This window comes from Giraffa tippelskirchi, chromosome 2 (genome assembly GCF_054371585.1).
Source record: "Giraffa tippelskirchi isolate mGirTip1 chromosome 2, T2T-mGirTip1v1.2.pri, whole genome shotgun sequence".
In the NCBI taxonomy this organism is placed as follows: Eukaryota; Metazoa; Chordata; class Mammalia; order Artiodactyla; family Giraffidae; genus Giraffa; species Giraffa tippelskirchi.
Genome location: NC_137276.1, coordinates 130970144 through 131546859, shown reverse-complemented (window position 1 = coordinate 131546859; position 576716 = coordinate 130970144). Strand labels below are relative to the sequence as shown.

The window sequence follows — 576716 nt, the reverse complement described above, 5'->3', positions numbered from 1 at the left end:
GGGATTTTGTATGCCTAAACCAGGATGGTCAATTTGCTCCTAGGGCCAACTTGTTGCCCTAGGAGTTGAGAAGCACTAGTATATAGAGAATGATCTGAAACTGCATCACTTATAAAGGTGGTTGTCTCTTTTGTAGCTTGGAGAAAGTTTGCTAACTTAACAAGCCTTTGTTTCCTCACTTTTAAAAGGGAGATAAAGCTATCTAACATACAAAGATTTAAGTGCATTGTTCAAAACATAACATGCAGTAGATGATGAAGAAAATCTCTTTCTCTGTGTCTTCTTGGACTGGATTTCTTTTAAATATAGCCAGAAGTCTTTAGGGCAATTTAAACTAACTCAACTCTAGTGCAGTCTTTTAAAACAAACTAATTTAACTGCCAGTGACGGCTGGAACATGACTCTTTAAAATTAAAATATATATATATATATATCAACCCACATGGATAATGAGAATAGAAGTGTAGAGATAGCAGACAAGAGTTTTCATTGGAATGGATGAGCAGAAATTGATTCAGTGCATTTTAAAAAAGCACCTGCCAGAGATACCTCAAGAAGCAAGCCAATTTGCTTCTAAGAAAGTACTACCACGACCATGGGTACCACAGAGAAGTGGAAGAGGCTAAGAGTTACAATACAAGATCGGTTAACAACGGTATGTGGAGCTCAAACCTCCCTTGTTCCTCTCCATCACATGGGGTTAGGTAACACCTACATACCAGCTGACTTATACAAAACCAGCCCATCTCAGACAGGAGCCTGCGGCTTTGTTCTCAGAAAAAAATTAAAAAGGAGTTTGCACATCAGGTACAGTAAAGGGCAAAATGAAAAATGAGACTGAAAAGAAGTCTGCATATGAATCATGGGAGGCTCCCCCATACCCCTCTTTGGTTTTCCCAAATCTGTAGCCAGGCTATTCCTCCCATGATGAAAACTGAGAGATTATTTTCTGGAGAAAAGAAATTGCCTAAAGTAAAAAGTATGAATAAATATTTCCACAAGGACAATTAGGTGTCCCCAAGTAAGTCGGCCCTCAAAAAAGCACCTTGCCTGAAGGCATGCCCCTCAGACACTCAAGTGATAACATTTCAATTCATAGTGTCTCACTATTAAATATGAGAGAACAGCCAAGCAAGTCTCACTAATAACTGAGGAAAGATAACAGAATGAATAGGATAAGCAAGCAGTAAAAAAGCATCCATGCAGACAAAATAGACAATGAGAGAATAAAAGTTCTAAACATAAATAAAATGACTAGATTAAAATAGAAAAAAGTAAAGCATGGTGCAAAAAATAAAAATGAGAAAAGAATGTTTAAAAGAAAATTTTAAAATCAGAAAGAACTTTTGAACATTAAAATAATAGCAGTAAAAATAAATAAACAAATGAATACAAAATTTATAAAAGTGATCAGAAATTAAATTCCCCAGAAACTGACCAGAAAAAAAAATAAGTCACAAATACACACACACACACACACACACACACACACACACACTCAGGTTTTGTTTTTTGTTTTTTTTAAGAGGGGAAATGATAAGTCATAGAGAGTCAATCAAGGAAGCCAAGAATGAATTAATACTTGCAGGAGAGGGAAAACAAGAAATATTAGAAGACTGACAATTGTGAAGGAAATACAAAATTTCCCAGAACTAAAGTTGCTAGTCTTGAAGTGGAAAGGTCAGGAAATTCTGCCAAGAAGAAGGTAGATACCAAGGTCCATCACTATAATTTTTCCAGGAATCAGAGATAAAGATGTGATCCGAAAAGCTTCCAGAGGTACATTTAACAAGAATTAGAATAGAGTCAGATTTCTTAATAGACAGTGCTAGATGCTCGAAGACCATGTCCAGCAAAAATCTCTCAAAAATGAAGGCAAAACAAAATGACATTTTTAAATATGTGAAATCTGAAACAATACATTACCAGCATGCATACTCTGTTGCTCAGTCATGACCAACTCCTTGAGACCCCATGGACTGTAGCCCACCAGATTTCTCTATCCATGGAATTTTTCAGGCAAGAATAATGGAGTGGGTTGCCATCTCCTCCTCCAGGGGATCTTCCAGACCCAGGGATCAAACCTGTATCTCCTGTGTCACCTGGACAGACAGACAGATTGTCTCTTGGCAGACAGATTCTTTACCACTGAGCCAGCAGACTCACTTATAAAAAACATGAAGGGAATTCCTTCAGGTGGAGAGACATGATATTAAATGAAAAGGTGGATCTAGCAAAGGACTGAAGAATACAGGAATGCTAACTACCTGGGAAAATATGAAGACTTAATCTTATTACCTAAATCTCTTTTAAAGATAATTAAACATTTAAACAAAAAGAATAATAATGCATGGTAAAGTTTATAATAAACATAACACTAAAATATGTGACAACAATAGCACAAAGGTCAGAAGGGGAGAAATGGAAGTACATCATTTTAAGAGTCTCATACTCTACAGTACACAATACACACAAGGTGGTATGCTATCACTTGACAGTAGTCTGTGATATACTATAAACCCTAAATCAAGTGCTAAAATAACAAAAACTTTTTAGTTATGGGAGGGAGGTTCAAGAGGGAAGGGACATATGTATACCTATGGCTGATTCATGCCGAGGTTTGACAGAAAACAAAAATTCTATAAAGCAATTATCCTTCAATTACAAAATAAGTTAATTAAAAAAGAGATCCAACCCTAGGGGAAAAAAAAGTTATAACTAATTAGCCGAAAAGTGGGTAAAACAAAATCATGAAAAATACTCAATTAAATCTAGAGAACTAATAATATGAGAAGGTGAACAAAGAACAAATAAAACAATAGAAAACAAATCATAAGATGATAAATTTAAATCTAACAATATCGATAATCACATTAAATATAAATATTACCAGTTAGAAGTCAAAGATTATCATATTGATTAAGTAAGGCAAGACTCAATTTATGCTGCCTATAGGAAATATACTTTAAGATAAAATTCATAAATGTTCAGTCAGACTGATCAGAAAATAAGGAGATAAGACACAAATTGTCAATATCAGAAATGAAAAAGGTGACTACAGACAGTAAAAGAATAACAATTTAATATTACGAATAACTTTATGTAGGTAAGTTTAAAAACTTAAATGAAATGGAAACATTTCTTAGCTATCCCAAAGTACCAAAATCACCAAGAATAAATAATGTCAGTACTGAACCTATTATGGAAATTTAATTTTCTAATTAAAAGTTGTCTCACAAAGGCAACTCCAGATCCAGATTGCTTCACTGGGGAAATAATGAATTTGGAGATATATTTAAGGAAAAATCCAATTCTGTACAAAATTTTCTACAAAATTGAAGAGAAGGTAATATTTTCTAATCATTCTATGAGGCCAGCATTACCCTGATCCTAAAACCTGAAAGAGATATTACAAGGGAATAAAAACCTACAGACCATATTGTCCATGAAAATATATGCAAAAATTTTAAGCAAACTTTAGAAAATTAAATCAACAATATATTCAAAAGTATAAATTCATCATGACCAAACAGTGTTTAGCCCAAGAGCATAAGGTTGTTTAAACATTTTAAAACTAATCAATGTATTTCATAATACTAAAGGACAAAAAGGAAAAACGTATTGTCATTTCAGTAAACACTGAGAAAGCATTCAATAAAATCCAACACCCATTCCTCATAAAAGTTCTGGCACACTAGGAATAGAAGGGCATTACCTCAATCTGATAAAGGCTGTCTATCAATAACTTATCACCAACATACTTCATGAAGAAAGACTGAATGCTTCACCCCCGGAGATTAAAAACAGCACAAGGATGTTCACTCTCACTATTTCTAGTCAACAACACTAGGTGTTCTAGACAGTGCAATAAGGTTAGAAAGGGAAATAAAAGGCATTTCTATTGGAAACAAAAAATTAAAAGCCTTTATTCACAGATAGCATTGATCATCTAAGTGTAAAATGCAATAAAATCGACAGAATTGCTTTTATAACTAATAAGTGAATTTAGTAAGTTTCAGGATGCCCAGAAAGTCAATTGTATTTCCATATGGTATTTCAAACAATTAAAATCAAAATTTTACCAAAAAAAAATCATTTAGATAATATTAAAAATGTCTGGCAAACGATGTGTAAGAGCTCTACACTGAAAACTACAAACCAATACTGATAAAAATTAAAGAGGATATAAATAATGGAGAGATAAACCTTGTTATGAGATTTGAAAGTTAAATATTAAGATGCCAGCAAGACAGGATTTCTCAAAGTGATCAATAGGTTTAGCTATCCCAAACAAAATTCTAGCTAGTTTCTTTTCTTGTAGAAACCGACAAGTTGATTCTAAAAGTCATATGGAAATGCAATAGGAGACTAGTATAAATTATTGATACTTATAATACCACAATATTACACAATTCCAGAGTGAATGATAGTACTTGGAATTATTCAGCTCTGAACCCACTCCAGTGTTCTTGCCTGGAGAATCCCAGGGACGGTGGAGGCTCGTGGGCTGCCGTCTATGGGGTCGCACAGAGTCGGACACTACTGAAGTGACTTAGCAGCAGTAGCAGCAGCAGTTGTCCTATTGACTATGAAGGCTACTCCTTTTCTTCTAAGGAAATCTTGCCAACTGTAGTAGACATAATGGTCAAAGTATTGGAGCTTCAGCTTCAGGATCAGTCCTTCCAATGAATATTCAGGAATGATTTCCTTTAGGATGGACTGATTTGATCTCCTGGAAGTCCAAGGGACTCACAAGAGTCATCTCCAACACCACAGTTCAAAAGCATCAATTCTTTTGTGCTCAGCCTTCCTTATGGTTCAACTCGCACATCCATACATGACTACTGGAAAAACCATAGCTTTGGCTAGATGCATCTTTGTCGATAAAGTAATACCACCGCTTTATGATATGCTTTCAAAGTTTGTCATAGCTTTCCTTCCAAGGAGCAAACATCTTTTAATTTCATGGCTGCAGTCACCACCTGCCATGATTTTGGAGCCCAAGAAAATAAAGCCTCTCATTGTTTCTCCATCTATTTGCCATGAAGTGATGGGTCTGGATGCCAAGATCTTTGTTTTTTGAATATTGAGTTTTAAGCCAGCTTTTTCACTCTCTTTCACTTTCATCAAGAGGTTCTTTAGTTCCTCTTTGCTTTCTGCCTTAAGGGTGGTGTCATCTGCACATCTGGAGTTATTGATATTTCTCCCGGCAATCTTGATGCCAGCTTGTGCTTCATCCAGTCCTGCATTTCACATGAAATATATTCTGTTTATACATTAAATAAGCAGGGTGACAATATACAGCTTTGACATACTCCTTTCCCAATTTGGAACCAGTCCTTTGTTTCATGTCCGGTTCTAACTATTGCTTCTTCACCTGCATACAGATTTCTCAGGAGGCAGGTCAGGTGGTCTGGTATTCCCATCTTTTTAAGAATTTTACACAGTTTGTTGTGATCCACACAGTCAAAGGCTTTAGCATAGTCAGTGAAGCAGAAGATGTCTTTCTGGAATTCTCTTGCTTTTTCTATGACCCAGTGGATATTGGCAATTTGATCCCTGTTTCCCCTGCCTTTTCTAAATCCAGCTTGAACATCTGAATTTCATAGTTCACGTACTGTTGAAGCCTAGCTTGGAGAGTTTTGAGCATTACTTTGTTAGTGTGTGAAATGATTACAATTGTGCAGAGTTTGAACATTCTTTGGCATTGCCTTTCTTTGGGATTGGAATGAAAACTGACCCTTTCCAGTTCTGTGGCCACTGCTGAGTTTTCCAGATCTGCTGGCATATGGAATGCAGCCCTTTCACAACATCATCTTTTAGGATGTGAAATAACTGGGCTGGAATTCCATCATCTCCACTAGCTTTGTTCATAGTGATGCTTCCTAAGGCCCACTTGATTTCGCACTCCAGGGTGTTTGGCTCCAGTTCAGTGATCATACCATCGTGGTTATCTGGGTCATTAAGACCTTTTTTGCATAGTTCTTCTGTGTATTCTTGCCACCTCTTTTAATATCTTCTGCTTCTGTTACATCAATACCATTTCTATCCTCTATTGTGGCCATCTTTGCATGAAATGTTCCCTTGGTATCTCTAATTTACTTGAAGAGATCTCTAGTCCTTCCCATTCTATTGTTTTCCTCTATTTCTGTGCATTGTTTACTTAGGAAGGTTTTATCTCTCCTTGCTATTCTTTGGAACTCTGCATTCAAACGGATATATCGTTCCTTTCTCCTTTAACTTTTGCTTCACTTCTTTTCTTAGTTATTTGTAAGGACTCCTCAGACAACCACTTTGCCTTCTCGCATTTTTTTTTCCTTGGGGATGGTCTTGATCACCTCCTCCTGTACAATGTTACAAACCTCCTTCCATCGTTCTTCAGGCACTCTATCAGATCTAATCCCTTGAATCTATTTCTCACTTTCATCATATAATCATAAGGGATTTGATTTAGGTCATACCTGAATGGTCTAGTGGTTTTCCCTACTTTCTTCAATTTAAGTCTGAATTTTGCAATAAGGAGTTCATGATCTGAGCCACAGTCAGACTCTGGTCTTGTTTTTGCTGACTGTATAGAGCTTCTCCAGCTTTGGCTGCAACGAATATAATCAATCTGATTTTGGTGTTGACCATCTGGTGATGTCCACGTGTAGAGTCCTCTCGTGTTGTTGGAAAGGGGTGTTTGCTATGACCAGTGCATTCTCTTAGAAAACTCTGCCAGCCTTTGCCATGCTTCATTTTGTACTCCAAGGTCAAACTTGCCTATTACTCCTGGTATCTCTTCACTTCCTAGTTTTGCATTCCAGCCCCATATGATGAAAAGAACATCTTTTTTGGTGCTAATTCTAGCAGGTCTTGTGAGTCTTCACAGAACCATTCAACTTCAGCTTCTTTAGCATTAGTGATTGGGCATAAACTTGGATTACTGTGATATTGAATTGTTTGCCTTGGAAACAAGCAGTGATTATTGTGTGATTTTTGAGTTTGCACCAAAGTACTGCATTTCAGACCCTTTTGTTGACAATGAGGGCTACTCCATTTCTTTGAAGGGATTCTTGCCCGCAGTAGTAGATATAATGGTCATCTGAACTAGTCCTAACGGGGCTTCCCTGGTGGCTCAGTAGTAAAAAGAATCTGCCTGCATTGCAGGAGATACAGGAGACTTGGTTCCATCCCTGGGTCAAGAAGATCTGCTGGAGGAGGGCACCAAAACCTACTCCAGTATTCTTGCCTGGAGAATCCCATGGACAGAGGAGGCTAGTGGGCTATAGTCCATAGGGTCTCAAAGAGTTGGACATGACTGAAGCAACTCAGCATGCACGCATGCACACATGGTTCTAATGAGAGATCTGATATATCATTTTAAAAGTTAGAGATAACTATCAAGAAATATATTAGATAATTGCTAACTACAGGAAAAGAATAAAGTAAGTATTAACTATAGGAGAAGCAAAAAGTTGAGAAGGAATTGTAATCATAACATACTACTTGACTATCAGAGTATATTTTCAGACTTATGTTCTTGTAGGTGATTATGGTTTTATTAAGATGTAACTCTGCATGGAAGGCTACAATTCATGGGGTTGCAAAGAGTCTGACACAACTGAGTGACTAACACAACTCTACTGGAAGTATAAGGGAAGGGATTTGGAAGAGTGATATAGGAGAGCAAAATGCCTACCTAACATAACAGAAAGTCAAAAGATAGAATCTAGAGTTGATATATCAAGAAACAATAATATAAGCATATTATTTTTACAAATGAAATTAATTATTAAGACAAAAATTCTGCTAAACTGTCAAAACAGTTATAACTGGGGATTAAGACTTTCTACAAGAGTGGAACATGCAGCAGATCAGCTGTTGTTGTTACTTTATGCATTATAAGCCTCTTGACTTATAACGTTTTGAACAAACTTTTTTAACCTGTGTGTATTATTAATAAAGTGATAAAAATTAAAATAAAAAATACCAAAAAAAAAAAAAAGGAAGATGCACATCCTAAGCTTCTTCAAAGTATCAGGTACAATTCTAGCTGTCATCTCATCTCCTGACCTAGGATCCTGCTTCAGAAGACCCACACAAATTATCTTGTGGTCACACCACATACAATGAAATTTATCTTCACACATGCTGTTCACTCTCAAATCAGAGCACTAGTTGTACACAACCCATTGCTTATCTATTTAAAAACTCATTGTAAATTTATGTAAATAAATAGTGACTGTGAAACATGGCTTTGAAAAAGTCCATGGAATTCTCCAGGCCAGAATACTGGAGTGGGTAGCCGTTCCCTTTTCCAGGGGATCTTCCCAACCCAAGGATCAAACCCAGGTCTCCTGCATTTCAGGCAGATTCTTTACCAGCTGAGCCACCAGGGAAGCCCAAGAATCCTGGAGTGGGTAGCCTATCCCTTCTCCAGAGGATCTTCCTGATCCAGGAATCAAATCAGAGTCCCCGCCTTGCAGGTGGATTCTTTACCAGCTGAGCTACTAGGGAAGCCCTGGAGAATTTCACACAAATAAAAATCAGTGATTCATCCTTTCCTACCACATTAAAATGAGATCAAATTGTTTTTTAAGGGGTAATTAAAGAGCTAATCTTCCTTTTTTTAAAAAAAAATTAAAAAGAGAAAGGAAGGTGATTGTGGGAATGAGGAAAATAGAAATGAGAAAAGGAAAGGCAATTAGAAGAACAAAAGAAATGTCATTTGCTTCCCTTTTTATACCAAGTTTCATGAAAAATAAAAAGACTGTGAAAGTAAAGGAAGAGTTCATATCCCTCATGTCCACAAACTGCTGCCTTGGACTAGTCACCTGGAACTCTCACCATCTGAAAAGTGAGACCCCAGCTACAAATCAAGACGAGCTCAAACAGAATAACTTGTGTTTGCAGCTTTTGAAATGGCTTCAACTCTAATCCCAAATTGAAGCTGAGAAATAATTACTAAGTAATTAAATGTTTAAAATTAGTCATTACAGCTAGCATTAATTAAGAGCAACATTTATTCATTTATACCACAAAGGAATCCTGAACGCTTATTAGGCACTAGGCTTTGTTCTAAGTGAGCGATGAGCGATGAGCCAGAAAGGTGAGAATCTTGCCCTAGTGGAGTTTTGCATAACAATGGGAGGAGTCCAATAATAATAAGGAAATTGATACAAAATAGGTCAAGTGGTGAGAAGTGCTGTGGATTGGATTTTACTGATGAACAAGTAATATTAAATTTCCCCTCATTTTTCTAATTATGTTCCCTTCCTCTAAACCTTATTTGGTCTTGCATGCATGTCTGCTCGGAGAAGGCAATGGCACCCCACTCCGGTGCTCTTGCCTGGAAAATCCCATGGACGGAGGAGCCTGGTAGGCTGCAGTCCATGGGGTCGATAAGAGTCAGACACGACTGAGCGACTTCACTTTCACTTTTCCCTTTCATGCACTGGAGAAGGAAATGGCAACCCACTCCAGTATTCTTGCCTGGAGAATCCCAGGGACGGCAGAGCCTGGTGGGCTGCCATCTATGGGGTCGCACAGAGTCGGACATGACTGAAGCGACTGAGCAGCAGCAGCACCAGCGTGTCTGCTAAGTCCCCTCAGTCATGTCTGACTCTTTGTGACCCTATGGACTGTAGCCTGCCAGGCTCCTCTGTCGATGGGATTCTCCAGGCAAGAATACTGGAGTGGGTAGCCATTCCCCTTCTCCAAGGGATCTTCCCAACCCAGGGATAGAACCCGAGTCTCTTATGTGTCCTGTTTTGGCAGGCAGGTTCTTTATCACTAGTGCCACCTGGGAACCCCTGAGAAGTGCTTTGAATCATAAAGCAGTATGAGTGACTATAAAATCAGAATAGAGTTGCTCTATTTTACATAAGATAATCAACGAAGGTCTTGCTGACAAGAAGGCATTTGAATAGCAAATCACTGAATTCTGACCAATTCCTGCCCAGATACACTTGCTTTCATATTCAAACTACTGGGTGACTAACTCCAGCCCTTAGAACCCTATAAGGGCCCATCCTTATGTCTCCCTTTTGAGAAGCCCCTGAGGTTTCGTCAAGGTGAGACTCTCCTTGCTTAGCAAGTTTAGTAAGCCAGCTTTGTATAGTCAGCAGGTTTCTCTTGGGGTCTCTACAGGAGTTCTGACAATTAAGAGTTTTCAGCATATAGATGGTATGTAATACAGGAAGACTGGATAAGACCACCTAAAGATCAGAGCAGGTGAAGATGATACAAGGCCTGAGAGGGGAGTCCTGGAGCAGTTCAACATTTAAATTCCATCCCAAAAATGAAAGAAAAAAAAAAAAAAAAACACCCAGCAATGAAAATGGAAAAGCATTGTAAGGGAGGTCAGATGAGAAACAAGAGAGGGTGTGTTCCAGAAACTAAGTGGGGTTTTAAGCATGACTCTTACAAAGGAATCAGCTCTGATAACTTAACAAGAATAGATTCAAATATGAACAGATTGTTTGAATTGAGAGTAGGCAAATTTGTTTTCAGAAGTCAGTAAGAGACATAAAATAAGCAAAAGGAGAATAAAATGAGACAAACACATTTGACCCAAGGTCCTAGACACATAGAAATGGTCTGAGGGAATTTGTTCAAATACTTAATTCTAAATAAAGCAATAAAATAAAGAAATATTTTCCAAATCAAAAAGGTTTTGAGGCTATGATTCTTGACCCTCTCTTACTACTCTCCTGATTAACTATTTTCTCAGCTTCAACACATTCCTCTTCTTCTTCTTCAGCCTGATTCATCTTTCTCTTTAATCAATCTTCCTTCTCCTCAGCATGATCTATTTCCGCTCACTTTATGAAGCTGTCAATGATAGAGTCGAATTTAAAATAGGCAGGCACAAAGCAAAGAGACAAATGTAAAACCAAAAGGAAGCTCTTGAAAGACAAAAGGCTCAAACCCAAAAGACCTCTTTATGCATAGAGAGGAATTGTCTAGCATGAATCTTTCAGCCACATATGGATAATAGAGATAAAAACTATACAGTGTTAGAATTGGAAGAGTCACCTACCTCAAAGACACCATGCCATTTTAGAAAGTAAAATTGAAAGTAAATTGCAGATAGATTAACCAAGTTTTCTGATGTCATTGACCCATTGGAAGTTGATCTGAAATAAACCTGACTCCAAGTTTAATGCTTTTCTCTCCAATCTGAAATGATATCAGAGGTATTAATTTCAAATAAAATAAGTAATAACAGTTTCTACAGTCCTTGAAGGTGAAATTAGTTTTTTTATATAAACCAAAACAACTTATCAAATTGTTTCAGTCTACTTAAATATTTTGCCTTGAATGTTTTCATCATAGTCTCAACTCTTTTCCATTGTAAGGACAGGAAACATCTTTTGATCATGTCAGTAGTTTCAGAATGTGAAAACTATGCTGAAAGAACATATATAATTGTTTCAAAATCCAAGCAAAAATATTCAAGGACTACAACTACCACATTAGTATCTACTTATTAGAAAGATGCTTCAGTGGGTTATAGTCCTTAATATACTTTTGAGTTACAGGCAAAGACAGTTTTGTTTGTTTTTTTTCCCAAGTCTGGAAAACTTCTTTTAACCATAATTCCAGAATAGAATTGAGTCAGACACGACAAAAGCAACTGAGCACGCACACACCAGGATAGAATTATATACAAATCAGAATGAATACCATGCTAATGTTAGATGTGCATATTTTTAGATAGTCTTTTATAATGAAAAAGTTTTTTTTCCCCCTAACCAAGAATGAACCTAATAACAGATCTGTAATATTTTCCCATTTCTAAGTAACTTTTTTTGGTTTGTCTTTGACTCGATGAATTTGTCCTAGATTTTCAAACCTTGAGAATCCTCATAAAATACTGCCCTTATTTTACTTTTTATCAAATCCAGAGACCTTTCTATTTAATCTTTATAAAGCCATAAAAGGGGAAATTCATATTTAATTTATATATACGAGATCAATTAATATGATTATAATATACCCTTTATACCCTAGATCACTCTCTAAAAGGATAAGGTAACTTAAAATTCCACAATAAGCCACGGATAAAGTTAACACACAAAGTACTTGCAGTAAAATTAATAGTCATACATTTGGCTCTGAGCTTCATCAGCCAAAGCAAAAGGATGGGTACAAGTAGTTACACGGTTCACAGTGTCCAGACAAAGAAAACCACACAGCTGATCAATACTTGCATTCATGTTTCTATTCAGTACCAAGACCAGAGAAAATATTCTTTTGTGAATAATCCTGAAAAGATTCTACATAATATGTGAACAAAATCCTTAGCATACTTAGAATAAATAAACCCCAAAGTTTCATAGGGTTGTTTGCCCCAATGTCCCTTAAGTACAAATCAACACTATGCAGGCACTATGTGGATGAGAGAGGTGAAGACAAATAAGACCCTTGAATTCTTTCCTCTGGTAAACCTCACAGAGATTAACAGTTACAAAATCTTACAAATTCCACTTTCATAATTCTCTTGCTGGCCCCTCTCCTAGTTTCACCCTCATTTTATCTCACCTGACTTATTGTGGAGCTTCTAATTGTTCTCACCTCTAATATCTCACTTTTCCAAGCTACCTGAAATACAGCTCATGCATAGCGTGTATAACATAGCCATAGCGGTGTTCTGGTTATGTCACTCCTTCTCTCAAAATCCATTTTGAACAACAACAAAAAGTTAGATTTTCTATTTGTTCATACAAGACCCTCCACAATCTGGTCTTAACTTGGTAGTGGGAACTCCAATCCAACAGAGGTGAGCAGGCATTGGGACAGAAAAACCGATGGAAGCCATCTGCAGCGGCTGCTCCTCAATTCCCACTGACCTGCCAGGGAACAAGGTGAGTCTCTTGTCTCGGGAGAAGGAAGCTGTATATTTAAAAAAAATTTTTTTTTTAATTTTTGGCCATGCTGTGAGTCATGAGCAGTTCCCCAGTCAGGGACTGAACCCACACTCCCTACCGTGGAAGCATGGAGTCCTAACAACTGGACCACCAGGGAAGTCCCAGAAATCTATATTTTTATATAAAACCTCCTGGTTTTTAAATTTAGGAAACTAGTTCAAAGGAAAATTTGATACTTTTCAAGCCAGTGAAAATATGTCTTCGGGTGGAACATAGCAGGAGTGCCGGTTTGGTCCACGTGTTTTTCACTCTGTCCTTTCACACTTGCAGCTGAACTGCGTCCTCTACTGTCAACATTCCAAGCCTCCCCTGTACTGTTCCTTCTGAAAGCCTAGATTTGTAAAAAACCTTCTAGGCCCATTTCAAATATCAATTTCACTAAGTTTTTCCAAAATCAGTTAAAAGTAACTGTTTATGCTCTAAAGTGAAAAGTGAAGTCGCTCAGCCGTGTCCGACTCTTTGCAACCCCATGGACTGTAGCCGACCAGGCTCCTCCATCCATAGGATTTTCCATGCAAGAACTGGAGTGGGTTGCCATTTCCTTCTCCAAAGGATCTTCCCAACCCAGGGATCGAACCCAGGTCTTCCATATTGCAGGCAGATGCTTTACCGTCTGTGCCATCGGGGAAGCCCTCTAAAGTCCCGCAATATTTGAACTCTGCTTTTTTAAAGGCAGTGAACACTCTATCAAGTTCACTCATTACTTTCATGGATACTTTTTTCTCCAATTAAATGGCCCTGAAAGCACAGGCCATGTTTTATTCAACTTTCAATGCTCCATATCAAATTATACCATCTTTCACCCAATCAATTCTCACTTATAAGAATTAATTACCTTAAGATTGTTAATAGAAGAATTTAATTATTGAGTTATACCCACTATAGTCTAGACTTGTTTTCAGTACTTAGAAGTCATGCATTAGACAGATAGCTGTCTTTTCCCCTTCACAGTGTGTATACATATTTCAGATAGGGAACTTTCTGGCATAACGTCAATTTCCTTTGCACTGAGTTCTTTATTTTCCCATGAAATGAAGGTTTGCACTCCCTCAAGCACATCCTTAAAATATCTTGACTCCACATGCAATGTTTAGATTGTTTTATAAACCAATTTTTAGGCCTCTGATATATTTGTGCCATTTGTTGGCAAATACAGTATTTTCAAATTGGTGTAAGTTGACCTGAATATTTTCACAAGCTGAGCAGTAACATCATTTCAAATTTACCAAGTAACTATTTTACAGCCCTAGATATTTTCCTAAATTGAGTTAGTTTATATTGAAATATACTTTTCAAAAGATTCATATGTTTTCATCAAAAGATTAAGAAAACAGATTTTCTAAAAGCCACTCCTATAATCCAGCTTCCCCATTGACCCCAACAATGATGATGTCAATCTATATTCATTTATCAGCTGTCTCTCACACACCCTGCCTCCTAGGGGATTCAGAATATGTCACTAATCTGCAAGGGAACTTAACTACCATTCAAAATTTGGAAAATAAAGTCAGAAAAACTGGGATTTAGAAAAAAAAAATGTAGACTCTGGAGTGATACAGAAACTAGATTCTCCTATCCCTCAAGCTGTAGAGTAGGCAGGTCAGAGTTCCCTGAATACAACATGAAAAAGTAGAGACTTGAGCAAAGATGAAATACCATGGTCATTAAGGAGACTTTGTTTGATATCTGAATTTGAGTAGCTGAAGTTCAAACTGGCATTTTCACAATTTAAACTGCATGTTTATGGAGAAAAAAAGATTTAAAAGCCAAGCACTGAAAATTAAAATCTTCTCTTGAATAGTCATTCTGTTTGAAGAATTACAGACTTGTCAAGGAACAGCCATAACATTTACAAAAACATGGGGACAGAGCAAATCAAATGACAAAACATGTGAATAAGTTTTTTTTTTTTGGTCCTTCCTGCTAAGCAGAATAGACATACACATGCACTGTCATGCACTTCTCATGCACTTCTCAAATTTCAGTTCAGTTCAGTTCAGTTGCTCAGTCGTGGCCAACTCTTTGCAACCCCATGAACTGCAGCACACCAGGCCTCCTTGTCCATCACCAACTCCCAGAGTCAACCCAAACCCATATCCATTGAGTCGGTGAGGCCATTCAACCATCTCATCCTCTGTTGTCCCCTTCTTCTCCTGCTCTCAATCTTTCCCAGCATCAGGGTCTTTTCAAATGAGTCAGCTCTTCGCATGAGGTGGCCAAAGTATTGGAGTTTCAGCTTCAACATCAGTCCTTCCAATGAACACCCAGGACTGATCTCCTTTAGGGTAGACTGGTTGGATCTCCTTGCAGTCCAAGGGACCAGATTTGCTTAAAAAGCTATAATGCTAAATGCAAATCCTATGTGAACAAGTTCATAGGAACTTTGATAAAAGAAGCTTGCACAGTCTTTGGAAATAGATAACAAAATCCTTGATGATTATAAAATATTGGTTGATGATTATACAATATTAGTTGATGATTATACATTTCAAATTCTTTCCACCTATATTTAAACTTTCAGTAGAATTCTAAGTACCTGACAGTCTTGTTCATAGGTTGTCAGCTGCCAAGTGAAAAGACAATGAGTAAAGATTACAAGTGAAAGTTCATACAATATATACATGTGTATGTGTATATGGTTTAAATCAGATAAACACAAATCTATTCCTTTTAAAGCTGACACTTGACCAAGAAAACCAGCAAAATTTTAGTTGTTTTAATCTATGACCTTTTGATGTACATCATATGAAACATCTATACTTTTTAGAGGTTAAAATGATGTTGGTGTCAAAAAGCGATGTAATCGGGTAGTGAATAAAAACTTTGTGAGGAGTTTGTCCTGTGAAGCAATAAAAAGTCTGTGCAATGGAAGCCTAAAACCTTGGAAAGAAAATGTCAAGTTGAGAAATGCTTTGACATCAAGATAATGCACAAATAAGAGGAAAGAATACTTGAGTTGAGGAAACAATTGAAAGAAAAACAATTTAAGTGTAATATAGAAGCTTCTGTACACATTTAAGGCATAACAGGGCTGGTAAAGGCTTCAGAAAATGATGAAATATTCTGTTGTTTTCATAGAGAGAAAGAAGAAAGCCTCACTGAAAAATCACCATTCAGAATACCAGATTCAAACCAGCTCCTAACTTTTATGTTACACTGAATTTTTCTTTATAAAAACTTGAATCGGAAGGCAATTTTCTTCTAAAGGAAGCAGCAGGGTGGTAGACAGAATAGCACCAGACCGCACGATATTCACATCCTAATCCCTAGAACCAGTGAACATGTCATCCTCCACAGCAAAAGGGATTTTGCTGATGTGGTTGAGGACCTTGAGATGGGGGATATTATTCTGGGTTATCAGAGTGTTGCTAATCACATGAGTGTTTAAAAGCAGAGAACTTTTACCAACTAGGGTCAAAGAGAGACGTGACTACAGAAGAACAATCAGAGAGATTCACATTGCTGGATCAGATGATGGAGGAAGGAGACCAGAAGCCAAGGAACAGGTGGTCTCCAGAAGCCAGAAAAGGCAAGGAAACGAATTTCCCCTGAAGCCTCCCAAAAGGAACACAGTGCTGATGACACCTTCATCTTAGCCCAGTGAGATCTGTGCCAGACTTTTGACCTACAGAACTGCAAGACAAAAATCTGTGGTATTTTAAGTGACTACATTTGTGTTAGTGTGTTATAGTAGGAAAAGAAAACTAATACAGTATATTCAAGAACATGGGTTTTAATGCATAGAATTTCAAATTTTATGTTGAAAAAAAGCAAAAAGAACTAAGAAATAACTGTCTCAACTTTTCAGTAAAATGGCCTATGATATTGCATATAAAACATAAGCTAAAAATAACTTTGTGGAAAGAAATACCTAAAGAAACTTATATATCTTCAGAAAGGTAGCCCAGATTTCTATCTCCTCATAGATAGAGAGCCTAGTGAAAATATTTTATTTTGAAAAACTTGCTTGAATTTCATTTGATGGTTAAGACATTAAATTTGACCATGCTAGTCCCTGCAGTTAAGTCTCCACAGTGTCCTACTTTATGTAGTATTAAAAGCAAAACCCATACCATAGCCTATAGGCTCTATGTGGTCTGACCCCTGTGGTCACATTTTCTATTCCTCTCCCACTTCTCACTAAGTCTCAGCCACACTGGTCTTTTTTCTGATCTTTAAACATGCAAATCTTATTCCCACCCCACTCCAGAGCCTTTGCACTGCTGTTCCCTTTGCCTGAAATGTGTGGGAAAGTATTACATAAGGATTAAAACTAGACTGAGAGCACTCAAAGAAAGCAAACCAGAAACCGGCATTACATTAGAACCATCTGGGCACCACTGAAAGTATGCAGATTGCAGAACCCCAGCCCACCATGCTGAATTAACTCTGTGTGGGCCCCTGAATCATATTTTGGAATGAATCTAGAGAAGGCAAGTGATACCATCACCACTCTTTTAAGATGGGAGCAACATGGGGCCCCTCAGTCCAGCCCAGCAAAGACAACCACACTTTAGGATGACATGCTGCCTTCTTAATATCTAACTCTTAGGTTGGTATAAGTATCCTAATGGTTAGATGTAATGATATCTTTGAGAAACCAATAGCATGGGAGAGTGGCTAGAAGCACAGACACCTGGGTTCATAATCCCAGCTCTGCCACTTACCTGCTGATATACTTGAGCAAGCTACTTAACCCCACTGGGCCTTAATCACCTCATCTGTAAACTGACAAGGGGTAACATAACAAAGCTACCTCAAAGAATCGTGAGGACTAAATTATTTATTATGCATAAAGTAGAACAGTGCTTGACCAACAGTAAGAGCTCACCAAATGTTGGTCATGGTATGTCAAAAACATCATTCTGGTGAGTCGACCATCCTTTCATTCGGATAGGATCCACTTTTTAGTGGAGTTTTGCTAGTGTTTGAAAAATGCTCTCTTAATGTCTAAACTTACCTATTTTTTCATCTTTCAAAGCTGTTCCATGAAATAAAATGAAAAAATTCTAGGTTCTCCCCACTGTCTTCCAAACTGCTTAATCAATGACCGGTATTAAGTGTGCCAGCCACAAAATCTTTACAATTATATCAGATGGTTACTGTTTCTCTGCTAATACATACTGGATCATCCAAAGCCACAGGAAACTAGGGATAAATATCAATAAAATCTTCTTTTATTCTCCCAAGATTCCTGCTGATTTCTTCCCTCCTCTGGTGGCTAAACTAAAAGGATATAGATTACTTCAGAAACTGTTGCCTACAGAAAAATTACAGTAAGATAACACTTATCCTAAAATACATAAATTCAAATATGATTTTAGCACTGAGGATTAAGCTCTAAATCCATCAAAGATGTAAATGAGTCAGTACTAATCCTTTGGCCTTAACCAACTCAAGAGATAAATGGACATAAAAAATAATGAAATATTGCCATGTCAGAGAAAGACAAATACATATGATATCACTTATATGTGGAATCTTAAAAAAGTGATACAAATGAACTTATCCACAAAACAGAAACAGGGTTACAGACATAGAAACATACTTATGGCTACCAAAAGGGAGAGCCTGGGAGGAGTTGGGGGAGATAAACTAGGAGTTTGGGATTAACATGTATACACTAATACACATAAATTGGTAAACAACAAGGACCTACTGTATAGCACACGGAGCTATAGATATATTCAATATCTTGTAATAACATATAAAGAAAAGGAATATGAAAAAGAATATACATGTGTGTATAACTGCATCACTTTGATATATACTTGAAACTAACACAACATTATAAATTAACTATATGTGTGTGTTAGTCACTCGGTTGTGTCCAACTCTTTGCAAACCCTTCATCTGTAGCCTGCCAGGCTCCTCTGTTCATGGAATTTTCTAGGCCAGAATAGTGGAATGGGTAGCCATTCCCTTCTCCAGGGGATCTTTCTGACCCAGGGATTGAACCTAGGTATCCTGCATTTCAGGCAGATTCTTTACTGTCTGAGCCACCAGAGAAGCCCAAAAAACCAATCTGACCCCAAAGTGACTTGAACACACAACCTTCTGATCTGGAGGCAGACATGCTACCATTGTACCACAAGATCACACAAAATTAACTATATTTCAATTAAAAAAGAGAAATAAATGGATGTTTGAGCCTGAAGAGTTTGAAGAAGGAAGATGTTTATCTTTGTCCAATAGAAGGTAGCATTCAATCAGTCAAGCTATGAAATTTGGGAGATCTGAAGTTTAAAGATTTGGTAATTCCAGGGGCTTTCTTGTTCCCATAGGAGTTGGCTATGGAATAAAGCCCATAAATGGGCCCTTTTATGCTAGGCAGTAAGAAAGGAGAGCCAAAGAGAAATGGCAACTAACCTGAAAGAGGTAAGAAAAGAAAGGGCCTGTGTGTTGCCTGGGTCTGCTCTCTCTTTCCATTTCAGATGTGGGAAGGATCCATTAGGGCTTTTTGTGCCCAGACAATCTTCTTTAAATGGTGGCTGAGAGCATGAGTAATGGAGGCACTGAGCCCCTCAAGAAGCTGAAAGAATCACACAAGCATTGGCTGGAGTATTGGACATCTTAGAAGCCCTGGGTATCTCACAATTAGTTAAAGAGCCTTATGAGCAGAGTAACCAAAAGAGTCACCTTGTAGGGAGGGCACTAGTGGTGAGATATGGTCTGTACCAAAAACCAAGCCAGGGTTTGGACAAGAACATTCAGGCCAATCCTCTCCTCATGGCAGGTGTTTTACTACAGGCTGCAGATGTCATCGCTGCCAGAGGAGGATGAGGAAGGAGGGATGTGGGCTCAGAGAAAGAGAAAAAGAAAGACCACTCAACGGAAGAGTATTGGGATTCCAGCAGTAACTGAGTCAATTTTACTCAAACTGGACTCTAAAAGCATATTTGAAACTGCTGGACTTGAGAACTATTCAATTTTAAGGTGGAAGGGACTGGAATACGCAGAAATAAAAATTTTCAACAGAAATAGAGTCACAGATGTAGAAAACAATCTTATGTCCACGGAGGGCAGGGTGGGGAAAATTGGAGGGCAGATAAATAAAATAGATAACTAATGCATAGCACAGAAAACTCTACTCAGTACTTTTATGGGGGGGGGAATATAAAAAAGGTGGATATATGTTATATGTATATATATAACTGATTCACTTTGCTCCACAGCAGAGAGTAACACAACATAGTAAATCAACCATACTCCAATAAAAAATGTTTAATGTTTAAAAATAAATAAAAACAAAAATTTCATTCTTCTTTTTAAAGATTTAACTTTAAATGGACTATAATCTATAAATTTGGATTCACCATGCTGTACACTGGAAACTAACAAACACTAATACTGTAAATCAACTATACTTCAATTAAAAAAATTTTTTTCAATCTTCTGTGAGAAACAGTAATGAAGACCCCGAGGAAAATAAGTTATTAGAAAAAGAATAGAGTTCTAGTTTATATATATCTGATATGATCCTATCAAATTTATACATATTATACCTTTAAATTCTAAAGCCTCTCTTTCCCAAACTAAACTTTTCATTTTCCAAACAATAGGCTAAAATTTGAGGGAAATTCACATAAGTCACTTTTGGATAGATCAAATTTAACTATCAGTGTTTTCCCCGTGAGATAAGCACCTTGAACCTTGTAACCTTGGCCAAGCCATGGTTCCAGTTTTCTCATGTAAATTTAGGAAGTTGAACCTAATGGTCTAAATTTTCTTCCAACTCAGTAATTTAATGAAAAAGTAGAAAGTTCTTCTCAGGTCTTTGTTTAGAACCAAATATATAATTAAAGCACGATAGAAATAGGGGACCATCTTCCCTCCCAGAAATTTTACTTATCTGAAGGTTCAGAAATGTTGAAACAAGTTAATATTTCACTGCAAGGTGTTTGTGGAATATTTACTTCATAAACTGATGTAGGTTTACCTATCAATCTTTGTTTGATCCAAGATTAACCCATAAATCAGACAAGGATAAATGAACCCTCACCAGTGGGCCTCTTAAAAGAATTAAACTTCAGTATGTCATCAGCCAGCTTTTTTTGATTGAACGAAATGTGAAAGCAACAGATTCCTTCCAAAGAACTTTCCTCCTAGAAGTTAAAGCTTCCCTCTGGAAAGATAAAAGGTGTTATTTATTTTGCTTAATAAAGACTTTCTAGGATAATAATGCTTTTAGTATTAGCAAATTTGTAAACTCTATAAATCCCTAGACCTGCTCTCCTTTAAGCCTTTTAAGTCAAGAGATTCTAAGTCTCTTTTAAATCCCCCAGAATATGATTCCTGATGATTTACTATAAATCCCAATGCAGCTAGGAAGCATTAATGTATTTTGTTCGATAAGGCTTTCTTATGAATGCACAGCTATAATGTTTTCCGATATATGATTCTATTCACATCTGCTATAGGGTTTGGAGGAGTGGCAGGCATTGGCAATTTTGTAAAGTGTTCTTGAAGCAATAGAAAAGTGAAAAAAAGTCATAATTTTCTATGGGGATAATTTCTATGCCACAGTGACACTTTTAAATGTTTTCAATAGTGTTGATTTATTAGGAAGCTTAGAAAGGTAGTGCTTAGAACCAGCTTTCTCCATAAAATCTCAGTGACGGAGAATAACTTTTACATTTTTCAAACTGTCCATTGTGAAAGATTTTTTCATTACGATGAAGGTGTTTAGAGGTTTTTGATTTAATGTAGAATGATAACTCCCTTGAGTTGCAAACTTCTGGAAAGAACAAACAATGAAACAAACAATCTCACCCTTCCCCTGAGTGAGATCAATCATGAAATACATTTGATGATCCATGGCAACACAGTACTTCCCTGACTTGGTTGAGTTCTCTAATACAAAATTTGGATTCTCACAAATTAAAATTAATTTATACATGTATCACTTTGACCTTGTATTTTCAAAACAAGAGAAGCTGCAGCTCCAGTCTATTCACCACTGTTACGTGGTTAATTCAGACAGTGGTGAAACTGTCCTAGTTTGTCCTGGACTGAGGGGTTTCCAGGATGCTAGATTGTCAATGCTCAGACCAAGAGGGAATACAAAATAAGCTGGTCACCCTACAGAGGTTTCCAAACTTTAGGGTGCCTCATAATTACTTGGAGGGATGGTTAAAATTCAGATGTCAGAGCCCCACCCCCCCAAATTTTTATTAAGCAGATCTAACAAATTCCCAGGTGCTTGTCCGAGGGTCACACTTTGAGAAGACGCTGCCACATGCCTGGACTCTCCTGGCCACAGCTGATCCAAATGATCTTACCAGAAAGTCTATCACAAGAATTTGAAATTGGAACTCAATATCTTACATCAATAACTGTGGTCATATAAAAAATCTACATCTGACTCTAGGTATAGGGGAAAAGGGGAGGTGTGGTGGGATTCTTTTGTACCTCACTTGTTTCCAGTTCCTGAATCCAGCCCTTCAATGAGGCTCAGTAGTACCTGTCACCCTCCGGTTCTACGAGGTTTTCTCATTGCCTACTGAAAACTGGACTTCTCAGGTGGCTCAGTGGTAAACAATCTCCCTGCCAATGGAGGAAATGCATGTTTGATCCTTGGGGCGGGAAGATCCCCTGGAGAAGGAAATGGCAACCCACTCCAGTATTCTTGCCTGGGAAATCCCATGGAGAGAGGAGCCTGGTGGGCTGCAGTCCATGGGGTAGCAAAAAGTCAGACAACTCACAGCAACAACAACTGATAAATTATTGTTTTTTTTCACTTTGGCTACTCTGAGTGTCTCATGTTACATAAGCCAACATGCTGCTGCTGCTGCTGCTGCTAAGTCGCTGCAGTCGTGTCCGACTCTGTGCGACCCCATGGACTGCATCCCACCAGGCTCCCCCGTCCCTGGGATTCTCCAGGCAAGAACACTGGAGTGGGTTGCCATTTCCTTCTCCAATGCATGAAACGGAAAAGTGAAAGTGAAGTCGCTCAGTCGTGTCCGACTCTTCGCGACCCCATGGACTGCAGCCTACCAGGCTCCTCCATCCATGGGATTTTCCAGGCAAGAGTACTGGAGTGGAATGCCATCGCCTTTTCCGATAAGCCAACATAACCCTGATTAAAACCAAATTGCTCCAAATAATTGTATGCAATAGAGAAAACAATTGAGGTAAGTCCAGAAAAATATTATATTGCTATGCTATGCTATGCTAAGTCGCTTCAGTCGTGTCCGACTCTGTGCGACCCCATAGACGGCAGCTCACCAGGCTCTGCAGTCCCTAGGATTCTCCAGGCAAGAATACTGGAGTGGGTTGCCATTTCTTTCTCCAGTGCATGAAAGGGAAAAGTGAAAGTGAAGTCGCTCAGTCGTGTCCGACTCTTAGCGACCCCATGGACTGTAGCCTACCAGGCTCCTCCGTCCATGGGATTTTCCAGGCAAGAGTACTGGAGTGGGGTGCCATTGCCTTCTCCGATATTATATTGGCTCTGAGCCAATTTAGTGTTTATTATAACTTTTAAAACTGCCAGAAAAACTATTCTAAGTCCTCATATTATGACAGAGCTTGGAAAGTTGATGGGCTTCTTATATAAATGCCTAAACTAAATGTGCAAAATGCTGTAAGGAGAGAAGTAAAAGTAAAAATGATCTACTCAAGTTAATTAGGATGTCCAAAGAGGACATTTTACCACAATGTTGGGGTCCACTGAAATCTCATGAGACTTAGAACATTAGAGTAAATGATGGATTAGACTAAGTGGATCTGCCCTCTGTGGAATTTTACAGGCAACACTACAGAGAAAATTGAGAATGTCATGTTTCCTTGATCAGAAATGGAACCATGTTTTCAAGACTTTGAAGAGGATTTTAGAAGCACGGAGCCCATTACAGCCTGAGTCATCTCTCTACTTCTCACAGCAAAATTACCATCCTGCTTTTAAAGATGCTTAAAGAGAATGATTTCAAAATCTCTCCTAATAAACCTTCTCTAATAATCAGTAGAATTCACTGCCTAGAAATGTCCTGATGACATCCAGAGCTCTCCTACTCCATTTGTAGTTTGTTTCTTTTAACCTAGGGAACAGCCAATCAGGCGTTTTGAGTGACAAAAAAACAGGCTCTTGAAGGCCAATGTTGATTTTGCCTTTTATCATATTCCCTTTGACCCTGCACTGTTGCAGGCCTCTGGGACAACCTCAAGTATTTTGTTTCTCTACTCAAACCCACCGGTTCTGAAATGCTTGATTTATTAAGTAGCACTGGGTGATCTATTCTCCTAAATACAGTATTTTCTGTTATGAGTCCCTGTTTACTTTTAGTCTCCTTTGCATACACGATATCTTCCTAAAGGGCTTCTCCTTGAGTGTGACCCCTGTGCTTTTCTAACATAAATCTTTCTGCCTGATTCTAACCACATTTTCATGGGTTACACCACCTTCAGTTCATCCGAGTGATTTTGAATCCCAATTCTGTCGTCTATCAGGCTACCTACCATCTCCTCATTCCCACTCCCCAAGTCATCAAAAACCTAATAAGTGTGTTTTTTTCCATCTTTCAGGTAAACATGTTACAACTTTCAAAAGTTCTGGATTTATAATCCCTAAAATTTGATTTATCACCCACACATAACTCAAGGTGTCAAGACTCACAGATAACAGACATAAATACAGTATTTGTTACCAGAAGCACTTACAGTGTAGAAAGAGATTACACTGCTTTGCTATTTAAACTACACCCTCTGCTTTAGCTGCAGGTTTTTCCCTTTTAGCAGTATTTATCAGAGTAATCCTCATCCAGTTTCATTATGTCCTAGTTAGTACTTGTCTGTTATCTCCTCACTGCCAAATCAAGAGTAAAGGTTCTTTTTGTTTTATGATCCCTGTGGGCAAATGTCATTCTTGGCTGAACACATCGAGTGCCCATAAGGTTCTAATAGTTGAAGTGCGTAAAGCACCTGCCATCCATCAAGGTTTATGATGTGGTTACCATAGCTACCAAAACCCCATGCATTCCAGATCACATGGGATCTGCTCTGTAAGAAAAAAAAAAAAGAGAGAGAGTGAGAGAGAAAGGTCTGCTAGGGAATTAGCCACATGAATTCAGTTCCAGTTAAACAATAAAATCAATCAAGAAATAACTCAAAATTATGTAAAATACAACAGTAAACTAAGAGTTGCCAAGATGAGCTGAGAACAAATACAAAATCATACTGACCTAAAATAGGTGGACAAAAATAAATCCATATCACTTCTCTTTTATGCTGCATCATACCAGCAGATGGCAAGGTGTACAATTTTCAAGGCTTCCTTGGAGATCACCTTTGGAAAAAAATGCTGGAGTACATAACTTTTAATCAAAAGTTACTGTGGAGTCCTTTTTTCTTTCCCCAAGGAAGTTTGCTTTTAAATAACAATGCTAGAGTTGTATTTTATACCAAAACTTTCATCTAAAAGGCACATAATGCTCTATAAATGTATTAATTCTCATAGCTTTTCTGTAAAGCACAGGGGTAACAAACTCCCCAGATGTGCATATTGAATTTTTAAAAAGCAGTTTAAGTTGAATCAATAGTCTATTCAGAAAAGAAGGTTGAAAAGGTAGGCCTTGCACTGTGTCTTAATAATCAAAGTCCACTAAGAATTTATTAGACTATGACAAAAGAAAAAGAAAGGAAATAACAAGCTTTTGTACATTGCCTATTTGGCTTTTATTAAATGCTACCTTCCATACTTTCCATAGCATTGGGAGATAGCAATTTAATATTACCAACTTCAGCATGTTGCTATCAGTTTGCAAATATTGGGCTGGACAAAAATTTCATGCGAGGTTTTTTTTTTTTTTTTTTAACATCTTATGGAAAAACTCAGTCCATCATAAAGGAAATCAGCCCTGAATGTTCATTGGAAGGACTGATGTTGAAGCTGAAACTCCAATACTTTGGCCACCTGATGTGAAGATGGTTGGATGGCATCACTGGCTCAATGGACATGAATTTGAGTAAACTCCGAGAGTTGGTGATTGACAGGGAGGCCTGGCGTGCTGCAGTCCATGGGGTCGCAAAGAGTTGGACACGACGGAATGACTGAACTGAACTGAACTGATGGAAAAACTCAAAATTTTTTTGGCCAACCCAATAGAAACTGAATATAGCTCCAAAATAGCTCCCCAACAAGATACTAGAGAAAAAAAAAAAATCTAAGATTTCATTATGCTATTGTTTAAACACAAACATTTATTAAAATTTGGATTAAACTGAAAAACAAACTGACACATATTTGGGCAATATGTACCAAGAATCTTCAAAATCTTCCTACCCTGTCTCATTAATTAAACCTGTAAGGATTACATCTATCTGTAGGAAAGAATGCAAACTTCAAATAAAGATCTTTGATATGATTTACAGAGGTACGTATAAGTAGTAAATTGAAAATATTCAAAATAAATGAAAAGATTAAATATTATAAGCCTAGCCATTTGTTCATTCATTTACCACTTATTGCATATCTCCTGTGTTCCAGGCACAAGAAATACAAAGTCAAAAAAAGACATGCTGTTATAGACATGATCCCTGCCTTACGGTATTACAATCTAATGTAAATACATTATGACTATAAGCACCCTGGAAAACTGTATGCACAATGTAGCAAAAAATCAAAGAAGGAAGTGTTCAGCCATACATTGGAGAGATCAAAGTCAAGAAAAATTTTATAGGGTTAACTTTGTTCTGTCTTGAAATTCAAGTAGGTGTTTGGCAAACATATTGAAGATAACTAGCATTACTGAAAAGGGGGAACAAAGCAGCAGGACCTGGGACTACTCAGACTGACGTCACAGGACTGAACTGAAGCAGTGGCTTGGAGGAGGGGAGGAGGAGCAGACATGGGTAAAGTGATGATGGTCCTGTTTCAGAACTTTATGATTTGAACAGAGGGGATGAGACGGGTGAGATGAAGGAACAAGGATGATTGATTGCTGATATTTTGACTCTGGAACAAGGAGGGTAAGAAAGGGAATCCAAGAGAAAGTAAAGCAGAGAGAAAGAGAATTACTAGCATTTAGACATGAAGAGGTGGAATGGTCTGAGGAGCATCTAAGTGGCAATAGCCAATAAAAAGAAAGTTGGATCTGAAATCTGTACTTGAGAGTAATGGATATATGGGTGTAGTAGTAATCACAGGAGAGTATGAGTGTGAAGATTGAAAAGAAGAGCCAGGACAGAGCCCAGGGGGTACTAACACACCAAGGGGTAGGGAGGGGAAGGGCAGCCCTCCAAAACAAACGTGACACAGCTAAGGTCACAAAGAAACCAGTGAGCTGGGAGTATCGGCTGTCATTGGTGCCATTTTCCAGAGCAAGCTGTATAGCGACCAATGGAGGCGGAAGTTTGAACAGAATGACTTTAAAACCGAATAAGAAGTTGACTCCCAAGAGAAAGAGGAAGGGCAGTAATTAAGAGTGGGATATATGATTACAAAATGATATGTTTAAAGTGGGAGAGACTTGCAGATACTCTCAGATGATAGAAGAGATTGAAGTGATTGAGAGGAAAAGATTAAAATTATAAGAGAAATCACAGTAAATGATGAAATGATGTAGGCTTTTCCAAGCTTTTAATAAATGGTATATTTTTGTGGAGACAGGTAAGTGATACTTTAAAGAGATTTTAATAAAACTATAAGGCTCTTGGCATAAGTGAAAAAGTGAAAGTTATAAAATTAAACATAGGTTATTATGTCAACTTGGTAAAACAAAATATTTGTTTTAAAAAATTGAAGGAAAATATATGAAAGGATAATGATGGTTGATTTTGAGGAATGTTATTTTCATCCTATGCGTTTCCATTTTTCTTAAATTTTTAAAAATTAGCATGAACTAATTTTATAATAATTTCTTAAAGTTCTCAAAATGAAGGCTGAAAGAAGGATAAAGGAAAGAAAAAAGAAGGAGTGAAACAGGAAAGAGACAGAGAAAGAAGGAAGGGCTGGTGGAAGGGAAGATCCACCCACTGCTGCTGCTGCTGCTGCTCTTAAGTCGCTGCAGTCGTGTCCGACTCTGTGCGACCCCATGGACGGCAGCTCACCAGGCTCCGCCGTCCCTAGGATTCTCCAGGCAAGAATACTGGAGTGGGTTGCCATTTCCTTCTCCAGTGCATGAAAGGGAAAAGTGAAAGTGAATGTGATAATCACCAACTTGCACACAGAGAACCCAGCGCAGGACCCAGATTATAGGAGATTATAGCGTTTCAGAGATAAGCTATATCCTAGTACTTCACATTTTAAAAGTTATATTTCTGTTAGATCTCTATCAATGTAAAATGTGTAGGATTTTTTTTTCAATGATTAAACAAAAGACGTTGCATCTTCACAAGTTGCAACACTTGCTACCTCATAAATGTTTATCCTTTCTCCATGTTGATGTTACATACTGCGAATGAAAACTCTTCACTGTGAGAAAGAGAGATCAGGACTTGTATTGTTAGAAAAGAGAAATATTGACAGGGTGATATTTGCACACTGAAGATGCCATTAACCATAAATTTTTATCTGAAATAAAATGTGATATTCATGAGTAAAACGGATTTTAAAAAATTCTCTTGAATTTACACGTTTGTTCTACTTGGAAATTTTTTAACCTGCCAATACACTCATACAGTTGACATTTTACAGACCTAGGAAATTAGAAGTAATTGATTCAGTCCTATCATTACATATTGATTAGTGTGTTCAAGGCCAGAGATTTCTTTCCTTTTTTGTCCCAGATCCTTTGACAGAAGCATGGCTACACGAAGTAGTTATTCCCCAGAAGGCCTCACTGGAGAGCCTATAAATAGAGAAAGCATCTCTAGCAAACTACAGCCCAAACAAGGCTTCTTTGTATGTGGCTGAGCCAACTGCAGCTCTGTCGCACTACTGGGTTATAAAAATATATTTCATTTTTATTATTTAGGACTGCAGCACAATAGGAACTTGGGGCTACAATCAGCATCATTTAATTTTCCTTGAGAACATTTAAAATTGTAATAGGAAAATCACATCCAACTTAATATTTCACCATTTGCTTGTACTGTTTTCATGTTTCCTTTAGGAGAGAAAAAAAGCAAAGTTATATACTCAAATAATTGCAGCAATATCTTTAAAAGTGGGATTACCAAAACCAACCTGTATATTGTTCTACTCAATTTTTCAGGTCTAAGCAGCATTCTTGATATAAAAGGGCATTTTTTTTCCTATTAACTATGGGACTTGAATATATTTTTTCTAATCAGTTCTGCCAAATACTAAGCCCTAAATGAGAAAAATACTGAAGAAACATAGAAGTGTTTATTGTATGACTGCTACAGGTAGAGAAGTTATTTAGAATATATTTAGTTTCAACCACAAGACTTGCCTAGAGAATGTTTACAACCAGAATACTATTTACATTTATCTTAACAGAAACAGACTCATAGACAGAAAACAGAATATATATATATATATATAACACTATTCAGTTATATATATAAATGAATCACTTTTCTGTATACCAGAAATTAGCACTTTATAAATCAACTATACTTCAACGAAACAAACTTTTAAGAAATTTTGAAAATTAAAAATAAGTTTATCTTGCTATTTAAAGAAATCCTCCACAAAGAATACTCTGACTTGCTGCATTTTAACAAACACTGTAGTACAAATATTTTTAGGAATTTTCATTCCATGGTGGAGATGTTCCAGCTTCTTCAAATCAGCATTAAAAGACACAAGAAAATCCTCCTCCTGGGACCTGGACAGGATTTCAACTCACAGTTGAAAGGTTCATAACTAAATGAATAATAAAATTTGTTGCTGAATCCAGGACCCTATACAATACAGCTTAATATAAAAAGTAGTTTCTCTATGCAACCAATAAGGAACATAAATCCTTTCCACCTGAGTGCCAGAAGTTTGCCCAAGAAGTGAAAGAAATTTACTCTTATTAATTACATTGACTTTTATTCTTCAGGAGATAATATATTAAGTTTGTAATAGAGAAAAGGAGGAAGTCAAGAAACACCTGGCGTAACAGGCAAATTTGGCCTTGGAGTACAGAATGAAGCAGGGCAAAGGCTAATAGAGCTTTGCCAAGGGAACGCACTGGTCATAGCAAACACCTTCTTCCAACAACACAAGAGAAGGCTCTACACGTGGACATCACCAGATGGTCAACACCAAAATCAGATTGATTATATTTTTTGCAGCCAAAGATGGAGAAGCTCTATACAATCAGCAAAAACAAGACCAGGAGCAGACTGTGGCTCAGATCATGAACCGCTCATTGCCAAATTCAGATTTAAATTGAATAAAGTAGAGAAAACCACTAGTCCATTCAGGTATGACCTAGATCAAATCCTTTATGAGTATACAGCAGAAGTGACAAATAGATTTAAGGGACTAGATCTGATAGACAGAGTGCCTGATGAACTATGGACAGAGGTTTGTGACACTGTACAGGAGACAGGGATCAACACAATCCCATGGAAAAGAAATGCAAAAAAGCAAAATGGCTCTCTGAGGAGGCCTTACAGATAGCTGGGAAGAGAAGAGAAGCGAAAAGCAAAGGAGAGAAGGAAAGATATTCCCATCTCAATGCAGAGTTCCAAAGAATAGCAAGGAGAGATAAGAAAGCCTTCCTCAGCGATCAATGCAAAGAAATAGAGGAAAACAACAAATTGGGAAAAACTAGAGATCTCTTCAAGAAAATTAGAGATACTAAAGGAACATTTCATGCAAAGGTAGGCTCGATAAAGGACAGAAATGGTATGGACTTAACAGAAGCAGAAGATATTAAGAAGAGGTGGCAAGAATACACAGAAGAACTGTACAAAAAAGATCTTCACGACACAGATAATCATGATGATGTGATCACTCACCTAGAGCCAGACAACCTGGAATGTGAAGTCAAGTGGGCCTTAGAAAGCATCACTATGAACAAAGCTAGTGGAGGTGATGGAATTCCAATTGAGCTATTTCAAATCCTCAAAGGTGATGCTGTGAAAGTGCTGCACTCGATATGCCAGCAAATTTGGAAAACTCAGCAGTGGCCACAGGACTGGAAAAGGTCAGTTTTTGTTCCAATCCCAAAGAAAGGCAATGCCAAAGAATGCTCAAACTACCACACAATTGCACTCATCTCACATGCTAGTAAAGTAATGCTCAAAATTCTCCAAGCCAGGCTTCAGCAATACGTGAACCGTGAACTTCCAGATGTTCAAGCTGGTTTTAGAAAAGGCAGAGGAATCAGAAATCAAATTGCCAATATCCGCTGGATCACCAAAAAAGCAAGAGAGTTTCAGAAAAACATCTATTTCTCCTTTATTGACTATGCCAAAGCCTTTGACTGTGTGGATCCCAATAAACTGTGGAAAATTCTGAAAGAGATGGGAATACCAGACCATCTGACCTGTCTCTTGAAAAACCTGTATGCAGGTCAGGAAGCAACAGTTAGAACTGGACATGGAACAACAGACTGGTTCCAAATAGGAAAAGGAGTACGTCAAGGCTGTATATTGTCACCCTGCTTATTTAACTTATATGCAGAGTATATCATGAGAAACGCTGGGCTGGAAGAAACACAAGCTGGAATCAAGATTGCTGGGAGAAATAGCAATAACCTCAGATATGCGGATGACACCACCCTTATGGCAGAAAGTGAAGAAGAACTAAAGAGCCTCTTGATGAAAGTGAAAGAGGAGAGTGAAAAGTTGGCTTAAAGCTCAACGTTCAGAAAACTAACATCATGGCATCTGGTCCCATCACTTCATGGGAAATAGATGGGGAAACAGTGGAAACAGTGTCAGACTTTATTTTGGGGGGCTCCAAAATCACTGCTGATGGTGATTGCAGCCATGAAATTAAAAGACGCTTACTCCTTGGCAGGAAGGTTATGGCCAACCTAGATAGCATGTTTAAAAGCAGAGACATTACTTTGCCAACAAAGGTCCATCTAGTCAAGGTTATAGTTTTTCCAGTGGTCATGTATGGATGTGAGAGTTGGATGGTGAAGAACGCTGAGCGCCGAAGAATTGATGCTTTTGAACTGTGGTGTTGGAGAAGACTCTTGAGAGTCCCTTGGACTGCAAGGAGATCCAATCAATCCATCCTAAAGGAGATCAATCCTGGGTGTTCATTGGAAGGACTGATGTTGAAGCTGAAATTCCAATGCTTTGGCCACCTCATGCGAAGAGTTGACTCACTGGAAAAGACCCTAATGCTGGGTAGGATTGAGGGCAGGAGGAGAAGGGGACGACAGAGGATGAGATGGTTGGATGGCATCACTGACTCAATGGACATGGGTTTGGGTAGACTCCGGGAGTTGATGATGGACAGAGAGGCCTGGCATGCTGCAATTCGTGGGGTCGCAAAGAGTCGGACACGACTGAGCAACTGAACTGAACTGAACTGAATAGAGAAAAGAATTTTCGATTTGATTACCTGGAACATGTACTGGAGGGAAAGAGAAGAAAAAGCTAGTTTAAATAAATAAGCCAATAATTGTTTTTCTTACTCATATAAGCCTTGAACTGTATTCAACTTACTTTTTTCAATGAGAGAATGGCATTAAAAAAGAGAAAAAAGAAAGAGATCTTCCTGACATTAAGTTTCTTAACAAATCAGAAGCAGTCTTAAAGATTTTTCTTTCAAGGAAAGTTTTCATTTACATTTGACCCTTGAACAACACAGCTTTAAGCTGTACCAGTCCACTTACATGAATTTTTTCTTCTTTTAGTAAATAAAGTACTACATGATCTGAAGTTGAGTAAACGGGCAGATGCGGTTTCCATAGATACAGAGAACCAACTATGGGACTCGAGCATCCACGGACTTCTGTGTCCAAGGCAGGTCCTAGAACAGATCCCCTGTAGATACAATGGTATATATCTCTAATGAGAGAAGGTCTAGCATATTTCAGGTAATGGGATAATCCCTTCTCTCCTTAACTCCTGATAATACTTTCTGAAATTAGCGGGGGTTTGGCCTGAAACACCACATCAATTCCTACCATTATATACAGCACATTTTTAGCATGATTTCCCTTTCCCCTCAACTTTTCAGTCACAGCTATCATGAAGAGAGAGTCTGTTTTTCTTCCATGAAGTTTTTCTCAGTAACTCAAGGTAGTATTCATTCTCATTTCTGAACCCCTCTAGCAATTTTCCTTTGTACTATACACACTGAGCAATACACCACACTATCCTATATTCCTTTCTAATTAAAACTTGAAAACTTTTCCTTGTAATATGATTAGATTTTTAAAGGCAAAGTCCCTCTTACATATGTCTTCTATAAGTACATAATGTTTTGATGCAGTCTTTTGGAAACTGAGGCAATAAAAAATAAACGATTACAATTCATTTTAAAATAAAATTTGTTTTATATTCATCTTGAAGCAAACACATATGCATTGTAAGAGATTTAGAATTCTGTTACTTACAACACAGAGGGAACTATATTTTTAAAAAATCAAGTGTTTATCTTTCCAAACATTTTCCTGTATATTTTTATGTAACTATTATACTTGCTTCCTGGTAATTTATGTTTCACAAAATAATAGGTAATGGACAAGAACAGAGATTCATGTTATAGTACTCCACTGGGTACATATGTTATTTAAATAGTCCCTTTCTGGTGTATATGTAGGTCATTTCCTTTTATTAAAGCATGTCTCTTCTTAAAAATAAGAGAGTTCCTGTTAAAATTTGTATGCATATGTCTACTTATTTTCTTAGGATTAAACTTTTAAAAGTAAGCACTAAAGGTAATTAAGTGTGCAACCATGAAAGCGAAAGTGTTAGTCACTCAGTAGTGTCTGATTCTTTGCAATCTCCTGGACTGTGTAAACTGCCAGGCTCCTCTGCCCATGGAATTCTCTAGACAAGAATACTGGAGTTGGTAGTCATTCCCTTCTCCAGGGATCAAACCCAGGTCTACTGTCTCCTGCATTGCAGGTGGATTCTTTACCATCTGAGCCACCAGGGAAGCCCAATAAAGTGTGTAGACATCTCAGTATAGTACTTGGTGCAGAGTAAGAGCTCAGTAAATGTTACCTGGAATCACTGCTGAAATTGCTGGGTCCAAGCAATGGCGCATACAGCTAAGTCACTTCAGTTATGTCCGACTCTTTGCGACTCTATGGACCGTAGCCCACCAGGCTCCTCTCTCCATAGCATTTTCAAGGCAAGAATACTGGAGTGGGTTCCCATGCCCTCCTCCAGAGGATCTTCCCCACCAAGGGATCAAAACCACATCTCATGCAGCTCCTGCTCTGCAGGAAGATTCTTTATCATTGAGCCACTGGGGAAGCCCTCAAGCAATAGTATATTTTATTGTTTTACATGACCACCTATCAAAATTGAATGAATTCATATACACTATCAGTGTACAAAAAGAGCCCATGTCCTCAAAACTCTGCCCAATTTTTAAATATTTGATAATTATCATAAATATTACTTGTTCAGTCACTCAGTCATGTCAGACTCTGCAACCGCATGAACTGCAGCACGCCAAGCTTCTCTGTCCTTCATCATCTCCCAGAAGTTGCTCAAATTTATGCCCATTGTCAGTGATGCCATCCAACCATCTCTTCCTCTGTTATCCCCTTCTCCTCCTGCCCTCAATTTTTCCCAGCATGAGGGTCTTTTCCAATGAATTGGCTCTTCACATCAGGTGGTCAAAGTATTGGAGCTTCAGTTTCAGCATCAGTCCTTCCAAAGAATATTCGAAGTTGATTTTATTTAGGATTGACTGGTTTGATCTTCTTGCAGTCCAAGGGACTCTCAAGAGTCTTTTCTAGCACCACAGTCCAAAAGCATCATTTCTTCAGTGCTCAGCCCTTTTTATTGTCCAGCTCTCTTACCTCCATACATGATTACTGGAAAAACCATAGCTTTGACTATAAGGATCCTTGTAGGCAAAGTAATGTCTCTGCTTTTAGTATGCTGTCTAGGTTTGTCATAGCTTTTCTTCCCAGGAGCAAACGTCTTTTAATCTCATGGCTGCAGTCACCATCCACAGTAATTTTAGAGCCCAAGAAAATAAAGTCTGTCACTGTTTCCATTGTTTCTCCATCTATTTGCCATGAAGTGATGGGACTGGATGCCATGATCTTCATTTTAAATATTACTACTTCTCATCAATATTTCCATTTCTCCTCTCCTTCCAGATACAGGAGAGGATTCTAATTCTCTACCCTCTTGAAGTTAGCTGGAGCCAGATAACTTGTTTTGGCCAATAAGTATGAGTCAAAATGACTTCTGTCAGTTCTAGATACAACCATTCAAGAACCATTTAAAACTCTGTCTGCTCTCTCTTCCTCCACCACATTGTCTAAGGAGTCAAATTGTCAAATCTTCAAGACAGTGCTTCTACAAGATGATGGGTTCCCCAAGTCACAGCTTAGAGAACAGATGCCCCAGAGAATCTTCCAGACTACCCACAGAGGATTGCATCCCAAGTGAAAAATCATGTTGTACCAAGCCTGTAAAATTTAGGTGTCTGCTTCTCAGCAAACCTAACCTATCCAAACTACCTACAAGGTGAGAAATTCTTAACTTCTGATTCCTTTAGTTACTAATAATCTTACACATCCTATCATATCTTTTTTAACTGGGGGTGGGAGGGAATTGCCTATTTATGTTTTCTAGGAAAGTGTTTGATTTTTAATCATTTACTTTTAGCAGCTCTATATTAACTCATCCCTTGCCTCATCCCAGACACTCGGAAATTCTGTAGCACTTGAAAAGAGATTCCTAGTGGCTCAGATGGCAAAGAATCCGCCTGCAGTGCAGGAGACCTGGGTTCAATCCCTGGGTCAGGAAGATCCCCTGGAGAAGGAAATGGCGACTTATTCCAGTATTCTTGCCTGGAGAATTCCATGGACAGAGGAGCCTGGCAGGCTACAGTCCATGGGGTCACAAAGAGTCAGAGACAACTGAGTGACTAACACTTTCATGAAGTACAAAGAATCTCTGAGATATCTGTGACTTTGCTCATTAATCAAAGCATAAATACTGCATATTTATCTTGAGATCCCTATTAGGATGTGATATAAGTATGTATGCATCAAAATATCATCTCTTGCATATTCTCCATAGCATCTAGCACATTGTTTGTTATCTAGTAGGTACTCAATGGGGCTCCCCTGATGGCTCAATGGTAAGGTATCAGCTTGCAATGCAGGAGACACAGGAGATGTGGTTTAATGCTTTGGTCAGGAAAATCCCCTGGAGGAGGAACTGGCAACCCACTGTAGTATTCCTGCCTGAAAAAATCCCATGGACAGAGGAGCCTGGTGTGCTACAGTCCAGAGGGTCAAAAAGAGTTGGACACAACTGAAGGACTGAGCATGAGCACAACATACTCAATAATAATTTAAAAGAATGGACACATGTATATATGTGGCTGAACCCCTTCACTATTCACCTAAAACTAACATAACACTGGTATTCAGCTATACCCCAATACAAAATAAAAAGTTTAAAGCTTGAAAAAATAAATAAAAGGGATTTTCATAAGCTGAAAATCAAAAGAGATCTTGGAGAGGTTTAAGTTCAAGTTGGACCATAAAGAAGACTGAACACCAAAGAACTGATGCTTTCAAACTGTGGTGCTAGAGAAGACTCTTGAGAGTCCCTTGCACAGCAAGGAGATCAACCCACTCCATCCTAAAAGAAATCAACTCTGAATATTCATTGGAAGGACTGATTCTGAAGCTGAAACTCCAATACTTTGGCCACCTGATGCAAAGGGCCAACTCATTGGAAAAGACCCTGTTGCTGGGAAAGATTTGAGGGCAGGAGAAGTGGGTGACAGAGGAAGAGGTGGTTAGATGGCATCACCACTCAATGGATATGAGTCTGAGCAAGCTCCAGGAGATGGTGAAGGACAGGGAAGCCTGGCATGTTGCAGTCCATGGGGTTGCAAAGAGTCAGACACAACTGAGTGACTGAACAACAATAATCTTATCTTATAAGTGAGGACACTGAGATGCCAATGGAGGAAACAGTGTGACTCTCATGGGAGATGGAGCCATCATGAATCTCCCACACCCTCATAAAGGAAGTGCTCCAAATCTGATCTCTAGTGTTAGTATAAGCAAATTACCCGAAGTGCCATATTCAATTGTTAGAGACCGTCCTTGAATACTTAAATACAACTATGTACCTTACTGATTTTGGAAAGGAAAGGTAGAATAAAGAACTCAACTTACTTTGTTCTCTAGCCAGCTAGCCTTCTATGTGTTTTCAGACATACTGGACAGACTATACTGAATCATCTTGTTTCAGAAGGGATGGTTAATTACAAACAGCAAAGGTTAAGTCAATTACAAGTATTTTCCCCCAAGGTGATTGGCATTACCATATCTACCAATAAAATCCACTAGCTTCAGGTGCATTTTATTATAAGGCCAGTTCTCACCTAGGTGTGACAGGCTGAATCTTTGATATCATCATTAAAATCAGTGGGAATTCTAACAAAGTCAGAAGTGTGGAATTGGGTGTACCAGCTCTGAAACTGCAGATGCTCATTTAATTCCCCTGCTAATTTTTCAAGCAAAAAGATTTATCCCATCTGACAGAGCAATCCAAAGATTCTCTCCAGTGCAGGCTATTCAGCTCTGAATTGAAAATTACAAAAATGACAATAACTTCATGTTAAATTATATTTTCCTGCACTTCACTCCCTCCTTGTTATGTTCCTAGTTCTTAACCTGGTTCCTAGTCTTAACCTGGTTAGGAATAGGGATCCATTACCAAGAACTAATCCTAATAAAGCCTTGATTGCAGGACCCCTACAGGAGGAGAAAACACCTCCTGGTTACAGAGAGAACAGACACCCACATGGATTTACTTGTTCTTGAACTGCCCCAGCAGCTAACCAAGATATTGCAGGCAGGCAGAAACTGGAAAGTCACTAGTAGTTCTGTTCCTGTGTATTCAGGGATCATCCTGTATATGTAGGGCTAGGTTAACCAAGAGGCAGACAGAGCATGTCCTTGGGGCCCAGAGAGACACAGAGAGAGCAGGATACCTAGGAAGAATTTGTTTTGTATCATTTCAAAAAAAAAGTTTAGAATTTTTAAAATTTCAAATTGCATGGAGAAATAGCACAATGCTCTCAGAGTTTGTTTTTCTAATGATCAGTGATGAAGGAGCAGTTTTGTTGTTTTTTCTCCCCATTCCATCATGGACTGACATAAATTTAAATAAAAATTAATTACTCAAAAAATAATTAAAAATAGATATATATTAAAATAGGGCTTCCCAGGTGGCTCAGATGGTAAACAATCTGCCTGCAATACAGGAGGCTTGGATTCAGTCCCTGGGTTGGGAGGATCCCCCGCAGAATAGATGGCTAACCATTCCGATATTCTTGTCTGCAGGATTATATAGGCAGAGGAGTCTGGCGGGCTACAGTCCATGGGGTTGCAAAGAGTCAGATGTGACTGAGTGGCTAACACTTTCACCTTCCCTTTTTTTCATATATAAAATACAAGCCTAAACTTTTTTCAGTATTAGATCCAAGCTACATAAAATTGTCCAAACAGCTATAAAGATCTCCAACATTCACTCTCGTGGCACACCACAGCTGGTCTGCAGACCCCACTTGAAGTAGGGCAACTCTAAAGGGCTTAACTGGGCTCTGGTTCAGAAAAGTTATGGCAGTGAGTTGGTTTGGATTTTCTTTTCATTAATATTTTATCAGCCTGATTTTGCTACCAGTAGGACTCAAATCCCGAATTACTAATTTTAGCACTATTTTTCCCAGAATGCATTCAGCAGAGTAGATTTGTTAACCATGCTTGGTGTTTCATTCATCTGGTATTGCTCTCCTTCATTCAACATTTACTGAACACAACTCTGGGGCAGGCACTGCTGGGAACAGTCAATGGTAGCTGTCCCCCTCTTTCATCTAGTCAAGAGACCACTACTAGCTGTTTTTACTTCTTTCTTTTTGCCACAAACTTTCAAGCTAAACCTGCACAAGTTGAAATTAGGTCATCATTAGCTGGTGCCTTGTTAACCTGCTGTCTGGGAGCTTTACTTGGCCTTATTCAAATTCCTTCAACTTCCTTTCTTCTATTCTCCTACCACACACCCCAACTTTTAATTATTACTCCTCCTTAAGGTATCTGCCCAAAGAACTCCAAGACAAAAGGAAATCACAAATATTAGTGATTCAGGCTGACTTTCAGAGAGGAGCCACCAAGTCCACAGCCATCGCCGATCCTGTTAGAATCATTTCTATGAAACTTACTTGAATGATTTTTTTATGTGTCTGGAGTTTCTCATTCTCTTTTTATCATAGAAGGCTAAGATTTAACAAGAACCTTAATTAAGTTTGTTATATTCTAAGGGGAAAAAAGCCCAATATTTCTTACAAAATTAAGTGTAATTTGAGGCATTATACACAAATCATGCATTTGCAAACCTCATTTTCTTTATAAGCTTTATCATTCTTCAGTCAAATTTAACACACAAGATTTTCTTTTAAAAAGTAACATCTCTCTAGATCAAAGTTACATCTCTAAAACTCTAGGAACTGAATCCTAAAAACCTAGGGCTACAAAAAACACTTCTAAACACACTATCATTTTAAAGTTTGTTTTTGCTGCAAAACCAAATAAAACACTAGTAATAGTCCCTAGTGTTTTAAGTCCAATGTATTGTCTAAAATCTAAAATCTAAGCACTAGCACCTGACATTTTATATTTAATTAAGAAGAAAATGTGAAAGAAAAAGTTAAACTGCCCTCCCACACAACATGTTCCAAATAATTTCATGTCTACCATAAATTTACCTTCAGTATAGATCATTGCTATATTTTTTAACTTTTTAATTAAGGCCAGTTATAACCTCCATTGGAATAGATACCCTGGCTCCTTTAACCTCATGGATAAATCCAACCATAAATAATCAACCTATATTGACTGAAACTGCATTATTCCCAGAAATGCTAATGATCTCATTAATATCCTGTTCATGCTTTGCATTACTCTGCTTAATTTAAAGCAAGACCGCAAATATTTTTCCCTATTTAAGTTGCATAAACATAGCATATATTTCATCAAGTTTAACCACAGGTAAGTCTAATGAGATACATGGGACTTTTAAGAAATGAAATGTAATATCCAAACTAAATTTGCTATTCTCTGCAGGTCCAATAAGTCAGCCAGCCTTTTAAAGTAAATCATAAACAGAAATAAAGTTAAAGCTTTACAGGCCCAGAGATTTGGAACTTCAAAGTGTCTACAAGAGACCTAAGGAGAAGATATACAGCTTGCAAAAGGAAAACAGACTTTTCTATCTTTAATTATCTTTTGTTCACATGGACACCTATGATTATATCTCTTACACATATAAAAGCCCCAAAACTTCCCTTGTATTCCACACTGCCACAAACTGCATCTTCCAAAATATACCCCCTCCTAGATTATTTTCATTTTACATGAAAACTTTTAATATAGATGAGATCACATATAAGAAAGGTTCTCTTTCTGGCATCATGTATCCATTTTTAATGTTCTTGTCACCTATAGGCTACAACCATCCTGAATACTTCCTATGGCTTCTCTAGATCTGATTCATCTACATTATCTTATTATTTGTTTTTATTCATTTAACTTCCCTCAGAATCTTCGATTTTAATTCATGTAGCATCATGTGATCCTTAGCCATTCCCATCAAACCATCAATCTCTCCAAGGGGTACAAAGGCAGGCCTCTCTCATTGTGCAAAGGCAGGCCTCTCATTTTTCCTCCCTACCATTGAAAAAAAAAATACACCAAGTTAGTCTGCATCTCATAAGTTAAGAGCATCAGAGATGGCCTCCTGGCATTGAAATAGCACTGTTCTTTTCCACTGGCACTCAGTGTGGTCATAGGAACGTTGCCAGCTTTGAGTAAAAAATAAACTTGACATTCCTCAAAAATCCACTTTGTATTCTACAGTCACATTTAATATGTTTTGTTGATGAACTTAAGGAAATAACACATACAAATGCATTGCTTTAGCTATTACAAAGAAATAAATATCGCTATCTAAATATTTAGCATAGTAAAGCCAAACTGTCAGTGTTACCAGCAATCAAATCTCTTCTCTTTATTAGGTTTTTACCTGTTGCAAGAATATACCTTATTATGATTTTCAAATTTCAGAGATGCTCCTTTCACAATTTTAGGGGGAAAAAAAAGTTCAACATAGCATTTTCTCCCATTCTATACTTTAGATATAGAAATGCTAATTCTTTAGAGAAGTAAAAAGCATTGCTCTGGAATACTGCAGAGTCTGCCCAACCAGCCTCATCATCATGTTTCTGGCCTTGGGTTGGGGTATCTGTCTCTCTCACAGTCCACAAGACACTTTTCATAGTCAGGCTTCTACCTCCTTGACGGTGTACATCAGTGCATCTCCTGTACAATCCATCAGGACCTACAAAAGTCTTCTCATTCCTTAGAGCAAGAATTATATAGAAATACATTCAGAAGCTTCAAATTATTTTCTAAGCTTCACCAGTGCAATCACAGACTGAGAAAATACCAATTTCCCTTAGGCAAAATCCTAATCCTCTTCTTGAGGAAATTCTATTCATTTTTATATCAATCTTTAAATTGTCAGCTCTAAAATTTACCACAGTCATGTCCAACTATGCAAAGCAGCAGGTGTTCAGATATGCAAATTAGCCATGATGCAATAAACAATTAACAAGCAAATAAAAATAGAAAATTAAGTCAAATAATTATTTAATTAGCTATGTCTTTGGTGTTCACTGTTACTTCATGAACATCTGGAAAGTTAAAGGTTATAATGTACTTGAAAGTATTTCACAAATTGTAAAAGCATCATTTGGAACTTTATAAGCACCTGACACTTGAATAAATTTGTGGTATATAAAGGAAGGAACAAATAAAAGTAATATATTGTTTCTATCTTTTACATAGAAAAGATAGAAACCATAATAAAGCATCTATCTATTAGTCACCACAGAGCTTCATGTTCAAGCTAGTCCACATTTTGGTTAAACAGAAAGATATGAATGTCAGGAGTATCATTATACCATCCCTACTTTGAGAAATATGAGGAAATTCAGGCCAGCCTTAAAAGTCATCCCAAGATTTCACAGTTACATGATAGCCCCAATACAAATTTTTACCTGCCAAGTTTAATATTAAATTGGAGGCTCATTTCAGAAAAAAAAAAAAAGTCAAAAGTACTGACTGGGTCGGAAAAGAGAGCCACCAAAATTCAACTGTCATGCAGATGGGAAGCAGTTTTACTTATAGCAATACAGCCAAGAAGTAACTTTGTTTTAGAGAATACTTGCATATTTTTAGACACTACAAAGATGTTGGTCAGGATTTTCCTTTCTCAGTGGTATTCATTACTTTGTATACACCTCAAAATCTAGAAATATATCCTGTCTGTGAAGAAAGTACAAGTTTGTAAGGTAGGTCTTTAAAAACTAACAAGATATTTTGTACAACACTGAAGTATATTGGAGACACTTTACAGAACTTTTTGGCAGATGCAACTAATGTACTTTATTTGCCAATCAGAAGGTCATGATGATTTGTGGGATGTCAAAGGACACAACTGGATAGATAAAATATTAGAAGCCACGTATGAATTAATGAGCCATTGTTAGAATATAGTTTTACTTTTCTTGCTCAATTCTTTGATAATTATCAGATAAAGAATAGAAGTCAGCAGGGCCCATTGGGCACAATTTCTTTTTATTTCACTGTAATTCTTACAAAGCCCAGCTCTATTTAATTGCTATTTCTAGTTATGGAGTAAGCCCTAGGTTAACTCAAGTATTTTACCTATATCACTAAGACTCAGTGTATAATGGATTTTTTGTCCTCTTTTGAAAAGCAATTTACCTTCAATTTTCACTCTACATTTTCCTTTTTAAAGAATTAAAACCCCAGACATCTCTTTAAGACTGCATATGTGGGAGAATCATAGTCCAGCCAAAGGCCACCTGTAGGTCCATCTCTCTTGCCTCTGCTCTTTGTTGTTTGGTTGCTAAGTCGTGTCCTACTCTTTTGCAGCTCCATGGACTGCAACCCACCAGGCTCCTCTGTCCATGAGATTTCCTAGGCAAGAATACTGGAGTGGGTTGTCATTTTCTTCTCCAGGGGATCTTCCCGACCCAGGGATCGAAACTGAATCTCCTGAATTGGCAGGTGGATTCTTTACCACTGAGCCACCAGGGAAGTCCCTGCCTCTGCTATGGTGAGGGCCTTCCTCAGAGCTCCCCCAACATCTTCACCAATAAGCTAAATGACAACACCACTCTGGCCATCCACCTTAACAGGTGAGGATCAAGGAAGCTAGCTCAATAGTGAAAAAGGTTAAGATAACCAGATCCAATGCAGTTTCTGCTTCTCAAAAATGCTGAAATCTGTAACACCAGGCAGTAGTCTCACCCAGAAACTAGCAGCATTATGGATTACAATGTGAGGCTGGATAAAGATGCTAAGTAACACCTGATTGTCCTGTGTGGCATCTGCTCATGGAAACAATGCTGATGTTTCAGTAAACATTGTTGAGAACAGGTCAGTCGACCTCTCCCCCATGTGTTTCAGGCCCCTGGTAGGACAGCTGCATTTGGTGACCACAACTTGCACTTTAGAATTTCACATGATTTGATTTAAATCCTGCCTCTGAGAGGAAGCTTCTCTGATCCCCAGCAAAATTTCACTAGCATGGTATCTACTTCAGAGTGTTGATGCGAGGTTTAAATAAAGTAAGGCATCTAAAAACACTTCATACATGCTAAGTGCTGCTGCTGCTAAGTCACTTCAGTCGTGTCCGACTCCGTGCGACCCCATAGACAGCAGCCCACCAGGCTTTGCCATCCCTGGGATTCTCCAGGCAAGAATACTGGAGTGGGTTGCCATTTCCTTCTCCAGTGCACGAAAGGGAAAAGTGAAAGTGAAGTGGCTCAGTCGTGTCCGACTCTTTGCGACCCCATGGACTGTAGCCTACCAGGCTCCTCCATCCATGGGATTTTCCAGGCAAGAGTACTGGAGTGGGGTGCCATTGCCTTCTCCGACATGCTAAGTGTTTGATCCTAATTTTTATTTCCAGGTGCAAAATGCCCAGCTTACTCCTAGGGAACCAGGATGAGGGTAGATGAATGGGAAAGCATGACAGGATACACAAGCCTTACAGAATAACCTGGCTTGCCCAAACTTCATATCTAATCACAAAAGTCTATGAACATTTAATTGAAAAAAAGTAATAGCAATCAATTAATATTTTTTTGAAACAGAGATCTCCTGTCCAGTTCTGCATGAATATCAGTAGTGAACATTTCAGTGAAAGGCTTCCAATATATCTCAAAATCTCATGAAATGTTTTTCCCCATCAGCTTCAATTTCAGAAGCTATCTGCCAGACTTGTAGGCTTAAAACCCAGCTGGAGAGCTAATTCTACAATCATGCTCTGGGCCCTTGGGGCAACCACAAGGTCCTGAGCCTGGTCCAATACTTCCCATAAAGTGTAGGCTGTCACCTAGGCATCACCTAGATTTCAAAGGTACACAGAAAAGCCTTGGTAACCCTTCTTGGGTCATCTGCCATTTCTCTTCTCTCGGTAATTCGCAGAGGCTCTTCCCCTCTGAGGCAGACGTGAGAACAGATTGGAATAGATTCCAAAACTCATGCTGTTTTTCCTGCCTGCTCACCCCATCACTGACATCAGGAAAGCCACGTGCAGGCAAGGACAGCAGCCCCCAGAGCCAGGCCCGCTGAAGACCCTTCATCGATGTTGGTTGAATGAATGAGCTTCACTCATGGTTATGGGAAGGGATCTAGCCAGTCCTGAATCATGATCTGGCCCTTCACCTTGTTGGAATTCTGTCAAAGGCAGACTCTAATCCAATTAGAGAATCAATATCCAGAAAATATCAAAGCTGTTTTAGCCATGGCTTTTTCTGTTCAAGGTTATTATTCTCTAGCATTTTAATGCTTTCAAATGGCAAAATACAGTAGTAATAAAATGAAGCCACCTAAAATTAATGAACAGACTGAAGTGACATAGTACATGATACACAAAGAGGTTCAGAGAATAACACCATAAAACTAATTTGAAAAGTTACTTTTTAAAAAAACACATAAACTAATGTAATGGGACAAAAAGACCTTTAGGAAGGACAACTAAATTTAATATCATTTTGAAAATCCTCTTTCTGAGACTTTTTTTTTAAGTTAAATATAACAACACCGAAACAACTTGGAAAATTAATGTCCTAATTTGGGCAAGATCAAATTCAGTTATCTTGGACCCTGACAGGCTCCACCATTTCTCACTGTAAGAAGCTGAACATGAAACTGTGCAAGCCCAATCCATCTCCCTTGGTCACCATCAGATGCCATTTGGACAGGAGGTCTGCTGAATAGTATCCAAAGGTCAAATAAGACATGACATTGAGAATAAACTAGCTCCTTGCTTCCTTTAGTCCAGTGTGACTTGAAGGACAAGGCTCTACACTGAAGGTGTAGAAATTGCCAGAGTTTATGAAAATACCCACAAACTTCTAGAATGTTAGAACTGGAGGTGACCTTGAGTGCTCACTATTTCTGTGTCTTATTCCTCAGACCAAAAAAGAAAAAAAAAAACGGATACAGTTATGTTCCCTCTCTGTGCACTGGTGACGAGAGGTCTTTACTCTGTAGCAGCAAGTATTGGCCTCTACAGTGCCTAGACTGTATTTGTCTATAAGCAGTTCCAGCATGTTGTACTATTAGCTACACATCTTTCCTCCCCCCACTTGCCATCACCTCTCTCTCTCTCTCATACACACACACCCACACACCCACACACACACACACACACTACACTTGCATACTTACACACACTGCATGCACACACAAACACCACACACAGACACACAACACACTTACATATACATATTTATATATACACACAGTTACATACACTCCACACACACAGTCCACACATACACACTTAAATACACACCGTACATACAATACACACATATATACAAACACACGTGTGCACACACACATAGCAAACCATTATTTGAAATTTTTGGAAGGCAGTAACCAAGCTATTCATAGATGTGGTTCCAAACCTGTTAGGAACTCAATAAAACCTGATTGAATAAAATTACAGAAGGCTCAATCAATTCCCATATTATGAATTCATTGCAGTCTCAGTGATTCTTTTAAATTTTCCTTAAGCCTTTCATTCTGTCACTGTGCAGGCCCTAATTGATGCAGGGAGCTCTGCTTCTGCGGTGGGGACTGGGAGTCTGTGGGGCTTCTCCCTTTGGTCCTGTCCCAGCCCTGCCTACTGATATCCACGGGGCCACAGTGCCACCTGCTGTGGGCATCCTCACAGTGACTGAGGAAAAGCTGCCAAATACTGTGGGATGCCTTTGTTCTTCAAAACGCAAGTCAAACTGCAATTAATCAACATTTATTAAAATTAATTCCAACACGTTCATTAACTTTTAAGGGAATTACAAGGCACACGGCATTATTGAATGTCTACATGAAGTGCTCTCTCCAGGAGAGAGAACAACATTAATAGGATGGGAGGCACTGAATCTGGGGTTCTCAGATGCTGAAGCACTATGTGGCTTACACAGAAAATTATTAATATGCCCTTCAGTCAGGTCTTCTGAAACATTAGACTGAAACCTTGCATGATAGCTGCTAAATGTGCTTATCCTGCCACCGTCTGCAAATATGTGTTACCCCACCTTTCTCAGAAATGACATTCTGACCATTTAAGATCTGAGATGTCATTTAAGAATGTATCCTCAAAGGACAAGACCTACCGTATCAGTAACTTACAGCTTTACACCATCTTAACCCTACCCACTGGAAAAAAAATGGATAAATATGTGTTCAAACTTCCTTAGGAGTTAGTCCAATAGGATTCTCAATGCATTTTAAAAACAAAAACCAAACTTCAGACTTCGGTCCCCCACATATGGAATTCTATTTTTGTAGGCTCACAGAGAGAATTTTATTCCTCTTTCTACTGGGAAGTAAAATATTCAAAGATCTGAACATAAAAGAATAAACGGTTAGGGGTGGACAGAGCAGGAATAGGAAGAACAAGGTGAATTTTTCTTTCGTTTGAGTTTTTTGATTTTGGAGTCTGCGGGCCTCAGAAGCGATGCAACAGCGCCACTCTAGGGTCTTTCGTGGAATAACAGGCCAGACTTTCCCAGCCCGCTTCCCCTTTGACGGTGATAGCGTTCATGCACGAAATCGTGTCCAACTCTTTACAACCTCGTGGACTGCAACACGCCAGGGTTCCCTGTCCTTCACTATCTCCCAGACTTTGCTCACACTTATGTCCCGTACCCCTCCGTTTGTACAAGGGAATTATGCCAGTTTTAACCTGGCACAAAATGCAATGTTCAGAAGTAGCCTATTTCTTTTATTTTGTAAGATCTGAAACGTTTAAAAACATTATGCTCAGATACCAAACAATTACAATTTTGTTAGTCAAAAAGTAGTGACTGCTCTAGATGGCTTGAGGCAGCTGTTCACTTCATGCTCTTGTGCAAGTTCCAGTCACCTCCCTGGGTCTCACTTTCCCATCTGTAGAATGGATGGGTTTGTCCAAATGGCTATTTAAATTCAATTTTAGATGAATTAAAATGGAATAAAATTTAAAATTCAGTCCCTTCATCAGATTAGCCATGTTTCAAGTGCTCACTAGCCACGTGGGGCCGGTGGCTACTGAACTCAACAGAGCAGTTAGAGAACACGTGCATCACAGCAGAAAATTCCAATGGCCAGCACTGGCAGAGCTAACATTCACACTTCCTTCCACACTGAGAATCTACATGCTTCCAGCAAGAAGTGTTTCAGAGACCAGCTCGATCAAGATGCTGCTGCTGCTGCTAAGTCACTTCAGTCGTGTCCGACTCTGTGCAATCAAGGTGAACCATACCAATAACATTTTGAAAAACCAAACAGAGAGAAGAGGAAGAAGAAGACAGAGAAAGGAAAAGGAAATGAAAATGAGAGCCAGGTTCTAGGCTTCCTGCCACCTTCACTGCCGCAATCTGATAAGCCGCTCATGTTTTAATTCCAGTCTTCAAACCCACTCATCTGCAAAATGAGGAGAAACCAAGAGCCCGCATCCGTCGTCAGCATCACAAGCAAGGGAGGACCCAATGTGCAGCATAAATTTCAGTGGTGACAGCTCGGGAGAGAATCTGCTGACAGATCTATGTTCACTTGAGCACAGCCCACACAGCAGGCTGCCTGGTTCTCTTAAGGACATTGAGGTGGTTTTCGACCATTGCACATTGAAGGTGTTTCCTCACAAATCCGGTGTGTGCTGGCTATTACTGCAAGTCTGGCCCACCACCGCAGACCCTGGCAGGGCTCCAGAGGGCAGCATGCTGGGGAACTGACAGCAGGAAACAGCGGGCTTGCTGATGGTGCGTGCCTGTGTCCCGTGCCTGGGGCCCCGGGCAGGCACCTGGGCTCTCGCAGCCGCACCACACACCCTCTTGGCTAGTCCTAAAGCCACTCGTGCCCAGCTCTGGCCAGCACAGGCCTCTTCTAGAGATCCGGCCAGTGAGCAAAGCTGCTGAACTCAGCTTTTCCAAATGTTCCCTTTTCTAACAGCAGGAGGCAGGGAGAGGGGGCAAACTATGGTATGGTGAAAATCTGGGGCTTTTTCCTCAGCATTCAGTGCCCCGAGGGAGGTCCGATGCAGATGTCCAGCTCAGTCCTCATTCCCTCCTGAAACGCCATCAGGGCCCACAGCTCTCAGCATGGCAATGGCCTCTTAAGAGGTTGGGATCGAAGTCTATATTGTTGCAGCTTCTCAATTGTTGTCAAGCGGGCATCTGGAAGGTTAACGGGGGTCAGAGAAGTGGTGGTGTTCCCCCCCTTAGAAATTCTCCCGGCTTCTCTGGAGAATAGCCAAGCTGCACACATTGTTCCATGCCACTCAGTCCGGCTGGATCTGGCAGGTGAGGAGAATGGGGCCAATGGGAAGGTGGGAAGCCAGTGAGCAGGGCAAGTGAGGGCAGGGAGGGCAGAAGACATGCTCTGAGGGGCCCTGACGCACAACCTCGGGAATATGGGGTCAACAAACTGAGGCTCCTTATAAACCAGGGCAGATGGCAGCTGTGTCACCTACACGAAGCAGAAGGCAAACGTGGCTGAGCTTTGCTCACAACAGCTGCTTTAGTGGTGGGGGTAGGGGCTGGAGGGGGGGATCTGCACTGGGTGGGGTGCTTGTCACTCCCTGTGGACATCCAAACACAAGAGAACCAGCGTGTCTATCAGCATTGTCTCCAGGACAAAAGACAACCATAGCCATTTAGACTTTTACAAATTCTTACTTCCGACTGGCCCAGTTGAAAACACAAACTGCTGAATAGGACACCAGGTTCTTCCAAGTCCGGGTGCTCATCATTTATGTTACTGACTATTCTAAGTCCTCCTTGTGGAAAAAAATGACAGGGTACCCTGTGGCCTGTAGAAGGGATGTGGGGCAGAGAATTGCAAGGAAAAGGATATCTAAATAAACACAGGCAGCCTGTGAATGAAAGATGGGCCAGGGAAGGACTGACTGTGTTCACTAAGGTCAGAGATCAAGTCCTGGGAACTCTTTTCTTGGCCTGCAAATGCCATGCTTTGTCCCCGGCCACAAATGATCTGCCTTTTTTTGGCCCCATGAAGAGGGGATGTGTGCGTAGGAATAGGATAGCTACAAACACAGCTGGGGAGCAGAGTTGGAAGCAAAGCCAATCCAGATCATGTTTCATATTCAATCATCAGGGATTCAGCATATTTTGTTTTCAAAAAAAGGGGGGTGAAGTGTGAGCTGGGAGAATGCAAATTTGCATTCAAAAACACATGCAATGTTGTGCACCCTCTTAATGATAAGAATGATGTCCTGCCTCAGCGGCAATGTGATCCTGGGGATTAAAGCAGTGCAAACTATGGCCAAGGATAAATAGGAAAAGGCCTAATGACCCCATTTGTCTAGGCCACACGGGGCTTCCCCTGCCGTGCTTCAGTCTCAACAGAAGTGGGCAAAGCAGCGATCACATGGCTGAAAGGTCATAAAAATAGCCTTTGCACATGGCTCTGTTTTCTAATTGAGTGAGAAGGAGAGAATGCAGGGATGTTTCCAAAAGCTTCATCACTCCTTTATACAACTGGTTTTGACAGAAAATTCTCCTGCAACCCAGATCATTGAGCTCTGTGATATGAAAACAGAGCAGGCAAACATCGACGTAACCCAGCCAGGACACTTGCTTGGGCTGTTCTTTTTGTATATCATGGTTAGTGTTTCTTTCCTCACTTCTTGTGCTTTTCTTTTCCAAAACCCTAATAGGTCACTAGAAAATGCCCCCTAAAACTGTCCTATTCAAGGAAAACACATCAGTCTTACACTATTATAAAGCATATGTTGGAACTAGAAGGATGGGTAGGAAATAACCGCCTGTTTCTAATCTCATCTTCCCTTTAAGTTTAGCCCGGTCAGCTGAGTAACTACCCAGGTTCTCCTGGGTAATCTATTATTTGGTCAAGATACACAGCTGCATTAAAGACTATTCAAAATTGGGTTAAGGATGAGAAAATGGGTGAAGTGGGGCCAGACAATTTTGAGCAAGAGGAAATCAAACAAAGCAAAGAAGTCATTTCCAGAACATGCCACCCACCTCGACTAGTGTAGTTCCCCACCTGGACTGCTGTCAGGCCCACCTGGAAGGAGGTTCTAAAATAAAGGTTCCTAGTCTCAACCCCACATAACTGACTGAGATGCCCCAAGATGTCCATCACACAGCCTTGTTCCAGATGGTAAAAAGAGAAAAGCATTTCTCTTCCTCAAATAAATCTCTAAACTACGACAGTGACAATCTGACATTATTTTTCAAGTAAAGACCAGTTTGGCAAAACACTATGCTTTTCTCCAAAATATATTTTAGGTGCTAATCTGACATTTTCCCACAAGTCCTCTTTTTATATTCTTCTTTATCCAAGTGTAACATACACTCCTTGATGTAGCCCTTTCAAGTCAATCTTCATCTCTCAGCTGTTTATCCCTTCATTTTCCTTAGGCAGATAATCAGAGTACCTGTCAATCCACCAGGCGGGAAATCATTCAGAAGAAACATTGAAAATAGAGGTGTTGTCTGCTCTCCTGAGGGATGTGAAGAACAAAGGTTAAACAATGCCGCCCCCACAGTCCAGGCGTCCTGTGCTTGTCTGTCTCTGATACAAGTACAGTGGCTCAGAACGGCATCTGTGGGGACTTAAATTGTGGAGCCATGCTTCCCTTGACGTGGCAAATCCAGCTGTCTTTTCTTACAACTGGGCATCTGTGCTCATTCACACCTTAAAAGTTCTCCTCCTCTCTGTAAAGGTGAATACTTCAGATGAATTTAATCTTCTTCATTAGAATAAGTGCCAGCAAAGATTTACACATCTGTTATATTCTACAAAGAATATTTAGATGCATGTACTTTTATTTCTCCAGCTCATTTCTTTATGATTAAATGTGGTGGGCGGGACTGGAGGGGGTGGTTAAGAGGGTAGAGAAAAGCTGCAAACGCACTTAATGGAATGCATTACTTTTTGATTTGAGATGTCCTTCATGTATTTAGAATCTGACTTTTAAAACATGACACAAATGAACTTAGCAACAAAACAGAAACAGACTCAGAGACATAGAGAACAGATTTGTGGTTGCCAAGGAGAAGGGGAGACAGGGGAGGGATAGATTGGGAGTTTGGGGTTAACAGATACAAAATATTATATGCAGAATGGGTAAACAATAAGGTCCTACTGTATAGCACGGGGGGGCTGGACTATATTCAATATCCCATGATAAGCCATAACAGAAATGAATACATAATATGTGTGTACATAGTGTAACTGAATGACTGTGCTGTACAGCAGAAACTAACACACTGTAAATCAACTCTATTCAGTTTTTAAAAAAAGAAACTGACGTTTCATCTTCAGGAGGATACAGGTACATTAACCATGTCTGAGCAAACACAGAACCTTGGCTCTTTGTCCTGTCAGATCTTCCCAAGGAGCAAAAGCAGGGCAGCCACCCACTAGGAAGAGTATTCAGTTCCCTCCACTGAAGCTGCTGTTACACACTTGCCATTTTTCCTCTCCTTTTGGGGGCCATGTAATGACCAAGCGCCCCCTCCCTGACAATTGTTTCATCCTACAATCTGGGGCCACGTATTCTGTGGGGACCCAGCCATTATTTATCAGGGCACATTTGCACGAAGGCAGCTGTGTGCTGTCTGTGGCGAACAGAGAATCCAAGCAGGAACATTCAATTGGGAGCTTGCTGTGAATCTGCCAAGAACTCTCCTGAACTCATTATTCGGGAAAGAACAAGAGTGAAGTGAATAAAGATCCAGGAAAATGCAGCCCATGTCTTTGTGGTGGCTTCTCTGTACCTTGTCCTGCAGAGGTAGCTTGCTTTAAACATCAGTGCAGTACAGTTTCTCTCTTTCCCTGTAACAGTCTTGCTCCTTGTTTCTAAATCTCAATGAAGATTTAGACAGTCATGCAATTTAATGAGCACATTCTGTTAGACCAGACCAAGCAATATACCAGAAAGCTTAAATTTGCAACTGTACTTAATGTTCATGATAATTCTATACAACAAGCACAATCACTGAAGTCTCATTGGTGGAGAAAATTGAGGCTCCCAGAGGTAAAACTAATTTATGAAGGTCTCAGAGCTTAAAGGGTGGGTCTGGAAATTGAACCTGATTCCAGTGCACACAGTAAGTCCAGTCCTTTATACAACACCACTAAAATAACACTAATAGACCCCTGGAGAGTACAATACATCCAAACTAGATTTCCTCTCCTTCATCAGACAGAGATGGCAGAGCGGAAAAAAAAAAAAAAATGACAAGCTGCTTCAAAGTTTCTTCAGTCAAAAAATTCACAGAGGAAATAAGTAGATCAATATTTGCCAAGAAACTTACACTATGTCATCATTAAGACAAAGTGTGTGTGTGTGTGTGTGTGTGTGCGCGCGTGTATTTGTGTGTGTTACAAACTCAAATGAGTATGTGAGCTGATTACATCCTCTCACTCTGTGTCCATGAAGTGTCCAACCAAGAAACACCCAGGCTACTGTTCTTTTCTGTTCTTTCCTTTAAGTTCCAATGGAAGAGCAAAAAAACTTATTTCAAAGTGCCAGAAGTGGATAGATTACACACAATTCAGCCCTAAGAGTCTGTCTAATCAATGTACTGGCCCGTATTTTTCACATTTTATGGGACAGCAGGGAAAATTGTTGAGAAGAGCCAATTTGCAGCTGTGTTCTTAATTATGCCTTCTATGTGAAAGGAGGCGAATTTTTCAGTGAGAGACTGCAGCTGCATTCACAAGGCAGGAAGCCCTGGTGTTGACAGCAGATAATGGAATGCCATAATGGTCCCAGATGCCAAGGTGGACTGTGATGCCACCTCTCTGTGTGGCCCGGTCAAGCCACTTGACTTCTTTGTGCCTCAGTGAAGCCTGCTGCCAAAGTGTGTTCAAGCAGCAGGAGTGAACTGAAAAACAGATGCTATATGTGGGTAGAACTGTCCTGGATAATTATATTACCCCAAGTCACTGTCACTTGCAAAATAGCAGAGTTCAAAAGTTTCTTCCTGCCCTGAGTGTCTTTGAGCTGTTACACTGCTGAGTCACCATTGCCTCTCTCTCTCACATTGGGCAGTTAACTTTGGCTCATCTTGGAATGAAAAGTAGAAAATCCTGGGGTACTGATTAGTACCAGGTATAGAGGCGAAGAATGACAGACTGCCACCTCCGATGTGCAAGAAATACAACTTTATTTTTCTACAGCTGAACTCAATTTCTAATAAAATCCCTATTTCCTGAAGGAAAGAAAGAGGGCAGTTCAAGGACCATCCCGTTTTTCCCTGAAATGGAATTTACTATCAGGTTGTTTCTGTGGCTTGCAAAAAGGCATTGGGATATCCATTGTGTCTGAGTCATCGTGTGTGTGTGTGTGTGTGTGTGTGTGTGTGTGTGTTGGCATTCCTTAAGATGTCATGATTCCTGTCGTGTGACAGGTGGTCATTGTTACATTGTTCCTTGTTCCTCAACGCATGGCTCCTCATACATTGTTCCTTGTTCTTCAACGCATGGCTCCTCATAATTCCCAGATCCGTCTAGATCATGAACACACATGATTCTGTTGCTATAAGCAATTCTTTAAGGCTAGCTGATGCTTTTCACCTCTCCTGGGCATCATTTAGGGACAAAGAAACCCTTCTACTGTTCTGCTGTCACTGAGACAGGAGGGAAAACTTAGGGTCCCTCTGAGTAAGCAAGCACAAGACCCCACTCCTCTCAGGTTCCCAATCCTACCTGAATTCCTGTCCTGTACTCAACCCTGGAAGTGAGGAGGATGGCAAAGGATACAAGGCTCATCTTTCAGGAACACACCTGATTCTAGTATGATTTCATTCCCCCTCCTATTCTCTCCCTCTCTCTTACTTAATTCAGGGAAACTTCATCTGGGCTCAGGTTGTCTACACTCTGAAGCCCTCCAAAGCCTGGAATTTCTGTTTCTGCTGTAACATTCCTAATAAAAGCCATGGATGTCTGTTGATCAGATAGAAAGGAAGAATACATGAATTCATATCTCAAACACTCCCATCCTAACATTAAGTTCATTGGCCTTACCCTGAGTATACCTGGGTGAGTTTATCTATTTCCTTCCTATCCCAAACCTTGCCAAGTGAAAAGAACCTGATGATGTCTGCTTTAGCAACTGGACGCCTGATCTCCATCCAGTAAGCACTGGACGAGACATATTGATTGTTAAAATAAATATTGAAATTGTTCCATCTTGGTTGGGAAACAGAAGCTGTCCAAGGCTACAAGTTTTGCCCCTGCTAACTGTCAGCCCCAGCCTCTCCACCAGAAACTGCCTGAACATCCCAGGGAATGAAACCTGGCATACCTAGGGGGCTACAGGATTCTTCTACCGCATATACTGAGAGTCCATTCCTATTGGTCAGTTCTTGGGTCCGAGCAGCCATTACATGTTTTGAATTTTACTCCCAGCTATTTCCCTGAAACTTAGAGAGGACAACTCAGGGTGATTACTCCTGGGGAATCCTGGCACTTGAAGGTGCATATCCATCCTTTAGGCGGAGTTGTTCAGAGCTGTGAGTTACTGCTGAGTTGCTGGATGGGAACCACTAATGATAAAACTGGAGAATCCTGTTTAAATATCAAGGCTAGTCCTAACAAAAGGCACTGGAGTTTGTTCAGAGCAACCTTCGTTTGAGCTCCCAAAGTCTTAGGAGTTTGAACAAACAACCTCTTTATGTCCCAATCTCTATAGGAAGTGGCAATAACTCCACCTATATCAGAGAGAACAAATAACATATCAAACAAATGTAATGATCATCTTTCCTTCCTGGATACTTCAAACTAGAAACAGTTAGATAGGGCAAATCAAGGTGTGATGGGGTGGGGCAGAGAAGAGGGAAGGTTGTCACAGCCCTACTCAAGGGGTCAGAGCCTGAGTGGTAAGGTGGGAGACCATGGGGAAAGGCAAAGAGGAAGAGCGCTCCAGCAGGTGATGGCAGTGGCCCACTCAGAAGTTTGGTGCCTGAATGACATGGGAAGTAAACATTCATGCAGAGTTAGCATGGAGGGGAACAGTGATTCTGTACAAGAGATTGATCAAATGAAAAGTACAAATTGAAAATAATAGAGGTTACGTTTTTCACTGTTGGAGAAGGAAGTTACAATATGGAAAGAGGCAAAACTAGAAATCAACTTTGTAATGTTAGCTTAGAATTGGAAGTAGAGCTTTTGCTTGACTTACAATGGGCTTGTGTCCCAATAAACCCACTGTAAGTTGAAAATATTGTAATTCAAAGATGCAGTTAATACGTCTAACCTACCAAACATCACAGCTTAGCCTAGCCTACATTAAATGTTCTCAGAACACTTATATTAGGCTACAGTTGGGCAAATTCATCTCATACAAAGACTATTCTATAATAATATACTAAACATCCTGTGTAATTTATTGAAAACTATACAGAAAGTGGAATCCCACTGCTGGGCATACACACCAAGGAAATCAGAATTGAAAGAGACACGTGTACCCCAATGTTCATTGCAGCACTGTTTACAATAGCCAGGACATGGAAGCAACCTAGATGTCTATCAGCAGATGAATGGATAAGGAAGCTGTGGTACATATACACAATGGAATATTACTCAGCCATTAAAAAGAATACATTTGAATCAGTTCTATTGAGATGGATGAAACTGGAGCCCATTATACAGAGTGAAGTAAGCCAGAAAGAAAAACACCAATACAGTATACCAACGCATATATATGGAATTTGAAAGAGGGTAACGATAACCCTATATGTGAGAAAGAATAAGGGACACAGATGCATAAACAGTCTTATGGACTCTGAGGGAGAAGATGAGGGTGGGACGTTCTGAGAGAATAGCATTGAAACATGTATATTATCATATGTGAAACAGAACACCATTCCAGGTTCGATGCATGAGACAAATGCTCAGGGCTGGGGCAGTGGGATGACCCAGAGGGATGGGATGGGGAGGGAGGTGGGAGGGGGGTTCAGGATGGGGAACACATGTAAACCCATGGCTGATTCATGTCAATGTATGGCAAAAACCACTACAATATTGTAAAGTAAGCCCCCAACTAAAATAAATAAATTTATTGAAAAAAAAAAAAAACTCAACATTCATAAAACAAAAAAAAAAGTGGAAGAATGGCTGTATGGGTACTGAATGATTGTAAGTGTGTGTCCATGCTCAGTCACTTCAGTCATGTCTGACTCTTTGAGACCTAAGGACTATAGACTATAGCCCACCAGGCTCCTCTGTCCATGGGATTCCTCAGGCAAGAATATTGGAGTCAGTTGCTGTGCCCTCCTTCAGGGGATCTTCTAGACCCAGGAATTGAACCCATATCTCCTGCACCTCCTACATTGCAGGCAGGTTCTTTACCCACTGTGCCACCTGAGAAGCCCCTGATTGTAAGTGTGTTGGTTATTTATCCTTGTGATCATGTAGTTGACAAGGAACTTTAGCTCACCATGCTGCCCAGCATCAAGAGGGTGTATTGTACTACATACTGCTACCCTAGGAAAAGATCAAAATTCAAAGTAAGATTTCTACTGAATGAATATCACTTTCATACCATTGTAAAGTTTAAAAATCCTAAATTGAACCATCATAAATCAGGGATGAAATATATTAGCAAAACTCATCATTTTCAATCACATCAATAGAGAAATAAACATGTGTACTGTACATATTCTCACTCACGGATACACACAGACACATATTTCATAGCTCTATTCAATGAGCAGCTCTGAGAACAAGATACTGCAAGAGCATTGAGCACATCTACTGCCAGATCTTGGTTTCTATACAGCATTATCCACTAAAAGAAAGCAGCATTCCTTGAAGAATTAGCTGGAGCAGAGAAAATACAAGACAATCCTGAAATTCTATATCAAAAAGTTTAAAAGGGGCTTTAAAAATGACAGAGAGATGTTAAGAGAACAGAGAAGTAGACTTGAAGGACCTTCAAATCCAGGTCAATTTGAACATCAAAATAACAATAGTAACAGATTATACTCATTAAATAACATAAGAATCTATTTGACTGTACTAATAACCTCAGATATGCAGATGACACCACCCATATGGCAGAAAGTGTAGAAGAACCAAAAAGCTTCTTGATGAAAGTGAGAGAGGAGAGTGAAAAAGTTGGCTTAAAGCTCAACATTCAGAAAACTAAGATCATGGCATCCGGTCCCATCACTTCATGGCAAATAGATGGGGAAACAGTGGAAACAGTGGCTGACTTTATTTTGGGGGGCTCCAAAATCACTGCTGATGGTGATTGCAGGCATGAAATTAAAAGACGCTTATTCCTTGGAAGGAAAGTTATGACCAACTTAGCATGTTAAAAAGCAGAGACATTACTTTGTCAACAAAGGTCTGTCTAGTCAAGGCTATAGTTTTTCCAGTAGTCATGTATGGATGTGAGAGTTGGACTGTGAAGAAAGCTGAGCACTGAAGAATTGATGCTTTTGAACTGTGGTGTTGGAGAAGACTCTTGAGAGTCACTTGGACTGCAAGGAGATCCAACCAGTCCATCCTAAAGGAGATCAGTCCTGGGTGTTCATTGGAAGGACTGATGTTGAAGCTGAAACTCCGATATTTTGGCCACCTGATGTGAAGAGTTGACTCATTAGAAAAGACCCTGATGTTGGGAAGGAGTGGGGGCAGGAGAAGAAGGGGACAACAGAGAATGAGATGTCTGGATGGCATCACCAACTCGATGGACATGAGTTTGGGTAAACTGGGAGTTGGTGATGGACAGGGAGGCCTGGCGTGCTGTGATTCATGGGGTCGCAAAGAGTAGGACATGACTGAGCAACTGAACTGAACTGAACTGAACTGATACAAATAAATGAATGGAGAGAAGGAAAATTTTTTCTTACAATAGTATATCGACTTATATAGGCAGAAAACAACTGAATCATAAAAATCATCATTTGGCAACTGTCACAGAAATAATCTATTTTGTTATTAATTTATTAAACATCAATGAATGCTAAGCCAGTGAGGGTGATATTGTGATATGTGATACTGACAAAGTACCAAAATACCACCCTTCAAAATACCTATTAAGTATAAAGAAGAAAAAAAAAAGAAACTCTACAGTGAATAAAATTGATACACACCACCTCTGTGAAATGATTAAACTCAACATCACCAGTAAAGAAACAAATAAAAATTGTGTAACACCTGAGTAGATGCAATGAAAAGAAGACAGAATCATGTCTGATACAATGACCAAAAATACATTAATTGAATTTTTTCAAAAAGAACCAATTCTAAATTAGGGATATTCTAAAAAAACAGCCAGCCTATAATCTTGAGAAAAGTTAGGGTCAGGGATAGATTGAGGATTACAGATAAAAGTAGATTAAAGGAATTTGAGAATTAAATTCAATGTATTATCCTGAACTAAATCCTTTTGTGACATAGGACAATATTAGAACAACTGATAAGACTCTGAAGGGGGCCAGAGACTCACATCACTGTAATATATCAATGTCAATTTCTAGATTTATACTATTCTGTGTGGTTACATGGAAGAATATTTTTTGATTGAGATTAGAAACTATTTTAGGATGATGAAGCAACATGTCAGCAACTTACTCTGAAAAGAGTTGAAAAAAGTTTCTTGATTCTTGCTGTTTTCCTCTACATTTGAAATTATTTTAAAATAATTTTTAACTCGTAGAAATGAAAAATATAAGAGTATAATCAATATATTTATTCTTTTAAAAGTAGGAATATAATATATATATATATATATATAGTTAAGAAAAATAACCTATGCAAAGGAGGAGATCTAACTAGAATTGGCCTACAATAGACACAAAAAGGCAAATACTGTAAGATCTCACTTATATGTGGACTTGAAAATAGTCATACTCATAGAGGAGAGTGGAATGGTGAACTTCCTGAGCAGCAGGGAGGGCGAGTGGGAAGGTGATTGTTAAAGTGTACAAAGTTTCAGTCATGCAAAATAAGTAAGTTTCAAAGATCTACTGACACTCTGCAACACAGTACCTATAGCTAACAATACCGTATTGTACACTGAAAATCTACTAAAAGAGTAGATCTTATGTTAAATGTTCTTACCACAAATGATAATAACAGAGGCAGGAAGAAACTTTAGGAGGTGATGACTATGTTTCACAGCCTTGATGGTGGTGATGGTTTCAAGGTTATATGAATAGTGAAAGTCTCTCAGTCATATCCAGCTCTGTAACCTCATGGACTGTAGCCCTGCCAGGCTCCTCTGTTCTTGGAATTCTTCAGGCAAGAATACTGGAGTTGGTAGTCATTCTCTTCTCCAGGGGATCTTCCTGACCCAGAGATCGAACCCAGGTCTCCCACATTGCAGGCAGATTATTTACCATCTGAGCTATCAGGGAAGCCCCTCAGGGGTGTATGCTTACCCTCAAAATCACTAAGTTTTCATATTAAAACTCACCATATATTAAATATGGACAGCATTTCACATGTCTGCTGCTGCTGCTGCTAAGTCGCTTCAGTCGTGTCCGACTCTGTGCAACCCCACAGACGACAGCCCACCAGGCTCCCCCGTCCCTGGGATTCTCCAGGCAAGAACACTGGAGTGGGTTGCCGTTTCCTTCTCCAATGCATGAAAGTGGAAAGTGAAAGTGAAATTGCTCAGTCGTGTCCGGCCCCATGGACTGCAGCCCACCAGGCTCCTCAGTCCATGGGATTCTCCAGGCAAGAGTACCGGAGTGGGGTGCCATTGCCTTCTCCGTTTCAAATGTCACTCAACCTTAATAGTTAAAAAAAAAAAAAAGAACTAGAACTGACCCACAGTTGCTGCCAAGCACATGAATGTGATGAGTATCTGTCCCTTTGCTCCGTCGGGATAGAAAGAGCCTCTTGGGCATGTTGGCTGATCCAGCCATGTATTAAAACAAGGGGAATAAAAAAAATGAGATATGGAGAATTAAGAACCAGAGAAAGTAAGTGATAAAAACACTTAAAGGATACACCACTGTATTATTTCAAATAGTTTTAAGGGACTAATAGTTCTAATGTATATGAGAAATACAAAGCATGGGCATGTATCTTTAAATCTGGAATATTAAAATGTGCTCTTTAATGGCTCACATCATTATCACTGTTAGCTCTCGACCAGAAACAAAATCAATTAAAAATGATTTTAATATCTCTCGTTTCTTTAGCCAAATAAAAGCAGCAAAATTAGTCATAATGGAGTTAATTACCTTTTCATCAAAGTACTGGCAGTGGCAATCTGACTTCTACTTCCTTGTAAAACCCCGATGTCTGAAAGATTCCTTAATTACACACATAGCTTATGCAAGTCAAAATCCAGCCCAATTCTCACATCTATTACCACAGAAAGAACTTCAAATTACTTTCTATGGATGAATAGAGAAACTGCCTGAAAAATGCTGACCCAAACTTTCTCTTTCCTAATGGTAAAGAAATTGAAATAGATCCAGTAGAGTTGTCAAGGAGACAGAAAAACAAATTAACAAAGTATAGTCTTGTGGTTAAGAGCACAAAGCCTAGAGCCTGTCTCCCTACCTATAAATTCTGGCTCTAACACTATAAAGCTATGTGATCTTGGGGAAGTTACTTAACCTCTCTGTGCTTTAGGATTCTCATCTGTAAAATGACGATTATAATAGTATCTACTGTATAAAGCTGTTTCAGAATTTCACTTTATGCAAAGTACTTTAAACTATAACTGCCTGATGATAATCAGTGGGTATTAGTTATGACTTAAATTGCTATTATTTATAACCTTTCTTGTATGGCAGAAGCATTGATCTCAGAATAGAGACTTAAGAGTTACTCAGATTCTTTCATATTTCATAGCCAAATATCCCAGTAGACATAATAAAACTATATTATACTCAAAGCAAGCCAATTTTAATGCCTTAACTAATTTGACTATTTGTGTCAAAGCAAAGAAACCAAGTTGATCTGGCAAACAAATTACATCAGTTATTAGACTGAAACTTCAAATCATGTTGTGTGTTTCCAGATACTCTGACTATTATCTGACTAGTTTGACCAATAAAGCCAGTAAAAACAGACTATTCCATTTGTACACAAAGAAAAATTGTTATAGTCTAAGCTTCCCAGAGTGCTTTAACATTAATCTCAGATACTAGTGGGAACAACTTTTTTTTTTTAATTGAAATACAGTTGATTTACAATAGTGTGTTCCTTTCAGATGTATAGCAAAGTGATTCAGTTATATATGTTTTCAGATTATTTTCCATTACAAGACTGGGAGCTGACTGTGACTCAAATCATGAACTCCTTATTGCCAAATTCAGACTGAAATTGAAGAAAGTGGGGAAAACCACTTGACTATTCAGGGATGACCTAAATCAAATCCCTTATGACTATACAGTGGAACTGAGAAATAGATTTAAGGGACTAGATCTGATAGACAGAGTGCCTGATGAACTACGGACGGAGGTTCATGACATTGTACAAGAGACAGGGAGTAAGACCATCCCCATGGAAAAGAAATGCAAAAAAGCAAAATGGCTGTCTGAGGATGCCTTACAAATAGCTGTGAAAAGAAGAGAGGTGAAAGGCAAAGGAGAAAAGGAAAGATATACCCATTGAATGCAGAGTTCCAAAGAATAGCAAGGAGAGATAAGAAGGCCTTCCTCAGCGATCAATGCAAAGAAATAGAGGAAAACAATAGAATTGGAAAGACTAGAGATCTTTTCAAGAAAATTAGAGATGACAAGGGAACACTTCATGCAAAGATGGGCTCAATAAAGGAGAGAAATGGTATGGACCTAACAGAAGCAGAAGATATTAAGAAGAGATGGCAAGAATACACAGAAGAACTGTACAAAAAAGATCACAACCCAGATAATCACGAAGGTGTGATCACTCACACTCACCCAGAGCTGGACATCCTGGAATGTGAAGTCAGGTGGGCCTTAGGAAGCATCACTACAAACAAAGCTAGTGGAGGTGATGGAATTCAAGTTGAGCTATTTCAAACCCTAAAAGATGATGCTCTGAAAGTGCTGCACTCAATATGTCAGCAAATTTGGAAAATTCAGCAGTGGCCACGGGATGGGAAAAGGTCAGGTTTCATTCCAATCACAAAGAAAGGCAATGCCAAAGAATGCTCAAACTACCACACAATTGCACTCATCTCACATGCTAGTAAAGTAATGCTCAAAATTCTCCAAGCCAGGCTTCAGCAATACGTGAACCGTGAACTTCCAGATGTACAAGCTGGTTTTAGAAAAGGCAGAGGAACCAAAGATCAAATTGCCAACATACACTGGATCATCGAAAAAGCAAGAGAGTTCCAGAAAAACATCTATTTCTGCTTTATTGACTCTGCCAAAGCCTTTGACTGTGTGGATCACAATAAACTGTGGAAAATTCTGAAGGAGATGGGAATACCAGACCATCTGACCTGCCTCTTGAGAAACTTGTATGAGGTCAGGAAGCAACAGTTAGAACTGGACATGGAACAACAGACTGGTTCCAAATAGGAAAAGGAGTATGTCAAGACTGTATATTGTCACCCTGCTTATTTAACTTATATGCAGAGTACATCATGAGAAACGCTGGGCTGGAGGAAGCACAAGCCAGAATCAAGATTGCCGGGAGAAATATCAATAACCTCAGATATGCAGATGACACCACCCTTATGGCAGAAAGCAAAGAAAAACTAAAGAACCTCTTGATGAAAGTGAAAGAGGAGAGTGAAAAAGTTGACTTACAGCTCAACATTCAGAAAACTAAGATCATGGCATCTGGTCCCATCACTTCATGGCAAATAGATGGGGAAACAGAGGAAACAGTGTCAGACTTTATTTTGGGGGCCTCCAAAATTACTGCACATGGTGATTGCAGCCATGAAATTAAAAGACGCTTATTCCTTGGAAGGAAAGTTATGACCAACCTAGACAGCATATTAAAAAGCAGAGACATTACTTTGTCAACAAAGGTCCGTCTAGTCAAGGCTATAGTTTTTCCAGTAGTCATGTATGGATGTGAGAATTGGACTGTGAAGAAAGCTGAGCACCAAAGAATTGATGCTTTTGAACTGTGGTGTTGGAGAAGACTCTTGAGAGTCCCTTGGACTGCAAGGAGATCCAACCAGTCCATTCTAAAGGAGATCAGTCCTGGGTGCTCATTGGAAGGACTGAGGTTGAAGCTGAAACTTCAATACTTTGGCCACCTGATGCGAAGAGCTGACTCATTTGAAAAGACCCTGATTCTGGGAAAGATTGAGGGCAGAAGGAAAAGGGGACAACAGAGAATGAGATGGTTGGATCGCATCACCGACTCAATGGACATGGTTTTGGGTGGGCTCCAGGAGTTGTTGATGGACAGGGAGCCCTGGCGTGCTGCGATTCATGGGGTCGCAAAGAGTCGGACACAACTGAGCAACTGAACTGAACTGATAGCTTATTACAAGATATTGAATAGAGTTCCCTTTGCTATACAGTCAATTATTATCTATTTAATGTGTAGTAGTTTGTATCTGTTAATCCCATACTCCTAATTTATCCCTCCCCTTTGGTAACTATAAATTTGTTTTCTATGTGTGTAAGTCTGCTTCTATCTTATATATAGAATTATTTGTATTATTTTTTAGATTCCATATATAAGTGATATCATACAAATATTTGTCTTTGTCTGACTTACATATTACTATTATACTTCCTTATTCTGATAATCTCTAGGTCCATTCATGTTGCTGCCAATGGCAATATTTCATTCTTTTTATGGCTGAGTAATACTACATTGTGTATATATATATATATACATGACATCTAGTTAAACCAGTTTTTTGTTTATGAGTACTTGTATTGTTTCTATGTCTTGACTATTACAAATTGTGCTGCTATAAATATTAGGTTACTTGGATTTTTTAAAATTTTTTGTTGAAGTATATTTGAATTATAATCTCATATTTCCTTTGGTATACAGCAAAGTGATTTGGTTGTACATAAAGACATTCTTCATATTCTTTTCCGTTCTAGGTTATTATAAGATATTGAATATAAGTTCTTATGCTCTACAGTAGGTCCTTATTATTCATCTATTTTATGTATAGTAGTGTGTATATGCTAATCCCAAACTCCTGATTTATCCCCCTTTTCCCTTTGGCAACCATAGGTTTGTTTTCTATGTCTGTGGGTCAATTTCTGTTTTACATATAGTTATTTGTATCATATTTTAGAGTTCATGTATAAGTAAAATCATATGATGTTTGTCTTTCTCTATCACATCTACTTCATTTACCATGATAGTCTCTAGGTCCATCACGTTGCTGCAAATGGCATTATTTTATTCCTTTTTATGGCTGAGTAGTATTCCATTGTGTACATAGACACCACATCTTCTTTATCCATTCATCTGTCAATGGGAATTTAGGTTGCTTCCATGTTCTGGCTATTATAAATAGCGCTGCTATAATCATTTGTGAACATATACCTTTTATTATTTTTAAATTATGAAAGTATGATAACACATTTACAGGAGACTTGGAAAATAGACAACAAAGTTACATATAGTGCCACTAAATATTATAATTATTTTTAAGTAGATAAATTAAGATTTTTAGTTGAAGTTTAAATATCAAACTCTCAAAAATTAATATAATGAATAGACAGAATAATAGAAGGGTATAGTAGACCTGAAAAGCATTATGAACCAATTCAACATAATTAAGATTTATACATTTTCCACAGAACAACAGAATACAAATTCTATTCAAGTTCCCATAGACTATAAACCAGGAGACACTGGAATATACCTAGGGACATAAAACAAGTTACAAAAATTTCATGGTCCAAAGATTTGAAATACAGAGTCTGTTCTCTTATCAATATGAAATTATGTTAGAAATCAATATCAAAAGATATTTGAAAATGAAAATAACCCACATATTTTCAATTGCAATATGACATTTATCAAGAGAAATCTTTGACTTAGGTATTGAATCTCTCAATAAAGTTAAAATACTGAAAAAACACAGAGGGTAATTACAAAGAAGAAAGCATTTAAGTGAGAAATTAATATCAAAATGAGAAAGTAATATGAAGGATACCTTAAAAGTCCCATGTATTTGGAAATTAAAAGTCCACTTTTAAATGATGGGTGTATCTGAGAAGCCATAACAAGGAAAATTAGAAAGTATTTGTAACAGAATAAAAATAAAAAGATGGCTTCCCTGGTGGCTCAGATGGTAAAGAATCTGCCTGCAATGCAGTAGACCTGATTTCAATCTGGGTTGGGAAGATTCCCTGGAGAAGGGAATGGCAACCTACTCCAGTATTCTTGCCTGGAGAATCCCCTGGATGGAGGAGCCTGGCAGGTTACAGTCCATGGGGTCACAAAGAGTTGGACATGACTGAGCGACTTACACTTTACCCCACTTTGAAAATGAAAAGAGAATTTAACAGAATTTGTTGCATCCAGCTGAAGCTGCTCAATGCAACTAAATACCATGTGGAATCTTGAATAAGGTAAGAAAACAAATAATGGACACTAGCATAAAATTTTGTGAAATTTGAATAAACGCTTTACTCTAGTTAATAATACTGTATCACATGTTAATTCCTGTTTGTTTTTTTTTATAACATAGTATTTCTTTATATTCTCAGAATTGGATTACAAGCTTCAAATTTCTTTTTAAAAATCATGCTTTCTAGAATTTTAGCAGTAATTTTAGGTGCCAGAATAAATGGAACTATGTCAAAGTTTTGAGTGAACAGAAGTTAGAAATCTAGCATTCATATTAGTAGAACAAGTGGAACGAGAATGTTATAAATTTTTTAGCTAAGCAAATATTCACTAGTTTTCTGAAATATATGTATTATATTATGCATTATATGTACATATCTATGTATACAAGAGTTCTTCTTTTACACGTGATAAAGGCTTGAGAAGCTACAAAAAAAAAAAAGAGATGGAGAAATTGCTGCTGCTGCTGCTGCTGCTAAGTCGCTTCAGTCGTGTCCGACTCTGTGCGACCCCATAGACGGCAGCCCACCAGGCTCCGCGGTCCCTGGGATTCTCCAGGCAAGATGGAGAAATTGGAAAGCATTAAATGAAATGGGAGCACTGAATATTAAATAGAAAAAGAGAAACAAGCGAGGTAAAAGTAAAAGATCATCATATAGCCCAGGTGTTTTTAAACATGGCTACTCATTAGAATCACATCTAGAGCTTTGGAGGAAAAAACAATACCTGGGCATTTGTATTTTTCAAAAATTTCCAAGATAATTCAAATGTGAATCTTGTTGACTAATCTTGATAAAATGGTGTTAAAATGAATAATAGCTACATAATCACAATAGAAAAAAATGTTTATCAGTTTTCACAATCTATAGCCAGACAAAAAATAAAACATAATTACAATTGCAAGCCTTAATGGAAACATGATTAACCTAACGATATAATTACACACAATTTGAGGAGTTAAGTAGAGTGATGTGGTTAGTGGAAGTGCATACATGCACATGTTTTCATCCACTCAGCCAATCTACATCTTTTGGTTGGTGCATTTAATCCATTTATAGTTAAGGTAATTATTGATATGTATGATCCTATTACCATTTTCTTAATTGTTTTGGGTTTATTTTGTGTAGGTCTTTTCCTTTTCTTGTGTTTTCTGCCTAGAGAGGCTCCTCTAGCATTTACTGTTAAGTTGATTTGGTGGTGCTGAATTCTCTTAAATTTGCTTATCTGTGAAGCTTTTGACTTCATCAAATTTGAACAAGAGTCTTTCTGGGTAGAGTATTCTTGATTGTAGTTTCTTCCCTTTCATCACTTGAAATATATCATGCCATTCCCTTACGGCCTGTAGAATTTCTGTTGAGAAATCAGCTGTTAACATTCTGGGAGTTCCCTTGTATGTTATTTGTCGGTTTTCCCTTGTTGCTTTTAATTTTTTATCTCTGTCTTTAATTTTTGTTAGTTTGATTGCTCTGTGTTTCAGTGTGTCTCTCCTTGGGTTTATCCTGCCTGGGACTCTCTGTGCTTCCTGGACTTGGTTGACTCTTTCCTTTCCCATGTTAGGGAAGTTTCTGGCTATTATCTCCTCAAATATTTTCTCAGGTCCTTTCTCTCTTTCTTCTGGGACCCCTATAATGTGAATGCTGGTACATTTAATGTTGGTCTCAGAAGTCTCTTAGGCTGTCTTCACTTTTTTTCTTTTCATTTTTTTTTTCTATATTCTGTTCTGCAGCAGTGATTTCCACCATTCTCTCTTCCAAGTTACTTATCCATTCTTCTGCCTCAGTTATTCTGCTATTGATTCCTTCTAGTGTATTATTCATCTCTGTTTGTTCTTTAGGTCTTTGGTAAACACTTCTTTAATCTCCATTCTTTTTTGGAGATCCTGGATCATCTTCACTATCATTATTCTGAATTCTTTTCCTGGAAGGTTGCCTATCTCCACTTCATTTGTTTTTCTGGGGTTTTCTCTTGTCTCTTCATCTGGGTCATAACTCCCTGAATTTTCATCGTGATTAACTTTCTTTGATGTGGTTTTGTTTTGACAGCTGCGAGATTCTAGTTCTTCTTTCTTCTTTTGTCTGCTCCCTGGTGGATGAGGCTAAGAGGCTAGTGTAAACTTCCTGATGGGAGGGACTGGTGGTGGGAAGAAATGTGGGTCTTGCTCTGGTGGGCAGGGCATTATTCAGTTCAGTTGCTTAGTGGTGTCCGACTCTTTGTGACCCTATGAACTGCAGCCAGGCTTCCCTGTCCATCTGAGAGTTGGAGCTTACTCAAACTCATGTCCATCGAGTCAGTGATGCCATTCAACCATCTCATCTTCTGTCGTCCCCTTCTCCTCCTGCCTTCAATCTTTCCCAGCATCAGGGTCTTTTCAAATGAGTCAGCTCTTCACATCAGGTGGCCAAAGTATTGGAGTTTCAGCTTCAACATCAGTCCTTCCAATGAACATTCAGGACTGATCTCCTTTAGGATGGAGTGGTTGGATCTCCTTGCAGTCCAAGTGACTCTCAAGAGTCTTCTCCAACACCACAGTTCAAAAGCATCAATTCTTTGGCGCTCAGCTTTCTTTATAGTCCACCTCTCACATCCATATTTGACTACTGGAAAAACCATAGCATTGACTAGACGGACATTTGTCGGCAAAGTAATGTCTCTGCTTTTTAATATGCTGTCTAGGTTGGTCATAGCTTTTCTTCCAAGGAGCAAGCGTCTTTTAATTTCATGTCTGCAGTCACCATCTGCAGTGATTTTGGAGCCCAAAAAATAAAGTTTGGCCTTACTCAGTCAAACTTTAATCAGATTGTCTGCTAATGGGTGCTACTGTGCTCCCTCCCTGTTAGTTGTTTGCCCTGAGGCAACCCAGCTGTGGGGTCTACAGGTTCTATGGTAGAGCTAAGGATGACCTCCAAGAGGGCTCACGCCAAGGGGAACCCCCCAGGGCTGTTGCTGCCAGTGCCCCCATCCCTGCAACAAGCCACTGCTGATTCATGCCTTCACAAAAGGCCCTCTAACACTCGTGAGTAGATCAGACTCAGCCTCCTATGGGGTCACTGCTCCCTTCCCCTGGGTCCTGGTGCACGCCAGATTTTGCTTGTGCCCTCCAAGGGTAGAGTCTCTGTTTCCCTCAGTCCTGTGTTTGCGTGTGCTGCATGCTAAATCACTTCAGTTGTGTCTGACTCTGCGACTAGTCTAGTGGAAGTCCTGTAATCAAATCCCACTGGCCTTCAAAGTCAGATTCCTTGGGGATTCTTGGTCCCTTTGCCAGATCCCCAGGCTGAGAAACCTGACAAAGGGCTCAGAACCTTCACAACAGTAGAACTTCTCTGGTATTATTGTTCTCCAATTTGTGGGTTGCCCACCCAGTGGGTATGGGATTTGATTTTATCATGATTGCACCCCTCTTACCATCTCATTTCAGCTCTCCTTTGTCTTTGGACAGTGCAATATCCTTTTTTGGTGGCTACCAGCATCCTCCTGTTAATGGTTGTTCTTTCCTGTATCTTTTTGAATTAGAGTTTTCACGAGCTATATGCCCCATAGTGGGATTGCTGAATCATATAATAGCAATATTTTTAGCTTTTTAAGGAACCTCAATACTGTTCTCCAGATGACTGTGCCAATTTACACTCCTACCAACTGTATAGGCGGGTTCCCTTTTCTCCACACCTTCTCCAGCATTTATTATTTGTAGACTTTTTGATAATGCCCATTATGACCAAGGTGAAGTGATACTTCATTGTAGAGTTGTTTTGAATTTTTCTGATAACTAGCAATGTTGAGCATTTTTTTCACGTGCCTATGGCTGTCTGCATGTGTTCTTTGAGAAGAGAAATATCTCTTCAAGTTAGAGCTTTTGCCTTTTCTATATATATGCTTAGGGATGGGATGACAGGATCATAAGGTAGCTCCATTTCTAGTTTTTAAAGGAAGCTCCATACTGTTTTCCAGAACAATCATTTTAAATTCAATATCAGATATGTCCTCTCACAACTACAAAACCTGAATAGGGCTTTAAGAGATATTGAAAGTAATGACAGAAGCTTTTCTCTTCATATTAGCATAATATGTCTCTAATAGCAAAGTTGTCATCATTTTTTTTTAAACTAAGAATGATTCTTAAGGTAAATGAGTCTCTTTTCTGTATCACAATGAAAGAGAGGAAACCAAGAAATTAAAAGATAATAATTTCTGATTAAATAAGAAATAAAATAATTGTCTAGGTTAAAAAAAGGAAACATAAAAACTAGCATTAAAAGAGGAGAAATAAACAGGAAAAACATTTGTAACCCATGAAATAGGTTAAAAGTCAACTACAAATTGGAAAAAGTTCCTACCAGTTTATAACAAAAGGATAATTTTTTTAAAATAATGCACGTTATGAATAGTCACATAGAAGAAATTCAAATCACTCATAAATATCTGAAAAGGTGTTCAGTTTCACTAGTCACCAAGAAATGCAAATTAAGCTAAATTGAAACACTATTTTTCATCTATAAGAGCAAAATGTTTAAGAAAATAATATCTAGTGCCAATGGAATACATCTCAGCAGAAGTGTGAATTGCTACACCAATTTTGGAACCTGATTTGAATTAAATAATAATTAAAATTATAAGTATACACCTCTTTTGTTCCAGAAATCTCACTTCTATAGAAAAAAAAGTAACGATAAGTAAGTATGTGTGTGGTATGACTATATATATATGTACATATGTGTGTATGTGTATATATATATATATATATATAGTCTATGTATACATATAATGGGCTTTCCTGGTGGCTCAGAGGTAAAGAATCTGCCTGCCAATGCAGGAGAAGCTGGTTTGATCCCTGGGTCAGGAAAATCCCCTGAAGAAGGAAAAGAAAACCCACTCCAGTATTCTTGCCTATGAAATCCCAAGGACAGAGAAGCCTGGTGGGCTATAGTCCATGGGGTTACAAAGAGTTGGACACAACTAAGTGACTAAACCATAATAATAATATACACATATGGTATTCATTTTCTGTTACTGTTTACGACTTACCAGAAACTTAATGGTCTACAATACAAACTTATTAGGACAACACAATTACAACTCTGGAGGTCAGAGGTCCTAAAATAAAAGTGTCAGCAGGGCTGCATTCCTTCTAGAGGCTCCCTTTACAGCTTCTAGAGGCCATCTCCTTCCCTTTAGCAGGTTCCCAAGGTCACCTCCCGGAGAAGGTAATGGCACCCCACTCCAGTACTCTTGCCTGGAAAATCCCATGGACGGAGGAGCCTGGTGGGCTACAGTCCATGGGGTCACTGAGAGTCGGACACGACTGAGCGACTTCACTTTCACTTTTCCCTTTCGTGCACTGGAGAAGGAAATGGCAACCCACTCCAGTATTCTTGCCTGGAGAATCCCAGGGATGGCGGAGCCTGGTGGGCTGCCGTCTGTGGGGTCACACAGAGTCGGACAGGACTGAAGCGACTTAGCAGCAGCAGCAGCAGCACAGTCTTGTTGCCTTGTAAGATAATATATTCACAGGTTCTAGGGATTAGGACTTGAATATCTTTGGGAGGCCATTATTCTGCCCACTACATTTATAAATACAAACACACACACACGTATTTGCTATTCAAAAAGTATATTGTAGTGCTCATGAGGCTTAATATTGTCAAAACAAGCAAGTGAAGTAAGTCAGAGAAAGACAAGTATCACATGATGTCGTTTTTATGTGCAATCTAAAAATGGTACAAATGAATTTATTTACAAAAACAGAAATAGAGTTACAGAGGTAGGAAACAAACTTATGGTTATCAGTGGGGAGAAAGAGGAGGGAGGGATAAACTGGGAGATTGGGTTTGACATATTCACACTGCCTGCCTGCCTTCTCAGTCACTTCAGTTGCGTCGGACTCGGGCAACCCCATGTACTGTAGATATACACACTACTATATATAGAATAGATAACTAATAAGAACATACTGTGTAGTACAGGGAATTCTACTCAATACTCTGTAAGGTCCAATATGGGAAAAGAATCTAAAAAAGAGTGGATATATGTATAACAGATTCACTTTGCTATACAGCAGAAACTAACACAACATTGTAAATCAACCATACTCCAATAAAAAAAAAAAAAGTAATTCCAATTTACCCAACAATCCCAAATTCCTCTCCTTTTATACTTTTTTCTTTTATCCATAGCACTTACCACATTCTAACACATCCTGTAATCCAATTTTTATTGTGTTTATTGTTTACTGGTTATCTCCCTAACTCTAACATAAGCTCCATGAGGGTGGGGATTTTGTTTTGTCCATAGGCATTTCCTAGGACTTAGAACAGTGCTTGACACAGAGCAGATGCTCAATAAGTATCTACTAAATAAATAAATACAGGAATATGTATGGGAACATTGTTGTGTAAAAAAAAAAAACAAAAAAAAACCCTTGAGAAACACTGAATGCCAACAGTAGGGAAATACTAAAAGATAAATAAATTAAAAAAAAAAACTTCTAATGTAACATTAAGTAAAAATACAGACTACAAAATTCTATATGTATTATTATTTCAATATGTAAAAATTTTAAGTAGATATGACCAATGATTACAAATAACTTGGCCACATGAAAATGTGTTTCAGTGGGCAATTTTTGTCTTGGATTTCTTGTATTTTAATAGCTTTCATAATAAAGTAACTAAAAAGAGAGAATATAAAGAAATCTTGACCTACTAATTTTCATTAAAAAAAATTCTGAAAAGAAGCATTTTCATTAATTTTTGAAGTAGAAAACACTCCTTGGTTAATTCATCTTTTTCCACATACAAACACATTCTGTCCTAGAACATATCACACTCAGTCTTTCTCTAGCATTAGAAAGTGAATACTTCCCAAAATAAACTGCTAATGTGCAATATAAATCTGCTACTTAAACCTATTTAGCATTGGGAACAGTAAAAATAAATTTACTGTTTTCCTCTCTATAATATCATTATACTATTTTACACAAGCAATATACTTTATAATTACTTTTCAAATTGCTTTCGTAATTTTTCCTTATTATTCTTTAAAAAAAATTTATAAGAGGTTGGTAGAGCAGATATTCTTAGCCTGATCTTATAAATGAAAAGTAGCAAGTTTGAATGACTACCCAAGGTCACTCAGCTAGTTAAGTAAGAACAGTGCCCACTTACCCTGTCTTGTATTTCAGTGTTTTTCCATTTTTCTCAGTAAAAATCTGACAGTCACATTCTTACAGCAGTTTTTTAAAGTACAAATGAAATATTTTATCAAGACTCTCCTGTGAAAGAAAGGTCAAAGAAAGAAAGGTGAAAGAAAGTGAAGTCGCTCAGTTGTGTCTGACTCTGCGACCCCATGGACTATAGCCTACCAGGCTCCTCCATCCATTGAATTTTCCAGGCAAGAGTACTGGAGTGGGTTGCCATTTTCTTCTCCAGGGTATCTTCCCAACCCAGGGATTGAACCCTGGTCACCTGCATTGCAGCTGAGGTGATCACTCACCAATTGCTTTCCCTTTGGGGTAGGAGAAAAATTATATTTTCTAACCCACCAGATGATAGCCATCTCCCATGAGTCACGAACAGGAGTAAAGATTAGCTTATTTAGAATGGCAGTTTCATCCCTGCTAATTCATAGCCACCCAAAGAAAGCTGATAGAAAACTAAATAAAGTCAATTACACAATATCTGTTCTAAATAAGTGGGCCAAAATTAGTTCTTTTGATATTAAGTAGAAATTTTCACTGATGTAAGTTAATGTCCAACTATTTTTATTTTCATTTTTCAGTTGACAGGATTAAATATAAATGCACATTTTCCCCTTTCCTACCTCCCAGAGGAAATAGAGCAGAACAGGCTAGGAAAGGCTAGGAAAAGGATAAGAAAAAAGAAAAGTAAGGAACAAATATGACTAGAAAACATCTTCCCCTTTAGTGTTGTGTTGTCCTAATCCACCTAAGCTAGTCCCTTGGTTATTTTTCCCTTTAGAGGTGATTGGCTTGTGATTCTTTACACTCTCACTTTCCACTTGTGAAGAGCAGCCTGCATTTGCAAGATGAATGACTTGTCATCGAGTCACTCTCTGAGGCCAAGTAAAGGATGAAGATGCCTCCTCTTCCAGTGGGCATCTTCCCCTTCCACTGGACCTCCATCATCAACTGACCATTACTACTGCATGTTCCTGTGCCCACAAGCTAAGGAGAAGAGATGGAACAGAGAAAGGAGGCAAAGAAGAGAACCTTGCAGTACAGAAGGGGGGTGGCAAAGGTATCCAGAATTTCTCTTACTAATCTTCTACCAAGACCAAATCGAATGCAGCACTTTTCCTAGTGTACATAGCTGCCTACTTATACTTTTGACAGCTCTGTCACATTTCCATGAGTTACCAACAGCAGCCCACCCCACCTCACCCCATAAACCACAGGGAAGTTAAATTAGTGGAGTTTGTGCTGAATCTATGGGAGGAAAAAAGAGAGAGAGAGAGATGGAAACCAGAGTACTGAGGGCTCCAGCATAATCAAGAACAAAGTAGTGCCAGACTTTAGCACCAAGAAAATGTTTAAAAAAAACTCCTACCAAACTTGAACTTTTCAAAGTGGCTTGAAAATTGCAGGTTCCTGCCTACTTGTTGATTCCCTACCCCCAAGAAGTGTTGGTAGGTGCCAAGGTGTGGTATTGATGGTAGCGGTGATGGTTGTAGTGGGGTTGGTCTATTCTGGTTTTGCTTTCATTTAATATCAAGAGTTAGAAATGTGAAACACCTTGCAGTTGCCCCTTACATTTTCATAAACAAGATATTCAGGTGGATAGATTATAAATGTAACACCAGAATTTTGAGTGGCCATGAAAAATAAAATGTATGGATTCTTGAGATTTATTCTGACAGTGGTAAATGTTTTCACATCATATGATTTTATAGTATGATCAAAAATTCTCCAGAAAGTAATTAGCTGAATAAAATGCAACATCATGCAAATGTAGTCCTTTTAAGATATTGCTCTGACAATCAGTATTAATAAAACCAAAATAAAAAACTTAATCAGATCAAGAAGATAAAGTACATTTCTGGGAAAGGGCACACATGAAGGTGCAGGTACTGAGGCTGGGGAGGGGTCACCATCCCAGCCCGGGGCCCCCTTGCCTGGCTCCCCTCCCATAAGCCCAGCGCCCTACTGGTTGAAGGTTGGAGTCTTCATTTGTACAATGAGAGTAGCCCAGTACAGCTCCTGGGACTGTCAGAAGGTTAAAAATTAAAGAGTTTGGTAAGAAAGTATTTAAAAACTTAGAAAATTGTGTCACTATTTATTATTTACTAATACACTCGGCAAGGAAAAAAACATTCTTAAGATATGTGCATGCTCAGTCACTCAGTCATGTCCACTTCATTTGCAAGCCCATGGACTGTAGCTCACCAGGCTTCTCTATTCATGGGATTTCCCAGGCAAGAATACTGGAGTGGGTTGCTATGCCCCCCTCCATGGGCTCTTCCTGACCCAGGGATCAAACTCATGTCTCCTGCATTGCAAGCAAATTCTTTACTTGCTGAGGCACCTGGGAAGCCCTCTTAAGGTATACAGGAATTAAATACTGGGAGAGAAACTGAAACAAAGGCATGGGAACTGTCATTAGAGGCTACATTTTTGTCATATTATCATTTATAAAAAAACTAAGACAAAGCACTTTATCTAGTAGAATGTTTCAGGAAACACTAATAACAACAACATTAATAATAAGTTTTGCATCTGTATGTTAAGCAACTCAAACTTCACTCCACTTTCCCAACTTGGATGTTATTCCTGTTTTATAATTAAGAAAAACATTAAGCAATCTGCCCGAGGTAGCTCAGCTCTAAACTACAGAGCCAAGACTGAAATCCAATCCTGACATGTACTCATATGCTCTTTCCAAGAAGTGCTATTTAACAAGCAACTTTGTTAATGAAGCTAGATGCTGCTATTAAATGACCAAATTCAAGCAAAAAGTTTTTAAGAATAAATAACACACACAGTTAAGTTCAGTTGCTCATTCGTGTCCAACTCTTTGCGACCCCATGGACTGCAGCACACCAGACTTCCCTGTCCATCACCAACCCCCGGAGCTTGCTCAAACTCACGTCCATCGAGTTGGTGATGCCATCCAACCATCTCATCCTCTGTCGTCCCTTTCTCTTTCTGCCTTCAATCTCTCCCAGCATCAGGGTCTTTTCAAATGAGTCAGCTCTTCACATCAAGTGGCCAAAGTATTGGAGTTTCAGCTTCAGCATCAGTCCTTCCAATGAATATTCAGGACTGTTTTCCTTTAGGATGGACTGGTTGGATCTCCTTGCAGTCCAAGGGATTCTCAAGAGTCTTCTCCAACACCACAGTTCAAAAGCATCAATTCTTCGGCACTCAGCTTTCTTTACAGTCCAACTCTCACATCCATACATGACTACTGGAAAAACCATAGCCTTGACTAGATGGACCTTTGTTGACAAAGTAATGTCTCTGCTTTTTAACATGCTGTCTAGGTTGGTCATAACTTTTCTCACAAGAAGCAAGCATCTTCTAATTTCATGGCTGCAGTCACCATCTGCAGTGATTTTGGAGCCGAAAAAATAAAGTCAGCCACTGTTTTCCACTGTTTCCCCGTCTATTTGCCATGAAGTGATAGGACAGGATGCCATGATCTTAAGTTTTCTGAATGTTGAGTTTTAAGCCAGCTTTTTCACTCTCCTCTGTGGACAGAGGAGCCTGATAGGCTGCTGTCCATAGGGTCACACAGTCGGACATGGCTGAAGCGACTTAGCCTGCATGCATGCATTGGAGAAGGAAATGGCAACCCACTTCAGTATTCTTGCCTGGACAATCCCAGGGACAGAGGAGCCTGGTGGGCTGCCATCTATGGGGTCACACAGAGTCGGACACAACTGAAGCAACTTAGCAGCAGCAGCAGCTTTCACTTTCATCAAGAGGCTCTTTAGTTCTTCTTCACTTTCTGCCGTAAGGGTGGTGCCGTCTGCATATCTGAGGTTATTGATATTTCTCCTCCTGGCAATCTTGATTCCAGCTTGTGCTTCATCCAGCCCAGCATTTCGCATGATGTACTCTGCATATAAATTAAATAAGCAGGGTGACAATATACAGCCTTGATGTACTCCTTTCCCTGTTTGGAACCAGTCTGTTGTTACATGCCCAGTTCTAACTTTTGCTCTTGGCTTACATATAGATTTCTCAGGAGGCAGGTTAGGTGGTCTGGTATTCCATCTCTTTAAGAATTTTAAATAAGGTGGTCTGATATTCCCATCTCTTTAAGGATTTAAAAGAAATAACAGAGCAAACACAAATGTTGGCAAGGATGTGGAAATTGGAATCCTTGTGTACTGCTGGTGCAAATGTAATATGGCACAGTCACAGTGGAAAACAGAATGGAGTCTCCTCAAAAATTAAACATAGAATTACCATATGATCCAGCAATTCCACTTCTGGATTGAAAATATCACTTCTGAATTGCAAGCAGGTTGCAAACAGACAATGGCAACACATAATCATAATAGTATTCCCCAATCCCAAAAGGTAGAAGCAACCCAAGTGTCCATCCACAGATGAATGGATAAACAAAATGTGGCATATACATACAACAATAATTCAACCTCAAAAAGAAGGGAATTCTGACATACTGCAACATGAGTGAACCTTGAAGACACTTTGCTAAGTGAAATAAGCCAGTCACAAAAGGCCAAATATTGTATGATTCAACTTAGGAGATACCTAGAGTGGTCCAATACATAGAGACAGAAAGTAGAATAATGGTTACTAGAGACTGAGGGGGTGGAAAGATAGGGAGTTATTGTTCAATGAATACTCAGTTTTGCAAGATTAAAACAGTTCTGGAGATAGATGATGGTGACAGTTGCATAACAATATGAACATACTTATGTCACTAAACTGTCCACTAAAAACTGGTTAAAATGGGACTTCCCTGGTGGCTCAGTGGTGAAGAATTTACCTGCTGATACAGGAGACTTGAGTTCAGCACCTGATCTGGGAAAATCCCACTTGCCACAAAGCAACTAAGACCCTGCGCAACAACTATTGAACCTGTGCCACAACCAGAGCCCGGGAGCCACAAGTACTAAGTCCACACACACACTGCTACTACTGAAGTCCACACGCCCTAGAGCCCATGCTCTGCAACAAGAGAAGCCACTGCAATGAGAAACCTGTGCATTGTAACTGGAGAGTAGCCCTTGCTTGCTGCAACTAGAGAAAAGCCTGCTCAGCAACGAACACACAGCAGAGGCAAAATAAATAAATAAATATTTTTTAAATGGTTAAAATGGCAAATTTTTGTCATGTATATTTTCCATAATTTTAAAATAAATAAACAAATTTTAAAATAGTATCCATTCAATGAAAAGCATCTGAGATGGTTAACTTTATTCATCAACTTGGCTGGACTATGGTAGTTGGACTAATTTGGTCACGTACTATCTAGTTATTAGTGTAAAGGTATTTTTAAGCTGTGATTAACGTTTACAATCACTCGACTTTCAGCAAGACATTACCCTCCATAATGCAGGTGGGCTTCATTCAATCCATTAAAGGCCTTAAGAGCAAAATGGAGGTTTCCCAAAGAGAAAAAATCTCTGCCTCCATACTGCAACAGAAATTCTACCTGAATTTCCAGCATTTAGACTCAAGACTATAACATCAGTTCTTACCTGAATTGTCAACCTATAGATTGTTCTATGGATTTTGCACTTTCTAGCCTGTACACTTGCACAGTCAATTTCTTCATATAAGCTAAACACCTCTCTACCTCTCTCATATTCTATTGGTTCAGTTTCTTTACCAATTCTTAATTAATATATCTAAAAACTTTAAAGAAAAGCAGTCTTCTTTTTAATTAAAGTCATGTGTTTAACATTAGTATCCAGCAGAAATGCAAAGTAAAACCACAATGAGATATCATTACAGACCTATCAGTGGAACTAAAATGAAAAATGCCAAATACTAACAGAGATGCAGAGAAACTGGATTACTCATACATTGCTTGTGATAATGTAAAATGGCACAACCACTCTGAGAAGTTTGGCAGTTCCTTTCCAAACTGAAAATGGGCTTATTACATGATACAGCCATTGTACCCTGGATCATTTATCCCAGAAAAATAAACATTTTCACAGAAGAACTTAGATATATTCATAGCAGATTCATGCATATGAGCCCAAACTGTAAACTACCCAGATATCTTTCAACAAACTGGTATATCCATGTCATTGCATACTACTCAGCAAGAAAAAAGCAATGAATGACTATGTGTAATAACCTGAATGAACTCCAAAAAAATAATACTGAGTGAAGAAAGCCAATCTCAAAAGGATTCATATTGCAAGATTCCATCTGTGTAACAATAATGAATTTACATAATTATGGAAATAGAGACTGGACTAGTGGTTTTAGGAGGTAGGAAAAGGGGAGGAGACAGGTATGCCATAAAGGAGGATCACAAAGTAGTCTTGTGATGATGGTGCAGTTGAGTATCCTGATTACACAGATTGCCCATGTGACAAAACTGCATAGAGCTACATACACACACACAAATAGCACATGTGAAACTGATGAAATCAGAATATTCTGTATAGATTGTGCCAATGTCATATTCTTGGCTGTGATATTATCCTGCTGCTGCTGCTAAGTCGCTTCAGTCGTGTCTGACTCTGTGCAACCCCATAGACGGCAGCCCACCAGGCTCCCCCGTCCTCGGGATTCTCCAGCAAGAACACTGGAGTGGGTTGCCATTTCCTTCTCCAATGCAGGAAAGTGAAAGTGAAGTCGCTCAGTTGTGTCCGACTCTTGGTGACCCCATGGACTGCAGCCTACCAGGCTCCTCTGTCTATGGGATTTTCCAGGCAAGAGTACTGGAGTGGGGTGCCATCGCCTTCTCTGGATATTATCCTGCAGTTGTGTGCAATGCTGGCATTGAAGGTTTAGAAGGGATGTGTGGGACTGCCCTCTACATTTCTTGTAACTATGAATCAATAATTACTACAAATTAAATGCTAATAAACTAATGAAACACCTGTTTTTAAATATTCACAAAAGCTTTCTCTCTATAAGAAATTAGACCTTATTCTGAATAAATTCTTTGTTCTAGAGTTCCTTTAATAAACATACGTTTTTCTTTTTCCACTCTAAGACCAATTTTTTGTCCATTTAATTTGCCAGCAATTTATTTCCCAAACAATAACTATCTATGTAATAAAATTACCAGGAGGTAAACTTACATCTATTAAGACTGTTTACAGGTTTGTGAAAAGTAATTACACAAAAGATAAAGTCCAATGAACAAAATAGTCACTCTACTCACACTAATAATGTGTTTCTAATTATTTTAATAGTTAAGGATCCCTTTAAGACCAGTAAGCTTCAAAATTAGGAATTCCACAAACCATTCCGCCACCAGGCATTTCTGCTGACTGGGTTAGTGTCCTTTCAATACCAAACTGATGAGCAATCATGGCAAACAATCTTACTAATCTAGTTTGCATATTTATGAAGACCCAATAGCTTAATAAACTGTTATAGGGTAATGAAAGTTTATAGAGATCACTAGAAATGTCAGATTAATACTCTAAAGATACAATAAAATTTAGTAATTCTCAGTTAAATCCCAACCTATCTAAAATAGAAACCAGTAGGGGTTTTTTACTAGGCCTGTCTAACTCATAACAAAATCCAGTTTTCTTATGTAGTGTTCTGTTTACTAATATTTATTTGATCATATTGAGGTCCTGCCATTAGCTAGAGTATATGCAATAAATTTAAGGGATTTAGGTTTAATTTCATGAAAGTTGACTTCTACTGTCTTTAGCTGTACATACAAAAGTTGATGGATATTTAGAGAGAAGGGATATGATAGCGAAGATTATAAATAATACACCATACCAATAAAACTGCAACAACACTACCCCTAAAGCTAAAATATTATGCTAACACACTGTGGTTTGGACCTGGGTAATCAATCAGATCCTCTTGTTTTAAGCAGAGCATTTATCAGCTTAGAGTTTATCTCCTCAGTGATGACTGTTACTGCTCAAAGTAGAATTATAGTTAAGCTTTTATGTATTATGGCAACTAAAAGCAATTGACAAGTTTATAGTGATAATAGCTTTAAAGAGTAGGATTCTGTAAGTTACTTGTCAACCTCCAGTTAGAGCCTGGCCTCTTTTCTCTCAGTTGCAGCATCTGCCAATCTTCCTTACTCCTGAGTCTGTCAGTCCCCACTCGGTACATCACAGATCACCAGGGCAACCTGGCCCCATTTTCATGGCTGGCTGAGAGAGGATGGAAAAGTGTAAATATCCAAAACTATATATTCCAGCCCATCACATCATATAGGATTATTGATGTGATCTCTGCAAAACTCAAAGAAGACATGTTTCTAAAAAGATATTTGTTGCCTTTTTAAATAGCTCACAGAGTATGTCCCTCGGAAAATCATAGTGGAATTAAAATCTCTGAATAAACAAGTTTAGGTAAGTTGTTTTTTTTTTTAAACTAAGTTGCTAAATATTTTTTCAAAGGGGCTTCTCTTTATAGATGCAGCCAAAACTGTCTATACATACAAACCAAAATGCTTCAACAAATATTTTTTCTACATTTCTGCCAGCCAATGGATGATGTTTGCAACAGCTAAGAGTACAGGGAAAACATCTGGATCTAAACAAAATCAGAAGAAAAATGGGTGCTAGATTTTGTATTCTTTACTTTACAGTCAAATTAAATAATTTTTGAGAAGACTCAGTTTAGAGTTAATTTTAGAGTGGAAGCTTTTCTTCTCCATATCAAGCTTTCTTCACCAAACCACATAATCATACCAAATTTGCCTAACAGTACGTTAGCTACGAAAAAATCATTAATCACTTTATAACTTCTGCTGATATAGTTTTTTAAATTTCATAAATATACTTACATTTTCTTTCTCCTTCAATCATTTTAAATAAAGTAAGAAAATGTAATATTTTATAAAGTTAAATGCATTGTAAGAATAATTGTTCTCATTTAAATTCTATTTAAACAAGTTGGATCAGTTTTACTTCATTGAATCCTTTTAAAATAATCATTTTTACACATAAGAGAAGACTTTACACATGGACATCAACAGATGGTCAACACCAAAATCAGATTGATTATGTTCTGTGCAGCAAAAGATGGAGAAGCTCTATACAGTCAGCAAAAACAAGACTGGGAGCTGACTGTGGCTCAGATCATGAACTCCTTATTGCCAAATTCAGACTTAAATTGAAGAACTGGGGAAAACCACTAGATCATTCAGGAATGACCTAAATCAAATCCCTTACGATTATACAGTGGAAGTGAGAAATAGATTTAAGGAACTAGATCTGATAGACAGTACCTGATGAACTACGGATGGAGGTTCATGACATTGTACAGGAGACAGGGAGTAAGACCATCCCCAAGAAAAAGAAATGCAAAAAAGCAAAATGGCTATCTGAGGAGCCCTTACAAATAGCTGTGAAAAGAGAAGCAAAAAGCAAAGGAGAAAAGGAAAGATATACCCACTGAATGCAGAGTTCCAAAGAATAGCAAGGAGAGATAAGAAAGCCTTCTTCAGTGGTCAGTGCAAAGAAATAGAAGAAAACAATAGAATGGGAAAGACTAGAGATCTCTTCAAGAAAATTAGAGATACCAAGGAAATATTTCATGCAAAGATGAGCTCAATACTGGTATGAGCTCAGAACTGGTATGGACCTAACAGAAGCAGAAGATATTAAGAAGAGGTGGCAAGAATACACAGAAGAACTGTATAAAAAAAATCTTCATGACACAGAAAATCACGATGGAGTGATCACTCACCTAGAGCCGGACATCTTGGAAGGTGAAGTCAAGTGGGCCTTAGGAAACATCACTACAAATAAAGCTAGTGGAGGTGATGGAATTCCAGTTGAGCTACTTTAAATCCTAAAAGATGATGCTGTGAAAGTGCTGTGCTCAATATGCCAGCGAATTTGGAAAACTCAGCAGGGGCCACAGGACTGGAAAAGGTCAGTTTTCATTCCAATCCCAAAGAAAGGCAATGCCAAAGAATGCTCAAACTACCACACAATTGCACTCATCTCACATGCTAATAAAGTAAGGCTCAAAATTCTCCAAGCCAGCCTTCAACAATATGTGAACCATGAACTTCCAGATGTTCAAGCTGGTTTTAGAAAAGGCAGAGGAACCAGAGATCAAATTGCCAACATACACTGGATCATCGAAAAAGCAAGAGAGTTCCAAAAAAACATCTATTTCTGCTTTTCTGACTATGCCAAAGCCTTTGACTGTGTGGATCACAATAAACTGTGGAAAATTCGGAAAGAGATGGGAATATCAGTCCACCTGACCTGCCTCCTGAGAAATCTGTATGCAGGTCAGGAAGCAACAGTTAGAACTGGACATGGAACAACAGACTGGTTCCAAATAGGAAAAGGAGCGTGTCAAGGCTGTATATTGTCACCATGCTTATTTAACTTATATGCAGAGTACATCATGAGAAATGCTGAGCTGGATGAAGTACAAGCTGGAATCAAGATTTCTGGGAGAAATATCAATAATCTCAGATATGCAGATGACACCACCCTTATGGCAGAAAGTGAAGAAGAACTAAAGAGCCTCTTGATGAAAGTGAAAGAAGAGAGTGAAAAAGTTGGTTTAAAACTCAACATTCAGAAAACTAAGATCATGGCATCTGGTCCCATCACTTCATGGCAAATAGATGTGGAAACAGTGGCTGACTTTATTTTGGGGGGCTCCAAAATAACTGCAGATGGTGACTGCAGCCATGAAATTAAAAGACACTTACTCCTTGGAAGGAAAGTTATGACCAACCTAGACAGCATATTAAAAAACAGAGACATTACTTTGCCAACAAAGGTCTGTCTAGTCAAGGCTATCGTTTTTCCAGTAGTCATGTATGGATGTGAGAGTTGGACTATAAAGAAAGCTGAGCACAGAAGATTTGATGCTTTTGATCTGTGGTGTTGAAGAAAACTCTTGAGAGTCCCTTGGACTGCAAGGAGATCCAACCAGTCCATCCTAAAGGAGATCAGTCCTGAGTCTTCATTGGAAGGACTGATGTTGAAGCTGAAACTCCAATACTTTGGCCACCTCATGTGAAGAACCGGCTCATTTGAAAAGACCCTGATGACAGGAAAGATTGAATGTGAGAGGAGAAGGGGACGACAGAGGATGAGATGGTTGGATGGCATCACCAACTCAATGGACATGAGTTTGAGCAAGCTCCAGCAGTTGCTGATGGACAGGGAAGCCTATCGTGCTGCAGTCCATGAGGTCTCAAAGAGTTGGACACGACTGAGCGACTGCACTGAACTGAAGTTTCATAGGGCCAATGTCATTGTCTCCATTTCATAGATGAAGAAACTGAGGCTTATAGAAATTAAATGATTCTCAAAAATTATACAATTATCAAAAGAAATAACAATAAAAACTTAGTGTATAGTTTTCTTTCACCTTCGCTATGCTTACTCAGAATTAATTTTCAAGTACATTTTTAAATAAACTTAGTTTTTAAAAAGTTTTTGAATTAAAACACATAAATTCATAGTATACACCATTTACTTCCCTTTTAAATTTCAGTTAGATCATCCCATATGCTGTTATTACTGTCAGTAACTGCAATATAATCTTAAATTTATCTTTAATCAATTCAAAGTAGGAAATCTTTGAACAGATACCTTTTTAATGACTTTAATTGATTCTGAAGGCAATTATGCCTTATTTTTAGTCTCCTGCAGAGCCCAATTTTTAATAATCTTCCTTTTGTTGCAACTTAACCATTTGCATGAATCTTCTGACTTTTTGGAAGCTATGCGTGTATGCTCAGTTGGAGGGAGCTTAAATGCATATCTATGGAGGCACCGTTCACATACAAAAATAGTAGAATTGTGTACTTATTCAGAAAAATTTCTAAAAGATGGGTGCTCCGGTGACTTGTTGTAACAAAATCTTATGAGTAGATAATATTCTAACAGAATAAATAAATAAAATGTCTTGCAAAAAGAGTACCTTCTCAATTCACAAAAAGGGCTAAGCTGTGGTCCTGCAGAAATCAAGTATCTATAGTTAGCTACACAAGGCAATTATACAAAGATCTCTAAATGTCTCCAAAAATGGGAACTTTTAAAGGAAAAAGGGAAACAGGTAACAGATGTGATCAAGAGTTAATACCTTTAATTTTTGAACAGCATGTTTAAATGTCTAAGAAAACTTTTAAAAAGAAAAAGAATATAAACAAAATTTTCAGAAAAAATTATGGAATAGCACACTGAGAATATTCAACTTCATCAGTGGTCAAAGCATGCTGCCAAAGCTGTGATGGAAGTATGATGAAGGTGCTGCCAAGGGCACTGTGAACTGGAAAAAATCCTTCTGAAAAGGAATATAAAAATAAGTAGTAAGAAACATTAAAAAAAATTCATGGCACCTCGACCTGATTACTCCACTCCTAGGACTGTATGCTAGATATGGCAGACACTTCAGAATCACTGACTCATCCCTAACCCTCTTCTCTGCACATCTTCTGGTGCCAGGTGTAGCCACATATCATAGTTCTAGTTGAGAAAAGTAACAGTGAATATGCACCTTTCATTCTTCCTTCTTCCTGCTTTAAACAGGCAAGTGGCAGCTGAAGCTGTAGCAGCCATATTCTGGACATAAAAGAAAGATCACAAACATCCTAGATTTACTGGCCTTGAAACCCGTGGACCACCAAATCAATGCCAACAGCCACCACATACACTCCAAATTCACTACGAAGGAGAAATCAACCCTGGTTTGTTTCAGCCACTTAATGATATACAAAGGAATAAATTCAGTAAGAGAATTGTTGAATATGCTTCTGACTATAAGAGTGAAAAAAAGGAAAACAACCAATTGCTTCCTAAGTGGGAGATCTTTAGGAATAGCGATACAAACAAATAGAATGATCAAACTGAAGATCATTGTTTGATGGATTAATTGTATTAATGACCCCAATTTTTTTTATTCTTTCCTATATTCATACATTTACCCTAGAGGCTTTGCAGTTACTCTCGACAAAGAGACAAGATGACATTCCTGCCCTTGATTCTGAGTTCAGGCATGGGACTGGCCTTGAACAATGGAGTGCTAACAACCATGGCAGAAGTTGTCTTGAAAAATACTTTTGCAGTGTGCTTGTCCTCACACTAGCACCTCAGCCATCTCCATGAAAATCATTCCAGGCAAGCCTGCTGGAGGCCAGGACATAGAAGTGGTGCCAAGTCTCCCTAGTTGTCTGAGCTGTTGGCCATTCTAAGCCATCTGACAGCCAGACAACTCTCAGACACATCAGGAGCCCAGCCAAGATCAACAGAGCTGCCCTAGACAGCCCACGGCTACCACATAAGGAAGCCTGTACACAGTCAACTGTGCCAACCCCAGACCAGCTGGACTCTACAGACTCATGAAACATTTACTGCTGCATGTCACAAGAGGTTTTGTGGTTGTTACACAGTATTTATATGGAAATAGATAACTGACATAATGCAAAAAGCAAATTTTATTAAATATTTATTCATCTATTTACTATCTGGTACTCATCTACAATATACTAGGCATTGTATTCAGCAAAGATAAATAAACAGGAGATTGTAGTACACTCTGAGGACAAAGTTGTAAACAATATAACGTACATGGGAAAGGCTAGAAAGGATGCTAATGCCATACATACATGGTCCTTTTTTTGCTTTTTGGATTTTTCTTTTTTTTGGCTTTCTTTTAAAATGGGCTTTCACCTGCCATGTTTTTAGATTGGTGGTATGCAAAGGATAAAGGAGTAAATGTGAATTAAAAGAATGGAGAGAATGAGGGACAAGAACAGTGTAGAAGTAGGTAAGGAGATATTGGGACGACCAGTCAGTCCTTTCTGGGATGGAGAATACAAAAACACGTTCGTAAGCACAAGCGAAAACACTGGAAAAGACAGAGCCTTAGAAGAGATGAAAGACAGTAAAACTGATGTGTGAAGTCAGCGAGGAGAGGCAGGACACAGGTCACCCAGCATAAGTGAGAGCCAGTCTTCAAGGAAAAGAGGCCACCTCTGTCTCCAAAACAGCAGCAAAGAGTGAGACAGTTGTATGTGCTTTTAACTGCAGAAAATGATAAAGCTGCTACCTTAAGGGCTGTACTTTCTTAAGCTGCAATGCAGCAAATTTATCTGCTAAAAGTGAAGAGAAAGGCACTGAGGAAGCAAAAGGGTTTAAGAGAAATAGTCTGTGAAAGGAAGCTGAATGTGGGTAACCTCAATGATTCCTGAATTAATGTTGCAACTTTTTATTTCCTGCCTCAAAGAAGAAGTTATGTTTCAAAGAATTTTTTAAAGTACTTTAAAGTAACAACAAAGAAAAATCTAAATGCCTTCATTACTACCTTGATTATTGGTATTGCTAAAAAGTTTCATTTTTAAAACTCCTTGTTAGTTTATTTAAGAGTCAGAATAGCTTCCCAGATGGCACTAGTGGTAAAGAATATAGGAGACATAAGAGATGCTGGCTCGACCTCTGGGTTGGGAAGATCCCCTGGAGGAGGGTATGGCAACCCACTCCAGTATACTTGCTTAGAGAATCCCATGGACCAAGGAGTCTGGCAGGCTTCAGTTCATAGGATACTACTGTGTAGCTGGCCAGACTCCTCCGTCCATAGGGTTACAAAGAGTCGGACAGGACTATAGTGACTTAGCATGCCTGCACTGGGTAACTAGCTCTGGGCACAGAGGTAGGTGTCGATGTTGACTCCCAGGTCTCTGAATATGGATTAATGCTGATATGCTTCTCTGATTCAAACTAAATCAGTGAGGAAATAAGTGTAAAGCAAAGCAAAGACATAGATTCAATAAGAAATGGAAAGTTAAGTATAAAGTATCAAGAATTAAAATATAGATGCCCAGATGAGAAAAAATTTTAGGTTATCTTCATGCACTCCTCTTACAATTATAATTTTAACTAGAACATCTTAACTGCTCCATTACTTGATGTGGATTTTTTCTCCTAATTCTATTTTTGTTTCCTTAATAATTTCTGCCCTTAACTGCGTTAAAAGATTCTATGGCTATAAATTCCTTAGTAGCAGTGTGGGAATAAAACAACCAAAAAAGTGGATCTAACCAAAAAAATATGTATAAGAGATAATGGTGTTTCCGTAAAAAGCAATTTCCCTTCCCTACTGCCATCACATTACTTTTTAAAACAAGCAGAAAGAGGCTGATAGAAATAATTCTAAAACTAGTTTAACTTTGACAACCAGGGAATTAAAAGTTACAAGTTTTGAGAAAAAGAGTTGCTGTTGTTGTTCAGTCGTCAGGTCATGTCCAACTCTTTGTGACCCCAAAGAGTGGTGGGGTCAAAGTTACTGACACCCACAGTTTCCTTGACTTCACCCAGTTACAGCATAACTTGAGTAAGCGGTCTAGTTAGTCCTGTGCTCCCATGACAGGTATTAATGCCAAAAACAGGTATTTTATGTTGACAAACACTGCAACATTTTTTCCCTGAGGTTTCTAACCTGTTTGGGGTCATAAACCCTCTAACAACACATATTTGCACACACACACACACTGAAATTTTGCATGCCATTCCAGGAGGTTTATAGATCCCACAAAGCCCACCCAAGGGTGCTCCTTGAAGCTCTTCTTGATCCTGTTTTCCAAGGTTCTACTAGATTAATGAATCTATTAAACTATTTTTTTTTTGTTCAGAGCTGCATCAGCGTTACCTAGGGACTGCTGAGTGTTACCAAACTGATGTTTCACCTGAGGCACTCAGAGAGGTAATAGATCAAAATACAGAATGCACAGAGAAAATCATGAAAACTCGTCTCCTGACTCAGACAAGTCAGCCAGGTTGGGATTTTTTTCAAAGGGGTCAAAAAAGGATTTTTGCAGGAAGATATATTTGGACCCTACCACAGTCCTAGCCCTCACCACCTCCCTCCTGACTGCACCCTCACCTAGAACTTTGTAAGCAGGTTCAGGGGGCTTCAGTGGGACACTCGGAGAGCCCAGTACATGTGATTTCTATCTCCCTTATTGTGTAGACTGGGGGTTGACTCCTAACCTAGGAGATTCAGAGGGGCAGAGAAGTGACCAACTACTATAGACGGAATTGCTGTGCATATATATCTAAAAGCCAGGAAAGACTCAGCAACAAAAAGCTGAGGTCAAAGTCAGAAATCCTAGGGCTTATGGAGTGAAGGCTCAAATATCCATGACAACAATTTCCATCCCGCCTCTTCCTCCCACAGTAGCTGCAGGTGAGAAATTCCTAGGGATGGGGATCCTGGAGGGAGCTTTGAAAGAACCTCAAAGAGAGTGAATGTTAAGTACCTGCCTGAACCAACTCACAACAGCACCATTTCAGGAAGAACTTTATTAGAGCCTTTACCCTCTTCATCTGCCCTTCCTCTCCTCTCCTCTTTTCCCTGCCAGGAATAGCAAGCTGAAATTTGAGAGAAGAGGTGAGGAAGAAAGGAAAGAAGAACCATGATTCTCTCTCACAGCAAGGGGCCAGCTGAGGGAAAGGAGAAAACTGGTGACAAATCAATTACAAAATTTTGATTAGTGTGGAGGACTGAAGACTCCATTGTGGGGGGTCGTTTACATAAGAAAAGTCCTCTGAACCTGCCCACATTTTTAGTCGGAAAGTCTCTTCCATTAAGTGCAATTTTAAAGAGATCAGAGGAGATTAAGACAAAATTGCATTTTGATTGTCTCTCAAATCATTTGTTCAATCCATATGTTCAATCTATAGCATGAAAATTTAACAGCATTTCAGAGGTTGCAAACTCTTGGCATTCATGCTTGATAAGTCTGGGAAGTGAATATGTTCAGCTGCCAAAATGATTTTTTTAAATTTAATGTGAATGCCTTTAGGTGAAAGAGGCACCCTCCAGTTTAGCCTCTACATGACTTATATCCCCTAATACCTACCCTTCAGTCACTTGTTTATGTTCCTGGCTAGTGGGTGAAGGTATTTGAGTTTGAGGTGGGAAGTTCTCAACTTTAGAGTAATAGAGATGGATTTTATGTGGATTCAAGCAATTCAGAGTCAAAATCTTTGCTCCAGGATGTGTTGGCTTACAATGGACAAGATATTTAATGTTTCTGAAAGGTCTTGTCTATAAAATATATTTGATATCTATCTCATCAATTACTTAGAAGTTAAATAAGATACTGTGTGCAATGCAAGGCACTCAGCAGAGTGATGGCCCAGTGAATATTAGCTTCCTTCCTTCCTCCCTCCCCTTTATTTTTATTGCTAAGTTCATTAGATGAGAAAATAGAGTTGTATAAATAACTGTTCACTGCATATACTGCTAGCTTTTCTTTCAGCTGTTTTAAAGTCTTTAGCAAAATTACATTAAGGGCAAATTCCACCTAATTATAAATAATAACCCAAAATTGAATTGGCCTCAATTAAAACAATTTCATCCAAGACTCTTCAAAACATTAAAGTTAAAATACATGGCAACAGTATAATTAAAATGTCAAAAGTCTTATAATTGTCTTGTTTTTGCAGTGAGTGAAGGTAAACGCATGAAATTATTTAAATTCTCTCCAAAGGACTGTTTACCTTTCACTTGGCCTCATCAATTTTTATTTGTTTTCTACTGTCTTACTAAGATCCTTTTCAATGACTATTTCAATAACTATAGCTTCAGGTTGATTAAGCTATGTCTTTAAATGAGTAGTTTTAATTGCTGGTTTTCCAAGGAATTCCACATTCTTGACTGGTATTGACAACTCACCAGGTGAAGAGTTACAATGACTTGTTGATAGATCAAATTCTAAATGAAGGTCATATTTTTGTTGACATGACTAGAAATTAAGACATAATCAAAGCGTCTCATGTCAAAGCAGTTACCTAGTCTAACCATGCATTCTGTGTGTGAACCTCTCAATCATAACACTGATAAACGATTGTACCCCCACTCTGCTTGGAAACCGCCAATAAAACAGCTCACCATGACCATGAGCATCTGACTAAATTTTAAAACAGGTGTAAGTTTTAGAGATTGTCTCCTTATATCGAACTGAAATCAACTGGCTCATTAGCAGAGATCCTTCCAGTTTCTGCCCTCTGATACTTAGACATACAGTTTTATCTGTTCAGAGACCTAAGCTCAAATGCCATCTTAGATGAATGCTGCCCAGCTGGTGGCATATGGTAGTTAAGTCAGTTAATAACTGTTTCTAATGGCATCAAAAATGACCCCTTTTAAAGTTGTAGTATATGCGTGTGTTTAACTTCTCTAGGAGTAAAGCCTGGGATAAAGAATGTTCTTAATCAGTGTTGCTGACAGTATCTAAAAAAAATGGTGTCCTCAACTTATGAGAAAAAATAAAATCCTGTTTTCTCTGTCACCTGAATATTCTTCAGAATGAAGATATTGTTGGAAAAGAAGCTGGAGACCCATGTGACCAGCAGTGGCCTTTTTTTTTGGTTTTAATGGAAGGATAATTGCTTTACAGAATTTAGCTCTTTTCTGAGAAATATCAACATGAATCAGCCATAGGTATACATATATCCCTCTCTCTTGAACCTCCCTCCGATCTCCCTCCCCATCCCACCCCTCTAGGTTGTCACAGAGCCCCTGTGTGATTCCCTAAGTCATAGAGCAAATTCCCATTAGCCATCTATTTTACACATGATAATGTAAGTTTCTATGTTACTGTCCCCAGGGACTTTCCCATGTTGTCTGCTTTGTTTTGCAACTGACCCTGTGCTAAATGCCTTATTCTCATTTAAGCCTCCAGTCACCTACATGGTAGGTGCCATCATCATTGCCTTTAAGAGTGAGGTTACTGAGACAGAGAATGTAGATGATTTGTCCAAATGCACACGACTAGTCAGTGAACTTCCCTGGTGGCTCAGAATGTAAAGCGTCTGCCTACAATGTGGGAGATCTGGGTTCGATCCCTGGGTCAGGAAGATCCCCTGGAGAAGAAAATGGCAACCCACTCCAGTATTCTTGCCTGGAAAATCCCATGGATGGAGGAGCCTGGTGGGCTACAGACCAAGGGGTCGCAAAGAGTCGGACACGACTTCACTTTCACTTTCACTTTTCAGTCAGTGAAGGAGGCCATCTCAAGCTCTAAGCCCACCAGTGAACTCTGATTCCATCATATAAATACAGATACATATAGACAAAGATATATATATATATATATATATATATATATATATATGAAGAGAGTTTGGAAGAGAAAGTGTCATATTAAGAATTGGCTCACGTGATTATGGAAGACACAGAGTCCCATGAACTGCCATCCACAAGCCAGAGAACAAGGAAAGCCAATGCTTTAGTTCAGTCCAAGTCTGAAGGCTTCAGAACCAGAGGAGTCAATGATGTAAGTCCCATCAGCAGCCCAAAAGCTCAAGAAGGTAGCAGGGTGCAGGGAGGCACAACTTTGTAAGTCCTGGTCCAAGTTGTAAGGCCCAAGAACCAGGAGCACTGATGTCTGGGGCACTCAGCTCAGGCAGAGAGCAAATTCACCCCTCCCCCTCCTTGTTGCTGTAATCAGGCCCTCAGCAGATTGAATGAGGTCCACCTGCTTGGGTGAGGATTATTTGCTTTACTCAGTCTACTGATTCAAATGCTAATCTCTTCCGATGGGTGTTTCCAGAAGACACACATTTTACCAGACATCTGGGCATCCCTTAGCCTAGTCAAGTTGACACATAAAATCAGCTATCACAAGGAATAATAGATATTGGGTAATAACTAAGATGTCTAACATATTGAAGAAGAGCTATTTTCTTCTGGACATGACCAAGGAACCACGCCTCCCTGGATATTGCTGGCAATCATATTAACACAAGGGGAGAAGCTAGCCTGACGATAAAGACAATGCAGAGAAAAGAACCAAGAGAAGAGCAGAGAAACAGGACAAGCTCCTGGTCTTCTCATGGCTGGAGACCATGCTGCCTCTCAACCACAGTTACCTATCAGTTGAATTAGGTTTCCCATTAGTTGCAGCTGAAAGGAATCTAACTACTATGATGGCCAAAATACAGACAAAAGGAGGGAAGGAGAGAAGCAGACCCAGCACAGTAATCTCACAATAATTAATGAGGGTTTTAATTTCTCTCTTTAGATGTAAGATGGAACTTTTTACTCTATTCCCTCAGCAAATTCTTGGTTTTCTACAGGAATGTTTTATGTCATCTCTATTTAAAAACAGAACTAATTTGATGCCCCTGACAGGATGGGCTGCCTTGTGCTGAATTGCAGTTCTCTCTACGTGTGGTACAGTGATACATCTTAATTAGAGAGGTTCGTTGTAATCTCTAAGTCAATTAAAATTGCTCAATGTCTCCGTTGCAAGTAGTGTTCAGTGAAGCTGCTGAAGTATAAATAATAATCTCAGATCATCATGACTGCACACTAAGAACAACACCTAATAGCATAAAGCTTAAAAGTACAAGGGATGGAAAATGTGATGTTTTCATCATGCTACGTAATGCCCTAAAATCACTTAAATATCCATACAAAATACACTGCATTTAAGCTATTCTAAGTTTTAATCCATATACTATAACCAAGTTTAACTCATAAATTCATAACTCAGCTAGAGCCATATTTACTGTCCCATTGCAAGGACTAACTTATGCTTTTTCCACACATACAGGGAAAATGACTACTTCTGTTACTTGTTAGAATGGAAATCATGACAATATGCCTCCTGATTTTGCAGGGGGAAATCGGTTGTGTCATTTTCTTCAACTAAACAAAACATATAGACTGTGTCAATGACACAGTTAATGTTGATAACATTGCAATTATATGTAGCTTAATCTACACAATGAAACACTCACCATCTCCCTCAGTCCATTCTAACCTGCCCCCTAAAATATGTGTTCCTATGTTTAAGGACCTATGCATGGGTATGTGCCCAGTTACAGTCATGTCCAACTCTTTGCGGCCCCATACACTATATCTCGCCAGCTCCTCTGTCCGTGGGATTCTCCAGACATGAATCTTGAAGTGGGTTGCCATTTCCTCCTCCAAGGGATCTCCCCAACCCAGGAATGAAACATGTTTATCCCACTTCATTGGCAGGCAGATTCTTTACAACTGAGCCACCTGGGAATCCCTTAAGGACCTATTCAGTTCAGTTCAGTCACTCAGACTGGGTCACTCTAACTCTGCCTGGTTGAGTATTATTATCACATCAGTTCTAAATAAATAAATGCTCAAATATTTCTTATTAATGAGTACGTCCAAATTATTACAGCCTGTGGAGTAGGAAATGGTGATCTATTCCAATACACTTGCCTGGGAAATCCCATGGACAGAGGAGCCTGACAGTCTACAGTCCGTGGGGTCGCAAAGAGTTGGACAAGCCTAAGCGACTGAGCGTGTGAGCAACTATAGCCTGAATTTGAATTTTTTCCCCACAGCAATCTTACTCCTAGTCAAGTATTTCAGATCATAACAATGCTACTTCTTCTAATATCAACTTTTCTCAGTGGAAACAGTGTCAGACTTTATTTTTTTGGGCTCCAAAATCACTGCTGATGGTGATTGCAGCCATGAAATTAAAAGACACTTCCTCCTTGGAAGGAAGGTTATGACCAACCTAGACAGCATATTAAAAAGCAGACATTACTTTGCCAACAAAGGTCTGTCTAGTCAAGGCTATGGTTTTTCCAGTAGTCATGTATGGATGTGAGAGTTGGACGGTGAAGAAAGCTGAGTGCCGCAGAATTGATGCTTTTGAACTGTGGTGTTGGAGAAGACTCTTGAGAGTCCCTTGGACTGCAAGAAGATCCAACCAGTCCATCCTAAAGGAGATCAGTCCTGGGTGTTCATTGGAAGGACTGATGTTGAAGCTGAAACTCCAATACTTTGGCCACTTCATGCGAAGAGTTGACTCATTGGAAAAGACCCTAATGCCGGGAAATATTGAGGGCAGGAGGAGAAGGGGATGACAGAGGATGAGATGGCTGGATGGCATCACCGACTCGATGGACATGGGTTTGGGTAAACTCCGGGAGTTGGTGATGGACAGGGAGGCCTGGCATGCTGCAGTTCATGGGGTTGCAAAGAGTCGGACACGACTGAGCGACTGAACTGAACTGAACTGAATATAGCATGAAAAAAATCTTAGAACATTTCCTTTGAACTGTAGTATTTTCTAATAGCTTCTGATCACAACACCTCTGAGAGCAGTTTCAGTTTATCTGTAGATGGTATTTTATTTGAAAAAAAAGTACATAACTACATGTATACATACATCATGGTAGCTTGTATTGATCAGCAAACAATCATGCTCCCTTCTCCCACCCTTACTCTGTGGGAAGACTATACTTCTCAGTCAATTATGGGTTTGTTCAGAAGACTTTTTTTGCAAATGGAATTTGAAAGAATGACTTATACTGTGTCTAAGCAGAAACCTTTAGTACAAGTCTCATATGAAGTTTAACAACATGCAAAGTGAATCTATGTAATAGATATTAGAGTTATGCTCACGTTTGTGGGATGGGGTGATTTGACTGGAAGTGGGCATAAGGAAGATTTCCAGGTCCTGGAAATTTCCATATCACGACATGGTGGTGATTTCATGGCAATCACCATCTGTTTAAAGCCGCTAAGCTATCCATTCAACCTATCTGTACTTTTCTGCAGGTGTATCATATACCAATTTTTTTTTCCTTTTTCAAATCAGAAGCATTTGGTTGCAATGTGAATGTTGTGATCTTTGGGTCCTTGGGTCACAAACTTTGAGTTACAGAATCCAGGCTTCTCATTGTCTTCCCTGATGAGGAGTTGGTAAGGTGACTATGGAGATCCTTTCCAAGCCTGGGTGAATGTTTCTGCCTCCTTTGGTCTTGACTTTGCCAGTTCAACTTCTGATTTCCCCATAGAATTCTTTAGCCCACTCTTGCTTGTCAATCTGAGAGCTTAGAAACAAGTCTTAGGGTCCCATATGGTAACACCCAAATGTGAAAATGGTGTTCTTGGATTTTTTTGTTTAACATTTTTCTCCTGCTGAGACTGAACCTTTTGAAATAAATTGCTTACCTAGGACTCTGTGGGGTAGTTAAATAAGAACATCAATCAGCCAACTTGTGCGATTAAGTGTTTTCTCCAGTTCTCATGTAATAGTTAATAACAGCTATGGCATTTAGGTTCTTGGTCATCCCTGAGACAAAAAAAGATGAAACAACCATTGTCTTTAGTTAGTTGCTTCTTCCATTCGACTGTGACTTCCTTGAAGACAAGAAATTATCTCATTCATCTTCGTATCCCTGGCATCAAGCCCAGTGCCTGGTACATAGTAGGTGCTCATTAATTTTGCTTAAATTAAAATGAATGGATAAGACCTTCACAAAACCTTTTGCCAGAAGCAATTTTAACTTGCGTTCAACATCCAAGGAGAGTGGGCGTGCTGCTTTGGCAATAGCTCTGACATTGAATAATCTGGATGTTCCAAATTTCTTGTTGCTCATTTATCCTCAAGAAAAAAGGGAAGCAGGGGAGGATCGTGTTTGTGGGCCCAGCAGACACATCTCAGACTCATCACCCTGCATGACAGATCAGATGAGGCAGCAGCAAGACCAAGGCCACCTGCCCTGCTGTCTTCTGACTGCTGATGTTGCCTTAATCACTGAGCCGATGCAATTTCCTGCTGCTAACCCTTGCTATGGTCCCCTGGGAGGTCTCATTTGTCACTGTCATTACCTTTCAAATCAGTAAAACATCCATCTTTTGTTGGGCCCTCCTTCAGTGACTTGTTCAGGTGTATAGATAGCTCAGGACAGTGGTGCTTGGTGCCTCAATACGAAGGTGGATTCATATACTTTGATATATTAACTCTGTTAATAGTGATTTGGAGGAAAGGGTGAGTCTCAGTCTTATTTCAGAGGGGCAATGCTTTATTTTTATGTATGCTTTATAAAACACTTTTTGTATTTTTTAATAACTCACATATTCTATGAAAAGACCTTGACTAAATGTATAGCTCCAATTCCACCAATGCTGTCACCTCTGACACTACCCTGAGCCAAATCAGTCCCTGTCCCCACCATCAGCTGGAAAACACGGACCAACCCCAAACATGTACCTAATCCTAAAGGTGTCTGAAGCACATGTGAAATTTTGGCACCCTCTCACATTTGACTCGAATAGAGCCGGATTTCATATCTGACAAACATCTGCCTAGCATTTACTATGTGCCAGACACAGTTCTAAGAGTTTTGCAAATATGAACTCATTTCTAACACCAACATCTCAGTTCATGGATGAGGAAACTGAGACACAGATAGACTAAGCATCATGTCCAAGGTCATGGCTAGTAAATGAAACTCTAACCCAGTGCCTTCTGCTCTTGAGTCCAAGCACTTAATCACCACAGTCAAACAACAGGGGGTCCTTGGACCTAAATGTCATACTCAAAGCTGCCAGTAGTGTTCCGACAACATTATTAAATTACCTAATCAGTTCTTTCAGCCCTGGCTCAGAACACAGTGTGCGTGTCGGGAGGTAGGGTGAGGGAGGCGGGGTGGGGAGGGGGATGTGCATGTGAGTGAGTGCAGAGTGAACAACAGTCCACAAAACTCTACCTTTATCACTGTCTCTCACATTTTCCATCTCATGGTCACAGGTTGGGTTTCCAGAAGCAGATATTCAGAGAGAAGTTGAGGTGCAAGATGTTTCTCAGGAATCAACTCCTGTGAAGGGAAGGGAAAGAAGGCAGACCTGGACAGGGCAGAGCTGAAGTGTGAGGAAAGCCTGACAAAGCCCCAGTCAGGCAGCAGAGAGTCTGGAGCACATATAGCCCGTTCAGGTGATCACCAAGAGCTGAGGCAGCGGGACCTTTGTTCGCTCACCCTGCTTGCTTACCAGGATGAGGCCACCCCAGGAAGGGTATAACCTCAAAAGAGGCCACTCTGCAGCCAAGCAGACCCTGAAGGAGCACAGACCCTCAGTGGGGTGCCTAGACTTTCCCTGAAGAAGGTCTGGGTAGTGGACCTCCTTGTGAGCCACACTCACTTTTACACTCGAGTAAAAGTCTAGTCTTTACCATAGCTCCCAACTCCTACACAACTTGTGGCCCCATTGCCTCTCTGACCTCATCCTCCACTTTCTGCAGTTCCACTGGTCTCCTCACCAGGCAAGCCCCTACCTGAGGGGTTTTATCCTTGTGTTCCCTCTGCTTAATCACACTCACACCATTTGCTCTTTTGCCTGCTTCTTATCTTGGCTCAAATATTACAACTCAATGAAGCCTTTTCTGAACACTATTTTGAATACTTCTCATATAGTACAAGGAATTCTATTCGATGTTCTATGGTGACCTAAATGAGAAGGAAATCCAAAGAAGAGGGGAAATAATGTATATGTGTAGCTGATTCACTTTGCCGTACAGCAGAAACTAATACAACATTGTAAAGCAACTATACTCCAATAAAAATTAATTTTATAGAGTAAATAAATAAGATAGATCCCCAGGTGGCTCAGTGGTAAAGAATCTGCCTGCAGTGCAGGAGACATGGGTTTGATCCCTGAGTTGGGAAGATCCCCTAGTGAAGGAAATGGCAACCCACTCCCATATTTCTGCCTGGGAAATCCCATGGACAGAGGAGCCTTGTGGGCTACAGTCCATGCGGTCACAAAAGAGTTGAACATGACTTAGGGACTAAATAACAACAACAACTCAAAAATTAAGATGAGTCCCTCTCACCAGCCCCAACCCTACACTAATACTCCCAATCCTTCTTCCTACCATATTTCTATCCATGCCATTTATCACCATCTGACATAATATATGGTTAATAGCTTATATATTTTTTAAATTATTTTTCTCTATAAGCTCTATGAAGACAGAGGGGGTTTTTCCCCCCTCAATGACTTATCCTCAGTACCAAACACAGTGTCTGGCAGACAGTAACCCTAAGGCAATGCATGACTACAAAGAGAGGAAAAGAAGGAGTCTTCTGCTTTCTCAGCTCCATCCACAATCTCAAGACAGGAGCGATGACTTCCATGAATTTCCTACCTTAGAGGGAAGGAACCCTGAACATGCAAACTTTTCATGTCATCTCTTTTAGAATCAATATAAATCTTATACTTCAACCAACAATAAATACACTTTAATTCTAGTTCCTAGAGCAATCAAGTACTTCTACTAAATTTTCCCATCAAATTCACATGGATTATATACTAAGCTGAACAGAGCACCCAACTACAGATTCCACTATCAGTAAACCCCATCGGCTCCAGCTGCAGTTTCACAGAAGACCTACTCTTGTTCCTCTTGAGTGAATCCTTGTCCCCTTTTCATGCCCTTTCCCTTGGGGTGATAGCCTTGAGAAACTGGGCTACTACCATCCTTTTCCCTATTATTTCAATACCAGGTTTTAACAGTCAAGCTTTTTAGTAAACTCTGCTTTGCTCTATTGGTTAAGAGTGTGGGTTCATGGTATCCATGAAACAGAAACACACTCACAGACATAGAGAACAGATTTGTACTACCAAGGGGGAGAGGGGTGGGGTAAGGAAGGGTTGGGAGTGTGGGGTTAGCAGAAGCAAAGTTTTACATAAGTGAAAGAAAATGTTAGTTGCTCAATCATGTCTGATTTTTCCTTTGAGACCCCATAGACTGTAGCCCACCAGGCTCCTCTGTCCATGGAATTCTCTAGGCAAGAATACTGATGCAGGTTGCCATGCCCTTCTCCAGGGGATCTTCTTAACCCAGGGATTGAACCTAGGTCTCCTGCATTGCAGGCAGATTCTTTACCATCTGAGCCACCAGGGAGGCCTAAAAATTTTATATATAAGATAGATAAATAGAAAACATAGTACAGGGAACTATGTTCAATATCCTGTGATAAAACATAATGAAAAAGGATATACATGTATAACTGAAACACTTTGCTATACAGCAGAAATTAACAAACACTGTAAATCAACTATACTTCAATAAATTGTTTTCTTTTTTTTTTTGAAAACAGTGTGGGTTCCTTACTCCACCACCTGCCAGAAGGGTGTCCTCTGGCACATTGCCTAATAGCCCCAAGCTTCAGTCTGCTCACATGATCTATCACGTATGGCATTTTAGACATGTAAAGCACACTGTTGGGACCTAGGAAATAAAAGTTTCTATGACTCCATGATTTCCAAAGTCTCTCTCTCCTGTCTGCCCCACTCCCCACTGAGTTGCGCTCAATTTTTCCTTCTCTCTAATTCCTTCTTCCAAGTCTTACAACATCCTTAAATCTTAAAGACTAAGAGTCTTCTTGCCTCGTTTAAAAACAATTTTATAGGTGGGTTCACAGCTACAGAAGATAGTAATTCCCAGGACTCGATGATCCATTTGGGGCTGGGGTGAGATAAAAATAGATCAGACCCCACTCAGAAGGAGAAGCATATCCAGCAACAGGAAACATCTTCCCCTTCTATGGTCCTAAACTCCTCATAGCAACGTCATGGAACTGCCCACTAGTCCCCTGTCCCCAGAGAGGGAAAATGTGTAGATCTTTGAATCACTATGAAACATAAAACATGATATTTCACAAAGCCACTTTCTTCATTATGAAATCTAAGTCACCATTTTATTTACTTTGCAACAGACTAGTAGTTTGTCATTGTTTTAAATGAAGTTGGAAAACCAAAAGCAAGATAATATGTGAGCGCCACCTTGTGGAGCCATTTATAACCACTATATAAGCTTGGGCCCCATCAGCTTTTATTCCCTGAACACTTGTTTAATGTGCTGACGCTGCGGAGAGGGCAATAAATGGACAAAAACCCGTGGTCTCCTGGAACTTACTTTCTACTGGGAAGACAGAAAATAAACACAATCAGTATCTGAAATATATAACGTATTAGAGGTAGTGGAGAAAAGTAAAACAAGGAAGAGCAGCAGGGTGTGGGACTGCAATTCAAAATCACTTACTATCTTACTCTTGGAGAGCATAAATACCATAGATAATAACGTATTATGTCTAAGTTGTGCTGAGCATCCATTTCCTTGCTTCCCTTTGTGTTCCAGTTCATCATTCTTGAGATATTTACAAATGGCCAGGGCTTGCAACAGTTGCATGCTGCTACTGCTGCTGCTGCTGCTAAGTCGCTTCAGTCGTGTCCGACTCTGTGCGACCCCATAGACGGCAGCCCACCAGGCTCCCCCACCCCTGAGATTCTCCAGGCAAGAACACCGGAGTGGGTTGCCATTTCCTTCTCCAATGCATGAAAGTGAAAAGTGAAAGTGAAGCCGCTCAGTCGTGTCCGACTCTTCGCGACCCCATGACTGCAGCCTACCAGGCTCCTCCGTCCGTGGGATTTTCCAGGCAAGAGTACTGGAGTGGGGTGCCATTGCCTTCTCCGAACAGTTGCATAGTTAATGGCTAAAATAACTGAACAATTCATTTCTCTCTAAATTTGTATTTATTGTTTGTAGGTCCAAACAAAATTCATACTAGAGCTAGATTCTAGAATGATGTTTAAAGAGATGATGAAAATGGCAATGTAAATGATCATAGTTTACAGGATGAAATTTAAATATTTTGAAATATTGTTTACTACAGTGTTAATGTATCATCTGCGACCTCAATTACAGTACTTGAACATGACATGTAGAAGCTGTGATTCATTTCCAAACCTTATTGCTAGTTCAACTGAGCAAAGTTTCTCCTAACTGAATTGAAATTAATTTTTTTAATTAATCTATAAAATTTTGAGCAATACTTTGCTAACGTGTAAGATGAGTGCAATTATGCAGTAGTTTGAACATTCTTTGGCATTTCCCTTCTTTGGGATTGGAATGAAAACTGACCTTTTCCAGTCCTGTGGCCATTGCTGAGTTTTCCAAATTTGCTGGCATATTGAGTGCAGCGCTTTAACAGCATCATCTTTTAAGATTTGAAATAGCTTAACTGGAATTCCATCACCTCCACTAGCTTTGTTTGTAGTGATGCTACCTAAGACCCACTTGACTTCGCATTCCATGATGTCTGGCTCTAGGTGGGTGATCACACCATCATGATTATATGGGTCATGAAGATCTTTTTTGCATAGTTTTTCTGTGTAAAATTCTCCAAGCCAGGCTTCAACAGTGCATGAACCATGAATTTCCAGATGTTCAAGCTGGATTTAGAAAAGGCAGAGGAACCAGAGAACAAATTGCCTGCATCCGCTGGATCATTGGAAAAGCAAGAGAGTTTCTGAAAAACATCTACTTTGACTACACCACAGCCTTTGACTGTGGGGATCACAAAAAACTATGGAAAATTCTTAAAGATATGGGAAGACTAGACCACCTGACCTGCCTCCTGAGAAATCTGTATGCAGGCCAAGAAGCAGCAGTTAGAACCGGACATGGAACAACAGACTGCTTCCAAATAGGAAAAGGAGTCCATCAAGGCTGTATATTGTCACCCTGCTTATTTAACTTATATGCAGAGTACATCATAAGAAACGCTGGGCTGGATGAAGCACAAGCTGGAATCAAGATTGCCGGGAGAAATATCAATAACCTCAGATATGCAGGTGACATCACCCTTATGGCAGAAAGCAAAGAAGAACTAGAGAGCCTCTTGATGAAAGTGAAAGAGAAGAGTGAAATAGTTGGCTTAAAACTCAATATTCAGAAAACTAAGATCATGGCACCTGGTCCCATCACTTCATGGCAAATAGATGGGGAAACAATGGCAACAGTGACTATTTTGGGGGGGCTCAAAAATAACTGCAGATGGTGACTGCAGCCATGATTAAAAGACGCTTGCTCCTTGGGAAAAAAGCTATGACCAACATAGACAGCATGTTAAAAAGCAGAGACATTACTTTGCCGACAAAGTTCCGTCTAGGCAAAGCTATTGTTTTTCAAGTAGCTGTGTGTGGATGTGAGAGTTGGACTATAAAGAAAGCTGAGCACCAAAGAATTGATGCTTTTGAACTGTGGTGTTGGAGAAGACTCTTGAGAGTCCCTTGGACTGCAAGGAGATCCAACCAATCCATCCTAAAGGAAATCAGTCCTGAATATTCATCAGAAGGACTGATGCTGAAGCTGAAACCACAATACTTCGGCCACCTGATGTGAAGAACTGACTCATTGGAAAAGACCCTGATGCTGGGAAAGATTGCAGGTGGGAGGAGAAAGTGACAACAGAGGATGAGATGGCTAGATGGCATCACCAACTTGATGGACATGAGTTTGAGCAAGCTCTGGGAGTTGGTGATGGACAGGGAAGCCTGGCATGCTGCAGTCCATGGGGTCGGAAAGAGTTGGACATGACCGAGCGACTGAACAGAACTGAACTGAATCTATAAAATGCAATGATTCAACAAGAGTGGTCTAATTTGATAAAACTGTCAATAGAACATCAACTATGTGTAAATCTTAATAATGAAAGCATATATTTTACTGGAATAAAGTTTTAAAAAATGACATCTATGAAAGAGAAAGTGTTAGTCACTCAATCATATCCAATTCTTTGTGACTCCATGGACTGTAGCTCACCAAGCTCTTCTGTCCATGGGATTTTCCAGGCAGGAATACTGGAGTGGATTACCATTCCCTTCTCCAGGGGATCTTCCCAATCCAGGGATTGAACCTGGGTCTACTGCATTGCAGTAAGATGCTTTACCATCTGAGCCACCAGAGAAGCCCAAAACATCTATAGAATAGATATATAGTAATTCATGAGGTAAACTCTTTCTATACTCATCCAAATAACACATTCCCACTAATACAACACACAGACACACACAATAGTAATTCAATCATCTGTGATGTTTTGCTTACTGTTAGTCAAATAAAAACCATTTGTTGTTTTTTACTTTTTCAACATAAGATTATACATTAAAGTAGGAGGATAGAACATATTTTAAATAACTTTGTTAGATTAACTCATAAAATTTAAATATTTAGATATTTATTATGTTCGGTACAATTTTTATTTTGGCCCTGAACCCCTTGTGTTTTAGGGAAACAATTTGGAGGTTATTGCAATAAAAAAGAAAATCAAGGTCATAAATGATGGTGCTTTGATCAGAGTAATGGCAAAGGAGATATGAGAAGTCATCAAATTCTGGATACTTCCTGAAGAAATCACCAAAAGGATTTCCTGACAGATTGGATTTAAGTGTGAAAGGGAAAAATCACATGACACAAGTTTTTTGGCCTGTTCAACTCCAGAAAACTTGTCATTATGTGAGTTACATCAGGATGTGGGAGGGCAGCTTGGGGAGACTTTCAGAAGCTTGTTCTGTCATGTTAAGCCAGAGATGCAGTTTAATTCTCAGTGGTTTAATACTCTGGGGAGATTCACTCTGTTTTTGTGCTTCTGACAGAATGAGAGACATGGTATAGTTGAAAGAAAGGGACACTGTTGTGCCACTTCTCCACTCTTGTAGCAGAGAGTGGCATAAAGAACCTAGAAGCCACCTTCCAAAGCTATCCCTAAGGCTAAGAGCTGGGATGCCCTGGGGAGAGTTCGTAACTAACCACCAATCCTGGATCTTAACCCCAAACTCTTAACTTCAGACTTCCTATAAAATGTCTATCACAAACACACATGCAAGACATGACTGGATATCATAAAGCCTCCAATGTGAACTGTTGCTCTCTTACTGGCCCTCTTCCTAGCTGCCTTTTACATCACATCCTTTGATGTGGTTCCTCTTCCATCTTCCTCAGCTAGTTGGCTCTCAGCCTCACCAAGTCCCTCCAACCCAAAAATGGAGACAGCATAAATTTAAAAATATCTATAAGAGCACATTGTTGTTGTTCAGTCACCCAGTTCTGTCCGACTGTTTGCAAACCCACGGACTGCAGCATGCCAGACCTCTCTGTCCATCACCATTCCCAAAGTATGCCTAAGTTCATGTCCATTGCATTGGTGATGCCATCGAGCCATCTTATTCTCTGATGTCCTCTTCTCCTTCAGCCCGTGATCTTTTCCAGCATCAGGGACTTTTCCAATGAGTCAGCTCTTCACATCAAATGACCAAAATACTGGAGTTTCAACTTCAGCATCAGTCCTTCCATCGAGTATTCAGGGTTTATTTCCCTTAAGATTGACTAGTTTGATCTCCTTGCTGTCCAAGGGACTCTCAGGAGTCTTCTCCAGCACCACAGTTTGAAGGCATCAATTCTTCAGTGCTCCATCTTCTTTGTGGTCCAGCTCTCACAACTGCACGTGGCCACCGGGAAGACCACAGCCTTGACTATATGGACTTTTGTCGGCAGAGTAATGTCTCTGTTTTTCAGCACACCATCTAGCTTTCCTGCCAAGAAGCAAATTTTTTCTGGTTTCATGGCTGCAGTCACCATCTTGCAGTGATTATAGGGCCCAAAGGAGAAAATTTGTCACTACTTCCACATTTTCCCCCTCTATTTGCCATGGAGTAATGGGGCTGGATGCCATGATCTTAGGTTTTTAATATTTAGTTTTAAGCTGGCTCTTTCAGTCTCCTCCTTTGCCCTCATCAAGAGGCTGGTTAGTTCCTCTTCGCTTTCTGCCATTAGAGTGGTACCATCTGCATATCTGAGGTTATTGATGTTTCTCCCACTTATCTTGATTCCAGCTTATAACTCATCCAGCCTGGCATTTCTCATGATCTCATCAGTGTATAGATTAAACAAACAGGATGGCAGCCCTGTCATAGTTGTTCAATATTGAACCAATCAGTTGTTCCATACAGTGTTCTAACTGTTGCTTCTTGACCCGCATACAGGTTTCTCAGGAAACAGGTAAGATGGTCTGGTATTCCCATCTCTTTAAGAGCTTTCCACAGTTTATTATGATCCACACAGTCAAAGGCTTTGGCATAGTTGATGAAACAGAGGTAGATGTTTTTTCTGGAATTCCCTAGCTTTCTCTATGATCCAGCGAATGTTAGCAATTTGATCTCTGGTTCCTCTTCCTTTTCTAAATCCAGCTTGGACATCTAGAAGTTCTTGGTTCACCTAATGCTGAATCTTGGCATGCAAGATTTTAAGCATGAACCTTACTAGCGTGGGAAATGAGTGCAAATGTCCGATGGTTAGCACATTCTTTAGTACTACCCTTCTTGGGAATTGGGATGAGGATTGACCTTTTCCAGTCCTGTGGCCACTGTTGGGTCTTCCAGATTTGCTGACATATTGAATGCAACACCTTGATGCCATCATCCTTTAAGGTTTTGAATTGTTCTACTGGAATTCAATCACATCCACCAGCTTTATTATAAGAGCATACAGAGAGACAAAACTGTAAGTTCCTGGAATCTCTTCACTATCCCATCCTCAAATTGGAAAAGAAAATTCTAAGTACAAGTATCACTATTTTAATCACTTACCCTTTCTCTGACAAATACAAGCAAAGCCACAATTAAAGCAATATTACAATCTAAATAGAGAAGAATTTGCTGAAGGAAGGGCAAACTCTTGAGAGTAAATTTTATCCCAGCCTGCTGGGTAATCTTTGGATGAGAAACTAATGCAGTATTTCGAAAATTGGCATCTTAACAGAATGCTGTTCCACAGGATGTTGCTTGATGAATTCTGTATTCAAAGTAAGTATAGGATCATTGGATAAAGCAAAGTTAGACAAATTTCTTCTCTGTGGGAATGTCAGGGACTACACTCACATGCTTTATGAACCTTTAAGAGGGAGACAGAATATAGCATTTTCAACATTTGTTTGACACAGAATCCATTCTTTGCAGTAGCTCATAATAACAACTTCCAGTAATGGTTTTTCTCTGAACATAGTTTGGGAAACACTTATCAAAAATGAATTATGTTTTTCAGAGTTTATCTGGCAAAGCCAGGCCAGAAAATCCCCCATCACCCAGTCCCTGATCTGACCACCAAGATTTGAAAATCTGTATAACTATATGCCTTCATTAAACCAAATTCAATTTAGAGTCAATAAATTCACTTCTTTAAAGAAAATGAGGCTACTAAGTTATTATACATTCACAGTATTAAATATTTACATTGCAAATGAATTCCCAATACTCACCTGTTCCAGCAGTGTTATTACTGAATAACCAGAATTAATTATTTTAGAGATGATAATGAAGCCAAAGAATTTATCCAAATTAAATGTTCTTCCATAAAGAAAGGGATTAAATTTTAGATCAATAATGATTTAATTTTCCTCTGGAATCTTTGGGGGGGGCATTCAATTCTTCTAAGTACAATAAGTAGATGAATGGTTGGATCTTTGCTGTGATGAAGAAATATCTTTATCAGCTTTCTTTTCGCCTTTTACCCAACACACAAGTCCATATAATACAGGTTTTTTATGAGCAAATGCTTACATAGTGGTTAATTTTAAAGATACTTTAGCTAGTCTTTACTATTCTTTCTGTGTTTTCACCCTGAATTAAACTAACATGGGACTGGTTCCATTCTGGAGAAGGCGATGGCACCCGCTCCAGTACTCTTGCCTGGAAACTCCCATGGATGAAGGAGCCTGGTAGGCTGCAGTCCACAGGGTCGCGAAGAGTCGGACATGACTAAGCAACTTCATTTTCACTTTTCACCCTCATGCATTGGAGAAGGAAATGGAAACCCACTCCAGTGTTCTTGGCTGGAGAATTCCAGGGACGGAAGAGCTGGGTGGGCTGCCTTCTATGGGGTCGCACAGAGTCGGACACAACTGACGCGACTTAGCAGCAGCAGCAGCAGCAGCAGCAGCAGTTCCATTCCATTGGAAGGCAATCCTCCCAACAGAATTAGAAATTTTTGAGAAATATCTGCCCACTGTATGTCAGCTGTTAGCCTCATATTCACACAGAAAAGAGTTATATACATTTTTAAGCAATATAGAAAATATTTAGTAAGAATATATTTATTGCAAATTTTCAAATTTTTATATACAGATATTATTATTTAAGGGACATAAGAAATGTCATTATAATGCTAAAATGAAAAAAACCTAGCTACAAAATTAATAGATACATGCTCTCAAATACATGTAAATATTCTTAAAGGTGATGTCTTAAAATGGGAATTATTCAACCTAAGTGATATCATTTTTTCTTAATTTTTCCGTATTATTTTTATAATCATAGAAATAATGAAGGTTATTTTTTCCAACAGCATTATCCAATGTTACTTGACTTCTACTAAACTCAAACTACAGTGTTGAAGGCATAAGATTATGGTGAAATGCCAGGGTTTTCATCTGGGTACAAAAGAAACCCAGTAAAAATGCTGTCATCCTCAGCACTGACATACACCCCGTTCCAATCCTTTGAAACTTCCAGCCAGACTTGGTCCCCTGCTCTTAATTTCAGGATGATGAGGAGAGAGGTCTGGTCTATTTCATGACCATAGAGCGTCTCTCTGGACTTGAACTGCTTCCTGTTCCAGGCCACTAGGCTGATCCGAGCAGGTCGGCCCCTCACGGTGATGTGGTAGGAGAAAACATAGGCCCCAGGAACACTACAGTTAAATTTCCCAGTGACAGGGCTATAATCCCCTTGGTCATCATAGAGAACCTTGTCAAACTTGATAGGGGCATTGGGAGGAGGGAAGGGCTTGGATAAAGCAGCACTGAAAGCCGACCGTGGGACTCTGGCCCCCTCCCCCTTGGAGCCCTTGAGGCCCCGAGAGCCCTTCTTCCCGATCGACCCCCTGACCCCTTTGCTCCCCAGCTCGCCCTTGGGTCCCACAGGTCCCACAGGACCAGGAGGACCCAACTCTCCCTTTTCTCCTTTGACTCCTGGATCACCTGGCACCCCAGGCAGGCCATCTGAGCCGCTTTTCCCTTCCATTCCAATATCTCCTTTGCTGCCTTTCTCTCCTTTCATGCCCTCCTCACCTTTTTCTCCCTTTCCGCCCCTCTCCTCGGAATCTCCACAGTAGCCCTTGTCCCCCACCTCGCCCTTCTCTCCCTTGGCGCCAGGCTCTCCATTCAAGCCGGGTGCTCCTATAGGCCCTCTGTCTCCTTTATCTCCTTTGGTACCATTGGCACACGTGTCTCCCTTCGAGCCTTTTTGTCCTTTCACTCCTGTTGGGCCAATGTTTCCTGTGTCCCCCTTAGGACCAATTCCACCTGAAATGGAAAATGTAAATCATGGTTAAGTCTCACACAGGGTATGACCAGGATGCTATTATCAGTGCACGTGTCTCAGTCTGTGTCTGACTTTTTGCTGCCCCGTGGACTGTAACCCTCCAGGCTCCTCTGTCCATGGGATTTCCCAGGCAAGAATACTAGACTGGGATGCCATTTCCTTCTCCAGGGGATCTTCCTGACCCAGAGATCAAACCTCCGTCTCTTGCATCTCCTACATTGGCAGGCAGGTTCTTTACCAGCTGAGGCTATTATCAGAGAGCTCACAAAAGGAAACAAAACCTCCTAACTGGAACTGGAAATCTGGTTCTCCCCTGAGCAAAGGTGGCATGTAGGAGACTATTACACTGAGCCATTCAAATAAAGCTACTCTCTCATAAGGGGAAGAGCTAACATTACTGAAAAGCAATAGCTTATATTTAGATATTGTGTATTGACTGTTAAGATGAGGAAGAGTATTAGAACTATAGTTGCCCATTGTGTTCTATACACTTTGCATTTTGGCCCAATCCAGCTATTCGCATACGTCTCCACATTGCCCATCAAAACCCAGAATCTTCCAGGGAAAGAACTTCAAACCGGAAAGATTGAGGGATCTTTTCCCCAAGGACAGCTAGAGAGAGAAGCGGAGCTCAGATACTTCTACCACCTCCAGACTCCTAAACTACTGCTGGTGACATTCCACCAATCAGTACACTGACTTATTAGAAGATTATTAATAATTTATATTTCCCTTTGACTTCCTTGATAACTTTAAATACAAACAGGCTATACCGCACATGTGACCGCATACAATAGATATACTGATAAGCTACCTGGTTCTCCAGGCTTTCCTGGGTATCCTGGAACTCCACTTGCTCCTTGGTCCCCACGTTCTCCCTTGAGTCCTAAAATGATACCAAGATTAGCTTTTTTCCAGCTATATTAACCATGATATAACTAACATCCATTTCATACCTGTGTCACATTTGATTGTTTCCTTTATCAAAATGTGTAAAGGTAAAGACAACATGGGAAAAGAATTCATTGAGCATCATTAGGAACATTTTATTCCAATTGACGGTAAGCCATTTAAAGGATTTGGAGGTAGCGCCAAATCTCTTCAGACAGAGTTCAGCTTTTGCCTCAGCATTCTTGTAGTTTTTCAGATCTCATACAAAACTCATGATATTCTGCTTTACATTATATACGTCTGTGTTTGTGTGCTTCCTATTATGAATTTTGAATGACAGCTAAAAAGTCCTCTTTTTATATTCCTCACAATGCCTGAGAAATAGTGCCATGCACTGTATAAGCTGACACAGAGTACAACATTTTGCAATCAGCTAAAATTATTCATAGTAAAAACCCACTTAGGAAAAAAATATTGTCCTTGACATACATAGAGCATCAGGGAAAAGCTGATTTTCATTTTGTTTGGATGTTTTTCATACGCTTTTTGGGCAAATTTAAAACTGAAAATTCATGTTTGAAAAAAATTAAAATATCTGGGGTTTTAGATATCTGATGTATTACCACAAAATGAACTTTTATACTGGACCTGGCCAAAGGCCAACCTTATTACAGTACAGCCACTCTAGATTTATTTTAATTGTAAATAATAATAGCAAAAATAATACTAATAACAATAAATAACTCTCATTGACCATTTACTTTGCACCACATAATTTTTACATTTCAACTTTTTAAATATAATATTAACATTTATTTGATAATAAAACAGTCTCTGATATAACGGGGAAACTCACATAACAAAGCACATTTCATCACCTGGGATGTTTTTCATTTCCAAAAGTCTGTAGCATTTCCCATCAAGAAAGATAGAGCAGATATTTTTGTTAACACTTTTATCACAGAAGAAACTTAGTCATGAAAAAGTTTAGAAATTTGTACAGAGTCAAACATGATTGTATATAATATTGGTTGGCATCAATTTGCCAGCCATATTATTTATGATATAACCAACATATTTTGTTTCATTTTCACCAGGGAAAAAGAAACCCTAAACCAAATTAAAAGTCATGAGAAGAGACTCAGCCAAATTTCATAAGACTAGCTGAGAAATCCACCCCACCACCACCACCACCATAAGCCAGTCAGCAGAGTTTTCTAAGTATCTGGCTCCTCCATTATCATTCCACATGAAATTTAAATTTTGGAAATTAACCCATAGGCTATCATGAAAATGTCTGTATACCTTCCAAGGGAACGTAACTATGAATGGAAGTGAAGGAATAATTCTATTCCCAGTCTTTGTCAATATTCATATCCTGACCTTCACTGCACAGTTATTCTGATTCTCGAGTTCATTTAAAGAGTTTAATGACTTACAATGAACTTACTCAGTCAGATAATGATTATCCAAAATGCAGTCATTCTACTCATTTACTTTTTTCACTGTAAGTCTTAACCATGAGTCCAAGTTGAGTGGAAGTAAAGGGAAAGTACAGTTGTCACTTTACAGACTGGCTAAATGAATTTCTACTTTTGATCCTTCATCAAAGCATATTCTTAAGAACTTTATTTTACAATACTTCCCTGTTTTTTTCTTCTACTTGCAGAAGTCTAACTTCCAAAATGTATGAATCACTGGGGAAGTTCATCACTCATCTTTATTTCACAGGGCTTTCTGCTAACATAATTCAGCCACAGAAGGATTAAATGTTTCCGAGAACGAAAATCGCCTAACTGACAAGTGTGAAGTGGCTCTCTCTTACCTTAGCATCTTTTTTGAGTAATTACTTCACTGAATGTTCTACCAGAAATGAGTTAGGCAGTTCCTGAGCCATGCAGAAGGTGATGTATAGATGATATTAGATTTTTTGACATGTGATACTGAGGCTAAGACATTTACCTTGATGGATAGATGGTATTTCTACAGGCTGGTGGTATTCCCTGAGGAATTTCTAAATGTCCCAGTGAATCTGTAACCTTCCCTCAATACCTCAAAGAACTTACAGACCCAGGGATTTCCCAGGGCAGGACACCCTCTTTGCTGATAAATCTGTGGAATTATAGAATTTCTGAGCTGGAAAAGATCTAGTAAAGCACACAAAACAACAAATCTTCTTTAAACAGAGTATAAAGAAATATCTAGTCTAGTCCCCTCAGTATCCAGATGAGGTAAAGTGATGGGTCCAAGGTCACTGCAATTAGCCTGATGTCTTCTATTTTAATTCAGTTTTCTTCCCACCATTGATACCACCTCTGATTTGAGAGTGAGCTAAAGGATATGTCATATTTTTCTTAGCAGGTAGGCCATTTGTCTAAATGGAATGTTCTAGAGGATTGCCTGGTCTGATTAGTTTTATCTAGTAGGAAGTTAATTTGCATCATAAAGAAGAACTCAAATGGGAATATATAGGAAAAGATCTCCTTGAATTCTCTGACAGTCCAGTGGTTAGGGCTCTGTGTTCCACTGCAGACGGCACGCGTTTGATCCCTGGTCAGTGAATTAAGATCCTGCAAACTGCAAGGTGTTGGCAAATTAAAACAAAAAGAAAAGTACACTTCCCCAAAGTCTGTATGCCCTGTGGCTCCCAGTCACTGGGTCAGCCAGGTGGACTATGAGAAATAGAAAAGATGTGTGTGTGCATGCGTGTGTGTGTATGTGTGTTGTGAAAGAGAGAGATTACCAGGCAAGTTTAAAATTCTCAATTGCTGTTTATAAAGTTAACATTTTAATATCAAATGTAACTCACAGTATGTCTTACCAAGTTTTTACATTTTAAAAACTTGATCCACCTGCAAGAAGCTTGTATTTACTTAGCAAGCTGCTCTTCTTAAAAATGATGCAGAACATCTCTTGAGTTTCAACATGAAATGAATATAATCACCTACCTTTCTCTCCTTTCTGGCCTTTTGGACCTTGGGGTCCAACAATTCCTGGTGACCCTGGGATCCCTATATCACCAGCCTCTCCCTTAAAACCTGGAAATAAGATTTAAAAACCATCAGGGCAGGAAAATTCTCTTTTGAAATTCACTAGTTCAAAAAAAGAAGTCACTTTATTGAGGCCAATGACTGTCAGGGTCCTAATGATAAGATCTGGGTGAGAATAAACTATTACAGAGTTCTAAGGACAATATTTTTGTCTGATTTGCAATTTTGCACTACCTGAATAGATAAATTGAGCCCATTAGTACTTGTCACTGAATTCATGGCAGTGATCAAATGATTCAGAGAAGCAGTACTATATCAAACAACAGGAACAAAATATTATCTGACTCTTAAGCTCATGTGGACTGCACTTTCAAATAAGAAGTAAAACCAGAATACCTAGCGCTGTGGGTTTTCCCATTCCTTCTCTTATGCACTAACTCAGGAACCACTGCAGAGTCCTACACACCAAGCATCCTGCTAGGTGTCAGCAATCAGCCATCAACATTCCAGCAGCCTCTTTTCCCCCATGGAGCTGAGAGCCCATAAAAGAGAAACATGAGCAAATAGCCACACAAATAAATACAAATGGCTACACTGCTGTTAGCAATGTGAAGAAAAGAAGAAGTTCCTATTGTAGATTGTGGTTAAAAAAATAGTAAACTAACTTATGGGATCAGAGTAGACATTCTGGAAAAAAAAGGGGGGGGCATTAAGCTAAGACCCAATAAACAAATTAGAATTTTCCAAGACCAAAAAAAAAAAAAAGTATTTCAGGAAAATCAGCATTGGAAAAGACCATGAACAGACCTAGAGATCAGGGTAAAGAAGGCCAAGGGGCAGATGGTGCAAAGTTCATAACGTCACTAGTTCCTTGCTTGTCTCAGCAGTCTGGATCGCTTCCACTTACCTGGGCCACACAGAGACCCAGGCCAAAGACAGTTATCCTTCCTGCAACCCCAGCCTTGTTTAAGCACAGGAACTGTTTTGCAACCTCTGACTGGAATAATTTGTGGCCAGTTTCTTTGAAAGTTAACCCTATAGGTAAGTGCACTCAATTAAATTGTAATCTTTCATCTTAATTATTATAATTAATGCTAATAGAATGCAGAAAATTAAATTCAATCTGTTGAATTTCCTCTTTGAAAGAACATTGTATTTGTTTGGATGAAGCACTCTAATAAATTGCTTGCAATTGAGGTTAAGGCTGAAGGCACACTTAAGTGGTGGTTAAGCTCCTCTGTCTAGAAAAGCAGGAAGAGCAGAAAGGAAAGTAATGGAGAACAAATGGGGGGGTGGGGCAGAAGCAAGCAAGGTCAGTTAGTCACTGTGCAATGACCCCTTTCTTCATGACACCCAAAGGCCTAATGTGGTCATTAGGGAAATGATAAAGGGCAGTGTCCAGGTTGGCACAGGGAGTACAAAGCAACTGTCCGCAAGGGCACAGGGGTACTGGGGCTACTCTTCCACCTAGGTGAGACTGACATCATGGTTAGTTTAGTGTAAATACCAGAAGGCTAGACTTAATTGAACAGCTGGGGCTGGAAGCTGCAAAAATGGAGTCTGATTCCAGGTTCAACACTCTCAGGTTACATAACGTCTAGAATTACATAAAACTCTCTGAAATGCAATTAAATCATCCACTGACATGTAATAATATTTGAAACATTTTCAACAAAGATGAGAAACAATAACATGCTTAACAGTTCTTGCACCCAGTAGGTAGCTCAGTCATGTCTGACACTTTGTGACCCATGGACTGCAGCATGCAAGGCTTCCCTGTCCTTCACCAACTCTCGGAGCTTACTCAAACTCATGTCCATTGAATCAGTGATGCCATCCAACCATCTCATCCTCTGCTGTCCACTTCTCCTCCTGCCTTCAATCTTTCCCAGCATCAGGGTCTTTTCCAATGAGTCAGTTCTTCACATCAGGTGGTCAAAGTACTGGAGTTTCAGCTTCATCATCAGTCCTTCCAATGAATATTCAGGATTGATTTCCTTTAAGATTGACTGGTTTGATCTCCTTGCAGTCCAAGGGACTTTCAAGAGTCTTCTCCGGTACCACATTTCAAAAGCATCAGTTCTTCGGTGCTCTACCTTCTCTATGGTCCAACTCTCACATCCATACGTAGCTACTGGAAAACCAGAGTTTTGACTATATGGACCTTTGTTGACCAAGTAATGTCTCTGCTTTTTAATATGCTGTCTAGGTTTGTCATAGCTTTTCTTCCAAGGAGCAAGCATCTTTTAATTTCATGGCTGCAGTGACCATCTGCAGTGATTTGGGAGCCAAGACATCTTGGAGTGCAAAGTCAATTGGGCCTTAGGAAGCACCACTATGAACAAAGCTACTGGAGGTGATGGAATTCCAGCTAAGCTATTTCAAGTCCTAAAAGATGATGCTGTTAAAGTGCTGCACTCAGAATGCCAGCAAATTTGGAAAACTCAGCAGTGGCTACAGGACTGGAAAAGGTCAGTTGTCATTCCAATCCCAAGAAGGGCAGTGCCAAAGACTTGTTCAAACTACTGCACAATTGCACTCATCTCATATGCTAGTAAAGTAATGCTGAAAATTTTCCAAGCTAGGCTTCAACTGTATGTGAACCAAGAACTTCCAGATGTTCAAGCTGGATTTAGAAAAGGCAGAGGAACCAGAGATCAAATTGTCAACATCCATTGGATCATAGAAAAAAGCAAGAGAATTCCAGAAGAACATCTACTTCTGCTTCATTTACTATGTAAAGCCTTTGACTGTGTGTATCACAACAAACTGGAAAATTCTTAAAGAGATGGGAAGACCAGACCACCTTACCTGCCTCCTGAGGAATCTGTATGCAGGTCAAGAAGCAACAGTTAGAACCAGACATGGAACAGACTGGTTCCAAACTGGGAAAGAAGTACATTAAGGTGTATATTGTCAGCCTGCTTATTTAACTTATATGCAGAGTACATTATGCTAAATGCGGGCCTGGATGAAGCACAAGCTGGAATCAAGTTTGCCAGGAGAAATATCAATAATCTCAGATATGCAAATAACACCACCCTTATGGCAGAAAGTGAAGAGGAACTAAAGAACCTCTTGATGAAAGTGAAAGAGGAGAGTGAAAATCTGGCTTAAAACTCAACATTCAAAAAACTAAGATCATGGCATCCAGTCCCATCACTTCATGGCAAATAGATGGGGAAACAATAGAAACAGTGACAGGTAGCTATTATCATAACTGAATTAATGAAAGAAGCTGAAGATAAAATTTTCAAATGGAATTTTACCTTTGCAAGGTATTAGATACAGCTGTATACTTCAAAATACTTTCATTCAGAAACTGTAAAATTAGGCTCATGACTTTTTAAAGACTACAGTTATTACTTATATCACAGTAGACGATACAAATGTGATATATGTAATGTATGTGTGTTCATGTGACCGAGAACTAACAGATAATGAAAAAAATAAATAGTTGGGTTTGAGCAGGTTTATTTTCATTTTCAAGTTTGTTTAATGTTATTTTTATACAACATTAAACATTGCACATTAGTACAATGTTTTTGACAAAATCATGGTTACCAAAGAGGGAAGGGAATGAGGGAAGGATAAATTAAGAGTTTGGAATTAGCAGATACAAACTAGTATATATAAAGTAAATAAACAACAAGGTCCTACTGTATAGCACAGGAAACTATATTCAATATGCTGTAATAAACCGTAATGGAAAAAATATGAAAAAGAATATGTATATATGGGCTTCTCTAGTGGCTTGGATGGTAAAGAATCTGCATGCAATGCAGGAGACCCAGGGTCAATCCCTGGGTTGGGAAGATCCCCTGAGGGGAATGGCAACCCACTCCGGTATTCTTGCCTGGAAAATTCTATGGATGGAGGATCCTGGTAGGTTACAGACCAGAGGATTGCAAAGAGTTGGATAGGACTGAGTGACTAACACCTTCACTTTTTTCTTTTCATATATATATATATATATATATATATATATATAAACTGAATCACTTTGCTATATACCAGAATCTAACACAACACTGCAAATCATCTATGCTTCAATTAAACAAATAAATAATACAAGAAAACAATGTTTTTGAAACACTGGTAAAGCTAGAACAAATATCTATGAATCTCAAAAACAGGATCCTATCAGGTTCAGAATATTGCACAGGATAAGAAAAGACTCCTACTACAGCTAACCAGAAAAATAAACACGGTTTATTGAGCATGTGTTCTATTCTAGGCATCACACTGAGACCTTGTATATATGACCTCATTCAGTTCTCTTGACGACTCCATGAAGCTGCCATTATTCTTATCCCATTTTACTGTTTCAGAAACTGACGATTGGAGTGCTAATGAAGTTTCCCCAGGGTAGGACCACGACAGCTTGACCTTCTGAACTCTCAAGCAGTCTGTCTATGGCAGAGCTAATCAGACTAAGATATATGCATGCCCCAGGCAGTCCAATAACGTGGCACACCTTTAGAATATATGTCCTGGGTATTTGGAGTCTCAGCTCTGAGAACAGCCTAGCTAAATCCATCAGTGTAAGACAAAAGCCCTGGATGTTACAGTCTTAGAAAACAGTTTAGCAACCAACTGTGTTTACTTGACCTCCCATTTTTCCCAAGGAGCTTTCCAGCCAGACTTGATACTGAGAGAAACCCTGGTAAATAATATAATTTCCTCAGTCTCATTAGGTCACCAGTAATGTTGTGGCAACTCTGAAATTTCGGGACCCCAGACTCCTACCCCACTCCCTTTCCCCTCAATTTCACCTCTGCATAAACACCGATCACATTTCCCAAAAGGTACCTGCAACAGGATTAAATGAACAAAAAATTTAATGAGATGTGGAATTTCTGATTTTATGACTTTAAATCTTTCAGGCCAGACACAACAAATATTTATATGTAATTCTGTCAGGGAATAGTGGATTTGAAATTGACGTTCTGGTCTCACTTTTACCTTGAATTTACCACTGTAGGACATTGGAAAACTGAAACGTAGTACAATAAAAGTGAGAGTATATTTGTACTGTATGCATTAAAGACATTTCAAAATTTTGAAATATTTAACCATGACATTCAATGAAGACTATTGGGCAAGGAGACAGTGCTGCCTCAGAATTTCAATGAGAAGCGCACTGAATCCTGCCTTTATTCTCCACCTCACAGGTGTTCAGTTGCTAATCCTAACCACAAATAGCACTCCAAAAATCCATCAGTCAGTACACATCCTCACTAGACCACAGAACTTTCACTTCACCTTTTCACATCAGCCACTAATGAGATGACTGCATAATTGGAAGAACTACATACCAGTCTACTGTTGGGAGGCTCAGTCTCTGCTCTGACCAGCACCATCCAATAGAACCTTCTGCAACAAATGGAAATGCTCTGAATCTGTGCTGCCCTTCAGCCACTTGTGGCTGCTGAGCACTTGAAATGGAGCCAGTGTGACTGAAGAACTGAAATTTTAATCTCATTTCATTTTAATATTAATACCTGCACGTGTGGCTCTGTTTATCACACTGGGCAACAGAACCCATTGCATTTGTCACAATGTTACACCTAGGCTTGTCCCACTGGCATGATGGTGTAGAAACCCTCGGGCAATTCCACCACCAATCCACCACCTCTCAACTCTAAGTTTGTACAAGTGGGAAATATATGGCTTCATGTATTTTCAAATACCTGGCTTTCCAGTCTGTCCCAGTTCTCCCTTTTGCCCTGGTCCAGATGAACAACAATCACAGCAATTCAAGAAGAAATCAGCAGTGTCAAGAGTGAGGTTTTCGGAGGGGAAGAGAGTGGCAGCATCAAAGGCAGAATCAAGGACTAAGGGGTCAGGGGTTGGCTCTGCCCTTTCAGCCGCTTCTCTGAAGGGGGCTCCTTCTTCTGGAGGTAGGCCACTGGATGGCTTTGGGCCCTTTGGCATCTCTTTTCCCTCAGATTTCTTCGTGAATTTGGTATATGGTGTGGTCTTGGCTACTGCGTCCATACTAGTAATAACCAAAATAACGAAAATGGCACAAAACCAAGAAAACATCCACATGTTTGAGGCTGAAAGATACAATGAGAATATATACACATATCACGTGAGAACCAAATGAAAAGACTAAATAATATAGATATATACCTATATGAGAGGGATATATATACATATATAAACCATAAGAATGAACAGTATGCATAATACTAAATGATTTATCTATTTTATATGTAAACGTATGCTTCAATCACAACAGAATATTTTATTGACTTAAAGTACTCACTGTAAAGAACATTTGCTTCAATTCTCCTTTCTGGTCGTTTTCCTACTGTTACATGTGCTAAAATATTGTTCTCAACCATTCAAATCATCTTGCCAAATAGAAAACATAATCTATAATAAAAAATGCAACATATACTCTTAATAGCTCATATACTTTGTAGAAAACAAATAAGTATAAAATCCTGACTTATCTCACTCAGATTTATAGGAATCAAATGCATTTGTGTTAGAGGGAGATGAAAAATATTGAGCTGAATAGTTTATTTCAGCAAACTCAATTATTTCAAGAAAAAAATACTGGTAAAGAGTCCTTAAATCTACTCAGGAGAATGGTCTTGTTGTGACAGCAATCTTTTAGAATCTGTTGTAATAAATGGAGAGAGAGAATGAAAAATCATAAATTTAAATATGTGCTATATCTTTATATTCTTCACATGTCATTTAACTCTCCAATTCTTTGCTTTATAATTTGAGAGTTTTTTCTTGAAAACTCACATTTATCTTTGTATTATTTTAAAAGGCTAAATAGTGGCTATTCTTATGAAAGTTTTTATCAATGTTCACAGGGACATAAGGTTCCTGATGAAATGAAATTTTGATCAGAGTATTCCATTCCCCAGCAACTCCCAGCATTCCAATGACTGCTAATACATAGCCAGGGTTAGAAATGCATGATTTCTGAACAGAAAGGAAAGGCATAATTAGGATAAATAGTAAGAGAGTAAAGAGAGTGGAAATGCAGATATTAACAACACCTGCTGTTTATAGAATCCCTACAAAGAGTAGGCACCTTACATTCATCAATCCAATCTGTTCTCAAAACAGCTCTGCCAGGCAGGTGACACACTCACCTTCACAGATGAGAAAACAGGCACCAAGTTCTTACGTACCTTATTCAAGATCACACAGTCTGTGAGTTATTAATTCAGAACTTAAACCCAGGTCTGTTTAATATCAAAGCCTCCACCCTTCCCCACAAATCATGTGACGTTTATAGGGATGAGATTAAAGGACAATAAATCCAAGGGTAGGATCAATGAAAGAGCTCTAGAGGAGACAGATATAAATCAAAGCAGATGAGAAGGGACAAAGGATGCTGCATTTCCAACATCATATAAAGATCCAAAAATGTTAACCTTCCTTTAAGCTGCTTTTGCTACTATATTTATCCATTCAACAAACATTAACTGAATACCAACAGTGCTATAAGCACTGAGAAATTATATGTAGTGACATATAACATAGACTAAGCTATGGCCTCTGTTATGGACACAAAGGTCTGTCTAGTCAAAGCTATGGCTTTTCCAGTAGTCACGTATGGATGTGAGAGTTGGACTATAAAGAAAGCTGAGCACCAAAGAACTGACAGTTTTGAACTGTGGTTTTGGAGAAGACTCTTGAGAGTCTCTTGGACAGCAAGGAGATCAAACTAGCCAATCCTAAAGGAAATCAGTCCTGAATATTCATCAGAAGGACTGATGCTGAAGCTGAAACTCCAATACTTTGGCCTCCTGATGTGAAGAACTGACTCATTGAAAAAGCCCCTGAGTCTGGAAAAGATTGAATGTGGGAGGAGAAGAGGATGACAGAGGATGAGATGGCTGGAAGGCATCACCGACTCAATGGACGTGAGTTTGAGCAAGCTCCAGGAGTTGGTGATGGACAATGAAGCCTGGTGTGCTACAGTTCATGGGGTTGCAAAGAGTTGGACACGGCTGAGCAACTGAACTGAACTGATGGCCTCTGCCCTCAGGGAGTTGACAATCTAGTAGCAAAGACAAGAAACTACAAAAGCAAAGAGGAAAGTGCGAAGGGCAGATGGTTATAAAGCATCTCTCCAAATACAAATCTTGCACCCTTCCTTCCCCCATCCCTGCAAGATTGAGCACATACACATGGTCATTGCACATCAGTCAGCTAAACCCAGCCCCAGCCAAAACCAGACACAAAAATATTCTGCTTAGATATAATACAATTCAACTTTCATGAGTTCATACAATTGCATTCAATGAAACATTCATTTCTTCAACAAACATTTACCTGAGCATCTAAGAAGTGTCAGGAACTGTGCTGGGTCATACAAAATAAAGATAAATAAAATCCGTAAGGATCTTGTCTGCAGTATATATCCAACCATGACAAACTGCCAAAGTGCAAAATATGGAAAGTGAAATACTGGACACTTTCAATTTTCTTACCACTTTGCTATAAAAATAATTTGAGTTTGCAAAATGCTGTATTAATGCTCTGACATTGTTTACGTTCTTTTAAGCAAATGAGGTTATATAGGGAAATAACCAGGTTTTTTTTCCTTACTAAAATATATCCGTATTATTCTTCTTGGCACAGCAAGTATTTTTGATCCTGAAAACGTGTTATGATAGCCCCTTGGTAAACCAGTCCTGAGGCAGCAAATAAGAGATAGTTGTTGAGCTGGGGAAGGGAGAAAACTAACACTGAGATAATGACAGGCATTTTCCAGGCAATTTATAATTATTATTACAATTATATCACATATAAACCATGAAAAGTAAGATTTACTCTGCCCACATAATGGATTATAAAACTGAGGCACAGAGAGGTTGAGTAGCCTGCTGAGATCACAGTATTAGTCAGGAGCAGACCTGGGATTAAAACCTAAATCCATTTGACTCCAGAGTCAACCCATGCACTCCTCGCTGTGCTGGGCTGCCTGGGGGTGGATGAGTGATCAGAGATGCTGCACAACAAGCCAAGTTAGGCCCTTCACAGAGCCCACCTTAAGGCCCTGCAGTGGGAGAAAGTGGTTTCTCACAAACAAGAAATGGGAACTTAATGGGAGACATGAGGAAGAGGAGAGATGAGATGTCTGGCTCTGATCATGGAACATACTAGCGTGGGGCAAAGTTACAGAGGAGAGCACAGCCCATCTGAAAAGAGGCTAAAGTTCCACTGAAAGGAAAGAACAGAGCCAACCAATGTTGGGAAGGTGCTTGGTGTCCCTAACTGAGGGTGTGGATTGTCCTCATAAGTATCTTCCTTGCCATGTGGCTTCCTGCTTCCCAATTTAAATGTAGATATTAAAGGATAACGTTATCAGTACTTGAAGATTTGATGAGGCTCCCCAAGAACTTGGAGATGAGGAAAACATGAATCTCTTTCAAAAAAACAATACAGCAAGTGCTGATAGCAACCTGACTGATAGTGCACAGATACTATTTCCTTTTAACTATGGATTGTTTTCATATTTGTGTAAACACACAAAAACCAGCCAACAAAACCTTCACAATGAGTCTAGCAAGTGAGGGCATTTGACCAAAATTTAAGTCACTAGGACAAAAAAACATGACTCAAATGCTAAGTCTGAAGATTAACATAGGTATAAATCTTAACAGAGGGGTTAGAAGCAAAGATCTAAAAGGAGATTGAGGTCCCCAGTCAACCTAAATACAGTAAAAACCCTTTTACTCCTCCTGAAAGTTGCCCAGAGTGTAAGCATTTCGAGAGTAGAAAGTTGTGTCTCTTTTGTTTTTATGTCCCTAGGGCCTAGCACAATATTTATCCCATAAATTTTTTCTAAACCGAAATGAAGTAATAGATTGCGTTATTGTCTCCAATTGTCTCCCATCCTTCCCTGTACTCATAGTCTTTGCTATATAGGTTTTTCACGGTCTCCCACAAAGAATGAGGTCTATACTCCAATCCTTTGACTTTGAGTTCAGCCATGTAACTTTGGCCAGTAGAATGAGGTGGAAATAACAGGGTACCATTTCCAAGTCTAAGTTTCAAGATCCCTTACATGTTTCTACTTGCTGTCTTGCACCTTGGCCATTGCCATGAGAAGGATATGCATGGCTGAGCTTGCTTGTCACAGAAGAGGATGAAAGATATACGGAGCAGAGCTGGCCCAGGTAAGCTGCTCCAGCCCAAGACAATCTGGATAGAAGTCCCCATCTGATCCACATACACATGACTGAACGCAGGTGAGACCAGTTGAAGCCAATCTAGACTGGACAACCCTCACTGATCCCACAGATATGTTCCAGTTATCTACCGCTATGTTACACAGTTCCTCAAACTCAGTGACTTTAACCATTGTACCAGAACTCATAAAGTCACGGGTCAGGAATTTGGTTGGGAAGATCCCCTGGAGAAGGGAAAGGCTACCCACTCCAGTATTCCTGCCTGGAGAATTCCATGGACTGTGTAGTCCATGGGGTCACAAAGAGTTGGACACAACTGAGCGACTTTCACTATTTAGATGATTCTTCTGTTCCATGAAGCATTAACTAAGGTCACTAAACAGTATTCAGCATTCAGCTGATGCACGGGTTAGTGCAGGGAGGCTTCACTACAAATTCAGTGCCTTGATAAAAGTGGGGGGATAAAAGCTGAGCTCATCAATCACAATAGTCTCCCTAGCATGCTAGGCTCAAGACTGTCGAATTTCATCAATCAGACCTCAGGGTTCCCAAAAAGACAGCTCCCGGAACATGAAAGTTGCCAGTCTCCTTAGGCTGTACCTGAGAACTGGCAGCAACACTTTTATTAAATTCTGTTAGTTACAGCAGTCACAGAGGCCAGCCATGTTCCAAGGGAAGGGGCATAGACCCCCATCTCTCATCGGAAGAAGAGCTGAATAATATTTGGCTGTTTTGAACCTACCACAGACACTCAAACTATAATCTGTAAGCCATGGAGTGAGTTTGGGAAAGATTAGGTAGCAAAAACTGTTACCAATAGTTCCAGCTTCTAGGCTAACTAACACTATATTTGCTACAACTGAGACAAAAATGACTAAGCAGCTTCTCCAGGCAGCCCCATTTTACCTTTGCCCAGCAGCAGGGATCCTACACGCTCTTCCCCATGGTCAAACAGCCCCCACGGTCCTGGATGTTGCCCCTATTGAAAGTTCTTAAGCAGAAGCTGGGACATCCCTTGATGAAATTTATTATGGGCCTGTTTGCTAAGTCACTTCAGTGGTGTCTGACTCTTTGCAACCCTATGGACTGTAGCCCACCAGGCTCCTCTGTCCATAGGGATTCTCCAGGCAAGAATACTGGAGTGGGTTGCCATGCCCTCCTCCTCGAGATCTTCCTGACCCAGGGATTGAACCCACATCTCCAGTGGCTCCTGCGTTGCCAGCAGATTCTTTACCACTGAGCCACCCGAGAAGCCCGAGATCCTATTATAAAGGATTTTAAAGATTCTCCCATATTCTTGCCTGGAGAATTCCATGGACAGAGGAGCCTGGCAGGCTACAGTCCATGGGGTTGCAAACAGTCAGACACGACTGAGTGACTATCACTAATTCAAAGATGCTTCATCCTTGAATGCTCCATCTAACCTTGAGATTCTATGATGTGGTTTTATAACAAAATTTTATCAATATATGAAAATGAATTTATATCATAAAATTGCATTCTAAATACAAAGGACATTACATTTCTTCTAAAGCTGTGTTCTTTAAGTTAGTGCCTATGTTCAGGAGGATGATGTTTAAAGATGTATTAGTTCTTTTCCCAAAATAAGTGGAAATTTAAGTTATATATTTATACCAACTTAATAATGTGTATTTGTAAGATGATTGGAAAGTTTTATGTTGAAGCTAGGGTCATGAATTTAAATAAATTTAATCCATGACTAGCAAGTAATATAGTACAAAGACTAAAAGTCACTGGCTTTGTAGACAGTGAGAACTGAGTACGTGATTCAGATCTATTTATGAGTTGTTTGATTGGGAATAAAGTCTTGGCTCCTTGTTTTTTAATGGAGATAATAACAGTAGAGAAATCTTGTACAGTTGTGAAACTTAATGATATAATGCGTGAGGAGCTCTTAACACAGTGTCCTTAGTTGTTACTGTTGGCTATTATTTTTAGTTAGGATTAGCGGTAATGAAATTAACTAGCCAGAAATAGTATTTTAAAGCAATGACAAGTATTTCCTGTTCTCATAATGGGCAAGATTGGCATTTGGCACCATTTCCATCCCTTTTTATGGTCTCCCCTTTACCTCAGGGACTCAAAGTCTGAAAATCACTTTTCCCAGAATCTTTTTCCATCAAGGATCCGGTTTAGTCTCTGCCAGTGAGAAACATTTGCGTGGGTGTGGAAGACCTTCTGGTGACCTTGCGGACTTCGGCAGAATTGAAGTTTTGCAGTGTTTTCTGGTCCAACAACATGATTCCCTGCCTCCATGATGCCATGTAGGTGGCTGTGACCCTTACTAGAAAAGATCTGATTCTCTAAAGGCTGGTGACAAACCGGAGAGCTAGTGGCAGTCCTTTCTGCCCTGTGCCCCTTCCTCTGCAACAACGGCATGAACACCTAATTACTTGTATCAAATCCCCTCCTGCCTGACACACCTACAGTGGTCCCAGACTAAATCCTGCTATATTCTTCTTCTTTTTTCTCCATTTGCTTTTACTTCTACTTCTCTTAATATAAACTCTTGGTCTGCCAGCTTTAGCCTGTTTTATATCCAAAACAAGATAGTCTCTTTTTTCTTAACCTAATCACTCCTCATCCATCCACAACATCTTAATCTATTAGAAACTAGCTGGATCAAATTATATCCCCAAAAATTTTGTCAAAATATCCTCCCACAATGTTCTGAGCCTGAGAATATATCATCCACAACAAGGATATACCCCAGGTGCATTCTTGAATGTTGACTCCAGTATAAATATGAAAGCTTTTGAAATAATTTTAGGCACATGGATAGGTCTGAATATGCAGCTGAGCTGCAACAGTAATGACCTTTTAACCTTATGCAGAGCATTATTCCTCTCTGACACTTGTATAGTTATATAAGATTTTTAGATGGACTTTTATGTATATAACATTCCTTTCCCGTGTGAACATTTACTTTTAATTTCAATTAAGATTTCATTATGACCAATATTCCATGATGTATTCCTTCTCATATCCATGTTTCACATTCATTCATTTAATTCAGTCAGCAAATGTTTATTAAGCACCCTTTCTGTATAGACATACTAAATGAAGGAGTTACAGAACAAAATATCTGCTCCCATAAAACTTGACCTACACTAGGAATAATAAACATCTGATGATAAAAAAATTCAATATTTCAGACTGTAATAAGTGCTGTTGAAGAAACAAATAGGGTTATTTGATAAAGAGGTGGCAACCCACTCCAGTATTCTTGCTTGGAGAATCCCATGGACAGAGAGGTCTGGTAGGCTACAATATATGGGGTCACAAAGCATCAGATATGACTGAGTGGGTATGCATGACATGGAAAAATTCTTTCAGACAGGTGGCTAGAGAAAGCCTTCCTCAGAAGTGGTACTTAAGAAGGCCTGAGGAAGGAGCAGTGACAAATCAGAGCAGCCAGTCTCAAGAAGAGCAAGGAGAAGAGCTTTCCAAGCAGCAGGAATCAGATGTGCCTTGTACAAGAGAGAGAAGGAAGGCCAGGAGGCCCTGACTGTATGGAGTGAGAGAGAGGCTGTGTGAATGCATTTGGTTTGTCCACTTATGTTATTCATCATAAGGGTTTGGGGTTTATCCTATAAGCTGTAGGAAGTCACTGAAAGTGAGAGCAGGGGAGAGACCCTAGCTGCTGTGCAGAAGATGATTGCATGTGAGTCAAAACAATGATCAGTAAAAGCACATGGGAGCTGCTGCAGTCCTAACAAAAAGAGATGAGGGTGGTCTGCAACAATGTGTTGACATTAATTCACAGTTAAAAGGCCAACCCGTTCTGGAAAATAATTCTTACTTTAATTTCTATATGAAAAGTGTATCATGTAACTTATTAACAGTTCAATTAGAATTTAACTTTCTATTTAGACTCTAAGAGGTTCTTAGGATTGTGATTTTACTACATCACTTCGAGAAAATAAGCATAAGAAGAAAGCAAAGTATGCATGGGAAATCTCCTACGGAATATGACTAATATTATTTTCCTTTAGAAATACAGGGTGAGGTTTAGTTACTGGTCAAAGTCTTAGATTAAATTAGACAATGACAATGAATCAGAGATAATTTTGTACTGGACAGCACAACCAAGACAGAAATGCTTGCATAAAAATGGTGTTTGTTAAATTTTGTCTCCCTAATTCCAAAGTAATTACCAGCTTCCCTGAGTGGATTTTAGGAGTAAAGTGAGATCTCAGCCACAACTTCAGCTTTGATAAAGCTTGAGCCGTTCCTCTGAGGGGCTGCCCCTGTGCCGAGGAAGGGACAGAAAAGAGGAAGTATTGTGAGAGGCCTGACACCCAGTCAAAGGGGATGACTTCAGGACTTGTTCCCAGGATGTCAGCAGGCTCCTAGGATCTCCCTGCTTAAACAAGTAACCAAAAGTAGAGTTGTGAGTCAGGAGCCATAGCCAAGAGGGATCATTAACATCACACTCATTTTCAGCATGTTACCCCGAGGAAGAAGGTCCCATAGCAGGGGATGGTATACAAGGGTGTCAGGAAAAGGAGAACAGGTAGGGCCAGTTGCTGCCGCTGCTTTCTGCTCCTTCCTCGAGAGCCACACCCATCAAACAATCTCCTCTTTTGCTTTTTAAGGTACCAGGTGTTGAGCTCTCAATGCTCTGCACCCACAAGGGTAAATTAGGAAGAATTTCTCAGAAGCTGTTTTCTCCTGCCTGGATGCTTTCAACAAACTCAGGCAAGCCTCCTTGAGCTCAAAGTTTGAGCCTGCAAACTTGGCAAATCATCAAAAGGAAGGATGAGAAACTTTGCAACTACAGATTCCTATTTCCCCACTGTGTTTTTCAAGTGTGACTTCAATCAGCTCTGATAAGCCTTGCTCATCTCTTTGTGACGAGAGAGGCAACGAAAGCATCATAATTTCCATTATCCAGTGGGAGACTGTTTCTCCAAGAGTGTGAAAATAAGTGAATCCTTTACAATTTTATTAAGCACATTGAACGTAACGTTACCTTCTACTAAGTTAAATGCCTCTTGTATTTAACAGTGTGAAGTAAAATAAAAACATATTCTCAGCATTTTTCAGTTGGATAAAAGGAAGAGCTGACTCACTGGGAAAGAACCTAATGCTGGGAAAGATTGAAGGCATGAGGAGAAGGGGCAACAGAGGATGAGATGGTTGGATGGCATCACCGACACAATGGGCATGAGTTTGAGCAAGCTCTGGGAGTTGGTGATGGACAGGGAAGCCTGGCATGCTGAAGTCTATGGGGTCATAAAGAGTCAGACATGACTAAGGGGCTGAGCAACAACAACAAAAAGGAAGTGGCTTTGGTTCAGAGCGTAACACCATTAAAAAAAAAAAAAAAGTCCATCAGCGAATGTGAATACTTTTTTCCCCTCTGTGGGTGCCACCACTTTTTCAGTTACTCCTCTTCTCTGCCCACTCTGTATTAAATCCAGGTAGTATGAGAGGAAGCAGAATGTTCTAGGTCGCAGGCGAGGTCCATGGCATAGAATTGGGTGCAGAGAAGGAATGGCACTTAGGAGAGCTGGGAGCAATCGAGGGAGAATGAAGTAATCATTCAGGTGACGGGTTGGTGGAAAAGCAAACTCACCCACAGGGGTGAGTAGACTTATTATAAACATACATTAAATTTTGATCTGAAAATGAGCCCTGGCTCCACATCTCCAAAAACCAAATCAAACCTTTAAGGATGGGATTGGGCAAAGGCAAAAACAAAATTCTCACTATTCTGTTTCATCTATTTTTATTTCCCTCCCAGGGATTCTGAGTGTGTCTGCTATAGTGGTTTTCCTATTTTATGTAGAAAGAGAAAGGAGGTAAGAAAAGGGACAGTGTGACTGGATGGGTGACAATGAGCCAGATTTGCAGACAGATACCTTCCATGAATTGTAAAAGGCAATGGGTTACAGTGTGTGACAAACCTAGCCAGCACATTAAAAAGCAGACATTGCTTTGCCGACAAAGGTCCGTCTAGTCAAAGCTATGGTTTTTCCAGTAGTCACATATGGACACAAGAGTTGGACCATAAAGAAGGCTGAGCACCAAAGAATTGATGCTTTTGAACTGTAGTGTTGGAGAAGACTCTTGAGAGTCCCTTGGACTGCAAGATCAAACCAGTCAATCCTAAAGGAAATCAATCTTGAATATTCATTATAAGGACTGATACTGAAGTTGAACCTCCAATACTTTGGCCACCTGATGCGAAGAGCTGACTCATTCGAAAAGACCCTGAAACTGGGAAAGATTAAAAGCAGGAGGAGAAGGGAACGACAGAGGATGAGATGGTTGGATGGCATCACCGACTCAATGGACATGAGTTTGAGCAAGCTCCAACAGCAAGCAAGATGGTGAAAGACAGGGAAGCCTGGCGTGCTGCGGCCCATGGGGTTGCAAATAGTCAGATATGACAAAGTGACTGAACAACAACAACAGTGTATGGGGGTGGGGAGATGGGTACATAGGACCCTGTACTTTTGCTGCTCAATTTTCTATAAACCTGGAACTACTTGAAAATATAAAGTCCATTGATTTTTTTTAAAAGTCCATTGATTCTTCTAAAAAAAAGAAAAAAAAGCAACGGGGTCCGAACATGATTGATTTGTTCACTTACTTGTCTATGAGTTGGGCCTGCTGGCAGTTAATAATTCTATCAAAGTTGCTACTGAAAAACTGAATTTAAAATTTACCTGTGCCCATAAGTTCTGGCATATTAACAAAAATTTGTGGTGGAGCCAAAAGGGGTTCCATGTTAGAAACTTTCTTCACAAAGTAGAGATTTCACTGAAATTTTTCCATGTCCTTGACATGAATTATTTAAACACCCATTTAAATAAGTATAACCAAACCTAAGTAAACTGCTTCCCCTTTCTGGAGACCAAGCAGAATGCCTGTTGTGGGATGTTCTTCAGTATGGAATTGTGGAAAGGTGTGGGAGTCAGCTCACTCCTGCTGCATCAGGTATGCCTGAAAATCAGCCAGAGGTTCCCTGAGAGGGAGGTTCTAGGGAAGCTTCAGGATACAGACTCTAGCAGATTGAAGGGTTTAAAAGGAGTCTGTAATAACCTGTAATGGCAAAGTATCTTAAAAAGTGTATGTATATGTAACTGAATCACTTTGCTGTACATCTGAAACATTGTAAATCAACTATACTTCAATTTAAAGGAAAGAAAGAAAAGGAATTTTTCTTCGAAGCAAAAGGTGTTTTTCAGATAACGGGATAGATTAAATTTTTCATCAGTAGCAGATTACCTTCTACTGATTGCCTTGCTTCTCAGTGATAAAAGATCTGCGGTAATCTTTTTATCAGCTTACTCACATGATCATATGCAGGGAACTCAAATATGAAAGTAAATATATTTGGCATGAATGATATGGCATGAAATAAATGCTTTATTATAAAAGAAGATTTCCAGTTGCAAAACTTCGATTTGTCTCCAATTTCTGAAGAAACTGCAGTTCTTCAGATCTCCTTTTCTAAATCCAGAGTTCCAAACCTATTCCAGTGCTCTGAATGTCTTATAAACATTAGGAAAGCCAGAAGTTCGTGCATGCCAACAGACATTACATCTATAACCAAAGATATCAGTCTCTATGATGCCCACTAGAATCTGAACTAGTATCAGAGCTGCCTAGCCTCTTAGATTAAGGCTAGCACAGGCCTCATAGAAACATTGTAATCAGAAGTTACCAGAAGCCAAGCCAGGCCTGTAGGTAATGGTTCTCACTCTGCTTCTGAAACAGTTCCAAAAAGTCTTGAAAAACCCTTAATTACTCCTTATCACTCATAAGGCCATTGTCACTGACCCACACCACTGGCCAAATAAAGGCAGGAAACAAGGATATTAGCCACATTGCATCCTTCCAGGTCATACTGACATGTTGATTCTAGGACCTTCCTGCTTTGCTCTAACTCCACAATTTGGCTTTAGTTTCTAAGACTTTATCATGGATCGGGATCCTGTTAATTCCACAAAACGGAGCCAAGAATCCAGGTCACTAACAACTGTGAGAGACCGGGGGTAAGTCAGTTTACCACACAGACATAGAGAACAGACTTATGGACACAAGGCAGGAGGCGGAGGAAGGAGAAGATGAGATGTATGGAGAGAGTAACACGGAAATTTACATTACCATATGCAAAATAAATAGCCAATGGGAATTTGCTGTATGACTTGGGGAATTCAAACAGGGGCTCTGTAAAAACCTAGAGGGGTGGGGTGGGGAGGGAGATGGGAGAGAGGTTCTAGAAGGAGGGGCCATGTGTACACCTGGGGCTGATTCATGTTGACCTTTGGCAGAAACCAACAAAATTCTGTAAAGCAATTATCCTTCAATTAAAAAATAAGTAAATTTTTAAAAAAGTTTACAGTGGTAATGAATGCACATCTTTGAATACACTAAAAACCACTGAATTGTGTTCATTAAAAAATGAGTGTTATGGTACGTGATTTATATCTAAATAAAGCTGCTTTTAAAAATTAAAATAAATAAATAAATAAAAGACAGTGAGTTTGGACTAGATGAGCAAGCAATCAATGTTTTTGATGGTGTTAAGGTGGCAAGAATACACAGAAGAACTATACAAAAAAGATCTTCACGACCCAGATAACCACAATGGTGTGATCACTCACCTAGAGCCAGACATCCTAGAATGTGAAGCCAAGTGGGCCTTAGAAAGCATCACTACGAACACAGCTAGTAGAGGTGATGGAATTCCAATTGAGCTATTTCAAATCCTGAAAGATGATGCTGTGAAAGTGCTGCACTCAGTATGCCAGCAAATCTGGAAAACTCAGCAGTGGCCACAGGACTGGAAAAGGTCAGTTTTCATTCCAATCCCAAAGAAAGGCAATGCCAAAGAATGCTCAAACTACCACACAATTGCACTCATCTCACACGCTAGTAAAGTAAGACTCAAAATTCTCCAAGCCAAAAAATAATAATAATAATAATAATTCAAAAAAAAAATTCTCCAAGCCAGGCTTAAGCAATATGTGAACCGTGAACTTCCAGATGTTCAAGCTGGTTTTAGAAAAGGCAGAGGAACCAGAGATCAAATTGCCAACATCCATTGGATCATCGAAAAAGCAAGAGAGTTCCAGAAAAACATCTATTTCTCCTTTATTGACTATGCCAAAGCCTTTGACTGTGTGAATCACAATAAACTGTGGAAAATTCTTAAAGAGATGGGAAAACCAGATCTCCTTACCTGCCTCCTGAAAAATCTGTATGCAGATCAAGAAGCAACAGTTAGAACTGGACATGGAAAAACAGACTGGTTCCAAATAGGAAAAGGAGTATGTCAAGGCTGTATATTGTCACCCTGCTTATTTAACTTATATGCAGAGTACATCATGAGAAACGCTGGGCTGGAAGAAACACAAGCTGAAATCAAGACTGCAGGGAGAAATGTCAATAACCTCAGATATGCAGATGACACCACCCTTATGGCAGAAAGTGAAGAAGAACTAAAGAGTCTCTTGATGAAAATGAAAGAGGAGAGTGAGAAAGTTGGCTTAAAGCTCAACGTTCAGAAAACTAAGATCATGGCAACTGGTCCCATCACTTCATGGGAAATAGATGGGGAAACAGTGTCAGACTTTATTTTTTGGGGCTCCAAAATCACTGCAGATGGTGATTGCAGCCATGAAATTAAAAGACGCTTACTCCTTGAAAGGAAAGTTATGACCTACCTAGATAGCATATTTAAAAGCAGGGACATTACTTTGCCAACAAAGGTCCATCTAGTCAAGGCTATGGTTTTTCCAGTGGTCATGTATGGATGTGAGAGTTGGACTGTGAAGAAAGCTGAGCACTGAAGAATTGATGCTTTTGAACTGTGGTGTTGGAGAAGACTCTTGAGAGTCCCTTGGACTGCAAGGAGATCCAACCAGTCCATCCTAAAGGAGATCAGTCCTGGGTGTTAATTGGAAGTACTGATGTTGAAGCTGAAACTCCAATACTTTGGCCACCTCATGCGAAGAGTTGACTCATTGGAAAAGACCCTGATGCTGGGAAGGATTGGGGGCAGAAGGAGAAGGGGATGACAGAGGATGAGATGGCTGGATGGCATCATCGACTCGATGGACATGGGTTTGGGTAGACTCCGGGAGCTGATGATGGACAGGGAGGCCTGGCGTGCTGAGATTCATGGGGTCGCAAAGAGTCGGACACAACTGAGCGATTGAACTGAACTGAACTGAAAGTTGTTGTTGTTTCATTGCCAAGTTGTGTCCTGACTCTTTTGAGACCCCATGGACAGTAGCCCTCCAGGCTCCTCTGTTCATGGGATTTTCCAGTCAAGAATCCCGGAGCGGGTTGCTATTTCCTCCTCCAGGGGATCTTCCTGACCCATGGACTGAACCCACATCTCCTGCATCTGCAGGTGGATTCTTTACCACTGATTCACCTGGGAAGCCCTAGTTCTAAAGTATTAAAACTCTTTTCCTAACAAATCCTGCCTAATCATACCACTTGAGAACTAAATACTATTTTGTCCTTATTTTGTCACCTGATCCAGGACTTGAGAGGCAGGTCATGGAAAGCTCTGCCTGTGGTAGTGGCTCTGGAAGACCGTTTAGAGGTCAAGGACTCTCCTAGGGAGAGCTACGAATCCCAGAATAACAGGGATCTCTGATAATCATCAGGTTTGGTATCAGCCCAGAGAAGAACAGAAGAGAGTCTGTCCCTGAAAAAGCTACCAAGAAGTTAATGCTTCACATGCACACCAGCAGTCACTTCCTCTTTCAGGACAGCCATGCTATTTAATACCCCAAAAGACCAAGGACAAAGAATGGCATTGTATAAGCACTGTAACTCAAGCAATTAGCCAGGTAATGGTCTGTGGGGTTCATTATAGCAGAATGTCAATTAAAACACTTGAAAAGAGATTATACAAAGCCCTTAGATTTCAAATCTTATAAGTGATCCAGCAAGACTAAATTATACCAAATGTCATATCACTACAGTAGGTATCACACAAATGAAAATAAAGTTTCTTTTTTAGTATGGACTCTTGCTTAATATCTCATCAATCCTAGAAATTGAAAAGAGCAGCCAAGTGTCCAGTTTTCATTCAACAATAAAAGATATGGGATAAAGGATGTGATGTTTGAATATCTTTCCTATCTTTGTCTTTTTTAAGTATTTTGTATCTGTTTTGTATATCTCTAGTTAATTGTATTTTTAAAGATTAAAACATAAAGCAATTAGTTTCATTTTAGACTTCTGCCAATGGACTTAAGGAGGAAGAAAAGAAGAGGAATGAATAAAATATGAATTTCAGAGAGAAAATTATTTCTTAGAAAGATCTTCAGTTAAGATTTCTTCTGTTTAATGACTTGCCTGACTTCATTCTCACAGAAGCATAGCATTTCCTTTTTTTTAAATGCAGATATGTTATTAGAAAAATTGGCTTCTTCAAAATAGAAAAATAAATGACAGAGTTCTTTATGTAATTTCAAAAATACAAATAGTATTTAAGATCCAAATAGATGGCCACAATGATTTACCTAAAACATTGTTAGGAAAAACATGATATATAAAAATTAGCTTCTGTCCTAAAAACCCTCAAGTCAAGTTTAAGCTGGCAGTTAATTCTTATTTATGAATTATAAATCCTTTACAGAGGGAGTGAAAACGAAATGATCAGTAGATCTAGAAATATAATGTTCCACTAATTCTATCAGAAGAGCTAAATGTGTATTAAATTTTTATTATTATTCATAATTGTTCCCTAAAATACCACAGACATAACATATTTTTAAAAGCAAACTATCTTTTCTCCTCACCAGACAATTGTTATGATAGAAACCACATTTTTGATACAACTTCCTACATCATTTTAACCTAAGATATAGTACAGATTTGTAATCTAAACAAAACCTGATTTTTAAGAACTTCGTCTCTGAAAGGGAGTTAAATATCATATGGAACCAAAAATACGTAGCTTAACCCAAGTAATATCAATATATTATAATCCCCATTTAGAATTTATTTATTCTACTTATCTCACAGATACTGACAAACTTAGTGACTTTAAAATTAAGAATGATTTTATACTCCATACCACCATGTTTCACACTTCAAAAATCAATACAAAAATTGGATTTGAGACAGCAAAGACTGCCTTCTACTAATTGCATGCTTTTATAATGTCTATTCATATTGTTATTTCCATGAAGCAAATTATGTCAGCATGACTGTTGATGCCTGGAATCTTACTGCAAAAGGCTTGATAAATAAAAAATAAATCAATGTTTGTAATCATCACCTACCTTATGGGTTCCTTATCAGTAACCTCTCTCCTGGACAGCACATTAGAAAATTCAGTCTGCCTCACCATTATATAGGGATCTGTTTTATTCCTTTTGAGATTTGCCCCTACCCAATGAGAGACGAGTTCCCTATGATGAGGGGAGGGGTGGCTTTTTCTGACTCTGAAGAAAGGCTCTGAAATCTGATGAAATCCAAATATCTTGGGAATATTAAAGCCTTAGCTCTTCACTGGTCTGACCTTGTCTGCCATTCCCCTTGGTTTACAGGATTAACTTTCATCCTAATACTTTAAGGCCATGGTACCAATGTGTCAAACTATTCTCTTGCTTAGTAAATGCCATAGTTTTCTGGAGAATCTCTTATCTATTATCTGGATAGTATTTGAGTATTTAGAGATGTCTACTTTCGCTGTTGAGTGAGACTTCACTGCAGGAAAATGACCATTTGGGTGACATTTCTAAACAAACATTCTCTCCAACCTTCCCCTTTACTGCCTGAGCCTCACACCCACTGAGGATTGACCAAAACTTGTAGATTCTTGGCCAAGTTCATTTCCAAGAAGATAACTGTGTCATATTTTTTGAGACAGTTATCAGTAAGATGTTCCCGAGAACTTATAAATTACAAAAGCAATAGTGGTCTCGAGTGAGCGATCATTCATTCAGCAAAGAAGCAGGCAAGCATTCATTAGAACCTATCAATTGCCAGATCCTGTTCCAGATGCTGGGAATAGAGTGAGAGAAAGACTGATAAGGTTCCTACTTCCATGAAGTTTATATTCTAATGGGAGAGACAACCAAAAATTAAAACACAAAGATAGAAACAGTAAATATCATATAGTAGTAACCCCTTGAGAATTATGCACAAGCTAAAATAAAGTGAAATGATGGGGATTGGGTGGCTTCTTTAGAATGAGTGCTCAAGGAAGGTCCTTCCTACAGGCTGACTTTCAAGCTGCTGCAGTTGGAATGTGGAAAAGGAGGACATCAGAGAACAATCCAAGAGCATCCTGAGTGCAGAGACTCTGAGACTGTGAGATCAATACAAAACAGATCAGAACAGAGATACAAAGAAAACCAAACTAAATCCCAGATCAGCAGAATGGTAATATGATTGAATACACTAATATATTTAAGACAAGTGCTACAGAAGAGCACTGATCCATCATCAGAACATAGAAAAAGGAGTTTGTGAGGCACAGCAGAATTGGGATCCCATCCAGACAAGTCCAAGGAGCCTATGTCAATGGGACTTCAGTACTCCAGTCCCTTTAGTAACCTGATACCCATTATGAGCTGGATGCAGCTGATTAGCATAACCAGGAGCCAGGAAATGTTTGATTAATATAAATCCTCTCCTTCTGATTCCTACACTCACCACATTCAAATGATGGGGACTCAGTGGCTTCTTTAGTCTTTCCTCAATCTGCCCTCAGAGAGAATAGGTTGACCCTAACACTTAAAGTAATCTGACGTAGTGATCACTCATGGTAAGTTACAAAGTGGGTTTCTAATTATCATTTGGCTTCCCCTGTAGCCTGCTGGCTTGGAGAGTAAGTAGGCTGTGGTCAGGCTGATACAAACCCAAGCAGCCCAGATGGTTATATTTCTTGTTATAAATAAATAGGAATTCTTAAAGCAATCTGTCCCTTATTTTAGAGTTTCTGGGGTCTTGATTACTCCTGGATATTGCCAAATTTAATCAAATTTAATTTTGACTAATTCAATCAAGCCACTACCTGTAGAATCTCAGCCCAGCCCCAGCTGGCCTTTTCTTCATAACCACTGACTCCTGATGCTTGAGGATATATATGCCTATGGCTACGACATTGTCACTTCCCTGGTGGCTCAGACAGTAAAGCGTCTGCCTACAATGTGGGAGACATGAGTTCAATCCCTGGGTCGGGAAGATCCCCTGAAGAAGGAAATGGCAACCTACTCCAGTACTCTTGCCTGGAAAATCCCATGGATGGAGGAGCCTGGTAGGCTACAGTCCACAGGCTCGCAAAGAGTTGGACACAACTGAGCGACTTCACTTTCTTTCTTTTCAGCATATGCGAAATGCTGGGCTGGATGAAGCACAAGCTGGAAACAAGATTGCTGGGAGAAATATCAATAACCTCAGATATGTAGATGACACCACCTTTACGAGAGAAAGCGAAGAGGAACTAAAAAGCTTCTTTTTTTTTTTACTTTGTTCATTTGGTCATTTTAATTCTTTAGCACAGTGTTTTAAAGAGCTTCTTGATGAAAGTAAAGAGAAGAGTGAAAAAGTTGGTTTAAAGCTCAACATTAGCTCAACATAGAAAACTAAGATCATGGCATCCGGTCCCAGCACTTCATGGCAAATAGATGGGGAAACAATGGAAACAGTGACAGACTATTTTGGGGGGCTTCAAAATCACTGCAGATGATGACTACAGCAATGAAATTAAAGACGCTTGCTCCTTGGAAGAAAAGCTACGACCAATCTAGACATCATATTAAAAAGCAGAAACATTACTTTGCCAAAAAGGTCCATCTAGTCAAAGCTATGGTTTTTCCAGTAGTCATGTATGGATGTGAGAGTTGGACCATAAAGAAAGCTGAGCACCAAAGAATTGATGTTTTTAAACTGTGGTGTTGGAGAAGACTCTTGGGGGTCCCTTGGACTGCAAGGAGATCCAACCAGTCAATCCTAAAGGAAATCAGTCCTGAATATTCATTGGAAGGGCTGATGCTGAAGCTGAAACTCCAATACTTTGGTCACCTGATGCAAAGAACTGACTCATTGGAAAAGACCCTGAGGATAGGAAAGATTGAAGATGGGAGGAGAAGGGGAGGACAGAGGATGAGATGGTTGCATGGCATCACCAACTCAATGGACATGAGTTTGAGCAAGCTCCAGGAGTTGGTGATGGTCAGGGAGGCCTGGCGTGCTGTGGTCCATGGGGTTGCAAAGAGTCGGACACGGCTGAGTGACTGAACTGACTGACCACAGGCATATGGGTGTGCTCAGTTGTGTCTGACTCTTTGTGACCCCATGGGCTGTAGCCCGCCAGGCTTCTCTGTCCATGGGATTTTCCAGGAAAGAATATTGGAGTGAATTGCCATTTCCTACTCCAAGGGGATCTTGCCAACCCAGGGATCGAACCTGTGTCTCTTGTGTCTCCTGCACTGGCAGGTGGACACTTTACCACTGTACCACCTGTTCTCACCTAAAATGCCTGATGAGTTCAACTGGACATGATGAAGAAAGCTAAACTGCCCTGAAATAAGCAGTCAAGCACATGCAAGTCTCCCTTTGAGTTTATCAGGCTCTCTGAGAGCCTTGGCAAGCAAATATTAATATCTGTTTCCTCTCTATAAAATGGCAGACTTGGTCTCCTTCAGGTCTTTTTTTCATAGATTTTTAATTACACCAGTAATATGTCAATACATTTGCCCTGTAAATGCATAAAACATTACAGAGGACACCTCAATTGTTGTCTGCTGTTCCCACTGCCCTAGGAGGAGCACTGTTATCACATACGAATCCTTTCAACCTTTTAAAGCATTTACATCCCATGTCTAAATGCATATATCTACTCATTAAAAAAAATTTGCTTTATGCCTAATAAATAGTTCCACATGGTACATCTTGCTCTGTAACTTACTTTCACTAAGCAATATATCTTTGAATTGGACTCATCTTCATAGGCAGTGTATGAATAACAGTGGAAGATGGTTTGAAGTTGAAGTAATGGTACCATGACTGTCACAAAGGTAGTTTCTTGGGTTACTTAGACTTCTTTTTCTCTCTAAATACCTCAAATCATTATACTACTAAAATATCTTTACCTAACAAAATTGTAATAGTTTTGTTTCGATCTACTAAGTAAATATAGAAGTAGGTATTTTTGGGTTTCCCAGATGGCCGCTAGTGGGAAAGAACCTGCCTGCCTATGTAGGAGACATAAGAGATGCAGGTTCAATACTTTGTAGATGTAGATGTTTTCCTTATAAAGTATATGAAAGTAAATGTAGATTTTTCCACATAAGAACACATAACTTTTCTCTTCGTCTCTTTATTGTTGCCTAATAGTCCCCTACTGGAGTGTGATTGGCCTGCTGCTCTGACTGGTTTTCTATCATTTTTCTTCTATTGTTACCAAATCTGCCTAAGCAGCCTTTTTCCTTAGAAAGCAGAAGAGACACTAAATGAGCAATGACCCACGTTTGCTGTGGTTAGAAGGTTATATCAGTTCAGTTCAGTCGCTCAGTCGTGTCCGACTCTTTTGCGACCCCAGGAACTGTAGCACGTCAGGCCTCCCTGTGCATCATCAACTCCTGGAGTCTACCCAAACCCATGTCCATCGAGTCAGTGATGCCATCCAACCATCTCATCCTCTGTCGTCCCCTTCTCCTCCTGCCCCCAATCCCTCCAAGCATTAGGGTCTTTTCCAATGAGTCAACTCTTCGCATGAGGTGGCCAAAGTATTGGAGTTTCAGCTTCAACATCAGTACTTCCAATGAACACCCAGGACTGATCTCCTTTAGGATGGACTGGTAAGATCTCCTTGCAGTCCAAGGGACTCTCAAGAGTCTTCTCCAACACCACAGTTCAAAAGCATCAATTCTTTGGCACTCAGCTTTCTTCACCATCCAACTCTCACATCCATACATGATCACTGGAAAAATCATAGCCTTGACTAGATGGACCTTTGTTGGCAAAGTAATGTCTCTGCTTTTAAATATGCTATCTAGGTTGGTCATAACCTTCCTTCCAAGGAATAAACGTCTTTTAATTTCATGGCTGCAATCACCATCAGCAGTGATTTTGGAGCCCCAAAAAATAAAGTCTGACACTGTTTCCACTGTTTCCCCATCTACTTCCCATGAAGTGATGGGACCAGATGCCATGATCTTAGTTTTCTGAATGTTGAGCTTTAAGCCAACTTTTTCACTCTCCTCTTTCACTTTCATCAAGAGGCTCTTTAGTTCTTCTTCGCTTTCTGCCATAAGGGTGGTGTCATCTGCATATCTGAGGTTATTGATATTTCTCCCAGCAATCTTGATTCCAGCTTGTGTTTCTTCCAGCCCAGCGTTTCTCATGATGTACTCTGCATTTAAGTCAAATAAGCAGGGTGACAATATACAGCCTTGACATACTCCTTTTCCTATTTGGAACCAGTCTGTTGTTCCATGTCCAGTTCTAACTGTTGCTTCCTGACCTGCATACAGGTTTCTCAAGAGGCAGGTCAGATGGTCTGGTATTCCCATCTCTTTCAGAATTTTCCACAGTTTATTGTGACCATACAGTCAAAGGCTTTGGCATAGTCAATAAAGGAGAAATAGATATTTTTCTGGAACTCTCTTGCTTTTTAGATGATCCAATGGATGTTGGCAATTTGATCTCTGGTTCCTCTGCCTTTTCTAAAACCAGCTTGAACATCTGGAAGTTCACGGTTCACATATTGCTGAAGCCTGGCTTGGAGAATTTTGAGCATTACTTTACTAGCGTGTGAGATGAGTGCAATTGTGCGGTAGTTTGAGCATTCTTTGGCATTGCCTTTCTTTGGGATTGGAATGAAAACTGACCTTTTCCCATCCTGTGTCCACTGCTGAGTTTTCCAGATTTGCTGGCATGCTGTAAATATTAACATATTAATCACTGTATTTAATTATTAATTTACTAGTAAGTAAAACCTTATGAGGAAGTACTGTTATCCCCATTTTATAGATGAGAAAACTGAGTACAGAGAAGTTAAGAAATTTGCCCAATAGAACCAGCCAGGGAGAAGTAGATCCAGCATTCAAAGCAATCTCTGTGTGGTGCCAAAGCCCAGCTCATAAGCCTGTTTTATACTATTTTCCATTTCTAGTCTACATGTACCTATGAATTTTATCCTTCCTCTTTTATTTACATTTATGCAGGATTTTATTTTTGAGGGCTTCCCTGGTGGCTCAGTGGTAAAGAATCCACCTGCCAAGCAGGAGACATGGGTTTTATCCCTGGATAAGGAAGATCTCCTGGAGAAGAAACCTGCTCTAGTATTCTTGCTTGAAAAATCCCATAGACAGAAGAGAATGTCCATGGGGTCACAAAAGAGTCAGACATGACTGACTGAGTGAGTAAACAAAATAATTACTGTTGAAGTACAACAAGCAACCTTGATCATGAAGTTTAAAGGAACATGGACCATAGAAATCTTCATCAGTTCATTTAAAAGTGTTCAGTGGGCATCATGCATTATGCTGACTCACATTAGGAATCCATGCCAGCCTATAATTCTTCACCCTCTCTGGCATGCTGGCACTGGATGGATTTATGTACCACTAAACTCAGATAGCTTAAAATATCTCATTGCCTAAGCCCTCAATGGTGCTGATAAAATATATGTAGCTGCATTTATAAATCATTATGTTTACTCACATTTAAAAAAATTGAAAATAATGTTTTCCAAGTAGTTGTTTAACAATTTCAACTTACTATGGACTGGCTGTGATTGCTTTCTATGTACCAAATCCTTATAATACCCTTATCACCTCTTATGTAGTTACTATGAAATGAATTATGCTTCTCCCCTGCCAAATTCATAATTGAAGCTCTACCTCTCAGTGTGATACTATCTGGAGTTGGGACCTTTGGGAGGTATTAATAATTAAGTTGAGATGAGATCATGAGGATGGGGCCCTCAGGATGGGACTGGTGTTCATATGAGAAGAAATATCAGAGAGCTTACTCTCTCTTCGCCCTGGGAAGACACAACAAGAAGGCAGCTGTCGGCAAATCAGGAAAAGAGCTCCCATCAGAACTCTGCCACCCTCTGGCACCCTATTCTCAGATTTTCAACCTCCAGAACTGGAAGAAAATTAATTTCTGTTGTTTAAGCTACCTAGTCCATGATATTTTGTAATGGCAGCCCAAACTGACCAAGACAATAGTATTATAGTACTAGATAATAGTATAAGATTACTTTATTTGGGTCATTTTTTATGCAATTTTTAAAGATAAAATTAGGCTTCCCAGTGGCTCAGTGGTAAAGAATCTACTTGCCAAAGCAGGAGACACCAGAGACATGAGTTCCATCCCTGGGTTGGGAGGATCCTTCAGAGGAGAAAATGGTAACCCACTCCAGTATTCTTGCCTGGAGAATTTCCCAGACAGAGGAGTCTGGCAGGCTATGGTCCATAGGGTCACAAAAAATCAGACACAACTAAGTAAGTGAGCATGCACAACATAAAATTATTAGGATTTTTAATCATTTATAACCTAGTTTAAATTTAGTTGACTGTAAGAATGTCCCTATTCTTAGAGCTCTAAGTTAAAGTATTTAGCTTTAGCAAAGCATCATGATGCCTACAACTTATTTTCAATGGTTCCCAAAAACGTATCGTGAGAAAGATAAAAACAAAAATGATAAAATGTTAACAACTGTTAAGTCTAAGTGAAGAGCTCACAGGTGCTCATTCTGCCCTTCTTTCGTTTTTCTGTAGGTTTCAAACTTTGAAAAATAAAAGGTTGAAAGTATGCTAGATTCAGCTATGATATAGTCATACAACAAACATCTCTAAAATCTCAGTGGCTTTATGACAAAAACATTACTTTATTTCTCATTCACAGGTTTACAAGTGGGCGAGGCAGCTCAGCTTCAAGTTGTGAAAAAAGTGAAAGTAACTGTCGTGTCGATTCTTTGCTACCCCTTGGAATGTAGCCCACCAGATTCCCCTGTCCATGGGATTCTCTAGGCAAGAATAGTGGAGCGGGGTGCCATTTCCTACTCCAGGGTATCTTCCCAACCCAGGGACTGAACCCAGGTCTCTTGTGTCTCCTGTATTGACAGGCAGATTCTTTACCACTTGTGCCACCTGGGAAGCCCCATATATAGATACACATAAAACCAAGTGACTTCATAAAATGGTTTAAGTTCCTCTTCGGGGTACATTTGTACTCAAAATAATTTATTAGAAGGAAAACAATGAAGGCCTAGAATAAAGCTCCTTTTATAAAACAGCTACATCACCAAACAGATTATATTCCTGACCCTGACCTGAAGGAGCTTGTCAGCTTTCTTTCTTTCCAAGTAAATCTGCCCTGTTGGGCTTCAGTCCAGAAAGTCTTTCTGCTTTAGTTCACTGTATCTCTCTCTGACCTTTGCTTCTCAGATGTGTATCTCATGTAACAGGTCTGTACACTTGATCTTGACTCTTTTCAGTGAACACAAAAGAGAAAGGAATTCAAGGAGAAAGTTTCCTTTAGTAAGTGGACAGCTGAAAATCTTCAGATTTCAGAGCCTTTTGTTTTTAATAAAATAATTTTCCCTTAAACTTACCTATTTAAAAATTAAAGTTTCCTCAGTAGCATGGAACTCTGAAACTGCCAGTTTGAAATTAATTTTATACTTTATAAGATTTCAATTGCTATGAAGTTTTATTTCATCCTCCCTCTTATTGAAAATCTCATTGCAAAAATACTCATTCGTTTTCAACTCTGGTAAAATTATAAACTTTAGAGTGAAAAATTTAAATGGTAGAGAGCTTCCTTCTATTTTGTAATTTAATGTATAAATAAAGCCAAATTTTAACAGCTAGACATTTCACTATACTTGTTAATCATTCAAATTGACTACCAGAAAAAAGAAAGATTATCTTTTTGGTTGCTTCAAACCTTTTTCTAAAGCCATTTAGCTTCTATCTCATTGATTCAAGCAATAAGAGACCTAATGTTCCTTGAACAACTTATATTTGAAAATGCTTTTGCTTCCTGAAAATATTCAAGTTTTATAACATTGGGATTTTTTTCAATAAAGTGGAGTTCAAAAATATAGGCAAATCTCTCACCAGGGACTTTTGAAATATTGCAATATACCAGCAATTCAATTAAAACACTAAAAATAGTTTCTTTTATAGCATACATTTTCTTAAGATCTGACATCTATAATTTCCCTCCATAAAATCAATTAATTTTTGCTAATATGCATCCATCATGAATATACGTTTATGTCTAAGTGTTTGTTTTAAATACATGGTAAGGTGCCAATTAAAATGAAAATATTTTTCAGTTATTTTAATTCTACCAGGGCAGTGACTGTGTGCATATGGAAACAGTCCTGGTTACCCACAACACAACCCCAACAATATACTGATGAATCAAAAATGAAATGTGTATTACCTGATTTTCTCCAACTTCCAAGTCACCTAAAAGTAGTTGCTCATATTTTACTTACTTTCATATCTATGTCCTATGACCCTCCCCTAAGTTTTTCTAAGATTCCTCATGGGTGTCTTGCCATGTGGCCCTGTGGGCCCTACATGGCCCACTGTGCCCCATCCTCAAGTCTCTAAGGACCCCATCTCTGCTCACTCTACAGCCATGGAGGTGACGGTGCATTGTGAGGTGGGGGAGATACTGTTCCCTGCTGTGTACACCCACTTGGATGTCTGCTTATTTTCTTGATGTCTTAGAGAGATTTAAGTGTAAAACATTTTCTGTTTCTCTTTCCTGCTCCATGCAGAACTCAACAGGAGCTCAAAGAGAGCTAGCCTGGGGGATAAATATAAATACATAGACAGGTTGCATCAGAATTCTCCTTTCTCAGTGGCAAATTTTTTTAACTGAAGTATAGTTAATTTACAATGTTGTACTAGTTTCAAGCGTACAGCAAAGTGACTCAGTCACGTGTGTGTGTGTGTGTGTGTGTATGTATTCCCGGGTGGTGCTAGTGGTAAAGAACCTGCCTGCCAATGCAGGAGACACAAGAGATATGGGTTTGATCCCTGGGTTGGCAAGATCCCCTGGAGGAGGAAATGGCAACCCATTCCAGTATTCTTGCCTGAAGAATCTCAAGGACAAAGGAGCCTGGCAGGCTATAGTCCACAGGGTCACAAAGAGTCGGACACAACTAAAGCGACTTAGCACACACACACACACACACATTATATATATATATATATATATATATATATATATATATATATATACACACACGTATATATGTGTTCTTTTTCAGCTTTTTTCCATCATGGGTTATTATAGTATATTGAGGATAGTTCTCTACTGTGCTATACAGTAGGTTCTTGTTGTTTACCTATTTTATACATAGTAGTGTATATATGTTAATCCAAAACTCTTTATTTCTCTCTTCCCCTACCCTGCTATCCCCTTCAGTAACCATAACTTTCTATGTCTGTGAGTCTATTTCTGTTTTGTAAATAAGTCCATTTGTATTATTTTGTTAGATTAAGTAATATATGATACTTGTCTTTCTCTGTCTGACTTATTTTATTAGTATGATAATCTCTAGGTCCATCCATGTTGCTGCAAATGGCAATCTTTCATTCTTTCTATGACTGACTAATATTCCATTGTATATATATGTAGCATATCTTATCCATTCATCTATTAATGGACAGTCAGGTTGCTTCCATGTCAGGTATTGTAAATAGTGCTGCTATGAACATTGAGGTGCATGTAACTTTTTGAATTAGAGTTTTCTCTGGATATATGGTCAGTGGCAACTTTTATCTCAAGAACGAATTCCTCCCCCAAGAGAGTTCTTAGTCCTTGCTTTTAGGGAAATTAAATGGAAGTAGTCTTGTTCAAGCTTCAGAGACAAGAAAGCAAAGCAGGCCTCTGACCTTGCTTCTGACCTGCCTGGACACTGCCCTAACAACTCATCTGCTCCTGAGGGCACCTCTTGTTACCAGGAAGCTGTGGGGTACTACAGATAAGATAGGGAGCAGGTCTTGGAACTCTCAAGCCCTTGGAGGAGGTCTGGCCAACTACACCCAGGACTTAACAAAGTCCTATGACTCACAAGATAAAACAAACAGCATTGTAAAACAAACAACAAAAAGATTAAGGTAAAACCAGAGCCGCTATTTGCTCATAAACCAATGATGATATCAGTTTGTGGCCAGGAATTATAAACTGGAACCCCCAAAATTGTAATTTGAAGTCTCACCCAAAGAGCAGATGTGCTGCCCAGGAAATTTTCCCAACTGGGACTCCAGATTGCTGTTACATGGGACTTCCCAGTGCTGTTTGAAGTCTGGATGTTAGCTCACCCCAATTAGGTGATGTATGTACTGTTCTATTTCTCTTTCCTTTTAATGATTGCTTATTTAAAATAATATCAATAATTTTCTATTAGATATTGATTTTCTTTTAATGATTATATATTGAAAGTAAGTTAGATAATTCTCCATAAAATATTGGAATTGTTTATCTGAGTATAATGAGTGATTTCTTTAGTTAACAAATCCCTCAAACCTGAAATGAAAGTTAAAACTTTTGGCAAAATACTTAGACACATCAACTTTCCTTTCCTTAATGCTAACACAGCATTTTCCACACAACCCCAGAAATATCTGGATCCCGCTTTAAATTTAAAAGCCCTGGCCCAGGTGATTATCTGCATCTAAAATAATGTGTATCTATCACAAAAACATTTTTAAAACTATTTCTATTTGCATGTTAAAATAAGAATACTCAACTCTCATAGCTTAATTTTGGGGGTACAAGCTGTAGTGGACACGCAGGCTTTCTGACAAGTCTCTCTTTTTTTCTTGTAAATTTTTAAGCTTAAGAGTCCTGCATCTTCAAGGTAGAAACCAGAAAACTCAGACATATGACTTACACTCTACCAAAAAATTACTCAATGAAGCTTCAGTTTAGAAGTGAGCAACTTGAGGAAGGAAGTTCTGAACACAAACGAACACATTGGTAAGGCTTACAGCAGAGCTGACTGGATTTCTCAGAGACTTAACCTATGCAGGGATCTAAGGCAAAGTGGGACAGAAACAGTCTTTCCTTGCTATTTGCCTTTGTTAGCAGGATTCCAAAGCAATCCTGGGATTGGCCTCAATATTTTTTGAAATTTTCACTGAAACTGCTCTTCCTATATTTCTCACAGCCTTTCTGAATTACTTGGGACTCAAATATGAATTCAATAGCAACTACATTCAGTGCAGAGTATGTCCTAAGTTTTGTTCACTGAGTGTTTTCAGCAAAATTGTCTCATACTTTCCCAAATAAAATTCTTCAAGCCTCCTACAAATAGGTGTCTGGTGGACCTAATCCTCAGTTTCACTTTGGGCAAATCCCACTTAGACCCAAGCTAGAGTTCCTACTTTATCAATACTGTTAATGATTAAACTACCAAAGATTGAGCAGATAACCAACAAAGACCTACTGTATAGGACAGGGATTTCTGCTCAATATTTTATAATAATCTAAATGGGAAACCAGAGAAGGCAACGGCACCCCACTCCAATACTCTTGCCTGGAAAATCCCATGGATGGAGGAGCCTGGTAGGCTGCAGTCCATGGGGTGGCTGAGAGTCAGACACGACTGAGCGACTTCACTTTCACTTTTCACTTTCATGCATTGGAGAAAGAAACGGCAACCCACTCCAGTGTTCTTGCCTGGAGAATCCCAGGGACGGAGGAGCCTGGTGGGCTTCCGTCTATGGGGTCGCACAGAGTCAGCCACGACTGAAGCGACTTAGCAGCAGCAGCAGCAAATGGGAAACAAGTTTGAAAAATAATTGATATATTTATATGTATAACTGAATAATCTTGCTATACACCTGAAAGTAACACAACATTGTAAATCAACTATAGTCCAACCTAAAATATAAAGTAAAAAATGTCTATTTTGTCTAAAAATAAAATAAAAAATAAATATTGAACATATTTAAACATGTTTTAAGTAAATAATCAAATCAAAATTTTTCATTTCAGCATTTTAGAGTAACAAGGAAGGTCTTTTCACTACTGGTAGAGTTCCTGTTCTACAATTGCAAGAGGCCCCATCTTTAACCCAGGAGTCTATTCCTGAGATATTCCTAAGGCCCTCCTGGGATTGTTTACTTAAAGAGTTTATTCCCAGTTATGACTATCTGAGCTCCTCAGACAGTCCAGCAGCCCCTGCAGCTTCTGCCAGTGGCAGTGGGGCCACCCAGAAAAATGCCCACTTTGCTACTCTTACTGTAGTTCTCCTGCTGGTGTTGGGCTGGAGACGGTCAAGCATGAGCCACACTTTGCAGCCAAAACAACCTCTCTCACAATTGCTACAAGCCTGACCAGAATTCACCCTCTAGACTTCCCAGAAGCACAACTAAAAAGCAAGCTCTATGCTCCTGAAGAGACCATCTCAAATTCAGAGTTATTCAATCCTTAACAAACCCAAATAGAGGGCACTAATAGTCCCGACTGAATATCTTTTAAGAAAACTATTTCTGTTCCTTCTTTTAGAAGTAAAATACGTACATCTAATTGACATTACCAAACAGAACACAATGCATGCATTCTCAGATTGAGGAAACCTCATACCTCTACTGCAGAGCAATGGGTGTTTTTTTTTCTTCCTTACAAATCTGAAATGAAAGAGCCTATTTTGAAGAATTTCCTTAACCAAAGTTGTGTTCCAAAAAAACGTCTTTTTTTGGTAAAGACGTTTTTATCTCCATAAACCAAATTGCCAGCCAACCTGGAAAAAAAATAGCTTCCTCAGTAACTCTTTTAAATGGTAAAGTACCTGCTGTGTAAAAGCAGTTGTTGTTTTTTTTTTTTAATCTAAAAACAATTTATACTTTCTTACCTAAAAAATCATTTTAAAAGCTTTTCAAATTAAATTTTACACATTTTAAAACTAAGTACTACCTGAAGATGGTACAAAATTCAAAGCATACAAAGTAGATCTCTCTCCCACCTTAATTCACCCTTTCAGAAACAATCACTCTTAGCAATATATATCTTTTATTCTTTTCCAGAGGCTGCAGAGGAATTGATGCCTGTATAATGGCATAACTTTCTTTGGGAGTTTACTGAGTCAAATCCTTAATTTTTAACTTTCCATGTGTAATGATTCTATTGTGTTCCAATTTCTGTATTTTCTTCGAGTCCCTATAAATTTTTTGATGTTACCATCAGGTATCTGGTAGCTATTTTGCCCTTAATAATAGCTCCAGTTCTGCAAGGTGGGGAAGTTATATTTTGGTTAGATTTTGCTTACTTATTTGTTTTCCTTATCCAATACAGCTGGTTACTTATCCCATTTCTTTAAAGCTTTCCTGAGATTATGCCCTTTAGTGCAAAAAGTATGTATAGTGTCAAGAACTGTGAAGGGCCTGAGATTTTAACCTACTTGTAAATTAATACTTAGTCTCTCACAGTCTGTGAATGTTGTAGAAGACATGAGACTCCTAGGCCAGAGGCAAAGGACCGTCTACTGCTCAGAGTGATAGCAACAGCCAGAGTATCATCATTTGTGCCAGTTCCCCAAGCCTCAATTCCTGCAATGTGATATCCAGAAGATGAAATGATACCTACATGTGAAGTACAGTGCATTACCAGGGCAATAGCCTCAGCATAAGGATACCAAGTCTTTTATAATTAGAAGTAAACGTGTGTCACTTTTGAGCCAAAAAGGGACATCTTTATTATACTGGACAGTAAGCAAACCTGTCTATTGCTCTGGAGGAATCTCTATTTTCCAAAGCTATTTACTACATAAAAGATCATTCATAACAAAGGTAGTCAGTTCCTCTGCTCACAAGATGTGCAGAGATGTGAGAGATCATGCAGAATTATCTCCAAATATACAGTGCCTACAATCTGCTAGACACTGGTAGGAATTTCAATCCATTCATTCATCAAGCTTTTATTGAGCACATCCTATGCTCCAGACACCATTAAAGGAAATAATGCACATGAAGGAATTTTTTTTAACTGTGGAGAGACAAGCATTAGCCATTTTTCCTACCACCTTAGCTGATTTATCTTCCTAGTGTTTGCCAGTAGTAAGTATTATGTCTGTTGCTGTTGCTGGTTGTCTTCCAGTGCCTGTGTTGGTCTTTTACTTCAACTGGGATTCAGTCTGACAACTGGGATTCAATTCTGTGTTGGTCTTTTACTTCAACAACTGGGATTCAGTCCAACAACTGGGATTCAATGTCCGACTCTTCACTCCTATTTCATGTATACAGCTTAATGAAATTAGAGGTAAGCACACAACCATGAAACCATCACCATGATCTGTGCAATAAACATATTCATCTATATATCACTTTTAAAAACACATCTATCACCTATAAAAGTTTCCTCTCACCCTCTTTGTGTGTGTGTGTGATAAGAACACTTAATATAAGATCTATTCTTTCAGAAAATTTTTAAGTACTGTTTACAGGACCACAGTCCATGGGGTTGAGAAGAGTCAGACATGACTTCGTGACTGAACAGCAACACCACCACGGTTTACAATATGAAGAATATGAAATAGTCAAACTCATAGAAGCAGAGAATAGATTGGTGGTTGCCAGGATCTGGAAGGTGGGGAAAACAAGAGGTATGTGTGAAAAAATACAAAGTTTCAGTTATGCAAGTTGAAAAAATCCTCAAGATCTACACAGTGGCTATAGATAACAAGGCAGTATTGGACACTATCTCTCTGTTTGTTTATGTCTCCTTTAAATTTTCTCAATAATGTTTTGCACACTTACTGGGAAAGATTGAAGGCAGGAGGAGAAGGGGATGACAGAGGATGAGATGGTTGGATGGCATCACTAACTCAATGGACATGAATTTGAGCAAGCTCCAGGAGTTGCTGATGGACAAGGAAGCCTGGCGTGCTACAGTCCATGGGGTCGCAAAGAGTCAGACACAGCTGAGCAACTGAATTGAACTGAACTGGGGTTTCCTACGTGGAATGTCATGTTTTCTGTGAGTAAATACAGTTTTACTTTTTTTCCCCAGCCTGTATGACTTTAATTTTACTTGCTTTTTTGTGCTGGCTTATTATAATGCCAAACAGAATTAAAGAGAGTAAATACTCTTGTCTTGTTGCCAGTATTAAAGGGAAATCATTCAGTCTTTCATCACTACATATAATGTTGGCTGTAAATTTTTCATAAATGCTCTTTATCAGGTTGGGGAAATTTTCTGTATTTCTACTTTTACCAGGAGGCAATGTTAAATTTTTGTCAAATGCCATTTCTGTATTTTATTTTTTTAAAAATCATGTGTGTTTCTTTTTTCAGTCTGTTAACATTAAAATTATATGATTAATTTTTTAAAATGTTAAACCAACTTTGCATTCCTGGGGTAAACACCATTTGGTCATAATATATTATCCTTTTATCATATTGCTGGATTCAAATTGTTAATTCTTAAATGAATTTTTCCATTCATGTTGTGAGAGATACTAGTCTCTAGTTTTCTTGGCATTTCTTTGTCTAGTTTTGGTATTAATATTATTCTGTAGTCATGAGTTGGAAACTTTTCTCTCCTCTTCTATTTTTTGGAAAAAAAAATGTGCAAAATCAGTATTTCTTCCTCAAATATGTGGTAGCATTCACCATGAAATATTATGGGCCTGGCATTTTCTTTGTGGGAAGATTTTTTAACTACAAATTCAATTTACTTAGTAGATATAGGGCTACTCAGGTCATCTATTTCTTTTTATTTGAGCTTTAGCAGTTTGTATCTTTCAAGGAATTTGTTTATCAAAGTTACTGAATTAATTAGCATAAAGTTGTTTATAATATATATAATATATTCATAATAAATATTCTTTTTAACTTTTTAATATATGTAGGATTTGCTCTAGGATTATAGTATACATATATATGTATTTAAGTTATTACAGTCTATGATCAACTAATGTTATATCACTACACATATAGCTTTCCATCTCTCTCTACTCATTCTGAGACTCCAACAGCATGTATATGAGGATACATGAAGGTTTCCCATGGTATACTGATGCTCCATCCTGTCTTCTTTTTCCTATTTCATATAAGATAGTTTCCACTATTATGTCTTCAAATTCACTAAACTTTCCTCCTATAGTGTCTAATAACCTATTAACTTCATTCAGTATATTTTTGCCTAAAACCTCATATGTTTCATCTCTACATATTCAGTTGCAGTGTTATCTATCCTTCCATTTCACTCGTCATCATGCTCATGTTTTTCTTTACCTTTTTCAACAGACAGCGTATATAATAGCTCATTTACTGTCCTTTCCTACTAATTCTTTTATCAATGTCATTTTTGTTTCTATTAATAGACTTTTGTCTTCACTATGGATCATATCTTACTGCATCTTTGAATGTCTGGCATTCTGATTTTTACAATGTTGGATACTGGATGATTTGTATTCCTTCAAATAATTATGGACATTGTTCAGGGATGCATAAATTTTCTTGGAAATAGACACTAGTTTTTTCCCTTTAAATATTTTTAGGCTGTTTTAGGATGTGGTTAATTTACTTGGAAATGGATACTTTTGAGATTTGCTTTTAACCTTTATTAGGCAGATTTAGAACAGCCTTTAGTCGAGGAAAGTGTTCAGTAAACGTTTTTTTGGTAAGGGATCAGATAGTTACTAATTAGGATTTATGGAACATATGTAATCTGTTGTATACTCTTTGTTTACTTTCAATAACTCTTTAAAATAGTAAAAACCATTCCCAGCTTGTGAATTATACAAAAAAGACCAGATCTGACCTGCATGTTATAGTTGTCCACCCTTTATCCAGAGCTATTTGACTCTCTTATCAATCCCTGGGAATAAAGAAGGTTTCCACTCTGGCTGGTATAAACACAAGCTATTCCTGGAACTGTGTGACCCCCATGGACTATTCTGTCTGAAACTCTGTAAAAACATTTGAGTCAGGTTTTCAGTGCTCTCTAGCTGTGCAGCTCTTTCCTCTCTAGTACTCCACTCTTTCCATTGTAAGTGGCTTGGCCTCCATGAACTCTGCACTCTGTCTCTCCATCAAAGGGAGTCTGCCAGGTTCTCTATGGGCTCCTCCACCCTGCACGGAAGCCTAGAAACTCTCTTTAGCCTGTAGCTTGAACAATCATAGGGTTTACCTTATTTGTTCCCTTCTCTCAGAGATCATTCTCATATACTATCTGTTGTCCAATATCTGAAAACCACTGTTTCATACATTTTGTCTGGTTATTTAGCTATTTAAGATAAATTCTGTACCTGCTAATCCATCCTGGACATAAATACTGGTCAAGAATACAATTTTATTTTTTGGGCTGTGCTGCACAGCTTTCAAAATCTTAGTTCCCTAACCAGGGATTCAACCTAAGACCCTAGCAGTGGAAGTACAGAGTTGAAATCACTGGACTGCCAAGGAATTCCCAAGAATACAATTTTTAAGTATTTGCTTATATAAAATTAAATATTGATTTAAGCTCAAGTGAAAGCATCTCCGTTTACTCTGATAGCTCAGATGGTAAAGAATCTGCCTTCAGTGCAGGAGACCCAGATTCGATCCATGGGTCAGGAAGATCCCTTGAAGAAGGGAATGGCAACCTACTCCAGTATTCTTGCCTGGAGAATTCCATGGACAGAGGAGCCTGGCAAGCTACAGTCCATAGAGTCACAAAGAGTTGGACATGAGTGAACAACTAACACTTTCACTTTTATGTAAATCAAATTATATTACATGAAAAAATATTTTCTTAGGACAACTTTTTTGGAAAAGAAATTTCATATTTAAGTATAAATAAGGAAATGTCTATTATTAATGAAATGATAAAATTTTATTTAATTTTAATATTTCCTGAAAATGAGAAAGTTGTTAATTATCATTAGCTGAAAAGAAGATCCTATAAGACTGGATGAAGCACAAGCTGGAATCAAGATTTCTGGGAGAAATGTCAATAACCTCAAATATGCAGATGACACCACCCTTATGGCAGAAAGCGAAGAAGAACTAAAGAGCCTCTTGATGAAAGTGAAAGAGGAGAGTGAAAAAGTTGGCTTAAAACTCAACATTCAGAAAACCAAGATCATGGCATCCAGTCCCATCACTTCATGGCAAATAGATGGGGAAACAATGGAAACAGTGAGAGACTTATTTTGGGGGGCTCCAAAATCACTGCAGATGGTGACTGCAGCCATAATATTAAAAGACGCTTGCTCCTTGGAAGAAAAGCTATAACCAACCTAGACAGCATATTAAAAAGCAGAGACATTACTTTACCAACAAAAGTCTGTCTAGTCAAAGCTATGGTTTTTCCAGTAGTCATATATGGATGTGAGAGTCAGGCCATAAAGAAAGCTGAGCACTGAAGAATTGATGCTTTTGAACTGTGGTGTTGGAGGAGACTCTTGAGAGTCCCTTGGTCAGCAAGGAGATCCAACCAGTCCATCCTAAAGGAAACCAGTCCTGAATATTCATTGGAAGGACTGATGCTGAAGCTGAAACTCCAATACTTTGGCCACTTGATGCAAAGAACCAACTCATTGGAAAAGACCCTGATGCTGGGAAAGATTGAAGGAGGGAGGAGAAGGAGACAATAAAGGATGAGATGGTAGGATAGCATCACCGACTCAATAGACATGAGTTTGAGTAGCCTCCGGGAATTGGTGATGGAGAGGGAAGCCTGGCATGCTGAAGTCCATGGGGTCCCAAAGAGTCAGACATGACTGAGCGACTGAACTGAACTGAACTGAACTGATAAGACATTCCTCACCTAGACAATATAACTAGGACATACTCATATTTGTCTAAAATATTTGAAACATGCGACTGACATCTGATTTGGTTAGAAAGTAAGCTTTATATTCAGAACAGCAATAGATATTTTTAAAGTTCTAAACAATTTGGTTTTTAAAAGAAATAAAAGAATTTCACTTACTTATTTAAAAACTAGGGCTGCAATTTTAGTGTTATATATGTAAAGCCTTTAAATACATAAGGCAAATAAATTCAGCTTATATGGGCCTTTTAAGAACCATCAGCTAATTGCTCTGAATACTTCTAATTACTTCTTTCAGACTTTGTTTAGAATGCCAATCACTCCAAATGACATGTACACTATAATTTTAAGTCTTTTTTCTATTTTAAAACTATTTCAATTTGTGATATTGCTTTCCAGCAATTAAGCTAAAACTGTGCCTCACATATTCAACATTAAAACCTAAATTACATGAGCAATAACATCTCATCCATGAATTTCCAAGAAAAAAAAAGTTGTAATTTAATTCATACTTCCTCCACTACCTGAAAAAACAATAATACACCTGAGAAGAGACTTACATTACAAAAAAAAGAAAAATGCCCCTTCTAAGTTGGAATAAATTCACAGAAAACCTACCTTGACTGGAAGATATTAAGTTCATTTTAGTGCAATAATCAAATAATACTAATACATCTTACATACCAATGAAGCATATCTTTTTTAAATAAATTAACTTATATCATGCTAGACCCTCTGGAAAGCAAGGAAGTATAATATCATGTTTCCTGCCTTCATGGAACTGACAATGTGGTTGTAGGACAGAGGCATATAAACACAGGATATTAAATAATAACATAAAGGACATAAGAAATTCATGATTTACTTTTTAAAAATGATGTCAATTACTGAAACCCTGCCAAGTCAGCAATTTTATATGTATTACGTACAAGCCTTTCAAAAATCTTTTAAGATGACCATGTTAAACTGAATTCTTTGGTTGCAAATAAATTTCTCTCCAATCTACAGCCAGACATCCTGGAGTGTAAAGTCTAGTGGGTCTTTGGAAGTATCATTACAAAAAAAGCTAGTGGAGGTGATAGAATTGCAGCTGAACTATTTCAAATTCTAAATGATGATGCTGTTAAAGTGCTGCACTCTATATGCCAGCAAATTTGGAAAACTCAGCAGTGGCCACAGGACTAGAAAAGGTCAGATTTCATTCCAATTCCAAAGAAAGGCAATGTCAAAGAATCTTCAAACTACCATACAACTGCACTCATTTCACATGCTAACAAGGTAATGCTCAAAATCTTCAAGCTAAGCTTCAACAGCACGTGAACTGAGAACTTCCAGATTTATAAACTGGATTTAGAAAAGGCAGAGGAACCAGAGATCAAATTGCCAACATCCATTGAATCATAGAAAAAGCAAGGGAATTTCAGAAAAGCCTCTACTTCTGCTTCATTGACTATGCTAAAGTCTTTGACTGTGTGGATCACAACAAACTGTGGAAAATTCTTAAAGAGATGGGAATACCAGACCACCTTACCTGTCTCTTGAGAAACCTGTATTCAAGACAAGAAGCAACAGTTAGAACTTGACATGGAACAATGGACCGGTTCAAAATTGAGAAAGGAGTATATCAAGGCTGTACATTGTCACCCTGCTTATTTAACTTACATGCAGAGTACATCATACAAAATGCCAGGCTGGAAGCCTCAAAAGCTGGAATCAAGATTGCTGAGAGAAATATTAACAACTTCAGATATGCAAATGATGCCACCCTAATGGCAGAAAGTGAAGAGAAACTAAAGAGCCTCTGGATGAGGGTAAAAGATGAGAGTAAAAAAACTGGCTTAAAACTCAACATTCAAAAAACAAAGATAATGGCATCCAATCCCATCACTTCATGGCAAATAGAAGGGGAAAAAGTGGAAGCAATGACAGATTTTATTTTCTTGGATTCCAAAATCACTGAAGATGGTGACTACAGCCACGAAATTAAAAGATGCTTGTTCCTTTGAAGAAAAGCTATGACAAACCTAGACAGTGTATTAAAAAGCAGAGATTGCCGACAAAGGTCTGTATAGTCAAAGCTCTGGTTTTTCCAGAAGTCATGTACGGATGTGAGAGTAGGACAATAAAGAAGGCTGAGTGCCAAAGAATCGATGCTTTCAAACTGTAGTGCTGGAGAAGATTTGAGAGTCCCTTGGACTGCAAGGAGATCAAACCAGTCAATCCTATATGAAATCAACCCTGAATATTCATTGGCAGGAATGATGCTGAAGCTGAAACTCCCAATACTTTGTCCACCTAATATGAAGAGCCAACTCATTGGAAAAATTCTAATGCTGGGAAAGGCTGAGGGCAGGAGGAGAGGGGAAGACAGAAGATAAGATGGTTGGAGAGCATCACCAACTCAACAGATCTGAGTTTGAGCAAACTCCAGGTAATAGTGAAGGACAGAGAAGCCTAGTATGCTGCAGTTCATGGGGTTGCAAAGATTTGGACACGACTTAGCAATTGAACAACAAAAACAAAAATCTCTCACATGGCTTGCCATTCTCTCTCTCCCTCTGTCTGTCTCTGTCTCTGTCTCTCTCTCACACACATACACTTTTCCTTCTCCTTTCAGATTGGTTTCATTCTAAGGATCAAAGGCTACCCAAACTTGAAACTGACTAGCGTCATCTTGGGGCTTGTATCCTTATACTCTCACAACCAGAGAGAAAATACAGCTTTTCTACACCAGCTCCACTTTGAAAAAATAAGTATTGAGGGAAAAATTCTGACTGATCAGCCTTAGATTAAATGTTCACATCTTGCTTAGATTATTGTAACCATAGGGATGAAGAACTATTATATAATTTGTCCAAACAGAGGGGTCTTTTACCATTTGGAGAAGGAGCAGTACAATAAAGTCACTGGAAGATAAATTGTAAGCTAGTATGCTCTTTCAAATATACCCAGGCTTCCTTTTATTACTCATTTAGGAAACACATAGCATAAGATCAAAAAGAGAGCATTTAAGGAAAAATAGAATGTTAAGCCTTTTTCATGCCATTAACTTTTGGGGGGGGGGGACTCGTTTGTCTCACTTCCCAGGTTTGGCTGATTAAATGTGTTTCTATTCTCCGCCAGGTTTTCTGTAAACTCTCAAACAAGGATTATGGCTTGTGGGCCAAATGTGACCTGCTGCATGCTCTGAACTAGTTTTTACTGGGACAAAGCAATGTCATTTATTTACACATTGTCTATATCTCCTTTCATGCTTCTCAGTAGAGTTAAGAAGTTGTTGCAGAGATTGTATGGTCCACAATGCCTAAAAGAGTTACTGTTCTGACCTTTACAGACATAAATATATAAACCTGCCCTTTATATATTCCTGAACTAGATGCTTGATTATATCCAGATTCAGTTGTTTAGACCAGAATACTTTGTATGTACACACTGTATTTTTTATATCATATTATGAAACACATAGCACTCTTATCATCCTACTTTTAGTGATAAGATGGAATCAACTCAAAAAGTTAAACATAAGTGACCATATGACCCAGCAATTTCAATCCTAGATATATAACAAAAAAACTGAAAACATATGTCCACACAAAGACTTGTACACAAATGCTCTTAGCATTGTTACAATAGCCAAAAGTAGAAAGAACCTAATTTCCATCAACTAATGAATGGATAAACAAAATGTGGTATATCCATGCAATGAAACATTATTCAATCATTTAAAGGAATATAGTGCTGATACATGCTACTACATAAATGACCATAAAAACATTGTGGTAAGTGAAAGAAGCCATATAATATGATTCTGTTTAAATGAAATGTCCAGAATAAGTAAATCCATAGAGAGAGAAGGTAAATTAGTTACTTCCAAAGAATGGTGGGAAGGAGGAATAGGGACTTACTGCTAATAGGTATCAAGTTTCTTTCCGAAGTGTTAACAAGATGTTCTGGAATTAGATAGTAGTGATTTTGCACCACTCTGTAACTATACTCAAAACCACTGACATGTATATTTCAAAGAGTGAATTTTTTCTCTATGTGAATTATTTCTCAATAAAGCTGTTATTTTTCAAAAGGATGAAATCAGAGGGTTCAAGTTATATGAACCTGAGCCCTCTATTATAAGATTCAAATTTCTACCTCATACCCATCAAATTTCTACCTCATACCTTTATCATTTATACATGATTATTGCCCAGAAATGTTATTTCATTAGAAATTGCCAAACAGTGATTTTCTTTTTTTAATTTATTTATTTTTAAACAGTGATTTTCTAATTTTACCATTCTCTTTTCACCTTAGGCTGCACTCTTATAAAGAAGAGTTTTCTTTCTTCAACTCTTCATTTATATAAATAAACAATTCATATAGGTAAGGCAAAGTAGCTTGGTTCTTTTCCTTTGTCAGTTTTCCACAGAAATGACTGGTGCTCTGGCAACCTCCAGTGGTGAATGGTGAGATATTTCCTCTGTTTTACCTTGTTGCCTTTACTAATTCATATATAGATTTAGCTTTGGATTTAAACTTGGATTTAGAGTTAAATTCATTGCAGCCAGTCTTTTTGATACTTAAACGGTCCTGTGCCCTGGGAACTGCTTTCCAATTGGCCACTATGCACTGTTGGCATGATTTCATTAGACTTTTTTTAACAGCTTTATTAAAATATAATTCACATACTATGCAATTCACACATTTAAGGTAACTCCCCATTTCTTCTACCCTGCAACCTATCACCTGCCCTATTCTGCCTTATGACAGAAAGTGAAGAAAAACTAAAGAGCGTCCTGATGAAAGTGAAAGAGGAGAGTGAAAACGTTGACTTAAAGCTCAACATACAGAAAACTAAGATCATGGCATCCAGTCCCATCACTTCATGGCAAATAGATGGGGAAACAGTGACAGACTTTATTTTGGGGGGCTCCAAAATTACTGCAGATGGTGATTGCAGCCATGAAATTAAAAGATGCTTATTCCTTGGAAGGAAAGTTATGACCAACCTAGACAGCATATTAAAAAGCAGAGACATTACTTTGTCAACAAAGGTCTGTCTAGTCAAGGCTATGGTTTTTCCAGTGGTCATGTATGGATGTGAGAGTTGGACTATAAAGAAAGCTGAGCACCGAAGAATTGATGTTTTTGAACTGCGGTGTTGGAGAAGACTCTTGAGAGTCCCTTGGACTGCAAGGAGATCCAACCAGTCCATCCTAAAAGAGATCAGTGCTGGGCGTTCATTGGAAGGACTGATGTTGAAGCTGAAACTCCAATACTTTGGCCACCTGATGCGAAGAGCTGACTCATTTGAAAAAACCCTGATGCTGGGAAAGATTGAGGGCAGGAGGAGAAGGGGGTGACAGAGGATGAGATGGTTGGATGGCATCACTGACTCAATGGGCATGAGTTTGGGTAGGCTCTGGGAGTTGGTGATGGACAGGGAGGCCTGGTATGCTGCAGTTCATGAGGTCACAAAGAGTCGGACACGACTGAGCAACTGAACTGACTGATGCAACTACTAATCTATCTTCTGAATCTATAAATTTTCCTATAAAAGACATTTCATATAAATGAAATCATACAGGATGAAGTATTTTCTGTCTACCTTCTTTCTTTCACTTAGCATGCTTTCAGGATTCATCCCTACTGTAGCATTTATCAGCACTTTATTTCTTTTAACAGCTAGATAATATTCCATCGTACAACTATATCACATTTTGTTTGCTCATTCACTAATTGATGGACAATTCAGTTGTCTCTAATTTTTGGATATGATGAAATAATGCAGCTATGGACATTTGTGTACAAATTTTTGTGTAGACCTGTTTTTAATTTTCTTGGGTGCAGCTCTAGTCCTTCTTTCTCCTTTTTGAGCTCTAATTGTTGTACATAGTACATCCATAGCTTCCCTGGTGGCTCAGACAGTAAAAAGTCTGCCTGCAATGCAAGAGACTTGGGTTCGATCCCTGGGTTGGAAAGATCCACTGGAGAAGGGCATGGCAAACCACTTTAGTATTCTAGCCTGGCGGGCTACAGTCCATGGGGTCGCAGAGTCAGACACAACTGAGCAACTAAGCACAGCACAGCACACCAATATATGTCACAAACCCAACAATATGTTGCTCTAATTATTACTTTATATCATATTGTCTTTTAAAGAAGTTAAGAGAATGAAGGAGAGGAAGTACATATCTAGAGGTAATTAAATTATCTCCTCACTTACTATTTCTGGTTCTCTTCCTTTGTTCCCATAGATTCAAGTTACCATTTGGTGTTGTTTCCTTATTTCAGAATAGTCTAGTTCCCTTCCACTTTCTTTTATATGCTGCATTCCTGTGTCTTATAGGACCAATAATTCATTCATATACATAATTTCACACAATTGCTTTTTCCTCGCAATTTAGAGAAGAAATAAGCATCTTTTATAATTACAAAATTACATTCACCATTACTTTTTGGGTTTTGGTGTGTAATTGAATTAAGGTCTGAGGGTCATTTGCTTTTAGCCTGAAGAACTCTTTAGTATTTCAGATAAAATGATCTCCAAGCAACTAATTGTCTTCATTTTTACAGATCTGGGGATGCCTTTGTTTCATCTTTTTTGAAGAATTTGAGATTCTTAGTTGAAAATTTTTTTCTTTCAGTTCTTTGAAAATGTCATTGCAGTGCCTTCTGTCCTACATGGTTTCTGATGAAAAGTCATCTATTAATTTTACTAAGGTCTTCCCTGGTGGCTCAGATGGTAAAGAATCTACCTCCCATGCAGGAGACCCAGGTTTGATCCCTGAGTGGGAAGTTTCCCTAGAGAAGGAAATGGCAACCCACTCCAGTATTTTGACCTGAAAAATTCCACAGGCAGAGCAGCCTGGCAGGCCAGAATCCACAAAGTCGCAAAGAGTCGGACATGACTGAGCATGCACACAATGCAATCTTACTAAAGTTCTCTTGTATGTAAAGAGTACATTTTTCTCTTATTCTTTTTGAGATTTTCTCTTTGGCATTGGCTTTTACTCTTCTTACTACGATATGTTTGGGTATGGACCCCTTATGTTGACCTTGCTTGGACTAGGTGAGTGGTTTCCTAGGGCACATACATAACTCTACCCTTCCATTCCTTATATCTATACATTCCCCTAGGAAGCAACAGTCAAGACACTGTGCTTTAGAGTTACTTTAAATAATTCATTTATGTGTGTGATTATGACAGATTTTATTTTCTTGGGCTCCAAAATCACTGTGAATGGTGACTTCAGCCATGAAATTAAAAGATGCTTGTTCCTTTGAAGGAAAGCAATGACAAGCATAGACAGTGTATTAAAAAGCAGAGACATTACTTTGCTGACAAAGGTCCATATAGCTTTGACTATAGTCAAAGCTATGGTTTTTCCAGCAGGCATGCACAGATGTGAGAGCTGGACCATAAGAAGTCAAAGCACTGAAGAATTGATACTTTTGAACTGTGGTACTGGAGAAGAGTCTTGAGAGTCCCTTGGACAGCAAGGAGATCAAACCAGTCAATCCTAAAGGAAATCAATCCTGAATATTCACTGGAAGGACTGATGCTGAAGCTGAAGCTCCAATACTTTGGCCACCTGATGTGAAGAGCCAATTCATTGGAAAAGACCCTCATGCTAAGAATGGCAGAAGGCAAAAGAAGAAGAGGGCAGCAGAGGATGAGATGGTTAGATAGCATCACCATGAATTTGAGCAAGCTCTGGGAGATAGTGAAGGACAGTGGAATCTGGAGAGCTACAGTCCCAGTGTCACAAAGACACAACTGAAGAAACCTAGCATGCACCATAGTCTATTCAATCTGTTCCCCATGGACGGATATTTTGGTAGCATTTTGTTTATCAGTGTATTCATTTTCTACTGTTGCATAACAAATTACCACAAATTTAGTAACTTAAACAACACACATTGATTACCTCACAGTTTCTGTGGGTCACACAGGTTGTCTGAGTCCTCTGCTCAGCATCCCATTAGGCTGAAATCAAAGTGTTGGCCAAGACTAAGATATGATTTCATGTGAAACTCGGAGTTCTCTTTTACCTTCACTGGTATCTGCAGAATTCAGTTCCTTATGGTTGTAAAGTGAAATCCTCATTTCTTTTTTCGCTATCTGTCATCGGGTATGACTCTCAGAACTTAGAAATCTCCCTCAGGTAGGTCCTAACCACAGAACCCCTTCCAGAGGTCCTCTCACTTGTGAAGCTGACTTCTCTAAAGCCATCAACAGAATCTCTGTTTCAAGGACTCACCTGATTAGGTCATGCCAAGTCAGTATAATCCTCCTTTTGATTAACTCAAAATCAACTGGTTACGGACCTTAATGACATCTGAAAGATTCCTTTACTTTTGCCACATAAAGTAGCCTAATCCTGCGAGGGATATCCTATCATCTTCACAGATTCTGCCTGTACTGAAGAGGAGAGGGCTATACAAGGCATATGTTGGGGAGAGAGAAGAAATGGTTGAGAAGGGGTCTATCTTAGAATTCTACCTACTATATTTAGAATTACAAGTAATGCCTCAGTGAAAGGCTCTGTGCATTTATTATTTTGTGTTTGTTGCCAGTGTATCTTTAAGATGGATTCCTAGAAAAAAGAGTATGCATATGTTTCTCTATATTGTCAAAGTTCTCTCCACAGGGTCAGACAATTCTACATTTCCATCAGCAACATAAGAAAGAGGCAGCTTCCCAACAGACTCCCTAACAGAATATGATGACAGACTTTTTGGCTTTACCAATATAATTGGTAATAAATAGTATCTGACTGTAATTTAAATTTGTATTTTTCTTATTATGAGAGGATTTAAGCATTGTTTATATGTTTAAGAGACATTCTGAGCTATGAGTACAGTGTGCTCAAATTCTCTAGATTATAGAGATAAGAAAGAGCATTTGTCCTTGGGGAAGTTGATACAGCCACTATGGGAGACAGTATGGAGATTCCTTAAAAAAAACTAGGAATAAAACCACCACATGACCCAGCAATACCACTTCTAGACATATATCCTGAAGAAACCAAAACTGAAAAAGACACATGTACCCCAATGTTCATTGCAACACTATTTAGAATAGCTAGGACATGGGAGCAACCTAGATGTTCATCAACAGATGAATGGATAAAGAAACTGTGGTACATATACACAATGAGATATTACTCAGCCATAAAAAGGAACACATTTGGGTCAGTTCTGATGAGGTGGATGAACCTAGAGCCTATGATACAGAGTGAGGTAAGTCAGAAAGAGAAAGACAAATACTATATATTAATGCATATGTATGGAATCTAGAAAGATGGTACTGATGAAGCTATTTGCAGAGTAGCATTGGAGATGCAGACATAGAGAACAGACATATGGACAAAGATGGAGAGAGTAGCATGGAAGCATATATACTAACAAATGTAAATAGATAGCCAATGGAAATTTACTGTATGATGCAGGGAACTCAAACTGGGGCTCTGTAATAACTTAGAAAGGGTAGGAAAGGGTGGGGGGTGGGAGGGAGATTCAAGAGGGAGGGGATATATGTACATCTATGGTTAATTCATGTTGATGTATGACAAAAATCAAATCAATATTGTAAAGCAATCATCAATTAATTTTTAAAAATTCATGAAACCTAGGATATGATCCTAAAACTAATTTTATCTAAAAATACCCATGGGCATTTTTATATACAATGTATATCACTGCTCTAATGTTTATTGCTTTCACATCGGCAACATAGAAAAAAAAATCACTTTATTAAATTTTTTTCTCAATATTGTATGATTGTGATTTCTATCTTTCTTTTGACTTCCTGGTATATTATCCCTTTATTAACCTCATTCACTGTTCAAGTTTACTTCCCACCATGGGAGCCACAAAACCCAGATGCTTGTTCCCCAGCACCCCTGACATTTAGGACCTGGACTACTGGCACAGATTTGGCCAGTTAAATTCAGCCTGGCCCTCTCAGTTTGGACAAAGAAGCAGGAACAGCACAAGATCCATTACAGTGGCTGGGCCAGCAGCAGCTGGGTGTGATGTTCAAAGACTTTGGCAACAGTGGTGAAAACTGAGGCATCCAGAGCCCTCTAGAGGCAGCTATGTGCTTCCCTGAGTTTGGTTCTGTGGTGCAATCTTGGCCATGGCTCAAGCTGCCTCGTCTGCCCCTAGTCCCGCTGGCTTCACCAGGCTCCTCTGCCAGCCCTCCCAGAAACTCTGGGAATAGTCCTATCTTCTTTCAGGAAGACCCTTTGCTGCTTAATCAGTCCTGACCGGTACATTTCTTTTTTTTTTTCTTGCAGAAATTAGTGGCAACATCCTGAAATGTGAAATAAATCAAGTTGTTCGAATTAAATGAAAATTAGTTTGATATCTGCTCAGAAATGAGAATTCTGAAGCTATTTGGCAAGAATTAGAAGTTAAATTACAGTGATCTTTGACATAACACACTTGTCAGCTTTAATATCCAACTTATTTCCATTTCTGGTTTCTAATAAGTGCTTAATCACAAAGATGTGAATTATTATAACCTTTAAGACAGCTGGAGGCCTGGCTGCCCCCTTGATCTTTAGGTAAAATTTTCTTGTACTCAATAATTTCACGGCTCATGAAATCTAAAGCTCCATCTCAAAGTTTCTGCTCATCCTGCACCAACTAGCACTTACCTGCCCTCACCTCTAAGCTCTGTTGTCCTTACATCCTGCCTTATCCATACAACATCGACTCCATCTCAGCCACTTTTCACACACAAGCTTTTGTGTATAAATAGATTTGACTGAAATTTTTTGTGTGTGGAGAGGGGAGAGGAGAACAGAGAAAGGTCACATCAAGTAATGTTTTACTATTTTACTGACTCTAAATTTTTCTTTCTATTATACAAAGCAGGTGTGGCCATTCTAGGAAGCTTTGGGACTCATCCATCTCCATACACCAAGAGGGCTCCCCTTTTACCCAGTGATAATCTTACACCCTGCTTCTGTTGTTCCTGTACTTCTTTGTACTGACCTTCCCTAGTCTGCAAGAGGTAGTCACGTTGCCTTGAAAAAGATTAGGATTATAAAAGCAGGCACACACACACGAAAAAAAGGTAGCATGGGGTTTGGGAGGTTTTGTTGTATTTCTGGGTTTTGTTCACCTTTTGATTTCTGTTTTATGTCTATAATGAGCTGTTAAGTGGGAAACAGGAGAGTCCTGAGGGAAACAGGGCATGGAATTTAATCATAGTAATTTATTAGAAGGAAAATTGAAGGAGAGGCAGACAGTTCCACCTTCAAATCTCCAAGGGAACTAAATGAGGGATATCTGGGTAAGGAGGTGACTGGGAGAAGAGTGTGTACTGGAGCATCAGCTGAGAGGAGGGAGGAGGAAGAACTGAAGCACAAAGATGGGGTGGGGGATGGGGCAGCAAGTAAAGGAGCAGAGTCACCATCAAGCACAGCCACATCCCTAAATCAGCTTCTGCAAGGAACCTGATGGAATCTGAGCCAGTGCCCGGCCACCACCCATGGCCATTGCAGTGAGAGCCACAGACAGCTCAGTAACTTCACTGAGGGGCTCTGGCAACTTTCTTTCCATTGCTGATTGGCAGGGAGTGCTTGTCACATATGGAACATCTATCAGAAGGACATTTATCTGGACTCTACCACATCCAAAATGTGTCCTATAGACACTTCATTTTTCAACAGTAAAAGTCCCTGAGAGGGAGTTAGAGATATGGAGTTGCAAGCTACCAGTTCCAGCATCCGGGAAAACTGAACAATGACAAAATTCATCCCAGTTACACATTTATCCAAGTATGACTTCCAACAAAGTTCTCTCAAAGATGAATTCAGGGTTCAGCTCATAAATTTTCCAACGACTTCATTGCAGTAAATGAAATAAAAGCTAACATCACTTGATTTTTCACATTAAAATAATCTTCTGTCAAGCAACAATAGGATTCACCAGGTCTCTGAACTGACCACAAGTCAAGTCATCTCTTCTGGCTCCACATCAGTGATGGCACCTGTAGTAATCAGGGTTCTTCAAAAGGATATAGATATAGATAATATAGAAGTAAGAAATTGGCTTACATGATTATGGAGGCTAGCAAGTCCCACAAGGTCCAAGGTGTAGGTTTAATCCAAAGGCTGGCAAGTTTGAGACCTAGGAAGCAACAAAGTTTCAATTCAAGTTCAAAGGCAAAGGAAAAAACAATATCCCAATTCAAAGACAGGCAGAATGAATTCTAACACAGAAGAGGGTCAGCTGTTTTGTTCAGACTTTCAACTGATTAGATGAAGCTCACCCACATTAGGGAGGAGGATCTGTTTTACTCAACCTATCAATTTAAATGTCAAGCTCATCAAAAAATACCCCTACAGAAACACTCAGAATGGTGTTTCTGAGCACACCATGGCTTCATCAAGTTGACACATAAAATTAACCATCACAGTATTTTTAGCAAAGACTGAATCTTTGGTGCTATCTTTGTCACCAAGGAAAGAATTTCAAATTCAAACTTCTATTTTAAGGTTATCTGAGCAAAATAACTTTCAAATTAACTCTACCAAATTGCCAGGAGTCTATACAATGCTATCTTCTCAGTATCCTCATTTCCAAACTATAAAAGTATTTCATCTAGCATCAGAAAATTCACACATTTGGCCACCTCTACTAGTAACTTGGTCAAAGAGCTTGCTGTTTTTCTCAGTGGTACCCACAATTGTCACTGCAAAAACTTGAATCAAAAGATTTACTCAAGTATGTGACCAAAAATGTTTTCCAGGTAAGTCAGGCCATGAATGAGCTGCTCCCATATCAAAATTGAGAGTAGATTTACTTTCTTCTCTCTCTCTCAAAAAAAAGAGGGACTTCCCTCATGGTCCCGTAACTGAGATTCCTTGCTTCCAATGCAGAGGACCAGGGTTCAATTCCCAGTTAGGGAGCTGGATCCCACATGTTGCAACTACAGCTAAGACCTGGTACAGTCAAATAAATAAATATTAAAAGAAGAAGAAATCACCATCTGATAACCAACCACTTGTTTCAAGGTTTGCTCTTGAACCAGTAACTTGTCTAATAGAGAAGAACTTTGTATCTGGCTCCCATTTCTTGAAAAAACCTCTTTAAAAATGCTACTTATGAATTTAACACTTCTAGCAGTAAGCATGCCTTCCTTCAGGAATTTTGATAGGGTATTGATGCCAACACATACTCCTGTCAAAGGCAGTGCGTCATTGCAACATGTCACCAGGCAGGAAAACCAAGTGCAGTGCCAAGCATCCAGGGACCCCATCTGTACACAGGGTGTCATGATTTTCCTTTCAGGCAAAGTTTTGCTTGGCTAAGACACACTGCACCATTTTGAAGTTGATGACAACATTTCCAGTTTCCAAGAGAAGTTGGACCTTTTCTTTGATGGCATCAGCATGCACATAACAGACAGAAAACAGGAGCTGTCTGCACTAAAAAACATCATTCGTTTTGTTGACGAAACTACTGGTGGCAGCTCTATGATTGCCTGTGAAACATCAGGAGAAATGTCAACAGTTACACAGCGAGTCACATCATTTAGGACAGATGCTCCTTCAATTACCCTCCCCTGTTCCAAGCTCCCCCCAATGTAGCCATTCTCAGGGGAACAGGGTTTTATTGAGTCCTCTCTGAATGTAGGTAGCTTCTTTCCTTTCCTTGTATAATTAGCATTCTAGTGGTTTTTCTTTGGGGTCAAATCCAAGTGTTTATAAAATCTTAACCTTTTCAAATCAAGACTTTTCTGGACCTTTCCTGGTGGTCCAGGGGTTGAAACTTCACTTCCTGGTGCAGGAGGTGTGGGTTCGATCCCTGGTAGGGAAGCTGGGGTCCCATACACCTGAAGGCCAAAAGACCAGGCATGGAACAGACGCAATATTGAAACAAATTCAATAAAGACTTTTAAAAATAAAATGGTCCACATCAAAACAAAAATCTTTAAAAAAAAAAAAAAAAGACTTTTCCTTGAGACCTTCCAATGAGTTTTAGAATGAAAAGACACAAAGTACTCACTGGTTTTGTGGGATTAAGTATCTTATTAGCAAGAACTCAGCCACACTAAGAAGCACACCAGCTTTTGTATTGGAGACAAAACGGAAGCAAGTGAAATAGATGTCTCATCATTTTACCTCTGTGAGTGGCTCAGTTCTGGACCTGTCCTCATTCCTGCTTGGCTGACAGAGGGAGTCAAGCTTGGGTCCTTAAGCAGGTTCCACCACAGCTGTGGGAGAGGCAGACACGTCCTGCTCCCCTTGCACTGTGGGTGCCCCGTTCACTCCCCTCACTCCTTCCTTCTATGAGCAAGGGAAGGGGTTTAAGGAATGGTCATTGGTCCACATTTTATCAGCAGATAAAGCAACTTTTTCTTGAAGCCTTGCAGCCACGTTCCCGTTGCTTCTCTTTCATTTTCTTTCTTTAATCTAATTAGTACATTTATGTGACCCTGGCTCTTGGAGCAAGTCTCCAACATTCTTTGTGTTTCAGCAGCTCTTCCTGAGGCTGGGAAGATAAATCTGGTCAAAGTCTTCTCCTCAGACCCACCCATCTTAGTTTCTAAAAAAGATATTGAAGCCTTCTAGCCTTGAAATCTCTCCTGTCCTTTAATTGAGCTTGCCAGAAGAGCCTTAAATGGAGTTGTAGGGGGATCAGACAAGGGTCCAGTCAGGAAAATAGAAAGCACCCTAGTCACTTAAAATAGAAAAGAAATGAATGCAGGAGATTAGGCTAAAACATCACTGGAGGGCCCAGAGAAGACCAGAGGGGAAGGAGGGATCCAGAGATCAGGAGCTGCAGGAAGCCATGCTGTCCTCCCTGTGCAGAGGGATATTCGCTGTGGCTGCTTCTACCACTAATGCTGCCATGACCCCTGCAGGCACTTCCAGCTGCTGGAGCGAGAAGTCAGAGGGCTTCTTATCACACAGGAGTCCCCCTTCTTATCACACAGAAAGACTCTAACTGGAAAGCAGTTGTCAAGCTGGGAAATGAAGCTTACAGATTTCCTCCTTAATGGGACAAGACAAGCAGGGGGTTGAGTACACACAGAAAATAAGACATAATAAGTCTTGTGGATCAAAGACAAAGGACTTTATTCCTCAGAGCACAGCAGGTAGTATGATGCTTATGTTCACATCTGTTCTCCTGATCACCCAGCTCAAGTTCTGCAGGGCAAGGTCCAGTGGCCAATGTTGGATACCACACACACGGCGGGCTTGTATCCCAGCTTAGGAGCCCCAAGCTTAGGAAATCCCAGACTTTTAAAGGGAACCGTTAGCAATCCTGTGCAACCATTGCTCCAGAGAGAGAGGTTATTTTTATCACCCTGAAAAGCAAACAAATATACCCTCTACCCCAAAGTAAACATTATTGCTATCTGCCATGACTATTTGCATACAAATATCCTTGAAAGAAATAGTTGGGAACAAAGGTTGATATAAATCATGCAGAAATACAAAAGAAACCCATGAAGAATTATCTCCCACAAAAGCAACCAACAGATTTTTGAAACAACACTAGGGGAATTATTAGGAAGCCACTATCTGTAACCAGAGAGAGGATTTCCTTCACCTATGAAAGTTGCTCCTTTACTAAGTGAGCAGTTACCTTCCATCCAGCCAAATCAGGAGATGAACACTAATATCACTGGGGTGACAGAAAAAACAGACCACCATCTTTCTTAGTATGTGTGCGTTAGTCACTCAGTCACATCTGACTCTTTGTGACCCCAGGGACTGTAGCCCACCAGGCTCCTCAGTTCATGGAATTTTCCAGGCAAAAATACTGGAATGGGCACCCATTCCCTTCTCCAGGAGAGTTTTCCTGACTCAGACCTCGAATCCAGGTCTCCTGCACAGCAGGCAGATTCTTTACCATCTGAGCCACCAGGGAAGCCCAACCATCTTTCTTGAGACATTAGCAAACAATCAAAGAGGAAGGACAATAAAAAAATTTCTGGACATAAATGAGGTTTCTTTTGGTAATTGACTCATTTGGAAAGGAAGTACATCAGAATGACTTTAGGATCTAACAATTTTGTATTAAGAGGTGGGTGTCTTGAAACGACTGAGACAGTGATAACTTTTCAAGAATTCCCTGCCAATATTTACAACACAACTAAATGTATAAACATACCAGATTTACATTTGTCCATCAATTGACAGTTTTTTATTTTCATAAATTCCACTACCAAGCACTGTGCTAAGTACTAAAGGCAAAGTTGAACAAGACAGACAAGACCCCTCCCTTCATAAGGGTTATATTCCAATGAAATAGACACATAGGAAGCAAGAAAAGAAATGTATAGATTCAAAAATTACACATTTAGAGAGATGCTGCAAAGGAGATAAATGGGGAACTGTAGGAGAGGCAAAGTTTAATCAGATAAGGTGAAAGTGTGGAATTAGCTCAATCATGTACAACTCTTTGCGACCCCATGGACTTTAGCCTGCCAGGCTCTTCTGTCCATGGAATTCTCCAGGCCAGAATACTAGAGTGGGTAGCTGTTCCCTTCTCCAGGGCATATTCCCAATTCTGGGATCAAACCCAGGTCTCCAGCACTGCAAGTGGATTCTTTACCACCTGAGCCACCAGGGAAGCCTAGATAAGGTGAAGGTATATTATTTAAAATCAGTGTAATGGGAAGATGGTGGAGTAGAAAGACCCTGAGTGCACCTCCTTTCATAGGCACACCAAAATTACAATGATCTGCAGAACAATCATCAGTGAAAAAGATCAGAAAGTACCAGAAAAGATCTTCTACAACTAAAGATATAAAGATAGATCCACAAAAAGATGGGTAAGGGGGGCAGAGTCATAATATGGTAAAATCTACACTCTCTTGTAGGCAAACCACAGATGAGAAAATAATTACAACTCCAGATGTTCTCCCCAAGGAGCAAGGGTCTGAACCCCACATTGAGCTCCCGAGTCCAGGGTCTTGTGCTAGAAAGACGAAACCCTAGAACATTTGGCTTTGAAGACTAGTGGGGCTTTCAGGAGTCCCAGAGGGCTGAAGAAAATAGAGACCCACTCTTAAAGGGTGTACACAAAATCTTACATGCTCCAGGACCCAGGGCAGAAGCATTAATTTGAAAGGAGCCAGGGTCAGATCCACCGGTGGATCTTGGAGGGTCTAAAAAAACAAAAGAAAATCTCAATGAAACTATGAGCAGGCTCCTTGAAAAGATAAGTAAAACTGATAAAATTTTAACCAGATTCATCAAGAAAAAAAAAGAGGAGGTCCAAATCAATATAGTCAGAAAAGAAAAAGGAGAGGTTACAACTGACAACACAGATATATGAAGGATCACAAGATATAAAAATTAACAACTATGTGCCAATACAGTTGACAACTTAGAAGAACTGGACAAGTTCCTAGAAATGCACAATCTACCAAGACTGAACCAGGAAAAAATAGAAAATATGAACAAATCAATTACAAGTGCTGAAATTAAATCAGTTATTTTCAAAAAGCAACATATAAAAGTCCAGGACCAGATGGCTTCACAGATGAATTCTACAAAACATTTAGGAAAAAGTCAACACCTTTTTCAAACTATCCTTTTCAAACTATTCCAAAAGCTGCAGAGGAAGTACTGTTTCTGAACATGTTCTATGAGGACAGTCTCACCTTGATATCAAAAACAGACCAAAATATCACATAAAAAGAAACTTAGAGGCCAATATCACTGATAAACATAGATGCAAAAATCTTCAATAAAATATTAGCAAATCAAATTCTACAATATATTAAAAAGCTCATATCAGATCCAAGCAGGATTTATCCCAGAGATGACAGGATGGTTCAATATCCACAAATCAATCAATGTGATAAATCACATTAATAAACTGAAGAAAAGCCATATGATCATCTCATTATACACAAAAAAAACTTTTGACAAAATTCAAAGAAACAAACTCACAGATATAGAGAACAAACTCATGGTTACCAGTGGGGAGAGGGAAGTAGGAAGAGGCAAGATAGGGGCAGAAGATTCAGAGGTACAAACTACTATGTATAAAATAAATAAGGTGCAAAGATTTATTGTACAGCATAAGGAACAAAGCCAATATTTATAATAACTATAAATGGAGTATAATCTATAAAAATGTTGAATAACTGTGTTGTACACTTGAAAATAATATAATTTTATAAGTCAAATGTACTTCATTTTTAGAAAATTATCACAATGAGTGAAAAAGAGCCAGATCCACAAAAAGTCAGGGAAGAGTCTTCCTAGCAGAGCAAACCGCCAAAGCAAAGATCTTGAATCAGGAAAGTTGCAGGAGCTGACAGAAGGCCTATGTGACTGCAGCCTAGTCTATTTTACGAATGTAAAATCTGAATTATAAAACACTTATCACCATTTCTTTCAGAACACTTTGTTTACATTTATAAAATAATAACAGACCTTGATCATCAGTAGCTGATGAAATTTTAATCTTTCTTAAGAGTTTAGAAGACTATGGTTGTACATACTCCTAGTCTCTTTTGCATTGCCCCCCACACCCCCACCCACCACTTCCTCCCTTACTAAAGCCATACAGAAGCTTACCCTGCCACTTTGCCCCTCTAGATGTCACTGGGGTTACCAGAAAGCTTGCTGTTACTGTCATCTCACATCATCTTCTTCAGACTGCTCCTTCAGCACCCCAGGAGTGTCTGTCACTCCCTGCTATGGCTTTGGGGTGGGCTCTCCCTGGCTCTTGTAATTCCCCTACCTACCCCACAAAACTTGACCCAATCGCCTTGAAAGGTTGCAGCCCTCTCTCCCCTGGAGACTGGGAGGAGTTAGATGCACAAGTTTCCCTTCTCCTCTACCACTATTAAGTGGCCCGGGGCTAGCTCAACAGGCAGTGCAGGCATGTTCAGACACTTTTCAGAAAGGGATCACTACATGGGAGGGGAGATGTTATGGTTCAGCTGATGTAGATGCTTTCTCAAGCCTCTTCATTCCAAAAATCTTCCTTCCCACTGGAAGAATGTTCATCTCCTGGGTTTTTCTTCTGTCTCCCCTTACTATGTCCCAAGTCAGGGTGCATGGCCTTGAGTGTCTTCTGCCTCAACCGAGGAGATGGTTTTATGCATCTCACCTCCCAAGATCTTAGAAAAGGAGAGTTTCGGTCCTTCAAATAAATGAGCATCCATCTCCTAACTCAAAGTCTCTTTTTAAGTCTCACCAGCGAGAGCTATGGTCCTACTGGCTCCTTTCTCAGCTGACGTATAAAATAGCCTACCCATTGACTTCTGGCAAGACTGTCATAAGGTGCCTTGAGACTTTCCTCAGTTCATACCTAAATAATCCCTTAGGGTAGCCTCATATTCAGTATCCAAGCATACTCATGAGACCTCCCATGAAGACAGTGGACCCTGCATTTCCTGAAACAAGTTGGAACTGTAATAAAATACCCTTATTATTGTGCTCTAAGAAGCCACACATGGAAAAAAGCAAAAAGTATGTTAATAATACTTTCCTGTAACTCCTTTTGATAGGTCACAGTTAATTTATATTCAAAAGAATAGTCAATGTACCTAGGATAGGGAAATCCCCGTGGCTTAGTTTTCTGTCTTCTTGGACAAAATGACTAAAGATTTTATAAAAGTTAATTTCTAAATATACTTTGCTCAATATTTTTATGGAATAAAGTTGGGGAAAATGATGTGATACACCCCTGTCAATAGAAAACAAATTTGAGATGATGAATTCTTTTTTCGTAATCCCATGGTGCCTTTTCTCCTATAGAGATGGAAGCTTCTCATCAAAAAGATACTGGACATACCTACTTTGACCCAGAAGGATTCTTTGAGTTATTTTACCAAAAACTTGTGTTCATATTCAAGTCTGCTGCGCGCAGCTTTTATCATTTGCAATCAGAAATTAACAAATATTTCATAGAGTCACTTTAATCATTTTGTCCCAGTTTTTATTGTTATTCAAGCACACAATTCAATAATAGTAACCTACTTTATACTGAAACTGACTGAAAGAATCTGTAGACTTGGCTTCAAGGTCCTGTTATCTTGTCCTGCAAATTCCTTTTCCTCTTTGGGTCTCTGACTATTGATTTATTCAGATAAGCAGACAAGCTTAGTTTATAAGAATAAGAAAACTGGAGAACAATCACCTAGAGGTGACTCCTAGGCCCATCACATCCTAGCAATTGTAGCTCTTTTGAAGGGTAAATTGCTTACTTCATGAATTTAAGCCTTCATTTCTGCATCTACAAGAGGTGGATGATAGTATTTATCCTGTGTAATAGGTTCAGCGTGGAGCCAGATAACCCCCAGCAAAGTGAAAGCGAAAGTCACTCACTCGTGTCCAACTCTTTGTGACCCCATGGACTATACAGTCCATGCAATTCTCCAGGCCAGAATACTGGAGTGGGTAGCCTTTTCCTACTCCAGGGGATCTTCCCAACCCAGGGATCAAACCCAGGTCTCCCCCACTGCAGGCGGATTCTTTACCAGCTGAGCCACCAGGGAACTCCAAGAATACTGGAGTGGGTAGCCTACCCCTTCTCCAGAGGATCTTCCCAACCCAAGAATCAAATCAGGCTCTCCTGCATTGCAGGTGGATTCTTTACCAGCTGAGCTACCTAGGAAGTCCCAACCACCAGCAAGGACTTGATAAAATGGCAGTTCTAACTGCTTTTTTAAAAGTTGCTCCTACACACACCTACAATATATAAAATGGATTATCAGCAAAGACCTACTGTATAGCACAGGGAACTCTACTCAATATTCTGTAACAACCTATGTAGGAAAAGAAACTGAAAAGGAATAGATATATGTATATGTATGGCTGTCTGAGGAGGCCTTACAAATAGCTGGGAAAAGAAGAGAAGCAAAAAGCAAAGGAGAAAAGGAAAGATATTCCCATCTGAATGCAGAGTTCCAAAGAATAGCAAGGAGAGATAAGGAAGCCTTCCTCAGTGATCAATGCAAAGAAATAGAGGAAAACAACAGAATGGGGAAGACTAAAGATCTCTTCAAGAAAATTAGAGATACCAAGGGAAAATTTCATGCAAAGATGGTCTCGATAAAGGACAGAAATGGTATGGACCTAAGAGGAGCAGAAAATATTAAGAAGAGGTGGCAAGAATATACAGAAGAACTGTACAAAAAAGATCTTCACAACCCAGATAATCACGATGGTGATATCACTCACCTAGAGCCAGACATTCTGGAATGTGAAGTCAAGTGGGCCTTAGAAAGCATCACTATGAACAAAGCTAGTGGAGGTGATGGAATTCCAATTGAGCTATTTCAAATCCTGAAAGATGATGCTGTGAAAGTGCTGCACTCGATATGCCAGCAAATTTGGAAAACTCAGCAGTGTCCACAGGACTGGAAAAGGTCAGTTTTTATTCCAATCCCAAAGAAAGGCAATGCCAAAGAATGCTCAAACTACCTCACAATTGCATTCATCTCACACGCTAGTAAAGTAATGCTCAAAATTCTCCAAGCCAGGCTTCAACAATACGTGAACAATGAACTTCCAGATGTTCAAGCTGGTTTTAGAAAAGGCAGGGGAACCAGAGATCAAATTGCCAACATCCGCTGGATCATCAAAAAGGCAAGAGAGTTCCAGAAAAACATCTATTTCTGCTTTATTGACTATGCCAAAGCCTTTGACTGTGTGGATCACAATAAACTGTGGAAAATTCTGAAAGAGATGGGAATACCAGACCATCTGACCTGTCTCTTGAGAAACCTGTATGCAGGTCAGGAAGCAACAGTTAGAACTGGACATGGAAGAACAGACTGGTTCCAAATAGGAGAAGGAGTATGTCAAGGCTGTATATTGTCACCCTGCTTATTTAACTTATATGCAGAGTACATCATGAGAAATACTGGGCTGAAAGAAACACAAGCTGGAATCAAGATTGCCGGGAGAAATATCAATAACCTCAGATATGCAGATGACACCACCCTTATGGCAGAAAGCAAAGAAGAACTAAAGAGTCTCTTGATGAAAGTGAAAGAGGAGAGTGAAAAGTTGGCTTAAAGCTCAACATTCAGAAAACTAAGATCATGACATCTTGTCCCATCACTTCATAGGAAATAGATGGGGAAACAGTGGAAACAGTATCAGACTTTATTTTGGGGGGCTCCAAAATCACTGCTGATGGTGATTGCAGTCATGAAATTAAAAGACGCTTACTCCTTGGAAGGAAGGTTATGACCAACCTAGATAGCATATTTAAAAGCAGAGACATTACTTTGCCAACAAACGTCCATCTAGTCACGGCTATAGTTTTTCCAGTGGTCATGTATGGATGTGATAGTTGGACGATGAAGAAAGCTGAGTGCCGAAGAATTGATGCTTTTGAACTATGGTTTTGGAGAAGACTCGTGAGAGTCCTTTGGACTGCAAGAAGATCCAACCAGTCCATCCTAGAGGAGATCAGTCCTGGGTGTTCACTGGAAGGACTGATGTTGAAGCTGAAACTCCAATACTTTGGCCACCTCATGTGAAGAGTTGACTCACTGGAAAAGACCTTATTGCTGGGAAGGATTGGGGGCAGGAGGAGAAGGGGATGATAGAGGATGAGATGGTTAGATGGCATCACAGACTCGATGGACATGGGTTTGGGTAAACTCCGGGAGTTGGTGATGGACAGGGAGGCCTGACATGCTGCGATTCATTCCAGTGGTCATTTATGGATGTGAGAGTTGGACAGTGAAGAAAGCTGAGCACCGCAGAATTGATGCTTTTGAACTGTGGTTTGGAGTAGACTCTTGAGATTCCCTTGGACTGCAAGGAGATCCAATCAATCCATCCTAAAAGAGATCAATCCTGGGTGTTCACTGGAAGGACTGATGTTGAAGCTGAAACTCCAATACTTTGGCCACCTCTTGTGAAGAGTTGACTCATTGGAAAAGACCCTAATGCTGGGTAGGATTGGGGGCAGGAGGAGAAGGGGACAACAGAGGATGAGATGGTTGGATGGCATCACTGACTCGATGGACATGGGTTTGGGTAGACTCCAGGAGTTGGTGATGGACAGAGAGGCCTGGTGTGCTGCAATTCATGGGGTCACAAAGAGTCGGACATGACTGAGAGACTGAACTGAACTGAACTGATAAAACACAAGCTACTTAGTAACCCAGTGCAATGCCTTTGCTGGAACCAGCCAGTTGAATTGTTCAGAAAACAGATTTCTTAACACAACACTGTAAATCAACTATACTTCAATTTTAAAAAGAAAGAAAACACATTTTTCTGTTCTATTTCATTTTTCTCTAAAATGGCAGTTTTATCACTAGTTTGTGGTGATGAATTGTTTTTAATTAATTGATTGGTTCTCTGAGACCAAGAACGCATTAAAAAGAACCCTCCTCTTGATAATGAGTATTATTTCACTCCATCTACCTCACTTTGGGAAACAGTGGCAAGGGTGGAAGTTATAGTCGGCTGGGCATACAGGTGCCACCCGGCCATTTGCACCTGGGTCATTGCAGAGCTCTTTTAAAGTAAGTCTGATGACAGAGGAGGTTTGTTTAAAACGCTTTGTTGCACTGCGAGACCAATAACATGTTGGGCAGTCCAAAGATAGAACAGGGTTATAGGCCCCTAGACGGCTCATCAGAGAGCTTGTGTGAGTAAATTGGAAACCATACACCTGAAAAAACAGGGCAGTAGATGCTATTGTAAAAGTGATGTAAAGGAACTCTGCTCCCCAAAGAGAGGAGCCGTTAAAATGGCTCCTGATACTTACTCACACATGCTGTTAACAGAAATAGAGAAAAAATAATGCTAAGAAGTCATGTCTTTGGGGACAAAATACTTTTAAAATCTCTCAAAATATGTGAGAGGAGATTGTGAGTGAACCACTGTTATGGAGCGTTAACATACAACAAATCTGCTAGGCTTTAATTTATGTAGAAATGACATAATTTTTAATGAAGTAACTAGCAACAAATAAGGAAAAGGGGCCAATAGATTACAAAATTAAAACAGAAAGTATAGCAGAAGATAAAAGCAAATGAGATTTCATTTCATAGTTTAAACAACAATGTTTTGCATTTAAATGAAACTCTACCTTAAAATACAGCATATGTTAAAAGAAGAAAAACAAGTTTTCTCATTTTATGGAGGAGAGCAGATGCGCTCAGGTGGAGAACTCTTTCTTCTACTCTTCAACACATTCACTATGTATTAAAATACATATATCATTTTCTCATAGTCAAATGTCAGATATGGATTCAATTAAACTATGTTTTAACATTATGTAAGAATTTTGTGGGAAGCTATAAGGTTTTGATTTAACTGCTATCATAAAAATTTTTAGAAATTTCAAGTAAACTAAAGACTCTGCACAACAAGGAAACAGAAAAGAAAACAACTTTACCCAAGAAAGTTCACTTGAGCTAATAAATCGACGTTAGGTTACAAAATCACTGAGTGACATCCTAAAGAAGCTTCCCTCCATCCTTTAAGGGCTTCCCAGGTGGCTCGGTGGTAAAGAATCTACCTGAAATGCAGGAGGCATGAGAGAGGTGGGTTCAGCCTCTGAGTGGAGAAGATCCCCTGGAGGAGGAAATGGCAACTCCAGTATTCTTGCCTGGAAAATCCCATAGACAGAGGAGTCTGCTGGGCTATAGTCCAGAGGGTTGCAAAGAGTCAGACGTGACTGAGCAAGCATGAGTGAGCATCCATCCTTAAAATGATGAAAAAATAGATGAAAGAAGTTTGGCCATATTCTTTAGTCTCATAGAAAACACCAATTTTATTAGGAGCATTTCTCCATGTTAACCACAAGCTCAGACTATCAATGTATACTCCCCTGATACATGTGCACACACACACACACAATCCCACATATTCATACTCACATACACACATACACATACGTTCACAGGCACACACAGTCAGTAGCCCCTTTATTGAGGTTCTAGTGACTGGACCACCATTCAACCTATCCCCGGCGCCATCTTTGCTCAGTTCAGTTCAGTTCAATCACTCAGTCATTTCTCCGACTATTTGCGACCCCATGGACTGCAGCAATTCAGGCTTCCCAGTCCATCACCAACTCCTGGAGCTTGCTCAAACTCATGTCCATTGAGTCAGTGACACCATCCAGCCATCTCATCCTATGTCGTTCCCTTCTCCTATGGCCTTCAATCTTTCCCAGAATTAGGGTCTTTTTTAATGAGTCAGTTCTTCGCATCAGGTGGTTAAAGTATTGGAGCTTCAGCTTCAGCATCAGTCCTTCCAATGAATATTCAGGACTGATTTCCTTTAGGATTGACTGGTTGGATCTCCTTGAAGTCCAAGGGACTCTCGAGTCTTCTCCAATACCAAAGTTCAAAAGCATCAATTCTTCAGTTCTCAGATTTCTTTATAGTCCAACTCTCATATCCACACATGACTACTGAAATAGCTTTGACTAGATGGACCTTTGTCAGCAAAGTAATGTCTCTGCTTTTTAATATGCTGTCTAGATTGGTCATAGCTTTTCTTCCGAGGAGCAAGTATCTTTTAATTTCATGGCCGCAGTCACCATCTGCAGGGGTTTTGGAGCCCAAGAAAATAAAGTCTCTTACCGTTTCCTTTGTTTCCCCCTTTTCTTTGTCATGAAATGATGGGACTAGATACCATGATCATACTTTTTTAATGTTGAGTTTTAAGCCAGCTTTTTTGCTCTCTTTTTTCACTTTCATCAAGACGGTCTTTAGTTCTTCTTCGCTTTCTGCCATAAGGGTGGTGTCATCTGCATATCTGAGGTTATTGGTAATTCTCCCAGCAATCTTGATTCCAGCTTGTGCTTCATCCAGCCTGGCATTTTACATGATATACTCTGCATATAAGTTAAATAAGCAGGGTGACAATATACAGCCTTGACGTACTCCTTTTCCTATTTGGAACCAGTATGTTGTTCCACGTCCAGTTCTAACTGTTGCTTCCTGACCTGCATACAGGTTTCTCAAGAGACAGGTCAGATGGTCTGGTATTCCCATCTCTTCCAGAATTTTCCACAGTTTATTGTGATCCACACAGTCGAAGGCTTTGGCATAGTCAATAAAGCAGAAATAGATGTTTTTCTGGAACTCTCTTGCTTTTTTGATGATCCAGTGGATGTTGGCAATTTGATCTCTGGTTCCTCTGCCTTTTCTAAAACCAGCTTGAACATCTGGAAGTTCATTGTTCACGTATTGTTGAAGCCTGGCTTGGAGAATTTTGAGCATTACTTTGCTAGTCTGTGAGATGAGTGCAATTGTGCAGTAGTTTGATTTTCTTTGGCATTGCCTTTCTTTGGAATTGAAATGAAAACTGACCTTTTCCATTCCTGTGGCCACTGCTGAGTTTTCCAAATTTGCTGGCATATATTGAATGCAGCACTTTAACAGCATCATCTTTTAGAATTTGAAATAGCTCATCTGGAATTCCATCACCTCCACTAGCTTTGTTTGTAGTGAGGCTTCCTAAGGTCCACTTGACTTCACATTCCAGGATGTCTGGCTCTAGGTGAGTGAACACACTATCGTGGTTATCTGAGTTATGAAGATCTTTTTTGTATAGTTATTCTGTGTATTCTTTTTTTCTTTTTAATTTATTTTTTATTGAAGGATAATTGCTTTACAGAATTTTGTTGTTTTCTGTCAAACCTCAACATGAATCAGCCGTAGGTATACATATATCCTCTCCCTTTTGAACCTTCTTCCCATCTCCCTCCCCATTCCACCACTCTAGGTTGATACAGAGACCCTGTTTGAGTTTCCTGAGCAAATTCCTGTTGGCTATCTATTTTACATATGGTAATGTAAGTTTCTATGTTACTCTTTCCATATATCTCATCCTCTCCTCCCCTCTTCCCATGTTCATAAGTCTATTCTCTATGATTTGTGTTTCCATTGCTGCCCTGTAAATAAGTTCTTCAGTACCATTCTTCTAGATTCCATTTATATGTGTTAAAATACAATATTTATCTTTCTCTTTCTGACTCACTTCAGTCTGTATATTAAGTTCTAGGTTCATCCACTTCATCAGAACTGACTCATTACTTATGGCTAAGTAATATTCCATTGTATATATGTACCACAACTTCATCCATTCATCTGTCGATGAACATCTAGGTTGCTTCCAAGTTCTAGCTATAATAAATAGTGCTGCAATAAACAATGGGATTCACGTGTTTTTTCAATTTTGGTTTCCTCAAGGTATATGCATACCATCTTCCAAAGTGGCTGTATCAATTTACATTCCCATCAACAGTGCAGGATCATTCCCTTTTCTCCATACCCTCTCCAGCATTTATTGTTTGTAGACTTTTTGATGATGGCCATTCTGACTAGTGTGAGGTGATATCTCATTGTAGTTTTGACTTGCATTTCTCTAATAATGAGTGATGTTAAGCATCTTTTTATGTGTTTGTTAGCAATCTGCATGTCTTCTTTGGAGAAATGTCTTATTAGGTATTTTCCCCAATTTTTGAATGGGTTGTTTGTTTTTCTGACATTGAGTTGTATGAGCTGCTTGTATATTTTGGAAATTAATCCTCTGTCAGCTGTTTCATTTGCTTATTTTCTCCCATTCTAAAGGTTGTCTTTTCACCTTGCTTATAGTTTCCTTTGCTGTGCAAAAGCTTTTAAGTTTAGTCAGGTCCCACTTGTTTACTTTTGTTTTTATTTCCACTACTCTAGGAGGTGGGTCATAGAGGATCTTGCTTTGATTTATGGCATCAAGTGTTCTGCCTATGTTTTCCTCTTAGAGTTTTATAGTTTCTGGTCTTACATTTAGGTCTTTAATCCATTTTGAGTTTATCTTTGTGCATCGTGTTAGGAAGTGTTCTAATTTCATTTTTTTACATGTAGCTGCTCAGTTTTCCCAGTACCATTTATTGAAGAGACTGTCTTTGCCCCATTGTATATTCTTTCCTCCTTTGTCAAAAATAAGGTACCCATAGGTGTATGGGTTTATTTCTGAGCTTTCTATCTTGTTCCATTGGTCTATATTTCTGTTTTTGTGCCAGTACCATACTGTCTTGATGACTGTAGCTTTGTAGTATAATCTGAAGTCAGGAAGGTTGATTCCTCCAGTGCCATTTTTCTTTCTCAAGACCGCTTTGGCTATTCAGGGTCTTTTGTGTTTCCATATGAATTGTGAAATTCTTTGTTCTAGTTCTGTGAAAAAAAATGCCATTGGTAATTTGATAGGGATAGCATTGAATCTGTAGATTGCATTTGGTAGTATAGTCATTTTCACAATATTGATTCTTCCTACCCAGGAACATGGAATATCTCTCCATCTGTTTATGCCGTCTATGATATCATTCTTTAGTGTCTTATAATTTTCTGTGTATAGTTCTTTTGTCTCCTTAGGTAAGTTTATCCCTAGATATGTAATTCTTCTTGTTGCAATGGTGAATGGGATTGATTCCTTAATTTCTCTTTCTGAGTTTTCATTGTTAGTATATAGAAATGCAAGTGATTTCTCTGTATTGATTTTGTATCATGCAACTTTGCTAAATTCACTGATCAGCTCTAGCACTTTTCTGATACTATCTTTAGGTTTTTCTGTGTAGAGTATCATGTCATGTGCAAACAGTGAGAGCTTTACTTCTTTTCCAATCTGGATTCCTTTTATTCCTTTTTCTTCTCTAATTGCTCTAGCTAAGACTTCCAGAAATATGTTGAATAATAGTGGTCAAAGTGGGCACCCTTGTCTTGTTCCTGATCTTAGGGAGAATGCTTTCAGTTTTTAACCATTGAGAATAATGCTTGCTGTAGGCTTATCATATATGGCCTTTACTATGTTGAGGTAGGTTCCTTCTATGCCCACTTTTTTGAAGAGTTTTGATCATAAATAGGTGCTAAATTTAGGTATCAAAGGCTTTTTCTGCATCTATTGAGATTATCCTATGGTTTTTATCTTTCAATTTGTTAATATGGTCTATCACCTTGACTGACTTGCATATATTGAAGAATCCTTGCATTCCTGGAATAAACCCAAGTTGATCATGGTGTAGGAGCTTTTTAATATGTTATTGAATTCTGTTTGCTAAAATTTTGTTGAGGATCTTTGCTCAACATGTTCATGTTGTTCAACAGTGATATTGGTCTGTAGTTTTCTTTTTTTGTGTTGTCTTCGGTTTTGGTATCAGGATGATGGTGGCCTCATAGAATGAGTTTGGAAGTGTTCCTTCCTCTGCAATTTTCTGAAAGAGTTTTAGAAAGATAGGCATTAGCTCTTCTCTAAATGTTTGATAGAATTCTCCTGGGAAGCCATCTGGTCCTGGGCTTTTGTTTTTTGGGAGATTTTTTATCACAGCTTCAATTTCAGTGCTTGTAATTGGGTTGTTCATTTCTATTCTTACTGGTTCAGTCTTGGAAGATTGAACTTTTCTAAGAATCTGTCCATTTCTTCAAGATTATCCATTTTACTGCCAAATAGTTGTTCATAATAGTCTCTTATAATCCTTTGTATTTCTGCATTGTCTGTTGTAATCTCTCCTTTTTCATTTCTAATTCTGACGATTTGATTCTTCTCTTTTTCTTGATGAGTCTAGCTAAAGGTTTGTCAATTTTGTTTATCTTCTCAAAGAACCAGCTTTTAGTTTTATTAATATTTACTACTGTTTCTTTCATTTCTTTTTCATTTATTTCTGCTCAGATCTTAATGATTTCTTTCCTTCTACTAATTTTGGGGCTTTTTGTTCTTCTTTTTCCAGTTGTTTTAGGTGTGAAGTTAGGTTGTCTATTCCATGTTTTTCTTGTTTCTTGAGGTAGGATTGTATTGCTATAAACTTCCCGCTTAGAACTGCTTTAGCTGCATCCCATAGGTTTTGAGTTATCATATTTTCATTGTCATTTGTTTCTAGAAATTTTTTTATTTCCTTTTTGATTTCTTCAATAACCTGTTGGCTATTTAGAAACATGCTGTTTAATCTCCATGTGTTTGTGTTTCCTACAGTTTTTTTCTTGTAATTGATATCTAGTCTCACAGTGTTGTAGTCAGAGAAGATGCTTGATATAATTTCAATTTTCTTAAATTTTCTGAGGTTTGATTTGTGACCCAAGATGTGGTCTATCCTGGAGAATGTTCCATGTGCACTTGAGAAGAAAGTGTATTCTTCTGCATTTGGATGGAATGTCCTGAAGATATCAATGAGATTCATCTCATCTAATGTATCATTTAAGACTTGTGTTTCCCTATTAATTTTCTGTTTTGATGATCTGTCCACTAGTGAGGGTGTTAAAGTCTCTTCCTATTATTATGTTACTGTCAATTTCTCCTTTTATGTCTGTTAATGTTTGTCTTATGTTTTGAGGTGCTCCTATGTTGGATACACAGATATTTACAATTGTTATGTCTTCCTCTTGGATTGATCCCTTGATCATTATGTAGTGTCCTTTCTTATCTCTTATAATCTTCTTTATTTTAAGGTCTATTTTGTCTGATATGAGGATTGCTACTCCAGCTTTCTTTTGCTTCCCATTTTCATGAAATGTATTTTTCCATCCTCTCACTTTCAGTCTATATGTGTCTTGAGGTCAGAAGTGGATTTCTTATAGACAGCATATATATGGATCTTGTTTTTGTATCCATTCAGCCAGTCTGTGTCTTTTGGTTGGAGCATTTAATCCATTTACATTTAAAGTAATTACTGATATATATGTTCCTGTTGCCATTTTCTTAGTTGTTTTGGGTTCATTTTGTAGGTCTTTTCTCTTCTCTTGTATTTCTTAGTTATATAAATTCCTTTTACATTTGTTGTAAAGCTGGTTTGGTGGTACTGAATTCTCTTAAATTTTGCTTGTCTGAAAAGCTTTTAATTTCTCCATCAATTTTGATTGAGATCCTTGTCAGGTACAGTAATCTTGGTTGTATATTTTTCCCTTTCAATATATCCTGCCATTCCCTTCTGGCCTGCAGAGTCTCTGCTGAAAGATCAGCTGTCAAGCATATAGGGTTTCCTTTGTATGTTACTTGTTGCTTCTCCCTTGCTGCTTTTAATATTCTTTCTTTGTGTTTAGTCTCCGTTAGTTTAATTAGTAAGTGTCTTGGCATTTTTCTCCTTGGGTTTATCCTGTATGGGACTCTTTGTGCATCTTGGACTTGATTGACTGTTTCCTTTTCCAAGTTGGGGAAATTTTCAACTATAATCTCTTCAAAAATTTTCTCATATCCTTTCTTTTTCACTTCTTCTTCTGGGACCCCTATAATTTGAATGTTGGTCCATTTGATGTTGTCGCAGAGGTCTCTGAGACTATCTTCAGTTCTTTTCATTCTTTTTACTTTATTCTGCTCTTCAGAAGTTATTTCCACCATTTTATCTTCCAGCTCACTGATTCGTTCTGCTTCAGATATTCTGCTATTGATTTCTTCTAGAGTATTTTTAATTTCAGTAATTGTGTTGTTTGTCTCCATATGTTTATTCTTTAATTCTTCTAGGTCTTTGCTAATTGATTCTTGCATTTTCTCCATTTTGCTTTCAAAGTTTTTGATCATCTTTACTATCATCATTCTGAATACTTTTTCAGGTAGTTTGCTTATTTCCTCTTCATTTATTTGGACTTCTGTGTTTCTAGTTTATTCCTTCATTTGTGTAGTATTTCTCTGCCTTTTCCTTATTTTTTTTTAACTTATTGTGTTTGAAGTCTCCTTTTCCCAGGCTTCAAGGTTGAATTCTTTCTTCCTTTTGGTTTCTGCCCTCCTAAGTTTGGTCCAGTGGTTTGTGTATAGGGTGAGATTTGTGCTGAATTTTTGTTGTTTGGTTGGTTTTCCTCTGATGGGCAAGGCTGAGTGTTGTGGTAATCCTGTCTGCTGATGACTGGGCTTGTGTTTTTGTTTTGTTTGTTGTTTAGATGAGGCATCCTGCACAGGGTGCTACTGGTGGTTGGGTGATGCAGGGTCTTGTATTCAAGTGGTTTCCTTTGTGTGAGTTCTCACTATTTGATACTCCCTAGGGTTAGTTCTCTGGTAGTCTAGGGTCTTGGAGTCAGTGCTCCCACTCCAAAGGCTCAGGGCTTGATCTCTGGTCAGGAATGAAGATTCCACAAATGGTTTGTTATGGCATTAAGTGAGATTAAAACAAATATCCAAAAAGGAGAAACCAAAGATGACCCCAGAAAAAAGGCCATTACAAAATCAGGGAAATAATAATTACAATAATGGAATATACACATATACATATACACCCACGAGCAAAGTCAAAACAGGCCAACAAAAATAAAGTACAGTAGACTGACCCAGCAAACAAAAGAAACCAAAAATTATATTTACCAGTTAGCTAAAGCACAAATGGGAAAACAAAACTAAAGCAAGCTGCCAAGTGGGGAATAAAGCAATGAAAACAAAACTAATATGTTGAGAGGAAAGAAAAGAAAGAATAGATACACAAAGTTAAATAGAGGTAGATGAAGAAGACTTATATACATTAAAGATTAACTGCAAGGGGGAAAGAACAGTAGGAAAGGCAAACAAAGGAATAAATGTAGAAAAATATAATAGGTTTAAAAATATTAAAAATTAAAATTATACAAAAGAGAAAAGAAAAAAATGGAAGAAAGAAAAAAGGAGAAAAAAAAAAAGGAAAAATCCACAAAACTGTAAAAGCCCAACGTAGAGGCAGAGGTTTATAACTACAACAGAAGGGGAAAATAAAGGAAAAAGAAAAAAGAAAAAAATCCAAAAGAATCTACAGAACAAATCAAAACATAAGAATAATAAATGTTTTTCTTGAGTCACTGCTGTCAGAGTCCTTTCCCTTGCCGGGAGTCACAGTTCACCTCAGCTCCCTAGGATGCCCTCCAACACTAGGCTGATCTCTGGACCTGCTGTGGGAATAGTTCAGATTCTAATCTGGTCCTATTCCTGTATGTTCTTGCCCTCAATGTCCACAGCTATCAGAAAGAGTGTGTTTTCTTTTGTGGGAGCTCCCAGTGACTTTTTATATATTCCATAGACACAGAGTCTGCCTAGTTGATTGTGTGGATTTAAACTTCAGCTTGTACAGCTGGTGGGAAGGTTTTGGGTCTTTTTCCTTAGACAGACTGTCCCTTGGGTTTCATTTATGGTTTTATTCCCACCTCTGTATTCAGGTCATCTACTGGGGTTTGCTCCTGAGGCTACCCTGGAGGACTTGGGTTTGCCCCTGTGAGGGCCAGGTGTGAAGGTGGTACAGCTGCTTGTGTTGCAAGGGTTCTGGCAGCACCAGATACTCAGGGCAGCAGGAAATATAGTGCTCTAGCAGGGTATGGCAACCAGTATTGGCCAATACCCTCCAGTATTCTTGCCTGGAGAATCCTGCTCCCTGACAGAGAAGCCTGGCAGGCCACAGTCTACAAGGTCACAAACAGTCGGACACTACCAAAGCACCCTGCGTGCATAGACGCAAGACTTTTTTTGCCTGTGGCAGCTCTGCCTCAGTGAGAGTTGAGCGTGAAGGTGGCACAGCTGCTTGGCTTGCGGGGACCCTGGCAGTGCCAAGTGTACAGGGACACGGACTGCCTCCACCGCAGGAGTTATGGCCCTATCAGAGTCTTTTTTTGAGCCTCTTGTAGCTGGCGATCAGAAGGCCTCTTGGCCAGTCTTTCTCCCTAGCTCCGCCCATGCAGGCACTTAGAGGGCTCCCTTGCCTGGGGTCCTTCTCTGTTGTTCCGCCTTTCAGACACATAGAGAAGCCCCCCTGGCTGGGGTCCTACTCTGTAGATTGGCACATCAGGCACTTAAAGGGGCACTATGGGTGGGGTCCTACTCTGTAGTTCAGTGCTTCAGGCGTTTGATGGGCCAGTCTCTCTATTGTTCAGCTGCCAATGCTGGCTGTAGGGAGAGAGAGAGACTATGGTGATGGCTCCACCCCCTAAGCATGACTCAGGAGTATCGCCTTGCTTCCATGGCTGCCTGGCTTTTCTCCACAGGCATTTTCCACCACAATCTCCTCCCTCACATCCCCTTGATCTGTCTCTCCAGTCAACAGCAGCCCTTGCCCTGGGATTGCTCCACGATCCCTAAACTCCAGTTCCCAGCCGCTGTGCCTTCTAGGGGACCTGTGTCCCTGTCCAGAGTATGTATGGCTGTGGGAAGGACTGTCTGATTCTCATTCCATTTAGGCTGCCACAGATCAGCTGTTTCAGTCTTAGACTTAAATGTTTCTCCTCTGACTCAGACAATTGCTGAGATGTGGGAATTGATCCCTGCTTCAGTTCCTCCAGCAGCCGAGTGCAGGTCCAGTCCTACTAACACTCCTGTTTCTCCCCGTGGTTCCTTCATCCTACCGAGTTTTGTGTGGTTCTATATATTCTTTTCCACTGGTCAGGTACTCCTGTCTGCTCTCAGCTGGAGTTCTGCATGCATTTCTGTGTCTGAAGGTGTATTCCTGAGGTATCCATGGAGATAGATGTACTCCACGTCCAACTACTCCTCTGCCATCTTGTTCCCTGAACCTCTTCTGTGTATTCGTGCCACCTCTTCTTAATATCTTCTGCTTCTGTTAGGTCCATACCATTTCTGTCCTTTATTGTGCCCATCTTTGCATGAAATATTCCCTTGGTGTCTCTAATTTTCTTGAAGAGATCCCTAGTCTTTCTCATTGTATTGTTTTCCTCTATTTCTTTGCACTGATCACTGAGAAAGGCTTTCTTATCTCTCCTTGCTATTCTTTGGAACTCTGCATTCAAATGGGTATATCTTTCTTTTTCTCCTTTGCCTTTCCCTTCTCTTTTTTTCTCAGCTACTTGTAAGGCTTCCTTGGATAACTATTTTGCCTTTTTGCATTTCTTTTTCTTGGGGATGGTCTTGATCACTGCCTCCTGTACAATGTCACGAACCTCTGTCCATAGTTCTTCAGCCACTCTATCAGATCTAATCCCTTGTATCTATTTGTCACTCCCACTGTATAATTGTAAGGGATTTGATTTAGGTCATACCTGAATGGTCTAGTGGTTTTCCCTACTTTCTTGAACTTAAGTCTGAATTTGGCAATAAGGAGTTCATGATCTGAGCCACAGTCAGCTCCTGGTCTTGTTTTTGCTGGCTGTATAGAGCTTCTCTATCTTTGGCTGCAAAGAATATAATCAATCTGATTTCGGTGTTGACCATTTGGTGATGTCCATGTGTAGTCTTCTCTTGTGTTGTTGGAAGAGGGTGCCAGTGCTTTCTCTTGGCAAAACTCTGTTAGCCTTTGTCCTGCTTCATTTTTACTCCAAGGCCAAATTTGTCTGTTACTCCAGGTATCTCTTGACTTCCTACTTTTGCATTCCAGTCCCCTATGATGAAAAGGACATGTTTGGGGGCTGTTAGTTCTAGAAGGTTCTGTAGGTCTTCATAGAACATTCAACTTCAACTTCTTCAGCATTACTGATTGGGGCATAGACTTGGATTACTGTGATATTGAATGGTTTGCCTTGGAAACGAACCAAGATCATTCTGTTATTTTTGAGATTGTACCCAAGTACTGAATTTCAGACTCTTTTGTTGACTGTGAGGGCTACTCGATTTCTTCTAAGGGATTTGTGCCCACAGTAGTAGATAGAATGGTCATCTGAGTTAAACTCACCCATTCCAGTCCATTTTAGTTCACTGATTCGTAAAACGTCAATGTTCATTCTTGCCATCTCCTATTTGACCACTTCTAATTTATCTTGATTCATGGACCTAACATTCCAGGTTCCTATGCAATATTGCATCGACTTTACTTTACAGCATCGGTCTTTACTTCCATCACCAGTTACATCCACAACTATGCATGTTTTTGCTTTGCCTCTGTCTCTTCACTCTTTCTGGAGTTATTTCTCTACTCTTTTTCGGTAGCATATTGGGAACCTACTGACCTGAGGAGTTCATCTTTCAATATCCTAGCCTTTTCATACTGTTCATGGGGTTCTCAATGGAAGAATACTGAAGTAGTTTATCATTGCCTTCTCCAGTGGACTACGTTTTGTCAGAACTCTCCACCATGACCCCACCATCTTGGGTGGCCTTACATGGCATGGCTCATAGTTTCATTGTTAGACAAGGCTGTGGACCATGTGATCAGTTTGATTAATTTTCTGCGATTGTGGTTTTCATTCTCTCTGCCCTCTGATAGCAAAGAAAGGCAACGCCAAAGAATGCTCAAACTACCACACAATTGCACTCATCTCACACACTAGTAAAGTAATGCTCAAAATTCTCCAAGCCAGGCTTTAATAATACATGAACCATGAACTTTCAGATGTTCAAGCTGGTTTTAAAAAAAGAGGAACCAGAGATCAAATTGCCAACATTTGTTGGATCACAGAAAAAGCAAGTGAATTCCAGAAAAACATCTATTTCTGCTTTATTGACTATGCCAAAGCCTTTGACTCTGTGGATCACAACAAACTGTGGAAATTCTTAAAGATGGGAATACCAGACCACCTGACCTGCCTATTGAGAAATCTGTATGCAGGTCAGGAAGCAACAGTTAGAACTGGACATGGAACAACAGACTGGTTCCAAATAGGAAAAGGAGTATGTCAAGGCTGTATATTGTCACCCTGCTTATTTAACTTATATGCAGAGTACATCATGAGAAATACTGGGCTGGAGGAAGCACAAGCTGGAATCAAGATTGCTGGGAGAAATATCAATAACCTCAGATATGCAGATGACACCACCCTTATGGCAGAAAGCAAAGAAGAGCTCAAGAGCCTCTTGATGAAAGTGAAAGAGGAGAGTGAAAAAGTTGGCTTAAAGCTCAACATTCAGAAAACTAAGATCATGGCAACTAGTACCATCACTTCATGAGAAAGAGATGGGCAAACAGTGGAAACAGTGAGAGACTTTAATTTTGGGGGCTCCAAAATCACTGCAGATGGTGATTGCAGCCATGAGATTAAAAGACGCTTACTCCTTGAAAGAAAAGTTATGACCAACCTAGGCAGCATATTAAAAAGCAGAGACATTACTTTGTCAACAAATGTCCATCTAGTTAAGGCTTTGGTTTTTCCAATAGTCATGTATGGATGTGAGAGTTGGACTATAAAGAAAGCTGAGCGCTGAAGAATTGATGCTTTTGAACTGTGGTGTTGGAGAAGACTCTTGAGAGTCCCTTGGACTGTAAGAAGATCCAACAAGTCCATCCTAAAGGAGATCAATCCTGGGTGTTCATTGGAAGGACTGATGTTGAAGCTCAAACTCCAATACTTTGGCCACCTCATGCGAAGAACTGACTCATTTGAAAAGACCCTGATGCTGGGAAAGATTGAATGTGGGAGAAGAAGGGGACAACGGAGGATGAGACGGTTGGATGGCATCACCGACTCAATGGACATGAGTTTGAGTAAACTCCAGGAGTTGGTGATAGACAGGGAATCCTGGCATGCTGCAGTCCATGGGGTCGCAAAGAGTCAGAGGTGACTGTGTGACTGAACTGAACTGCCCTGTGATGAATAAGGATAAGAGGCTTATAAAATCTTCCTGATGAGAGAGACTGACTGTGGGGGAAACTGGGTCTTGTTCGGATGGGCGGGGCCATGTTCATGAAATCTTTAATCCAATTTTCTGTTGATGGGTGTGGCTGTGTTCCCTCCCTGTTGTTTGACCTGACACCAAACTATGGTAATGAAGATAATGGCAATCTCCCTCAAAAGATCCTGTGCACACACTGCTACACTCAGTTCCCCCAAACCTGCAGCAGGCCACCGCTGATCCACGCCTCTGCCAGCGATTCCTGAACACTCACAGGCAAGTCTGGGTCAGTCTCTTTTGGGGTCACTGCTCTTTGCTACTCCCCATTATCTAAAACAATGGATAAATCCTACATACTTTAAAATGTTCTGCATAAGCATCTCTAAATCACTGATGATGAACTTAAAGTACAGCAATTCTGAATCAGACAATGTCAAACCTGGGTCAAAATTTTGAACTCAAGACTTACTGTCTACAGTGCCTTGTGATCATCATTTATTCTTCTAAGGCTCAGTAGCCTCTGTAAACTATATCAACTTTGTGCACTGCTGGAAGAATTAGCAGTTATCTAAGTAAGGCACTCAGCACCAAGGCAGGGCACATGTGGTTACCATTCGGTTATACCTACTGAGCTCTTGCTGCTTTGGGAATTAGACTCCCACATTTTTTGCTGTTTGCACATAGTCTTCTTTGCCTATTTAAAACATTAGAAGTTTTTTTAAGGAGAGAGTGCTCTGGCCCCTGTAGAATGGTCTGTCTTCACTTTTTCAAGTTTGTTTTCCTGATTGATTTCATTTGGGTTGGGAGGTATATTTATTTGCTGGAATAACTTAAAAGAGAGCTTATTGTTTCTCCAGAACTCACAATTTGGGAGGCTAGAAGTTGAAGATCGAGATGTTGGCAGACTCTGTTCCTTCTTAAGGCTGTGACGAAGAATCTGTTTCATGCCTCTCCCCTGACTTTTGGTATTTGGCTGGCAGTCTTTGGCATTCCTTGGCTTGTAGAACCGTCACCCCGAACTCCGCATTTATCGTCACACAGTGTGCTCCCTGTGTGCATGTCTGTGTCCAAATTTCTCCTTTTTATAAGGACACCAATGTCATATTGGATTAAAGCCCACCCTATTCCAGTATGACTTCATCTTAACTAATTACACCTGCAAGGACACTTTTTCCAAACAAGATCACATTCTAGGTGGGGGATGAGATGCTTCGGACTTCAGCACAAGAATGAGGGGATGAAGCTGGGGCACAAATCAACCCATAAAAGGTTATAAGACTCTCATCATTTCCATGAGCTTTCTGGACTATAAACTCCAAAGGAAATAAGCAAAACCTAATTATAACTGTAGTTGTCAGTCTTTTTATATTGCAAGCCATCTTCACTGGAGTATGAAGGTGTAACTTTATGTATATGAGAGAAAGGGTCTTACCTTCGTAGAAACAGTACATCTTCCTAGGATTTTATCTAACTATTTTAGAAGTAGTGACTCTGTAATTAATGTCTTACATTTATTATTTACTTTCATATATTGCAATTAATAGTTCAGATAAAAATCACTTAAAGACCAGATGGGATTTCAGGAATCACACAATGGGAAATAAAAAACATGAGAGTGCTTGACCAAAAGCCTAAAAATGGGTTTTAACTAAATACATAAACATTTTGATGTTGCTCCAAACAAAGAAGCCATACTCTGAGGACTGGAAGCATTTTTTTCAATGACAAAGTTTTCTTTGGGTAGATGTTTTTGTATGGTGGCTTTGTCTTTGTAATCTGATCAAGTGATCCATAGGTCAGGATGGGGGAGGTCAGATGTACAAAAGCTTTGCAGTATAAATAAAGGAAGTCTCTGTCTGCACCTCCCAGTTTCCACAGTTCCCTTCCCTCAGGCCACCACTGCTGCCACACATCCTTGGTATCCAGAGTTTTTTTAAAAAAAAAAAAAGGTGCAGGTAAACTGACACCAAGGATAGCAGGACTGTCCAGCTCATGGCTTTTTTCTCTTTACCTTGTGTCTTGAAGATCCTGCCCTATTAGAAGTTTCATTTGTTGTAACTGCTGCACTTGTGTTTCCAAAGTTATGATTCCTCTTTGGGTGGAACATTATCTGCATGAGCAATGCAGTTTTCTCACAATACTACAACGTGACCCCTCCTCACCCCCATTTCTACTGAGGGCTGGGAAGGTTCATAACTAAAGCACAGTATCAAATGGAAAGATAGACAGACTTAATCAAGGCCTTCAATGGCACCATTGTACTGGAGAAGTTCTGCTTGGTGATTTGCAGTTAAAAGAAAAATCAGGCTCAGAAATTATTGCTTCCCTATACAGCCTCCCTCACTAGTTTCTTTGCTAATAAAATTTACAGGTGAAAGAATCATTAATTCTACAGCACGATTGCTAATAGCCACAGTGACACCCTCCTAGGACTGGAATGTAATTTATTTGCAACTTCCCTATTGTTGAGCATTTACATTGTTTGTAACTGCTAAACATCAAAACAATTCAGTTATTCACATACCCATGAATATTTTTTTGGCACAAATTGCCAATTTCCAGGCTTCCCTGGTGACTCGGTGGTAAAGAATTCACCTGCCAATGCAGGAGACAGGGGTTCCATCCCTGGTCCAGAAAGATCCCACATGGCGTGGAGCAACTAAGCCCATGTGCCACAGCTATTGAGCCTGTGCTCTAAAGATCAGGAGCCACAACCACTGAGTCTCACCAGCCCTGAAGCCCAGGCTCCACAACAAGAGAAGCCACTGCAATGAGAAGCCTCCTCACTGCAGCTAGAGAAGCCCCTGCTTGCTGCAAACAGAGAAAAGTCCAGGAAACAATGAAGACCCATCACAGCCAAAAATAAATAAAATCACTTTTTAAAAATTGCCAATTTCCATCCCCAGAAATAATTTACACATTTGTTCTTAACACTTGGGAGCATGGGCTTTGAGAATCTGATGGAATTTTACCCCTCTTCAGGAAAAAAATATAAATACACACAAAAATCTTTACACAATTTTAGGGTATTTCTCCCTCAAAAAAGAACTCCAGGTAAAGAAATTAATGCCAACTATGCTCCTACCAACAATGATCCTTGCTCATACCTTCAATTTCTTTTCAAACTACTTACTGATTTGACAGATGAAAAGGTATACTTCCCTTTTCTTAATTTGTATTTTTCGATTCTTATGAAATAACGTATTTTTGAAAAGTTGATTGGTCATATGTGTTTTTTGTACATTGCTTATCCAAGGCTTTTATATAATTCAGATTTTAAACATAAAATTAAAATTTGTAATTCAACACTATAAATGGCAACCCACTCCAATATTCTTGCCCAGAGAGTCCCATGGACAGAATAGCCTGGTAAGCTACAGTCCATCAGGTCACAAAGAGTCAGACACGACTGAGCGACTAACACACAACACTATAAAAGCAAATGATTGGAAACATCCAGCCCCAGGCATTCCCTGAACTAAAATAATGGAGTCTTTTGAGAATCAGATTTCGATGTTGTATGTCTGCTATTTTCCACTAGAGGGCAGTATTAGCCCATCTATTATTTTCTGGCTTCTGCAGCACAGACTCAACTTACCGTCTTTAGAAAGTATTTTTCTGAAAAACACTTGCAAAGAGTTATAAGTACTTCATTGTATATGTAACACATTATTATATTAAAATGATTATTTAAATTTTTGTTAATTTATTTCAACACAAAATGTACAAATGGAATTTCAATCATTTTGATCATTATTACCACGCTCTATGCTTAGTCACTCAGTCGTGTTCGACTCTACCACTCCATGGACTGTGGCCTGCCAGGCTCCGCTGTCCATGGAGATTCTCTGGGCAAGAATACTAGAGCAGGTTGCCATGCCCTCCTCCAGGGGATCTGCCCAACCCAGGGATTGAACCCAGGTCTCCAGCATTGCAGGTGGATTCTATACTGTCTGAGCCACCAGGGAAGCCCATAACCAGATGAAAACTATGTCTTTATTAGCCTTCATTATTACATAGATTTACTGAAACTATCGAGTTTCCCAGGTGACACAGTGGTAAAGAATCGGCCTGCCAATGAGGAGACTCAAGAGACGCAGGTTCAATCCCTGGGTCAGGAAGATCCCCTGGAGAAGGGAATGGCAACCCACTCCAGTATTCTTGCCTGTAGAACCTCATGGACAGGGGAGCCTGGTGGGCTACAGTTCAAGGGGTCACAAAGAGTCAGAGATGACTTAGCAATTAAACAACAACTGAAACTATCATTACTTTCAGAATTTGTTTACAGTGCCATTTATAATTGAAACTTCATAACCCATTAGGATAAACTAAGGAAAAGCAACTGACTCCTGAAGAAGCTTCTTGAAACACAACCAGATTAATTCTTGATTCCAAATGTTTTATCCCACTGGCTGATCAGGTACTAAATGATAAAGCATGATCTCTTTCTTTTAATAAATATTTGCTGATCATCTGCATTTGCAGGGCATTCTTCTGGGGCCTGCAAATATGGTAATGAAGGAAACAGAAATCCCTGACCTCAGAGGGCTTATATGCTAGAGAGGTAGGGCAAGGAGCCTATACAAGCATGTGTGTCTTATATACACACTAGAAGGTTACAGGTACTGAGAGCAAAATCAGGCTGGAAAGGGAGATAGCACACTGGGGACATGAGGATACTATTTTAAATAGAGTGGTCAGTGGAAACTTCTTGGCTTGACATATGAACAGAAAACTTAAAGAACACAGAGTCACAAAGATCCGAAGAAAGATCACTCCATGCAGAGAAGGAACACAGGCCCAAGGGATCTGACTGATGAGAAACAGCAAGGAACCAGAGTGGCAAAAGAGAAAGTGAGCCAGGGAAGAGCAAGGGGGCCAGAGAGCAGGGGTCCTTGGCAGCCAGCATCAGGACTCAGGCTTTTCCTCTGACATAGAGAAAAGTTGGGGCTTGAGAAAAGTTGGGGCTTTAAGAAAGGCAGGATACAGTCTACATGCATACGAAGCATCACTCCAACTCCATCTCCAAAACAGACCATAGAGGGACAAGGATAGAAACAGGAAGACTAATTAAGAAGCTACTACTATAGTTCATTAGGTGAGAGACAGTGGTGAGAATAGCCCAGGAAAGATGTAGAGGCAGACAACATTTGAGGTGTATGTGAGCAGTTTGAATAGGTAGTTGCATACGGGAGACAGGCATTCAAGGCAGAAGTCCTGGCTGGAAAGACAAATTTGGGACACAAAAGTATAGAAATAGAATAAAACCACCAAGAGAATGAGTGTAGAAAGGAGAGAAATGTCTGAAAACCAAACCCTGGAGCATCTAACATTTAGAAGTCAGGGCAATGAGGACACACTATCTACAGAGGCTGAGAAAGGGTGTCAAGTGAGACAGGAGAAGAACCGAAAATGAGGGGTCTGGAAGCCAACTGCTTCCAGGAGCAGAAGTGATGCACCATCAAAAGCTGAGGGCAGAGCCTGATGCTTGATGTTAGCTGGGTGGACTATGTGGCCTTGACAAGAGCAGTGTTCCTGGAATGGTGGGTCCCAAAGCCTGATCAGAGAGAATTACAGAGATATACAGTGATACAGGAGCCAGCAAGCATTACTATTATTTCAAGGAATTATGATAGGGCTTCGCAGGTGGCACTAGTGATAAAGAACCTGCCTGCCAATGCCAGAGATAGATATAAGAGATGCACATTAAATCTCTGGGCCTGGAAGATAACCTGGAGGAGGGCATGGCAACCCACTCCAGTATTCTTATCTGGAGAATCCTATGGACAGAGGAGCCTGGCAGGCTACAGTCCATAGGGTCTCGAAGAGTCAGACACACTTGAAGCTACTTAGCACACATGCATACACGAATAACAGAAATAGAATTTAGAAATGAAGCAATAGCTGGAGAAAGATATGAGGTCAAGAGAGGGTTTTCAGAAGATGTGAGAAAAGAGTATGACTTTACATTATTAGCAGTAGAGAGGTGAAAACTGGAGGTTGCAAGTAAGAAATGATCCTTTCCAAAGCTATGCCACTGAGTAGGCAAGAGGACAGGATCTAGTGCGAAGGTAGGACTTTAGCCATCTTTAGCATGTGGCCGGAGAAGGCAATGGCACCCCACTCCAGTACTCTTGCCTGGAAACTCCCATGGACGGAGGAGCCTGGTAGGCTGCAGTCCATGGGGTCGCAAAGAGTGGGACACGACTGAGCGACTTCACTTTCACTTTTCCCTTTCATGCACTGGAGAAGGAAATGGCAACCCACTCCAGTGTTCTTGCCTGGAGAACACCAGGGACTGCGGAGCCTGGTGGGCTGCCGTCTATGGGGTCGCACAGAGTCGGACATGACCGAAGCGACTTAGCAGCAGCAGCAGCAGCAGCATGTGACCAACTGTATGGACCCACATGCCAGGAGGTGGGAACAATTTTTATTGAGAAACTAAGGTCAGTATTCCTCATGGCACTTTATTCTGTATTTTACTGGGGAATGTGCCTTATAGGAGCTGTTTTTATTTCAAAGTTAGTACCTTGTCTCCTGATTAAGTTAAAGTAGAGCAGCCTAATTACTCTGCTGCCCGTTGCTCAAAGCCCCAGTGCATGGATGACGTTGGCTTCAGAAGATGCTGCCTCTCATTATCCAGGACGGGGCTGGGGCAGGGAAGTGATTTCTCAGGAAAAACTCTCCACAAGAACAAGCAGGGTTTTGCCATAATATCTCCTGCTGCAGCAGAGAAGCCGTGTTGGCCAGTTTCTTTGTGTCTTCTGCTGATTTAATACAAATTGTCCATTTGATAAAATGGACAATTAAAAATAATCGTGGAGGTAGAGAATAGAAGTACTGCTAAAAATATATAACTTTTAAATCTTTTTAAATTTAGGTTAGCTACCTGGGCATATTTGCTGTCCTCTCTGACTGTACAGAATCCGCCTGCAATGCAGGAGACCTAGGCTCAATCCCTGGCTTGGGAAGATCCCCTGGAGGAGGGCATAGCAACCCACTCCAGTATTCTTGCCTGGAGAATCCTCATGGACAGAGGAGCCTGGTGGGCTATCGTCCATGGGGTCACAAAAAGTCGGACACGACTGAGTGACTAAGCCCACTGACTTGACAGTTTTGTCCCGGATCTCTACGTGACTCACATTTTCACAGCGTTCTGTCCTCAAATCCTATCTCAGAGACGTCTTTCCTGGACAGCGACTTAGCCATGGTCTCTACCCTTTATGTTCACCATCCCATCACTCCCTTGCTTTTGCTTTGATGCCCTTGACATTTCTGAAAGTCTGTGAGGTATTTCCTTACCTGGTTTAATCCCCGCCTCCATGAGGGCAACGAACTTGCCAGTTCTGTTGCTTCTTCTCCCCACACCCAGAACACAGCACAGAGAAGCTGCCCATTAAAGTGTGTGTTGAGTGAATGAATTGATGAGAACCAAGGCAGAAGAGAAAGAATGGAGTGCGGGACCCAGCAGAAACCACATAACAATATTTGGGGTATGTTTTTACTAAAAAAAAAAATGTTGATATTTATCTGAAATTCAAATTTAATTGGACAGCCTGTATTTATTTCATTTGGTAGAAAGTATCCACCCCTAGATACTTTCATTACTAGCAGCTCACATAAAACTGTTATATAGTTGCCCCTTAATATTGCAGGGGATTGGTTCCAGCACCCCCACCAATATTGATACCCATGGATGCTCAAGTTCCTTATAAAAAATGGTTATATTTGCATATAACCTCCCATATTCTTTACATATCCTCCTTTATACCTTAAATCATCTCTAGATCATTTATATAATACCTAATACAAAGTTATACCAAGCATATAGATATAAATACAATGGCAGTGTTGTGTAAATAGTTGCTGACTCAAGAGCAAGTTCAAATTTTGCCTTTCAGAACTTTCTGAATTATTTTTCTGAATAGTCTCAATCTGCAGTTGGTAGAATCCATGGATGTAGAACCCAAGGATGTGGAAATCAACATACACAGAGAGCTGACCATGCATCCAATGTAGGTGCCTAATCAAGGTAACCAGGAGGTGGCATGACATAGTGGATACTGTAGAATTAGTGTCAGTTAGTAGCCCTGGGATCATGTGGCTGTCAAATGTTGGTTTTAGGAAACTTACTTTCTTGTATGTTATAAATATGATTCAATTATTTGTTCAATAAATACTATGTGCTAAGCACTGGGCTAGCACATAAAAATTGTTCCACAATGGAAAAAATGGGAATTCTTGTACACTGTTGGTGGAAATGTAAATTGGTGCAGCCACTGTGGAAAACAGTATGGAGGTTTCCCCAAAAACTACAAATAGAACTATCATACTGTGCTATGCTTAGTTGCTCAGTCATGTCCGTCTCTTTGCGACCCTCATGGACTGTAGCCCACCAGTCTCCTCTGTCTATGGGGATTCTCCAGGCAAAAATACTGGAGTAGGTTGCCATGCCTCCTCCAGGGGATCTTCCCAACCCAGGGATCGAACCCAGGTCTTCTGCATTGCAGGCAGATTCTTTACCATGTGAGCCACCAGGGAAGCCCAAAAATACTGGAGTGGGTAACCTATCCCTTCTCCAGGGGATCTTTCTGACCCAGGAATAGAACCAGGGTCTCCTGCATTTCAGGTAGATGCTTTACCAGCTGAGCTACCAGGGAAGCGCTATGACCCAGCAATTCCACTCCTGGGTATATATTTTTTAAAAAAACAAAACCTCTAATATGAAAATATACATGCACCCCAATGTTCATAGCAGCATTATTTACGAATGCCAAGATATGAAAGCAACCTAAGTTTCCATCAGCAGATGAATGTATAAAGATGTTCTTTATATACACAATGGAATACTACTCAGCCATAAAGAAGAGTGAAATTTTGCCATTGTAGCAATATGGATGGACTTGGAGGGCAGTAGTCTAAGTGAAGGAAGTCATACAAAAGAAGACAAAAACTGTAGGATATGATTTTTATGTGGAACCTAAAAAACATAACAGGAGATTCAGGTTTGATCCCTGGGCCAGGAAGATCCCTTGGTGTAGGAAATGGAAACCCATTCCAGGATTCTCGCCTGGGAAATTCCATGGACAGAGGAGCTTGGAGGGGTACATTCTATGGGGGTTGCAAAGAGTTGGACAAGACTGAGCACACACACACACACAGTGAATATAACAAAAAAGCAGCAGACTCACAGATATAAAGAACAACAGTGGTTACCCAAAGGGGAGAAGGGAGTGGGAGGGGCAAGATAGAGGAAGGGGATTAACAGGTACAAACTGTTAGGTATAAACTAAACTACAAGGGCATATTGTACAATATGGGGAATACAATCAATATTTTATAGTAACTATAAAGTGAAAGTGAAGTCACTCAGTCGTGTCCGATTCCTTGCAACCCCATGGACTGTAGCCTACCAGGCTCCTCCATCCAAGGGATTTTCCAGGCAAGAGTACTGGAGTAGGTTGCCATTTCCTTCTCCAGGGAATCTTCCCGACCCAGGGATTGAACCCAGGTCCCCTGCATTGTAGGCAGACACTTTACCATCTGAGCCACCAGGGAAGTCACAATAACTATAATAACTATAAGTTAATAATAACTATAAGTGGAGTATAATTTTAAAATTATGAATCACTATATTGTACACCTGTAACTTATACAACTTATATTATACAACTATACTTCAATTAAAAAATTCTCACACTAACCATAAGAAAAGTAAATTATGCCACAATGGAACATTTTCCTACTTTTTTCTCATTTTTTCCTCTTACTTAATTGATAACATCTTGCAAAGTAATTACCTTCCTCAAAATTTTATTCACTCACTCTTGCCAAGAATCATGAAAGAAGACAGTTCTTATGTTTTTGCTGAAGGACAGATGATTCTATGGGCAGGAATTACTTACACACTAAATGAGTCTCTCAGTCTAACTGTACCTGAAGGATTTGTCTCCACTATCTTCTTAGTCCCCTCACCCTAATATAAGATCACAGTCTCAAGAACTTGTACTGTTTCTATGTATTCTATTATCTTCATCAGTAACATATGTTAATAAAATGCATATTAAAAATATATATATTTCTACTGCCATCAGTTTCCCTTGCAAACCTGAGTGATTGTTTCTCTCTTGAGTTCTCAAAAGGACATTTTTTTAACATGCCTGCCTTTTCTTTCTTGTCTAGATCTCTTTTTCTTTGCTCTTTTTCTTTGCTTTTGTTCATTAACAAAATGGGTTTTAGGCTCCACAAACCACCCACTCCACATCACAGGTGTTTTGTGGGGAAAAAGGAAGGGTGTGGCATTGAGTAGCACAAATTCATGAAAAATCTCCTATAAGATAAATACCATTTTAAGATAAATAACCATTTATCATAAATCTCTTAATGGACATCTGCACATTTGTTCTCATACTTGACAGTGAAGAGAAGTTTAGCTAAAAAAAACATTTATAAGGAGGGGGAAGTGAGAGTTCCTTCAAAAACTAGGAATGTTGTTCTCCATTGCAGCATTGAAGAGCAAACTGAAATGAACAAACCAGAACTGCTTGGCCAGACTTTAATTGCCCTGTGGTTCTAACTCCTGGGGCAGGCATTATGGAAGGAATGTCCTCTCCTTACAGGAAATGGCTTTGTGCTCTCTTCAGGGGTGACTGCAGTTATTTGACTGTTAGAAAGCTTATCTGAGAGGCCTTCATTCTGGGGTCCCTGGGCCCAACCTACCCATTAGGCAGTTCCAACACAGAACAAAAGACCCATTGAAAATGGAAGAAGAGGAAGAGTCAGCCTGGAGGTGGCAAGGGGAAGATGGACATCGAGAGCAACGCAGGACAAGCAGCCAGGGCAGCCTTCTCCCACGCCTCTTCCTGAGGGCTCCGTGTAAACGTGGAGCCCCTCCCAGCAGCCCCTCTCCCCACGGAGGCCACACGCCCCAAGGCAAATCTTCTCACTGCCAAAACCTCAAACACTGCAATAATAGGGTCATTAGGTCATTACTGTCTTGCCTACCCTTCAAAGTTTACTGTATAGTTTTACAGCTGAGAAATTCTTGAAACTGAAAAAACTCAATGGGTGTAAATTACATTAATAGGCCCCAGGATTAGGGAGCCAGATCTGTCTGGCAGCCTGGGAAATTTTACCATCCTACACTCAGCTGTGCTCAGAAACCCTGCTGCTTATTTATGTTCTAGAATTGCTGACATTCCTAAGGGAGGGCCCCCACCCTGTTAAGAGAGAAAAGCACAAATATAACTCAGAACTTCAGAGCACAGGCCCGAGCACTTTAAACTTCCTCTGCTCCCCCGGCTCTTCTTCAAGATGGCAGCTCAGAGAGTGGTGGTGGGGTCCCGGGTACATGGTCACCATCCCCTGCCTTCCGTCTCCTATTCTGAGCACGGAGCCACACCTGGCATCTCTTGGGCCTGAGGGACTGTCGAGTCTTTCTCAGCTGGGTCTGCTGAGGTCTGACCCTTGACTTCATTCTACCTCCACCCCAAGTGGGCCCCTCACCCTTGCTTAGTGTCACTTTGCCCTACTGGAGTCACACCCCTCCTTTTAATTTTGCCCAATGCCCTTAGCTATCTAGATAGTTCTCTACAGTATTCTCAGAAGTTTCTAGAAAGGGATATTCAGGGGAATCAAGCTCTCACTCCATCTACTTGACTCTGCAGTTGCTCACATGGTTATGAGAAGAGTCACCTTGTGAGATTCCTTCTCCCAATAAAAAACAGTGCAAAAGCCATCCTTCTTTCACCTCTTCTCTCCCTCCACCTGAACATCTCCACATTTAGCACTTTAGTCTAGAAAAGCCACCCAGATACTTTGTCACCATGTGTTCCCTCTGCCCTGTTACCTCCTTCCTCCCGCAAGGATGGGGTCTAACCAGGACATACCTACAGAATCCTGATGACGCGCTCGGTTCAAAGGGTGCCCAGATGGAGCCCACACTCCACTTCTCTGAAGCTTTTGATGTCATGGTTCAGGCTTGAAGGTGAAAGACTGAAAGAGGAAAAATGATTATAAGACAAAACAGAAGTACATCTGTTCAATATTATATAAAATATGATTCCTTTATATCTATTTCCTCAGAAGCAGGATTTCTGAATTCCTTTCAAAAGTTCCTTTACTAGCTTTTAGCTTCCTAATGTGCCAGCATATTTTTATTCCAAAGAGAACTTTTCATTATCTCATTTAAAAAACAAAACAAACCCACCTAACTCTAAGATTTGACATCAAGTCAAAAGCAGCCAGCAGTGTAAGAATGGAGGCTGCAGAAGAGCCACGTGTGAGGAATGAAACACAGGGTTTGATTCATAGAGAACATGATTCATGGAATTTGAGGCAAATACAAGCATTTTTGAAAAATTCAAGGCCAGTATTAGTAATGAAGTAGATTTGCTTCATATGATGGTGAACATACACTCTTACCTTAATAATCTTCAATATCACACAGTGAGGACACACCTGCCAGTTTCAAAAAGTGAACACTGCCCTCTGAAACTTATCATGTAAGACCAATTTTTTAGCTTCTTTTAAAAATTAATCTTCTAATGCTTAATTGAATGAAGCTTTAGTATGACTCAAGGTCCTTTGATTTACTTTAGGAATTCAGTCCAAATATTGATGCAATTTTTGGCACAAAGAGTCATTTGCAAGGTCGCAGGGTATAAGCAAAAAGACTAGCTTTCTCATTACTTGTCATTTCTAGATAGCATATGTCCTTTTGAATATTAATTAGGACACAGAGAAAAGTTGGAGATCACTTCTAGATCTTCCTTATTAAAGTCTCAAACAGATGCCAGGTGAAAAAAAATTGCATAGTGACTGTTATTGGTACTCTTTCTACAAGTCATTCCTAAGTAAGATAAATTTTATTCAATTAAACTGATTTAAAAATATGCTTCTTATTACTTTTAGTAGGTTCTCTTCAGTATTTACAAAACAGTGTCACTGTTTTCCATGGATGGCTTAGATTGACAATCAAAAAGAGTAAGTTTCTGCTTTGGTATCTCCAGAGTTTTAAAAGGGAGGGAAAAGAGTTATACAGCTATGATGAGATGTTTTGAAAAATAAAGCTATGAAGAAATTCTGGGGAAAACAGGCATAAATAGGAGTGATAATTTTTTGAGAATATCAGATCTGCTTATGCTCCTTAAGCTTTCCTGAAACTATTAACCAGGATGTAAAATGTCACTGAGAAAAAAACAGTTTTTTAGGAACTAGAACTTCTTCAGTCCTATTTTTCATTTTTTTAATTTCAAAATCTACTTTCTGGAACAAAGAGACAGTAGGCATGCATATTTCATTACAAACTCCTGCAACTCTTGGTTGATTCATGTATTAATACACCACGAACAAATTTCTGCATATGCTTATTCACTTAAAGAATCCATCTGCAATGCAGGAGATCCAGGTTTGATTCCTGGGTCAGGAACATCCCCTAGAGAAGGGACAGGCTACCCCCTTCAGTATTCTCAGGGTTCCCTTGTGGCTCAGCTGGTAAAGAATCTGCCTGCAATGCGGGAGACCTGTGTTTGGTCTCTGCGTTGGGAAGATCCCTTGGAGAAGGGAAAGGCTACCCACTCCAGTATTCTGGCCTGGAGAATTCCATGGACTATATAGTGTATGGGATCGCAAAGAGTCGGACATGACTGAATGTGACTCTCACTTCACATTCATTCCAACACACAAGCATGGACACACATACACACCAGATTACAAGCTAGGGCAGGGATAGTATCTTAATCTCTTTGAATATCCCATAATTCCTATTCCAGTTCTTGTAGGCAGTAAGTGATTAAAAAAATGTATATCAAGTTGAACTGAAGTTTGCTTCAGTGGTTTAAAATTTTAGCTCATATTTTCTATAGAGAAATATGGAGCTAATAGATGGTGAACTTGACATAAGCAAACACTTAAAAAGAGAAAATTCCTAAACAGCTAAAAAATTTCCATAATTTTATGGTACACTGACATGGTATGCAGGCTAAATTTTATTTTTTCATCAGTCCTATTATTATGCTTTGGTTCAGCAGAAATTTTGCTGGTAAGTCAATATGGCAAATTTCCAGGGGTTTAGATTGTTTATTCAAAACCTGAAGCTGCGTTGACAAAAGGTATATCAAAGAGACCAATTGCACTGGTGTCTGATTAAATTAGTACTGGATAAGCTTTATTGCCTTCCTTTTTTAATATCTTACCACTGAAGGCTCAGTGCAGGAAGGTTAAGGTTAATTGTGTTATATCACGTTTCAGAAAGTACGGCTGTCCTTCCAGATTCTACCCACTTTTCCCTCTAGGATAATTTTCTTTAATTAAAAAGATAAGTGTCTGCCTTTTTTCTTTCTTTTTTTTTTTTGGCATCAAGAGTGGCTCAAAATTAAAGACCTAGAAAAAGCAATGCACACACGTGGGATAAAGAGAAAAGAATATAGCTTTGATGAAGCAGAGTAACTAGAGAGGAAGGAAGGAAGGATGGAAAGGGAGTAAAGAAGTGAAAGATACTTAAATGAAAATGAAAAACAAAAATAGCTGGAGAAGTGAGTTTTTGTGGATTTACAGATAGTACCTAGGAGAGCTGGGATTCTGCCTCTTCTTAATTTGGTTACCCTGAGACACTTATCACCCTGCCTTGCCCGCTATAGTTCTCAGAGAGTGTTGGTCTTACTTCTCAAAACTGACTGCCTATGAACCACCTGAGGATAGGATATTATGAAAGTGCAGATCCTAATCCAGTGAGTCTGTAGAGGATCTTGAGAATCTGCATTTCTCACAAACTTCCAAGTGATGCTGATGTCCTCTGGGGACCACACTCTGAGTAGTAAGGTGTTAGCTGACACAGTTCAGAATGAATGGGTTTCTCCATTTTGGCAATCTCGACATTTTAGGCTGGATGATTCTTTGTTGTGGGGAGATGTTCTGTGCACTGTAGGGTATTTAGCAGCATCCTGTCCTCTGCCTACTAGATGCCAGCAGCAAATCCCCCCATTGTGACTATCAAAAATATCTTCAGACACTGCTAAATGTCCCTTGGAAGGCAGAACCACCCTAACTGAGACCACTGAAATATATTAAGACACGTGGGGCTATAATGGAAAAAGTCTGCCGGATAAAATGTATGTATCTTTATAAAAGCAGCTCTATGTCTTCCAGTTCTGTGCTAGCCCTAACCCTTACCCAACCTTGGCCTTCCTTTAGAAGCAGTTGTGGGAGCCTTTATGCCAACACCTCAGATGAAAATATTACAACTCGGCCAACTGCAGCCTGGCCTCCCTCCAGGGAAACCTGCCATCTGAGAGTTACCCACTCTGCTACAGAGCTGGAAAGATCTGAGAATATTCTTAATATCTAGGAGGAATAAAATTCTTTGTACCTTTTCTTAAGGTTTAGGTGAATGTTAAACTAGTAGAAATTTTTACTATTTTCAGCAATGTTCAATATATCACCTACACAGTGTTATCTCAGAGATTCATTCCTTCCTTATAATTAGGGAAGCAAATAGCAAATATTTTTTACAATATTTCAGAAAAATAAGGGAAGTTAGAGTGGCCTTTAGGGTGAATTTGAGTTTCTTCTTCATGTCAAAAAGGGTAGTAAAATACTCTTTTTTATCATTTTGATATTGTCATTTTCTCTTTCTTCTCCATTTGACAACCAAATTACTCAAATTTTGTTTTCCTTTACCTTCTTCATTTATTCTGTGATTCAATTATATTGAATAAATTCAAGTGAATATTTGTTGGGCTCTACTAAATTACAAACTGAACGGAAGACAGATAAATAAGATAGGGTCTCTAACCTCAAAGACATTAACTATCGATTTAGTTAAGGTAAAACTAACACAAATAAAACAACCAGAGAAAAATGCAAACAGTTCTGAGAAATGGGACATTTCCTGCCTTATCAGTCAGCAAGCTGCACCAGTCAAAGCAGCTACCATGGATGTGAGCTGGTGAGTCCTGAGGAACTCAGAAAGGAAAGAATACCTGACATCTAGCAGCCATCAGACTGTAGCCACTCCCTATGGTGAGCCCTGAGGAAAGGAAGCTCAGGATCTGAAAACAGTATACTGGCCCCAGATAGCTGAGGGGCATATCAAAGGAACGATTTAAGAAAGCCCAGACTCTTGTATTTTCCCATATATAGCAAAGCATCTCCCCTCTCCCCCATCTCCTTGGAGCAGTTCTCTCAGGGCTACTTGAGATGCTCTCTCCCAGGCTTGGAGTCCTAAAAGTGAAGTGAAAGTCGCTCAGTCATGTCTGACTCTTTGTGACCCAATGGACTGTGTAGTCCATGGAATTCTCCAGGCCAGAATACTGGAGTGGGTAGCCGTTCCCTTCTGCAGGGAATGTTCCCAACTCAGGAATTAAACCCAGGTCTCCCACATTGCAGCAGATTCTTTACCAGCTGAGCCACCAGGGAAGCCTTGGAGTCCTCAAAATTCCCACCAAATAAATCATAACTCTCAACTTTTAGGTTGTGGGTATTTTTTACATAGACAGTTCTAAAACTCCTGACTCTTGAACACTGTCCCTCATGTAAAAGGCTCCCAACCAATCCTTGTGGAGTGAGTGGACCAACCATGAGTGTTCTGGTTTCCGAATGCCACCAAGGCTGACAGATGGAGGCCCACCAGGGTGATACTGGTCAGAGAAGGCTTCCTGGTGAGCCCTACACTGAAACCTCTGCTTTGCCTCAGCAGAGCCTGGTTTCCAGCACACAACCCTGTGTCCCTGGAACGACCCCAACACCCCCTCCCCCAGCCCATCAAAATGCGTGCCTGAGAAAGCACAATGCTGCCAGCAAATATACAGCTTCCCTGCCGACCCCGACCCTGAGGATGGGCCTTGATCTCCCTTTCTTAGAGCATTTCCTTAAAAAGGGCTCACAATTGCTAATCCTTCCTCTGTTCCTGGGAAATGTACTGCTTCTCCTACAACCCGGGAGTGTCTTTCTAGAGGACCTGGGAGCCATTCCTTTGAAGTGTTAACATCTGAGGATGGGCCCCCAGTCTCCACAGGCGGGAGGCAGAACCCTAATTCCGTCACTGCCAGCCAGTGCCCAGAGCTGTCTAGGCACATTTCCACAGTTTCACTGGATCCCCCGCCCTCCCTCCTCCCTATTTTCCTCTTTTAAATGCCTTGTCACCCCTACACAAGCCAGAAAGGAGCTCAGCTCTTTCCCCTACTGTCAGTAGCTATAGAATCAGATCCATTTTCACAGCTTCCACTCCTGTCCAGCTTTGTTTATCCTTGACAGGATGAAGGTGAGTCCTGGGGACAACAGGCAGAATTTCCCTGTCATGGGTTCCTTTGGTGAGCCTTCTACATTCCATTTCTAGATGTTGTTAGTGCCTGGCATTCCACGTTCTCTGAAACCCCAGTCATTCCCTACCACCAGCTCCCCTGTACCTGATGACTTTCTCCATCAGTGTCTCATCTGAGGAGTGTGGCCCTGGGGGTATGTGGTTGCACACGCCTGGAGGGAGCTCATATCTGAAGTCACCCCACTGTATCTAACTCCCTTCAGTGCTCAGAAACAGTGGCCCACACCACGAGCCCCTACTAGCAAATTAACTGAAATCTCTGCTCCTCCCAGGTTTGGTGGAGAGGGAACGACTTCCCAGGTCGGAGATGAAAACACTGACCTTGGTGCCTCCTCCTTCCCATCTATCCTGCACCCCTAAGATCAGAGATAAAGAACCCAAGAGGGCCTGGACCTCCTTCAGTACAACCTTCCCAGGTAATAATTGAGGAGTTGAAGTCCCAGGGCTTACAGCTACTACAACTACCACAACAACTTTTACTCTTGCACACATAATCTGCACAAGGAATTGTTTCAAATGCATCACAAATGGCACCATTCTCCCCATTTTACAAAGGAAAATGCTGAGGCTCAAAGAAATTAAGAGTCTTACCAGAGGCTATGCAACCAACAAGAGGCAGAGCTGGAACTTAAACTCACTTTTTTAAAAAAACTTAACCAAATTTCCAAACATTTCACAAATATGAAACTTAAGCCATCTTATGCCCCAAGTAAAATATTAAGACTACCACTCCATTTTGTCAGATACATTTTAAAAATGTGTACAAAATTATTAGGCCTGTGGATGTGGGTGATAGGGACCATGACATATAGTTAAAAGTTTTCACAAAGATTTACGTCAACTTACCCATAATCACATTTTCCTTAAATTTGGCAAAATTTCAGCAATAATACATTTGAAAGATGAAAACTATAAGGTAATATGTTACCTTAAGAAAAGCTAACGCTTGTAAATTGTGTTTTATTTGCCTCGGTTCAATAAAAGACTAATTCAGTAAAGAACTTTGCATATATCAAAAGTTCCATAAGGGGGCAACATGGTGCCATCACATATTTCACCTTAAAAAAAAAAAAACTATTTTACATTTTAAAAAACCCTCTTTAACTGCAAAAATTTCCAGAACCACAACCACAGCATACTCCAAAAATAATATTCTAAGAATTGATTTTAAGAATTACTGCCAGGAATTCCAAGTTTTATGGAACCTTCCCAATGGCAATCAGAGCTATGTATCAGAAGCATAAAGGAATATTAAGAACTGAAGCTATACCTTGGGCAAGTAATATCTCTTTGGGTCTACATGTTCTTATTTATAAAATGGGGCTAATCCCACCTGCACTGCTTACTAGAGAGTGAAGTGAATGAAAGTCACTCAGTCGTGTCTGACTCTTTGCGACCCCATGGACTATATAGTTCATCCAGGCCAGAATACTGGAGTGGGTAGCCTTCCCTTCTCCAGGGGATCTTCCCAACCCAAGGATCAAACCCAGGTCTCCCGCATTGCAGGCGGATTCTTTACCAGCTGAGCCACAAGGGAACCCCAAGAATACTGAAGTGGGTAGCCTATCCCTTCTCTAGGGGATCTTCCTGACCCAGGAATCGAACTGGGGTCTCCTGCATTGCAAGCAGATTCTTTATCAACCGAGCTATCAGGGAAGCCACTGATAGCTTACTAGAAAGAGCTGGTACAAATTCCCAATGTAACACTCTGTTGCATATGTAAGATTTGATTTAAAATAGGTTAATTCAAATAGATGGTGGCATCACCTGCTTGCTTCCAAGATTCTCAAGACGACCTAAACCCAGAAGCATGAAGCAGGAGATAACCTCCTACAATTTCTTGATATAAAGGAAACCAAGGTCCTTCCTCAAATGCAGCTTGCCCCGACAGGGATTAGGGGCCACCTGGAGACATGGCTCAGAACCAGTGGCACCTAGGTGAACAAGCTCTATCAGGGCTTGGGGGTTTTCCACTGGGCCACAAGAAACAGGTAGCCAATAACTCTAGATTGTAGATGTGTCACAGATTAAATTTATGCATTTAAAACTGCTCTTGAGATTATCATACTAAATGAAATCAGAAATAGAAAGACACATTATATCACTTATAGGTGGAATCTAAAATACGACACAAATGAACTTATTATCTACAAAACAGAAAGAAACAGACTCAAAGATATAGAGAATGGACATGAGATTGCCAGTGGGAGGGTGGAGCAACATGTGGTTGCCCAGTGGGGGAAGGATAGATTGGGAGTTTGGAGAAGGAAATGTCAACCCACTCCAGTATTCTTGCCTGGAAAATCTCATAGACAGAGGAGCCTAGCAGGCTACAGTCTGTGGGGTTGCAAAGTCAGACACGACTGAGCAACTTCAATTTCACTTTCTTTCTTTGAGATTAACAGAGGCAAACTAGTACATATATAATGAATAAACAACAAGGTCCTACTGTATAGCATAGAGAACTATATTTAATATCTTGTGATAAGCTATATGGAAAAGAATATTAAAAATGTGTATATCAATATATGTAAAACTGAATCACTTAGCTGTAAAACAGAAACTAATACATTATAAATCAACTGAACATCAATAAAAAAATTTTTTAAACAAAAAATAAAAATGGCTTTTGATTAACTTTTTTGAAGGTAAGTTTACAGACTTTCATGAAATGATGTGCCAAGTAGGTTGACTTGATTTACTTTCCTGCTTTTCACCTTGAAGGTAGAAACTTCAGGTGTTGAAGGCCAGGGCAATACTGATTGATGTTAATGATTCAACCATGAATACCTTGCTTTGCACATCATATTTAAGAAAACTAACTTTGAATACTGCCTTACCATTTGTGATTTTATGTAAGCATATTGCTTTGAAAGTTACAGTGTCACTCAGTCGTATCCGACCCTTTGTGACTCCATGGACTGTAGCCCGCCAGGCTCCTGTGTCCATGGAATTCTCTAGGCAAGAATACTAGAGTGGGTAGCCATTCCCTTCTCCAGGGGATCTTCCTGACCCAGGGGTTGAACCCAGGTCTCCTGCACTGCAGGCAGAGTCTTTACCATCTGAGCCATCAGGGAATGTTGCTTTACAGTTTAGGATTTTATGTATGTGTTTATCTCTAGAACTAATTCTGAAAGCATTTTGAAATTCCATTATTCAAAGTGCTTTGCTTATGTGAGGGCAGTTTTTTTTACCCATCTCAAAAATCAAATGAGTCCAGCATCTTGGAGATTCCCATCAAATCCCTTGGTAACCAGATGTAAGTCATCAGTAGGAGTGAGAAGAATTAACAGGGTGAGACTAGCTTATTTAGCCTAAACCATAATATGAATTTTCAAAGGGGGTCCCTGGGAGATAAAAATCTGTTTAGCATTTTCCACAGATGTTATATATTTTAGAAACAGGGATGGAAAACATCTAATTCCAAAAAATTCATCAATTGGTGAAGAAAAAGGGCTTCCCAGATGGCTCTAGTGGTAAAGAATCCCACCTGCCAATGCAGGAGACATAAGAGATATGGGTTACACCACTGGGTTGGGAAGATCTCCTGGAGGAGGGAATGGCAACCCACTCCAGTATTCTTGCCTGGAGAATCCCCATGAACAAAGGAGCCTGGCGGGCTACAGTTCGTAGGGTTGCAAAGAGTTGGACACGACTGAAGCAACTTAGCCTGCATGCAAGCATGCACAGGGAAGAAAAAATATATAACCTTTAGTCAGAGTTATAATAGGCCCAACCCTTGAGGGAAAAAAAAAAAAAAAAACCAGAGCATGGATTCATCAATCTACTGAGTCATTATTTGCACATTCAAAACTTGCAGTTATCAAATGTACATATTTGCTTTGAAAAGAATTTTTGGAGCTGGAAAATATTCTATTCCTGGTGACAAGTTTGCCATCTCCTGGCTTTTGTTCTACCATAAGTAAACATTTATCAAGAGAAATTTTAATTCTTACAACTTTACAGGTTCTTGCTATTGTGCTTAAAAAAAAAAAATCCATGGCAAGAAACAAAAGAATTCTGCGCCTCTGAGTCCCACTCTCCTCCATAAAGCTTCACTTTGGATTTGATTCTGAGTGCTGACCCTCCGGCAAGGCGCAAAAGAAAGTTCTCGAGGAGCAGCGAGAGAAGGCAAAGCAGAAAAAGGAAAGTAGGATACAGCAAAGGGAAAATGTTCTATTTGTATTCAAAGAAAATTCTGTGACTATGGTGTTGTGATTGAAAAGAGCTATCCTTTGGGCAGGAGATATAAAGGCACAGGGTATAATAAATATAAGTGCTATTTTGGGAAGAGTTCAGAGAATATTTGAAATCAGAGTTGTCCTAGACCCAGGTTTTGTCTTCGGAGTTAACAAATTCTTTCACTAGGCTCTGTGGTGCGTGGCTTCAGCAAGTCTTAGCACCATCTACAGCCTTCTTCACTTAGGCTACACACACACACACACACACACACACACACACACATGTTAAAACAATGGCCAGATTTCTCCAAACACTGGGGTATCTTAATGCATACTGAAATTTTTGGACTGGTTTTTATATTTAAATGAGGTTTTTGACCCTGAAATCCCTGCTGACCCAGTCATGCCCCTATAAGGCATCCTGGTCCCCTGAATGGGAAAGCTTGTTATCATCCCTGGTTCATGTCTTCAAGCTGTCAACCTGGGGACCTCTGTGCTGGCTTACACTGGGATTTTTCACCCAGCTGATTCCCCTCCATGACATTATTTGGAAGATTTCTGAGTGTGTTTCATCATCTGCCATTCTGCAATCCTGAGTCCTGGGTGTTCATTGGAAGGAATGATGTTGAAGCTGAAACTCTAATACTTTGGCCACCTCATGCAAAGAGTTGACTCATTGGAAAAGACCCTAATGCTAGGAAGGATTGGGGGCAGGAGGAGAAGGGGACGACAGAGGATGAGATGGTTGGATGGCATCACCGACTCGATGGACATGGGTTTGGGTAAACTCCAGGAGTTGGTGATGGACAGGGAGGCCTGGCGTGCTGTGATTCATTGGGTCGCAAAGAGTCAGACACGACTGAGCGACTGAACTGAACTGAACTGAACTGAGAACAGAGAACACCAGGATTGCCCAAAGGGATTCAACACTTGTAGGAAATTGAAACATGAAATATGCTGTCAGCATCAGCTCTCCCAATCTTGCCCATCACTTTGAGTCTCTTGCTCCATTTTTCATGTGCCCTAACCCTGCACCTCAGCATCAGGGACAGCCCTCCACATCCAAGTCCCACCTCCTGACTCATGTCAGGGGACCCACGGAGAAGCTGGAGTTAGCATCTTTGGTGGGCATCTCCACCATGGTATTTGCTGTGTTGGGGAATAAATTCAAAGATACACAAGACACATCCCCCATCCTTAAGCTGATAACCATCAAGTGTCAAAGGTAACCTCTCAGGTTAACAAAATGTTCTCATACCACGTCCTCAGGCATGAGGAAGTGTTGTAAAACAACTAGATTGTCAAGGATGTAGATAGGTTTTATGTCTTTTGTGATGTAGGTTTTAGGCCCTGTAGATAAGCCCCAAAAGCAGGTTAGGTGAGAGTGGGAAGATTTTCAATACCAAGGAAAGAAGTTCAACTGGACTTCCTGGATCATTGATAAAGGTTTTTAGGCGAGAGGTAGTACAAATGATATGTGAGTTGGTAATACTACCCTACAGACAGCCTTCCAGGATATTTGCAGGGGGGAGTGTCTGAAAGCAGAAAGGCCAGCTGAAAGGCTAGTGCAATACTCTATCAGGGAAAGCACCAGGGTCTGAGCCAGAGAAGGACAGAAAAATTAAGAAATAGGAAGGCTTTGCAAAGAAAGAAGCCACAGGGCAGGACACAGAATGGATAAATGCAGTATAGGTGAAATTTCAACCACTAGTTCCAGAGAGAGAAGTGAGTGATACAACAAGCAGAAATCCTCTTTGAGTTAATGTAAATCTGTCCCTATGCACCAAGAACCTGTGGTTCCCCGAATGGAAATCAGTGTGGCCTTAGAAGTGAATCCTACTTTCCCCAGTTGTTCATTTAACTTGCATTTATGTAGTACTTCCTATGTGCTAGGCACTGGGCTTCCCAGGTAGCTCAGTGGTAAAAAATTCACCTGCCAATGCAAGAGAAGCAGGAGCTGCAGGTTCGATCCCTGGGTTGGGAAGATGCCCTGAAGGAGGAAATGGCAACCCGTTCCAATATTCTTGCCTGGAGAATCCCATGGACAGAGGAACCTGGTGGGTTACAGTCTATGTGGTAGCAAAGAGTCAGACACGACTGGGCGGCTAAGCACGTGTGTGCGTGCATGTGCACACATACACACACACAGGAGCTGGGTATTAAGAAACCAAAAATAACGAAATAAGGTCCAGACTCCCTAGGTGTTCATCACCTAGTTCCATACCTTACAGGTAATTATTTTGGTTTTCTCATCCCTAAAATATATTAATTGAACTGCCACTCAATTTTCATTCATGATTTCCCCCATAACCAATTATTATGCAACTATCATTGTTTGAATGCATGTTCTCCTTGAGGTATCACTAGCCACTGCTAGTGAATAATAATGTGTGAATTATTGATTATGCTCCTCTTTCTGGCTGCATTGTCAAGGAGAACACACAGCTGAAAAAACACCATTTCAAATGGAATGTCAAACACCACAGAGTACCAAAGGCAATGGATCTTCTCAGCTTTTAGCAAAAAGTGTCCTTCCCCACGATTTGTCGGATGGAATTCTGTGTACCACTAGAAGGATGGCCCATATGCTACACTGTCCTCAGAATCAAAGGACACATGATTCTGGAGCATCTATTTTACTTGAATATCTGGGGTAACTTATTGATTTGAAATAGTTTATATTAAAACACTTACACCAAAACATTATGCAGTAGAACATAAATCTTGCACAAGATTTTCATTTTAATCAAGGGATTAAAAATAATTTAGTGCTGGCCTGTTCAGGAGCATGCGAAAGGATTGAGGGAGTAGAGAGAGTAAAGTAAATATACTGGCTCTTAATGCTCTCCAGGGAAACATTTCAGAACACTGAAGGACATGTCCAGGCCAGCCCAGTGGCTCGTATGCCTTAGGATGAAAAAACAATCCAGGACCACTCAGTGAGACCCAAAACTCAGACTCACTGGGTATCAGTACGTTTTTAAAATTCCTTTTCTTTTCCCCTATTTTTACTTTCAGTATAGCTCATATGTGCTTTATAATTCTGATCCTACTGGCTACGCATTATCAGTTCAGTTCAGTCGCTCAGTCATGTTCAACTCTTTGCGAACCTATGGACTGCAGCACGCCAGGCTTCCCTGTCCATCATCAATTTCCAGAGCTTTCTCAAACTCATGTCCATAGCATCAATGATGCCATCCAACCATCTCATCCTCTGTCACCCCCTTCTCCTGCCACCTTCAATCTTTCCCAGCAACGTGGTCTTTTCAAATGAGTCACTTTGCATCAGGTGGGCAAAGTATTAGAGTTTCAGCTTCAACATCAGTTCTTCCAATGAAAATTCAGGGCTGATTTCCTTTAGGATGGACTGGTTGGATCTCCTTGCAGTCCAAGGGACTCTCAAGAGTCTTCTCCAACACCACAGTTCAAAAGCATCAGTTCTTCAGCACTCAGCTTTCTTTATAGTCCAACTCTCACATCTATATATGACACTGGAAAAACCATAGCTTTGAATAGACGGAACTTTGTTGGCAAAGTAATATCTCTGCTTTTTAATATGCTGTCTAGGTTGGTCATAACTTTCCTTCCAAGGAGTAAGCATCTTTTAATTTCATGGCTGCAGCCACCATCTGCAGTGATTTTGGAGCCAAAAAAAAATAAAATCTGTCACTGTTTCCATTATTTCCCCATCTATTTGCCATGAAGTGATGGGACCGGATGCCATGATCTTTGTTTTCTGAATGTTGAACTTTAAGCCAACTTTTTCAGTCTCCTCTTTCACTTTCATCAAGAGGCTCTTTAGTTCCTCTTCACTTTCTGCCATAAGGGTGGTATCATGTGCATATCTGAGGTTATTGATATTTCTCCTGGCAATCTTGATTCCAGCTTATGCTTCATCCAGCCTGGCGTTTAACATGATGTACTTTGCATATAAGTTAAATAAGCAGGATGACAATATACAGCCTTGACATACTCCTTTCCCAATTTGGAACCAGGCCATTGTTCCATGTCCAGTTCTGACTGTTGCTTCTTGACCTGCATATAGATTTCTCAGGAGCAGGTAAGGTGGTCTGGTACGCCCATTTCTTGAAGAATTTTCCAGAGTTTGTTGTGATCCACACAGTTATGGACTCGATAACTATATCAAATTGAAGAGCAAGCTGTGAACAGAATGACTGCATTAGAGCTGACAGCAATATGCATGCATGCTAAGTTGTTTCAGTCGTGTCCCACTCTTTGCGACCCCATGGACTATAGCTTGCCAGGCTCCTCTGTCCATGTGATCCTCCAGGCAAGAATACTGGAACGGGTTTCCATTCTTTTCTCCAAGGGATCTTCCCGACCCAGGAATCGAACCCACATCTTTTACGTCTCCTGCATTGGCAGGAGGGTTCTTTACCACTACTCCCACCTGGGAAGCCCCAACAGTGGTATATATGAGGTTAAATACTTGTGAAGATGGACACCATTATCTGCATAACACAGGCCACCCCCCTCACCATCCATGAACAAGTGATGTGTCCCAACTAAAATGTCAGCAGCTCAAATTCAAGGTTTGTATATATTGTCTGCTTTTGGTTTCACCCCATCTCTCAAGGTCTTTAAAGAATTTAATAGCCCAAATTCTCTGCCCCTCTAAAATGTCTGTGTAAATCTTGAGACAAAGGAAGTCATCTCCATAGAAACCATGGATGAATCTAGATGGGAGAGTGATTTTGTATCTCTTCAACTGAAATGAGACAAGCTAGTTCAAACTATGATTTTTGATGCTAGAGATGATGGATTCAAACTATTAAACACAAAATTATTGAAATCTGTCCTCTGGCATTTAAGTAAAGTGGGAATATGATTTTCCCAGAGTTTAGCAGTTCTTGTGTCTGATTTCTGGGCCCTTTTGCAGCTGACTGAGGTTGGTTGTAACAGCAGGGTGACTTCCACAGGCAAAGCTATAGAATCTCACAGCTTAGAAAGACTCTTAATGGGGTCCAGAGCAGAGCAGGCCTGCATCCCCCATACAGAAGTGTTCACAGAGTATGGGCAGCTCTATGATAACTGGGAGGAGAGAGGGAAGGCAGCAACAGTCAACAGTGCCCTCACTGAACAGAAACAGCAGAGCACTGACGGAAGTAGGGGGCTCAGCAGACTGGTTCCCCCCCAGACAATGGTGCTCCCTCCCACCCCTCTATTTGGAGGCATAAATTTGGGACGTATTACACTTCCTGGAAATCCTGAGATGGAGAAACAAGGTGTGGGAAAAGGTGAACTGCTCCCTTGGCTCCCTGGGGAACTTAACCTGCCTAGTCCCCACTCAGGGCAGGTGGACCCAGCTGCAGCCAGGAGCCACAGTCCCAGAGCCTGACTCCATCCCGCCCTGCCCCAGCACATCCGACAGCCACTCAGGGGCTTTCAGGGCAAGCAGGACCCCAGGAACACGAGGCTCCTTCAGCTCCAGGAGGAGAGGAACTGTGGGTGGGAATGACTAGCTGACTTTAGTTGATAACTTTAAATATTTATCTATATAGTATATGGCTGCTTTCAAACTGCTGAATTTTATCAAGCATCAGTAATTAATTTCCAAGAAACATCATCAGGGAAACATATTAAACCAAACCCCAGTGATGGGATCAGCAAAAGCCAGAATGTGACCACTCTACAGGACAAATAACAAAGAGATTGCAAGGAGGAGGAAAGCAGAGCCTGGAGAAACAGAGGCTTCAGAAACCATTCAGTCAGTGATACTGCTGAATGGACACTTGCTGGGATGGAGTAAGCTGACTGTAACCTCATTCATGAGACAGTTGGAGTGATTTGAATACCGACTGGATATTTGGTGAATCTAAGAAGTTATTGCTAATTTTTTAACACGTGGTAATGGTATTGAAGCTCCAATATTTTGGCCATCTAATGCAAAGAGCTAACTCATTGGAAAAGACCCTGATGCTGGGAAAGATTGAGGGCAGGAGGAAAAGAGGCTGACAGAGGATGAGATTTGACGGCATCACCAATTCAATGGACATGAGTTTGAGCAAACTCCAGGAGATAGTGAAGGACAGGGAAGCCTGGAGTGCTGCAGTCCACAGGATCACAAAGAGTCGGACATGACTTAGTGACTGAACAACAACAACAATGGTCTTGAAGTCACATTTTAAAAACAGTCTTTTATCTTTAAGAAATACACAATGAAATACTAATTAATGATGTGATGTGATAGCTGGGATTTGCTTCAAAATTATCTATTGTCAGGGGAAAGAAAACATGATTAGATAGAGAAGAAACAAGTCTGGCCAGGAGTTGACCCCTGTTGAAGCCAGAACATAGTATATGAGGGTTCATGAGAGTATTCTTCCTAGTTTTCATAATTTTTTCTCCTCCCAGCCTCCCTGGCTTTCTCCCTTCCTTCCTTTTAACCATATCTATACACTAGTCTAGAAGAAAAATAGAAGTATTTTGGACTAAATGTTTTTCCATGTTAAATGGGGATATTACTTATACCAAAACATTTACTACATCAAGACAGTATATAAGGGAGCGCAATTCTGAATCCAGAATGAGCTTTCATTTAAATCTCACCTTACCAGCTGGGTGACCTTGAGCAAATCATTAAACCTTGCAGAACCACACTGACAATTTTCTCACTTGTCAACCATAATAAAACCACTCTGTTTGCTTTGTTGTAAAAGTCTGCAAGAATGTTTGAAAAGTGCCAGGAATAGAAAAGGTTCTCAGCACACCGAAGTTACAACAATTGATCATAGACACCAGTATTCCCATTATTTCTGCAAAGAGGTAAATTTTTTAAGCAAAGACAGAAGACATCATTTTTGATTTGGAAACTTTCACATTTTACCATTTAATTAGAAATTTTCTTGGGTTTACTTTTAATGCAAATTTCTTCCTTTAATCTGGGATAACATCCCAAGAAAACAGCAAGCAGTTTAAAGTTCAATATTAAATGTAGGTCTGATAATGAAAACGTCTTAGGTTATTAAATTTTACCTGATTCTCACACCAGCTTCTGGTGAAATAGTTTCTATGTGTGTGTATATCTGTAAGCATATCCTTGTATCAGGATTTTTAAAATCCACCAGCTCTTGTGAGTTTAATAATGTGAAAGAAAGGAGTAAAGGAGGAATGCTACCATCAGTACCACATATCTTGCCATCCCTCCTGGAATATGAGAGATGCTCCATTGGAGCTCTGTTTGCTTTGTTTCCTTCATCTCTTTGCCTACTAGTCACTTCCCCCTCTCTCCTGCACCTTCAGTTTTTCCTTCACTACTAACTCATTCCCTTAAGCATAAAATACGCCTTAATAGTCACCTATTTAAAAAAAAAAAATCTCTCCCTTGACCTTATGTCCCCCTTCAGCTTTTGCCCCATCCCTCAGCTCTTTACCACAACACTCTAAAAGATGGACAAATCCTCACTTTCCATTCTCTCTCCAACCACTCTAACCATCTTTCTTTCCCACCATGCCCATGAAACAACTCCTATCAAGGACCTTCAGCAAACACAGCAGTCAGTTCTTTGTCCTCATCCAACTGCATTTTGACACAGCCTTCCACACTCATCTTCACAAATCACTTTCTTGTCTTGGCATCCATGGTCCCTCACTCCAAGTTCTCCAAATCCAACTTTTACTTCTGTGCCCACCTGCTAATTATAGAAGCCCAGGATTAAGCTTCAGTTCTTTTATCTTCCACCCCACTCTACCCCACCATAGATGTCATCGAGGCCCATGATTTTAGATGTTATCTATTCACTGAAGACAACCATATTTTTATCTTCAGCCCTGACGTTTCTAACTAAGCTCTGGGCCCATAAATACTATTATTTAACCAACATTCACATTTGGGTGTCTAATTGACATTTCAAAGCTAACATTTCCAAACGGGATTCCAAATTTTCCCTTAATAATCTCCACCTCTTTATGTTCATGGTGGGAAAAGAGATTCAGTTCAGTTCAGTTCAGTCCAGTCGCTCAGTCGTGTCCGACTCTTTGTGACCCCATGAATCGCAGCATGCCAGGCCTCCCTGTCCATCACCAGCTCCCAGAGTTTACCCAAACCCACGTCCATTGAGTCAGTGATGCCATCCAACCATCTCATCCTCTGTCGCCCCCTTCTCCTCCTGCCCCCAATCCTTCCCAGCATTAGGGTCTTTTCCAATGAGTCAACTCTTCACAAGAGGTGGCCAAAGTATTGGAGTTTCAGCTTCAACATCAGTCCTTCCAATGAACACCCAGGATTGATCTCCTTTAGGATGGACTTGTTGGATCTTCTTACAGTCCAAGGGACTCTCAAGAGTCTTCTCCAACACCACAGTTCAAAAGCATCAATTCTTCAGTGCTCAGCTTTCTTTATAGTCCAACCCTCACAATCATACATGACTACTGGAAAAACCATAGCCTTGACTAGACGGACCTTTGTTGGCAAAGTAATGTCTCTGCTTTTAAATATGCTATCTAGGTTAGTCATAGCCTTCCTTCCAAGGAGTAAATGTCTTTTAATTTCATGGCTGCAGTCACCATCAGCAGTGATTTTGGAGCCCAAAAAATAAAGTCTGCCACTGTTTCCGCTGTTTCCCCATCTATTTGCCATGAAGTGATGGGACCAGATGCCACGATCTTAGTTTTCTGAATGTTGAGCTTTAAGCCAACTTTTTCACTCTCCTCTTTCATTTTCATCAAGAGGCTCTTTAGTTCTTCTTCGCTTTCTGCCATAAAGGTAGTATCATCTGCATATCTGAGGTTATTGATATTTCTCCTGGCAATCTTGATTTCAGCTTGTGTTTCTTCCAGCCCAGCGTTTCTCATGATGTACTCTGCATATAAGTTAAATAAGCAGGGTGATAATATACAGAAGCAAGGTGGCTGCGACGGTCCCTGCAGAAGTGTGGCCGAGAGGAGCTAGGCCGGGCCTGAGGCCAGGGGTGGCGGCTGAGAGAAGTTACCCCAGGCCCAAGGAGCAGTGGCTGTGTGGGCACAGGAGGGCCGAGAGGAGTTACTCCACATTCAAGGTCAGGAGGGGCCGCCGTGAGTAGATACCCCTTGTCCAAGGTAAGGAGCAACGGCTGCACTTTGCTGGAGCAGCCGTGAAGAAATACCCCACATCCAAGGTAAGAGAAACCCAAGTAAGACGGTAGGTGTTGCAAGAGGGCATCAGAGGGCAGACACACTGAAACTAAAATTACAGAAAACTAGCTAATCTGATCACACAGACCACAGCCTTGTCTATCTCAATGAAACTAAGCCATGCCGTGTGGGGCCACCCAAGATGGATGGGTCATGGTGGAGAGGTCTGACAGAATGTGGTCTGCTGGAGAAGGGCATGGCAAACCACTTCAGTATTCTTGCCTTGAGAACCCCATGAACAGTATGAAAAAGTTCTTCTAAGATTCCTCCCAATTTTTGCTATGACCAGAATTTAATGTATCCTACTGTTAAGTCATCATATATCAAATTTTCTCATAGTTTGTAATGTTTTCCTGGACAGCACACTTACCTCAAACTACATAGTACACAGATAAATTTTTTACTGAAATCTTTGCATCCACATAAAGCATTGGAAAATTGAACCCCATCAAATTTCACATCAGTCCTGAGGTGTTTAAGGGTCATAGGTGAAGAGATGGAGACCAAGAGACAATGCTGAATCCATAACACAGCAGGAATAGGGGTGATGGAGCCTGATAGTAAAATACTTCCCCTTTTTGTTTTTTCCTCAAGATTTCTTTATCTGTGCATCCTAATCAGCTTCCTGAACAAGGAGCATCATCCTGAAGATGTCTGCATTCTTCCTAAGAAGGGATAAGAAAAAGGTGTCTTCATGGCATGTAATTAGCTGTATTCATTTTCCCAGCTCTCTTAAAGCCAACAAATTCCTCTGTGTCCTTCCTTTGCATTATTTTCATGAGGACTTTATTGACAAGCAAAATTTCTTGCTTCTATTCAGAGTCTATAAGTTATGAATTAGCATCTTCAGAGATAAAGGGGAGGATAAGTGCTTCCATACATGGAAATTCCACAGCAAAGTCAACAGCACATTATTAATGCTCCCTGAAGACCACCCTTAATACAGCACAGAAAAAGCCAGTTCTGTGTCAAGAACTTCTCACTGGAACCTGGGAGGGAAGCATTAAACTATTAATACCTCTTTCCAGATGGAGAAACAGACTCAAATGAAGAAGATCTAAGACAGAGTTGCCTGGACTCCCTCAGCCAGTGTATGGCCAAGCAGGGACTTAAACGAGGCTTCTCCTACTCTGTGCCCATGGTTTTTCCCTTTTGCACTCTGGAAGATAAAGCTTCTCTCTTAGAGCATCTTCAGAACATCTGAACAAATCTGAAGATCTGTACCCTAACCCAGTTCCATCCAGATCCCCTGTTCTGCTTCAACCCTTGAGCCAGCCTCAGACACTCACTGGCTCAAATGTCCCTGGTGGTACAGCAGATAAGAATTCACTTGCCAATGTAGGGAACATGGGTTCAATCCCCGGTCCAGGAATATTCCACACACCACAGAGCAACTAAGCCCATGTATGAGCCACAACTACTGAGTCCAAATTCTAGAGCCCTCGAGCCATAACTACTGAGCCCATGTGCTGCAACTACTGAAGCCTGCATGCCTAGAGCCTATGCTTCATTACAGGAGAAGCCACCACAATGAGAAACCCATGCACAGCAATGAAGAGTAGCCCCAGCTCACCACAAACAGAGAAAACCCACATGCAGCAACAAAGACCTAGTGCAACAAAAATTCCACAGTTGCTTACCAAAATATTAGTCTTTTATAAGTCACTAATTAGGGCTTCTCCAATGGCTAAGTGGGTAAAGAATCTACTTGCAATGCAGGAAACACAGGAGACACTGATTCCATCCCTGTGTGGGGAAGATCTGCTAGAGAAGGAAATGGCAACCCACTCCAGTATTCTTGCCTGGAAAATCCTATGCAAAGAGGAGTCTAGTGGGCTACAGTCCATAGGGTTGCAAAGAGTCAGATACAATTGAGTGACTAAGCACGACATCACTAGTCGATTGAATAACCTCATATGAGTGACTAGCCATAGCTCCCAAAAATGCATTTAACTGAGGTTACTTTCTTTTATTATTCAAAGTTTATGATTATATCTGAACATAGGGATATTTCAGAAAAGCAAATAGCATAAAAATAAAGCAACACTAAGTTTAGAAATAATGAGTCATATTCTAATAACAAACTGGCATATGGGCCATTCCACAGCATATACACATTTCCTCTAAATCAGACTCCCTAGATTTCCATAGGGAAGGGAAGCTGCTATTTAAAACTTAGCTCAAGAAAAGCAAGCAGTAATAAAAAGAATAATACCATTTGTATTGAATGTATCAGTTCAGTTCAGTTCAGTCACTCAGTCGTGTCCGACTCTTTGCGACTCCATGAACCGCAGCACGCCAGTCCTCCCTGTCCATCACCAATTCCCTGAGTCCACCCAAACCCATGTCCATCAAGTCAGTGATGCCATCCAACCATCTCATCCTTTGTCATCCCCTTCTCCTCCTGCCCTCAATCTTTCCCAGCATCAGGGTCTTTTCCAATGAGTCAGCTCTTCGCACCAGGTGGCCAAAGTATTGGAGTTTCAGCTTCAGCATCAGTCCTTCCAATGAACATTCAGGGCTGATTTCCTTTAGGATGGACTGGTTGGATCTCCTTGCGGTCCAAGGGACTCTCAAGAGTCTTCTCCAACACCACAGTTCAAAAGCATCGATTCTTCAGTGCTCAGCTTTCTTTATAGTCCAACTCTCACATCCATACATGACCACTGGAAAAACCATAGTCTTGACTAGATGGACCTTTGTTGACAAAGTAATGTCTCTGCTTTTTAATATGCTATCTAGGTTGGTCATGACTTTCCTTCCAAGGAGTAAGTGTCTTTTAATGTCATGGCTGCAGTCACCATCTGCAGTGATTTTGGAGCCCAGAAAAATAAAGTCAGCCACTGTATCCACTGTTTCCCCATCTATCTGCCATGAAGTGATGGGACTGGATGCCATGATCTTAGTTTTCTGAATGTTGAGTTTTAAGCCAACATTTTCAGTCTCCTCTTTCACTTTCATCAAGAGGCTCTTTAGTTCTTCTTCACTTTCTGCCATAAGGGTGGTGTCATCTGCATATCTGAAGTTGTTGATATTTCTCCCAGCAATCTTGATTCCAGCTTGTGCTTCCTCCAGCCCAGCGTTTCTCATGATGTACTCTGCATATAAGTTAAATAAGCAGGGTGATAATATACAGCCTTGACATACTCCTTTTCCTATTTGGAACCAGTCTGTTGTTCCATGTCCACTTCTAACTGTTGCTTCCTGACCTGCATACAGGTTTCTCAAGAGGCAAGTCAGGTGGTCTGGTACTCTCATCTCTTGAAGAATTTCCCACAGTTTGTTGTGATCCACACAGTCAAAGACTTTGGCATAGTCAATAAACAGAAATAGATGTTTTTCTGGAACTCGCTGGCTTTTCGATGATCCAGCAGATGTTGTAAATTTGATCTCTGGTTCCTCTGCCTTTTCTAAATCCAACTTGAACATCTGGAAGTTCATGGTTCTTGTATTGTTGGAGCCTGGCTTGGAGAATTTTGAGCATTACTTTGCTAGCGTGTGAGATGAATGCAATTGTGCAGTAGTTTGAACATTCTTTGGCATTGACTTTCTTTGGAATTGGTATGAAAACTGACCTCTTCCAGTCCTGTGGCCATTGCTGAGTTTTCCAAATTTACTGACATATTGAGTGCAGCACTTTCACAGCATCATCTTTGAGGATATGAAATAGCTCAACTGGAATTTCATCACCTCCTCTATTTTTGTTCATAGTGATGCTTCCTAAGGCCCACTTGACTTCACATTCCAGGATGTCTGGCTCTAGGTGAGTGATCACACCATCATAATTATCTGGGTCATGAAGATCTTTTTTGTACAGTTCTGTGTATTCTTGCTACCTCTTCTTAATATTGTCTGCTTCTCTTAGGTCCATACCATTTCTGTCCTTTATTGAACCGACCTTTGCACGAAATATTCCCTTGGTATCTCTAATTTGCTTGAAGAGATCTCTAGTGTTTCCCATTCTATTATTTTCCTCTATTTCTTTGCACTGATCACTGAAGAAGGCTTTCCTATCTCTCCTTGCTATTCTTTGGAACTCTGTATTCAAATAGGTATATCTTTCCTTTTCTCCTTTGCTTTTCGCTTCTCTTCTTTTCACAGCTATTTGTAAGGCCTCCTCAGACAGCCACTTTGCTTTTATGCATTTATTTTTCGTGGGGATGGTCTTGCTTCCTGTCTCCTGTACAATGTTATTAACCTCTGTCCACAGTTCATCAGTCAATCTGTCTATCAGATCTAGTCCCTTAAATCTATTTCTCACTTCCACTGTATAATTGTTAGGGATTTGATTTAGGTCATACCTGAATGGTCTAGTGGTTTTCCCTAATTTCTTCAATTTAAGTCTGAATTTGGCAATAAGGAGTTCATGATCTGAGCCACAGTCAGCTCCCAGTCTTGTTTTTGCTGACTATATAGAGTTTCTCCATCTATGGCTGCAAAGAGTATAATCAATCTGATTTCGATGTTGACCACCTGGTGATGTCCATGTGTAGAGTCTTCTCTTGTGTTGTTGGAAGAGGGTGTTTGCTATGACCAGTGCCTTCTCTTGGCAGAACTCTACTAGCCTTCGCCCTGCTTCATTCTGTACTGCAAGGCCAAATTTGCTTGTTATGCCAGGTGTTTCTTGACTTCCTACTTTTGCATTCCAGTCCTCTATAATGAAAAGGACATCTTTTTTAGGTGTTAATTCTAGAAGGTCTTGTAGGTCTTCACAGAACCATTCAACTTCACCTTCTTCAGCATTACTGGTCGGGGCATAGACTTGGATTACCGTGATATCAAATGGTTTGCCTTGGAAATGAACAGAGATCTTTGTGTCGTTTTTGAGACTGCATCCAAGTACTGCATTTTGGACTCTTTTGTTGACTTTGATGGTTACTCCATGTCTTCTAAGGGATTCTTGCCCACAGTAGTAGATATAATGGTCATCTGAGTTAAATTCACCTATTCTAGTCCATTTTAGTTCACTGATTGCTAAAATGAATGCTTAAAACTTAGTAAAAGGTAGACATTATTACCAGCCCAATTTACAAATGAAGAAAGTGACCAAGAGGAAGACAGGGACTTTCCTAAGGTCACACATGGAGCAAGCAACAGAACCAGCATTTGTGCCCAAGTAGCCTAGAAGGCCTATGATCAATTCATCCATTGCACTGTCTTTTCTCAATGGGTGGCTTACCTTCAAGAAACCCAAAGTGCCAGACATTATACAATAGGACTCAAAACCTTATTTCAGAAAAGAGCGAAACATTCCTAACTTCTCTAGGAAAGGTCAACAACCAGAATCTAGTTCAAGATTGTGAAATAACATCCATCTTCAACTATTTCTGTCTAACTCATAGTAGCAGTTGGGGCTGTCAGTGTATCTGTAGTAAATTCAAAGACGACAGAACTTTACAAATCCTGAAAAAGCCACGATGTCAGGGCATAACTTCATCATGATTGACCATCTCCTACAAATTTTCATTCATCTAGTCCAATGATCCATCCCAGAGTCTTCAAAGCACAAGTCAGATTCTCAAAGAAATAGCTTAGTATGCAGCAATAGGAGTAGAAGGCAGGGAAAAGAGACTGTGAGCTTCAGAGAAAAAAAAAAAAAACTAGCATTGCCAATACTCGCCTTCAGCTTCTTCTTTCTACAGAAGTACTGATCTAAGGCTCATATTCCTATTACAGGGTTCTCAAATTTTAGCATAGATATGAACCAGTGGGACCAGGGGGAAGTTCGAACAAGTCCCCAGGTGAGTCTAATGCTCTTGGTCTAAAGACCACACTTTGAAAGACACTGCCCTATAATATTAATCCCCTCCCAAGCCGCTGCTTAAATAGCTCCAACCACAAAGGACACTGAAGTGAAATTAACACTGCCCACTCAACAAAGCAGGAGGTCATAATTTTACTTACTAACCATGAGGAAATGCTACCAAATGTTAAAGTGGAAAAATACCTTATAATAATAAATTCTTAATATATCTATTTCTGAAATACAAACAACAAAAGTTGCTATATTTCACTAAAAAATAAAAGGTCACATTTTAAAACTAATTACCAGAAATCCCAAGTCAAAATTGTCCATATGCAATGTTTATGCCTTGTCAGAAGAAAACCCTTGAAGACCCAGAGGCTAATGCACAGGTTCTGAGTAAATGTTGACAGCCAGAGTCTCAGTTGAGCTCATTTAGCTTAACAAGTCTTTAGGCCCAGTTCACAGTGAGAAGCAGAGATCAATAAAATTCTATAATGCTTTTCCATTAGTCTCCAGACTTTCTTTGCTCAAAATGATAAAGGATGAGCAACGGTCAATAGTGTAATAGACATAACCCAGAACTGCCTGCTCATTAGAGCTTACTATAGTGACACAGAATTAAGTGGCACTTTCTGTGTTTTTCTGGGGTTATTTTGGAGAGATCCCTCTTCTCAGGTTTACCACCAATTCACCAAATCCTAGGCTGAAAAAGGTCTCAGAAATATTTTGGTTTAACTTCTCTTCAGCTTATATTATAAGAATCTTCCCTACAATACTCTTAGGAGATTTAAGTATGACAGTTGCCAAAAAGGTGAAGACAGAGATCTTCAAGAATTCTCTCATTCTGGGCAACTTTACCTGGCTCCCTGACCTATTCTTCAATGATAGGATTGTTGTTTAAAATAAATCCTTCAACACAGAGAGTGAGAGAAAAATATCATGACCCCGTATTGAGAGAAAAATATAATTAGGTTGTTTTTCAAAGAAAACTTCAAATAAACAAGGAAAAAATTAAAAATAAATAAATAAATCCTTCAAAACTATTGTATGTAAAACAGGCTTGATTAATTAATTTACCATCACAGAAATGATACTCCATGAAGGGAGGAAATCAGCCTGTGTTTGTCACTAACTGAATGCCAGAGTGGGCACAGCTGGATACAGATGCTCAATGAACATTCAGTTCAGTTTAGTCGCTCAGTCGTGTCTAGCTCTTTGCCACTCCATGGACTGCAGAAAGCCAGGCTTCCCTGTCCATCACCAATTCCTGGAGCTTGCTCAGATTCATGTCCATCGAGTCGGTGATGCCATCCAACCATCTTATCCTCTGTCATCCCTTTTTCCTTCTGCCTTCAATCTTTCCCAACATCAAGGTCTTTCCCAATGAGTCAGTTCTTCACATCAGGTGACCAAAGTAACAATGAACATTAGTTGGATAAATAATGAGTGAATGAGACCATCATAGGTATTCATAGCTCTAATAACATTTTATAACTTTCCAGAATAACTCAAATGACTTGTTCTATTGCTAAGGATCCCACAAGCCTCAGATTGGGCTTGAAATCATAAGGAACTGTGTTTTCTACACAAAACACTTGCTAGTGATACCAAAGGGGCATTTTCAAATAGAGGAAACTTAAAGTGTGTTAAGCCATGGATGCAAGTATGAAACATTAGTTTAAATTAATATAGTAACTTTTTTGAATTTTTAATTTTAGTTGGATCCTAACAAAGCTCTCTGTATATATGAACATGAAATCTACTCAGGAGGAAAACTGAAGCCTTAGTTAACCCATTTAACTTGAGACTGTAATTTTGTCACTTAAAAAAACCTCCACTGTCAACTTAACTATTAAGGAAGAAAACAAATAACCACTAAGTACCTGCAATGTGGTGGGAAAGACTCTTACAAGCGCCATCTTATTCAGCATGTCAATAGGCACTAATTTTCAGATATCCAAGTAATCTAGATATCCAGATATCTATTGAAACCAACAGTAAGTGAATCAGGCACATTTTGTGTTTAAATTAAATGGCCCAACAGCTAAGTTGAAAACTAAATTTCTAACACCTAATATCTGCCTTGTATATGTGTTAAGTGACTAAAACTGGAGAAAATAAACATTGGCTTTAGGAGATAAGAATAGGAAAAATGTTTCCCAGTCAGGCCAGAATACTATTTGAGATACTAGAGAGGACAGGCATTTCAAAGGATGATGCTTACTTTCTCATGGACAAAAAAGAAGGCGGGAGGGGTGGGGGTGGGAGGGTGGAGTCAACCATAAGGGTTGCAAATGATATTTTAAAAGGATTTAGCAAGGGTAAAGATGGTCATCCCATTATTTGTAAGAGGTCCAGGAGGTCAAAAATCTCCCGTTATACAATAATGTTTACTATAATGGTTAAAAGTCAGTGGCCATAATACAGAACTGGAGTCTTCAGTATTAAAGACCTTGTTTGGAAAAGTTTATAGTTCTCCCTTAAGAATGCCTCAGTTTTTTTTGTTTGCTTGTTTGTTTGTTTAATGAGCTCCAGTCTTGTTTAAAACTACAAGGTTTTACAATTGTCTTGAAATTTGCTAAGACAAAAAAACCTTGCTCTATGCCTCCATGAAAAACAACGTTTACATTATCTGTAGCTTTATTGTAAAAAGATTTGAAATTGAGAAGTGTTGGATTTTCAATTCTGTTTTTCCCCTTTAAAATTATTTTGACTATGCTGGATCCCTTGCATTTTCCGGTGGATTTTACAATCAGCTTGTCAATTTCTGTGAAAAAGGTGGCTAAGTTTTCAATAGGATTGCTATCCCTCTTTACAGATTGAATCTGAAGATCAATTTGGGGAGTATGCTATCTTAACAAAACTAAGTCTTCTGATCTATGGACATTAGATGTCTTTCCATTTATTTGAATTTGGAAAACCTCATTGAATTTGGAAAACAAATTTTCTGATGTGAATCAGGAAAACCATGATTTTTGCAGGCCAGGAGAAGCACAAGCTGCAAGATGTTATCTAGGAATATCTGACTACTTGAAAAGCCAATCACTGAGCTGAAAAAAAATTAAAAGTAAAAGCCATGATGAAAGAAAAATTCCATTATAGAAGATTTGGGGGAAATGCACCATTACTGAGATACAATGACACAAACCACTATATTGTTTCAGAGTAAAGAATGAAATCCTGAAGTAGAAAAAAAAAATTATCTTAATATATTTTTCAAAAGTAAAGAGAGATTCCCAGTGCTCATTTTGTTTCAGCTATTGATCTACCCCTTAACTCCTCTTTCCTTTGTCATTATTGATTTCCAAATCAGAAGGAGGGCTGTACATTTATTCATTTGTTTATCCCTCAAATGCCTGCAGAGAGAGGGACAAAGGAGGAAAGGAGGGTGTCTTCTTGCCTCTGCAGCTTCAAAACTTAGAGGCAATCTCAGAGCCAAATGCCTTCAAAGGGAGGACACAAATACTAATATATTGCTGACTGAAAAGATTTGTCCTGCTTATGAACATCAAAGAACAAAAATCTGTGCTTCAAGATCCCTTACAGCTTCAGAGCTTCCATCAGGTCCTACCATGAGCCCAGATTCACAGTTCTGCTCTTTATTTCCCCAAATCAGGTACTTTCTTGTTGAATTCAATGAGCCTAACCCTGGTGCTACTCTTTTGGGACCTGAAATAGCCTTAGCCCTTAGAAGGACTTATGTTTAGATTTGCAGTTTCCAAAGGCCTCTCAGAATTTTGAGTACACCCTCCACAAAATTGTGTGACATGCAGTCACTGCAGTCAAAATAACTTTCACCCTTATAACCCAAAATTGATTATACATTATTCACATAAACAGTTTGAGGGAAAGGCGTAGATAACTTACTACTCAAAATTGTATCTCAATTTTCCTTAGCAACAACAATAGTTTGATTCTATTTTTTTTAAGGAAAGATAAGCTTACTTGAAACTAAGATAAAAAATAAATGCTTGCAATTTTTATTTAACCTTCTCCTGAATTAAACTTTGATGCTTACTATGGAAATGCAGCTTCAAGACAAAAATCTTCCCCTTCCTAATATTTGTCATCTCTAAGAAACTCTTACATAGGAATGTGGAACCACTCCATCTTCTCCAAATAAATATGATTATCTATGTTAATGAAGGATAAGTTTAACATGAAATGAAACCTAAGTAATTCAAGTATTTTGCTACAAATATTCATGTTATCCCCTACCTATTTTTACCAGAGATGCTGGCAAATTAAAAACAAAAGCAAACCAAAACAACAACTTTTTAAAGATTACCTCTTATTTACTAGATAGGTCACTTCCTAATTAAGCAACTTGCTCTTTCATCTTAACCTCAAATGCAGAAGTCAAGCCTGTGGCTTAGCACAGTTACAAATTTCATGAACTGCTAGAATGATCTGAACATAGTAGAACTAAAAATATTACACCCATATAGGGCAACGGTCTATTTCATGGCCTTCATTAAGTGTTTAGAACTTCATTGGAACTGGACATGGAACAACAGACTGGTTCCAAATGGGGAATGGAGTACGTCAAGGCTGTATATTGTCACCCTGCTTATTTAATTTATATGCAGAGTACATAATGCGAAATGCCAGGCTGGATGAAGCACAAGCTGGAATTAAGATTGCCAGGAGAAATATCAGTAACCTCAGATACGTAGATGATGACACCACCCTTATGGCAGAAAACGAAGAAGAACTAAAGAGCCTCTTGATGAAAATGAAAGAGGAGAGTGAAAAAGTTGGCTTAAAGCTCAACATTCAGAAAACTAAGATCATGGCATCTGGTCCCATCACTTCATGGCAAATAGATGGGGAAATAATGGAAACAGTGACAGACTTTATTTTGGGGGGCTCCAAGATCACTGCAGATGCTGACTGCGGCCATGAAATTAAAAGATGCTTACTCCTTGGAAGAAAAGCTATGATCAACCTAGACAGCATATTACAAATCAGAGACATTAGTTTGCCAACAAAAGTCCATCTAGTCAAAGCTATGGTTTTTCCAGTAGTCATGTATGGATGTGAGAGTTGGACTATGAAGAAAGCTGAGTGCCGAAGAATTGATGCCTTTGAACTGTGGTATTGGAGAAGACTCTTGAGAGTCCCTTGGCCTGCAAGGAGATCCAACCAGTCCATCCTAAAGGAAATCAGTCCTGAATATTCATCAGAAGGACTGATTTGAAGCTGAAACTCTAATACTTTGGCCACCTGATGCAAAGAACTGACTCATCGGAAAAGACCCTGATGCTGGGAGAGATTGAAGGTGGGAAAAGGAGACGACAGAGGATGAGATGGTTGGATGGCATCACTGGTGCGATGGACATGAGTTTGAGTAAGCTCCGGGAGTTGGTGATGGACCGGGAAGCCTGGCGTGCTGCAGTCCATGGGGTCACAAAGAGTCAGACACAACTGAGGGACTGAACTGAACTGAACTGACAGATTAAGTGTTTACTTTTTCTGTATATTCACTGATTTGCCTCTTAAATAATTGATAGGTAACATGTATGTGGTAAAGAACAACTCAACTCACATTTTCTTCTTCAAGTTCTTTTGTGTTTAACTTTTATTTCAGAAACCTTCCCCCACCCAATTATCCTACAGAGAGGAAAAACCCTATTATTTTCACCTGGTTACCTCAGGGAATACTTCCTGGAGTAAAAAGCCATTTCTTTTTTAACTATTTATAATTAAAATTTCTTCACTTGGGGTCCAGGCAGCCATCATATCCATCCAGTTCTGACCTGAAAAGCAGCAGTCAGTCACTAGTTTCTTCTAGGCCGCAAAATGTCTCGTACTCTTGATAACAGGCATTTCTCTTATTGCACCTCCTGTTCTCATCATCAAGAAATGTCCAGTAGGCCTCCTTTCCCCTTTCTAATGAGAGTTGTGTCATCAGTATCTTGTAGCCAAGGCTAGTACTCTTCTCTTGGTCCCTTTGCCTGAACTTGACAATGTCCTCCTGGTTAGTAAGTGCTCCCTATAAATGCTAGATACCCATATGCTGCTCTCCTTTCAGTCTCTTAATACCTGTTTCATCCCATCACAAGCTTCGTTATCAGTTGCTCAACTGAGGGCTTAACTGGATATTCGATTCTAAAGCCTGAATCAGAGACCATTATAGGAGGTGTCAACTTGTAAGAGATCTGTACCTTTGAAATACAAGTAGAAGAGAGAGTCTACAGGGTTTGCCACATCTTTAACTCCATCTTTGACAGTTACACCTTAAGTTTTATTAAGTCAAATTTCTTGTAGCCTCACATCGGCTACAAGTCACTGAAACGTGTCATGAAAATAATTGTAAGCATTTTTACAAACACTTTGCTAACTTAAAAGTTCAAGAAATACATCCCCAGAGTGAAACCTTTATTTTAGTCCTAAATAAGCTGGGTAATATGACAGTATACACTTCTAATGTAATTCAATAAAAATCACTTAGTGCCATCCCCAATTTTACCCTGAACTTCTCAATATGCTTCTTAGGCTAAAAGCTTTCAGAATTAATACAACATTGGGAAAAATGTTTAATTGTTTTCTAATTTTATATTTGACATGGACTGAGTATCTTTGGTCATGCCAATTAACCTTCTTGGCCTTTATATATCCATCAGTAGGCTTTCTTATTAATAGGGTCAATACTTGTTCTGTTTTCTTAAAGGGATGCTGCAATAAAAAGGAAAAATACTGTAAACTTTCTGTAACCATAAAATGTATTTTCTCAATTTACTTCAATAAGCACAGGGATCAACAACCACAATTCAAGACACTAAACCAGGTAAGCAGGATGCTGGGTTAACCAAGACGTAATTCCTGAACATTACTAATCTTTATTCAAATTTGGGGCTTAGAATAAGAGTTTAACAAAAGACATGTAAGACTTGTACACCGAAAATTACAAGACATTTTTGGAAAAAAAATTAAAGATCTACATAAATGGAAAGACAGTTCATGTTCATAGATCAAAAGATTTAATATTGTTAAGATGGCATACTCCCCAAATTGATCAGTAGATTCAATCTGTATAAAGAGATATAAATTCCTATCAAATCTTAGCTGCCTTTTTCAAATAAATTGACAGCTGCTTCTAAAATTCATATGAAAATGCAAGGGATACAGAATAGTCAAAACAATATTAAAAGAGGAGGAAAAACTGGAAAAACAATATTTTCCAATTTTGAAATTTATTATAGTAAACCTACAGTAATCAAAACAGTATGATATGGTATAAGGCTACTATATTGATCAAAGGAATAGAATTGAGTCTCCAAAAATAATCTCTTACATTATCTGCTATATTAAAAATCAAACTAGGAGGCTTATAAACAATAGAAATTTATTTCTCACCATTCTGGAGGCTGAAATCCAAGATCAGAGTATTATTATGGTTGAGCTCTTGAAAGCACCCTCTTCCAGGCTGCAGACTTCTGACTTCTTACTGTGTTCTCACAGGGTGAAAAATAGCTATCTAGCTTTCTGGCTGCTTCTTACAAGTGTACTCACCCCATTCATGATGATTCCACCCTCTTGACCTAAGCACTTCCTAAAGTTCTTAATTCCAACTACCACTACACTGGGGATTAGATTTCAAAGTATGAATGTTGGGGGACATAAACATTCATATTTTTTAAAAATATTTATGAATTTATTTATGGCTGTGTTGGGTCTTAGTTGTGGCACGCAATGTCTCCGTTGCAGTGCATGGGCTTCTCTCCAGTTGTGGTGCATGGGCTCAGTTGCCCTGTGGCATGTGGGATCTTAGTTTCATGACCAGGGATTGAACCCACATCCCCTGCATTAGCAGGGAGATTCTTAATCACTGCATCACCAGGGAAGTCCCTTGGGGGACACAAACATTCAGTCCATACAAATGGACACTTGATTTGTCAAGGGTACTAAGAAAACTTAATGCAGAAATGTAGTCTTTTCAATGAATGGTGTTGGGACAACTTGACATCCACATGCAAACAAATGAATTTGGATACTTACCTCACACTCTGCACAAAAATTAACTCAAAATGGACCATACACCTAAATGTAAACTCTAAAATTCTAAAAATCCCAGAAGAAAACATGAGAGGAAATCTTCATTATCTTAGCTAAGCAATGTTTTCTTACCTTCAACACCAAAAGAACAACAGATCAAAGAAAAAAGACAAATTAGACTTCATCAGATTACTAAAAAACGTTTATGCTTCAAAGAAGACCATCAAGAAAGCGAAAAGACAAGTGACAGGATGGAGAAAATGTTTTCAAATTGTATACTGGCAGCAGACTTGTATCCAAAATATCTAGAAAATCTCTTTACAACTCAACAATAAAAAGATCCAATTAAATAACCAAATTTTAAAAACTAGCAAAAAATTGAATATGCGTCTGTCTAAAGATGTACAAATAGTGAATACATTTATGAAAAATTGCTTAGTATAATGATTCATTAAGGAAATGCAAGTCAAAATCACAAGATATCATTTCACACACACCAGAATGGCTAAAATCACAAAGACAAACAATAGCAAGTGTTGACCAGGATGTGAAAAAAAATTGAAACCCTCACACATTACTAGTGGGAATGTAAAATTGTGCACCCAACTTAGGAAATAGTTTTGTAGTACTTCAGAAAGTTAGAGTTATCTTATGACCCAGCCATTCCACTCTTAGGTTTATACACAAGAGAAATAAAAATATACCTCCACCAAAAGTATGTACACAAATGTTCATAATACCCCCAAAGTAGAAACAACTCAAATGCCCATCAAATAATGAATAGATAAATAAAACATGGTATAGTCACACAATAGAATGTTATTCAGAAATAAAAATGAATGGAAAATTGATAAATGGTACAAAATGAATGAACCTTAAAAATGTTATGCCTAATAAAAGAAACCAGTCACAAAAGATCACTAAATGCGTGATTCCACTTACATGAAATGTCCAGAATAGGCAAACCCACAGAGTCAGAAAGCTAAGTAGTAGTTGCCTAGGGTTGGAGGTGATGATTAAAAAATATGAAACTTCTTCTTGGGGTCATGAAAATATTCTGGAATTAGTAATGATGGTCGCACAACTCTGTGAACACACTAAAAACCACTGAACTTCATCTTATAAATGAGTGACTTAAATGGTATGCGAATTATATCACAACAATGCTGTTTTTAAAAAATAAATATATAACAGAAGAAAATGACAGCCATTTAAAAAGTAAAAAGATGAGGAAGTCAATATAAACTTTTAGTGGCTAGTTTGGTGGGATTCTGTTTTAATTTACACAGATGCATGCTGTGTCTGCCTGATATTTAAAAGTCTAGACCTGCTGGGAAGAATTTCTTAGGTGATTAATACATGGTTTGTGAGATGCTTCACTAAATTTCCCTGATGTCCTCCATAAAACTATCATAGAAATTTCAACTACAGGTCATTAGATCAGATATTAAAAACTGGGGCAGATGAACCAAAAAGGACCATGGCTTTATTTTCAGCTCCCATTGTGTTTCCATAAGCTTCTTTTCCTGTTGTTTACTCTTGACATATGCATTTTCTTGTTGCTCTATTTTCTTGTGTTTTATTTTCACTCTGGATTTGTTCTTTTTATCCCTGGCCCCAAAGTTTAACTTGACAGTCATTAAAAATAACTTTACAATGAATGTCAAATTCTCCACAGAAAAATGTCAAGATACTAGAACAGCTATGAATTTTCATAGTGCATAAGAGTCAGAGAAAGAGGTTTTGTTGAAGATGGCAGACAACTCACTCAACGGGGAGCAGGCAATGATGGGACCAGATTCTTGACTTTCTTATTACACAGCTATTCATTATAGCTGAAGAGTCTTACTCAATTAATTAAATATAAGAAAAGAAATCAAATCAAAAGCCTTAAAAGAAGCAATAAATCCCTTAGCAAAGGATGGGCGAACTATGCTTGTTCTGGAAAAGATGCAGTCTTATGTCAAAGTCAAAAGCAGTGGTGGGATCAATCAAAATTTTTGGCCACTGTGATGATCAATTTTATGTACCAACTTGACTGGACCATAGGATGCCCAGAAATTTACTCAAACATTTATTATTAATATGAGTGTGTCTGTGAGAGTGTTTCTAGGTGAGATTAGCCTTAGACTCTGTAGACTAAGTAAAGCAGATTGCCCTCTCTATTGCAGATTCTTTTGAGGCTTCATCCAATCAGTTGAGGACCAATAGAACAAAAAGGCTGAGTAAGAGGTAAAACTCTTCCTGCCTAACAGCTTGAGCTGCAGGTCGATCTTTTCCTATTTTCAGACCTGAACTAAAAAATCAACTCTTAGGGTGTATGCCCAGTAATGGGATGCTGAATCTAGAAAAATGGTACTGATGAACTTATTTGCAGGGCAGGAAGAGAGATGCAGACATAGAGAATAGACTTTGGACACAGTCAGACAAGGGGTCGCGGGATGAATTGAGAGTAGCAGTGAAACATATACATTACCATATGTAAAATAGATAGCTAGTGGAAAGTTGCTGTATAACACAGGGAGCTCAACACAGTACTATGTGACAATCTAGATGGATGGGATGGGGTGGGGAGTGGGGAGGAGGTTCAAGAGAGAGAGGACATGTGTATACTTATGGCTGATTCATGTTGTTGTATGGAAGAAGCCAACACAGAATTGTAAAGCAATTATCCCTCAATTAAAAAAAAAAAAATCAACACTTTTTGAGTCCCAAGCTTGCCAGATTTTGGACTGGAATTTACACCATCAGTTCTTCTGGATCTCCAATTTGCCAGCTTAGATATGGGGACTCCTCAGCCTTCATAATTCTGAATAAGCTAATTCCTTATACTAAATATCTTGACAGATTAATAGATAATCGGTTGTGTTTCTTGGAGAACCCTAGCACAGCCACATTAGACAAATCTGTTTTTCAGATACTAAGAGTTCTGTCATTATTGTATTCAATCAACTTTTCTTACTCATAAAATAGAAAGTTTTCATATTTAAGCTAATTTCTCCTTTTAAAACCTGAACATTCTTATTTTTTATCAACTACTCTTTTAGCAAAAGTCTTTTAAAAAGATGAGGGAAATAAATAGCTCTGTCCCTGAATACGTGATACTGAATTAAAGTATATTTATGTTGGTCTGACACATTAGGGTAAACAATGGGTCTCTCTGGAAAAAAAAAGGGGTTGCCAATAGTAGAGTTGAGTAAGTCCTAGTTATCGGCACAAAAAGGGAGGAAGAGAAGATAGGGAATGATAGTTACAAAGGGAAAGGGAGTGATGAAAGGAAAGAAGGAGGAACCTAATCATATTCCTGAAAGACTAGTTTAAAATTATATACGTTATTAAAATAAAATACTTTTAAAAGTGAAATTGTTGTATTAAGTGTTGTCTAAGGGCCAGATACTGAGTTATAATCTCATTGAATTCTCTGAACAGTAGTAGTGAACACTTATGGGACATTTCTTTTTCTACATGCTTTCTGTATATTAACTTAAATAATTCAATATGGTTATTATCCTTTATGGCAGATGAGGAAACTGAGGCTTTAGAGAAATTTAAGTTAGCTGGCCTTGTTCACAAAAGTTAAGTGGTCAAGTTGGGATTTAAACATGGGAGGCTTGGCTCCAACATTGGTTCTCTTAACACACAGCACAACACAGCCACTTTCTTTGAGAAAAGTATCAGGAAAAAAAGACATTTGAGGAATCATGGAGAAATTGTGTAAAGTGAACTTATAGGGTAAAAAGACAGGCTTTGGCACCCAAGTCTTATAATTGCATCACCTTAGGAAGGTTACCACCTCCCTGATTCTTGGTTTATTGTCTATAAAAATGAAATAAAAGCTACCTTGCAAACTTATAGCAAGAAAAACAGATGATTAAGGAAAACCTTGGTAGTAGTTCAATAAATGATAGTCATTATCATTGTTATTATCACTCTTTTGAAGTTTTGCAGACAGCTCAAAGACTCCAGTCATACAACTTCCCTGTTTTGTTTTTAACCTAACAGTCCTAATTAATGAAGAAAATAAAATGTTGATAAAGGAAAATCGAAACAAATTGATAGTAATGAGGGCTATCAGGTGCATTGTTATAACAACACAGCCAGGAGAGGGGGTAAAATGTTTTCCATTTTATAGGAAAACAGAATTATCTACTTATTCTGGAAAAAAAAAACAAGAATAAATATAAAATTAGAAAAGGGACTTTGTACTAGCTAGCAGATAATTGGAGGTTGGTTCCTTTAGTTGATTAATGTGTTCCAATAATCTATTCAAGTACTTGAGTTAATTGTGATACGGTTCTGGAGAAGTTAGCTGGTTTAGACAAAAGTGTATAGCTAGTTGCTAACTCAATGAAGACTAAAAACACTGCTATATTTAAAATACATAACAAACAAAGACCTACTATATAGCACATAGGACTCCACTCAACATCATGTGGCAGCCTGGATGGGAGGGGAGTTTGGAGGAGACTAGATACATGTATAAGTATGGCTGAGTCCTCTCACTGTTCACCTAAAACTATCACAACATTGTTAATTGGCTATACCTCAATACAAAATAAAGAGCTAAAAAATAAAATATGTAAGATTCATTAACATATGACAATCCTTTCAAATACCTTTATGAATCTATTGAGTGTTATGAAGAGTTCTACTCTGGGAGAGTATTCCACTGTCAACTGAAAAATAAAAATAAAAACAAGAAACACACAACCTTAAAGTTGCAAGTTATGTTTTATTTGGTGACCTTATTGAGGACTATTGCCTAGGAAGGCAACCTCTCAGATAGTTCCTTGGAATTGTTCCAAAGAGGTAAGAGTGAAAGTGAAAGTGAAGTTGCTCAGTCCTGTCCGAGTCTTTGCGACCCCATGGACTGTAGCCCACCAGGCTCCTCCATCCATGGGATTTTCCAGGCAAGAATACTGGAGTGGGCTGCCATTTCCCTCTCCAGGAGATCTTCCTGACCCAGGGCTCGAGCCCATATCTCCCACATTGCAGGCAGATGTTTTACTGTCTGAGCCACCAGGGAAGCCCAAGAAGTAAGAGAGGAGTCTCCATATATGAGTTTTTGCTGGGGAGGGGAAAAAGTAGTAGAACATCAAAAGATTACTGCTAATCACAAAAACAAACAACAAACAAAAGCACACATCTCAAGTTAATGATTCTAGTGCTTTTCTACCCACGGGAAGATGCAAGAGTCTGTAGTCGTTGAAATTATTTCTTTATTATGCATCTTAATTATCTAGAGCCAGTATCCTGTTTTTCTCCATCCTGAATTCTGCCCACACCAATGGGCAGGCTCCCATGACTGATGGGGAGAAGGCAATGGCAACCCACTCCAGTACTCTTGCCTGGAAAACCCCATGGACGGAAGAGCCTGGTAGGCTGCAGTCCATGGGGTCACTAGGAGTTGGACATGACTGAGCGACTTCACTTTCACTTTTCACTTTCATGCATTGGAGAAGGAATTGGCAACCCACTCCAGTGTTCTTGCCTGGAGAATACCAGGGACGAGGGAGCCTGGTGGGCTGCCGTCTGTGGGATCGCACAGAGTCAGACACGACTGAAGCAACTTAGCAGCAGCAGCAGCATGACTGATGGAGTGCAATGTTGTTTACTAAAATGGCAGGCAACTTTTTTTTGTCACACAACAATAAAAATAAGTGGTGCTAATCTACAAGGTTTAAAAGAAATAAGGAAAGTTAATCTGCACACCATAAAAGCAAACCAGAAGGAAGTAAATAAAACTTGCTTCAAACTTCTGTTCTTGCTTTTAAATATATCTGTTACTTTTTCTTTTCCCCCTCCTGATAATAAGATCAATAGAAGAGAATAAGAGTTAATACCTAAAAGGAGATATTTGCTGCTGATATAGCTGGTTGGAGCCTTATTATTTTCTCTCACTTCCTTTGACTTTTCTTTGTCTTCTCTGTCTTACCCACATTGATGCAGTTACACCTTGGACATTGGATGAAAAGACAGTGTTTGATGCTGCTTTAGAATAGATGCTTCAGAAAATCTTCCGTTAAATTGATCTCACTGCTGCTCTGGGAATTTCTGTATTGTTCTCTTGGGGTATCTTTATTGCTAAGAATAGCCTTTTAAGGTCAATAATTAATTGTGCCTATTGTGATATATCTCATAAGTTTATTGATGATTAATGGGACAGGCAATTAGTACCTTAATGAAATACTGCTTTTCCAATATTTAGAACAAACTACTGATTCTTATTATGATCTTTATCCTAATATTAAATCTAGGAATGGCTAAATGTCAGAATCTTTCCATTAAAGACTTCAACTGAAGCACTGCATCTCTGTTAAACTGTAATCAGTGAGTTGGGACAATGACACTTATGTTGCTAGAGTATAGCCACATAGGAACTCAAAATATACATTAATTAAGAAGAAGGAAGGGAGGGAGGAAGGGCAATCCTGCTTTTGCCATCCATCTTATAAGAGAAGCGTGAGTTAATTTTTAGATTCAGGGATGTCTCTCCAAAGCATTCCAAAGGTACTCAATCATGATGTTTGGATTCCTGATTGCTGAGGAGTCATACAGGAGGTACCTGGGTCACTGAAAGGAAGGGAAGGAAGGTAGAGTCCTATTGACAAAATAGGAGACATGCCAATGGACAGAAGAGAATATCCTGAAAGATGATGTTTAGAGAAGGGGTAGGTGTCAGCACAGGGGAGTAGAGGATGAACAGGGAATAGGGAAGATAGAGAACTATACAAGTACTTTACAAACAGAGGCTCTTTTAATTTTTCAAAAGAACCCCATGGAGGCAATATAATTTGCACATCATAGATAAGAAAACTAAAATTTAGAAATATTAGACAATTTGTCTCAGACTACAGAGTTTCTTGGGCTTCCCTGGTGGCTCAGACTGTAAAGAATCTGCTTTCCAATGCAGGAGACCCAGGTTAGATCCTTGGATCTTCCTGATCCCCTGGAGAAGGGCATAGCAACCCAATCCAGTATTCTTGCCTGGAAAATCCCAAGGACAGGGGAGCATGGCAGGCTACAGTCCACGGGGTCACAAAGAGTTGGACATAACTTAGGGACTAAACTACCACCACCACAGAGTTTCTTAGTAGAAAAGCTGTTAATAGAACCCAGACTTTGCCCCAAAGTGCATACTCTTTCTACCATACCACCCTGGGCAGGTTTGGAGCTTGGGAAAACTCACATTTCAGGCTGTTAATTTTGGTCCCCTGGAGGTAAGACCATCCTCAGCAGATGTGTACAAGGCTGGATACCTGATGGCTGGTTATTTTCAGTGGATTCTGACATCAAGCACTTTCTCCTTCCTGCTGTTCTGAACTCCAGAGATCATTTCCAAACGATCTTTCTGGGTCATAAATACAGCTTTTACAAAGTGATTCTATTCCCTTCCCTGTAATTTCTGTCCTCAAACCTCCCAGGTAACCTGGAAGGCATAGAGTCTTTTAACTTTTATTACTTTATAAAGTTTTCTACTCTAGCACACATGTGTTCTTCAGTTATTTAACAACGGCTTTATGATAATCATGATGAAAGGCCTGGTTCAAAATGTTCAGTTGATACAATTAGAATTACTTTATATTCTTACACTATTACATGCTGAACAATTTTGCCTACTTCTTCAAACCTTATTCCACTTTCTATAAGCTGTGGTACAACTTAACCATTTGTTATCTCACAATTTCTAGTTATCAGCACAAAGGGAGGCTCTTCCTTGAGGGCAAAAAGTATTATCCCTTATTTTGTTTTTAATATCCTACTCACCTGTGGTCGTATACCATCTTTCTTTTTTATTTTTTTATTTTTATTTTTTATAAATTTATTTATTTTAGTTGGGGGCTAATTACTTTACAATATTGTAATAGTTTTTGCCATACATTGACATGAATCAGCCATGGGTTTACATGTGTTCCCCTTCCTGGACCCCCCACCCACCTCCCTCCCCATCCCATCCCTCTGGGTCATCCCATTACCCCGGCCCTGAGCCCTTAATAGGCTTTTATTTTTGTTTCTTGATTTTTTTCTTTATCTTTTCAATAAATGTTTTTTTCTTTTTTTGATCAATTTGCCTTGCTTTTTATTTTTCTATTTTATTAATTTCTGTTTTTATTTTCAATGAATTAACATAATTTTTTGCAATTTCTTCTAAGTTTCTTGGTTTGTATGTTGTTTTGCAATAAATACATTGAAGATTGTATAACTTTTTTATACTCTCCTGATTTTATGTAGGATTTTTGTTTTTCTTCTGTTTCTAAAGAGTTTGTACTTTCCCACTTGTGCTTCCCTTTAATCTAAGTTTAACACATTCTTAATTTTTAATTGTGCTATATCAATCAGGGGGAAATGTGCTATTTATAATTTCTGCCACTTAAAATGTGTCCATCTAGAAAAAATAGTGTTGACGATGGATAACCAGCAAGGACCTATTGTATAGCACATGGAATTCTGCTCATTGTTATATGGCAGCTTGAATAGGAGAGGAGATTGGGGGAGAATGGATACATGTACATGTATGTCTCTTTGCTGTTCACCTGAAACTATCACAACATTGTTAACTGGCTATACTCCAATGCAAAATAAAAAGTTTTAAAAAAGAAAAGAAAAAGTAAAAAGAAAAGGGTGGATCTTTATTTGTGATCTAGTCAAGTTTTGAGAATGCTCTGTTTGTTTAAAAAACAAAACACCTATTCTCCATTTAGGGGGTGCAAATATGTGTGTGGTTATATTACATATATCATTTAAAATGATTTTTAATGGTCTAGATGCTTCTGCAAGAGATACCAGTTTCTCCCCACCTACAGTTCAAATAATTGCAAGGTCTCATTGCCATTTCAAAAATCTTTGACAAGAAGAAGAGAGACTTGTTTCTTCTACATTTCCACAAATGTACAGTCACAGGGAGTATGTTGGGAGGCTGTCAAAATCTGATAAGAAAACTAAACAATAAATAATAAGACCTAAAAACTAGTGTTAATAGTATTGATCCCACCACAAAATGGCTTGGTGACCTTGGACAAGTCACTCCTCAAGGTTTCTATTTCCTCATCTCTCAGTGGGAATGGTCACACGTGTGCTGCCAACTTGATGAGGTTTGTCGGGAGAAGCCAAGAGGTAAGGAATGTGAACATAAAGTAATAAATAAAAAATATTAGCAGAGGTTGCCAATATTTAGATACAAAATAAAGAAAAGATAACAAAATGTAAAACGGCCAACACAGACTCCAAGGTGCTCGTTTCCTATTGGTTCCCTTCCCTGGCCCCAACACCTTCAGGTTCCTTTGAGGACACCTCCCTCCTGCTTGGAGAAACCCCCGCCCAATTGTGTGAGTCTCTCTCTTCGTTGCAAAGTCAGGCAGCCTGGAACCTGCTGGAAGCGCGTTGTGGAAGGAGCAGAAACCTGCCCGCAGCTAAAATTCGCGCTTCAGCACAATGAGGCCGAGCATGTACGGTGTCTTCCTTAGGCTGTGAGGGTTGACTGGCAGCTGTTGCCCAAAGACTCGTCAATCAAAGGACGCTTTCGCCCCGGACGCCCCCAGGCCTTGGGCATAGTCCCAGCTACGGAGATATTTGGGCTGGAAGCCTCAAGGGCCTCTGAGATCTCATCCAGCAGCCGCGGCATTCTGTCTAAGCACTATGTCCTCGGTAGAAAAGGGATCGATGGTGTTCTGGATGAGGGTTTTCAGGGAAGATGCTCTTGCGGTCCCGCGCCTCCTGGGGAAGATCATTGAGCCCCGAGCACGAGCGCTGGGTTCGGCGGCGCCGGAGCCGCAGCAGCCTGCGCGGTGTGTGTAGGCACCGAGCCTCCTCCGAGCCCTCTCTCCCCAAATTGCCTTCCTGCCGCAGTCCGGGCCCAAATTAATTCTCTCCCTGGGCATGATCCTTCCGTTTCCCCGATGGGGTCCAGCCTTTCAACCATTAACCTCCCAGCTACGGGGGGGAGGAGGGAAGGTGCAGGATGGAGGGAGTGCGGGGGTGGGCGCGGGGGAGGCATTTTGCACGTTCAGAGGTACCAAAATTAACTGCCAACGCTAAAAGGGTTTGCTTTCTTCCGTTTTTGACAGACGAATGCAGTGGGATGCCTGCTGGGCCGACTGCCGCCCCGGCCCGGAGCCCTGGGTTCACTTCGCAGCCTGCTGCTGAGTTTCAGACCGCAGTACTCAGCATCCGCCCGGCTTCGCCCCCTTGCCGAAGTCTGCAGATCGATAGATGCTGGGCGTAGGCTTTTCCCTAGGCTAAAGCCCCAAAGCGCCCACCTTGGCCTTCTATTTATCTGCCCGCTCCCACCACTACCATCGAAGTACGTGCCCCTCTGGTAGTGTTGGCGCTGCCACCCAAGCGAGGGGAAGGGCGCCTCCCCATCCCCTCCTCCCCATCCCCGCCGCGACTCGGGGTTTTACTGCGGCAGCTGGAGGTGACAGCGACGCCTGAGTCTCCTCCGTTGCTCTCAGAGCCCCAGCTTCCCCAGCCTCCGGAAAGCACCTCCTTCTGAGAGGCTGGTCCTTGGAGAAGTGCTAACGTGCTGCAGGAAACCAAATTCAAAAATGTAGAAGTCGCTGGGCTGCATTCCTCCGAGGACGAGCCTGATCGCCCAGGACTGAGAGTGGCAGCGTGTGGGAAGTTGGGACCACAGAGCAAGGGGGGAGGGGAGTGGTGCAGCCGGCATTCCCTTCTGAAAGGAGTCGCTGGGAGCAGTGACCGGTTGGACACAAGTTTGCCTGGGAGTGTTTTCCTTTCGTCAATAATTAATCACCGGAATCAGGCTGACAGAATTGGAGTTTTAGCAATAGTGCACAGGGCGGGGCCGAATACCTAACTCCTGGAGCTTTGAGGTGCCCAGCGCAGTAGGAAGCTCTCAGCAGTTGGGGAGGAGCCAAAGCACTGGTGCTCACCTAAGCCGCAGGAGATACACCCAACCCAACCGGGAGGTAAGCATCTTCCAAATACATGCTTGAATGGTAAAGTAGCTTTTAAAGGATAGAATTCCTGTCTTTAGAAGGAAAAAATAATACTGAGCCATAAAACAATGTACCAGCTTATTATTTAACTGCACTAAAAATTTTAAGAATTGAATGGGTTTTTCCATTTGCCTTTAACTTTGTTAGAAACTAAGATGTCTCACTCAACAGAAGCCAAACTTGTACTACTGAAACTTTCCCAGCCAAAAGAAGAGAAAATTACTTTGTTAATTACTTTTGTTTTTTATCTTTGTATAATGCAGTAACACTATTCAGAGAAATGTCATTGGGAGTTGCTTGATTTCATTCTTAAATATTTTCTTTATCTTGTTTCCTGTTTTAATACAATACTTTTTGCCATAAACTACTTGAGGCAATAATATACACAAGTCAACTGCCCCCAAAGTGAAGAATTTCCAACAAGGGATACATTTCAACATTTTATCATGATTATTAAGCTGTATTGCTGTTTGTTTTAGTCGACAAGTCTTGTCCAACTCTTTTGCAACCCCCTGGACTGTAGCCCACCAGGCTCCTCTGTACATGGGATTTCCCAGGCTGGAGTGGATTGCCATTTCTGTCTCAAATTAATCAGTGTGTATTTTCTTTAAGATGATTAAGTGACCATTTATAAGTAACTAGACTTCTAAACCCAAGGAGAAAAGTACATATAGATAACTTTGACAAGGGGATGAGGATATGGCATAATGGATAGAAAAGAGTTTAGATATGAGCAGAGATTCTAGATCTGTGTCAACTAAAATGATGTTCAACTGGTTGGCAATTAACATACGAACCCAGCCCTTGATCAAATAAAGAATTTGAAGAATTATTAACTTTAAATTTTAGCCCTAAAACTACAAATAAATGCACCAAGAAAGTTGGGGCAATTGTTTTCCTATATGACTTTGTGGCCTGGTAGTTCTTTTGAATTAAATAAATGTTAAGAAATGCATGATTACTTTTGCTTGTGAGTTTTGCAGATTAGTGTGTAAAATTAATGAGGTTTTAATAACTTAATTTTCACTTCTGAATTATTCCTATACTTTTTAAAAGACATCTTTTTATTGTTATTTTTTAGTTAGTTTTTATTGGAGGATAGTTGCTTTACAGTGTTGTGTTAGTTTCTGTTGTAGAGCAAAGTGAATCAGCTATAACTCCTCTTTTTTGGGTTTCCTTCCCATTTAGGTCACCACAGAGCACTGAGTAGAGTTCCCTGTGCTACCTGTGTTATCTATTTTATAAGTTGTTGTTTAGTTGCTCAGTTGTGTCTGACTCTTTGTGATCCCATATACTGCAATCCACCAGGCTCCTCTGTCCATTGGATTTCCCAGGCAAGAAGTAGTATATATATGTCAGTCCCAATCTCTCGATTCATCCAACCCCCCTCTTCCACCCCTGGAATCCATAAGTCCATAAAACAGGCATCACTTTGATGATTGTTTCAATGGCTGTGATGGTTTTATGCATAGATTACTAGAGCAACAGCAAACATGTGAAATGTACCATCACCCTCATTACCCAAAGGTTTCTATACAACCATTTGATAACAACAAATTAACAATGGTTTGCCAAACCAGATTCATGGGCATTCTAGAAATGTAATGGATAGGAAGTTGAAAGTCAACCAATCTTCAACTTCAATTGGCTTTCTTTATCTACTGTTTGTAAATTTGCAAGTACTTATATAAAAACTGTCCTTTGTAATTCTATATCTACTGGGCTTTTATGTCAGTATAAACTATTTTACTACCAAGTATACAAGATGGAAACTCTTCATTAAAAATTATCCAAATGGGACTCAGCTTCCAGTATGGTGGTATGAGGAACTCTGTGAACATACCCCCTTAAGCAAAACAACAGTAACTTTAAAATTACTGTTGAAAATTGTACATAAACAACTATTTGGTCTCTAGAAACTGTCCTGAGGAAATACAACAAATGAAGAAAACTTTGTTAAAGACAATCTATTAAGTTTCAGTAAGAACAGCAAGAGTTTGGATTCTGAGCTACAACCCACTTCCTTCACCAACTCCACCTGGACATGATGGTGCTCTACTCTGAGGGAGAGTACAGCCAAGAACTCTGGGCTCACTCTCAACCTAGATCACAATTGAGGGCTATGTTATGTCCCAAGAAAACAGGCCACCAGCATCTCATCCACCACCAGTGTTGCAGAAGCTCTATTTTAGTCAAGAGCAAGTGAAAGGTCTGAGGCTCTCTTCTTCCAACCATCCCCCATTCTTAAGGCAAAAGAGAAAAAACACTCAACAACTGAAAAAGAACTAATCCATCTTACAGTGGGCAAGGGACTTCAGACATTTCTCTAAAGAAGGTCTGTAAATAGCCAATCAACACATGAAGAGGTGCTTATCATCATTAGCCATTAGGGAAATAAATATCAAAACACAAGATATCACTTTATACCAGCCAAAAAGACTCTAATCAAAAAGAAAGATAATAACAATTGTTGGAGAGGGAGTGGAGAAATTAGAACCAGCATATATTGCTGGTGGGAATGTAAAATGAGTGAGTTGCTATGGAAGATAGGTTGTGAATTCCTCAAAAAACTGAAATTTACCATTATATCCCAGTCATATAACTCATATAGTTTCACTCCTAGGTATTATCCAAGAGAGTTGAAAATCTAGGTCCATGTAAGAACTTGTGCACTGATGTTCACTGCAGCATTACTCATAATACACAAAAAGTATCCATTGACTGTTGAATGGATAGATAAAATGTGATATAGAATGGAATAAAGGAATACTATTCAGCAATGAAAAGGAAAAGATATGTGCCACAACATGGATGAACATCTAAGACTATACTAAGTGAAAGACCATATATTGTATAATTCCACCTATATAATATGTCCACAACAGGCAAACCTATAGACAGAAAGTAGATTTTTTGTGTGAGTGGTTAAGTGTGACTGAAGTGTAAGGGGTGGAGTTGAGCCGGAATGGGGAGTTACAGCTAAAGGGTACAAGGTATCTTTATGGGCTAACAAAACTAGTCTAAAACTGATTAGTAATGGTTGCATAACTGTGAGTATACTAAAAACCACTGAATTGTGTGCTTTGGGTGAATTGTATGGTGTTTGAATTATATCTCTTTATTGAGCTGTTTTTAATAAATTATACAAGGTATTAAAAGAACATATAGGTTCAGAATTTGGAGTTCATGAATCTTCATGTACCACCAGACCAATAGTTTACATGAAGCTCTTTCCTAAGGGCCACATTGAAATAGATGAAATAATTGAGTGATACAAGTGATACAAATGTGATTTGCATATGTTTACACACCTGCCCAAGCTTTTCTCTGTTTTGAAATGTCAAATGTCTTTGATGCAATCCTATAGAGAATTGGTTTGCAATGCCCTAACTTTTTTAACTCATGCACTCATTAGATTAATACAAGTCCAGTGAGGCCAGTTGTTTCTCCTGTTTCTAGATAAGTCTAGTCCTTTATCAGTTCTTCAGGCCAGTTGTTGAGAGAAGCCACAGTAGGTGAGAGAGGGAAGGAGGGTACCTCAATCTCAGCCAAAAGTGTACTTGTCTGCCACTTAGACAACCCCAGTTTCACTTACGCTAGAATGGCTCAGAAGTAGAAGTCTTAAGGAGAAAGGAGGAGCTGGAGCAGCCACGATAGTACTCAGAGCACACTGACATGTCACTGCTGGGAAGCATCTCTAGTGGTTTTAACAATCTCAAATACAGAAGCTTCCAAATAATTAATATTCCCCTCTACTCATCTTCTATATTTTGAGTTTCTATAAACTACCTGATCCTGTACTAAAAACCATGGAATTGGATGATAATGTTTTGTTCAAAAATGGGAAGATAAAATTAGTGAGTCTGAGTTTCAGAGGGGTAGTCAACAACACCTGAACTTGTTGCCAGGAACAGGTATGAGCACAGTGAGCCAAAGCATACCCTTTGCTTTAGGGATTCAAGCAAGTCCACCTGCATCAGGAAACCTCAGGATTTTCCATTCTCACCAGGTCAAGCTTATCGTTCCATATATATGTTTAGAAGAGCACACGATGCTGATGAAAATGGGTTCCATGCAGTTTTTGACCATCGAAGATTTTATAGAGATCCTAATGTCATGTTTTGTCAGATATGTATAAAATAATTTTAAATGCGCAACCAATTGTCTATAAATTAAATCCATGGAGGAAAAATCTGATTGTAGTTATTATTTATTAATATTGATTTGATCAGGATTAATGATTCTTTCATTCAACATATTTATTGTGCATCTACTCTGACCAGGACAATTCTAGGCCCTGGATGAGTAATAAGACAGGCAAAATTCCTACCCTTAAGGAACTTAACGTTCCTGAGGGGCTGTCATATAAATATGTAATTTTTAAGTGAATTATACAATGCATGAGTAGGAGATAAGGGCTCTGGAGAAATATTAAACAGGGGAAGGAACAAGTTACAATTTTAAACTGTGACATCAGGCTAGGAAGTACAGTTATGTAATTAGATAATATAAAGATCATGTATGGGATGGGCCATGAGGATTACCTGCTCCAAGTTAATTTTTTCCCCCCGGAGCTTCGTTTCCCCTTCCCGTCAGCATTGTTTTTACTACCTTGAATTTACTGCTGTTTCACCAAAGAAAATATTACATTAGCCCCAACATTCCAAGCAAGCACAAGGAAGACAGGACTTCTTGCCTTTTTTAAAGAACTACAACCCAAATAAAACACCGCCTTATGACAACAAAAATTCTTGTTAAGGAAAATCATTAGCCTGGTCTTTCAGTTTCTTCTGGCCTTTCTCTCTTGCTGTGCCCTGGATTCTTGCAGTCTGCTAGAGGATTGTGTGGTCAATGGTTAAGAACCACTTTCCCAAAGTTAACACCTTTTGAAAGAGTGAAGAGAGTACGGGAGAGTTGAGGGGAAGAAAAATTTCCAGACCTCTCTGGAAAGGTGAAAGGAGAACAGATCTTTCAGAACTACAGAACATAGCGTGGAACCCCACTGATCAACTGGAGAAAAGTGAAAAAGCAACCTGCTTTCCCAGACCAACCCACAGTCTCTCCTTAGGATTAAAGATACCAGAGATATCTGATATCTGATACTTAAAAGATACCTGAGAACACACTGTTCTAGTAAAATATGATGGGTGTGGCAGCTCGCTTGAAATAGGACTTTTAGAAAATGGCTTAAAAGGGATCAGGGACTTGATTATTTTTAAGTCAAAAGGGAACATTTATTTTAGGCTTGGAGGAGAAGTGTTTAAGAGTCAAGTTAGAAATAAGTTAAAAACCTCCTGTTATAATGAAGTCGTTATGGAGCATTAGAATTCTCATTTATTTAGTAAATATATTTTAATTGAGCAGCCACCATATGTCAAGTACTGGGGGAACAACACAGGCCTTGCTTCAAAGATCTTTCTTTCTGTTACCTTATATGCCCTTTGTTACAAAGCAGTCAAAGCACACAATGATGAGGACAAGAACTTTTTGACCTGCCTGTCCTGACACCTGCTTGTAGTTTAGATTAGAGCCTCTTTCCGTGCCCCAGGGTGCCCTCCACTTCCCTGTCATAGCACCTATCACAGTGCATGGGATGCCTGTGTAACTGTCTCTCCTCCTCTCTAGAAAGTGGTCTGAAGAGAGTATGTCAGTGTTATTCACAGTTTATATATCCCTAGTACATGCTTACTGAATATTTGACTAGATGGACGGATGGATGGACAATTTGCTAGGTTGTAACCAGAGGTCTCTTCCAAGAGGGGCAGTCTGGAAGAATAGTAGTTAAGAGTGTGTTCTCAACATTAACTGTGAGACTTTGGGTCAATATTTAAGTTTCTCAGTGCCTCAGTTTCCTCATTTGTAAAATGGATATAGAAATAGTGCCTCTGCTATAGTGTTGTTTAAGTGAACTAAGGTAATACATACAAAATTCTGAGACATAAGTTGCCCGATAAATATCCACTATTATTACCAGTACAGAATGGTGGTTTCCCGGGTGACAATTTGCTATCCAAATATCACATCCCTGCCCTTTTGGCTCCATTATAAGATCAAAGGATGTCCATTAGGGCTAAAGTTATCATTTTGGGTTCAAGATCTCTGAAAAGATTAAAAGGAGAATTTGGAAATGAATATAAGTAGAAATTGAACAAGAAAATTAAAAAAGAAAAAAGGAAAAGTGCTCAAGATGGCATGTCCAAAGCAATTTTTCAGGGGCAATAATACCTCTGTTTCTCTCACATCCACCAGCCAACATGCCAGTTCATCTCTGTTCTAGAACATACTTGTGCCTCATAGGATGTCATGCCCAATAAACATCAATAAGCGTTTACTGATGCAGAAGAAGAAAGAAAAGTGGGAAAAAATTTTATTTGAAGTCAAGCCTTAGCTAAACCTAAGAGTGTTATAGAATCTTTTTAGTTTCTTTTGAAAGTTTAATAATTGTCTTTCTGTGTGAGATCCGTAGTCAGGATTATCCTAGTACTTCTTCAAATACTGTATTTATTACCTTCTAAATAAGGTGAAATGCCAACTTGTGACTGTCTGTGGAAACCTAGTAATTTTAATGTTTCCCTCTACTCCTATTAAAGAGAATTCTCTTGGCCTCTTCCCCAAACATAGGGGAATCTTTTTTTTTTTTTATCTTCTCCTAAGAATAACAAACTGATTCTCCCTTATTAACTCATCCATTGAAGAGTAATTTTTAAGTAAAGTTAGCTTAGAGTCATTTTATGGATAGAAAAAAATTAGAGTAAGAATTTGTAACAAACCCTGATACTTCAATTACCAACTCTTTTTATTCCTTGAGGCTGCAGATATTTTATTCCACAAGGGAGAGCTTGGTCATTAAATTTTTAATAGGATATCTTATTACCTAAAACTTTAAACAAAGGAAAAATCAATCAGGTTGGCCTAATTCTGGTCTTGATGGGCAGGAAAATCATGTTATAATTCAGGACAAAAAAAGTGGTTCTACAGGTTTCCTTCATTTAGGAAACTCCGATGCAAATGTAAAATAGATGATATGGTACCCCTCCCCATGACCTACAGGGTGAATTCTTTCTCCCAGACTCATGAGAGTCACCATTTTACCCAGTTACATCATTTGTGCTTTATGAGCTCAAAAGAGTCACCTGAAAGAACTCTCTTAGGAGAAACAATAAAATTCATGTAGAAAATAAGAGGAACAAATAATATTCTGATAAAAGTTACTATCTTTGAGCCATTATTAAAACCAGGCTCCATCAAGTATCTTTTACCAATATTGTATAATCTTCACAACACCACAGAAATAACTAATCACCTCTGTGTCCAGTTCAGTTCAGTACTCAGTCGTGTCTGACTCTTTGCGACCCCATGAATCGCAGCATGCCAGGCCTCCCTGTCCATCACCAACTCCTGGAGCTTAACCAAACTCATGTCCATCGAGTCGGTGATGCCATCCAGCCACCTCATCCTCTGTCGTCCCCATCTTCTCTTGCCCTCAATCTTTCCCAGCATCAGGGTCTTTTCAAATGAGTCAGCTCTTCGCATGAGGTGGCCAAAATATTGGAGTTTCAGCTTCAACATCAGTCCTTCCAATGAACACCCAGGACTGATCTCCTTTAGAATGGACTGGTTGGATCTCCTTGCAGGCCAAGGGACCCTCAAGAGTCTTCTCCAATACCACAGTTCAAAAGCATCAATTCTTCAGCACTTAGCTTTCTTCACAGTCCAACTCTCACATCCATACATGACTACTGGAAAAACCATAGCCTTGACGAGACGGAACTTCGTTGGCAAAGTAATGTCTCTGCTTGTAATATGCTGTCTAGATTGGTTATAGCTTTCCTTCCAAGGAGTAAGCGTCTTTTAATTTCATGGCTGCAGCCACCATCTACAGTGATACTGGAGCGCCAAAAAATAAAGTCTGACACTGTTTGCACTGTTTCCCCATCTATTTGCCATGAAGTGATGGGACCAGATGCCATGATCTTAGTTTTCTGAGCGTTGAGCTTTAAGCCAACTTTTTCACTCTCCTCTGTCACTTTCATCAAGAGGCTTTTTAGTTCCTCTTCGCTTTCTGCCATAAGGGTGGTGTCATCTGCATATCTGAGGTTATTGATATTTCTCCCAGCAATCTTGATTCCAGCTTGTGTTTCTTCCAGCCCAGCATTTCTCATGATGTACTCTGCATATAAGTTCAATAAGCAGGGTGACAATATACAGCCTTCACATACTCCTTTTCCTGTTTAGAACCAGTCTGTTGTTCGATGTTCAGCTCTAACTGTTGCTTCCTGACCTGCATACAGGTTTCTCAAGAGGCAGGTCAGGTGGTCTGGTATTCCCATCTCTTTCAGAATTTTCCACAGTTTATTGTGATCCACACAGTCAAAGGCTTTGGCAGAGTCAATAAAGCAGAAATAGATGTTTTTCTGGAACTGTCTTGATTTTTATTGATCCAGCGGATGTTGGCAATTTGATCTCTGGTTCCTCTGCCTTTTCTAAAACCAGCTTGAACATCTAGAAGTTCACGGTTCACATATTGCTGAAGCCTGGCTTGGAGAATTTTGAGCATTACTTTACTAGCGTGTGAGATGAGTGCAATTGTGCGGTAGTTTGAGCATTCTTTGGCATTGCCTTTCTTTGGGATTGGAATGAAAACTGACCTTTTCCAGTCCTGTGGCCACTGCTGAGTTTTCCAAATTTGCTGACATATTGAGTGCAGCCTTTTCACAGCATCATCTTTGAGGATTTGAAATAGCTCAACTGCAATTCCATCACCTCCACTAGCTTTGTTCATAGTGATGCTTTCTAAGGTCCACTTGACTTCACATTCCAGGATGTCTGGCTCTAGGTGAGTGATCACACCATCGTGATTATCTGGGCCATAGAGATCTTTTTTGTATAGTTATTCTGTGTATTCTCGCCACCTCTTCTTAATATCTTCTGCTTCTTTTAGGTCCATACCATTTCTGTCCTTTATCGAGCCCATCTTTGCATGAAATGTTTCCTTGGTATCTCTAATTTTCTTGAAGAGATCTCTAGACTTTTGCATTCTGTTGTTTTCCTCTATTTCTTTGCATTGATCGCTGAGGAAGGCTTTCTTATCTCTCCTTGCTATTCTTTGGAACTCTGCATTCAAATGGGAATATCTTTCCTTTTCTCCTTTGCTTTTTTGCTTCTCTTCTTTTCACAGCTATGTGTAAGGCCTCCTCAGACAGCCATTTTGCTTTTTTGCATTTCTTTTCCATGGGGATGGTCTTGATCCCTATCTCCTATACCATGTCACAAACCTCCGTCCATGGTTCATCAGGCACTCTGTCTATCAGATCTAGTCCCTTAAATCTATTTCTCACTTCCACTGTATAATCATAAGGGATTTGATTTAGGTCATACCTGAATGGTCTAGTGGTTTTCCCTACTTTCTTCAATTTAAGTCTGACATCTCTGTGTTACCAACACTTAACTGATGTTGATAGAGCTTAATCAATATCCTGAATATCACATGACAGCAAACTCCAGTTTGCCAATTTCAAAATCCATATTCTCTTATTATAGAAAAAAATTAATGAAGAAAATCATTCTCCAGTGGGATATTGAATTCTATTATGGAAATAGCACCTTAGATTTGATGAAAGCTTAGTAATCTCTTCTTCAACCCTTCCTCCTGATTGTTAGCAACCCCCAGAATGTATTATCCAGATTCTGTTTGAACAGTTCCCTAATGGAATTCTCACTACTTCAATCAGCTAACCCTTTCCCCTTTAGATTACTCTTACTGTTTAAAGTTTTTCTTGAGTTTTTTGTTTTTGTCTTTGGCCATGTCACACAGATTATGGTATTTTAGTTCTCAGACCAGGGATTGAACCCAGGCCGCTGCAGTGAATGGGCTGAGTCCTAACCACTGAACCACCAGGGAATTCCCCAGTTTTTCCTGAGATTAACCTCAGAAAACAATAAAACAATTCCAAACCTTTCCCTCCATCATAGCTTATAATACCGTTTAAAATCTCTTAGATCTTTTAAGACTTCCATGATACATTCCATCCCCCCAAATCTTCTTGAAACCTTTCCTGTTGAAAGCCTTCCAGATTTTCTCCATCTGGCTTCCTGAGGACATGGTCAGCTTCCTGGAGTGACCGTTTTCATCAGATGGAAGAAAGATACTAACCAAAGCCAAGAGCTGTGGCCCCCTTTTCTTACCTGTGGCACAACACTTCTATTAATATAAAGAATATTGGTGCTATGGTCTGAATGTTTCCTTCTCAAAATTCATATGTCAAATCCTGACCCCCATAGGAGATGGTATTAGGAGGTGGGTCCTTTGGGAGGTGCTTTGGTTGTGAGAATGGGATCGTCATGATGACATTAGTGTTCTTTGGGCTCTGGAGTGATTCCTTGTCCCTTCGACCAGCCAGAAGGTAGCAACTAGGAATAGGAAGAGGACTTGGCCAGAACACAACCACACTGGTGCCTTGATCTTAGACTTCCTAGTCTCCAGAACCATGAGAAATGAATTTGTGTTATTTATAAGTCACCGAGTCTATGGTATTTTGTTATAATAAACCAAATAGACCAAGACAATTGGATCACTTCTTTGTAAACAATTTCATGACACTGTTAGTTCATAATGAACTTGAAGTCAAATAAAATTCCTTAGTCTTTTTTATTTGAATTGATTGTGGGCCACATTTTCCCCTATCTTACACTTGGACAATTAACTTTTTGAACTGAAGAACAAGACTTTTGTATTTTTCTCAAAGTTTCACCCTTGGTCATTCTTAGGACTCTGTAATCAACTAAGTCTTTTATAACTCCATTCCATAACTCTGGTTCATCTGAAAATTTGACCACCTATACTTTCTCTGGGCTGGATGAAGCACAAGCTGGAATCAAGATTACTGGGAGAAATATCAATAACCTCAGATACGCAGATGACACCACCCTTATGGCAGAAAATGAAGAAGAACTAAAGAGTGTCTTGATGAAACTGAAAGAGGAGAGTGAAAAAGTTGGCTTAAAGCTCAACATTCACAAAACTAAGATCATGGCATCTGGTCCCATTACTTCATGGCAAATAGATGGGGAAACAGTGGAAACAGTGACAGACTTTATTTTGGGGGGCACCAAAATCACTGCAGATGGTGACTGCAGCCATGAAATTAAAAGATGCTTACTCCTTGGAAGAAAAGCTATGACCAACCTAGATAGCATATTAAAAAGCAGAGACATTACTTTGCCAACAAAGGTCCGTCTAGTCAAGGCTATGATTTTTCCAGTAATCGTGGATGGATGTGAAAGTTGGACTATAAAGAAAGCTGAGCGCTGAAGAATTGATGCTTTTGAACTGTGGTGTTGGAGAAGATTCTTGCGAGTCCCTTGGACTACAAGGAGATCCAACCAGTCCATTCTAAAGGAAATCAGTCCTGAATATTCATTAGAAGGACTGATGTTGAAGCTGAAACTCCAATCCTTTGGCCACCTGATGAGAACTGACTCATTGAAAAAGACCCTGATGCTGGGAAAGATTGAAGGTGGGAGGAGAAGGGAACGACAGATGATGAGGTGGTTGGACGGTATCACCAACTCAATGGACATGAGTTTGGGTAAACTCCAGGAGTTGGTGATGGACAGGGAGGCCTGGTGTGCTGCAGTCCATGGGGTCACAAAGAGTTGGACACGCCTGAGCGACGGAACTGAAGTGATACTTTCTCTGACGTAATTCAGATGGACCAAAATGCTACAATGGTCAGGACAAGGTGCAGAGCCCTAGGGCTCATCACTGAAGTCCTGCTCACCATCTTTATAATGCTTCACTAATTATAAAACAATTTCACAAATATCATTTCATTTAATTCTTATAATTAACCTGTGAAAAAAATATTATCATTATTCTATTCTGCTTGTGCTCAGTCATGTCCAGCTGTCTATAGCCCCATGGACTGTAGCCCACCAGGCTCCTCTGTCCATGGAATTTCCCAGTCAAGAATACTGGAGTGTGTTGCCAGGTCCTCCTCCAGGGGATTTCCCAATCCAGAAATTGAACTCATGTCTCTTCTGTCTCCTGCATTGGCAGGTAGATTCTTTACCACTAGTACCACCATTCTATACATGAGGACAGAGCTTCAAAAAGACTATCTGACTTGCCTGATGTGACACAGCTAATAAATGACAAAATAGGAAACAAGCCTTAGAGCTTCTGTCTCTGTTTCTAGTGCTTTTTCGAAGATGAATGTTTAAATACAATGAATAACCTAATCTTTTTCCTTTTGCCCTCATATAGATATCAACAGAGACTAATTAAAATTATGAAATAGAAAACTCAGAAACCCAGTGTTTAAAGCAGATTAAAAGCTGTCTACTCTGATATAAGTGAGATGGGGGCTCTTAGATTCTCTCTCTTTGTCCCACCTGGGGCCTCCCTTCAACCCTGACATAGATAGTAATGTGGCACCTTATAGTCCTCAGAGCACACTGGGAAGTCACTAGTCAATGGCATGTCCTCAAACTGTAACCTTCTCTAAAAATAAATTTTAAAATAAGGCTGGTTTCTGATGCCTTGTTTTTATTAATATAATACATTCTAGAATTCTGTGGGAGATCATCTCTCTAAGGTTTAAAGACCTTTTATATAGAATAGAATTGTTTTAAAGTTTGAAGGCATCTTTGAGTTTATTTAATTCAAATCTTAATTTCACAGATGAATAAACTGCAACCCAGAGAGGAGAAGTAATACACACAGAATCATTCCCCAGGGGAAGCAAGGACAAGAACCCAGACCTGGACTCTCCTAGGTAGGTAGATTCTTCTGGTTATATCATCGAGTATTGTTTTTAGAAATGTGTCCCTTTTCCTTACAAGATTACATCTTTAACGATATGAAGTTTCTGGTTCTCATTTAAGCAACCATGAAACATTTACGATATATTTGATTTTACAAAGGCACTTAAGATGATATATAGGACTGAAGTGTGCAATTAGCTTTAATAATGAAGCTTTGAAACAGTGGTTCTTAACTTACAGACATTACAGACTCCTTTGAAGTGGGCTTCTCTGATGTCTCAGATGGTAAAGAATCTGCCTGCAATGCAGGAGACACAGGTATGATCCCTAGGTCAGGAAGATCCCCTAGAGAACAGAATGGCTACCAACTCCAGCATTCTTGCCTGGAGAATTCCATGGACTGAGGAGCCTGGCGGGCTACTGTCCATGGGGTCGCAAAGACTTGGACATGACCGAGAGACTAACACTTTGAAATGGATACCAAAAAATGTTTATGCAAAATTTGAAAACATTTCAAGGGGTTCATAGATTCCACTTCCTCCCCCCTCACACACATACCAAGTTACTGGCCTCCTGGTTAAGAACCTTTGGCCAATTCTAGCACAAGTGCCAAGGTAAGGATTACATAGCACCAACTACTATCTTATTTATGGGTCTGCTGGTTAAAGCTGCTCTGTTTCTGCATCCTTCATTTTTTATTTAAATGGAACAGTATCTTATCCTGGAAGACTTCTGATACAAGAAAGGAGTAAATGTTTCAATAAGTTCTCAGTTAACCAAATTAAGAGAGAAATTTGATAAAACAAAAACGTTTTCATAAAAAATATTAATGAAAGTAAGGCTGGTCAATGTTCATATGGGACATTCATTTTCTTTCAGCTTATTTTATTTTTAAGAAATAAAGAAAAGGAAAATGGAGTGGAAAAAACCTTGACTACCACTGGCCGCATACCCACTTTCATTAAATCTGTGTTGTAGTGGTTTAGTTTCTAAGTCGTGTTTGACTCTTGCGACCCCATGGTCTGTAGCTCACCAGGCTCCTCTGTCCATGGGATTTCCCAGGCAAGAATACTGGAATAGGTTGCCATTTCCTTCTCCCAAGTTCACACATTTTGCCTTGAAATGATCTCTTTCTTATTTATTCTTTGCCTGGTATTCATAGCCTCAGCAATAATGTAGTAGTGTAGCATACAATAATCATTAACAGTTAACATTTACTTAGGCCTTCTTTCTATGTTTTATTCTAAATACTTTACACCTTTTAATATTCCCAGAAATTGTATGAATGAAGTTCTATTATCAGTCATTTTTTTCTAGTAGAGGAAATTGAGTCTGAAGGGTTGAGCAACTTAGCCAGGGCCAAACCCAGGTAGGATCCAGAGACACGGCTCATAAACACTCACCACCCTGCCTCTTGGCAGGATTCTCACCTGGATTTTCACCCAGCTCCTCATGTGGTCACTGTGAGATTTTGGGCCTCAGTTTCTTCATCATAAAATAGGAATCATTTAAGTTAAACATTTAGCCAGTGCCTGCCACAGTGCTACTTAATAAATGCTGTTTCTGTTCCCTAAAGAGAATTCCACATGATATGATTCTAGTACCTTTAAGGAAGAGATCTGAATTCATTTCCTAGGGATGCTGTAACACTGGACCACAATGTTGGTGACTGAAAGCAAGAAAATTATCCTCTGATAGTTCTGGAGGCTAGAAGTCTGAAATCAAGATATTAGCAGGGCTGCAATCCCTCTAAAGATTCTAGGGGACATTCTACTTTTTTTCTTTCAGCTTCTGATGGCTTCTTGGCTTATGGCTACATAATTCCAATCTCTGCCTGTCTTCACTAGCCCTCTCTTCCATGCCTGTCTTCTGAGGACACTTGTCCTTGGATTTAAGACTGACCTGTGTAATCTAAGATGAGCTTTTGCAGAGATCTATAACTTAATTACTTCCACAAAGACACTTTCCCCAAATAAAGTTATATTCACAGGTTTCTGGATGTGGATGTATCTTTTTGAGGGTCACCATTCAACCTACTACAATACCTTAACCCAAATATTTTTCTGTCTTGGCAGATTTTCTCTTGTATTCTTGACAAACAAGCCCATATTTTTTCAAAGAGGGCAAAGAACATTTCATCTCATCCAGTTTGAGCCTATAGTTAAATTGGTTACAAATCTATTGGTTGAAATATTTTTCTTAATATGCCCAGTTGCCATTAGCCTTCTCCTTGAGAATCAACAATGCTCTTAGGAAACAAACAATTGTTACTTATTTAGAAGAATAATCTTGGAGCTCAGCCCTTTTCTACTTTTCATTAGAAGCATGCAGGTACCCATGTACCTGGGAGCAGGTGAAGGAGAATGAAGCCACCATAATATGTCTATACCATTCTGCCCAGAAGAATGAGGAATCCACTAGGCTAAATTGTCACTGATGCTTTTTTCTTTTAGTATCTCACTTAAGTAACTCACTTCTAAGTATCAGATTACAAAATCTAACTAATTTAATTGCTTAAAAGCAATGATGTCTTGGCGTAACTCTATTACTCCTGCCCCTCCATTCTCAACTCCCCCTGTCATACCCTAGAAACTGACCTACATTGCTAACCAACTCAGTAAGGAAATCTCCCCTGAGCTGGGGGTTAGCAGAGAGAACACCTTGACAATGCTGTATCTATCTCCATGAGCCCTGGAGTCAGCCTAGCTCTCCGTTCGTTTTCTTAAAAGCAGTGATAACTGAGATACAAAAGCAAGTCAGGTGAGGGTAGTAAAAGGGTACTGAAAAACAAACAAAAAACCAGTAAGAGTATCTTACTATTGTCACAAAAAAATCACACCTATGCAAGTTCAATGTTACTAGTCACCAAAAAATTGAACTCATCACCAAAAGCTTTCCAGATAATGCAATAAGATGTAAAGAATAAGCCAGTAGAATGAGGAAAAGAAAGAAGAGGAGGAGGAAGGACAGAAAAATAAAAGCAATTGAAAATTTTATGAGTAAATCTATTCAATGTCATCCAAAAAATTGCCCCCGAAGGACAAAAAAACTCCAGAAAATTAGTATTAGAAAATACTATTGGAAGAGTCTTGGTTGACCAACTGCTTATGCAACCAGATTTCCTTTGGCAGAACACTGGGAACAAATGCTTAGCAGGTATGCTTTTGACAAATCAGTATTGTAGTAACTCACCTTCTTTGCCTTCAGATCTTCCTTGGGAAAAAAAAAAAAAGTCTTCTATTCCTGAAGACACATCAAATAAAATGGCAATAGGCAGGGATGAGACAAAGGCTTGATTTTTTCTGCTCCAGGCTTCTAGCTCCAAAGGAAACTGAGTCCTTAGAAATGAATAGTAAGCAGGCATTTCCTTTATCAAAGTATAGGTTTGATGGTGAAGACCTGGGGATGAAAAGAGAACGTCAGAATTGTTATGATGTGCATGGCACGTAGTTGCCAGGACAGGGGTCTATAAAGACGGTAGAAAAGTAATAGCTTCAGTCAAATGATTTAGCCACTTGTCCACTTACTTTTAAATATTCTGGGTTTGGGGGTCTTATGAGCCCCTTATTTCACAGTCTTGTCAAAAACAGTTAAGCATATCACAGAATTTATAATTCCCACAAGTACTATAGTAAATTAAACTATGAAAATTTCACAGATGCCAAGAATCAACCTAAATAGATCAACCCTCCTCTCAGAAGATTCTTTGCATTTCAGCAGTTTCCAATTTTTCTCTTATACCCTAAAAGCCAAGGAGAGGAAAACCCCAACTGGGACCTTAAAATGATTATGTGAAGACATTTTAGGGTTATTCATTTATTCAACTACAGATGGTCCATCCAAGCAATTTTGCTAGACTAGTAGTGCCCACTACAAATTGAGACTCTCAATGACTTTTAAAAGATATTGTCTGAGTATTTTTAATGTATCTTGCAAAACTGAAATTTCTTTCTTTTTTTTTTTATAAAGTTATTTATTTTAGTTGGGGGCTAATTACTTTACAATATTGTAATAGTTTTTGCCATACATTGACATGAATTAGCCATGGGTTTACATGTGTTCCCCCTCCTGGACCCCCCACCCCCCTCCCTCCCCATCCCATCCCTCTGGGTCATCCCATTGCCCCGGCCCTGAGCATTTGTCTCATGCATCGAACATGGAATGGTGTTCTGTTTCACATATGATAATATACATGTTTCAATGCTATTCTCCCAGAACGTCCCACCCTCACCTTCTCCCTCAGAGTCCATAAGATTGTTCTATGCATCTGTGTCTCTTATTCTGTCTCGCATATAGGGTTATCGTTACCATCTTTCAAATTCCATATATATGCATTAGTATACTGTATTGTTGTTTTTCTTTCTGGCTTACTTCACTCTGTATAATGGGCTCCAGTTTCATCCATCTCAGTAGAACCAATTCAAATGTATTTTTTTTTAATGGCTGAGTAATATTCCATTGTGTATATGTACCACAGCTTCCTTATCCATTCGTCTGCTGATGGACATCTAGGTTGCTTCCATGTCCTGGCTATTGTAAACAGTGCTGCGATGAACATTGGGGTACACGCATCTCTTTCAATTCTGGTTTCCTCGGTGTGTATGCCCAGCAGTGGGATTGCTGGGTCATATGGCAGTTCTATTCCCAGTTTTTTAAGGAATCTCCACACTGTTCTCCATAGTGGCTGTACTAGTTTGCATTCCCACCAACAGTGTAAGAGGGTTCCCTTTTCTCCACACCCTCTCCAGCATTTATTGCTTGTAGACTTTTGGATAGCAGCCATTCTGACTGGTGTGAAATGATACCTCATTGTGGTTTTGATTTGCATTTCTCTAATAATGAGTGATGTTGAGCATCTTTTCATGTGTTTGTAGCCATCTGTATGTCTTCTTTGGAGAAATGTCTGTTTAGTTCTTTGGCCCATTTTTTGATTGGGTCGGCAAAACTGAAATTTCATACCCAATGAACAGGTCCCAATTTCTCCCTTTCTCCGGCCCCTGGTAATCACTATCCTACTTTGTTTGCTTGAGTTTGACCACTCCAGATATCTCAGGTAAGTGAACTCATACAGCATTTGTCTTTTTATGACTAGTTTATTTCACTTGGCATAATATCTTCACGGTTCATCCTTGTTACAGCATGTGTCAGAATTTCTTTACTTTCTAAAGATAAATAATATTCGATTGTAGGTATATGCTATTAATACATTTTGTTTATCCATTCATCTGCCAATAGATATTTGGATTGCTTTTTGGCTATTGTGAATAATGTGCTTTAACATGTGTGTACATTTAATGACATTTTAAAATGACTGTTCATGTCTTTAAGTCAACTGTTAGTGTTGTAGCTGTATTCACGTTTTACTTCTAGAAACAAAAAACACATTGGTAACCTTTGGGAACAATATCTGCAGAAGGAAAAAACAATCCAGAAGCTGTACTCTTTCTTCTTTCCTTAGGATAACAGGGTTTTTCTTTCTTTTTTTAAATAAAACAATAAAGTAAAGAGGTTCATCCTAAGAAGTGACATAGAGTTAAAAAGTTGGTGTAGAAGTTCTACTCTCCATTCCCAAGTTAGCAGAAATAAAGGATACTTGCCCTGTTTCTTTTTTTGCTGGTTTTTTAAGGAGGCTTTTTTTTTTTTTTTTGTCCTCACATGGCTTGCAGAATCTTAGTTTCCTGACCAGGGACTGAATCCAGACGTGGTAAAATCACAGCATCCTAACCACCGGATCATCAGGGAATACCCCTTGCCCTGTTTCTATATGAGTCGATGACAGGATACCAGGAATAACTATATCATCCCCTATTACAAGTTTCTCTTCCTATTCATAACATCTATTCAGCATTAATATATGTTCTGCTTTTTTTCTTGGTTTTATTATGTGCATCACCTTTTTAATAGCCACGCAGCATTGAAATTGATCTAATCTGAATTTTGTATCTCCTAAATGATTATGAAATTTTCTCTTAAAGTGAAATTCCAAATTTCCTTTCCCAGAGAGAAGTCCTTCATTCATAAATTCCTCTAGAGTCTGTCATAAAATGCGAAACAGCAGGACTGCTTTGAAATTAGTATTTCAACACACACTGTGTTGCCCAATGGCCTCAGTTGATAGTTGGACTAGAAATACGCGTTTTCTATTGTTTTGCTTTTTTGGTGTTAATGGAAATTGGAAGCCAAAAGTTTGGTTCCACAAAAGTACTCTACTCTTGTGTATTACTCAAACTAACACCATACCAGCAACAACTGGGCTAAATTGTTGTTGAGACTTTTTCCTCTTAGTATACTATTTCAGTAACTCACTTCTAAGTATAAGACTATAAAGCTAAGTGACTTAGCTGCCTAAAAGCAGAAATATGTTTCAACTTACAATTGTTTATTTCTTCCTCTTCGAGGAGTCTATAAATTGTCCATCTAATTCATGAATGTATAAAGAAAGTTCCTTAATTGCCCTATAGTTATTTGATTTGCTTCTCACAAACTTTTAAGTTTTTTGTTTTTTTTTTAAAGCTCCTTCTGAAGACTTGGACTTCAAATCCATCACTTTGGTCTGATATCCAATATTCACCTTGGTATCTGACTTGCCAAAGGCTGACTGGAGAGTATTTTAAGACGAAAAGGAAATTCTCCAGAAAATGTTAAGCGAAAATAGAACCTTCTGTGGGATACAGAAAAAACTGAAGTCACCCACAGAAAACTTAGAGCCAAACTTAGAGGCAGTCAATAAACTATTGTTTAATGTCTGATTCATACACAGACACAATGTGAGCTTTTACCTTTAATAATACAAATTTGTACCTCTGTCAATCAAATTGTGTTCACATAAAGAAGCAGTTTGTGGTTAGGTCCCCAAGATATGAACAATGACACAAACTTATGCAACACACAGTCCACACAATGGTATGTGGTGGCCCTGCCTAAAACACATTTAAAATGTTATGTGAAGATCATAACACCTTTGAAGTAATGGTTTGTGGCAATGACTATATACATGTATTGTTTTATTACAATTTCTTAATGTACTAGGCAATTCATCTAGCAAACATAAATAGGACTGAGGTTTTTTTTCCAAAGCACTCTATTGTTGAGGTGACCATTATAGACTATTCTGTGAAGAATCTTTGACTCTAAATTACAATTTAATAAAATCTTGTAAATAGTTTAAAGTTGTACCAATCCACAAGGAACAACAACAAACATCTATTACTATCACTATGACTCTTACAAATATTCCTAAAGAACTCACAAACTATGCCTACATTCCTTACTACATCACTGAGACAGACAGAGAAAATTACCAATTATCTCCATTTCACATAGAGAGGCTGTGACACAGAAAGACTTTGGAACTTTCTGAAAGACACAAAGTAATAAATGAATTAAGAGAAATAATGAGAAAAAGAGATGAAGAGAAAACAAAAGCTGTAATACACTTCAGGTCTTCAGATGTTTTCATCCTGAAATTATTCCCATTAGAACCACTTTTCTACCTACCAATCTTAAATTGTTACTCACCTAGAATACTCCCTTGTAAAAAGTCATTTTAATGAGATTTAAGTTAGAAGTGTTCTTATTTCCCCCACAGAGTCCACGAACTTTGAACAGTACTGGAAAATTAAAAAGCATTTGTCATAATAAAAAAAATTAGCACCAACTCCCTTCCATCTTACAAAAAACAGATTACACTGAATTTGACAGTACTTAGAAAACAATATGTCTAAAACTCATTGCCTGAAAGCAGACAATGAGAATTCATAAGTTCCTTTTATGTGCCCCACATTGTGCTACAGAAATATTAAATAAGTACAAGTGTGGTCCCTGTGCTCCACAACTTTACAATTCAGTAAGTCAGTCAGCCAACCAGCTCATGAGCCAGTGTATAAGCATCCCACATTCCAGACACTGGGGATAGAGAGGGGACTGTGGCATATCCTCAGTATTCAAAGACCTCATAGTCTAATGGGGAAACATTGTATTGAATATGTGGCTAATTATAATACAGTATAATTGCTACAATGATAACCCATAAAAGAAAGCAATATACATTCCTTGGGAAAGGTAGTCTCCTGAGACTGTTTCATAGAAGAGAGAACATAGGAGCTATATCTTGAAAACAAATAAGATTTTCTCTAAAAGAAAAAAATATTTCTAGAAAAGAAAAGCAGGTGAACATAGAGGCTTAAGAGTGAATGGCATTTAGCAGGAAAGTTCAGAGAGATGGAGGTCTTATATGAATGTTTCATTTCATAGGAAATGGAGAGCTATTGAAGGGTTTCAAGCAGAAAAATAAATGTGTCATTTTAGAAAGTTAATTCCAGCAACAGCATGAAAGAGTGTAAGGTGAAAAGGAGACAAGTGGCAGATGGGCTATTACATTAGTCCAAACAAGAGATGGAGAGAGTCCACAGCACTGCCCAAGAAAATTTTTTGCAGTGATGGAAATATTCTGTATCTGTGCTGTCCAATATTGTAGCCATGAGCCACATGAGGCTACTGAGCACTAAAATTTTAAATTGCCACATGTGGCTAGTGTTTGCCAAACTGGACAATGCAGAGTCATCTTGAGTTAAACCTTAAAGGAGAGTTTTTCCAACTGCAGGTTGCAATTGGTGGGTTAAGAAATTGATATGGTAGGGAGTTCTCTGGTGACCCAGTGGTTAGGATTCTGGGCTTTCATTGCCATGTCCCAGGTTGGATCCCTGGTCAGATAACTGAGATCCTACAAGTTGTGCAGCACAGCCCCCAAAAAACTGATGTGGTAGTTCACAATTGGTATTTTGTAATGAATGAAGACAATAACACAGAAGACAGCAGAACAGAAATGAATGGAGTAGAACAGAATAGGAAATAAAATGTCAGCATGCACTGAAGAGTATTATTTTGAGAGATATTTATTTCAGTTAAAGGTATGTGTATGTGTGTATACCATGGATCACAGTGTAAAGTGTACTTTTCCTCTATATTGTGTTTGAAAATGTTTGGAAGTCAGTCTTTTGTGGAAGGCTATTATTTAGCTACATTCAGAGTGATGAGGAAGAGATTTCCAGAAGGGAAAGACAGCATAAGCAAAATTCACTGGAGTTTGGAGTAAGGATAACTGGATGTTTTAGGATTTCCCTAATTTTTTTTTTTTTTTTGCTTTTGTTAGAACATTAGAATATTTAGAACATTTTTAGACCTACAGAAAAATTGAGACAATAATACGGCGAATTACCATATGCTCTGCACTCAGTTTCTGCTATCAACTTCCTACATTAGTATGACACATGTTACAATTAATGAGCCAGAGCTGATGTGCTATTATTAAAGCCAATACATTACTCAAATTTACTTTGTTTTTACCTAAAATCCTTTTTCTTTCTTCAGGATTCCATCTAGGCTAAAATACTACATTTAGTTGTCATGTTTCCTTAGGCTGCTTTGGGCTGTGACAATTTCTGTTTTTGCCTGTTTCTGATGACCTTGAGAGTTTTAAGTACTAAGAATTTTAAGGGCAGGCATTTTGTAAGAGGCTCTTCTGTTGAAACTTGTCTGGTGTGTTTTCTCATGATTAGACTGAGGCTGTGAGTTTGGGAGAGGAAGACCGTAGAAAAGTGCCATTTTCATGCCATGATATCATGGATACATACCATCAGCCTGAGTTATCACTGTTGATAGTGGCCTTGATCAGCTGACTGAGCTTATCAGTCTCCTCCTCTGTAAATTTACTCGCTTTTATCACCACTTTTCACACTGTAGTCTTTGGAAGGAAATCTCTCTGCTCCTTCTCTAAATGAATTAGTTAATTAAAGGAAGGCTTCAACTTGAGTCAGTCATATTGAGCTCTTTCTAAAGAAAGCTACTTCCAAGTACAGACACAATCTCTTTTTAGATACAGCATCTCCCTCTGCGGCAGCAGGCAGGATACTTTTCCACTTCTCAGGTTTTCAGGTTCCAAATATGAAGCACAGAAAAAGCTGAGTGATTGACGTAGAATTCCAAAATAAGTTGGGAAGGACTTAGCCCACGATCAATTGTAGATCCTTCTGACTTTTCTCTTCAGCCCCAGATTCTGACATTTTAGAAGGAGATTTAAACCAAAATGTGTTAGGTCCCACACCCACCTAAGGAGGGAAGATTCATTTTTAGCCAATGTTTAGAAAGGAAAATCCCTTTCTTAGGAAATCCAATCATTTGGAATACTTTCTTTAGGCAGAGGAGGGCGGCAGGATCAAGTCTTTTGCAGTATTCCCAAGGTAAACACCACCCTGACAAATCATCAGGTGCTCATCTTTCATTGTGGTTGCCTAACTTTTTACCACTTCCATTCCCATGGAGAGATCCAAAACCAAAAAGCCTCCTGAGCAAGCCCAGCCTCTACTTTTGTCCCTACCCTGAAGGTTGCTTTCACAGTGTTCTCATTTCATGACTCATATATTTCATGGGTTTATGCGAGCATATGGGCTTTTTTATTGCTATTTATTCTAACCTTCTTCTCTGCTCAGGCCAGAAGAAAGTTTTGTCCCTGACTAATGCAGATCCCAAGTCCCAGGGCTTCTCCCTCTCATTGTGAGAGACGAGATTAAAACTTACCTTTCCTCACTGTATGCAGTCTAGTGAGAGAAAAATCATTCGGTGATCATATTCAGAAGTTAAAAAAATCATTCAGAAATTAAAAATAGCCACTAACTCTCCAATCAGTTATGACATAACTTCTTAGGGGAATGCCAAGTCCTCCTGTTTTCTACTGTCACTGTGTCCCCATACATTCCCTGGGTTCCCTGCAGGAATCTCTCTCTCCCTCTGGTTCCCCAGACTCTCTTAATCATTCTCTAATCATCTCTTCCTCCCAGCTTTTTCTCCCCTCAACTTGGCAAAACTCCACTTTGGGTCTTTTATCCATGCTAAGTTGTACACTGTTAACGGAAACCTCGGCTTTTGCCAGTTCCCAGTAATATCTGCAATAAGTAGGCATTCAGACCTTTATTTGACTAGAAGAGAATCTGGGGTTTCAGGAGTCTTGAGTAAGAGAAGAGTAGAATGTGAGGAAATTGAGAGAAGGTGAGGCTGAAGTTCTTCCAGATACCTACACACTTGATACCAATGTCCTTGCTCAACTTTGAATCTTTGAAGATCACAGAAAATCTCCACTGGAATGTCTACTTCTTTCATCCAACATCAGTTCACAAAACACAGGGTATTCACCACCTGGAATAATCTAGTCACTTTAATTTGGTTTGACAAACCAATTTGATGTCAAGCAATTTAATATCCATTTAATGTTTAGCCGCATAGGCTTGACTCTTTTCTTTAAAATTAATGACTGGGTCTAGGGGATTCTACAGTCCATCCAGCCACTAACATTCTAGGATTCCACTTTAGCTACTTAACACGTGGTAAATATTGTCTAGAATGCATATATGTGCAATATATCCAGTTAAATTATAATTACAATTCTTGGGGACAGTGGTCATGATTGTCTCAGTCACTATGGAATCTCCAGTTCCTAGTGCGATTACCAGGATGGTAGTAAATAAAAGGAAGGTAGAGAGAGGAAAAGTCTTTCTCTGGTTAGATTCCATCTTCCTATCTATGTACTTCTTCCATATACAAATCCCTTTACTTGATGCTTTGCTTGCATTTTTGCTAATCCTCACAGCAACCTTAAACAGAAGGGATTGTTATTTCCATTTACAGATGAGGAACTTGAGGTTCAGAATAATTAAGTAACTGTGCCAAGGTTACATGCCCAGCAAGTAAAGGAGTCAGAACTTGAGCCAGTGCTTAGGCTTAGTCACATATACATACATACATATGCATATATGTATATATACATATATTTTTACACACTTACACACATATATATATATACACATAGAAATTAAATCACTGCTATACACCTGAAACTAACACAACATTGACAACTATACTTCAATTAAAAGAAAGAAACATTTAAAAACACAGTGGCCCAGAGAAAGCTTTTCCTCTGGCCTCACAATCCATCCCTCCAGGCAACAGTGCTGGCCTTTGTCCCACCCCCATTTTTAAAGGAGCACTTCACTGACTTTGTGTCCCACAGGGGTTCCCAGCCCTCCCTACTCACCTGAAGGCATTACACACAGCTTCAGCTGCTAGAGCCAAACCCATCCAGGCCACTGTACTACTGAACACATACCACCGTGTGCTTAGGCAGTGTCACCTCTGAATGCACAACCTCCTTAAACATTTAAGAGGGTTTTAAAACATCATCAAATTTAGAGGAAAAATTAAAAGGAGGAGGAAGAGAAAGAACAAACTACTTGTTCCCTATTTTCCATATACAGAAAATCATCTTTTAAAAAACACATAATTAAAAACAAGGAGATGAATAGTATGCTTAAATAGAGTAAGCATTTTATGTCTTTCTTTAGCATTACTAGGATATGCCATCAGGTCATTAAGGGTGAGTTAATTTCACACTTCACTGTGAAAATTAAGACATTAAGATGTTTGCTGTTATCTAGTTCTAGGTTGGGCTTTCCTGGTGGCTCAGGGATAAAGAATCCTGCCAATGCAGGAGATGCAGAAGTTGCGGGTTCAATTCCTGGTGAAGAAGATCCCCTGGAGAAGGAAATGGCAACCTACTCCAGTATTCTTTCCTGGGAAGTCCCATCAACAGAGGAGCCTGGCAGGCTATAGATCATGGGGTCACAAAAGAGTTGAACACAACTTAGCAACACAAACAACAACAATAACAGTTCCAGGTTACCTGTGGATAATTAACTTCAGGCCATTTTTGTCATCTTATTTCCCAAATTTAGCCTGTTTTCCTAGCTTGCTTCCTAGCATTTTCCATGCCATTTCCCCTCATTTAGTGCTCATTCCTGGCCCCCATCACTGCATGTTTGCTACGTGGTCCAGTTTGCTGTTGCCAAGAAGAGCATCTTCTGTCTGCAATGCCATTTTGGAAAGATTCCTTTTGAGTTGTTACTACTCAGAAAAAACCACATAGCAGTATTCAAAGTGCAGTTGTTTAATGAATGAATGAATTCTCCTTCCCACATTACTCATCTTAAATTGTCTAAAGTGGTTTTCTTAAATCTTGCATGTTGTCCCATAGGAAATTTAAAAATAGACTCAAAAGGAAGGAAAAACATATTATCTAAGCAAATATAGAATCTAAATATAGTGTATACTCGAACAATAGGTTGTAGCAGATGGTTTACCAATAATAACCAACTCTCTTCTCACCTTTTCATGACCAACAGTAAATAGATAATCTTTAAAACTGTATCTCATTAATAAGGGGGAAAAGAACCAAAGGAAAGGGGGACATCATTGCTTTTTATTGACTCTCCTACTTTGTGAGACTGGAATGAAATGGGACCATAAAAGCATGTCAGAGCTGACAACTGAGAGGGCTGGGAAATGATCCAGGGCACTGTAGAAATGGGCGAGAATAAAAAAATTCAATCTTAATCCTTTACATTGCTAGCAATATGTAACCAAGGCTTTACCAGGTATCCAGCTTTGGTGTGATGCATGTTGGTATGCTTTAGAGCTGTTGTTCCCTTGATTGATTGACTTTGACAGCTAAAAACCATGAACACTGACCACCTCAGGATTTCTATGGCTTAGAAATTTGGGCACAAGTTAGCTTAGTGCCTCTGGCTCAGGATCCCTCACAAGGGTACAATCAAGGTGTCTACCGGGGCTACTCAAGCAAGAAATTTAATTTTTTAAGAGAAACCAATGGCTAGGCAATTAATTAGTACATTTTTAAAAGCTAAAATGTATAGGGGAAAAAGTCAGTGATATTTCTAAAAGAGTGATTTATCTCATTTATAAAAGTAAAAAGAGTAATTAAAAATATTTTAAACAGATTTTCAGTACATGGTTGATTCTGAATGAGTAATTCTCATGGGCAGGCAGAGACATAGATTTACTGAAAATTCAAAAGCATTTCAACTTGGTTTTAGAATACAGGGAAGGCAACATGTCTATATGAACTTAAAGCCTCCTCCTCTCAAACCCACTACAGCATTCCCGTATTAAAAACCTCTGGAGCCCCCTCACTCATCGGTTCAAGCTTAGGGTGTGTGGCCTCACTCTGGTCATTCCCTCCTCTTCAGTTTTCTCATACTCCCAGTCTCCCTCCCCAAATCTCTGTGCTTCATTCACTGCCCCACCCAACCACCTATCAAACTCCTTCCATCCTCTAACCTTTGAACAAACATAAGTTGATTCTTCTGTCCTGGCCATTCTCTCCACCTGACTTATCTGTTAGACTCACAATCATCTCTTGGATTTTACCTCAAACATCTCTTCCTCAGAGACATACTCAGGCTGGATTAATTTTCCCACGGCCCCTTTATACATTGCTCCTGTCCTTTAGGGCATAAAGTAGTTGATAATTATAAATTTATATACATCGTTTGATTGCTACTCGTCTTTGCAACTGGGTCAAGCTTCTTAAGGGGAAGGTCTGAGCCTCCTTGAGCTATCATTCTCCCATCTTCACCCAGCACAGTCTGGAATTTCATACCTGATGAATGGACTCTCACATTCCTGGTCACTTGCTTGGCACCACCCTAAACTGTCTAGGTAATGAAGAGGGAGCAAGTATGGGTATCCATGAATGATATTCTTAAAAATGAAATTTAGTTTGAAATATACAGTTGTCTAATGAAACAGCCTAAAAGCTCAATTAGTCATATCTCCTAATTTTCTCTATCAGTTGAAAGTCTTGGTTGCTTGGATAATATTATTCACTAAAATTATCACTCCTTCTGTCACTCATTTTCTCTAAGACCTTTGAATTTTGCTCTTTCTCTGCAACTAGAGTTAGGAATGAAGAACACTGGAGGTAACTTCTCATTGAAGCCCATCTGCCAGGACAACGCGTTTAGATCCAATTACTTAGTCCCCACTCCAGCTTCTAGAAAAGATGAGAGGCTCACTTTTCTTTTCATAGGAAAGTAAAAACAACTTCAGTTTGTATTATCTACTTATTTGGATTATTCTGACCATTATTACAAATAATCATGACCTGGTAACACAAAGGCTTTCCCATTTTAAGTTTTTGTGGAAATTATCCTTATCAGAAACGGTTACTTATTATCAAAGCCAAGCTGTTGAAAGTCAGCAATAGCCAACTGTATCCCACTTAGGTCCAGACTATGAGTCATCTCTATTTTTTTTAAGTTAGTTACATGTTATTCATTCATTTATTTATTTGTTCAGCAAGAATTCACTGATGACTGTCTTTATGCTAGGCCTTAGGATCATGAGAATCTCCCCATAACCTGAGGAGTCCACAGTCTTATGCAGCAAAAATATCTTGCTTTTACTCAAATGAGAATCAAAAAAAAGAGAGATACGTTCACGTCAGAACATAGGAATGACCTTCAAAAAAATGTAACTGTGATTTGAACAGTAAAAGTCATCAAGGCGGACTTAGATGATGGGGCACCATGATATTCTTAGGAGTAAGCAGAACAAGCACAGGTCAGCTTGTATCTACAAGGACACCCACCATGTCTATGAGTGTCTGATGGCCTTCCTTCTAGGAAGTTTTAACTGTGACCCTATCTGAAGGCCAACAAAACATTTTTTTGGTTTTCATAAGTTCTCTACTCCCCAAACCAAATGACCACCCAAAGGTACACTTTTGGCTTCCCCTTTGTTTCCAAGGTTCTAAGACCAACCACATGTCAAGTGCCTCACTAGAAAGACTCACAGGACTCAGCATATACTCACACTCACAGCTAAGGTTTATTGTAGCAAAATGATAAACAACAGGATCAGCAAGGAAGAGAGACATGGGCAGAGTCTGAAGAAATTCATTTATAGGCTTCAGATGTTCTCTCCCTCCCATGAGTGGACACCCAGAGTGTGCTTCTTTCTTTACCAACAAAAAGTACCATGATACATGTCAAGTTTCTGCCCAGGGCAGCCCATTAGAGACTCAACACCAAGATTTTTATTAGGGCTGGCTACATGGACACTCTTTGCCTGGCAATTACAAAAATTCCAGGCTCCCAGAATAAAGCAGGTGTTCACCATAAATTACAGTGTTTGCACAGTCTAGGCATGGTGAATCATCCTTATCCATTAGGGAATGAAGAGAACATTCCAAAAACCAAGTTCCCAGATGCCAGCCAAAGGCCCTTCTAAAGATAGCAGCCTCGGGCTTGCTATATTAACTCTTTCCCGCATACTATTTTTTAAACTTCTTCTTCCAAAATATATGTTGTAGGAAATAGAAAATTCATGTTTATTTCTCCCTATGTACAGGGCTAAAGAAAATGTGGTTAGCCTCAATTGTAGACAGTACTATCACTAGGATTATTACTAGCATTTATGATTTTTAGATAAATATTACTGTTAATAATAATGCTATTAATCCTAGTAGTAATTATTAGTAGTAATGACAATATTATTAATTCCTATCATTAACATGCTGTATATTATCTCCATGTAATATTCCTATTAGCAATTCACTCAATGATCATTAACCTTCTTTGAAAATTTTTAACATGCTGAGATCATGAAAATCTAAGGAGATTCTGTGTTCAGTGCCTTATTTATGTTTTGTTCTGTTACCTTTTTTTAACAGGACAGACTTTCTGCAGCTTGAAGGAACCAGCCATGGATTTCAAGCGTGTGAAGGACTATTTATCCTGGCTCTACTATCAATATCAAATCATTAGCTGCTGTGCTGTCTTGGAGCCTTGGGAGCAATCTATGTTCAATACCATCATACTAACCATCTTTGCTATGGTAGTGTACACCGCCTATGTTTTTATCCCAATCCACATTCGCCTGGCTTGGGAATTTTTCTCCAAAATGTGTGGCTATCACAGTACAATTTCTAATTGATCTTTTCTGCATTCTGCAAACTGGCATTGCATCTGTGTATGTTGCTTCCAATGCATTGATTTAGGTGAATACTGTGGCTTCTTTCACTATCTAACCTGAAAGCTCTCCCCTCTCTATGCAGTCTTAGATCATGCCTGAAATTCGAGATAGATGTCTCTTTAGGTTCTTTTGTACACGCTATGTTGTGCATCAGACCATGGATAACACAATGACCTTACCTCACGTACCATATTCTCTCAACTTAAATCTATGAGTTTAGATTTTGTTTTTAATTGGTAAATTGCCCATAAGCTTTTTCTGGAAAATAGGCTCATAAGAGACCTACCAGAATCATATTTAAAATGCTCCCTTGATACCTATTCTATAGTGAAGGATATATTTTTTAAAAATCTGTTCATAAGCTACTATCAAAGTATCCTATCTTTGTTTACAATATACAAAAAGATCTGAATAAATTATATAGACCCCTAAAGTCTTATTTTCTAGTAACCTGCCGATACCTAAAATTCTTTTCCTTCAAGTGCGAAAGAATTGAAGGCATTGGTTGAAGACAATTAACTCCTTTCAGACATGGTTCATGAATTGTTTCAAATGCCTCTAAAAGTCTGGCTTTATAACAGTTTAAAATCAACAATGTTGATTTTAGATAACCCAGTAAGTATTATAATACAAAATAATTTTAAGTATAAGAAAAAATATATAATTAAAATAAATTCAGATATTGTGATTGTGATGCTGCCTTGCCTTGCATGATGCTGGGGGAAAAAAGAGACAAGAAATTGCATCCTTTCTATGCTTTTACTCGGTGGAGATGGGGGTAGGAATCATATATGGGGCTACAGGAAGAAAAGCTAATAAATAGGCTGGAAGTAATATTCTACCAGCAGGAACTTGACAGCTTCAGTTAAATGCTTTGATATAGTGGCTCCTTTGCAGAGCAAAAACAAGATTTATTAAATTTCCTTCAAAGTGTTTATCTTAGAAACAAATACAAGTTTTTAATTATACTGCTGAGTCAAATGTGAATGCCAAAGAACAAACCTTGCAGTTTTCCTTTCCTCTCAATAAATATTAATGTTAGTAATTCTGAAGGGTAAAAATATAAATAGTTTTTGGACAATATTTGCACCCTTCTTTGTGTTATGAAAGAAAATTTGAAGGAGAGCTAGAGAGAAAGATGTTTGGCATGCCAAATTACCTTGCATGTTTGTTAAAACACGAAAACATGTTTTGAAGATGAACCAGATCTGAACATGTATTTGTTGATTTTTGCAAAATAAAATTAGGTTTAATTTTATAAATAAAATATCCACCTCCAGATTTGCTTTTTTCTCCTATTACACTCAATATCTGGATGCTTACATCCATACTTCTCTACAAACATAATTTTTCACTAGTCCAAGGTGGCAACTGATCTTAAGATGGTAGGGTAAGACTACATTTATCAAGAGTCTTCTACATGGCGGACATGTTTTACATGTTCAAATAGGTATTGAGGTCTCCCAGTTACAGATAAGGAACCTAGAACTTAGAAAAAGTACATTTCTTGTTCAAGGTCCTTTAACTACTAGTGGCAAAGCCAGGAAGCAAATCCAGGTCAGGACCATATAGGGCCCTGAAATATTTGCCACATAGAAGCCCATGGGAGGACAATGTGAGCAAATGAAAGTTAATTGGGAGGGCCCCTGACATGCTAGAAAGCAGAATGTCATCAATAAAAGGGGTGAGGGGCTGAGGATACAGCCAGTATCAGAAGAACAGCAAGCCCAGATCTTAGCTCTGCTTCTGCTGCTTATGCAGCGCTATGTTCGCCATTTCTATGTTGTCCAGGCCCATGGACCTGTTTTATAAGAATGCTTTCACTTTTAAATATTTCACAGAGGATTCTCAGTTAAGCATGAACTTGGATGCATTCCCAGTTCACAGTGATTCAACATCCTTATATACATGGACCCCTGCTAAGTACTCTTGGAGTTTAATCACTGACCTTCTTAAAATCCTCCTTCTAAAAATTAAAATTAAAATAAATGTGAATAGACACAGTAAAGCTTAATAAAGGATATTGCCAAGCACTGCCCCAGGATGTCACTTCAAAGGTAAGCATTTCCTCTGAGCAATCAAAATAATAAATGCAGGGTCCAAAAAATATAATCGACCGTAGTTTGAAAAAAACTATCTGCATGCAGAAGGAAGAAAGCTCTACCTGCTATTCTCTGTCAATTTTGCAGACTAGGCAGAGATGCTCTTTACCTTGACCATAGTTAGCCTAGATAAGCAATACTTTTTATATGTTTTCCTTTGCTTCTATAATATGTATATTTCAATGGTATGTACAGAACTTAAAAAAACAAAAAGCTAAGAGTTCCGTGGTTCCAATGGGCTTGCATTTGTCACTCACTAAACTAGGGATCATAAAATATTCCTTTATTGGTATTGGCCAAGTCAACAATTGTTTCTGCCTACTTGTGCAACAACAAACACAAAAGGCCAAGAAATCAGGCAGTTTTAACGTTGAGATAGCCCTGATTGGTCTTTATTAACAAGTCACGTGTGCAAAAAAAAAATCTCTAATTGACATTCTCTACTTCTTTCTTCTTCTGTTACTAACATATTTGGATTTTCTCACTATTTGAGCATGTGCCCCTGGAAGGCAGGAAATTTGCCCTTATTTCTCATTTTTCTGGCCTCTTCACTTTTCTGGCCCAATGCCCGCTACAGAGCTAAACAGATACACATAGTAGGGAACATGACATAGTTCCCCATACCCTCTGTCCACACAGAAACAAGGAAGCATAGTGTTTGTGTTGAGTCACCTTAGGACATACAACTTCTGTTTACCAAAGAGTAAATTCTTCATTTACCCATTCATTCAACAAATGTATTAAAAGTCAACCGTGTGTTGATGGGTAGATAGAGGGATGGAGAGATGGATAAATACATGATGAAGAAAGTACAGTAGAAACTAGGGATTAGGTATTCAGGTGTTCATTACAAAGTTCTCTATAGTATAGGCTTGAAATTTTTTATTTTAAAAATGCTGTAGGAAAAGTCCATCATGTCCATTATTGCACTTGCCACTAGGAATCAAAGATGAACAAGACAGAAATATCCCTGAATTTATGAATCATACAATCTGGTAAGCAAAATGATACAATAAAAAAAATAAGCAAATGAACTATTTACAAATTATTGTAAAGTCTTATGAAAGAAACAGCAGAGTGCTGGAGAGAAAGCAAGAGGATGAGGAAGAGGGGACTGCATTAGAAGAATTCAAACTTCTCTCACTGTAGGTGTTTCAGCAGGTGAGCAATGTGGGGTGGGAGGTCATTTACACTCTAAGATGAGGACACTGGCTGTTGTATGTGAGAAGATGGAATGGGGGCATGAGTCTGGAGCAGGTGGAGTCAACACAGATGAGAGCCAGACTAAGGTGGTGGCATCAGAGACAGAGACACAGTGTAATGTGATGTAATTTTTGGAGCTATAAAGTCAACACATCTTGCTTATGGGTTGGAGCAAAGGAGTCATTTCATTAAATACATAAAGTATTTTTTAAAAGTCATCTAAAGGAAACTTCCTCCTCATTTTGGGAAAGTTATTTGCAGAGCAATTAGCTGCCCTAAAGAAAGGATATAGTCTTTTTGAGAGGTCCAAGGAAACAGACTTCATATATTTTCACCTACTTTTTCTAGCTTTGGAAGCTTCACTGTATCTCATCAAGAGTCCTTACACTTCTGATTGAAAGGAAAGACTACAATTTCCCACCATGAAATAGAATGTCATTCTCTAGGTACATTGCATCATTGAAGTTGACTAACCAAAACACCGGTAGCATCACTATTACTGCAGATTATATTAAACCAACACTAAATTCTAGAGCTTGAAAAGGCTTTGAGAACAAACTTCAGGGTTTGGGTTCTCTTTGATTCATTCCTGAATTATTATGTTGATAATAATGAATGTGATAGTATTGAGGAGATTTAATGGTGGGGTTAGCAGGGCAGAGAGGATCAATTTTTTATTTCAATTATTTGCTTGGAGATTATAAGGAAAGAGGAGGCAGAAGGAGTTCCAAAATAAAATTACAGTTGCTTTTACTGTAATGCCAAAGTCTATTTTTGTAGCAATGACACATTCCATTGACAATATTCATACTCCTAATCATTTCCATATGAAATTTAAAATTCAAATTGCTCCTTTTTATTGTTGAATTTCTACTTCTAACAGAGGTAACACTTAATCCAGATGTCTGATTGTAGGGCAGAGGGAGACTGAAAAATGGAGGTGAGAGAGCCCCCTATGCCCCACCTTCCAGCCTCTGCTGGCACAGCCGTCCCCACACACAGCAGGTGAGTTCCCTGGGTGGCACCATCTACATCACTAGGGAAGCACTGATTGGAGAGAGCCTCATGTTACTTAGCATGGATTCCCACTCAGTGATGACACTGGACTGGAGAAAGGGAAGAGGAGAGAAAATGTGGGAGAACAGTGAAGAGGGAAAAGGAAAAGGAAGAAGCATTATCCTTTTGTTTTCATAGCTTACATGGGAAGGCCTCACTTCTTAAACAGCATATTAAAAAGCAGAGACATCACTTTGCCAACAAAGGTCCATCTAGTCAAAGCTATGGTTTTTTCAGTAGTCATGTATAGATATGAGAGTTGGACTATAAAGAAAGCTGAGCACCAAAGAATCGATGCTTTCAAACTGACAGCAAGGAGATCAAACTAGTCATTCCTACAGGAAACCAACCCTGAATAATCATTGGAAGTACTGATGCTGAAACTGAATCTCCAATACTTTTGCCACCTGATGCGAAGAGCTGGCTCATTGGAAAACACCCTGATGCTGGGAAAGATTGAGGGCATGGGAAAAAGAGGGTAACAGAGAATGAGATGGCTGGATGGCATCACTGATTCAAAGGACATGAGTTTGAGCAAACTCCGAGAGATAGTGAAGGACAGGGAAGCCTGGTGTGCTGCAGTTGATGGGGTCGCAAAGAGTCAGACATGACAGTGACTGAACAACACTTCCAAGTAAATTGCAATGCTGCTCCTCTGTCCTTATCTCTCCAAGAACTACCCTAATCTTTTATTTTTTTCTAACATGTGTCATAACTAAATGCTTCACATCTGGTTCATATTAATATTTCAGTTTCTTCAGTTAAAATAATTCACTTTTACCCAGTGTTAAAACCTGAATAATCAGGCAGCTGATCTCTTCATTATCCAGTGGGTCTTTGGTCTTCCCTTCTCTTATAGCCTGGCTTATAATGTTCCCTCTGCCTCACCTCATCTCCACCCCACTCCATCACTATTTCTCAAGGTTAGGTCACTTCATTAGAAAATCAGAGTGGAGTGAAGTCTCTCCAGTGACTTTTCCAATTGAAAAGTCTACAGTCTATGAAAGTCTAGCTTCAGTTGCCTGAAGCTTTGGTTATTGACAAGCATCTGACCTCTCTCTGAAATCCTATGGCCTTCCTAACCCCAGCATTAACCATCATTGTTGTGGAAAAAAGATAACATAGTCTATAAATAAAACAAATGAACAAACAATTATACAAAATCCCAAAGAGCAATCAGTCTTTTACCTGAGGCTGAGGTGAGAAAATCTATTCATTCAATGAATAGTGGGTTTATGGGAGAGGCCTCTCTGGGGGCTTCAGCTTGCATTTCAGTAGCTACACCGAATCCATACCCCATCCTCCCAATCCCCAATAGCCCCTCAGTCTTTTTAACCTCCTCCTAGCCCTCACCCTGTCAAGTATTACATGTAGCCCCAGGAAGGTTTTACTAGCACTCACTGCAATCTCAGTTGTCACCACCCAATGGGAGAAAGATGAGGAATCAGAGGTGAGGTAGTACAGCTCTAAGTAGAATTTTAAAAAGCGGGAAGGGGGTTCATGCCCTGGTCTAGCCAATAGACAAAAGATCCAAAAAATCAGCTGTTGAATATGATCTTCTGTTAGTTTATCTCTTGCACCTTATACAAAGGCAGTACCATTCTCCCTGCCCAAGATACATTTTCATGAACCACAGAAAGTACCTGGCTCCAAAGAAGAAGAAGGAAAAAGAAAAGTTCATTGCCCACCTATGCATATTCTGTTCCTCTCCTATGTCATTTTCCACAAAATTATCCAGCTGTCATTTCTGGAGAGCAGAGACTATGCTTTTTTGCCCCAAGTATTCTTGTAAAAGTTCATTAAGTGAATTTAATTGATGAATAAGTCATTTTTACGATTCCAGGTTAGGAAGCATAGAGTCATATTCCAGACATGATTTGTCATTATAAATTGTATTGAATGATTCATCTATAAGGAGAGTTTCCAAACTCTGAACAAGTAGGTGATGGTTTTGAGAAATTGTTCCCCATCCTTTGTATTTTCCTACCTGTTGCTCCTTCTCTCTGCTCCTACATTTATTCTCACAGCAATCCCTACAGGAGAGTTGTTAGAAAGGAGGATCAAAAAAAAGAGGCTAATTGATATATTTGCTCCCCAAGGACCACATCATTGGTTCATGTTTTAGGCTAAAATCAGAATCATCTGGGAGCTTTGAAAACCACCACTGTCTGGCCCCACCCAAAAAATTAATTCACAATCCCTAGAGCAGGCCCCCAGCATGGGAGGGCTAAAAGTCCCCAGGTGAATCTAATATTCAGCCAAGATTGAGAACCACTTTACCAGGGTTTCAGCAATGCTAACTAAGTCACTCACATTCAGCTTAGAGCCAGACACTCCACTTACTTTCTCCCATTTGCCAGGTTCCCTGAACATGTCTATGATATGGTCAAGTCTCTACTGTTTGTCTAGACTCACTCTTAACCGTAACAAATACCACTTCCCTACAGTTCTTTAGTAAAAGTACTTAACACTCCCATAAGGGCTTGAAGTGCTAAATCATTAAGAATATCACACTCCCTGCTGGATATTGTTCCATGTAATGATGTCTTCAATCATTTCATCATGCATCATTTGAAAGCTGTAAAATATCTCAATTTATGCTTACAGGCACGAAGCTCTAAGTATCCTCAGTCTGCTGTTGATGAGCCTGGTGGAGCTTTTCAATTTGCAACTGAGTACAAGATCATGTCACAATAATTTGGTTAAGCCAGATAGATAGTGCCATCAGCACTGCTGCAGAGCAAGCAAGGCTTATGAATTTCACTACAATGGTGTAGGGCATCTCCTGGATGAATGAGTGTATCATGTTTCCTATTGTTTTTAATTATTTGCATCTACATGTATTTAAAAATATGTGGTATTGTCAAAATCAGAAACAGAGACCAGCCTGGAAAATTCCCTGCACAGAAAAATCAGTTCAATCATACAAGCAAAGCTTAATTTAGTTTATTTTACAAGACCGACTTAACCTGGGTCATTTCTTGCTTATGCCTCTGAAAATCAAAAGCAAAACTTACAACTGTTTCCCCAAACAGATTATGTGGCAACACTAACCCAGTTCCCTATCATTTAACAAAATTCTAATATTATAACCAATCATGGTGAAGAATAAAAAGGCACTGTCTTCCCAATGAATAATTTGTTGTTTAGCAATACACTTTGAGCCTCATTCCATGTTTTGATTTGAGGGCTCCTGGTATGTGAACCGTCTTCGTGATGTGTGCACAATAAACTTTTACTGATTACCAGTTCAATGATTCATTGGTTTTACTTCTGTTACTGATGAACTTTTGACAACACATCTACACACATGCATATACACACCCATACACATGTATTTTATATATATGTATATTTAACCATTTATTAATAAAATTACATCAATGCACTTGGTGTCAGAAGCCATTCTAATTAGGAACTAAGCTAACCAAGTGATATGTTCGGAAAATAAATACCATTATATATGATGGAATGACAAATATCAACCAAAGAGTAGAAAAGGCCAAGTTCCAGTTCTCACTCTGGCTGGCTGTGTAGCACTTGGGCAAGTCATTTAACTTCTTTAGACTCTAAGTCTCTCTGTGGTGAAACAAGGGACTCACCAGGGAATGCGTATGTGGTTTTATCTTTTTGGTTCCTCCAATCATTGGCAGGGTCTCCCAGGAGGCCCATGGTGAGAAGCATTCTAAGGTTGCATCTTCTCACTGGAAAGAATACCATTATCAATATATCAGAATCTGTCATGAGCTCAGGAGTAGGGAAGTAGAGTGTAAGTTCCACTGGGCCAAATACCGAAGGATTACTTTCCCAGACCACTGCAGTGAATAGAGACCAGTAGAAATAAAATGAAAACAACTATTTACACCACCTTAACCACTAGTTTTTATAGCCTTATAAAAGTGTGTTCTTCCATCCTGGTAAAAAGTTGTCTTTACCCAACTCACTTATCCTTGAGCTCCATTTCAAATTTATCTCTTTTACTAGACCAACCACATGCCAGAATAATAATCGGTAATACTTCAGTAGCATTTACAATGTGTCAAGCAGTGTTGTAAGCATTTTGTACATATAATTCATTAAATTCTCACAGCAACCCTCTTGGGTAGATACTATTTATTCCTGTTCTACAGGTGGAGAAAGTTGAGGCACAGGTTAAGTGACTTCCTCAAGATTACAGTCAGTGAGAGAGCTGAAGTGTGAACCAAGGCAGTCTGCTCTAAAGAAACGTGTTTAACCATTGGATGAAATGGTACCTTCTGAATACCCAGGTCAACCATCCCCTATACCATACATTTTTTTTTTTTTTTGCATTATATCATTTTCTGATTGTGTGAGTACAGGAGATCTATTAGTATGGAAAGCACCCTGAGACTGAGACATAATTTTATAGAGGGTGACCATACATTCTCATTTTCTGACTCTGTGTTTGGAAGGAGGTGGGAAAATTCAGAGACGCCTTCCTACATGAAGTGATGCCTGAGTCACTGAGTTATTTAGGGATAAATACCAATTAGTCACATTAAAATTGGGAGTTAGGATCAGTTTGTTCTCTAATACAAAGATTCTCCCTTGTCAATTGATCATGTTGTTTGGACTCCAGAATATATCCTTTTGTAAATGAAGTTGACTATCCCTTCTCCAAATTCAAAGAAAACACTAAATTACCTGTAAGAATAAGTTCAGTCCTAGTGTAGTATGGTACCCCCAGAGCTGGAAGCGCAGACCCGAGAGAGGACGTGGTGAAAAAGAAATCTCCATCCATTGCTGGGGAGAGCGGCAGGAAATGCCAGCGTGCCCTTGGACACCTAGAGGGTCTTTTTGCCTGAACGTTAGCACAAGTGCTGACGCTCCTTGGGCACAATGCCCGAAGTTCCAAGGAGTTCTATTTTAATCAATAGATATTGATAAAAGGCCAGATGAGGAACTCAGGCAGTGCTTTATTGGGACTCACGCTGCTGCAAAGGGAGAGAAAATGAATAACAGGTGCCCTTGCTCACATTCTCCAAGGAAGGCGCGCTGGTTCCTTAAATGGAGGGGAGGGGAGGGGCGGATAGGCGGGTCAGGCTAGAAGGGTGGCTTAAGTGGTCTGCTCACCCTCTTGGTAGTGCTGTGTGCAGGTATCATGGGTAGGTCCCTGCTTTTGCTCTCAGCACATCAGAACGCTTAGTTGGTTTGTGGCATTTTGTATTTGATTGTTCATAATTTGCCCCACCTGCACATGAGCATAGTTATTTTCAGTCCCTAATTGTTTCTTTATGTTCTGTTGCTTGAGGAGATATTTGTCCAAGTACAAGCCCTCCAGTAAAGAGTCCCCGGTCCCAGCCTGTCTCAGTCCTACCACCTTGACTTGTCCTGCTTGACCATCAATAGCATGGACCTGAGCCTAAGCACAGCAGCTTGTTTGCCCCGTCCCTTGTGAGCCATGTTCCTTGCAGACGCCTTCAGTGAGCTGCAGCAACTCTGCTCATGGGCACCATGGGCACAGCACAGGGCAACTGTGACTGTGGAGATTGGTCTGGACCCAAGCTCAGCTACAGAGTGCCCAGCCAGGGTCACAAATTGACCTTGTTCTGTAGATGACTTTCCATCCCAACCACAGTTTGGAAAGATTACATTTGCCTCCAGGCACGAGTGACACTAAAAGTCTTCCATGAGTGAATTGGAATGCTTCTTAATCATGAACACAATGGCTAAATTATCTCTCCTCTGGTGGCACCAACTGACTTATCTTTTGTTTGAAGCTGGTTACTTCCTGGTGAGAGGAAGTTTCTGTTCTGGTTGCCTGCCTGTCTCTCTTCCTCAGACTTCCTGGTGGGCTGATGGTATGGTTAGGGCTGTAATACTGTCATAGAACATCTTTTTGAATCAAAGACTAATTTTCCCAGAGAGTGCAGAGTCGAGTATTTCTATTTGAGGTAGGAAAGCAAACATGGACCCACAAATAGACAGTCATATGGTCCTTTTCTCCTATTTTCTGTGGCTTTTCATAATTTTTACCAGGGACATAATGTGGGTATGACTCATGAACCTAAATATAATACGAATGGATTCATAGTAACTTTTCCTAAAACTCAAAAAAAAAAAAAAATTCAGTCCCATCATAATCATGGTAACTTACTTTACATGTGGAAAGCTTTAAAAGGTCACTTCCAGGTGATGTCCTTGGGTTGTTAGAAAGGGAGGGAAAGATTTAATGAAACTCTTGATTCCAAAAAATTAGGAATTTTTTTGGTTCCAAAAAATATTTGGAGCCAAATATTTCAGGACACAAGAGAGTGAGGGAAACAGTTTCTTCTTACAGTCAAGAGCTTCAGATTCTCCAATAAATCAAAGGTAATGAGCTGGTAACTCCATGAGGATGTGAGGGAAAAGATGTTACATTTTGGTGAGTTTCAGACAAATAAAAATTGATTCTACTTATACTCTGAGACCTAGTTTAGGGAGGATTGGGCTAATAGGAAAGTATGCTAATCAGAGAAAGAATAAGAGGGAACCACATTGGAACTTCATCTTTATTTGTTTCTGGTTTGGTGATCATGACTTTAACTGTCACATATTTTCAAATTTATTATAATAATGAATAATTTTCAACCTGACCACAATGGTGACTTCTTCCACAACCAAGCAGAGATATGAGCCTTGTAAGACACATTTACCTGTAATAGCTAAATGCACTGAGAAGCTCAGAGAAGAAAGGCAGGAAGGACACTTTGCACTTCTCCAAAGCCACACCAGGATGGCTCTGAGTTAATTACCATAAGATGACACTCAAACCCAGCTCAAAAGTCTATCTGCTTTAAAGATGATCATATATCTGGGAAACTTGAAGGTGTCTGCCTGCCAGGTGATGGGCAAGGGGAAAAATTGATAAAACTTATCAGGAGGGTGGGATCCCGACTCTTCCACAGACAGAAATCGACTTATAAACAACAAGAAACCAGTCAGAGGTGATTTCAGTTTACCATCAGGATCTGGGCAAAAGAGAAAATAATCAGGAGCTAGGAGAACAGAAAGAGGGAGTCAGACCGAAGTGAGAATAAAATTCAGCACCTGTAGTGGGAATACTGCCCAAACCTCCCCAGTTCCCAACCCTGGTAAAGGGTGTCTGAAGGTTCTAAATTCCAGAGAGGTTGGGGAGTTGGGGGATGTTTGGTCAACCTGATCCAGTGCCCAATGCCAAACACCAGCTCCACCACTTCTGTGGTTTTTTTTTTTTAATTCATTTTATTTTTTTAAAATTAATTTATTTATTTTAGTTGGAGGCTAATTACAATATTGGTTTTTGCCATACATTGACATGAATCAGCCATGGGTTTACATGTTTTCCCCATCCTGAACCCCCCTCCCACCATCCTCCCCATCCCAGCACACTCTTGGAACGATTCCTGACTTTGAAAAGGTACAACTCATGAGTCACAACATTTAGGAGGGCAGCAGAACAAGTCTCCACCTGAAGTCATCTAACATCAGTGTCCACAATCAAATGGCCCTAAAAGTCACAGCAAACCCAGTGTGCCCATTTGCATCAGTTCAGTTCAGTCCAGTCGCTCAGTCGTGTCTGACTCTTTGCAACCCCATGGACTGCAGCACGCCACGCCTTCCTGTCCATCACCAGCTCCTGGAGTTTACTCAGCTCATGTCCATTAAGTCGGTTATGCCATCTAACCATTTCATCCTCTGTCGTCCCCTTTCCTCCAGCCTTCAATCTTTCCCAGCATCAGGGTCTTTTTCAATGAGTCAGTTCTTCACATCAGGTGGCCAAAGGATTGGAGATTCAACTTCAACATCAGTCCTTCCAATGAATATTCAGGACTGATTTCCTTTAGGATGGACTGCTTGGATCTGCTTGCAGTCCAAGGGCCTCTCAAGAGTCTTCTCCAACACCCAGTTCAAAAGCATCAATTCTTCGATGCTCAGCTTTCTTTATAGTCCAACTCTCACATCCATACATGACCACTGGAAAAACCATAGCCTTGACTAGATGGACCTTTGTTGGCAAAATAATGTCTCTGCTTTTTAATATGCTGTCTAGGTTGGTCATAACTTTTCTTCCAAGGAATAAGCATCTTTTAATTTCATGGCTGCAGTCACCATCTGCAGTGATTTTGGAGCCCCAAAACATAAAGTCTGCCACTGTTTCCACTGTTTTACTATCTATTTGCCATGAAGTGATGGGACCGGATGCTATGATCTTAGTTTTCTGAATGTTGAGCTTTAAGCCAGCTTTTTCACTCTCCTCTTTCACTTTTATCAAGAGGCTTTTTAGTTCTTCTTCACTTTCTGCCATAAGGGTGGTGTCATCTGCATATCTGAGGTTATTGATATTTCTCCTGGCAATCTTGATTCCAGCTTGTGCTTCCTCCAGTCCAAAATTTCTCATGATGTACTCTGTATATAAGCTAAATAATCAGGATGACAATATACAGCCTTGACATACTCCTTTCCCTATTTGGAACCAATCTGTTGCTCCATGTCCAGTTCTAACTGTTGGTTCCCGACCTACATGTAGATTTCTCAAGAGGCAGGTCAGGTGGTCTGGTATTCCCAACTCTTTCAGAATTTTCCACAGTTTGTTGTGATCCACACAAAGGCTTTGGCATAGTCAATAAAGCAGAAATAGATGTTTTTCTGGAACTGTCTTGATCTTTCAATAATCCAACGGATGTTGGAAATTTGATATCTGGTTCCTCTGCTTTTTCTAAATCCAGCTTGAACATCTGGAAGTTCATGCTTCACATATTGTTGAAGCCTGGCTTGGAGAATTTTGAGCATTACTTTACTAGCGTGTGAGATGAGTACAATTGTGCGGTAGTTTGAGCAATCTTTGGCATTGCCTTTCTTTGGGATTGGAATGAAAACTGATCTTTTCCAGTCCTGTGGCCACTGCTGAGTTTTCCAAATTTGCTGGCATATGGAGCACAGCATTTTCACAACATCATCTTTTAGGATTTGAAATAGCTCAACTGCAATTCCATCACCTCCACTAGCTTTATTCATAATGATGCTTCCTAAGGCCCACTTAACTTCACATTCCCAGATGTCTGGCTCTAGTTGAGTGATCACACCATCATGATTATCTGGGTTGTGAAGATCTTTTTTGTACGGTTCTTCTGTGTATTCTTGCCACCTCTTCTTAATATCTTCTGCTTCTCTTAGGTCCATGCCATTTCTGTCCTTGATTGAGCCCACCTTTGCATGAAATATTCCCTTGGTATCTCTAATTTTCTTGAAGAGATCTCTAGTCTTTCCCATTCTGTTGTTTTCCTCTATTTCTTTGCACTGATCACTGAGGAAGGCTTTCTTATCACTCCCTGCTATTCTTTGGAACTCTGCATTCAAATGGGTATATCTTTCCTTTTTTCCTTTGCTTTTCGCTTCTCTTCTTTTCACAGCGATTTGTAAGGCCTCCTCAGACAGTCATTTTGCTTTTTTGCATTTCTCTTTCTTGGGGATGGTCTTGCTCCCTGTCCCCTATACAATGTCACGAACCTCCGTCCATAGTTCATCAGGCACTCAATCAGATCTAGTCCCCTAAATCTATTTCTCACTTCCACTGTATAATCGTAAGGGATTTGCATACTCCTCTGCAAACTGGAACATTTTTCATGAAGATGTCATGGCCTTTCCTCTGTTAATTTGTTTAGCAAAGCTTTTGTTCACAGGAAAAAGTTGAACTGGAGCATCACCCTATTTGAATGATCACTAGTTCCCATACTAGTATATTTTCTTTCCTGTAGCAGTTTTTCATAATGTGTGATATGATTTATTTAATGTGAATTCTCCCTTCAGACAATAGTGCCAAGAGGGCAGGAATTGTGACTACTTTTGTCCACTATTGTATCATCATCACCTGAAATGCTATCTGTCACCAAGGAGGCCTCAGTAAATGTTTGCTGAAGAGTTAATATCCCCTCAAAAAGTCATGAGGACTGTAAGAGAAATATATATATGAAGTACCCATTGCAGTGCCTGGTAAATGAATCAATGTTTTTTGAGTCGAGTGAACAAGTGGAGATTTTACTGCACTCGTTCTTCGTGCCCACTCTGGTTACCTTCCTATTTTACAACTTCCTTTCATTACACACTTTTCAAATGAGTGCTCAATGGTTCTATTTCCTCTCTAGTTACTGTCCAGCTTCTGCCCTTTCCATTTCACCGAAATAATCCCCTCAAATCTATTTCAGATCCAAACAATTGGCTAACTCTCTCCTCCTTGAAACTCTCTCTTGGTGACTGTGACACCACTACAGACTCTTCAACTTTTCCAGTACTTTCTTTGTTTCTATCACTGACTCTCAACTTTCTCCTGTTCTCTCAGTGAGAGTATCAATGGGACTCATACCTTGATCACTTGCCTTTTTTTTTTTTAATTAAAATTGGACTCATTCAATCTCAGATATCACTTACTACTTCTTGCTAATGACTCAAAAAATTTCACATCTTTCCTATTTTGCCTGAGCTACTAATATAATCCTATACTCCCCAAACTTCGGGGAAATTGTACCTCCTTTGTGCTCCTAGAATCTTTTCATCCTCCCTACAAACACAGCATGTACGTCTGTCTCTACCGATTCCCTAAGGATAAGCCCCATATCACAAGTTTGTTTTAATCCTCAACACCTCACATGAAATCCTAGCACAAAGCAAGTAATCGTTTGTTGAATGAATGAATGTTGATAAAACTATAATTAAAACATTTCCATCTGAATCTCTTTCAATTTCTCAAACTTTACATCAAAATGATATCCTTTTCCCCTAAATTGCTTTGCTTCCTGAATTTCCTGTCGTCAGTGGTAGTGGTATCTACCCATCTGAGCCTGAAAGCTTCACGTCGTCTGTGACTCCTCTCTGTTTCCCTCATATCTCATATTCATCAAATCTTAATGTTCCCTATGATATTCTATGCCATATCCATTCTCCATCCCCACTATCAACACGCAAACCTAGCATAGTCTCAGATCCCATCCGGGTTATTACAACAGCCTCCCTATTCCCAAACATGGAAAGGCTCTCTATTATTTGCAGCAGATTGTACTCTAATATCCTTGACCTGCTTTTCAGGAATCTCCATCATCCAACCCCCCTTCTTTCCCTACTACTGCTTACTGATCCAACCTCAGGTCAACATCCACTGACCACTCTAGGTAGGCTGCCCCTGTCACTGACCACCCCAGGGTGGTTCGTTGTCTCTATGAAATCTTTTCCTTCTCTACCATCTGTGGAATTCTGCCCACAACTTAAGACTGAGATAGAATAATTTATTTTTTAACAGCTTAATGGAGATTACCTTTGATAGATAATTATATATATATATTTAAGATGTATAAATTGATGTATTAATACTCAAATAATTTTGTGTGCAGGAAACTTACACTGACCATTCCAGTCCCTAACCCCTTCTCGTCCAACAGTGCTTAAATCCTGTACCAGGATCTCATTCAGGGCTTCATTTAAGGTTTTGCCCTGATTTCTCAGTGTTCACCTTGTTTCTTCAAAGACATTGTGAGCTAATAAGTTCAATAGAGGACAGTGGCTATGTTCTGAGTTCTCAGCAAGTGGTAAGTAGACACTTGATGATTGATTAATTTTATTAGATTTAGATACAACTGTGACTCATTTAAAAGATGAGATACAGTCCCTAAAAGCAGATTACCACAGCTAACTGGGAGAATCAAAACTCATTTTGTCTTCCTGTAAAGTTGGAAATGAGTTTTCAACAGAAAAAATTGCATGCTCAGAATTTTAAAAAATAACATTCAAAAAACAACACAATTTTTAAATCACACTTGCCGAGGAATAGCAAGATATTTTTATGGAGAATGAAAAAGGGAATACAAAATAAAATCAGTAAAATTCCTCAATGCAAACTACAATATACTGATGTTCTCAGAGAACTTTATCCTGTCAACTTCAACGATCCTCTAAAGTTAGGCCTAAAGATTTCAACTGTTTCTTCCCTTTTCAAGAAGAGAGAATCTCTGTCCTTTTTTTTCTTCCTTTATTTTTTAAAAACTTTCTATTTTGAAATAATTCAAAAATTTCTAAAATAGTACAGTTTCCATATAACTTTTACTTACTGTCTTCTGATGTTAACATGTTGTATAACCTTAGCACAAGTATCAAAACCAGGAAATTAATATACCAATATTCAGTCAATACAATTGACTGAACTATAGATCTTATTTGAATTTCTCCAGTATTTCTCTTAATGTCCTTTTGCTGTTCCAGGATCAATTCAGGATCCCACATTGCGTTTGACTGTCTCCCTAATCACCTCCAACTTGTGACAATTTCTCAGTCTTTCCTTGTCTTTTATGACCTTTAAACAGTAGTAGACAGGTATTTTGTAGAATATCACTCAATTTGGGTTTAAGTGATGCTATCTCATGATTAAAGAGAAGTTTATACCTTTTTTGACAAGATACCTGCAAAAGTGATCTTGTGTAATTCTCAGTGCATTATATAAAGAGGCAGGAAATACAATTATGTCTCAGTACCAGTGACATTGACCTTGACCATTTGGTTACTATGGCATCTGTTGGATTTCTTCATTGCAAATTACTGTTACAAGTTATCATTTTTCCCTAGGGAGAGACAATTTTGAGATTTTGCTAATATCCTGTTTAGAAATAGCTTTCAACCACTGATTTTATCCATCAGTGGATCTTGCCTGCAATAATTATTACTGTGGTATTTGCCTATTGGTGGGTTGTATTTTCCTCATTCCTTCTATATTTATTATTAGAATTCAGTAAAGAGGAACGCTTCCTAATATAATATTGATTTATGCTCCTCAGCGGATGTCTAGTATGGATAGCACAGCCCTGAGAGCCTTAGAGAGCCTAGTCTAGTAATAGCTCTGCTCTAATAAGATTTATCAACTTGGGAATGTGTCTGTTATATACTTTCAAGCCAAAGAAAGTAGCCTAAAGGATGTTTTTTAGAAAAAAGAAGAAGAGGAGGAGAGGAGAAAGGGAAAGAGGAAAAGGAGAGAGGGAGGAAAAAAAGGTAAATTAACTTTTTGTGTCCTTTTCTTAACTACCAGGAACTTCGAAAACAAGGAGCATTTTAAAGGGACATTTTCAATGAGATATTCTCATATTGAATTGCAAGGAACGATCTAGAAACAAAAACACATTTCTGGCACTCGTGCCTCCTGGATGAGTTACACAGAAGGATAATACATTTCTGAGGTTATTACATACCAGTACAATCACCATTATGACTTTCCCTCTCATCTTTTAGAATGAGTATATCTTGAAACAGGAAAAAGGGGGCTCAAGCCACAGTACAAACTAGCAGAGTGGTAACTGTCTCCAATCTTGATGACCATTGTACCCCATGCAGGAAAGTATTAACGGAACATAGTGCACAGTGATTCTCAAACTGGGAAATGCTCACTTATACTAGAGTGAGGGGGTAGGGGTTGGAGGGAATGGTATCCACAAATATTTTGAGATTATTATAATTATTCTCATATGATTGAAACTATTGAAAAAAATAACATAGGTATATTCCAGGTCAATCAGGATTGACCCAATCTGTGTCACTCAGTACCAACAGCAGATACCAGTGCTCATAATTTTGCACTGTGGTTTATAATCAGGTTATTATTAATTGATCATTTGAAGGGATAGCATTTAACTTCTATGTGCTAATAGGCATAACTGAATGCATTTGAGCTGGCATGTCCTAACATCCAAATGACAACATTCTATGTCTGATATTATACTTAGGTGATTTATGTTAACCAATTACAAAGATAAATCTTGAGTTTAAAGTGATACTCAAAATTGAAAGACATTCTCATGGACTAAAACTCTATTTCTTAAGTAATTTAATAAACTGAGATTTTGCTATATATCATGAAAATTACAGTATGCAAAACATACTCTACTGAAGCAGTCTAATGATGAAAGAATTGAGGCAGACCTAGTATGGAAATGAGGCACCAAAGTCAACTGGAGGCCAAATTACCTCATTTTGTGCAGTCTAAAAGCTTAACAATAGTTTGAGGAGGGAAATATTTATTGGAGAGTTGTATCACTCTATACACATTAATCCAGATTAGTAATATAATCATTAGTACCATCTAGGAAGAAAGTGTATGTAGCCCTCTGATCTAATTAGCTGGCAAAAGTTCACTATCAGAACATGTAATTGTAGAAATACATGTAAAATGTTTTTGTTAATAGTCCTTCCTATTATTAAACTGAACCATTGACAATTTACAGGCTTCACAGGTGGTGCTAGTAGTAAAGAACCTGTCTAACAATACAGGAGACATAAGAGAAAAAGGTTCAATCTCTGGTGGGGAAGATCCCCGGAGGAGGGCATGTCAGCTCACTCCAGTATTTTTGTCTGGAGAATTGCATGGACAGAGGAGCCTGGGGGGCTATAGTCCATAGGGTCACAAAGAGTTGGCAACAACTCAAGCGACTTAGCAATTTTAATTTTAATTCAAGTATGTTAAACTGAATTACATTAACATTGATAGCTTAATTTTTATTTTGAAATTTTGTTGGTTCTTAATTTATTCTGGTTTTATAGTTGTGTACCACCTAGAAGCACAAGGAATTTTATACCTAATTATGTAGCTATATGTATTTAAGCCACAGAATAATAACATAATTCAAGTCACTATGGTAGGCAGGGGTCCAAAGAGGAAAAAAAAGACCAGAGTAGTAAGTTGAACAAATTATAAACAAAATGATCTTATTTTTGTAAAATAAAATAGCTATGTAGGTGCTTATAAATATGCAACTTTGAAAATATATAGAAAAAAGGAGTCTGGAAGGAGACATACTCTACCATTAACAGTGAAAACTCCTGAGGAGCAACATGTTTTGAGGGACAGAGATAAAATTGAACTTTTGAATCTATCATTTCTGTACTGTTCCCATTTAATACAAATAAATTCATCTAACTGAGTAGAAAATACTTTAAGTGAATGCATAAATATCAATAAAAGGGATCAGCAAATTAAGGAAATGGTAAAAAAAAAAAAAAAGCATAGACCTTCACTTTAGAAAATATGGGACTAAACTTTAATTCTCATGTTTCTTCTGAGCTATGGGATTTGGGGCAAGTCATCTAATTTCTCTAAATCTCAATTTTCCTACTCTGCAAGATAGCACTGATACTAGGCATGGGACTATTGTGAAGATTAAATAAAATATGCAATGTGCTCAGTATACCGCCTGGCCCATAGGAGATGCCCAATAGATAAAAGCCACATTTTTTTACTGTATCAATTATTACTACTAATATTAATTACAGCTGTTTTATGAGATTAGGTTGACTCTGAAGTAGCCAAATGGGCTACCTGGCCCATGCCACAATTCTTTGTTTCTGCTGGACATTAGTTACTTGCCTCTTCAGGTCCACTCCTCTGACTTTTCCACCTGCTCAGAACCTTAGAAAGGCTGACCCTTATGAAGGCATCTATGGACTCCCATGCCTTCCAGCTTCCAACAGGTGCAACCAGTGGGTGCACTGGCAGGAAATTAGGAGGTGGGGTAAGAGGAAAGTCTGGTATTTATCCTGTATTCATTCTCACAGCTCCCTCCTTACCAGGGAGCTAGCAGTTGGATTTCTCCTCTACCAATTCCCACATCTTCTGTCTCTAGCTCTCCCCTGGCTCTGATAAGCCCTCACTCCCACTGCCTCTTCAGCCTAGGGTGGCCAGGTCTTCCCAAGTTATCTAGTCCAGGCTTCTGCACTATCCTTGGTGTTTTTCCTAACTCCATAAATGTTCCTTTTCTTATATTATTTTTCAAATTACGCTGTTGGAGTGTAGCATCTGTTTCTTCCCAGATACCTTTATATTCACTGTTCCATAGTTTGATCCATGAGATAACCTAGCACAACCCAGACAACTTCACTGCAGGAAACTCCCAGTGGAAATTTCTGCAAATCTCATCAGACCAGCCATGTACATAGGCAAGAGGGCAGTTCTTACTTTGTGCCATTTCAGTGGAATGGAAAAAAATCCCTCTCCTCCTGGTCTGAAATTCCACTGCTGTAACAACTATAGTTTGCTCACTAACTGATAATTACAAAAGATGAAAGTTTTCTAATTACAGGTTGTAATTCCAAACCACCCATTCACAATTTGTCTGTAGAGGCAAAGGATGAAATCTTGGAAATGTACATTTCTCATTCTAATTTTCAAGTTTTTTCTCTACATGTGAGTTGCCCTTTAGTGCAGTCAGTTCACCTTGGGTCAGTGAGAATCAGCCTCTTGACAAAAACAGTAGCTAAACAGTAACTGGACCACTGGCCCTCCCTTTTCTACGCTTTCATCCTGCACCAAAAGTGTCACTTCCCTGTTCAAAAACCTACAGTGGATTCACATTTTATTAAACAATTACTGCCATAGAACTAACTAAGTGTTGGGTACTGGTCTAGACAATTTATAATTTACTAGATTTACTCATTTAATCTTTATAATCTTCCTGTGATACCCATTTGTTTTAGATAAGGAAACTGAGCCACAGAGATAGTAGATAAGTTCCCCCAAGTTCCATAGCCAGTAAATGCTAGTTAGTAGAACTGATCTTCAGATCCAAATAGACTGCCTCCATACTCTGTAGTTTTAACCTCATCTCCCTAAAGCTTGTTTGTCCAAGAAACTAGTGCATACTTCTTACTAGATTTTTAGGTTTCTCTACAACATGGCCCCAACTAGCTCTCCCTTATTATCTCACATCATCTACTTAGTATCCATTTATCCAACAAAAAATCAATTGGACCCTATGTGAAGATGCAGCCTAGAGTGCACAAGTGCTATATCGCTTCAGTCATATCTGACTCTTTGCGATCCCATAGACCGTAACCTGCCAAGCTCTTCTGTCCATGGAATTCTCCAGGCAAGAACACTGGGGTGGGTTGCTGTGCCCTCTTCCCAACCCAGGCATCGAACCTGCATCTCCTATGGCTCCTGCATTGCAGGCAGAGCAGCCTAGAGGAATGAGAGATGTTAAAAAAGAATTCATCAAATTAAATAAGTTATGGCAGCCTCCAACAATGGAATGCTATATAGCAGAGAAAATGAACAAGCTACAGCCATAGGCAACAGTATGGCCCAGCTAAGATTGAGGCAGCCAATGCTGGTGCAGCACCAGCAGTTTCAACTAAAGGTAAAGGTACTCCAGGAAAGTGCTAGAGAACATGGCCTGTATGGGACAGGTGCTGCTTCCAGTGTATCCTGAGCCATCCCAGCCCCCCAGACCCAGGATCCCCCAGGGTGAGATGGCTTTCTCTACTTTCTTGCTTTGCCTATTGCCTGTTCTAGCAGTTAAGTGCATTACTTGTTGATCTTGCAGCTCATTCATTCCTCCTGAAGGAAAAAAACACCAAAAGGGTAGCATGATGCATCTTAAAAGAAAAGGTTACGCCTAGTAAATGAAATCAACAATGAAGTCCTGTATCTTTTTAAAGTAGTCTATGACAGATGTCGGCATTCAACCCTATCCTGCACATATGCCTGTATTATGGCTCATGTAATAAACCTAATGAGGGAATTTCCTGGCAGTCCAGTGGTAGGACTCCATGCTCCCACTCCCAAGGGCCTGGGTTCAATCCCTGGTCTGGGAATTAAGATTTGGCAAACTGCGGCAGCACAGCCAGAAAAAATTAAAAAATTAAATAAATCTAGTGAATCGACAGAAGATAAATTAGTTCCATCACTATCAAAGAAGACAGCAGTATTAATGATGATGAATTAGGATCAAACGTTTTTGTATGCTGCAAAATCTTATGACAATATTTTCTATTCTTTGTGAATCCAAAATTTGTGATAAGGTAATCTAGATTATTACTGCTGGTTAAATAATTATTTTTCCCAGTTTTACTGAGATGTAATTGATATAGAACAGTGTATATGTTTAAGGTGTACAGCATAATGGTTTGACTTACATATACTGTGAAATGAACATAATAAATTTATGTGGGACCCATAATCTTATATAGATAGTTTTTTAAAAAGCAAAAAAATTTTTTTCTGGTGATGAGACTTCTTAGGATTTACTCTGTTAATAATTTTCATATATATACATACATATATATATATATATATATCAGACAGTAGTGTTAGCTATAGTCGTCATGTCATACATTACATCCCTTGTACTTACTTATATATATACCAAAAGTTTGTACCTCTTGACCTCCTTCTTTCAGTTCTACCTATTCCCCCACCTCTACCTCTGGTAACCATAAATATAATCTCTTTTTCTATGAGTTTGTTTTGTTTTAAGATTTCACATATGACTAAAATCATATTCATATTTGTCAATCTCCATCTGACTTGTTTCACTTGGGATAATGCCTAAGGTCCATCCTTGTTGCTGCAAATAGCAGGATTTTCTTGTTTTTTTTCTTAATGGTTGAGTAATATTCTATTACATGTATACCATAACTTCTTTATCTATTCATTCATTGATGAGCACTTAGACTGTTTCCATGTCTTAGAAGTTATAAATAATGCTGCAAAGAAAATATGGAGATGGCAATGGCAGCCCACTCCAGTCCTCTTGCCTGGAAAATCCTATGGACAGAGGAGCCTGGTAGGCTGCAGTCCATGGGGTCGCTATAAGTCAGACACGACTGAGCAACTTCACTTTCACTTTCCCTTTCATGCATTGGAGAAGGAAATGGCAACCCACTCCAGTGTTCTTGCCTGGAGAATCCCAGGGACGGGGGAGCCTGGTGGGCTGCCGTCTATGGGGTTGCACAGAGTTGGACAGGACTGAAGCAACTTAGCAGCAGCAGCAGCAGCTAAGAAAATAAGAGTGAAGTTATCATTTCTAGTTAGTTATTTTCTTTCCTTTGGATATATTCCTAGAAGTGCAATTGTTGGATCATGTGGTAGTTATATTTGTAATTTTCTGAAGAACTTCCATATAGTTTTCCATAATGGCTGTACCAGTTTACAATCCCACCAACAATAGTGCACAAGGGTTCCCTTTTCTCCAGATCCTCACAAGCATTTGGTATCTCTTCTCTTTTTGATGATGGTCACCCTAAAACTGAACTTCCATATAGTTTTCCATAATGGCTGTACCAGTTTACAATCCCACCAACAATAGTGCAAAAGGGTTCCCTGTTCTCCAGATCCTCACAAGCATTTGGTATCTCTTCTCTTTTTGATGATGGGCATGAGGTAATATTTCACTGTGATTTTGATTTGCATTTCCCTTATGGCTAATGGGTTTCCCAAGTGGCGCTAGTGGTCAAGAACCTGCCTGACAACTCAGGAGACATAAGAGACATGGGTTCAACTCCTGGGTTGGGAAGGTCCCCTAGAGAAGGGAATGGCAACTTGCTCCAATATTCTTGCCTGGAAAATTCCATGGACAAAAAATTCCATGGCGGGTTACAATCCATGAGGTCTCAGAGTCGGACACAACTAAAGCAACTTAGCACACATGCAATGGCTAATAACATTGAGCATCTTTTCATGCACTTGTTGGCCATTCCTATATTTTCTTTGAAAAGAAATGTCTATTAAATCGTTTTCCCATTTTTTGAGTTGGACTGTTTGTTTTGCTATTGAGTTATATGAGTTTTTTATATACATTTTTTATGCTAACCATCCTCTTGAATATATGGTTTACAAGTATTTTTTCCCACTCTGAGAGTTGTCTCTTCACTTTATTGATTGTTTCTTTTGCTGTGTAAATAATTATTTATGCTCATTTATTTTCTTGCTACACTGCTATTCATGTTTCATACTTTGGCAACCAATCATGTATGTATAAACTAAGTCTCAGTTAAGTCTTAAAAGAATGAATGTTTCTTTTAACAATAAAGCCAATACTTCTGATTTTAATTAATTAATGAAATCTAAATTTTTAGATTTTAGAATATATCCAAACTACTGTTTTGAATACCAATATTCCCAATATAATATACACATTAGAAAAATCCCTCACAAAAGTGTATATAAGATGGTAGCATAGGAAGATCCTGACTTATCTCCTCCCACAAACACAACATAACCTATGACTACATAGAGAACAACTGGATGAACAGAGCTTCCACAACAAAAGGCAAAAGAACCACACTGAGTTTGAGAGGAGAGGCAGAGATATAAGGCCTTACCAAGAAAAAAATGCACATCCCAGTCACAGTGATCCACAATTAAGAGAGATCACAAAGGTACAGATCTTTTCCCTGAGGAATGAGAGATCTGAGCTCCACATTAGCCCCTCAATCCTACACAGGAGAAATGAACCCCTAGAATACCTGACTTTGAAAATCAATGAAAAATATAGCAAAGAAAACTGGACGGTGCCATTTTGGAATTCTCTTTAATCTGTTAGCATCATTGGGCATGCCCACTGAGAGTCCTGCTCATCCCTACAGCTCAGCTGGGCCTCACATTTGGGGAAAGGCAGGCAATAGCCCAGCCCACCAGCACACCACAGCAGCTGTGGCCCCACCACAACAGGAAGGGTGACATAGATCACATAAGGAGCATCTCTTGAGCTCCTGGCTCTGGTGGACCAGTGGGATTGCACTTCTGAACTCCACAGGACAACTCCTAAATAAGGCCACTCCTTCAAGACAAATCAAATAGCTGATTTACCTAATACACAGAAACAAGCACAGAGCTGTAGGCAAAACGAGGAGAAAGAGGAATATGTTCCAATCCAAGAACAAAATAAAACCCCAGAAAAAGAACTAAACAAAATGAAGATAAACAATCTCCTTGATAAAAAGTTCAAAGTAATGGTTATAAAGGTGCTAACTGAACTCAGAAGAAGAATGGATGAACATAGTGAGAACTTCAACAAAGAGATAGAAAATACAAGAAAATATCAAATGTAAGTTATAACAGAACTGAAAAAAATACCCTAAAGGAGTTCAACAGCAGATTGGACAAGGCAGAAAAATAAATTGGCAAGCTGGAAGACAAAACAACTGAACTCACCCAGACAGAGAAGGGAAATGAAAAAATAATTTCAAAAATGAAGATACCTCAAGAGACCTCTGGGACAAAATCAGTAGAATAAAATTCACATTAAAGAGATCCCAGAAGAAGAGAGCAAGGAAGGACTAGAAAACTTACTTGAAGAAATGCTGGCTGAAATCTTCTCTAGTCTGGAGAAGGAAACAGACATTCAGGACCAGGAATCCCAGAGAGTTCTGAATAAGATAAGCCCAGAAACACACACCTGACACATTATAATTAATATGGTAAAAGTTAAAGATAAAGAGAGAATTCTAAAAGCAGTAAGGGAAAATAACTTGTTATGTACAAGGGAACCCCCATAAGGCTATCAGTGGTTTTCTCGGCATAAACCTTAAAGTCCAGGAGATGGTGGGATTATATATTCAAAATACGGAAAGAAAAAGCTGCCAGCCAGAAGTACTGTATTTGTCAAAGCCATCCTTCAGAAATGAAGGAACATAAAGACTTTCCCAGACAAACAAAAGCTAAGAGAGTTCACCACCAATTGAGTTCACCACCTTATTGAAATGGCAGTAAGAAATACTGAAAGGAGTTCTTCCAGGTAAAATAAGACGATGCTAATTAGTAACATGAAAATATACAACACACTCTTCAACTATGTACAAAAATAAACTCAAAAATAACTAGACTTAAGTGAAAGATTGAAACCACAAAAATTCTAGAAGAAAACATAGGCAGTTAGCTCTTTGACATTAGTTTTAGCATTTGGCTATATCTCCTCAGATAAGGGCAACAAAAGCAAAAACAAACAAATGGGATTACACCAAACTAACAAGTTTTTTCACAGCAAAGGAAACCATTAACAAAGTGGCAAGGCAACCTATCAAACGAGAGATATATATGCAAGTGATCTATTCAATAAGGGGTTGATATCCAAATATATATAAAGAATTCATAAAACTCAATACCAAAAAAAAAAAATCAACAACCCAATTAAACGGTAAGCAGAGCATCTGAACAGACATTTTTCCAAGGGAGGCATACAGATGGCCAACAGACATATATAATATGCCAGTAACACTACAGGTCTTCAATAAATATTAACAATTGCTAAACAAATGAACATATAAATTGTGTAAAAGCAAAGGACACAGTACAAGACAGCAAAAGGAGGTGGGGTGTACTTGAGTTTGGCTTCTCTAAGAAAACATGCCCAGGATGGCCAAGCAGACAAGAGGAGAAGCGAGACCCAAGAGCAGGAGGAGGCGCACATGTGAAGATGCAGAGCTGGGACCAACTTGCTCACTGAAAGATCGACTGAGACTAGTGGGTCTGAAATGACAGAGCAGGGAACTGCAGAACCCACACTCCCGAACATGTTTCTGCCTCATGCCAGTCTCTCCCTAGCAGGCAATCCTCTAACATTCTGTCTGACATTCAAGACTCATCACCAATCCCAACCTTCTTAAGAAATCTCTCCTGACAACTCCAACCAAGAACTAGGTGCAGTAGTGTCGGGCGAGGTCATTGAAAAGACATGATCCTTGAGCTGAACCCAGGGAATCAGAGGCTCCTTACCCCCTCTCTGTCCTTGGAATGTACACTCTACCTACCACTCCCACTGTGGGAGCTGTTCTAAGGGCACAGCCTTGAGAAAGCATGGAATCCTTGGGACAGTCTGGACAGAGGACGCGACTGAACCCAGTTTAGGCCTCTATGTAAACTTTTCAGATTCTAGCAGGTGGGTGCAGAAATCCACTTTTTAAAAAACATATATTTATTTATTTGGCTGTGCTGGGTCTTAGTTGTGGCATGTAGGATATAGTTCCCTGACTAGGGATTGAACCCAGGCTGCCTGCATTGGGAGTGTTAGCCACTGGACCATCAGGGAAGTCCCCAGAAATCTTATCATGCTGCTGCGCAAAACAAACCTCTTAAGGAAGTTCCCTTGCTTATTAAACCCACCACCTACTAATCTGGAATGATTTGCCTCTTTCTTGGGTCTCTCTCTGCTCTCTGTGTATGGTGGTCAGTTTCTGATTATACCCAGGAAGCTCCCGAGGAGACTGCAAGCCTACAATTGGCAAGTCAGGTAGGAGACTGAAGAAATGGACTTTGAAAAAGAGGCGTCCACGGGGGAAATCCTGAGTTGACCATCAATTTCTGTGTGAGGATGGGTGGACTGTAAGTCAGATGCTTGTGGACTGCCACATGAGTATGGGGATGCCTGGAAAATGCCAGTTGGCATTTTGGGTTTGAGAAACTGCACAGAGCACACTGCACCAAAGAAGGAAAATGAAGGGCTGCTGCAATGGGCTGGATTCTACTGTGGGCCATGCTTAGTCGCTCAGTCATGTCCGACTCTTTGTGATCCCATGGACTGTTAGCCCACCAGGCTCCTCTGTCCATGGAGTGGGTTGCCATGTCTTCCAGGGGATCTTCCCAATGCAGGGGTTGAACCCAGGTCTCCCACATTGCAGGCGATTTCTTTACCAACTGAGCCACCAGGGAAGCCTAAAAGTGAAAGTGTTTGTTGCTCAGTCTTGTCTGACTCTTTGCAAGTCCATGGACTGTAGCTCACCAGGCTCCTCTGTCCATGGGATTCTCCAGGCAAGAATACTGGAGTGGGTTGCCATTCCCTTCTCCAGGGGTTCTTCCTGACCCAGGAATCAAACAGATTCTTTAAGAATCTGCCTGCAATGCAGGAGACCCAGGCTCGACCCTGGACATCAAAGCCCCATTGGCGGCCGGAGCTTGAGTTAAAAAGTTGGAAGAAAAGCTGAGGTTAGAGAAAGACGTGAAACTGTTCATTACTATCAGGTTTTGGGCCACCAGACAAGATGGGAGGGTAGGACAATAAGTTTGAGACCTTAGCATACCATTTTGCAAAGATAGGACACAAGTTGTCATGGACAGGTCCAAGTGCTTGTGATAAAGCCTGATTAGGACACTAAGAGGTGGAATCCCTGGGAATGTGAAGGGAATAAAGAGAATGCTACGGTGATTGATGAGGAAGCAGATGAAACACTTGATGCCATCCAATTACAAAGGGAAATTTTAAATAGCAATTACCTCAAAACCCTAGGAGAAGACTCACATTTTTTTCTCTGTCCTTTGAAGTTGTAAATTTTTATCAAGTCTTTGAAATATAAACACCCTGGGAGATAACCAAAACACTGCTCACAGAGACTGAAAAAAACAAAAAAGACAGGGAAAGAGGCTTTTTAAACTACAGACTGTTGTAGAAGTTCCTTTGCCCAAAAATCTAGTCCACAGCCTCCATAAGATCAAAAATATCAATAAAAAGCTCTAGCCATATGAGCGGATACCTGACTCATAGCTAAAGACTTGAGATAAAAGCCATGAAGTTTCTGTTTTTGTCTGTATGTTTATGTAAGTCTATAGATGTATGTTTGTGTATGTGTGATCTTTTCCTACCTGCAGAGGGTATTACCAAAATTGTTTGTAAAAGAGCTAAAGTCTTTCACAAAATTACTAGAAATGACAAGGGTGAAAGAGAATGACTGTATATGAAAAAAAGCTTTAAAAAATAGAATGTGGGGTTTTTAAATAAAGAAAGGTATGAAGATCATTGTTTATTTGTTTTGACAAAGAAAAAAAGAAAGTAATTTTATCCTAAAAAAATGATTGTTTCAAGACTGAAAAAAAGATACAGCAAAACCTGGAACGGATATAGAAAGTTGTAGGTTTGTAGAAAAAAATATTGAGAAAGAAGCTTTGTGTATAGTCAAGCTAAAATTGAAATAGATATATTTAAAAATACAACAGTTATCAAAGTATAATACAAAATTAGAATTTGATTTTCTCCCTGTTAAAAGGACAAAGTTTGCTCTAGTAAGGAATTATGAACAAAGTTTTTTCTTTACCTTAAAGTAATCTGTCTAGAAAACAAAGATTTTGTATTTTGTTTTTATCAGGTCTTTGATTACTTAAGAAAATTGAGACTCCTCTATTAAAGAAGCTAAGTGCTTTACAACTATATAATTTTTGATATATGTTAAACGTCATGGGAACCATTGTCAAATTTAAGAAGGGGTGAAAGATTTTCTTTAGGTTATACTTGTATGAAATTCCTCAAAATCTGATATGTCCTGGTATAATGTTATCAGTCATAACTTTAAAATGTATGTGACAGAAATAACCAAATTCTCTTGATAATTGCATTATAATGCATTATAATGAACTCTAATCAGACCTTTAACTTGGTCATTTTTCGTCTTTTGTCATTAGCAGGCAGTTATTGTTTTACTCTGATGCTGTGACAAAAGTGTTCCTGCAAAAGTGCTTATCCTCAAAAAGATTTGTGGAAAAGATTTTGAAACCTACAGGTTTCTGATAACTAAGATCAATTTGCCTTCACTTAGGAGCAGCGACAATGGACCTTTCAAGTGTTTCCTCAGGGTTACCTGCGCAGTCCCAAACTATGTCATGTGATGGTGGCCAAGACCTGTCCCTGTTCTCCTCCTCCCCCACATCAGTAACATGGCCCATTACAATGATGATATACTGTCTTGTTTTGTTTGATGATAATATCACACTAACATGTGAAGACTTGCCTCTGTTGCAGACACTTTACAGGCTTTGCTACAACATCTGCAAGGGAGAAGATGGGAGTGAACTCACAGAAAAGTCAAGGCCCAGGCACCACCATAAAGTTTTGACGGGAGTTGTTTAGTAGGGTAAGACCTGTGTTGTCCCAGAAGCTGTGTTTGATAAGATGCAAGCCTGTGCAACCCCTAATGTGAAAAAGATGCCAGTCTTCCTAAGAATTTTATGCTTTTAGAGCACTTTTCTTCCATACCTAGCACAGTGTTAAAGAAAGGGCACATGTGGGACCAGAGGTCAGAGCAGCAAGCCACCTGTGAGAAGGTAAAAATACTAGTGAAGCCAATTAAAGCTCTGGGCACATCCCAAGCAGAGCTACCCTTTGGGTTGGATATGTCTGTGACTCCAGAAGGTATGGGTATGACAGAGAAAGCAGAGGGAGAGAGTGCCCCTCTGATTGTGGTCCCAGCTCTGGACAATGGAAAGCAAGCAGAGGTGATTCATGAGTGGGCCCCTGTGGGTCAGGATATGTGGAAGGACATTTGGGTTTGCCCCAGAGGCAGTCCTCACTATTTTCCGCGTACTGGCTCATAAGGCACTGACACCCCCTGGCAATACAGAAGTTGATGCTCCAGCTCAGATATGAGCCTAGCAACTGATCCTTTAATAGTTACAGTGAATTTGGGTGTGTAAAAGGGGTAGCCACCATAGTGCTTGGGTAGGACGGCATGTTGCCAAGGATACCAAATTGCCCTTGAAGTACAGTGACTTGCTTAATGCAGTAACAGCATGTCCTGTGTGCTCTAAACAATGCCCAAGGCAACATTATGGATGATCAGACCCATCTAACACAGTTCTCAACTGGGAAGGGATTGGCAAATTGATTATAATGGCCCCCTCCCTACAAGTGAGGGCTCAAAACATGTCTTGGTTTGTGTGTACACTCTGTGTGGTTTAACCTAAGCTATGCAAACCAGGCTACTACTGTTAGGGGATTAGAGAAGCTGAGGACCATGTATGGACACCCTCCTAGAATAGGCAGTGATCTGGGGGTCACATTTCAAAGGGCTTATGTGTAAGACTAGGCAAAAGAACATGACATTAAATAGAGGTTACATCTCCCCTACAATATGCAAGACAATAGGGCTGGTAGAAACCAAAAATGGAATATGAAGACAACACATTAAATTACTATCAAATAATTACTATTGACAGAGTGAACTAAGATACTCTCTCAGGCTTTGAGACATTTGAATGATCAACCAGTAGGGCCTGTTGCCCTATTTGCCTGCTTAGGGATCCCTGCTAAGGCACCCCGTACTGTAAAGTTATGGAAATGGTGGGGAAAAAACCATTGTCCAAGCTCTCACCATGGATCAACCTGTTATGTTGCTGAGAACACCAAGCCCCATCACTCCTGGGAATTATCTCCTGGAATTTGCAATGGGATATCTCACCCAGATCAGAGACTTTGCACCCCTGGGTGAAAGGGAATTATTCAATCTCCTCTGGGATCCCATTGTCCTGCTGCAAGCTGGACCTGTTGAAACACATGGCACCTGGAATGGAACACACAGTATTGAAAGAGGGGAGAAGGTGGGGGTCCTGATCTAGTATATCTCACCCCCAGTCTATCTCCTCATGCCTGAGAGTGCTGCCTACCCAGTCAGTGTGTATGCTGTGCACAAGCAGGCCAGCTTCCTAAAGCTGTCAACTCCTGTCTCTTCAGGGCTAGGTGGGCATGTTCTGTTTTCTACTGGTTCAATCATGTTCTGTTTCCCACTGGTACACACATAGAAGCCCTTACTAAATTCACCCAGCAATGCTTCAGTGATAGCCAGCAAGGCCTATCTTTACTAAATACCAAAAGTTCTCTAATAATGAGAAAAGTTGTCCTCCAATTTAAGACACTGGTGGGTAAGTGGGAAAATCTACTCATCTTATGGCCACCCAAGACAAGCAATGTAGATTTATTCCCTTCCTTATTAAACTTGTCACCTACCAAACTGGAGTGATCTGCCTCTTCCTTGAGTCTCTCCCTACCCTCTGTGTGTGGGAGCCAATTTTCGATTACACCCAGGAAACTCCCAAGGAAGTTGTGAACCAAAATATGCACTTGTGTTACTTCCCTCTGACTGCTCCATGACAACCTGCACTTCTTCCCTAATACTGTCCTATTCTACTTTGTGTTGCAATTATGTTTGCCTTTACCTAATTTTCCTTATAGATAACAAGCTACTTAAAGACAAGGAATTTGTCTTATTCATCTTTGTAGAAATCTTGTTCCATTTACCTTACAAATACTGTACATCAGGAACTGAGTTGGAGTGTTGGCATAATCTGACAAATGTGGGATGTAGAGGAATGGTGTGATGCATTGTGCATATGAGTAGAGAGGAGGGATACAGACCATATCAGCCAGGAACACCTTTGTCTGCAAGTAACACAAAAGATGAACAACCATAAATTGAACAATGAAGAATTTATTTTTCTCAAATAACCAAAACTAGGCAACTACCAGCAATTGGTTAGCTACTCAGCTACACCAAAAAGTCAAAACTCCTGCTATATTTTTGTTCAATATTCTTCACAGATTGGCTTTTGCTCCCATGGCTATCTCCCCATGGGTACAAGGTAGCTTTTGCATATCCAGAAAACTTGTTGATTTCAAAGAAAGAAGAAAGGGGGAACGGTCAAGGGCCAAGCCAACCATGCCTGTCATCTTTTATAGGGAAATAAAATAGTCCCTGGCTCATCAGCATCCTCTACCTACATCTCATTGGTCAAAACTAGATTGCATGGCTAGAAACAAGGGAAGCTGAGAAATACAGGAATGTGATTAAAATTTTTGGCATAGGCCTAGATATATGCACTTTGCCACTGTAAAAAACTCCAGAGTCTCACTGAAAAGAAAGAAAACAGGAATGTCTCTTGGAATAATAGACATATTATTTCAGTCTCAGGAGTAATCTGCACCCCAAGATAAGATCACAGGTACAAAAGTTAAACTGGGCGTCTTAAACCCAAAGCCTATGAGTGAGTAAATGAGCAAAATAGGAAGGAGATTTTTGTACAGGACTATATTGCATACCTATGAATCCCTAGGATATTTTCACTTCTACAAGGAAATATGCTTTCTACCATTGTTCCTGGACATATGGCATCTTGGTCTGCCACATTCTTTTGACACAGATGAGGTCACAGGACATATTCTAACATTCTATTAATTCTACCATCAGACAAATAACCATCACAGGGATAGATGGATGACAGTTGACATTCAGCCTCAATGTCTGGAGGAAATAAAAGGGTGAGGGGGAAATGGACAATGGGGAGGTAGCTCTGTCCCAAATGAGCAGCCACTATTCAGTTCTACTCAGTGATGGCTACTATGGTGGTATGCTATCAGATTTTTCAAGAGAAATATGGGTTTGCATGTGAAATATCCTGATCAAATGTTAATAATGAATGTAGGAAGTTTCAAATATAATGAAGGCTACATGTTTTGTCCCCTCTGAGAGAAATTTCCAAGAATGAGAGCTCTCACTGAAGGCCAAGCTCAGCCACCCCCTGGATCCACTGCAGATCCCAGCATTTCCCCTAGGCACATTCCTTTCCCACCTCCCAATTTCTAAGATGTTTCCATCAACACTGACAAACCAAATCATTTTAAATGAGGACACTTTTTATTCTAAAGCTGGAGTTCATTTTTAAGAGCAACTTCTATTACCGTTGGAAAGTTCTTTTCAATTTTTTACTAAATGTTAGATCATGTACCTTTAACCTTTAGTAAGAATTTCTAAAATTTTATAGCATCAGGTTTAAAAAACAAAACCAGGTATTTCTGGTCATCATAAAGAGCAAATATTGATGCACTTCGTGGTGAGATGACTGCTTTTTTGTTAAGTCTTTCCTTTATTTGTTTTCACTTGGAAAGTGCTGTTTGCTTTAGAAGTAAGACTAAAGATCTGTTTCCAGCTCAAGAAAATGCTGGACTTCTTTACTTTCTCAAATTTTCCAAAGTAAAACTTTAATAAATAAAACTCTGGCTTGTCATCAAGTATTTTGATTTTTCTTTTCTCTTCTATTGCTTCCAGTTTTCCCATTTCACTCTGGCCCTAGGCCTTTCAGTTAGCCTATAACAAAACCAAAAGTAATTTGACAACGACTATCCTAGCTTCACAATGTAATATTCTTGGTGACTTACGTTACTGTAACATGGTAGCCAAGGCAACCATGCCCCAATCTTAAATCTAATCCTGTTTTTCTCTCATTGTGATAGAAGTACACCTTTCAAACTTTGCTGTCTGACCTTAGTACATGCATCTTGTATCTGCATTTCTCGAATTGGACCACTGTATGGCTTTCTCACCAGGTTCCTAATACTCCTTTTCCTCTGTGAAATCCTTTGGATTTTTCTATGTCCTTTTCTCCTTCTCCTAGATATAAAAAAAGAAAAACAGTAAAGTAACTAAAGGTAAAATACATTTTTTCAACACATGGTTCTTCCAGTTATACATAACATCCATCTGCACAAAATTAACTTCAGGGACTCTCTCCATATAAGTTATATGTATTTGTAGTTTATACAGTTCTTTAAATGATCTGCAAATGATCAGAGGTCAGTTTTTTAAATGATCCTCATTTTTCTTTCGTACTTATAAGCATAATATACACCACCTTCCCACGTTTATCTAATAGTTATTGCTCCTTGAATTTCTTAATTTTACCATCACAGTGATTAGGTTCACTATGGCAAAAGGCATTAATTTTCCTTAAACATGAAACAGATATAAACCGAAATTTGCCAAATATCTTTATTTACAAATTATGTTATTTGTAATTCTAAAAAACATTTATCATCACTTCTAAAATAAAAATGTGTGGGCTTCCCAGATAGCTCAGTGGATAAAGATTCCACTTGCAATGCAGGAGACACGGGTTCAATCCCTGGGTCAGGAAGATCCTCTGGAGGAAGGCATGGCAGCACACTCCAGTATTCTTGCCTGGAGAATCCTATGGACAGAGGAGCCTGGCAGGCTACATAGGGTCACAAAGAGTCAGACACAACTGAAGAAACTGAGCATGTATGCATAATAAAAATATGTAATCATGCTAATTTAAAGAAAAATGAGCAGAAGTCAAAAGTCTTTTAGAATCGGGATAAGATAATTATTATCCCAGAGCATAAAGTCTGGCTTGAAGTTTTCTGGCATGCAAAGGAAAAGAAAACCGGAAAATGATGCAAAACTCCAATCATGTAATCAAATAAAGTACATGAGTTCTTCCTTCAATAAGCAAATCCACTTAATAAATATTTGTGGAAGACTTACAATGCCTCAGACACCATGCTTGCTGAGTGGATAAAAGATAGATGATATAAAAATGACTTGAAGAGCCCATCATCCAGTAGGGTAGACAGGCATAATGATGACAATGGAATGAATTAAATTGAGCGATTGAAATATGTACAGGATGTTACAGGAGCACTTTCTGGAGTCAGGATATTCCCTCTCCTGAAGGAGAAGTAGGTGACTGTGTAGGACTGAATCTACAGTCATAGACTGGATACCCAAACTACAGGACAACACACGCACAGAGAATATGTGGGATTCCAAGTGAGAAAACCAATGTAGTTTGTATTAAATAAACACAATCAATTTGGGTAAAATTTTAATTGTTTTCCTCTTTTGTATTTGCCAGCATTGCAGGGGATCTGGGTTCAATCCCTGGGTCGGCAAGATCCCCTGGAGAAGGAAATGGCAACCCACTCTAGTATTCTTGCCTGGAAAACCCCATGGACAGAGGAGCACGGTAGGCTACAGTCCATGGGGTCGCAAAAAGTTGGACACAACTGAACGACTTCACTTCACTTGTATTTGTGGTGTCTCAAGTTCAAAATCCTTTCAATTCAAAATGACTGGATGTGTACCTAGAAAAATAAAAACATGTTCTGGGCTATGTAAAATATATTTAAAACATGGCCCATGTAGCTTTATTCAAGAGCAGTTCACACAACCTGCAGTTTTAAGACCATGCATCATTAACATTTGGATCAATTTGACCTAGAGGGAATTTGAACAGTAGGACTCAACCATGTCCAGCACAGCCCCTTCATGGATGGTGTGCCTGTGCATGCAGGCACAGTGTCTTCCTCAATGTGATGGTTAATCTTACATCAATTAACTGGCCAGGTGCCCAGATTAAACATTATTTCTAGATGAGTCTTTGAAGGTATTTCCAGATGAGATGAGCATTTGAATCAGTGGATTCAGTAGAGTAGATCGCTCTCCTCAATGTAGGTGGGCATCATCCAGTTCACTGAAGGTCTGAATAGAATAAAAGGTGGAAGAAAGAAAAATGTGCCCATTTTTTCCCTACCTCACTGCTTGAGCTGGGACACCTCATCTCATCTTCTCCAGTCCTCAGACTGGGATTTACATCATCAGCTTCCCTGGTTCTCAGAACTTCCTTTGAATTTGGACTAAATTATACCACTGGCTTTCTTGGGTTCCCATCTTACAGACAACAGATTATGGGACTTCTCAGTCTCCACCACTGTTTGAACCAATTCTTATAGATAGATATAGATATAGACATAGATATATAGATATAGATATAGAGGTATGTCTATGCCTGCCTGCCTGCTAGTTTGCTTCCGTCATATCCAACTCTATGAGACCCTATGGACTGTAGCCCACCAGGCTCCTCTGTCCATGGGATTCCCCAGGCAAGAATACTGGAGTCGGCTGTCATGCCCTCCTCCAGGGGATCTTCCCGATCCAAGGATCGAACCCTTGTCTCCTGGGGCTCCTGAATTGCAGGCAGATTCTTTACTGCTGAGCCAACAGAGAAGTCCCAGATATGCTTATGTCTATATCTATAAGAAATGGTTCACACAATGACGGAGACCGAGAAGTCCCATAGATATAGACATAGATATGATAGATACCCTACTGGTTATATCTATATCTATATATACAGATCTTCTACTGGCCTGTTTGTCTGGCAAACCCTGACTAATGCACTTGGGAAGGGTGAATGTGCACACACACAGAGGAAGCAGCAGCAATGGGAAGCAGAACTGCTCAACTCTGAAGGAAGACAAGATGACCAGGTGCATTGAACTGCTGTTAATTACAGATCACAGTGGGCAGTAGAGGTGCTGAGACTTCACAAACAATGCTGAGCTGTGTTCTTACTGAGGGAGGGCTGCTGAACATCCCAGACTTGGATGTACTGGGGCGTGGAGGGACCCCCAACTCTGGCAGGTTCACTACTGACCTTTGTAGTAGACTAAATGATGGTGCCCCTAATATATCCATATTGCTAATCCCCAGACCCTGTGAATACATACCTTACATGGCAAAAGGGACTTTTCAGATGTGATTAAGTTAAGGATTTAAAATAAGGAGGCAATCCTGGATTATCCAGGTTGGCCAAATATAATCACAGTGGTCATTATAAGAGGGAGGCAGGAAGGGTCAGAGTCAGATAGAAGGAAATGTAATATCAGAAACAAGAGTTTGGAGTGATAAACTTTAAAGATGAGGAAGGAGCCACAAGCCAAGAAAGCCAAGGAAGATGACCATAGAAACTGCAAGAAACAAGGAAATGGATTCCCCCCTCCGAGCTGCCAGAGGAACCAGCCCTGCCAACACTTTGACTCTAGCCCACTGAAACTGATTTGGGACTTCTGACCTCCAGAGCTGTACGAGATAGAGTTGTGTTCACTCAGTTTGTGGTAATTCATTACAACAGCAATAGGAAATTAATACAAACATCTTTGTCCTCTCCCCTTTGACACTGCAGACCCCCTAAGCTCATTTAGGAACAGACAAGGTGGTGTGATGACAGTTTCTACATGAGCATACATGAGGAAGAACAAAACATCCACTCAGTGCCTGTAATAAGAGCTGAAGGGGGAATACAGAAAACTGAAAGTCAGTGGTCCCCCGAGAGGGGCAAGAGCTGAGAGCAGAATGCCCAGTTTTAGAGGCCTGATTCACAATTGCGGTTGAGGAAATCAGTCAGTGAATACACTGCTTGTTATAAAAGGAAACCAATTTGTCTACCCAATTGTCTTCTAAATTCTAGAAATAACAAAGCACTGGGTTCTTAAATAAAGGGAAATTCATAACATAACAGATAATGTCTTCAAGCCACAATTTTATAAAGACATTCTTAAAACTTCATGAAAACCAGAGCATACTCTTCAATTACAGCCCAGGGAAAACAAGTTTTATGGGAGCAAGTCAAATCAAGTCAGAATATATTGTTTGCAGTAATCCAACTTGATTAAAAAAAAAAAAAATGTGGAGAGTTTAGACCACCTAAATGAGTTACCAAAGGTAAAGAATCTGCCTGCATGGCAGGAGACCTGGGTTCAATCCCTGGGTTGGGAAGATCCCCTAGAGGAGGGCATGGCAACCCACTCCAGTATTCTTGCCTGGAGAATCCCCATGGACAAAGGAGCCTGGTGGTCTACAGTCCATGAGGTCTGTAAGACACAAATGAGTAAGACACAACTGAGCGACTAAGCACACACACACATTCAAGGGATATGGCCTCAAATCTTAAGAAAAGTTGGCTTTAAAAACCAGTGCATTAGCAGTCACTTCCTCATTTTTTTTTTTCTTAGCATAGAACAGTCTTATGGACTCTGAGGGAGAAGGTGAGGGTAGGACGTTCTGGGAGAATAGCATTGAAACATGTATATTATCATATGTGAAACAGAACACCATTCCATGTTCGATGCATGAGACAAGGGCTCAGGGCCGGGGCAATGGGATGACCCAGAGGGATGGGATGGGGAGGGAGGTGGGTAGGGGGTCCAGGAAGGGGAACACATGTAAACCCATGGCTGATTCATGTCAATGTATGGCAAAAACTATTACAATATTGTAAAGTAATTAGCCCCCAACTAAAATAAATAAATTTATTAAAAAAAAAAAAAAAAACCAATGCATTAGCAGTCACTTCCTCATTTTTTTTTTTCTTAAACAGAAACTGAATAAGCTTCACCTACGTGGACAAGACCTTCATCTGTTTATGTCTCTGAATTATAACAGGTAGATTTGAAAGTCTTCTCCCAGTGTGGGTAGCTGAGGGCACAGATTACAGAGAGCTCATTCCCAAACGTTACTACAGTTCCTGGTTTGTGTTTTGTGAGGAAACCAAATATTCTGATGAATTTGTATGGATTAGAGAGTAATATTGCATGTTGTTCATTTATTTTTTAATGGAATATTAACAGACACACAGAGTAGACCACACCCACTCTGAAAAAATCAATGAATAATCTAACCTGACTAGGTCTCCATCTTTAGCAATCATGAAATCCTAGGTGCTCCTCTTACAAGGTCCCAGTATCAAGGGTTAGATGTGAGGTCGAGATTCAGATTTTTAACTCTTCACACTGACAGGGCTTAGCTTGTTCTAATCCCACACCTTCTAGAATATGCAGCTGGATTTTAGCCCACAAACTCAGAATTACAGAAAAATATTTATTCTCTTTTATTATTTTTGTCATTTTTTCTATTTTACTATCTTCATTCTTTTAACTTTTTACTATCTTCCTTCTTTTCATTAAATTCTTTTAATTTCTGTTTTGGGCTTCCATCCACCTGGGCAAAGAGGAAACCCAGCCTCAGGCCATGGTCCCTCCCCTCTGGTCATGCTGGGTGTCAGAATCTGGGCAGTGGAAGGCAGTCAGGGAAAGACAGACTCGGAGACATCCAACATCAAGGTGGTGGCCCCTGGAGTTTCAGAGTTTTCCTACTGCTGCCCTAATCTTGCTGGGGCCTGGGAGTCTCTGAGAAACTGTCCCAAGCAGCTTTCTTAACTCTAGAGTCTCGCCACCTTTCCAGAGCCCTGCCTGGAAATTAAGCAAACAGTTAAGAAAAACAAAACCACCTTTCTGGGTTCAATACTCAGCTCTGATACCTACTAACTATGAGATCAGCAAACTATGTAACATATGTCTCAATTTCTTCATTTGTAAGCTGGGAATATAGTATCTAATTCAATAAGTTGTAAGAAGTAAAATACAGGCCATGCACTTAGAATTCTGGCATACCAGAATGCCACACGTTTTGATGTTCACTAAAATGTAAGCCACATGAGAGCAAAGATCTTTGTGCATTTGTTCACCGCCCTTAGACTAGTTCATGGTGTATACAGAAGTTAAGGAATGAATGAATGTTGAAAGATTCAGAGCATGTTCCTTCTTTGTCCCAGGACTTCAGAGTGCTCTGTTTTCCCTCCTCTCCAGCCCTGGACACTCCCTCTCCAGTCTCAGAGAAACCTCTATTCATTTGGTTTTCTGGCCAATATGTTATTCCAGTACTTTCTGACCCACACCTTCCCCACCTTTGCCCCCAAAGCCAGAAAGACAGGTAGACTATGCTTGTTTTTCTCCTAACCATACCTCTCCAGAGAAGCAAAGAATAGACTTCACTACCCTGCAACAATAGAAGGAAGAGAAAGGAGGAAACATAGAAGAAAAGCAAAGGTTAAAAATTTCAAAATAGTATCTCATCCCAAGAGCTTTAACTCTTTCTTTTTTTTTTTAACCTTTCAGTTTCTCATGAATGAGTCCAAGGGTTGTGCAAAACTATAGGGCTTTTTCTCTTGATCATTACATGAAATGAACTCATGCCTCCTCACATCAGCTGAATCTAATCTGTCTGTGATTCATGGCCTAGTTACCATGGTGCTTTGCTGGTCAGAACAGCTTCCTCCTGGTTCCCCTGGACAGGATGGGGCTGGTTCTTTGCTGCCAAGTCATTGGAGTCATATCACTGAGCAATTTGCCTTCTTTATTAAAAGCTCTATTCTGGCTGTTAGGTACACAAGGCCCACACCTAAGCATACCTCATATACTTTCTCAACAGAGGTGGGGCAAGAACCACAGTGCTTGTCTCCTGCCAAGTCAGTAAGGCTCCTCTCCTCCACCCTTCGTCGACCTAGTTTGCCATCTTTAGCCCTAGGCAGAGCAGATAGTTACCAGCCTTCTCTTTATTGGCCAAAGCTGTCTGAGTTTCTTTGCCAAAAGATACACTCAGGAAGGCTTGTCCGCCCATATCCTTCTCAGATGGCTCAGTGATAAAGAATCCACCTGCCAAGCAGGAGATGCAGGTTCATTCCCTGGGTTGGGAAGATCCCCTGGAGAAGGAAATGGCTACCCACTCCAGTATTCTTGCCTGGGAAATCCCACGGACAGAGGAGTCTGACAGGCTATAGTCCATGGGGTTGCTAAGAGTCAGACACGACTGACTGACTAAGCAACAACAACAACAAAATTTATTAGCCAAAGCTGTCTTGGTTTCTTTGCCAAAAGATACACCCAGGAAGGCTTCCTGCCCATATCCAGTTACGCTGGCTTTGCTACAAGTTGGAAGCCTCCCATCCTTCACCTTCCTGAAGAGTGCTAAAATTGGGGCCCAAAGTTAACTTGACTTCTTCTAGGACGGCAGCACCAGAGCCAAAAATTTTTCACTAACATTTAATGAGATAGTTAAACACTTGGTTTCCAAACAGACCTAAAGTTGGTTTAGGGTTTTGTTTTCAAGCCAGATGTACTTTCTGGCTTGAAAGGTATGGCTGAGACTTAGATTTCAGTCTAATCAGTGCTGCCTAGAGCTGAAGATGTAAGCAATCTTACTGGTAAAGACACCTCTCCCTCAGCCTAAGTATTTTCCAGGGCTCACTACTATACCAAATTCATATGGTAATACTGATAAGGATTGGAAATGACATAAAATGGAGGTAAGAGCCCTGGACTGAAATCCAAATATCTGATCCCAATCATGGCCTATTTTCTATTAGCCCTTGGGAAAAGCAGTGACTTGGTCTGGATTCATTCTCCCCATCTGTACACTGTGAGACATTTAAAACAATATTTTCATATTCTACAGTTGTCCTTGCCTGTGTTAGCCCACTCACTGAAGCATTTACCCCTTTGGGAGGGCAGATACCATCTAGAACAAAGATCAGTATCCATGCCCAGAACTGCTTCTTATTAAAATTCTTATTTAAAAAATAGTAATCGCTAATTTTAAAATCTCTGTAAATATATTCAGCTTCCTTTATATAACAAAAGCAAGCCTTGACCAACTCATTTTTATTTGCCCAGGACTTTCTCAGTTTTAGCCCTGAAAGTCCCATATCCCATGAACCATTTCATTCCAAATCAGGAAAAGTGGTCACTCCACTTAGAGTTCTGGACCTACAATTTAGTTATGAACCATAATGTAGAGGTTATTGAAGAAAGAAGACAAAGAGTGGTAAGAATGTGAGCTCCAGAAGGAGTCAGTGCTTCAGTCCTCTGAACAAACCACCCCAAAAGAGAGACTTAAAATGAGAGCAACCATTTATTTCACTCGTGAATCTGAGCAAGGAATGAATTTAGCTGGGTGTTTCCTGTTCAGGGCATCTCTCAAGGTTGCAGTCAAACATTGACTGAAACTGACACCACCTTGAAGCCTTCTTAACTTGCATGTCAGCACCTGGGCTGGGCAAACATGAATAGCTGACAGCTCACTGTCCTCTCCCTCTCTCTCTTTCTCTTTCTCCCTCCCTCTCTAACGCTTTCTCTCATCTCCACATCATCTCCTCAGACGGCTGTCCTAGGGTAGCTGGACTCACATGGTGGCTGAAGGCTCCCAGAGCAAGTCCTAAGAGAAACTGGTGAAATGGTACGGCCTTCTCTAATTTAATCTTCTGTCACACTGCATAACTTCTGCCATATTCTTTTCATTAAGCAAATGTCTACTTAGGTTCATGAGAAGTGACATAGACTCCACCTCTTGATGGAAAGAGCATCAAGGTATTTGCAGACACCTTTTAAAACTATCATAAGGAAGAAGGACACCTACTCCTTCCAGCTCAGAGAATTTACTACAAAAAGAAGAGAGGTAGGGGAAGCAAGATGCATCATGTGCTAGGGATCATTACCACCACACTTCTCTACACCATAAGATCTGACAGGCTGGTATCAGGGAAGACAAGAGTCAAGAAAAAAACTAAAAGTAGAGAAGCTTCTGCCACTTCCTATTCATAATCCTGGGAAGATATCACCATATAGGGTACCAACAATAAATGATGCAACAAAGTGAAAATGGCAGCACAGCCCAGTCAGGTAATGAAAGCATCAATTAACCAGAGCCTTCCTTGTGGCACAGGAGAAATTTAGAGTTTCCTGTCTGCCTCATGAAGGATGTGAGAAGATGATGTTGCTGCTGGCAAAGAGGCCACAGAGCAAAATGATGTCATCCTGAGGTACTTTAAATTGGGAATAACAGGAGTCCTCAGACCTTAGGGAGAAGAAACTGGGACATCAGAGAAAATGGAAGAAAAGTGAGTCTGCAGGAAAGACGTCTGCACCAACTGAGCCCAGAGAATAGACTAAGATTTCTCCAGAGACAGGTAAGCAAAGCGCTCCCAACCCCATCACCTGACTGGATGGACAAGGACAAGACAAGAGCTCTGGCTCCACCTGTCAAGATGGAGACAGGAGGAGCTAGAAGACAGCAGACAACTGGTGGGCAGACCTGAGGCCTCTCTTCCCTGCCACCTTGCAAAGACAATGGAGTCATCTGAAAGTGATGAGTATACCACAAACTGGCAGCTTTAAATTTCTGGTCCCTTCTTTCAGTCTCAACTCCCATTCAGGGTGGCAGCTGTGAGAAAAAGCAGGTCAGCTCTAGAGAGAGAGAAAGCAAGATTTCTTTTTGCACATCTAAGTTACAGTGTCAGACTTGTCCCTGAGCAATATGAAAAGCAGAAACCACTCTTTTGATTACCTTACTTCCAACCCTGCAGCCACCGTAGCTCTTGTTGCTTACCTCTAGCTTGCCAACCCATTTGCTTCCTTTGTACTTGTGCACTATGGTTCCTTCCATCTGGAATGTTCCCTCTGCTGGCTCTACATACCTTTCATATCTCACCTTAAATGTCAAATTCTACATAATTAATCAGAACTGACTATAAAGCACAGGGAACCCTGCTCAATGCTCTGTGGTGATCTGAATGGGAAGGAAATCCAAGAAAGAGGGGATATATATATATATATATATATATATATATATATATATATATATATACATACATGGCTGATTCACTTTGCTGTACAGCAGAAACTAACACAACATTATAAAGCAACTATACACCGATAAAAAAAAATAAAACAATAAAATACAATAGCCGACATTTCATTTAGTAAAAAATAAAAATAAATGCCAACTTCTGAGTGAGGCCTTCATACTGCTCTACCAAAATGGATCTACTCCTATTTTTCCCGATCTCAATAGCTTTTTTTTTTTTTAATAAATTCTTTCTCACCCATCTGCACTGTTCCCAACTTGCAACTCTCCAGACTTGCCCATCTCAGGAAATGGTCCTATCCTATCGCTTAAGCCAAAAACCTTCATTCTGAGTCCTTCTCCTTTGGCCTCAAACCCACATCCAAAGGAACTGCAGTCCTAACAGTTCTGTCTCCAAACATATAATCTGAATCCACTCAATTCTTGCGCTCACCTCTGCCACCACCTTCGAGTTAGGCCAGAACCTTCTTGCCAGGCCTGAGTGTGGTGCTAGCCTCCCTGTCTCTGCTCTTGCCTCTCTACCATTCCACATCACACTCAACAAAATACTTTAAAAAGATAAATAAGCTCCCACAACTCCTGTGATTTAAACCTTCAATGGCTTCAAAAGTCTCCCCCTAGGCCCACAAGGCCTGCAGGGTGCAGCCCTCAAGCTCTTCATCCAACAGCGCATCTCCTTCCTGGGGCCCTCGTCTGCTCTGGATTCTTTAAAGCTGCCTTCCGGCCTCAAGGCCTCAGCAATTCCTCTACCTGTTGACAATCTCCCTCAGTGTCTTAACACAGATGGCTCCTTCTCATCATTCAAGTCTCAGCTTCAATGTTGTCTCCTGGAAAAGGCCTTCCCTGGGCTCCTCTGCCCCGTCAGGAACTTCCTCTCCTTGGACTTCTTTTCTTTACAACACTTAACATTGTGATGAAATAGGCATTTCATTTGTTTACTTCTTAAGTTATCTCAATTAGCCCTCCTTCACTAACACGCTTAGGTAAGCTCCCTGGTGCAGGTCTCTATATCCCCAACACCCAGAGCAGTAAGTATCTCATAGATGCTCAGAAGGCAGTGAATGAACAAAAAAAGGAATGAATGAACAGCTTGAAAACCAGTTATTCTTTGAGGAAGGAAAAGCATTTTCTTTGGGTCTGTTTCCTCATCTGTGAAATAAATTTAAAGGGTTCTTTCAGTCTTCTCCTAAAGGACAAATTCATGTCTGCCAAAATAGAGTAAAACTTCACTAGGTTAACAATACATTTAACACTTGCCAATAAGATAAGGTAAGCCTGAGTAAAATGTAACTACCTCATTTCAATAAATGAGGAAATACATTGCCTGTGCTCCAGGTGTGTTTATATCTGGCTTTTAGCTTTCCTCTGGAATTTGGCTCCTCTGGGCTGGAGCTCAAATTTAAGTAAACACACACACACACACACACACACACACACACACACACACCAGAATCAAAACTCTGTTAACTGCAAATGGTTTGTTGTGTCCCTACCTGGGACAGTATTTTTTATTGTCTGCAGTACTTGCTTTTCAATTTTGATTTATTTCTCAAGTTCTTCCTGATTTAAAAAAGAAAAGAAAACTAAGAAGGTGGAAGAAATACTCTTTTATTTTGGCAGGATTCCCAGCTACAAGGCTGCAGGTTGCTACCTCTAGGCAAATGGCAATAGAACCCAGGACTGAAACTTCTCTCTCAAAGTATTTCTCTTTGAAGAACTACAAAGTGACTCTAAATGCTCTTTGAACTTCAAAAAAAAGCACATTTCAAGCTAGTCCCCATGGTGAATTTTTACCGCATATAAAACACATCTAGCTTCATAGGCTAAAGGCATGAAAGGGTAAGTATGGAGAAAAAGTAGAAGTTTGAATAAGAAAATACTAACCAAAAAAAATCTAGGATACACATTTGAAAAACTTCCTAACTCTCTTCTGTACCTTCAGAATCAGATCCATCCTTCAAGATTCACTTCAGAAATCACCTCCTCGAATAAATTTCCCCCAGTTGCTTAGACCACTTTAAAATTTCCTTACTCTCAATTCCTGCCACATTTGGCTTGCAATTATTCAATTGATTTGACTCAGGTTACAGATGGCTGTTTACACGCCCACCTCGCAGTAGACAATGTGCTATTCACTGAACCATCTTCCCCACTGCCTGTAGGCGCGGAGCAGGCGAGGACTCCCTCTAACTCACCTAGAATGCTCAGCGAGTCCTAATAATCACACTTCTGTTATGTTCAAAATCATCATTGCCTTAATTCAAGTTATTAATAAAATACAAACAAAGCTAGTGGAGGTGATGGAATTCCAGTTGAGCTATTTCAAATCCTCAAAGATGATGCTGTGAAAGTGCTGCACTCGATATGCCAGCAAATCTGGAAAACTCAACAGTGGCCACACGACTGGAAAAGGTCAGTTTTCATTCTAATCCCTAAGAAAGGCAATGTCAAAGAATGTTCAAACTACCGCACAATCGCATTCATCTCACACACTAATAAAGTAATGCTCAAAATTCTCCAAGCCAGGCTTCAGCAATACGTGAACCGTGAACTTCCGGATGTTCAAGCTGGTTTTAGAAAAGGCAGAGGAACCAGAGATCAAATTGCCAACATCCGCTGGATCAATGAAAATGCAAGAGAGTTCCAGAAAAACATCTATGTCTGTTTTATTAACTATGCCAAAGCCTTTGACTGTGTGGATCACAATAAACTGTGGAAAATTCTGAAAGAGATGGGAATACCAGACCACCTGACCTGCCTCTTGAGAAACCTGTATGCAGGTCAGGAAGCAACAGTTAGAACTGGACATGGAACAACAGACTGGTTCCAAATAGGAAAAGGAGTACGTCAAGGCTGTATATTGTCACCCTGCTTATTTAATTATATGCAGAGAACATCATGAGAAACGCTGGGCTGGAAGAAACACAAGCTGGAATCAAGATTGCTGGAAGACATATCAATAAGCTCAAATATGCAGATGACACCACCCTTATGGCAGAAAGTGAAGAACTAAAAAGCCTCTTGATGAAAGTGACAGAGGAGAGTGAAAAAGTTGGCTTAAAGCTCAACGTTCAGAAAACTAAGATCATGGCATCTGGTCCCTTCACTTCATGGGAAATAGATGGGGAAACAGTGGAAACAGTAGCTGACTTTATTTTTTCGGGCTCCAAAATCACTGCTGATGGTGATTGCAGCTATGAAATTAAAAGACGCTTACTCCTTGGAAGGGAAGTTATGACCAGCCTAGATAGCATATTAAAAAGCAGAGACATTACTTTGCCAACAAAGGTCCATCTAGTCAAGGCTATGGTTTTTCCAGTAGTCATGTATGGACGTGAGAGTTGGACTGTGAAGAAAGCTGAGTGCTGAAGAACTGATGCTTTTGAACTGTGGGTTGGAGAAGACTCTTGAGAGTCCCTTGGACTGCAAGAAGATCCAACCAGTCTATCCTAAAGGAGATCAGTCCTGGGTGTTCATTGGAAGGACTGATGTTGAAGCTGAAACTCCAATACTTTGGCCACCTCATGCCAAGAGTTGACTCATTGGAAAAGACCCTGATGCTGGAAAGGATTGGGGTGAGGAGTAGAAGGGGACGACAGAGGATGAGATGGTTGGATGGCATCACCAACTCGATGGATATGACTTTGGGCAAACTCCGGGAGTTGGTGATGGACAGGTAGGCCTGGCATGCTGTGGTTCATGGGGTCGCAAAGAGTCGGACACAACTCAGTGACTGAACTGAACTGAACTGAACTAAATAAAATACAGATACTTCCAAAATTTTTATAAGCATTTTTAGTCACTACCTAGGGCTTTTTTTTAACTTTTTAGTTTAAAACATTTATAATACCCTTCATCCAGCTTCCGCCAATGGTGACATCTTGAACACAGTATCAAAACAGGAAACTGACATTGGTACAATATCCTTAACTAGACTACAGACCATGTTCGATGTTCTTCAGTTTTCACATGCACACATTTGTGTGTGTTTCTATGTAATATAAGCATATGCAATCCCATGTATGTACAGTTATATAGCCACAATCAAGACACAGAACTGTTCCATCATCACAAAAGATCCCTCTCATACTCAGTTTATATTCATTTCCCCTCCCAACATCTATCCCTGCCTCTTGGTAGCCACTAACTTGTTTGCCAACTGTAGTTTTATCATTTTAAAAATGTTATATAAATGGAATTATAAAGTATACATAAAATCTTTAAAGGTTTTAAAGTATAAACCCTCTTGATACTGAGTTTTTTTTACTGAGCACAATGCCCTCAAGAGCCATTCAGGTTGTTGTATGCATCAATTGTTCATTACTTTTTATTGCTGAATAATAGTCTATGGTGGGCTTCCTGATGGCTCAGACGGTAAAGAATCTGCCTGCAATACAGGAGACGCAGGTTAGATCTCTGGGTCAGGAAGATCCCCTGGAGAAGGGAATGGCTACCCACTACAACATTCTTGCCTGGAGAATTCCATGGACAGTGGAGCCTGGAGGGCTACAGTCCATGGGTTCGCAAAGTTGGACACAACTGAGCAACTAACGTACATACAACAGTATTCCATGGTATGAATGTAGCAGACTATTTACTGTTTCCCATTTGGTGTTATTACAAATAAAGCTCCAATAAACATTCATGTATAGAAGTTTGTGTGAACATAAGTTTTCTTTTATCTGGGATAAATGCCCAAGAGTGCAATTGCTGCATCATTATGGTAACTACATGTTTAATTTTACAAAAAATTGCCAAACTATCTTTCCAGAGCATCTATGCCATTCCCACCACTGACATATGAGGAATCCAGTTTCTTGGCTTTCTCTCTAACACTTGGTATTATCACTATATTTAGCTTATCTTATAGGTAGGTAGTGATATTTTTAAGTTTTAATCTGCATTTTCCTAATGGCTAATGATATTAAACATATTCATAAGCTTATTTTCTATCAGTATCCACTTTTTCATGGAATATCTTAGAGTGTTTTGCCCATTTTCTAATTGGATTGTTTGAAGCTTATCTTTTTTTTTTAATTGTTGAGTGTGAGAATTTTTTGTATATTCTAGACACAAAACCTTTGTCAATCATGTGGTTTAAAAATGTTTTTCTTCAACCTGCTTTCATGCCCTTACCAGTGTCTTTTGCAGCACAAAATTTTTGTTTTGTTTATATTTATTTTTTATTGAAATATAGTTGTTTCCAACATTGTGTTAGTTTCAAGTATACAGCAAAGTGATTCAGTTTCATATATATACGTATATATGAAAAAAATATATATTATTTTTCAGATTCTTTTCCATTATAGATTATTATAAGATATTGAATATAGTTCCCTGTGCTATACAGTAGGTCTCTGTTGTTTAACTATTCTATATATGTATGTGTATCTGTTAATCCCAAACTCCTAATTTATCCCTCTCCCACTTCCCCCTTAGGTAACCGTAAGTTTGTTTTCTTTCTGTCTGTGAGTCTGTATTTTGTAAATAAGTTCATTTGTATCATTTTTTTAGATTCCACATATAAGTGAAATCATATTTGTGTTTTTCTGTTTGACTTACTTAGTATGATAATCTTTAGGTCCATCTGTGTTGCTGCAAATGGCAATATTTCATTCTTTTTTATAGCTGGGTAATATTCCATTGTATATATGTACCACATCTTCTTTATCCATTCATCCACTGATGGACACCTAGGTTGCTTCCATGTCTTGGATAGTATAAATAGGGCTTACAACACAAAAGTTTTTAATTTTGATGCTTTCCAATTTATCAGTTTTTGCTTTTATGGATAGTGCTTTTCATGTCATTTCTAAGAACAGTTCTCTTAACCCTAGGTCTAAAAGATTTTCTCCTATGTTTTCTTTTAAAACTGTTTATAGTTTTACATTTCACATATATATCTATGATTCACTTTGAATTAATTTTTATGTAAGGTATGGGCTTCCCTTGTGGCTCAACTGGTAAAGAATCTGCCTGCAATGCAGGAGACCTGGGTTTGATCCCTGGGTTGGGAAGATCCCCTGGAGAAGGGAAAGGCTACCCACTCCAGTATTCTGGCTTGGAGAATTCCAGGGACTATACAGTCCATGGGGTTGCAAAGAGTCAGACACGACTGAGCGACTTCCACTTTCACTTTCAAGGTGTGGGGGGTAGGTCATGGTTTATTTTGCCTATGGATGCCCAATTACTCCAGCACTGTTTGTTGAAAAGAATATCTTTACTCCACTGAATTACTTTGACTCTTTGCCAAAAATAAATTGGCAGTATATACTAAAAAGAGTTGAAAATAGGTACTCAAACAAATATAGGTACACATGTATTCACAGAAGAACTATTCACAATAGCCAAAAGGTGGAAACAATCCAAATGTCCATCTATTAATGAATAGACAGACAAAATAAGGAATATTACTTAGCCATAAAAAGAATGAAGTACTGATACATGCTATATGGTGAATGAACCTCTAAACATTTTATAAATGAAAGAAGGCAGACACAAGAGGTCACATATTGTGTGATTCCATTTATATGAAATATCCTAGAAAGGTATATTCCTAGAGAGGGAATGCATACCCAGGAGCAGGGGAGAGGGGGAAATTGGGAGGAAGTGCTTAACAGGTACAAGATTTTCTCTGGAGGTGGTAAAAATATTTGGGACCTAGAGATAGTGGTTGCACAACATTGTGAATGCACTAAATGTCACTTTAAAATGATTAATTTTATGTTACAGTAATTTGACCTCAATTGAGAAATAAAGCAGTTGAACAGATTTGTGTGGGTCTGTTTAATATCATCCAGCCTTGATTACTGTTACTCTAAGTATATAGTTAACATCATACTTTTCATATATAGAGCCAACTACAGGTGATCTATATAAACAGATGCTCTCTCCTCACCAAGCTTTTTCTCTCTCTATGCTGGGGGTTTTCCCCCAGAGGCACCGATCCCTTTATCCAAAATACATTCACAGGCCCACTATTATTAATCTCCCTATTAAATGCCGGTGGAAGTTGGCTTTGCTGATACAAATTGGCATAGGGTCTAAAGAAACTAGAGATTCAGTTAAAGTTAATTCATATTATCACTTTAATTTTCTGCTTACCCACCTTACTGTTTAAAAAATTCTCCTCCAAGTATTAAGTGTAATATTTGTATGTATTATTCAAAATTTTATACATGATGAAAGTGAGGAAAGGAGAGTTTTTACCATCCTATTATTCTGTAGTTATTTAGAGTATGAATAACTAGCTTATCAAGATACTTAGACTTTTAGAATTTTATTTAATTCTGGGTTTCACACTAGTGAGAAATCTCCTAGCAGGCATTTCAAAAATACCCATAAACTGTCACCAGGAGCTGTACTGGAATTAGACCATCTTCATGGAGCCATGGGACACCCCATCCTCCCACTCACAGAAGGCTGAGCCTATAACTGGTTTCTTCACCAGCCAGGCAGGAGGCAAATTGGGCTGTACAGTTCTATCTCATGCCTGTGCTTGACAAACTGAAGAGCTCAATTGTCTTATCAAACCTACAATTTGCTGACTTTGTGGATCTGATGTGAAGATTGATTTTTGCTGCCTTATCCTTCTTCTTGATGTTACAGTGAGATAATAAAGAGAATCAGCTCATGTCAAATTTCTGCTTAAAATCTTCCACTGCCCTCAGAATAAAGTCCATCACCCCAGCATGTCACACAAACTCCTAGGCTCTCCACCCCTCTCTGGTCCCTTCTCCAACTCTGCCTCCCAGTCTTATAACACAATATTTTACTTCCAACACTTTGACATATTCTCACTTGGCCCAGTGTGTTTGCATATGCTGTCACCCTTCAAGCCTGGCTCAGGATAAATCCCACCTGAGTTCTCTGTGACTTGTCACAGTCATTTAGGGGTCTCACTGTATTACTCTCTTCTACAGTAAATCTTACCTGTGTTGCAAATTCCCTATTGACTTGTCTTTCTCCCTCATGAGACTAAAGACAGATTGTGCCAGGAATATAGCAGGAGCTCAACAAATGTTTCTTAAATAAGTACACTTATTAATTCATATAAGAGATACTTCTTGAACACCAGTAAAGTGCCAGATACTGTTTTCTACATGGGGATATAGTACTTTGGGCTTCCCAGGTGACTCAGCAATGAAGAATCCTCTTGCAATCCAGGAGATTAATATTCGATGCCTAAGTGAGGAAAATACCCTGGAGAAGGAAATGGCAACCTGCTCTAGTATTCTTGCCTGGAAAGTCCCATGGGCAGAGGAACCTGCTGGTTACAGTCCATGGGGTCACCAGAGTTGGACACAACTTAGCAACTAAACCACCACCATCAGATAGCAATTTGCAAGGCAGGCAAAAATGCCTTCCTTCTTGGACCTTACAGTAAAATAAAGGAAGGGGACAATAAATAAGTATTTGATAAAATTTTAGGTGGTGATAAGGTATATGAGGAAAATCAAAGCAGAGTGAATGGGTGAATGAATGAATGAAGAATTTGGAGTTAGAAATCAGGCAATTCAGACTACTGCCATAGAAGTCAATTGTATTGCTATAAATTCAAACTTGAAATTGCATGGATTTATTTTTCATTTGTACACATTTTACAAATATGTATAGATTGTCTTCTAGATACCTAGGTCTAGGATACAGCCTAGCCATTGCTCTATGTCTAGAATACAGCAGGACACAGAGCAATTTTTATTTCTGTCCTTGTACAGCTTACATGTGAGTGTTAATAAGTAAATACATAATATTATCAGAGGCTGGTAAGTGCTTTGAGGAAATAAAGCAAATTAAAAGGCAAAAAGGGCTTCCCTGGTGGTCCAGTGGTTAAGAATCCACCTGCCTATGCAGGGGACACAGGTTTGATCCCTGGCCTGGGAAGATGCCACATGCTGTGGGTCAACTAAGCCCATATGCCACAACTACTGAAGCCTGTGGACCCTAGAACCCATGCTCCACAAAGAAATTTTTGAGTGTATGTGGTGGGGCGGGGTGAGTAATTGATATCTGAAATTATCAAGGAAGAATTCACAAAGAAAGTAGTATCACTGTAGAAAACAGAAGGAGGTGAGGGAGTGAGCCAAGTAGATAATTGCAAGATGAATACTGCAGATAGAAAGTGCAAAGGCCCTAAGGCAGGGATAAGGCCTCAAAACCTGAAACCTGCTCCTAATGTACAGTAGAACTGTAAATTATAGCTGAGAGTACACTAGACTGAGCGCCAAAGAGACCTAGGTATAAAACCCAGGGGCTCTACTTACTGGTTGTATGGCTTTAACCAAGTTTTTAATCTCAGGTCTCCAATTCTTCATTTGTACAGTTAATGCCTATCTGAAAGTGTGGTCATGCTACTCCAGTAGAATGATGGGACTAAATTGACATAAGATTAACAGGAGAAAAACGAATTTAATTTTGTAAGTACAACAGCCCAATAAAAAATACGACTCAAAGAAGTGACCAAATCAGGCAGCTTTCATACCTGCCTGACAAGAAGCCAGTAGTAAATTAGCAGGAGGGGGCTAAGATAGCAGAGGAATAGGATGGGGAGACCACTCTCTCCCCCACAAATTCATTGAAAGAACATCTGAACGCTGAGCAAACTTCACAAAACAACTTCTGAACGCTGGCAGACGACATCAGGCATCCAGAAAAACAGCCCATTGTCCTCGAAAGGAGGTAGGACAAAATATAAAAGATAAAAAGAGAGACAAAAGAGTTAGGGAAGCAGACCCGTCCCGGGGAGGGAGTCATAAAAGAGGAGAAGTTTCCAAACACCAGGAAACCCTCTCACCGGCGGGTTTGGGGAAAGTTTTCGAATCTCAGAGGGCAACATAACCGGAAGGGAAAATAAATAAATAAAACGCACAGATTACGTGCCTAAAGGCAACTCCCAGAAAAGTACCCCAGATGCTCGCATCCGCCACCAGCAAGTGGGGGCTGAACGGAGAGGAGCGGGTGGCACTGCTTAGGGTAAGGACCGGGCCCAAATGCCCTGAGGGCAATCTGAGGGAGCTAACGTGAGCTAGCAACCTAAACCGTGGGATAGCCAGAGAGAGAGAGAACTATCCTGTGAAAAGCCCAAATCTAAGGCACTGTCGGCCGGCTCACAGAACAAAGGACTGAGCAATACCAGAAAAGAGCTAGCCAGCTGCGGACTGCTCCATCCCCCACGTCGGACGCAGTGTGCAGGTGGGGCCAGCCAGAGCCAAAAAGGGGCAAACTCAGCCCCAGAGAGCAAAGACTTCTTGAGATTCTGGAGGGTTGACATCCCCTGGGAGGGTCGCAGACAGAGGCCAGCTACCCAGAACTGACACAAGGTACACTGGAGCCGGGTGCACCCAGAAACCGAGGCTGGGACTAGGGAGGTGATAAGTCGCACCACCCCAACAGAGGAGAGTGCGCTCACCAAACACCTGGCTGCCTGAGCTGCTCCAACCAGGGATCGGCACAAACCACGGGTCCAACCGAGAGTCTGCGCCTTTGTGGAGTACCCAAGAACCTGAACCTGTGCAGCTTAGACCTGGGAAGTGCACTCATCTCAGGGCCCGGTCCCTGGCAGAATAACCTGAAGCCTGAGCAGAGTAGACTGGGAAAGCACACATGCCATGAGCAAGGGCAAACCCAGTGCAGCCGAGACACTGCGAGTTCTCCATACACATGCCAGTGATATTGATCTGCAGTGTTCCTCCCTCCCCACAGCACGACTGAACAAGGGAACCTAAAGAGACCACCTCCACCCCTTGTGTCAGGGCGGAAATTAGACACTGAAGAGACCTACAAACAGAAGCCAAATAAATAGAGGAAACCGCTTTGGAAGTGACAGGTCAACAATTAAAATCCCTGTAGTTAAAACCAACTATATTGAAAGGGGCCTATAGATCTTGAAAAGTATAAGCAGGAACAAGGAACTATCTGAAACTGAACTGACCCCACACTGCTCGCAACAGCTCGAGACAAACTCCTGGATATATTTTTACTATTATCAACTTTTTTTTAATTAAAAAAATTTTTTTTTCTTTAAGTCCTCTATTACACCTTTAGTTTTCATTTTTATAACCCACTATTACCTTGCAAAAAAAAAAAAGACCCTATTTTTAAAGCAAACTGCATACATATATCTTATATTTTTTGTGATTTTGGTTTTTTTAATATTGTATTTTTTTAAGAGTCTAACCTCTACTCTAGATTTTTAACCTTTGTTTTATAGTATTTGATATCAATTTTGTACATTTAAGAACCCAATCTTTAGTACCCATTTTTACTCAGGAGTGTGATTACTGGCTTGATTACTCTCTCCCCCTACTGACTCTCTTTCTCCTACCCCAGAGCACCTCTATCTCTCCCCTTCCTCCTTCTCTTTTCAACCCAAATCTGTGAATCTCTGTGGGTGTTCTGGGCACCAGAGAACAATTAGGGAACAGAGTACTGCCCAGATCTCTCTCTCTCCTCTTGAATCCCCCTTTTCTACTCATGCTCATCTCTATCACCTTCCTTTCTCCTCTCTATGTAACTCCATGAACCTCTCTGAGGGTTCCAGACTGTAGAGAACACACAGGGAAGTGCTTACTGGCTAGATTGCTCTCTCCACGTTTGAGTCCCCCTCTTCTCCTAGTCACCTCTATCTCCCTCCTCCCTCTTCACCTCTCCATGTAACTCGGCGAACCTCTATGGGTATCCCTCACTGTGGAGAATCTTTTCACCATTAACCTAAAAGTTTTATTATCAGTGCTGTATGGATGGAGAAGTCTTGAGGCTACAGCAAGAATAAGACCGGAAATCAGAGGCAGGAGGCTTAAGCCCAAAACCTGAGAACACCAGAGAACTCCTGACTCCAGGAAACATTAATTAATAACAGATCATCCAAAAGCCTCCATACATACACTGAAACCAAGCTCCACCCAAGAGCCAATAAGTTCCAGAGCAAGACATACCACACAAATTCTCCAGCAAAGCAGGAACATAGCCCTGAACATCAATATACAGGCTGCCCAAAGTCACATCAAACCCACAGACATCTCAAAACTCACTACTGGACACTCCATTGCACACCAGAGAGAAGAAATCCAGCTCCACCCACCAGAACACCAACGCAAGCTTCCCCAACCAAGAAACCTTGACAAGCCAATCGTCCAACCCCACCCACAGGGAGGAACCTCCACAACAAAAAGGAACTTCAAACTACCAGAATACAGAAAGGCCACCCCAAACACAGCAATCTAAACAAGATGAAAAGGCAGAGAAATACTCAGCAAGTAAAGGAAAATGATAAATGCCCCCGAAACCAAACAAAAGAGAAGGAGATAGGAAATCTATCTGAAAAATAATTTAGAATAATGATAATAAAAATGATCCAAAATCTTGAAAACAAAATGGAGTTACAGATAAATAGCCTGGAGAGAAGGATTGAGAAGATGCAAGAAATGTTTAACAAGAACCTATAAGAAATAAAAAAGAGTCAATATATAATGAATAATGAAATAAATGAGATCAAAAACACTCTGGAAGGAACCAACAGTAGAATAACAGAGGCAGGAGATAGGATAAGTGAGGTAGAAGATAGAATGGTGGAAATAATTGAAGCAGAGAGGAAAAACGAATAAAGAATCAAAAGAAACGAGGAAAACCTCAGGGACCTCTGGGACAATATGAAACGTCCCAACATTCGAATCATAGGAGTCCCAGAAGAAGACAAAAGGAAAGGCCATGAAAAAATACTCGAGGAGATAATAGTTGAAAATTTCCCTAAAATGGGGAAGGAAATAGTCACACAAGTCCAAGAAAACCAGAGAGTCCCAAACAGGATAAACCCAAGGCAAAACACCCCAAGACACATATTAATCAAATTAACAAAGATCAAACACAAAGAACAAATATTAAAAGCAGCAAGGGGAAAACAACAAATAACACACAAGGGGATTCCCATAAGGATAATAGCTGATCTTTCAATAGAAACTCTTCAGGCTAGAAGGGAATGGCAGGTCATACTTAAAGTAATGAAAGAGAATAACCTGCAACCCAGATGACTGTACCCAGCAAGGATCTCATTCAGATATGAAGGAGAATTCAAAAGCTTTACAGACAAGAAAAAGCTGAGAGAATTCAGCACCACCAAACCAGCTCTCCAGGAAACACAGAAACACAGAAAGGGTGTATAAACACGAACACAAAACAACAAAGTAAATGGCAACGGGTCCATACTTATCAATAATTACCTTAAATGTAAATGGGTTGAATGCCCCAACCAAAAGACAAAGACTGGCTGAATGGATACAAAAACAAGACCCCTACATATGCTATCTACAAGAGACCCACCTCAAAACAAGGGACACATTCAGACTGAAAGTGAAGGGCTGGAAAAAGATATTCCACGCAAACGGAGACCAAAAGAAAGCAGGAGTCGCAATACTCATTTCAGATAAAAAAGACTTTAAAACAAAGGCTGTGAAAAGAGACAAAGAAGGACACTACATAATGATCAAAGGATCAATCCAAGAAGAAGATATAACAATTATAAATATATATGCACCCAACATAGGAGCACCACAATATGTAAGGCAAATGCTAGCAAGTATGAAAGGGGAAATTAACAATAACACAATAATAGTGGGAGGCTTTAATACCCCACTCACACCTGTGGATAGATCAACTTAACAGAAAATTAACAAGGAAACACAAACTTTAAATGATGCAATAGACCAGCTAGATTTAATTGATATTTACAGGACACTTCACCCCAAAACAATCAATTTCACCTTTTTCTCAAGGGCACACGGAACCTTCTCCAGGATAGATCACATCCTGGGCCATAAATCTAGCCTTGGTAAATTCAAAAAAACTGAAATCATCCCAATCATCTTCTTTGACCACAATGCAGTAAGATTAGACCTCAATTACAGGAAAAATACTATTAAAAATTCCAACATATGGGGGCTAAACAACACGCTTCTGAATAGCCAACAAATCACAGAAGAAATCAAAAAAGAAATCAAAATATGCATAGAAATGAATGAAAATTAAAACACAACAACCCAAAACCTATGGGACACTGTAAAAGCAGTGCTAAGGGGAAGGTTCATAGCAATACAGGCGTACCTCAAGAAACAAGAAAAAAATCAAATAAATCAACTAACTCTACACCTAAAGCAACTAGAGAAGGAAGAAATGAAGAATCCCAGGGTTAGTAGAAGGAAAGAAATCTTTACAATTAGGGCAGAAATAAATGCAAAAGAAACAAAAAAGGCCTTAGCAAAAATCAACAAAACTAAAAGCTGGTTTTTCAAGAAGATAAACAAAATTGACAAACCATTAGCCAGACTCATCAAGAAACAAAGGGAGAAGAATCAAATCAACAAAATTAGAAATGAAAATGGAGAGATCACAACAGACTCCACAGAAATACAAAGGATCATAAGAGACTACTACCGACAGCTATATGCCAATAAAATGGACAACTTGGAAGAAATGGACAAATTCTTAGAAAAGTATAACTTTTCAAAACTGAACCAGGAAGAAATAGAAGATCTTAACAGACCCATCACAAGCACGGAGATCGAAACTGTAATCAGAAATCTTCCAGCAAACAAAAGTCCAGGACCAGATGGCTTCACAGCTGAATTCTACCAAAAATTTAGAGAAGAGCTAACACCTATCTTACTCAAACTCTTCCAGAAAATTGCAGAAGGTAAACTTCCAAATTCATTCTATGAGACCACCATCACGCTAATTCCAAAACCAGACAAAGATGCCACAAAAAAGAAAACTACAGGCCAATATCACTGATGAACAAAGATGCAAAAATCCTTAATAAAATTCTAGCAAACAGAATCCAACAACATATTAAAAAGGTCATACATCATGACCAAGTGGGCTTTATCCCAGGAATGCAAGGTTTCTTTAATATCCGCAAATCAATCAATGTAATACATCACATTAACAAATTGAAAGATAAAAACCATATGATTATCTCAATAGATGCAGAAAAAGCATTTGACAAAATTCAACATCTATTTATGATAAAAACCCTACAGAAAGCAGGAATAGAAGGAACATACCTCAACATAATAAAGCTATACAGCAAACATTATCCTCAATGGTGAAAAATTGGAAGCATTTCCCCTAATGTCAGGAACAAGGCAAGGGTGCCCACTCTCACCACTACTCTTCAACATAGTTTTGGCCACAGCAATCAGAGCTGAAAAAGAAATAAAAGGAATACAGATAGGAAAAGAAGAAGTAAAACTCTCACTGTTTGCAGATGACATGATCCTCTATATAGAAAACCCTAAAGATTCTACCAGAAAATTACTAGAGCTAATCAATGAATATAGTAAAGTTGCAGGATATAAAATTAACACACAGAAATCCCTTGCATTCCTATACACTAACAATGAGAAAACAGAAAGAGAAATTAAGGAAACAATACCATTCACCATTTCAACGAAAAGAATAACATACTTAGGAATATATCTACCTAGAGAAACAAAAGACTTATATATAGAAAACTATAAAACACTGATGAAAGAAATCAAAGAGGACACAAACAGATGGAGAAATATACCGTGTTCATGGAAGAATTAATATAGTGAAAATGAGTATACTACCCAAAGCAATCTATAGATTCAATGCAATCCCTATCAAGCTACCAATGGTATTTTTCACAGAACTAGAACAAACAATTTCACAATTTGTATGGAAATACAAAAAACCTCAAATAGCCAAAGCAATCTTGAGAAAGAAAAATGGAACTGGAGGAATCAACCTGCTTGACTTCAGGCTCTACTACAAAGCCACAGTCATCAAGACAGTATGGTACTGGCCCAAGGACAGAAATATAGATCAATGGAACAAAATAGTAATCCCAGAGATAAATCCACGCACCTATGGACACCTTATCTTTGACAAAGGAGGCAAGAATATACAATGGAGAAAAGACAATCTCTTTAACAAGTGGTGCTGGGAAAACTGGTCAACTGCTTGTAAAAGAATGAAACTAGAACACTTCCTAACACCATACACAAAAATAAACTCAAAATGGATTAAAGATCTAAAAGTAAAACCAGAAACTACAAAACTCCTAGAGGAAAACATAGGCAAAACACTCTCTGACATAAATCACAGCGGGATCCTCTATGACCCACCTCCCAGAACACTGGAAATAAAAGCAAAAATAAACAAATGGGACCTAATTAAAATTAAAAGCTTTTGCACAACAAAGGAAACTATAAGCAAGGTGAAAAGACAGCCTTCAGAATGGGAGAAAATAATAGCAAACGAAGCAACAGACAAGCAATTAATCTCAAAAATATACAAGCAACTCCTGCAGCTCGATTCCAGAAAAATAAATGACCCGATCAAAAAATGGGCCAAAGAACAGACATTTCTCCAAAGAAGACATACAGATGGCTAACTAACACATGAAAAGATGCTCAACATCACTCATTATTAGAGAAATGCAAATCAAAATCACAATGAGGTACCATTTCATGCCAGTCAGAATGGCTGCTATCGAAAAGTCTACAAGCAATAAATGCTGGAGAGGGTGTGGAGAAAAGGGAACCCTCTTACACTGTTGGTGGGAATGCAAACTAGCACAGCCACTATGGAGAACAGTGTGGAGATTCCTTAAAAAACTGGGAATAGACCTGCCATATGACCCAGCAATCCCACTGCTGGGCATACACACTGAGGAAACCAGAATTGAAAGAGATGCGTGTACCCCAATGTTCATCACAGCACTGTTTATAATAGCCAGGACATGGAAGCAACCTAGATGTCCATCATCAGACGAATGGATAAGGAAGCTGTGGTACATATATACAATGGAATATTACTCAGCCATTAAAAAGAATACAGTTGAATCAGTTCTATTGAGATGGATGAAACTGGAGCCCATTATACAGAGTGAAGTAAGCCAGAAAGAAAAACACCAATACAGTATACTAATGTATATATATGGAATTTGAAAGATGGTAACGATAACCCTATATGTGAGACAGAATAAGAGACACAGATGCATAGAACAGTCTTATGGACTCTGAGGGAGAAGGTGAGGGTGGGACATTCTGAGAGAATAGTATCGAAACATGTATATTATCATATGTGAAACAGAACACCATTCCAGGTTTGATGCATGAGACAAATGCTCAGGGCTGGGGCAATGGGATGACCCAGAGGGATGGGATGGGGAGGGAGGTGGGAGGGGGGTTCAGGATGGGGAACACATGTACAGCCATGGCTGATTCATGTCATTGTATGGCAAAAACCACTACAATATTGTAAAGTAATTAGCCCCCAACTAAAATAAATAAATTAAATAAATAAATAAATTAGTAAAGAAGTAACAAGGTTTGATTACATGTTCTTCTCAGCCCTAAATTCTCTCCCTGTCTCTGGTGATAAGGATGCCTTCTAGCTTCCTGGTACAGGGAGGGTCCCTTTCACATGGGAGATTTATTGCTTTCAGGGGTACAAAGGAAGGTCAGTGTTTTTGCACCAAATGTTTCTTCGGAAACTTTAATTCAAAGTAATCAACACATCAAAATGGCATATTTGGGGGTAGCATATTCTGTGTGTGCTAAGTTGCTTCAGTTGTGTCCGACTCTTTGCGACCCCATGGACTACAGCCTGCTGGGCTCCTCTGTCCACGGAATTCTCCAGCATATTCTACTTTCCTTCAATTCTGCTTTTTCAAAGGTTATGTAAGGCAAGCAAGTCAGTTCAGTTGCTCAGTCATGTCGGACTCTTTCCGACCCCATGGATTGCAGCACACCAGGCTTCCCTGTCCATCACCAGCTCCCGGAGTTTACTCAAACTCATGTCCATCGCATCAGAGATGCCATCCAAGCATCTTATCCTCTGTCATCCCCTTCTCCTCCCGCCTTCAATCTTTCCTAGCATCAGGGTCTTTTCCAATGAGTCAGTTCTTTGCATTAGGTGGCCAAAATGTTGGAGTTTCAGCCTCAGCATCAGTCTTTCCAATAGATTTTCAGGACTGATTTCCTTTAGGATTGACTGTCAGTCACGGAATATACCAAAATGTTAAAAGTATTTGATGGGTGCTTTTTTTAAAAAAAAACAATTAATACTTACCTGTCCTGTGCTCCATTTCCTCAGAGCCAGTCTGATAAACTATGATAATGTGGTGGAGGATGCTCAGTGCAGTGTGGTGTGGACAGCTGTCTCTCCCACAGAAAATTGTTCTCTTACTGCAGAGGCCTCCTGAAACCAATGCCTGAAGTCCAAGGTTCATCAAAAGGCCTGCAGTGCAGACAGTTTGAAAGGAAATAAGCTTTCGATTTCTCAGATCACATCCAGTAAGAACAGGGGTTTTAATTAATGTTTACTTAGATGCCAGGCATTGTACTAGTGTTTCTCACAGTCTCATTTAAACCCCCAACAGTCCTATAAGTTAGGTACTGGCATTCTCATTTTATGTATGCAGAAACTAAGGTACAGTCAGTTCAGTTGCTCAGTTGTGTCCAGCTCTTTGCAACACCATGGACTTCAGCACACCAGGCTTCCCTGTCCATTACAAACTTCCAGAGTTTGCTCAAACTCATGTCCATAGAGTCAGTGATGCCATCCAACCATCTCATCCTTTGTCGTCCCCTTCTCTTCCTGCCTTCAATCTTTCCCAGCATCAGGGTCTTTTCCAATGAGTCAGTTCTTCACATCAGTGGCCACAGTATTAAGCTTCAGCTTCAGCATCAGTCCTTCCAATGAATATTCAGGACTGATTTCCTTTAGGTGGACTGGTTGGATCTCCTTGAAGTCCAAGGGACTCTCAAGAGTCTTCTCCAACACCACAGTTCAAAAGCATCAATTCTTTGGTACTCAGCTTTCTTTACAGTCCAATTCTCACATCTGTGGCTCAGCTGGTAAAGAATTCGCCTGCAAAGGAAGAGACCTGTGTTGATCCCTGGGTTGGGAAGATCCCCTGGAGAAGGGAAAGGCTACCCACTCCAGTATTCTGGCCTGGAGAATTCCATGGACTATATATAGTCCATGGGGTCGCAAAGAGTCAGACACAACTGAGTGACTTTCACATCCATACATGACTACTGGAAACACCATAGCTTTGACTAGACAGACCTTCGATGGCAAAGTAATGTCTCTGTTTTTTAATTGGCAAAGTAATGTCTCTGCTTTTTAACATGCTGTCTAGGTTTTTCATAGCTTTTCTTCCAAGGAGCAAGTATCTTTTAATTTCATGGCTGCAGTCACCATCTGCAGCAATTTTGGAGCCCAAGAAAATAAAGTCTGTCACTGTTTCCATTGTTTTCCCATATATTTGCCATGAAATAATGGGACCAGATGCCATGATCTTCATTTTTTGAATGCTGAGTTTTAAGCCAACTTTTTCACTCTCCTCTTTCATCACAGATGACACCACCCTTCTGGCATAAAGCGTAGAAGAACTAAAGAGCCTCTTGATGAAAGTGAAAGAGGAGAGTGAAAAAAAAAGGTACAGAGAGGTGCAATAATTTCCCCAAGGGCACACAACTAACAAGAGACAGAGCGAGAATCCAAATGTAAATAATGACTTCAGAGTCCACAATGACTGCAACACTTGCCCACCCATTTTAATGCAAGACAGAAAAAAAATCAATCCTATATATCTCCTCATCCTAGTGGTGGGGAGTTAGGCAGCAAAGGATCCAATAGAAAATTTCTGGATGAGGTCTGTAGGAACTCTCTGGGTCTGGCACTTACTAGCTTTGTAACTTTGGGCAAGTCATAACCCCTCCACATCTTGACTTTCTTACTCATTAAGGAAATAGTATTCCTGGACCTTCAAGCCTCCCAGGATGGCTATAAAGATCAAAGGAGACAAAATACATTAAAGTCCTGTGGAAACTACCCAGTGCCATACAAGTAAAAGATATTAGCCATAATGCTTTTAGCATGGAACTCTCAGAATGTTAAACTGGACACCAGATTGCTCTGAGAAGCTCCCCCAAGAGTCATTCTCAAGGAGTATATCGTATGATCCCACAGAAATTTTCTCCAGCTGTGGCCTGACAATAGTGATGTGCTATTTGGAACAAAGCCCCTGATTTGCCCCATAGTGCAATGTTCTATGCAGTAACACCTACCCAGGACTAAAGGACAGAGGTAAGCTGAATAATGGCATTCAAGCAACCCAAATCCTGACCTGGGGGCCATTCAGAGAACTTACTGAGATTCAAGCAGTAAGGTCTTTCTTGATTCACATGGCAGAACATAAGAGGCAAACAATAATGTTGCCCACCACATGCCAGGCCCTGCCAGTGCTAGGCCCTTTAAAAACATCTTCTCTAAGTCTCACAGCATACCTGCTATTATCCACATTTTACAGTTAAGAAAGCTGAGGTTCAGAGAGGTTAAGGGGCTTGCCTACCAGGCGGCTGAAGGGATAAAAGGAAAATTAAGGTGACATAATTTTGTTCCTCCATTTCAGCTCCAGTAAAGTTATCTAAATTATTTTTTAGTTCAGTTCCTCAAAAATGAAGATAAATCAGATTAATTTATGGGTTTCTCTTGACATGTTAGGTGAGTAAAACTGACATTTATTCAAAATATTTTATTATAACATATAACAGTATTTTGAGACCAACATTTGGCTGCCAGACTTATGAAAATCATGTAAATAGAAAATAATTTTGTCTAATTTTTCTCAAATAACAGGGAAAGCTTTTTCATTTTTAATTGAGAGAAATGAATATTTACAAGTATGACCCATCCTTAATGTCAGTAATATATAAATTCATGTGATTCTACAAGTTTGTTTAACATATAAACAAATTGCCCCCCCAAAAGAGCAGACAGTTCACAAAGGAAGAAATACAAAATTTTTATCAAACATATGGAAGCTCGTTAATAATGAAGCATATTCAAAGTAAAACAACAATACCTCACATCTTATATGCTGAATAGAGATTTTTAAATTTTTAATATTTAATGTTGGTAACTGTGCATTCTCATGCAGAACTGTTAGAACTGCATATCAGCACCTTTCTGGAAAGTGATTCAGGGAACTACGTATAAAGATCCTCAACAATATGCTCCTTGTCTATGGTAGGATAAACATGGCCACAAATTCCCTGTTTCTTCCCCTAGAAAATGATGTGGCCTACTTCACCCACCTCTGGAATCTGACCTGTGACTGCTTTGATCAACAGAGCATGCTGGAAGAGCCACTGTGCCAGTTTCAGGCCTAGCCTTCAAGAGGACTGGCAGTTTCCATCTCCTTTCCCTCAGGATCCAGTGGAGAAGCCCACATTGGAGGGGAACTTAGGCCCCAGCCAACAGTCAGCACCAATTTGTTGGGCATGTGAAAGTCACCTAGGAAGTGGATCCTCCAGCCCCAGTCAAGCCAATTCTGCCAGTTAACATGAGGAGCAAAGAAAAAATTGCCCCAAATTGCAAAATTGCAAGCAAATGAATGACTGCTGTTGTTTTAAGTGACTAGGTTTTAGAGGACATGTTACACAGAATAAATATTGACCTGATGAAAGTGAAAGTGAAGTCACTCAGTCATGTCCAACTCTTTGTGACCCCATGGACTGTAGCCTACCAGGCTCCTCAGTCCATGGAATTTTCCAGGCAAGAGTACTGGAGTGGGTTGCCATTTCCTTCTCCGGGGGGTCTTCCTGACCCAGGGATTGAACCTGGGTCTCCCACATTGCAGGCAGACACTTTACTGTCTGAGCCACCAGGGAAGCTGATATTGTTCCAATAATTTTACTTCTAGAAATGACCCTCAGGCACTAATCCGGAATGCAGACAAAGACCCAGAACATTAATCTTATACCCAGAACATTTCTTGCTGAGACACTTTGGAGACTCTTGAGTCTAAATTAAGAGAATGATTATGTAGGTCACAGAATAATCACTATGAAAGCAATTTAAATGTTAGCAATATAGTACAGTACTTGTGATAGACTTTAAGGTGGAAAAAGTCATATAAAGAACTATGAAAAAAAGAAAAAAATTAAAAGTTAATGTTGGTTATTTCTGGGCAATAAAATCATGAGTGATTTTATTCCAACCTTCACATTTTTGTGGTAATTGCACAAAAGAGAAGAAAAAAAAAACCTTAAAAATGAGGAAACTGTCAACTTAAAAAATTTGTCCATAGGTAAATAAATAAAGCTACCTTTAAGCTACAGTTTCTAACTTTTTCATTAAACCATTTTACCAAGGCATTCAGCAAAATTAATGTTGAATTATCTGCTATTACTCATAATTGACAGGCTGATAGTCAACGGAGACAGACTTACTAGCAAAGGACTTTGATAATCCAAAAACTGGATGTAAAAATCCTGAAAAATTCAGCAGTTCTAATGATGTGGCAGAAAGTAAAGTAATTGAAGAAAAACTTCAGAAAGATCAGATTAACATCACTGAAAGTCTATTACTTTCATGGATCTAGGAGCTTGCCTAGATCCATGTCACTTAATCCTCTCAACAGGCTTGTGAGGTAGGTGTTATTCCCACTGTATAGATGAGGACCCCGTGGCCTTGATGGAACTTCCTTAACTAACTAACTTTAAGTCCCAGCAACACCACTCATGAATATAAATCCCTGCGTGCTCAGTCGTTTCAGTTGTGTCTGACTCTTTGCGACTCTACAGACTGTAGCCGGCCAGGCTCCACTGTCCATGGGGATGCTCTAGGCAAGAATATCGCAGTGGGTTGCCATTTCCTCCTCCTGGTGATTTACCCAACCCAGGGATCGAACCAGCATCTCTTATGTCTCCTGCATTGGCAGGTGGATTATTTACCGCTAGCACCACCTGCTGCTGCTGCTCCCTGGGAAGCCTCCAAATGCAGAGTCGGGAGTCAAGTTCAATGCACATGGTTTTACCCCAGTACCAAGCCACTCCACTCCAAGTCAGGGTTCAACATTCTGACAGGATTAAAAAAAAAAGTATTAAACATGTAAGCTTTCTGAAAGAGCCTTTCTTTCATTCTAACACAATTAAAATCTAATTGAATTTTGTAAGCTTCTTTTGCGGGCTTATTTTCTTCTTATAGAACTTGAAGTGATCCTAACAAAGGCAATGCCTGACATATATACACTACCATGTGTAAAATAGATAACTAGTGGGAAGCAGCTGTATAACACAGGGAGCTCAGTTCAGTGCTCTGTGACAACCTAGAGAGGTGGAATGGGGGGTGGGAGTGGGAGGGAGATTCAAGAAGGAGGGGATATATGTATACTTACAGCTGATTCATGCTGTTGTACAGCAGAAACCAACACAATATTGTAAAGCAATTATCCTCCAATTAAGAATAAATTTTTTAAAAAGAGAATAAAAAAGTCAATGCCAATTTTGTAAGAAGCCTAGACTATTCTTGAGCAATTGGAAGGGGTTGGGGTATGGGGACTGGCCTACAAAGCAGAGGTACTTGTCCTCTCTCTCATGGCATTTCTGTGAAGCCCTATCTTTAGCATGACTGAGGCTTTTAGGAAGTTGGAATTTGGCTGTGCTCTTTGGTTTTATTCACTATTCATATTTGTTGTATTCTGTTTCCAATAGGCCATTTCCGTTTTGAAAGCCAAGATGTGAGGAATCAGTATCAAAGAAGGGCCCCACGGTGCATTAGTTGGGATAAGGTGGAGAGCCAGATTTCAACCAGGCTCAGAGAGATTTTGTTTAAAGACAGAGGTTTGTTTTGTTTGTTGTTACTTAAAGAGTAACTAGTGATAATAACAGCTAAGATTTCCATTGTATTTACATGCATCAACTTTGTGCTGTGCACTTTGTATGTGAATATTATCCTACTTAATCCTCATGACTCTAGGAAATAAGCACTATTTTCACCTTCATTTTACAGATGAAGATGTGAAGTCTCAGACTCCAGGTGGGTGGTGGTCAGGGTATGAATTGTTTGCCTGAGCTCATCAATCCATGTTCCTAACTGCCACATAGACTGCAGTAGTCAGGGCTGAAATTTCAAAGACAAGTCTGCTTCTTCACCCTCTGTCAGCTCCCGTGGGAACTCCAAGTATGAGCAACAGGAGAAGGGCCACAGCCAGGAGAACGGAGAAATGGGAATCATAGTTGTGCAAGGCCAAGCTGGCGGGTAGTTTTTCCCAGAGCCAGGGCTCCTTGCCTCCTAGTTCTAGACTAAGGATTCTGACTCTTCTTTTAAAATGTACTTCTAGTCATTCATCATCCCCTATATCTAAAAGGATATAAGGTAGTTTACAGTGATAGACAAAATATAACAACATGAAGAAAGAAAGAAAGAGAAATACGAGTGGTTAAGTATTCAATGGCCAGCCAGCATAGAAGCATGATCAGTGAGCATCAGAGATCACAGATTCATTAGATTGAAATAACCCAGCGGCTCAAGACAAGCACAACTAATGCCAATATTAAGATCAAGAAAATACTTCCTCCTGAATGCAAAATGGCACACTGCAGTGTAATGGGCAGTGCCGTGCGCATCTCCAGAGGATTACACACCGGGCAGCAGAGCAGAGTGGCTGAGCATACAGACTCTGGAGCCAGACTGCCTGGTTCCACTGCTTTCTAGCTGAGTAATCTTGGGCAAGCTATCTAAGCTGTTTGCGCCTTAATTTCTTCACCTATAAATCGGGGCTGGGGAAATATGGGCGACTAACTGAGATAATGGATGTAAAGCCTTTAGAACAGTGTCAGGCATGCAGGAAGCACTGCATCTGTGTGCTATTACCATCAGCTTGGTTTGGAACATAATAGCCACTTCCCACCTCAAGACCCCTCTGTCCCCACTGCTCCCTCTGCCTGGTACAACTCTTCCCCTCATTATACACATGGCTCACTCCCTTCTCTCCTTCAAGCTTTTGCTCTAATGTTGCTTTGTTGGTGGGGCCTTTCCAGACAACAATATTTAAAACTGAAATACTTTCCCTATTGTCTCCATCGAACCAGTTGCCTACAGCTCCTGCCCCAATTTATTTTTCTCCTTTTCATGAGCTCTTCTCATGCTCAAATAACCAAAATAATTACTTAATTTCCTCTGCTTTTTGTCCATCTTCCATCACTAAATGAGGACAGGTTTCTGTTTTATTTAGTGCACTATTACCAACACCTACAACAGAGCATAACAGAAAGCAAACACTCCATAAATCTATGTTGAATGAATTAACCAACATATTCATCATTGTGTTGATGAATACAACCAGCTGCAGGGTCCCTTTGAAACACCTGTAAGGGCAATTCAGTCAGTCAGTCAAAAAAGTGAGCCTATAAATTGTCTAGACTTTACAATCCACTAATTATAATTTGAGAAAGACTCTGAAAGGCTTACAAAGTTTTATAGTGACAAAGGTAACTCCAATGAAATTTTAGGTGACATGTACTGTTTTATACTCTTGTAGTAAGTTTAACATTAACAATGTTTAAGTTTAAGATTAACAATGGAGAGTAAGAATAAAGCATTATTGGAATCAAATCATCACTCTGTCAGTTCTTAATGGAGCCAGTCCAAATAAATCATAGGTTTTATTATCCAGTTCTCTCCTGACAGCAAAGCAAGGACGGGAAAGCTGGTTATTAATGATAACATCTTATTTCATGCCTCAGAGGAACTCAAAACTCCATGCTTCCTAACACAAAGACAAGTGTTAAGTGCAGAACTTGGGAAAAAACACAAACGGGACCCCCACTTAGTACTAAAACTTACATGCTGCACAGGCCTAAGTGCTGAGTGGCCATCTTTTCAATCAATGAAAGGTAATCTAGCAGAACGGAAAACACACAACAGAAAGGGCAACAGATGCCAACAAGGTGAGTCAAGCTCCAAGTGAAGCTGGGACACTCTCCTAGTCCCAAAGGTAGATTGAGCTGTGTCATCCACATGTGGTAAAATGCCAACCTGAAAGTGGCAGCCATTTCTATATACCATTCTTAGGTCAAAGAAAAGAGTTTGGAGTACTCTTAGCTTCCCCATGGCTGAAGTATGACAGACAGGAGTATTTCCATGAGATATTCTTCATATTCAGAAGAAGAAACTTGAACTGACTGAGACTGCATTCTGAGAATTCCGCTGCTATCCTTTCCTTTGTTCATGTAAATTATCTCACTGAGGTCCCCAACTGAGAGAGAACTGTGTGGCTGTTAATAAGCCTATGCTTCTTTGTCTCTTGTTACTGTTTTTGCTTTAGAATATATTTTGTTTAACAGAAATATAGTATACCCCTGCTCTCTTTTGCTTTCCACTTGCATGAAATATTTTTTTTCCCATTTCTTCACTTTGAGCCTATGTGTGTACTTAAGGCAGAAGTGAGTCTCTTGTACACAGCACATAGTTGGGTCCTGTTTTTCAATTTAATCCATTCAGCCATTCAGTGCCTTTTAATTATTGAATTCAATCCATTTACATTTAGGGTAATCATTTTTCTTGTGTTTTTTTTAATTGGAGTATAGTTGGTTTACAATGTTGTATTAGTTTCAGGTGCACAGCAAAGTGAATCAGTTATACATACATATATGAAAAGTGAAAGTGAAGTCGCTCAGTCATGGCCAACTCTTTGTGACCCCATGGACTGTAGCTTACCTTGCTCCTCCGTCCATGGGATTTTCCAGGCAAGAGTACTGGAGTGGGTTGCCATATCCTTCTCCAGGGGATCTTCCTGACCCCAGGGATCGAACCTGGGTCTCTCACATTGTAGGCAGATGCTTTACCATCTGAGCCACCAGGGAAGTCACATACATATATATACATATATATTTACACTCTTTTTTAGATTCTTTTCCATGTAGGCTATTACATAGTATTAAGTAGTTTCCTGTGCTATAAAGTAGGTCATTATTAGTTAAGGACATACCAGTGCCATCTTATTAGTTGCTTTCTGGTTGTTTTGTAGTTCCATTATTCCTTTTTCCCTCTCTTTCTGCCTACTTTTGTGAATTGGTGATTTTCCATGGTGGTATACTCTGATTCCACTCTATTTTTTTGTGAATTTACTAAAGGTTTTTGCTTTCGTTGTTACCATGTTTACATAATAGGTTTACATAAAACATCTTATAACTAAAACAATCCATTTTATGCTGACAGCAACTTCAGCTCCACCCTTCTACTCCTTGCCTTTTTTGGTTTTGATGTCACAATTATCTATTTTTATATTTTATATTTGTTAACAAATTAAGGTAACTGTGGTTATTTTTAATATTCTTGTCCTTTAACCTTTACTCTAGACTTAAGTTGTTAACACACCACCATATTACAGTATTAGAGTATTATAAATTTGACTACTTACCTTTAACAATATGTTCTGTACTTTCTTATTGAACTATAATTGACATACATAATTTTATTGAAATATAATTTACATACCTATATTATGTTAGTTTCTAGTATATAACATAGAGATTTGGTATTTAAATAATCATCATGATAAATCTTTCACAGGCTTCCCTGGTGGCTCAGACAGTAAAGAATCCGTCTGCAATGCAAGAGACCTGGGTTCAATCCCTAGGTTCAGAAGATCCCCTGGAGAAGGACATGGCAACCCACTTCAGAATTCTTAGGGCTTCCCTGGTAGCTCACAGGTAAAGAATCTGCCTGCAATGCAGAAGACCCTGGTTCTATTCCTGGGTCAGGAAGATCCATTGGCGAAGGGATAGGCAGCCCACTCCAGTATTCCTGGGCTTCCCTGGTGGCTCAGCTGGTAAAGAATCTCCCTGCAATGCAGGAGACCTGGGTTTGATCCCTGGGTTGGGAAGATCCCCTGGAGGAGGGCAGAGCAACCCACTCTGGTATTCTTGCTTGCAGAATCCCCATGGACAGAGGAGCCTGGCAGGCTACAGTCTATGGGGTCACAAAGAATTGGACATGACTGAGCGACCAAGAACACATGGTAAGTCTAGTTACCATCTGTCACCATACAGAGTAACTATAATATTATTGACTATATTCACTATGGTGTATATTATATCCTCATGATTTATTCTACAGCTGGAAGTTTATACCTCTTAATCTCCCTCATCTGCTTCACCCCTCAGCCCCACCCCTCATCCCTCTGGCAGTCACCAGTTTGTTCTCTGCATGTATGTCTTTATTGTTTTGCTCTGTTGGTTCATTGTGTTGTTTTTTAAATTTTACATTTGAGTGAAATACAGTATTTGTCTTTCTGTCTGACTTATTTCAGTTAGCATAATACCCTCTAGGTTCAACCAAGTTGTCACTAATGGAAAGATTTCATTATTTTTATGGTGGAGTAATATATATATATATATAATATGTATATATATATATTTTCAACAAACTGTGGAAAATTCTTAAACAGATGGAAATACCAGACCACCTGAACTGCCTCCTGAGAAATCTGTATGCAGGTCAAGTAGTAACAGTAGAACTGGACATGGAACAACAGACTGGTTCCAAATCAGGAAAGGAGTATGTCAAGGCTGTATATTGTCCCCCTTCTTATTTAACTTATATGCAGAGTACATCATGAGAAAGGCTAGGCTGGATAAAGCACAAGCTGGAATCAAGATTGCTGAGAGAAATATCAATAACCTCAGATATGCAGGTGACACCACCGTTATGGCAGAAAGTGAAGAGGAACTAAAGATCGTCTTGATGAAAGTGAAAGAGAGTCAAAAAGTTGGCTTAAAGCTCAACATTCAGAAAACTAAGATCATGGCATCCGGTCCCATCACTTCATGGTAAATAAATGGGGACCAAATGGAAACAGTGACAGACTTTATTTTGGGGGGCTCCAAAATCACTGCAGATGCTGACTGCAGCCATGAAATTAAAAGACGCTTATTCCATGGAAGAAAAGTTATGACCAACCTAGACAGCATATTAAAAAGCAGAGATATTACTTTGCCAACAAAGGTCCATCTGGCCAAGGCTATGGCTTTTCCAGTGGTCATGTATGGATGTGAGAGTTGGATGGTGAAGAAAGCTGAATGCAAAAGAATTGATGCTTCTGAACTGTGGTGTTGGAGAAGACTCTTGAGAATCCCTTGGACTGCAAGGAGATCCAACCAGTCCATCCTAAATGAAATCAGTCCTGAATATTCATTGGAAGGGCTGATGCTGAAGCTGAAACTCCAATACTTTGGCCACCTGATGGAAAGAAATGACTCACTAGAAAAGACCTGGATGCTGGGAAAGATTGAAGGCAGGAGGAGAAGGGAACAACAGAGGATGAGATGGTTGGATGGTATCACCGACTCAATGGACATGAGTTTGAGTAAACTCCGGGAGTTGGCGATGGACAGGGAGGCCTGGTGTGCTGCAATCCATGGGGTCGCAAAGAGTCAGACATGACTGAATGACTGAACTGAACTGATATAAAATACATAAATCTTCCTTATTCATTTGTCTATCAATGAGCAGTTTTGTTTCGCCCATGTAAATAATGTTGCAGTGAACACAGAAGTGTGTATAACTTTTTAAATTACTGTTTTCATTTTCTGTAGATAAATACCCAAGAGAGGAATTGCTGGATCATGTAATTATATTTTTAATTTTTTGAGGAATCTTCATGCAGTGTCACATAGTGGCTGCACAGATTTATATTCCACTAACAGTGCACAAGGATTCCTTTTTCTCCACATTCTTGCCAAAAGTTGTTATTTGTTGTCTTTTTGATAATAGCAATTCTGACGGGTATGAGCTATCTCACTGTGGTTTTGACTTGCATTTCCCTGGTAATAAGTGATGTTGATCACCTTTTCTTGTGTTTGTTGGATATCTGCATGTCTTTGGAAAATGTTTATTCACATACTTTGCCCATTTTTTTAAATGGTATTTGGACTTTTTTGAAGTTGAGTTGTATGACTTTATATATTTCAGATATATATGGAATATATCATTTGCAAGTATCTTCTCCCATTGCATAGGTTGCCTTTTCATTTTGCTGACAGTTTCCTTTTCTGTGCACAACTTCTTAGTTTGGTATAGTCCCATTTTGTTCATTTTTGCTTTTGTTTCCTTTGTCTAAAGACACATCCAAATATATATATATATTGCTAAGACTGATGTCAAAATGTATTGCCTGCATTTTCTTCTAAGAGTTTGACAGCTTCAGATCTGACATTTAAGTCTTTAATCCATTTTTAGTTTATTTTTGTATGTGCATGTGCTCAGTCACTCAGTCGTGTCTGACTCTGTGACCCTTTGGACAGTAGCCCACCATGCTCCTCTGTCCACGGCGTTTTTCAGGCAAGGATACTGGAGTGGGTTGCCATTTCCTCCTCCAGGGGATCTTTCTATGATGTGATAAAGTATTTCAGTTTGATTTTTTTCATGTAGCTGTCCAGTTTTCACAACATCTTTTATTGAAGAGGTTGTCTTTTCCCCCATTGTATATTCTTGCCTCCTTTGGCACAGATTATTTGACCATATAGGCATGGGCCTATTTCTGGGCTCTCTATTCTCATCCATTAATCTCTTGTTTTGTGACAGTACCATAATATTTTGATTACCGTACCTTCACAGTATACTTTGAAATTAAGGACAGAGATACCTCCATATTTGTTTTTCTTCCTCAAGAATGATTTGGCTATTCAGGGCCTCTCATGTTGCCATACAAATTTTAGAATTATTTGTTCTAATTCTGTGAAAAATGACATTGGTATTTTGCTAGGGATTGCACAGAATCTGTAGATTGTCTTGAGTAGTGTGGCAATTTTAATAATATTATTTCAATTCAGGAGCATGAGGGATCTTCCCATTTATGTCCTCTTATTGCCAGGAGAAATATCAATAACCTCAGATATGGAGATGACACCACCCTTATGGCAGAAAGTGAAGAAGAACTAAAGAGCCTCTTGATGAAAGTGAAAGAGGAGAGTGAAAAAGTTGGCTTAAAGCTCAACGTTCAGAAAACTAAGATCATGGCATCTGGTCCCATCACTTCATGGGAAATAGATGGGGAAACAGTGGAAACAGTGTCAGACTTTATTTTTTTGGGCTCCAAAATCACTGCTGATGGTGATTGCAGCAATGAAATTAAAAGACGCTTACTCCTTGGAAGGAAGGTTATGGCCAACCTAGATAGCATATTTAAAAGCAGAGACATTACTTTGCCAACAAAGGTCCATCTAGTCAAGGCTATGGTCTTTCCAGTGGTCATGTATGGATGTGAGAGTTGGATGGTGAAGAAAGCTGAGCGCCGGAGAATTGATACTTTTGAACTGTGGTGTTGGAGAATACTCTTGAGAGTCCCTTGGACTGCAAGGAGATCCAATCAATCCATCCTAAAGGAGATCAGTCCTGGGTGTTCATTGGAAGGACTGATGTTGAAGCTGAAACTCCAATACTTTGGCCACCTCATGCGAAGAGTTGACTCATTGGAAAAGATCCTAATGCTGGGAAGGATTGGGGGCAGGAGGAGAAGGGGACGACAGAGGATGAGATGGTTGGATGGCATCACTGACTCGATGGACATGGGTTTGGGTAAACTCCGGGAGTTGGTGATGGACAGGGAGGCATGGCGTGCTGCAGTTCATGGGGTCGCAAAGAGTCAGACACGACTGAGCAACTGAACTGAACTGAGAAGAAGTGGGCAACAGTACCCGATGGTTGGACATGTTACAATTATCATGAGTATAGTCAGAAGGAGGGCACAATTCTGCCAGGCTGTCTGCTGCTTCTACCACCATCACCAGCAGTTCCTTTCCATGTCCTGGGTGTGTCAGAAGGAGTGGTCTGGCTCAGCTGACCACCACCAGAAGCAACAACTGATTTATCGGGAATAGCAGAAATAAACTGAGAGACCAAGGCATTTAAGTAGAGAAGATTATAAGCTCCCTAGAGGTAAGAATTGTGTGTCTTATTCATAATTGCCTCTCTAGAGTATGCCAGTGTCTAATATGTGAGTAGGTTCTCAATGAACTTGCTGAAATAATTAATTAGGAAAAGAGTGGTACTATCTTTGACTGTATCTTGTTGTTGTTGTTGTTCAGTCACTGAATCATGTCTAACTCTGTGATTCCATCTTACTCCATCTGACAGTCCTTTAAAGGAATTTAAGTCCAAAATATGTATTGTTCAAATCATGGTGCAAGGCCTTGCAAATATATGATAGACAAGATGAGTTACATGTAATCTTTACTCTCAAAAAGTTTATAGCTTCCTTTAAACAGAAAGGCGGACACATTTTAGATGTTTGTGTGTTAAGAGTTTCACTAGAGTTATGGATAAAGAACTGTGAGTACAGATAGTGCTATTAGAGTAATTTATCCTATTAAAGTTGGGAGCCTACAGGAAAAACAAAAAGTGACATATGAGGTGGGCCTTGAAATAAGAAGCAGTATCTCATGGGAACTTATAATGAGAAGACTGAAACTGATCACACAGTGAGGACTCTGTGAGGAACAGCTCCAGCCTGATAGCAGAGTGAGTTCAGGGCTGCTAGTGCCCCTCCGTGCCCTCTAGCAGACAGAGCTAACTGACAGAGACAGTAGTCTCTATCACAGAGAGCCTAGAGTATACTGGAGATGTCCTAGAAGATCCCTACGGACATATATTGTGAGCAGAAGGCTAAAGACAATTACAGAACTTTCCCAAGATCAGCCAGTGGTCCATACAGCTCAGCGTGGGAAATGCCTCAAGACACTGGTCAGTTCTAAGGCTCTCTCAGAGGGTTTCTGGGCTCTTCCGGACAAGCCCTGTGGATCTAAGTCTAACAAGGTGGGTTAGAGCTGAGATGGACAAGTCTGGGACTCAGAGATGGCCTGAACTACTTGAGTCTCTAAGACTATGGCTAGCTTTCTGTGGTCACCCCACATAGGAATCTCCTGTGCAATTTCCCCAGTTCCTGAGGTCACCAAAGAACAGAACCTCCCTGGAGATTTGGGCTGATCTACACATAAAATAAGGGACATCATTTTACCTACAGTCACCTATACAATCTATAGGATACAGGCTGAGGACCAGATACTGAAGCCCGTGTGGGAAGAAAAAGTCCATGATCAGTAAAGATGATATGGAGATGTATTAAAGTCAGAAGGTTGTCTCTCCCAAACTTCACTGAGCAAGAAACTAGTTATACAAAATTAGAGGAAGTGAGACTCCAAGCAGCACTGAATGCAGGTGACATAAAAACCCTAGGGAAGCAACTCAGGCCATGAATCAGGATATTCATATACTTCCCAGAAGCATCATCAGAGCTCCAGCTGCAGCACTGCTACTTATTGTATGCCTGATGTTTTTGTTAATTATTGATAAATAAGTATTACCAATAGAATATTATAATAGAGAAAACATCCATTTGCTAAGGAAAAATGAACCTCATTTAAATTATTTGCATTATGAACTAGGATTAATGAGTAATGACAATAACAGTACAGAAGTTTCACTTTTCAACACACTTTCCCAATCACTGCTGTATATGGTGTTCATAAACTCTGAAGAAATAGACAGATAAGACACTAACAGAGAGGTTATATTTGCTGCTGCTGCTGCTGCTGCTAAGTCGCTTCAGTTGTGTCCGACTCTGTGCAACCCCATAGACGGCAGCCCACCAGGCTCCCTCACCCCTGGGATTCTCCAGGCAAGAACACTGGAGTGGGTTGCCATCTCCTTCTCCAATGCATGAAAGTGAAAAGTGAAAGGGAAGTCACTCAGTCATGTGACTCTTCGTGACCCCATGGACTGCAGCCTACCAGGCTCCTCTGTCCATGGGATTTTCCAGGCAAGAGTACTGGAATGGGTTGCCATTGCCTTCTCCAATATTATCTGCACCTCCCGTGGATTCATAGCAAAACAGGAGTCAAGCCCAAGAAGGCTGATTCCCAATCCTGTGGTTTCCTAATCCTGGCCAAGGATGGCCACCAGGAAAACCACTGTGACTCACTTATTTTATTTAGCCATTTCCAGAATTCATCTGTCAGATGCTTTCTATCTGAGTTGCTCTGACGAATTCCTGTACCTGATTGTTCAGCAATCAAAGCACCTAAGTTCTAAAATACCTATTACTTATGAAAAGGTTTCATAGTAGCGTTTGAAACAAAATCATCCTCATCTTTCTTTTCTTTATGATGCACGTTCCCTTTTGCATGTAGTAAGAGGAATATAAAACAGACTAGCTTTATATCAGGCTTTTACATGTCTAAAATCACAATTTGGATAACTATGTTGAGGGTAGATAAGACACGCTGCTAAGGAGTGCTGAGGAACAATTTATCACAACTGAGATCTCCACATATTCCCTTATTTTAAAATCTGAATTCAGGAATCAGGAAGGATGCCAGTGAAGTCTTTAACCTATTTGCCTTTATGTGGAAAATGCCCAGGGCCCAACCCTGAGCAAACAGGCATTCCCTTGGTGGATGCCCGTTGGTCCCCAGTCTCTCACAGCCTGGTCTTACTAGACCTCACCTCTGGTCACCCACATGCTCACGGATACCTCAAGACAGAATACAGAATACGTGTCTGCTTCCCCATCTAGTGCTCCACTTGTAGATTTGCCTTGTCCGAGTTCCAGCTCTGGTCTCTACTATTAATTAGCACAAGTTTGAAAAGAAGCATTAGCCCACATGTTGGATGGGTAATAAATTTATACCAAAATCACAGAGGGACATACAGAAAGTCCAGCAAAATAGTTTAATGCACTTGGCAGCAAGCATCAAGTAAAAATGTCTTGCTTTTCTTTTTAAATTTATTTTTGTTGATGTTTGCTGCTGATATTACTCAGATTGCAGCTACAAACAAAGCCAAAGGACAGAGGAAGGAAATAGGGAAGAAACAAAATAAAGGAAGAAGAAAGTTAGCTGGCCAGGAGGCTCTAGCCTCACCTCTTCGGAGTTTTGCTCAAAACTACTAAGTGAGTTATACTTGCTTATCAATTAGTTTAATATGTCAGTTTTTTAAGAATATCTTCCTAATAGTTAAAGAAAACTCAATGGTCTGATATTTATGGATAGAATTTAAGAGACTATGACATCTGAATGGTGAGATTGAAAGGTAGGAAATTCCTTCTAAAACTTCTTACACCATGACATTCTTAGATTTCAAAACAAAACTCAAACTTGCTTATGAGTTGCAGGCAAAAAATGTCACCTGCCGTTCCAGCAAACAAATATTGCCTGCCAATAAGCCATCAGCCACAGCAGCCGCCCCCACTGGTATCTGCTGAGGAAATCAGGATGGAGACAAACAGGATACAGGCCCTAGATAAGATGCATATATAAGGAATAACTTCAACAAGCCCAGACTCTTGTACCTTCCACACATCAGTTCAGTTCAGTTGCTCAGTCGTGTCCAACTCTTTGCGACCCCATGAATTGTACCCACACATAGGAAAACACAAAAACCATTAACTTGAGGTATCTGCTTTTGTGATTGGCTGTTATCTTTTGATATTTGACTACATGTTTTATTTGTTTTCCCCTGGCAAAAACTCCTATAATGTACGTCTTGGCTCTTTTCTTACCTCTTCAGAACTGTTCCTCAGAGCTATCTGAGAGGCTGTCTCCTGGGCTATAGTTCTCAGTAAGGTCCCCAAATAAAACATACGTTGCAATTTTAGGTTGCACATTTTTCTTCAGTCAATTGTCTGCAATAAAAGTTCTTGCAATACTCATCCTAAAAGAAAACCACAAGATTCCTCCCGTCATGTTCTGAGGTTAGAGTATACCCTAGCCTGTTCCTCTTTGGTAATCCATAAGCTTTTCTCTAAAGCCAGACTCCCCAGGTTCAAATCTCAGTTCTGCCACTTGGGACAAAATACTGTCCCTTCTCCATCACTTACTATCTTGAGTATGTGATTGAACTCTTTTTTGCCTCACTTTCCTCATCTGAATAAAGATAACACTATTACCTACTTCATAAAGCTTGTGAAAGGATTACATGAATGTACATAAGGCATTTAGAATGATGCCTGACTTGTAAATAGCACACATAAACTGTGTGCTATTACTATTTCCTCTTAAGAATAAAGACATCCTATAGGCTTGCAATCTCAACTAGCATTGGTTATGCAAATACCAACCAAAAGCCTCATGAAGAACAAAAGGTAATGGTAAAACACATTCCACCAGGTAATTTTAACCAGTGAGCTGTCATTTCATTTCCTTTTTCTTCCCTTGATCACATTTTTGATCTAGAGATACAAAAAAAGGTGATGAACTTGAAAGCTGAGCAACAAGTAGGAATCAGGAAATGCAAAACTGGTGCCTTCCAGACTAGTCAGCCCCTTACTGGGGGAATGCTCCACCTGGCCCAGCACTGCCTTGTCACAGGGCTCAACCTCTCCCCTGCCTACTTACTCCCTGGTTACAGAAGCACAGGGGAATGGAGAGAAATTTGTGCCCGAGTCAGCAAACTTCCAGAGCTATAAGATACAGCAGAAAAGGCAATCAGAATCAGATCTGGGAATCAGGGCTCTCATCCTGGCTCTGAGTACCTGTGATGAGTCACCTGAATTCACCCTTCTTCTGTTTCATCTACAGAATGAGAATGCCTATGCTATGTACCTCAGAAGATGTTGAGAAAATTAGTTGAAATAAGGCATGTGAAGGCGTCTTGAGAAGTATAAAGTACTATAAAAAGTTTCAATAATAACAGCTAGTATAGCGTGAGTATCAGTGAAGCAGTGAAGTTGCTCAGTCATGCCCAACTCTTTGCAATCCCATGGACTGTAGCCTACCAGGCTCCTCATCCATGGAATTTTCCGGGCAAGAATACTGGAGTGGATTGCCATTCCCTTCTGCAGGGGATCTGCCCGACCCAGGGATCAAACCCAGGTCTCCCGCACTGCAGGCAGACACTTTACCGTCTGAGCCACCAGGGAAGCCCAGCATTAGTATAGCCTTCCCTAAAGTTACCAGACGTTACAAAAAATAAAAGTTAATTTTTATTAAAGTTAATTATCAAAGTTAATTTACCAAATGCAGGGTTAAGAAAATTCTCCAGACTTCTGGAGAATTTAGGATAGTGGTTCTCAACCCTTTCAGAGCCAATATTCCCTTGTGGTAAACATGTATCTTTGTAATACCTCCTCTATCATCCTGAAACAAAATTCACATGAAACATAATTTCCAAAAAGACCAACAATAACATAATATATATTTTAATATATAAATCTTGGGAATGACTAAACCAAAAGACATAGTCAGAAACTTGTCTCTATATGGAAAATCATGGTGAATATAACAGGTACAAACACAGGCTACAGAGTTGTGCTATTATCAGACTCAAATACAACCGGTGTTGTTTGCTTTCGATGTCCTTTTCTGAAATAGTAAACAATCCTGAGCTCCAAACAAAACAAAATACAATCTTCCCTTAATTTACATGGTCATTGTGTTCCTAAAATACTCAGTATTTAGGAATACATTGTATTCCTAAAATAATCCAGTGTCTAGGATTACAAAATCACAACTACTTTGTGTTTTTCTGTAAAACAAAGTTAGGTCCTGAACTTAATTATAAACAGATTTTAAAGCTATAAGAGTAAGTCCCAGGTAGCAAAGGACAACTCTTGCTTTTACAGAACAGACTGTGCATTGCAGGCTCTCCATCACCTCTGGGCTAACTGGTGTGACAACATTCCCACAAATTTATAATTTATAAAATGTCTCCTAGGGAGCAGTACCATTCCTTTGAGAATCATGGCTATAGGGCTTCAGAGAGTCTTTAACAAGTTTATGTGAGCAGTGCTGAGAAGAAGTTTGCTAAATCACAGAACACTTCCCAAAGCCCCTTCTGGAAAGACTATTGAATCACTAATCACACTTTGGGAAACAATGGTATTCATCACTTTTTAAAATTGAATTCAATAGTAAAAGCATGCTGAGTACCTGCCATAAGAGAACAACAGTAAGAAGGCTCTGAAGATATGTTTTCCAGGAATGGAAAGCCTGATGCTTGGCCGGGCCTCTCAATTTATCAGTAATACAGAAAATATAACACGTCTCCAAAAGGACAAGAGGGAGGGAGCTCATTAAAACTGTTCTAGAATACTCAGACCTAGACACAGAGCCTAAGTCATCAGTACCATTCAGGATAAATGGTATGAAAACTTTATACTTGGAGTACAGGTTGTTGCTTGGAAATTACTTCTATGGTCCTTGGATGTATTATATTTATTTTTTTCAAGGTCTATAAATTTTTCTATGCCTACTTCCCAAAAGAAAATGGGATTTGTAGATCAGTCCAGTGAAGTCTAGTGAATGAGGTGGGTAATCTTGGCTATTTTTTCATTATCAATATATAAAAGTAAACAATGCAATATATATATATATTCCCATTCTTTTCCAAAACAAGCAGGTTTTATATGCATTGAAAGATATGTTTAAATTAGTAAGCCTACATTTTAGGTTTCAATTCTCCCAAACCTGGCTTTAACTCATAACCTAGTGATTACTAGAAAAATAAATAAAATCTTCACTATTCACGGCCTACTGAGGCTAAAATGTCCCAATCTCTACATCAAAGGAAGGAAATGTTAGTTGCTCAATTGTGTCCAACTCTTTGTGACTCCATGGACTGTAGCCCACCAGGCTCTTCTATCCATGTGATTTTCCAGGCAGGAAAATTGGAGGGGGTTGCCGTTTCCTTCTGCAAGGGATCTTCCTGACCCAAGGATCAAACCCATGTCTCCCACATTGCAGGCAGACTCTTTACCATCTGAGCCACCGGGGAAGCCCCAAATGAAGGAAACAGACTCTAGTAAATAATTACAAAGAAAGACACCTCACCCAACCTGGAGCCTTGGAAAGGGTTTCTTGAAGACTAATAAGGAGCCAAAATTATCTCCTTAGTTACACTGTCAATACATTCTTATTTCAACAGATTTTAACGGAAGTGTGAGAATAATGTTTCTGATTTACCTAAGTACTTATCATGCACTAGTGCCACCTGGTGGACATTTTTAATTTAAACTACATCTTAAAATTATTATTTAAAAGAGTTTGAGGTCTTCTCCATTAACGTAGACAAATATACTTTTTTTTTTTGCAACATACTTTATCTCATAGTTTCTGTAACCTGGGGACCAATGCATTAATTCACTCCAATGAGATTCACCTATTAAGCCAACTCAGGGTCACCTGCAACCTGTCCACATTTCATCTTTCTCCAGATTTGTAAATGGGTTGCTCATTGGAAGAAAAGCTATGACCAACCTAGACAGCACATTAAGAAGCACAGACATTACTTTGCCGACAAATGTCCATCTAGTCAAAGCTATGACTTTTCCAATAGTCATGTATGGATGTGAGACCTGGACCATAAAGAAAGCTGAGCACTAGAGAATTGATGCTTTTGAACTGTGGTGTTGGAGAAGACTCTTGAGAGTCCCTTGGAATGCAAGGAGATCAAACCAGTCCATCCTAAAGGAGATCAGTCCTGAATATTCATTGGAAGGACTGATGTTGAAGCTGAAGCTCTAATACTTTGGCCACCTGATGCAAAGAACTGACTCATTGGAAAAGACCCTGGTGCTGGGAAAGATTGAAGACAGGAGGAGAAGGGGATGACAGAGGATGAGATGGTTGGAGGGCATCACCAACTCGACGGACATGAGCTTGAGCAAGCTCCAGGAGCTGGTGAAAGACGGAGAAGCCTGGTGCACTGCAGTCCATGGGATTGCAAAGAGTTGGACACAACTGAGACTGAACTGACTTTAAACGGGTTAAGTTATCACATACATAAAATAAGTATTTGCAGTAGTGTTGCAAAGCAAATTCAAATGAAATGGGCAGGAACAGAGCACAATGTTTATCCATATCTTTAAACCGACTTCAATTCTTTTTTTTTTTTTTTTTTTTTTGTAACTTAAAAGCTTTTAGATGGTTAGAAAACCCTATTATACAGTTACAGACGTAAGGCAAAATAGTCATTTAACCAAGTTAAAATCAAAATGAAAAGTCACATGATGTCCATAGTTACATCAGTCCATCTTAAGGTTGTTAGATATCATCAGTTGAAGAAGAGGCATTACATATAATTGTTGTTGAAGGTATTCGCAGACTTGGAGAAAATCTTTTCCTTGAATTGGAGATGTCCACCACGGGAAGCCTTCCACTGATGAAGAGGGGAATGAGTGCTCCACAGACCCAGCAGTTAGACCGATTATGAAATGCTGCATAGGCGTGAGCCCAGGACAGGAAGACATTGTCTTGAGGATCAAACAGCAGACTCAGGATCTTTGGCGTCAGCAGAAGTAGGCTCACATAGATTATCAGGCCCATCTTTTGGCTCGTCCAGACAGTCCCATTACGGAAGCGGGTCGGGAAGAAAGTGGGCCAGGGGCTTCAGTAAGCACTGAATAAGTCGCCCCCATATCTTGTCCTGAAGAATCCTGGATGAGCCCCCAAGATGAAAGGTTGTTTGCTGAATCACGAAAAAACAGCCGGGATTCTTGGCCTCCGGAGGAGAGGAATTCAATCCGGGGCTAGAGACGAGGCTTGATCTCTCAGAGCTTTTGTGCAATAGAGTTTATTAAAGTATAAAAGGGATAGAGAAAGCTTCTGACATAGGCATCAGAAGGGGGCAGAAAGAGTACCCCCCGACTTCAATTCTTTAGTGAGAAGACTTTTATTTATTCAGAAGATCCAAATTATAGATGGGTTTCCCAGGTAGCTCAGCTGATAAAAGAATCCACTTGCAATGCAGGAGACCCCGGTTCAATTCCTGGGTCGGGAAGTTCTGGAGAAGGGATAGGCTACTCATTCCAGGATTCTTAGGATTCCCTGGTAGTTCAGATGGAAAAGAATCTGCTTGCAATGCCGGAGACCTGGATTCAAACCCTGGGTTGGGAAGATCCCCTGGAGAAGGGCATGACAACCCACTCTAGTATTCTTGCCTGGAGAATCCCCATGGACAGAAGAGCTTGGTAGGCTACAGTCCATGGGGTCACAAAGAGTTGAACATGACTGAGTGACTAAGCACAAATTATAGCTATCAGTGGTCCTGCCTGAACAGGATCCAGAGAAGCACAAGTTTTAAGGAGCAAGAATTTATGGTTATAACTACATCCAAGTTAAATACTTCTGTTTAATAAACAATATTATTTGCAAATTTAACAGCTTAATATAAGGAGCGAAGATATTTGTAATTTCTGAAACCAGTAAGTACAAGACATTTCATCAAATCAACACAAGACAGAAAAATCAAATAACAGGCAAACAATATTAATAAGCACTGACCAAAAAGGGATATGAATGGACATTCAGCATTTTATCAAATAAATATAATTAAAATGAGAGATCCCTTTAAACCTACCAGGCTAAAAAAAAATTATTTAGAAAAGTCTGATACTAGCAAGTGCTAGTGAAAAGCGTGAGGAAACAAAAGCCCTCAAGTATTGCTGATAAGAAAAAAGATCTTCACAACCCAGATAATCACGATGGTGTGATCACTCACGTAGGGCCAGACATCCTGGAATGTGAAGTCAAGTGGGCCTTAGAAAGCATCACTATGAAGAAAGCTAGTGGAGGTGATGGAATTCCACTTGAGCTATTTCAAATCCTGAAAGATGATGCTGTGAGTGCTGCACTCAATATGCCAGCAAATTTGGAAAACTCAGCAGTGACCACAGGACTGGAAAAGGTCAGTTTTCATTCCAATCCCAAAGAAAGGCAATACCAAAGAATGCTCAAACTACCGCACAATTGCACTCATCTCACACGCTAGTAAAGTAATGCTCAAAATTCTCCAAGCCAGGCTTCAGCAGTACGTGAACCATGAACTTCCAGATGTTCAAGCTGGTTTTAGAAAAGGCAGAGATCAAATTGCTAACATTTGCTGGATCATCGAAAAAGCAAGCGAGTTCCAGGAAAACATCTATTTCTGCTTTATTGACTATGCCGCAGTCTTGGTGTGGATCACAATAAACTGTGGAAAATTCTGAAAGAGATGGGAATACCAGACCACTTGGCCTGCCTCTTGAGAAATCTGTATGTAGGTCAGGAAGCAACAGTTAGAACTGGACATGGAACAACAGACTGGTTCCAAATAGGAAAAGGAGTACGTCAAGGCTGTATATTGTCCCCCTGCTTATTTAACTTATATGCAGAGTACATCATGAGAAACGCTGGGCTGGAAGAAGCACAAGATGGAATCAAGATTGCCAGGAGAAATATCAATAACCTCAGATATGCAGATGACAGCACCCTTATGGAAGAAAGTGAAGAGGAACTAAAAAGCCTCTTGATGAAAGTGAAAGAGGAGTGAAAAAGTTGGCTTAAAGCTCAACATTAAGAAAACTAAGATCATGGCATCTGGTCCCATCACTTCATGGGAAATAGATGGGGAAACAGTGGAAACAGTGGCAAAGTTTATTTTTGGGGGCTCCAAAATCACTGCAGATGGTGATGGCAGCAATGAAATTAAAAGACGCTTATTCCTTGGAAGGAAAGTTATGACCAACCTAGACAGCATATTAAAAAGCAGAGACATTACTTTGCCAACAAAGGTCCATCTAGTCAAGGCTATGGTTTTTCCAGTAGTCACGTATGGATGTGAGAGTTGGACTGTGAAGAAAGCTGAGTGCCGAAGAATTGATGCTTTTGAGCTGTGGTACTGGGGAAGACTCTTGAGAGTCCCTTGGACTGCAAGGAGATCCAATCAGTCCATCCTAAAGGAGATCAGACCTGGGTGTTCATTGGAAGGACTGATGCTGAAGCTGAAACTCCAATACTTTGGCCACCTCATGCGAAGAGTTGACTCATTGGAAAAGACCCTGATGCTGGGAAGGATTGGGGTGAGGAGTAGAAGGGGATGACAGAGGATGAGATGGCTGGATGGCATCACCGACTTGATGGACATGAATTTGGGTAAACTCCGGGAGTTGGTGATGGACAGGGAGGCCTGGCGTGCTGCAATTCATGGGGTCGCAGAGTCGGACATGACTGAATGACTGAACTGATTGCTGATACGAAAGAAATCTGGCAGTACTAAGTATGCATATATCCCACAACCCAACAGTCACATTCCTGGTTATATTAGCTACTTATTACTATACAACAAATTACTCAAGATTTGCTTAAAAGGACAAATATTATCTCAAAGTTTCTGTGGGTCAGGAATCAGATGTGGTTTAGCTGAGTAGGGTCTCTCAAAAGGTTGCAATTGGGCTTCCCCAGGGGCTAGGGGAATCCACCTGCCAATGCAAGACACAGGTTTGAACCTTGGTCCGGGAAGATCCCACATGCTGTGGAGCAAGTAAGCCCGTGCACAACTACTGAGCCTGTGCTTGAGAGCCTGGGAGCTGCAACTACTGAGCCCATGTGAAACAACTGCTAAAGCCTGCGTGCTCAAGGACCTGTGCTCTGCAACAGGAGAAGCCATTGCAATGAGAAGCCTGGACACTGCAACTAGAGGAGCCCCCTACAACTAGAGAAAGCCCACAGGGCAACAAAGATTCAAAGCAGTCAATAAACAAGAGAGTCAGCTGGGGCTGCAGTTACCTCAAGGGTAACTGGAGGAAACATCTGCCTCCAAGCTCACTCACAACGCTGTTGCCAGGCCTCAGAGCCTAGTTGGTTGTGGGTCAGAGACTTAAGTTCCCTGCTGTAGGGACCTCTCCATGCTTCCCACAAAGAAAAGAGGATGAGAAATGGCAGGTAAGACAAGAGTCAGATCTTTAAAAATCTCATCTTGCAAGTGGGATCTCTTCACAATTGCCAGATTTTATTCACTAGAAGAGAATAGCTAGGACCAGCCTACATTAAAGGGGAGGAGATTACACAAGGTGTGAATATTAGGAGGCAGGGATCATTGGGAGCCATTTTAGAGGCTGTCTGCCACACTGGATATATACCCCAGAAATTCTCAAACTTCCAGGTGTTCAAGCTGGATTTAGAAAGGCAGAGGAACCAGAGATCAAATTGCCAACATCTGATGGTCATTGAAAAAGCAAGAGAGTACCAGAAAAATATCTATTTCTGCTTTATTGACTATGCCAAAGCCTTTGACTGTGTGGATCACAATAAACTGTGGAAAATTCTGAAAGAGATGGGAATACCAGACTACCTGACCTGCCTCTTGAGAAATCTGTATGCAGGTCAGGAAGCAACAACTAGAACTGGACATGGAACAACAGACTGGTTCCAAATAGGAAAAGGAGTACGTCAAGGCTGTATATTGTCACCCTGCTTATTTAACTTATATGCAGTGTACATCATGAGAAAGGCTGGGCTGGATAAAGCACAAGCTGGAATCAAGATTGCCGGGAGAAATATCAATAACCTCAGATATGCAGGTGATACCACCCTTATGGCAGAAAGTGAAGAACTAAAGAGCCTCTTGATGAAAGTGAAAGAAGAGAGCGAAAAAGTTGGCTTAAAGCTCAACACTCAGAAAACTAAGATCATGGCATCCGGTCCCATCACTACATGGCAGATAGATGGGGAAACAGTGGCTGACTTTATTTTTCTGGGCTCCAAGATCACTGCAGATGGCTCCAAGATCACTGCAGATGGTGACTGCAGCCATGAAATTAAAAGATGCTTACTCCTTGAAAGGAAAGTTATGACCAACCTAGACAGCATATTAAAAAGCAGAGACATTACTTTGCCAACAAAGGTCCATCTAGTCAAGGCTATGGTTTTTCCAGTGGTCATGTATGGATGTGAGAGTTGGACTATAAAGACAGCTGAGCACCGAAGAATTGATGCTTTTGAACTGTGGTGTTGGAGAAGACTCTTGAGAGTCCCTTGGCCTGCAAGGAGATCCAGCCGGTCCATCCTAAAGGAAATCAGTCCTGGGTGTTCATTGGAAGGACTGATGTTGAAGCTGAAACTCCAATACTTTGGCCACCTGATGCACAGAGCCGACTCATTGGAAAAGACCCTGAAGCTGGGAAAGATTGAGGGCAGGAGGAGAAGGGGACGACAAGAGGATGAGATGGTTGGATGGCATCACTGACTTGATGGACATGGGTTTGGGTGGACTCAGGGAGTTGATGATGGACAGGGAGGCCTGGCGTGCTGCGGTTCATGGAGTTGCAAAGAGTCGGACATGGCTGAGTGACTGAACTGAACTGAACTGAATTCTCAAAAGATCAATATAACAGGGATGAGGCTGTTCATTGCAGCACTGTATGCAAAATAACTGCAGGCAACTTAAATGCCCATCAATGGGAAAACAGATGAGAAGAGAAAGGGTGATAAATGAGTATGGTAGAATACCATGAAAAAAAAAAGTGAACCAAATTTATTTTACAGCTACATGGATTCACTTCAGAAACCTACTGCTAAGTATAAAAAAAGTAATTAAGAATTAAATTATCAGCACGCTTATTTAAATTTAACCCATGAGTAACATTATTTATCTTTAAAGAATTTATGGGAAGTAGACACACATGGTATAAGTGATGATGAGAAAAAGGAATGGGCATAATAAATTACATGAACCAAGATCAACATGCTACTGAAATGTGTAAAATCAACTTAATTCTGTGGATCTAAATGCATTAAAAACAAAGCTCCAAAGACAAGGAGTAAAATGACTACATCCCTCCAGTGCTATGCCCAAGCTTAATTCTGTGGATCTAAATGCATTAAAAACAAAGCTCCAAAGACAAGGAGTAAAATGACTACATCCCTCCAGTGCTATGCCCAAGCCCCCAAGTTCTTCCCAGACACAGTTACTAATTACAGAAGATATGTGCACAGTCTTTGCACAGATTAGTTACCTGTTATTTTTCACCCCACCTACCCTTCTATATGCTACTCTGAACATCTGGGGCTGGGAAACATCAAACTATTCTAAAACACTTCTAAAGTCTCCTGCTAGGTGGCTTCCTGTTAGGCACTGAAGGGAACTGAGGAACCTGAAGAAGCAGAAAGGCCCTGGCTTCCAATGTGTGACAGTTGCTGGTGGACACTTGCTACTATGGAAATAGACTCCAGATGAGCAGCCAGTGCAGAATCATCAGCCTTTAGTTAAGTGATACCACTTCAGCAGACCCTGGTATCTTCAGGAGTACAACAGCAGGTCAACTCAAAGGCAACACCACCTGCACTTCTATCTCTTCTGATGTACTTCTGACCTTCATCTTCCTCTTTCCTGCTCCAGGCCCCTTGTCTTCCTTTTTGCACTTCCAGCCCTTTTATGTCAGTACAGTGTACAGACCATCTGAAAAATACCACACTTCTGTAATATTATCTTCACAATCATTGGAAACAATTTTAAACAACTGAATCCCCATTTTACAGATAAGGAGATTGAATCAGAGAAGGAAAGTACCTGCCTGAGGATCACAGCTGGAATGTGAACTCAGGACATCTGGCTCTTATGTCTATGCACTGAACTATATTCTACACTTCCTTTCACACACACATAAAGTAGACTAAAACTGTATTTCCACAGGATGCCATATGAAAAAAAAAATGTGACTGTATGGTAAAGACAGCTGAGTACCACCTGTGGGACTTTAAAATAAACATTTATTTTGTATCCTCATACTTTAGAAAAAGGAAAATATTATATAAAGGATATGACCAACGTCCCTTCCTTCTCGATACATTCATCCATATGCTTGGGGGTAAATATGGTTCCATAAATCATGCTACATGTCTGATGCTAACCGTTCCATGGTAATAATATCTGACAGCAAAGGAGTATGTTACTGTGAACATTTATATTAATAGATCTGAACATTCCTAATGGAAAGAAAACTGCTTTTAATTTCTTAACACAAAGGTCTCCCTGGATTGCCGAAACTGAAAATTGCTAGTCCTCATTAGTTGCCTTCTGCAGGAAGTGAAGTGAAAGTGAAGTCGCTCAGTCGCGTCCGACTCTTTGCGACCCCGTGAACTGTAACCTACCAGGATCCTCCGTCCATGGGATTTTCAGTACTGGCAATAGTACTGGAGTGGGTTGCCATTTCCTTCCCTAATAACCTCAAAATGAAGATCCTCTCTTTTCCCTCACCTAAAATCCTCCTCTTCCCTTTTGCTAATAACTGCAATAACAAAGGGTCCTTTTGTGGACTCTGATAATTCCACTATGTGGAACTAAATAAACATACACACTGACACACAAGCACCTTCTCTTCTATCACATTTTTCTCTAAAGAATATGTTAGATTATCAAAAAATGAATAAATTGCCTAATAAAATGTGTCAATATTCACTTGAATTTCTTTCGAATAAATCACCTTATTATTATGATTTACTATTGGTGGCTCAGTAGTAAAGAATCCACCTGCAATGCAGGAGACATAAGAAACACATTACCCTGGAGAAAGAAATGGAAACCTGCTCCAGTATTGCTGCCTGGAAAATTCCATGGACAGAGAAGCCTGGTGGGCTACAGTCCATGGGGTCACAAAGAGTCAGACACAACTGAGTGTATGAGCGCACACACACACACACGATTTACTATTTAAGAAAGAACTATTTCTTTTCCTCTAATATTAGCTCTACCTAATGACTCAGACAGTGAAGAATCTGCCTGCAATGCAAGAGACCCGAGTTCAATCCCTGGGTCAGGAAGATATCCTGGAGAAAGGAATGGCAACCCACTCCAATATTCTTGCCTGGAAAATACCATGGACGGAGGAGCTTGGCGGGCTACAGTCCATGCGGTCACAGAGAGTTGAACACGACTGAGCAACCCACACCTTCCCTTCACTTTCACTATTAGCTTGCATACATGGCAATGCTTTTAACTCTCAAATTTTGATTCTGAAATAATAATCTACTTACAGGAAGTAGCAAACATATATATTTATACACACCCATACACAGGGAGGTCCTGTGCATTGTTCATCTATCCTCCCACCATGGTAACATCTTACATAACTATAGTACAGGACCAAAATAAGGAAACTGACACTGAGACAATCCATAGGGCTTATTCAGATTTTACCAGTTTTACAAGCATGTGTGTATGTATATGCATGTGTGTGTGCACACACCTGTCTGTGCAATTTTATCACCTGTGTAGTTTCATGTGATCATCACCACAATCAAACCACAGAACTCTTCCATCATCATAGCCCCCATGTGCAATCTCACTATAGCCACACCCAACCTCCACACATACCCCCATCACTAAACACTGGCAATCACTAAGCCATTCTCTTTATAAATGTGTTGTTTCAAGAATGTTATATAAATGGAATGACACAATTTATAACCTTTTGAGATTGACTCTTTTCACTCAGCATAATTCCCTTAAGATCCATCCAAGTTGTGTGTATCAAACAGTTCATCCCCTTTTATTGATGAATATCCCACGGTATGAATGTACAAGCTTGTTTATAAGCAACAATTCCTGTTTTTCTCTAACAAAATCTTACATAAAAATCAAATATCTAAATAAAAATGAAGTTGCTAGCTTGAAGCATGAGTTGGGACAACCAGAGCCAGGTCTTCTTGGCCTCCTCCCCCATCTGTCCAAGACACCATTATGTAAACCAGTAAAGCCTAAAAAACAGGCACAAGAATGCATGGGAATGAACCCAATAAAATTTTTATATCCACTCTCACAGTGAAAGTAGCAGTAAAACTCAGGCTGCTTTAAGGGAATCTACAGGAGTATACCCCCATCATCTTAACTGTAACCCTATGTGATGAGAAGGGGGAAGGGATCGTTGTCCATTAACAACGACTTAATGAAATGAATTTTAAAGATGAGACTATCAGTTAGCTATTGCTGATACTACTACATAAGAAACCACTCCAAAACTCAATGGCTTAACAATAATCATTTATTCTTACACTTGGCATTAACAGTTATTTAGAGTGACACTGCTTCAGATGTTCCATTCTGAGCCCAGTTGAGGAGGCAAAGACTACCAAGGGCATTTCTCCTTGTGGTGAAGATAGAAAAACAGGAACACAAGTGCAAATAAGCAAAGGCATTTTAATCCTATCTTCTTACCATATCCACTAACACCTCACTGCCAAAGCAAGGCACACAGCCAAGTCCAAAGTTAAGGAGCAAAGAAATACACTCCATCACCATGAGGACTGGGGAAATAGAACGCTATTTATTACCTACAGAGGAATTAAGAATTGTAACCAACAATTCAATTTACCACATTCAGAAGACTTGCTATCTCCCAAAATGTCTCCTCCATCTGACTGTGCCTTTGCTTAAGCCTTTGGTCCCTAACAAAAATGAAAATACTCGCAGGACTAACACTTTACTCCATAACTATTTATTCATCCCTTACTATGAGTATCAGACCATTTCCCATGAAAAGAGAGCAAAGGCCAACGTGACTAGGGAAGGAAAAGAGTTAAGGGACTGGGGAAACAACCCCAAACAAACTTTTTGCAATATACAAATTTGCTGAGGATCAGAATCTATATATTCTTACAAAATGAAAGGCAAAATGTCACAGAAATAGTCACAGATGTAGAAAATAAATTTATGGTTACCAGGCAGAAAGGTGGGGGTAGGAGGGGGAGGGATAAATTGGGAGACTGGGACTGACATATACACATTACTATACATAAAACAGATAACTAAAAGACCTACTGTATAGCACAGGGAACTCTACTCAATACTTTGTAATGGCCTATACGAGAAAAGAATCTAAAAAAAGAGTATATATGTATAATTGATTCGCTTTGCCATATAACTGACACTAACACAACACTGTAACCAACTATTCTCAAATTAAAAAAAAAAGGCAAAATGCCAAAATAGAACTCTACAATCAGAACACAGATCTTTCTAAGATCCTATCTGAAACACAGGATTCCACATCCCAAGCTATTCATAGTGTCACCATCCCAGGAATGTCTCATAACACTCTGCACAGACTTTTACAACATTCATTTATGCTGACACTCTAGAATCCAGATAACACAGATTTATCTCAGCCTCTGTCAAGTAGTCTGCACTTCAACATTATTTCCGATCTAAATGCATAAACAAAGGAGATCAGACATACTTAATACTTCCTGAATACCGCCCAATAGTTTATCCTTTTGATTAAAGGCTACCTGCTCTGAGTAGGTCACCTGTACTTCTCTGTCCACATGACCATTTACAAATACCATTTGTGCTATTATATACAATAAAGTACCCTTGAAGGAAGAAAACTATTTACTGTGTGTTGCACTTAACAGTTTGTGATGATACTACATCAGACTTCTATGGTTAACTAATTATAATCAGTACTACTCAAACATAATTTATCAAGCTTAGAATTAGGTGTAGGTTTTAAGTAAAATGAACTCTTGACTAACATAAATAACTCTCCCTACAAATCCCATTTACTGCCTCTCTAACACCATTCAGATCTGCTTGATTTCTTATTTCATGGACAGACTCATAAGTAACTACTTAAAACTTTGCCCATTTTTTAAAATACTGACTTCAATCAAATCATACTACTAACTACCTGAAGACTATGCATTGCACTCACGTTGCCTTAAATAAATGCTAATTAGAAAAGTCTAGTTAGAGAGACATATACATATAAAAACAGTAACAATAACTCAAGAGGCATCTAAAAACTAAGGAGAGATGATAACTGCCCTAGAAGTTCAACACACAGATCACTGTGGACTGGACCTCACCTACTTAAGTCCAGAAAATATTAAGTGAAGAGAGAAAGCAGGTCAATCATTAAGAACAGTAAGATTTTAAGAGACACTCCTAAAAATTGTACCACACAGTATCATTCTGGAAAGGACTTTTTGTAACGTGTCCTGAGATTCTTATATGCTCTTTAACAGCAATTTCATTCCTAAGAAAATAATGAGCAAAACAAAGATTTTTATAAGGAAAAAAATGTGGCAACAACCAACTTTAGAGGTAGGATAATTAAATGTTGGCATATCTACCAATTGTCTAATGCTGTGCAACAAGAGCAAACCCTAAGTGGCATGTAAGCTTATTGCTCACATGCCAAGTTAGTTGAGGTTGGTTCACCAGTTCTGCTGATCTTAGCTGAGTTTGTTCAAAGTATGAGGTTGGCTGGCTTCACACAGGGTAACTGGAGCAACCTGGTCTGTGCCACCTGTATCTCTTCCTCCGACACTCATCCAGGCATGTTTTCACAGTTAAGACAGCGGCAGGAGCCTCCTGAGCCCTCAACTCGGAACCTCATTCTAATCACCAAACCCAAAGAGTAGAAGGGCACTACAAAGTTACATCAGGGGTCAACAAACTATAGGCTACAGGCAAAATCTGATCCACTACCTGTTTTTTTCAAATAAAGGTTTTATTAGAATATAGACACTTCCTTTCATTTATATATTTCCCATGGATTTTTTATACTATAACAGCAGTGTAGTAGTAACAGAGACCATACAACCTAACAATCCTTAAATGTTTATTATTTGGTCTTATTGTGAATTACAAGATAAAGGGAATGGACACAGGGAAGAGTAAAGAATTAGGACTATTTTTGTAATCCTCCAGTGGAATATGTTTTATTAATAAATATGTTTTAAAAATTTTAATGGTTTAGAAAAGGTTCATAAAATAATGTTAATGTTAAAGAGAAAGGAAGGTACAAAAATATACAGACAGTATGATCTCACCTCTACATAATTATATATAATACAAATATCACAAATAATTCATATATATAATCTTCATATAAACATTTAAAGGCAAGCCACAAAAATATTTTCAAAATACGTATCTGATAAAGGACCTTTATACAAAATACACAAAGACTTTTTAAAACTCAAGAATATAATGAACACTGTTGTATGTTATATATAAAAGAGTGTAAATCCTAAGAATTTTCATCACAAGGAAAATTATTTTTTTCCATGCATTTAATTCTGAATCTATATGAGATAATAATGTTCACCAAACTTATTGTGATGATGTATATCATTATACTGCATACCTTAAACATATATAATGCTGCATGTCATTTATATCTCAATAAAACTGGGAAAAAAAAACCTCAATTTAAAAATGGGCTGCCAAAGACAAATAACATATGATATCCTTTATATGTGGAATCTAAAACAAAAATGATACAAGTGAACTTACATACAAAACAGATATAGACCCACAGACATAGAAAACAAACTAATAGTTATCAAAGAGGACGGGGGATGAATTAAGTGTTTGGGATTAACATATACACACACTACTATACATAAAATTGATAACCAAAAAGGACCTACTGTATAGTACAGGGAAGTATAGTCAATATTTTGTAATAACCTGCAAGGGAAAAAAATCTGAAAAAAAAAGGATACATATTATATATAACTGAATCACTTTGCTGTACACCTGAAACGAACACAACATTGTTATTTTTGGGGGTTTTTTTTGTATTTTTTTTTTGTATTTTTTTTTTTATAAATTTATTTATTTTAGTTGGGGGCTAATTACTTTACAATATTGTAATAGTTTTTGCCATACATTGACATGAATCAGCCATGGGTTTACATGTGTTCGAACACAACATTGTAAATAAACTATACTTCCATTAAAAAATGGGCCAAAGATCTGGACACCTCATTATATACAGAAGATATACCACATGGCAAATAAGCAATATGAAAAGACACTAATCATCCTTTTATCAACAGGGAATTGAAAATTACAACCATGAAATATCACCATGCACCTATTAGAATAACTAAAATCCAAAAAGCTAACAAAACCAAATGCTGGCAAGGATGCAAAGCAACAGGAACTCTCATACATTGCTAGTGGGAATGTAGAATGCCACTTTGGAAGACAGTTTGGTAATCTCTTCCAAAAGTAAACATAGTGTTACCATAAGAGCCAGCAATCTTGCTCCTAGATATTCACCCAATTGACGTGAAAACCTTTATCAACACAAAAATCTGCATACAAAAGTTTATAGCAGATGTATTCATAATAACCAAAAGCTGGTAAACAAGATATTTTGACAGGTGAATGAATAAAGTACGGTGCCTCTATACTAAGGAATATTATTCAACAATAAAATACATGCACTTACAAGGCACAAAAGACAGAATAACATTAAAGACATTTTGCTAAGTGAAAGAAGCCAGTATATAAAAGGCTACATATGATTGCAATTACATGACACTCTGGAAAGGCTAAACTATACAGATAGTAAAATGATTACTGGCTGCCAAAGGTATGGGGTTCAGGATGAACAGGTGAAGTACAGGGGACTTTTAGAGCAGTAAAACTATTCTGCATCATACTATAATGGTGACTAGAAGACATTATGCATTTATCAAAACCCATAAAACTTTATAGCACAAAATGAACCTTAATCTAAGAAAATTTTTAAAAATCATTTAGGAAGTCAGGGGATTAAATACAGACTGTGACAAGAGATTCTAACTATATTACCAACATACAGAAACTTCACTGAAGATGCGTGTGTCCTCAGTCAGCCATGTCCATCTCTTTGCAACCCCAAGGACTGTAGTCCGCCAGGCTCCTCTGTCCATGGGATTCTCCAGGCACGAACACTGGAGTGGGTTGCCATTTCCTACTCCAGGGGATTGTCCCAACTCAGGGTTTGACCTTGAGTCTCTTGCATCTCCTGTATTGGCAAGGCAGATTCTTTACCACTGGGTGAGCCACCTGGGAAGCCTATACATGTATACCGGAATTGAATAATTAGATAAATGAATGGCAGATGACAGGACCAGAGTTTTAGGTGCTTTTTGGTTGTTGTTTTTTTTAATTGGAGTGGGAGTTTACAGATAAACAGTGAAAGTCAGATGGATCCATGAGGTAAAGAATTAAGAGCTGGAGATAATATGAACTCATATTTAGCTTAATACAGATAAAAATAAGTATAAATATTAATACATAGGTTACTATAAAAGCATTTTTTTTCAGTCACTCAAGAAGGCCTGAAAGAAATGACACCCAGTAGCAACAAGCATACCTTGTGCCTAATACTGGCATTTAAAACCATTCTTCAATAAATGGAACCAGAATTTCTTGGCAAAATGGCTAATTATAAAGCAGTAAATATACAAAATGAGTCACCATAATTATGGTGGCAGAGAAGGGGAATGTGACGGGGGAGGGAGACAAGGAATGGGGAAAGGGGAAGTAGAGAGAGGGAAGGAGGAGAAAGGAGAGAAAAAGGAAAAAAACCACATATACAAGCCCAACGGGGTTGTGTCAAAGGAAGATCAACCAAAAGAGCTACAAATAGCCGAAGCTAGAACAACTCAAACAGCAAAGTACAGTAGTGTTAGCTAATAACCTCAATATAAAGTAAGTACTCATGAGTCCATGTTGCTCTAAATAAATGACTGAACTAGTACAGCTGTCCCTGGGAATCTGCAAAGGATTAGTTCCAGGACACCCCACAGGCTACAAACTACAAGGATAAAGGGCAAAGTATTTGCACATTGCACACACCATGCTGTACACTTCAAATCATTTCTAGATTTACTTAAAATACCTAATACAATGTAAAGTGAAAGTATCAGTTGCTCAGTTATGTCCAACTCTTTACAACCCCATCAACTATGACCCACCGTGCTCCTCCTTCCATGGGATTTTCCAAGCAAGAACACTGGAATGGGTTGCCATTTCCTTCTCCAGATCTTCCTGATCCAGGGATCAAACCTGGTCTCAGGCATTACAGGCAGACTCTTTACCATCTGAGCCACCAGTGAAGCCCAATACGATGTAAATGCTATATAAATCAGTGTAACTTTTCCCCAAATATTTTTTTACAAGATTTTTTTAAAGTGAAGTATAGTTGATTTACAATGAAACACTATACTGAAAGTGAAAAACAGAATGGTTGTATGTATACAGAATGACCGTAAGTTTATTGATTGTTTACCCTCATTGATGACTTGGAGCTATGCTCGATGCCGCTGATCATCATCACAAGAGTATTGTATTGCATATTTCTAGCCCCAGAAAAGATCAAAATTCGAAGTACAGTTTCTACTGAATACACATCCATTTTCGCACCATCATAAACTTGAACAATCCTAAACTGAACCACCATAAATCAGTGACCATCTGTACAAGCAGCATTGCTACAGAAACACAGTGACTGTCAAACCAACTTCTAATAACTTTGAAATATTATAGATCTTGTTTTACCAGAAGGAATCCTCCAGCATGCCTCTTTCTGAGCAGTAAGGCAGCTCTTTCAAAATGTATCAAACTGATCATTCTCCTTAAACTACTTTTAAGTTCAGAGAGATAGTGAGACTGATATCTTGCTTTCATCAAGGCTCACCACCTTACTGCTCAAGTTAGTTTAACATGTGACGGAACTGATAAACTGAGAATGAATAAACTACATCTGTGCTTTTTATGACATCATTTCCTGATTCCTTAATTCCTAAGATGACTCAACTGAGGCAGGCCTATTTTTAAGTAAATTGGTCTATTTTTAGGAAAATTTGCCCCATCATGAAAACACGCCAAAAGCAGACTGCACAAAGGCCCTGAATAAGGGAAACCCAAAACTTGCTCAAAGAGTTACATTATCAGCATCCATGAATAAAATCAAATATATAGAGGAGAACGTGTGAAAAGGACACAGGAGCCAGACTGATGGCACACCCACTAGCCAATTACAGGATGTGAGCATCAAAAGAGAAAACTAACTCAACAAAAAGAAATTAAATAATCTGATTTTTAAAAGTAGGCAAAGGTTTTGAACAGCGGTTTTATCAGTTGAAGATATACATGTAACAAGGAAGCATATGAAAAGATGCTCATCATAATAAGCCATTTTGTGTGTCTGTGTGTGCCTGCTCAGTCATATCCAACTCTGCGACTCCATTAGGAAAATGTAAATTAAAAAGCCACAAAGCACATTATCTACTATCTATTAAAATGGTTAAAAAAAAAAAAGTGACACCATAATAACTGAGATGTTGACAAACTGCTGGTGGGAAAGCATGCATGAGTGCTCAAGTCCCTTCAGTCGTGCCCGACTCTTTGTGACCCCAGGGACTATAGCCCACCAGGTTCCTGTCCACGGGGATTCTCCAGGCAAGAATACTGGAGTGGGCTGCTATTCCCTTTGCCAGGGGATCTTCCCAACCCAGGGATCGAACCCACAGCTCCTGCATTGCAGATGAACTCTTTACTTCTGAACCACCAGGGAAGCCTGGTGGGAAATTTTCAAAAAGGCACAAATCAACTGGAAAATAGTTAAAAACACAATTACTATAAAGACCCAACAATCAGATCCCTTGTTATTTATCCAAGTAAAATGAAAACCTATACACAAATGTTCACAAGAGCTTTACTGTTCATCATCAAAACCTGGAAATTCAAATGTGTCTCAACAGGGGAATGGATAAACTGTGGTACATCCAAACAGTGCAACAGTATTCAAAACAAAAAGTAACAAACTCTTGACATATTCCACACCTTAGACAAATCTCAACTGCACCATGCTATTTGAAAAGAAGCAGACTTAAGTGGCTACATACTGTATGATTTCATATTACATATTCTGGAAAAAGCAAACCCTAAGGTTAAACAACAAACTGGAAGTTGGCAGGGGTGAAGGATAGGTGAACGGTTTGAAATCAAAGGGGTAGCAAAGGGAATTCAGGGGAGTTGGGGAGGATGACAGGATTTTTTTTAATTGTAGTGGCAATTATAAGGATCTATACATGTTAAAATTCAAAGAACTGTAAATCAAAGCATATGCTTCACCATTTATAAATTAATGAATTTAAAAAGAAAAATCAAGTTAAAATAACAACTGCAAAGGATCAAGTCCTTTAATCCCTTCAAACAGAAAACCAACATAAAATAACCCAAGAAGGTTTGAAACACCTGGACTAATCAACAGCATACATTTCCTGATACAATGCAATGAGAATTTACCACTACATCTGGGGTAATCCTGCTAAAAGGGCTTAATATAATTGTGAGGAAATGTCAGACAAGGCTAAACTGAGGCCATTCTGCAAAAACAACTGGTTTGGACTCCTCAAAAATGCCAATTACGCTTTTAAAAAAAACTCAGGAATGGGTTCAGATCAAAGAAGTCCAGTAAGAGAACTCCACACAACACAATCTTAGATAAGGACTTTATTATAGTTGGGATAAATGACAAAATTTCAGCGTGGTCCACTGATTAGGTAACAATATTGTGTCAATGTTAATTCTCTGATTTTGATTATTGCACTGTGATTATGTAAGAAAATTCCTTGCTTTGGAGAGGGAAAAAAACAAGTATTAGGGCATTACTCATAAATGGCTCAGGAAAAAAAAAAAAATTAAAAAGACAAAGAAAAAAAATAAGGTTGTGTTTACATTTGGCAAATCCGAGTGAAGGGTTTCCAGGAATTCTTTGTACTATTCTGCAACTTTTGTCTGAAATTATGTCAAAATTCAATTATTTTTAAAAATAAACATCCTTCAGCCTAAAAATAACAGATCAAGTTATCTAAAGGATAAAAATCACCATGAACACATTTAATAAAATTAAGAGTCATGGGAAAGCTCTTGGTACTTACTCAAAACTGACCAGAGAAGGGTGTCCTAGCACAAAGCCTGGAATTCTGGGTTCTACTGTGGCAAGAAACTAGCTTGATGCTGTTAAGCATCTCAACTACTGAAGCAACTCTCTCCCCTCGACTGCTTCCCTGCTCATCAAGGGTCTTTTGCCTATAAAATAGTGGCTTCACGTGCAGATCTGGCTATAAAAAAAATCATATTGACTTAGACATTATTCATATTTATAAACTGGGTTATCAATCAGGTTTCTGTGGTTCAGATTAATACCAGCATTTCCCAAATCCTATCAACTCTGGGTTATCAACTATAGTACTTTGGGACCCATAAGCCTGGGAACTATCCTCTAAAATGGCAGATTTAACAAGGCAGTATAACTGTGCACACTCTTAGCTAACAGCTTTTCTTTTAGCTATATTCCCTCATCTTGTCACAGCCTTGTTTCAATCAACAGATTTCATTTCTCATAAAGACACAACATCAAAACAAGTAAGAAACACTAATTCTATCTCAGAAAACTGCAAGAAACTTAAATATGACACCAACATAACCACTTCAAGGACACAAAAAAGGGGGAGATTGTTTTTATTTTCATGCTTTTTGAAGTCTTGACATGGAAGAGATAAACAGAGACCACAGGTAAAAACTTTAAATATGCAGACAGAAAAGAAGTCACTTTAGAAAGAACAAGGCTTTATTCATAACTTCAGGATTAAGGAGTCAAATCTTAAATAGGAAGTGTTCCATTCAGCACTTACTCAATTTCCTTATTTAGTGATATATATAGAATTTATGAGTTGGTTCTTAGTTCTGGCATGCTTAATTATCTTGCTTATAGAAATAGGATCTTAATACTTCATTTTCGGAACACTTTAAAAACAAAACCAATGCTTTTCCCTTCAAGGATGTGAAAGGTAGTTCCTATTTAAATCTGATTCATGGTTTTATAAAGCAAGAAGATTACTTATATTATTTCATTGTCCATATGCTGGATTCTAACATTCTTTTTGAGGGTAATGTGTTCAATGAAACAAACTTATAAAGACAGAATTCTTTCTCAATTTGTAAACCAAAATTTTAAAAGCAAAATCCTTATAGAGACAGGAAGACATTTTTATGACATAAGCAGCTACAACACTAAGCTGCTGGCACAGACCAAAACAATTAAGGAATAAATCATTACTTAACCTTTCAATACTCTGTTTGCTATATAATTTGTAAATATTTTAAATATACCTTCTTTTGCAACAAAAAGTAAGATTATCCCCAGCTTAACAGCTTTTGAAGATGTAAATATTACAAATAAAAAAAGGTAACTTTCCTACTGAATGTCCAATTATAAACTAACCCCTAATTTTCCTATCCCAAGGATATAAAAATGATCTAAAGTAGATTGAAGTGCCCTACAAGTTCATATTAAAAATGACTTTTCATATGCTCTTCCACTAAAGCAATCAATATAAAAAGAATGTAAAAGCGTGTTTAGTGCTTGAAGGTTTAGGTAACCTCCAAGGAATCACAACTTGCAAGCTTTTAAACCCAGAGCTATACAGTATATGAAAATACTAATGTCTCATAAAGAAAGCAAGCCAATAAACTTCTATTTGTAAATGCCCTAAATTTCAGTAATAACTCCATTCTCCATAATTTTTTATCTAAAACTTCAAAGCCATCAACTGTTTTCAGTTCTTCAAGTGAGCAACTGAAATAGTTGCATTTATTCAGGTTTAAAACTAAATTTCTCTTCTCTCAATGTGAAGGCAGACAGAACAGACAGTAAAAGTATTTTGTCCAACATCCTGACCCTACAGATGTGGAAACCATATACAACATGATCTCATGTCATCATCAATTCACCTTCTCCACCAGTAGCATCTTGGGAAATGTGAAGGTCTTCAAGCATCTCAGCCAGACTAATTCGAGGCGCTCCTTCATCATCTGTGTCACTTTCCACAGGAATGGTTGAATCTAAGACAAAATATAAAGAGAACTTCAAATAGATACGAATATGGAATATGCAAATACCTGCCCTCCCCATCATTACTACTATTTAACCATATTATATCTGTAGCACTTATATCACATCCAGAGCAGGCATTTAAATATGCACTGAATGACTGAACTTGCATAAATGTATGAATAACTACCCATTTGTATAGGGGTCAGCAAATTGAGGGAGCATGCTAGGATGCAAATTATATAAATGTAGCAAAGTAAACAATATTTTACTGTTGTGAAAGTTTGGGATTTTTTTTAGGGGGAAGATGGGTACATGTTTAGAGTAGTTTTAGAACACACAATAAAAGTCATTTATGGAATCGAAGTTTATGATATCAAGATACTCATACTGTAGTAATTATTTACAGAAGATACAAGTTAAATATTCCTTATTCACCAACCTCTATAAATGTTCACATTTTTTCTAATTGTTTCATCTTCTTCAAGATCTTCAAGGAAATCTTGGTATTGCCTACAGAAGGATAAAGAAACATTTAAGTATCTCTCCTTACCAAAAAGTATGAAGTTAATGTCTTCTTCATTTTCAGCATTACAAGCCAAGTGTGTTCCAAGTATTAAAATCTTTAAAAATAATAACTGAAATTCAAATATGGATCTTAACTAAATACTGACAGGTTTTTGAAAAATATTTTCCTTCAAAATTACCTGATTAATAAAAAACAATATATACTTGAATATAAGTGAAAGTCGCTCAGTTGTGTCTGACTCTTTGTGACCCCAATCACTACATAGGCCATGAAATTCTCCAGGCCAGAATACTGGAGTGGGTAGCCATTCCTTCCTGCAGGTGATCTTCCCAACCCAGGGATGGAACCCAGGTCTCCCACATTGCAGGCAGATTCTTTACCAGCTGAGCCACAAGGGAAGCCCAAGAACACTGGAGTGGGTAGCCTGTCCCTTCTCCAGCGGATCTTCCTGACCCAGGAATTGAACCAGGGTCTTCTGTACTGCAGGCGGATTCTTTACCAACTAAACTATCAGGGAAGCCACACTTGAATATAAGGTGACATTAAATATAAGACAATGAGAATACCCCTTCATACTTAACCCTCTCCCCCAAAAAATGTATAGCCAAGTTGAAATACAAACATTTTTAAGACTATATATGAAATAGTCAAATATGTACTTACAGTATCTATTTAATATTATATATTTATACATACGTACTTATTTTAAATTACACTATGAGACTATATTTTAGAAATACTGCTGTCTCCCACTCATATTTCAAGACAACTTTATTTAAACTTTTCACTTTCGTAGATATCAATACTATTAATGTCATCATTAAAGCCACTCTTCCAATCATCCAAAAAATTTTTCTAGAACACAGCATCTTCATTTCTCCTTAAATTGAAAACCAGCATATATGGTATCAAAGAGCTGTTTTCTTTCACACTAAATCATAGGTACTCATTTGTTCTCTGCGATATCAACAAAGTTATCATTATATCTTGTGGATTATACTCTGGACCCACAAGAACTCATTATATTTTCAAATGAAACATCTATAACAACACTGCAATTGTCAGGTCACAAATTAGGAAAAAATAACTAGATCTGTGTTAAAGGTCATTATATCTACTCATCCTGATCCAAACAACACACTGATAAGAAAACAAAACTAATATTGAGTGCAAGAAGCAACTGTGTGGTGACTATTTCTTGATGATATAAAAACCATAAAGATTTATCAAAAGGATTTCCTTTGAGACAACATAAAAAGTATAAACAAAGTGGGACCTTTCATCATCTGTATCCATGTTTTCTCTATCTCTTGCAAGCTCTTTCAGTTTCCAGTTCCTACGACGCTGACGTTTAGTTCGATCATAGCTCTTCTTGATTAATACCTAAAGAAATATTTCAAAAATTACAAAAAATGGGAACTAAGAAACAGGACCTCAAAAGCCAATAAAATTTTTTAAATGAAAGGTTATGGGAATGTCAGAAGGACCGCCAACTGATGATAGTGGTTATACCTCAAAGGAAAGGAGTACCTATCAAGAAGCAGTGTCAGAAGTTTCAACATTTTTATTAATGTACTTAATATTTTATGAGAATGCATTTAGCCTATGTGTATAACTGCTAAATTTACTAACTGAAATTTTCCAGCGACTGAGAAATTTTTATATTAAAAATTTCATGTTTCTGGTGGTTTTTTCCTTCTGTTACATCAAAGTTCAGTTTTCCGTTACCATTCATGTAAGTCATTCTGAAACACTATCAAAGGAAGACAGTTTTTTCTCCCTCATATTCCTACTAATAAATACTTATAGACTACATATATATATTCACAACTATATATCCTAGAACAATTTAATAGAGTGGGGATAAAATAATTTCACAAAATCTTATAAAATCATTTTAATCTTCTCTTTATGGCCTCTTTGAGAAATACCTATTTAGACTTACACCTAAACCATGTTTCTATTTCCTAATTTATTAATTAATAAAAGCAAAATTTGGTGATGAGGAGGGGAGTCCTTCTTATGCCACAACTTGATATCTGCCCACAGCTAAAGAGATCAATATTTATTTTAAAACATTAAGTTAAGCAAGCAGGAGATAGCCTTTCACATTTCACATTTGCTGTTGTTCCTGATACTTATAAACTCATGTTAAAAATTAACATTTTTTTTTCCCAGAAGTAATATCCTTTCTCTAAGAATTAATACTGTGAAGATTATTTTCAACTAATAATTATATTCAAACCTGAATGATGGTGTTAACTTTAAATGCCTTCTTAACAATACATGAGGGACTTTCCAGGCAGTGGTTAAGACTCCATGCTTCCAATGTAGGAAGCACGGGCTCGGTCGCCGGTCAGGGAACTAATAAGATCTATATGCTGCTGCTGCTGCTGCTAAGTCGCTTCAGTCGTGTCCGACTCTGTGCGACCCCATAGACGGCAGCCCACCAGGCTCCACCATCCCTGGGATTCTCCAGGCAAGAATACTGGAGTGGGTTGCCATTTCCTTCTCCAGTGCATGAAAGGGAAAAGTGAAAGTGAAGTTGCTCAGTCGTGTCCAGCTCTTAACAACCCCATGGACTGTAGCCTACGAGGCTCCTCTGTCCATGGGATTTTCCAGGCAAGAGTACTAGAGTGGGGTGTCACTGCCTTCTCTGAAGATCTATATGAGCTGCCGCCAAAAAATGAAGGAAAAAAACATGAAATAAACTGAGCCTAAAAGAATGAACAGAATAAAGGTCATCAGTTTTAGCTGCAAATTTATTTTTGCTCTATAGATACTATCATGTAATTTGACAAAATGAAAATTTGATAAGAGAAAACAAAGAACTCAATAAATCTTGGATTTTGAGATTAGCAAAGAATAATTATCTTAAATAAAGGTTTAGCTATTATAACTTAACTACAATTTCAAAAGAAATCTCTAAATTTATTATTTTCAAAAAATGTGAACTCGTGCATCTTCCCCATAAGAATTACATTAATCCTCGTCAACACAAGAAAAAGGGGGGGAAATCTAAAGCCTTACCACATCTGGGACTCTATCTGATTTCATTTTGTTGACATGCTCATCATTTAAGTTACAGTTGACCAAATCAAACCTGAAATGAAAACAATGAAACAATTAATGACACACTTACTCTTTTCATGTTGTTTTATAAAATGATCACCTAACAGTTCCTCCTAAGATCAAGCATTTAATATGCTTTCCCACTTCATAAGTTGTGCAGTGAATAGGCTTCTACAGATCATAGTAGACATAATAATGCATTCTATCTCTGAGTTTCACAAGTCATCCACTATTGCCCACCTTACCATACTCTTGTAAAAGAACAAAACAGATATATATCAGTCTAATGTAAGGATTCAGTTAGACGGCTCCATTTCATTTATAAACAACAAAAACAAAACACCCTTCATTCTCCAGTAAAAAGAACTGAAACCCCAAGAGCAAAAGTAATGTTTAAGGCAAGCTTATTAAGTTCTGCATCAGAATGGGCTATCCTATGCCTATAAAGACCCTTTACATATATAGGTGCCATATTTTAAAAGTGAAATTTATTTTAACAATAGCATATGCATAACAAAAAACCACTTGCTCCCCAAAAAACTATACACATAATCTTATCATAAAATTTCAGGGATCAATTGCTCAAAATCTTGTAACAAATGACTCTGAGACGATGGCCAAAATGGAATAATTATGAGCTTCTGTCCCATCAGTAATTTAATTTATTTATCAACAATAAAGTGAGCTATATGGCTTCTAAGAATTCTTAAATTCTTTTTAGGATAAACAACTTTATTCTAGATAGCTCTGCTGGCTCCCAGAGAAAATTTGCAATGCTAGTGGGCAGTTTAAAATAATATAAAATAATACAAACCCCAACACCAGGTCTCCAGGATTTAGCAGATGTCCCAAATGAGTGCGACAAAAATACTGTTTATCTGTATTCATTTCAGATGTTTTCTGTACCCAGACTTCCCCGAGGGTATGCTTAACAGGGAAGAAAATAAACTCTTCAATAATCTAGGCATAACTTAAAAAGCATCTCATAGAAAAGTTAAATACAATGTTGATTTTGGTTTCTGATTTTCATTTTAAATAAGACTGTTTGACTTTCCAGACCTCTGAAACACTGTCAAAATTAACCAACTACTGAACAATGAGTAGAGAAAAACTTATAAGTAATTCATAAAATAAATATTTTTGTTAAGATTTTATTCAAGGCTTCTAGAAAACATTAGCACTGTCACCTAAAAGCAGACACATATGTAGAACTTTCAAAAGAAATGTATTCACAGGGAGATCGCCCAACAAAGACTGAGCAAAAAGAATAAAGTATGTGTGTCCATGCGTGTGCTCAGTCACGCGTCCAACTCTTTGCGATCCCATGGACTGTCGCCCTCCAGGCTCCACTGTCCATGGGATCTTCAGGTATGAATACTGGAGTGGGGTGCCGTTTCCTTCCCCAGGGAATGTTCCCAACCCAGGGATTGAAACGCGTCTCCTGCATTGGCAGGTAGATTCTTTACCACTGCACACCTGGGAAGCCACTTACTAAAAAAGCAATCTTCATTTAAATACAGCAAATATCTTAAGTAACAGCTTATGTTTTACACATAAGGTTAAAAACACCAGAGTTCATAAAAAATAATCTAACAATCCCAGCAGCATCACTGCTACAACAGCACCCAAATCTTCATCAATTTTCTGAATGTCTACTATTTTGAGGCAAAACTTTTCAAAAAAACTATCATGGAAACATCATCTCAAGTTTGAACTTTTTAAGCAAAAAACCACTAAGGCCCTTTCCAACATGGAATTTTACAAGCAATTGTAAATGACATTTCAAATTTCCTGGCTGAAATAAGTATAGCCATGCCAATACCTTTTACTAACAAAAACAAACCCAAGTAAAATGGGATTCAGAGCAAAACACTAAGAATTATAGATTGAATTAAAGAAAGAAGAGGTAAAGATAGAGGAAAAAACTGAAGTAACAGACAGGCCCCGGATTTAGGGGAAAACTGGGGGAAAAAAGGAAAAAGGCAAATTACCAGGGAAAGACTAAATTCTAACAGTGTATTTTCTGAAAACAAAAAAAAATAATATCTAGCTTTATATATGTTGGAGAGGAAGTGGTGGTGTTTAAATGTTAAATGTTAAATAAGTGTTTGCTCTTAAATAATACTTTCATAGTAGAAGAAATTAGACTGACATGCTTGAAGAAATACCTGATTTCGGATATCGGGGTAAGAACTACACAATGTGATTTTAGAACACCTAAATGTTGTGGTGTTATCCCAAAACGTAAGGATGCTTTGAAAGACTAGTAAAGAAAGTCATGTCAAAGGATATAAGAATACACCTACAGGTATTAAGAAACTGAGTCAATAATTAATAATCTTTCAAAACAAAGCATCAGGCCCTGATGGATTCACTGGTGAATTCTAGCAAACATTTAAGGGAGATATACCATTTCTCTAGAATCTTCTCCAGAAGGTAGAAGCACAGGGAGCACTTCCTAGGGAGCACTTCCTAACTCATTTACAAGCCCAACATTACCCTAAAACCAATACCAAAGACATTACAAGGAAATAAACTACAGACCAATCTCTCATGAATATAGATTTAAAACTCAACAAAATATAAAAGAACTGTACACCATTACCAAGTGGAATTTAACATGTGTATGTAAGGCTACTTCAACATTTGAAAATCAAGTTAATGGAGCTCATCAGTCATTACCAACAGGCTAAAAATGAAAAAAAATCACATGATGATATCAATAGATAAAAAGCATTTGACAAAATCCAACACTCATTCATGATAAAAAACTCTCAGTAAACTAGAAATAGAGGGGAAACTTCCTTCACTTGATAAGAAGTATCTATTTAAAAATTATAACTAACATTATACTTAATGGTCAGAAACTTGGAGCTTTCCCTCTAAGATCAGGTACAAGGCAAGAATGTCCCCTCTCACTACTCATTTGCAATATCCTACTGGAAACCCTAGCTAATACAAAAGATAAGGAAATGAAAGATATATAGACCAGGAAGGTGAAAATAAAATATGTAATCATTTTGTGTGATTATAACCTGTCAACGTGGATTCATAAATTGTAACAAATGTACCACTCTTTTGGTGGGAGAAAAGCAATGATAATGGAGGAGGCTACCAACGTGTGGAGGCAAGGGGTATACAGGAAATCTTTTACCTCCCCTTAATTTTGGTATGAACCTAAAACTGCTCTAAAAAAATTCTTTCTCCAGGCAATCTTGACCCAGGGATCAAACCCTGGTCTCCTGCATTGCAGGTGGATCCTTTATCATCTGAGGTACCAGGGAAGCCCCCTTTCCAACCTCCCCTCAAAAAGTAAAAGTTATTAAAAAAAAAAAAAACTTTTTCAAAGGACAGAAACTATTCTGAAAAGGCTGCTACTGGCTACATTTGAGGCAATCTGAGTAGAAGGGAGGGAGGCAGCAAGGGAAGGAAAGAGGAGGGAGAAGGCAGGAACAAAGGGAAAAAATTCAAAAATTCAACGGAGATATCTGGCTATCGAACAATCAAACATTACTTGCCTCTTGATAAATCACAAAAGGTATATATCATCACCTCTGAAATGTTCTGACAAAAAAAAATTAACCTAAATTTAAATGAGATTTCAGATCCACTTTTAAAGGAAATATAAGAGATTATGAAGCAAGTTAAATAACATCATGAGGAAATGAGAATATAAATCCACAAAATAAATGCCCTAGTTGCCTTAGAAAGTTGGTGTCATAAAAAAAATAAATTAGAAAAAAAGAGCGGATACTATTATTAATATTTAAGAGGTAATATTCAAATTTAATGTACAGTCAGTCCCCAATTAGGTACTGGTTTGAACAAACCATAAAAGACACTTTGGGACAAATGAAGAAACTGGCAAGCTATATAGTTGATATGTAAGACAATACTTTGATTATGTAGCAAATGTTTCTAGGTTTTAGAGATGCATATTGAAGTATTCACTATTTAGTGAATATATATATATAATTCAAAATGTTTGAAATTTTTTAAAAAGCGAAAGAGGATTAAGCTTCTCATTTGCTCCTTCTATACAAAAAGTAAAAGAAATACTTTTTCATAATAATATTTTAATATTAAAGGGAAAGAATTAACTTACCAGACAGTATAAGTCTGATAGTTTTCACCACAATGGCCACATGTTAAAAGCAAATGGCATACAAACACAAAACGCATTTTTAACTGAATGTGGTGTTAGCTTATTTGAAACCACATTTTGGAATTACTAACAACAAAAAAGGAGTGAGAGAGGGAGACTAAAACAGTAAGTTAGGATTAGGGGAAGGTGAACAGGATGGAACTTACCTTTTTTGATATCATTCCAGCACCTGCACTGCGTTTTATATCTCGGACTATGCTGCATTCCATAACAATAAACTCCTCCAGTTGTTTGGGATGGCATAAACTATTGAAAGGGTGACTCCAGAAAGTGTTCCCATCAATATCTGCAACTAAGGAAACACAGAACATTAAAGAACAAAAGAACTGAAGTATTTCAAAAGCCATCAAATGTGTTAACTAGGAAGAAGTTGGTACAGTGAACTGGGAAGCAGCAGGTCAACAGAAACCAGAGTGGCAACTCACACTGCAGGGGACATCATTTATTCCTATACATCAACCCCAAATTTCCCAGAGAGTAAGAGAAATACCAGGTGTCAAAAATATCTTAAGTAGCTACTAACAAGTACCTTTAAACTAAGATCAGATCCAATCAGCTGTATAGCTGTTTCATGTGCTGGCATTTTATTTGACACATTATCAGCCATCTTAGGTGTTTAGTTTATGGGAAATAAATTTCTACCTGACAGATGTTCATCCCAATACTGCAAACAGAATTTTGACTGATGAATTCTAATTGATAAGGATAATAAATGACTTTCTAGAAAATATCAAAATAAATTCAATGTTTTATAACAGAAAACTTGTATTACAGTAAACATATGAAAAAGATCAAGTAGAAGATGCAACCAAGTACTGAGAGACACCTATCAATATAGGGTCTTCTTTTAAGTCAAACATTCCAAACTTTATGCATATGCTCTACACTAAAATTTGATAATGAACTTAAATAATTAGTCATAAAAAAATAAAAGAGGTAAATAAGTCCAGTTCAGTAAAAACAAATGGGATAAGACTAATAAAACCTTAAAAATTCAAAGAAATTTTTCTTCAAAAAAAAAAAAGGGCAACTTACCAAATGTGTTAAAAAATTCCAGTGTTTTAAAACACTGTACAGTATTAATTTTAACTAATTTTTTAAAACAATATTACTGAGAATACTTGATAAAATTAACATTAACAAATTATTACTGCTTTTTAAATAGAAGTGTCAAGGCAGTTTCTAAAACTTACCTTGTAGGGTATTTGGATCTATGAGGTGGATGACACTTGTTACTCGAATACACACACAAATCTGGTTCATGTTTCCCAGGCTTTGTGCCAGTTTTGGAGACAGACAAACAACATTATCCTAGGAATAAGAACTAACATTTAGTGTGAAGCAAATTTAAGTAGGAGTCTTTGATAAACATTCATCAATGTAAACCTGATCAAAGTGCATTTGATCAAACCAAAATGTCATTTTTAATTCTATGTATCAACAAATGGCCTAAGAGAATCAGACCTTGCAGAAACAGAAAATAAGCTATAGCGTAAGACGGAGATAACTGTCTTAATAAAATGGCTTTAAGAAGTATTTTAAAGATCCTAGTCACCAAGCTATTTACTTCATTTCTATTTTATTGAGGTGTGAATGCTTGCTTATTACTCTGTGTTAATACAGTGTGACTTCATTCACTCTCCATAAAAATTTCAGGAGGAGCCGTATATTCCTCCTTCTTGTCTACATGTACCAATGTGTAATCAAAGATCCAATGCCCCCCCAAGAGCATATATGCCTATGTGTGCACCAGGACATACTAACACTGATGTGGCTATCTGTTTTTAAGCTGTTATTAAAATATAAAAGGGATCTGGATTATATTTTAAGCTGTATCTATTCACAATCATAGGCCCCCCCACTGAAAGGACTTTCTGTACATCCTTAATGGCACCTAGCTCAGTCCTTTTTTTTTTTTCCTGAGACTTACTAAGATTCTCCAAAGATTAATGAAAAAACTTCTTTACACTGTGTATTCATTCAGATACCTATACGAATCACTGAAAGCACTTAATACACAAGGCCTAAATATGTCCTCTCACCTAGATTCACTGTTTTATTTAAACTGGGGGTCTGCAAAATAAGACCCTGAGGCAAATGTTTGTAAATAAAGTTTTCCTGGAACACAGCCTCAGACCTTCATTTACCTATTATCTATGGCCACTTTTGTGCAACAACAGCACAGCTGAGTAGTTGCAAAACAGACTATATAACCTAAAAATTGCAACTATTTACTATCTGGCCAAAAAAAATTTGCTGACTCTGTTTAAGCCATCATTTCATGGTACTATACTAAACCATAATTAGTGATAACAGATTTAAAGCCTTAGAGTCACAGACCTAGGTACAAATCCTGGCTTCTTTTTGTTGTTAACTTTGGGCAAATGATGTAACCTCCCCAAGCTTCATAACATACATCACACCTGTATGTTATGTATGAAAGTTGTAAAGAGAGGAAATTCTAAGTTCTTATGAGGAGAAAAATATTTTCTAATTTAATTTTATATCTGTATAAAATAATGAATGGTCATTAAAAAAATGATAATCTATCTAAGTATTATTCAGATATTCTTAAAATCACAAAAATAATTCAATGCTCTCCTTCCAGAATATTCTTTAATTTTATCATGCCAAAATACAGTTTGCACACATTCCACAAAGTGGCTCACTGATAAGTAATTTCCTATATTCACAGTTTCACAGAACTATCATGTGTCCACTAGGACTGCAAAGTTTAAGAAATATATGCCTTAAAAACTGCAATAAGACCTTTTAATTAGTACACCAAAAATTTATAATTTTAAGCATCATTACTCAAATCTTTTTAACATGACTAAAATGTGTCAGAAATCATTAAGAAGTTATTCTAAATGTTTAACCAATCCCAGAAGGAAACCAGGAGCTAATAATTACATATAAACCAATTAAGGACATGGATTAATTAAATGAGAAAAAGTACCTTGCATATTGGAACAATTTCCACAGAAAAAGTGCTTTTGTAATTGTATGTATTACTATGGATATCCTGAGAGATCAGTCTCTGTGAGGCTTTGTATCTGTTAAGAGAAAAAGTTAACCATTATAAAAAGGCAAAGGTTTTTGTTTGTCTAATCTTGGGAATATAAATTTTCATTAAATCATCACTGTCCAAGGTCTGAAACAGCTTCCTGATGCCTGTTATGAGGAAGTCTCAGTTCATCCACTTCATTTATAAATTTTCACCAGTCTTATTACACTCTATCTGTTTCCAAGTTTATCCCCTGAAAACCTCCAAAACATGCCCATGGCTTAGACCAAGCAAGTCTACATATATCACCCATTAAAAGCCACACTAATGTCCACTCCAAGTCATTGTTTACACCAATCTCACCCTTCAGTACAAACTCTACTTTTGAAAATTTCCCATTTTAGGAGCTTAAGTCCTCCCACCTCCATAAAGTTTCTCCCCAAAGTCCTTTAACCTTGTTCTTCTTTTTTCTTATTTAAATACATTGAATCAGTGGTTCAGGACTACAGTGCTTACTATCACAGACTGAGTCTAGCTCCCCAAAGATTCCTAATGCTCTTTGGCTAATACTTCTGTTAAAAGTAGCTAATCCAACAAATGCTTACTAATTGTGCAAGTAATCCTACTATAGTTTTACATATTTTAAGGTAAGTTGCCTAAGCCTGAAGAATGGATGTGACCTACGTTCATTCCCTGTTGCCTGGATTTAATCACATGTAGGTTTCAGAACATACCTAGTGGGGACGGTACACTGAAGAAATTCTACCATCTTCTGAGCATGTTGTTTTGAGGAATAATAGAAATCCAGACCATCTTTTAAAGAAAAAAGCCATATTAAAGTAATACTGCAAAGATTTTCTTCTACTAATATGACTATATCACAAATTAAATGCATATTAAATAATCAAATTATAATTTTCTTGCCATAGCACACTCAGAATGCCATATCACTTAAGACTTGTTTGACAAAAGGATAGATAAATCAGACAAATGCAAACAAAATAAAACAAGATTCATAACTTAAACTTCAGACAAAATTCAAGGTCAAAATGGAAGAGAAAAATATTAAACAGGACAAAAAAGGGTATTTTATGTAATAAATGGAACAATCCACCACGAAAACAACAGAAATGCATGTAATAGCATAGTGCTGAGATACAGAAATCATTAAACTACTAAAAAGAAAAAACTGACAAATGCTAACACATGCAATCATTGAGAGAGACTAGTATAAGACTATCAAAACCAAAATGATCGAAAAATGAAATGTGCTGTGCCGAGTCGCTCAGTTGTGTCCAACTCTTTGCAACCCCATGGACTGTAGCCCACTAGGCTCCTCTGTCCATGGAGACTCTCCAGGCAAGAATACTGGAGTGGGTTGCCATACCCTCCTCCAAGGGATCATCCCAACCCAGGAGTCGAACCCAGGTCTCCCACACTGCAGGCAGATTCTTTACCATCTGAGTCACCATGGAAGCCCAAACTGACCCAAAATAGGAAGGATACACAGAACTTGAATAACCAACTATCAAGGTTGATTTAACTGAGATTATAGAACGTGATCCAAGAAAGAATACCTATTATTTTCAAAAAATTGATAGAATATTCATAAAATAATCACAAAGATTAAATATTAAAACTTTCATGATTCAGAAGACACTATTATAAATAGATACCACATATCCTAATTTTAAAACATATTACAAAGTTACAGTCATCAAAACAGTGTGGTATAGACAAAAAGGCAAGTCTACAGAATTAACCCACACATACACAGTCAATTGATCATGAACAAGTGTGCCAAGAATACACAGTGGGAAAATGATAATACCTTCAACAAATGGCACTGGGAAAACTGGATATCCACATGCAAAAGAATGAACTGAACTCTTGTCTTATATCATTAACAAAAATCAACTCAGATTAAAAAGACTCAAACTAGGACCTGAAACTGTAGAACTTCTAGAAGAAAATATGGAAAAAGCTTCATGACATCAGTCTTAGAAATGATTTCATGGATGACACAAAAAGAAAAATAAACAACTGAGGCTACATCACACCAAAAAAGCTCACACACAGCAAAAGAAACAATCACCACAGTAAAAGGGCAATCTACAGAATGGGAAAAAATATTTGCAACCATGTATCTGAAAAGCAGTTAATCTCCAGAATCTATCAGGAATTCCTATGACTCATGGGCAAAAAAAAAAAAACCTGAAACGCCAATAAGAAATGGGAAAGGAATAAGACATTTCTCCAAAAAAAGATGTACAAATGGCACAGACATATGAAAAAAGCTCAATGTTGCTAATCATCAAGGAAATGCAAATCAAAACCACACTGAGTTTACACTTCACTGCTTTCAGGATGGCTATTATCAAAGAAAAAAAAAGACACATACTAGTGAGAATATGAAGATACTGGAACTCTTGTACACTACTACTAAGGCAAATATAAAACAGCACAGTCACTACGGAAGACAGTGCAGATGTTCTTCATAAACTTAAAATCAGAACTATCAAATGATACAGTAATCCTTCTTCTAGGTATTTATCCAGAATAAATACCTAAGTATATTTATCCAAACTATATTTATCCAGAATAAATACTTAGGTATTTAAGAAGTGAAATCAAGATCTCCTATGTTTATTGAGGTATTATTCACTATAGCTAAGAAAATGGACATTTAGGTTGTTTCCACAACAGATGAATGGATAAATTGTGATATATACCTCCAATGGAATATTATTCAGCCTTAAAAAGGAAGGAAATTCTACAACATGCAACAACATGGATGAACATTGAGAACACTGTGCTAAGTGAAATAAGCCAGTCACAGAAGAACAAATACTGCATGATTCTATTTATATGAGGTACCTAAAATAGTGAAAATCATAGAGTAAGAGTGGAACTACGGTTGCCAGAGAGAAAGGAGAAATGAGGAGTGACTAGTTAATGGGCATAAAATTTCAATCAAACAAGATGATTCAGCTAGAGATCTGCTATATAACACTATACTTACTCAACTATAAGGTATTATACACTATTATACACTTAAAATTTCAAGAGGGTAGTTTTCATGTTGTGTTATCATAATTAAAAAAAAAAAAAAGAAAGAACCAATTAAGAAAATGAAAATACAGACCAGGAGAAAATATTAACAAATCATATGTGAAAAGGGGCTTATATCTAGTGCATATTTTAATAAATCTTACAACTTAAGACAAACAACACAATCAAAAGTGGCAAAATATTTAAACTGCTGTTTCACAAAAAAAGTACAGAAATGATAATAAGGTCATGAAAAGACAATTAAGATCATCAGTCATTAGGGAAAAGCAAATTAAAACCACAATGAGATACCACTTCATCCCCTAGAATAGCTATTTATACAAAGAAACAATAGCAAGTGATGTAGAAACTGGAACCTTCAGAGACTGCTGACAGGAATATAAAACGGTACAGCCACTTTGAAAATGGCAGCTTCTTAAAAAGATAAATACAAATTTACCATATGACTCAGCAATTCTACACCTAGGTAGGCACTCAAGAAAATAAAATAGCTTAAGGCTTGCTGAGAAAAAAATGGAAAAATATAGCTTTAAGTACCAGCTATAGAGCCAATATGATACTCAGAAGAAAATTTATTAACTTTATATATTAGAAACTTAAAATAAGCTAAGTTTTCAATTAATTTAAATAAAAAATACTAAAGAAAGTAGAAGGGAAAAAAATTGTATAGCTAAGTATGGGAATGCATGTTAAGTAGACCCCAGGTGATCATTCAACAATACACACAAATATCCAATCAGTATGTTGTATATCTGAAACTAACATAATGTTTTATGTGAATTTTACAATTCTATTTCAATAAAAAAATTTTAAGTAGAAGGAGTTAGTAATAAAAACATAAATTAAGAAAAAAGTAAGATTTTGGTTTTTTTGATAAAACTAAAGCTAACTCTTTAAAAAAAAAACTACTATAATAGACAAAACTCTGGCAAATCTGATCGGAGTGGGGAGAGGGAGGAAGTGAAAGAAGATGAGAAAAGACAAACATTAGCAACAATGAAGAAGATATAATGATGAGTTATGGATGAGATTTAAGACTACACACACACACACACACACACACACACACACACACCATGTTCAATTCTATGCCAAGTATGTGAAAAGCCAAATGACATGTATTTCCTTGGAAAATGCTATTAAAATTGATTCAAGAAGCAGTATAATACCTGAAAGAAATTAACATCTTAACAAAAGGATTTGAAAAGGTTTTGCTCCCTCCCTCTGCTCATACCAAACTGAATGGCTTAATGGGCTGGTTCTTATTAAAGATGTTGATTAACACCATGCAGAAAGAGAAAAAACTCAGATTGCTTCTATATCACTAACATAACTAAGAGCAAGATTAGAGAGAACATTTTAAATATAATTATGTATGCATATGAACCAAATACAAACCTCAACAAATATCCTATTTAGGGGTGAAATACAGACATAATAATGCCTGTTACATTACCACTCAATGCTATTCTCCACTCCTAGACACAGGGGGGAAAAAAAGGGGAGAAAAAGAGGGAATAATACCGTAATGAAAGAAATAAAACTATCATCGTATACAAATAATAATTTACCTAGTAAACCAAGAGTATTATGTAAATGACAGAAAAACATAATGTAAACCATTAATGATATTAAGAAATTTCAGAATGATCACCTATAAAATCAAGAGCTTCCTGAAAATATTAGCAATAATGACTTAGAAAATGTAGTAAAAATTGCCATCCCCAATAACTAAAAGTATAGAATAGTCTGGGGAAAAAAAAGTGAGAATCATTCAAAATCTTGATGAGGAAAACTATGTCAAAGAAATACAGAAAAGAATTGAAAAAACATGATTATGCACCAGGTTATAAGTGCTTTACACAAATTATTTAATTCTCACTGTAATCCTATGAGGCAGGTGTTATTATCATCTGCTCCATTTTATAGACAGGAAAACTGAGGCTCAGAGAAGTTAAATATCTTGCTTTGGGTCACACAGCAAAAAAAATGGTGGGAAAGATAATTCAAATTCACAAAATCTAGTTTCACAATTCATGCTCTTACTATCAACCAAGTTTTACAAAAGAATTAGTAAGAGGGTACATATTATGAAGTATAATTTACATACTGTGATAAATGCAATGAGACAAAATAAACTAGAACTGTGGGATGTGTATAAAGGAATTTAGTATATATTAGAAAGGAGATATTTTAAATCAGTGAGTAAAGAAGAGACTACTTAGTAGGTAAGTATTGAGACAATGCAAGTTAATTTTTTGGGAAAAAGTCATACCAGCAAGATTAAAGATCCAAAAGTAAAACAAAAATCTACTTTTTAAAAATAATCTTGAGAGTATAAAGATAGAAAGATTAAAGAAAGATTCTATCCTATGTAAGATAGAAAGTCATAAGCCATAGCTATATGACTAAAATGGGATTCCCTAGTAGCTATATGACTAAAATGGGCTTCCCTAGTAACTCAGTTGGTAAGAATCCGCCTGCAATGCAGGAGACCCCGGTTGGATTCCTGGGTTGGGAAGATCCGCTGGAGAAGGGATAGGCTACCCACTCCAGTATTCTTGGGATTCCCTTGTGGCTCTCAGCTGGTAAAGAATCCACCTGCAATGAGGGAGACCTGGGTTCGATTCCTGGGCTGGGAAGATCCCCTGGAGAAGGGAGTGGCTACCCACTCCAGTATTCTGGCCTAGAGAATTCCATGGACTGTAAAGTCCATGGGGCCAAAAAGAGTCAGACACAACTGACTTTCACACGTCCTCATGTGACTAAAATATGAACAGCTTAGATAAGAGAAGACATGAGACACTAAGTATCTGCTCTCTCAGCTCACACTCAAGGGCATGCTCTGCATGCTTCTCTCTGCATATAAATACACACATAATGAAATTGATATCCTCTGTAACAGACAGGAAATAAATAAGGAAAAATTAGACATATAAAGAATAATTTACATTAGATAAACAGCCAATACATATGAAAATGTTAACCCTCATTAGTAATCAAGGAAATGAAAATAAAAACAAGATGCCTTTATTTTCTTCATTACAGCAGCAAAAATTAGAAAGCCCAATACAATCTTACGCAATACTGGCAAGCGTTTGGTAAAACAGAAATTCTCACAAGTGATGGGACTGTAAACTGGTACTATTTTGGAAAACAATCTAGTTGCACATGTAAAAATTTAACATTTGTGTACTCTTGTCCGGTAATTTCAATTCTTGAACTCAGACCCAAAGAAAAATTACTAGCTATGCACAAACATAAAGATGCTTGCTACAGTACTGCTTGTAGTAGCAAAAACCTAGAACACCCTGTAAGCCAATTAATGTGCTGCTAAGTTGCTTCAGTCGTGTCCGACTCTGTGCAATCCCATAGACGGCAGCCCACCAGGCTCCTCTGTCCCTGGGATCCTCCAGGCAAGAATACTGGAGTGGGTTGCCATTTCCTGCTCCAATGCATGCATGCATGCTAAGTCGCTTCAGTTGTGTCCAACTCTGTGCGACCCTATGGACAGCAGCCCACCAGGCTCCTCTGTCCACAGGATTCTCTAGGCAACAATACTGGAGTGGGTTGCCATTTCCTTCTCCAAGCCAATTAATAGGAAACAACTAAATAATTAAAAATACAATGATTAACAAATATATAACCACAGAGTTAAAAATAATGAAACAGGATTATATGCAATGATGTGGAAAGGTTTCTAAATATAGTAAGATGGCAAGTCACAGAATGTTACAGAACCATCTCAAATATGAGGAGAAACCCATGTTATCACAATTGATATACAGAATAAACACTGTAATATCCTGTTTTAAGGGGCTATATCTGGAAATAACAAGTGGATAAATGGGACAGAGGTCCTTTATTCATAAAAGCTTGTTTTCTTTATAATTTTTGTAATCTTTAGAATTTTAAACTTAAATTTTTATTAATTTTTATAATTATGATGATTTTAAAAACACAGTTACAAGCAAATTAACAAAAGATTAATTTACATCAAACCAAGAACCAGCAGGGAAAAAAACAGATTTAATTCTGGATGAAAAAAAGGATTGTTAAACTTCCAGCATTTTTGGTTTTGAAAGTGACTGCAAAAGTATGTCTCAGAATGTATCCAAGTCTTTTGCTACAAAAAATTCGGTGAGGAGATAGATTTCTGCCATGGTGATGAACAATAATCAGAGTTTTCTGTTTCCTTTGCTAGAGTATCAGGATCCCAACTCCCAAGTTACTCAAAACAAAGTTACTCAGAACAAAAGTGCATTTTTGCCTGATGGCTAGCCACAAATAGCAGACACCATGTTACACAGGTAGCAAAGTACTTTACCTACAATAAGTATTCAGTAAGCTACATTTCATAGATTTTGACTATTAACCTTATGTCTACTGGTAATGCACTCAAATCAGATACAAAGTTTAAAAGAGTTTCTCCAGGTGACAAAACTGGTACTTTTTCCCCCCATTTAAGAGACCCCAAACCACACTTCTAAGTACTTTCTTTAAGACATACGAGATAAATGAATAACACATCAGTAAGTAAAAGAGGAACTTACACTTTTAAAATAAGTAGCACAAGAATTTGGTCATTCCTTCAAGAAAAGCTATCTCTAAACCTGTACTGTAACAACTAGGAAAACTATGTACATGTCCTACAACTAAAAACATTCACTTTTAGCAAGAGACTTGCTAAAGAATACTTATGTTTTCTATTATTAAAGAAATCTTCATCCATCAACTAGTATACGTAAGTATGCTACACTAATAAATAATAAGTGCTAAGACAGAACACACTCTGAGGAGCCACTATGAAACTACGCGAATATTTTAAAATTCCATCTTCAAGAAATCTAATTATATCACTTGCATATCACTGTTTATCATTACTGAGTTTACGCTTCTGATTCAATGTATGCATCACAAATACCACTAGGCATATGAAAAACAAAAATATTACAACTAACAGATCTCAAAAATAATTTCCTTTCAATGAGAAACTGAATTCTGCATAAAACAAGTTTTTGATAAATTTCTCTCTACCACTTCACATTCTGTTAATCAGTTACTGGTTTACTCATTAGGGAGCCATTTAGTGTAAATATAAACTAAAATAGAAAAAAATTTAAAATTTTTATTTAAAAAATTAAAAAATTAATCACATTTCAAATATTCAACAGCTACTTATGGCTAGTGGCTACCATATTAGTTGGATAATGCAGAAAAAGAACTAACATTTTTTTTCTTCCTAACAGAAAGTTCTTTTGGACAGTCCTATTCTAGATATTATCAGTAATGATAAAAGAGTCTTTAAGATGGTTGAAATAAAATCTGAAATCATTTCAAATGCTTTAAATTTTAACTCACCATGAATCTCTTTGATACGAAGTGTATTCTGGTGCATCCCATACTTCAAAATCAACTGTTCCAGATAGTAGAAAGTTTTTTTGTGCAAAGTCTAAACATAAATGAGTTATTAGATTAACAGATGAAATGCAAAAAAAAAAAAAAAAGGCACCTACAGACACAGCACACTAATTTTTTAACATTTTTATTGGAGCATAGTTGCTTCACGATGTTGTGTTAATTTCCACTGTACAGCAAAGTGAATCTGCTACATGCATACATGTATCCCTTTTTTTTTCAGATTTCCTTCCCATATAGGATAGCACACTAATTTTTAAAACAAAAACAATCTAAAGATTATCTAAAATGTGGCAGTGATCTGTTTCTAAAGGTGAATGTCCCAAAGACCTGGAATATCTTTGGTGCCTGAACTACTTGGAAAGAAGGGAAAGAAGGCTTTACTCACTATTTATAATGGACAAAGGCAAAACACAGATGGAGGACTCACACTTCATCTTTCTCTCATTACCTTTTGCCTGACTTGAACCACAGCCTTCCAGAAATCCTTAGCTTCCACTCTATGGCAATCTCCACACATCTGGGGCTGAACAACATAATCCACCACAAACACTTGCTGAAGGATGGCACCATTCATCACCTGACAAAGAAAACAATCCATTCCTTCATTCTTTCCTTTCTCAAAAGAAGATCCTTTAATATTTAACTTAAAATCTTTTTCTATGAATGCTTTAAAGACATTAGTAATAAATAAGTTACATTTAAAGTTAAGTTATTCTATTTCCAGAAACATATATAGCTTTAATTCATACGATTTATTAGATTCACATTTCAAATTTACCTTTAGTTGAAGTGGTTGCAAGATATTCTTTGAAGATTTTTTATAGCTATATATACATATATATGCATGTGTGTGTGTATATAAAATTCATCCTTAGGAGACAAAGAAAACTCTCAAAGAAAGAAGACATTCCTTAATTTAATTGTTCCCAAACGTAAACAATCATCAGAAATCACCTGGGAAGCTTTATAGATTCCTGGATCTTATATCCAGTTGAATTCGGTTTGATTCAGTCACTGTGAGTCATTATCATCAGCCAAGTTTGAGAAGCACTGCCTTAGCTCATGTTTTTACTTCAATCTTATTCCAAATAAAAATGACTTTGAGAAAATTAACTTAGCCCACTAATCATGAACAAAGGCTGGTCCTACTAGTGACCTGATCATTTCTGCAGATGATTCAAAAGAAAACAAAGAATTAAAATTAAGAAGGTTATTTGTTTCTCTTTAAGCTGTCAAGTCATAATTTACCAATAGCCCCTTATTTTCACTACCTACACTTTAACCATGCCGAAAAAATTATGTATAGCTTACCTCTTTCTGAATAGTCAGTTTAACTTTAAGTCTCTTAGAATGAGGTTCAGTCCAAACAAAGCTTGCATCTACAAGCCGTACCTTCAATAAAACACAAACAAAAAGAAACCTAAGTTCCCTTCTGAAGAGAAAAAAGATGAAAGAATAACTCATAATAAAAAGATTTCACAGATGTTTAAGCAATCCCATGATTAATCTACCCAACGTCACCAATTAAAAAAAAAAGCCATCAGAGGTATGGCAACAAAAACAGCAAGTGAAAATCTAATGACTATATTAAAGCAACTGGTATAATTCAAGCAAAAATTAAAAAAGAAAAAAGCTCCTTTCCCCTAAAAACAGTAGTTTTTCTAATTCAAAGTACACTTTTTAGGAGAAAACAAAGACCTGATGACTTCATCATCTACTAGAAATCTTATGAACAAAGGTTTCTACTTTTATTATTCTCTCTATAGTAAGTGTGTGGCGTAAAAAATATATATGGACATTCATTCTTCAGAGGGAGTCATCTCATGCACTGAATACTGAATACACAATGGTAACTCACTGCTAAATCAGCAGAGGCCAAAAACAGTTTGCCCTATATGACAAACTCAATGCACCTCATAAGGCTAAAATGAGTGTTTTAAGAAAGGAGGCTAGAGAACAAAAAATAGAGGTTGTTTCATTAATTTGGGCAGGAGTTTAGGTGACCTGAACTGAGGGGCTGGAAATAATAGCAGCAGAAGGATTCAAGCCAAGAGATATTTGGGAGATAAAATCCATAGGATTTAATAACAACTAGATATGGGAAGATTTTAGAATGACAGTCAAGGATCCAGCTTGGAAACCAAGGTAACACTATTTTTCTGACACAAATAAAAAAGATTAAATGCTGAGGAATGTGCTATATTTGGTTTCAGACACTTAAGTTCAAGAGGATTTATCCGAGATATCCACGTGAAGCTGTTCAGGAGATAGTGAGATATACACATTTGGTCTGGTGCTCTATGGAGATCTGAGTTATAGATAACAGGTTTGGGAGACATCGGCAGGCAGATAATAATTTATCAAGACCTGTCTAGTGAGAAGTAGATATGCTAGTGTAGATACAGCAGTCCAGAGTAAAACCCTCCTCCTATGACTGGCTCCCCTAAGCCAAAGCCTAGTAGTCAGTCGACAAGTCACCAGGTACAAAGGGTGACAGAGAGCTGGTTATTCCCTCAATCTCCATCTGCGGCAGTCCAAGGAAGCTCCATGGGCACTGTATAAGACTGCCCTTTCCTCAGGCTCCAATCTCCATCTGTAGGAGTGGAGAGAGAAACTGAGAACTACTTCACCATTCCCCAGCTCAGTCTCACCATACTATCTGTCCTCAGATAACCAGGACTAATCCAACTTACTGAGCCCTTAGCCTTCTTTACCATTACTTCAGCCACCTGCTCATCTCCCACACTCCAATCTCCATGTGTAACACATATGCCCTTTTCTGTCCCATCCAACACTCCTCCCCAAACCCTGAAAACCCTTTTATTATGGCCTCTGGAATTCAACATTCACTAACAACAAAACCTTCTAAATCCTCAATCTCTTTCCTGAACATTCCCTTCACCTTCTAGATCTCCTGATTATATATATATATATATATATATAGATATAGATATATTGCTCTCCCTACAGCTAATGAGAAGTAATGACTGATTTTTTTTTTTCATTTTCTCAAACTTTTACCATCAAAGGATCCCAGGATTCAGTCCTCAAATTTCTCCTTCTCTTAACTCCCTAGCAAATCTCATCCAATTTCACAGCTTTAAACACCACATACACCCCCAAATTCATTATCTGCAGTCTAGACCATGCCCTTGCTTATTCATCCAGCTCCCCACTATTTCTGCTTCCATGTCTAATGAACAGCTAAGTACCACCTGAGATGAGCTTTGCTTTCTCCCACCTGACCTGCTCCTTTTGAAGTCTTTCCTACTTCACTAACAGCAACTTCCTCCTGGTTGCTCAAGAACCATAGAAGTCACCCTTGACTCTTTCAATTCATAAGCATACATCCAGCTTCATCAATAAAGTGTACTGACTACCTTCACAACAGAGCCAGAATCAATCCACTTCTCACTACCTCTACTACTGATTCAAATATCATTTCTCATGATTACTACAATCACTTCCTAAAGGTCCCCATCCCCCTCATACCTATTCTAAACACAAGGAATTCTCCAGGCAAGAATACCAAAGTGGGTTGACATTCCCTTCTCCAGGGAATCTTCCCAACCCAGAGATCGAACCCGGGTCACCTGCATTGCAGGCAGATTCTTTACCATCTAAGTCACCAAGGGAGCCCCACTCAGAGTAAAAACCAGTCCTCAAAAGGGCCCATATGGCCTGACCTACTTGGACTTTCTATGCCTTCCCTAATTCACCGCCAAATACTTTCCCTTTCCAGTTCCACTCTAACCATACAGGTATGCTCCTGTCCCTGGCCTCTACACTTGTTTTGCTACCCGTAGTGCTCTTCTCTAAACTGTGGCCCCCTCCCTTACTGCTTTTAATGTTTATTCAAGTATCACCTTATCGATGAGGTCTCCTCTAACCACTCTATTTTGAATTGCAACTCTTCCTGAGCAGTTTTTATCTCCTTGCTCAGCTTTTCCTCTGCAGAATTTATACTTTTTAATATACCTATTTATTTTGTTTACTTCCTACTCCACACCCTCCCCTTCAACAAAATAAAAGGTCTCTAAAACAGAGATTTTTCCTCTCTCATTCACTGCCATATTTTTGACACAACAAGCAGACTGGCACAAGGTTGACACTTAATAAACATCTGTGAAATGCTAATGAATTATTAATGAACATTTGACAAAAGCCTGAAGAATGAAAGCAAGAGACCAAGTTACACAAAAAACTGACTCCGGGGGAAAAAAAAGGAAAAACTTGAGACAAATCAGGGAACAGAAGGAAAGTATAAGAACAACAATTAAACTTTCAGAAATATTCAACAGACTCCATCAAGAACATTAAAAATCCTAAACTTAAACTATTAGTACTGAAAAAAATTCATACAAAAATTGGAAGATAAAAGAAACTGCCAGGAACACAGGGAAAAAAAGGATTAAAGACAATACAAGGGCAAAAAGGCAAAGTTTTAAGCTGGTAGGGCCAACATTTGACTAGTGAGAATTCCAGGGAGGAAAAAAACAAGAAAAATAAAGAAAGAAACTTCAAAGAACTACTACACGAAATTTTTTCAGAGGATAAGAGAATCTAAAGGCCTTCAAACCAAAAGAGTCCATTTCAACGATAACCCTATATGCGAGTCAGAATAAGAGACACAGATGCATGGAACAATTTTATGGACTCTGAGGGAGAAGGTGAGGGTGGGACGTTCTGGGAGAAGAGCATTGAAACATGTATATTATCGTATGTGAAACAGAACACCATTCCATGTTCGATGCATGAGACAAGGGCTCAGGGCCAGGGCAATGGGATGACCCAGAGGGATGGGATGGGGAGGGAGGTGGGTGGGGGGTCCAGGAAGGGGAACACATGTAAACCCATGGCTGATTCATGTCAATGTATGGCAAAAACTATTACAATATTGTAAAGTAATTAGCCCCCAACTAAAATAAATAAATTTATTTAAAAAAAAAAAAGAATATAAAAAAAAAACAAAAAAACAAAAGAGTCCATTTCAATTAAACATAGCTGGTGGAAACAAATCATAAAGTTTAGCATAAAGAAAACTGAAAGTGTTATGTAGAAAGGCTAACTAGACTAACAAACTCTATTTGGTTTTTGGAGATGTTTATGTACTGACTTTAAACAATAAGCACAGGTATCTTCCTTCCAGAGAGTAATGAAAATTTTTTAAAAAACTGAAAACGAAAGCCCTACTATTATTATAGTCTCCAAAGTTATGTTTAATGATGGTTGTATATATATATTTTAATAAAAGATTACTGTACAAAAGAGGTTTTCAAATAATCAACAAAAAAGTTTGATTCTATACTAAATCTTTTAAAGCAAAAAGACTTTCATTTCCATTAAAGAGTATATACAGCTTTAAAGATGAAAACAGCATGTGTAGTAGTGTGCTTACCAACAGCAGCATTTAACAGTTATTTTGTAAAATCTACTCATACAAGGATTATCTGAAAATGAGACATTAAATCATACCCATATCCACATACACCTACAAAAACTCATTTTAGTTATTTGACCTACCTTACTCAGAGGGGCTTTGATTTTTTTCAAACACAAAGCAAGAAGATCCCTGGATTCTAATGCACACTGTACCCAAGTTCCTGGTGGCTGGAAATACCTGGGAGAAAAGGTACCATACTGAAACTCAGTATCTCTCAAGAAAAAAAAAAATTCCACTTAAATATGAAGACATAACAATGATTATTAACCAGATATAATAATACTCAAGGTCGATCTGAGACACTTAACCCAAATATATTTTAATAGGTTCAGAAACTTTCAATTAGACTAGTAGTTTAGTTAAAAAGGTGAAATTCTGAGTATTTGAGAAAGGCAATCTGTAATAACTTATTAAAAGGTCTTATTACTTCAAGCACCAATAAGAATTACAATGATGACAAAATGCCAAGAATTTCCTGAAGCTATGTTCTGAAACATGGATAAAAACTCATCTCACAATAGCATTAAAATGGTTTATAGTGTACAAATAAAATCCTTAAGAACTGCTTATTTCTCACACGCACAGAAAGCGTAAATTTGTACCTAATACTATGTATAAGTAACAGCTTAAGACTACTCACGTACTTCAAATCCCTTTTCAGGCTTCACTGGTGGCTCAGACAGTAAAGTCTGCCAGCAATGCAGGAGACCCAGGTTCGATCCCTGGGTAGGGAATGGCAACCCACTCCAGTATTCTTGCCTAGGAAATCCCATGGACAGAGGAAGAGGAACATAGTGGGCTACTGGCCATGGGTTCACAAAGAGTCAGACATGCTGCTGCTGCTGCTGCTAAGTCGCTTCAGTCGTGTCCGACTCTGTGCGACCCCATAGACGGCAGCCCACCAGGCTCCCCTGTCCCTGGGATTCTCCAGGCAAGAACACTGGAGTGGGTTGCCATTTCCTTCTTCAATGCACGAAAGTGAAAAGTGAAAGGGAAGTCACTCAGTCGTGTCCAACTCCTAGTGACCCCATGGACTACAGCCTACCAGGCTCCTCCATCCATGGGATTTTCCAATCAGACATGACTGAGCGATTAACACATGAATCTTAATTTTATTTTAATTTTCAAATTTTAAATTGTAAAATTTAAAATCTTATATAAAACCTAACTAAATTAAAATCTTTTATATATGTACTTGAAGTCTTGTAGCCCAACCAGGCAAGGAGTTAGGGCAGTGCTTAGCATATAGTAAATGCTCAACAAATGTTTGTTAAATACATAATACTTCTAAATGTATTACGTGAATGCTTTGTTCATACTCGTTAAGTAAATATTCTGATTTTCACTTTTAAAGATTCACTGAAAGGAGATCCAATCAGTCCATCCTAAAGGAAATCAGTCCTGGGTGTTCACTGGAAAGACTGATGTTGACGCTGAAACTCCAATATTTTGGCCACCTGATGCAAAGAGCTGACTCATTTGAAAAGACCCTGATGCTGGGAAAGATTGAAAGCAAGAGGAGAAAGGGACAACAGAGGATTAGATGGTTGGATGGCATCACTGACTCAATGGACATGAACTTGGGTAAACTCCGGGAGTTGGTGATGGACAAGGAGGCCTAGCGTGCTGCGGTTCACTGGGTCGCAAAGAGTCGGACACGACTGAGCGACTGACCTGAACTGAACTGAAAAACCTTACTTACACAGGTCCCTTTGTTGTAAGCAAGTTTTTAGATTTAGAAAATGTTTCCTATGTCATCTAATAAAGCCCCTTCATTTTGATGAAGAAATTAAGGCTTAGAGAGGTTAAATGGCCAAGCTTCAGAGAGCTAGTTCATGAGGAATCTAGTGTTTTTCTCACTCCACATTGCTATGAAGAATAGAGAATACTACAGATTAAGCCTCATATCAACCAAGATTACAAACTATAATCTCCCTGAAACAGAATACAAGTTTCTTGTTTTTATATTTATGTACATGTTTTATGTATTTTTCTGGGGAAACGCAGTTTTTAAATTCTTAAAGGGATTCATGAACTCCCCCTTCCAAAAAAGTTATGTGCCACTAGAGTCCTAACCCACTTGGGAAGTCACAGACATACAACAGTGTTATGGGTAGTTTCAATGGGCAGTTTTGTATTACTCAATAGCATACTAGACATAAGCTATTTATGCAACAACTAAAGAATATAAAAAACATTCACTTTCAGAGGAAGTTTGCCTTCAAATTTTTGACCATCCTAGACATGATATATTGAGGTTTTTCCCCTTTAGCCATAGTCGTTTTAGTTACACAGGAACATTAATATATATTTTTTAAAACACATTGCCAAATTACTTTTAAATATAAGGTGCTTTTTATCATATATGGCTTCGAGTGATTGAAGGGAAAAACAAAAACTTCATGGTAATTAACAGTTATATGTCTTTGAAATCTGCTCTCACTCCTGAAAACATCGACTTTTATATATTAATTATATATATTAAACCTTTTAATCCCTTAACAGAAAAAAAACAGATTCAATCCCTTTATACTAACTTTACCACATTCGCAGTGAAAACTAGAAAACTATATTACAGAATTGCAAATTCTATAATCTCTAGCTTTGACACCATAAATAAAACTTAAATCTCAAGTTACATGCACTTTAGTATATGTATCTTAATCTCACTATATTCTAGTGGCTCTCCTATATATGAATTTCAACTTTAAGTAGGATAAAAAAGTATCACACTATACCTTTGGCATTGTTTGCAGAAAGATATAGAGACTTGTTTCGGAATGCCTTGGCTGATGTCTACTTTGCTTCGCAGACAAGCCACACAAATGTTAGCAGGATTTGGACTAATTGGGACACCACAATCGCAGCACAAGCTTAAATAAAGCATACATTTTTTCAAGTTACATTTCATAAGTGTACTAGTTAGATTAAAAAACTATCAAACAGGGATTAGCAGATACAAACTACTATATATAAAATAAACAAGGTCCCATGGTATATCACAGGGAACTATAATCAATATCCTGTAGTAAACCATAATGGAAAAGAATATGAAATATATATATATAACTGAATCATACTGCTGTACAGTAGAAACTAACACAACATTGAAAAATCAACTATACTTCAATAAAAAATAATAATAAAATTAACAAACAAACCAAAGTCTTCAAGTAAGGCCATAGTATCTCTGCCCTTTTTAAAAACCTGACTTAGAGCAATCTTCAAAGATGCACTAGATTTTTAAAAACCTTAGATTATTGAGGAAAAAAAAAAGGATAGCCACAATTCCAAAAAGCCTCAAAATATGACTGATATACGAAAGGTTAAAAAAAAAAAAAGTGTAAAGAATCTAAATAACTGCTAATAGTAATCATTAGACAGCTTTATAGTCCAAAGGCAAAATTTTTTTAAAGCCTCAGTATAGCACCGGGACTGCCAAAATGTAAAAAGGATGGAACAGTATCAGTATAACTGATGGCAGTGTCATAACCTTAGGTGTATTGGGAACAGAAAGTATTTAAAAAGCATTGATGCTATCCAAAATAAGAGTTCTATAATCACTAATGTCCACTATGGAAGCCACCAGGCATATGTGACTACTGAGGATTTGAAATGTGGGCAATAGAAGAAGTGAATACTTAGTTTTATTACATTTTAATTCCTTGAAATTTAAAAAGCCACATATGGGCAATAGTTGACGCCAATCTAAATGAATGTACAGAGACTATTTCGACACTTTTAAAACAGTATTTACCACAACAAACTTTCTAGCGAAAAATGAACTCGTTTTTCCCAGGAAACAAGGCTTTCCATTTTTCCCACTTTAGAGAAAAGAATCCCCCTAAAAGAAAAGCTTTCCCCACAGTAAATTTTAAAGACTCATTTTAACGTTTTTAAATTTAATGGGGGTAGGGGAAAAGAGACGCGACTCACATATGTCCAGGTGTGTGTTTGACGGGTTCTGTCATATACTCCATTTTTCTGTACACCTTGATTTCAAGGACAGAGAACAGTGAGATTTAGATATTTTTCTATTCACTCTTTTATACAAATCTTCCTTCTGCCTTTCTGTATAAGACAGCCAAGCCTCGTACAGCAGCAAATAAAAAAACACCCATTCCACCTGCAACTTCTGGAAGAAGTAATTTCCTTAATAACAGAAGGAAGCGACTGGCGGAGGATCCCATATGCAAGACCCTCGAAGCCACGAAACTGGGCGTTGACCTCACGTGTCACCTGGGCAACAACCCCGGCGAACTCAAGGAGAGGCCACAAACGGCCGGGGCCGTCCCGGACACCACCACCCCCAAACCCTGCTGCGGACGCGCCTAGAACCCACTGCAGAAGTCCGCGGGCGATGTCACCGGGCCTGCGGGCCACCCACCTCGACCTGACCCCGCACCCCGCGGATGAGACCTCATGCGAGCTCCCGCTGGCGGCGCACACGCTGCGCCCAAGCGGCCCCAAGTCGGCCCATGACCAGGGAGTCCGTCCCGGTTTATTCTTAGAGACCCTCGAGACTGCAGCGCGGGACTCGGCCACCAGAACTTACTGTTAATGCCGCTGGGCCGGACCCAAATATGCCCAAAATCTGCAGCAAGACCAGCTTCACTAGCCCAGTGAGCAGCCGCCAGAGCTGACTCCTGTACAGTGCAGATCTCGCGAGAAAAGGGTTCGAAATCCCGCGAGTCGCGAGACGAGACTCACAGCTGCGGGTGGGGGCGGAGGAAGGGGAGGGCGCTGGAAACGTTGGGAGCAGAGGACGAACGGGTGGAATGGATCCAAGAGAGAAAACAGGGAGTTCTCCAGTCCTATGGCTCCTGAGGTTTCACGCAGACTTTACAACTCTTCTATTGGGTTATCATCCTTCCTTGGCCAGAGCTCACTCGAAGCCACTCTTTGGATATCCCTATTGGGAGCTTGCTTCTTGGTTAAATGATTAGATAAAAGTTATCCGTTCACGGCACCACATTACACAAAGAAATTAGAGTAGCTTCCATCGAGGGCAGTGCCTTAGTCTATTTTGTTCACCGTTACATACCTAATGCCTGTCACATCATAACTGCTCCAGTGAGTATTTGAATAGATGAGAAATGTAAGAAGTAATTATTTGTGAAGAAGTGAAGTCGCTCAGTCGTATCCGACTCTTTGCGACCCCATGGACTGTAGCCTACGAGGCTCTTCCATCCGTGGGGTTCTCCAGGCAAGAATACTGGAGTGGGTTGCCATTTCCTTCTCCAGGGGATCTTCCCAACCCAGGGATTGAACCCAGGTCTCCCGCATTGCAAGCAGACGCTTTACCCTCTGAGCCACCAGGGAAGCCCAGATTTGTGAAGAAGTCTATGTTATTTTAAGACCACTCATTATTAGAAAGTGCTCCCCAATAGTGCACTTAATGACTTTATACCTTGATCCTAGAGCAGCTCAGAAAGAATATAATCACTTTTTCTTAGGGCAGAATTTCAAGTATTTGAAGAGGGCAACCGTATTTTTTTTTTGTCTTCTCAACCCAAATTTCAAGGAATAAGCAAGGTCACCTTGTGATCAGAGAAGGCCTCCCATGTCTTGTGTAGGAACTTAAGTAGTCCCCCAATCCTTCTTATTTCCACACCCCATCCTTCCAAGGTGTAAGTTTGATCTTATTACACTCCCCTGCTTTTAATCCTTTGAAGATCCCTGCTCTGGATTATTATCTATATGAAAAATTCAAATTTCTCTGCATAGAAAAAAGACCCTTCAGGATCTGGCCTGGACATAACCTGTCACATTCCTAAGTACACAGCCATACAAGCCAACTGGCAGGTCCTACAGGAACTGATCTTCCTTTTCTGGCCGATCTGTGAGTACAAGCCACATTCTGAATGTCTGGGGCTGTTCCTTTTTTCTTTCTCAATACACTGTTCCCATACTGTGGTTGATTTGTCACCAAGTGCCATAGTGCCAGGTTTGTTAGGCATTAGATCAACTCAGACATGGTCCCTGCCCTCATGGAGCTTATGTTTTACAGGTGAGGCTGATATTTCCAAACAACTAGGTAATTTGCTGAGAGTTCTGTAGCAAGTAAGTGGCAGAACCAGGACCCAAGCAACAGTGTATCTAAGTCTGTGTCCACGTGCCACTATACCAGGCTCCCAGCCCTTCTAAGGCTCAGATCAGGCTATTCTTATTCATGAGCTTTTTTTTTTTCCAAGAAACTATTTATTTTCCATCAACCTTATTTACATTTTCTGTTTAAGAGTATGTGAAGGAGCTGTGTAAGACCACTGTGGTTGTTCCTCCCGGGTCAGTGGCCTGAGCCACGGCAGCTGTAGACCAGCCTTCAGAGGCGGGCAGAGTGCCGTGGTCCTCCAGGAGGAGCTGCTGGAAGGCACTGAGGCCATCTGTGCCTGCAGACCCTGTCCCTGCAGACCCATCTGCAAATTGGGGTTAAGTAGAAATAAACTCGGGACCTGGAGTGATTCATTCACCCTGAAATTCCTCCTGAGTCTCAGCGCCACCTGCTCTTCCTTTTCAGTCTCTTCAGGATCCCTGGTGAAGCAGAGACAGGACCTGACCTCACACAAGTGCGCACCTGAGATGGAGCCTCGCAGGCGCAGAATCTCCAGGCCAGCATGGCCACATCAGACCCCAGGAGCTCCCCTCTTGCTGTGGGGGTGGCAGTGTCCCAACAGCACAGGGGAGAGTCTGTGTGACCTGAAGCAACAGTAGGCAGGTTACTGTAAGATGCCTTTGTGAGACTGGTGGTCACCCCTGGGGTCTGTAAGCACAGAAGACAGGGCAGAAGCTGCCTACATCTGGTTAGTGATGATTACAGGAGTGGATGAAGCGCCCCACAACGGAAGTAGCTCCCGTGGCAGCAGCAGACTTCAGCACAGCTTGGCTGAATGGCCAGCGTTCCTGGAGCACGTAATACTAGCATCAGCTGGGTTTTCAATGTCAGCAGGGGCGTGAGCTGCCAGCAGAAGCTTCTCCCAGGTTCTCTTCAGAGTCACAAGGTAACACCACCACTTTTCCTTTAATAGATGTGCTATCCCGTTGGGAAGCCACGTTGGCGCCCCCTAACTGGGCTCCGCTCTGAGGGATTTGAGGACATTCTCCTCCTTCATTTGCAGGCCCTCAAGGGCTCCAGATATTGTGAAATTTTCCCTCCCAAATTACAAGGGGGAGCATGTAACCACAAACCACAAACATGACATTGATATAAATATAAAAAAAATTTTATCAGAATCCATAAAATCTCTTTCTTGACCAATTAAGGTAAATATAAATATTTTCATCAGTTTTTTTTAGCTTACAACATTACTTTCTTGGAGACCCTGGTTCGATTCCTGGGTCAGAAAGATCCTCTAGAGAAAGGATAGGCTAACCACTTCAGTACTCTTGGGCTTCCCTTGTGGCTCAGCTGGTAAAGACTCCACCTGCAATGTGGGAGACCTGGGTTCGATCCCTGGGTTGGTAAGATCCCCTGGAGAAGGGAAAGGCTACCCACTCCAGTATTCTGGCCTGGAGAATTGCATGGACTGTATAGTCCGTGGGGTCACGAAGAGTCTGACACTCACTGAGTGACTTTCACTTTCACTTTTCTTGGAGACAAATTGAATAAGTGTTTTAAAAGTAGAGTTTTCTTGATTTTAAGTATCTTCTATACCTAGCAAGTAATAAATGCTCAATAGCTGTTAGTGAAATTTCATACAGAACTTTCAAATGCAGAGTATGGCTATTCTCACATCAAGTGATAGCACATGTGTCTTATTATCCAGAGATTAGTGTAGGAGAGGTTTATTATGGAGCACACTTAGAATCAACAGCTGTGGAAGGGGAGGAAAGGACCCACAGTTGGGTAGGGAGAGAAGATGTGGTGCCCTGCACTCTGATAGAGGCCTCATCAACCATAATGCCAGAAGCTCTGAAGCTGAGATGAGTTCAGTTTTCCCCAGGGTGCTGGGCCATGGTTCATTGATGAGTCATTGGATGTGACTGCCCACTGAAGAAGGCATAACCTTGGGTGAGGTTTCTCTCTTCAGCCAAGGGAGTCCCAGAAGTGGGTGAAACTCAGAGTTTTCCACCAGTAGCAGGGATAAGGAATAAGTACTTAAGAGGAATAAGTCCTTCATTCCTGAAGGGGTATCTAGGAAGCGCCTCAGAGCATGCCTCACACAAAAGCAATTTGTCTATAGAACTGATACTAGACCTGGATTCTCAGGAGCCACTCAGGTGGCATAGTGGTAAAAAAATCCTCTTGGCAATGTAGGAGATGCAAGAGATGCAGGTTCAATCCCTTGGTCAGAAAGGTTTCCCTGGAGTAGGAAATGGCTACCCACTCCAGTATTCTTAGCTGAAAAATTCCAAGGAGAGAGGAACTTGGTGTGTCCATGGGGGTCAGACACAACTGAGCATGCATGAATTCCCTTCCACGCTGGACTCTCAGGGCCTTGCTTCATGTCCTATGGCTTTTAGACCCTCTGCCCTCAAGGAATTGCTTCACCTCTTTGAGCCTCAGTTTCCTTCTTTCTTTTTTTAAAAATTTTTATTGAAATATAGTTGATTTAGAATGTTGTGTTAGTTTCAAGCGTACAGCAAAGTGATTCAGTTATATATCCATATTGTTGTTGTTGTTTAGTTGCTCAGTCAAATGAGACTCTTGGGACCCTGTGGACTGTGGCCCACCAGGCTCCTCTGTTGGTGGGATTTTCCATGCAAGAATACTGGAGTGGGTTGCCATTTCCTTCTCCACATATATATACACACATACATATATTCTTTTTAAGATTCTTTTTCATTATCAGTTATTACAGTATATTGAGTATAGTAGTTCCCTGTGCTGTACAGTAGGTCCTTGTTGGTTCCTTCTTTCTAAAACTGTGTAATTATTTGTCCCTCATAAAGTTGTTATGAGAAATGATTAAGATAGTTCAGTTCAGTTCAGTCGCTCAGTCGTGTCCGACTCTTTGCGACCCCATGAACTGCAGCACGCCAGGCCTCTCTGTCCATCACCAACTCCTGGAGTCTACCCAAACCCATGTCCATCGAGTCGGTGATGCCATCCAACCATCTCATCCTCTGTCGTCCCCTTCTCCTCCCGCCCCCAAACCTACCCAGCATTAGGGTGTTTTCCAATGAGTCAACCCTTCGCATGAGGTGCCCAAAGTATTGGAGTTTCAGCTTCAACATCAGACCTTCCAATGAACACCCAGGATTGATCTCTTTTAGGATGGATTGATTGGATCTCCTTGCAGTCTAAGGGACTCTCAAGAGTCTTCTCCAACACCACAGTTCAAAAGCATCAATTCTTCGGCGCTCAGCTTTCTTCACCGTCCAACTCTCACATCCATACATGACTACTGGAAAAACCATAGCCTTGACTAGACGTACTTTTGTTGGCAAAGTAATGTCTCTGCTTTTAAATATGCTATCTAGGTTGGCCATAACCTTCCTTTCAAGGAGTAAGCGTCTTTTAATTTCATGGCTGCAATCACCATCAGCAGTGATTTTGGAGCCCAAAAAAATAAAGTCTGACACTGTTTCCACTGTTTCCCCATCTATTTCCCGTGGAGTGATGGGACCAGATGCCATGATCTTAGTTTTCTGAATGTTGAGCTTTAAGCCAACTTTTTCACTCTCCTCTTTCACCTTCATCAAGAGGCTCTTTAGTTCTTCTTCACTTTCTGCCATAAGGGTGGTGTCATCCGCATATCTGAGGTTATTGATATTTCTCCCAGAAATCTTGATTCCAGCTTGTGATTAAGATAAGGTATGTAGAAATATTAGTAAGCTGTAAGCTACAAAAGGAAGTGTTTATTAAACTGCAAAAACTGTTACGGATGGAGGTATGTCATTCTTAGCCAAAGTTCCTTAACAGCAATTGAGTTAAATGGCAAGAAATGGTTAGTATTTGATACATCCATTGTATAAAATTTCAGGTATCACACTTGTGATCTTGCTTCACTATTAATTTATAAGATAAAGTATAAACAAAATAAAATTTGAGTGTTCATTTTGTGAAATTAATTCAGCTATAACATCTGTGCATATGTCTGCATGTGCATTTCACTTCAACAAAAAGTTTTAAAAATACAAATAAACTTGTACATAGAATCCCAGTTTAAAAAAAGCTGATAAAATCAAAATAATAATACTTGAGAAATTTCCCCACTTTTGCAAAGTGGGAAAATAGGTATCCTAAAAGAGAAGATGAACAAAGAAAAAATAGAAGTGAACAAATTTAGTTGTACCAAAATAACTTTCAACAACAAAACAAAACAGAATAGATAACTAATAAGGACCTATTGTATAGCACAGGGAACGCTACTCCATGCTCTGTAATGACCTATATGGGGAAAGAATCTAAAAAGGGAGAATATATATATATATATATATCTGATTCCCTTTGCTGTACCCCCGAAACTAACACAACATTGTAAATCAACTAAACTCCAATAAAAATTAAGAAATAAAAAAATAAACTTTATCTCCACTGGGTCCCAAAGAACTAAGAATTTGGGGATATGAAATTTTTTCCTCTCATCTTTCTTTTCAGTAATTGCTACCATGTCAGTGTCTCATTCATCCTAAAAGCCTCCTCACCTCTTCCTCTCAGATGATCTCAAAGATGCTTGGTGTCTGTTTTTTATTTCACTCCCGTAGCAAGAATGGAAACGACACACAAAACTGTACTTGTAATGACCAGTCAGTCTGGAGGTGATGGGGAGAATTTTTCTGCCAAAACTGTTTAGAAGTAAACTTACTTTGCCTATGTAGGCATTTTATATCATCTGAGGTAGAGTTTCAGGGGAGGTTTCAAGGATATACAGGGAGTGTATGTAGGCAAATTTGGTTGTTAGATAAAAGCACTTTCTAAAACTTCTGGTTGTGTAGCTGATTTACTTTAGGATACTTTTCTGTTAGTTGAACCATGGCCTCCCAATTAGTGATGAAAAAACCCTGAAAGTTTCCAGGTAGGAAAAAAACAGGTCTCTGACAGAGGCTCAAGATCAGAATAGCTTCAGACTTCTCAATAGCAACACCAGATACAAGAAAACAATGAAGACATAATTTGAAATTTTTGAAGAAAAATTGTTTCCAACCTTGAATTCTATACTAAACTGAATTATCAGTAAAGTGTGAGAGTTGAATAAAGATATTCTCAGTTTTGCCCTTCTGAGGAAGTTACTGGTAGATATAAACCAAGCAAAAGGAAGACACAAGACTCAGGAAATAGGAGGAAAGCAAAATCCCAAGGTGATAGTTATAGCTATACAAAGGGGACTTCACTCTGGATTGGAGCAATCAGATGGCTCTGAGAAAGATTTCTACAAGAAACTAAAAATTGATGACATTTACAGTGTTTCTGAATATCTTAGAGTTTGATAACTGGCAAATAGTTGGATATTGATAAGGGAATACTATGAAAAAATTCCACACAAAAATTTGAAAACTTATTGATAATATCTCAAAACGCACAAACTACCACAACTCACCCCAGATGAAGTAGATAGTTTAAATAACCTGATAACTACTAAGGAAATTGAATTTGTAGTAATTTTTTTCACAAGGCTTCAACACTTTTCTTCATCATCAGCCGACTGACTAACCTCATCCACATTCCCCCTCTCTCTCTTTACCACTAAGAGCAACCACGAGACATGACTTTGGCCAGCAGGTTACAAGGGGAAGCCTATTGGGCAATCTTCCAGAAAACTTAAGCTTTCCTAATAAAAAGGCACAGACTCCGTGGGTATGCCATTTTGCCCTCATTCTTTGCTCCTTTGCCCTTTTGTCTGCCTGTTGTCTGAAATGCAAATGTGATGCATGGAGGCACAGCAGCCACTTCCTGACCGTAGGCAAAGAGCAGTAAGAGCAAGGATCAACAAGCAGATGGTGAGGCAGGAGAGAGCTAGAAAGAGCCTGTGTCTTGGCTGTGTCATTATGTGGTGGCACCAACCCAGGAGTCCTTTCCCTTGAAGGAGAAAAAAAACATATCACTTTATTTGTGTAAGCCACTGTTGGCCAGATTTTCTAATATTTATCACCAAACACATTTCTAACATTCTTCACTCACAGGAGATTCTCAGCAGAACTAATACACTATAGCTACCTTATAAGACTATTACAAGGACGAAAAGCATGATAGCTGCTTAATATTCTGTTTCAGAAACCAAACTGCTGACACTGCCTTTTCCTTTCTCCACAATATTTTCTGTTTCTCATTCTTCTCAGCTTGGCCTGAATTTGTATTATAATCAGACTCTTGCCAGTCATTCTCCTAATTGGATTGGGCTTTTGTTCTAGCTCAGACAGCTCAGAATTTTTTAATGGTCTTCCTAAACCATTCCAGCCCAGGGCAGTCACTCACTTCTTTGACCTCGTAGCTCTTACTGTCTGCACTTCCCAACTGCCAATTCATCATGCACTATCCCATGACACTTCTCATACAGCTCGTATAGAATAATCAATGTTTAGAGCTGGAAGGGACATTAAAAATCATCTTCTCCAGCCACCTCAGAGAATGTGAATTGTGGCTTAAATCTTGAATTTTTCTTTACCTCATCGTAGGTTTACCACTGATCATCCTAACTAGATCTTAAGCTCCAAGGGAAAGGAAAAATGAATAAATATTTATTAAGTTACCTGCTATAAGTCAGACACTTTACACTCACTGTTTAATTTTCACAGCAGTCGTATGAAATAGGCCTTAATCCCCATTTGCTAGGTGAAGGAACTGAAGCTCAGAGAGGGGTTACTTAGCAAAAGTGCCATTAGCCTAAATTTTAGAAACTGAGACCTGATTGAAATTTTTAAAAATGTTCATTTGGGGTTTGTTGGGACTGCCTCCCAGGACACACAGATCCAGGATGCACTTGAATTGTGTTCTGCCAGACTACAAAATGAGAGAGACTGATAGAGGCAGAAACTGCAGGGTTACAGTTAATTACATGAGTTACTTACTAAGAATTATAATTGGAGCTGGCAAGAAGTGAAGGTGATTGTTAAGTAAGGATTGGTTGAGGTCTGAAATGGTTGCATAGCTATAGGGAAGACCTTGAGAACATAAGATTGCAGTTGGCAGGATTTGTGTTAAATGCAGCTGCTAGTTGTGTCCCTGGATGTGGTACAGTTAAAAGAATGTTCAGTTCTCAGTAGTTTAAGGGATATGTCTCAGTAGTTTAGGGACATGGCCACCCAACTCCATTTTTGTATAGCTGAACTGTGATCACTCCACTATAATTTCAGTTTGTCATCAGTACAATACCTAGAAAGAGGAGAAGCCCATTCTGGCTCAGGTCTTAAGAAGTTTACGTGTCTTTAACCTCCCTCTAGCCTACTAAACCACTTGATTGGATTTTGTCTTTGGGGGTTCTGCAACCTTTAAACTTCAAGAAATTCTGCATTTTCTTCCCAGGCTTTCTCTCTAATAAGAGATTTAAAATATATCTGTGATATTTTGCCATATAATAAGAAATATATATATTTGGTCTTTATCTCAAATCCCTGACACAGGACTCCTGAAACCTTTGTAAATTCCTAAGTGGTAAGAGCACAGGGAGCAACTTTTTTCAAAGAGACTCTGGGTGGGCTCCTGGCTAGCTCCGGCATGAAGGATGACCGCCAGAAGACCAAGCCATGATTAGAATTTTTGAATTTTCATCTCTACCTCCCATCCTGCAGAGGGGGTTAGAGGGACTGGAAATGGATTTAGCAATTGACCATGGCTACCTGAGGAAGCCTCCATAAAATCCCAGTAGTTAGGGGCTCACAGAGCTTCCAGGTGGGTGAACACCCACATACCAGTAGGTGGACATGCCCCACTTCATGGGGACAGAAGCTCCTGTGCTCAGGACCCTCCCAGGTTTCACCCTATGTATCTCTTCATCTAGCTGTTCATCTGTATCCTTTATTGTATGCTTTAGTAAACTGGTAAATGTGTTTCCCTGAGCTCTGTGAGCCACTTTTGTAAATTAATAGTACCTAAGGAGAGAGCTTGAGCTGTGAGAACCTCCTGTTTGTAGCCAAGTCAGAAGTTGTGGGTAACCTAGAGACCCAGGGATTTAGGACTGATATCTGAAGTAAGTTGGGAGCAGTCTTGTGGGATTGAGCTCTTAACTAGTGGAATCTGACGCTATCTCCAGGTAGGCAGAGCCACAGTTGAATTAAATCGTAAATCCACCTGGTTTCCTGGAGAATTGCTCGGTGTAGGGAAAAAAGCCTCACATTTCGTGACCAGAAGTGTCAGGCTTGTTATGAATGTGACAGCAGTGTGAGAATAAAGAGAAGCACAGGAGAATTATAGGTTTTCTCCAACTCAGTATATCATAGCCAAATAAGATATTGGTTCTTTGTATTTAATGTAACATGGTTAAGATGCAGTGCTGATAGAACAAAAATATTTTACTGTTTTGTTTTAGCGAAAAAATTGTTAGCTATCCATCATGATAAAATCTAAAAACAAAAATACATATATTGTTAAGTTAATGGGGAAAAGTTTTTGTTCTATCTGAACAGCAGCAAACAAAAGTGCTTTGTAGAGAATAACTTTGTAAGCTATTTGAGATAATTCATACCACTAAGAAAAAAATGATGGAACTATTTAGAGAAATGAAATTTAGTAGTTCCAAGGTTCAGAGAAATGTCAGCAATGTTTGATACCATTCAAAAAATCAATTGTATCTTTACTTTTATCTGCAATATTCCATACTTTAATCTGGGCCTCACAGGTTTTTAATTTGGAGATTAGAAATCTTTCAACTGTATTACCTTTTTGCAGAACTACCTTAATGCTAGATTGGCAATTAAAATGCAGGTGTAATTTTCCTCTAATGCCATCGCTATTGTTTCAGTTCAGTTCGGTCACTCAGTCGTGTCCAACTCTTTGCAACCCCATGAATCACAGCATGCCAGGGCTCCCTGTCCGTCACCAACTTCCGGAGTTTACCCAAACCCATTCCATAGAGTCGGTGATGCCATCCAACCATCTCATCCTCTGTCGTCCCCTTCTTCTCCTGTCCCCAATCCTTCCCAGCATTAGGGTCTTTTCCAATGAGTCAACACTTCGCATGAGGTGGCTAAAGTATTGGAGTTTCAGCTTCAACATCAGTCCTTCTAATGAACACCCAGGACTGATCTCCTTTAGGATGGACTGGTTGGATCTCCTTGCAGTCCAAGGGACTCTCAAGAGTCTTCTCCAACACCACAGTTCAAAAGCATCAATTCTTCGGCGCTCAGCTTTCTTCACCGTCCAACTCTCACATCCATACATGACCACTGGAAAAACCATAGCCTTGACTAGATGGACCTTTGTTGGCAAACAAATGTCTCTGCTTTTAAATATGCTATCTAGGTTGGTCATAACTTTCCTTCCAAGGAGTAAGCATCTTTTAATTTCATGGCTGCAATCACCATCAGCAGTGATTTTGGAGCCCAAAAAAATAAAGTCTGACACTGTTTCCACTGTTTCCCCATCTATTTCCCATGAAGTGATGGAACTGGATGCCATGATCTTAGTTTTCTGAATGTTGAGCTTTAAGCCAACTTTTTCACTCTCCTCTTTCACCTTCATCAAGAGGCTCTTTAGTTCTTCTTCACTTTCTGCCATAAGGGTGGTGTCATCTGCGTATCTGAGGTTATTGATATTTTTCCCAGCAATCTTGATTCCAGCTTGTGTTTCTTCCAGCCCAGCATTTCTCATGATGTACTCTGCATATAAGTTAAATAAGCAGGGTGACAATATACAGCCTTGACATACTCCTTTTCCTATTTGGAACCAGTCTGTTGTTCCATGTCCAGTTCTAACTGTTGCTTCGTGATCTGCATACAGGTTTCTCAAGAGGCAGGTCAGGTGGTCTGGTATTCCCATCTCTTTCAGAATTTTCCACAGTTTATTGTGATCCACACAGTCAAAGGCTTTGGCATAGTCAATAAAGCAGAAACAGATGTTTTTCTGGAACTCTCTGCTTTTTCGATGATCCAGCGGATGTTGGCAATTTGATCTCTGGTTCCTCTGCCTTTTCTAAAACCAGCTTGAACATCAGGAAGTTCACGGTTCACGTCTTGCTGAAGACTGGTTTGGAGAATTTTGAGCATTATTTTACTAGCGTGTGAGATGAGTGCAATTGTGTGGTAGTTTAGGTAACAAGAAAAATCTTAGGTAATTGGCTTTGAAGAGTACAATCCTATATCTGTCTTCTGTCTCTGATATAAAACACATTTGATTTTTAAAGTGCATAGATAATCTCTTCATTTTGAAAAAAAAAGTGTAATTTTACATTTCTACATTTTAAAAAGACTTTGGTTATAATTTTAGATGCCTGATTTTAATTAATGTACATGCCACCTTTGGGAACATACCTTTGCCTTTATGAGTTTATTTACAACTTTCTGATTATATTATATACTGCTTAAGTCTATAAACTCAAGACATGCAATGAGTATCAAGCTTTTGAAAATACCACAGGTTATGGTAATTGGTTGTATGTGCTTAAAACGTTAACCAAAAATAAATAAGCTAAAAAATATGCATACATATATCTAATATCTGTGTCACAAGGCCACACAGGCCTCTAGTCGTGTGGATGATTATTCCTATTAAGCATAAGCCTCAACAGACAAGGACTATACCTTGCAGATCTTTATATCCATCAGGTCTAATACAGGAGAGTCTAATAAACATTTAAAAGATGAAAAAATGTGTTTCCTTGAAGGCCAGTCAGGTGATCCATACTTCTTTGAGTTTCTTCAGATTGTTAGCACCTTGTTTTGTCCAAAGTAAACAGCATTTACTAATTGACATAAAAATTAAAAAAACGAAAGGGGAAAGTCTCCTTTGTCTTTCTCTCCAGGCTACCTGATTATTCTAAATATTATGGGATATACATTTTCCCATCAGCATGTTATGTCAGGGATTCAGGCAAACTAGATGTGTACTATAACCCAGCCATTTTACCCATGAGCTTTGTCTTTTCTTTGATCCTGTAATAATTTGTTAAAGAATACTTAATAATTATTACTCTATTAAAATACTCTTTTAAAAAGATAGGATGCTGGGAGAAAATGAAGAAACTTAGCTTGTATGAATTCTGTTCATATTTCTTTTCCCGCACTTTATTTATGAAGAAGTTTGCTATTTATTCATTCATGTATTTAGCCACACCACGTGGCTTGTGGAGTTTTAGTTCCCTGACCAAGGATTGAACCCTGGCTATGGCAGTGAAAGCAGAGAGTCCTAACCACTGGACCACCAGGGAATTCCCGGGAGCTAATTTATAAGGGAGGACTCGAAGGGATGTACCATCACAAATCCAGTCCATGGGGATTTTTGACATTCTAACATTGGCTTTTAAAAAATTGAATGAATAGCTTTATCATGTAATACTATGTTCTTAATCATAAGCATGAGAAACTGACTCTGGCTTAGTTAGCAAAAGGAATTTGTGACATACTCTTGGTAGGCCCCAGAATCCAAAGGAAGGTGGAAGACAAGACTGAGGGCCATGCAGCCAACACCACCTGAAATCACACAGCAAAGCCAACATATCCAGTCAAAACCACACAGATATCACTATCGCAGTACATACACTGCAGCCTGCCCTGCAGATACAGCTACTGCTGCTAGAACCTCAGTCCCTGCTTCTCTAGGAACTCTGTGTAGCCATCATGAGGCTTCCTGCCATCCTTGATTCTTTGCATCATCAACTCAGAAGTTAAGGGCTGGCACCTGCAATCAGCAGAGCCTACATCATATAAGCAGATTGAGACTGGGCAGTAACTAAAGATGCACGGAGAGTTTGAGCCAGTGACCACTGTAGTCCAGTCCTATTCAGGCTAATTTTCCAAGAACTACCTCCTACTCACCTACCTTTGCCCCTTCCAAGTTTAGAATCCCTATACCAGCTTAGCAATTTGCACATTCATTGCCAAAATTAACACAGTTGGGTGCATTCAGTTAAGATGTCTAATAGCCAGATGTTCTTGGTAAATGTTTACTGGGCTGTTTTTAGACACTGGTGATGTATTTAATTAATATTTGTGAATGTAAAACAGAAAGCCCTAAGTGGTCATGACTGCAGTCTTCCAATATTCTTTTAAACTTCAGAACTAGCTCTTGAATAGAGTCTGTAAGTGCCTTGAGAAACCAATTAAAATCTTAATCCCTGTATGGAGTGATTTTCTTTCTCTTCATTACTGTGCAGTCTCGGTGCTTGCTGATCCATCAGCAGCACTGTCAATGACAGTCCCTCTCTAATAACCTTTAATCCGCCTAACAGATTGAGCAATCAAACAGTTCAGTGAAAATTTACTTGCGTTCAACAAATTCTTGGTTGGATGAAGACTACTACTAAAGTAGATGAAGTACTACTACTACTACCCCACACTTACTAATTTTTTCAAAAAGCTTCTAAGAGGGTAAGTGGTGGCCAAGAATATGATATTGATTCATGAGTTGCTTGGCATGTAGCTGCAAGTCTTAATTTCACATACAAGGAAATGCTTTTAGCTGCAGGCACTTTTACATCTGTTCAGAACACAACAAACTTATCCTCTAAAATCCTAGCGATGAATTTATTCCTTAAGTTTAGAGACTTTTCAGTAAAACCCATCCATGTCAGTAAAATCTGTAGACAATAAACAATTTTTTGCACATGCGATATTTCAAGAGACTAAACTGTCCGATTTAGACACAATTTATGTTTATCGAGCACAGACTGTGTGTCAAGCACTGTTTAAGGCAAAGTTACAAGCATTCTCTACACTGTTGCTGTAAACTCATAAGGCATAATAGATGAGATCCCACTTCACTGGTGAGGAAAGCAAACTCGAGCCCCATGGGACTTACTGGAGCTCGCAAGCATAGTAGTTGGTAAACCCAGGGTTTGAGCCTGACTCCTGATCTAAATCAGCTCTCTGCCTTAGCAGAAACATCCAGGGTGAGTAAGGGTTTCAGCATGACAGAGTGGTTAAGGTAGATTAAACTTTAGGCAGAGATGTGTAACATGTAGCAATTCTTCTCTGATTAAAATGCCATGGGGGCTTCCCTGATGGTCCAATGATGAAGAATCTGCCTGCCAGCACAGGAGACATCAATCCCAGGTCTGGGAAGATTCCACATGGCATAAGGCTACTAAGCCTGTGCACCCTAGAGCCTGTGCTCCGCAACAAGAGAAGCCACTGCAGTGAGAAACCTGAGCACAACAACAAAGACCCAGTGCAGCGAAAAAAAAAAAAAAAAAGCGTGGATTAAGCCAATGATGAGCCCAAATTGCTGGGATCTCATTGTGGCACTGCAGTTTGGCATCCTATTATTCAAAACTGAGTTGAAAGGAAGGACACCATCCAAAGCAAATGGGTGTTTCACCTGGTAAAAGGATGCCCCCAGATGATAGAGGATGGCGAAATAGAAACCTCCTCACATTTCAATGCATAGGTTTAGAAGGCAACAAAACTAAGCAAAATAAAAGCACATATAAAATAATGATGTAGAGTGATGTAAGTCAGACAGAGAAGGACAAATACATGACATCCCTTATATGTGGAATCTAAAAAGAAAAGATACAAATGAACTTAAAAAACAAAAACAGACTCACAGTCTTAGAGAATGAACTTATTAGACTCAGAGAATAAACTTATGGTTGCTGGGGGAAGGAATAGTTAGGGAGTTTGGGATGTACATGTACACACTGCTATATTTAAAATGTATAACCAACAAGAACCTACTGTATAACATATAGAACTCTGCCCAATGTTATGTGGCAGGCTGGACAGGAGGGAAGTTTGGGAGAGAATGAATATGTGTGTATGTATGGCTGAGTCCTTCACTGTTCACCTGAAACTACCAAAACATTGTTAATTGGCTATACCCCAATGCAAAATAGGAAGTTAAAAAAAAATAATGATGTAGAAAATTGTCTTGCAATGTTTAGTGACTACATGATTGGATAGTCTATGGCTAGGGCATGTATTTTGCAGTCTTTTTTTTTTCCTTGTTTAATCTCATGATTCCTTGTCAACATAAGTAACTCTGGACTGGTTGATTGGATCCTAAAACTGGTCCAAGGGTGCTTTAGCATGACTCCCAGAGCCATATGGGTAACAGATTACCCATTACTCTGGTTCCATGGCATGGAGTTCAGAATTACATCCAACCCATGCTGTCATAGTTTGGAGGGGTTAAAAGCGATGAACAAAGAGTTTATTTAGCAGTACAAATACTATATTGGAGAAGGAAATGGCAACCCACTTCAGTGCTCTTGCCTGGGAAATCCCACAGACAGAGGAGCTTGGCAGGCTACAGTCCATGGGGTCACAAAAGAGTCAGACATGACTTAGTGACTAAACAAACAATGTGAGTACAATATACTCCTGCAAATCTGGCATGTGTCCTACGATTCCCTGGTAGTTGTGGTATACCTGGCCAGGGTGCAGTTGTCTCCAGCATGTACCCAAGCAAGACCAAGACATCCTGGACTGCTTTAGCATTATGTATACGAGACTAGGTCTGATAGTCCTAGTCTTTGAAAGGTCTGATGGGAGCCCCATTTGCTCAGACTTACCATTCCTAACTGTGTCTCTGCTGGTGTGGCCCCCTTAACGGGTTCTCAAGTAAAAGCACTTCTGACTGTTAACAGGAAATGAGAGTTGATCTCTACTGCCCAGCTAATCTGTTCTGACTTCATGCTGCACCTTCAAATACGTAAACCTGTTTGATTTACCCAAGTGTTGTATTCTTCTGACTGTCCAGTCAGCGTGAGCCTATTATTCACATTTGTCAAGTTGGTGTGTGTGCAGAGCTAAATGTCTAAAATAATTCCCAGATCACTGATTTGCTGATTATAGACTCTTTGCAAAGGAGATGGGTAGATTTATGGTGAAACTGATACTCAGTTATGGTTCTTATCCTTACAAAATGTAATGAATGAACCTGCAAGAAAAGATTTCTATCATGTCCATCTAAAATGAGTACTCTTTTAGACATATCACATAATCTTAAACTAAGTTCTGCTAAATAACTCACATGGAAAGGAAAGTCTAGGGCAAAACAGACATCAGAATTTATGAAACATGAAATGTGCTGTAGCAGTAAAGCTTCTAGAAGGAGAGTCTTCAGGTAGCAACAGAGTCTAATGTCTTTTTGTATGTAATATTTTGATATGGAAGGAGAAAGCTTTCAAAAGGAATTTGAAAATAATTTAAAGATCTAGTTATAGGTCTGTAGGAATTAATAATCTCTGGCAAACATTTTTATCTGCAACATGCAATGTTAAATTAACTTCTACTCAACAGAAGGCTGCTTCTTCCACTGGGTTTACGGCTGATGGAGCCCTCACTCCATTTCCAACATCCATTTAACCATTTACCCATATCTTTTACTGAGAAATACTCCTTCCTTTTTATTTTATTGGCTTGCAGCTGTTTTCTCTCTGTGGATCCAGGCCAAATGGGAAAAAAAAATGAACAAGTTTATTATGTCTTTGAAAAATCTTTAAAAGGCTGTATGACTCTTAACAGTCATATTTTCAAGGACCAAGTAAATTATTTGGGGATATATTACTCTCTGTTACAAAATAGCTTCATAGAGTTTAGCTATTTTGAAGGTTAGTGTAGAGACTTGCTAAGCTTTGTGTTTCATTAATTTTCTGATTTTTGTAATCCACTTCTATTTGTAGTAGAAAGTATTAAGTCATGAAAGGAATAAAAATTCTTTTCAGAGGCTCTCATGATGAGACAATGGGACTCCATTAATTAACCTTCTGGTTTCTACTCCGCTACTCCTCAGAGGCCTTCCCATGTGGCTCAGTGATAAAGACTCCACCTGCTAAGCAGGACACTTGGGTTCAGTCCCTGGGTCGGGAAGATCCCCTGGAGAAGGAAAAGGCAGTCCACTCCAGTATTCTTGCCTGGAAAATCCCATGGACAGAGAAGCCTAACCAGGCTACAGTTCATGGAGTTTGCAAAGAGTCAGACATGACTTGGCGACTAAACAACTCCTTCAGTTGTAGATAATTAAATTAGCCAACTGAATATTACCTTGGAATTATCAGTTAGGTCAGTTTTACCTTTTTAAATCTAGGGAGTAGATTTTTTTTTAATGTTTTAAACCCTGAAATGCCACATCCACAGAAAATCACACAGATCTTAAGTGGTACAGTTTAATGAATTTTCACAAACTGGACACAACTATGGAGACCGTGCCAACTGAGAAAAAGAACACAACCAGAACACCAGTTGTCTCCTTTGCGCCCTTACCCCATTCTCCTGACTTTGACACTGTAGACTATTTTCGTCTATTTTTGAATTTATATAAATGGAAACAAACAGCATGTATTCTTTTGCTATGCTGTGCTTAGTCGCTTACTTGTGTCTGCCGCTTTGTGACCCCATGGACTGTAGCCAACCAGGCTCCTCTCTCCATGGTGATTCTCCAGGCAAGGATACTGGAGTGAGTAGCCATGCCCTCCTCCAGGGGATCTTCCCAACCCAGGGATCGAACCCAGGTCTCCCGCACTATGGGCAGATTCTTTACTGTCTGAGCCATAAGGGAAGCCCATGTATACATTTGGGTCTGGTTTATTTCACTGTGGTTTATTTCACATTTATGAGATTCATCCATGTTGGTACACATAACAATAGTGTGTTCATTCTCATTGAATATTATATGATTTATTTATCTACTCTATTTTGATAGACTTTGGGGTTGCTTTTCGTTCAGGGATATTATGAATAGTGCTGCTGTGAACATTTTTATACATGTCTTTGATGAACCTAGCTGTTCATTTCTGTTGGGGATTTATCTAGGAATTAATTGTCATAGATCTCATGTGGTATTGATGAGCTTTTCATTCTGGTAGGTTCAAAGGTGTGTCAGAGTTGGCTCAGACCAGCTCTCAGGGACAAAAGGTTAAATCTGTAGTAATTTTGACAACTGGTTGTTAAAAATAACCATTATTAAAAATTAACATAAATAAACATAAGTTATATTAAAACAAAAGTATTCAAAATTTATCACCTCCTAATTACTGTACTACATGTGACTATCATTCTATGCTATTGAAAAGGAAAAAAGATACAACACTGAAAGATGAACTACCCAGGTTGGTAGGTGCCCAATATGCTACTGGAGATCAGTGGAGAAATAACTCCAGAAAGAATGATGGGATGGAGCCAAAGCAAAAACAATACCCAGCTGTGGATGTGACTGGTGATAGAAGCAAAGTCCGATGCTATAAAGAGCAATATTGCATAGGAACCTGGAATGGTAGGTCCATGAATCAAGGCAAATTGGAAGTGGTCAAACAGGAGATGGCAAGAGTGAACGTCAACATTCTAGGAATCAGCGAACTAAGATGGACTGGAATGGGTGAATTTAACTCAGATGACCATTATATCTACTACTGTGGGCAAGAATCCCTTAGAAGAAATGGAGTAGCCATCATGGTCAACAAAAGAGTCCGAAATGCAGTACTTGGATGCAATCTCAAAAACGACAGAATGATCTCTGTTCATTTCCAAGGCAAACCATTCAATATCACGGTAATCTAAGTCTATGCCCCAACCAGAAACACTGAAGAAGCTGAAGTTGAATGGTTCTATGAAGACCTACAAGACCTTTTAGAACTAACACCCAAAAAAGATGTCCTTTTCATTATAAGGGACTGGAATGCAAAAGTAGGAAGTCAGGAAACACCTGGAGTAACAGGCAAATTTGGCCTTGGAGTGCAGAATGAAGCAGGGCAAAGGCTAGTAGAGTTTCCCCAAGAGAACGCACTGGTCATAGCAAACACCCTCTTCCAACAACACAAGAGAAGACTCTACACATGGACATCACCAGATGGTCAACACCGAAATCAGATTGATTATATTCTTTGCAGCCAAAGATGGAGAAGCTGTATATAGTCAGCAAAAACAAGACTGGGAGCAGACTATGGCTCAGATCATAAAATCCTTATTGCCAAATTCAGACTTAAATTGAAGAAAGTAGGGAAAACCACTAGACCATTCAGGTATGACCTAAATCAAATCCCTTATGATTATACAGTGGAAGTGAAAAATAGATTTAAGGGACTAGATCTGATAGACAGAGTGCCTGATGAACTATGGACAGAGGTTCGTGACATTGTACAGGAGACAAGGATCAAGACCATCTCCGTGGAAAAGAAATGCAAAAAAGCAAAACGGCTGTCTGAGGAAGCCTTTCAAATAGCTGTGAAAAGAAGAGAAGCGAAAAGCAAAGGAAGAACGGAAAGATATTCTCATCTGAATGCAGAGTTCCAAAGAATAGCAAGGAGAGATAAGAAAGCCTTCCTCAGTGGTCAGTGCAAAGAAATAGAGGAAAACAACAGAATGGGAAAGACTAGAGATCTCTTCAAGCAAATCAGAGATACCAAAGGAACATTTCATGCAAAGATGGGCTCGATAAAGGACAGAAATGGTATGGACCTAACAGAAGCAGAAGATATTAAGAAGAGGTGGCAAGAATACACAGAAGAACTGTACAAAAAAGATCTTCACGACCCAGATAATTACAATGCTGTGATCACTCACCTAGAACCAGACATCCTGGAATGTGAAGTCAAGTGGGCCTTAGAAAGCATCACTGTGAACAAAGCTAGTGGAGGTGATGGAAATTCCAGTTGAGCTATTTCAAATCCTCAAAGATGATGCTGTGAAAGTGCTGCACTCGATATGCCAGCAAATTTGGAAAACTCAGCAGTGGCCACAGGACTGGAAAAGGTCAGTGTTCATCCCAATCCCAAAGAAAGGCAATGCCAAAGAATGCTCAAACTACCGCACAATTGCACTCATCTCACACACTAGTTAAAGTAATGCTCAAAATTCTCCAAGCCAGGCTTCAGCAGTATGTGAACCATGAACTTCCAGATGTTCAAGCTGGTTTTAGAAAAGGCAGAGATCAAATTGCCACCATCCGCTGGATCATCGAAAAAGCAAGAGAGTTCCAGAAAAACATCTATTTCTGCTTTATTGACTATGCCAAAGCCTTTGACTGTGTGGATCACAATAAACTGTGGAAAATTCTGAAAGAGTTGGGAATACCAGGCCATCTGACCTGTCTCTTGAGAAACCTGTATGCAGGTCAGGAAGCAACAGTTAGAACTGGACATGGAACAACAGACTGGTTCCAAATAGGAAAAGGAGTATGTCAAGGCTGTATATTGTCACCCTGCTTATTTAACTTACATGCAGAGTACATCATGAGAAACACTGGGCTGGAAGAAATACAAGCTGGAATCAAGATTGCCAGGAGAAATATCAATAACCTCAGATATGCAGATGACACCACCCTTATGGCAGAGAGTGAAGAAGAACTAAAGAGCTTCTTGATGAAAGTGAAAGAGGAGAGTGAAAAAGTTGGCTTAAAGCTCAACGTTCAGAAAACTAAGATCATGGCATCTGGTCCCATCACTTCATGGCAAATAGATGGGGAAACAGTGGAAACAGTGGCAGACTTTATTTTGGGGGGCTCCAAAATCACTGCTGATGGTGATTTCAGCCGTGAAATTAAAAGATGCTTACTCCTTGGAAGGAAGGTTATGAGCAACCTAGATAGCATATTTAAAAGCAGAGACATTACTTTGCCAACAAAGGTCCATCTAGTCAAGGCTATGGTTTTTCCAGTGGTCATGTATGGATGTGAGAGTTGGATGGTGAAGAAAGCTGCTGCTGCTGCTGCTAAGTCGCTTCAGTCGTGTCTGACTCTGTGCGACCCCATAGAGGGCAGCCCACCAGGCTCCCCCGTCCCTGGAATTCTCCAGGCAAGAACATTGGAGTGGGTTGCCATTTCCTTCTCCAAAGCATGAAAGTGAAAAGTGAAAGTGAAGTCACTCAGTCGTGCCTGACTCCTAGCGACCCCATGGACTGCAGCCTTTCAGGCTCCTCCGTCCATGGGATTTTCCAGGCAAGAGTACTGGAGTGGGGTACCATTGCCTTCTCCAGTTTTTAAGTAGAGAAGTTCTTAATTTTCATTTAGTACGGTCTTTTGCTTAGTGTTTAGTGATGTTCACGTCCACTTTGAGAAATATTTGCAATTCCTTAGGTGCCCATGTTTTCTTCTAGAAGCTTTGATGTTTTACCTTTCTCATTTAGATCTGCAATCCACTTGGAACTGAGTTTTCTTTAAGGTATGAGGTGGAAGCTAAGATTAATTTGTGTGTGTATGCGAATGGACATCCAATAAGCTCAGAACCTTTTATTGAAGAGATCATCTTTTCACCATTGTATTTTAGTATTCCTTTTGTCATAGCCAAGGGACTGTCAGCGTTTAAGTCTTACAGGACAGTTTTAAATCAATGAAACAGTGAATTTTGGCATTTGCCAACCATCTTAGCAATTCATCCAGAAGACATTTTATTTCAGTTTGTTAGCGAACAACTTGTCTCACCTCCAATGAACAATGTTTATTGATTTTCACTGTGACTAAGACTCTGGGCTGGCCTCCGAGAGCATAATCTCCTGCTCCCCGTGCCCATCAACTCTACACACAGTCCCTTTATTCTTTTATCTCTTTCTCTAGAACCTTGACCCTGAAAGTCATAAAATAAGAATTTCTGTCAACATCTTATTTTTCTAGAGATTTGTCATTAGGTCTTTTTGCTTTAAGTAACTTTATTTCTTTCTTTATCTTTGGCTGTTCTGGGTCTTCAGCGCTGCGTGGACTTTTCTCTAGTTGCAGTGAGGGGAGGCTACTCTAGTTCTGGTGTGTGGGCTTCTCATTGTGGTGGCTTCTCTTGTTGCAGAGCAGGGTCTCTAGGGTGTGTGAGCTTCATTAGTTGTGGCATGTGGACTCAGTAATTGTGGCCCACTGGCTCTAGAGCACAGGCTCAACAATTATAGCCCACAGGATTAGTTGCTCCACTGTATGTGAGATATTCCCAGATCAGGGATCAAACCCCTGTCTCCTGTGTTGGCAGACTCTTCACCACTGAGCCGCCAGGGAAGCTCTTTATCATTAGATCTTTTGATAACTTTGCAAATTACTTTCTCTCAAATATTTCTTTTATAAAATTAAAGCCAATTCTGGTAACACATTCAGATTATCTGTTGAACAAGCCAATATTTACTTTATAAACTTGTGAGAAAGAGTATATTTGTCAATAAAGAGTGACCCTTTTCTTTTTCAAAATAGGAAACAACAGATTTCCTTGACAGAATGACAATTTGGTTATTCGTATTTACAGAACAAAACAACTTAGAAGTAATTAAAATAAATAAAATTCATGCAGGAAGAACATATGAATGAGAATGTAGTTTATTACCCAAAGGAATTAATTTCTTAATTCTGTTACTGATTTTATTCAGAAAGAAAGCAAAAGCTCCACATTGCAATTGCCATGTAGTTGTGGATAGATTTTCTGTTCTTTCAGTTTGCTTGTAAAATGTACCTAACCTTTCACTAGAGGGCATCTTTACTCCATTTGGTCTTTTGTAAAAATAAACAACAGCAACTAATATTTTGCTTAATGTTGTCATATTACCTTTTAACCTCTCCTGATCCTAAGAGAAAGTTGTAGCTGATCCTGATACTAAAACAATTCTTAGAAACACACACGCTATCTTTTTATTAACAGTTCTAGCATTCAGTTCAGTCGCTCAGTCGTGCCCGACTCTTTGCGACCCCATGAATTGCAGCACGACAGGCCTCCCTGTCCATCACCAACTCCCAGAGGTTACCCAAACTCGTGTCCATCAAGTCGGTGATGCCATCCAGTCATCTCATCCTCTGTCGTCCCCTTCTCCTCCTGCCCCCAATCCTTCCCAGCATTAGGGTCTTTTCCAATGAAGTCAACTCTTCGCATGAGATGGCCAAAGTATTAGAGTTTCAGCTTCAACATCAGTCCTTCAAATGAACACCCAGGACTGATGTCCTTTAGGATGAACTGGTTGGATCTTCTTGCAGTCCAAGGGACTCTCAAGAGTCTTCTCCAACACCACAGTTCAAAAGCATCAATTCTTCGGCGCTTAGCTTTCTTCACCATCCAACTCTCACATCCATACATGACCACTGGAAAAACCACAGGTTTCCTAGACGAACCTTTATTGGCAAAGTAATGTCTCTGCTTTTTAATATGCTATCTAGGTTTGTCATTACTTTCCTTCCAAGGAGTAAGCATCTTTTAATTTCATGGCTGCAATCACCATCTGCAGTCATTTTGGAGCCCAAGAAAAAAAGTCTGCCACTGTTTCCACTGTTTCCCCATCTATTTGCCATGAAGTGATGGGACCAGATGCCATGATCTTAGTTTTCTGAACGTTGAGCTTTAAGCCAACTTTTTCACTCCTCTTTCACTTTTATCAAGAGGCTTTTTTAGTTTCTCTTCACTTTCTGCCATAAGGGTGGTGTCATCTGCGTATCGGAGGTTATTGATATTTCTCCCGGCAATCTTGATTCCAGCTTGTGCTTTATCCAGCCCAGCGTTTCTCATGATGTACACTGCATGTAAGTTAAATAAGCAGGGTGACAATATATAGCCTTGACGGACTCCTTTTCCTATTTGGAACCAGTCTGTTGTTCCATGTCCAGTTCGAACTGTTGCTTCCTGACCTGCATACAGGTTTCTCAAGAGGCAGGTCAGGTGGTCTGGTATTCCCATCTCTTTCAGAATTTTCCACAGTTTATTGTGATCCACACAGACAAAGGCTTTGACATAGTCAATAAAGCAGAAATAGATGTTTTTCTGGAACCCTCTTGCTTTTTCGATGATCCAGTGAATGTTGGCAATTTGATCTCGGGTTCCTCTGCCTTTTCTAAAACCAGCTTGAACATCTGGAAGTTCATGGTTCACGTATTGCTGAAGCCTGGCTTGGAGAATTTTGAGCATTACTTTACTATCATGTGAGATGAGTGCAATTGTGCAGTAGTTTGAGCATTCTTTGGCATTGCCTTTCTTTGGGATTGGAATGAAAACTGACCTTTTCCAGTCCTGCGGCCATTGCTGAGTTTTCCAGATTTGCTAGCATATTGAGTGCAGCACTTTCACAGCATCATCTTTGAGGATTTGAAATAGATCAACTGGCATTCCATCACCTCCACTAGCTTTGTTCATAGTGATGCTTCCTAAAGCCCACTTGACTTCACATTCCAGGATGTCTGGCTCTAGGTGAGTGATCACACCATCATGATTATCTGGGTCGTGAAGATCTTTTTTGTACAGTTCTTCTGTGTATTCTTGCCACCTCTTCTTAATATCTTCTGCTTATTTTAGGTCCATACCATTTCTGTCCTTTATCGAGCCCATCTTTGCATGAAATGTTCCCTTGGTATCTCTAATTTGCTTGAAGAGATCTCTAGTCTTTCTCATTCTGTTGTTTTCCTCTATTTCTTTGCACTGATCACTGAGGAAGGCTTTCTTATCTCTCCTTGCTATTCTTTGGAACTCTGCACTCAAATAGGTATATCTTTCCTTTTTTCCTTTGCTTTTCACTTCTCTTCTTTTCACAGCTATTTGAAAGGCCTCCTCAGACAGCCATTTTGCTTTTTTGCATATCTTTTCTTTGGGAATGGTCTTGATCCCTGTCTCCTGTACAATGTCATGAACCTCTCACTGTGTGAGCTGTGTCTCACTTCAGAAGGTAGTATAAGAGAGGGAAAAATAATTTCTCCTCTATCCTCCCAGGTTGTTGGCTGAGACCCACCTGTAATAAAAAGAGTAATAGTAGATAAACCAACATAATTATATGGGACCACCCCCCCCAGCCCCCCCGCAAAGACATGAAACAAAATGAGCAAAGCAGAACACTTTTATAGTGTTGTAGCCACACATTCCAGGAAACAAACTCACTCAGAAGGACAATGCAGATAGTGAAGTCCAGTTTATCATACCGGTGGGCCCAAGGCAGAATCTCCTCTTAGCCAAGGACCCTGACCAGTTTTTGTGAAAACCTTATATACCCTAAGTGTACATGCTCGTACCCACCTCCCCAAATTCTCTGGAACTAGTCTGAACAAAGGAAAGTTCAGTTCAGTTCAGTCCCTCAGTCATGTCCGACTCTTTGCGACCCCATGATTCGCAGCACACCAGACCTCCCTGTTCATCACCAGCTCCCGGAGCTTACCCAAACCCATGTCCATCAAGTCGGTGATGCCATCCAGTCATCTCATCCTCTGTTGTCCCCTTCTCCTACTGCCCCCAATCCTTCCCAGCATTAGGGTCTTTTCCAATGAGTCAACTCTTCGCATGAGGTGGCCAAAGTATTGGAGTTTCAGCTTCAACATCAGCCCTTCAAATGAACACCCAGGACTGATCTCCTTTAGGATGGACTGGTTGGATCTTCTTACAGTCCAAGGGACTCTCAAGAGTCTTCTCCAACACCACAGTTCAAAAGCATCAATTCTTTGGTGCTCAGCTTTCTTCACCGTCCAATTCTCACATTCATACATGCTGCTAAGCTGCTAAGTCACTTCAGTCGTGTCCGACTCTGTGCGACCCCATAGATGGCAGCCCACCAGGCTCCACCGTCCCTGGGATTCTCCAGGCAAGAATACTGGAGTGGGTTGCCATTTCCTTCTCCAGTGCATGAAGGGGAAAAGTGAAAGTGAAGTCGCTCAGTCGTATCCGACTCTTAGCGACCCCATGGACTGTAGCCTACCAGGCTCCTCCATCCATGGGATTTTCCAGGCAAGAGTACTGGAGTGGGATGTCATTGCCTTCTCCGACCACTGGAAAAACCATAGCCTTGACTAGACGGACCTTTGTTGGCAAAGTAACGTCTCTGCTTTTAAATATGCTATCTAGGTTGGTCATAACCTTCCTTCCAAGGAGTAAGCATCTTTTAATTTCATGGCTGCAATCACCATCTGCAGTCATTTTGGCGCCACAAAAAATAAAGTCAGCTACTGTTTCCACTGTTTCCCCATCTATTTGCCATGAAGTGATGGGACCAGATGCCATGATCTTAGTTTTCTGAACGTTGAGCTTTAAGCCAACTTTTTCACTCTCCTCTTTCACTTTCATCAAGAAGCTCTTTAGTTCTTCTTCACTTTCTGCCATAAGGGTGGTGTCACCTGCATATCTCAGGTTATTGATATTTCTCCTGGCAATCTTGATTCCAGCTTGTGTTTCTTCTAGCCCAGCGTTTCTCATGATGTACTCTGAATATAAGTTAAATAATTAGGGTGACAATATACAGCCTTGACATACTCCTTTTCCTATTTGGAACCAGTCTGTTGTTCCATATCCAGTTCTAACTGTTGCTTCCTGACCTGCATACAGGTTTCTCAAGAGACAGGTCAGATGGTCTGGTATTCCCATCTCTTTCAGAATTTTCCACAGTTTATTGTGATCCACACAGTCAAAGGCTTTGAACAAAGGAAAAGAAAGATGCAATCTTAGTTAACCCGTAATTCATATGCCTTAAACCTCGGTAGTTGACAGTGGACAATTATCAATAGGCCTGTGGTCATACTCCAATAAGCATAATAGAATTTATGATTCTATTTGGTTGGTTACACAGATAATTAGGGTATTCTTTTAGGTGATGGAAAGTCTAGGTATGAACCCTGGGGGGTTCATCTGGGGGGTCTGGTTTTCCAGTTGGTATGTCCTTTCCATAGATACTGGGCATATAGCTCAAAGTCCACAGTCCAGCCTAAGATGGAGTCCTGCTTTTAAGATGGAGCCTGTTCTGTCTGTTTCCTCCTTCAATACATTTTAGACAAAGAAACAATAAACGTGAAAAATTGACAAGACAAGAGGGTTTTGGCTTGTAGTAGCAAGGTTTGTTTCTACAGCTTTCTTGGCCCTAAATTCCCTGTCTCTGGTGATAAAAATGCCTTCTACCCTCCTGGTACAGGGAGGGTACCTTGCACATGAGAGATTTATCTCCTACTTTTAGGGGGGACAAAGTAAGTTCAGAGTTCTTGCATCAGCCATTTCTAAAGTAATTTTAATTCAAAACAATCAATATACTGATGTGGCATATTTTAGGGTGACATATTCTGAACCCCTATAGCTATAGGTGATACAGCTGGGCTCCAAAAGTGAGGCTTATATGGTTCAAGCCATTAGGTATTTAATAAGAAGTATCTCTAGGGAAACAATTTCCCTAGGTCTGAGACTGTAGGTCCAATTTCTGAGTTCTGAGGGGAGCCAGTGATTTTGAGATATTTGGGTGTGAAGCATCTTTTGTGGTTTGAATCTCTCTGGTGATGTCATCAGGTATCCAAAGAACTTTATGTGTGGCCCACACAGCAACAAGCATGAAGGCTGGCCACACATGAACTGTTGCAGTGATTCCTCTGAAGTATATATCAAGTTGTCCAGCTTTGGTTTGCAGAGAAAAGGGCAGCCTTTGTTCTCAGTGACTTTAAGTCAGATGAATGGAAGAAAATTAGAAATGTTAGCTTGGAGAGTCATCACCAGATACTTGAAGTTAGAAGAATTCAGTATGCAGTTTAATTTACAGGTAGATAAAAAATCTCAAAGACAATTTACAGGACTAGATTCTGATATCCACTGAATTTGTGCTATTGAATAATAATTCTCACAGGTTGCTTACTGGTCACAAAAGTAAAAAACAGCTAATTATGTGAATAACACTTTGATCAGAAGATCAAAATGAGCACAAATTATCACAAATGAGGGACTGAGGACACAGTGACATTAATGTAGCCAGGATGCAAAATCTGAAACTAATGATGAGGAAATATTAGACAAGCTCAAAATAAGACAAATTCCACTTTTTTATTTTACAGGGTGTATATTTTTCCAAAATATTAAGGTCATAAAAGACAATGAAAAGCCAAGGCAATGTTCCATATTAAGGGAGATGAAAACTAAGATCATGGCATCCAGTCCCATCACTTCATGGCAAATAGATGGGGAAACAGTGGCTGACTTTATTTTTCTGGGCTCCAAAATCACTGCAGATGGTGACTGCAGCCATGAAATTAAAAGACGCTTACTCCTTGAAAGGAAAGTTATGACCAACCTAGACAGCATATTAAAAAGCAGAGACATTACTTTGCCAACAAAGGTCCGTCTAGTCAGGGCTATGGTTTTTCCAGTGGTCATGTGTGGATGTGAGAGTTGGACTATAAAGAAAGCTGAGTGCAGAAGAATTGATGCTTTTGAACTGTGGTGTTGAAGAAGACACTTGAGAGTCCCTTGGACTGCAAGGAGATCCAACCAGTCCATCCTAAAGGAGATCAGTCTTGGGTGTTCATTGGAAGGACTGATGTTGAAACTGAAACTCCAGTACTTTGGCCACCTCATGCAAAGAGCTGACTCATTGGAAAAGACCCTGATGCTGGGAAAGATTGAGGGCAGAAGAAGAAAGGGACAACAGAGGATGAGATGATTGGATATGAAGAAGGAATTCATAGGGCCTGGACTCCATCTTAGGCCTGTTCATGCTGATCATGTTCGGCCACCTCTCTAATGGACTCTGAACTCTGTGCTTAGTACCTGTGGAAACGACAATAGAAGGATAAGACCCCCTCCGGACAAGGGAATCTTGAAGATTGTATCCAGGTTACTCATCACCTAAGAGAAAACATACACTGATCCCCCTACCTCCAGACAAGTTATAAATTTTTTCTGTAACCTCGGGCTTATTGATTATTAACTGTTTGGAATGTAACCTCGGGCTTATTGATTATTGACTGTCTGAACACCTAACACGTGAATGATGGGGTTATTGTGATTGTATTTACCTTTCCTTTGTTTATGTAAGTCACAGAGAAATTGGGATGGTGGGTTCAGACACGTACACATGGGGTATAAAAGATTTTCACAAATGCTGGTCGAGGTCCTTGGCTAAGAGGAGACTCTGCCTTGGGCCCGCCGCTGTAATAAACTGCACTTCACTATCTGCATCGTCCTTCTGAGTGAGCTTGTTTCCCGGAACACATGGCTGTAACAGATGGCATCACCGACTCAATGGACATAGGTTTGGGTGGACTCCAGGAGTTGGTACGGACAGGGATGCCTGGTATGCTGTGGTTCATGGGGTCGCAAGGAGTCGGACACGACTGAGCAACTGAACTGAACTGAACTGAAAGAGATGTTACAGCTAAGTACAGTTGGCCTTGAACAACGAGGGAATTAGAGATACCAGTCTTCCTCACAGTCGAAAGTCTACATTTAGCTTTACAGTGGTCTGTGCATATCTGAGGTTCAGTATCCTCAGATTCAACCAACTGTGGACCGTGCAGTACTGTAGTATGTATTCAGTGAAAGAAATCCCTGTATATGTGGACTTGCGAAGTTCAAACCCATGTTATTCAAGGGTCTGCTACGTAATAACCTAGTTCTAGATTGGACCCTCTGCTGGAAAGGAAATATTTGCTATAAATATATTATTGGGTCAATTGACAAAATTGGAACGTGGATGGTAGATTTAGGAAATATATCCAGATTAAGTGTACTAAAGTTGATAACGGTACTGTGATTATGTGAGAGGGATACCCTTGTTCTTTGTAAGATTAAATTAATTAAACAAGGAAACCGTTAGACTGAGGTGCTCTGCCTGCATAAGCAAACCACAGCCTAGGTCTATAAATGCTTCAAGGTGAAGAACTCAAAACCAAAGGACAACCAGTCACCAGCAGCAAACTAGGCTTTTACAAATGAGGCAATCAAATAATTTCCTTGCTTTGTTTCTACCTGTCCTCTATAAAAATCTTTCCCTGAGTTCCTGTTGGTGGAGCACTCCTTTCTCCTTCTAGTTTGGTATTGCCTGATTGGAATAGTTCTTGTTCATGTAAACTCTTAATATTTTTAATATGCCTCAGTTTGTCTTTTAATAATTCATATAAACTGAAGTATTAGGGGTAAATACAGTGGAAAAAAGGTGGTTCAGAAAATACACACATTCAATGAGTTTATATCTGTATATCTATCTTGACATTGATATAGATGTATAGAGAAATGAGAGGACTTATAATCTACCAGAATGGCATAAAGATAACCTTCAATGATAAAAATTTGAGCAAAATATGCATTAGGACATCTTATCTGAACTGCCCTTATCTGACTAAAGTAGAGCCCCCCAAAATGCAGCTGCCATTTAACACCCCTCCAAGGGAGTTGCATGTTTGGGAGAAAATGGAATTCTAGCACCAGGAGGTAAGAATTCAGCTGCCATAAATTCCCCTCCAGGGGAGTTTCCAGCCAGGAAGGAGGCTCCCCATTAGCATCAGGATGAAAAAGCCCAGTAGAATCTTTTGTACTTTCTAACTAAAGTCCTTAACCACCCCCAACCTTTTCCTCTATTAAGCTGCTATACAAACTGTTATGAGTGGTCCTATATGTATGTAAATAATTGTCTTTCCTCCTGGAATGTGACAATTGTCAGTTAATTCACAGACCTCCACCACCCCACTCTGAGGTGGAAGAGGAACCGTTCTTCCCCCAATGAAGAGCAAAAGATAAAGCAAATGAGGCAAAATGTAAATAACAGGGGCATCTGATGGAGGGCATATGGGAGTTCTTTGTACTATTCTTGCAAATTTTCTGTGAATTTGAAACCATATCCAAATAAAAAGTTTTAAAAACTGAAAAACAGAGACAGTCATTGAAATAATATCTGTAATAGCAAAAAAAGAAAAGAGAAAAGGTATTAAATAATTTTTATGTATCCATTCAATGTCATCATCAAAGCTGATGTTTTTAAAATGTTCTTTAACATGGGAGAATGTAACATAAATATTCCTTTAAAAAAAAAAAAGAAATGAAAGCAATCTATACAGGATGATGCCAGTTAGGTCGAACACTAAATGGTTTATGTATTTACCCAGGATATTAAATAATGTAAAAGAGTCTCATGAAATTGTTTCCAGCTTCATAACTGGAAACCCAGACTTATTCTGAACAGCTCTTAGGAGTTAAGATATGTCTGGGGAGGGAAAGTAGAAGAGCAATACCACATTTCTCCTTGTCTCTCTGGTTCCAAATTTCTGCTTTTGATAAATAAATCCCATCTATATTCTCTGGAGCATAGTCCCCAATATAAGGCACATCTTCTTTTTCTTGCTTTATTTCTAAAGGATAAAATAAATCATTTGCATGTACTGGGGAAATAAAAGTCCTGCAAATGAAGGGAGACCTCTCCACATCAATGCAGAAAAGAAAACTAATTTAGTACTTGAGATATTATAACTTATGAGAAATATATGTTTGGTCAGTCAGATGACCCGAATATATTTCTCATGTATATTTGATCTCTATCCACAGGTCCTGGCTCATAGGCCCCGAAACCCTTGGAATTTCATCAGTGTGGAGAGTGATAAAGGTATCTTTTATGTTAATGAGGTGACAGTGGAACCAACCATGAGATTAGAGGGTTGGAAATTTTAATCCTACCCCCAACCTCCAGGGAGCGGAGAAGGGCTGGAAGTTAAATCAGTCACCAATGACTGGTGATTTAATCAACCATGCCTATGTAATGAAGCCTCCATATAAACCCAAAGGAATGGAATTTGGAGAGCTTCCCAGTTGTGAACATGTGGAGATTGGAGAGAATATGGAGCCTGGGGATGGCATGGGAGCTCTGCACTGTTTACCTGTGCTGTGCCCTTTACATCTCTTCCATCTGGCTGTTCCTGAGTTATATCCTTTTCTAACAAACTGGGGTAAGTAAAATGTTTCTCTGAGTTCTGTGAGCTGCTCTAGCAAATTAATTGAACCCAAGTAGGATGTCATGGGAACTTCTGATTTATAGCCAGTTGCTTAGAAGCCCAGGGGTACAAGCCTGGGCCTGTGACTAGTGTCTGAAGTATGTGTCTTATGGTGGGCAGGTGAGGCAGAGATGGGCTGTCTTATAGGATTTGTTAAAACACAAAACTCAACTGAGTAAATGTAAAGATTTAATTGACTGTATTCAGTGTTTCATGCAGCATCCCATCTAACAGACAGAAAGGAGCTCCAAGGAACTATACAAAATGAAGCGCTTTTATAGGCAAAAGGAGGCTGGAAGAGGAAGTTTCTAGCCACGAGTAGATTATTTCAGGCAAGGTCACCTTCTGGTGTGGGAAGGTGGGCTCTATCAGGCAGATTACCTTACTAGTGCTGACCAGGTACAGGCATACCTCAGAGATATGGTGGTTTGGTTCTAAACCACTGCAATAAAGGGAGTCACACAGATTTTTTTTTTTTTTACTTCCCAGTACATCTGAAAGTTATATTTGCACTATACTGTAATCTATTAAGTGTTCAATAGCATTATGTCCGAAAAAACAGCATACATATTGATGCCTGGTATATGTATTCTGTACTGGTACCAAATCAAATCTCAGAGACAGAGTTTTGAGTGAAGTAGAAAAGGATAGCTTAATTCAGGCAAAGAGGGACACAGTGGGCTTGTGCTGTCAAAAACTGTGTGTCCTCACCAGGGGGAATTTGGTGAGGAGTTTTATAGCAGTGGTTCAAGGGTGGGGTTGCTAATAAGGATGTGTGCAGGGCCTACATGCCTTCAATCTTGCCTCAGGCAGTCTCCTGTGGAGCTTCTGTGGTTCTCAAGCTTATCAAACTGTGACCTTCTCTCTGGAATAAAGAATGCCTCATCAGGAGTTAATGTCTTTTTTTTGTTGGGGGGGTTAAGTTCTGCAGGAGAACTCAAAAATATTGTTATGTGTACCCAAGTCCATGCAACAGCGAAGACCCAGGACAGTCAAAACTGCATAAATAAATAAGTAATTAAATAAATTTTAAGTACTTTATGGGAATTCCCTGGTTATCCAGTGGTTAGAACTCTGCACTATCGCTGCTGAGGGCCTGTGTTCTACCCCTGGTTGGGGAACTAAGAACCCACAAGACATATGATGTATCTGGGGAAAAAATAAAGTACTACTAAAGATGACCCAGATAACCATGATGGTGTGATCACACACCTAGAGCCAGACATCCTGAAATGCGAAGTCAAGTGGGCCTTAGGAAGCATCACTATGAACAAAGCTAGTGGAGGTGTTGGAATTCCAATTGAGCTATTTCAAATCCTAAAAGATAATGCTGTTAAAGTGCTGCACTCAGTATGCCAGCAAAATTTAGAAAATTCAGCAGTGGCCACAGGACTGGAAAAAGTCACTTTTCATTCCAATCCCAAAGAAAGGAAGTGACAAAGAATGTTCAAACTACCACACAACTGCACTCATCTCACACGCTAGCAAAGTAATTCTCAAAATTCTCCAAGCCAGGCTTCAACAGTACGTCAACCATGAACTTCCAGATGTTCAAGCTGGATTTAGAAAAGGCAGAGGAACCAGAAATCAAATTGCTAACATCCATTGGATCAAAGAAAAAGCAAGAGAGTTCCATAAAAACATCTACTTCTGCTTTATTGACTACACCAAAGCCTTTGACTATGTGGATCACAACAAACTGGGGAAAATTCTTCAAGAGACAGGAATACCAGACCACCTGACCTGCCTCCTGAAAAACCTATATGCAGATCAAGAAGCAACAGTTAGAACCAGACTGGTTCCAAACTGGAAAAGGAGTATGTCAAGGCTGTATATTGTCACCCTGCTTATTTAACTTATATGCAGAGTACATCATGTGAAATACCAGGCTGGATGAAGCACAAGCTAGAATCAAGATTGCCGGGAGAAATATCAATAACCTCAGATATGCATATGACACCACCCTTATGGCAGAAAGTGAAGATCTAAAGAGCCTCTTGATGAAAGTGAAAAAGGAGGGTGAAAAAGCTGGCTTAAAACGCAATATTCCAAAAACTAAGATCATGGCATCTGGTCCCATCACTTCATGGAAAATACATGGAGAAACAATAGAAACAGTGAGAGACTTTATTTTCTTGGGCTCCAAAATCACTGTGGACAGTAATTGCAGCCATGAAATTAAAAAACACTTGCTCCTTGGAAGAAAAGCTATGAGCAACCTAGACAGTGTTTTAAAAAGCAGAGACATTACTTTGCCAACAAATGTCCATCTAGTCAAAGCTATCGCTTTTCCAGTAGTCATGTAAGGATGTGAGAGTTGGACTATAAGGAAAGCTGAGCAATGAAGAGTTGATGCTTTTGACCTGTGGTGGTAGAGGAGACTCTTGAGAGTCCCTTGGACAGACAGCAAGGAGATCCATCCAGTCAATCCTAAAGGAAATCAGTCCTGAATATTCATGGGAAGGACTGATGCTGAAGCTCAAACTCCAATACTTTGGCCACCTGATGCAAAGAACTGACTCACTGGAAAAGACCCTGATGCTGGGAAAGATTGAAGGCAGGAGGAGAAGGGGACAACAGAGGGTAAGATGGTTGGATGGCATCACCGACTCAATGGACATGAATTTGAGCAAGCTCCGGGAGTTGGTGATGGACAGGGAAGCCTGGTGTGCTGCAGTCCATAGGGTCGCAAAGAGTCGGACACGACTGAGCGACTGAACTGAACTGATCTGAACCATCATCTGAGCCTTCAGTGAGTTTTCCTATGTTGCTGGTTGAAGGTTTGAAGTATTGCCAGAATAAACAGACTGTAACAGGCAGACACCAAGTGAGCAAATGTTATTGGAAAAACGGTGCCTATAGACTTGCTCGATGAAAGATTGCCACAAATTTTCAATTTATAAAAAATGCAGTATCTGTGAAGCACAGTAAAATGAAGCATAGTAAAATAGGGTATGCCTATAATTCCAGATTTGTTAAAGGTCATATTCCTGGGAGAGGTTGAAACTGCAGTTAGGTTAGGTATGAACTCTTGGTCTAGTGACGTGAGGCTTAGCACAAGTGATTTCATTTTGGGCCTGTTGCTTTCATTAACAGAGTGAACTTAACCTGTGGAATCTGATGCTCTCTCTGGGTAGACAGTGTCAGAATTGAGTTGAATTCTTGCACACCCTACTGGTGTCTGAGAATTGCTTGGTGTTGTGTGGGCAATCCTCCCCGGAAACACACACACATTATAATTGGGTTTAGGAACCTAACTGAGTGCTGAGTAAGCCCAGCAGAGTAGTACATGCACATGGGTAGCCTGTGAGTAACTAGGAAGTCAGGATGAAGTCTCACACAAGTGAGTAAAGCAAAGGAAAGAATGTTTAAACTTCTCTTTCCCTAAGAGGCAAAGAGTTACTCCAGACAGCCTGCCAGGTTAACTCCAGAATTGTGTGTGGACATTTCAAGGGGTATGAAGCCCAGACCTTGCAGATAACTCTGCATAGGAAAACAGGAGTTGGAGCTTATCTGGAGAGATCTTTCCAAGTTCCAGCAAGTTAAAGTAGGGACTCAAGGACTGTTCTGTTTCTGAAGAGACTGTTTCAAAAGCGATGGTAGAGAGAAAGTTCTTCCTCTCCTTTACAGGCAGAGGAAAATCATTTATCCTCACACATGGGCAGCAGCTTTTTGCACTTTGGGGACTCTGTGTATGAAATGTGGGACCAAATGAGAGTGACACCTGGCGAAGAGCTGAAGACTGAACCTCCTATTTCATATATCCTGGTTATTAGTCTTCTAGCCTCCACGGTTACTGAAATTTTGCGCAGAGCACCTCTATCTCAGCAGGCTCTCGCCTTTTCCATGTTTTCTTATTCCATTTCTGACTCCACACTCCTTACTTCTCCCCCTTTGGCCACCTTCCTCCCCTAGCAAGGTGAAACTCTATTTCCCTTGTATTGTTATGCAGAGTAATTTTGTTTTCCATCCCCTACTAGTCTCTGGAGCATCAAGGACATTTCTACTCCCTAATGCTTTCACAACTCAGGCATCAACTCCAGATCCCACTCTTTATCTGCAGAGAAAGATGGGCAGAGGCTTTGCAACTTCAGATTTCCCTTTTTCTTTACCACGGTTTGAGGAGAAGGAAGAGAGAAGGAGAGATGTATTGCCCAACTGCTGATATGATTATGCCATCCTTTCCCTCCATACTTCCCCTCAGAAGGCAACAATGAACAAGAAGGGAAAAAAACAAGAAAGCAGCAATAGCTAGACTCAGGTTTAGTTTTAAATTAATATTTTCCTCTGATTTTTTCAATTTCCTTTGCTCTAGGATATCTATTTCTATTCATGTCATCTAAAAATTGAGATATATCATATATATATGTATATATAATGCCATCAAGTGATAAGATATCACTTTTAAATATAAAATTAGTAAAGATTTTTGGTTTTGTAGGACCAGAGAAGTTAAAAATATATTGTCAGTAGCAAGCTGCATGGTAAGTTGGCATCGATAATCATATTCAAGTTTCAGTTCTGGGGCTTCCCTGGGTGGTACAGTGGTAAAGAACCTGCCTGCCAATGTAGGAGACACAGTTTTGATCCTTAGTCCTAGAAGATCCCACATACTGAGGAGCAACTAAGCACCACAACTATTGAGCCTGTTCTCCAGAGTGCAGGAGCCACAACTACTGAAGCCTGAGAACCTAGTGTCCATGCTATGCAACAAGAGAAACCACTGCATGAGAAGCCCAAGCAGCGCAATGCTTAGTAGCCCCTGCTCACTGCAACTAGAGAAAAGCCTGAGCAGCAACAAAGACTCAGCACAGCCAAGAGAAAATTTTTTTAAAAAAGGTCAGTTCAGTTCTAACCTAGGTTTGGAGTCCTAGTGTTCTTAAATTGTCTTCAAAAATTGTGCACAGAGCAAAGAACACAGAGATATAGCTACAGAAAGTGTACACCATGTGTAGTAAATATTAGCCACTGAGGAATGACCACCGATAGATAAAGCTGCTCTCTTATTGTCACTGATCCAAGTACAAAATGACTGCCTGTCTCATGCCAGGAAATGCTGTCAAAGGCTGGACAAATTGTCACAGCTTTTGGAATAGATCACAGAATGTTCAAGCCTAGGGGGGTTGGTGTGACTCACTCATCCAGGCTTCAAGGACTCTCAGTAAGATGGTGACTATCAACTTGTCAAAAGTCTTCTGCTGACTTTCAGGAGACACTATTTATCTTCCTTCAAAATACAGTTCATTCAGGGACACAATAACACCGACAAGTTTAACCAAAAGGTAACAGTCAAAACCCTGAAATTCCTTGATTAACCTCAAAATAAAACCGTCTGCAACTGTGTACCTAAAGGTTGCTAGAGAAATCATGATCAGGTGCACATATTCCAGACATCATCATGTCTCCATGACGATCTGCAGGGAATCTTCATATTCAAAATGTGGGGAAGTCCTGGACTCGGAATTTCATTGCAATGCTGAAAAGTGGCAATTAGGTAGATGCAGTATATTAGTGTGCCCAGGCTGCCATCACAAATATCATAGACTGGGTTGCTTAAACAACAGAAATTTATTTCTTCCAGTTCTGGAGGCTAGAAGTGCATGATCAAGGCATTAGCTGGTTGGATTACTCCTATAGCCTCCCACTTTGGTTGCATGTAGTTGCAACCATCCTCATATGATCTTTACTCTGTGTTCACTTCGGGTGTCTCTTTGTGTGTCCAGATATCCTCTTCCAAAGGACACCAGTCATATTGGATTAGGGTCTTCACTCTACCTCTTTTTAACTTAATCACCTCTTTAAAGGCCCTATCTTCAAATGCATGACTTAAGGTCTTCCCACCTTACAGCATATGTGGTTTAAGGTCTTCCCACCTTAAACCATATGTTCAAAAACTTCATAAAATTCCTGCCTTTGTCTGCCCCACTTTGAAACGCTAGGACTTTTCACAGTAGTCTTTTCCTTTATCATTTTGAGCAATAAATAAACTGTACTTTGTTTTTTCAGCAGATTATTTTGGTGGTATTTTCAGGGAGTCAGTTCTCAACATTTAGTAGACTCTTGAGAAACTGCGTAGTTCTACTGTCCATCACACTTGAGTCCCTCATACATTATCCCTAACAAATAACACTGGTTTCTTGGATCCAGGGCCTGGGAGTTCACTATCTGTAAGTCATGACCCTTTAGACAGCGACATCTTTGGAGCTGGCCAGGTATTTAACAGGAGGTAATAACGTGATGGTAACAATAAATGTCATTTCAGTCAGTGAAAGGATAGATGGCACGTGTCAGGCTTCATTTAGTTAGTTAGTTAGCTGAGAAAACTAGGATTAAAAATTTTATTTACCTCCTTTCTATCTCCTTTATTTTTCTGTGTTTTATTTCTTCCCTACTCCATTATTGTAAAATGATTTTAAATAATTTTTGTGTGGATTATAATACTCTCTTTATAGAATGTTGTTGGAAACTTTGAGAAGAAATAAACAGGAAAATAAATCTTTGGAGGACTTCCCTGGTAATCCAGTGGTGAAGACTCCGTGCTCCCAATGCAGGGGGCTTGGGTTTGATCCCTGGTCAGGGAACTAAGACCCTACATGCTGCACAGTGCAACCTAAAAAAAAAAAAAAGAAATCTTTGGAAATGGGGGGGGGGAGCTCAGGTAATAAATTTTCAAAAATATGTTTATTTTCAGAGCTTCATAATTATTTTCTATAGATTTCTTATTTCTTTGTTATGCTCTTAATTTACTTTGAATTAATGAAGATATATTCTCCAATAGTATTCATTTTAAAGATTAATAAAACTAACCTATTAAAAAAGAGAAGAAAAAAATGAGTAGTTCCCCAAAATCTATTAATTAGGAAAAATATAAGCTGTTGACATATCAACAAAGAGGACAGCATTGCTGATTATCATTTTGATGCAGAAAAACAGACACACTTGCCAAAAGTTCTTGCCAGTAAACAAACTGAAAAGAAAATACTGAAAAATTTTCTGAAGTTCTATTTACCAATAAAAACTACTTAATGATGTAATTATTTCAAGGAGGGAAAAAAAGTTATTCACTCTGAATTAATAAGATATTAGTAATCAGAAAATAGAGAAAAGATGTGTGTGCATATCTGGAGTGTTTTCCAACACCAACAGCCAGTTCTCTGATACTCTGGACACCAATTGGATATCCTTTAATTCAATTTAAAAAAAATTTTTTTTTTTCTGGCCACAGGGCACTTGGGATCTTAGTTCCCCAACCATGGATGGAACCTGTGTCCCCTGAAATGGAAGGGTAGAGTCTTAACCTCTGGATCACCAGGGAAGTCCACCTATAATTTCATTTTGATATGAACTACTTAGAATTAGCACAGATACCACAAGATTAAGACTCAGTCCTCCATAAAACTACCCCCACTTCCAATGCCAGTCTCAAGTCTGGCCACCCATACTTCCAACCTACTGTTACAAAGTACAGGTTTCCATGATCCCATCCTAAACTTTGCTAATTTGCTAGAATGGGTTACAGAACTTAGGGAAACACTTTATTTCTATTTATCAGTTTATTATAAAGGCTATAACTCAGCAATAGTCAAATGGAAGAGATGTGTAGATCAAGGTACAGGGGGTGGAGGCAGGCATGGAACTTCAATGCCTCCTCCTGGCTTGCCACCCTCCCAAAACTTTTATATATTCACCAGCCAAGAAGCTCATTAAATCTCATCATTCAAGAGTTTTCATAGACTTAACTTTCCAGACCCAAGATACAGATGATACCACTCTAATAGCAGAAAGTGAAGAGTAGCTAAAGAGCCTCTTGATGAGGGTGAAAGAGGAGAGTGAAAAACTTGACTGGGAGCTCAACATTCAAAAACCTAAGATCATGGCATCTGGTCCCATCACTTCATGGCAAATAGAAGGGGGGAAAGTGGAAGCAGTGACAGATTTTTTTTCTTGGGCTCCAAAATTACTGCAGATGGTGACTGCTGTCATGAAATTCAAAGACACTTGCTCCTTGCAAGAAAAGCTATGACAAACCTAGTATGTGCATGCTCAGTCCTGTCTGCCTCTTTGCGACCCCATGGACTGCTTGCCAGACTCCAACAGTTCATGGAATTTTCCAGGCAAGTATACTGGAGTGGGTTGCTATTTCCTACTCCAGAGGATCTTCCTGACCCAGGGATCAAATCTGCGTCTCCTGCATCTTCTGCATTGGCAGGTGGATTCTTTACCACTAGCACCACCTATTATGTCAAATGCTTTTTATGCATCTACTGAGATGATCATATTATTTTTATCCTTTATTCTGTAATTGTAGTATATCATAATGTTTGATTTGCAGATACTGAATCATCCTTCTGCCCCTGGAATAATTTGATCATGGAGTATGAACCTTTTAACATATTGCTGAATTTGGTTTGCTGACATTTTGTTGGATTTTTGCATCTATGTTCATCAGGGATATTGGCCTGCAATTTTTTTGTGGCATCCTTGTCTGCTTCTGGTATAGTAGAAATGCTGACCTTGTAAAATGAGGTTGGAAGTGGTCCATCTGTACTGATGTTTTTGGGAAGAGTTTGAGAAGGACTGATATTGACTCTTCTTTAAATGTGTGCGAGAACTCATCAGTAAAGTTATCTGGTACTGAAAAATGATAGATTTTTACACTTAAGATATATGAACAATGCTTAAATTACTTCTGGGTAAATACTACTCACTGTGGTACCTGGCAGACTACTATGATTAGTTTCACTTCTATATTATATTTATATAATTATATTCATATTATATAATTATACATATTGATTATATAATTATCTATAATATAAATATATTTAATAATATTGTTCCAATATTAAAACCCTGTGCAACCCTCTCAAATGATAGACTCAGGAGAGCCTCAGCTGAGTCTTCCCCAGTCCTGTTCATTCATTTATGAATAATAACCTTTGATCCTATTTGTTACAGTTTGTCTAAACTTTTGTTGTTGTTCAGTCACTCAGCCGTGTCTGACTCTTTGTGACCCCATGGACTCCAGCAGGCCAGGCTTCCCTGTCCTTCACCATCTCCCAGAGCTTGCTTAAACTCATGTCCATTGAGTCAGTGATGCCATCCAACCATCTCATCTTCTGTCCTCCCATTCTCCTCCTCAATCTTTTCCAGCATCAGGGTCTTTTCCAATGAGTCTGCTCTTTGCATCAGGTGGCCAAAGTATTGGAGCTTCAGCTTCAGCATCAGTCCTTCCCATGGATTCAGGGTTGATTTCCTTCAGGATTGACTGGTTTGATCTCCTTGCAGTCCCAGGGACTCTCGAGAGTCTTCTCCAACACCAGAGTTTGAAAGCATCAATTCTTGAGCACTCAGCCTCCTTTATGGTCCAACTCTCACATCTGTACATGACTACTGGAAAACCATAGCTTTGCCTATATAGACCTTTCCCGACAAAGTAATGTCTCTGCTTTTTAATATGCTGTCTAGGTCTGTCATAGCTTTTCTTCTAAGGAGCAAGTGTTTTTTAATTTCATGGCTGCAGTTACTGTCCACAGTGATTATGGAGCCCAAGAAAATAAAGTCTCTCACTGTTTGCATTGTTTCCCCATGTATTTGCCATGAAGTGATGGGACAGGATGACATGATCTTTGTTTTCTGAATGTTGAGTTTTAAGCCAGCTTTTTCACTCTCCTTTTTCACTTTCATCAAGAGGCTCTTTAGTTCCTCCCCGCCTTCTGCCATAAAGGTGGAGTCATCTGCATATGTGATGTTGTTGATATTTCTCCTGGCAATCTTGATTCCAGCTTGTGCTTCATACAGCCTAGCATTTTGCATGATATACTCTGCATATAAGTTAAATAAGCAGGATAACAATATACAGCCTTGACAAACTCCTTTCCCAGTTTGGAACCAGTCCATTGTTCTATGTCCAGTTCTAACTGTTGCTTCTTGACCTGCATACAGGTTTCTCAGGAGGCAGGTAAGATGGTCTGGTATTCCTATCTCTTGAAGAATTTTCCAGTTTGTTGTGATCCACACAGTCAAAGGCTTTAGTGTAGTCAATGAAGCAGAAGTAGATGTTTTTCTGAAATTCTCTTGCTTTTTGCATGATCCAGTGGATGTTGGCAATTTGACCTCTGATTCCTCTGCCTTTTCTAAATACAGCTTGAATATCTGAAAGTTCATGGTTCACGTACTGTTGAAGCCTCACTTGGAGGATATTGAGCATTATCTTTCTAGCATGTGAAATCAGTGCAACTGTGTGGTAGTTTGAATGTTCTTTGGCATTGCCTTTCATTGGGATTGGAATGAAAACTGACCTTTTCTAGTCCTGTAACCACTGCTGCATTTTCTTAATTTGCTGGCATATTGAGTGCAGCACTTTCACAGCATCATCTTTTAGGATTTGAAATAGTTCAGCTGGAATTCCATCTCCTCTACTAGCTTTGCTTGTAGTGATGCTTCCTAAGGCCCACTTCACTTTGCACTCCAGGATGTCTGGCTCTAGGTGCGTGATCACACCATCATGGTAATCTGGGTCATTAAGATCTTTTTTGTATAGTTCTTCTGTATATTCTTGCCACCTCTTCTTAATATCTTCTGAATCTATTAGGTCCATACTATTTCTGTCCTATATTGAGCCCATCTTTGCATGAAATGTTCCCTTGGTATCTCTAATTTTCTTGAAGAGATCTCTAGTCTTTCCCATTCTATTGTTTTTCTCTATTTCTTAGTATTGTTTATTTAGGAAGGCTTTCTTATCTCATTGCTATTCTTTGGAACTGTGCATTCAGATGGTAAATGTTTCCTTTTCTCCTTTGCCTTTTGCTTCTCTTATTTTCTCAGCTATTTGTAAGGCCTCCTCAGACAATCATTTTGCCTTTTTGCATTTCTTTTTCTTGGGAATGGTTTTGATCACTGCCTCCTGTACAATGTCATGAACCTCCATCCATAGTTCTTCAGGCACTCTATCAGATCTAATCCCTTGAATCTATTTGTCGCTTCTGCTATATAATTGTAAGGGATTTGATTTAGGTCATACCTGAATGGCCTAGTGGTTTTCCCTACTTTCTTCAATTCAAGTCTGAAAATTGCAATTAGGAGTTCATGATCTGAGCCATAGTCAGCTCCTGGCCTTGTTTTTTCTGACTATATAGGGCTTCTCCATCTTTGGCTGCAAAGAATATAATCAGTCTCATTTTGATATTGACCATCTGGTGAAGTCCATGTGTAGAGTCATCTCTTGTGTTGTTGGAAGAGGGTGTTCGCCATGACCAGTGCATTCTCTTGGCAAAACTCCGTTAGCCTTTGCCCTGCTTCATTTTGTACTCCAAGGCCAAACTTGCCTATTACTCTAGCTATCTCTTGGCTTTCTGCTTTTGCATTCCAGTTCCCTGTGATGGAAAGGACATCTCTTTTTTTTTTTTTTCTTTTTTGATGTTAAGTTCTAGAAGGTCTTATAGGTCTTCAAATAACCATTCAACTGCAGCTTCCTCAGCGATAGTGGTTGGGGCATAGTCTTCGATTACTGTGATACTGAATGGTTTGTCTTGGAAACGAACCAAGATCATTCTGTCATTTTTGACATTGCACCCAAGTACTGCATTTCAGACTCTTTTGTTGACTATGAGGGCTACTCCATTTCTTCTAAAGGATTCTTGCCCACAGTAGTAGATATAATGGACATCTGAATTAAATTTGCTCATTCCCATCCATTTTAATTCACTGATTCCTAAAATGTTGATATTCACTGTTGCCATCTCCTGTTTGACCGCTTCCACTTACCTTGACTCATGGATCTAACTTTCCAGGTTCCTATACAATATTGTTATTTACAGCATCGAGCTTTACTTTCACCACCAGCATCATCCACAACTGGGCATCACTTCTGCTTTGGCTCAAACTCTTCATTCCTTTTGGAGCTATTTCTCTGCTCTTCTCCAGTAACATATTGGGCTCCTACTGACCTGGGGAGTTCATCTTTCAGTGTCCTATCTTTTTGCCTTTTCATACTGTTCATGGGGTTCTCAAGGCAAGAATGCTGAAGTGGTTTGCCTTTCCCTTCTCTAGTGAACCACATTTTGTCAGAACTCTCCACCATGACACATCCACCTTGGGTGGCCCTACATGGCATGACTCATAGTTTTCATTGAGTTAGACAAGGCAGTGTTTCCATGTGATCAGTTTGATTAGTTTTCTGTGTGGTTTTCTGTCTGCCCTCTGAACAGAAGCTAAAACGCAGTGGATTAAACTAAGTTAACTTATTTCTCTCTCATAGAACAGTAGTGCTAAGTGTGCTCACCTCCACATCTGCTTCCAGCCTGCTGGATGTGGGGGTTAAAGTCCATAGCAAGTGGCTTCATATTTTAGGTGATGATCTAAAAATGGCACACATTACCTGTGCACATCCCATCAGGCAAAACCTAAGACACAAAGCCCCATCCACTGTAAGGCAAACTGAGATATAAGGACCAGCTGGGCTGCCACATATGCATGCAGTTAAAACTTGGGGTTCTCTTTCCAAAGGGAAGAGTAAAAATTGAAATGCAATTTGTACTCTAACCTATGCTGTCCTGAAAATACTCTAGAATATTATCTCCAAGTTCTGTCTGTCTAGCCTGCCTCTCCTTCCTCCTGCACCACTCTTCCCACTCTACCATCCTCCCTTTACTTTCTCTTGACTATTTAAATGCTCGATTCTCCATGGATCTTGTCTAGACAGCATGTTAAAAAGCAGAGACATCCCTTTGCTGACAAAGGTCCATATAGTCAAAGCTATGGTTTTTCCAGTAGTCATGTACAGATGTGAGAATTGGATCATAAAGAGGCTGAGCACCAAAGAATTGATGCTTTTGAACCGAGGAGCTGGAGAAGACCCTTGAGAATCCCTTGGACTGCAAGGGGATAAAACCAATCAATGTTAAAGGAAGTAAACCCTGAATATTCATTGGAAGGACTAATGCTGAAGCTGAAGCCCCAATACTTTGGCTACCTTACTTGAAGAACTGACTCATTGGAAAAATCTCTGTTGCTGACAGAGATTGAAGGCAAAAGCAGATGAGGACAGCAGAGGATGAGATAGTTGGATGGCATCACCAACTCAGTGGACATATATCTGAGGAAACTTCAGGAGATAGTGGAGGACAGAGGAGCCTGGCGTGCTGTAGTCCAAGGGGTCACAAAGAGTTGGACAGGACTTAGTGACTGAACAACAACAGTTCCAGACCCAGCTTCTCTCCCTGGAAGTCACTGAGTGGGACTCAAAGTTTCAACCTTCTAATCACTTGGTCTTTCTGGGGACCAGCCCCATCCTGAGGCTATCTAGAGGCCCCACCCAAATTATCTCATTAGTATAAATTCAGATCTATCCTAAAAGGCTAATTATGAATAACAAAGATACTCCTAGTTGTTGTTCAGTCACTCACTTGCGTCCAACCCTTTGTGACCCCATGGACAGCAGCACCCCAGGCTTCCCTGTCCTTCACCATCGCCCAGAACTTGCTCGAACTTGTGTCCATTGAGTCAGTGATGCCATCCAACCATCTCATCCTCAGGGTTTTAGGAGCTGTGTCTTCCACTTCCACCCTCTTTCACACCTGTTGTGCCTACAACATACTCCTCTGGTTCAGTTTTTCTAGGATATAAGCAAGTGACTGCTGCCTGGGGATAGTTACTAGGCCCATGGGGGTGGAACTGGGGATCCAGGCTCTCTTAATACTGACTTAAGGAGATCCCTCTGGTTTCAATACCACACCTTCACCCCTGGTGTGCCCAATATGTGAATCTTTCAGGAATTTTCTAGAGCAAACCTATCTCTCAGCTAGCCTTTAGCTTGTTTTGACCAATAGCATATGGTAGAAGTGATTCTGTGTAACCTCTGAGCCTCACCCTCAAGAGATGCTGCAGCTTCGGCTCTCATCCTCTTGGAAATCTGCCCTAACACTGCCATGGAAGAGGTCTGGTGTCACCTGCTGAAGAATGAGAAGCCACATGGAGAACTGAGGCCCTCGTCAGTTGCCAGACACATGAATGAGGCCATTGAGAGCCAACTATTCCTCAGCCAGCCTGCTAGCTGATCACAAATGTATGACTGAGCCCAGACAAACCCACGTGGAGCAGAGAAAAAATCACTACAGCCACATCCTACTCAAAGTTTCAAGCCACAGAATCATAAAAACAAATGGCTATTTTAAAACTCTAGATAATTTGTTTCCTAGCAAAAGTTAAACTGGTAAAGTGGTAAAGTATAATTATGTCTGCTACTTTCAAATGTTTCTGGAAAAAGAACATATATATACATACACATACATACAAATATCTATATAAATACATATATGAGAAAGGTAAAGCAAATATGTCAACATATTTGTTGTTTACTCACTAAATTGTGTCAGATTCTTTGTGACCCTATGAACTACAGCACACCAGGCTTCCCTGTCCTTCACTATCTCCCTGAGTTTACTCAAACTCATGTCCATTGAGTGAGTGATGTCATCCAACCATCTCATGTCTGTTGACCTCTTCTCCTCTTGCCCTCAATGTTTCCCAGCATCAGGACATTTTCCAGTGAGTCTGCTCTTCACATCAGGTGGCCAAAGTATTGGAGCTTCAGCTTCAGCATCAGTCCTTTCAATGAATATTCAGGGTTGATTTCCTTTAGGATTGATTGGTTTGATCTCCTTGCTGTCCAAGGGACTCTAAGAGTCTTCTTCAGCACCACAGTTCGAAAACATCAATTCTTGAGCATACAGCCTACTTTATGGTCCAACTCTCACATCCATACGTCACTACTGGAAAAATCATAGCTTTGACAATATGGACCTTTGCCAGCAAAGTGATGTCTCTGCTTTTTAATACACTCCCTAGGTTTGTCATAGCTTTTCTTCTAAGAAACAAGCATCTTTTAATTTTGTGGCTGCAGTCACTGTCAGCAGTGATTTGGGAGCCCAACAAAATAAAATCTGTCACTGTTCATATTAGCAATTTTTAAATCTAGGTAAAAGATAAATGACTATTTATTGTACTGTCATTTCCATCTTTATGTATGTTAGAAATTATTCAAATTAAAAGTTGAAGGGAAAGAAAATCTAAAATACAGAGGAAAATAATATTGGCAAAATGTTGATAATTTTTGAAGGCAAGTAATGAATATGCAGGGATTCACAATACCAATTTTTGCTTATGTTTGATATTTGCACAGTAAACAAGTTAAAATATACAGCAGGCTTGATTACTAGGCAGGGAGTTAAGATTTGATTCCTAGTCCATTTCAACAGATCTGCTTCTGTTGCCTCTACAGAACTGTTGCCTTTATCAGTTTTGCTAAAGTTTCAGACTCTCTAGGTTACCTATCTAATTTCCACCCCTCTCCTCCCTTTCTGGCAGAATCTGTTTCCCACTAAAGAAACTGAAAATGGCAAACTGTCACTTCCCTGGGCTTCCCAGGTTGCACTACTGGTAAAGAACCTGCCTACCAATGCAGGAGGCATAAGAGATTTGGCTTTGATCCCTGGGCCGGGAACATCCCCTCAAGGAGAAGGCAACCCACTCCAGTATTCTTGCCTGGGGAATCCCATGGACAGAGGAGCCTGGTGGGTTACAGTCCATACGGTCACAAAAAGTTGGACATAACTGAAGTGACTTTGCACGTGGCACACACAGGCTGCTTATAGCCTTCCCAGAGCACGGATGGTTTAGGACCCAACCAGAGGTTTGGGGTAAAATTTATATGCAGAATTTGGGGTGCCCCTCTATAACTCTGTCCTTTCTAGGATGTTCCCCTTTATTTTCCTGCTTTTGTGGTCCCTGTGAACTCTCTCCCCTGGTACTTTAATTCAGTAAAATGTGGATTTCTGTGTACAGGGATTTAGCCAACCCTCCTAGGGCTTGTCCTCAAGCTTAAAATCCTTAAAAATGGGGAAACTCAGTGAATGCATTTTTCCTTTTCCAACTGCAAACCCAGTTTCTACCCACTTTTAGTCTCCAACGCTTCCAGGGAGTTGTTTATTTTTGCCCAGACTTTATATTTGTCATATGCAGGAGGACTGGACTAACAGAGGCTTTTTGTTGTTCAGTCACTAAGTTGTGTCCTGCTTTTTGTGATGCTATGGTCTGTAGCAGGCCAGGTTCCTCTATCCTCCACTGTCTCCCAGAGTTTGCTCAAACTTATGTCCATTGAGTCAATGACGCCATTAAACCAGCTCATCCTCTGTCACCCCCTTCTCCTCCTGCCTTCAGTCTTTACCAGCATCAGGGTCATTTTCAATGTGTCAGCTCTTCACATCAGGTGCTCAAAGTATTGGAGCTCCACCATCAGTCCTTCCAATGAATATTGATACTTACTTCACAATTCTCTTCCAGAAGACAAAAGAAATATGACAATAAACTCATAATTTTTAGATATTCAACCTTACTGAATGCATACTATGAAGAGAGTCAGAATCTGTGTAGAAATTGCTTAATCTTACTGTTTACAAAGTATCCCAACTCTTTGAAGAATTGCTAATATTAAATATGTTCATTTTTTAAAATAGGCTAATGAAAAATATCTGTTGTCTTAACATATTAGCCAGATAAAACTATTGATTTTTCTTATATATAAGAGGAAATAGTGTTAGTGATCATTTGACTTTTACTTCAATTGACCTAATTTAAAATGTTGACTTCTTCAACATTTTATCCTCAATAGCAGTCTGAGAAAGTATAGCCACTTAATAAGTTGTTGAAAAAACTTATACAGTGAGTAATATATACAATTAATGGAGTCAATCTCTTTGTGGTTTTAATTAGGAAAGTACATATTCTGGGTCAAAATTTAAAATGCAATACAATTTTACCGTAAAGACTTATCAGAAAAGCAAAGTACTCTGTTGGGTTGGCCAAAAAGTTCATTCAGGTTTTTGCCTCTTATGGGAAAACCAGAACATTTTGGCCAACCCAATATATTACTTTTTTTAATAGACAGAAATCAATAGGGTCCAAAATAGTAGCCACAGAGGAACAATACATACGTTATAAAAAGTAGAATGTGAACCAATCCGGAAGAGGCTAAAGATACCATCTTCTCTCATTTTCCAGTAATTCAAAAGTTACTTCCTGCTATATGCATTTATATGCATTTATAATGTTCCTGAGATTATGATTAAGGACAACAGACTCACATTTTTTATGCACAGTAGTGATAAACCTTGTGAAAGTGAAAAGAGTAAACGTTAAAAGAGAGCACACTTATTTTGGACCCTTCAGAGTGCTGACTTAACTGAGGTGATTGTGATAGAATCTCAGCTTTCCTGATGCTTATGAATCAGAGTCAGCCAACTGACAGATAACCTTTTCTGGATCAGCTTCCATTTATTGTTTTTGCAACTGCTTAAATGATAATGTCATAACATAGACCACTGTGAATCCACAGGAAAGTGATTACAGACACAGGGAAATATCTTTCTTGGAAACTTTAACTGATTTATCTGTGTGAATGAAAACCCTTGATGAGAAGATTGTAAACACCCCATTTGTCTCATGATGCAGTAGCAGCCCTGGCCTCTTTATAGAAACCATGCATTATTTATCCAACACCTTGTTGTTCTTTAGTCACTAAGTCATACAGACTCTTTTGTGACCCGATGGACTGTAGCCCACCAGGCTCTTCTGCCCATGGGATTTCCTAGACAGGGATACTGGAGTGGGTTGACATGCCCTCCTCCAGGGGATCTTCCCAACCCAGGAATTGAACCCATGTCTCCTGCATTGGCAGGTGGATTCTTTTTTTTTTTTTTTTTGGCAGGTGGATTCCTTACCACTGAGCCACCAGGGAAGCCCTGTCCAACACCTGGGAATGCACAAAACACAAGCTGCTGAACCTTCCAGTAGATATAGGCTTTGTCCACAAAACAGTAACTTTTCAAGCCATACTCCGCTTCTGTCTTACATCTTGGTACTTCAGGAAATGACTACAGTCTCCAGATATATTTTGTTCAATCTGCAAGTATTTTTAAAGGATGAAACAGTGTTTTAAAATGTGGAGAGCTTTGTTTCTCAAAAAAAAATTTTAAGCATAAACAAAATTCCAGATTTCCATCTTCTCTTGAAACTTGGAGAAAGTGGCAACCCAACATTCAAATTCCTTCATGAGAGCTGAGCATTTGCAGCTCCTAATGGGCCTGGGCTCTCAATTCACTCCATCCTTTCCTTACCTTCTCAGCTCTAAAGGATTTGAATTTGAGATCTTTCCCTTATACGATTACAAACTATCTTGTAAGCATTATTCACCAATGTATGTAAAACTGAAGTTGTTGCTGAGAAGGCCAAGTGGTCTTTGAGAATCAGGCCCAAATACAGGAGATTATAGGAGTAATCTCTCTAATTAAACCCCTACAGAGGATATACAAGCTTTGCTAAGGTGACTTTTCAGCATACAAGCCAAAAACTATTTTTTTTCTTCATTAATCTATATTTACAGGTTTCTAAGAGAGTTGTTGAGCATTTTTTCAATGTAATTTATTTTTATTATAAGATGTAAAAGTTCACTACTTTTGCCAAACATATATTTCCAGTATGAAGTAAGAGTAAAAATGTCTATAACCTCTAACTTAAGAGTGATGGGAGAGGAATTCCCTGGAGGTCCGGTGGTTAGGACTCTATGCTTCCATTGCAGGGGTTTGATCTCTGGTTGGGAAACTAAGATCCCACAAGCCATGTGGCAAAAAAAAAAGTGATAGAAGAATTTAAAGAAACTGAAAACAAGTCCTAGAAGTTGCCAAAACATCAGAAAATTGAACTTGTCCAAAGAATAAGCGTAATCTATAAAAAAGAAGTAACTTCCTGACCAAAATTCTGATAGACCTTACTAATATGTATTTTCCACTTGATCTGATTTACTCATCAAGACAATCTTAAAATGTGGATTGTATTCATTATTTATTGCTGCATAAGAAATTACCCCAAAACTTAGAAACTAAAAACAGTAAACGTTTATTGTTTAATTAACCATATATAAGGCTTAGGAAAACCTATATGATTACAAAACTTAAATGCTGATGGGTAGTTTTCCTTCCATTTATTCAGATGGTGGTTTGTACAAAAATCCTCAATATATACATACCCATGAAAAAATATATTTGAGAGAAGCTTTTGAACAGTGCGTGCCTGCATGCTAAGACGCTCAGTCATGTCCAACTCTTTGCAACCCTATGGACCATAGACTACCAGACTCCTCTGTTTATGGGATACTCCAAGCAAGAATACTAGAGTGGATAGCCATGCCCTCCTCCAGGGAATCTTTCCCATCCAGGGATCAAACTCATGTCTCTTATATCTCCTACATTACCACTAGCGCCACCTGGGAAACCCTTTTGAACAGTAACATTATAATAAAAATAGAAATGTTTTCCACATGAACAGCTTCCACCACCCCCACCCGACCTGTTCTCACAGTGGCTGTGGATCCTTAGCCAACTGAGAGCTTCATTGTTCAGTTTAGTTCCCTTCTTTCCCTAGATTTAGTTTTTTTTCTCTATTTCCCTGATTCCTTCTTCAAACAAAACTACTTTTAAAATATTGCTTGGATTTTATGAACCTAATCTTGCTCTTGGGACATTCTACATGAATTAGCAAATAAAATGTATCCTATTTTTATAGGGACATTTTGGAGGAAATTAAAACCACACTATAACAATGACAAACAAAACCCCTGAAAAATTGCTATTATAGACTCTTCCATAATGCAAAATAAATAGTTGACTGTAATACACATAGAACATCTGCTAACTCAAATTAAAATTAATGAGGAACTAAATTAGAATTGCTTTTTTCAATCTAATCATATAGAAAACTAAATGTATTATGAGCCAGATATTCTCAGTGTTTTAAGGCATTACCTATTAGTGAGCTTAGTACAGTAAATTGAAAAACAATAACTAAAAAGTATCCTGGAGACCTTCACTGAAAGAGTTAATGACAGTGGCTGCCTAAGTGCTTAATTAACAGCTGCATAGAGCCACCAGGCAACTCTAATTCAGTAATAACAACAAAAGGTACAAATTTATTCTAAATCCCAAGCCAGTATAGGTCATAGTTCTTTTTTCTTGAGTTGAACAATTTTATGCTCTCTTGCTTTAATTACTTGTTATCAAATGTATTATCTTGGTGTGCATATAGTACAAAACAGTAGAAAATAGAAACAGAAGACAGAAAATAATGTTTTAAAACATCTCATTGTCAAAATTTTTGAAAATGATCATTTGAAAGCCTACCAGAAGGATACAAAATATAATGCCCATTTCTCTAAGAACAACCTGACTTCTTTCCTATCAACATTTTTTCATCACTAAAGAAAAAAAAAATCATGCTTCTTTCAACAGCATATATATCAAAATCAGAGCAAATCCAAAATGAGATTAGCATGACCCTAACTCCCTATGACATGAAACCTACTAAAGTATCCACATTTTTTACATTGCTTAAAATTAAATAAGTGATCTATAACAGCTGGAATTACTTTCAATTGTACCTAATAAGAAACTTAACCAAATACTTGTTTAAACAAACTATGGTAACTATTCTCATTAATTTTTCAAAGGAACTATCAAATAACCAGTTAGCTTTCCACTTTAGCATTTCTTGTGTTTAGCTTTCATCCTGTGAACACATCTTGATACCAAAATAGCTCTTCTCCCACCTTGTACTTACATTCCAGAAGGAATAATGAGAAGGAAGAAAGACAAGATACATGTGCCTGCTTAGGCCCTTTAAAGAGAGCTTTTCTAAATATCCCACAGGGTAGACATAGCTCCTAGGCAAGACCTGTACTATATGTCCTATGTCTACCCCTAGTTTCAAGAAAGTCCAGTATATCAAGTTTTTGAGCCATACATATTACCATCAAAAACAAATGGAGTTCTGTTAGTGATGAAGAAGAGAGAAACATATCAGGTAGTGATAGCTTATGGTGAATGATGTCAGATTCATGATCTCTGAAGGAGAGAATTTTGCTTCAGGACCAAAGATAATGGCTTCAGTCACTCAGAGCTTCATGTGGCAAAAGTTTTATTACAGTGAAAAAGGGATAGAGAAAGCTTCCACATAGACATCAGAAGAGAGTGCCCCACTGGATAGTCTTATCAAGGCCTTATATACTTTTTCAGTTGGTTGCTAAAGGTCTTACCAGACCCACTCCCACAACATACATCTTAAGATAACAGGATTAATCAGAAGGTTCTTGTTAAGAAGGACAGACATATCCTTGAGCAAGATACATTGTTGGTATATAATTATTAGCTTAAGGAAAGGCATGCCCTTGAGCAAGATGTGTTGTTTTGTTGTATAATCATTATTTCTGGGCTTAAAGAAAGTTAGTCTTAAAGATTGTTGTCATAACAACTCAGAGTTTAAGAAAAAAATGTCTTATGTGATTAAGGAATGTTAAAAAAAAAGTTTGTCCCTTTCTCCTTGTCCATAGTTAAGCCATATCCTTATCAACCTACCTAAGAATTAGCTCTCTCAGTAGGCAACTACCACTGTCTGCTAGATGGCATGAAAGAAAGGCTTAAGGATATCATAAAGATTGAAAAGGAAAAAAGAAAAGAGATTAAAAATTTCAGAGAACATGATAAAATGAACAAAGATGACCTGTCCAATAATTGATATCCCTGAGTTAAAACTCAACAGGGAAAGTGTAAAAATTAAAATATAGAAAAATTTTACTGAAAAAATACTGAACCCTGAGTTAGGATACATTGTACATAAGGGGAAAAACTGGTATAGATCAATATATGTTGCAGTTAAGTTACTGAACTTGGAGAATTAAGAATATTAATGCCGTAAAAGGAATTTAAAAATATTATTCAGGCAAAACAAGTCCTTTATAAGAGAAAAGAGGATGTCGCGCTGAGTCTCAGGTTTTGATAAGGCAAATATCCATGCCAAAAAGAAATGGAGTGAGCACTGTCTTCTAAGGGCTGAAAGAACGAGTCCCACGAATATTATATCCAGCCAAGATATCACTCAGTCATAAAGCATAGCAGCAGACATTTTCAGGGACCAAAGAACTTAGAGAATATAGCAACCTCTAAGTTCCAGGGGCTCTGGGTGTAGCAGACTTGGGTGTGACATAAGCCCTTTTGGAGGAGGTCGCCATCAACCCCACCATAGAGCTGCCAGAACTTACACAGGACTGGGAAATAGACTCTTGGAGGGCATAAACAGAACCTTGTCCACCAGGACCCAGTATAAAGGAGCAGTGACCCCATAAGAGACTGACCCAGACTTGCTGGTGAGTGTCCAGGAGTCTCCAGTGGAGGCATGGGTCGGTGGTGGCCTGCTGCAGGGTTAGGGGCATGGAGTGTAGCAGTACATGCATGGGATCTTTTGAAGGAAGTCACCATTATTTTCATTACCTCCACCATAGTTTGGCCCCAGGTAAATAACAGGGAGAGAACAAAGCTCCACCCATCAACAGAAAATTGGGTTAAAGATTTCCTGAGCATGGCACCATCAGAACAAGACCCAGTTTCCCCCTCAGTCAGTGTCTCTGAGTGAGACACTTATGGAAGTTTCCATAAGCCTCTTATCCTTCTCCATCAGAGGGCAGACAGACTGAAAACCACAATCACAGAAAACTAACCAATCTAATCACATGGACCACAGCCTTGTCAAATTCAATGAAACTATGAGCCATGCCCAGCACATGAGATCCCACCCATGACAAGGTCATGAGGAGAAGACCTCAGGGATTTCGATAAGCTGCCTTGGTGCTCACCTTAAAGATGATATCTTTCTGATGCTTACTATAATAGACTGCTCCCTAATTTCTGTGACTTAGGCAGAAGGCCTTCCCTGATCCTTTCCTAACCAGGTCAGTTTAAAACTCTAATCGACATGCCCCTTGAACAGCAGCACTCTATAAGATTATCCATAAAAGAGAGTATTTTAATCTAAACTCCTCTTGTTAACATCTTAGTGTGCTTGATAAATGTGCCTGTGCCTTTAGAGCTAATGTGCATGACTGCTCCTCAACAATAAATAGCACTGAGAGCCTGTACGCACAAAAGGTCCCAATGGGCACAAAACCCTTCAAGGGGGAGAAAGCCTATTGGATAACATAAGAAATATTACTCTATAAAACTGTTATTTGGTATATATTTACTTGCTATGTTTTTGCTATTAACATCCTGAGCCTGTATAATAAAGGTATAATAGTTAGAGACTTATATAAATAAAGGTTTAGCCTTAATATAAAAATAATAAGACGGTTGTTAATTTAGCCGGTGATTTTTGTTAAAGAACTGACTTTTGTGCTACATTGTTTCAGCTTGCTGTACCATGACCTTATGGGACCCCATTCTTTTCTGTTAAGCTCAAGGCAAAAGATAGATTACAAAAAACAGGTTTTACTTTAAACCTTTGAGTCCTTTCTTTGTCATAATCCACTGTGCCTGTATTCTTTAAAAAACAAGTGTTTTGGCTAACCAACCCTTATCACTAAGGAGTCATAAAGATGTTAACAGGCCTCCAGGCCAGAAGATAATGTAAACAACTTAAGACCTTTGTAAATAAGATACATACAAAAATATCCTGGTTTCCATAAGGGTGAAAAACTGCCAACCTGTTAAGCTGATTTGGCATGACTCTACAACTCAAGATATAAAAGCTCCCTTTGAAAAATAAAGATCAGACGCAGACGCTGCTTCACACCTGCCTAGTCTCACTGTGTCTTCTCTTCTCTCTGCCGACGCCATCCATCCTGAGGGAACCCCTGGACCAGCTGGAGCAGGACTCCGGCAATGCCCTGTAGGGCCACCCAAGACGAATGGGTCATGCTGAAGAGTTCTGACAAAATGTGGTCCACTGGAGAAGGGCATGGCAAACCACTTCAGTATTCTTGCCTTGAGAACCCCATGAACAGTATGAAAAGGCAAAAAGATAGGACACTGAAAGATGAACTCCCCAGGTCGATAGATGCCCAATATGCTACTGGAGATCAGTGGAGAAATACCTCCAGAAAGAATGAAGAGACGAAGCCAAAGCAAAAACAACACCCAGTTGTGGTTATGACTGGTGATAGAAGCAAGGTCTAATGCTATAAGGAGCAATATTGCATAGGAACCTGGAATGTTACGTCCATGAATCAAGGCAAATTGGAAGTGGTCAAACAGGAGATGCCAAGAGTGAATGTCGACATTCTAGGAATCAGCGAACTAAAATGGACTAGAATGGGTGAATTTAACTCAGATGACCATTGTATTTACTATTGTGGGCAAGAATCCCTTAGAAGAAATGGAGTAGCCATCATAGTCAACAAAAGACTCTGAAATGCAATACTTGGATGCAATCTCAAAAACGATGAATGATCTCTGTTCGTTTCCAAGGCAAACCATTCAGTGTCACAGTAATCCAAGTCTATGCCCCAACCAGTAATGCTGAAGAAGCTGAAGTTGAACCGTTCTGTGAAGACCTACAAGACGTTTTAAAACTAACACACAAAAAAGATGTCCTTTTCATTTTAGGGGACTGGAATGCAAAAGTAGGAAGTCAAGAAACACCTGGAGTAACAGGCAAATTTGGCCTTGGAGTACAGAATAAAGCAGGGCAAAGGCTAATAGAGTTTTACCTGGAATCAAGCTGGAATCAAGATTGCTGGGAGAAATATCTGGATTTTTAACCTTAGATATGCAGATGACACCACTCTTATGGCAGAAAGTGAAGAAGAACTGAAGAGCCTCTTGATGAAAATGAAAGAGGAGAGTGAAAAAGTTGGCTTAAAGCTCAACATTCAGAAAACGAAGATCATGGCATCTGGTCCCATCACTTCATGGCAAATAGATGGGGAAACAGTGGAAACAGTGGCAGACTTTATTTGGGGGGGCTCCAAAATCACTGCAGATGGTGACTGCAGCCATGAAATTAAAAGACGCTTACTCCTTGAAAGAAGTTATGACCAACCTAGACAGCATATTAAAAAGCAGAGACATTACTTTGCCAACAAAGGTCTGTCTAGTCAATGCTCTGCTTTTTCCAGGGGTCATGTATGGATGTGAGAGTTGGATTATAAAGAAAGCTGAGCACCAAAGAATTGATGCTTTTGAACTGTGGTGTTGGAGAAGACTCTTAAGAGTCCCTTGGACTGCAAGGAGATCCAACCAGTCCATCCTAAAGGAGATCAGTCCTGAGTGTTCATTGGAAGGACTGATGTTGAAGCTGAAACTCCAATTCTTTGGCCAACTGATGCAAAGAACTGACTCATTTGAAAAGACCCTGATGCTGGGAAAGATTGAAGGCAGGAGGAGAAGGGGATGACAGAGGATGAGATGGTTGGAGGGCACCACCGACTCAACGGACTTGAGTTTGGGTAAACTCTGGGAGTTGGTGATGGACAGGGAAGGCTGGCATGCTGCAGGCCATGGGATCGCAAAGAATTGGACATGACAGATGACTGAACTGAACTGAATTTCCTTGTAAAGAAAACCTACTTGATCTTGAAACCAATCAATCAATAAATGAATCAAGATTAAGAAACAAAACTAAAAGCCTCAGGATTGGACAAGCCATGGTACAAGGACTGGTGGTGGTCTTTGAATGTAGGTAAGTATGAAATAAAGGGTTAACAGGTTTGGGAGTAAAGGGATAAAAGCAACATAATCAAGAAAAGAGGATAGGGCCTCAACAATAGTAAGTAGTTTAATTTTTTACATTTTTATTTATTAGTATTTATTTGTTTATTTTTGGCTGCCCTGGGTCTTCACTGCTGTGTGTGGGCTTTCTCTAGTTGAGGCAAGCAGAGGCTATTCTCTAGTTAGTGTACAGGCTTCTTATTGCTGTGGCTTCTCTTGTTACGGATCATGGGCTCTAGGCTCACAGGTTTCAGTAGGTATGACACATGGGCTTAGTTGCTCTGCAGCTTGTGAAATTTTCTTGGACCAGGAGTCGACCCTGTGTTCCCTGCATTGGCAGGCAGATTGTTAACCTCTAGACCACCATGAAAGTCCAGTAATGTATTCTTAATGCTTACTAAACTCTAGTACTGTTGTGACTGCTTTCCTCATAGTAACTCATTTCACAGAGGAGAAAATAGAGGCATAAAAATAAGCAACTTGCCCCTGATAAATAGGTAGTAAGTTGAAGAGCCAAGTCTCAAATGTAGGTTAATCCACAGTCTTAGCTATAGGCCACAATGCCTCCCACTAGGGTGACCAAGAATCTTGGAGTTAATACTATGCCTCCAGAGTTCCAGGACACCTCTCAGTTCCAGGCAAACTGGGATGGTTGGTCACCCTACCCCCCCAGTGTCAATCCTGTTAGGTTTCATAGCAGGAACACATTCAATGCTAAAATGAAAACAGAACTTTAAAAAACAGTAACAATATCATGACTACAAATCTTTAATGGTTTTCATAATCTTTTGTCTTAACCTTAGGGGAAATAAGACACGAGGGAGAATGATAAAGAAACATTTAACCGAAGTCATCGTTCTTTAAGTTTCACTTCATTTTTTTTCTTCTTGCATAAATGTACATTTCTTCATAATCACACAAAAAGAGGCAATTTAGACTTTTAGACAATTTAGACTCAGTTCAGTTTACAAATCTTATTCTTCCATTATAATCCTAGCAAATTTGAACTGTCACTTTAAATGGCCTTCATTTAATATTTGGTTACATTTTCAAATTAAGTTAAACTCTTTTAAATGTTTTAAACTGGGCTTGAAATTTTAGTGTACTGTCTTTAAGTCTTTTAACTGTCTGAATGACAAACCTTTCCAAGTAATTAAGCCATTCCTATGACTTAAATTAGTTAAACTAAAAAATATGGTGATCTTTAAAATGTAGTAAATATTCTTATATGATATATAAACAATAAAATTTCTACTTAAGTTATAAATTTAAATCAATTACTCATCTATATTTTAAAATAAAACCACCTTATTAATCTAATAAGTCAAATTCTTATTAACGTTACAAGTCTATAATGCTACACATGCACAGATTCTTTAGCAAAAGAAAAACATTAATAAGGCATTATTTGGGCCTCTTCACTGGTTCTGTTAATTCTGCAGTCTTCAGTTCAGTTCATTCCCTCAGTCGTGTCCAACTCTTTGCGACCCCATGGACTACAGCACGCCAGGACTCCCTGTCCATCATCAACTCCTAGAATTTACCCAAACTCATGTCCATTGAGTTAGTGATGCCCTCCAACCATCTCATCCTCTGTCGTCCCCTTCTCCTCCCGCCTTCAATCTTTCCCAGCATCAGGGTCATTTCAAATGAGTCAGTTCTTCACATCAGGTGGCCAAAGTATTGGAGTTTCAGCTTCAACATCAGTCCTTCCAATGAACACTCAAGACTGATCTCCTTTAGAATGGACTGGTTGGATCTCCTTGCAGTCCAAGGGACTCGCAAAAGTCTTCTCCAACACCATAGTCCAAAAGCATCAATTGTTTGGTGCTCAGCTTTCTTTATAGTCCAACTCTCACATCCATACATGACTACTGGAAAAATCATATTGTTGACTAGACGGATCTATGTTGGCAAAGTAATGTCTCTGCTTTTTAATATGCTGCCTATGTTGGTCATAACTTTCCTTCCAAGGAGTAAGTGTATTTTTATTTCATGGCTGCAGTCACCATCTGCAGTGATCTTGTAGCCACCCAAAATAAAGTCTGCCACTGTTTCCCTATCTATTTGCCATGAAGTGATGGGACCAGATGCCATGATCTTCGTTTTCTGAATGTTGAGCTTTAAGCCAACTTTTTGACTCTTCTCTTTCACTTTCACCAAGAGGCTCTTCAGTTCCTCTTCACTTTCTGCCATAAGAGTGGTGTCATCTGCATATCTGAGATTATTGATATTTCTCCTGGCAATCTTGATTCCAGCTTGTGTTTTTTCCAGCCCAGCGTTTCTCATGATATACTCTGCATATAAGTTCAATAAGCAGGGTGACAATATACAGCCTTGATGCACTGTTTTTCCTATTTGGAACCAGTCTGTTGTTTCATGCCCAGTTCTAACTATTGCTTCCTGACCTGCATACAGATTTCTGAGAGGCAGGTCAGGTGGTCTGGTATTCCCAACTCTTTCAGAATTTTCCACAGTTTGTTGTGATCCACATAGTCAAAGGCTGTGGCATAGTCAATAAAACAGAAATAGATGTTTTTCTGGAACTCTCTTGCTTTTTCAATGATCCAGCAGATGTTGACAATTTGATCTCTGGTTCCTCTGCCTTTTCTAAATCCAGCTTGAACATCTGGAAGTTCACAGTTCATGTATTGTTAAAGCCTGGCTTGGAGAATTTTGAGCATTACTTTATTAGTGTGTGAGATGAGTGCAATTGTGCAGTAATTTGAACGTTCTTTGGCATTGCCTTTCTTAGGGATTGGAATGAAAACTGACCTTTTCCAGTCCTGTGGCCACTGATGAGTTTTCCAAATTTGCTGGCACATTGAGTGCAGCACTTTCACAGCATCATCTTTTAGGATTTGAAATAGCTCAACTGGAATTCCATAACCTCCACTAGGTTTGTTTGTAGTGATGCTTCCTAAGGCCCACTTGACTTCACATTCCAGGATGTCTGACTCTAGATGAGTGATCACACCATCGTGATTTTCTGGGTTGTGAAGATCTTTTTTGTACAGTTCTGTGTATTCTTGCCACCTCTTAATATCTTCTGCTTCTGTTAGGTCCTTACCATTTCTTTCTTTTATTGAGCCCATCTTTGCATGAAATGTTCCCTTGGTATCTCTAATTTTCTTGAAGAGATCTCTAGTCTTTCCCATTCTATTGTTTTCCTCTATTTCTTTGCACTGATCACTGAGGAAGTCTTTCTTATCTCTCCTTGCCATTCTTTGGAACTCTGCATTCAAAAAGGTATATCTTTCCTTTTCTCCTTTGCTTTTTGCTTCTCTTCTTTTCACAGATCTTTGTAAGGCCTCCTCAGACAGCCATTTTGCTTTTTTGCATTTCTTTTTCTTGGGAATGGTCTTGCTCCCTGTCTCCTGTACAATGTCACAAATCCCCGCCCATAGTTCATCAGGAACTCTGTCTATCAGATCTAGTCCCTTAAATCTATTCCTCACTTCCACTGTATAATCATAAGGGATTTAATTTAGGTCATACCTGAATGGTCTAGTGGTTTTCCCTCGTTTCTTCAATTTAATTCTGAATTTTGCAAGAAGAAGTTCATGATCTGAGCCACAGTCAGCTCCTGGTCTTGTTTTTGCTGACTGTATAGACCTTCTCCATCTTTGGCTGCAAAGAATATAATCAATATCTTATGGGAACTAAAATGATATCTGGTTGTTTTCGAATCTCTCTGGCTTTTTATGACTGTTTTAGTCATAACATTCAAAGACATTCTACTAATTCTTTGGTGTTATTCAAGTAAAATTAAGCACTTTTTAATAGGCTCTGCTTTTGTGATATTACTTCTTTCTTTCTTTCCCAAATGAGCTGTTGTATCTGTGTGTGTGTGTGTGTGTGTGTGTGTGTGTGCACGCGTGCGCACATGCACATGCATGCACGCACAGGCGCACACGCTTGATTATGTGTTTCCCAGTTGGCACTAGTGGTAAATGACCCAATAGCCAATGCAGGAGGTGTTAAGATACACGGGTTCAATCCCTGGATCTGGAAGGTCCCCTGGAGGAGGGCATGACAACCCATTCCAGTATTCTTACGTGGAGAATCCCATGAACAGAGGATCCTGGAGGGATACAATCCATAGGGTTAGAGTTGGACTATAAAGAAAGCTGAACGCCGAAGAATTGATGCTTTTGAACTGTGGTGTTGGAGAAGATTCTTGAGAGTCCCTTGGACTGCAAGGAGATCCAACCAGTCCATCCTAAAGGAGATCAATCCTAGGTGTTCATTGGAAAGACTGATGTTGAAGCTGAAACTCCAATACTTTGGCCATCTGATGCGAAGAACAGACTCATTTGAAAGGCCCTGATGCTGGGAAAGATTGGGGGCAGGAGGAGAAGGAGACGACGAAGGATGAGATGGTGGGATGGCGTCACCAACTCAATGGACATGGGTTTGGGTAGACTCCGGGAGTTGGTGATGGACAGGGAGGCCTGGCGTGCTGCGGTTCATGGGGTCGCAAAGAGTCGGACATGACTGAGCGACTGAACTGAAGCAACTGAGCGCACATGCACACATGTGGTTGTATGCTGTGCATTTGTGTGTTTATCTGGGTATGTTTGTGTGTATGTACTTTTGTGTGTGTTTGTGCATGTGTGTGAATATGTACACACACACATGCAGGTGATAGTGGGAGACAAAGACTCCCAATATTTTCAAAGCGAGTTGATAGCAATAATGTTCATCAACAATAATACTGGTTATTTCAGGATAGTAAGATTTAGAGATGTTTGCTGCTTTTTACTCTAAATCTTTCTCTATTGCTTGAATAAGCAAGTGTCACTTTAAAGAGGGTAAAAAACTCTTTTCTTTAATATTTTTTTTAGAGGATAACTCTTCTTGTATTGACAGAGAAATATGTCTAATACGTTTAAACCATATTATTGAGGAAAAAAGGAGTTTTGGAATAATAAATATAGGTTTATCTGATTTTGGGGTAAAAATTTAATGTGCTATTAATATAGGTGGGTCCCAAAAGATACATAATAAATATTAAGAATGTTTATCTCTGGGAGTGGGGTTGGAATTGGGATTGGAAGTATGTCATACATAACTTCCTGGAACATTGATGTAAACAAGAAAAGGGATTATTTTTGCTCACATAAGTCCAGAGGTAGGCTATCTGAGGCAGGAGTGGAGGGAACCTCAAGGCTCTAGGCTCTTTCTAGCTTTGGTCCCACTGTCTTTTGGATGTGTTTTCCACACTCACAGTTATGGCATTATTGATCCACTTCTAGGCATTGCCTCCAAATCCAGTCAGGAAAAAGATGGAAAGATAGATAAAGGTGTGTGCCAGATGAGTTTACCTCTTTTTCTCAGGGAAAAAAAACAAGTTTCCCAGAAGTCTTTCCTAATAAGACTTAAACTTCTGTCTCATTAGCCAGAACTATGTCATGTGGACACATGTGGCTGCAAGGAAGCCTAGGAAACCTAGCTTCTCAGTTGTCATACTGTTAACCCCAAACATAATCCAAATATTTTTACATTAAGGGAAAAGAGATATATTCTCTATGTATGTCTATGTGGTTTCCACTTTATGATATTTTATTTTATTTTTTGGCCATGCCACGCAGTTTGTAGGATCTTCGTTCTCTGATCAGAGATTGAACCTAGGCCCTCGGCAGTGAGAGCACAGAGTCCTAACCACTGGACCGCCAGGGAAGTCCCTGTTTCCACTTTTATAACAATGTACTTAATGCAGTGTCTGTGTGTGCGCTTAACTTAGGAAGAATTCATATATATAAGTGAAGGGAGGACATTGCAGGTAGAGAAAATAGTCTGACTGGTTCAAAATTCTAAATATGTGGAAAATATTTCTAATATAATTGTATGTAAATGTGTATGCTTTTCATTTAAAAAATGAGTTGCTAAAATGACCCAAACTGTTATAAGAGATTTCTTATACAACATAATTCACTGTGTTCAAGAATCAGTGCTCACAATAAGCTAAGAGCTGCAGAGAACCCTGCATCAGTGTAAGTGAAAAAAGACTCCAGATTTGTACTTTTTATTCAATTTTCTTAAAAAAAATTATTTGTAAATCAAAGCTTGAAAACAGAAAAAAACTTACCTTCAATTCCTCAAAGAGTAGTTTTAATTTTAAAACATCCTCATCTTTCTAGTCCTTATCCTCCCATGTACATGTTTTACTAATCTCTAATCTCAAATGACTTCCTACTTGTAAACTGGAAACCAATTATTGCAGAGAAGAATTAATGCAAATGCTTTTCTCACTTGCACAAAGAGATGACATACAAAGCAGTGAGATCTGAAAGAATAAATAGTGCAAGGTATTATCTTCTCAGTGAGCTTTTTGTTTGTTTTCTATATTTGGGAGCAGGTGATTGGGGTTTTTCTGTATTTTTTAAATCATTGTCTTTTTTTTTTTCTGCCACTTTATGTTTAATTGAAGGATAATTGCTTTACCAAATTTTGTTATTTTCTGTCAAACATCAACAAGACTCAGCCATAGGTACACCCAAGTCCCCTCCCTCCCAAACCTCCTTCCCATCTCCCTCCCCATCCCACCCTTCTAGACTGTCACAGAGCCCCTGTTTGAGTTCCCTGAGTTATACAGCAAATTCCCATCGGCTATCTATTTTACAAATAGTGATGTAAATTTCCATGTTACTCTCTCTGTACATCTCACCCTCTCCTCCCCTCTCCCCATGTCCATAGGTCTGTTCTCTATGTCTGTTTCTCTACTGCTGCCCTGCAAATAAATTAGTACCATCTTTCTAGATTCCATATATGTGCATCAGTATACAATATTTATACTTTTCTTTCTGACATAGTTAACGAAAAGGGAAGCCTCTTGCATTGCTGGTGGGAATGTAAGTTGATACAGCCACTATGGAAGACCATATGGAGATTCCTTTAAAAACTAGCACTAAAACCTCCATATGACCCAGCAATCCCACTACTAGGCATATACCCTGAGGAAACCAAAATTGAAAAAGACACATGTACCCCAATGTTCATTGCAACACTATTTACCATAGCTAGAACATGAAAGTAACTTAGATGTCCATCAACAGATGAATCACTGTCATTTTAATCAAGAGTGCTTCCCAGGCATCAGAAAAAAGATTTCAGAAGGTGTGCCTGTGTGCATGCTGTCACTTAGTCATGACGGACTCTGTGACCCCATAGACTGTATCCCGCCAGGCTCCTCTGTCCATGGGATTCTCCAAGCAAGAATATTGGAGTGGGTTGCCATTTCCTGCTCTAGGGGATCTTCCGTCCCCAGGGATCGAACCCATGTCTTCTGCATTGGCAGGTGGATTCTTTATCCACTGAGCTACCTGTGAAGCCCTTCAAAAGGCAAAGCTCTCCAAGTAGGCTGTGGACTCTGGTTAGCAGGAAGTAGCTGCCTGAGAAGAAACCACAGCCACTCAGGAGGCGCTTGAACACCCTGGAGAAGAGACAGAGCCCAGAGCTGATGGGATGATGAGGTATTGAGGTGTGAGGGATGAGTCAAAAGCCTGGGCTGGGTGCAGGATGACATGGGGATGAGGCAAGTTTCTCATCTCAAATATTGACTTCTGGAGGGAAGCAATTCTCCACCCCACCCCCCCCCAACCTTGTGTGTTTGGGGAAAAGAAATCAGTTCTAGAGTATGGCACAAAGGAAGCAAGGAGACTGGACAGAGAAAAAGACCTACTAACTGCAATAACAATTTTAAAGGTCTGGAAGTTTAAAAAGAATTAAATATTATCTGCAAAGCCTCCAGTAATACAGACCCTCAAAAAATGTTGGCACCTCTGCCCCATTGGCTTTGAAGGTCCCTTGGTGACTGCAGGGTGCTTTGCATTTGCTAAGTGCTCACTAAGAACATATTTCAGGACAAGATAAGGCTGATGGCCACAGCCTATTCATCCCAGGAGATATTTGGGCAAGATTTATAAGATTTCATATTTATAAGCCTGAATTTCTCTATATCATAATCCTCTCTCAGCATCCCCTGAGTCCAATTGCTCTGTCTTTACCATCATCCAGAGAACTGGGATCCTATTGTTATATGGAACTCTCCAACCTACAGCCCTTGGGACCTCTTTCCTTGTCAGCATTTTAATCCAAAATTTAAGCTTCATCTCTTCCACACTGGTGGCTACACAGTACCTCTGTTCCTCACACTGATTTGGTCACTAGCTGTGCTGCTCCATGTCCCCGCCAGGACACCAGCCATGGCACCCTATCATGCCAGGCTTGGGTTCAGCAGGGGAATCCATCTAACCACCAGCCTGTGTACCTGCAGTAGTCCAGGGATGACAGAAAGCATTTTTTTTTAAACTAAAAACAACCAACTTAACAGTTTTCCATTTTCACATGCTTCTTCTTTCTGGACTTAAACATTAACTATTGAAAAATCATGCCAGATTTTACTAGGAATATTTAACACCTTGCCAGTATTTCAAACTTCAGTTATGATTCATACACTCCACAGCAGTTACATCATCTTTGTTCAATATAATGATTATTCATGAGCACTCTTTTCCATTAGCTTTCCTCCTAATTCAGACCATTAATATACCTCATGCAGCTTCACTGCTCTGCCTAGCTCCTGGAGGAGGACAGGACCTCCAGGCCCTACATCACAACCAGTTTATCTAATTACTGTGTCCTAAGACATCTTCATGAAACACAGACTTGACCATGCGATGCTCCTTATCAAAAACCTTTGATGATTTCCTGCTGGAGAAGAGCAAACACCAGCTGCTTCTCAATCACGCCTACCTCTGCAGCACCTCATCTCTTTGGGTTTCGTTCCACACTGCTCATCTTCAGGGCTGTCGTTCAAGGTATTCCTGGTATACTGAGTGTCCACTAACTATAGAAGTTTTCTTGCAGCCTTGTTTTCTCAGTCCTTCCCTCCTCCATACTCCAAGAGCTTTTTTGAACCTCTTTTACAATATGTCTTATGCTGAAATGATATATGTATTGCCCACTTCCATAAGATTGAGACCAAGGGACTAGAATTGGTGTTTCATTTATCCTCCTCACTCCCATTTCTCCTTGGGTAATTGACCTGTGTGTTCCAGAGTGTAAAAGCAACATCACCAACATACATGATCCCAGAACCCTCCTTCTTATAGCAGAAGCTGATTGGAGCAGAATGGATACTTGACTTAGGCTAAGCCAAACAGATTCTCTCCTGAATTTGGGACTAGAACACACACACAAAATCTCGGAAAGTAGGTGGGCTTAGTGTCTAAAGCTGTAATTTGGAGTTATCTTGATGGGCCATCTACAAACAGGTCAGAGAGCAGAGAGGAGGCTTACGGAAAGCAGAATGAAGCAGAAGCATTGCAGGGGCAGGATGTCATGCAGTAAGAGAGAAGAGGGAAGCAGAATTGTTGTCCAATAACAAATAGACTGCCAGATATTTCTCCACAAAAAAAAAGGGGGGGGTTTATTCAGGATTAGCAGAGAATTGCAATTTGTAGTCTGCAGGGCATGAGCTTGAGTAAGCTCCAGGAGTTGGTGATGAACAGGGAAGCCTGTTGTGCTGCAGTCCATGGGGTCACAAAGAGTTGGGCACGACTGAGTGACTGAACTGAACTGAACTGAACTGAACTGAGGGCTTCCCTAGTGGCTCAGATAATAAAGAATCTGCCTACAGTGCCAGAGACCCAGGTTCGACCCCTGGGTCCAAAAGGTCCCCTGGAGAAGAAAATGGCTACCCAGTCAAGTATTCTCTCCTGGGGAATTCCATGGACACAGTAGCCCATGGGGTCACAAACCATCTGACATGACTGACTAACACATACACAACCATGGTAAACCTCGTGCAAGTTCCCCCGTGCAAGAGAAGGAGAACACTTTTACCAAGGGGAAAAGGTGGTGAGGAGGGGCTAGAGTAAACAAAGAGTCAGTGACTTCATTGGCTGAGTCCCTGAGGGGTGGTGCGGGGGTGGGGGACAGGGGGGCGGGGAAGCAGAGTCCTTTCTTCTGGCTTGGCTATTTTGCAGGGCATGAGAGCTCCACGAGGACAGTGAAAAAGCCGGCTTAAAACTCAACATTCAGAAAACCAAGATCATGGCATCTGGTCTCATCACTTCATGGCAAATAGATAGGGAAACAATGGAAACAGTGACAGACTTTATTTTTGGGAGGCTTCAAAATCACTGCAGATGGTAACTGCAGCCAAGAAATTAGAAGACGCTTACTCCTCGGAAGAAAAGTTATGACCAACCTAGACAGCATATTAAAAAGCAGAGACATTACTTTGCCAACAAAGGTTCGTCTAGTCAAAGCTATGGTTTTTCCAGTAGTCATGTATGGATGTGAGAGTTGCACCATAAGGAAAGCTGAGCACCAAAGAATTTATGCTTTTGAACTGTGGTGTTGGAGAAAACTCTTGAGAGTCCCTTGGACAGCAAGGAGATCCAACTAGTCCATTCTAAAGGAAATTAGTCCTGAATATTTATTGGAAGGACTGATGCTGAAGCTGAAACTCCAGTACTTTGGCCACCTGATGCAAAGAGCTGACTCATTTGAAAAGACCTTGATGCTGGGAAAGATTGAAGGCAGGAGGAGAAGGGGACAACAGAGGATGAGACGGTGGGATGGCATCACCGACTCAATGCAGATGAGTTTGAGTAAACTCCGGGAGTTGGTGATAGACAGGGAAGCCTGGCGTGCTGCAGTCTATGAGGTCACAAAGAGTCAAACACAACTGAGCGACTGAACTGAACTGAGAGCTCCCCATTCTGGTCTCCCAACTCTTTTTTGTTTTTTGCAGCATTGCACTGCTTGCAGAATCCCTGCTCCCCAATCAGGGACTGAACCCACACCCTCAGCAGTGAAAGCTGAGTCTAACTACTAGATGCCAGGGAACTCCCTCCCAACTCTCTTTAGTTGAGGTTTCTGTGTATTAAATTTTTACAGAGGACAGAACCAAAGAGGGTATGTAGGTCAGGGCAAGGGAAAGAAGAAGATGTCTAGCCATTTTCCAGTTCCAATGAGGTCTGACTGTCTTCCTAGCATAGGCACTAAGAAGCTTCTCTGTACCCTTACCTTTCATACGAACAAACCTGAGTGAGAATGGTCTTTCCTTACAACTAAGGGATCCCTTATTAATACAGCCTAGCATTGTGCTTTGCTTATTAAATGTCTATTAAATTGAAGTGTTAAAAAACATTACACTGATTAGAATTCCCTTCAGTTGAATTGGGACTGGGCAGCCTCAGAAATACAGGACGTAAGTGGACCAATGTGCCATGAGTGATGGTTGCTGATTGTTCTCTTGGAGCTTATCCTCCAACATGGAGGAGAGAGGGCAGGACTTTCTCCACTGTCCCAAACTGTCTCATAAATTTTACATTAAAAAATCATGAGTCATTTTGCCAGAGCAACACACATTTATTACCTATGTTATTAAAAATGAATGATTCAATATTTTATATTTTATTCTAGATTTTCAGTAATCTTGGGGTTAATTTGATATTGATTGATAGAATGAACACTTTTTACTGGAAGCTACAAATAAAATATTTACAAGCACAGTCTTAGGGACTGAACTAGTCATAGGAGGTTTGATTAAGATGTATAGAATTCTATATTTGCTGACCTTAACATGAGGACCAAAGGGCAGTTCCCATCACAATTAAACCCTGCAGCCTGTATCAGAATTAACCTGTAGGAAAATTTGACCATTATTCAGACATTTCTGTTCTGAAACCCCTTCATGAATTGGAATAAATAAATTATATGCTAGTCAGCGCTAAAACAAGAAATACTTTAAACATAAAATTTAGCTTGCACACAACATAGAGACTATGTTGCTAGAAACAAATTTTAAGAACAGATTTTACACGTTTATACCTCACAACTATTACCATTTCCATGTATGCAGTTAAGCATGTGACCAGAAACATAACAAAATGCCTGCATGATATGTATGCTTTTTAACACAGTGAGAAATATTTAGAGTGGCTTGATTGCTTCACCAAATAAAACAAAAAGCAGTGTTTTATATGTTCCTTTCCTTTCCTCATTCAGTTTTATTTTTTACAGATGCATGTGTGTAGCTAGTTATGCAGAACAGAGTAAAATGCAAGATATAGGTCATTTTGGCCAAAGAAATGGAAAATGTTAACTGTTTTCTCAACTTGGCTTCACCTCTGGCAGAGAAAAGGAATTTGCCAAGAAATTCAATGCTAGTGCAGACTGAAGGAGATGCTGTTGAATAAGAAATTAAGCAATGCTACTCACATTGAAACTATACATATATAATCTCCTTATGAAATTCATTTATGGAAAGCAATCTGGGTAGATTGTATGTACTTTAAAATGAGAAATAAAAAAAATCACAATTCCCCAACATTCTTCAGTCTTTTCAAACTCTTTCTGTGAACTTGTTTGCCTGAAAGTTTATAGTGCAGACCTGGCCAGTTTTATGCAAGTGAAGCCGAGCTGGTATCCAGGCCACTGACCCACAAGGTACTGAGTCCAAGAATTAGCGAAACAGTCCAGGGTAGCATGAACTGGGAACAGACACTGTGTATTTACCAAATAACTCTCCCCTGATCATTTGATCCAACCTTGTCAAACCAGTCATATGACAAGTGGTATATTGCTGAAGTACATAAAACTTCACTTTTAGAGCTTATTAGGTGCTTTGGATGAATATTTCAACTTGATTCATTATAAACCAAGATGTAGTTCAGCAAAAGGTTTTGGACAGGATAAGAAGTAATTTAAATTATTATGTTCTTTTTATGTACATTTCATGATAGATATATTTTTGACTTTTTCCATTTCTTTAAGGAACTTAATACAGTATTAAAAGATAAATTAAGTAAACTCTGGGATATTATGCAGTGGAATATTAATAGAATAATATATACTCATTTGAATTATATGTCTAGAGATAAAGAAAAGTTCTTTGTTGTAGTAGAAAATAAAACAATAGAAATCTACATACATAATATGATTCTATGTAATGAAAATCTACACATAGAAAACAATGCTAGAAGGAAATATACAAAGATATTTATAGTGAATGTGTTCGGGTGCCACTGAGAGTCATTTTTTCTTCTATTTTCAAACTTTGCAGATTTTCCTTTATGAACACATATTATTTGTTAATGGTAAAATAAGCTCGACAGTGTGGTCACGAGTTTATACATTTTATGATCAGATATTCAGTGAAAATACAGCCTTTAAAATTTTCTCCATAACAGATATCATCCTTTTTTTTTTTTACTTTTGTCTGTGCTGGGTCTTCCTTGCTGTGAGTGGGCTTCCTCTAGCTGTGGCGAGCAGGGGCTACTCTTCATTGCGGTGTGCAGCTTCTTACTGCGGTGGCTTCTCTTGTTACAGAGGTTGGGCTCTAGGCACATGGGCTTCAGTAGTTGTGTCTCATGGGCTCTAGAGCGCGGGCTCAGTAGTTGTGGTACACAGGCTTAGTTTGCCTGTCGGCATGTGGGATCTTCCCGGACCAGGGATCGATCCCGTGTCCCCTGCATTGGCAGACAGATTCTTTACTGCTGGACCACCAGGGAAGACCAAATCTGATCTTTTTAATAATCCCCAACACAATGGATAAGAAAGAAAAGCTAAATTTCATTCTAATCTGGTAAATATAGTCCAATCCAACTAAATAAACTATCTCTTTTATGTAACTCAGTCTCTGCCTGAATGACCCAAGTAAACACTGTTTTTCAGAGCTTCACTTCCTTTCCCCAATTCTCTCTAGAGTGTGCTGTGGGTCTACCAGTGAAATGTGTGGCTACATGAGATTATGACCAGAGGTGGAAACAGGGTCCTGGAAAATACATAGTATATTCCTCTATATCTTTCATGGTCTAAGACAGAGTGGTTGGTCTCTACTGCTTCCTAGACTGACTCCCAGAGAGGCACCATGGGGCATCCTGCTGCTGTCAGCCACCAAAGTCCACAGCTAGTGTCATTGTTATCTGTTCTCAGTTCCATCAGGACAGTAGACTCAGATCTTATTAATGTAGCTGAGCATATGAATCAAGCCTCACCTGAAGCTAGTCCTAACTCCAGATTTTTCAGTTACCGTTCAGAAACTATTAACTTTTATTTATTGTTTAACCCAATTTAGGTTTATCTGCACTGAAACATAAAGACTTGTAATTGATTTTAATCTATGTTTTGTTCAACTTAGCATTGCTGTGATAAGTCAGCATGTTTAAAAATGTTTTACAAACCGTCATAAAAGAACAAGAAGAAAATAGTCATGAAGAAAACAAAAAAAAGGCATCAAGTAATGAGATCTTGCTCCCTAAGACTTTTCTTTTCTTCTGCTGACCCTAAAGAAATAGATAGCAGATCCTTCATAGAGAACCAAATACCAGCCTTGTTCTGGAGTTGGCTATTAAACTTCTCCAGTGATTACTCTATTTCAGAGATGTTGTCCTAGAGATGCCCTGCTCTAGAATCCTTGCTGATGTGTCTGTGAGTAGTGGATATAAGTAAGTGGAAGTGGCATGAAGACTGTGAAGCAGCACCTTCCAGTGCCCAAGCACCTAGTGAGCAGCTGTGGTCAGACAGTAGGTTGCTCTGATATCTGAGGAGCAGATGATTTCCTTGCACAATCACAGTGGCTGATCCAGTGGAGTGGGGGCAGGACAGGCAGGCAGACCTATCCTAGTGACGATGCGCACCACCAATAACATGGCATCAGAGCCTAGACAGTCTCATGATGGTGACTCCTCAGTGACCTTGATTATGTACCTGATGGTGTCATATCAAATACAGAGCCCTCAAAAGCATTCACAGACTCCGTGAAAAGTTTTAAATGGGAGAATGCCTGGCCTGTTGATGCTGAACTGGCTACCAGTTCAACTGGTGGCAGCATGTAACCAGCAAACTTTCCCAGCGGTGTCTTCGGGGGGCTCTAGAGCAAGTTAAGCAAAGCTGTTTACAGGCATTTGTCTCTTGCCTGTGCTGGCTGGTCTCTATCAACTGTCTTTAAGAACAGAGTGTGCCCAGGAAGGTGCAGTGAGAAAGACCTCCATAAAGATGGTGATATCTACGTAGAGTCTTCAACAATTGTGCAGGAGCGCCCCTGGTTTATTGCTGCTGCTGCTGCTACTTAGTCGTTTCAGTCATGTCTGACTCTGCAACCCTATGGACTATAGTCCACCAGGCTCCTCTGTCCATGGGATTCTCCAGGCAAGAATACTGGAGTTGGTTGCCATGCCCTCCTCCAGGGGATCTTCCTGACCCAGGGATTGAACCTGCATCTCTTACATCTCCTACATTGGCAGGCGTGTTCTTTACCACTAGCGCCACCTGAGAAGCCCCTGGTTTACAGAGAAGGCAAAAGAGAGAATGGATACACAGAGGAGATGTGAAATAATGGTTTAATCTGAGGAACTCCTAGTAGTTGGGCATGGTGATATTGTGTAAACGTGGGGAAGTAAGAAGATGAGACCGAGAAAAGAAAGCGGGGTTCTCTTGGTGAAGGTCCTTGCTTGACAAGCCCAGGATTTTTCATTTTATGCAGCGGGTGATGAGATAGCATCAGAGGATTTTAAACAGAGATTACATTGTCAGATTCGCATTTTCTGAAGAATACTCCAAGGCCAAATAGAGAAGGACTGGGGGGAAAAGAAGCCAAAAAGGCTAGAATATAACCTAGAGAAGAAAGGGTGAGGGTCTGAACTGAGGCAGGGCTGAGATGGGAAGGGAAGACGGGATCCTTAGGAGGTGAGGTGAACTAGAACTAGTGATGGATTTGATACAGAGGTAAAGGAGCAAGACGGAGAAGGCAATGGCACCCTACTCCAGTACTCTTGCCTGGAAAATCCCATGGACGGCGGAGCCTGGTAGGCTGCAGTCCATGGGGTCGCTGAGAGTCAGACATGACTGAGTGACTTCACTTTCACGCATTGGAGAAGGAAATGGCAACCCACTCCAATGTTCTTGCCTGGAGAATCCCAGGGACGGTGGAGCCTGGTGGGCTGCCGTCTATGGGGTCGCACAGAGTCGGCCACGACTAAAGTGACTTAGCAGCAGCAGCAGCAAAGGAGCAAGAAGAGTCTAGGCTGAGTCCCAGATTTCTTTATTTTACAACTAATGACTAGTAAGTGATAAGACAAGAGGTGTGTTTGGAGACTGGACAGAAGAGGAAGATATTTTCATTTAGGGTTGGGGTTTTATTTTTGGCCGTGCCATAGGGCTTTCAGTATCTTAGTTCCCTGACCAGGCATCAAACCCAGGCCCCAGCAGTGAAAGCGCTGAGTCCTAACCACTTGGCCGCCAGGGAATTCTGCATTAAGAGTTTTTGAGACATCTAGGCAAACATGTCCAGTGACCAGTAGGATGGTTGGGTGAAGAGGAAAAATGAGGACTGAGAGACAAATTTTAAAGTCACAAACAGAAAGCCATTATTCATAGGAGAGATGATCTTGCTTAGAGAGATGCAGAGATTATGCCTTGAACCTAAGATTTCTTTAGTGACACAAGGAAATCAGGACTTTTACTGCAAATACATGGGTGGCACTTTCTTTATGAAACCTTCACAGATCCCCAGGCAAAATTAAGCCTTCCCATGTGTTTAGAAGAGATACCGTAACAAAATATTTACCACAGACTGGGTGGCTTAAACAACGGAAATTTATTTTGTTACACTTCTGGAGACTAGAAGCCCCAGAACATGTGTTGGCAGGTTTGGTTTGTTCTGAAAGCCTGTCTCCTTGACTGTGGATGGCCATCTTCTCACTGTGTCTTCACATGGTCACCTCTCTGAGAACATCTGTGTCCTAATTTCCTCTTCTGATAAGGACACCAGTCATATTGGATTAGAGCCCACCTTAATGACCTCATTTCAGCCTAATCACTTCTTTAAAGTCCCTGTCTCCAAGTACAGTCACATTCTGAGGTTCTGGGTTAGGACTTCAACAAATGAACTGAGCGAGCAGGGACACAATCCAGCCCATAAGAGCGTGGCTGGGCTAACACTGTGCTTCCCAGGTGGCACAGTGGTAGAGAATCTGCCTGTCAATGCAGGAGACGCAGTAGACACTGGTTCCATCCCTGGGTAAGAAAGATCCCCTGGAGGATGAAATGGCAACCTACTCCAGTGTTCTTGCCTGGTGAATCCCATGGACAGAGGAGCCTGGTGGGCTACAGTCCCTGGGGTCACAAAGAGTAGGATGTGACTGAGCACGCATCCATGGGCTCACATCGCATCCCTCCCTGATGCTCCCTGAGTGCCCTTAGCTTGTGTTCTAAGCCTTTGCCAATATGCGCATCCCCTGCTGAGACTCAGAGCTCCTTTTGGGCAGTAGCAATATCTCATTTATCTCTGTGTCCCCAGACACTGAGCCATTACCGCTGGTTTCCAGAAATTATTTGCAAGCTTGAGCATACTCTAAATTTTGGGGAAAACACCTCATTAACAAAACAGGCTTTTCCTAGACCAGAAACAGATTGCCCAAGGACAAATTGCAGCTCACAGATGTGTTTTGTTTGGCCACATTGTTTTTGTTTTATGAAATCAAGAGTTTTTACTTTTTTTAAATCTGGAATTTTCACTTCTTTTGAATAATATAGAGATTTGGCAACTTGCGGCTTTGTTCCTGTGTAGCAATAATCAGCTTGGGCTTATTGGCAGCTGCCACATTTATTTCCTTTTCTAACTTTCATTATGAATATTATAATGAATACTCTTGTACCTTTCACATAACTTCAGCAATTATTATAGTTTTCACAATCTCATTTCACCTGTTTAGAACAAACTCCAAATATTTTAGTATGCCTTTGTAACTGAAAAAATGTACATGTTTTACATAACCACTATGCCATTATTATATCTCTAAAAATTAGCAATAATTCCTTAATAGCATCTAACATACAGTCTATATTAATATTTTTCTATCTCAAAACTGTCTTTTTATACTTGGTTTGTTCAAACTGGGATTCAAAATCACTCATCACATTTGATTGTTTTGTGTCCTAAAACCTTTAAAAACCATCATTTAGTTGTTTTAAAAACTAAGTCATTTGTCCCAAAGAATGTTCCAGATTCAGAATTTGGCAGGCTGTGTCCTCACAACATCATTTTATTTGTTTTTCTAGCTTTTTTTTTAAAAAAAAAACTGTCTTAATTGCCTGTAGTTGTGGTACATGGGCTCTAGAGCACGGGGGCTCAGTAGTTGCAGAGTGCAGGCTCTGCAGCGTGTGGGATCTAGTTCCCTGACCAGGGATCAACCTGTGTCCCCTGCATTGCGAGGCAGATTCTTAACCACTGGACCACTAGGAAAGTCCCTCTTCTAGCTTTCATACCTCCTACAAATGGGTAGTTAAATACAAAGCAGTACTGCTCAATGGCACTGTTTATAAGGGATAAGGATTTTCTATGTCTATCCAATAGAGCAGCCATGATCGATATATGATGAGAGAGCCCTTGAAATAACAGAGGAACTGAACTATCTAGCGTGTTTTCCAGCCACCTATAGCTGTGAACTAAGGTTTAGTTCATAAGAAATAGAATAAAGTGATGGCCTCAACTTCTGGGTCTTGTCTCTAAAAGGAAGGGGACTAGATTTCACTCTCCCCTTCTTCATACTTCAGATTCCTGCCTGTGTGAGTGCAGAGACGAGTCTTTCCCAGCATAGCCATGTAAGAAATATTTTACACATGACACAACAATCAGATAGAATGAACCTGGACCCCCAATACAATACCACCCCCAGACTGCTTATGTTTAAACTATTATGGGAAAGTTATGCTCTATCTTACATTAAGCCACTGTTAAATTGGATCCGACTACAAAGCAAACAGATTCTCTACATGTCCCATTTAACTCAGCACAGAAGCCTACTGTGGGAGGAGAACTGTTTCCATGGATGTTAGTCATACTTCTACTTTAACCTGCTGTATGTGTCTCTATCTTAATGAACAAGGTACTGATAGTCACTTGCAGAGATGACATACACATGGGCTCAATAAGGGATTTTCCTTCCCAAAGGCCCTCCCTGCCACTACTGAATACTTAATTTTCCAGAGGGTAGCAAACCATAGCACCAAAATACTCTAGTTGTCTAGGCTCCTGACAACTAGCTGCATCATGTAGATGCCTGTAACCTTTCATCATGTAGACCGAGCTTCCCAGGTTGGGCTCGTGGTAAAGAACCTGACCGCCAGTGCAGGAGACTTAAGAGACGTGGGTTTGATCACTGAGTCAGGAAATCCCTAGGAGGAAGGCATGTCAAGCCACTTCAGTGATCTTGCCTGGAGAATCCCATGGACAGAGAAGCCTGGCGGGCTACAGTCCAAAAGGTTGCAAAGAGTTGGATGCTACTTAAGTGACAGCACACACACATCACGTTGACTGTAAGAACAGATGCTTAATTCTGCATTTGCCAGGCTTCCTTTACCCATCATTCTTCTGCCAGCACTAACATCATTTGTGTTATTTATTGAATATCCTAGACACCACCATGCTTTCTTAGGAAATGTTGCTTTCAAACAGGACTTTTATTAATGGCAAAAAAAGGTGAAGCCGTGGTATAATGCTCCAGCTGTTCCTATCATGGACTGTGGCCTTAAAAGGCAGAAAATGGAATGGATAAAGGAGAGGGAAAATCATAAATGCCAAACTAAAGCTGCATAACCAGTTGTAAAAATGAGAACAAAACCTCTACTGTACTTTCTTAATTGGGCATCTGGCCATCAGAATAAAATTTACATTTTCCAGCCTCCCTTGCATCTATCTGTGGCTATGAACTAAGGTTTATGGAAGTTGAATAAAGTGGTGGATTCAACTTTTGGGCTGTGCCTCTAAAGAGAAGGTAGTAGCTTTCACGTTCCCTTCTTCAGACTTCAGGCTTCTGCCTGGTAGGTGAATGTACTGCAAGAAGCTTGAATAATTACTCCCCCCCACCCCCATTCATTTTAAGAAATAGCTTTTGAACAAAAGTCTTTATCCTCTTTGCTCTTCCTTTTTCGCTATTGTTGATTCATAGCAGTAGTCTGCAAATTTCTTTGCCAGTAGTTCCTCAAAAGAATTTTTTAAAAATTTGTTGCACAATTTTAAGTTACCTAAGATTTTTCAGCATAAGGTTTAAGTGGATATAATGTGTGGTATATTATAAATATTGACATTCTAAAATAAAATACACCATTCTTTCAAATAAATGCAAGAGAAACTTAACAATATAGCAAGTCAAAAATAATGAGCATTCATTTAAAAATTAGGACAAGTTCTTTTTCAACAGTCAAAAGTTTTACACCATTTTTTACCTCCTTAAACTCCTATTTGGATTCTACTTCCTTCACAGAATTCCATTCTAATGTATTACATTCTTTTGTTTGAGTGTCTTTTATTGACCATTCTCTCACATTCTGTGTAGCAAAAATATGCATATATATGAAATTAATGTTTTTAGACTCTCTGTGAATTTGACTCTAAGATTTTAAAAAATGTCTTCTAGATTGGATCAGCCATACAAGTATTATGTAAACACAAATGATCAAAATAATTTCCATATAAAAACATTTAATCAAAGAAAATAAATATAAAAATTAAAACTCAGATGTTTGTCACTTTCTGAATTAGATGGAGCTTTTTAAAATATATAACTTTATGGGTGAATAAGTCTAATTAGTAGAATGAGACAAAGTGAGGAATTATTTCCAATCTTAACATTTTTATAGATTTCATTTCTGAGAAATCTTATTCATATAAATAAGTAGTTGGGAATAAAAGGAGTTTCAGTCTAATGGTATCATTTGGTTCTTTGAATTCCTTCTAAGATATTTTTTAAAAAAGATAAAAACATGTTATTTAGCATCAAAAATATATTTACGAAGCTAATAGTTTACAACACAATTGGATTCTCCTTCAATTTTATTATTAGCAAAGAATTAGAAACCACTTGACTTGCAAAGGATTTAGTACAGAAAAAAAGAGATTGGACCAGAACTGCACTCCTGGGAGAGAAGGTTCCCATGGGCAGACCCTCACCCTGGGGAATGAAAAGGTTGAGACACAATCTAGATATTCCAGTCCTGGAGTCCTGCACGGAGCAGACAAGACCCCTTGCCTGCTGGGAAATGCACTGAGACAGACAGAAGGGCCAGAGAAGTCTGGACTCTGCTTGGGAGGCCTGCTCACGTGCTGGCTTGCCAATAATCAGGGCAGAGGGAGTTGTGCACTGGCCACTGCAGCAATCTGAGGGTGTGAACACCCTGATCATGCTCACTCTACACCACAGCCTGGGGCAAGATCTGGGACCACCAAGCCTTGGGAAATGACTCAGTCCAACTCCACAGAGACAGAGCAGGGCACCTAGAGTGTTATTTGGATGGAGCCTCAGAAGCCACTGTCAGCACATGCGTGGGGTGACATCACACGTGTGCTCAGCAGCCAGGTGCTGAATCTTAGGCAGACAGGACCTGGGAGAGGATTCGTCTAGCTCCCCCAGGACAGCCTGGAGGGCTGGGGCTGGTCTGAGTGTGGCAGTGGTGGCCGCTGTCAGCACACTCAGGGGCGGTGAGTGCCCAGCTCTGCGTGCTCCGCACTGCAGCTCAGTGCTGGCTCTGAGGCAGACGGGTCCGGGGAGAAGACTGCCACAGATGCGGCCCAGACCTCAGGTGGCTGCACAACCATCTCAATTCCTGCAGCCACAACACCCAGACCCGCAGCCACAACACCCAGACCCGCAGCCTCAGCCTACTCCACACTACAACCCTGAACTAGATCCGAGTCGAACACAACAGAGAAAGGGATGCAACCTTCGGCTGCTTCTGAGCGGAACTGAGAACATAGGTCCTCCATGATCGCACAGGTCTCACTTCCTTCAACAATCACCTCCTTTAGCGGCAGCGCATGCACTCAAGGGCAATGGAACCTGATCAAACCTGACCCTCAGGGGTTCTAATCCAACAACTAGGAAGCAGACCTCATCCTGACAGGGCGACAACAGCCGTGGAGCAGGGAGGAGGTCCCACACAACATCCAGTGCAGCCTCTGGACACCACAGCACCAACCACATGCCCTGTCAAGGTGACCTCAGCCAGCATACCCTGAGGAAAGGCATGACTGGTGTCCATACCAAAATCAGCCCTTACACCAGAAACACTGGGTGCACACAGCCTACACAGGGTCTCTCCCTCATAATAACACCACTTCAAGACCACAGTAAATGGCTCTTCCTCCTAAACTCATAAAGACAGAACAAATTTAGTAAAATGAAAAGGCAGAGGAACTACTCCCAATTAAAAGAACAAGAGAAATCCCCTGAAAGAATAAATAATGAAGCAGACCTCACCAATCAACTAGAACCCAAGCTCAAAAAAAGTGGCAATAAATGTGCTAACTAAATTGAGAAAGATTATTGACAGAAATATAGATCACTGACCAAGGAACTAGAAGCTATAAAAATGAGCCAGTCAAAACCAGACAATTCAATTCCTTATACAGAAATTGATCTAGAATCAAAGAATAACAGACTAAGTGACAAAGAAGAATGAATAAATGATATGGAAGCTAGATAATGGAAATCACCCCATCAGAACAGCAGACAAAAAGACAAATTTTAAAATATGAAAGCAACATATGAGATCTATGAGATAATATAAAACATATACCAGCCTATGTATAATAGGATCAAACTGGTCTCATCAAATCTTTTATTTTCCTTCTAGTTTTATTGAGATATAATTGACATATGACACTGTATGAAAGTGAAAGTGAAGTCGCTCAGTCATGTCCAACTCTTTGTAACTCCATGAACTATAGCCTACCAGGCTCCTCAATCCATGGGATTTTCCATGCAAGAGTACTGGAGTGGGTTGCCATTTCCTTCTCCAGGGGATCTTCTCGACCCAGGGATCAAACCTGGGTATCCCGCATTGTAGGCAGACGCTTTTACCCTCTGAGCCACCAGGGAAGTCCATGACACTGTATAAATCTAGGATTTATAGCATAATGATTTGACTAACAGAAATCATGAAATCATTATCCCAATAAGTTTAGTTAATATCCATCATCTCATATAGACACAAAATTAAAGAAGTAGAGAAAATATTTTCTCTTTGTAATAGAACTCTTAAGATTTATTCTCTTAACAACTTTCATATATAATATACAGCAGTGGGTTTTTTTTAAACTGAATATAGTTCCCTGTGCTATACAGTAGGCTTTTGCTGTTTATCTATTTTATATATAGTACTTTTGTATCTGCTGATACCAAACTCATACTTTATCCCTTCCCCAACAGTTAATTATATTTATCATGTTGTGCATTAAATCCCTTATAACTGGAGCTTCATATCTTTTGATTACCTTCATCCAATTCCCCCACTTCTTGCCTCTGGTAACCACAAATCGGAACTCTTTTAATATGACTTTGTGGTTTTTAAAGTACAGCTTATCTAGAATGCTGTTAATTCCTGTTATACAACAAAATGATTTGGTATTTCTATTCATTTCAAAATAATCATGATAATTCTAGTTAGGCTGTGTCACCATTCAAGGATATTACATAGTTATTTACTATATTTGCCGTACTGTAGATAGCCATACTTTTTTAAAAGTTGCTGATCTCTTAAGTTCAAACACATTTTAACAAACCTGCATTTTTACTCCCCCCCTACCACCACCACATTTACTGATTTTGACATCATATTTAATTTTTGTTTGGGTATTCTTACTGCTGATACAGATTATTTTACTACTCTTATCTTTTAATCTTCCTATTAGCTTTATACGTGGCAGTTTTGTTACCCTTAGTGTATATATTTGCCTTTGCGTGTGCATGCTCAGTTGTATCTGACTCTTTGCGACCCCATGGACAGTAGCCCGCCAGGCTCCTCTGTCTATGGAATTTCCAGGCAAGAATACTGTAATGGGTTGCCATTTCCTTCTCCAGGAGATCTTCCCGACCCAGGGATCAAACCTGCATCTCCTGCGTTGCAGGTGGATTCTTCATCTGCTGAGCCATCAGGGAAGCCCATATTTGCCTTTACCAGTGGGATTTTTCCTTTCTTCATTGCATGTTTCTAGATGTGGTCTTTTTTTTTCTTCTTCTTAGAAAAGTCCCTTCAATGTTTCTTGTAAAGCTGGTTTGGTGGAGCTGAACTCCTTTAGCTGTTAACTAAAACTTGACCTCTCTTAAATCTGAATGAAAGTCTTGCTGGGTAGAGTATCTTAGTTGCAGGTTTTTCCCTTTCATCACCTTAAGTATGTTGTGCCTGCAGATTGTCTGCCTGTCAGCTGATTGCCTTATGGGAGTTCCCTTGTCTGTAACTTGTTGCTTTTTCGCTTGCTGCTTTTAACTTTCTCTATCTAACTTTTTCTGTTTTAATTACAATGTTACTGGCGTGGTCTGCTTTGAGCCGATCTTGTTTGGGACTCGGCTTCATGGACAGAGAGTTCCAGCTTGATGATCTATCCCTCTGTTATTATGTAATCTATTAATGAGTCCTTCTAATATGTTTTGCATTTCAGTGATTATATTTTTCATTTTCATTTGGTTCTCCTTTATATTTTCTAATTCTTTGTTTAAAATTTCTAACTTGGACTTACCTGGTGGTCCAGTGGTTAAGAATACACCTGCCAATACAAAGGATATGGGTTCGATTTTGGTCTGGGAAGATTCCACGTGCTGCAGGGCAGCTAAGCCTGTGTGCCACAACCAATAAGCCCACTCTCTAGAGCCCACATGCCTAGAGCCTGTATTCTGCAACAAGAGAAGCCACCACAACTAGAGAAAGTCCACATGCGGCAATGAAGACCCCAGCACAGCTGAAAATAAATAAATTTTAAAAAATAATAAATGAAACCTCTAACTTCTCAGTTCATCGAGTCTTCTCCCAAGTTCTTTGAACATCTTTGGGATCATTACCTGGAACTCTCTATAAGGTTGACTGCCGATCTCTACTTCACTTACTTCTTCTGAGGTTTTATCTTGTTCCTTCATTTGGAAGATCCTCCTGTGTAGCCACATTTTGTCTAAGTTGCTGTTTTTATCTCTATTTATCTGGTAGATTGGTTACATTTCCTGACCTTGAAGAAGTAGCCTTTTGTAGGAGATGTCCTATGCATCCCAGCAGTACACCTCCCTTTGGCCATCAGAACTATACGTTCTATGGGTGCATGGGTTGCATGGGTCCTTCTGTCATGGTGGGCTGACTCTTGTGGGTGGTCTGGTCAGCATGGCTGGCCTTCAGTCTGGTTTGTTGCCAGGCCCTGCCTTGTGTGGAGACTGTCAGCCACTGATTGGGAGGGCTGGCTCTGGGAGTTCCCTGGCAGTGTTGGTTAGGATTAGTTAGGACTCAGTGCTTTCACCGCCAGAGCCCAAGTTCAATCCCTGATCAGGAAACTAAGATCCCACAAACTGCACAGCATGGCCAAAAACAAAGAACAACAACAGCAAAAATAACTGCAAACAACAACAAAAACAAAGGTGCTAGCTGCAGGCCCAAGGAGGACCCTGGCCCACCGGTGGTGGAGCTGGCTTCTGGAGCAGGTGGTTGTGGAGCTGGGGTCCCAGATCTAGTGTTGGCCAGCTGGTGGGCGGGACCAGTTCCTGACACAGCTGGCTGCAGGGCTGGGCATATCCCAAAGCTGGTGTTGGCCTGGTGGTAACCAGGGCTGGACCCTACGTGGGGCTGGTGTCCAGGAGGTCTTGGGTTTAGTGCCAGCTTACTGATGAGCAAAGACAGGTTTCCAGGTCTGTTGCTGCATGACCCAGAGCTAATGCTGGCCAGCTCATGGTTTGGCTGGATGCTGGTTTGGAAAGCTGCTAGGCTGTGGTGGTTCTGCGGCTGCAGCCTGTCCACTAGGGGTGGAGTCAGGCCCCAGGGTCTCTGGCTGCAGAACCCTGGGGCTCCAAGGGCTAGTGCCGATGTGTTGATATGCATGGCAGGTCCTGGGCTCTCAGGTGGACTGGTCTGGGGTGGCTGAGAGCTCAGGCAGTCTTAAGGTAGCAAACCTGCTGCTAGGTGGGACTATGTCCCTACCTGGCTAGTTGCTTAGCCTGAGGCACCCTAGTACTGGTGCCAAAAGACTGGTGGGCAGACCCAGGTCCCCAGGCTAGTAAGCTAGAGGGTGGATTCTAAGATTGTGCTTACCAACATCATTGTCCATGTGGTAGAATGAACACCTAAAAATATTAACAGCTGCCACCAGCATCTATGTCCCCAGGGTGAGCTCCAGTTGCCTCTTGCCTCTCTGGAGACTTTCCAAGATCAGCAGGCAAGTCTGACTCAGGCTCCTTTCAAACCACTGTGGAAGCCCTGGGTCCCCCTGAGATTTTGTGTATTCCTTTTAAGAGTGAAATTTCTATTTCCCACAGCCCTGTGGGCCTCCTGAAAGTAAATCCCACTGGCCTTCAAAACCAAACGTGCTGGGGGCTTGTCTTCCTGGTGCAGAACCCCAGGACTGGGGAGCTGGGTGGGGGCTCAGACCAGTTGTTCTTTGGGGAGGACCTCTGTGATTGTAATTATTTTCTCCTTTGTGAGTCACTCCTTGATGGCTCAGTAGGTACAGAACCAGCTTGCCAATGCGGGAGACACAGGAGATGTGGATTCCATCCCCGGGCAGGGGAGACAACTGGAGGAGAAAATGGCAGCCTATTCCAGTATTCTTGCTGGAAAATTCCATGGACAGAAGAGCCTGATGGGCTACAGTCCAAGGGGTCACAAAAAGTTCGACACGACTGAGCATGTGGCATACACACACACACACACACACACACACACACACACACACACACACACACACACACACACACACACACACACACACACACACACACACCCCTCCCAGGAATATGGGTCTTGATTATACCATGCCTCTGCCCCTTCTTCCCATCTCATTGTGGTTCCTTCTTTATATCTTTAATTGTAGGCAGCTTTTCCTGCTAGCCTTCCAGTTTACATAGTTGTAACCTTGGTGTGTCCCTGGCAGAAGGTGAGCTTAGGGCCTTCCTACTCCACCATCATGGCCCCACCTCCGGTCTTATCAAATCTTTTGTATCCAAGTTAGACAAGATTCAGATCCCTTCATGGGTTTATCACCTGGGTGAGATAAGGGGCCAGAGCCCCCATTTCCTACCAATGGTCTTTGCTCTGATTTTTAGGGATCCTTTCACAGAGGAATACTTCTTTAACAAGAGTCAGGGGGGTAAAGAGACTAAGTCATTGATGGGAAACTGTCATTTCTCCTACTTCCTGCATGCTCAGTCACTTAGTCATGTCTGACTCTTTTATGACCCCATGGACAATAGCCTGCCAGGTTCCTCCGTCCATGGAATTCTCCAGGCAAGGACACTGGAGTGGGTTGCCATTTCCTTCTCCAGGGGATCTTCCCAACCCAGGGATCGAACCAGCGTCTCCTGCATTGGCAGGTGCATACTTTACCACTGAGCCACCTGGGAAGCCCTGTGCCACTTCCTAACATATCTGAATTCAGAATATCCTGTTTCTAATGTTTCTCTCTCAACCAAAAAACATGTTAGACATCAAAAGACACCTGTGTATTTATGGTGCCTTGATTAAAGAAAGCTTCTCCAGTATGGATGGCCTAAGATAGCTTATTGTTCAGTCCTCCTGGGGTTTTACACCCTGATAAATGAACCAGAGTAAGACCCATGATCTGGGGAAAGTATACTTGTAATAAGTTAGAGTCTATTGTAAAAGAGGAGATGGAAAAGCAGAGACTCAAGAGTCCTCAAAGTGAAACACATCTCAGAGGGGTCAGTTGTAAGAAGCTGAGAATCTGGACACTGATTTCCTCAAAACTTTCCATGCTGAAGTACCCCTTGGAATGTTTTTATGTACCTCTAAATTTACTGGTACTCCAGTTTGAAAAACCACTGTAATTTAGGATATGTTAATAATTAAATTTTTCAGCTAACTGATTTATTATAGAATATGAAAGGTTGTTTTGACAGAACTGGTGGAGTAAGCATGCTGTAGGAAATCCCTGACTTGCAGCTATATGATCTTATGCCATTGGTCAGTACAGGGACAGGAGTTTACATCATCTCCCGCTGGAAAGGGGTGGTGCATTTGTGTGTGGGAGAGATGTACCATGCAGTGACAAGAAGGCTTCAGATGTATGAGATGGGCAGGTGGGCATAATGGAGTGGACAGTTTTTGGAGTACTGTTCAGCTCACAACACTTTGTTTCTTTGCAACCTTCCACTGGTACACAGGGTTGGGCAGTCATGTCTATAATACATGAATCTGTCCCCCTAAGAATAGATACTTGATACGGAGATTGATACTCAACCTAAGCTAAACCAATCAGATTTTCCAAGGAATTTGAAATTTTGGACTAAAAGTCACCCAGAACATGAATTTTAGAGCTGAGTTACTTTAATGGCAGAATTCTAGAAATTCTAGAATTCTTTGAAGTTTCCTGATTTCTGACATTTCAGAGGCTTAGGTTTTTAGTAGTGCCTTATATCTCATGCAATATTACAGCATCATCATAGTACCATTTTTTTAATTTGGTAATACTACATAAATAAGTAGGTCAATGAAATAGAATGAAATCCAGAAATAGACCCACATACACTGAATTTAATGAGAATATGACAGTGTTAATACGAGACGATTATAAAAGTAGTACTCAAACTTAGTGGAGAAAGGAATTGTTTGACAGATGGAGTTGAGAGAATCTCATTTCTTTTCCCAAAATATACTTGAGATAGTATTTTTTATCCCAAATATCTCAATGAAAAAAATTACATAAGGTATATAAAAAGGATTTTCCTGGCCTGTTTTCTTTGAAGATTTCATTCAAGTCTTTCCTGGGAAGGTACAACTTTGGGAGCTGACTTTATGCTGAGTGCAGATTTGGGGCCTGGGATTATTTTAAGGATTGAAGTTCATAAGCTGTTGCTTTGAAAGATTTAAAAAAATTTTGGCTATGCCAAAACTTAGTAGATGGCTGGTCTCCTACCAAGAACCACAGCAAAAAACTTTATCCAGACATAATTTTCAACGTATATGCCTATCATTTACTTAACTGGCCTCTCCATTCTGCATCTTTCCCATCCACAGCTAGCTTTACCCCATCTGGAAGATAACCCTCAATCTGAACTTCTCTAATCAGTTTGCTCCTGTTTTCTAGCTGAAGATTCTGAGGACAATGGAAGGAATAGGCATTGAGGTACAGTCTTCAGTAAGGCTTCCATTTTACGGCCACAAAATAAACAGCTCTAGTGTGGGACACAGAAGGAGTTCGCTTTTTCAAGCTCCAAGCCAGAGTAGTCAGGACTTTTCACTGCAGGGTGCAACAGGAAGCAGCGTCCTATATGTCCAGGCTGAACCATACTCAGGTTTGATTATTATTAAAGGGGAAAAGGTCAATATTACTTTATAAGAGGTGTTGTATTCTTCCAGGCACAAACTATCTGTTTACCTATCTTTTCCTGAAACTAACAGCCATAGGTGCTCAATACTTACATTCAATAATTCATTAGAGATTGTCAAATACTGCTCATATTCAAATTCTGTGTCTTCTTCTTCTGTTATCTGATGGACTGCTTCCATAAAAAGAAACTTCACATCATCTACTATTTGGTTACCTAGCGTTACAATTCATACAGGAAAGGCAAGCCAAATGCTTGATTGTTTTCTTTTATTTACCAGTTTTCAAAATAAAGAGATTGTTTCTAAGCATTCTCCAATAATGACCAAGTAGGTATCTGTATCAAGATGAAATCATGGTTTTAAATATATTTGATGTGTATGGATTCATTGTAGTTATTTTCCTCAGTAATACTCAAATTATTCCATCTTTAGTCAGTAGAAGCCAATAACAATACCACCAGTGTGATTACTGGAAAGAATTACAAATTCTTTTGAATGTGTTCTCCATCCTCACCCCACTTTTCTGCAATTGTTGTTAAGTGGCTCAGCTATTTCCAACTCTGCGCCCCCATGGACTACAGCATGCCAGGCTTCCCTGTTCTTTACTATCTCCAGGAATTTGCTCAAATTCATGTCCATTGAGTCAGTGATTCTATCCAAACATCTCATCCTCTATCAACCCCTTCTCCTCCTCCCCTCAATCTTTCCCAGCATCATGGTCTTTTCCAATGAGTCGGCTCTTTGCATAGGTGGCCAAAGTACTGAAGCTTCAGCTTCAGCATCGGTCCTTCCAATGAGCATTCAGGGTTGATTTCCTTTAGGATTGACTGGTTTAATTTCTGTGCTGTCCAAAGAACTCTCAAGAGTCTTCTCCAGTACCACAGTTCAAAAGCATCAGTTCTTTGGTGCTCAGCCTTCTTTATGGTGCAACTCTCACATCTGTACATGACTACTGGAAAAACCATAGCTTTGACTATCTGGACCTTTGTTAGCAACTGTGCTACACCTATATTGTCAGAGCACTCAGCTACCACTCACTATAGACTCTTCCTATGTCTCTAATTTCAGTTCAGTTCAGGTCATTTCAGTGTCTCAGTCATGTCTGACCCTTTGTGACCCCATGGACTGCAGCACACCAGGCTTCCCTGTCCATCACCAACTCCCAGAGCTTGCTCAAACTCATGTCCATTGAGTCGGTGATACCATCCAGCCATCTAATCCTCTGTCATCCCCTTCTCCACCTGCCTTCAATCTTTCCCAGCATCAGGGTCTTTTCAAATGAGTCAGTTCTTCGCATCAGGTGGTTAAAGTATTGGAGCTTCAGCTTCAGCATTAGTCCTTCCAATGAATACTCGGAACTGATTTCCTTTAGGATTGACTGGTTGGATCTCCTTGCAGTCCAAGGGACTCTCAAGAGCCTTCTCCAACACCACAGGTCAAAAGCATCAATTCTTCTGTTCTTAGCTTTCTTTATGGCCCAACTCTCACATCTGTACATGACTACTGGAAAAACCATAGCTTCGACTATGTCAGACCTGTGTTGGTAAAGTAATGTCTCTACTTTTTAATATGCTGTCTAGCTTGGTGATAGCTTTTCTTCCAAGGAGCAAGTGTCTTTTAATTTCATGGCTACAGTCACCATCTGCAGTGATTTTGGAGCCCAAGAAAATAGTCTGTCACTGTTTCCATTGTTTCCCCATTTATTTGCCATGAAGTGAGGGGACCAGATGCCATGATCTTAGTTTTCTGAATGTTGAGTTTTAAGGCAGGTTTTTCACTCTAGTCTTTCACTTTCTTCAAGAGGCTCTTTAGTTCCTCTTTGATTTCTGCCATAAGGGTGGTGTCATCTGCATATCTGATGTTATTGACATTTCTCCCAACAACCTTGTTTACAGCTTGTGCTTCATCCAGCCCAGGATTTTGCATGATGTACTCTGCATATAAGTTAAATAAGCAAGGTGACAATATACAGCCTGACATACTCCTTTCCCAATTTGGAATCAGTCCATTGTCCCATGTCTGGTTCTAACTGTTGCTTCTTGATCTGCATACAGATTTCTCAGGAGGCAGGTCAGGTGTCTGGTATTCCCATCTCTTTCAGAATTTTCCACAGTTTGTTGTGATCCACACTGTCAAAGGCTTTGGTGTAGTCAATAAAGCAGAAGTAGATGTTTTTTAATTTAGTTTTTTTCATTAGTTTTTTCATTTAAAATCTCTCATTTAGTCCTAGTTTACATAGAAATTATATGTTCATCATCAGTCATTTATCATGTCTCTTAAGAATTCTGCTTGTTTCAATCTCTTTTTCTTTTTTTAAAAAGTACATATTTATTTACTTATTTGGCTGTGCCAGATCTTAGTGCAGGATGCAGGGTCTTTGATCTTCCTTGCAGCATGGGGGATCTTAGTTGCAGCATGCAGGATTTTTTAGTTGTGACATGCACACTCTTAGTTGCAGCATGTGGGATCTAGTTCCCTGACCAGGGATCAAACCCTGGTCCCTGCATTGGGAGGTCAGAGTCTTAGCCACTGGACCACCAGGGAAGTCTCTCAATCCCCTTTTCCAGTAGATTCATAATGCATACTGTTCCCTGAGTTCTTACATGTTGATGACAGCTTGTAAAGATAAAAATTCCTTGCCTCACGTTTTCTTTCTTTGAGTATCTTAAATATATTGCTAAATTTTCTTCAAGCATAAAGCACTGATGTTAAAAAGTTTAAAGACAATATTATTTTCTTCCCTAAGTAACTTGGGCTTTTTCTCTAAGTGCCTAACATATCTTTTTTCTTTCCCTTTAAAGTCCATGATGATAATTCTGGGTTAGTTTTATCAGATAAACTAAATGCCCTCTCAATATTTGATTTCAATTTTCATTTTATTTCAGTTTCTTACTTTAAAGAGGTTTTGCCATGATTTTCTTCTGATATTCCATATATATATATAGTCATCTCTGCCTCTCTTATTGTTTCTTGAATCCTCTTCATCTTTTTCTTCTTCCATTGTATTTTTTAAAATTTTCCCTTCTTTTTATCTTCCATTGAGGCATTGTCTTGTATTTTTCCTAGCTTTGCTTTTATTTTAGTTCTTCATTTCTAATAATTTTGCTTTAATTATTTTTTAGTTCTATCACCTCAGATAAATTCTAATTTATTTGTCTAATTAATTTATTTATTTTCTTTGTATCTACTAGCTTGTTTTGAAACATTAGCTTTTCATCTATTTTATGGGAATTTTTTTTGGACATTATTTCATCATCTGTAGGAATATTGTTCTTTTTTTCTTTAATTTTGATAGAATTTGATTTCCATCTTTTCTGATGCTGAATTTTTATGTCAAAATCATTTAGAAAGCTCCTAAGCTTCTAGAAGGAAGATGTTGTTCTGGATAGCTTTTTAAGTTTAAGTTTCTATCCAAACTTTGATAACATTATAGCCAAACCTTATACTTTTGAGTTTTCTTGCACTGATATTTTTTCAAAACATTCAAGAACAGGTTACATTTTGAAACCTCCTAACTGTTCCCTCTTGCCACCACCCCACTATTCATCTGGATGTACCTTTTCTTTTGCCCTTGGTATCTGTGTCCTGCTAAATCTCAATTTTATTCCCAGATGTTTCTCCTCTTTGGGGAATTTTGTCCTAGAAGGGATTTTACTTAGAGAAGGTATATGGACCAGACAGCCTTTTCAGATTACACTCCCATCACAGAAAGCCATGTAATATTGACTTCAGCAAGAAAAAATAAAGAAAAATTAAGATATTAAAAATGTACATCTGATGTAGAAAAAGTCACAAAGTTCTCTGAGGAAAGGCCTTTTCCTGACTATTAGAAAACTAGCAAAAATAATTTTAAAATAAGAGAAATTCCCAAAAATTTCATGCAGAAATCAGCATATATTTAACATTTTTCTTATAAGTAACAGAAACCACTTTTAAATCACTGAAACAAAAAAGGATCATTTACCCTAAGGAAGAAGAGCTGATTCAAATAGCCTGAGAGTAGAGTGCAACCAGGCCAGGAAGTCTTCCTACCCCAGCATTCAATTCTGCTTTAATCCTTGGGTGGGGAAGTTCCCCTGGAGAAGGGAATGGCAACCCACTCCAGTATTCTTGCCTGGAGAATCCCCATGGACATAGGAGCCTGACGGGCTATATAGTCCATGGGGTCGCAAAGAATCAGACACAACTGAGCAGCTATCACTTTCTTTCTTTCTTTCCGCTTTTTTATCCTCTCTTACCACACACTAGCTTAGGCTACATCCTAGTTCACAAAGTGGAAGTATCTACTGACATCTTCTGAGTTTCCATCTCCTTTGTTCCAAAAAGCAGCAGAATAGGGCTAGGAATTGTTAGTCTAAGTCCTGAGTGTCTGCGGACGGATTCTGATTGATCCTGAGTGTATCACTGTGACCAAGAGAGTGGGGTCAGGTTGTTAGAAAAAATGTTCTCACTGTGATCAAATGATGGCACAGGATCAAGCCTAATGATGAGATGGAGGGGCAGGGCAAATGGAAAGATGGGTTAGTTCCTGCGAAAAGGGAGTCAAACAGTAAAAACGGGTATGAAATACAGATTTCTATTTTCACCAATATTAGACATGTATATTGCACACATGTGGTATGGCTATAAAGAATCAGCGGTTAAAAAATAAAACTGGTTCAAAAACTAAGAGGATGAGTAAAAACTAGGAGATCTTTTCTACGCCATCTCCAACATTATTTTTTGAAACAAAATCAAGACTGTGAGAACTAAAATTGACACCCGGGAGGTTAGAAACAGCAAAAACAACTTAAAACTAAACACCCAAACTGCATGTTGAGTTTTAAGCAGGATGTTTGCTGAGTACTATTTTGCTACCTTTTCGGAAGCAAATTTAGACTATCCAGTAATGTCAGAGTTATATGAGCTTCTGAAATACTTTGTTTAAATGAAAACGGAGAGGTTAGCTACCGAACTTAACATAAGCAAAACTGAGTAAAATGCGTATTTTGGAAGCAAATACTTTATAAGGTTAGCTACTGTCTCCACTTGAGAAAGGTTAGCTATCTGAAATAACTTTCTTCAGTGACAGTATAACTGGCAGTAACAGTGAGAAGGTTTGAATCCTCAAAAGATGCATTTTCAGAGGAATACAAGTTTCAGATCCTAGAATCAATTTACTGTCAGCTGTCACTCAGATTTATTATATACAGTTTTACCTTTTTTTTTTTTCAGTTTTAGATGAACAGAGTGATAAATCCTCTTAGACACTGGAAGCAAATAATTTGAAGATAAAAGTTTCAATTCTTCTGTCATATTCTTAATAAAGCCTTCTTGGGGAAGATACATACCATTCTTATGTTTAAGTGTGTACAGTACCTAATTTTTAAAAACAGATTTGAAACTTAAAATACATGTATGAATTTACACTGTATAAAAAGTTATATGGTTTTCCCAGGTAGCTCAGTGGTAAAGAATCCACCTGCAATGTGGGAGGCATGTGTTTGATCCCTGGGTCTGGAAGATACCCTGGAGCAGGAAAATCCAGCCCACTCAGTATTCTTGCCTGGAAAAACCCATGGACAGAGGAGCCTGGTGGGCTATAGTCTATGGAGTTGCAAAGAGACACAACTTAGCAACTAAACCACAACAAAAAGTTATATAGTTATGCCTGAGGCAGGCTTCTTATCATAAGAAAATCCTTCCAGAGAATGAATTGTGTTTTTTCATTTGTGGTGAGGAAAGTTGGCATCTGCTTCTCCATTTTCAAAGACAAAGAATTTTCCTGCAACTTTGCTACTCCAGTGGTTCAGTTCAGTTCAGTCACTCAGTTGTGTCCAACTCTTTGCAGCCCCATGGACTGCAGCACGCCAGGCTTCCCTGTCAATCACCAACTCCCAGAGTTTACCCAAACTCATGTCCATTGAGTCAGTGATGTCATCCAACCATCTCATCCTCTGTCATCCCCTTCTCCTCCTGCCTTCAATCTTTCCCAGCATCAGGGTCTTTTCAAATGAGTTAGTTCTTTGCATCAGTTGGCCAAAGAATTGGAGTTTCAGCTTCAACATCAGTCCTTCCAATGAACAACCAGGACTGATCTCCTTTAGGATGAACTGGTTGTATCTCTGTGCAGTCCAAGGAACTCTCAAGAGTCTTCTCCAACACCACAGTTCAAAAACATCATTGGTTCGGTGCTCAGCTTTCTTTATAGTCCAACTCTCACATCCATACATGACTACTGGAAAAACATAGCCTTGACTAGATGGACCTTTGTTGGCAAAGTAATGTCTCTGCTTTTTAATATGCTGTCTAGGTTGGTCATAGCTTTTCTTCCAAGGAGCAAGTGTCTTTTAATTTCATGGCTGCAATCACCATCTGCAATGATTTTGGAGCTCCCCAAAATGAAGTCTTCCACTGTTTCCACTGTTTCTCCATCTATTTGCCATGAAGTGATGGGACCTGATACCATGATCTTCGTTTTCTGAATGTTGACTTTAAGCCAACTTTTTCACTCTCCTCTTTCACTTTCATCAAGAGGTTCTTCAGTTCTTCTTCACTTTCTGCCATAAGGGTGGTGTCATCTGCATATCTGAGGTTATTGATATTTCTCCTGGCAATCTTGATTCCAGCTTGTGATTCATCCAGCCCAGCATTTCTCATGATGCACTCTGCATATAAGTTAAATAAGCAGGGTGACAATATACAGCCTTGGCGTACTCCTTTCCCGATTTGGAACCAGTCTGTTGTTCCATATCCAGTTCTAACTGTTGCTTCCTGACCTGCATACAGATTTCTCAGGAGGCCAATAACGTGGTCTAATATTCCCATCTCTTTCAGAATTTTCCACAGTTTGTTTTGATCCACACAGTCAAAGACTTTGCCATGGTCAATAAAGCAGAAGTAGATGTTTTTCCAGAATGCTCTTGCTTTTTCTATGATCCAGCAGATGTTGGCAATTTGATCTCTGGTTCCTCTGCCTTTTCAAAATTCAGCTTGAACATCTGGAAGTTCACGGTTCACAGTTAAACTGAAGAAAGTAAGGAAAACCACTAGACCATTCAGGTATGATCTAAATCAGATCCCTTATGATTATACAGTGGAAGTGAGAAATAGATTCAAGGGATTAGATCTGATAGACAGAGTACCTGAAGAACTATGGATGGAGGTTCATAACATTGTACAGGAGGCAGTGATCAAGACCATCCCCAAGAAAAAGAAATGCAAAAAGGCAAAATGATTGTCTGAGGAGGCCTTAGAAATAGCAGAGAAAAGAAGAGAAGTGAAAGGCAAAGGAGAAAAGGAAAGATATACTCAGTTGAATGTAAAATTCCAAAGATTAGCAAGGAGTGATAAGAAAGCCTTCCTCAGTGATCAATGCAAAGAAATAGAGAAAAACAATAGAATGGGAAAAACTAGATATCTTCAAGAAAATTAGAGATACCAAGGGAATATTTCATGTAAAAATGGGCACAGTAAAGGACAGAAATGATATGGACCTAACAGAAGCAGAAGATATTAAGAAGAGGTGTCAAGAATACACAGAAGAACTATATAAAAAAGACCTTAATGGCCCAGATAACCACAATGGTGTGATCACTCACCTAGAGCCAGACATCCTGGAATGCGAAGTCAAGTGGGCCTCAGGAAGCATCACTACGAACAAAGCTAGTGGAGGTGATGGAATTCCAGCTGAGCTATTTCAAATCCTAAAAGATGATGCTGTGAAAGTGCTACACTCAATATGCCAGCACATTTGGAAAACTCAGCAGTGGCCACAGGACTGGAAAGGGTCAGTTTTCATTCCAATCCCAAAGAAAGGCAATGCCAAAGAATGTTCAAACTACCACACAATTGCACTCATCTCACATGCTAGCAAAGTAATGCTTAAAATTCTCCAAGCCAGGCTTCAACAGTACATGAACAGTGAACTTCCAGATATTCAAGCTGGATTTAGAAAAGGCAGAGGAAACATCTTTAACCCTCTTTTATTAGACTGTGATCTCCCTCTTCAAAAGCAAGAATTTCTCATTCTAGCTTGCTTCCCAATTCTTTGTTAATTTAGAAATCAGAAAAACATGAAGGCAGTTGCTTCTAATGCAGATGGAAAGTGAAACAGGCAAGTGAGAGAGTTTTCATCTGCCGACACAGAGAAAGAAAAATGACAGTGCTGTGAGTATTGAATATTCGCGTTGAATATTGAATAAGGTTGAATTTATCCAATTTGTCCATCCATTATTCTAAGGTTGTCTCTCTGCTTTTATGTTAAAATAACTTAAAAAAAAAAACTTATGATGGTAATTGGTAGAAAGATTTTTGTTTTATTTTGATTTTTTAATAATGTCCTTTGACACTGGCAAAATAAGGTCACAAAGTCACAAAGTTGGGAGCTAGTTTCCTGACATACAGGATAAACAAATCTCCCTGTGGAAGATATTTCCATTTTCCTCTCATGGGTGGTCCACCTGTGGCCAGGGCTGATTCAGCAATTCTCAATCTATCACTCTGCCATGATACTGTGAGCAGTTACTCTGAGAACAGAACACAAAAAGAACTTAAATAATCATCAAAAGGGAAACAGTTAAAAATGCCATAGTGCTAGGGACATCATGCCGCAGTTATGAAGAATGAGGCTGATGTAAGTTAATGACAGATAAAGCCTTCCCTGACCACATATTTTATGAAAGAAGGGTGTACTATTTATCCAGCGTATAGTCTGGGTTCTCCAGAGAAACAGAACCAATAAATATATATTCTCTAAATACACAGATATATATTTATATATCTATATATCTGTATCTGTTGCTGCTGTTCAGTCAGTAAGTTATGTCCGACTCTTTTGCAGCCCCATGGACTGTAGCCCACCAGGCTCCTCTCTTTCCATGAGATTTCCTAAGCAAGAATACTGGAGTGGGTTGCCATTTCCTTCTCCAGGAGATCTTCCCAACCCAGGGATCAAACCCATGTCTCCTGTATTAGCAGGAGGATTCTTGACCGCTGTGCCACCTGGGAAGCCCATCTATATCTGTATCTATACATGGTAAGAGAGAGATTACTTTAAGAAATTGGCTCACACAATTATGGAGGCTGAGAAGTCCAAGATCTGAAGCTGGCAAGCTATTGACTAGAGAAAGCCTGTAGTGAAAGTTCCAGTCCAAGTCCAAAGGCCTGAAATTCAGGAGAGCAGATGGCATAAATTCAAGTCCAAGTTAAGAGTTCAAAGGCAGGAGAAGACTGATGTCCCAGCTTGAAAATAGACAGGCAGAGAAAAAGAATTCTTTTGTACTGAGCTTTTCATTCTATTCAGGCATTCAGTGGACTGGATGAAGTTCATCCACATTGGGAAGAGCAATCTGCCTTACTCAGTCTACTGATTCAGATGTTAATCCCATCCAAAAATGTTTAACCAAATATCTGGGCATCCTATGAATTACTGACACACAGAATTAATCATCACAAGTCTACTCCTTGTCAACTTGTCACTCATGCATCTTCCTCAACTATACATACCTAAAGCCTCCAAAAAAAAAAAGACATTAACAAGATCCTAATTCCATCTAACATGATACAACTCTTCTGTGTACAATCAGAAATGTACTGATCCTTTTCCCAGAAGAAGTAACGTGATGTCCTTAAATGATGTTTACTCTTCTCCTTGATATCCTATAACTTAAATACTATGACTTAAAGTCAATACAGCAATGTTACATGATTAGGGAGTACGAGGGGAAAGAAAACAAAGATACTTGCTTTATACACACACATTCATAACAAAATAAGGAGGATTACTCATGACAATTACAGTCCCTATTTCTGTAACTGGTCATGTGGTCACAGCTCGTATTTATAACTACCTTCTTCCACGATGGGCTTCCCTGGTCACTTAGATGGTAAAGAATCTGCCTGCAATGCAGGAGACCTAGGTTAAGTCTCTGAGTTGGGAAGATACCCTGGAGAAGGCAATGGCTACCCACTCCAGAATTCTTGCCTAGAGAATTACATGGACAGAGGAGCCTGGCAGGCTCCAGTCCATGGCATCACAAAGAGTCAGACACAACTGAGCAACTAACACTTCCACTTTTCTCCCACTGCCCATTCTCTATTCCCTTTGCCTTTGGTAAACACCTCAGCTAGTAGTGACTCTTAACACACTGAAGTGATCAAACCTTCATTCCTGAAAGATCTGGGCCACGGGTAGTCCTGCCTGGATTTGGTTATTGTTTGCTACTGACCTTAATCACAAGGCATGGTAATATTGATACCTCCTTAAGGGATCTTCTGTATTCCAGACACTCTCTTCCATATCTCTGTTGTGGAGTAAAGTCCATTTCTCTTGGTAATCAGGACCAGTCAGCCCAGCCAGCATAGTAACTCACTACATTTCCTGTTGAGTCAGAGGCATGAGGAGTCCAAAGTGACCAGACAGTAATTTTAAATTTCAGTTCAGTGAAAGCATTATTCTGTCTCCTGATGAAAGCATTTTTCTCTTTGGCCTAAGATTTCTATGCCGGTAGAGCATAAGGTCATGGGAGCAAGAAGCAAAAAAACAAAAATTTTTAATGTGGACCATTTTGTTAAAAATCACTTATTTTTAATTAAGTATAATTGCTTTACAATGTTTTGTTGGTTTCTGCCATACATCAACATGCATCAGCCATAGGTATACATATGTCTCCTCCCTCTTGAACCTCCCTCCCGCCTTCCACCGCATCCCATCCCTCTAGGTTGTCACAGAGCCTCAGTTTGTGTTCCCTGAGTCATACGGCTAATTTCCAGTTGTTATCTATTTTGATGCGGGCCAGTTTTAAAGTCTTTAGTGAATTTGTTGCAATATCGCTTCTGTTCTCTTATGGAGTTTTTTTTGGTTTTTGGGCCACAAAGTAGGCGAGATCCTAGCTCCACAAACAGGGATTGAACCCACGCCTCCTGCATGAGAAGGCAAAGTCATAGCTACTGGACCACATGGAAGTCCCAAGAAGCAAAACTTTTGCTACTGGGTCACTACGGGTCATAGTGAGTAGGTGCAGTCATCTCTGAGTCTTTGTGACCCTGTGGACTATAGCCCACCAGGCTCCTCTGCCCATGGGATTCTCCAGGCAAGAATACTGGAGTGGGTAGCAATTCCCTTCTCCAGAGGATCTTCCCAACCCAGGGATCGAACCAGGGTCTCCTGCATTACAGGCAGATTCTTTACTGTCTGAGCCACCAGGGCAGCCCACAGTGAGTAGAACCACTTCCATTTCCACCCCTTGATTCATGAATCTCAGCTTTGGGAGACACAGCAACAAATAGTGCATTCTGGGCATTCACAGCCTTCTGGAGAAACCTGATCCAGTCCTTGCCTGACCCAGATGGCAAGGTACTGCCATCTACTGGATGCTGTTACTGATTCTTCAAAAGGACATCCCACCATTCCATCAAGCCAGCTGCTGCAGAACAGTGGAGAACAGGTAAGGCAGTGAATTCTGTGAGCATGGGGACACTGACACACTTCTTTTGCTGTGAGGTGAGTTCCTTGATCAGAAACAGTGCTGTGTGGACTTCCATGATGGTCGATAAGGTGTCCTGTAAGTAAGAGGGTAGTTCTGGTAGAAGCATTGTGTGCAGAGAAGGCAAGTCTTATATCCAGAGAACAGATCTATTCCAAGAACAAGATACTGCCTCTTCCATAATGGAAGTGGGCCAATGTAATCAACCTGCTAGCAGGTAGTTGGCCGATCACCTTGGGGGACAGTGTCCTATCTAAGACTCAGTGTTGGTCTCTGCTGCCAGATTGGATACTCAGCAGTGGCCATAGCCAGGTTAGCCTGGTTAAGTTGAAGTCCATGTTGCTGAGCCTGTGCGTAACTTCCATCCTTGGCACTATAGCCACTTTGCTCACAAGCCCACTGAGTGGTGATGCAGGTAGCTGGAAAAGAGGCTGACTGGCTTCCACAGAAAGGGCCCTCCTACCCACTTGATCATTAAAATCCTCCTTTGCTTAGGTTACCCTAGGGTGAGCATTCATATGGGACTCAAATGTCCGTGTTTTCAGTTATTCAGAGACATCTATCTATATACCTCTTACCCAGATTTCCTTGTCACCAATCACGTTCCTTCTGAGGCTCTGACCATCCAGAAAAAACCCTGGCCACAGCCACGAATCAGTACATAATCACATGTCTGGCCATTTCTCCTTCCAAGCAAAGTGAACGATGGTGCAGTGCTCAAAGTTCTGTCCACTGGGAGTGTTTCCCTTCAGCTTCAGGGATGTCCCAGAAAGGGCTGTGGTCTGCAGCTGACTACATTCCAGTGATGTATGCATATTGTGTAGAAGCATCTGTAAATCTAAGTCTTCCTCTGTCAAGTGATCAATCATAGAGAACTCTCCATGAGGCCATAGGTACAGGCAGGGAGAGAGAAAGAAGTGTAGCAGAAATGGGGACCATGGGCACTTAGGCCACTTCTTCATGTAACTTACTTGTGCCCTCAGGACCTACTTGGGTCCATCCCATGTATACCACTTCCATTTCGTGATGGAGTGCTGCTGTACAAGTCCAGATTTATGGCTTGGTGGGTCAGATCACACCTAGTTTGTGATGAGCATCTTAGGTCTTATGGTAACTTGGTGGTGTATGGTCAAGCATTCAGTCTCTATCTATTAAGGCCTAGTATCAGGCCAAGAGCAATTTCTCAAAAGAAGAGTAGTTATCCACAGAGGTTGTCAGGGCTTCGCTGCAAAATACTAAATGTCTGCTCTGTGGTTCACCCTTAGGGGTTTCCCTGGTGGCTCAGATGATAAAGGATCTGCCTGCAATGCAGGAGACCGGGTTCAATCCCTGGATTGGGAAGATCCCCTGGAGAAGGGAATGGCTACCCACTCCAGTATTCTTGCCTGGGAAATTCCATGGACAGAGGAGCCTGATGGGCTATGGTCCATGGGGTCACAAAAAGTGAGACAAGATTGAGTGATCAACACTTTTACTTTCTTCAGGGACCTTCCAAAGGCTTCAAGTCACACCCCCATCTGCCACTGACGTTTCAGATAATGTTGGATCTGCTGGATCTTGTGACTCAAGGATCAGAGCGGCTTGTACATCAGCCTAGACCAGTTGCAGAGTCTTCTCTTTTTTTGGATCTACTTAAAACTGGCCGGTTTTCAGGTCAGTAAGAAATGGGCTGGAGTAATTCACTTAAATAAGGATTATGTTGCCTCTGAGATCCAAGGAGGCCCATTAGGCATTATGTTTCTTTCTTGGTTTTAGGAGGGGCCAAATGCAACAATTTATCCTTCACATTAGAAAGGATACCTTGACATGTCCAACACTACTAGACCCCTACAAATGTCCATGAATTTAGAGGGCCCCTAAAATTCTGTCAGACTTATTTATCACCTTCTGACATGCAAATGTCTTGCAAATAAGTCTAGGGTACTTGCTATTTCTTGCTCGCTATGTCAAAGCAGCGTAATGTCTTCAATGTAATGCAACAGTGTGACACCCACTGGGTTTCCCAGGTGATGCAAGTGGTAAAGCATCTGCCTGCCAATGCAGGAGATGCAGGAGATATGGGTTCTATTCCTGGGTCAGGAAGATCCCCTGGAGAAGGACATGGCAATCCACTCCAGTATTCTTGCCTAGAAAATTTCACGGACAGAGGAGCCTGGTGGCCTACGGTCCATGGGGTCACAAAGAGTTGGACACGACTGACTGAACATGCACGCACATGACGTCTTGTAGAAGGGAAAGGCATTCAAAATTCCTGAGACCTAAACTAAGACACGGGGTGAAAGAGTTGAAACACCCCTGACACAGGACAGTGAAGATGTATTACTGGCCTTGCCAGCTGAAAGCAAACTGCTTCTGGTGATCTTTACTAACAAGTTAAGAGGAAACCATTTACCAGACGAGTTGCTGCATACCAGGTAGTAGGAGAGGTTCTAACTTGCTCAAGCAGTGAAACCACATCTGGTACAGCAGCTGCAATTGGAATTACCATCTCATTAAGCTTGCAATAGTCCACTGTCCCTCTCCAAGGTCCATTTGTCTTCTGCACAGGCCAGATAGGTGAGCTGAATGGGGACATGGTGGAAATCACCAATGTGCATCTTTCAAGTCCTTGATGGTGGCACTGATCTCTGCCGTTCCTCCAGGAATGTGGTATTGCTTTTGGTTTACTGTTTTCCTAGGTGGAGTTCTAGTGGCTTCCGTTTGGCCTTTTCCACCATCACAGCCTTCACTCCACAAGTCAGGGAACCAATGTGGTGGTTCTGCCAAATGCTAAGTATATTTACTCTGATTATGTTTTCGAGAGGGCTTCCCAGGTGGCACAGTGGTCAAGAACTCACCTGCCAATGCAAGAGATATAAGAAATGCAGGTTCAATCCCTGGGTTGGAAAGATCCCCTGGAAGAGGGCACGGCAACCCACTCCAGTATTCTCGCCTGGAGAATCTCATGGACAGAGGAGCCTGCTGGATTACAATCCACAGAGTCGCAAAGACTCGGACATGACTGAAGGGACTTAGCATACACATTTTTTTCTAGAACTGGAGAGATAACCACAGAGTAGATTTGGGGACCACTGGGCCCACTGTGAGATGGACCTGAGCTAAAACTCCATTGGCCGCATCACTTCCATAAGTCCCCTACTCTGACTAGTCAACCTCAGGGACATTTGGATCTCCTGGAATTAGAGTCAATGAAGGGCCAGGTCCAGTAGTCCCTGAAAGGTCTAATTATTTCCTTTTCCCCAATGCACAGTTTCCCTGGTAAAGTCCACAGGTCCCTCAAGGAAGGCTAGGAGAAAGATCAACAGTACAAATGTTTAACAGTGTCCAAGAGCAACGAGTCTTCCCTTTGTTCAATGGATTCTGGGTCGGTAAGCTGGCTCAAGGTTGAGAATTGATTGATGGGCTGTTACTCCCCATTTTTATGATTCAGATTTCACTTTCTTTAACTTGACCTAGAATTTTTATGTTTATACAGATCAAATAAGCATTCAGTGGGCTTCCAATCTGTTTCCAATCTACTACTTCCTATCTACTTTCAGGAACACTGGTGTCAATGCCATAGGTCTGTGGGAGTCAGACTGTTCTGATTGCTGCTTTGACTCTGCTATCCATCACCTGACCTTTGGTGGCTGAATATGGCCATTTGGCCCTTGCCATCCACAGAGCCTACAGCACTTGGGTTTTCCAATTCAATGACTACAGTCCCCACTGTAAGGTTTGATATATAGAGAAGAGCAGTCACAGAACTCTTAAGAATGCTGGGGCTCCTCTCACAAATTTATTTCTCACAGTAGAGGTGACTAGTATATCTTCTGGACCCTCCAGCGTGGGTAAGTAGATCTTAAAGGACAAATTCAACCTAATATTGCAAATTCCCTAAGCCTTTGAATCCCTCCCCCTACATTAAACCAAGGCATGTCTACTGTTTCTAAATTCTAATTTGCTTACCACGGACCACTTTTTGGTTCGTGTTTCAGCCAACAAACCAAACAAACCACTTGAGCCCTTCCTGACTCTTCAAGCTGCAATATTCATTGCAGCGTCTCTGCTTAGAGAGCGCATATGAATCCACTGGCTCCATCCAACTTTATGTTCCTTCCATCACTACCCCACACCTCAATATCCATTCCCACACATATTCTCCAGATTTCTTTCTGTATAAATTATAAAATTCAAAGTAGTTCTTCTGGAGTAGAACACACCTCCTCATGGGTCTCACTCTGTATTTCTCTGTTAAGGCTCCTGGGACTTGAGTCTAGTTATAGGTCTCAAGGCCTTTCCTGGTGGCTCAGACAGTAAAGAACCTGCCTGTAATGCAGGGGATGTGGGTTCGATCCTTGGGTCAGGAAGATCCCCTGGAGAAGGGTATGGCAACCCACTCCAGTATTTCTGCCTAGAGAATTCCATGGACAGAGGAGCCTGGCAGGCTACAGTCCATGGGGTCACAAAGAGTCACATATGACTGAGCAACTAACATGTTCACTTTCATAGGTCTAGAAGCAGAGAGGGTTGAATTATGGAGAGAACCAGTGCTGTCTTCTTTGGCAATTGCCTCAGGGGAGCCCATTACAGTTTCTTCAGACTAGAGGAATCCCCTCAGATAGAGGTGGACAGACTGCTACCAGTGAGGGTAGGGAAGCCACTTTTTTTTTCCTTTTGGCCTTGTAGCATGTGAGATCTTAGTTCCCTGATCAGGGATCAAACTTGTGCCCCCTGCAGTGAAAGTGCAGAGTCTTAACCACTGGACCACAAGGGAAGTACCAGGGAAGCCACTTCCAAATGGACACATTCAACCACCAAAAGTCAGGTGATGGAGAGCCTGCTTTCATTCAGGGTGAGGTGGCCTCTTCCACTGGCAAAAATGACATTGGAATTTAGGTGCTCAGTGTCTCCAGCTTCACCAGGGTCTTACCACATGTCCCCATTATAGCTTACAGGATTCCCACTCAGTCAACATCTTCACTATAACAAGGGACGCCTACCATGGCTGGGAGTTTAACTTGTGCTGTCATCCAGCCAATCACAAGACAAGATTCTTTATTTGGATTTAAACAACCTCAGCCCTGAAGCTACAGTAGCGAAGGGTCCATCAGGACACTCAGAAATTTTCAGGTCAGGCTGTGTGGTGCTTGTGTTGAGAATCTGAATCCCTGAACTCAAACTTTTCCTTCACCACTTAGTCTAGTGGCATGAGGACCAACCAGCCAATCTCACTATATTTGTTAGCTTTCCAACGATGTTTTGAAAGTATATTCACAGTCACTCAGTTCTCTGACTGTCATAAGTTGTTGATTAATAGTATGCAATGGAGATATTTTCCATATCTCTATTGCCAGATCATGCCATGGACTACAAGTGCTCTCTTTACTGCTGGAAATAGTCATTAGTGTCTTTTAATCTAATCACATGGGACAGTCAAGTCCAGAAATCCCAGAACCCAATTAAGAAAACTTCCTTAACATTCTGTTCCTCTAGAGCCACTCTCGGTACCTAAATCTACACTAATCTGGGTTCTCCAGTGAAATAGGACTACCAAGTACACCATGGCCCAATCAAGCTGACACATAAAATTAACCATCACATGTACTGATGCATAATAAATTATTCCAAAACATAGCAGCCTAAAAGAGCAAACATTTATTGTCTCACTGCTGTACATCAGGAATCAGGTAAGAGCTTAGACTCTCTTAGGAGGCTGCAGTCAAGGTGTTGGCCACAGCTACTGTTATCTCAGAGCTTGAGGGGAAATGGATCTGCTTCTAGCTGACTCTTATTTTCAAGTCTCAGGTCCCACCTAACTGTTGTCCAGAGATTAATATTTTTTTTGCAACATAGGACTAGTCCCAACATGGTAGCTTGCATCCCCCAGAGCAAGGGCTCAGAGAGAAAGAACAAAACAGAATCCAGTCTTTCTGTAACCTAATCTTGGAAGTAACATATTATTGCTTTTGCCTTATTCTATTGGTTAGAAGCAATTCACTAAGTCTAGCCTACTCATTTGTGTGCATAAATGCTAAGTTGCTTTAGTCATGTCCGACACTTTGAGATCCTATGGACTATAGCCGGCCAGGCTCCTTTGTCCATGGGATTCTCCAGGCAGGATACTGGAGTGGGTTGCCATGCCATCCTCCAGGGGATCTTCCCGACCTAGGGATTGAACTTGTATCCCTTACGTCTCCTGCATTGGCAGGTGGATTCTTTACCACTGAGCCAGCAGGGAAGCCCAGCCTACTCATTTACGTATATGTAAAAATCTAGCTCTCAAATAGCTTGTGTGCGGAAAGGAACTGGAAAGCTACAGAGCAGGCCAACATGGGTGGTTGGTTCTTCCTGAACCTAGAGGAAGGCTAGGTGAGATGGGGATGCGAGGGAAGAAATGGTGTTAAGAAGGGCTTTCACACTTCCATTTTATTTGCAGTGTTTGAACTGTTTTACCAGAATATATTAAAGTATTACATGTGTAATTGAAAATAAATACAAATCCAGAAATATCCTCACTGAAATCAATAAAGCACTCCTATTTGCTGCTGAAGGAAAAAAAAAAATTTAAGGAATGAGTTAGGTTATTTATTTGGCTTTTTTCTTGTTTCTTGAGGTGAGCCTGTATTGCTGTGAATCTTCCCCTTAGCACTGCTTTTACAGTGTCCCATACATTTTGGGTTGTTGTGTTTTCATTTTCATTTCTATGCATATTTTGATTTCTTTTTTGATTTCTTCTGTGATTTGTTGGTTATTCAGCAGTGTGTTATTCAGCCTCCATATGTTGGAGTTTTTAATAGTTTTTCTCCTGTAATTGACATCTAATCTTACTGCATTGTGGTCAGAAAAGATGCTTGGAATGATTTCAAAATGTCATAATCACTGAAATGTTCTTATATTGAAAGAAGCACTTTAAGAATATCTGCAGCTTACATTATGAGCTGTATGCAAAGGTACAATAAAGCAGTGACCTTTTAGTTTGGAATTGATTTTCCTAAGTTGAATGGAACTCTGGTAGTGGCTTTTAATTGTTTTTTGATTAAATACAACTGAAAGTATCTACTTAGGTTGTCAGTGGGAACCAGGAGAGAAAAGGGCAAGAGTTAAACAGACTTGTTCACAAGCTAATTTTTGAGAATGATTTTTTTTTGCATATTCTAAGTCTAAGTCGCTTCAGTCGTGTCCGACTCTGTGTGACCCCATAGATGGCAGCCCACCAGGCTCTGCCGTCCCTGGGATTCTCCAGGCAAGAATACTGGAGTGGGTTGCCATTTCCTTCTCCAGTGCATGAAAGGGAAAAGTCAAAGTGAAGTCGCTCAGTCGTATCCGACTCTTAGCAACCCCATGGACTGTAGCCTACCAGGCTCCTCCGTCCATGGGATTGTCCAGGCAAGAGTACTAGAGTGGGGTGTCATTGCCTTCTCCCTTTTTGCATATTACTGAGATGGAATATAATTTTTCCATGAGAGACCATTATGTTAACAATAATAGAGCTATATGACACCTTTTGAATTTTTAATATGTGCCAGGCTCTGTGCTAAGAGCTTTTCATACATTATCTCATTTAATGCTGACACCCCTATGCAGAATGCACTATAACTGCCCTCTTTTCCAGGCTAGGAGAGGCTCAAGGTCACACAAGAGTAAGTAGTTAATATGGAGCTCTGTTCAATGTAATGTGGCAGCCAGGATAGGAGAGGAGTTTGGGGGGAAATGGATACATGTATATGTATGAGAGTCCCTTCGCTATTCATTTTAAGCTATCATAGCATTGTTTGTTAATCAGCTATACCCCAATACAAAATTTAAAGTTTTTTTTTAAAATTATGATGTGAAAAAAAAAAAGTGGTTAAGCTGTGATTCAGAGGCCCTTGTTTTATCACTTCCCCGTGAGAAATGAGGCCCATCTCTGACCCTGAGAACAGGAGCACACGACCTGGCATGTGCATGTGCTCAGTCTTCAGTCGTGTCCATCTCTATGCAGCCCTATGGGTTGTAGCCCCCAGGCTCCTCTGTCCATGGGATTCTCTGGGCAAGAATAATGGAGTGGGGTGCACATCCTCCTCCAGGGGATCTTCCCCACTCAGGGATCGAACCCAAGTCTCTTGCATCTCCTGCATTAGCAGGCAGATTCTCTACCACTGTGCAACCTGGGAAACCCCACTATCTGGCAGAAAATGTAAAAAGTGATGATGAAATTAAATTACAACTCTTTCCTTCTGCTGTTCTCCAGAGCACTTGTCTGACCAGGATTTGATCTCAAATCTGGGGCCCAGCTCTTCCTAGATGGTGGATTGGTCTTACTCAGGTCATGTGTCTGGGCCCAGGAGAGAAGTCAGTTATGGAGTACACACTTTATATTATTATGTGATAGATTCCTCAGGCACAAAATAAGGAGATGAATGTTTTCCTCCATCAAGACCAATGTTTTCTTCCTCCAACCAAGACCAGGAGGAAAAAAGGGAGCCTCACACAAAAAAATCAAGCATGTCTTATCCACTAGGGTCGGGGGGAGGTGCGTGCCTGGTAAGCGGGATTACAAGGACATTGAGTACTCATACAGCATAAGTGCCTCGTTACACAATTGAGAAATCCAGGGGCCAGAGAGGAAAGTGATTCATGGACTTTCTACCAACAAGGGTATAGCTGGTAGTAGAGGCCAGATCTCCTGGCTCCTAGCTCAGTGCTCTTCTTCTATCATATGCCAAGATGAAGACCTCACGTCCTTCTGGCTGAGATATGTGATGGGGTTAACAAAAGTGTAAATAAACTGCAGGTGACCAGGCAGAGGTTGGAAACACAAAGAACACAAAAAGCAGGAAATCATTTAGGAGCACGGAGGATCTGAATGAGAGCACCTCATCACAGCCAGAAACGCAGGAGAGGGTCACTCTCCAGCAAGCTGTACCTGCTGGGGTCAGGACCACAGTGTGAAGCAGTGAGGATGTACTAGCTGGCACAGGCTGAAAGCCAAAGGGCAGGTGGAAAGACATGGAAAGGGCTTCAGTGAAGAGAGTCAGTTCTTGGAAAGCTATTCCAGGCCTGGAGAAAGGAACAGACAAGGAGTGAGTCAGTGGGGACCAAACCTCTTATGGAAAATGCCCTGGGCTCTGTCAACTTAAGGGCACTGTAGAGTTAGCACTATAGCTAAGATGGTAACCCAGGTTGGGTCCTGGGACTTTGATGAGAAAGTTTTGACTCTGGGGTACAGTAGGGATCAAAGACTGAAATGCCTTCAGTAGCTGGAGGGATAATAAAAATAAATTATGTGAGCAGGGTGAAGTGAAGCCTTTGCCCCACTACCTCTTTTCATCCCTCTCAAACCAGTTTTCGAAAAGATCGTCAACAGTAGGAAATGGGTCACTTAAGGCAGAAATTTTATTTTTCATATGGTTCATCAAATGTGTTATATTAGAGTTCCAAAGAATAGCAAGGAGAGATAAGAAAGCCTTCCTAAGTGAACAATGCAAAGAAATAGAGGAAAACAATAGAATGGGAAAGATCAGAGATCTCTTCAAGAAAATTAGAGATACCAAGGCAACATTTCATCCAAGATCAGCACAATAAAGGACAGAAATGGTATGGACCTAACAGAAGCAGAAGACATTAAGAAGAGGTGGCAAGAATACACAGAAGAACTATGCAGAAAAGTTCTTAGTGACCCAGATAACCAAGATGGTGTGATCACTCACCTAAAGCCAGACATCTTGGAGTGCGAAGTCAAGTGGGCCTTAGGAAGCATCACTACAACACAAAGCTAGTGGAGGTGATGGAATTCCAACTGAACTTTTTCAAATCCTAAAAGATGCTGTGAAAGTGCTGCACTCAATATGCCAGCAAATTTGGAAAACTCAGCAGTGGCCACAGGACTGGGAAGGGTCAGTTTTCATTCCAATCCCAAAGAAGGGCAATGCCAAAGAATGTGCACACTACCATACAATTGCACTCATTTCACATGCTAGGTAGGTAATGCTCAAAATCCTTAAAGCCAGGCCTCAACAGTATGTGAACTGAGAACTTCCAGGTGTATAAGCTGGATTTAAAAAGGCCGAGGAACCAGAGATCAAAATGCCAACATCCGTTGGATCATAGAAAAAGCAAGGGAATTCCAGAAAAACATTTACTTCTGCTTCATTGACTACACTAAAGCCTTTGACTGTGTGGATTACAACAAACTGGAAAATTCTTAAAGTGATGGGAATACCAGACCTCCTTACCTGCCTCCTGAGAAATCTGTATGCAGGTCAAGAAGCAACAGTTAGAACCAGACATGGAACAGACTGGTTCAAAATTGGAAAAGGAGTATGTCAAGGCTGTATATTGTCACCCTGCTTATTTAACTTATATGCAGGGTATGTTATGTGAAATGCCAGGCTAGATGAAGCACAAGCTGGGATCAAGATTGCTGGGAGAAATATCAACAACCTCAGATATGCAGATGATACCACCTTTATGGCAGAAAGAGAAGAAGAACTAAAGAGTCACTTGATGAGGGTGAAGAGGAGCGTGAGAAAGCTGGCTTAAAACTCAACATTCAAGAAACGAAGATCATGGCATCCAGTCCCACCACTTCATGGCAAATAGAAGGGGAAAAAACGGAAGCTGTGACAAATTTTCTTTTCTTGGGCTTCAAATCACTGCAGATGGTGACTGCAGCCATGAAATTAAAAGACACTTGCTCCTTGGAAGGAAAACTATGACAAACCTAGGCAGTGTGTTAAATAGCAGAGACCACTTTGCCAGCAAAGGCCCATACAGTCAAAGCTATGGTTTTTCTAGTAATCATGTATGGATGTGAGAGTTGGGCTATAAAGAAGGCTGTGAGCCAAAGAATTGATGCTTTTGAATTCTGCTGGAGAAGACTTTTGAGAATCCCTTGGACTGCAAGGAGATCAAACCAGTCAATCCTAAAGGAAATCAACCTGGAATATTCATTGGAAGCATTGGTGCTGAAGCTGAAGCTCCAATACTTTGGCCACCTGATACAAAGAGCCAACTCACTGGGAAAGGCCCTGATGCTGGGAAAGATTGAAGGCTTTTTGGAGAATGGGGCAGCAGAGAATGAGATGGTTAGATAGCATCACTGACTTAATGCACATGACTGAGCAAACTCTGGGAGCTAGTGAAGGACAGGGAAGCTTGGTGTGCTGTAGTCTTTAGGGTTGCAAAGAGTCGGACACAACTTAGCAACTGAACAACAACTTTTCTTTAGGCAAATTAGATTAGAGCTCTTTTACAAATTAACCTCAGCAATATTATCCAAAGACAAACTCGCATATTGAGACATACATACATCCAGACAGACACAATGAGATATCTAGCTTTATTTGCTAAACTTAGTCATGAATCTGATATCACAATATAAAACTTACTAATTGTAAATAACAGTTGGAATAAGAAAATTTTTAAATGTTTCATTTCAGAAATTAAAGATGGTCCAGATACAATAAGTGATCCAGAGAACTCTGGTCTCAAGACACAGGAAGGGAAGATCAGGTTTTCCTAGTAGGAGTTAGTCCCTCAGGGAAAGAATTCTAAAGAGATTTTTTTTTTCCTTCAAGCTTTCTCTGCTGTTTGGGAGTTAAACTGATATGGGGCTGGTTAACCTTCTACTCAACATTCAATAAACTAAGATCATGGCATCTAGTCCTATCACTTTATGGTAAACAGATGGGGAAAAAATGGAAACAGTGACAGACTTTATTTTTTTAGGCTCCAAAATCACAAAGACTCAGACACAACTGAGTGACTGAACGACAAACCTTACTGGCATTGTGTAATTAATTGGCAGAAGTGAATATTCATAATTTTCATAGATATCCCCTTTTCTTTCTTTTTTTTTAATGGTTTTGAAAAGTTGGTCAGCCAGTATAACAAGGGCATTTTGTGTATAACTCAGACCAACCTAAATTTTCTTTTTGACTAAAAGTAGCCAAATCCTTATCTAAGTCTTCTTTAAAGGCAGAATTAAGCAAAGCATCATTTTGGTGGTTAGAGAATGATTCAAGTGTCAAGCCAGAATATTGCTTAAAGGGTTTTTTTCCCAATCTCCCACAATAGTCTGGATTGATTCATCTGATCTTTCCTTGCATTGTTGAACCTTTGTCCAATTTACAGTTTTTGGAGAAACTTCTGGGATAGTTTCGAGTAATTTCTGATCTAATTCCTTGGATTCATTGTGATACTCTGGACTATGTGATTTAAAGTTCATTAAGGGAAAGCCCCTTCCTGCTTTCTCTATTCATTCCCTTGCTTTGCTTTCAGAATGTACAGCTGTATTAGTTGATACAGATCGGAAAACCTGGCTCAGAGGACTGGATGGTTAACTCAAATTCCTTAGCAAATCCCAATGGACTCTGACTTGGATCAGGAAAGCTAAGGCCCTACGTTCTGTTTGGGTCCAGGGTATATAGTTAAACACCGAGGACGGTTCATTTCTCCCTATAATAAGTTTCTCCTTAAAAGAGCTACAATCACTTCTGATTTTTTTTTTTTAATCCTCTTTTGCTGGGGAAAAGAGAGCAGCAGGAAGCAGAAGAATTGGAAGAGAAAAAGTCTGGGCCGGGCAGTTCAGATGGAAAAGGATACACTGGAGGAGCAGAGGGAGAGGGAGAGGCAGTGCTGGTGGCCTTTTTTAGTTCTGATATAGTTTCAAGCAATTTCTTATTGATTTCCTGCAAAGAAGTTACTCTCATTTCCTCTTTTAGAAGCTTCTAGATACTTCTAGATACAAAACATTCCATTCAGTCTGTTTGACCTTACCATTGGCTCATTTTTTTTTTCCTAACTGTGCACACAAAAATATCAATTTTGGAGTATCAAAAAACCCCCAATTTGGCCATTTTAGTTGAGATCCCCTTTAGTATTATTTCCAAGTTAAATAGGTACTTACAAGTTTTATAGGTACACAACCCTGGCTGGAGTGTTAGAACCTGGTCTCTGATGCCCCTGATTTCTGTGTTTGAGTGTCTCCATTTTCCATTTTTAGTTGAATCTGTCAGGGATAACAATCACCGGTAAAACTGTGTGGTGGGCGTGTGCCACTTGGGAGCTTAAGTCCTCCAGGAGTCGCCCCAGAGTCATTTAAGTCCTCTTATGTGTCTCAGTTAACTCCCTTCAGCACCCCAAGATCACTGAGTGGCCAGTTCTTCTCTGTGACACTTGGGTGAGCAAGCATTTTAATTAGTAAGTGTGGGGGTCGAGGGTCCCTATGAGACCACCACATAGTATAAGGACTCAGCCTCTACCACTCCTATAAATTTCTCAGTCACCTGAGAAAACTGTAACTGGCTGGGAGGAGTCTTGTCCTTTTCCTTTGGAACAAAGTTCTCATGTAATATCTTCACTTTTATCCTGACAAATTTTAGGGAAATTTAGGGAAATCTGAGGAGGGAATTCTGATGAGGAATTTTAGGGAAATCCGATGAGGGAAAGCATCAGATCAGCCTCTCACCCAACTACTCAGCACAGACTACTCTGACTCCTACAACTAAGCAACCTCGGTATCTTTCAACCGAGTCCCACTCAGTGTCTTGTTGATGAGTGGGTACACCCCCGTATCTTTCAACTGCCCTGCTCCAGTATCTTTCAACTGAGAGGGGGCAGGTAACTTGCTCCGCCACGAAATAAAACTCAGGATCATCAACCAAGACAGGAGATCTGAGAACAAGGAGACACTTACCCAAGTTTGTCTGGACTCCCCAAAGAGGAAGATGGGCACAAGGAGTCACTGCTGGTTCCTCATACAGTTCAGGCCAAGGAGGGACGTCCACTCTGGGTCACTGTCAGCCGCCATAACTGTTGACTTTAAAAAGATGCACAAATGTGAGAATTGCAAATTAAGTTTTATTTAGGGCTAGCTGAGGTGCTGTCTCCCCAGCTGCAGTCCTCATTTTGCCCCCAATAAAACTTAACTCTCAACTCTCACATCGTGCATCTTTTTTAAGTTGACAGCTCTTAACCATTTATCTTGTGTGTCATGGCTATGTCATTCTTTTAAAGGTTGTGCCCTGCCCCATTCCCTCCTATTTCTATATGATAGTTGAGAGTGGTGGAAACTGTGGCAAATAGACAATCTTCCCATCTAAACAAAGCAGCTTGCTATTCAGTGCCAGCAACTATCTGATCTGTCAGAATTCAGACTCAATACTGCTAGCTTTCCAGCTCCCCAACAGACACTAAAAATTGAGACATTTTTGTGTAACCGCCTGAGTTTTACTATTGGCAACACATTCAGATAGTTTAAACCTGTACAGACAGTGAAGTCACTCAGTCGTGCCCGACTCTTTGCGACCCCATGGACTGTAGCCTACCAGGCTCTTCCGTCCATGGGATTTTCCAGGCAAGAATACTGGAGTGGATTGCCATTTCCATCTCCACGAGATCTTCCCAACCCAGGGATTGAACCTGGGTCTCCCGCATGGTAGGCTTTACTGTCTGAGCCACTAGGGAAGTAATGTTTTTTTGTAAGGTATAGTTCGGGCCGAGGCAGAAAAGAAGGAGAGATGACCTCAACAGAGGTAGGTTACCTTTATTCAGGCAAGGAGGGGCGACAGTCGGCCTAACGATCAGGCTGAGCTCGAGAGGGATCAGGGAGGCTTCATATTTAAAGGGAGGTTTGTGGAAACGATAAGGGAAACGTTAGTCAGGCGGGACATTTTGGGTATTCTTTAGTTGAAATGGCATTTGTAGTTGAACAGGGGATGGAAGGTTTCTGGGCAGGGGGTGATAAGTCCCAGGTAGATGCAACAGGCCTGGAGCATCAGGGCAGGACCTAAAGTTCGGTTTTGTTTTCCCCGAAGTTAGATGATTCAGCAAGGGCCTTTGAGATGGTTGTTTTCTTTTCTAGGCTCAAAGACTCCTTCATTTTTATCTCAGAGCAGGAGCAGGAGGTGGGATGGAGTTTATATTTAAAGATCAAGCGAAACAGGCTCTGCTTCCCCAAGGACTCCGAGGCCAACTTCCAGCTTAAATGAAGGTTCATAAAGCTGCATATCCCTTATCTAAGTCTAAATCCTTATCCGTTGTGGCCAGACAGGGTTTGGAACTCAGCAGTTTTCAGGTTTACAGGGCTCTTGCCACGGAATATACAGAGAGAACTCTGGGGCAGTGCCCTACTAACAAACACATCCATTTTTCTGCAACAAAGCACATAAATATTAAGAAATCAAGTGAGATAAACAGTATAAATAATTTCACATAAATTCTAGTCAACTTTTGCCACCAAGTGAGATTGTTTCAAACCTGTAAAAAAACATATTAAGTCTTCAAAGTTATTGGGATTTCAGAATTACTGATAGGAGATTATGAACCTACTGTAAGGAAGAGACACAACCATTGAGTAATGGCTACATACTCCATGAATTAACAGACACAAAATATGTATGCCTGATGACCTCTACCCTTTGGCAAATTTGTTTATATCTTTATTAACTGGCAGTATCCCTGCTGGCTCCCCTTTGGTCCCAGGGGAAAGGCAATGCTTTCCCCCTAGCTGGGGCATATGCTGCTCTTAATCTTCCCAGCACACCTGAAACAGGCTGTCAGGGAAGTTTAGCACAGGTAGTCATGTTCTTCCAGCTGCTCTTAGAAGTGTCTTCTCTCAGAGATGCCTCCCCCAGTGGGCTCTGCCTTGACTGCCTCCCTGTTGAGCTCCCAACTTTCTTTTCTTCCTCTTTTTTTGGCAGTACCACGCAGTTTGTTGGGATCAGGGATCGAATCTGAACCAGCTCTCATCAATGAAAGCTCCAAGTCCTAACCTCTGGACTATGGTAATTCCCAGCTCCCAACTAACTTGATGTCAACTTTCAACAAGGACCCAGACCAAGGAAAAAGTTCTCCTTCCTCTCTAGTTCCTGCCCCTCTTCCATCCTCAGATTTTACACCCCAGTAGTTTATAATTGTGAACCTATTATAAAACCTATATAAACCTATATTTAGACAGCTAAAGAATAATGGGTACACATTCCATTTTTCAGGCAGAAGACTGACAGTGGAATTTTGTTTCCCTTCAAAAGAATCCCCACCCTAACCCTCAGGTTATCCTGAGCTCCACCCTGTCTCAGCCCTCAGGAAAATTACAACACAACAGCAGCTGGTATCAGCACAATCTGGGTTATGGAATCTCAGTGAGTGTATCCACAATCTACTCTGTGCTATCCTGGATTCGGTGTAGGTCGCTTCCTCCATGAAGTCCTGGAGGAAGATCAGGTGTGTGTATCTCTCGTGCAGCTTTGGGGGTTCTGCTCCAGCTTCCCTGTGCGTTACTCCACTAAGAAGAATATAGACATATCTCCAGTGATAACAGCCAAGCAGTGCTGTGCTGTGTTTATTCACTCAGTCGTGACCAACTCTGTGACCCTATGGACTGTAACTGCCAGGCTCCTTTGTCCATGGGGATTCTCCAGGCAAGAATACTGGAGTGGGTTGCCATGCCTTCCTCTGGGGGATCTTCCTGACCCAGGGATTGAACCGGGGTGTCTTGCATTGCAGGCGGACTCTTTACCAGCTGAGCTACCAGAGAAGCCCATAACCAAGCAGCGCACAGGCTAAATCGAAACATGGAAAAGAATCCTTTCTCTGATGGAAGACACACTTCTGCAGGACCTTGGCTTTGCTAAAATACTGCTTTGCAGCAAGACACAGTGGATTCACATTATGAAATAAGGTACTTGCTTTAGCTTCTCAGCATCTCTATTCCGATAGCCTCAGTTTACCGCAGGAACAATATTTTTGTGTCTAGAAGTAGGAGCGTTCCAAAACAACATGCCCAAAGATAAAAACGGAAGTCTCTTATTTCAATGAAAATTACTGTTGAAGATCTCATAAGAGTTCCTCCCATTTCTGGGCTACTGAAGGTTTATAAAGATCAGGGTACTAATCTCGACACATTTCAGGGTGTGTGTGTGTGTGTGTGTGTGTGTGTGTGTGTGTGTGTGTGTGTGTGTGTGTGTGTGTGTGTGTGTGTGATATTATAATTAATAGGAAACTGTGGGATGATATATGACAATGTGTGAATACCTGTTGCTCAATAATCCTTGAAAATCTTTCATTCAATAATTTCAGCATCTAAATTTATGATCCTTGCCTAAATTATTACAATGTTGGTGGCAAAAATGGTAATTTTTCTGACTCAATATTGTCTTTTTACATTTACTAGTTAGCAGCCTTTGAAAGAAGAAAGCTCATCTCCACCACCATTTTTAAGTGTCACTATGAACTATTGGGTTATTTTCTGATTCAACAGAATCATTACCATTATTCATGTTCTCTTTTATTTTATTTTACTCAAGTATAGTTGCTGTACAATATGTTACTGGTGTCTAATACAGTTATTCACAATTTTTAGAGGTTATAATCCATTTATATATATAAAATATTGGCTATATTCTCCATGTTGTACAATATATCCTTGTAGTTTATTTTATACCTAACAGTTTGTACTTATTCCCCTATCCCTTTATTGCCCCTCCCTGCTTCCTTCTCCCTACTGGTAAGCATTAGTTTGTTCTCTCTGTGAGTCTGCTTCTTTTCTGTTATATTCACTAAGTTATTGCATTTTTTTAGATTTCACATATAAGTGATATCTTACAGTATTTGTCTTTCTCTGTCTGACTTATTTTACTTAGCATAATGCCCTCCAAGTCCATCAGTTCAGTTCAGTTCAGTCGCTCAGTTGTGTCTAACTATTTGCGACCCCACGGCCTGTACCACGCCAGGCTTCCCTGTCCATCACCAACTCCCGGAGGTTGCTCAAACTCATGTCTATCAAGTCAGTGATGCCATCCAACCATCTCATTTTCTGTTGTCCCCTTCTCCTCCTGCCTTCAATCTTTCCCAGCATCAGGTGGGAAAAGTATTGGAGCTTCAGCTTTAGCATCAGTCCTTCCAATGAATATTCAGGACTGATTTCCTTGAGGATTGACTGGCATGATCTCCTTGCAGTCCAAGGGACTCTCAAGAGTCTTCTCCAACACCACAGTTCAAAAGCATTAATTCTTCAGCTCTCAGCTTTCCTTATGGTGCAACTTTTACATCTGTACATGACTACTGGAAAAACCATAGCTTTGACTAGACAGATCTTTGTTGGCAAAGTAATGTCTCTGCTTTTTAATATGCTGTCTAGCTTGGTCATAGCTTTTCTTCAAAGGCACAGATGTCTTTTTTAATTTCATGGCTGCAGTCACCATCTGCAATGATTTTGGAGCCCCAAAAATATAGTCTCTCATTTTTCCATTTTTTCCCTATCTATTCACCATGAAGTAATGCGACTGGATACCATGATCTTAGATTTCTGAATGTTGAGCTTTAAGCCAACTTTTTCACTCTCCTCTTTCACTTTCATCAAGAGGCTCTTTAGTTCTTCACTTTCTGCCATAAGGGTGGTGTCATCTGCATATCTGAGGTTATTGATATTTCTCCTGGCAATCTTGATTCCAGCTTGTGCTTCATCCAGCCGGGCATCCAGAGTACATGATGTACTCTGCATATAAATTAAATAAGCAGGGTGACAATATACAGCCTTGACATACTCCTTTTCCTATTTGGAACCAGTCTGTTGTTCCATGTCCAATTCTAACTGTTGCTTCTTGATCTGCATACAGATTTCTCAGGAGGCAGATAAGGTGGTCTGGTATTCCCATCTCTTTCAGAATTTTCCACAGTTTCTTGTGATCCACACAGTCAAAGGCTTTGGCATAGTCAATAAAGCAGAAATAGTTGTTTTTCTGGCACGCTCTTGCTTTTTCAATGATCCAATGGATGTTGGCAATTTGATCTCTGGTTCCTCTGCCTTTTCTAAAACCAGCTTGAACATCTGGAAGTTCATGGTTCACATCAAGAGATACCTGGAGTAACAGGCAAAGGAGAAAAGGAAAGATATATCCAAGTCCATCATGCTACTGCAAATGGCATAAATTCTCTTTTATGGTTGAATAGTATTCCATAGTCATAGAATATATGATTATATATATATATATATATATCTCACATCTTCTTTATCCAGTCATCTGTTGATGGACATTCAGATTGCTTCCATATCTTGGCAATTGTAAATAATACTTCTATGAACACTGGGGTACATGTATTTTTTTGAATTAGTGTTTTTGTTTTTGTCAGATATATACCCAGGGGTGGCATTGCTGGATCATATGGTAGTTCTATATTTAGTTTTTTGAGTAGCTATGGACTCGTGGGTTCTTTTTTAACTCAAGATAATATAACTATTACCATCGTTATTCTTTTTGATGGTATACTTACCACAAACTTGGCCAGCGGGAACAATTCTAAGCTAGCTGCTATACCCTTTGACATGTCCCCATTAATTACGAAAACTTTCCCAATTTTATGCACAAGATTCTCCAGTTCACTGTGCACTTTTCATGTTCCAAACAGTGCACTTTTCATATTCAGCCATTTCTCCAAGGAACCCGAGTTCCTTCCAGTGGAGGACAATATTTAGAAACCAGCATCCGCATACTAGGTATGCCCATTGTTGTCAGAATATTACCACTCCTAGGCTTTTTCAGGAGACTAGAAAATAGAAATTTCAGAGCTAGAAAATATTAAACCATGAGTTAATACCAATACTTTCAATGTAAATCAGATGAAATTAAAAAAATGATTCTTCCATAATCTTTTCCTATTCCAACTGGCATCTCCTTTCTCCCACAGTGAGAAAGATCCTGGTTTCCAACAATTTCTTCTAATCTATAATACATACAAAATACCTTCAGAATTTCTTCACTGATATCATTATTAAAAAAAAGAAGAAAAGATCAGTATTTCTTTGCAATTCATTTGGTATTTAGAATAAATTTTATTAAGGGAGTACTGTGCTCAATTCAGTTGAATTAATTATTTTTTGAGTGCCCATAGTATCAGTTTGATAGTTTCATTAGGTGGGTTAATTTGTGGCTCCTTGTTTCCAATATTAGAGTTTGCTTTTTAAATTTTTGTTCATTTAATATGCAAAATTTTACATGGTTCAAAAGTAAAAACTACAAAGAGATAAGCTCAGAGAAGTTCCATTTCATCTTCAACATTTTTGTTAGTTCCTACTTTATCCTTTTCACATAATTTTTTAAACAATAAGCAAATATATATGTAGTTTAGGGCCTCCCAGGTGGCACTAGTGGTAAAGAATCTGCCTGCCAGTATGGGAGACGTAGGAGATGCAGGTTCAATCCCTGGGTCAGGAAGATCCTCTGGAGGAAGAAATGGCAACCCACTCCAGTATTCTTGCCTGGGAAATCCCACAACAGAGGAGCCTGGCGGGCTCTAGTACATGGGGTTGCAAAGAGTTGGACACGACTGTGCACACACACAGAACAGGATGCAGATATGTAGTCTTATTTCCCTCCTTTTAATGCAACAATGTTTTATTATCACAATATTCCTTGAAAACACTCCAGATCAGTACATAGAGATTTTTGCTGCATAGTAGTCCATTATTTGGATGTATCATCCTTTATTCAACTAGTTTTATATAGATGGGCATATAGGGCATGTATTTCTTCTATGAAAACTGATTTCTTTAAGCTTCATCCTTATTAGGGAAATTTTTGGAAATTTTAATTTTTCTATGGAGTTACTTATTTCAACCAAGTTTTCAAGTGCATGTGCTTGAAGTTGTGCAAGGTAGTCTCTTAAATGTTTAACATTTTCTTGTGTTTCAGAGCTTGTATCTTGTCATTTCTTGTTTTGTATATTTTCTCCCTTTTATCATGATTAGATTAGTTGATGGTTTAATTTTTTTTTTTCACAGAACGACTTATGTTATTTTTCCCAAAGATTTATTTATAAATTCTTTTATTTATCCTAGTCTAATAATTAATTTCTCTGCTTTTTAATCTTTATTATTTTCTTCTCCTTGCTTTTTTTGTTTTTTCTCCCTGCTTTCCTTTGTTTTATTACTATTCTCTATCCAGGTTTGGACTTGAAATTTTAGTTTATTCATTTACATTCTTCCATTTTTACTGATGGATTTTAGGCTATTGATTTTCTTCCTATTGCTGCTTTCGTTGTTCCTCTATCCCCTATATTCCTAATTAAGACTATAAAATTGACTTACATCTAGAAGCATGATTAGATTTTTATCCAAGAATACTTCACTAATGGTGTTATGTTCTTCACATTACATTTTACCATGAGGCACACATTACCAGCTTTTCCAGTTTTATTGCTGCTAAAGGTGATCATCAGGTTTTAGTGATATTAGCCACTTTTCTCCATTTTAAAGTTCCCTATCAACATTTTACCTAATAGTTTTGGTAGCCTTAGGTGCTAGCTTCCTTCTGCTGCTAAGGCACTTCAGTCGTACCCGACTCTTTGTGACCCTCTTCTGTCCATGAGATTCTCCAGGCAAGCATAGTGGAGTGGGTTGCCATGCCTTTCTCCAGGGGATCTTCCCCACTCAGGGATCAAAGCCGTGTCTCTTACGTCTCCTGCATTGGTAGGCGAGTTCTTTATGACTAGCACCACTTGAGAAGCTCCCCTTTATTTCATTAGAGGCTGCAGAATGGTGGTGGGGTATTCTACCATTGCTTCTATGTTCATTAGCTGAAATTCAAGTACAAAAAATGACTTTTCCTCATTAATTATTATGTTTATATAAGAAAGGTAGGATCCTTGATGTTTTTCCCTTTATTCATCAATGTTTAGAATAGTGACTTAGTACTCTAGTAAGTTCCAATGGTAACCGGTGTGTGTGTGTGTTTTATTGGAGTATAATTGATTTACAATGTTGTATTTTAGCTGTGCAGCAAAGTGAATCAGTAGAGTGAATCCACTCTTTTTTTTTTTTTAAGATTCTTTTTCCATATAGGCCACTACAGAGTATTGAGTAGAATTCCCTGTGCTATATACAGGGAAAACAGATAACTATATGTGTTAGTTATGTATCTTATATATATAGTAATGTGTATATATCAATCCCAATCTCCCAATTTATCCCTCCCCCCTTATCCCCTGGTAACCATATGTTTGTTTTCTACATCTGTAACTGTACTTCTGTTTTGTAAATAGATTCATGCTGCTACAAATGGCATTAGGTAACCAGTGTGGTTTTGTTTTTTAACTTTTGTAATGGAAAATACATTTAAATTTTTTCTTTTGTTTATTTGTATTCAAAACTAAGCCATAAGGAAGTAGAGGTTTAAATTAAGTAAGTAGGAAGAGTTTAACCACAAAAATTGCTTCCTTAGGGAGGTAAAAGACTATGGTGATTAAAATAACTAGTGCATTTTTAAGGCATTATCATGAACTCAGATTTATTTATATTTGACATTTTGATCCACTGCAGTCATTACTTTGTTTTCACTTAACTTTTAAAGTTTTACACTTGTATCTCTTTTACTGTGCAAATCTCAGTTTCTAATAGCATTAACACAAGTATTTACTTGAGTTCTTTTTTTTTTTCTTACATCATGTCACTGTTCGCTGTTTGTGTTACAATAGGAACATGGTACCACTGGACCACCAGGGAAGTCCTACATTTTAAATAAGGGATTATTTTCTCTATGCAGCTATGGCCAAAATTGATATATGGTTAGGTTCACTTGTTTCCAATTTGTTTCCAATTTGTTAGGGATTTTTCCCCCCATCTTTGAATTATATAAACAGCTGGTAAAGAATCCTCCTGCAATGTGGGAGACCTGGGTTCAATCCCTGGGTTGGGAAAATCCCCTGGAGAAGGGAAAGGCTATCCACTCCAGTATTCTGGCCTGGAGAATTCCATGGACATGGGGTCTCAAAGAGTCTGACAGGACTGAGCAACTTTCACTTTCACTTTATATGGTTCTCAAGCCACAAAATGCACCCACAGAACTTTTTCTATTCTCCTTGCCCCTTCATCCTGCACCCTCTTTCACAATCTAGGAAACCATTTTTATTAGTTTTTGACATACACTCATTGTTATTTCTTGAAAAATATAACAAACATGTTTCTTTTCCACCATTTCTCACACAAAAGGTAGCATAAGATAACCACTGTCCAATATCTTGCTTTATCTCACTTAACAATCACCTAGCGATAGTTCTATACCAATACATGCAGGTCCTCCTCATTCCTTTTTATGGTTGTATGGTTCTTCACTATTTGGATGCCCCAGAGTTTACTAAACCACTTCCCTATCACTGAACATTTGGATTGTTTCTAGTTCTTAGGGTTTTTTTTTTTTCCTACTATAGCAAATAATGCCACCATAATTAGCACTATGCCTACTTCAAAAATGTTTAAGTTATAACAATTTCATATTTTTGCAAGGATATCTTCAGGAGATATTCCTGAAGGTGAGTGAATGTTTGGTCAAAGAGTAAATGCTCGTGTTATTTTTCAAGACATTGCCAAACTTGCCACCAGAGTGGTTATACTACGTTTTTTTTTTTGCCTTGCCACTAGCAATAAGAAAGCTTGTTTCCTCACAGCTTCATAGGATCAAACTCAGACTTCTGTCAATCTAACGGGTGAGAAATTGCATCTCAGTGTTGTTTTCATTAGCATTTCTTTCTTTTTTTTTAACTTATTTTTTACTTTTAAAGACTTTTTTTTTGTGGCAAAATATACATGTTTTATCTTTTTAACCACTTTTAAGTGTACGTTCAGTGGCATTAAGTATGTTCACACTATTGTGCAATCATCGCCACTGTCCATCTACAGAACAAAGCTGAAGCCCTATACTTGTTAAATAATAACTCCTCACTCTTTCTTTCCCTCATCCCTGGTAACCTCTGTTCTACCTTTTGTCTCTTCGGATGGGAGTATTTTAGATACGTATTTAGATAGCATTTTAGATACATATTCCATGCAAGTGGAAGCTTAAAGCATAGGTACATCTGTGTCTGGTCTATTTCACTTAACAGTATATCCTAAAGGTTCTGCCATGCTGCAGCATGTATTAGAACTTCATTCCTTTCTACGGCTGAATCATATTCCATAGCATGCATATACCTCACTTTGCTTATTTATGCATCCATTGATAGACACTGGGGTTGTTTCCATCTTTCATCTATTGTGAATAATGCTGCTATGAACATTAGTTAACTAATATCTGTTCAAATCCTTGCTTTCGATTCTTTTGTATATATACTTAATAGAATTGTTAGTAATATATGTAGAAGATAATAAGAAGAGGTAGCAAGAATACACAGAAGAACTGTACAAAAAAGATCTTCACAACCCAGATAATCACGATGGTGTGATCACTCACCTGGAGCCAGACATCCTGGAATGTGAAGTCAAGTGGGCCTTAGAAAGCATTATTACAAACAAAGCTAGTGGAGGTGATGGAATTCCAGTTGAGCTATTTCAAATCCTGAAAGATGATGCCGTGAAAGTGCTGCACTCAATATGCCAGCAAATCTGGAAAACTCATCAGTGGCCACAGGACTGGAAAAGGTCAGTTTTCATTCCAATCCCAAAGAAAGGCAATGCCAAAGAATGCTCAAACTACCGCACAATTGCACTCATCTCACATGCTAGTAAAGTAATGCTCAAAATTCTCCAAGCCAGGCTTCAGCAATACGTGAACCATGAACTTCCAGATGTTCAAGCTGGTTTTAAAAAAGGCAGGGGAACCAGCGATCAAATTGCCAGCATCCATTGGATCATCGAAAAAGCAAGAGAGTTCCAGAAAAACATCTATTTCTGCTTTATTGACTATGCCAAAGCCTTTGACTGTGTGGATCACAATAAACTGTGGAAAATTCTGAAAGAGATGGGAATACCAGACCATCTGATCTGTCTCTTGAGAAACCTGTATGCAGGTCAGGAAGCAACAGTTAGAACTGGACATGGAACAACAGACTGGTTCCAAATAGGAAAAGGAGTACGTCAAGGCTGTATATTGTCACCCTGCTTATTTAACTTATATGCAGAGTACATCATGAGAAATGCTGAGCTGGATGAAGTACAAGCTGGAATCAAGATTTCTGGGAGAAATATCAATAATCTCAGATATGCAGATGACACCACCCTTATGGCAGAAAGCGAAGAAGAACTAAAGAGCTTCTTGATGAAAGTGAAAGAGGAGAGCGAAAAAGTTGGCTTAAAGCTCAACATTCAGAAAACTAAGATCATGGCATCTGGTCCCATCACTTCATGGGAAATAGATGGGGAAACAGTGCAAACAGTGTCAGACTTTATTTTTTGGGGCTCCAAAATCACTGCAGATGGTGATTGTAGTTATGAAATTAAAAGACACTTACTCCTTGGAAGGAAGGTTATGACCAACTTAGATAGCATATTTAAAAGCAGAGACATTACTTTGCCAACAAAGGTCCGTCTAGTCAAGGCTATGGTTTTTCCAGTGGTCATGTTTGGATGTGAGAGTTGGATGGTGAAGAAAGCTGAGTGCTGAAGAATTGATGCTTTTGAACTGTGGTGTTGGAGAAGACTCTTGAGAGTCCCTTGGACTGCAAGGAGATCCAACCAGTCCATCCTAAAGATCAATCCTGGGTGTTCATTGGAAGGACTGATGTTGAAGCTGAAACTCCAATATTTTGGCCACCTCATGCGAAGAGTTGACTCATTGGAAAAGACCCTAATGCTGGGAAGGATTGGGGGCAGGAGGAAAAGGGGACAGAGGATGGGATGGTTGGATGGCATCACCGACTCAATGGACATGGGTTTGGGTAAACTCTGGGAGTTGGTGATGGACAGGGAGGCCTGGCGTGCTGCAGTTCATGGGGTCGCAAAGAGTCAGACACGACTGAGCGACTGAACTGAATATATGTACATCTATATACTGATGTTTTCAGTTTATTTTGAAATGCACAAAAATTCATATGGATTGACAGATGGATAGAGAGAAATTATATAAATGATAAACCAAGTATAGTAAACGTTGATGGCAGAATCTAGGTGGTACGTGTTCTCCACAAAAGTCTTTCAAATTTGCTATACGTTTGAAAATGTTTAAAACTGTGCTCACTTCACCAGCACATATACAAATTGAAAATACATTTGGGGAAAATATTTGCTCTTTAATGATAGACATTACAAATATTTTCTCCAAATTGTCAGGAGTTTTTGGAGAAGGCAATGGCAACCCACTCCAGTAGTCTTGCCTGGAGGGTCCCATGGATGGAGGACCCTGGTGGGCTGCCGTCTATGAGGTTGCACAAAGTCAGACACGACTGAAGCTACTTAGCAGCAGCAGCAGTAGGAGTTTTCACTTGCTTATAGTTTTTCCTCGTGAAAAGTGTTTTTTCAAACTTATATATAAATGCATTTATGTACCTTTTATTGTTTCTTAATTTTGAATCGTATTTCATGGAGTTTTCTCTTTCTTATGTCAGATAGCAATTCATTCATGCTTTCTAATACTAACTGCATTATTTTCTTTGTGTGCATTTAAGACATTGATTTTTAAGAAATAAATCACTGTAGATTCAATGAATTGCCCTCTGCCACCCTAGTCTCTGACCCCTTACCCCTCATTAGAGGTAATCAGTCCTGTGTTTGGTTTTGTATGTTTTATTATATATGATAAATATTTATAATACTTATATATATTTTCAAACAATTATAACTACGATTTTCACATTTGTAAAACATATCCATAAATAACACCTTTCTGGAACTTGCTTTCTCTGTTCAACATTATATATTTTAAATTTATCCAAACTGAGAAATATAGCTCCAATTCATTGATTTTAAATTACTACATGAAATTATTCCTAAAGCATGCTGCATTTATTTATCATTCCTCCCATTTGTGCATATTAGTTTGCTTTAGATGCCGTTCAGTTAAAAGAAAGCTATCATAAACATTGTTCTACACACCTTCTCATGCACACAGGCAAGTTTCTCCAGGGAGGACACCTAAGAGTAGAACCACTGGATTACAGGATATGAACATTTTCAGTTTTACTAGAGAAGTGATTTATATAATCATCAGCAGTGATTACATCCTGACAACTTGATATTACTGGACTTTCAAATTTCTGACAATAAGTAGGGATAAAATTGTATCTCATTGTGGCTTTAATTTGCATTTTCCTGATTCCTAGGAAAATGTACATCTTTTCAGATATTTACTGGCCTTGTAGATTTCCTCTTCTGTAAATTACTTCCTCATATACTTTGTGAGTTTTTCTACAGGTTTAAACAGGGCTATTTGCATGGGTGTGGAAACTGCATAATTACACAGGGCCCTGCACTTAGAAGGGCACTGTGTTTTATATAATGTTCTGCTGTTACTGTTTTGAAATTCTTAATTTTTTTTACAAACGGTCCTGTATTTCATTTTGCACTGAGCTCCACAAATTATGTAGCTGGTCTTTAGGCTGAACCATGTTTGAACTGAGTTTTAAAAGATGAAAAGGGACTCATATAGATCTGAATTATTCAATATGGTAGGGATTCATAAAGAACGGTATTATTCAATATGGTGGCTACTTAAATTTAAGTAAAATTAAAAATCCAGTTCCTCAGTATCATTAGCTACATTGCATGGCTCAGTAGTTACAAATGATTAGTGTCTATGGTACTGGAAAGCAGAGAGCATTTTTATCATCACAGATAGTTCGACAGAGGATGAAATGGTTGATGGCATCATCAACTCAATGTTCATGAGTTTGAGTAACTCCAGGAGACAGTGAAGGACAGGGAAGCTTGGTGTGCTGCAGTCCATGGGGTTGCAAAAGTCCAACATGACTGAGTGACTGAACAACCACAACAAATAGTTCTATTAGATGGCACAGTCGTAGACTCTCGCTGGTGTTAGATTTGAGAAGTACTACTATAGAAGTTGTGAGCCTTGGGTGAGTCAGGTGGTGTGGCTCTGGGGTGCAGGGAATCAGGAAGTGAAAGTGCATTCTGATGGGGAAGTGGGTACAAAGACGGGTGCATGAAAATGGACTGAGAGCAGGAACCAGAACAGCAGGAGTTTCCCAACTGAGCCAGACTAAAGAGCTTTGTAACCCTTTAGACTGCCCTGTGGGGAGCCACTGAACCATTTAAAGCCCGAAGTGCATGGGAAGATGTGAGTTTAAGGAAGACAGTCCTCATAGCAATGAGAAGGATTGGATGGGCAACTCGGAAGTCAGAGGAACAGACAGAAAGCTCTAACACAAACCCAGGTGAAAAATGAGGTTTTCTGGGAAGCAGGGGAAGGATCAAAAGGTCAGGTCTCAGAAAGAAACAGAATCCACAGGGTCTTGGTGACTGTTGATGTGGAGTAATGAAGAGGGAAGAATTAAGGATCAAACTTGGAAGACTGGTAAATGAGGCTGCTTTAACCTAATTTGGAATCTAGGAGAATAAACAGGTTTTATGGGAAGGTACTGAGGTTGACTTGAACACATTCAATTTGAAATATTCTAGAATATTTGTTCACCAGTCTCCCTACCTGCCAAATGAGGTGGTGGTAGCATCATCCCACAGGACTGATGTATTAATAATCAACTGACAGAGTATATGTGAATATACTTTGTTCATGTTTAAGTGCCATAGACATGTTATCTAGCATCAGTCCTGTACGTATCTGTGTTCTGATGGAAAGAAGCAGCAGGGGAGTGCAAACTGCCTGCATTTGCACAAAAGCAGCACCATCCATCTAGTTCAGTAAGACAGGAGACACTGAGGAAAATGCCAAAGAGAATGAAAAATGTGGACAGTCAAGTAAGAAATATCGGAGAACAAATCATCAATTAGAAATACACCCCAGCTGCTTCTAAACATAATAAATTGTCAAAGCTTTCCATCAAGTGGGAGAAGACAAGTGAAGTTACAATGAGATCTTGGAGAAAACACATATTACAAAATTCAACTGAGTAATTAGTAGCAGCATTTACTGCAGATTAGATACCCTCTCCAGAGTTAGTTCTGCTTTTGAACATACACAGCCTATGTATTATAAACTGCTGTTACTTTTTGATTTCATCTGCAGACATATTTAGAGTTAAAATGTAATATGTCCTTAAAGGTGGTTGCTAGTTAAAACTTGTCATTAAGCATACTGCTTCCTAACATTTGATTATATGTTTGAAAAACTGTTAGGAAGTTTAACTATCTGATTAGACAGTATTCGGGTGTGAAACGTGACTCTTTGATACATGATGTTCTTTCAGAATTTGGAGGCAGTGCAAGACTCTTAAATTAGTTTTGCTTTTGCGAAGTAAGCAAATAACTTGATGTTAAACCTCAGTTAGGTTATTTAATTAAATTCCGTACCTATCTATTGAAGATATGTCACAGTTAGGCAGAATGGTGGGGTGTGGTCCTTCCCTCATGGAGCTGGTATCTCCTAGCAGAGACACCTGTAAACTGGTACAAGGGAAAATGAGTGAGTGCTCACAGAATTCAAAACAGGCTGGGGTGATAAGGGCAAACAGGAGTTTAAGAGCAGTAGTTGCCATCGGAGGTCATAAATCCACAGTTTTATGACTCAATCTGAAGCTATCTGAATAAGACTCTGAGAGTCAATCTAATGTCAAGGTGTCAGCATCAGCCTTCCATCTTCCAGGGTGGTGCGGACAGCAGAAATCTTCCACTTAGTTTAGCTAGCTGTGGCCACAATATCCACAGCTGCTCCTGCTGACAGGGAATCTAGTAGCCCATCCCTTCAATCTGGGTTGGCCTCATGGTCTCTTCTGATCTACAGAATGTGGCATATGTGACCCTGTGTGACTCCCAAGCTATGCCTTAACTCTGACCGCTTCCACCTTCACTCTCTTGGGTGCTGTCCACAGACTGAGAATGGAGCACATGGAAGATGAGAAGCCCTGAAGATTCTCCAGAAGAATCATGGCCAGCAGTGGATGGCATCACCAACTGCCAGACACATACTGAAGCCACCTTGGACTTTCAGCTTAGCTGACTCTCCAGTTCAGGGGTTGGCAAACTACTAATACAAACATGTCCCTCAGCCTGTTTCTATGTAGGGCCCTTGAGCTAAGAATAACTTTTGCTTTTTAAAGGCTTGTAAAACAATTAATAAATAACAGAAGAATGTGAAGTGAAGTGAAAGTTGTTTAGTTGTGTCCAACTCTTTGCAGACACCATGGACTGTAGTCTGCCAGGCTCCTCTGTCCATGGGGTTTCCCAGGCGAGAATACTGGAGTGGGTTGCCACTTGTTTCTCCAGGGAATCTTCCAGACCCAGGGATTGAACCCAGGTCTCCCACTTTGTGGGCAGACTCTTTACTGTCTGGTCCACCAGGGAAGGCCAATGAGACAGAAACAAAAGCTAAAATGTGCACAATCTACCACCCTTTGCAGAAACTTTTGCTGACTCCTGAACATAACTACCTGAGTAAATCCAGATAAAACCACAGAGGAGTCAATCAACCAACCCTAAGAATTTTGAGGAATATTAAATGGATATTTTCAGTATATGGGATGCAATCAGTTCAGTTCAGTTGCTCAGTCGTGTCTGACTTTTTGCAACCCCATGAACCGCAGCATGCCAGGCCTCCCTGTCCATCACCAACTCCCAGAGTTTACCCAAACTCATGTCCATCGAGTCGATGATGCCATCTAACCATCTCATCTTCTGCCGTCCCCTTCTCCTCCCGCCTTCAATCTTTCCCAGCATCAGGGTCTTTTCAAATGAGTCAGCTCTTTGCACCAGGTGGCCGAAGTATTGGAGTTTCAGCTTCAACATCAGTCCTTCCAGTGAACACCCAGGACTGATCTCCTTGCAGTCCAAGGGACTCTCAAGAGTCTTCTCCAACACCACAGTTCAAAAGCATCAATTCTTCGGTGCTCAGCTTTCTTTATAGTCCAACTTTCACATCCATATGTGACCACTGGAAAAACCATAGCCTTGACTAGACAGACCTTTGTTGGCAAAGTAATGTCTCTGCTTTTTAATATGCTATCCAGGTTGGTCATAACTTTCCTTCCAAGGAGTAAGTGTCTTTTAATTTCATGGCTGCAATCACCATCTGCAGTGATTTGGGAGCCCAAAAAAATAAAGTCAGCCACTGTTTCCACTGTTTCCCCATCTAATGGGATGCAATAGATAACTGAATCACAAGCTGAATAAATGCTACACAAAGAAATAGGAAACTACCTTGAAGGAAATAATCTTTTGAAGGTTTTGGAACTTTTCTTCTCACTTATTTCACTTGGGAGGATTTCTTCCTCCCCAGTCTGCTGTCCATGGCTCTGTTCCACATCCTGGGGAGGTTTCGCCATCTATGAACACATATACCCACTCATTATTTATGGGACATTCAAAACATTTTAAAAACAGGAATTGGAATATAACTTTTCACAAATAAAAATACAGAATTTGTAAGATACAGTATGAGTGTCCTAAAGCATCCTTCCAAATACAGAGGTTGATTTTTTTCCCCATATATTACTTTATTTGCAATGGAGCCTTTTTAGTTTTGTTACTAGTGGACTTCCTTTACTTGGTGAGGTGAACTGTCAGCCAACGTGAAGTGAAGAATGGCTTTGATAAAGGCACCAGCAGGCAGCAATCACTTTACACTTTGCAAAGGGCACAACTACCTGCCAGGGCTGGGGCCAGGAAAAGAATCATAACCACAGCTTCCAATCTGAATATTTACACAGTGCCAACAAAGTCCAGTGCTTGGACCTACACTGCTACTATCCAAAAATAATTTTGTCGTACACCCATTTTAACCTCTATATCCACCTCAAATCACCATAAATAATTTTTAAGTGTATATTTCACATCCCTATTCTTTCCTATTCTGTAGGGGAAAAAACCACTTTGATAAAGGAGAAGAAGTTGAATCAAAGAATCTGTAAACAAAAAGAAATATGGCCCCATATCTATAGTGTTGATGAAAATGTGTAGATCACAGTTGGGAATGGGTGGTTATGTCTAGTGTGAGTGTGTGCTTAGTTGCCCAGTCATGTCCAGCTGTTTGTGATCCCATGGACTGTAGTCCACCAGGCTCCTCTGCCCATGGGACTCTCTAGGCAAGAATACTGGAGTGGGTTGCCATTCCCTTCTCCAGGGGATCTTCCCAACCCACGGATTGAACCCACGTCTCCTGCATTACAGGCAGATTCTTCACCAACTGAGCCATTAGGGAAGCCCCAGTTATGACTAGGTTTGAAGTTAAATAGATGATCCAGACCCACCTGATTTTAAGCAAAGGACCACTATGGTCAAGACTACACATTTAAGTTTGCATTTGGCCGAGAGCAGCATTTCCAAATATGTTCCCTCCCCAGCCCCACAATGAACCTCATCTCCTGTTGTTTATGCCTTGTCTGATCCCCTCCCCTTGAATCTCTTTTTTCCTCCTTGAATCTTCAACAGTCCTGTGCTTGCTATTGATCAATAAAATGTTACCAAAAATGATGCTACATAACTTTCACGGCTAGCTTATTCTTTTTTTTTAATTTGTTTATTTTTGGCTGTGCTGCATCTTCATTCCTGCTGGGCTTTTCTCTAGTTGCAGCAAGCAAAGGTAACTCTCCATTGCAGCACACAGACTTCCCATCACAGTGGCTTCTCTTGTTGTGAAGCATGGGCTCTAGGGCTCATGGGCTTCAGTAGTTGTGGTTCCTAGGTTCTAGACCACAGGCTCAATAGATGTGGCCCACAGGCTTACTTGCTCTGAGGCCTGTGGGATCTTCCCGACAAAGGAATCTAACCTGTGTCTCCTGCATTGGCAACAGATTCTTTACCACTGAGCTACCAGAGAAGCCCCAAGGCTAGCTTCTGCCTTGGACTCTTAGAAAGCTGACTCTGATGAAATTCAGATCAACTGGCAGAGGCATGAGCGGACACGCATTTGCTGATGCAAACAAAAACCATTGATATGATCCACTGGCTTAGACTGACTTACTAAAAATTGTAAAAATGAAGATATAGACCCTCTGTTTAGAACCCTACATTTGTCTGTGGAATAGAAGATGCTCTTTGAGAGTTTTCTCTTGGGAGTCAAAGTGGCCATTGTTATACAGTGTAAACTTGACACAGTGGAGCTTATGAGCATAAATGGATGAGCTCACACTTCTGGATGTTTATGATGTGAGCTACAGACTGAGACTACATATATATATTATATATTCTTGAGATTTGTTTCTGTTATTGGAATGGAACTGGGAGTTTATTTCAGGTTTGCTCAGTTAAATACAGGGAACTTCCCCTGGATTTTTATCAAGTCTTAAAACATACATCACAAGACCTTGTAGAAAGTATCACTATTTTTTACCAGTGAGCGAGTGAAAGTTGCTCAGTCATGTCCGACTCTTTGCTACCCCATAGACTATACAGTCCATGGAATTCTCCAGGCCAGAATACTGTAGTGGGTAGCCTTTCCCTTGAATTATCCATAAGAATGGGCTTCCTATGTGGCACTAGTGGTAAAGAACCTGCCTGCTAATGCAGGAGATGTAAGAGATATGGGTTCAATCCCTGGGTGGGGAAGATCCCCTGGAGAAGGAAATGGCAACCCACTGTAGTATTCTTGCCTGGAGAATCCCATGGACAGAGGAGCCTGGAGTGTTACAGTCCATGGGGTTGCAAAGAGTTGGACACGACTAAAGCGACTTAACATGCACACACACAGATAAATAGAACAGTATTATGGACTCTCTGGGAGAGGGCGAGGGCGGGATGATATGGGAGAATGGCATGGAAGCATGTAAATTATCATATGTGGGGCGAATCGCCAGTCCAGGTTCGATGCATGATACAGGGTGCTTGGGGCTGGTGCATCGGGATGTGCTTGGGGCTGGTGCATCAGGATGACCCGGAGGGATGGGATGGGGAGGGAGGTGGAAGGGGGGTACTGGAAGGGAAAAACATGTACACCCATGGTGGATTCATGTCAATGTATGGCAAAACAAATACAATATTGTAAAGTTAAAAAATAGAAAATAAACTAATTAATAAATATTAAAAAAAAAATACACACACATCCAAAAGAACTCTAAGGTGGCTCAAACTCCACTGAGTACAGAATTTTACTGTTCTTTGAACGAAGCTAGTATCTAATTCAATGAGTCCTCTAACATTAGGTGATCTGAAGTAGGAGGTACCAGAATAATCCAAATGATTACTCCATCCACCTAGGTGAGTAGATTTGTAACCTATGTTCTCCTTGCAGGGATCTAAGACTTTCTCCTCCAAACGTTTCCAAAGTCTCCACTCCACTGATCACTCATTAACTACAAAAAGGTAAATGGACTTTAATAGAGAATCTGGAGAACACTTCAGATTTCAGTGACCACTGATACTGGTACAACTTAATATTATGCATATAAGAATAACAGGTGCTTAATATTTAAAATGTTCTTCCTGAAGGAAAACAATAAGAAGTGCACCTCATAAAGTATACCATCTTAGAAGGGTTCTTGCCATCTAATCAAACCAAAGAATTGATGCTCTCAAATTGTGGTGCTAGAGAAGACTCTTAAGAGTCCCTTGGACAGTAAGAAGATCAAACCAGTCAGTCCTAAAAGAAATCAACCCTGAATATTCATCAGAAGGACTGATACTGAAGCTCCAATACTTTGGCCACCTGATTCGAAGAGCTGACTCGTTGGAAAAGTCCCTGATGCTGGGAAAGATTGAGGGCAGGGGGAGAAGGGCGTGGCAGAGGATGAGGTGATTGGATGGCATTATCGACTCAGTGGACATGACTTTGCACAAACTCCAGGAGATAGTGAAGGACAGGGAAGCCTGGTGTTCTGCAGTCCATGGGGTGGCAAAGAGTTGGACATGACTTAATGACTGAACAACAACAATCAAACCTCTCAACCTTCCTTCGAGCTTACAGGCAAAGTGGTATCTAATTTTTTAGAGAAAAAATTAAATGACATCAGGAGGGAAACAAAGTCAGACAAATTAATAAAGTAGAATCCTCTGCTTAAATAATTGGCGTAGACTCTCCAAAAGCTTCATACCACAAAAACAGGTAGAGGATTTATTTTCTATTTATTCTCCAATAAAACAGACAACCATAACAACAAAGGCATCCACGACTCTTTATTGGATGACTCTTAAAACCAAGACAAAACTTTTTTGACATCTGTAGAAATGTGCATATGGGCTAGATGTTGCTGCTGCTGCTTCTAAGTCGCATCGTCGTGTCCGACTCTGTGCGACCCCATAGATGGCAGCCCACCGGGATCCCCCGTCCACGGGATTCTCCAGGCAAGAACACTGGAGTGGTTTGCCATTTCCTTCTCCAGTGCATGAAAGGGAAAAGTGAAAATGAAGTAACTCAGTCGTGCCCGACTCCTAGCGACCCCATGGACTGCAGCCTTTCAGGCTCCTCCGTCCATAGGATTCTCCAGGCAAGAGTACTGGAGTGGGGTGCCATTGCCTTCTCCGGGGCTAGATGTTAGGTGGTATCAAATTATCAAGTTTCTTAGATGTGATTTAGTTTCTAATGTGGTTGCACTGGAGAATGTCTTTGTCTTTATTTATGCCAGAGACAGCATAGAAAGAAAGCAAAATGTTAAGAGTTACTCATTTCTTGGAGGAATGGACATGGGCGTTCATTGAACTATTCTTCCAGCTTTTCACACCGCTATGGTGCAGCGAAACGGTTCACGGTACGACAGAATGGGAAGCAGTTTTCAGATGGCACTACTTCAGGGGTGCCGAGAGAGGAGAGGAAATACTGTTTCTGGATTAATTCAACAACCGCCACCCAGAGACCGGTACAACCAGACATGCCTCAGAAACAGCACACTCAACTCCCTCGCCTCAAAGCCTCTCCATTCCTCCCAGGGAGCAGCAGTTTGGTGGGACAGACTTCCTCTGAATTCTCCAGGGCAAAGGAAGAGTACCGAGCGGCATTTCACCAGAGCGCGCGACGCCAGGGACTTCTGTTCACACCTCGGACTATTGTAACCTCGACGTATCCCCACCCTCCGTTTTCTATTGATTCTAAAAGGAAAACGCGCATATCTTACGCGAGAGCAAAAGAATTCCCCAAGGTTTCTTCTTTCCTTTCTAGCTCTGTGAGGACTGCAATAAGTAAATCCCTCCTAGACTGCCTCGAGGCCAGGCATTTACGCAACTTGAAAACAGGGCTAGGAGAGCAAACAGGAGCGCGTCTTAAATCGAAATCCTTCCCGAAGTAGGCCACTACATCGACTCACCCCGGCTAGGCTCAACTGTAAATTGCCTAACACCCCGGTACGTGACATGCAAACTGATGGCGAGGATCCAGAGCGCGCGCCCGGACCAGCGCGAAGGGCTGGGGGCCGATTCCCGCAGCCCTCCAGCTGGATTCGGGGCCCGCGCGTGCGTACGAGCAAGCTAGCGAGGGGCTCCTGGGCGCTGCGCGTGGTCTGCGCGCACCCGGCCGTGCGTGTGGCTGCGGGAGGCTGCGTGTGCGCGCGGGGAGGGACAGTCCGCCGCCCGCCCCCCGCCCCCCGCCCCCGTCGGAGCAGGGTGCGCGCCCTGCGCGGGAGGTGAGTGTGGGCAGGGGCACTAGGGTGGCGCGGAAGCCTTGGAGAGCCGCCCCCTCCGCCCCTACTCCCCTGGCTGGGTGGCGGGCGTGGCCCTAGGACCCGCTTCTTCCGCGCCGCACCCTCTTCAGGGACACCCGGGCCGGGGCGGCTCGGCCGGGAGGCGGGCAGGGCGGTGCCGCCTACTCCTCAGGCCCTCTCCCGGAGCGCGGCTGGGGTGGAACCGCGATCAGCCGAGCCCTGGGGCTCTGGCCTCCGCGACGTTCAGCTGCTCCACCGGTGAGCGCGGGAGATGGGGCCCCTGGGGCCGTGGGCGACATCGCGGAGCGCCGGGCTGCGTGGTGGGGCCAGGCCGAGGCTAGAAGGAGTCCGCTGTCCTCCCCGACCCGCCCCAGGGCTCAGCCCACCCCAGCCCGTCGCCTCGGGCCGCTCCGGTGGCACTTTCTGGGAGCAGCCGGTGGCTCGTTGGCCGGGTCGGCGGGGTGGAGACGGGGCGGTGTTTCGGTGTCGGATTCCCCAGCAGGCCTGGGGTAATTCATTGCCCAGACTCTAGGGAAGGGCCCAGGAGCCGAATTGTGGGAAGGTTGTTCCTCCTGGGGAGGGATTGGGAGGAATATGGATCTAAGAAGAATGGGCGGGCGAATTGGCCAGAGGGAGGAGGAAACCTCTAGGGGCTGGGGCTCTGTGATTTTTAAAAGGCGGTCTTAGCAAGCCTGCAAGTCATTTTAAAGGAAACCTTGAAGGTGTAATGGAGCCTCACTTTTTCAAGCAATGAAAAAGGAATGATACCGGCAGGAAGCGGGGGTAGCATTCCGTATTCCTTCTTTCTCTTCCACTCCTCACTGCTCTTCTAGGAGGGAAATTTGTAAAGCAGAGATGGTTTTCTTTCCTCTCTGTGTTTTGCACATAGTACCAGCGTTTAGGAAGTGGCTGCTTTGTCGGGTAGAACCACCAAGTTTTTTTTTCTGTTTTTAGAGTTAAGATTTGAGTTTGCAGGCCTCAGCTGGTAACGGCTTTGTGTTTAGGCCCTTTTCCCCCAGGCGGCTTAGACAGAGGTAGGGAGCTGATTTTTTGCTCTCAAAATGTGTTGATGCCTGATAAAAGCATACATTGAACCTGTATCAGTGTAGAGAAAGGAACTATTTATTATTTAGGGATAAGAGTCTAAGACTTTTTTCTCCTAAACTAGAAAGTTCATTCAAATGAATGGTTGTTGGGTAATTTCAGTCCTGAAAATAAAGCCTATTATCAAGACAGTTGTTCAGTCGCTCGGTGGTTTCAGATTCTTTGCATTCCCAGAGATTGCAGCACGCCAGACTTCCCTGTCCTTCACCATCTCCCGGAGCTTGCTCAAACTCAGTGTCCATCAAGTCGGTGATGCCGTCCAACCATCTCATCCTCTGTCATCCCCTTCTCCTCCTGCCTTCAATCTTTCCCAGCATCAAGGTCTTTTCCAACGAGTCCGCTCTTCCATCAGGTGGCCAAAGTACTGGAGCTTCAGCTTCAGTATCAGTCCTTCCAGTGAATATTCGGGACTAATTTCCTTTAGAATTTACTGTCTTGATCTCCTTGCAGTCCAAGCGACCCTCCAACACCACAGTTTGAAAGCATCAATTCCTCACTACTCAGCCTTCTTTACAGTCCAACTCTCACATCCATACATGACTACTGAAAAAACCATTGCTTTGACTAGACAGACCTTTGTTGGCAAAGTAATGTCTCTGCTTTTTAATATGCTGTCTAGGTTTGTCATAGCTTTTCTTCCAAGGAGTAACTGTCTTTTAATTTCATGGCTGCAGTTCCCATCTGCAGTGATTTTGGAGCCCAGGAAAAGAAAGTCTGTCACTGTTTCCATTGTTTCCCCATCTATTTGCCATGAAGTGATGGGACCAGATGCCATGATCTTCGTTTTTTGAATGTTGAGTTTTAAACCAGCTTTTTGACTCTCTTTCGCTTTCCTCAAGGGGCTCTTTAGTTTCTCTTTACTTTCTGCCATAAGGGTGGTGTCATCTGCATATCTGAGGTTATTGATATTTCTCCTGGCAATCTTGATTCCAGCTTGTGCTTCATCCAGCTCAACATTTTGCATGATGTACTCTGCATATAAGTTAAATGAGTTGGGTGACAATAATCAGCCTTCATGTACCCCTTTTCCTACTTGGAACCAGTCCGTTGTTCCATATCCAGTTCTAATGGTTGCTTCCTGACCTGCATACAGGTTTCTTAGGAGGCAGGTAAGGTGGTCTGATATTCCCATCTCTTTCAGAATTTTCCACAGTTTGTTGTGATCCACACAGTCAAAGGCTTTAGTGTAGTCAGTGAAGCAGAAGTAGATGTTTTTTTGGAATTTTCTTGCTTTTTCTATGATCCAACGGATGTTGGCAATTTGATCTGTGGTTCCTCTGTCTTTTCTAAATCCATCTTGAACATCTGGAATTTCATGGTTCATGTACTGTTAAAGCCTAGGTTGGAGGATTTTGAGAATTACTTTGCTAACATGTGAGATGAGTGCAATTTTGCGGTAATTTGTACATTCTTTGGCATTGTCCTTCTCTGGGATTGGAATGAAAACTGAGTCCTGTTGCCACTGCTGAGTTTTCCAAATTTTGAGTACTGGTATATTGAGCGCAGCACTTTCACAGCATCATCTTTTAGGATTTGAAGTAGCCCAGCTGGAATTGCATCACCTCCACAAGCTTTGTTTGTCGTGATCAAGACAGTGGCCAAATATAAATCCAGATGAGATGCTTGAAGTGATTTGAGAGCAAGGAGAAAGAAGAGAGGATCAAAGCTTTAACAAAAATGAAAATAATGTTAATAATAGGTATAGAACATTAATTTTATTAATTTTTTTTAACATTTTATTTTGTTTTGGGGTGTAGCTGATTAACAATGTTGTGATAGTTTCAGGTGAACAGCAAAGGGACTCAGACATACATATACATGAATCCATTCTCCCCCAAACTGCTCTCCCATCCAGGCTGCCACATACCATTGAGCAGAGTTCCATGTTCCTTACAGGAGTAGGTGCTTGTTGCTTATTCAGTTTAAATATAGCAGTGTGTACATGTTGATCCCAAACTCCCCAACTATCTCTCCCCTTCCCCCTGCAACCGTAAGTTCGTAGAACATTAATTTTAGATGTTATCGTGCCCAATGTTTTTAAGTTATGACTGAAATATATTCTTTTTCTGTTCTTCTGTTCAGTAGTCCATGGCAAACCTTGTAATTAAAGCATGGAATATGGAAAACAAAACACTTCAGCTGGTACTTTAGTCTCATGTGAACTTCTACAGGTAAGCCCATCTTATTTTAATTGAGAAATTTTAATTGAGAAATTATCCATATTGGTTAAAATTGCATATAATAGTCTCTTTTATAAGATTTTAAGGATCATTTATGCAGCTGCAAGTTTTGTTGTATATTCTAATATATTTCTTTCCCTAAAAAGATTCAAGGAGTTGAAATAGTTAAGCTCAATTAAACCATTTAAGATTATATAAAGATATGTATGTGTGTGTGTGTGTGTATATATATATATATTTATAATCATCATAAAACACCATGGTACCTCAGGAAAACATAGCTATATATACTAAATTTAGTGGTCTTATTAACTCAAGATCAGACTCAACTCTCTTTATCCCTAAAAAAATACTCCATTGAATATTTCTCTCTTTTTCTTCCTTTTCACATGATTTGCCTTGTCTCTGTGCCCAGTCTCCAGTTCTGTTCTGCTCACTATTGGATAATACAGGTAGAACCCCGTTTTAGGAAATGCCTTTATCCCTTCTGCCACCATATAATATCCAGGCCAAATACGCTTTTCTGTTGCATCTCTAACAGCTATCATTGCTCATCCCTGCTCACTGTGTAGTAGGTACCCATGCAACAGCTTCATGAATGAGATTCACAATGGGAGAGTCAAACAGGGTGCTCTTAAATGGCCTGGCACAACAGATTCAAGAGTTACAATCTCTTTAATAGCAGGCTCTTTGGCAAATATCTCTTTTGAGACTATGAGCATTGATTTTGTTTTAGTAAAATGTTGCATATAATAAATATTGATTTGCTTTTGCAACCAGAGCTTTTGACACATTTTGAATTAGAAGAGAACGGAAGGCATGGTAAAGCTAGAAGTGACTTGTAGGGGGTCTTCCTCCATCTTCTCCAGGTGGGCTTTGCTCATAATGTTCAGTCTGAAACTTAGAGTTGTGAATCTTCCTCTACACTCTGCATTGTGTCTGAAACTTGAGGGCCAGGCAGCCCAGTCTCTATCATAGGTCCAGCATATTGAATGAATGAATGAATGAAATACATTCAAATAGCTAAGGACAGGGGAAGCAGTAACTTGGTTTGACAGACAAGAGTGACAACAAATCTGTTAATACTCCTCATCTAGGGCCACAATGGGAAGACGTATTAACTAGAGCAGCTTTCACTGTCCTCTTCCTCCAATGAGTGAAGCTCTAATGAAACAGAGACAGGCAGCCAAGCTGTCAAGTCAGCCTTGGTGCTACTCTGCCTGACTTGCTACTCAGTCTGTGCTGCACTTGCTACTTGCTACTCAGTCTTTGCTACACTTCCAGTTTTCCTAGCTTTTCTGGACCTGGTTATCCTGTTGCTTCTTCCCACAGGCTATTTGTCATGTGACTCCCTCAGACTGCCCACCACTCAGGACAGAGTTGTGTCAACTTTTTTGTACACTTTGCTCCCTGCACCGGAATCTCAAAAGGCTGTGAGGTTGGGTGTGAGGTTGGGCTCTTTTACGGGCGCTGTGCTCTAGAGAAGGAACATAGCATTTAGAGTTGAACCTGAACTTGGGTTCCAGGTCCACCTGTTCTTGGGCTGCACTGGTCTCTGAAAAATGCCATGGTGACACCCATTTTACCATGTTGTGAAATGTGCTTTGTAAATTGCTGTAGACATGATACATACTTAAGTGCAAAAGTCCACTTAACCTTAAAACAAACAAACCCTGCTGACAACATTGTAAATCAACTATACTTCAATTAAAAAAATAATAAAAAAAATATTTTAAACTCTGCTTAAAATTCTAACATGTATTGCAAATTACAAAAAGTACACTCTGTGTGTATGTGTGTGTGTGTTGGATACAGTTGCATATAGGGCAGAAGCAAAGAGAAAATTGCAAATGAATTTTCCTTGGCAGGTCCTGCTACTTTTGACTGCTCTTCATCTTTCTCAGCCTAAAGATCCTACAGTCCACAATCACAGAAATCTGTAAAATACAGATGTCCTCTCTCTGCAGGGGATTAGTTCTAGGGCTCCCTCAGATGCCAAAATCCATCACAAGTCCTTAAGATGGCATAATATTTGCATATAATCCATGCACATCCTCCATATACTTTAAATCATCGCTAGGTTACTTCTAATACCTAATATAAATGTTATGTAAAATATAACATTTAGTTATGTTATTTGTAAATACAAGGTAAATGATATGTAAATAGTTGCCAGTGCACATGGAAAATTCAAGTTTTGCTTTTGGGAACTTTTTGAAATTTTTTTTTTAACATTTTTAATCAAAAGTTAGTGGAGCCCATGGTTGCAGAGCACTGTATTCCCTTCTATTGTTATTCCTACGCTAAAATACTTTGTTTATAAACAGTATATGCCTTTTTAAAATATGTTTTCAAAAGCCCAGGTGTCTTCTACCTCAGTAGGCAGGAGACTGGAGGCTTCTACTCTAATGAGGCTGGAATGAAGGGCATTCCTCCCACACATCTGAGTATCTGAAGGTGGTACTGCTGCCACCAGCAGGGGGTGCAAGGGCAGAATGGGGAAATGATAAGGAAGCTTTAGGTATTTATACTCACTGTCTACCTAAAACTGTATAACAACCACAGTTCAGTTCAGTCGCTCAGTTGTGTCCAACTCTTTGCAACCCCATGAACTGCAGCACGCCAGGCCTCCATGTCCATCACCAACTCCCAGAGTTTACCCAAACCCATGTCCATCAAGTCGATGATAACATCCAACCATCTCATCCTCTGTTGTCACCTTCTCCTCCTGCCTTCAATTTTCCCAGCATCAGGGTCTTTTTCCAATGAGTCAGTTCTTCACATGAGGTGGCCAAAGTATTGGAGTTTCAGCTTCAACATCAGTCCTTCCAATGAACACCCAGGACTGATCTTTAGGATGGACTGGTTGGATCTCCTTGCAGTCCAAGGGACTCTCAAGAGTCTTCTCCAACACCACAGTTCAAAAGCATCAATTCTTCAGTGCTCAGCTTTCTTCACAGTCCAACTCTCATATCCATACATGACCACTGGAAAAACCATAGTTATGCTTAATACAAATGGTTTTCTTAAGCTCATTGTATTTCAAATCCATTCTTAAAAATGGAACAACTTTAAACTGTTATGCAAAATGAAACCTTTTCTATATACTACATTTTATTTTTAACATTTATTTATTTATTTGTCTGTCCTCGGCCTTAGTTAACGGCATGCGGAATCTAGTTCCCTGAACAAGGATCAAACCTGGGTCCCCTGCATTGGGAGTGCGGAATCTTAGCCAATGGACCACCAGAGAAGTCCTCTATATACTAGATTTTAAACATGAATAGCAAAGTCATGGAATCTTGAAGTTGGAAGGGACCTTAGAAGTTATCTAAAATAACTTAAAACTCAGTAAGGAATTAATCTTTGAAAATTCCTGCCTACTGCCTCAAGATTTCTGTTGGTGAGGAACAGTCCATTCTAGTACAATCATCCATACTGAACCTTCCCACTGATTTTTATCCTTGGGCTTCCATCTGCCTTCCAGAGTTACACTGATGTATTGTTCAAAGTATCTGAAAGCATCTATCATGGTCCTTCTAAGCTTTTGTTTTCCCCAGAACAGAATATGTCCCAGTTCCTTCAGCCACTACTTCATACAGTCCTTATTATGGGAGATGATAAACCAAACCCTTAACCTTCCTCTGCGCTAAATCTAACTTGTCAATTTTCCTTTTAAAATGGAACATATATGTGGCTTTAGGATTACAATCCCTTTTGCCCAGACTTTTTCCTGTTTCTTGAACCTAAGAGTGTATTAGGGGTTTTAGTGTGTATACGTGTTTTGGCAGGACACATTATGGTATTAACTTGTAGAATTTCTGTAAGCATTGTCATTCATTTACAAGTACTTGGGGAATGCTTTCTGTCCTAGACACTGGGGACTCAGCAGCTATAAAAATGAACATTGTCTGTGTTCTACTGAAACTAGACAGAGCCTGAGAGGTATCTGGCCCACTCTCTTAAAGATTCTAATGAGAGAAGCAACGCCCAAAATTCAGTAACTTGTCCCCTTCTTCAGCTGTTGGAACTAGAATCCTTTTCTCCTCACTATCCAGTTACTCCTTTACATCATCACCTTTCTTCATATTGAGTTCATACTCAACTAAAACATTTGGGTCTTCTTAACTTCGACTACTGTTAAAATGATCTCCCATCCTCTCTTGTACAGTTCGTTTTTTGAACTCTGACACAGATCAGTAAATTTGTTTTCACCAGATTTCATCTTGCTTTGACTCTGTTCTAACCTGTTGAAAGTTTTTTAGATTGTAATTATATCTTCTAATGAATTTGCTATTTTTTCCCTGCTTTCTCCTGTCTTCAAAATTGAACATTATCTTTCAGCTTTTATTGTCTTTGTTTTTGCCTTCACAGTTCTCTGATGAACATACATTTGTAATTAGCAACATTTTATATGTTTTTTAAATTAACTTTCACTTTACAGAAAATAAGCAACGTTTTTGCACCCCAGGGAAGAATATCAGATTATTTTGGCTTAAATAATTATACCATTGCCATAATGCTCTTTTCCATTTCTCCCCGGAACCCTTGTATTTGACCTGATCCCTCCACCCATGACTCCAGTTTATTTTCTTGTACCCAGCTTGTTTCTTATGCAAAATGAAAAGTCCATACCTGCATGAATCGTTAGTTATTATTTTTGACTGTTGTTAATAACTTATATGTTAGGTTTTGAGAATGGGCATCTTGAGTCTTGCTGTATAAAGATGGTAAGGCTGTGATGCCACTTGACTGTTTCTCTCAAGGTTCAGTGGTTAGAAGAAGTTTCATCCCGCTCAGGGTAGCTCTGGTCATGAGGGTTGCAGCAGATGCCCTAGGATAGAAAGGGCAGTGGCCAGGAATGTGAGGTTTGGAGTTCTGTTTGATTTTGGTTCTACCTGTATTTGTACCTGTGTTTACCTTTATTTATAGCCTGTGACTTTGGGCAAGATACCAACTCTCCCTAAGCCTTAGTTTACTCACCTGCTAAATATGAACAGTAAAGGTCTTAAAAGCTGCTTAAATTGTGGACTCTCTTAAAGATGACATGACTTAGTGCCTGGTGCTCTTCCCATAGCTGGGACACCCAGGGCCAGCATATCATGTGGATACCTGCCTACACAGATTGCACACAGTATCTGAATAAACAGATAACTGATTGAACTGCCAAGCTCTTTTTACCTTTCTGTTGGAGTATGGCATGCAAAAAGAAAAGTGTACAAGTTAGAAGATAAATATTAGAGTGACCACACCTGTAGCCACCATCTAGATATAGAAATAGCACATGGCCAGCACCCCTAAAAGTCCCCTCCAGACTCTCCCAATTGTATTTCCTCCCTCTCCCCAGGGGTTACCACTGTCCTGAATTCTAACACCATAGATTACTTCTGCCTGCTTTTCAACTTTGTGCAAACAGCATCATGATGTCTCTTCTTCAGGTACCTGGCTTCTTTAGCCTACCATTATGGTTGAGAGATTCTCCATGGTGTCATGGAAGTTGTAGTTTGTCTTCATTTTGCATAAAGTGCTATTCTCTAAATTTCTTTCTTTCTTCTATCATGGGTTGTTTCCAGGTTGGGGCTGTCATGAATAGTGTGCTATTAAGAACTTTCATGAACATTTTTGGGTGTCCTTAAACAGACATACACATGGTTGCCTGTTCTGCCTGAGGTATAGTAGCCATGTCATTGGGCTACTCAGTTGTATCTCAGTGAAGATTTTTCAATTTCCGTTAATTGAGCCAGTTTGTTCAGCTTTTTGTTTTTGTTTTTATTTCAACTATTTAAATATTTATTTGTTAAATTATTAAAATTTCACAATTCAGTGAATGCAAGATGTTCTAGGATAGGATTTCCCGAAATGCAGAATTCTAGTCTTGCCAGAGGCTGTGAAATTTAAAATAGGTTCTTTGTTCAGATAAGTTTGAGAAACGTTGCACAACATACATATCCTCTTCTCAGAAAATGTACATTAATATATTAAAAACTCTGAAAAACTCTCCATATATACACTACTGTATGTAAAATTTATAGCTAGTGGGAAGCTCTGTACAGCCCAGGGAGTTCAGCTTGGTGCTCTGTGGTGAACTGTAAGAGTGGAATGGGGGTGGGAGGGAGGTTGAGGAAGTGACAGTCTCTAAGTCATGTCCAATTCTTTGCAACCCCATGGACTATACGGTCCATGGAATTCTCCAGGCCAGAATACTGGATTGGGTAGCCTATCCCTTCTCCAGGGATCTTCCTGACCCAGGAATTGAACCAGAGTCTCCTGGATTGTAGGTGGATTGTTTACCAGCTGAGCTGAGGTTGAGGAGATAGGAGATATATGTATACTTATAGCTGATTCACTTTGTTGTACAGCAGAAACCAATACAATTGTAAAGCAACTATACCCCAATTAAAAAAAAAAGTAATAATAGTTTGAATGAAAAAAAATAGTTTGAATGATTTCCAGTTTTTTTGTCACAGCCCTTTTGAGGTCCTATAACACCTGAAGGTAAGACACAGATGCAGCCATCTTTGGCTGCCATAAAGTCCTGTGCTTAATAACTGAGACGCCAGTTCCTTCTCCGAGGATGGTGGTTTCATTGGATATTTAAAGCATTTGCATACTTAATAATCTAGAAGCTGACAACTGTTTTGTCTCTGGAGGTTTTCTGGGCTTTTCTATTATTTGAGATTTTTCTTCAGCTGTCATAGTGATGATAATGCTAAGTTGCTTCAGTCATGTCTGACTCTGCAACGCTATGGGCTGTAGCCCACCAGGCTCCCACCAGGCTCCTCTGTCCATGGGATTCTCCAGGCATGAGTACTGGAGTGGGTTGCCATTTCCTTCTGCAAGGGATCTTCCTGACACAGGGATCGAGCCTGCATCTCTTATGTCTCCTGTTTTGGCAGGCGGGTTTTTTACCACTAGCATCTCCTGGGAAGCTGTCGTACCTCAACCACCAAATCAACAAGTAATTACTGGTAACCTGCTGTGTACCCAGCATTGTCCTAAATTTGTGAGACAGAGAAGATGATTTGCTTAGTGTAAATTATTTAGAGTCTACTTGGTGAATGCCTGTGCAGTTAATACAATCACAAGTTTATTTTTTAGAAAATGGAAAGCATTTTAAAATGATAAATATAATTTATTTCTTGACAGTGAAAAGTGATATTATTATTTAGGAAGTCAGTAATAAAATCATAGTGTCTGTGTTGAGCCCTTTTGTGTTTTTCTATGCATTAATGTTTAGGTTTTTCTTTCTGTCCCTCCCCTTGGGCATGGGATTTAGAACAGTGTCAGGGTTCCAAGCCTCCTACTCAGCCTTCCTAAGTTGCTCTGGCTGTCACAGCATGAGCTGCTGCCAGAGCTCAGGTGAGGCCAGCTGGATTTCTGCAGCATTACAGTATGGGCCTTTGTCTGTATGGCTGGATGTCATTTACCTTCATGAACTGCTGAGTGCCCCAGTGCTGACTGGTTAATTCATGTTCCCCACGTAAACCTCAAAATAACCAAATTGGTATCGATGCTTGATTTATATCTGGAAGAAGATGCTTTTGAGAAGTTAACTTCTCCAAGGTCACGCAGCCGTTAAGTGCTGCAACCAAGATGGAGAGTGAGCTGTCTAATTGCATTTTTGTTATGGTTTTTTTCCTGTTTTGATAAATTTAAAATACAAAGAAAACTATGAATATAAGAGAAAACCTACATGTCTATCACTCTGAGTTTTGTGTCTAATCTACTTTTTCCCACGTTTCCCACATGCCTCCTTCATTCTTTCATAGTAACACCCATACTGCTTAGTGTGGAAGGTGTTCCTTTAAAAAATAGTTTTATAGCTGCTTCTAAAAATTCGCTCTTTCTTGTATACAGTTTACAACTGTTTATCTAAATGGTATTATATATCATGTATATATAATGGTGTAATCATTCAACTTGTATTTTTTACTCAACATTTTAATTTTGAGAACTGTTCAAATGAATCAGTTCAGTTCAGTTCAGTCACTCAGTCGTGTCCGACTTTGCGACCCCATGAGCTGCAGCACTCCAGGCCTCCCTGTCCAACACCAACTCCCGGAGCCCACCCAAACTCATCTAGTTCATTTCTTTTAACTGTCTTGTCGGATTCCACTGAAAGACACACAGGTTTTATTTTATCTATTATCTTTTGTTCATTGTTTAGTTGCTAATTCGTCCTTATTGGTTTTTTGTTTTTCATTATTTTCTGTTTTATCTTATTGTTCCTTTTATTTTCTTAGTAGTAACATTGGAACTTTTTGAACTTCTTGTACTCAGATCATTTATTTTAATCTGTTTTTTAAAATAGTGAAAGTGAAAGTTGTTCAGTTCTGTCTGACTCTTTGCAACCCCATGGACTGTGTAGCCCCCCAGGCTCCTCTGTCCATGGAATTCCCCAGGCAAGAATATTGGACTGGGTTGAAGTGAGGATTCGCTTCTCCAGGGATCAAACCTGGGTCTCCCACATTGCTGGCAGATTCTTTACCATCTGAGCCACTATGTTATCTGTTAATGCTGATGAAAGAAGACAGACTAAAAAGTCTGCATAACATATTATTTCATTTATGTGCTTTCTGGTAAAGACAAAACTATAGGGATGAAAAAATCGGTTGTTGCCTGGGGGTTAGGGGAAGAATTGATTAAAAAGGAACGCTACTAGATTGTTGTGATGGAGCTGTTTCGTGTCTTAATTGTGTTGGTGGTTACATGAGCATCAAAACTTATAAAAATGATGAACTTTACTGTATGTAAACTATATGCCAGTAAAAATATATCACATAGATGCAAAAAATGTATAAAGTAATACTACTTTTTTTGAAAAAAGTACATTATTTTTAAAAGTTAATTTTCTGTAAGGATTGTTTTAATTATATCCAGTGCATTCTTATATGCAGCACTTTTTTAAATGGGGAGGGAAAAATTTTATTTTCCTTGTTTTGAATTGTAATGTATTCAAGTATCCTAAGAATCAAATAATATTTAAAATATGTATAAGTGATGATGTAATATAACAATATAATATTACAATTACTAATTATAATATTAGTGGTGGTGGTTTAGTCGCTAAGTCATGTCTGACTCTTGCAACCCCATGGAGTGTAGCCCCCCAGGCTCCTCTGTCCATGAGATTCTCCAGGCAAGGATACTGAAGTGGGTGGCCACTTCCTTCTCCAGGAGATCTTCCCGACCCAGGAATTGAACCCAGGTGTCCTGCATTGCAGGCAGATTCTTTCCCAACTGAACTATAAGGGAAGCCCCATAATATTAGTAATTAATTGTTACTAATATTACATTGTTATATTACATTGTTACTTAGTAATATTGCATTGTTAATGTAAAAGTAATATTACAAAGTAATACAAAGTTAGATTGACTAATCTAACAAAGTGATAGCAAGTAGTGTAACAAAGTAATACAAAAAGGAGTGCTCTCATCTTTCTTTCTTCTCTACCCTGTTGCTCTCTGACATTGTTTTTCTTATGTACATACAAATGTTTGCTTTATTTCTTCTACCTTTCTAACACAAAAGTTAACATATTATAAACATTGTTCTATACTTCTTCACTTGTATATATTCCATGTCAGTACTTAGAGAATATGGGCTTCCCAGGTGGTTCAGTGGTAAAGAATCCACCTGCCAATGGAGGAGCCGCAGGAGACGCAGGTTTGATTCTTGGGTCGGGAAGATGCCCTGAAGGAGGAAATGGCAGCCCACTCCAGTGCTCTTGCCTGGAGAATCCCATGGACAGAGGAGCCCGGTGGGTTACAGTCCAAAGAGTCACTAAGAGTCATACACAATTGAGCACAAGCGTGAGCAGACAGGATATTGAATATAGTTCTCTGTGTTATGTACTTAGACCTTGTTGTTTATCTGTTTTACATATAGTTGTTTGTATCTGCCAATCCCAAGCTCCTCATTTATCTCATATCCCTCTTCCCCTTTGGTAATCATAAATTTGTTTTCTATGTCTGTGAGTCTGTTTCTGTTTTGTAAATAAGTTCATTTATATCCTCTTTGAGATTCCATGTATAAATAATACCATATGGTATTTGTCTTTCTCTGACTTCACTTAGCGTGATAATCTTTAGGTCCGTTCAGGTTGCTGTAGTTAGCATTATTTTATTCTTTTTTACGGCTGATAATTTTCCACATTTTTTTTTTATTCATTCATCTTTTGGTGGACATTTAGTTTGCTTACATATCTTGGCTATTGTAAATAGTGCTATTATAAACACTGGGCTTCAGGTATCTTTTCAAATTAGAGTTTTTTCTGGGTATATGCCAAGGAGTAGAGTTGCTGGATCATATTGTAACTCTATTCTTAGTTTTGTAAGGAACCTCCATGCTGCTTTCTATAGTGGCTGTACCAATTTGCATTCCCTTTTCTCTACACCTCTTCAGCATTTGTTATCTATAGACTTTTTAATGACCTATTGAAGTGATACCTAATTGTAGTTTTGATTTGCAGTTCTCTAATAATTAGCAAAATTGAACATCTTTTCATGTGCCTATTGGCCATCTGTGTGTTTTCATTAGAGAAATGTCTATTTAGGTCTGCCCATTTTTGGATTGAGTTTCCTTTTTTTGTTATTGTGTGAGCAGTTTGTGTATTTTAGAAATTAAGCCCTTGTCAGTTGCATCATTTGCAAATATTTTTCCCAGTCTTGGGTTTGTCTTTGCATTTTGTTTACAGGTTCCTGTCTTTGCAAAAACTTGTAAGTTTAATTAGATCCCATTCATTTATTTTTGTTTTTTTTTCTGATGCCTTAGGAGACAGACCTAAGAAAACATTGCTACAGTTTATGTTAGAGAATGTGTTGCCAGTGTTCTCTCTTAGGAGCTTTATTGTGTCATGTCTTGGGCTTCCCTTGTGGCTCAGCTGATAAAGAATCCACCTGCGATGTGGGAGACCTGGGTTCAGTCCCTGGGTTGGGAAGATCCCCGGGAGAAGGGAAAGTCTACCCACTCCAGTATTCTGGGCTGGAGAATTCCATAGATTATGGTCCATGGGGTTGCAAACAGTTGGACATGACTAAGCAACTTTCACTTCATTTATATTTAAGTCTTTAAGCCGTTTTGATTTGGTGTATGATGTGAGGGAGTGTTCTAATTTCTTTGGTTTACATGCAGCTTTCCAGCTTTCTCAACACAATTTGTTGAAAAGATTGTCTTTCCTCCATGATATATTTTATTCTTGCTTCCTTTGTCAAAGATTCAATGACCATAGGTGTATAGGTTTATTTCTGGGCTCTCTATTCTGTTCCATTGATTCATGTATCTATTTTTGTGCCAATGCCATGTTGTTTTGATTATTGTCACTTTGTAATATTGCCTGAAGCCTGGGAGGATTAAGCCTCCAGTTTTGATCTTTTTCCTCAGGATTGCTTTGGTAATTCTGGGTCTTTCATGATTCCATATAAATTTTAGGATTATTTGTTCTAGTTCTGTGAAAAATGCCATGTGTAATTTAAGAGAGATAACATTAGTTCTGTAGATTGCTTTGGGTAAGTATGGTCATTTTAACAATATTAATTCTTCCAATCCAAAAGCACGGGCTTTCTTTTTATTTCTTTGAATCAGCCTCAGTTTCTTTTATCAATGTCTTATAGTTCTCCACATGTAAGTCTTTAACCTCCTTGGTCAAAGTTTTTTTGTTTGTTTTTGATGCGATTTTAAAAGTTACACTGTCAGTGTAAAGAAATGCAGGTCTCCTGCATTGCAGGCAGATCCTTTACCAACTGAGCCGCCAGGGAAGCCCAGTGTAAAGAAATGCAGCAGATTTCTGTATCGTAATTTTGTATCCTGTTACCTTACTGAGTTTGTTTGTCTAGTAGTTTTTGTGTGGAGTCTTTAGGGTTTTCTATATATAGAATCATGTCATCTGCCTATAATGACAGTTTTACCTCTTCCCTTCTAATCTGGGTACCTTTTGTATCCTTTTCTTGTCTGACTGCTGTGGATAGAACTTCCAATACTATGTTGAATAGAAGTGGTGAGACTGGGCATCCTTGTCTTATTACAGATTTTAGTCAGGGATGGCTTTTAGCTTTTCACTGTTGAGTGTTATGTTGGTTGAAGGTTTGTAATAAACAGTTTCTATTATATTGAGATGTGTTCCCTTAATACCCACTTTGATAAGAGTTTTTGTCATGAATGGATGTTGAATTTTATCAGATGCTTTTTCTGCATATGTTGAAATGATCATGTGGTTTTGTCTTTTCTTTTGTTGATGTGGTGTATCACATTGATTGATTTGCGTACATTGAACCATCCTTGTGACCTGGGGATAAATCCAACATGATGATCTCGTATGATCTTTTTCTTAGATTTGATTTGCTAATTTCTGTTGAGAATTTTTGCATCTGTATTCATCCAAGATATCAGCCCGTAATTTTCTTTTTGGTATCGTCTGGTTTTGGTATCGGGGTGATGATGACTTAAGTTCTTCTTTATGTTTGGTAGAATTCCCCAGTGAAGCCATCTCGGTGTTCTGAGTTCTTAAATAAAATGTTATATAGCCTGTGTCAGTACTTGCTTTTTATAGCTGAATAGTATTCCATTGGTGGATATAGCAATTTATTTACCCAGGGACATTCTCAGTTAACATTATCACACCTAACAAAATCAGTAATCTTTTTTGCATCACCTAATATCTTGATCATCTTCAATTTTTCCAAGATCCAGTCTGGGATCGTACATTGCAATTGTGTACATTCCCTTAATCTTCTTTACTCCAGAGTCATTGCTTATTTTATGGGATTGACTAGCTGCAGACCCCATGCTAGTTATCACAGAATACTCCACCTCCTGGGTTTGTTTGAGTGTTTCCTTGTGGAGTTCTTAGCTTTTTCTTCTGTCCTCTGTATTTCATATAAAATGTGATTAGATTCCTGTTAAACATTTTGGCTAGGATGTACACTTCATTGTATCTCATTGGGAAACACATGATCCATGTTTCATTATTTATAATGCTGAGATTGGTGATTGAATGAGAGTGGTAGCAGTTTGATTCCTCCATTGTGAATTTTACCTTTTTTCAGTCCTTACAAGTAAGACGTAATCTTTGTTGTATTACTTTGGTACCATACAATGTCTAATTCCCCATCAATCTTTTGTTTGATGATTAAAACACTGATTGATAATCATTGATAATCAGTAATTTCATGAAATGTTGCAACATAATTTTCTATTCTGTCATTCTACTTACATTCATAATTGTCATTTTTCTGTAAAGAAGAGCTTTTCCTTTTCACTTGGAACTATTTGCCTCTCCTGAACTATAGATCACTCTTTTAAAGCAAAACAACAACAATAAAAATTTACTTGTCTTCTCCCCAATAGTTTTCAAGGAAAGGGTTGATGTTACAGCTGCCTCATTGAAATTGAAATTGCTGGCATTCAGTTGCAGGTATTTTGTAATTACCACTATGGTGTTCTGTTTAAGTTTATGGATTAAACAAAAGTTGGGTTTGTGAGAGTTTTGAGCTTCCAGACAGGTTTCTTTTTTTGTGTTTTTCGAGTTTTGTTTTTGTAGTTAAATAATATATATGAAATAATATTATATATATATAATATATATATTATATTGTATATATTGTATATGTATTGTACATTGTATTATATATTGTATATATATATATGTTTCAATACATGAAAATAATACTGTGATCAGACTGGGGCCTGTGTTAAAGTGAATTTTGAATTTTAGAGACAGCTTATGTAACCTAATATGATCAGTTTTTTAATTAATGTTTTCATGTGGTCTTGAAAAGAATATTCCTATTCTTTTTAACTGAATGAAAAGTCCTAAATCAAGACTATTACTAATATTAATAATGTTATTTGAAACACTCATATCCCTATTTTTTGTCTGCTTGATCTATTAGTCATTTAGAGAGATTTGTTAAAAATCTCCTGTTAGGATTATAGATTTTTCCATTTGTACTCACACTTTTCAAGATTCACTTTATATATTTTGAGCCTATGTTTCTATCTTTATGTAGCTTCATGATTGTTAAATTATCTTTTTGGATGATTCCTTTTATTAGCAACAAAATCTCCTTGTCTCTTTTTTTAATTAATTTATTTAGTTTTAAAATTCATTTTTGGCTGTGGGCTTTTCTCTGGTTGTGGTGAATGGGCACTCTCTAGTTGCAGCGTGCAGGCTTCTCGTTGGGGGGGCTTCTCTTGTTGTAAAGCGCAGGCTCTAGGCTTGAGGGCTTCAGCAGTTGCAGCACATGGGCTCAGTGGTTGTGGCTCCCATGGTTTTGGAGCACAGACTCAGTAGCGGCTCACAGGCTTAGTCACTCTGTGGCTTGTGGGGTCTTCCTGGACCAGGGGTAGGACCCATGTCCCCTGCATCGGCAGGCAGATTCTTTACCACTGAGCCACCAGCGAAGCCTGCCTTGTCCCTTTTAAATGCTGCTCATTTAAAATACATGATGTTAATAAATAACCACAGCAGATTTCTGATTTCCTGATTTTTAAAAAATTTCCCAATTTTCAAATTTTTGTGTTGTTTTGTTTTAGGCATGTGTCTTATAAGCAGTATACAGCAGAATTTTAAGCCAATCTGAGAGTCTCTGTTTTTCAGTAGGTGAGTTTACATTTATCTTTACTCTAATGATACATTTGAATTTAGTTTTGCTGTCTTCTCTTGTGCTTTTCCATTTGCCATGCATTTTCTCTGCTTTTTTTTTTTTCTTCTTCTCCTGTGCTCTGTTAAACTATTAGCTTGCTTTGTTTCTTTTATTTCTTAATCTGTGTGGAAATGTATATGTTCTGTATCTGTTCTTTCAGTGGTCACTCTGAAGATTAATATGCATTAAGTGAAACTCCCTTTACAGCAACCATGTCATTTTTCTATAGTATTTTGGATTCACTTTTTAACCACACCAAAAAGTACTTTTTGTGCTCTCTCTTTTACTCTGTGTATTTGTTAGTTTTCATTATCTTTCAATAATCTCTTTATTTACCTTTGTTTGTTGCATTCCTTTCCTTCCTCCTGGGTTCATTTTTCTTCATACTAAAATACATTCCCTTGATACTTCTTTTAGCTAGAGTTTGTGCACTTTACAAGTCCTTATCTGTTTCAGAATGTTGTTATTTCATCTTCATTTCACCTGAACTCTCTTACATTCACCTGTAAATTATGTACAGTAAAACCAGTTGGCCCACAGGGTAGGGTTATTGGGGGTAACTAATAATATTTGTTGAAACACTTTATAAACTGTTTTGTGTGTATATATAATGCTATTATTATTAGCTAATATACCTCCTGAAAGTGAAAGTGTTAGTCGCTCAGTTGTGTCCGATTCTTTGAGACTTTATGGGCTGTAGCCCACCAGGCTCCTCTGTGCATGAAATTCTCCAGGCAAGAATACTGGAGTGGGTTGCCATTCTCTGCTCCAAGGGATCTTCCCAACTCAAGGATCAAACCCAAGTCTCCTGCATTGCAGACGAATTCTTTACCATCTGAGTTACCAGGGAAGCCCAATATATATCCTATTCGAGTTATATTAGAATTACTGTGTTTTGAGTGGATTTTAAAAAGCATTGGTTACTGTATTGAGATCATATTTACTAAGATAAAAGAGAATAATACCTACTAGAAATAACATGAATTGTACTTGCTCACATCTTGGGAGAAGAGCAGCTGGGATAAGATGAAATTAGAGGTCCTAACTGCCAGCTTAGGGTTACTATCATTCAGTAGAACTTTGAGACATGTAAGCATGAAGTCCATTTTTTTTCACTTTTTTAAATCTGTTTACAAAGACAATGCACAAATTGTGTGGAAAATTCAAATGATAAGAAAAGAAAAGGAAAGAAAGAAATCTTTCCAGAAATCCCACAGAATTGAAACTGTTGACATATTGGAACACATCCTTCTAGAACACATCTTCCTCTGCATGTATAGCTATATGGATTTATAGAGACTTGTCTTTTCATCTTTCAAAAGGAATCATACTATATATGTAGTTTTACTACTGCATTTTTCACTTAGTAATTATCAAGGGAATATAAATGAATGTCATTGTATATAACACTGAATAAATGTATAGGGTCGAGAAGATCTCCTGGAGGAAGGCATGGCAACCCGTGCCAGTATTCCTACCTGGACAATCACATGGACAGAGGAGCCTGGCAGGCTACAGTCCATAGGGTTGCAAAGAGTTGGACACAACTGAAGCAACAAAGCATGCACATACTATTGTATAGATGTGTCATAATTTTATTTAATCAATTCCCTATTGTGAGGCTTTTAAATTATTTTTATTTTATAAAGTATGCACAGTTGCCTGAAAATGTCTTTAAGATAAATTGCTTGCAGTGATATTAGTCAAAGAGGGTGCACATTCACGTTTTTTATACATATTTTTCTCTCCAGAAAGTATCCAAGAATGCCTCTTTTCCTCACACAAACTGAGCATTGTCATTTTTTCCCTTTAAGTTTCCAGTTTGAGATTTTTGTCAATATCTCTGCTTACTATCTTTTGAGTATCTTACTGAGTGAGTTTGAGTATCTTTTCTTGTTTTATTTATCTTTTGTAATTATTTTGAAAATTTTCCTTTTGGCCATTTATTCTCTTTTTGCATTTATCCATTGCTTATTAAGCTGTGTGGACCTTTTTCTTATTTGGCTGATAAATTCTTTATTATAAATATCCTTTTTTTTTTATCTTTCAAATTCGTGCTTTTTATTGTTACTGTTTTTTGTTTTTTTGGTTTTCAACCTTGTTCAAGAATTTTTTGAAATTTTTATTTGATCAAAATTTCCTTTATGAGTTCTGGGTTGTTTCCTTACATGGGAAAATTGAAAAGTTCTCCCCTACTTCAAAATTATTAGAATGTTCACTCATATTTTCTTTTAATGTTCTTACTAGTTTATTTTTTTTGCATTTAGAATCTTTAACCCATTTGGAGTGTTTTTGGTATAAGAAGTGATATCACTCCTTATACAAGATATCTTGTATATCTTACAGTGATATATCACTCTTTATACCAAAAACACTCTAAATGGGTTATATATCATATCATATCATATCATATGATGTAGTACCTTCCTGTTTTTCACATTCTGTTCTGCTTTTTAAACTTGACTGATGAAAATCAAGGTACATTGAACACCCTGAATTGTGGCAAGAAGTGAGATATGCTGTATAGTTTTCAGTTTACTAATGTGTCTTGGGTATTTGTGAGCAGAATCGGAGGTTCAATGAGGGAAAGAGTGGATTGGGAAGAAGCTGACAGTCTCACGTCTGGGTTACCTTCTGTGTACGTGTTTGAAAAAGAATTAAAGAGAGAATACAAGCAAAATGTCTCTTAGAAGTTTTGTGTTTCACTTCTTTTAGTGACCCTGAGTTCTTTATCGGGGGAAGTGGAACTGTGGTAGGATGACATAAGATACCAGCTGACATGAGGACTTAGAGGGTTTGCATCTTGAATACCAAGTGCCGTTCATGATGAATCCATGAACTTTATGAGTTCTATGAACTGGTGGGGTTTTCTTTAACTTTTTTTTCAGCACATGTTTCACTTTAGAAAGAAATTGAAATAGGGAAGGGGGTTCCCTTTCCCTCTCTGACCTCTGATCCCCTGACCCATAAGTAAATGCTTCTTAAGCTTCTTGTATATCTTACAGAAATTGCAAGCATTATTTTGACCACTGCTTGCTATCAAATGCTCAGTTGGTGAAATTGAAGGTCTTTCACTCAGAAGAGAAAAATCAAGAAAGAAGGTAAGAAATAGAAATCTGTTTATGACTTTGAAACATACATTTCTTCAAGTTAAGAAGAATTCATCAAGATTATTTCTTTAGGACAATCCCTTTCAACAATAAAAGTCAATTTAATGAACATAAACAGGAAGAAACAGACGCCAAGGGTGGAATATGGCTCGTGATGACAGCCTCTGTGTGTTGTGTACCTGACACTGTCCAGATGCTTTGCACACACTGTCACTAATTCACACCGTATTGACATCTTCAGTGCAGAGACGAAGAAACTGGGGCTTCCAGAGAGAAATAACATGCCCCGAGCTTGGTTGGTAAAGAACAGAGCTGGGTTTGGACTCTAGTCTTCACCTTTGGAGCCACCTGTGTTGTAGGTAGCCTGAAGTCTGTTCCAGCCAGTCCTGAAAGACCTTCCCCCTGCTTTTGGAATAGACCATTCCTTTTCTTTTTTCTGCTACTGTGTTTTCTTCATAGGCCCATAAGCAATAGACGTAATAACACAGACACAATTTCACATTTGTGAACTATGGCTTGTAGAATGCATATAGGATAACTTTTATAGTAATATTTGCTGTTTTGAATTGTTCCCATTATTGAAGAGTAGCTGGGCCTCCATTGCTGTGTGTGCATTACTCAGGATCCTTCTATTGTCTGTAATTTGTTATAATGTGTTGATTCATTAGAATGAGATGTAAAACTGCCATTTGATAACTGTTGTAATTAATGTACAGGAATCAGTGGCTAAGATTAGATGTTGCTCACCCCCTAGGGTTATGCTGTGTCTAGTGGGCAGGTGAGGGAAAAGAGCAAGAAGATATTAATTTCCTCCATAATTCTCATTCAAGGTCTGTTTTGTTTCAGGTTTCTCTGGGAACTGGCTGGGTAAGACTATTAATGGGGAGAAGGAAGGATGGGGGTGGGATGGCCAGACCTATATTTTATCCTTATAGAAATAGACATGGCGTGTCAAACAAGTCATTGTCCATTGCACTTCTGCTGTAGGTCTGTCTCTGTGTACTTTGTTGTTGTTCGGTCTTTTAAGTCGTGTCTGACTCTTTGCTCATGGACTGCAGCACACCAGGCTCCTCTCTCTTCCTTCACTATCTTCCAGAGTTTGCTCAAATTCATGTCCATTGAGTCGGTGATGCTATCTAACCATCTCATCCTCTGCCACCCTCTTTTCCTTTTGCCTTCAATCTTTCTCAGCATCAGGGTCTTTTCCAATGAGTCAGCTCTTCGCATCAGGTGGCCAAAGTATTGGAGTTTCAGCTTCAGCATCAGTCCTTCCAATGAATATTCAGGATTGATTTCCTTTGAGATTGACTGGCTTGATCTCCTTGCAATCCAGGGAACTCTGAAGAGTCTTCTCTAGCCCCCACAATTCGAAAGCACCAATTCTTCAGCACTCAGCCTTTTTTATGGGCCAACTCTCATATCCATACATGACTACTGGAAAAACCATAGCTTTGACTATACAGACCTTTGTTGGCAAAGTGATGTCTCTACTTTTTAATATGGTGTCTAGGTTTGTTATAGTTTTCCCTCCAAGGAGCAAGTGTTTTTTAATTTCATGGCTTCAGTCACCATTATTTTCTTGGAGCCCAAGAAAATAAAATCTGTCACTGCTTCTGCTTTTTCCCCTTCTATTTACTGTGAAGTGATGGGACCATATGCCACGATCTTAGTTTTTTTGATGTTGAGTTTTAAGCAACTATACTGACGCTTGTCAAAAGAAAAACATTCTTTTCCAATAAGGTCATAGGATATAAGTGGAAAGGCAAGACACATAAACAAACATGAAACCAAACTAGAGAGTTTGCCGAAGCATTCCACTGTACTATGTGACTTAAAATATAAAAAACATTAGAGATAGGAAAGATTATTGTGGCCAGAAGTAGTCAGGGCTGCTAAGATATGGCCAGATGGAAAGGAGGAGTCTTGAGATCCTGTTGTTTTTATATACATTAAGAGACTGAAGAGGAGCTTCCCTTATAGCTCAGTTGATAAAGAATCCACCTTCAATGCAGGAGATCCTGGTTTGATTCCTGGGTTGGGAAGATCCTCTGGAGAAGGGATAGGCTACCACTCCAGTATTCTTGGGCTTCCCTTGTGGCTCAGCTGATAAAGAATCCGCCTGCAATGCTGGAGACCGGGGTTCAATCCCTGGGTTGGGAAGATGCCCTGGAGAAGGGAAAGGCTACCCACTGCAGTATTCTGGCCTGGAGAATTCCATGGGCTGTATAGTCCATGGGATTGCAAAGAGTCAGACACGACTGCGTGACTTTCACTTTCGAGTGAGTTGGAAAGGGGACTGGGGTGGTATTCGAGGCAAGAAAAAGCTATTTCATAGTCTTGTGCATTTAAAAACTCCAGAGATGGTTATTCTGTCTATGTTTGGAAGATTAGCCTTTCAGGGGAAGTATCTCCACCTTTATCTCATCCCATATCAAGCAGGTCACCAAGAATAATTGTAGCCCTTTTCTTACTCTAGATTTGCTAGAATCACGTCAGATCCCACAGCTGAGAAGGACCCTTGGTCTGTTTGGACATGTCGCTGATAATATCTCTTCACATGAATGGTTTTGTTGCTGATAATATTTCTTTTCAGTAATGATTTTATCCTGGATATCCAGAGGGACAGAAGGAGATGAGTAATGGGGGAGTGGAGTTACAAAATAAATCTACAGTAAAAATAAAACAAATTGCTTCCCTACTATTATGAAAAAGAAGTAAAGAATTATTTCCGCAGTTATTTTATGTCAAGCAGGAAGAATTAATTTTCCCCAAATAATTAAGAATATGTTTTTAACATTGGTCTTGATATAAAATGCTGAAATATACTTTTGGTTGTGGGTATCCATTTACTTATAGTTAAATGAAGTTAAGTAGACTCAGGTCAGGGTATTTGGTTTTGCTTTGATGCATTTGTTTCCCCAATTCTTTTTCTTTTAAGGAGGTGATCAGGTATCATTTGGAAATGTGTTTTGGGTGATGGCATACTAAGCAGGTCTTTGATAAATCTTCCAGAACCCGAGGCTTGCATGCTTCTGAGCTGCTGTGAATGGCCCCGGCACTCCTGACCACCCTTCCGGCTAGGATGTCACTCAGATCCCTGAAATGGAGCCTCCTGCTGCTGTCGCTGCTGAGTTTCCTGGTGATGTGGTACCTCAGTCTGCCACACTACAATGTGATAGAACGTGTGAACTGGATGTACTTCTATGAGTATGAGCCCATTTACAGACAAGACTTCCGCTTCACACTTCGAGAGCATTCAAATTGCTCTCATCAAAACCCATTTCTTGTCATCCTGGTGACCTCACACCCCTCAGATGTGAAAGCCAGGCAGGCCATTAGAGTTACTTGGGGTGAAAAGAAGTCTTGGTGGGGATATGAAGTCCTTACGTTTTTCTTATTAGGCCAACAGGCTGAAAAGGAAGGCAAAGTGTTAGCATTATCCTTAGAGGATGAACACCTCCTTTATGGGGACATAATACGACAGGATTTTTTAGACACATACAATAATCTGACCTTGAAAACCATTATGGCATTTAGGTGGGTAACTGAGTTTTGCCCCAACGCCAGGTATATCATGAAGACAGACACTGATGTTTTTGTCAACACTGGCAATTTAGTGAAGTATCTTTTAAATTTAAACCACTCAGAGAAGTTTTTCACAGGTTATCCTCTAATTGATAATTATTCCTATAGAGGATTTTACCAAAAAACCCATATTTCATACCAGGAATATCCCTTCAAGGTGTTCCCGCCTTACTGCAGTGGGTTGGGTTATATAATGTCCAGAGATTTGGTGCCGAGAATCTATGAAATGATGAGTCACGTAAAACCCATCAAGTTTGAAGATGTTTATGTTGGGATCTGTTTGACTTTATTAAAAGTGGACATTCATATTCCAGAAGACACCAACCTTTTCTTTTTATATAGGATCCATTTGGATGTCTGTCAGCTCAGACGCGTGATCGCAGCCCATGGCTTTTCTTCCAAGGAAATCATCACATTTTGGCAGGTTATGCTAAGGAACACCACATGTCATTATTAATTTGACATTCTACCCAAAGCCTAGAGAAGGGAGGGATACTTTGTGGAAAGTGTTAACGTTAGACTGTGGAATAGCCAATGAAAAACCCATGAGAAGGTCACTGTGTGGCTTACACAAAGCTGAAACTCATGTAGAGCCTACAGATTGGAGACTGGAGGGTTGCACTTGACCTGTGGTTTATTGTGACAACAATCAAGTCAAGCCTTTTAAAGGTAATATTCAGAGGAATTAAACATCTTATAAAGGAATGGGAGATTTTTTTAAATAAAACTAATAGGACCAAACAGTTTGAACATGTCATTCTATAGACTAGAGCTTCTTAAATGGGTTTCATTGAATTATAAGCTCATTTATCCATAACAACAAAACAGTGTGGAGTATCATTCATTGAGGCATCTAGTTAGTTCAGGGTTTTGTGTATATCTTACATGGATTACTAGTTTTTTTAAATATACAGTTCTGTGTAAAAGAAACTGAAGTTATTTCTGAACAAAGTTTAATCTGTTTTTGGTCATTTGGAAAATGTTGCAGTGTTAAAGAATTATTAATTATTATTTAATAATACTTAGAGTTTTACACTTTATGGATGTTTGAATGTTTTGGTTGTTTCAATACTGCATAAACAGAATAAACTTTTTTTCCAGTTACTTCAGTGATGAATTTATGATGAATAGCTCCATTAATGTGTAGTCATTATTGTATATCAGTAATCTCTTGAACTTTGATAAATATTTCATCGTGGTAATATAGAGAAGAATTAAAGCAAGAAGATCAAAATTATTGTCTTGTTTTTAAAAACATAATCCCTGGTGTTTTTAGATGTCACTTCATTTGTCTCATTTTTCTGCCTGGAAATTTGGAGTAATATAGAATGCCAGGTAGCATGTTTCCCTTTAGAAAGAACTCTGAAGCCAAAAAAGAACAAACGAATGTGATAGCCAGAATATCATGAGAAGGAGTATCGTATTTCAGTGCTTCAGTTGGAAAGAGAAGACTAATATCTGAGTTGCAGTTAACTGCTCCATGTTTTTTTCATTAACAATCAGTTTGAGAATAAAAAAGAATAAAGAAAAAAAAAACACTGTTGCTGTTGGTACTAGTTTCACACCAAGAGGAAAGCCCTACTATGTGGTCTAAACTCAAGTCTAATTTCCATGTTGTAGAGAAATGCATTGTTTCATAGGAGTGGTGACGTAGGTCACCTTTGACCTACTAGTTGGTCCAAGAAGAGCACTCCTTGCCCCTGTATTCTTGGGGCTGTGCAGTTTCCCATTATGCCTGATATGGGACAAGTGACTCTTTTTCTCTGGATTGCACGCATGCATGCATGCTAAGTCGCTTCAGTCATGTCCGACTCCATGCGACCCTACAGATGGCAGCCTACCAGGCTCCTCTGTCCACAGGATTCTCTAGGCAAGAATACTGGAGTGGATCGCCATTTCCTTCTCTGGATTACATGATGGCAAAAGATCAAATCTGTTGGGAGAAAATATGAACTTGAAAGTATATAGTCAGCTCTTGGAACACTCATACATTTGTAATTTTCCTGTAAAGAAGCTTAATTTGAATTAAAGGTGTTACAACGTATGATTCCTTATAACAAGGCTGTTTCCATTTCCCTCATCTCAGACCTGATCCAATCACAATAAAATCATAAAATAAATTAAATATTCTGTGGAATCAATCCATGCCCTTGCTAATTCCCACCCATCCGGGAGTCACTTTCTCTAAGACACAGGTGGTGGTTATATTTGTGGTAGGATTAGATTTGATTGAATTTGCATTGTTTATATTTGTGTTTGGGAAGCTAACTCAAAGAAGTTTTAAAGAGAACTTGTGAAATAAAAGATAGTGTCCCTTCACTTTTAAGACTAAAAAAAGAAGTAAAATGTGAATAATTGCCAAGTTTTAGAAGATTGTTCCTTTTCAACTACAGATTGGTGCTTAAGAGATCTCTAAAGAATTAAATGATTATGAAAAACATTAAGAGGTCGGGTCATTTTATTTTTTGTTTTTAACTTCATGTTTGTTTCCAAGTAGTATTAATCAGCTATATTATTAAAATCTTGGCCTCTGATGTTTAACCACATCAGCAGCACTTTTTATTTTAACTGATAACAAAGTTCGATACTGGAGCCTAACCCTGGGCTGCTTCTCTTCTGCCATCCACAGCCCTGCCATCCCCGTGGTCTCACATACTCTCTGTGTCACTCATTTACTTTGCTTGCCCCGTAAGCATTGAGTGTGGGACCCAAGCATGTTAACTTCTGCCAGATTATGCTGCAAGAACAGATCCCAGAAGTCATTAACAACCATGTGCTCTTTTCATCCATACCGCACACCACTGGTTACCTTGGCATGGTGCCCTGGTTACTGTGTGCGTCTTCTCACCTCAGGGTCCGGTTGAAGGACAGCCCTTGTCTGGAACATGTCGTCCTTATCAAGGGAAGGGAAAAAGCCGGTGGAAACGCTGGCATCTATATCCACTGACCAAAGCAAATCTCATGCCAAGGCCAGTGTCACTGGCAGCTGGGGATGGGGGGATTTGGTCTCACTGGAAATAGTACAAGTCATGTTTTGGCAGCCAGGAATATTTTGTTCTTTTACAGGATGGGGAAGAACCCAACTGTTCTTTTACAGTTGGGTCCAGTAATCTGCTTTCCTGGTGGGTCAGACGATAAAGAATCTGCCTACAATGCAGGAGACCTGGGTTCAGTCCCTGGGTTGGGAAGATCCCTAGGAGGAGGACATGGCAACCCGCTCCAGTATTCTTGCCTGGAGAATCCCATGGACAGAGGAGCTTGGCAGGCTACAGTCCATGGGGTCGCAAAGAGTATGACACGACTGAGCGACTAAGCATAGCACAATCTGCCACACCTCGTGTGTGAAAAGGAGAAGGGGCTCAGGGACCTGGAATCTGAGGCCAGCCCCAGTGGACCAGAGGTTTTCTGGCTCACTTGGAGACGGTGCTTTGAGCCCTTCCCTGAGAGGGCTGCCCCTTCACCCTCCTTAATCTCCCCCCAGCTCTTGCTTAAGTGATCTTGGCATTATCATGTTCCAATCAACTCGCCAGATGAAGAGCACCCATAGTTGAGCTATTTATAACAGTATTTCTGACTGTGAGATTGGGGATAAAGCTCTCTTCTCTTGGGGTCTGGTAGGCAGTTATTTCAGGATATAGAGTGGGAGAGAGAAGCATTGGAAGGGGGCCAGCTTTGAGGCTGGAAGGGTGAAGGTAAGAAATGTAGCAGAACCCCATCTTTGGGGTTCTTTATATCCACTGGGAATTAATCTTTATAATAAGCCAACTCCTCTGGATTTTGTGTAAGCCATTAGAACCCTCTCACATTCTCTTATCAGTTCCCATGTGTAGTTAATACAGGACAGATCCTTTAAGGAGTCAAAACAGGTGTCCTGTGGTGATGGAGGTGTTGGTAGGAGACAGAAGCAAGCATGGGAATATGGGCCCTCAGAGGCAAGAGGCAGTTTGAGTGGGAAGTCCCTTGGCAGAGCCTGTGCCCATGGGAAGAGGCAACTCATGGGTCTTATAAAGTCAAAGGAGGGCCCAACAAGAATGGGTACCATTGCTCTGTATTTAAGGTAAATGACAGGCACAGAACTTGCACTCGGATAGTCTCCCCTCACATCTAACCTTTCTTCCACGTTTGCAAGCCCTTACCCCTCCTTCAGGTTTTCAATGAATAATTTCTAAAATGTCTTGTCAACTTAGCCTTTTTCATGCTTTCCTCTCATCCTTTTAGACCATGTGGGAGGAAGGGTGGAGGTCAGTGCTACTTACATTTTACCCTTAAAGGACCCCCTACACGATATTTTTCCAGATTAAAAAATCAAGGTCCCTCATGGTAAATTACATCATTCTCTTAAAAGGTTGCAGCAGCTGCACTAAAGGTTTTAAATCACACTCTTCCCCTTCTTCCTAACATATATAGAAACCACACAGAAACAAGCAGAAGAAAACGTCAAACTGGTAACAGGAATTGCCTCTCAACAACTTTGCTACCTTTAAAGTACCTTTTATCACTTCATTCTCAACAACAAGGATGAACTGCTTTTATAACATAAATGTTTTAACAATACATTAACAAATTTGTTTTTGTGTTGTGCTTAGTTGCTCAGCTGTGTCTGACTCTTTGCAACCCCATGTAGCAAAGGCTATGTAGCCTGTCAGGCTCCTCTGTCCATGGGATTCTCCAGGCAAGAATACTGGAGTGGGTTGCATGCCCCCCTCCAGAGGATCTTCCCAACTCAGGGATCAAACCCAGGTCTCTCACATTGCAGGTGGATTCTTTACCATCTGAGCCACCAGAGAAGCCCATTAACAAATTTAGGTAAAGGCAAAAAAGGGTCAGAAAATGTCATGGGGAAAAGCTGGTGGGGTTCAAGGTCAAAGGCTGGGCTCAGTGCTTAGCCGCCAGGCCGTTCTGCCCCGCCCCCTTTCTCCCACAGCTGAGGCTTGTGAACAAATCCGAGGCAGTAGGCTCCCAGGTGAAGCCAAGCAACTCTGACTGGGACTTGAACGCACTTGTCTTTTAGTCAAAATTGCTCTTCTGGAGTCAGGACTTACTGAAGCTCAGGTTCTCTGTTTGCAGAAAGAGTTCAGTGAGAGACAAAGTGATAGGGAAGAAGTGGATTTATTAAGAGAGATATACAGTCCACAGACAGAGTGTGCTTGTCTCAAGGCCCCAGGGTCGTCTTGGAAAGTGCGAGCAGCCCTGGGAGAAACCTACTGCAAAGACAGAACCCAGACCGTCTCAAAAGGTAAGAGCACCCCTGGAGGCTAGTTTTTGTGGGCTGTGTCATTTCATATGCTAACTACAGTGGGAGGATTATTTCAACTCTTTGAGGAAGGAGCAGAGATTTTTCAGGATTTGGGCCACTGCCCACCTTTTGACCTTTTATGTTTGGCCTCAGAGATATTATGGTGTTGATGCTGTGTTATTTAGCTTGTGCTAATGTATTATAGTGAGTACATAATGAGGCTCAAAGTCTGTGGGGAGGTGAACCTTCCGCCATCTTGGGCCTAGTCTGTTTTAGCCAGTTTATGCCATATTTTCAAGGGCTATGTAATTCTTTTAAAGGTTGTGCCCTGTCTGCTTCCCTCCTGTTTCACAGGGGCTGTCTCCTGGGCTCCCTGGGCTGTTCCGGCCTCATTAAAAAAAAATGAGAATGCCTCCTTCTCCTTCATCAGTGGTTCCATCTACACTACTGGGATCTGCAGCTTCCATGCTGATCCCTGAGGCTAAATAAAGGCCAAGGCAGCGAGCTGAAGCGGCAGGCCTGGGCTGACATTCTTCTAGACTCTGGGGGTGTGTCATAACCACACCTTGGGATGTAGTGGGTCCAGGGGTCAGTTCCTCACAGCTGAGGAGAACCTGACTAGGGACATGGGAACAGTTTACCTGACCGGAGTGGGTTGTGCTCACGGTGAGTAGGAAGCTGTAAGAACATAAACATTCCTCTGGGGAAGAGAGGAAACAACTGGTTCATGACTTGGGAGCTCTGGGGCTCCATTGTAGATTGTGCTGGGGCCAGCACCCAGGCTGCAAGAAGCCCACGGGAATGCAGTGGGCACTCCTCTCTTTTGCTGGTCTACCAGGTAGGGCAGTGGATCTGTGGGGGCAGGAGGCCAGGGCGGGAGCCCTGAGGAGTGAAGCTGGCTCTTCTCATTTGGGAGAAGAGATATCAGGGCCTCATCTGTTTGCCTTTCATGGTTTACTCCCTGTGTCATCCGAGGAGGTTTGCTTTGTGAACTTGGCACAAAGTAGTTTCAGGGTTTGATGATGATACCATTCACTCTGCTCTCTTCATAAATGAGAAGCCAGAAAATCTCTAGGTTTTGGTAAATTCACAATGAAATGACCAGTGCTCTGGACCCAGGTCTTGCCATTCTTCTGTGCCCCAGGACTGCTGTGATTTCTTTTTTTAAAATGGAATGAAATGTCTCAAGGTTTCAGGAAAAGAACTCTTGAGAAACCGTAGATGATTAATTTGGTGTTCAAAAGGTCAAGTGATAATTAAACCTGTCTCTTAGGTCAATGACTATGAGGAGGAAGAAAGTAACAACCTCACTTTTGTTATTGAATCTCTTTTTATATGAATCTTAAAAAATTTATAAACATTTTGTTTCTCTTTCCTTTAGTGAACCTGAACATAAAAACGAAGTAAAATTTTAAAAAGCATTATATATGTAGAAATTAAATTTTTTATTCCTCAGCCTTAAATTCAAAAGCAAATGGACAGGCACTTATTGTTTTGTCTGTTGAACAACCTCCTGGTGAATTTCTACTTCTGAGAAATATCTTCTCCACTAACTCCATCTGCATGGAAAGTACAGTGTGACTCAAACCATGAGGATTCCCCCAGTCCTAAGATCCCAGCTCCCTGAAGACAGCCCAGTGGTCAACTTGATATTACTGGGCACTTGCAGTTCCTCTCAAAGAATTTAGAATTAAGGCTAAGCAATCTAAGTCTGAGCATTGTCTTCAACTAAGGAGATAAAGTCTGGGAAATTTTGATATTTGTTGTTCAGACAGCCCAGTGGTCAACTTGATATTACTGGGCACTTGCAGTTCCTCTCAAAGAATTTAGAATTAAGGCTAAGCAATCTAAGTCTGAGCATTGTCTTCAACTAAGGAGATAAAGTCTGGGAAATTTTGATATTTGTTGTTCAGTCACTAAGTCATGTCAGCTCTTTGTGACCCCATGGACTGCAGCATGCCAGGCTTCCCTGTCCTTCACCATCTCTCAGAGTTTGCTCAAACTCGTGTCCACTGAGTCGATGACGACATTCAACCATCTCATCCTCCATCAATCCCTTCTCCTCCTGCCTTCAATCTTTCTCAGCATCAGGGTTTTTTCTAATGAGTCAGTTCTTTGCATCAGGTGGCCAAAGTATTGTAGTTTCAACTACAACATCAGCCCTTCCAATGAATATTCAGGGTTGGTTTCCTTTAGGATTGATTGGTTTGATCTTCTTGCTGTCCAAGGGACTCTCAAGGGTCTTCTCCAGCACCACAGTCCAAAAGCATCAATTCTTTAACACTCAGCCTTCTTTATGGTC

General features: G+C 39.5%; 4 protein-coding genes, 1 long non-coding RNA gene and 1 pseudogene across 28 annotated transcripts; 4 read left to right on the top strand and 2 right to left on the bottom strand.

The window, feature by feature from the left end:
• Positions 1-107868: 107868 nt before the first annotated feature.
• On the bottom strand, positions 107869-204296 carry OTOL1 (otolin 1). 2 transcript variants are annotated; one of them, XM_081570735.1, is made up of 8 exons: positions 204191-204296; positions 166989-167061; positions 121307-121409; positions 119268-119377; positions 118687-119055; positions 112952-113041; positions 109927-109998; positions 107869-109093 (listed from the first exon to the last, which is right to left on the bottom strand). In XM_081570735.1, the coding sequence occupies exons 4-8, from the start codon at positions 119344-119346 to the stop codon at positions 108195-108197; spliced, it is 1509 nt and encodes a 502-aa protein (XP_081426861.1). In that variant the 5' UTR covers positions 119347-119377; positions 121307-121409; positions 166989-167061; positions 204191-204296; the 3' UTR covers positions 107869-108194. The 2 variants fall into 2 exon arrangements, with proteins under 2 accessions (XP_081426861.1, XP_081426862.1); XM_081570736.1 differs by lacking the exons at positions 119268-119377; positions 121307-121409; positions 204191-204296.
• Positions 121307-409850, bottom strand: NMD3 (NMD3 ribosome export adaptor). 16 transcript variants are annotated; one of them, XR_014076997.1, is made up of 23 exons: positions 409751-409850; positions 409132-409187; positions 407934-408068; positions 405276-405372; positions 401064-401144; positions 400201-400329; positions 399693-399783; positions 391994-392072; positions 391212-391308; positions 389446-389563; positions 388399-388544; positions 384902-385014; positions 384046-384118; positions 382292-382398; positions 380929-380999; positions 380387-380497; positions 311443-311569; positions 263595-263801; positions 204191-204296; positions 166989-167061; positions 148753-148909; positions 141015-141063; positions 121307-121409 (listed from the first exon to the last, which is right to left on the bottom strand). XR_014076997.1 is itself a non-coding variant. In XM_081570730.1 (18 exons), the coding sequence occupies exons 2-18, from the start codon at positions 409173-409175 to the stop codon at positions 311499-311501; spliced, it is 1731 nt and encodes a 576-aa protein (XP_081426856.1). In that variant the 5' UTR covers positions 409176-409187; positions 409751-409850; the 3' UTR covers positions 310798-311498. The 16 variants fall into 16 exon arrangements, 4 of the variants coding, with proteins under 4 accessions (XP_081426856.1, XP_081426857.1, XP_081426858.1 ...); XR_014076998.1 differs by lacking the exons at positions 121307-121409; positions 141015-141063; positions 148753-148909 and adding exons at positions 308501-308670; positions 309424-309564; XR_014076994.1 differs by lacking the exons at positions 121307-121409; positions 141015-141063; positions 148753-148909 and adding an exon at positions 163713-165235 and having other exon boundaries at positions 311503-311569.
• LOC145538547 (uncharacterized) lies at positions 209653-213752 on the top strand. Its single transcript, XR_014077006.1, has 3 exons — positions 209653-209756; positions 209895-210038; positions 213589-213752. It is a non-coding gene; the product is annotated as an uncharacterized LOC145538547 (long non-coding RNA).
• Positions 277014-277244, top strand: SPTSSB (serine palmitoyltransferase small subunit B). The gene has a single exon (XM_081569301.1). It carries the CDS (start codon positions 277014-277016, stop codon positions 277242-277244), a length of 231 nt encoding a protein of 76 aa, XP_081425427.1.
• On the top strand, positions 281523-287302 carry LOC145538338 (MAD2L1-binding protein pseudogene; annotated as a pseudogene).
• A 53-nt stretch (positions 409851-409903) lies between the features above and the next one.
• Positions 409904-570412, top strand: B3GALNT1 (beta-1,3-N-acetylgalactosaminyltransferase 1 (Globoside blood group)). Of its 8 annotated transcripts, XM_081570741.1 has the most exons (16): positions 409904-410268; positions 410923-411037; positions 411713-412193; positions 441372-441429; positions 441608-441769; positions 504773-504879; positions 509681-509849; positions 523053-523152; positions 523862-523945; positions 524667-524841; positions 547743-547831; positions 551000-551243; positions 561186-561252; positions 562374-562440; positions 565489-565584; positions 568586-570412. In XM_081570741.1, exon 16 carries the CDS (start codon positions 568640-568642, stop codon positions 569633-569635), a length of 996 nt encoding a protein of 331 aa, XP_081426867.1. In that variant the 5' UTR covers positions 409904-410268; positions 410923-411037; positions 411713-412193; positions 441372-441429; positions 441608-441769; positions 504773-504879; positions 509681-509849; positions 523053-523152; positions 523862-523945; positions 524667-524841; positions 547743-547831; positions 551000-551243; positions 561186-561252; positions 562374-562440; positions 565489-565584; positions 568586-568639; the 3' UTR covers positions 569636-570412. The 8 variants fall into 8 exon arrangements, with proteins under 8 accessions (XP_081426867.1, XP_081426864.1, XP_081426866.1 ...); XM_081570738.1 differs by lacking the exons at positions 409904-410268; positions 410923-411037; positions 411713-412193; ... (7 more) ...; positions 551000-551243; positions 561186-561252 and adding exons at positions 544422-544538; positions 566440-566460 and having other exon boundaries at positions 568606-570412; XM_081570737.1 differs by lacking the exons at positions 409904-410268; positions 410923-411037; positions 411713-412193; ... (7 more) ...; positions 551000-551243; positions 561186-561252 and adding exons at positions 544690-544814; positions 566440-566460 and having other exon boundaries at positions 568606-570412.
• Positions 570413-576716: the final 6304 nt, after the last annotated feature.

Coding starts and splice junctions, on each gene's coding strand:
- OTOL1 (XM_081570735.1), bottom strand. CDS start 119,346: ATGGTTGAGAACAATATTTTAGCACATGTAACAGTAGGAAAACGACCA. Junction 119,056..119,267: donor TGAAGCAAATGTTCTTTACA/GTGAGTACTTTA, acceptor TGTATCTTTCAG/CCTCAAACATGTGGATGTTT. Junction 109,094..109,926: donor AGGAAAGCCTGGAGAACCAG/GTAGCTTATCAG, acceptor TTTCCATTTCAG/GTGGAATTGGTCCTAAGGGG.
- SPTSSB (XM_081569301.1), top strand. CDS start 277,014: ATGGATTTCAAGCGTGTGAAGGACTATTTATCCTGGCTCTACTATCAA.
- NMD3 (XM_081570730.1), bottom strand. CDS start 409,175: ATGGAGTATATGACAGAACCCGTCAAACACACACCTGGACATAT. Junction 391,309..391,993: donor CAGTGTACCGTCCCCACTAG/GTATGTTCTGAA, acceptor TTCTCTTAACAG/ATACAAAGCCTCACAGAGAC. Junction 380,498..380,928: donor AAATGTGAACATTTATAGAG/GTTGGTGAATAA, acceptor ATTTTGTCTTAG/ATTCAACCATTCCTGTGGAA.
- B3GALNT1 (XM_081570741.1), top strand. CDS start 568,640: ATGGCCCCGGCACTCCTGACCACCCTTCCGGCTAGGATGTCACTCAGA.